Genomic DNA, 576716 nt, shown 5'->3' with positions numbered 1-576716 from the left:
TCCATAGGGTCCCAAAAAGTCAGACACAACTGAATGACTACATCATAACAACAATGCTACTGATATACAGTGCAAATGAGGGAAACAAATGATTAAATATTAGGTTGGGCCATATGATATTGTTCGTAAATTAAAAAAATCTACTGGGGGTTTCAGGTTGGTAGATGTAAACTATTACATAGAATGGATAAACAACAAGGTCAGAATGTATAGCACAGGGAACTCTCCTTCATATCCTGTAATAAACCATAGTGGAAAAGAATATTAAAAATTATATATATATAATTATATATATATATATTATATTGTTATATATATATATATATATAACTGAATCTTTTGGCTATACAGAAGTGATTGGCACAACAATGTAAATCAACTACCAGTTCAGTTCAGTTCAGTCACTCAGTTGTGTCTGACTCTTTGTGACCCCATGGACTGCAACACACCAGGCTTCCCTGTCCATCACCAACTCTTGGAGTTTGTTCAAACTCATGTCCATTGAGTCAGTGATGGCATCCGATCATCTCATCCTCTGTGGTCCCCTTGTCCTCCTGCCTTCAATGTTTCCTAGCATCAGGGACTTTTCCAATGAATCAGTTCTTTAGAGTAGGTGGCCAAAGTATTGGAGTTTCAGCTTCAACATCAGTCCTTCCAATGAATACTCAGGACTGATTTCCTTTAGGACTGACTGATTTGATCTTCTTACTGTCCAAGGGACTCTCAAGAACCTTCTCCAACACCACAGTTCAAAAGCATCAATTCATTGGCATTCAGGTTTCTTTATAGTCCATCTCTCACATCTATACGTGACTACTGGAAAAACCATAGCTTTGACTAGATGAACCTTTGTTGGCAAAGTAATGTCTCTGCTTTCTAATATGCTATCTAAGTTTGTCATAACTTTTCTTCCAAGGAGCAAGTGTCTTTTAACTTCATGGCTGCAGTCACCATCTGCAGTGATTTTGGAGCCCAAGCAGATAAAGTCTGTCACTGAAGTGATGGGACTGGATGCCATGATCTTCATTTTCTGAATGCTGAGTTTTTAAGCCAGTTTTTTCACTCTCCTCTTTCACTTTCATCAAGAGGCTCTTTAGTTCTTCTTTGCTTTATGCCATCAGGGTGGTGTCATCTGCATATCTGAGGTTATTGATATTTCTCCATGCAATCTTGATTCCAGCTTGTGCTTCATCCAGTCTGGCATTTCACATGATGTACTTGGCATATAAGTTAAATAAGCAAGGTGACAATATACACCCTTGATGTACTCCTTTCCCAATTTGGAATCAGTCTGTTCTGTTTCTTCTGCTTCTGTCTGTTCTGCTTCTATCTGTTTCTTCTTGACCTGCATACAGATTTCTCAGGAGGAAGGTAAGGTGGTCTGGTGTTCCAAACTCTTTAATAATTTTCCACAGTTTGTTGTGATCCACACAGTCAAAGGCTTTAGTATAGTCAATAAAGCAGAAGAAGACATTTTTCTGAAACTCTCTTGTTTTTCTGATGATCAAATAGATGTTGGCAATTTGATCTCTGGTTCCTCTGCCTTTTCTAAACCCAGCTTGAACATCTGGAAGTTTTCAGTTCATATACCATTGATCCTAGCTTGGGGAATTTTGAGCATTACTTTGCTAGTGTGTGAGATGAGTGCAATTGTGCGGTAGTTTGAGCATTCTCTGGCATTGTCTTTCTTTGTGATTGGAATGAAAAGTGACCCTTTCCAGTCGTGTGGCCACTGCTGAGTTTTCCAAATTAGCTGGCATATTTAGTGCAGCATTTTCACAGCATCATTTTTAGGATTTGAAATGCTTCAGCTGGAATTCCATCAACTATACTTCAGTTCAGCTCAGTTCAGTTCAGCCATGTCCGACTCTTTGCGGCCCTATGGACTGCAGCACACCAGGCCTCCCTGTCCATCACCAACTCCCGGAGTTTACTCAAACTCATGTCCATTGGTTCGGTGAGTCTATACTCCAATAAATAATGAATCAACTATACTTCATTAAACATAAAAATCTAAATAATACAATTTTCTGTGACTCAATCTAATGTAGGCATCAAAAGCAGCCAGGCTGCAAGTGACACAGTCAGGATGCAGACATGGACAACCTGTCTCTGACTAGGGCCGGTCCTTCTAAAATTAAGGCTGTGCACTTCCTGACCTTTTGTTGTTTCCTGGGGGTCTACTAAATCCCCTTCTTATCTTGGGTACTCTCTGGAGCAGCCTTCTGAAATATCTTCAAATTCTTCTCTGCCTTCTTTCAAAAACTCCTTTCTGACTTTGAAAATAGTTTCACAAATATTTACTGAATATCTACAGATTATAGGAAATTATATGAAAGCTCATTAGACATTCAGATCATACAGACTTTGATATTAATTTTGTCTCGACCACAGGCCTTTGGAAAAATTATACTTTTTATTCTAAACTTTATCAACTATAAATTGAGAATGAAAATGCTTATGTTGAAGAACTCTGATAATAATTAAAATTTATAGAGCAAATAGAAGAAAGAGTGAAAGCTCATTTTATGAGACTATTATAATCATAATACTAATACTAGATAGTGTTAGTTGCTCAGTAGTGTCTGACTCTGCGAGCCCATGGACTGCAGCCTGACAGTTTCCTCTGTCCATGTGGTTTCCTAGGCAATAATACTGGGATGGGCATTCTCACTCCAGGAAATCCCTTTCTCCAGGAAATTTTTCCAACCCAGGGATCGAACCCAGGTCTCTTGTATTACAGGCGGACTCTTTATTGTCTGAGCCACCAGAGAATACCAGATAAATACAGTGCAAAGAAAAGAACATTATAGACCCATCTTACTTTTGAACTATAATTCAAAAATCATAAATAAAATTTAAATTAATATTTAATTATTAATTAAACCAATTGATTAAAATATTAACTATTACTTGACTAAATCCACCAATCTTTAAAAAACATTACATTAGAATCAAATAGCTTTACTTTTAATATGAAAGGATATCTTAACATCAGGATAAATCTATTGATAATTTACCACATTAATGAGTTAAAAGTAAAAATCACATAATTACAACAGAAGTAGAAAAGCTATTTTATATGTGCTAACATATTTATGATGAAAAGTCTTAAAATTAATAATAGAAAAGAATATTAACTCAAAAGTATATACTGAACAAAAATGTAAAATATATAAGATGCCCAGACTCACTACTGTTTTAGCATAGTACCATTATCTCTGAGCACCTATAACATACATGAAAATATATAAATGTCTAAATATTATAAAATAAAATGACTCATTAAATTAAGAAATGACTTTACAGAGATCTACATTCATCAGTTTTTTAAATTACTGACAAAATATTTCTATTGGGTTTTTAAAATAAAATCTACTAATAAAATTTTATAGTATCTCTTTATACCATAAATAACAAGTAGAAAATTGTATTCATAAATCAATTATAAGGATCCTAAAAGACCTTGAAACTCCAAAAAGACATGAATGATCACACATACACACACACACAAACACATTCAAAGAGGCCACTTATTACCCATTATGCTTTACACTGAATATAACCCCACGTAACATTGCATTTTGATATTTTAAAGAATTTTTCAAAAACTTATAAAATTTGTTTAAAAAATAAATATCCATGAATAGCTAACTTAACCTCAAGAATATTTTTAAAAAGTAACAAGAATTACCAAAGCCATAATAATAAACATTGTATAGTATGGTACACAAATAGAAAGTTATCTAATGGGACAAATACAGACCTGAAACAATGAACTTTAATTCATGATTAAAATGAACTTACAATTCAATGATGAATGTATAGTCTGCTCAAGGCCTTGTATTGGGAAACTGACTCATTACATGGAGATAAACCCAAACCCCTATCTAAATACCACATTCCAGAGTGCACTGTAGATTGACAAAAGACCTAATGTGAAAGATAAACTTACAATGCTAAAAGAAAAATGGAAGAAATATCTGGAATCTGTATCATAATATTTAACAAATTTTCAAATATACAAATCATTAAAATTAGACACATTTAAAATTATAATGTTTATAGAAAATGCAAGAAAATATCTGGTATCTGAATCATAATTTTTTTTAACAAACTCAAATACACATATCATTAAAAATAGTCCAATTTTATCAAATCACATGTAATTACTTCTGTTCCATTAAAATACCACAGTCAAAATTATAGAGAGACAATGATAGGCAAAATTACTATACATATGGCCAAAGGGAAATATAGCATTCACTGTGCAAAATAAGGATACAGTTATAGAAAAGCAAGTGCAGAAGAGGATTCCTGTTTTTGAAAAGCTAGTAATATATGAAAGTAAGTTCAAAATTATTATCAATTAGACAATGGGATATCATTTTTTACCTATCAGATTCATGAAAGTAAAACACTGGAAAATGTCTAATGTTGGCATGATGAAAAAATACAGGAATTATTATGATCTGCAGTTCACGGACCCTGGGCAGCCATTCTGAAGAGCAATCTGGACCTACCTGATCAAATTAAATACAAGCATGTGTTATAGTCCATCAACTCTACCAAGGTATACTTTTCCTCAAGAAATTCCCACACAGAAGACTAAGAGGACGTGTATAAGTTGCTTATTGCATAGTTGCTGCTCACCTTGCATTGAGATGGATCTCCATGATTTCTTCCAACCACAGGAATGTAGATAAAAGTGCCATATATCACCTGTTGACCTGGCTTCTAAACTGCTTGTGGAATTCTCTGGTTATCATTTCTTTCCTCATTTATAGGATGGATGTAGAAGATCCACTGAAGTATTTGAAGAACTACTAGATATAATGAGTCTGCTAGATGGACATTAAAGAATTGCTAGGTTAAATTACCACTTTGTTGCTGTTCAGTCACCCAGTCACATCCGACTCTTTGAGACCCCATGGACTGCAGCATGTCAGGCCCCCCTGTCCTTCTCCTGGAGCTTGCCCAGGTTCATGTCCCCTGGGGGGGTGAAAAACCTCTCACTAATAGTCCCCTGGATGGTGGTTATTTGAATCACTAACATTTAGCAAACTATTGCTACTTCTCTCTAGCCTAGCCTACCTAACAAATATGGGGGAGGGAGAGAAAATCACGTTTAAAAAAATGAGATAAAAGCAAGGAAGGCATAAATGTTAAATGAAAATACTATTATGCAGATAAACTCATAGAACAAAGAAATTTTACCGTACAGGAACCCAGTAACATTATAGAAACTTGGTAACAAATTTGTGTTATAGCTTAAAGAATGATTACGTTTTAGAGTTTTTGTCACTACAGAGTTTTAGTTCCAGGTAACAGCCTTTCTAAAGGATATACAGTAGGTGAATTCACAGTAGAAGGAAGAAATAACAATTACACTGATATATGTGTGCACAATTGGGATAGGTTCAATATAGTAAAGAAATGTGTTTGGAAAACATGACTGATCCAGATCACAGCAAAAATAGTAAAATATTTCAATCCTTTGCTATTTCGTTGGTTAGTTTTGCTGTATGATAAACCAAGACAAAATTAAACTCGACCATCTTATTGGGACTTGGCTGGTTTGTTCTAATCTGATCTACCTGGGACCAGATGCAGCAGCTTAGATTGCAGTGTACCTTCCTCACTCATGTATCTGGAGTCTTAATGGTCTTTCTCTCTCCCTTATGGTATCCTTCATCCAAGGTCTCCTTATCTGTCTCAGGCTTCAAAAGTGTAGTGATTTATACTTTCTACAAAGCAACTTTCTCTCGAGAGTCAAAAAGTATAATATTACAGGCCAGTTAAGGGTGTCTCCAGGAAGTGGTGCCATATCAAGTCTACTTTATTCAATGGGTCAAAGCTGTAACACATACTAGATTCAAGTGACTTAAGAAAGAGACAGGTTCAGATGAGAAACAGCCAAGATGGCATAGCAAGAGAGCAAGTGATTAGTGAGAGATACCATTCTGTAAATATCGCTGATACATATCCACGGCCATTAGTGGAGAAGACATTAAAGGCTTTTGAGGATAGAAATATCTTAATACATGTGTTTTAAGACTAAAATCTGTGATAGCTCTGACAAAGAGGCTAGTGGCAAAATACAGATATAGGGAGGAGACGGGGAAAACAGGAGGGAAGAAAGAAGGCAAAATTAAGAGGATATTACAATATATTTCCAGAGAGGGGAATGGCAACCCACTCCAGTATTCTTGCCTGGAAAATCCTATGGACAGAGGAGCCTGGCAGGCTATAGACAATGGGGTTGCAAGAGTCAGATACAGCTTAGCAACTAAATCACCACAATATATTTCAAGTAGAAGAAGGTTGGCGCAAAGACTGCAGTAATAAAAACGTGTGAGTATAGGATCTCTTGTGTAGGAAAACAGAATAATTTTTATAGAGTGAATGTGAAGAAGTTGGAGAAATTAAAGATAATTTACATTGTTTTATATAATCTGGATGATTAAAAGAAGAGAACCGTTAATTGATGTAAAGACACTTGGGAAAGAACAAGTTCATTGGATCTGAAGTACTATTTGAACAAAATATGTTGCTGTCAAATTGTGCAATTGGAAACGTAGGTCCAAAGCCTCTACCTAGAAATGAAAGTCAGTGTAAAGGAGTGACCATTAAAACTCATGAGACTAGATAAAATCACATATGGGTAGGGTAATGAGAAAAAAAGATAAGGCCTAAGGACAAAACATTAACTAACAACTTTTTCAGCCCCTGCTTTGGATGAAGGCTTTGAAGTTTTTTAAGTCATACTAATGTTGATTAATTTGGACATCAATCAGTCCTTGGCTACACAAAGAGTTTTAATTCTTATTTACATGCCTAAGGTATTTTCATGTGAAGTTATTTCTAAATTTTCTCAAATAACTTTGCCAACACGTACCATTCAAAGGCTATCATTTCTGAATCCAAGGTCTTGTTTTACTTTGCTGCTGCTGCTGCTAAGTCGCTTCAGTCGTGTCCGACTCTGTGCGACCCCATAGACGGCAGCCCACCAGGCTCCCCCATCCCTGGGATTCTCCAGGCAAGAACATTGGAGTGGGTTGCCATTTCCTTCTCCAATGCATGAAAGTGAAAAGTGAAAGTGAAGTTGCTCAGTCGTGTCCAACTCTTAGTGACCCCATGGACCATAGCCCACCAGGCTCCTCCTTCCATGGGATTTTCCAGGCAAGAGTACTGGAGTGGGTTGCCATTGCTTTCTCCATGTTTTACTTTAGAAGATTGATATTGGAACATCCTTACCTGGAAATTTTCAACCAATTGTTGTACTGTTCTGTTTGAATTACAACTAGAAATAAAGCATTAAAAAAACAAAAACTGCAAGAAAAGAGCTGAGATTCCAGATTTTTCTATTGTGATTCATGAAAACCCAGAAAAAATAATCAAAACTTATCATGAAAGTTATAAGTGATGTGCTCTTTAGGCTTTCTATGTGGAAGATTGTCAGGGTTTCAACTCTATTTCATGAATCAAGAAAACCTTACTTTAACTTTACTTGCATTATAGTTTTTGTGCATATTACTCTTAAAATTGACTTTTTAAAGATTTTATCATCCTTTAAATATGTATTCCCAAGCATTACTATAATTTGCTTATAAGTCAGTATGAGAAAGAATCGTGGTAAAAATTAGCCAGTGTCATAAGAAGTATAATTTCCAAGCAAATGTATTAAAGTATTAAATTCAAATGTTTTCTTTTATATTTGTTTTAATAATTTTGATTACAGCTTAGATTAATGCCTATTTCAAATATAGTAGATCAAACATTTCTGCCAATAGAAAATAAATTGTGTATATAATCTAGAAGCGATTTGTGTAAATTTCAGAGCTCTGAGTGAAGGTCAGATAAACAACATGAAGTAAATGCATTTGTATGGTAAAAAATAGTTTCTCAGAATTTCCTAGAGTTGCAGGATTTGATGTTAAAAGTGCTTAATGTGCATTGTACATCAGGGATTTGATGACAGGAAAGATGGAAAGGTTTTAGTGAAGTCATTATGGCAGGAACATTGATAAAATGTGATGACATATAGCCATTTAAATAATGCATAGGAGAATATAAATTAAAGTAAAAACATTTCAACCATGTTACTAATGAAAGTATAGTGACCAAGTAGTAATTCTAGTTCAAGATATCTAATTGAACATGCTTCATGCTCCTTCCAAAATGTAAAAATGAAAACAAATTAATCACAGCATGGGAAAGAAACCAATGCCACTAGCAAGGAATGAAAATAATATATTTTACAAGACATTTTCTCGATGAATACTTTAAAATTAAAGTATATTTTTCTTAGGAGTCAAATTGTTGAGTCATGATAACGTCACATTAAATTACCTAAGTAACTACCAAAATATTTTTACAAAATATATATGAGTCCCAGTTACTCTATAGCCTTAACAACACTTGCTACCACCAGTCTTTTTTAAATTTAGGGACTCTAATGAGTGTGTCAAAGCATTTTACTTTAGCTTTAATTTTCATTTCTCCAAAGAATAATGAAGCTATTCACTTTTCACGTGTTAATACCCATTTTTATGTCATTTTTATGAACTATATGTACAAATTTTATCCATTTGAATCATGTGCCTTTCTCATTGAATTATGAGTTATTATATCTTGATAGAAATGCTTTTATATATGTGTATAATCAATAATAAATATAAAATTAATATTAAATGTAGAGTACAGTAAATATATAAATGAATATTAAATGTATACTATGAAAGTGAAAGTGAAACTTAGTCACTCAGTCGTGTCCAACTCTTTGTCGCCCCGTGGACTGTAGCCCACCAGGCTCCTCTGTCCATGGAATTCTCCAGGCAAGAATACTGGAGTGGGTTGCCATTTCCTTCTCCAGGGGATCTTCCTGACCCAGGGATTGAACTCAGGTCTCCCATATTGCAGGCAAACTCTTTACTGACTGAGCCACCAGGGAAATCAAATATATATTATAATGAATGTCAATCATATACAATAGCTTATGAAAATATTAAATGTGAAATATATATGCATTTTTCATATTTTCAAACAGAAAATATTTTAACTTGATAAAGTTCAATGTAAGTTTTTTCATAATTAGTGTTTTTGGTGCCCTGTTTATGAAAATTTTGTTGTAAGGTCACATATGTTATCTATTATGAGATATAGATATCTCTTTTTAAAGGTATACTCCTCTTTAAGTTAATTTTCATGTATGGTGTGAAATAGGAGTTCAGGCTTATTCTTCACATATCAGTATCCAGATATTCTGGCATAATTTATCAAAAGATTACCCTTTCTTTATTTAATTATTTTGGTAACTTTGTCAAAAATCAAATGAGAATATATGTGGAGACCTACTTCTGAACCCCCATCCTGTTCCATCATTCTATATGTCTGTACTTACAGTTATACCAAAACGTGTTGATTATTTTAGCATTACAGGAAATCTTGAAAGCACACAGTTTGAATCTCTAAACTTACTTTTCCAAAAATTTTAGCTATTTGACATTACTTGCATTGCCACCATGTTTTACAATCACCTGGCAAATTTCCGTTAAAAAACTGATCTGTGGATCAGTTTAAGGAGAACAAGCATCTTAGGAGGGCTTCCCTAGTAGCTCAGCAGTAAAGAATCTACCTGCAACACAGGAGACCCAAGTTCTACCCCATGGTTGGGAAGATCCCCCGGAGAAGGCCACGGCAACCCACTCCAGGATTCTTGCCTGGAGTTTCCCATGGGCAGAGGAGCTTCACAGGCTACAGCCACAAAGAGTTGGACATGATTGAAGTGACTTAGTTCGCATGCACTAGAGGGAATGTACCCCTCTCAGTTTGTAAATACACAATAATAATATGTTCTATTATCACTAATGTTGAATTTGACTACTTGCTAAAATGGCTCTAGTTTTGGTTTTTGTAATTTTCTTCATATTGGCTCCTGTGCCCTTTAGACACGCTTTCATTACTTTTGGAACACAGTTATTTCCTGGCACTCTAAAATGCTAACATCTCATCTTGTGTTTTGTGTTTCTCTGACTCTTCCCTAGAGTTAAGTATATTCTCCACAGACTTCTGCTTCTTTTATTAGAGATTAGCACTGGGCATTATGTGTGTTCATTGCTACTGAGTTTTCAGGCCTTCAAGGCTCCCTCAATCAACAGAACTAGGAAATACATGTGTATGTATTTACATTATCATGTACATATGTACATAATATATATCTACATTGATATACCTTGTATTTCTATGAATTTTTCCAATTACATTTCAATACACAGGATTCATTGCAGCCTCCTCCTTCTCTTATGTGTTACTATTTCTGTGACAGTAAAGAACATGGTTCTCATTGTCTATAATACTTTTACATATCTCTTCAATCCTAATATATAAAGAAAATAATATTAGAACTCCTAGCCTGTATCTCTATGAAAAATAAGTTTAATAACTAGACTATAATATTTTATAGTTATTTTGTCTTTAGTGTTACAGTTTACAGTCAAACTATTTAACTTATTTCTTAGCCTTGTTCTATTCTTTACCAATCCTTTCAGTGTGCACAGTAGTTGTCTGCAATACATTATTATATTTGTAATAATTGAGGCTGCTGCTCAATATTTAAATTCCATTTTTATTGTAAGAAAAGTTTGTTGTTCAGTTTTGTCTGACTCTCTGAGACCCGGTGGACTGCATCACGTCAGATTCCCTGTCCTTCACCATCTCCCAGAAATTGCTCAAATTCATGTCCTTTGAGTCAAAGATGGCGTTGAGGCATCTCATCTTCTGAATCGAACTTCTCCTACTGCTCTCAATCTTTCCCAAAATCAGGGTCTTTTCAAATGAGTCGGCTCTTCATATCAGGTGGCCTAAGTATTGGACCTTCAGCTTCACCATCAGTATTTCCTTTAAGACAGACCTCCTTGCTGTTCAAGTGTTTCTCAAGAGTCTTCTCCAGCATCACAATTCAAAGGCATCATTTCTTCGGTGCTCAGGCTTCTTCGCGGCCCATCTCTCACATCTATACATGACTACTGGAAAAACCATAGCTTTAACTAAATGAAGCTTTGTGGCAAAGCGATGTCTCTGCTTTTCAATATGCTGTCTAGTTGTGTCATAACTTTTATTCCAAGGAGCAAGCATCTTTTAATTTCATGGCTTCAGTTACCATCTGGAGCGATTTTGGAGCCCAAGAAAATAAAGGCTGTCATTGTTTCAATTGTTTCCCCATTTATTTGACATGAAGTGACAGGACCAGGTGCCATGATCTTTGCTTTTTGAATGTTGCATTTTAAGCCAGATTTTTCACTGTCCTCTTTTGCCTTCATCAAGAGGCTCTTCTGTTCCTCTTCACTTTCTGCCATTAGGGTGGTGTCATGTGCGTACCTGAGGTTATTGGTACTTCTCCTGGCAATCTTGATTCCAGTTTGTGTTTCATCCAGTCCAGCATTTCACATGGTGTACTCTGCATATAAGTTAAATAAGCAGGGTGACAATATACAGCCTTGACGCACTCCTTTCCCACTTTTAACTAGTCTGTTTTTCCATGTACAGTTCTAACTGTTGCTTCTTGACCTGCATACAGTTTTCTCAGGAGGCAGGAAGACCCTTACTTTTTTTTGATGTAGCTTTATATCCTGGAAATCACTCCATTTCAGTTCATAAAGATTTTACTTATTCTTTTTTACAGCTACACAGAAATCCATTATGTAGATATGTCATAATTTATTAAAACACTATCCAATATGTGAGCATTTAGGTTGTTTTAATTATTTGAGATTCTTCAGAATGCTGAAATAAATAACATTTCACTGAGCATGAGTTTTGGACTTTTTTTTCAGACTGTATAAAATACATCATCATGGTAGATTCTTAAAAGGACTATCGCTCTGTCAGAAGTAAGTTTATCTGTAGATTTCTTCACAATTGACAAATCACCGTTTAGAAAGATTGTGCTTTCATGTATTCTAACAAGCAATTTTATGAAATAGTCTATTCCCTCCTAAAATATTTGTCATAGTTTTAATTTTTCCAAATATGTTGTTGGCAAGAAATGGTATTTCAATATTGTTTGATATGCATTTCTCTGTGAAAACAAGTTTGGAAATTTTGTCATGTCATCAGTCACAGTTATATAGTTCATTGAATTGTTTTCATATGTTTTGCTCATTTTCCTCTGTTTTTTGATCCTTTGTTAGTCAGTTTTAAGAGTTCTTGATATGTCAGTGATATTCATCCTCTTTCTGTTCCATATGTTGTAAATATTTTCTCTAAGTTTATCAGGTAACTTTTGTTTTTGTTTATGATGGGTTTGTTGTTATAGTTGTTTTGCCTTGCAATTTTTATATTACATGCATAGCTTAGTCTCAAAATCTTTTGATTTGAGTCATAAGGAAAACTAATTCATCCTTGTTTTCTAGTAGTTGTGTGGATTAATGTTTTAAGGCTTAGATTTCTCATAAATCTGGAATTTATTCTTGTGCATGGTATGAAATACGGAACCTTTTTCCAAATGGCTACCTAGTTGCCCCAATACCATTGATTAGAAAGCCCATCTTTGTCTCTATGATTTGAGTTGCTACATTTACTATATGCTAAATCTCCATATTATTATCAGAAAAATTTCTTTTGTATTGTCTTTTCTATTCCATGGATATACTTGTAACATCAGTCAGCAGTGTTACTGTTATTTTTAAATGACATAAACACAGTATGTAGTATATACTACATATTGTGCAATATACATTCATATATATCATTTAATATATATTTCATAAAAATAAAAGTAATTATTGAAAGCTAAACCAAACAACCAAAGAAAAAGCAAAAGTCAGAGAGAAACTGCTTTTCTTTTTTTTTTTTTTTCTCTTTTAATTATTTTATTAGGGTAAATTTTTAAAGAAATATTGATGGATCAAAGATTATAAATATTTCAATGGCTATTTTTTTTTCCAGTGGGTTTTGTCATACATTGATATGAATCAGCCATAGATTTACACTTATTCCCCATCCCGATCCCCCCTCCCATCTCCCTCTCCACCCGATTCCTCTGGGTCTTCCCAGTGCACCAGGCCGGAGAACTTGTCTCATGCATCCCACCTGGGCTGGTGATCTGTTTCACCATAGATAGTATACATGCTGTTCTTTTGAAACATCCCACCCTCACCTTCTCCCACAGAGTTCAAAAGTCTGTTCTGTATTTCTGTGTCTCTTTTTCTGTTTTGCATATAGGGTTATCGTTACCATCTTTCTAAATTCCATATATATGTGTTAGTATGCTGTAATGTTCTTTATCTTTCTGGCTTACTTCACTCTGTATAAGGGGCTCCAGTTTCATCCATCTCATTAGGACTGGTTCAAATGAATTCTTTTTGACGGCTGAGTAAAATTCCATGGTGTATATGTACCACAGCTTCCTTATCCATTCATCTGCTGATGGGCATCTAGGTTGCTTCCATGTCCTGGCTATTATAAACAGTGCTGCGATGAACATTGGGGTGCATGTGTCTCTTTCAGATCTGGTTTCCTCAGTGTGTATGCCCAGAAGTGGGATTGCTGGGTCATATGGCAGTTCTATTTCCAGTTTTTTAAGGAATCTCCACACTGTTTTCCATAGTGGCTGTACTAGTTTGCATTCCCACCAACAGTGTAAGAGGGTTCCCTTTTCTCCACAGCCTCTCCAGCATTTATTGCTTGTAGACTTTTGGATAGCAGCCATCCTGACTGGTGTGTAATGGTACCTCATTGTGGTTTTGATTTGCAATTCTCTAATAATGAGTGATGTTGAGCACCTTTTCATGTGTTTGTTAGCCATCTGTATGTCTTCTTTGGAGAAATGTCTGTTTAGTTCTCTGGCCCATTTTTCGATTGGGTAATTTATTTTTCTGGAATTGAGCTGCAGGAGTTGCTTGTATATTTTTGAGATTAATCCTTTGTCTGTTTCTTCATTTGCTATTATTTTCTCCCAATCTGACGGCTGTCTTTTCACCTTACTTATAGTTTCTTTTGTAGTGCAAAAGCTTTTAAGTTTCATTAGATCCCACTTGTTTACTTTTGCTTTTATTTCCAATATTCTGGGAGGTGGGTCATAGAGGATCTTGCTGTGATTTATGTCGGAGAGTGTTTTGCCTATGTTCTCCTCTAGGAGTTTTATAGTTTCTGGTCTTACATTTAGATCTTTAATCCATTTTGAGTTTATTTTTGTGTATGGTGTTAGAAAGTGTTCTAGTTTCATTCTTTTGCTAGTGGTTGACCAGTTTTCCCAGCACCACTTGTTAAAGAGGTTGTCTTTTTTCCATTGTATATCCTTGCCTCCTTTGTCAAAGATAAGGTGTCCATAGGTTCGTGGATTTATCTCTGGGCTTTCTATTCTGTTCCATTGATCTATATTTCTGTCTTTGTGCCAGTACCACACTGTCTTGATGACTGTGGCTTTGTAGTAGAGTCTGAAGTCAGGCAGGTTGATTCCTCCAGTTCCATTCTTCTTTTTCAAGATTACTTTGGCTATTCGAGGTTTTTTGTATTTCCATACAAATTGTGAAATTCTTTGGTCTAGTTCTGTGAAAAATACCGTTGGTAGCTTGATAGGGATTGCATTGAATCTATAGATTGCTTTGGGTAGAATAGCCATTTTGACAATATTGATTCTTCCAATCCATGAACACGGTATGTTTCTCCATCTGTTTGTGTCCTCTTTGATTTCTTTCATCAGTGTTTTATAGTTTTCTATGTATAGGTCTTTTGTTTCTTTAGGTAGATATACTCCTAAGTATTTTATTCTTTTTGTTGCAATGGTGAATGGTATTGTTTCCTTAATTTCTCTTTCTGTTTTTTCATTGTTAGTATATAGGAATGCAAGGGATTTCTGTGTGTTAATTTTATATCCTGCAACTTTACTATATTCGTTGATTAGTTCTAGTAATTTTCTGGTAGAGTCTTTAGGGTTTTCTATATAGAGGATCATGTCATCTGCAAACAGTGAGAGTTTCACTTCTTCTTTTCCTATCTGGATTCCTTTTACTTCTTTTTCTGCTCTGATTGCTGTGGCCAAAACTTCCAACACTATGTTGAACAGTAGTGGTGAGAGTGGGCACCCTTGTCTTGTTCCTGATTTCAGGGGAAATGCTTTCAATTTTTCACCATTGAGGGTGATGCTTGCTGTGGGTTTGTCATATATAGCTTTTATTATGTTGAGGTATGTTCCTTCTATTCCTGCTTTTTGGAGAGTTTTAATCATAAATGAGTGTTGAATTTTGTCAAAGGCTTTCTCTGCATCTATTGAGATAATCATGTGGTTTTTATCTTTCGATTTGTTAATGTGGTGTATTACATTGATTGATTTGCGGATATTGAAGAATCCTTGCATTCCTGGGATAAAGCCCACTTGGTCGTGGTGTATGATTTTTTTAATATGTTGTTGGATTCTGTTTGCTAGAATTTTGTTAAGGATTTTTGCATCTATGTTCATCAGTGATATTGGCCTGTAGTTTTCTTTTTTTGTGGCATCTTTGTCAGGTTTTGGAATTAGGGTGATGGTGGCCTCATAGAATGAGTTTGGAAGTTTACCTTCTTCTGCAATTTTCTGGAAGAGTTTGAGTAAGGTAGGTGTTAGCTCTTCTCTAAATTTTTGGTAGAATTCAGCTGTGAAGCCATCTGGTCCTGGGCTTTTGTTTGCTGGAAGATTTTTGATGACAGTTTCGATTTCCTTGCCTGTGATGGGTCTGTTAAGATCTTCTATTTCTTCCTGGTTCAGTTTTGGAAAGTTATACTTTTCTAAGAATTTGTCCATTTTATCCAAGTTGTCCATTTTATTGGCATAGAGCTGCTGGTAGTAGTCTCTTATGATCCTTTGTATTTCAGTGTTGTCTGTTGTGATCTCTCCAGTTTCATTTCTAATTTTGTAAATTTGGTTCTTCTCTCTTTGTTTCTTAATGAGTCTTGCTAATGGTTTGTCAATTTTGTTTATTTTTTCAAAAAACCAGCTTTTAGCTTTGTTGATTTTTGCTATGGTCTCTTTAGTTTCTATTGCATTTATTTCTGCCTTAATTTTTAAGATTTCTTTCCTTCTGCTAACCCTGGGGTTCTTCATTTCTTCCTTCTCTAATTGCTTTAGGTGTAGAGTTAGGTTATTTATTTGGCTTTTTTCTTGTTTCTTGATGTAAGCCTGTAATGCTATGAACCTTCCCCTTAGCACTGCTTTTACAGTGTCCCATAGGTTTTGGGTTGTTGTGTTTTCATTTTCATTCATTTCTATACATATTTTGATTTCTTTTTTGATTTCTTCTATGATTTGTTGGTTATTCAGAAGCGTGTTATTTAGCCTCCAGGTGTTTGAATTTTTAACAATTTTTTTCCTGTAATTGAGATCTAATCTTACTGCACTGTGGTCAGAAAAGATGACTGGAATGATTTCAATTTTTTTGAATTTTCCAAGACTAGATTTATGGCCCAGGATGTGATCTATTCTGGAGAAGGTTCCGTGTGCACTTGAGAAAAAGGTGAAGTTGCTTGTTTTGGGGTGAAATGTCCTATAGATATCAATTAGGTCTAGCTGGTCCATTGTGTCATTTAAAGTTTGTGTTTCCTTGTTAATTTTCTGTTTAGTTGATCTATCCATAGTTGTGAGTGGGGTATTAAAGTCTCCCACTATTATTGTGTTACTATTAATTTCCTCTTTCATACTCGTTAGTGTTTGCCGTACATATTGCGGTGCTCCTATGTTGGGTGCATATATATTTATAATTGTTATATCTTCTTCTTGGATTGATCCTTTGATCATTATGTAGTGTCCTTCTTTGTCTCTTTTCACAGCTTTTATTTGAAAGTCTATTTTATCTGATATGAGTATTGCGACTCCTGCTTTCTTTTGGTCTCCATTTGCATGAAATATTTTTTTCCAGCCCTTCACTTTTAGTCTGTATGTGTCTCTTGTTTTGAGGTGGGTCTCTTGTAGACAGCATATATGGGGGTCTTGTTTTTGTATCCATTCAGCCAATCTTTGTCTTTTGGTTGGGGCATTCAACCCATTTACATTTAAGGTAATTATTGATAGGTGTGGTCCTGTTGCCATTTACTTTGTTGTTTTGGGTTCCCGTTTATACAACCTTTCTGCATTTCCTGTCTAGAGAAGATCCTTTAGCATTTGTTGAAGAGCTGGTTTGGTGGTGCTGAATTCTCTCAGCTTTTGCTTATCTGTAAAGCTTTTGAGTTCTCCTTCATATCTGAATGAGATCCTTGCTGGATACAGTAATCTAGGTTGTAGGTTATTCTCTTTCATTACTTTCAGGACGTCCTGCCATTCCCTTCTGGCCTGGAGGGTTTCTATTGATAGGTCAGCTGTTATCCTTATGGGAATCCCTTTGTGTGTTATTTGTTGTTTTTCCCTTGCTGCTTTTAATATTTGTTCTTTGTGTTTGATCTTTGTTACTTTGATTAATATGTGTCTTGGGGTGTTTCGCCTTGGGTTTATCCTGTTTGGGACTCTCTGGGTTTCTTGGACTTGAGTGGCTATTTCCTTCCCCATTTTAGGGAAGTTTTCAGCTATTATCTCCTCGAGTATTTTCTCATGGCCTTTCTTTTTGTCTTCTTCTTCTGGGACTCCTATGATTCGAATGTTGGGGCGTTTCACAGTGTCCCAGAGGTCCCTGAGGTTGTCCTCATTTCTTTTGATCCTTTTTTCTTTTTTCCTCTCTGCTTCATTTATTTCCACCATTTTATCTTCTACCTCACTTATCCTATCTTCTGCCTCCGTTATTCTACTCTTGGTTCCCTCCAAAGTGTTTTTGATCTCATTCATTGCATTGTTCATTTTTAATTGACTCTTTTTTATTTCTTCTAGGTCTTTATTAAACAATTCTTGTATCTTTTCAATCTTTGTCTCCAGGCTATTTATCTGTAACTCCATTTTGTTTTCAAGATTTTGGATCATTTTTATTATCATTATTCTAAATTCTTTTTCAGGTAGATTCCCTATCTCCTCCTCTTTTGTTTGACTTGGTGGGCATTTTTCATGTTCCTTTACCTGTTGGGTATTTCTTTGCCTTTTCATCTTGTTTAGCTTGCTGTGTCTGGAGTGGACTTTCTGTATTCTGGAGGTCTGTGGTTCCTTTTTATTGTGGAGGATTTACCCAGTGGGTGGGGTTAGACGATTGGCTTGTCAAGGTTTCCTGGTTAGGGAAGCTTGTGTCAGTGTACTGGCGCGTGGAACTTGATTTCTTCTTTTTGGAGAGCAATGGAGTGCCCAGTAATGAGTTTTGAGATGGGTCTATGTGTTAGGTGTCACCTTGGGCAGCCTGTATGTTGACATTCGGAGCTATGTTCCTGTGTTGCTGGAGAATTTGTGTGGTATGTCTTGCTCTAAAACTTACTGGCTCTTGGGTGGTGGTTGGTTTCAGTGTAGGTATGGAGGCTTTTGGACGGTCACTTATTGCTTAAAGTTCCATGTAGTCAGGAGTTTTCTGGTGTTCTCAGGTTTTGGGCTTAAGTTTCCTGCCTCTGGATTTCAGTTTTATTCTTCCTGTAGTCTCAGGACTTCTCCAACTATACAGCACTGATAATAAAACTTCTAGTTTAATGGCGAAAAGATTCTCCCCTGTTAGGGACACCCAGAGAGGTTCACAGAGTTACATGAACAGGAGAAAAGGGAGGAGGGAGATAGAGATGAGCAGGAGGAGAAAAAGGGGGACTCAAGAGGAGAGAGACAGATCTACGCAGCTGTCTGTTCCCAGAGTGTTCTCCGTATCTCAGACACCTACAAGGATTCACAGAATTGGATTGGGAAGAGAAGGGGAAAGGAGGAAATAGAGGTGTTCTGAGGTAGAAAACAGAGAGTCAAGATTGGGAGAGAATAATCTTCGGTTTAAAGATAGGGCTTCTTTTTTTTTTTTTTTTTTGGTAAGGTTATAGTGTAGTGAAAATGAAAATGAAGAGTAGTAGAGGAGTACTAGAGGACTTTAAAAGAAATAAGAGAAAAAGAAAAATAGAAAATAAAAGAGAAAACGGAAAGGAAAAAAAAGAAGAAAAAAGAAAAAGAAGAAAAAGAAAAAAAAGGAAAAAAACAAAAAAAAAAAAAAAGAAAGAAAGAAAAAAAAAATTTTTTTTTTCCCCTAATTAAAAAAATCGTAAAAATCTATGTAAATGAAAGTTAAGGAGTAATGGGGGAGTAATAGGGAATTTTAAAGGAAAATAAAAGAGAAAAAATAAAAAAGAAAAAATATAAAAAGAAAAAAAAAATTTTTTTTTTTTTTTTTTTTTTTCCTTACTTAGAAAAAAAAAAAAAGTAAAAATATATCTAGGAGTTTCTCTGGAGCTGCTGCGGTCAGTGTGGGTTCGGCTCAGTTTCAGATAGCTCCTCGTTCCAGCTTACACTTCTCGATATCTACAGGGCCCTTCCGGTGAAGTCGGTGTTTTCTACAGGGATTTTAATCTGTTGCACCAGTCCCTTCTGAAGCGGTTCCCTTTGTTTATTTGGCTTCTGTTTGCCGGTCTCTTCAGAGCCTCATTTCCGCTCTGACACAGGCGGGCGGAGGTGGACTCTTATTCAGTTAGCTAGTTCCGTTGCGCTGCGGGGCGGGGCTGACGCTGCGGGGAGGGGCTGGCGCTGCGGGGCGGGGCTGACGCTGCGGGGAGGGGCTGGCCCTGCGGGGGCGGGCTGGCGCTGCCGGGAGGGGCTGGCGCTGCCGGGAGGGGCTGACGCTGCTTTCTCCGTCTGCGCTGCTCAGGCTCCCGGCTGTTCTATATGGAGCGCGCCCCGCGCTGCACTAGGTTCCAGCCCTCGGGTGTTACACAAAAGCGCGGAAGGAAAAGCTGCGCCTGCTCTCTGTGCCTTCCCCCTCAGAGCGGTCCAGGCAGCGAGGGGCTTGATGGGCGCACTATCCCCAGGTGTGGCACACTCACTCCCTTCCGCGGACCCAGTCTCAGTTTCCGCTGACGCCAGTCGGGTGCGCGCGCCTTCCGCCCTCCGCGTCCCCAGCCCCAGTCCCCGCCCGCGCCGGTCTGGTGCCTGCGCCCTGTGTCTCGCCGCGACCTTCCCCTCCCCCCTGCCTCCTGCCTCCGGAGGGGCTGGGCGGGTCCGCAGCCTGCGACCTCTTCTTGGGACTTTCTCCGTCCCTTTGTTCTGCGAACGGCCGGCAGTGTGTTCCGGCCGGTTAATTTTCTCTCTTTTGGTCTCCCACAGTTCAAGTTGGCACCTCACAGAAGCTCCCTCCGATTGTCCTCAGGGCCCTCAGGCCCGGACCCTAGCCCAAGCAAGGCCGCCTAAGACTCCCTTCCCGGGACGGGTCTCCGTCCTTAGCTCTTTTGTCTCACTTTTTATCTTTTATATTTTGTCCTACCTCCTTTCGAAGACAATGGGCTGCTTTTCTGGGCGCCTGATGACCTCAGCTAGCGATCCGAAGTTGTTTTGCGAAGTTTGCTCTGCGTTCAGTTATTCTTTTGATGAATTTGTAGGAGAGAAAGTGGTCTCCCCGTCCTACTCCTCCGCCATCTTGGCTCCTCCCCCTGCTTTTCTAAAATTAGATAAGTATACACTGAAACAGTATCAAGAATATGCTAACAGTGGACTTCTTCCTGTAGTCATTTCTTTCAAACATCTTTGCTTCTAATCTGAAAGAGTGATGTACATTCATTTTCAAAAGAAATTTTCTTTTGTTGCATGATATCATTACTCAAAGCAACAGCAGCTGGTCTTACTGTGCTCACCTGTGCTAAAATTCTGAGCATATGGCAATTTGAACTGCAAGATTTATTTTTTGGACTGGAGCACAATGCACATAAATGGCCTTTTTGAGAATAATAGAGCATTACACTCTCACTTCATTAGCTTCGGTGGAACTAAATTATGTTTTTACCATTCAACATTAGGGATTAAGGCCATGTCTACACATGCAAACTAAAGTGAAGAAATTAGGCAAACATCTGGACATTCTGAATAAAAAAGAAATGCTATCTGCAACAAATGAATATTCTAAGAGGGATTCTTGGCAAAATCTACAGGTAACTGCCTTAGTTTTCTATCTGATTTAGCACTTGCAGCCACAAACTAATAAAATATACTCATGCAGTTGGTTAATTTTGTGTATCAAATCTTAAATACTGCTTCATGTATTTTTTTATTATTGTTGAAAATTTTGCTAACATGTATGCCAATTAAAATATACTGAATTTACTAAAATATACTGAAGGGAAGAAAATACTAAAAATTGCTTTGACATAATTTAAATTAAAGATACTTTGTCATTTTCAAGCACATAAATCAACTCAGAGAAAGTCAAATTTCAAAAATGTCTTCAGCCTTTGGGGACATATTACACAGATGCATAAGTTAAAAGCTACATACAATAAAATGATATTAACTACTATAAAGTAATTCATTAAATATTTTATACATAAGAAATGTGGAAAATTCTTAGAGAGATGGGAGTACCAGACCACTCTACCTGTCTCCTGCCTATATGTGGGTCAAGAAACAATGATTAGAACTGAACACAGAACAGCAGACTTGTTCAAAATTGGGAAAGGAGTACAACAAGTACAATTGTCATCCTGTTTACCTAACTTTTAGGCAGAGCACGTCATGTGAAATGCCAGGCTGGATGAGTTACAAGCTAAAATCAAGATTGCCAGGAGAAATATCAACAACCCCAGATATGCAGACGATACCACACTAAAGGCAGAAAGTGAAGAGGGATTAAAGAGCCTCTTGATGAAAGTGAAAGAGGAGAGTGAAAAAGCTGGCTTGAAATGCAACATTCAAGAAACGAAGATCATGGCATCCAATCCCATCACTTCACAGCAAAGAGAAGGGGAAAAAGTAGAAGCAGTGACAGATTTTATATAATTGGGCTCCAAAAACACTGTGGATGGGAACTGCAGCCATGAAATTAAAAGATGCTTGCTCCTTGGAAGAAAAGCTATGACAGACCTAGACAGTATATTAAAAAGCAGAGATCACTTTGCTGACAAAGATCCGCCTAGTCAAAGCTGTGGTTTTTCCAGTAGTCATGTACGGATGTGAGAGTTAGACCACAGAGAAGACTGAGCACCAAAGAATTGACAGTTTCGAATTGTGCAGACTCTTGAGAGTCCCTTGGATTGTAAGGAAATCAAACTAGTCAATCATAAAGGAAATCAACCCCGAATATCCATTGAAAGGACTGATGCTGAAGCTAAAGCTTCAATACTTTGGTCAGTTGATGCAAAGATCTGAATCATTAGAAAAGACCCTGTTGCCAGAAAAGATTGAAGGTAAAAGAAGTTGGCAGCAGAGGAAGAGATGGTTGGATAGTATCACCAATTCAATGGAGATGAATTTGAGCAAATTCTGGGTGATGGTAGAGGACACAGAAGCCTAATGTGCTTCAATCCATGGGGTCACAGTCAGATACAACTTAGCGACCCAATGACAACAAAATACATAAGAACCAGTGACCAATATTTGACTTTGAAAGAATATATTTCTAAATTGAATTTATATTTTTATTTTATAGACACATTGAATAAATTAGAAGATTAGATTGGAAGTAGTCAAGCTTTGGAAGGTCAAAATTAAGATACACATAAGAATATTAAAACGGTGTGGTTCATCTCAATTATATTATTAATGTTATAATACAGAAAACATTCTCTATAGAAGATAACATGGGCCTTTTGAAACTAAAATATGTTCACATATTTTCTCTAAACACAATATATCCTGCTGTATTAAAAGTACATTTATCTTTGACCAGTGTAAAAAAAATTAATAAACAGAAACCTCAATATATAGAGTTGGGTATCATACCCTGTGACTATCACGTAGCCAACAGGGAAAAGAAAGACTCTTTCTGGCAAACACTTGGCCGAAAGAAAAGCCATGGGCTCTTTGTGTCCTATAGCCCTCCCCACTTCCTTCTCCTCTCTAGAAAAGCACTCTTTCCCCTTTCCTTGGGGGAACTCTGACATGGCTACCATGGTTTCAGAACTCAAATTATAAATCTCTGAGCATCCTAAGTAAACTCATCTTCTCTGTAGAAATACCTGGTAGCCTGTTTGTTTCAAGTCAATGTTAAATTTTTTTTTATGTTTTTATTATAGTCAGACATTTTAAAAACTTTCATTTTAGAATAATCAAGGATATGCATTATTTTGCCACACATTTTTTAAATGCCACTATATTTTGAGCAAAATGGATAAAAAGAAAATGTATCTAATTGAGTTTAAGAAGCTTAGCTATGTAAGACATAAGTGTGTACGTTTCAGAATGAATTAATGTTAGCTCAACCATTAGCTTTTTGAAAGTGATATTTGGGAAAAAGTATTACAACTGATAGTAACACTTTTGCTAGCCAACTAAATAGGTTGAAATAGTTGTCAAGAAGGTCTGCTTGCCACTGCTGAGCCAAAGGAAAAGACAATATTTTCAGTATCGTACTTCCGCCTGTTTAGAAGCAACTGTTTGAATGCATAGAGAAACAAGCTGATATTCTAAAGTAACCAGAGTGTTCCACTTGAGCTAGGAATCAAAGCCCACTTTGGTTTGGGAATATTAAAAAAAAAAAACAAAAGCAGGAAAAATTATCTACTGCTGCATAAAAATTACCCCCAAATTAGGCACTTAAAACAACAATAAACCTTTCTCATTATACAATTTCCCTGGGACAGGAATTCTGGGACAGCTTAGCTGCGAGGATCTGGCACTGTTTCTATTTTAAGGTTGTTAAAAGATTAACAATTTTTTAAGAGTTCATTTGAGTAAAATTGATTTAAATTGGGTAGCTTTCAATCTCGCAGTTAGAAAGGCGCTTTTTGAGATGAATGGGGAGGTTTTTATGTGTGTGTGTGCGCGTGCGTAGTCATTCAGTTGTGTCCAACTCCTTGTGACCCCATGGACTATAGCCCACCAAGCTCCTATATCCATGAAATTTTCCTGGCAAGAATACTGGAGTGGGTTGCCATTTTCTCCTCCAAGGGATGAAAACTGTGTCTCTTGCATCTCCTACATTGGCAGGCAGATCTTTACCACCGCTCATCCTGGAGAGGTTTGGGGATCATTTAAAAATTAAATAAATAAAATAAATGGGCTATAAATTGTTTCTAGGACCACATTTCTATTCTTGTAACTATTAAAATTTTAAGACAGGTACAGCTGTTTCTAATTCCTTTAAAAATTAGGTGGTGACTTGAATGATTTCAGGAGCCTGACACACCCATTCAGAAACATTATTCTCAGTTTGCATCTTACTATCAGGGAGAAGATCTTCAACTAATATAGAAACCAAAAGACTCCTATGTTTTAGACTGTGAGTCTTGGAACATTTCAGTAAATCCCACAAAGGCTTCAGAATATTTTTTCTCTCGGGTACATAGCTTCATTTTAGCTTAGGGAAGAAGGACTAAAAATGGTCCTTCTCAGATTATGACCATCAGCTTCCAGGTAGCCAACTTTTGACCATAGAGTTACTTTTAAAAAAAATCCATACAAATGTCTTCTCAAGTTTCAACTGGAAGAAAGAATAAATATTCCAGAAGGTATAAACAATATCTTAGATGCAAGCAGCATCCCCAAAGAGAGTGTAAAGATATTACCCTCCCAAGATCCAGAGACAATCCCAGAAGGTAATCAAAATAAAGAATGACTTGGACAGTTCTCCTGAGAGATAGGTCTCCAGTGGGATCTCAGCTGCAGATGGAGTGCAACCCACATTTCTCTCTGACTAAATTTTGGGCATCCCCAACCTGCCATTTGTCAAGCCAAGATCTTAGAACACAAAACAAGGAGGCAATAGCTGTTCCTGGGAGAGAAAGGATTGACAACCATTGGGCACCCAAAATCAAATTCACAGTTCATAATTCAAAGATCTAATTATTACAAAAATTGCTTTTGCCAACCTCTCTGCATTCAGAAAGGAAGGGACAACATAAAAATTTACCTTCCTCTCTTGACCACAGATAGAGACATGAAAACTGACTTTGGTAAGAATTCTCACCCTTTGCCTGCTTTTGCCAGTTTTCCCAGGATCCCATTTGCAGGCTCCAGAGAGAATGGGGCATCCAAGCAGGTCTCATGCTGATAATGGGAAACTGCAGGAAAGAAAAACTAATACTCTCCCATCCTATATAGTGATTGCTTGGCTGAGATCCCATTTTCTCTAGGGCAGTTTGTACATGCAGAAGCTTATCTAGGTTAAAAGTTGTCCATTGTGGCCACTGTAACTCCAGACTATCTTTGGTATGGTTAACCTGGTTTTTTAGTCTTTGTAAAATTTGTTTCACCTGAGGCTTCATACTAGATACAGTCCAGTTTAAATCAGATCCAGACCAACCCTGGAATACCCAGTTTCTAAACTGGACTCAGTTAAACCCCAGATCTAGTTTGGTTTCTTAGTAGAATCCAGTATGACCTTGGCTTTAGTCCCAGTCTGGTTTCCAAGTTGGACTCAGTCCAACCCTAAACTCAGTCCAGGTTTCAAGTTGGACCCAGTCTGACTCTAGCTGATTTCTAGGCCAAATCCAGATAGAGAAATGCTCAAATAAAGTCTGAAAGTTTTTTCATAAGGCAAAAGCTAGGATCCTCAAGGCATTTAACTCATAACCTCCAGAGGCAGCAAAAACAGTGCATCCAAGGGATTCAAGAGGTACTTGTATCGAGTTACTCACTGCTGCTGCAGGTCTTCAAGGGTCTGTGATTCTCTCCTCTGTCAAAGGGTAAACTGAGGCATATTGAAAATTTTCAGGTTATATTTGAGCAAAAAAATTCTATTTGAATTGGGCAGCATCCAATCTAGCAGACAGAAAGGAGCTCCAAGTAGTTATATAAAATGAAAGACTTTTACAGGCAGAAAAGGGCAGGCACAGGATGGTATACCAGGCAAAACATCAGTTTGGTTATAGCAAGGTTGCTTTTCTTTAGGGGATTGCAGAAGTCTTTCAGGCAAATTACCTGACTACTGTTGATCACGTGATTCCTGACTGACTGGTTTACGATACCATTTCTGAGAAAGCCAGAACTATAATCACACCTCAGTTTAAGTGACATCGGACTTAGCATAAGTGACTCCATTTGGGGCTTGTTGTCTTGTTTTTATCAGGTTTTAGTCAAGATGTTGGCCTGGACCACAGTCATGTGAAAGCTTAATTGGGGCTGGAGGATCCATTTCCAAGACGGCATACTAAAATGGCTGGTAAGTTAATTTTAGGGGCTTCCTTTGTGACTTAGACCATAAAGAATCTGCCTCCAGTGCAGGAAACTGGGCTCAATCCCAGGTCAGAAAGATCCTCTAGAGAAGGGAATGGCAACCCACTCCAGTATTCTTGCCTGGACAATTCCATGGACAGAGAAGTGTGGAGGGCTTAATTCTGGCTGTCCAGGAGAGGCACTAGTTCCTATCATGTGGAACTTCCTGGGAGGAGGGGGGGGAGCTTCCTGAAAGTCTTCACCAAGTAGCAACTGGCTTTCTCTAGCTCCAATGGTCCAAGAGAGAGCAGAGCAAAAGCTACAGTGGCTATTTTCATCTTGCCTCAGAAGTCACAGGCTTCCCTGATAGCTCAGTTGGTAAAGAATCCACCTGCAATGCAGGAGGCTCTGGTTCAAGTTCTGGGTCAGGAAGATCCACTGGAGAAGGGTTAGGCTACACACTCCAGTATTCTTGGGCTTCCCTTGTGGCTCAGCTTGTAAAGAATCCCCCTGCAATACGGGAGACATGGATTCAATCCCTGAGTTGGGAAGATCCCCTGGAGAAGGGAAAGGCTACCCACCCCAGTATTCTGACCTGGAGAATTCCACGGATTGTATAGTCCATGGGGTTGCAAAGAGTAGGACACGACTGAGTGACTTTCACTTTCACGCTGCTCTGTACAGCAGAAACTAATATGACATTGTCAGTCAACTATATTCCAACAAAATTAAAAAAAAAATTTCACTTCCATATTCCATTACACACTCAGACCAGTACTATTCAAAGTTAGTGGGGAATACATAATGTTGTGAATACTAGCAGAAAAGAATTAATGGGATATTTTGGAATTTCCTACCACAGATTGGGTATTCAAGAAATGAATGTCATAAAATTTCCCTATCCACCACAGAGAAGTGTTAAAAAAAAAAAAAAAAAACTTAAAACACAAAACAATAACTCTTTTCATCATTGTTTTAACTAAAAACAGGTAATCATCAAGCAAATACTTATGGTATGCTTTCAGAAATATTAAGATGGTAAGAAACTAAAAATTAATTTGCAATATTTATATTTTATGAACTGCATGTTTAGGAATCTACCGATTATAAAAATTTACAGGCCTAAATATAAAAGTATTGCCCACTTAAATACATGCACATTGCCTGTATATCATAGCTGCCCTATTTAACTAGAACTATGAAAGCAAATTTTTGTCTTTTATTACTGCATTGCCAGCAGCACCTACATATTGTCACACACAGAAGGCACAGAGTAAATGTTTGTTATATTGCTTTAAAATTTTGAGAGAAATCTTCCGTAAACAAATACATGAACATGCATGCTGGTCTTACTAAGATGTATTGGCATTCAATAGCAGGCCTATAAAGATGTACAATACAGAAATGTCTCAATGCCTGGTTTTTGTTGATTTCACACTGACTTGAATATAGGCAAGTGTTATCCTAGGGCTTACCTAGTGGCTCAGACAGTAAAGAATCTGCCTGCAATGCAGGAGACCAGGGTTCAATCCCTGGGTAGGGAAGATTCCCTGGAGAAGGAAATGGCAACCCATTCCAGCATTCTTGCCTAGAGAATTCCATGGGCAGAGGAGACTGGCAGGCTACAGTCCATGGGGTTGCAAGTGTTATTCTAAGTAAATTAGGGATCAGTCAAATGTACTGTTCATTACACTCATCCTCTCCAAATCTGGGCTCATTTTTCCTCTTGTGGTAATCTCTCTCTTTAGTTGGGCTTAGAATTCATCTAAGGTGAAGAACTGTTTTGGCCCAGAATCTTCCTAAAACCATGCCCTGTGTCTTTCATCAAAGTCTAAAAGAATCTGACAGATCTATTTGTGAGCTGTTTGCATTCTCAGGGGGCTCTTTTTTTCTTCCCCAGGGGTGATTTTTCCTCTTTATATACCCAGTGTTCCCTTTACTTTAGCTACCTCCTTTGAACAAAAAGAAATACTGTCACTCTATCTGTCATGTTCACTTGTTAATTGATGGATTTTTCTTTTAAATAAAATAGTTGCTGCCAATGTATTACCTAAGCCAGACAGTGCACTTCAAACGTTTCCGCCCTGAGTGGAAACTCTGATAGAACCCTTTTAAGCCTTCCTGTCAGCCATGGGAAGGTATTATTACAAAGGGTTATTCCAAGGTATTTTCCAGCCAAAAGACACACACCAGAAAATTGCTTAGCCTGGGCTTCAGAAAACCATGCTAGATGCCACAACTGCTGAAAGACCTAGGTGACAACCTTTTTCAAAGCCAGGATAGTCTTTCCTCTGTCTACCTCACACAGGTGTGTCCTGCATATTCTGTTATGACTTTCATACCCTTCTGTTTTGGCTGGTCAAGTTGTAGGAAGCTTGCCCTCTTCTCTTCTAGACAAAGATCTTGTTTTAAATGATGTGATTTTTTTAAGATACTCTCTCTTTCTAAAGTGATGATACCTATTTTCTTCCTTTCAAGATTACTTCTTCTTCTGGAATTGAGGCTTAAAAAAAAAACAACACACACATCATTGTAAAGGTGATACATGTTTTTTTCATTAATAGATGCAATAAGCATCATGGATATCATGAAAATAAATTATAAATATAAATGTCTGCTATTTATTCAATCAAGAACAGTTATTTAGGCCTAAAGATTTTCTCTTTTAAAAATAGCAAACATGAAAAAAAAACAACAACAACAAAAATAAATATAGCAAACATGATAAAGTGGGGAAATTATTATGGGATGTGATAAATATAATAATGCAAAATGGATTAAAAGATAACAACAAAAAAAAATAACAAAACAAAACAAAAGATGATAACATTTTCTAGCTGTATTTCGATCCCAGTAGGGAGAAGGAATTAGATGCAAATAATGCAATTGACTTGACCAAGTGGTTGTAGCTAAAAGAGCTTTTGTCTTGAAACATCCCAATTACTATCAAGTCCTCAATAATTTTAAAAGTATCCAAGATTCATGTGGGGAACAGGTGAGCAAAAGAGCCTGAAGGGATTGCTTATAAAGTAGGAATTGTGTGTGTGTGTGTGAGTCGCTCAGTCATGTCCAACGCTTATCAACCCCATGGACCATAGTCTGCCAGGCTCCTCTGTCCATGGAATTCTCCAGGGAAGAATAAGTAGGAAGGAAGACCAGGAAAACCAAAAGGAATGACGAGACCACAGTCAGAAACAGCGGGGCCAGCTTTTGGCTCCTGCCTTATGAGATCGGGACCTATCTCAGTCAAGCACCATGATGAAAGGACATATGAGCCAAGTCCTTTGCTAGTTCCTACCTTCTCAGATTTTACAGTCTAAGAGATACAGAGAACCCAGAGGCAAAATCAACCACACGCCTTCTGACAGTACAAAATAATGAAAGAAATAAAGACTACAAGAAAATATTTCCAGCATAAATTATTTTGGGGAGCATTCAAAGAGTAATATGTGTTTGTACAAACTAAATTGTCAAAGCAACAAAAGCAAGGCATCGAAAGAAGGGTAGCAGTATCAAATCTATTAGCAAGAGCTCATGTTTTAGGTCTTACCTAAGAAAAACTTGTTTCTTAACTTCAGTATGAGGGGAAAAAATAGCAATCATAGACAATCATTTTCCTGACTTTCCACGTGCTAAAGTCTACAGTCAGTATTAACCCTTTTTGGCATAACTGGCAAGAAAGTTAAGTAGACTGACTAGCACTAAACAAGGGTTTATCCTAGTTTAGATCAATCAAAGGGTGGTGAGCAGTCCTCAACACGGGCTAGCACTTAGCACCATTTTTAAATTTTTTTTATTTTTTTACTGAAGGATAATTGCTTTACAGAATTTTTTGTTGTTTTCTGTCAAACCTCAACACGAATCAGCCATAGGTATACATATATCCGCTCCCTTTTGAAACTTCCTCCCATCTCCCGCCCCATCCCACCCCTCTAGGTTGACACACAGCCCCTGTTTGAGTTTCCTGAGCCAGACAGCAACTTCCCGTTGGCTCTCTATTTTACGTATGGTAATTTAAGTTTCCATGTTCCTCTTTCCATACGTCTCACCCTTTCCTCCCCTCTCCCCCTGTCCCTAAGTCTATTCTCTATGTCTGTTTCTTCATTGCAGAACTGTGAATAAATCCTTCAGAACCATTTTTCTAGATTCCATATATATGTGTTAGAATACGATATTTATCTTTCTCTTTCTGACTCACCATTTTTGAACATTGCATTTTCTACACTGCAGCAAGCATTGCCTGCCATAATCTGTTTAGATATTGCTCCTCAGGGCAGGGAACAATGAGAATTGCGCATCTTCGCTCTTGTTTGTTCACATGTGAGGACAATCAATAGCTAAAACTCTCTCTTAAATGCAGAAGAAGAGACAGCTTAGAGAGAGAGCTTAGAAAAAGAATAGGGAAAATAGAGTTGAGTAGCACAGTCCAGATTAACTTTCAGGAATGGTGGAAATGTTTAAACATGGCAGCTAGGTGCTGCCCGGCAGAGTAGCTACTAACCACATGTGGCTACTGGACACTTGAAAGGTGACTAACGAGAAAAAGAAGCTGAATATTTAATAACTCAATCAGTTTGCATTTAAAGAGCCAAACATGGCTATTAGATACCTTATTGGACAGTGCACATCTTAGAGGCATTAAATGATTAAAACTAGGACAATGATTCTCTGAATACAGTCTGTAGGCCTCTGAGACTCTCAGAGACCCCTTTATGGGGCCATAAAACAAAATTTTATTTTTTATAAAAATACCAAGAATCACAGAAAAAAAAATGAACTTCTGTTAAAAAAAAAAAAAAAAAACTAAATTATTTGCTCTTTTACCTCTGTGCTTTCACAGTGGCATTTTTCAGAGTCTACACAATGCAGCATGCAGTAGAATGAATGCAACAAGATATTTGAGAACCCAACTATCATTTCTTAAGCCAATGCTAAAACCAATAGGAAAAGTGCAAAATAATGCCAGTTTCTACTTTTAAAAATATAGTTATAGTTTATAAAGAATCTGTTGGCATATGTGTTAGCTATTTAAATAAACATTAAATGCTTTTAAGTATCAATTTAAATTTTAATATAAATAGAAATGTCACACAAACAAATCTCTCTGGAGTCTTCAATAATTTTCGACTAAAATGGGGCCCTGTGGCCCAAATTTTGAGAATTTCTTGACTAAGCAAATTAATTTCAGTGTTTTTTGTTTGTTTGTTTGTTTTTAATAAAATAACTCCTTGCCCAATTAACAAAGTTTTGTGATTCTTTTGTGTTCGAGGGATCCCTTGAGCATGATTGGGGAGAGTCCAAAATGTCAGTTCAGTTCAGTCGCTCAGTCGTATCCAGCTCTTTGCGACCTGATGGACTGCTGCACGCCAGGCTTCCCTGTCCATCACCAACTCCCGGAGCTTACTCAAACTCATGTCCATCGAGTCGGTGATGCGAGTCCTGGGTCAGACTATTTCTTTAAAATGAACACTTTTTCCGTAACAACCAAGCTACTCTGGAGGATGTCAGGCATACAGAGAATGAAAACTTGATTTTCTTTTTTATAACACTAGTGAATTATCCAACATCAGAATATCTGGTTTAATGAAGAAAAATTAAAACATATTAATTCCAGAGTCTTACAGGCACCCTATATGTGGAAAGAAAACCATCACAAGCAACGTTTTACACCAAATAGTTCCTGTACAACTAATATTCTTCTGGCCATGTATTGCCACTATGGGCCAGAAAAACCACACCCTATTTAATGATATCTTTAGTTCCCAACTCAAAGATCCAGAATCATTATGCATGGACTGTTCTCTAAACCTGCATCAATTGCTTTAACTGCACATTTATGAGGTTCCAAATTACTTCATAAAATACTCTATTAGTGAGTTAAATGTTCTAGTTCTAATAAAAAAGAATCATTTGTCTTTAGTTAAAGTTTGCACCATTGGAGAAGGGCCTGTCAACCCACTCCAGTATTCTTGCCAGGAGAATTCCATGGACAAGGTCAAGGGATGTATCCACCCTAAAAATGTATTCCTCACTTCTAGACATTAAAACCTAAATACATCTAATATGCATTAAAATGCATACCAAAGGTTTCAGAATTACTTGCATAAATGACCTAAACCTTGTTTCTAGGACCTGTTCTGGGCTCTCTCCTGAATTTTTCATGCCAAGTATGAAAGACGAGTATGTGTCTCTCTAAACCCACAGGATAGCCAAGGGATCCTTTTAAAACCCAAGAGGTTTATAGGTTTTGAATATAAAGTTTGGGTGTTCAAGTGAAAGTATCTGTAGAAATACCAAGAGGATCTTACCTGTACCATATAGAACTTGATATGGGAAGTGAAGGGGGCCAGGATGTGGGTCATGACTATGTTCTAGCATGGAACTCAAAGCCATCTAAGATTTTAAATTCTAAATTCAATTACACACTTCCAGCTCATTAATAAAGTATATTTGTCAAAATAGGAGAGTCTAGAGCACATTTCACTTAACAGTTTGCCTGAGTTAAACTTCCAGTATCAATACATTACTTTTGGGGGTCCTCCATTTATATGCTTGCCAGGAGTCCTAGAAATGTTAGGAGTGAACCTGAGCCTTATTCTCCTCTGGAAACAATTGTGACTCTATTGTCCACAGTGGTTCACACCCATAAGCAGATAAGGAATCAGTGATCGTAGCATCTTGGGGGATAGAGAATCAACAACATCCATGCAAATAATGACTAAAATTTTAGTTCACAAAGATATACTATATCGCACTCTCTTAGGATTCTACTTTAACACTGGAAATTACACACTGGGAAGATTTATTATCAATTCACTTAGAAAAGATACCTCATATATATACTCCTTATATGTATTTATGAAAGCCTTTGAGTACAAACACTAAAGTGTTTTAGTGGGGGACTTATGATCCTGTCAATTAACAACTGGCATACTATTGCTTTTCCTACATTCTTAAATATAGATCCTCCTCTATGTCTTCCAGGTTATAAAAGTTTCTGGCTGGCCAGCAGAGGTATACAAAGGCATTTTACCTCTTCTAACATGTATTCACTCTCTTAGCTGTCCCATGGGCAGTGGACAAAGGCAGAATGTTTATCTGCTTTACCTCTATCCCCTATTGGGAAATAATGCTTTCCATATATTTTTATGGAGGATAGTCAACTATTGTACGACAAGTATAAGTGTCATTCCTGCCTCCTCTCAATGACCAGATTCCTAATGAAGTTCTTGTCCTCCTTCAAAATCCCTATGTCCTTACAAACAAAATTACATTACCTAAAAATACCAGCACTTCCAAAAAAGACACATCTCCAATTTCTCTATTCTAGTTTTTATTCATTAAGTATTTTGAATGACTGATCTAACCCAGGTAGTATTATAGGACTTGGGGCCACAACTGTAAACAAAACAATGCCTCTTCTTGTGGAGGTTAGATTCCAGTGTGTGTGAGATCATTTGAAGAGGGAGAGTAGTGGTCTATCAATAAATATGCAACACACCAGTGGGTGGTAAGTGTGCTGGAGGAAAGGGAAGCAGATTAATATGGCAATGGAAGAATGGGTGTTATAAAGACTGCTCAGGAAATTTTACAGATAAAGTGATACCTGAGCACATATGAAGGAGTGAGAGGGAAAGCCAGGTATCTAACTGTTATAAGAGTATTCTATGGAGAAGGAACAACAAAGGCAAAGTGTAAATGTACTTACCATGTTCTGAGAAGGGCAAGGTCACAAATCTGTGGCTACAGTAAATTGAATGAAATGGAGAGTCAAAGGAATGTAGGTCACAAAGTTGGAAGAAAGAAAGTCTACATTAGGGCTTTCTTTTACTTTGAGCCATTGGAGAGGCTCATAAAAAGAAGTGAATGATGTGATGTTTTAAAATGATTTTTCTGAGTTCTGCCTGGAGGGTAGAGTTCAGGTTTAAAATAAGTAGGATAGGCTGAGTAATGCTGCAGTAATAAACATCTGTAAACCTCAATGATTTACAACCACAGAACTATTATTTGTTCTACATCTACATTTGTCATCGAAAAGGTGTTAGAGAAATTAAATGAATAGTCTTGTTTAGGCTTCACAGACAAAGCAGAGCAGGCCTCTGACCTTGTTTCTAACCTGCCTGGACACTGCCCGGACTGGGAGTGACTGGAAGTGCCTGCCTGCTGGGAGGTTTAAGACTTGCAGCACCATAGATAAGATGGGGGGAGAAATCTTGAGACTGGGGGGGCCCGGGATGGGGAAGGGAGAATCTGGCCGATCAAGCCCCAGGCTTATCCATATTCCAAGTTTTACACAGCAAAACAAATAGCATTAACGTGAAACCAGAGCTGCAATTTGGTCACAGACTGATGATGATATCAGTTTGTTAAGATCCTGGAACTAAAAGCAGGAACTTGGAACTGCAATCTTTGAAGTCTCATCCTGCCTGGAACCTTTTCCCCAGTGGGACTCCATATGTGCTGTGACAATCAACTTCACCATGTGAGTCTGGATGCTGGTCAAAACCCAATATGATGATGCATTCTCTGCTCTTTCTATTTCTCTTTCCTTTTCATGTTAGTATGTTGAAAGGAAGCTAGATAACTCTCTAATAAATATTTGTATTATTTATTTGTATATAATGAGTGGCTTATTTTGTTAACAAATCCTCTGAACCTGAGACGGAAGTGAACATTTTCAGCAAAACAAAAGGGATGATGACCATTGTGGTTACTCAGAAAACCTAACCAATGGACTCACTTCCATAAAAAAGCACAAAGACAAGACATGAAAAACATACATGTCTTTATGTTGAGTCTTTAACCTTCTGCCCCTAACACTATCACTTCTGCTCATATTTCACTGGACCATGTGAATTATATAATCCTGACTGATTCAACCAAGTAAAGAATTTCAGCACTAAAATTTGTTCATAGCAAGAGAGAAGACTATTTTGAACACCTTGACACCCTTATGGTCACAAATATTTTGTTCGTTCCCTTCTCCACATGCAAAGATATCTTCATTATCTCCCTAAGAGGGAAAACTCAGAAGTCCTCTCCAATATGATTATCAAATTTAAAAGCACAAAATCTAATGTGTAAACCTAGATGTGCCACTTATTTTACAGATGTGAAACATACAAAAGTAAGCACAAACACACACAGAAATATGACATGCCCTCCCTACCCTCTACTTGTTGGAGTCACAGAAGAGGAATGGGATAACTGGAATAAACATTCCTACTGAGGAATGGGAAGGATGAGGGTCAGGGGAGAGAAGGGTACCTAGAAGTCACTGAACCATGGAAATTCTGTACTTGCCTCATTGTGAGGGCTTCCTCCCTGACAGGAGTGCTCCAGCCTGCAGTGCTCAGGGTCCCTCGGCTCTGATCTTTATACCTTATGACATTGGATACTTCTGAAGAAGATATGAGAAAATGACTTCATTAAGTCATCTCAATGACTTCATTGAGATATGAGCAGCTTTCTAAGCTTTCTTCACTCCTGGAAGGTTTGAGGCCCAAGAACTTTTCTAAGACTTTAACAGTAGTAAACCACCACCATGGGCTGGTGGTTCTTTGACAGTGCAATTCTCTCAAAGGTAGTCATTATAGTTATTCCATTCCTATTTGATTTTTTCAGTCAGCACTGTGTCCCAATATCTTACTCATAATTCTTTTGGAGACATGTCCTTCTCTCTGGACTTAATTGTGGATATAAACTTAACAGATATCCTAGGAAACACATTCCTAGTATTTTTCTGTAGGCCTTCTGGTTCAACTAAGAAGATTTGGTGGGTGAAGAATTAGTTCATTGAGAAATTTTAAAATGTATCTGATGGCCATATTTTCATTTTGCTCTTTACTGCTGCTATGCTGAATTTTAATTAGCATTTGTTTTTTAAAGGCCTTCACAGTTTTATTTTACTGTGTGGAAATGGAAACCAGTTGGATGTTTATTCTGCAAGTCTCCACATTTCTGAACTATTTTTAATCCCTTTCATTCCTTCTTGCAAGTCAACTAATTCTTGCATCCTTTCTTGTTGTAACATGTTGAAATAGAGTAAAAATAAGAAACTCAAGTTACTAATGTTGTTTGCTTAATCTTTTGTGGGGAGCTAAAAACCTGATGGGTACAATATTTGCTTTCCATGTTATCACAGGTTAGAATTTTACCACTACATAGCATGAATCAGCATTTATTTAATATTTCTGAGACACTGACCACTCATGACCATAACCAATGCCACATATTTTGAGGTTTTGTTCTTTTTGTTCTGACATGGTCTAGAAAAGTTTCCTTGTCAGATAGGCTCTTCCTGTTGTTCAGTCGCTAAGTCATGTCTGACTCTTTGTGACCCCATTGACTGCAGCACTCCAGGCTCCTCTGTCTTCCACTATCTTCTAAAATTTGCTCAAATTCATGTCCATTGAGTTGGTGTTGCTATCAAACCATCTCATCCTCTGTCACCCCCTTCTCCTTTTGCCCTGAATCTTTCCCAGCATTAGGGTCTTTTCCAATTAGCTGGCTCTGCACATCAGGTGGCCAAAGTACTGGAACCTCATACAGGAAAAGCAACATTAATCTAGCTGCCAATCTTGAAACTTTTTGGTTGAAACTTTGTGACTTACAACAATTTATTTTTTTCTTATCCTATATACCTAACCAGAATTTGCAATGGAATGGAGCTTAGTGAAGGATAGAAACCCTAGTGAGTGAATTATGATAACTCTATCAGTCACACTTGTTCTTAAGGCTACTGCCCAGAAAGGATAGATATCAATATTTAAATATTTCACTAGCAAGTAAATCACATGACCAAAATGTGAGTTTAAGTGGGGAGAAGAATAAATCCCTACGAATGTGAGAGAGGTTAAAAGGTCCTAATGAATAACACTGTGAACAAAGGTGGAACAGGGGGAAACATATAGAAAGGTACTGAAGTAACTCAGGCATAAGATGGTTCTGGTATGGATGAGAGGTCATTATAGAGATGGCAAGAAGTTCAAGTCTAGGTAGACTTTTGAAGTGAGATCCAATAAGTTTTGCTAATGAAATGGGATGTGATTAAAAATAAAACTAATTCAAGAATCAATCTAAAGTTTTTCCTGAGTAAATAGGACAGTCACCATTTACAGTCATGAAGAAGGTGTGGGAGAAGCCATATTGGGAGGTAATATCAAGAATTCAGCTTTGTGCATTTAATTTTGAGAATCCTACTCTGCATTCAATTCTATCCATGAGTATGGGGTTCTGAAGGGAGCTGTCTTCTTCATTGATGGCTATGTGGTTACACCTACTCTTTAAATCTGAAACTGCATCTGGCTTTTTCAATGTTCTTTTATCCAGATACATTCCAATATTACAAGATTTATTATGTATTCCTACATTCAGTGACCCATAATGACTGCCAGGCTACGAGCTAATGGCATTAATTAAAAGTTCCTTATTATGTTCGCTTCAGAAAAATTGATCTCAAGGAAGGTAATCTTTCTACAGTACTCTCAAAAATTCCGGGTTATTTTTACTCTATTAAGCACAATTTCCTTTTAAAGCAGATCTTGTCTCACTTATAAAGACAGAAAAATGCTCCTATATTAGAACTACCATTTTTAAAACACTTAGGAGCTTGGGAATTATCAAAATTGAATATGCCTTAAATGTCTAAGGAAACTTGAGTGCTTCTTGGGGAGGGGTTGGTGTGTTTCACAGGAATATTTTCAAAAACATGGAAAAACATTGTTACCCATCCTATTGGCAACAATTACATGTAGCATGAGAAACAAATTTTAGTTGATCTCAAGTAGAACATTAACTCAATCATGCCTTTCAATTCTGGACACATATTGGCAGGAGTGACATTATTGGATTGCCTCCACAGTCCCTTCTGCAAAATCAAGTTTTAGCATGCTATTCCCCAGATTATTGGAATCTGCTTGTAGTCAGTACAGAGAACTGTAACTTTGTAAATTACTGCACAGAGTCATAGATCAAATGTCACTCCAGTGGCTAAAAATGATAGAAACTGGTTATTTATTATCCAGTCCCACTTTGAATTAACTTCCCATAATTCCTGCTCATACATTTTTACTGAGCCTTTGCCAGCCTCTTAAAAGTGCCTGAAACTTCTGTGACACAGCTCACATCAGTTTCAGCTGCATTCCCTGGAGTTCCACTGGCTTTGGTCTGGAGCCTTTGGGAATTTCCCAGCATCATCACTCTGTGGATATTCACATTTTTTTTTTTAAACAGTAAGAGATTTCTTGGTTGGGTGGACTCAGAGCAGACACTCATTTTGTCTATGTCAGAAAAGAGTAGTCAAAACTAGTGGTAACTTCCTGAGTCCCACAGGGTTCACCCAACTCTGCCTCAATTTGAAACTCATAGTTTTCTACTCATCACTGTCTTTACTGGCACCAAAGCTGTGTCAAACCAGCACTTAATGTCTAACTCCCCACCCGACCTCCAATGCATGAACATAAGAATATTAGATCAGAGACCTCATCCCAGCCACCCAATCTTTTTTATTTTGTTGTGTTTTATATTGATTTCTCTTAACTTGCTTCTCCTGCAGTGGAATTTGAATAAAACAGGGCCATTTTGTGAGTTGAAGTTGCCTACCATTTCCCTAACCCTAAGTTGCTCATGTGTTTGATCTTTGGTTTTATGTCACTTATTTCCAGTACAGACCACAGTACTGGGGGAAAAAAATCTAATCTCCTAAAATTCCAAGTTCTTTTATCCTTTCTCTGCTGGCTACTGAAAAACTTGTATTTCCACAGAAATTTCTGCCCTGCAGAAAACTTGTTCTAAATTCAGCAACCAGTCAAGCACAGCTGCAAAAGCCTTCCCAGCTCTCACCCCATGTTCCAACTTAAAGGATCTATCTCTGCATTATCCAGCTGTGTATCTCAATCTCTAAGGCGTTCTAGTCTTTCATCTTTCCCCAAGGGAGTTTAGGGTGCAGCTCAAATTTCTCCTTCCCCAGCATACTTCTCAACCATCTGAAAAAATGTCTGAACTTTTTGTCACATGATATTTATAATCACTCAGAGACCTTTCCTTCCCCAGGAAAACAGAAAAAAGCCAAAACCACCATTAATTTCATATTAGATAAGAGGGATACATGAATCATCTTCCATGAGCAGTATTTCTTCACTATTTTGACATGAAGCTCATTTCTAACACTATGAACCTAACTTCCTGTGCTGTGCATGAAACATCCATTTTTGACATTATTTTTCCCCTAGTGGGTCTGCTGGAAATGACTCACGTCTTCCACAAGAAGGGATGTCCATTTCAATTGCTACTTGTTCTGGCAAACTCCCTCTCCTGACCACTATTCACAAACAGTTTAGGAGCTCTCCTTGATCATCATTAAAAGTATACTTTAATTCTAGCAAGGCAGATAATAGGCACTGTTCAGGACGCAGACAGTTAACTCTTGCCTATGGCCTTACAGTTTTAAACCCTTAATAAGAATTATATGCAACTTATTATTAAACAATATATTAAACCCAGAGGATGTCATAATAATAATAATAAACACATATGGTGTATCATGTGCCAGAAGTACTTAAGTATTTTAACTCATTTAATCTTCACCCAGTCCATCCTAAAGGAGCTCAGTCCTGAGTGTTCATTGGTAGGACTGATGTTGAAGCTGAAACTCCAATACTTTGGCCACCTGATGCGAAGAGCTGACTCATTTGAAAAGACTCTGATGCTGGGAAAGATTGAGGGCAGGAGAAAATGGGGACGACAGAGGATGAGATAGTTGGATGGCCTCACCGACTCAATGGACATGAGTTTGGGTAAACTCCGGGAGCTGGTGAAGGACAGGGAAGCCTGGCACGCTGTAGTCCATGGGGTCGCAAAGAGTCAGACACGACTGAACAACTGAACTGAACTGAACTGAATCTTCACAGCATCTTATGGTTTTAATCCTATTATTTATCTAGGAAACTAAGGCAAAGGGAGTCATCTGCCCACTGTCACACAGTTGAGCAGCAATAAAGACTGGATTCCAAAGAGACACATTCATTTTCTATGAAGTTGCTTTATGATTCAAATGAAGCCCCCCTTCCACCAAAGGGCATCAGGGAATATGCCTACACAGTTCCCCTCCAGTCTATGTCATTTCCACTTCTTAACCTGCTACAGATTCCAGAGTTCCTGTTCACAGGCAATTTATTTCATCTATTTTGTTTGTTTGTTTGTCTGATGTTTGTTTCTTTGATGGAGCTATAGGGTTTGACTTCACTCAGGTTTGATCATCTGTTTCTCTTGCTATTATTTACTACCTTTTTCACAATCTTATTAAAATCCCCTGGAAATCCAACTAATAAAAATAAATGGAAAAAAAAATCCCCTGGAAATAAAAAGAAGGAAGCATGGGTTGAAGAAACCCTGGACTGCCCCACAAAAGTATCAAATATGTGAATCTGTTTATGTAGATCAAGTGATTTGTCCAGAGTCACACAGCAAATAAGTGGTGGAGGGAAGCTTTGACCTCAGGTGGCATAAGTTAGCTATAATAGAATCTACCTGATATGGTGGTTACTATGTGTATAGTTCTTAGAAAAATATCTGGCATGTAGTAGGTGCTCAGTAATTTTCACAATTATAATTAATATTAAAGATGTGATTATTTTCAGTTCAGTTCAGTTCAGTCGCTCAGTCATGTCCAAATCTTTGTGACCCCACAAACCACAGCATGCCAGGCCTCCCTGTCCATCACAAACTCCCGGAGTCCACTCAGACCCATGTCCATCTAGTCGGTGATGCCATCCAACCATCTCATTCTCTCTCATCCCCTTCTCCTCCTGCCCCCAATCCCTCCCAGCATCAGGGTCTTTTCCAATGAGTCAACGTTTCGCATGGGGTGGCCAAAGTATTGGAGTTTCAACTTCAGCATCAGTCCTTCCAAGGAACACCCAGGACTGATCTCCTTTAGGATGGACTGGTTGGATCTCCTTGCAGTCCAAGGGACTCTCAAGAGTCTTCTCCAACACCACAGTTCAAAAGCATCAATTTTTCCATGCTCAGCTTTCTTCACAGTCCAACTCTCACATCCATACATGACCACTGGAAAAACCATAGCCTTGACCAGATGGACCTTTGTTGGCAAAGTAATGTCTCTGCTTTTTAATATGCTGTCATAAGTTTCCTTCCAAGGAGTAAGTGTCTTTTAATTTCATGACTGCAATCACCATCTGCAGTGATTTTGGAACCCAGAAAAATAAAGTCTGCCAGTGTTTTCACTGTCTCCCCATCTACTTGCCTTGAAGTGATGGGACCAGAAGTCATGGTCTTAGTTTTCTGAATGCTGAACTTTAAGCCAACTTTTTCCCTCTCCTCTTTCACTTTCATCAAGAGGCTCTTAAGTTCTTCTTCGCTTTCTGCCATAAGGGTGGTCTCATCTGTATAGCTGAGATTATTGATATTTCTCCCGGCAATCTTGATTCCAGCTTGTGTTTCATCCAGCCCAGTGTTTCTCACAATGTACTCTTCTTACAAGTATATATAATATACATACATAAAGATAATTATTATATTAAATATAAATCTTTAACTATCTCTCAAAAAACAGGAAAGTTCTGCCTCAGATTTCACACACAAAATTAATCTTGTCTCCTCTTAGTGAAAGAAGTGAATCGGCAAAATTTTAGAGGTCCTTCAGCTAATTAATGTGACTTCCTAATTTTTGCCATTCATTAAAGATACACTGATTTTGTGTCTAATGAGAAAATGAAGTGCAACCAAAACTTCTGTCCAATTGAAGCATGAAAGAGAACAAGAGTGAGGAAAAATGTTTAACATGGACATCATCATGTTAATAACATGGTATTATTAAATGTGGATATTCCCCTTTTTGCTGTCTTGCTTCTTTAAATCTCATTAAGCTCAGTTTTATTCTTCTTTTACACACATAAATTGCTTATGTCCTGATATCTTAATGTATACTCCTGTAAAGAGACTTCATTCTTTTAAAATGTCTACCTTGGAAACTTTATTTCGTTCCCATTAGATTCTTGTACTATATCTCAATCAAAGATTTCTTGAAAACATACCACCTAGAACTTTTCGTTTAAAACTCATGAATTAAAGGGGTAACTGAGTGCATGCCATTCCATATCCTATTGAAATGGAAGAAGGGTGGTGATCGTAGAGTAAAATGTCATTCATGGGTCTCTTGAGTCAAGAATTTCCTTGGCATGAAGGAAGCAGGTTACTATGTGGCAATACTGTGCTATGTACTCAGTAGGGTCAGTTGGGTCTGACTCTGCAACCTTATGGACCATAGCCCACGAGGCTCCTCTATCTACAGGATTCTCCAGGTAAGAATACTGAAGTCAGTTGCCATGCCCTCCTCCAGGGGGTCTTCCTGACCCAGGGATCAAACCTGTGTCTCTTGTGTCTCCTGCACTGCAGGCAGATTCTTTACCCACTGAGCCACCTGGGGAAACCCATGTGGCAATACTACCCTTACCTTGTTTCAAGCTTCTTCATGGAACCAGGAGAAATATATTATCCTCGGTCTAGCATGGCTTTCTTTCAATACCATTCTACTAATACATTTTTTTCCAAATATTCCAAATTATCCTAAACCAATAATAGGCATTTGTTTCAATGAACAAGCTACAGTATTCCATTAGTGATGTCTTTTGATGTTAGCAAAAGGATATAGCAAGGGATCAAGATAACCAACAGTAGTATCAGAAGGACTTGGGCCTTGAGTCCTAGATTGCCACTTAATAGCCAAGAAAGTTTGGGTAAGTTACAAAGCCTATGACAAAAATTTTCAAAATTTTATTCCTGTTGGAATTGTCTAGTTTAAAATATATACTCATAATTAGTACTCAGTCCAGGTAAAATAAATCTTAGCCTATAGAGTTGAAGTCTGACTGTACAGAGCTCCCTGACATTCAGCAAGGTTGGAGAACTGGTGCCCTTAAGCCTCATTTCCCCTGTCTTTAAAATGGGTGTAATAATAGCACCAGTATTGTAGGGTTATTTTAAGAATTAAGTGAAGAAAATGCATGTAAGGAACATAGCACTATGCCTGGAACATTATAAATAATTCATACCTCCCACTTCCTGGCTGAACTATAAATACAACTGAAGACATTGTATTCCTCTTGTTCAACTGTTTCGCACATAGAAAGGACTTTTTGTGATTTCAATGAATCACTTGCATTATCTTTGAGAAGGGGAGTGAGACATTGGCATAGTATTATTGCCTTCTGCTCAGCCACAGAAACAATACAAAAACACTTCTGACTAGGGTCTTCTGTAGAATCATTTTTTCCCCTAAATGGTTAGCCTAAGTTATTAACTCTTTCAGGTTGATGCACTGCCTAATTCTAACATATACATATGACTGTCACTCATTGCACTTTTAGAACTATCTTTAAAAAACTTTCCCCCTCCTTTCCTTTCTCCTTCCCTCCCTCTTACCCTTCCCATGTTCCCTTCCCTCTTTTCTTTTTCCTCCCCACCCTTTTTTCCTCTCCTCTTCCTATGCCTTTCCACTCTCATCCCCTCACCCCACATCTCTGTATCACTATCACGGAAAATTTGTCTTAAAAGGTTGAGCTCCAGGATAAATTGCTCAACCTTTCCTGGCAGCATCCCATCTCCTCTGCTCACCTACCGCAGACAGTGTGAAATTGTCTTCTGAGCAGCAGTACCCCACTTCTGTGTACTTCAGTGCTACCTAACAGTAATGGACTGCCAGCCTGGTAGATGACCCAAATGCAGGTGGTTCGCCAGCATTCACATTTTTTTCCCCAGAGAACCATTTTTAACACATTTATTAAATCATTTTTATGCATTCACACCACAGATATATTTTGCTCGTTATCATGTGTCAGGGGGAGAAGGCAATGGCACCCCACTCCAGTACTCTTGCCTGGAGAATCCCATGGACGGAGGAGCCTGGTGGGCTGCGGTCCATGGGGTCACTAAGAGTCAGACACGACTGAACGACTTCACTTTCTCTTTTCGCTTTCATGCCATGGAGAGGGAAATGGCAACCCACTCCAGTGTTCTTGCCTGGAGAGAATCCCAGGGACGGGGGAGCCTGGTGGGCTTCCGTCTATGGGGTCGCACAGAGTCGGACACGACTGAAGTGACTTAGCAGCAGCAGGTGTCAGGACTTTTGTTGATACTAAACAGAACAGACTATATATACCTGGCCTCAGAGAAGGGCACAAGTTTGAGGTAAGTTCAACAAATAAGCAGATTGTTGTTGTATAGTGTGATGTATGTTGCAGGGGAAATATTAAGTGTCCTCCCCAAACATTATGGAGTGCACGTGGCAAGGGTCTTCACTCAGTACTGGCTCATACCATCCGAGTTGTGTTTTAAAGAAGGATGCTGAAGGGTGGGGCAAGTGTAAGGGGGCTGAGATGTGGGGCGGTATTTGAGAGTATGAAGAGACTGGTGAGAAAGGAGACTGGAGAAGTTAGGGGAAGTCAGGGAGCTTGGACTTTATCCTTGGGGCACTGGGTAACTCTTAAAAATTCTCCAGTAATTTGCATAATGCATGACAGAATATCCTTGAAAAATCAGAGTCCCCTGTCAGTGTGACAGAATGTCAGAAGGGCAGCTGAAAACATGCTAGGAAAATGCAGAGACATAGGTATAATATTGTAGTTTTTAAACCAACCTAAAATAATCACCAAAGCCAAAGCCTTTGACTGTGTGGATCACAATAAACTGTGGAAAATTCTGAAAGAGATGGGAATACCAGACCACCTGACCTGCCTCTTGAGAAACCTGTGTGCAGGTCAGGAAGCAACAGTTAGAATTGGACATGGACCAACAGACTGGTTCCAAATAGGAAAAGGAATATGTCAAAGCTATATATTGTCACCCTGCTTATTTAACTTACATGCAGAGTACATCATGAGAAACACTGGGCTGGAAGAAGCACAAGCTGGAATCAAGATTGCCGGAAGAAATATCGATAACCTCAGATATGCAGATGACGCCACCCTTATGGCAGAAAGTGAAGAGGAACTAAAGAGCCTCTTGATGAAAGTGAAGGAGGAGAGTGAAAAAGCTGGCTTAAAGCTCAACATTCAGAAAACTAAGATCATAAAAACTAACCTTTTTTATTATTTATTTTATATTTTAAAATAATATTCTAAAGACTATTCCTTCCTTATGGCAGATAGGGCACACAATCGATCTCCTATTCTATACCATACCACAACAAATGACACAATGGAGCAAAATGAGGTATAAAATCACAGAAATTTGAAGAGAAGGCAACCAAAAAACAAGAGATTCCGACAAATCTTTGGAAGAGTGAAATGAGATAAAAGAATGGGATGGATTTTGAATTAGGAGAATGGAAAAATTACTACTATGTCTTTAAAAGGAAGAAATGAAAAAGTAAAAATGTTCTTGGGACTTGGAACAAAAGGTTCCAGAATGAAGATGTTAGATGTAGGCTGAAAGGTAGGGGGTGATGGGTTAAAAGCCTGTATAGAGAGGGTGAACACCATGTGTCAGCCTCTTGACATTCTGTTAGAACATGCAACACTCCACCCCAGGTAAAACAGTCCTTACTCTCGGTAGGAATTAGAGAGGGGCTTCAAAATGGAGGACAAAGGCCAAGCAGAGGATATAAGTAAGGCACAGGGTGTGAAAAATGGGGGATTATCTGAATATGTAAATTGCCAAGATATGTTCACTGCAAAAAACTGCAGTTCCCAGAACACTGGGGGTCAGGCAACTATCTATTTAACACAGGGCCAGCTTCATGGGTATGCAACTTCTGCAGCCTCATAGGATCACATGCTTAGAAGGACCAAACTCTTAGTTTCAGGATCTACAGATTCTTAATTTTTCAACAAGAAGCTCTGCATTTCCAGTTTTCATTGGGCCTCACAAATTATGCATGACTGACAAGACGTGTAATTTCTAAGGAAGAAGTGTGACCAAAGAAAAAAGATCCAGATATCAGCAAACTTGACTAAAACACTGAGTTTAATCAGCTTTTTTCTGCCTTACTATTAAATATGAACAGACATCTAAAATTAGGAACCATTTGAGGAAGCTTATTATGTGAAAGATGAAAAACAGAGCAAACATAAAAATGAACCCAGAAAAAAAAGTAAAACATCTTCATGCAAAAGAATATAATTAATAACTCTGAAAGTTCTGATAGTGACTAAAATAAGAACATGTCACTGTAAAAAAATATTCAGCAATAAAGAGCTCTTACAAATTAAAATATAACCCAGAATCACAAGTTCAGTAAAAGCATTGAATATACACATGAGGAAATCAGTAAGAAATTAAAATAGGATGATGTGAAGTAATTAGGCTCCAACTAATAAAAAAAAAATAAAAATAAAAAAATAAATAAAATAGGATGATGAAACAGTCTATGGGAAATAGGAGAAAAAGGCCAAAAAAAAAGAGGCAATAGTCTAGATAGTCTAGAAAATCCAAAGGCCAACCTATAGGATAATTAACGGAAGGATGAAATCAAAGAGAGGAATATTTCAAAGGTATGTTTTCTGCAACTAAACTGCAGGAAAAAATTGCAAAACAAATTTTCTGCAACGAAAGCTCATGTCTATAAACACAAAGGCCTACTGAGTACTAGAGAAGAAAAAAAATAAAATATGTATAAAAATAAAATCAAGGATACAGAGAAAATTCTAAAAAATGTCAGTGAGAAAGAAAACATTCAAAATATTACAATTAAAGATGAAATTAAGATCCTGATACTGGGAAAGATTGATGGCAGGAGGAGAAGGGGACGACAGAGGATGAGATGGCTAGATGGCATCACCGACTCAATGGACATGAGTTTGAATAAACTCCCGGAGTTGGTGATGGACAGGGAGGACTGGCTTGCTGTGGTTCATGGGGTTGCAAAGAGTCGGACACGACTAAGTGACTGAAATGAACTGAACTGAACTGATATCACACTTGGCAATAACAGCAACAAAGATTGAACAGTGCAGAAATGCTTTAACAATTCAGGGACAACCTGAAGGCTTATATAAATAAACTAGAATAAGATATAAAGACGCTTATTTAAAAAGTTTAATTTCTATATGCAGTTAAAGAAGCATTATGAGACTGATTTTTTTTTTAAATGAAGTTGTTTTTCAAAAAGGAAAAGACATAAGGTTCTGCATAAGTTGCCTGTGCATGAATCTGGCCCTGCCTCTAGATATTTGCCTGAACTCCAACCCAGGAGAGGAACAAAATGAATAGCGTTCTGGCCTAGGGAGCAAGGATTCTTTTGGGAGTAAGAGTGCCAAGGGGTCTGAGAACATATGTGCAGGAAAAAATATAACTGATAAATTATTGGGTGAATTTAAGCCTTTAAAATTATTCTGGCAATATTCTAGAAATCTGTTGGAACATTTGGGCAAGTAAAGCACAGTGTTCACAGAATATTAAGCAAACACAGAACAGTTCAACTATTAAATCTCAATACTAAAGTGTAAAAGAAAAAACTGCATTTATGTATTATACATTCAATATATATTATATAATATATATGCTATTTGATTCAGTAGTGGATATCTACAAAATTATATCAATTTAAATACTGACTATTGGTTTAATCATACATTGTGAGAACAGGAAAGGGAAAAAATCAGAAGTCAAGGAAATTATTATATGCATAATTTGAAACAGAGAGGTAAATAATAGAAGTGAAAATCATTAGAATTGCTAATGAAAGGACCAGTATGATATTGAATAATATTGCATATAGATATTTTTTGCTTAAATCTTTATTACTATGTGCATAGGTTTCTATAATAAATACCATTTTATTTAACATAATTTAAAACAAAAGTCTCACCAGAAAATATGGGACTCAATTGCTTCCTGAGATTTAAAATCTGCCAAATTTTAGATCAGTTTATAATCTTCGCATTAAATAAGGGGGTCTTCAGAGACTGCATTGTTAAAAGTCTATCAGTTGATAGACAAACCCACAGCCAAAAGGGAAAATTTGAAGACAAAGCAGTAATAAAACTGAGTAGTCAAAGAACATTCATGACTGAAACATAACATGTCAGCACAGGAGATACAGAATTTAAGTAAGTGTAGAATAACAGTACTAAAGATTGCAACTAAAACCATACACACTCTAAGCTTACAAAGAGCAGCTATATCTGTTATTTTATTATTTAAAATGCAAACAAAAACAAAAAAATGTGTAATGGGGAGGGATAAATTAGGAGTTTGCAATTAGCAGATACAAATATATAAGACCCAAATGTGTAACACAGGGAACTATAATAAGTCAATAATGAAAATATATATATATGTGTATGTGTGTGCATGTGTTTGTATGTGTAAAACTGAGTAATTTAGTTTTATAACAGAAACTAACACAACATTATAAATCAACTATACTTCAATTTTAAAAAATGTAAAGAGAAAAATGAGCTAATATTGCGACAACAGTTCAAGTGAAGAGAGCAAAAAACAGTCAACATCCTTCTTTTGTTTCAACCATCTGGGTGTTTCAAGCCAAAGGCTTTCTATAGGCTGAAGTATTTGGGTTATTTTTCATGTGTACAAACTTATTTATGAAGAGAACACACATAGTCACAGACTCTCTTTTCCCACTTGCATGAGAAAGAAAAATAAAATTAATTTAGAAGTGATGAAAGCCCTCTAATGTGCAGCTAAATTACTCACTATCCTTCTAATTGAATCCTAAATCACTAGGCTCCTCCACATGTATGAAGGTCTTCAATACCAACTACTTCAAAGGTATGTTATGACACCCTCTTCAAAAACAGTCTAAAATGGCTTCACTCTCAGTTACAGCATTTGGGGAAGCCTTTGCCATTTGATTTCTGTTATCCTCTATAGGCTTCATTTGCATACATTAAATTAAACGAGATATTTCATATTCTTCAAAGTGAACTTGAACCAAATAACTGGAGTGGAATGAAATCCTTTTTTTCTTTTCCATTTCCTATTTCAGCTTGTGCCGTGAGAAATCAGGTGGCCCGCTGTACACTTTGCTGGATTCCAATTGAGGGCATCAAGCTGTTCAGTTCAACAATATGCAAATAAAATTCCGCTCCAGATTGTATTTTCCTGCACTTGGTTCTAGGAAGATGACAATGAAAGTTTCATGTAAAGCCTTGTCACAGAAATGTCAGGAAATTCATATTTTTCTTTTTCATAAACTTCTGGATATGTTTCGAAACCAGAATAAATTTAATTTGTAAGAAAATTGTTAAAAATTCCAGCTGCAAAATTCAAGAGGGAGAAAAATCCTGACTCCATTTAAAAGTCTAGAAAAGTGAATTCTTATTTATTTTAAATAAGAATTCTTATTCTTATTTATTTTAAAATTGATCAAAATTATATTCTTAGTTATGGAAAGCCCTACACACCAGTCACCCACCACCAGAATCAAGAAAAGAATTAAATAGGAGTTTAAAGTTTGAATGAGAGACATCATTTTCTATTTTCATAACACCTGAAAACAATTATTGTAATTTTTTTTATTTCCAAAGCTTTGTTAAAGGTGCAAGACAGGAGAAATATGGAAGATAGAATACATCTACCAGAAATCCTTCTACCCTATCAGACCCTGCCAGTTAAATTCTCTAAGGATGGGCAAGAACAGAAAACACCATTGAATTTGTCCATGCATTCCTGGATGCTGTAAGGGTCATTTAAGTCCCACAGAGGTTTCTGAACAAAGATGTCATGATAAGTGACAAACATTGCTTAGCCCTACTGCCTGGGACAGTTTCAGAACATTTTCATGCAGACCCAGAAACGACAGAGGCAAGATGCAGGTGAGTGGTCAGGGACAGGATACAGGAATATAAGAAAAACCCACTGGGACTTCCCTGGTGGGCCAGTGGCTAGAACTCCACGCTTCCATCACAGGGGGCACAGGTTTGAACCCTGGTCAGGGAACTAGATCCCACATGACCCAACGAAGACCTGGAACAGCCAAATAAATAAATAAATACTTAAGAAAAAGAAGGGTCCACTATATGGAAAGTAGCATAGGTCACAGAACTAAAGATTAATATGAACCATATAGTGTCTTGGGCTTCTCTGGTAACTCAGTTGGTAAAGAATCCACCTGCAGTGTGGGAGACCCGGTTTGATTCCTGGGTTGGGAAGATCCCCTGGAGAAGGGAATGGCTACCCACTCCAGTATTCTGGCCTGCAGAATTCCATGGGAGGGGAACCCAACCACGGGGTCACAAAGAGTTGGACATGACTGAGCGACTTTTCACTGCTACTGACATAGTGTCTTAATTGGGTTTCGCAGGTGGCTCGGTTGTTGAGGAATCCACCTGTCAATGCAGCAAATACAGATTCGATCCTTAGGTTGGGAAGGTCCTCAGGAGAAGGAAATGGAAACCCACTCCAGTATTCTTATCTGGAAAATCCCATGGACAGAGGAGCCTGGCAGGATATAGTCTGTGGGGTTGCAAAAGAGGCAGACACGACTTAGCGGCTAAATAACAAAACATAGCAGTGTCAAGTTGTTCGTATTTATCTACATCTAGCAGACTTGCTTAACTTCGATATAAATAGGCATAGTTACGTCAACAGTCATAAGGCAAAATCAAGTACAATAAAATATTATTTTTACCGTTTTATTTGTCATTGAAACATTTTAAATAGGGATGTAAAATGGATGATCCCAGGAGTGATATTGAAAGATCAGTGGTGCCTAAAAACTGTGATACAATTACTCTTTTAATCCTAAACATAAACATATTTGGGAAAATAATCAAAGCTATAACCTGCCAGAAAACCTCCGTATCACACACACTAAAAGTAAATACATAACACAATAGTGTATACACTGAACTATGTTTAAACCACAATAGCTACTACAAAGGAAAATATGAAATAAAAATGTATTGAAATAGAATGAAACAGACACACAGACTTTAACTATCCTGAGAACTATAAATACTGAGATCACAAAATAGTTCATTTTAAACATGTTCTTTTCTAAAAGATATTAAAATAGTTTAAATTCAATTAATCAGTTACTGTTAAGTACTATTTCACACAGAAAGAAAGACAATTAAGTGGAAAAGGACAAATATCTGGGTATCTTTTGCTGCCACAAGAGTTCTAATACAATATATTGGGGGAGATCTACTGATTCGCTTTACTTTAACACTCCACTGCATCATAATATGGGCTTTCCAGGTGGCACTAGTGGTAAAGAACCTGCTTACCAGTGCAGGAGACATAAGAGATGTGGGTTTGATCCCTGGCTTGGGAAGATCTCCTGGAGGAGGGCACAGCCTCCCCCTCCAATATTCTTGCCTGGAGGATCCCATGGACAGAGGAGCCTGGTGGGCTACAGTCCGCAGGGTCACAAAGAGTTGGACATAAGTGAAGCAACTTAGCACATGTGCATGCACATCATAACGTGCAAAAACTCCATTCTAACATAGTGTCACTACGGCTGTAATATACTACTGTTTATTAACGTGATCTCAAGCAAATCATTTAACCTCTTTTCATCTCTGATAAATGGGAATACTGTAGTTCACAATTACACGTCATCTTGCTGAGGATAAAATTACATGTAAATTGTGAAAGTACATTACATAAAGCCTATTGTCAAGTAGGTGATGGGAAAAATTACTCATTGAATTTAAACCTATTGTACTTTATTGTAACATTCAAAGGCAACATTTCCAGACCCAACAAAAGTAATAAGGAGGTACTCAACAAATGGTAGTATATAATGCTTATCATATTTTTAAGGATATGATCACTCTCTTCAATTAATGAGGAACAGACAATGCTCATTCTTGGAAAATGAATAGCCAATAAATAGTATTTAAAAACTACACATGCTATAGAAATTCAGAGAAAAAAACTTTCAGTTTGAGTTAAAATAATTAAAGCCATATTCACAAAGATGTGCTACTCAGATATAATAACTATCAACTTCAGATCATATTCTGCATTCTGAAGGTAGGTTCTATCACAAACTATAGTCACCAAGACTAAAAGCCTGAATTTTTAAATGACTCTTCCTTACATATCATTTAGATTTGAGTCTATAACATTGGCAGGTACTGAATGGTTTTTACAGGTCCACATATGACATCTCTCAAAATTTTTTAAATAGTTCTTTCATTTTAGGTAATTTCACAAGAGAAAATAAATAGAAACCAGGATAGATATGGGCAAGTGGTATGAGTACAGAGAAGTGAAGCAGTACAGAAAGCATTTCTTACATTAATCAAGTGTGAAAGACGATTCATTTACTTCCAACCATGTGTTCATCCATTGAGGATACTGATGCTGGAGAGTGCGACCTTTTGGCCAAGATTCATCTTCAATTTGCTTTGCTTGTCTTCAGATATTAGTTATTATTCTTTTCCATGTGAGATATGATTAAGTTGCAAGTAATATCATATTTAATAAATAATGCTGCTATTAATACATCTTCTTCTTAATGTTTATTGCTATTAATATCCACTGAACTTCAATGGGTGACAAATTTGTGGTCACTGAAGGAAAAAAATAAGCTTCTACCTTGTATACAATCTCAATACATTGAACTCTCAAGATCAATATAAAAATATATTAAGTAAAAATGCTATGGTTACATTTTGTGTAAACATTTTCAGGAGATGGTGTATTATTAAATGATAATTCAGAAACATAATCAAATGACATTTTTTTTTCTATCAATTTCTAGGTAAAATGAGTCCATGAAATATAAAATAAAAATTTTGGAAAAGCATTCTGAATATGTATTTAGAATGTGATCTAACTACACATTTCCTGGGAACAGAAAAAATTTCTTTAGAGTCAGGAGAGAAAAGGAACATGTGTGCAAAGCACCTACCTAGTTTACCATTTCCCTTGTTGTGCAGCAAAGACCCCTTGACTGCGAACCTGTGCAGTCTCCATCTATAGAGAAGTGTCTCCACTAAAGATTATAGGCAAAGTCAAGCTGTACAAAAAGTCTGCTTTTATGCAAAGACTGCTCTTTACTTGCTCTCAATAGTCTATAGCTATCCACTGGAGAGAAAACATATTCTGGAACTCATCAAAAACAAAACAAAAAGCCAACTAAACTCAACAGGCATATGTCCAGAGAAATCTAATTTTGAAAGCTACCACAGGAAAGCTGATGAAATCATACCAAACTGGGTGTGTAAGCAATTCCAGTTGACCTGCTATTGTGTTACATGAGTAACATTAAAACTACGTGCCATCCCTCTGTGCTTTTAATCCATAAGTACAAGGATAAAATGCATCCAGTAAGGTGTGATGAGAATTGAGAAAATACAAGTGAAGTGATTAATGTTGGATACTGCACACAGTAAATACTCAATAATAGCTGTTATTTTAATGTTGATATTAATTCTATTTTATAATTGTACCATCTCCATAACTGTACATTATAAAAATTCCTTTCAAAATATTTACAATTATATATGCATGGTCCTTGACGTAAGAAATATCACTATTCATCTGTCTCAGACTGAGAAAGGTAAAATTTGGCTACATTCTCTTCCTCATTAACTCATTACAGAAAATTTATTTAATGGAGTCCTTTTATGAACATTTTTTTCCCTATATGTAACAGAGATTGATTTTGCATGATATTTTACCTTGACAGTGTTAAAGGATATATTCAATTCTGTCATAAAAATATTATAGATGTAAAGCAGAAATCTGTATGACTGGAAAGAAAGAAAAGGAAAGAAGGAGACTAATTTTTAAAAAATGTTAAAAGTGAGGCAAGAAGAATAATTTCATGTTCCTAAAGATGGCTTTTTTTCTAAAAGCTAAACTATGACTGCAATATGGCAATTCCTAAAATGGTACATTGACTACCTTATAAAAAATGTCCATCTATTAATACATACATTCACCACTAAAAATTTTGACTAAAGAGCAATTATTCGTATAATGGTAAGTAACATTAAAAAGCAATATATATCATAAAATATATAAAACTATATACTTATGTAAATAAAAGATGAAGATAGCTAATTATATAATTTTACCATGTTTTACTAAGTGTTATAGAAGATAAATATATGTATACACAAACATATATATTAAAATAGTCACAAGCTCTCGAATTCTTTCAGTACTCCCACACACAAAAAAAATTAGACTGAAATTAGTAGAGCATATATCCTTCATTATGCAGTTTTTTAATGTATATTTATGTGTCATATACCTATATTTTTTTAGGGACTTTTTCTTTTTTTTTTTTTCAAAGTTTTGAGTTTTTAATGCAACTGAGAAACATTTCATAAAATTTTTAACTTAATATGCCTTAACACATCTGTGAGGTAGTTAAGTCAACAGTACTACCCATTTTAATACACAGCAAAACAAAAGGCAAGGGAAAATAAATGACACACTTTAGGCAATAAGAATTGGAATTAACTGCAGAGGCTCGGGGCCTTCAGTCTAGTTATGACCGAAGGAAATGAAATTTAACCTTTTACTCTTTCTATGAAAACCATTAAATCATTTAAGAATTTATCTTTTTAAAAAATACTTTCTTACTAGTAGATATAGTAGTACCTCTTCCAAATTTGGCACCCTTTTCTTCAGTAATATGGTAAACTGGGTACATAATTAAAGCTAGGCCTCTGCTTCTACCTGAATTAGTACAAAATTAAGACATTATCTTTTGAGAACTAAAATTACATGACATTTTTATTTTAGGCTGCAAAAACAAAAATGAGCAAACAAACAAACAACTAAAAACTTGAATACGTTTGTCAAATTATGTAAGTTCATCCTTTCCAGGAAAGCAGAAGGTAGACCAGTGCAGGTTATCCTCAAGGCCACATACATCCTGCTTCACTGCTGCTTGCACTCTGCTGGATTTTGATCCTTCTTTGGGTCATAGTCTGGATCATTTTCCTCATCTCCTTCTTCTTCCCCTTCCTCATCCGCTTCTTCACCTTCTTCATCATAATCATCTTCATCATCTCCAATAGCTTCTCCAGTAAAGTATAACACTGATCTTGGGATTATACGCTCACGTAAAAAGTGACCAATTACAAAGTCTGCAGTGAGGATAGTTTCAGAATCATCATCCAGATCTCCACTCTCAGGAACTTCAGGAGGGGCAAAAAAATTAAAGAAAGAGTCATTAGAAACTGTTTTGGTCACAGTACGAACTGTCCCACGTCCTTTGTGTTTCTGCTTCTTCTTGTTTTCAAAGTGACATTCTTCCCTTTTTTCCAATCTATCTGGCACCCTGTACAACCCATAATTTCTGGTCCATCAAAAGAAAAGAGATCAGAATCATCTGGTTCTGACCTCATCCTATATGTCTTTGTCAACACTTCATTTGTGAAATATTCACTGGGTTCGAAGTGAAATTCTAAGACAAAACTCATAGATTGACCAGCATCTGAGAACTTCACTTTAATATCTTTCAAGTGCTTCAGAATAGGTTCATCATGTTCCTGAACCATATCACTGAGCAAGTCAACATTCTTAAAAACGGTCAACCAAAACTCAGGAATTCCCTTGGGATCTTCTTTTTCTTCATCCTTTTTCTCATCTTCAATCTTGGCCTTTTCTTTTAGCTCCTCCGAAATTTCATCTTCCTCATCTGGTTTCCATTCATATTCTTCTTCTGTAGGTTCACAAATGGCATTAATGATCTCAAATCGCTTATCAGAGGCTGATAAAGAACAGCATACTTTCTTTCAAGATCATGAACATCCTCGTAGAATTTGGCTTCTATCTGTGCACATTTAACTTGAAGGTTTTTAAGAGCATTCACTAGTCTTTTAACTACACTAGGCAAGCTTTCAGTGTATCCTGTTGGTGTTTCTACCAGACCATCAAGTCTTTCTTGAAGGGCTGCAAGAATCTGAGGATTTTGCATCATCTGAACAGTCAGCTGACGCGCTTTGATTTTTGTTTCTTCACCAGTCTCTTCTACTTCTTCAACATCATCCAAATCTTGATCAAGTTCAGACCGTTCTTTGTTGTCGATGCCTGCCATGTTGTACAAATGCCAAATATCGGTGGCGAGCGCGGGGAGCCGGGCGGCCCGAGCTGCGCAGGCGGTGACTCAGGGCGGCGCCGCGAGCAGATGGCGCTGAAAAAGCGGACTTTTCTTTATTATGTGAGAAAATACTAGTGATTAAAAGTAGAGAATCTGGGGACTTCTTACTTGCTCATAGCATGACTTTAGATAAATTACTTAAATTTCTGCTCATCACTTACAAAATAAGGGGAAAATAATACCTTTCAATTTAAGTGAGATAATAAAGTGCTTGGTATACTACTTAACAGATGAGAGCTGTTCAATAAGGATAGAAGTCATAGTGGATTAAAGCCTACCTTAATGATTTCATTTTTAACTTAATGACCTCTTTGAAGACTGTATCTCCAAACAGTCACATTTTGAGGTCCCGGGGGTTAGAATATCAACAAATAAATTTGAAGGGAACACATTTAGTCCATAACATTTAATTCATGAAAAAAAAAATGGTTTAATTCCTAATAGCTGAATTCCATTATGCATTTCATACTTCTTTTTCTTTCTTTGAATTTATTCTTTACTTTAATCTTTCATAGCATCCACATGATGAAATGTGTTCTTTGATCATAACCAACTACTTCGAGATTAGTCATTCTTTTATGAAAATCTCTTTCATAGAAATAGATTTGACTTTTTACTTTCTCTCTGCTGTATTAGAAAAATAGCTAATTTAATCATAAGCCAATTTTCCTTTTTACAACGGAATCTATTGCAACCTTCAAAAAATTATTTTTCAGAACATAAGCATTTTCAAATAGCTTTAAGTTTTAAGTGACTGACAAAAGTTTTTATTTTACGTGTCCCTCTAATTTTTTTTTCTTTAGGAATGTAATATAAGGACAGAATAAGTTTTTTTGCCAATCGTAAGCTTAAAGGCCTAGTTTTTAATATTGTATATACACTTGTAAGAGCAAGTTCAAGAAAAATGTACGCTTAAGTATTAAAAAGAAGCCAGCAGAGACTGGAAATGCGTTATAACATACAGGCTTTATATTAAACTGGATAACAACTAGTTAATAACTAGTGAAAAACATTTCAGTTTTATTGTCTTATTAAGAAACAGAGTATATTAAGTTATGGGCAGGGATGGCCAAAGGAGAGTGAACATAGAAATTCCTTGTACAAGGTGACAAATTCTGACTACACTTTAACTTCTCAATATTATATATGTGAGTTTATACATACAATCTTTGTATTTGTGATCAATAAGCATTATTTGTAATATGTAAACATTCACAATTTTATGGCAACCTAATATTTTTAAACTTTACATTTATTTTGCTTCATGTTAATCAATATAGAAATGTTTATGAACACTTTTGTTCATTCATTCAGTTTGTTCATCCAACAGATATTTACAGGGCACCAAATATTTGCCAGATCAATGGCAAGAGATGTACTTTCATGAGTAAAACAGGGCTATCTTATTTTAAAAGCCTATTGCCTAGTAAGCATATACAGGAATCAATCAAATACCAAAATAAATATAAAATTACAAAGATGATAATTGCTCTGAGTGAGAGGTACAGGCACCATGGGGAGTATAACATGGGAGAATATTATCTGGTCAGGAGAGTTAGGGAAGGCTTCCCTAAGAAAGTGGGTTTTAAATTGAGATTTGTAGATTGCGTTTTCCCAGTAAAAAGAGAGGTTAAAATTTTTCTCTAAAGAAGAAATAGAATATGAAAAGGCATATGACTTCAGGGACTTAATGATTAGAAGGAACACAAGGAAGGCTATCATACTTTAGGTAGAGCAAAGAAGGGAGAATAACCAGATGAGCCAGAAGAATGGAATATTCAGAACCAAGGAGGCCGCATTCAAGAATTAGACTACAAAAAGTAATGGGAAACAATGGAGGTGCTTTATGAACAGATATAATCACATTTTTTATTTGATAAAAATCACTCTGAAGGAGCAAGACTGATGATGTTAGACCAGTTAGGAGATAAGTAACTGTGGGAATGAACTCCAAGAGAAGAAAATAGAATTAAGATGATTTAGGAGGTAAAATTCACATTGGGAAGGAGTTTGAATATGCAATGAGGGTGACTGAAATGTCAGAGTTAACACCTAAGTTTTCTGGCCACTGAATGTTCTATGTGGCTTAATGGGTCAGGAAAATCCCCTGGAAGAGGGCATGTCAACTCACTCCAGTATTCTTGCCTAGAGAATCCTATGGACAGAGGAGTCTGGTGAGCTACAGTTCATGGGGGTCACAAAGAGTCAGACCCACCTGAGGCAACTTAGCATGCATGCATGCACGGTATGCAAGGGAAACTTTTTACAGTGATGAAAAGGCAGAGAAACCTAAATGTACGCACAACTAATAACAGGACTTCAAAATGTGTAAAGCCAAACTTAACTAAAAGAAGAAATAGAGGAATCCACAATGATGTGAAAGGCAGAGAATCTAACACTTGTTTTTCAATAATTGAACAAGCAAGTAAAAAGTCAGTGAGGACACGCACCTTAGTAGCTGAGAGCAGATAATCCCTAAAGATAAGGAGAGCATTTTTGGTGTCATGATGTTGGCAGTAATAGGCATATGGATTCTTTAGACAATTTAATAATACCACTTGTTTTCATTTTCTGTGTTCTGGTCTGCTCTTTTGCTACATTTAAGATAGATGTTAACTCAGAAAATTCCTAAAATTACAAGATAACACTATTTATCCAGCAGGTTGGGGCACAAAAAAAACGTTAACTAAGAAAATCAGCCTCAACAGTAGACTCAAAAAATCATCCAAAAAAGTTGCAAATAAAGTATTACCTTACCAAATCAGTGTACTCTATGGACATCTCTTTAATGAGCTAATATTTGGGGAAAAAAATCTGACACCGAATGAATGATTTTTAGTATGATAAAGTTATTTCACCTAAGCAATCAAAAACTATCATTGGCAACACAGAAAAGGTTGGATAAAGAGTAACTTCCTCACTCACAAAATAGCAAATAAGCAGAGCTATTAATAATAGCATATATTAAGGAGAAAAGAGACACTGTGAGGAAGACAATTACCCATATTAAGAAATTTTTAAAAATCTGGCAATCCATGAGGTACAGCAGGTGGATTATGTCAAGAACTAGCAGACAAAGAGACACTGATTTAAGAAACTATAAGTACCTAGGTAGGGATTCACTCTTGAAGGGCAGAAAGAATAGGAAAAAGAGCCCTCAATACTGTCAGTTCAGTTCATCATTTTTTGATCCAAATCCATGTCCACACCAGGCTTACTTATTCAGCTTTCCCTGATATAATAATGTTGGGGAATCAGATGCCATGTACAGTGTATACAAAAAAGGGATTATCTCTTTGACTTGGGCATTTAACAGATTAGTATTCTGTTTTAGCTACTGGTCGCACATAAATTATGCTAACAGTGATCTTTCTTTGTGTGACTACTCACCTATGAGTATCCCAATTAACTTTCTGGAAGATTAACTTCTGTTGGACAGCACTGACAATTTACAGTCTTTTAAAGACTATTGACTGGTCATTCTTTAAATGGAAGTCTTTACAATCAAACTAAAATGAGCCTTCTTGTTGGATGGGAGGACAAAAACATAAAAAGATGAGTGGATCCAATTCTTCTATTCCCGTATCCTTGATATTAGGGTAGAAGATGCCTTCTTCTGGGCTTGCTTATCCAGTGGTCTGACTATGGGTGACCACTCCCTTGCTATGGTGAAGTGAAAGTAAAAGTGTTAGTCACTCAGTTGTCTCCAACTCTTTGGGACCCCATGGACTGTAGCCTGCCAGGCTCCACTGTCCATTAAATTCTCCAGCCAAGAATACTGGAAATGGGTTGTCATTCCCTTCTCCAAAGGACCTTCCCAACCCAGGGATTGAACATCTCTTGTGTCTTCTGCATTGGAAAGCAGGTTCTTCACCAGCTGAGCCAACACTACTGCTTATTACATCTCTCCCCCCTTGTAGAAAGTGGAGGATCAGAGACACAGCTCAGGTCTACATCCATAGAGTGGCTTTAGGCAAACAGCAGTTGAAAGGTTGTTAGGACTCAGAAATTTATAAGTGACTCTCCAAACTTCTCCCCATCACATGAGAACTGATTTCTTACTGGTCCCATTTCACTAAGGCAGTTACTTCAGGGGTGTGTGTGTGTGTGTGTATAACAGAGAGAAACCAGGGTGAGGCACAGAGGTATAAATGTAATTCAGAAAAGAGTTTTTCTGAATTGACCAGTTTCCTTCCAAGCACAGGATTACAAGATAGAAGTCTCAATACTATTAGCTCAGATAACTTCATTTTCCATCAGTTAAGCTCAAATATTAGTATAGCCTTAGTCTCCATTTATAAAAATGGTATTCAGTGTGAGGTATTTTAGCATTTTCCTAAATCTTGATATTAAATATGGACAAGAATATGTTTTAAGGTTCTATATCTCTAGTTTCAATTGATGTTTGCACAGCTAGGTAAATTGACTGCTTAACTAACCATGCTGTGCTGTATTCAGTCTCTCAGTTGTGACCAGCTCTGCGACCCCATAGACTGTAGCCTGCCAGGTTCAGAGGAAAATCCATGGGATTTTGCAGGGAAGAATACTGGAGTGGGTTGCCATTTCCTATTCCAGGGGATCTTCCCAACCCAGGGATCGCACCTATGTTTCCTGCTTGCATCTCCTGCATGGGCAGGCAGATTCTTTACCATTGAACCACCTGGGAAGCCCACTCAACTGACTATACTTAAATGCTAATATAGAATCACTGACTCATTTTGATGGTGGTGGAAAGTCAAAGAGCCTCATATTCTCCTATTTCTTTAATGACTTGCATTAAAATATCCAAGGCAAGCTCGGAAAATGTGGGTGTTATATGAATTTGGGAGGCATGATGACAGAATCACACTCCAAGATCCTGACAGCCTCAAATGATGGGCCAAATTTAACAAGATGGGTATAATCAAAATAATTACAAGGTTGCACAAGGGATATCTTAGGGCCAAAAACCTAACTGCAAATAAATGACTGGAAAGAAATCTGGCTTAGCAGCAAAATTGTGGCAGAAAATTATAAAACAGCTTAAGAGCTTCAATATTAGTTGTCAATGTTGTGAGGTGAACATAAAACCAAAGTTCATCTTTTTATTTTTTGACTAAAAACAAACATCTACAAGTTGATACTTGTTAATGGTTAAACCATACCTAGGTTGTTTTCTTTTATTATACAACCTGCCTTTTTAAAACTATTTAAGACAAAAGAAAATCCATTCATGATTTTAAAAGTATGATAAATTAATAGGATTATACAGCTTGAAAAATGTTATTAAAATAGTTGAAAATCTGAAATCTTTATCTTAAATTAAGGATTTATATGGATAAAATGATGATACCGTACAACTTCAAATGATACCAATAGGTAAAAATCTTCAAAAAATTAATTTTAACTTCATATAATTTAAAAGTAAACTGATGATGTAGATTGCTTACTGTTTGCCAGCTGCTATGTAACTCAATCTCAGAATGATAGTTACCTTGCTGATTTGACCATATCCATGACCATATCCATTTGACCATATCCAAAGTCTTTGACAATTTCAATTAACCTTTTTCCTATTATAGAAGGTATTTCTAGCTCTCATATGGACCCATGAATGAAATGAGTTAGCTGAAAAGGTGATGTATCTCCAGACGTTGGAAATGTTCAATCATGGAGTGAAAAACCATTTGCTGTTTAATGAATTCTACTAAAAATACCTTTCTCCTAATTTATCATCTTTACAAATGCAGTGTTCCTTTCAGTAAGTGTGCTCAAACATCTCCACAAAGCCTCAGTTCTTTGAAGATTTTATGACTCTGTCATGACTAAACAAAGAACTACATTCAACCAGAGCAAGTGCCCAGAGTCAAGCCCTATGCTAACATTGATTTACTGCTAACTGAAAACAGAAATTAAAGAAAAATAGGTAATTTAACTTTTAGACTTCAGAACTTTGGTCAGAGAAAATCTGTAGTTCTATATATATATATGTATACATATATATATATATATACATATTCCATGCATACATATGTGTGTGTATTCACTAGGATTCTGTCATAATTGCTTACTATGGATGATAATAATTACACTGCTTATAGACTGTGTAATATATGCCAAGTACTATAGTTCTGTTTATATTAACTAACACATTTAATCCTCACCACAATCCCATGAGGCAAGTTTTACAGATAAAGTTAGACATATATATTACTATAGGTAAGCAAACAACAAAGACCTGCTGTATAGCTCAGGAACTATATCCAATATCTGTAATAACCTATATTGGAAAAGAGTCTGGAAATAATTAAAAAATTGAATCACTTTTCTGAATCACCTGAAACTAACACAAAACTGTAAATTTACTACGATAAAAAACATTAAAAAAAAACAAACTATCTGGTTTCCAAAAGAAAAAAATAAACTAAGACATAGAGTCATTGAGTTATTTGCTGAAGGTCACACATAGAGAAAGTGCCCAGACAGGATTTAAACTAAGATGTCCTACAGCTGATTACATGCTCTTGACCACTAAGGATACTGCCTCTCTTAAACGTATGCTTCAGTATTCAAAATAGCTTTAACTATAAACACCTAAATTCTGAATTTTAGCTTTCATCGGGTGAACAAGTAAAAATTTAAATTATATAAATTTTTTAAATAATCTAATTTATTTTGGATAAGTGCCAAGTAATTGTTGTTGTTGTTGTTGTTTAGCCTTAAATTTACCTCCTACTGCCTTTATATGACTGGAATCCTCTTGTGTATAATGGGTATAATTTCTACTAACCTATCTTATGAAAATTTAATAAGATAAAATATGCTAAACCTAAATACTTAAGCCCTTCTGTTAGGCAGCATGATATATGCTGGAGAATTTTCAACAGGAGTATTATAAACAATTTTCTGCATACAAGAACCATACTAATGACATTTCTCTGTGTACAAGACCATACTAACTATTTGGATAGATAGAGCTTGTAAAAAATATTGCAAATCAATGTTAATAAGCCATAATTATAGAAAAGTATAGGAATAGAACAGGGTATTTTGGGAAGGACATGCCACGCACTCAGAAGGAGATGGCCCAGTGAAACTTGAGGAGTGTGTCAGCTGAGTAAAGTTTTGTAACATGGATATGGGTTTAGCAACCAATAGAGAATTCAAGCATAATAGGAGGAAGGAACTGTGTTTATAAAACATGAGGGAATGAGACAGCTAGTGAGCAATGGAAACTGTCCAGGGTTCAGCATGAGAACAGAGAATGAGAAAGTAAGGATTAATGGTATGGGGCATGAGCCTGCAGAAACTTGAAGAGACTAGGCAGCACGTGAGGAGCCTGTAGCTAATGAAGATCCTTACAATGTTCCAAGGATTTTTCTGGACTGTGGGGTGTATGAACTGAAAGTGCGGACAGGAGGAAAATCTAGCAGCAGTAAGGACAATTAGGAAGCTATGCTACTATTGTCGGTATGAGAAATTTTGAGGGCCTGAACTTTATTTTAGGCAAGATAAAGAGAATGGGAGTTGAGGAAATTTAAGGAGATCTGAAAGACCTGACATAGGTTATTAGGCAGATGATAGTATCACTAAATAAGACATCTGACTTGAATAATTGGAGTGACAGTGATGAAAATAAATAGAATTCCAAACATACAGCAAATCATTGTTTTGGTGGGGAAAAAAAAATGAAAAGGCAAGCTCAGAGCTAGAGTTTGAGGTGCCTTGTGTGATTCATGAGAAATCTGAATATATGAATATGGATGGCACTCAGGTGACAGATAAAATCGGTACCTCTGAACTTCTGGTTGATAATTTAAAATAATGCAACTTATTGCAATCAAACAAGGAAAGTAAATGAAAAAAAAAAAGAGAGAGAAGCTCTCCAACAAATATAAATATATACAACAATGTAAAGTTGATGATATTGTCGACTAAAAAAAGATGTACAACTTGAGAGTTGTGAGTTAAGTTTTATTTGGGGCAAAATGAGGACTGCAGCCAGGGAGGCAGCATCTTGCATAGCTCTGAGAGATTGCTTCAAAGCAGCAGTGGGGGGAAATCAATATATAAGGTTTTGGTGAAGGGGGAGTTCAATGCCATGAAGCACTCATTTTACAAAAGGTTTTTTGTTATTCATGAGGATCTGATGTCACCATGAGGGATTTAGTGCTTCTCTAGATATGGGGAGATGCAAGGATTGAGATCATAAAATCTGTTCCTAAAAACATCCAACTATCTGTAAAGACCTGTCCCACCAGATTCCCTGGAGCACAGAGTGCTCACTCCACCCTGACCTCCCTCAGGGGTTGTTGAAGGTCAACAGCTATAGCAGCATGGAGTTCAATCTCCATAGAGGCAGATGGCAAATGCCTTTGATGTTCAGTCCTTGGCAATGCTCTTGGTAAGTGCCAATTTGTAGTTGACAGTATTATTAAATACTTGCATGGTGGGATTAATAATAGAAGAGATAACTCATCCTTTGCTCCTTTTGCTGAGACAGTGCTGCTGCAGTAATAAGAAGAAGAAAGTGCAAGTCTTTATTTAAGTTGCAGATTGAAACAGATGACAAGACAGGTCATTTTTTTGCTCAGACTCAGGCTTAACCTTGGATTATCAGAGAAGAAGTTGGCATTAAATTACTATGAGATTTAGGTCAAATAAATATGAGTTTTTTGGGGAAAGAAATTCATTAAATTTTTGTGGACAGCTTACATGATAGGTTTTTTGGTTTTTTTTTTTTTCACTTCATAGATCAGACATGAGAAGAACAGGTATTTTTGTATACATTTCTTTTCAGGCTACAATGATTAATTAGAAAATTTCCAACTGGTACAGAATTGGTCTAAGACAAGACTATGCAAGCAGGCAACACAGTAGGATTCTAGCCATTAATATCACATAGAATAAAGCTGTTCATTTAAAAAATATCAATAACTTCTGAGCTGCTTAGAAAACCCACTTAGGAACTTATAAAACCACATATCCATAGGGTTCCCCTACTTATAGGGAGCAAACATTGTGATCTTTACAGAGGATGCTTTTAGTTCCTTCCTACAATTCTGTTGAAATGAACTCTACTATTTGACTTAAACAATATCATTTGAGAAGCAGAAAGTTCTTTACCAATCAATAAACAAAGTAGCTGTGCTCTGTAGTCTGTGCTTTATACATTTTTACCTCTTTCTACAGCTATAGAAAAAACACACAACTTTTTATGGCACTTTAAGCAAGTGCCTAAAGTTCACTTAAAAAAATAAGTCTATATATGAATTCAGATTAGAGATAGGTAAAATCAGTTCCACAAAATTTTGATAGAGAAAGTTCATAAGACAACTGGAATAGCGGAGAAAGCTTTGTGTTAGAGACAGGCATTGAGAAAGGCTTATATAGTAAAAGTCAAGGGAAAGAATTTAAAAATCTCAGTTAACAAATTGATCAAAGGTTTTCAGATTATTATATTATGGTGGGTTTTGAAAGTCAGACTAAGGGATATATAGTTAATGCAAGAAAATTCATTTCTCAATTTTCTAAAGGTTTAATTGCAACTATGAAGAAATTTGTTTCCCCCTAAAAATACAGTGCTGACCCTACTCCATGTCATACAAACTCCTCTGAAAGTGAAATTTCATCTACCTTTAAATCATAATTCATATATACTCAGGAATCATCAATAAATAATTTACTCATAACTTCATTAAACACAATATGCCTAAACATCTTTCAAAGTTTTCCCAAGGTTTTATGTTATATGAAAAATTTTCTTGAAATGTCCAATCTATAAAACTTCTACTATCTTTAAAAGTTTAGCTCTAATGTCACCTATATTGTAAAAATTTTATTTCCCATAAATTACAATTATTTATTGTCTTTGATGGAGGATATGTACATATGTATATTCATTTATATATCTGTTTGCATTTGTATACACCTATATGTACATTTATTATATCATTTCTTAATTCAGCTCAGCAACTCAACTGGGGGGTGGTATGTGAATTTCCTCTCCAATATCATAAATATAAAGGTTCATAATACTTTAAGGTTAGTTTCTATAACTTTATATATATATAGCCTATAATGCTTAACACAATTTTTTCAAGAAAACAACTGAAGAATATTGTTAAAAAAGCATATATATATATATATATACACACACATATAGATACATATATATTGGTTTGGTCAAAAAGTTCATTCGGGTTTTACTGTAACATCTTCTGGAAAAATCTGAATGAACATTTTGGCCAACTCAATATATACATAGGTATTAACATCAGACTTTAATTCATGATCTGATTTTTCCATAATAGATTTTAAAACAATCCCATATGGACTTTGCTAGCTGAACTGAGTATGATGATAAGTGATTCAGATAAATCTGTGATGTTTCAGAGAGCTCGGAAGACATCACAGTTCACATTCCCCTTTCATAGTACAAAGTCAATGGTAGGAAGTAGCTTCCCAGAAAAGTACTATAATTCCCAGGTCTTTGGTATTTACATCTGAATTTGTGACTGGTTTTTGCCAATGGAATAACAATGGAATTGACATGTGTTAGTCCCTGGTTTTAGAGGCAGATATTCATCTCTATTCTTACTCCGGGAGTTGGTGATGGACAGGGAGGCCTGGCATGCTGCAGTCCATAGGGTCGTAAGAGTTGGACAGGACTGAGCGACTGAACTGAACTGATTCTTCTCTATTATCACCTTTTCCCTTCTACAGGCTGGAAACTATGAACAAAGACTCAAGGATAGCAAAGCTGGGTCCAGAGAATTTTAATGTGGGAAAAGTTTAAACCTCACCTAAACCTTCAGGGAAATTTCGCAGTGGAATTTACACTTCACTGAACAACACTGGCCTTTTATTTTCCCATTATCAGTCTACCAGTCAGGCACTAGCTAAGGATTAGCATGAGTGATATAACTCCCCCAGGCACTTCTGACTCTCTATACATATAGGCATAGTGGCTCAAATAGCTCTTGGCTATATCTGAGGTACGGACCATAGAAGCAAAATAACAAACTAGTGAGGAGTACAAAGGAACAGTAAGAGAGCCCTGAGGGCATCTGGGCAGAGCACCAATAGCATCTGCTACACATATTATGTGGACACAAATCATTTGGCTATAATGAGCATGACTAAGAGCCCTGGCAATACCTAATAAACCTTCTTACTTATGAGAAGATGCCAACCAGATATCAAGGGTCTTATTTTATATCATTTCAGAACTATTAGGAAGACCAGAAACAATAACTGAAAATGGCTAAAGGCACAGTTTTTCACATTCACAGTTTTTCATATAGATATACCTATGAAAAAGTAGCACAAATGAAAATCATTGTTTGGGGCTTACCTTTGGTAATGAAATCAATTCTATATCAGAGCCCTGAAGAGGGGAGGGTCACCATTCAAGCCAACAATGATTTCAGATATGCCTGTTAGACTTTGGGATGAATTTCTATTTAAAATAAAACTTAACCTCAAAAATGCTTAGACATATGAACATTTAGAGGGTCAGATGTTTCAAAATTAGTCTAGAGAATAAAGGTTGGAAGGCATGCCCTTTATTTGCCCAAAAGTAGACAAAATTTGATCTTTCATTTGATCTTTCATTAGCTACAACAGGATGAGTGATAGCAACATTGAGTGAAGCCCCACATAAGTCATGGCAGATACATCAACACCCACCAGAGAAATAACCAGTTGACTCTTCTTTCAACACTAAGGACTTGGATACAGTTGTGCCTCCAATAAGGCATCTGGTGATGGCCCCAAATCAACAGCAGCGGCAGCCTCAGGGGCTGAGGGAGTAGCAGTAAGTGTCTAGAGGCAGATTTCAGGAACCATGTTGGTTAGAATCCCAGTCACGTGTACGTGGATAGAGACCTTTGGAATAATGATAACATAATGAAGTCTCTAAAATTATCATTGATAACAATTCTCCATCAACTTTAAAAGCAATGAATGGAAAGATAGAAAATTGATTCCCATGTGGTTATTTACTGACTATGAACATAATGTAGCAAGGCAATAAAAAGTATAACTAAGACAAGAAAGGGTAAATCATCTGACAGACCTGAAAAAAATGGCATTGGACCAAAAAAACAAAAAAGTTGTGACAGAAGGGTAAGTAATCTTGGAAAAGAATATTGTTCTAGTGGCTAGAATCACCTCACTTTGAATTAAAGAGACTCATTAGATCACAAGGGAATCATCAGATTTTCTTTCAAATCTTTAAATGTGGGGCTCTACATAAAGAATTAATAAGAACCAAGAACAAATGTAAGCCCCAAGAAAATATATGAACCTCTGGGGCAAAATACAGCTATAATGGCCAGTTAGTAGGACAAGTCAGATGATCATGTCTATTTATCTCTATTTTCTAACTTTCAAAACAGTATTCTTTCAAGTGTAACACTATCCATTGTTTCCCTTGATTTTAGTTCTGAGAAGATGGTTTGTTTAAAGAAAGTAAAACAAAATATAGGGTGGTAGCCAGTGGAAGAAACTGCAAAATTTTTAACCCTTTAAGTTTGCCTCCTTTTTCACATCAACTTTCCAGAAGGGAAAGCTAGATTAAAGTATTTTTGATTTAAAAATTACACATAATGCCAAAGAAAATCTAATTCTCTTTGGCAATATGCAAATTTTGATTTAAAACTATGCATATTTAATTTCTTTAATTTTAATTTAAAAATCATGCATATTGCCAAAGAGACTCAATTAGATTCTCTTTTGCCAAAGAGACTCTAATTGCATTTTCTTAAACTGAATTTTCAGCTTGCAATCATACGTGAATAATAAGTATTATTTTACTTTCCTATTAGAATCAATCTGGAAGATAGAATCATGTATAAAAACAGTTATTTTGACATTAAAATTCTTAATTCTCCATATTTATTTTCTTACATCTCCTTCTTAATTGAAGTATAGCTGACATGGGCTTCCTGGCTGGCTCAGTGGTAAAGAATCTGCCTGTCAATATAGGAGGCACAGGTTTGATCCCTGGGTCAGGAAGATCCCCTGGAGAAGGAAATGGCAATCCACTCCAGTATTCTTGCCTGGAGAATCCCATGGACAGAGGAGCCTGGTGGGCTGCAGTCCGTGAAGTTGCAAGAGTCAGACATGACTTAGAAACTAAACAAGGACAGCATAGTATCTATAAAATTATAATAGTTTCAGGTGTACAACATAGCAATTAAAATTACCTTTGACTGTGTGGATCACAATAAACTGGAAAATTCGTCAAGAGATTGGAATATTGGGCCACCTTACCTGCTTCATATGAAACCTGTATGCACGTCAAGATAAGCAGCAATGAGAACCAGACATGGAACAGACTGACTGGTTCCAAACTGGGAAAGGAGTACTTCAAGGCTATATACTGTCACCCTGCTTATTTAACTTCTATGCAGAGTACATCATGTGAAATGACGGGCTAGATGAAGCACAACCTGGAATCAAGGTTGCTGGGAGAGATATCAATAACCTCAGACATGCAGATGACACCACCCCTATGGCAGAAAGCAAAGAGAACTAAAGAGCCTCTTGATGAAAGTGAAAGAGGAGAGAGAAAAAGTGGGCTTAAAACTCAGCATTCAAAAACTAAGATCATGGCATCTGGTCCCATCACTTCATGGCAAATAGATGGGAAGACAATGGACATAGTGACATACTATAGTTTCTCGGGCTCCAAAATCACTGTTGATGATGACTGCAGCCATGAAATTAAAAGATGCTTGCTCCTTGGAAGAGAAGCTAAGACCAACCTAGACAGCATATTAAAAAGCAGAGATAGAAGTTTACCGACAAAGGTCAGTCTAGTCAAATCTGTAGTTTTTCCAGTAGTCATGTATGAATGTGAAAGCTGGACATAAAGAAGGCTGAATGCCAAAGAATTGATGGTTTTGAACTGTGGTGTTGGAGAAGACTCTTGAGAGTTCCTTGGAATGCAAGATCAAACCAGTCAATCCTAAAGGAAATCAATCCTGAATATTTATAGGAAAGACTGATGCTGAAACTGCATTTCCAATACTTTGGCCACCTGATGTGAAGAGCCGACTCAGTAGAAAAGAACCTGATGCTGGGAAACATTGTAGGCAGGAAGAGAAAGGAACGATAGAGGAAGAGATGGTTGGATGGCATTACTGACTCAATGGACATGAGTTTGAGCAAGCTCCAGGAGATGGTGAAGGACAGGGAATCCTGGCATGCTGCAGTCCATGGGGTCACAAAAAGTCAGACATAACTGAGCAACTGAACAACAAATATATTACACAGCATATGAAGTTATTACAATATTAAATTTTTCTTTGTATTAGTTATGATCCTATATATTTACCCAATAATTTTATATTTTATTTGTCCTTATTATAGTCAACCCTAATAGTATCATGCATTCATGGACTCTCTGAGACCTTATTTTCCTATTCTATAAATCATAACTTTATACTCAATGGTTGAAAGAAATTAACTATTCATTATGAGCAAAGCCTTCATAAACTTAGAAAACTATCTTCTTAAATTAACAGCTACTTAGATTTTTAAATACAACAACTAAATAGATTATCTTAATAGATGATAATTTTTAACATTACAGTTTTGTTAAAATATACATATATATATTTCATTGACTCGATGGACATGGGTTTGGGTGGACTCCGAGAGTTGGTGATGGACAGGGAGGCCTGGTGTGCTGAGGTTCATGGGGTCGCAAGGAGTCAGACATGACTGAGCGATGAACTGAACTAAACTGAATAATATTTTATATATCACTATTATTCTTCTATGTCATAAACTGCATGCATGTTAAGTCACTTCAGATGTGTCCAACTCTCTGTGACTCTATGAAACTGTAGCCTTCCACTCTCCTCTGTCCACGGGGTTCTCCAGGCAGAATATTGGAATGAGTTGCCATGTCCTCTTCCAGGTGAGTATTAATTTATAAAAAGAAAAATTTAAATTGTGGAAATTTAGTTACTCTCAATGATAGCAGCAATCTAAAGTCATATACTGGATTTTGCATATGAAGCATCTATATTCATGTGAGACATATCTGTAACTTGATAAATATTCCTATTTTTAGGATTCCTGATTCCTTTCTATTGTTATTATATGGAATCATAAAACATTTATGGTTATAGTCAATCCTGCAGTTATCATCTCAAGGCAGATCAAATTTCATCCACATCTCTACTCACTTATGCTCCTTCTTAGGCAAGCCTGTAAGTTCCAGAGAATACAAAATTAGGCAATGAAGAGTTATCTCAAAGAGCTTGCAACTAGCTATTAAAGTTTTACTTTAAATCAGCTCAGGAGGAAGTGAAATAGATGAATTAAAGATCAAAGGAAAATGCTATTACACACCTTTGAGTGGACTGGCAAGTTCATTTCATTAAAGTTGTTTCATAAGACATCTACTGTGAAAGTTTCAATGACCCTGAGTTAGATATCAGCTCACCTACTCCAAGCATGAGAGATTGAACTAAGCATGAGCCTGGCTGTTAGAAGACTTCATTTCTTTTTCTGAACCTCTAAGATACTTTAAACAAATCAATTCACTTTTTTTCTAGCATGAGTTTCCCCTACTGTTGTCCTTAACTTTATACACTTAAGAATTTGTTTAAAAAGAAAACTTTCAAATCATGAAGGAAAACATGCTGCCAGCATGCTTAAATCTTGCCTACTGCCCTGAGAGTTACCTGTCTACTGTTCTTTCCCATATCTGTGGCATTTTTGTGATGTTTGACAAATATCAAAAAATTCCAGAGGATTCAGGTTTGATTATACATATTGGACTCTAACAAGTCTTGAAGAACCCAGATTTTTATTTCAAATAGAATAAGATTGCATACTTTATCCTCATCTCTAGAGTCATGCTTCAAGAGTGACTCCGGCACTGAGACTAATGTCTAGACAGAAGCGGTGTTTCTCAGATGGGGTACTCTAAACATGTGTAAAGGAAAGGAAACAAAGAAGATGTTCTCATACAAATTAATCAGCATTTGCTATCATTTGTCTTGAGAATGTAACACTTCTGTCATTTTTATATTCTCTTTGCCATGCATGGTAGGTACAGTTGAAATGAGAAGGAAGAAACAGGAGAGATTTTAGTAAAGTTTGCATACATTAGAGGGCAAAAATCTTTGTGAATTTCTCTCTGTCTCTCTGAATTATGTTATCATCAGCTCTTATGCCATAGGTTAGGACTATGTGGCTGAATAAATCTATGAAGCTTCTGCCAGTCAAATATTCTTTGTTATAATTTACCTTAATGCACAGAGCATGTATACTTTTCTCTAACGAAGTGTGAGTATATATTCTGCACAATAAAGTGCTTTAGTCACGTGGTTATATGAGTCCTGGGGACTTGACTGGCTTTTTCCTTTCCTGTGGAACTTCTGTCCTATAGCAGAAAACTAAACTGTGAATGAAAAGCTATCATGAAGATTCCAGGTAATAGAGACTACTTATTTTTCCTGCTAACTAGAAAATGTCTTCGTCTAATATATTTCCTTTACAAAGAGAGTGGTATGCCAGTATAGTAGTAAAACATTATGAAATTGAATACATTCAATTTATCATTTACCAAATCATGGAAGAGCTCCTTCTTATTTCTAAGAATATTTTTGGCTTGCATGTGTACTCAGTTGGGCCTGACTCTCTGCCATCCCATGGACTGTAGACTGCCAGGCCCTGGTGTCCATGTAATTTTGCAGGCAAGAATATTGGAGTAGGTTGCCATTTCCTTCTCCAAGGGATTTTTCAGACCAAGGAATTCAACCTGCATCTCTTGCATCTCCTGCATTGGCAGGTGGGTTCTTTACCATTGGCACCGCCTGGGAAGCCCTGTTTTGTTTTGTTTTGCTTTTTGTGGGGTGGGGCTTACTTAGAACTTATAATTTAAGTGGACTTGCCAATAGTGTGTATTTGTGGCTAAACACACATACATCTTTTCTATTGTTGCCGTCTTCACAATATTTGCAAATATCAGAGATCATAATAACATGAAGTTTAGCAAACATTCACAGAAGTGTGAAAAAAACCCGAGTCATCATTTTTTTATTCTACTTACCAAGAAAATTGGAATTAAACCCTTCATCTGCTTGGCTTCTTTGAAGATCTTATTTTATAGCTTTTCAGAGGAAAGCTCTCTGTGGATACCTGTCATTTGTTTGAGAAGTGATACTTCCAAAATATTTCCCTTATGTTTCAAATGTTGTGTTTTTTTTTTTCCTGAAGTTAATTTAATTTTTCCTCTTTGTACTCACATATATGTTCCTTTTCAAAGTACACTATATTTAAATATGGAATACAATGGTGGATATTGCATTTTAATATCTGTTATTATGCAAAGATATAAGTGTATTTAATGACAGTCTTTAATATTATTATCTTTATGAACCTATGTATTGATGTTCCACTCAATTCTCTTTCTCCATTCTCCATTAAAGCACTATAAAGTAAACTCCAAATGTGCAGTTATAATCCAAGATAATGCCTATTCATTACACCATTGGCAATAAAACTGATGTCTCTTCACAATACAAAACTTACATTCACTGATAATCTCTATTGTTCAATTGATCAGATACAACAGGTTGAAAAATGTAGATCAGTTAGAATGATATTTTCATAGCTAAATTGAAACTATTACAAGCTAAAAAGGGGGCATGGGCAAAATAAGGCTAAGAAAAAGCTTACACTGGTTCAGGATATAAGGGAATAGACTAATGAGTAGAAGTTGTGGGATGCAGAGGAATATGCCGACAGTTTAGGTCAACGACTGCTAAGTAGTTAAAAACTTTAAAAGTCATTATAACTGATTTGAATTTAACTATACTAATAAAGAGGATTTCCCTTTTTTCCCTCTGAGAAATAAAATCACACTCCAGCTGTAGAATGCATGGGCTAGAGACATAACAGAGATGTTAACAGTGAGATGCCTTAAAAGCCATTACTTTTGCAGTGGAGGCAAAATTTTACCTCTACTCTATTAGGGTCTTCAGCTAGGTCTGGGAATTAAATTGATATAAGGGAGATTAATGGGGGGGGGGGGGAAGAAGCAGACAAATTTATTTAAGTTTTCAGCGACGCATGACCTTTCACAAGGAAATGAAATTCCAAAGAAGTGGCAAACCTATATGCTTTTACGTTGAGTAAAGGGAGGCAATTGTTGAAAAGTAACTAAAATATATGGGGAGGCTAAAGAAAGATAAGAATTATTTGAACAAGATCTGCTTGTACAGAATTCTCTTGGCTTCTACTCCCTATCTCTGGTGATAAGAATGTTTCTTTCATCCTCAAACACAGAGAACATTTTTCACATGGGAGTTTTATCTCCTGCTTTCAGGAGGGAAAGGGGAGGTCAGAATGGTTTTCTGATACCTGCTGTTTTCATATGCCTTTAGCTCAAAATAATCCTATGCCAAAGGGGCACATTTTGAGGTGGTGTATTCTGCCACCCTGTACTTTAGTAGGACACTTTACAAAAGTTAAACTAAGAAAAACTAGGGACATGGCTTACAGCAGCAGCAAGTGAAAAGTAGGAGATATTTGAGACAGGTTGTTTAAAACATGAAGGTTATTGAGATTAGAGGTAATAGGCATTGCAGGCAGATTCTTTAACATCTGCACCACCAGGGAAACCCCAATAAATGATTACAAAGATTCTAACATAAAAGGTGGCTGGTTGCTGCAATATGGAATACAGAAAGAGTAAGCAACTACCTATAAAATATCTTGCTGGGTTTTTGGTTGGGATTTCACTGAGTTTATAAATGAACTTGGGTAAAAAGATTGGGAAAATATTTGACAATCACTTATCTGATAGAGGATTTGCATTTAAAATGTACAGTGAATTCTTAAAACTCAACAATAAGAAAACAAAACCACAGGGTTTGGGAAAAAGGGAAACCTCCTACACTGTTGGTGGGAATGTAAATTGGTGCAGTCTCTGTGGAAAACAGTTTGGAGGGTCCTTATAAAACTAAAAATAGAGTTACAATATGATCCAACAATTCCATTCCTGAACATATAGCTAGAAATATGAAAACTTTAATTCAAAAAGATATGTGCATGCCAATGTTCATAGCACCACTGTTTACAATAGCCAAAATGTGGAAACAAACTACTGGCCATCAACATATGGATGACAGAGAGGATGTGGTATTATAATGGAATATTACTCAGCCATAAATAAGAATGAAATGTTGCCATTTGCAGCAACATGGATGGGCCTAGAGAATACCATACTAAGCTAAGTAAATCAGAGAAAAATAAATATTATATAACATCACTTATTCACAGTATCTAAACATGGTACAAATATATCCATTTACAAAACAGAAATGGACCCACAGACATAGAAAAAGCTTATGGTAACCAAAGAGGAAAGGGAAAGGAGGAAGGTAAATTAGGATATGCAATATATACATTAATATATATATAATAGGTAAGCAACAAGGATGCACTATGTTACACACACAGGGGAAAATAGTCAATATCTTACAATAACCTATAAAGGAAAATAACCTGGAAAAATATATATCACTTTGCTGTACTCCTGAAACTAAGACAATATTGTAAATCAACTATATTTCAATTAATAAAAAGCAAAAATTCATTTAAAAATGGGCAGAAAATCTGAAAAAAATAACCTCAACATGTTATAAGCAGTTCATCTCAACATGTTGTACGCTAGTGGCCAATAAACATGATAAGATATTCAGTGTAATTTGTCATTGACATTGCAAATTAAAACAGCGATGAGATTTGACTAAACATTATAATGGCTGAATTTCAAAAATTTGATCATACCAAATGCTGTCAAGAATACCAGAGCTACAGAAACTCTTATTCATTGTTTTGGGAATGCAAAATGATACAACCACTTTAGATAGAGATAAGCAATTGATTACAAAGCTAAATGTAGTCTCATGATATCATCCAGTGATTGGGCTCCAAGGAATTTATTTAACTGGCTTTAAAATCTACATCTACAGAAAAAACATGTACATAGATATTTAGTACTCATTTATTTATAATTGCCAAAAATCAGACACAAACATCTTTTAAGAGGTGAATCCTTACACAAATGTGGTTTAAGTCATACATACAATGGGAAACTATTCAGTGAAAAAAGGAATGGGTTAAAAATCCATGCAAATACACAGATGGTTCTTAAATGTGTATTGCTAAGTGAAATTAGTCAGTCTGAAAAAGTTACATACTGCAGCATTCAATTTAGCTGACATACTGGAAAAAGCAAAACCCTAGAAATGGTAAAGAGGTCAATGGTTCCTAAGGGCTTTGGGAAGAGGGAGGTGTGAATAGGTGAAGTACAGAGGATACTTCAGAGCAGTGAAACCATTATCTATGATACTTTACAGTGAATGTAGAAATTTACAGTGCAAAGAATAAAGTCATATATATGAAAATACTTTAAAAATCATTTAGGAAAGCATAGGAGAGCAGGAAAATCCAAGATAGAATATAGAATGTTACAAAAGTAGCTAACCATATTTTAAATGAATGAAATAATTTCACTGAGGGGGACTGGGGAATGTATTGACCCATGTATTTTTGGAAAGAAGTAATAATGATAAGACCAAGACATACAAATTGTGAAAAATCTCGAATAGCCAAAGCAATCTTGAGAAAGAAGAATGGAACTCGAGGAATCAACCTGCCTGACTTCAGGCTCTACTACAAAGCCACAGTCATCAAGACAGTATGGTACTGGCACAAAGACAGAAATATAGATCAATGGAACAAAATAGAAAGCCCAAAGATAAATCCACATACCTACGGACACTTTATCTTCGACAAAGGAGGCAAGAATATACAATGGAAAAAAGACAACCTCTTTAACAAGTGTCGCTGGGAAAACTGGTCAACCACTTGTAAAAGAATGAAACTAGAACACTTTCTAACACCATACACAAAAATAAACTCAAAATGGATTAAAGATCTAAAGGTAAGACCAGAAGCTATAAAACTCCTAGAGGAGAACATAGGCAAAACACTCTCCGATATAAATCACAGCAGGATCCTCTATGACCCACCTCCCAAAATAAACAAATGGGACCTAATGAAACTTAAAAGCTTTTGCACAACAAAGGAAACTATAATCAAGGTGAAAAGACAGCCCTTGGATTGGGAGAAAATAATAGCAAATGAAGCAACAGACAAAGGATTAATCTAAAAAATATACAAGCAACTCCTGAAGCTCAATTCCAGAAAAATAAATGACCCAGTCAAAAAATGGGCCAAAGATGTAAACAGACATTTCTCCAAGGAAGACATACAGATGGCTAACAAACACATGAAAAGATGCTCAACATCACACATTATCAGAGAAATGCAAATCAAAACCTCAATGAGGTACCATTACACACCAGTCAGGATGGCTGCTATCCAAAAGTCTATAAGCAATAAATGCTGGAGAGGGTGTGGAGAAAAGGGAACCCTCTTACACTGTTGGTGAGAATGCAAACTAGTACAGCCACTATGGAGAACAGTGTGGAGATTCCTTAAAAAATTGGAAATAGAACTGCCATATGACCCAGCAATCCCACTTCTGGGCATACACACTGAGGAAACCAGATCTGAAAGAGACACGTGCACCCCAGTGTTCATCGCAGCACTGTTTATAATAGCCAGGACATGGAAGCAACCTAGATGCCCATCAGCAGACGAATGGATAAGGAAGCTGTGGTACATATACACCATGGAATATTACTCAGCCATTAAAAAGAATTCATTTGAATCAGTTCTAATAAAATGGATGAAACTGGAGCCCATTATACAGAGTGAAGTAAGCCAGAAAGATAAAGAACAATACAGCATACTAACACATATATATGGAATTTAGAAAGATGGTAACGATATCCCTATATGCAAAACAAGAAAAGAGACACAGATGTACAGAACAGACATTTAGAATCTGTGGGAGAAGGCGAGGGTGGGATGTTCTGAGAGAACAGCATTGAAACAAGTATACTATCAAGGGTGAAACAGATCACCAGCCCAGGTGGGATGCATGAGACAAGTGCTCAGGGCTGGTGCACTGGGAAGACCCAGAGGGATCGGGTAGAGAGGAAGGCGGGAGGGGGGATAGGGATGGGGAACACATGTAAATCCATGGCTGGTTCATGTCAATGTATGGCAAAAACCACTACACTATTGTAAAGTAATTAGCCTCCAACTAATAAAAATAAATGGGAAAAAAAAAAGACCAAGACAAAAGGAATTGTACATTAGGGCTCGACTCTAATTGATAAAGTTGTGCCCCGTGGGAGAACAATCTAACAATTCTGAAACCACTGCACATTTTACCCTGAAACTTAAAATTTAAGTAAATAAGTGGAAGATGATTAGAGCTCAGTTCCTCACTATTGGAGTGCAAGGATACAGACAAACCAGAAGAGAAGGCTGAAACCATCTATGTGCTAATGGGTTAAAGCCAATGGGTTATTAATATTAATAACCAGAATTAATTATAAGCATATTGATGAATACAATAAAATTGTTAATAATATCAATTATTATTGTGTAGTAAAAATACATGAGTCACACTAAAAAGTCAAATACTAGAGCTCCTGTGGAGAACAAACAGAAATCAGTGGAGAGAAATCCCAAATATTGATATTTTAAGTAGATATTCTGAACTCAAGTAAGTGAAGCATAATTTCCCCCTCCCTGTGTGTGGACAGTGCAGTAGTGAGTTTCAAGGAAAGAGTACAGTATGAGAAAGGGGCAGAAGATAAGTCACAGTGACAAGTACGTATCATGATATGATGTAATGAGGGTACCTTATCTCTGTGGCCCTCCCCCCAATCTATAACACAGCACATATATAACCATGAGAAAAGTATTAGGAAAATGCCAAATAAGGAGTGTTCTATAAAATACCTGATTCAGTTCAGTTCAGTCGTTCATATGTTCAGTCGTGTCCGACTCTTTGCGACCCCATGAATTGCAGCACGCCAGGCCTCCCTGTCCATCACCAACTCCCGGAGTTTACTCAAACTCATGCCCATCGAGTTGGTGATGTCATCCAGCCATCTCATCCTCTGTCGTCCCCTTCTCCTCCTGCCCCCAATCCCTCCCAGCATCAGGGTCTTTTCCAATGAGTCAACTCTTCACATCAGGTGGCCAAAGTATTGGAGTTTCAGCATCACCGTCAGTCCTTCCAGAGAACACCCAGGACTGATCTCCTTCAGGATGGACTGGTTGGATCTCCTTGCAGTCCAAGGGACTCACAAGAGTCTTCTCCAACACCACAGTTCAAAAGCATCAATTCTTCAGCACTCAGCTTTCTTCACAGTCCAACTCTCACATCCATCATGACCACTGGAAAAACCATAGCCTTGACTAGATGGACCTTTGTTGGCAAAGTAATGTCTCTGCTTTTTAATATGCTATCTAAGTTGGTCATAACTTTCCTTCCAAGGAGCAAGCGTCTTTTAATTTCATGACTGCAATCACCATCTGCAGTGATTTTGGAGCCTAAAAGAATAAAGTCTGACACTGTTTGCACTGTTTCCCCATCTGTTTCCCATGAAGTGATAGGACCAGATGCCATGATCTTAGTTTTCTGATTAGTACTCCTCAAAATTGTCAAGGTCACTAAAAATAAGAAAAAGCTTAAAAAACTGTAACAGCTACTAAGATCTTAAAGAGACATGAAGATTAAACATGATATGATAAGATCCTAGAATAGCAGACATTTGGTAAAAGGTAAGGGAATTTGAAGAAAAGGTGGACTTCTACTTAACCTGCATGGGTTCTTATGTTGTAACAGATTCTCCTTACTAGTATAAGATGATAACAGGATAGGAAGTTAGTTGTGGAATATATGAAAACTTTCTATATTATCTTTGCAACTTTTCTGTATGTCTAAAACTATTCTAAAACAAAATGTTCATTAAAAATGAAGAAAATTGATATCTAGTATATCCCCTTCTAATGAAGCATACAAAAGTTCAATGCTAAAGTGAAGACATATCAAAAACTCAAAGATCTTCTCATTAAAATAGGATTTACTCCCCAAAATGTTGAATGAAATCTGGTGCCAGGTGTTTAAAAAGTATGTGAGACAACAAGGTCAACTTGCTCTACTAGCGTATGCATGTGGCCCTAATCAAGTCCACTTTTCCCCAGTATAATTGTAATCAGTCAACCTAGCAGCCTGTCCACAGAGTGTCAACAACCCTCCTCCAAAGTAGGCCTTTAGATACAGAGTCTGAACAAAGTAAACAAGTTATGAGAACTAGTTGATAGTAGTTATTGCCAATATAAGATCTGAACAAAGCTAACCATGCTAAATATAATTAAAATATAGACACAAGTGAACTCCCATAATAGGATACATGGGGCTAGACATCCTAAACTTTTTAGCTAAAACACAGATATACTTGCTACAAAAAAACAAAATGAAGTCAATGTAAATGATTGGACAAGACCCCAAAAATGTAACAGGATTTCTCTAAGGCTGGGAAGATAAAGAACAGAGGATAAAAGCCAACAATGCCTTTGACGCATATCCTGAAGATAGCCAGAAAGCTGGAAGGATTTTGAAATATTCTGTGTCTCATACAATGTGCTAAGTCACAAAGGAAAATACTCCATGTGAAGGTAGGATGTGGAAAAATTTACCCAGCAGTGCCAGACTGAAGAGAGAATTTTCTTTCTCAGTCTTAGTTTTGTTGGAGGAAAAGAAAAATAAATGCCTCTCCTGAGATTAGACCCATGAGTGTTCTTTCTTATGGGGAAGAAAAATCAGATTATCTGTGTGGCCTGAATCCTTTATAATAATTCCAATTTCAAAAGAAAGAATTTAAAGTATTAGCATCTGGTTAGATGAGTGGCAGAAACGCAACCCAAACCCGCCATAGAAGAAGGCTATCCACCACACACCCCGTGCAGTCATGGAGTTCTAATGAAGGGAGATTTAGCACAATTGGACACACACTTAAAAATCCGAAGGGAAAAATCCTAGCAAATGCCAGTCAAAAAAAGTAATAAACAGTAGATATTTCAAATAAATGAACTAATCTTAATTCAGCTTAGAAAATAATCAGGTAGAAAATGTTAAAATAAATGTGTTTCATTGTTTAAAGAAACAGAAGAGAGAATGCAATATGCAAGCAGAAAAGCAATTATCAGGATTTTTAAAAAATGAAAATAGAAATTAAAATTCTAAGGAAATATTAATAGGCTAGGTACAACATAGGGTAAAAATATTTCAGAATTCTTGGATGAAATCATGGAGTAGCGAGTGAACCAGAGAGAAAATATCCTGGGAGAGAAAATGACTGAGAATTATTCAGAATAGATTCAGCTGCAAAGATTTTTAGTTTTTGGAAATCCAAACAGAAAATAAAAATAAACCCAGACCATTTGCAGTCAAGTTGAAAAACAACACATAGAGAAGAGTCGTAAAGTAGATATGGCGGGGTGGGGCGGGAGATAGATTACTTCAAAGGAACTACAATGACACTTACAGCATCTCCAGAGCAACAGCTGAAGCCAGGGGCAAATTCTTCAATATCGTATGAGAAAATGTCAAACTAGAATGTTATGCCAAGTAAACTATTTTAGAAGGATGATTGTCAAATAAAAACAACATATAAAACAGAAAGATTATTATCAAGAAGCTGTCACTAATAAAACTTCCTAAGAATGAACTTCATAAATAAAGCTGTGGAAAGCAAAAAGGATGAATAAACTTTAAAAACTTGTAAACATGAAGTTAAACTGAAGCAAAATTTACTATACATATTAATAATGTTATTTGATTTATAAAAAAAGAGATAAAACTAAAAAGTTAATAACAATGCTGCTGCTAAATCACTTCAGTCGTGTCCGACCCTGTGTGACCCCACAGACGGCAGCCCACCAGGCTCCCCCGTCCCTGGGATTCTCCAGGCAAGAACACTGGAGTGGGTTGCCATTTCCTTCTCCAATGTGTGAAAGTGAAAAGTGAAAGTGAAGTCGCTCAGTCATGTCCGACTCCTAGCGACCCGATGGACTGCAGCCTACCAGGCTCCTCCATCCATGGGATTTTCCAGATAAGAGTACTGGAGTGGGGTGCCATTGCTTTCTCCTAATAACAATAGGTGATCATAATTAAAGCATAAATAATTTCAAATTAATGTAGCAAAATTACTTGACTTTAGATGCTTAAGTTTGCATGTTAAAAGTTAATGGAAAAATGTAGAAATGGAACATATATCTTTCAAACCACTAAAAGAGAAAAGTGGAATTGTGAATATAGCAACAAGGAAAAACTAATTCTAAAAATATAGAAACAAACAAAGCTAAAATATAACCCCCAAATCATAAAATAGAAATAAATCCAAATATTTCTATTTGGATTTTAGTAACCCAAATGAATAAAAGTATAATCTTTTCAGTTGAAAGCACAGTCTATTTTTTAAATGCTAACCAAAAAAAGGAAGTACAATTCTAATAAAATCACATTCCTTTCACTTCTCTTCAAAATTACACCATTCAAGCCAGTAGAGTTTGACAAGTAAAACAAATAAAAGGTGAAAATTCAAGTTAAAAAACAAAATCGCTGATATTTGTAGATGGTAAAATTGTCTATTTGGAAAACCTTAAATAATCTATAAAATTATAAAAAAGTAAGAGATATGACATGTGTTATTATCTGTAAGATCCATAAACAAAATATAGTCTATGTTATACTAGTGATAGAAAATAGTTTCTAGAAATTAAAATAGTATTATATGCTACCATTTAAAATAGCAACAAAGAACATAAAGCATTTTCATGAGAATAAATTTGCAAAAGTAAAAAAGAAGAAAATTATAAAATTTTCAATTCAAAGATATGAAGAAGGTACAAAACATTTTAGATATATTGTACTAATTTATAAAGATGTCAATATTTCTCAGTTCATATGAAAAGTCACTGTAATTCCAACCAACATTCCAGCAAAATTTTCATTGACTTGACAAGTTAAACTAAAATTTGATGGAAGCTCAAAAGTCAAAGAATATTCAATACATTTTAGAGAAATTGGAAGAGAATCTATTTAACCTAGAAAAAATAAAGATCTTACAAAAAAGACACTAAGACTGTATGTGGCTTTTCCCAGGTGACTCAGTGGTAAAGAATCCACCTACCAACGCGGGAGACACAGGTTTGATCCGTGGATCAACAAAGATCTTCTGAAGAAAGAAATGGCAACCCACTCCAATATTCTTGCATGGGAAATCCTATGGACAGAGGAGCCTGGTGGGCTACAATCCTTGGTGTCACAAAAGTGTCAGACACAATTTAGTGATTAAACAACAACAAAACATTATGTGGAGATTTGGATCAAGATGGTGGAGTAAGAGGACTCGGAACTCACCTCATCTCATGAACACATTAAAAATACATCTCGATGGGAACAATTCTTACTGAAAACGAACTGGAAACTGGCAGACAGACAAGGCTTGTACAACCAAGGCTATAGGAAAGATACACAGGTAATTGGGTAGGAACAGAAGGAAATCAGGTGGGGACATGTGCCCCTGGGAGGGGACTCAAAGGAAAAGTGAGATTACACAGGAGGACTGCATCCTGGGGACACAGAGAAGGGCTGTGAGAAGTCTGAACGCCACTCAGAGGCATGTGTTTGTGCTGGTTTGTACCCAAGGAAGAGTTGAGAGAGGCCTGTTGACTTCCCTGCCAGGAAAGAAGGTCTCTTGACTTTCTCATCAAGCGCCCCAGTGCAATCCTAGCAGACAGTCTAACTCACTCTGCTCACCCCATCACAGTGCAGCACTGGATGTGGAGCGCCCATGGCCGGGGAAAGACTGGACTGTGGGATACAGAGGTGGTGAGGTCCCCTGGGGAGTTGTCTCTGTGGCAGCCATTGCTGGCATCTACTCAAGCAGCTCCTCAAGGCATCCTGGATCTCCGATGGTGGCAGCTCCACCGCAACTCACCCCCAATATTTGTGAGAAGCCATGCATGCCCCACCTGCCCAGCAGACATTTCCCACAGCAGGGTGGGGGCGGCAGAGGCCACTGGCAATAATCGACTATGAGGAGCCAAGGGGCTGTGTCCAAGCAGAGTCACAGATGCCTACAGAGGCAGTGTGTTGAAATTTTGCAACCGACATGAGCAAAGAGCCTACACAGGCCTCACTTGCTTCCTCACTCCTCTGGGACAAGTGTCCCATGGACAAGTGACACTGGGACATGTGTCCCATGCAGGGAAAGAGAAAAAACACAGTTAAAGGTAACAGAGGCAACTCAGCCCTGACTGTCAAGGTTTCTGGGCCATCAACTTGGGATTAGACCCAGATGTCTAGACCTAGACCCTGCAGAGCAGGCAGGAAGGCCTCAAATATCATCATATCAAGTGCCAGCTCTAGCACCTCTGTCTCTAGCACCACCCCCTAACAAGGTGATGGCTGTCTGCACACTCCAAAAGATGTTACTTGATTCCATGTTAAATCTAGCTCTCTCACCACAGGCAAGCGGCACACATAGTTTGTATAGGGGTGTTCCCTCATAAGCCCCTTTCAATATCACAGTTGGTAATGATTGTACTGAAATTCATAGAGGCAGAGAAAATTAAGCAAAATGAAAAGGCAGAGAAACTACTCTCAACTGAACAGCAAGAGAAAACTCCTGAAAAAAATAAATAAAATATACATAAACAGTTTAACAGAATTCAAAGCACAGGTAATAAAAATGTTAATTAGGGAAAAGAATTGATATACATAGTAAACACTTTAATAATAAACTAGAAAATGCTATAAAGACCCAATCATAAAATAATTAAATAGCTGAAATTAAAAAAAAACAAACTCTATACAGACCAAGACGAATAGCAAACTAAGTGATACAGAAGAATGTGTAAGCAATCTGAAAAATAGAATGGAAATCATCCAATCAGAACAGTAAAAAGAAAAGCAAATTAAAAAAAAATAAAAACAATTTAAGAGATCTCTGCAATAGCTTTAAGCATTATAGGTGGCACAGGTTGAGAAGAGAGAGCGAAAGGGATCAAAAAAGTATTTGAGGAAATATTCCTGAAAATTTTCCAGACCTGAAGAAAGAAACAGATATCCAGGTACAGGAAGCACAGAAGGTCCCAAACAAGATGAACCCAAAGAGATCTACACCAAGAAATTTCATAATGAAAATGACAAAAGGTAAAATAAAGAGAAAATTCTAAAGGCAGCAAGAGAAATAGAAATAGTTATATACAAGGGAATCCACATGAGGCTGCCAGCTGATTTCACTATAGAAGCTGCATTCTAGATGTGAGTAGCACAGCATATTCAGAGTGCAGAAAGAGAAAAACCAGCAATTTAGGATGCTCTAGTCAGTGGGATTATCAATTCAATAAGTGAGACAAATCCTCAAAATCAAAAGCTGTAAAAGAATTCATCAAAATTAAACCTTAAAAGAAATGTTAAAGGGTCTTCTCTAAGTGGAAAAGAAGAATCTATAAGAAAGAGACAATTGCAATAGGAAAGGCCAATATATACTTAAGTATCAACCACTTAAATAAGCCAGTACAAAGACTACGACAAATATAATCACAGTAATTATAACTATAATAAACAGTTAAGGGGTAAGCATGAATATGTAAAATATGACATTAAAAACACAAAATGAAAGGAGGAGAGTAAAGAAGTGTAGTTTTGAATGTGTTTGAAATTAAATGATTACCAGTTTAAAACAAGTAGACATAACTATGGGTCAACTTATGTGAACGCCACAGTAATTACAAATCAAAAGTCTATAATAGATACACAAAAACCAAACAGAAATGAATCCAAGCATACTACAAAAGAAAATCATCAGACCACAGGGAAGAAATAAAGAATATAAACAAAGTACAAAACTACAAACTACAAACAGATTACAACAAACAAACCATAAAAACAACTAAAAACAAGAAATTAAATGGGCATAAGGGTATACTTATCAATAATGTTTTAAATATCAAGGGACTAAGTACTAAAGAAGATGTAATATATTATAGATACATAGTATATATATATACACACACACACACACAAAATGGAACATTACTTAGTCATTAAAAGATCAAAATTCTGCCACTTGCAGCAATTGGATGGACTCACAATGTTTGCTTAATGAAAGAAGTCAGAGAAAGACAAATAATACTGTATGTATGATATCACACATATGTGGAATCTAAAAACAATACAAACAAAAAAAGATAGCAAAACAGAAACAGACTCACAGATTCAGAAAACAAATCAGCTGTTACCAGTGGGGAGAGGATAGGGAGGAGGGGCATATTAGTTTTATGGGATTAAGATGTACAAGCTACTACGTATAAAATAGATAAACAACAAGGATATATTGTATAGCACAGGAAATAATACCCATTTACCTTGTAATAACATTTAATGGCGCTTAAATTGTAAAAGTACTGAATCACATCTATATACTTAATATAACAAATATACTTCAATTTTAAAACTGGTCAAAGACTATTGCATTAGGCTTACAATTTAGATGTCATAGAAATTACTAGAGCAAAACTATATAATTATTTGTGCAGTTAATAAAGGATTATCTCCATATAAAAAGATGTAGTAATGGAGAAACAAATATCACAGAATAGGAAGCTAAGAAAAAACGTATAAAAACTTGATATAAGACAGAAGAGTCATTCATCACAGGTGGGGAAGGAATGAAGTGTTTAATGTGTTGATGGGACAAATAACTGTTGATAGAAAAAATAAAACCAAAGGCCTAGGAAATGTCATTTATGAAACTTTATGTTAATATGTAAATTCACAAATAAAAAAGAAAATACTTTAATGAAAATATAGAGGTTTTTCTGCTTTATTTTGGTAATGGGAAGATAACAAGATACATAAAATGTAACCATAGAAACAAAGATTGAGCATTTTGACACTATCAAATTAAGAACTCCTCTAAATAGATACCAGAAAGAAAAATGCAATTATAAGGCATTATGTGGAGAAAGATATCTGTAACACTTATAATACAAAGCAGATATATGTATAATTTCTACCTCTTTTGCATGGTATCAGTGTAACAATTGCTGCAATAGATTCTACCAAATCTAGCTGTGGCAGAGCAAGGTATGTACATTCAGGAAGTATAAAACCATCTAATATACTAAGTCAAATCATAATAGCTGATTGATTGCCACCCTCATCCAATGTAAGAGTCCATTCTGTTAATATACTGCATATGGACTACATGCTCTAGTATATGGATAGGATTAGAAAACATTCTTCCCCAGTAACACAGAGAGTTGGCAGTGTATAAAATTTGATATCTTTAGATTGCATAGCAACAAATTTCCCAACTGCTCTCGATGTGAAATGTAACTTGAAAGTTACATTTGCATGCACCAGCTCACGAACTTGACACTATTCTGAATATCACTGTGGGTAAGTTATTCTCTGCATGGTATGAAGTTTTGGAAGTTACTTAGAGATACTACATGATATCAGCTCCTGGTGAAATGTTGCAGTGCAGATATGCTAATCCTTAGGAAAATGCTGTTTTGGCAGAGAAAATGAATAGATATGTGGCTGATTTGCATTTCAGTGTTTGAGGTAAGAGTAAATGCTTTAGAGACTATTACAAAACTGTCTATAGTTCATTATTCACCCCTATGTCCTAGGTCTGTTGTGACATTCCTTCAGTAACTATTCAATTGATGAAGAAATTATGGGAGCAGGAATTCTGAAACTAATAGTAATGAAGAATAAAGGTAATGCCAATAGCTCTGAGTGATGGGAGATTAACCATCTAATTAAATATAGAAAGGCATTTTTCCAAAACAAGGAATGTATGACTGTGTTGTCCCTGATTCTGTTTATCTGTATCCACCACTAAACTATAAGCTCCATGAAAACAAGGACTTACATATTTCAGCCTAAATCAGTGTATTTTACATGGTAGGCGCTCAAAAAATATTTCTTAAATGAATAACTGAATGATTAAATGAAATGATTCTTTTCTTCTTGATCAACAGATTATACAAGAACAAATATAAAGTTGACCAGACTGAAAACAAAGATTATTTTCTTCAGTGTTCTCGACTAGATATTCTATAATCTAGCAATTTTGCGTTCTTAGAGCAGCATCAAAACACACTGGCAATAATGCTGTGAGTAGGAGGACAAGGCATTTAAGATTAGAATTAATTTTTAAGTTATTTAAAATAATATTAAGAGAAATAATGCAGCTTCAAAATGTTGTAAGCATAAATGTAATGGAAAAAAGTGAATTATTATTAATTATTATATTTCAAGGCTTCTCTTTATTTTGTATTACAGTTTAAATGAGACCAGGGATGTGCAAGGTACTTATATAAAGTTCACAAAGTGCTCCTCAGATAATGGTGTTTTCATTTATAAATCATATTAAAACTGTGTTCATATAAGCAGAACTTCAGAAATTTGCTAAAATTTCCAAAATAAAAGTGGCATAATTATATTATTGACCAGAAAATATATATACAAACACTCAGTAAAAGGTAATTTAGTGCAACTTAAGTAGAATAGCAAAACAGACCCTAGAGATTACAAAAAGCACATAAATGTGTTTCACAAATGTACTTCCTGAAATATATTCAGTATATTACATAATTGTGTTCATTTTTATTGTAAAAATTTGACAAAAAAGAACACTCAGTATTTAGATAGATTATAATTTTAACATTTTTAAGCATCCCCTTTTCATCATAGGGGCCTGGAGTGCAAAAGTAGGAAGTCAAGAGATACCTGGAGTAACAGGCAAATTTGGCCTTGGAGTACAAAGCAGGGCAAAGAGAACACACTGGTCATAGCAATCACCCACTTCCAACAACACAAGAGAAGACTTTCCATGGACATCACCAAATGGTCAATACCAAAATCAGACTGATTATATTCTCTGCAGCCAAAGATGGAGAAGCTCTATACAGTCAGCAAAAACAAGACCGGGAGCTGACTATAGTTCAGATCATGAATTCCTTATTGCTAAATTCAGACTTAAATTGAAGAAAGTAGGGAAAACCACTAGACCATTCAGGTATGACCTAAATCAAGTTCCTTATGATTATACAGTGAAAGTGACAAATAGATTCAAGGGACTAGATCTGACAGAGTGACTGAAGAACTATGGATAGAGGTTCGCGATACTGTATAGGAGGCAGAGATCAAGACCATCCCCCAAAGGGAAAAAAAATGTAAAAAGGCAAAATGGTTGTCTGAGGAGGCCTTACAAATAGCTGAAAAAAGAAGAGACATGAAAGGCAAAGGAGAAAAGGAAAGATATACACATTTGAATACAAAGTTCCAAAGAATAGCTAGGAGAGATAAAGTCTTCCTCAGTGATCATACAAAGAAATAGATGAAAACAATAGATTGGGGAAGACTAGAGATCTCTTCAAGAAAATTAGAGATACCAAGGGAACATTTAAAGCAAAGATGGCACAGTAAAGGACAGAAATGGTATGGACCTAACAGAAGCAGAAGATATTAAGAAGAGGTGGCAAGAATACACAGAAGAACTATGCAAGAAAGACCCAAATAACGATGAGGGTGTGATCACTCACCTAGAGCCAGGCATCTTGGAATGCAAAGTAGAGTGGGCCTTAAGAAGCATCACTGCCAGCAAAGCTAGTGGAGGAGATGGAATTCTAGTTGAGCTATTTCAAATCCTAAAAGATGATGCTGTGAAACTGCTGCACTCAATATTCCAGCAAAACTGGAAAACTTAGCAGTGGCCACAAGACTGGAAACGGTTACTTTTCATTCCAATCCCAAAGAAAGGCAATGCCAAAGAATGCGCAAACTACTTCACAATTGCACTCATCTCACACCCTAGCAAAGTAATGCTTAAAATTCTCCAAGCCAGGCTTCAACAGTACATGAACCATGAACTTCCAGATGTTCAAGCTGGATTTAGAAAAGGCAGAGGAACCATTGATCAAATTGGCAACATCCGCTGGATCATTGAAAAAGCAAGAGAGTCCCAGAAAAACATCTACTTCTGTTTTACTGACTATGCCAGAGCCTTTAACTGTGTGGATCACAACAAACTGTGGAAAATTTTTAAAGAGATGGGAATACCAGACCATCTTACCTGCTTCTTGAGAAATCTGTATGCAGGAAGCAACAGTTAGAATGGTACATGGAAAAACAGACTGGTTCCAAACTGGGAAAAGAGTACGTCAAGGCTGTATACTGTCACCCTGCTTATTTAACTTATATGCAGAGTACACCATGTGAACTGCCAGGCTAGATGAAGCACAAGCTGGAATCAAGATTGCCGGGAGAAATATCAATAACCTCAGATATGCAGATGGCACCACCCTTATGGCAGAAAGCAAAGAGGAGCTAAAAACCCTCTTGATGAAAGTGAAAGAGGTGAGTGAAAAAGTTGGCTTAAAACTCAACATTCAAAAAACTAATATCATGACATGGGGTCCCATCACTTCATGGCAAATAGATGTGGAAACAGTGGGAGACTATTTTGGGGGGCTCCAAAATCACCGCAGATGGTGACTACAGACATGAAATTAAAATATAACTGCTCCTTGGAAGAAAAGCTATGACCAACCTAGACAGCACATTAAAACACAGAGCCAACAAATGTCCGTGTAGTCAAAGCTATGGTTTCTCCAGTTGTCTCATATGGATGTGAGAATTGGACTATAAAGAAAACTGAGGGCTGAAGAATTGATGCTTTTGAACTGTGGTGTTGGAGAAGACTCTTGAGAGTCCCTTGGACTGCAAGGAGATCAACCCAGTCAACCCTAAAGGAAATCAGTCCTGAATATTCTTTGGAAGGACTGATGCTGAAACTGAAACTCCAATACTTTGGCCACCTGATGGGAAGAGCTGACTCATTGGAAAAGACCCTGTTTCTGGGAAAGATTGAAAGCAGGAGGAGAAAAGGATGACAGAGGATAAGATGGGTGAATGGCATCACTGAGTTGATGGACATGAGTTTGAGCAAGCTCTGGGAGTTTGTGTTGGACAGAGAAGCCTGGAGTCCATGGGGTCACTAACTGTCAGACATGACTAAGTGACTGAACTGTAGAGAATATTCTAGGGTACTATAAAATGATGCTAAATTAAGTTTACTTAGAATTATTTTTCCCCCAAAATAAACTAGTATCAGAAATGTCCAAAGTATTTTCAATTATTAATACTTCCAAAAATGTCATGGTTTTGTCAAAACTGTAGAATAATGCTCAGTGTATAATTTTTAGTTATTGGTAGCACTGATAATGATGACAAACTTTAAAATATCTAGAGAATAAGCAAATTTTTCTTGTCTTTATTCTTTCTTACTAAACTTTTTTATTCCAAAGAGTCAATATATTCTGGATATGAGAACTTGAGTATTCATTGGAAATACATAAAAGGAAAGCCATTATCAATTTATTTGGAAATTTAAAAAGGATTCTAACTCTAACAAGTTTTCAGAAGTATGCAGAAATATTCCAACATTATGCTCACTTGTTGTTGTTGTTTCTTTTTCCTTTCAGCTGTATTGAAATATAATCAACATACAGCATTGTAAAAGTTTAAATTGTACATAATTTGTCTTATATACATAATGAATTGATTACCACAATAAGCTTAACTAACATTCATCATATAATACAGATGTAAAAGACAAAATAATTTTTTCTTGTGATGAGAACTCTTAGAATTTACTCTCTTGACAATTTTCATATATAACATGTAGTTGTATTAAGTTTATCGTGCTGTATATTGCATCTTTAGTTAAAACTGGAAGTTTGTAACTCTTGCCCACCTTCATCCAATACTCCCTCTCTTTAGTCTCCACCTCTGGCAATCACAAAACTAATCTCTTTTCCTATAAGTCTGTCTGTTCTGAAGTATCATTGACCTTTGACAGTATGTTAGCTCCGTGTATATAAAATACTGTTTCAATATTTCGATACATTTCAAAATGATCACCATAAGTCTAGTTACCATATGCTACCATACAACGATATTACATAATGTTGACTATATTCCCCACACTGTTCATGTTATACCATAATTCATTTATTTTGGAACTGGAAGTTTGTACCTATGAATCTCTCCCACCTATGTCTCTCCTCCTCCAACCCAACTCCTCCTGGCAACCACCTGTTTGTTATCTGTTTCTATGACTATTTCTGTCTTATTATTGTTTGCTCATTTGTTTGTTTGTAGGCTCCACATATAAGTGAAATTATACAGTATTTGTCTTTGTCTGACTTATTTCACTTAGAATAATACCTGCTAGGTTCATTCATATTGTCATACATTGCAAGATTTCATTCTTTTTTATGACTGAATAGCACTCCATAATAAATGTATACCACAGTTTCTTTATCCGTTTATCTACTGATGGGCACTTAGGTTGCTTCCTTATCTTAGATATTGTAAATAATGGGGCAATGAACATAGAGGTCTATTTACCTTTTCGAATTAGTGTTTTTTTTTTTTTTCCTTAAATACCTAGGAATGAAATTTCTTTGTCATGTTTTAGTTCTACTTTTTAATATTTTGAGGAAACTCCATACTATTTTCCACAGTGAGAGCATCAATTTATATTCCCACCAACAGTGTACAAGGATTTTCTTTCCTCTGCATACTCTCTAACACTTGTTATTTCTTGTCTTTTTGACAATGGCCATTCAGATCATCATGAGGTAATATCTCACCGTGGTTTGTACTAATATTTGCATTTCCATGATAATTAGTCAGGTTGAGCATCCTTTCAAGTGCCTGTTGGCCATCTGTATGTTTGTTTACAAAAACTGTCTGATCAGGTCCTCTGTCCAATTTTAATAAGATTGCTTGTTCTTTTGTTATGAATTGTGTGAGATCTTTGTTGCATTTATGTCTACTGACAACAAACTATCAGAAAGAGAAATTAATGATCAGACCAAAAATTATAAAATACTTAGGAATAAGGAGGTAAAAGACCTGTAATACTGAAATCATGACACATGAAAGAAATTGAAGATGACAAATGGAAAGATAAACTGAACTCATGTTTTTGGGAGAATTACTATTGTTCATATGACCATACTACCCAAGACAATCTACAGATTCAATGCCTACAGATTCAAAACAGCTTCCCAGGTGGTGCCTGGTAAAGAAAATTCCTGCCAGTACAATAGACATAAGAGACAAAGGTTCAATCCCTGGTCTGGGAAGATCCCCTGGAGAAGGGCATGGCAACCCACTCCAGTATTCTTGCCTGGAGAATCCCATGGACAGAGGAGCCTGGCGGACTATAATCCATAGGGTCACACAGAGTTGAACATGACTAAAGAGATCAATGCAAAGAAATAGAGGAAAACAACAGAATGGGAAAGACTAGAGATTTCTTCAAGAAAATTAGAGATACCAAGGGAACATTTAAAGCAAAGATGGGTTCAATAAAGGACAGAAATTGTACAGACCTAACAGAAGCAGAAGATATTAAGAAGAGGTAGGTGGCAAGAATACACAGAAGAACTGTACAAAAAAGATCTTCATGACCCAGATAACCACGATGGTGTGATGACTCACCTAGAGCCAGACATCCTGGAATGTGAAGTCAAGTGGGACTTAGAAAGCATCACTATGAACAAAGCTAGTGGAGGTGATGGAATTCCAGTTGAGCTATTTCAAATCCTAAAAGATGATGCTGTGAAAGTGCTGCATGCAATATTCCAGCAAATTTGGAAAACTCAGCAGTGGCCACAGGACTGGAAAAGATCAGTTTTCATTCCAATCCCAAAGAAAGGCAATCCCAAAGAAGGCTCAAACTACCACACAATTGCACTCATCTCACACGCTAGTAAAGTAATGCTCAAAATTCTCCAAGCCAGGCTTCAGCAATACGTGAAATGTGAACTTCCAGATGTTCAAGCTGGTGTTAGAAAAGGCAGAGGAACCAGAGATCAAAATGCCAACATCTGCTGGATCATCGAAAAAGCAAGAGAGTTCCAGAAAAGCATCTATTTCTGCCTTATTGACTATGCCAAAGCCTTTGACTCTGTGGATCACAACAAACTGTGGAAAATTCTGAAAGAGATGGGAATACCAGACCACCTGATCTGCCTCTTGAGAAACCTGTATACAGGTCAGGAAGCAACGGTTAGAACTGAACATGGAATGACAGACTGGTTCCAAATAGGAAAAGGAGTATGTTAAGGCTGTATATTGTCACCCTGCTTATTTAACTTATATGCAGAGTACATCATGAGAAACGCTGGGCTGGAGGAAGCACAAGCTGGAATCAAGATTGCTGGGAGAAATATCAAAAACCTTAGATATGCAGATGACACCACCCTTATGGCAGGAAGTGGAGAACTGAAAGCCTCTTGATGAAAGTGAAAGAAGAGAGTGAAAAAGTTGGCTTAAAGCTTAACATTCAGAAAAGGGGCATGGCATCTGGTCCCATCACTTCATGGCAAATAGATGGGGAAACAGTGGAAACAGTGGCTGACTTTATTTTGGGGGCTCCAAAATTACTGCAGATGGTGATTGCAGTCATGAAATTAAAAGATGCTTACTCCTTGGAAGGAAAGTTATGACCAACCTAGATAGCATATTAAAAAGCAGAGACATTACTTTCCCAACAAAGGTCCATCTAGTCAAGGCTATGGTTTTCCAGTGGTCATGGATGGATGTGAGAGTTGGACTGTGAAGAAAAGCTGAGCACGGAAAAATGGATGCTTTTGAACTGTGGTGTTGGAGATGACTCTTGAGTGCCCCTTGGACTGCAAGGAGATCCAACTAGTCCATCCCAAAGGAGATCAGTCCTGGGTGTTCATTGGAAGGACTGATGGTGAAGCTGAAACTCCAGTACTTTGGCCACCTAATGTGAAGAGTTGACTCATTGGAAAAGACCCTGATGCTGAGAGGGATCAGGGGCAGGAGGAGAAGGGAACGACAGAGGATGAGATGGCTGGATGGCTTCACCAACTTGATGGACATGGGTCTGAGTAAACTCCGGGAGTTGGTGATGGACAGGGAGGCCTGGCGTGCTGCGATTCATGGGGTTGCAAAGAGTTGGACACGACTGAGCGACTGAACTGAACTGAACTGAAAGAGACTTAGCATGCAGGCACGCATCAAGATATCAATGGCATTTTTCACAGAACTAGGACAAACAAAAGAACCTAAATAGCTGAAACAATCTTGAGAAAAAACATCAAAAATGTAGGTATTATGCTCCCTGAGTTCAAGCTGGGCTTCCCTCATATCTCAGAAGGTAAAGAATCCACCTGCAATGCAGGAGACCCCAGTTCAATTCCTGGGTCAGGAAGATTCACAGGAGAAGGGATAGGCTACTCACTCCAGTATTCTTGGGCTTCCCTTTTGGCTCAGCTGGTAAAGAATCCGCCTGCAATGCAGGAGATCTGGGTTCAATCCCTGGGTTGGGAAGAACCCCTGGAGAAGGCAAAGGCTCCCCACTCCAATATTCTGGCCTGGGAAAGTCCATGGGGTCACAAAGAGTCAAACACAACTGAGTGATTTCAAACTATACTATATTTTCAAAGTTACAGTCATTAAAACAGTATATTACAAAGCAGTTGTTCTCCAAGTTAAATTTTAAAAAGAAAGGAAAAAAGCAGTATAGTACTAGCACAAAAAGGTTGCACAGATCAATGAAGCAGAATAGGCAGACCAGAAATGAACCCCTATTTACATGAGCAATTAATCTAGAACAAAAGAGGCAAGAATATGTAGTGGGGGAAAGACAGCCTCTTCAATAAACAGTGTTGAAAAACTCCCTTTGACAGGAGCCTTAGCAGTATTTTTTGGGGGATATGTCTCCTCAGGCAAGGAAAACAAAAGCCAAAAAACTGAATGGGACTTCATCACACTTAAAGCTTTTGCACAGTGGAGGAAACTATCCAAAAAATGAAAGGGTTGCCTACTGAATTGGAGAAACCATTTGCAAAAGATACATGCTTTAAGAGGTCAGTAGTCATTCAATGAATAAAGTCACCTGGACTGTGGACATTAATTGGGTAATGATCAATCAGTAGAGAAAGGAAATACATTTCCTACATTTTTAGGTAAAATTTAGTGACTTCAGGAAAGGCACATTAATTGATTACAAATAGCTATCAATTGTAATGTCTTTATAGTGAGTCAGGCACTATTTTATGTGATTTAAATTAATACTACATCAGCTGAATAAAGTATGCACTCCATTTCAAAGATGGGAAACATAGGTTCAGAAAAATTATGCAGTTTTTCCAAATTACATGTGTATGAAATGGAAGAGGTGAGGTTCAGATGCAGGCAATGCAGTCTGGGGCGCAATCTTTAAACAGCTATGCAGATGACCTTTTCACTGAATTAGACTAAGAATTGAAACAATTCAGGGGTCTGCCACTAGTGTTTCAGCTGAAGGAGGCAAAGATGAATAACACAGAGCTTCTGCCTTGAGGCCACTTTCAATCTCATTCAGTTCGGTTCAGTTCAGTTGCTCAGTCATGTCTGACTCTTTGTGACCCATGGATCGCAGCACGCCAGGCCTCCCTGTCCATCACCAACTCCCGGAGTTTACTCAAACTCATGTCCATTAGGTCGGTGATGCCAACCAGACATCTCATCCTCTGTTGTCCCCATCTTCTCCTGTCCTCAATCGTTCCCAGCATCAGTGTCTTTTCAAATGAGACAGCTCTTCGCATCAGGTGGCCAAAGTATTGGAGTTTCAGCTTCAACATCAGCCCTTCCAATGAACACCCAGGACTGATCTCCTTTAGGATGGACTGGTTGGATCTCTTTGCAGTCCAAGGGACTCTTAAGAGTCTTCTCCAACACCACAGTTCAAAAGCATCAATTCTTTGGTGCTCAGCTTTCTTTATAGTCCAACTCTCACATCCATACATGACCACTGGAAAAACCATAGCCTTGACTAGATGGACCTTTGTTGGCAAAGTAATGTTTCTGCTTTTTAATATGCTGTCTAGGCCAGTCATAACTTTCCTTCCAAGGAGCAAGCCTCTTTTAATTTCATGACTGCAATCACCATCTGCAGTGATTTTGGAGCCCCCAAAAATAAAGTCTGTCACTGTTTCCACTGTTTTCACATCTATTTCCCATGAAGTGATGGGACCAGATGCCATGATCTTAGCTTTCTGAATGTTGAGCTTTAAGCCAACTTTTTCACTCTTTTCTTTCACTTTCATCAAGAGGCTCTTCAGTTCTTCACTTTCTGCCATAAGGGTGGTGTCATCTGCATATCTGAGGTTATTGATATTTCTCCCAGCAATCTTGATTCCAGTTTGTGCTTCCTCCAGCCTAGCGTTTCTCGTGATGTACTCTGCATATAAGTTAAATAAGCACAGTGACAATATACAGCCTTGACGTACTCCTTTTCCTATTTGGAACCAGTCTGTTGTTCCATGTCCAGTTCTAACAGTTGCTTCCTGACCTGTATACAGATTTCTCAGGAGGCAGATCAGGTGGTCTGGTGTTCCCATCTCCTTCAGAATTTTCCACAGTTTATTGTGATCCACAGAGTCAAAGGCTTTGGCATAGCCAATAAAGCAGAAGTAGATGTTTTCCTGGAATTATCTTGCTTTTTTGATGATCCAGCAGATGTTGGCATTTTGACCTCTGGTTTCTCTGCCTTTTCTCAAACCAGTTTGAACATCTGGAAGTTCATGTGTTGCTGAATCCTGACTTGGAGAATTTTGAGCTTTACTTTGCTAGCGTGTGAGATGAGTACAATTGTGCAGTAGTCTGAGCATTCTTTGGCATTGCCTTCCTTTGGGATTGGAATGAAAACTGACCTTTTCCATTCCTGTGGCCACTGCTGAGTTTTCCAAATTTGCTGGCATATTGAGTACAGAACTTTCACAGCATCATCTTTTAGGATTTGAAATAGCTCAACTGGAATTCCATCACCTCCACTAGCTTGTTCGTAGTGATGCTTCCTAAGCATCCTAATGCCCACTTGACTTCACTTTCCAGGATGTCTGGCTCTAGGTGAGTGATCACACCATCATGATTATCTGGGTCATGAAGATCTTTTTTGCATAGTTCTTCTGTGTATGCTTGCCACCTCTTCTTAATATCTTCTGCTTCTGCTAGATGTTCATAAATATTGAACACTTAGGAATGCATTCACAGATCATTGGCATGCAAAGCTATCTTTTTATATAATGTGCTATATTACACCTCTACATGTTTTTATCTCCCTTCTCTGAATTCCTTAGCACTAAGTAGCTTGGATTGCTTATTTGAGCTCCTAATTATCTCCCTTGTCCCTATTAATTTTGTACAGATTCATTCAGTTGGACAACTTACTGAATATCTGTATGGTTTAAAGGATTGCAGTAACATTATTTTTGTCTTTTCTCAACCAGAGGTCTTCAGCCCAGGGTCCTGGAGTATATAAAGACTTTATAAAGAGTCAGAATGCACAGTTTCAATGGGTTGATTTCTAGATTCTAATATTCTTACATGCCTCTCTTAAAATTTATGAGAACAAACTGAAATTCACATATCTGCTCCTACTTTATACAAATTGTAGGCAAAACCTTTTCTTATTCTTAGTTTCAATAAGGTAGATTAACCTGAGATTTAAAAACTCTAGGATGCTAATCAAAATGATGTATTTAAATATTGACTATATGAAATTCTCCTTTCATCATTAATCAAAGATGTTTTAAAACTTAAACTTTCTTCTTGTTATACACACACACATGATAAGCATGTAATATTGATATAAATACACACATACAATTTTATATTAGAAATGGATATTCTGACCTATGTCTAAAGAAGTGCATTCAGGATAAAACATATGTTACTGATGTTCCTTTCTTAAAATGCCAATATTTTGTATGTTTTGCAGGACTGCTAAATTCTGCATTTTATTAGACAAACTACATTGATTTTTTTAGACTTGTTTTATTCAATAAGGTGTATAAAGCTCACTTTGTAAGCATGTAAAATATTTATTACTATTTTAATATATTTTCAATTTTTTTCACAATTTAAAGTGAAATGTGTATTTTCTATCTCTTAAAATTAAGAAATATACTAATTTCACCTTGGGATAAAACACTTTAGATATGAGTGAAAAATGGAAGTACATAATTTTCCCAAATTTGTTAATTAATATTCAGTATAAAATTTTAAGAGAGAAAATTTAAGACAGCCTAGAGAAGGCTACTACTATAGATTTTAAGCTCTTAGATAACAGGGTTCCTATGAATCTACAGCCAAAACCCTATAAGTGAATCTCCAATTTTTTTTGTTTGTTTGTTTCTGAAATTATTAATAGAAATCCACCATTTAAGGATGCACTTGAAGAAAGATCCACAATAAACATATTTATAGACTTTTGAAAGAACTCTTTCAGGATTTCTGTAGCATTCCCGTGGTTAAGAATTCACTTCTGGAAGCATGGCTTCCATTTCTTGTTGGGGAACTAAGACTCCTCACATGCTGCTGCTGCTGCTAAATCACTTCAGTTGTGGCCGACTCTGTGAGACCCCATAGACGGCAACCCACCCGGCTCCCCCGTCCCTGGGATTCTCCAGGCAAGAACACTGGAGTGGATTGCGAATCTCCAATTTTTACACTGAGCAAGTGCATTTGAAAACATCTGAAATACTATATATTTAAAAAAACATAATCTACGCCACTGTAACATTCCAGAGTAACTTAGTTTTGCTGTGAGTTGTTAAATGTTCCCTAGGATTCAGATGGTAAAGAATCTGCCTAGACTGCAGGAGACCTGGGTTTGAACCTTGAGTCAGGAAGCTTTCCTGGAGAAGGGAATGTCCACCCACTCCAGTATTTTCTTGCCTGGAGAATTCCATGGGCTGAGGAGCCTGGCAAGTTTTGCAAGTCCATGGGGTTGCAAAATAACACTTTCACTTTTTCAAGATGGCAATGGATGATACAAATCTTTCTCAGTAGCACTGAAAGAATATATATATATATATATATATATATATATATATATACACACACACACATTACATTTATATATATATATTATGTTTATATATATATAATATATATACATGCCACAACAAGGTTGTGTAACATTCACAGTAGTTCTATGTTATACATCCATGAGTATTTAGTTCCTGAGTCTGTAAGTTAGCATTAAGAATAGGCATGCACGGGAGATCCATTTGGTCTTGGCTGAGAAGACTCATATACTTGAGTGTTTGCTAGGAACCCGGGGCACTCATCTCCTTCCATGTGTCTCTGCTCTGCCAGTAGCCAGTCAGGACACACTCATGGCAGTGGAGGAAATACAAGAGAGAGTGTAGAGACACTCAAGGTCCCTGGAGGCCTTCGCACAGAATTGGTAGAAAGGTACTTACTTCCACCTTATTTCATTGGCCAAAGTTAGTCAAATACCAAGTTCCATACACAGATGGTTCTATAAGATTATATGGCAAAAATCATGGTGACAAGAGTGAATAATTGTAATGAGGGCCATTTATTGCCATTCACCTCAGATGTATACAAGATTACACTGTTTCCTTTTATTATTTTCACAACACAGTAAAATTTCACATAGTTTGCCTAGATATTAGCTTGGACATATTTTTAAGAGCTTTGAGTTAAAATGACCATTTCCTAAATGACTTTACCTCTGGTGGTGGGAGGTGGTGGGGGGGACACAGTTCATTTTATATGGAATTAGGAATTTACAATCTATACAGTTCAATAGAGAGAATAGTTATATACTCCCATGCTTCAGAGGAGAAAGAACTCAAATGGTATGTAGGGCCAAAGGCCAATTTAACTACTCTATTTTTTATATTTTCTATATTTAATACCTTTCTACTATATATGGGCTTCCCAGGTGGTGCAGTGATAAGGAATCTACCTGCCATTGCTGGAGATGCAAGAGATGCGTGTTCAATTCCTGGGTCAGGAAGATCCCCTGGTTGGAGTAGGAAATGGCAACCCACTCCAGGATTCTTGCTCCATGGACAGAGAAGCCTGGAGGTCTTGAGAGCTTGGGGTTGAAAAAGAGTTGGACACTACTGAGCATGCATGCACACAATTATATACATGGAGTTTTTTCTACTTTCCTGTTAATATAATGAGTATATATTATAGCTATAACAGAAAAGTATGGGGAAATAATCAGATGAAAAGGAGTTAATTTTAACACCAGACCTAGGTCTTCATTTTCCTGAGTAAATTTCTTAAAATGAATGAACTTTCATTTTATCTTCTGTTCTCAGATACATTAATTCACATAGCATATTAGCAACATAGTAAGTGAAGTAAGTAAGTGAAATTGCTCAGTTGTGTCTGACTCTTTGCGACCCCATGGACTGTAGCCCACCAGGCATCTCTGTCCATGGGATTCTCCAGGCAAGAATACTGGAGTGGGTTGTCATTTCCTTCTCCAGGGGATCTTCCCAACCCAGAAATTGAACCCGGGTCTCCTGCATTGCAGGCAGACACTTTAACCTCTGAGCCACCAGGGAAGCCCTATTAGCAACATAACAGGTAGCAAATTTTGAGACTTGTGATGCTAACCAAAAATTGTATTTCTGAGAAAAACTCTAAAAGAGCAGAGAGTTTTACGTTTACTTGTGGATGTCACATTCATTTCATTGTTTAGTAAAAAAAAAAAAAAAAAGCATGGCAAGTTATTACTTTTTAATCTAAAGATAGGAAATGCTTAATGTGATTTCAGTTTAAAAATGTCAATGAAATAAGGGAAATTATATATTGAATAGGACATCAATTACCAAATTTACTTAATGGGCTAATTAGGTTAAGACAGAGATATGGTCTTTATCTCTACAAATATTTATGGCAATTTTTAAAAACCATGATCATTGAATAGTGAATCATCTTCATTTCCCCCCAAAAATAATTCTTTTCTAGCCTCAATATCCACTAAATTTTGTTAAGATTACAACATTAATAGGGATATACATTTGATGCCTTCTACATGAAAAGCACTGGACTAGGCATTTGGAATTTAAAAAATAAAAAGAGGGAGCAGTAATAAGCAATGACCTCCCTCCAAAGTTGCTAACAAAGTAGTAAGAGAAATAGATTTGTAGGCAAATAGTTAGAAGACGTATCAGAGTGAAAGTGAAAGTTTCTCAGTCGTGTCCAATTCTTTGCGACCCTATGTACTAAACAGTCCGTGGAATTCTCCAGGCCAGAATGAATACTGGAGAGGGGAATCTCTTGCTTCTCCAGGGGATCTTCCCAACTCAGGGATCAAACCCAGGTTTCCTGCATTGCAGGCGGATTCTTTACCAGCTGAGCCACAAGGGAAGCCCAAGAATACTGAAATGGGTAGCCTATCCCTTCTCCAGCAGATCTTCCAGACCCAAGAATCGAACTGGGGTCTCCTGCACTGCAGGCAGATTCTTTACCAACTGAGTTACTCGGGAATCCCAGAAGATGTATATCTATACTTTGTAAAAGAGAAATAGATAAAGCTGTCTGGGTATTCAGAGGAGGGACAATCATACTGTACTACATCAATTCCATTATTGGTTACCTTGGAAAATAAGAAATGTAATTCAGTCAAATAAGTAATATTTGCTTTTAAGTAACCTCTATGACCTGGTGCCTTGGTTTCCTCCATGATTTGTCTCTGGAACCCAGAGAAAGGACTCAATACAGAACAGAATATAAGTATATCAGGGCTATTGAAAAAGGGTTCAGTGGATCCTGGCAGGAAATGCTTCATGGGAGACATAAAACCCAAAGTGAGGTTCGAAAGACAAGGGGAGACAATGGCTATGAGCAAATTCAAGGGCATGAGCAGAGAAGGAGTGTTCCTAATGAGCGTCTGGGTTCCAGGAATAGTGAGCAGATAATTTATTTTTATAAACTTGTTTGGAGGACATGATAGGATAAACTTTTCTTATAACAAGGGAGAGGGCAGGAAAAAAAGACAATTGAGTTTAAACTGTAAAATTTGGTTCAAAATGCTGTTGAGAGGCTTTGCAATTTCATAAACAAGTCAAGAATTTTTTGGCAGCTGAATGCAACATGGATTGGAAGAGGCAGAGAGGCGAGAAACAGATGTCAGGAAAAATTCAAATGCTTTTCACCAATAGCATAAATCTATATTTCATTCTTGCTCCCCTTCGAGGAATGAAGGATTGATTTCCTCAGCTGTGAGGAGCGCTGCCGGCAGACAAGCCTCAGTGGTCAGATCCCCTTGGGGATTCCTTCAACGAAAGAGAACCACCCTGCCAAACATGACACTCCTTTCTCAGGCTGGCCTGCATCATTTCTTGCCTCAACTTGGAGGATCTCTGAAGGGTCAGGTCATCTTCAGACCACCCTGGTCAACTGAGGCATTCTGTAGACTAAATTGCCCCTTCATTTTTCCTCAGTCCAATCCTGCGTCTTTCCCTTCTTTTCCACAGATCATCTCAAGAGCAGCCCTCAGCCCTGCACAATAATCTCCATTTTGGATTCAGCATCACAGGTCACCCAAGTTGTGAACATTCTCTCTTGCTTCTCTTTACAGAACTGTAAAACCGTTCTTTGAGTTACGTAAGTTTGCCAGAATGGACCTGATAATAGCTCTTTGGCAGCTACAATCCCTGTTGTCTGTTCTTGCCTGGAGAAGTCACTGTTACGCTGACATCAATACTAAGTACTTCCACAGGGCACAAGAAACACAGAAAAACAATTGTACCACCTAGATAAATGTTAAGAAAAATTGCTTCTTTCTCACTTTTAAACAGTGATGAATAGCTATTGTTGTTTAGTCACTAAGTCATGCCCAGCTCTTTGTGACCCCATGGACTGTAGCCCAACAGGCTCCTCTGTCCATGGGATTTCCCAGGCAAAAATACTGGAATGGATTGCCATTTCCTTCTTCAGGGGAAATTTATGAACCAGGAATGAACCCCTAACTCCTGCATTGGTAGGAAGGTTCTTTATCACTGAGACACCAGGGAAGTCCTATCTTAAATTTTAGGCATCACTGCATTTCCCCCTAAAGTCCTCTTTCCTTGCCAAGAGGACATCATGTCAAGGAAATTTAAAGAACGTATAGGCAGTTCCCTCCTCTCTTCAACACAATACCCACTGTCCACCTCACCTCACCTCCACTTCCCACCACAGGTAGTCCTGTGTGCTGAATTACTCCCATTCTGACCGACTCTTCCTTCTTCAGCGATGATCGATTAGGTCCATAAGAATTGTGGGAAAAGAATACATGTGTTTGTCAGTTGATTTTCTCTGTAAGAGGTTCAGAGAAGGTATCACTGTATTGTGACTTTTCATGTCAGCAAACTTTAACAAGGAAAACTAAACAAGTTTAAATGTTCACTTTTTCAAAAATAATTATTTTATGTGTGTAGAAATCTGCTTTAAAATGTTCAAAATGAAGTATTTCTCAAAATGTGTTTAAACATTTTTTATTTAAATCCCCTTCTAGGAAACATGAGTTTTCATTAAAATATTGGAGCGACCAAGGTGATACTTAAGATAAAAGATTAAGCAAGCTTACCTGGGGAAACTTGTTTTCTACCTATTTAATTATCAGAGCTTATAAGGAAAGAGACAAATCTTCATTTGTCTCAAAAATTGCTTTTTCATTGGCTCATAACTGAGGAAAAAGCCACATTTGGGGGTAAGTGCAAATTCACAAGCAAAGCCGAAAGGTCACAACTTCTATCATTTAATTCATTTTGAAGGAAAATGCTCCAATTAAAGTAAGAATGGTTCAGACTTTTTCTTTTTTTCCCCAGTCGGAAGACATTAGCCTGAGACCCATCCACCAGATGAAGTGTGGAGAGCATAATTAACCAATTAAGTACTCATTTCCATGGAAGCACCCAGCTGTGATAGAAGAGCAAGGAAGAGCTATTCACAGACCATCCTTTTCTATTAGACATTATAAGTTGATTTAAGAGTTCCCGGTTTACGCAGGAAGACTTACGGAAGAATGCTTCTGCTATACAGATTTTGTGCTGGGCTTAGTCGCTCAGTCGTGTCTGACTCTTTGCAAACCCTTGGACTGTAGCCCATTAGGTTCCTCTGTCCATGGAGATTCTCCAGGCAAGAATACTGAAGTGGGTTGTCATGCCCTCCTCTAGGGGATCTTCCCAACCCAGGGATCAAACCCAGGTCTCCTGCATTGCAGGCAGATGCTCTACCATCTGAGCGACCAGGGAAGCCTACATTATATTGTTAATTCTGCCTCTAAATAAATTGAACCTAAACGAGTGTTTTTTTATTTATGAAGAAATTTACCTAAATAGGATGTCTTTAGTAAAATAAGTAAAAGATAGTGTAATTTTTATTATCATCTCAAGTGTTAGAATGCTAAATGGCTCACATGATATTAAGTAAAATTGTCAGCTTTAAAAATGCAGGCCAATTAGTGAAAAATACTCCATTGTTTTCTGGTAACCAGTAATGGAAACTGCTCTTCAGCTGGGAGAAGAAGTAGTAAGCCTTTATGATCTAATGCCTAGGTTGATATTAATTAAAGAAGTCTAAACTTCATTAACATGCAAATAAAATACAACTTTTATGAGACTATCATGGAGAGATATAAAAAATTCACTTCTTCGAAGTTTTTAAAAATGATGGAAATAATTGTTTCAAAATGTTTACTCTGATCACCAAATGCTGTTTTCTGTTAGATGTTACCTTTTCCCCAGCTACCCAATCAGCTTCACTCTCTGAAACTCTGTGACCAAAATGATCCCTTGGTTACTGATCCACACACCTCAGTTGCAGGGGTTCAGAACAGGCATCACCAAGGGGTTCCACGTTGCTATGTGGATTATTTTAGCTAAAAAGCAATAGACTCTGAGAGCCTAAGAGAATCTACTGTCCCTTCGTTAACCATCCAGAAGAATTTAAGTTGTGGATTTTTCCAAGAAAAAAAGTTATTAGCACAGATAAATTTTATCTAAGTGGCCCCTTATATATACAGCTGGGCAAACATCTAATTACCAAACGACTGTTTTCTTATCTTCCTGTGAATGACTCTCTTGTCCTTGGACCCCTATCCTTAGCTGAGAATGGCACATATACCTCAACTTACCTTTCTGTCTCTGAACCTTTCATGTATATAGGATTTTCATATATACAAAAGTAAATTTGATTTTCTCCTATTAATCTGTTTTATGTCATTTTAATTCATAGACCATCGAGAAGAACCTAGAAGTGTAAGAGGAAAGTTTTCTTCCAGCAGTCACCACTCTACCATTTCTTTACCAGTCACCAATTTTTAATGAAAGTCTCATTTTTTCCCTCAAATGTTCCTACTGCTCTAACAAACACATTTTATTGGTATGCCTTGTAATTACTGTGAGCTATGCAAATTTGACCAGTGCTTCCCACCTCTGAAATTGCATATTTACATTCTTTTTTAAAAAATAAGTAAAATGTTGCAAAAACAGAGTTCTATACAAAAAATAATTTAAACATGGCCAAAGGATTAAGATCATAGGCAATTAAATAACAAAACCTCTAAAATATTTTCTTGCTTACTAATATCTTCTTTCCCCTACACACAACTGCTCAAACTTATATGTATATCATCCTCATAATAGCTTCTTCTAACTTCTAACTATAGCCTACAAAAATTGTTAAATAATATATTTAGAGAATAAAAAACATGCTTATTGAAAAATTATACCTGCCACTGTCAGTGTGTAATAATTTTATAAAAAAAACAAACTTAAATGATTGATTGCAAAAGGATTTGTCAAATAATCTTCAAGTAGTTCAAGGAATATCAGAAAAGTTTGAGAGAACCATAAATTAAAAAGGCTTCTAATTTTAAATATATGCATTTTTAAAAAAAATATCCATTTATGTATATGATTCTTTTATAATTTCTACAACCTAAAATTAGATGTTGCTTTGTTACATATCTGTTCCACTAGATATGGACTATATCTTAGTAGAATTTCAATATATATTCATAGACAGTGATGGCCATACTTCTTTTAGGGACTTCTCAGGAGGTTCAGTGGTAAATAATCCACCTGCAAATGCGGGTAACACAGGAGATACAGGTTCAATCCCTGAGTGGAAAAGACCCTCTGGAGGAGGAAACAGCGACCCACTCCAGTATCCTTGCCTGGAAAATCCCGTGGACAGAGGAGCCTTGTGGGCTACAGTCTATGACTGCACAAGCACTAGATACGGACTATTTCATAGTAGAATTTCAATATATAGTCATTGACAGTGATGAGATCTACTCAATTACTTGAGGTCCATAAGTTTTGATACCTATTTCTCTGGATACACAATGGAGAGATTAATTCAGTTTTGCAAAGATCAGAGGACTCTAGAAAGACTCACACTCAATCTCCTGGATCTCTGGAGCAGCAAAGCCCTAACAGCAGAGAGAGCAAGACTCAAGAAAGCCACCTGGGGAGCAATGCCATTTGTTAGGTCTGTGTGGTTATACCCTGAGTAATTGCAGGGTGCTCGCTATGGGAGCAATTTCGTTTTCTAGGTCTCCGGAGCCCTGCAACAAGCAATAGATCAGACTAGCCACCAAGGAAAAGCTCCTGTTATACAGCCCTACATATGACAAGGAAGGCAAAAATAACCAAGGATAGGAATCAATCTCTTTTATGATTTTCACTGGAAAACCAAAGCAACATATAGTACAAGACTAAGTGACCCACCTTGGGAGAAATACAATTGTTTCAATTCTTTGAAGCATAAAAACATCTCAGTGGATCTTTGGTTGAATGATACTTGGTTCCTAAGTATACAGTTGGGAGAAGGATATCTCATCCATGGGTGAAATGTTTTGTACCATTATTTTCTAGGTTGAGTTGTGGAAACAGGGTTGTTCCGGTTTGCTCTTTTTGTGAGATGGGTTTAAAAAAGAATATATGCTCTTTTACTATTATTTGGTATTCAGTTGCTAATGTGACAGTATTCTTTGTAAAAGACACTCTCTTCATTTAAGGGATTCCATTTTTATAAAGCAGTTGAGTTTATTGAATATTTAGCACTGAGTTAGCTTCACTGCATCTAAAATTCATTTTCTTACAGAGAATTACTGTATTGCAATTTCTCAGTATTAAGCAGTCATGTATCCAATTAAAAAATTAAACAAGTAAAAATGAGTAAGATGAAAACAAATTTTATCCAAAATGTTCCCAATGATTCCATCTTGGATATCAACCACATGCACTTTATGAAAAACAATAAACCTTCTTACTGTAATTGTATTAAATCACTGCAATATTTCAATATGGGAGGGAAGTTAGAGGCCCGATAAAATCAGAGAGAGGTTTCTATCTCTCCTCCACTGAAAGCCATAACCGAGGCCAAAAAGAATGTGTTCAACTGTTCTGTTCACTGAGGTGACTAGGGAATGTTATGTAGAATTACAGGGAATCAGAGGAGCAGAACAGAGTGCCTTGGATAAGCAAAGTGAGCCCCAATGACTTCAAAAAGTCTAGGATAGTAAATGGAGAGTAGAAAAGATTGGAATGATGATGGATAGACTTTTCGTACTAGTAGAAATATCCTCTGTCCAGACATCTCTGTTGTTAAGGGCCAATAAGTAACACAGTGCTATTTCATCAATTTTAAACTTAGGGACATGGGTATAATGACAGAGAACAACTGTCAGGGGAAAAAGAATCACAAAAGTAAAGTAGCTTGGTTCTATGCAGTTGGTACTTATACTTTGTTGGCAAAGAGAGAAGTCAAAGGAAGGAGTGATGGTGTGTATGTTCGTCAGTTATTTTACAAAAGCTGGGATCAGGGGCTTCCCTGGTGGCCCAGTGGTTGAGTCCACCTGCAAATGCAGGGGGCATTGGTTCAATCCCTACCCCAGAAGGTTCCACACACACTAAGGCCATGTGCCGTGATCGAGTCCGCACTCTCTAAGTGCTCCTCAACAAGAGGAACCACCGAAACGAGAAGCCCAGGCACTGCAGTGAAGAGTAGCCCCTGCTCGTGGCAGTTAGAGAAAAGCCCACATACAACAAGAAAGACCCCGTGAAGCCATAAACCAGCAAATTAAACAATAATTTTTTAAGCCTAAAAAGAATGCTTGGAGCAGTTGGATGGTTGAGAATTATATAGTCATTGCTACCAGATTTTCTGTATTGGGGGACAGCTCTGGGTAAGGCAGCCAACCTAGTAACCTGTCTCTACAGCTCAGGTGAGATATTTCAGAGGAGTTGCCTAGCTGAATATCATTCTTTGCTCTGAGTTCCACAATCATAGTTTATATCATGTCCACTTAAATTACTAGATAGTAAGCAAGAAAATACCAGCAGGTAGTAGGTATTAACTACCTCTGTTCCATACTTAGGTTTCCTTGGTGGCTCAAGGGTAAAGAATCTGCCTGCCAAGTAGGAGACTCGGGTTCATTCCCTAGGTCAGGAAGTTCCCTGGAGAAGGAAATGGCAACCCACTCCAGTATTCTTGTCTGGGAAATCCCATGGACAAAGGAGCCTGACAGGCTACAAAACATTAGCCATCATAGTAATGTAAGTGGTTTCAGAATAGTGGGATAGCCTGCTTCTGCCAATAGTCAACCCATAGATGATCTTATTGTGAATAAAAGTAAGAAGGTTAGTGCATCATTTCCAACCATAATCACAAGAAATATTTGGGGGGAGGGTCTAGAAGTCTTGAACAAAAGAGTAAGGATCATTTTAGGGCACCAGCATTGGAAAATCACCCATTAGTTTAGCTATACTGGGAGCAGTCTCACATCTAGCATATTTTGGTATTGTAGGAGAGTGAAATGTATCCCCCAAAATGTCTCTTTGGCAAATGGATTCTTTTCAGCTGAAAATAATCAAAGCCCCCAAAACTTGGGAAGAAACTTAAAGCTTCTCCCTACATGCCTAAAAGAATTTAGATAGAGGTCCTATTCCAGGAGCAGAGGTATTACCAGAGATATCTGCAAAGAATATGGGAGAGGTGTGGTGAGGGAAACTGGGCAGAACTCAGAGGAGCCTACTCTGTGTCCCATTATCTCTGTGCCCCCTCGCCCTCCCGCCCCCCCCACCCCGCCCTGGCCTGAAACATTTGTTTGCCATATATTTGCTTTTCCATCTCCATGTCAGTGACATTCCTCCCATTTGAAGTCCCAAACCACTACCTTCAACATCCATTTTTGTGTTTATCTGAAGATAGTATATAAGGTGTAGGGTTTTGGCCAGTTTGGCGAGTTAGTTATTCCAGGTCTCTCTTGTGTATACATGTTATCAAACTTTTGTTTGATTTTCTTCTATTCATCTTTCTCATGTCTGTTTAATTCTTAGATCAGCCAGAAGAACCTAGAAGGGTAGAGGAAAATTATCTTTTTCTCCAAGAGTATCCACCTGAAGTTTTGGAGAAGGATATGGCAACCCACTCCAGTATTCTTGCCTGGAGAATCTGCATGGACAGAGGAGCCTGGCAGGCCACAGTCAATGGGGTTGCAAGATGGGACACAACTTAAAGACTAAATCACCACCACCATCCACTAGAAGTTATTAGCAGTGACAAAATAGATAAGAGATATCACACACAATTTAGCTGAATTACTTCAAGACTAAACTTTGTCTCACAAAGGAACTAAACCCATTACTATACATCTTTGTGTAGTAATAGTAGCAGAATGAACAGTAGGAAGGAGAAGAGACATAATGGTATAATATTAATAATAATAAACACTTAACTAGCTAGCACTTACAATGATCCAGGCACTATTTTAACTACAACATGTGTTAATTCATTTAATTCTCTACCTGGACTGCAGAAACCACTACTGCACTTTTTCAGATAAGGAAACTTGGGCAAAGAGAATAAACATTTTGCTTAATACTACAGTTATATTGTGTCAGAGTTGGGATATGAACCCTGGCATTCTGAAACCAGTGCCTCGAGGAAAGGGCATGATCTGGTTCAGAAATGTCCAGATGAGGAGAGAACGAAGTTTTCAAGCCTAATCGGCTGATAACCTAAATTTATTAGCAACAGTAAAGATGGACACAAAGCTAATAGTTGATGCCATTGCAGTGATATTTGGCAATTACTTCATATTGCCACAAGTATGATACCTGTTAATATTTCCATATCTTCTAAACATTATATAGTTCATTTGCTACCTCATGGACTATTGCCCACCAGGCTCCTCTGTCCATGGGATTCTCCAGGCAAGAATATTCGAGTGGGTAGCCATTCCCTTCTCCAAGGGATCTTCCTGACCCAGGGATCGAACCTGGGTCTCCTGCAGTGCAAGTGGATTCTTTACCATCTGAGCCACCAGGGAAGCCTAATATAGCTCACCCTATGCTTAATTAAACCATCTTGTTTTCTTCTTTTTTTTTTTTTTTTGCTTTTATTTCCAATATTCTGGGAGGTGGGTCATAGAGGATCCTGCTGTGATTTATATCACAGAGTGTTTTCTTCATAACTTTTAAAAATGAAAGACCCACAAACAGTTAAGATGACAGGCCTGAATTTGTTGATTTAAGTCATATCTATGATTTGTTTTTATATCCAATATTAGAAATCAAATAAGACATGTGAGTGCATGCTAAGTCACTTCAGTCATGTCTGACTCTTTTCAACCCTCTGGACTGTAGCCCGCCTAGCTCCTCTGCCCACGGGATTCTCCAGACAAGAATACCCAAGTGGGTTGCCATGCCTTCCTCCAGGGGATCTTCCTGACCCAGGGATGGAACCTATGTCTCTTATGTCTCCTGCTTTGTCAGGCAAGATCTTTACCACCAGCGCCATGTGGGAAGCCCCCAAATAAGACACACTTCGACACAATGATTTAGACCAGGATTTGTTCTTAGCACATATTTGTATCTGCCTACCATTACTGTGTTGTTTACTGCTGCTGCTGCTGCTAAGTCGCTTTAGTCGTGTCCAACTCTGTGTGACCCCATAGACGGCAGCCCACCAGGCTCCCCTGTCCTTGGGATTCTCCAGGCAAGAACACTGGAGTGGGTTGCCATTTCCTTCTCCAATGCATGAAAGTGAAAAGTAAAAGTGAAGTCGCTCAGTCGTGTCTGACTCTTAGCGACCCCATGGACTGCAGCCTACCAGGCTCCTCCATCCATGGGATTTTCCAGGCAAGAGTACTAGTCATTGTCATGATCCACTGAGTTTTTTGAGCTAAAAAAATTAGAAAGTAAAATCATAATATATTATGCCACACAATGGTTTAAACTCTAACAAAAAGCTGACTTTTTGTTGCTGTTTACTGCACCTCCTTAAAATATACTCTTTGCAAAATATACTTTTAAATCATATTCTGGAATTTCAGCAGTATAACTTCCATTGACATTAATGAAAACTGCCCTGCTGAAACACCACACGAAGCTTGCATAATGTACCCTGCAGTCTCCAGTGACCAGTACGGCCTGTAATATATTGATTCACTTATTTCTGTATGAAGCTGCATCAGAAGAGTCACCTAATACACTGCTTTGCCTAGTCATATTATTTTATGCTTCAAGGTTAAGGACATTGTATATAAGCAATGATTCCATGGCCATGGAGTAAATAAAGAATTTAATCAAAATAAAATTCTGAAGTATAAAGCTAGTAACATGTAATGTTTCCTTTCAGGTTCACAGATATAAGAAGTTTTCCTTAAATATTTCTATCTTGCTTAAAAACTGCCCAAATTTCTGTACTATCTTTTTCTGTTCTTAGTACTTGTAAAATTGTATTCATTAAAACACAAATGACTTGTGATACATTAGTAGTATTTCAAGGAATCTTTTTTTTTTTTTTTTACTCTATTACATTTTTAAAAGGAGATGTAATTAATTCCCTTTGAGGGATGCTAAAATCATTAGAGAACTAAGATTGCAGTCAAAAATGCCAAGTATGAAAGTTCAGTGTCTAAGATGAGAATTGGATGGGTTGGGAAGCATAGGGTTAGGCATTTCATTAAGTGTATTTCTAGAGGAAAGTCATTTTAATGTTAAATACATCTATATAAACTAAGTCTATGAATGTCAAATCACCCAGTACAGCATAAGGAGAGATGAGTGGAAAATGGAAGAAGTGATGAAGTTCAAGAATTATCTGTTGCTAAGTATAAGGCCAAGGCCACAAAGCTGTTTCATATTGATTTTGGGGAAAATTCAGAGAAAAAGATCAAAAATTTTATTCTTGTAAGCCACGTTTATGTCTTATTTCAAGGTTCACTGCATTCCAGTTAGTGAATTCACACATTTTTAAACATTAAATAAGGAACTTAGTAAGTCTAGTTTTTAAACAACCATAGCACCATGAGTTCTTATGCTAATACTTGAATTGTGATGGATTCAAAATACCAAATAAACAAACAAAAAACTGTAAAAACATTAATGGAAACAATTTTCAATAGAAAATCCATGTTCTTCATAGTTGCCTACTTTATTTCAAAGTCCATTTGTATTTGTATTAACCAAAAGATTTTAAGTGTACCCAAAAAAAAGGGAGACATAGTTTTCCAGTGTTTTAGGATAGGGATGATGCTGTTGAAAATGTATATATAGTCTTATTCAATGAGAGATTTCAACCCCAAAATACCCCTATTGTAGATCTGCTATGTGTGCATAAATTAAATATATGTTAATATACTATTTAAACTATTGAAATTGTAGCACAGTTTCTCTATCTGTGATAATAGGGTGTGGGCATTAAAAAAAGATATGTATCTGATCCATTCAGGGCATATAAAAAGCTGTTTAACTCAATTTCTTCAATAGTTTTACCTAACAAGGATATAAATATAATAGAAGATACTTTAAAAGTTATTTAAAGAGTACTTAACAAATACCCTTGGTCATTCAACTTTAGTACTTAATGGCTATCCAATGTAAAATACTCAATACACTCTACCATTCATAATATGCAAAAAAATTCTCTGTACATGATTAAGCCAATTTATTCTTATCTCCCACTGAGAAAATTTCTACTCACAATGTATCTGAACATCCTTCCACTTCTCAAATGCCCCAAGTGAAATAAACGTGTTTTCTCCATTTGGTCATAGTTTCATATGTTCTCTAATTCTGACAACTTACTTACTAATTAGTTTTCTTTAGATTTATTTTTTGGGTATAATTGATAGACTTTAATAGCTATTTATAGTTTAAATAGTAATTATTTATTTAAACAGTGAAAAAGCTGGGTTAAAACTCACTCAAAAAACTAAGATTACAGCATCCAGTCTCATCATTCCATGGGAAAAAGTGGAAACAGCAGCAGATTTTATTTTCTTGGGGTCCAAAATCACTATGGACAGTGACTGCAGCCACAAAATTAAAAGACACCTACTCCTTGGAAGAAAAGCTATGACAAACCTAGACAGCATATTAAAAAGCAGAGACATCACTTTGCCAACAAAGGAGCACATGTTCAAAGCTATGGTTTCACCAGTAGTCATGTATGGCTGTGGAAAAAAAGTGAAAGTATTAGTTGCTCAGTTGTGTCTGACTCTTTGTAACGCCATGGACTCTAGCCCACCAAGCTCCTCTGTCCATGGAATTCTACAGGCATAAATAAAGTTACACTTCTGAGCTTTTGCAGTTCTCTTTAGAAAAAAATGAAAAAAATTTTTTTAAAAGATTCAGATGGAAGACATATTTTGTGATCCTGTTAAATGGATCTAAGGGCGGTGACAATGGTAAAGAACCCACCTGCCAATGCAAGAGACATGACGTCGGTTAGATCCCTGGGTCGGGAAGTTTCCCTGCAGGAAGGCATGGCCATCTGCTCCAGTACTCTTGCCTGGAGAATCCCCATGGACAGAGAAGCCTGGTGGGCTACAGTCCGCAGAGTCGCACAGAGTTAGACACAACTGACGTGACTTAGAATGCAAGCTGGCACAAGACTGAATGAGGGCTTCCTGGGGTGGGTCAGCAGTAAAGAATCTGCCTGCAATGCAGGAGACAAGGGTTTGATTCCCCAGGTCAGGAAGATCTCTTGGAGGAGATATGGCAACCCACTCCATATTTTTGCCTAGGAAAACCCATGGACAGAGGAGCCTGGTGGACTATAGTCCGTGGGGTCACAAAGAGTCAGACAGGACTCAGTAACTAAACCACCACTACCCAAGACTGAATGAAGCTGATTTTCCTGTGTGCATCATGGAATTCTTTTTTTACTTAACAGACACAGTTGATAGTCTCAACGTTGACACTCTTTCTCTCCCACCTAAAACATTACATATTTTCTAACATATGTTTCCAGGATGCCCTTTTAATAAAAATAACATGAAGAATAGTACTGTCTCTCCCTTTATAGTTGTTATAGCACAACTCCTTTAAGCCTCAGGGCTGGGGTTATTACCAGGCTTTAGAGAAGGGTCATTTTCCCAATCCCCAAATCACATACTTGCATCCTTTCCTCAGCAGTCTTAAGTCCAAATCACCGTATAAGCATGGGCTCCCCAAGCTAGAGCTTCCAGGAGATATCATCAGGAACAAGCAAGCTGCTCTGCACTGATATAACTATAACTTACATTCTAACAGGAGTTTAATGAAAACCTCACAGTTTCTTGCAGAGGACTTCAGATATATGGGATTCTGGGATGATAACCATAAGCGCTAGACAGCAAGGGAAGAGAAAAGAGCATATTTCTGTGTTGCCATGTCCAGTATTTTCATCTTCAGCATCTTTGCCATAGTCACCTTTACTGCAAAAATTTTTGCCATATATCTAATTGTGAGGCAATTTTGTTGTAAAAGACACAATAAATGGTTGACAATTTGATTTCAACTGCTTTTTGTGAGCAGTGTTATTGATGGACTTATTGAGCTGACACATGGTGATAATTTGCCCTAAGAGTTGTTTTTTCTTTTTTTGAAACTCACTACATTGCAGGAGAAGGAGGTAGAGGGCCTTGAAGGTGCAGAATTGAACTTGCATTATGTATAGAACTTTAGACCCTCCATCAATGGTCATGTGACAAAATGCTAAGAACAAACAGTATGGACTAGTGTTGGTACATGTTGATTCAGAGAATACAGCAGGCAGTGGATGCCAATGGATGCTACCAAAGAAAGGATGAGCAAACAGTAACATTTTAAGGATTATAGCTTCCTGGTTTTTAATTAAAATACACATGTTGATAAAATTGAATTTGTTCTTCATAGAGAAGAAATAATCAAACTGGCATGTGATTACAAAAATATATATTCAGTAGACCTAGAACAACTTGAAGACTTTCTATTAACACATATATATACACATTAATTTCTTAGAAATAAAGAACTAATAACAAATGGTATTAAAATATCTAGGGATAAACATTTGTGAACTAAAATTACGAAAAGGAAAAAATAGAAGTGAATGTTAGTACTGGGATAATTATATCTTAAGGTCCATTTTCTTAATATGAAGCCTTCAATTACCTTAGAACAAAATAGTAAACAAGCTGGAGGGCCAAATAAACAATTAACATTTAAAATAACTAACCATAAGCTATCAGTTTTCACATTTTCTGCCCTATAAAGTAAACAATTATTACCAATTATCAGTTATTCTTAGCTCAATCATAAAGTATATCTTCTACTTTCTTTGTTGTGAAAGTATTACATGATTTATAATGTTGTTAGATATACCATATCTAAAAAAGTAAAAACTACATATAACAGAGCATTAGAACACTATTGATAGTAATTAGAGTCAGTATGTTTAAGCAAATAATAATTTTTCACACTTCTTTTTAAATTTTATTTTTAAATATAATGGGAAAAATTGTGCAATACTATATCTTTTGAGAGATCAGTATGTGTTTTATTTGTGCCTCTTACTAGTTCTATTTGTAGTAATTGTAATGGTAATGATAGTATGCTTCCTTTTCTGTTGGTAAGAGAATACTTGTGACAGATGTTATTTAAACGTGACATTTTCAGTTTCACATTTTGAATTGCTAACATCATAGATTTTTTTTTATTACAATGATGAAGAATGATTGGTCAGTAAAATGAAAAAAAAAAATTGCTACATTATACCCATGGGTGTATGTAGAAATAGAGATTTCTAAAATACATGTGTACTCACATGTATGAATAGAAACTTTTACAGAAACAAAATAATTGCTTGAAAAACTAAAAGGCAATAATCCTTTCAGGTGGAATTTCCTTCATTACCACAGTCTGGAGCTATAGACAAGTTATGATTATCAAAGGAAGCCACATTTTTGCATTTCTTGAGTGTAATGATTTTCTAATTTCCAGCAGTCACACTGTTGAAAAACCTCATCCCCTGTTGCCTACCATAGTAAATCATAACTGATCGCTCAGTACCAAGCTCTATAATTTGAATCTCTGGGCCAAAACATTTACTAATGATCACTCTTCCATACAGGAATAATCAATAGAGACTACAATTGCTTCACTGGTCTGGTTTTTAGAAACAAGCTGCTTTTCTGCAGCTAATTATGTCCCATTTTAAGCAAATACAATCTTTCCCTTGGTCTTTTCCTTTAAAAATGAATGCGTGTCCCTATAATGCAGTCACAATTAATTCATATTTTTTTTTAAAGACACACTTTTGAGAGATACAAACTGAACTGAAATCCCATAGACAAGATGTTAAGACTGAAATATCAAAAATTTTCCGCATCACACACACACACACAATAGGAGACTTTAGACTTTTGCCTGTTGTTTCCATTCAGTTAATTAAATTTTTCTCCCGGTTTAATTTTTTACAAAAATGTTCCTATTTTTTCTGTAGTTTTTTATCTTATCGTCTTCAATAAAACATCAGATTTCTTGTTGTATATAGCATATAATAAAAGACCTGTCAGCCATCTGAAAGACTACGATGTATCTAAATTAAAGACTCTGTTCTACAGTCCATGGGGTCACAAACAGTTGGAGATGACTAAGCAACTAAGCACAGAGCCCACGGTCTACTAGACGGTAACTGTTGTCACTATTATGGGTTAAAGGCTGTCAAATGACTGCTGATCCTGAAAAGATCAGCGTAGTTACATCCTTCCTCTTTGTTCCCTGACCTGACCAGTCTTGACACTAAACTGTGCTGGCATTATAGGGACAATGTACTCATTAGTGGATTGTTAATGAATATCATTAGCTCACTCACTCCTATGTTAAACATAGGAAAATTCTACTCCTGTAATTTCCTCCAGAAATTTACTTAATTCATCCTCATTTTTAGGTGCTTTACAGACTGAAATTTGGCTTACAAATGGTTAACTTTCCCCTTAATGCCAATTTTCTTTCAACAAGAAGTTTCAAAAATATGAAGAGACAATGAATTAAGGCTATAGGCAACATTATTTTGAGAAGCATGTCATCACTTAAGCCATTTGAAACCAAAATGTGGTATTATCTTTAAAAAAATTTAGAGTGGAGGTATAATGCTATGAAGACTGTTTTTCTCAATATTCCAGGTATATTTTAGTAATTTTTCAATTATAATTTGGCCACTTAATGCACTGGTAAAACAATAGTAAAAATTGAATGGAATTTTATAACACCAGGTTCTCTCTAACAATTCATTTCCATCAAAGACCCCTATTTTGATCTCAAACCATTTCTACTTTAATATCAGATTATACACAATTAGGCATGAACATTCGATTTCCTCCATGAGTTGCTTATATTTGAATTGTTTGAAAGAACTTGTAGAAGACTTATTTTTAATGAGATATATCTCTGGCATCACCAACCCGACAGACATGAATTTGAGCAAGCTCCTGGAGTTGGTGATGGACAGGGAAGCCTGGCGTGCTGCAGTCCATGGGGTTGCAGAGTCAGACAAGACTGAATGACTGAACTGATCTTTGCCAGTTATTAAATAGTATCTTGGTTTATCTAATTTTTTGTGAATATAACAATGTCAGAGCATGCTGAAACCTAAAAAAAATATGTTTAGGAATATTTTTGTGTTAACTAAAATAAAAGTCATTGACAGGATATTTAACTTCCTGCTGAATGTTTCTCTAATCATTGTTTTGATGATCAACCCTAACCCTAACCCTAACTCTAATGTAAAGAGTTTTGAGTTCCTACAGCCATGCTTCCCATCTCAAAAACACACAATAACTTCGTGCATTATCTTAGTTAACCCATGCAATAGTCTTGGAAAGTACACATTATTATCCACAGCTCACTTTAATAAAGCTAAGGTTCAGGGTTTAAAGTACTGAAGAACTGGAAAGATTCATGATCCAGGAAATGACTAGGGGCTTTTCTGTATTTCAGGCAGCACTGTTAGCTTTTGAGGCTCAGGTCGCAAACATACAACAGTACAGGAAGTTTGCAGCAGCCGTTCAGAATGCAATTCAGTGCTACCATGTCATCTGTGATGAGAGCAAAGAGCTACTACCCAGACATCACTGGATTGTTCAAGAGGGTAGTTCGAACAGAATCCAGTGAGGAACGAGAAGCTTTGCCATCAATATCACACCTGAGTGCAGTTGCAATTGCCCCCATCTCCTACTGCTAACAACCTTTCAGCTCTACCATCTCCCACCTCCACTTCCTCCTCCAGTCTTGCTGGTTGTAGAAGCAACTCTTCTTGCCTGTTGACTCAAAGCCAGCCCATGTGTGCCATGCTTACTGTACTTTGCAAGGTACTGTACTGTAAGATTAAAGATGTTTCACTTTTGTGTTTGATTTTATGTATTATTTATGTGAAAAGTATAAAACTATTGCAGTATAGTGCGATATAGCCATCTGTGTTAGTTGGATACACAGCTGACTTTGCAGGACTTAAAAACATGCTCTCAAAATGAAACTCACTATATAGGCTACACTGTTTCTATTTTTCCACAACTATTTTTGACTTGGGAAATTTTTTAATTGAAGCAGTGTCTCAACCGCCATCCTTCTGAATAACATAAAGTTAGAAATTTTTTAATCAACTCAGTCCAGTCTTATTTGTGATCTCTACTTATTCCCAAATTTGTAATTATTATTACTATTATCCACAGCTTTCAGTTGCTCAGATTTACTTACATTATTAACTTGTACAATATCATTTCAAACACTTCTTTCTTTAATCTGGATTCAAATTCACTTTTCTATGAGTATATATCTGTCAAAATATTATTTTATTGAAAAAAGTTTTTGTTTTTGGCTGTACCACCCACTTGGGCAGGATCTTCGTTGCCCAACCAGGGATCAAACTCATGGCCCCTGCAGTAGAAGCACCAGAAGCATGGACTTCCAGGGAATTCCTTGAAAAGAACTTTTTATCTTATATTGAGCTTATATGTCAACTAAATGAGATATAGAAAAACAAGTTGGCCCTTATTTTTACTGATTATTTTGATGATATCATCTATTTCTTTGACTTACATTTGAGGTACAGGTTCCTAAAATTAAGTCCAATAGTTGTTCCTTTGTTAAAAATGATTTTTTTAAATTTTTTGTTAAATTCTATATTTTTAAAAGTTATTATTCTGTAGTTTTACTAAATGTGTAAAAATATGACTTGAATTGTTTATTTTTGAACCCTTCTTTGGACTCATTTTGTCTTCACCTGAAGTTTTTGTGCTTGCTTCAGTCAGTCAAGAGTTCACCTGACAATACCATCCAATGTTATTTCCCTGTCTTGAAGGTTTTTCAACCAGAAAGATTCTGAAACTCACCATTTTGGTTTCTTAACGGAGACACCCACACCTCTAACCCCATCAACTCTCCCACAAGCCAGGGAGAAACAATTTTTTTTGTCTTCTGCCTATGGCAGAAGATGCTGTTTACTGGTCCTTCCTTTCTTGATATTACAGTTTTACAGGTCTTAGATTATGAAGTTTCATGTACTGCTTCCTGTTTGGTTCTGACCAAAAGTCTTTTAACTTGTGATTGTGTGTGTGAACACCCAAGCCCTTATATTACAGGGTTTGATGATCACTCTACCACCTCCACTATGGCAGTTTGATACTTCAACAACAGTTCCTGTGCTTACTACTTTTTCATATTATCTTCCAGTTCAGCTCAGTTGCTCAGTCGTGTCTGACTCTTTGCGACCCCAAAGACTGCAGCATGCCAGGCCTTCCTGCCCATCACCAACTCCTGGAATTTACTCAAACTCATGTCCGTTGAGTCGGTGATGCCATCCAACCATCTCATCCTCTGTTGTCCCCTTCTCCTCCCACCTTCAATCTTGCCCAGCATCAGGGTCTTTTCAAATGAGTCCCTTCTTCCCATCAGGTGGCCAGAGTATTGGAGTTTCAGCTTCAGCATCAGGTCTTTCAACGAATATTCAGGACTTATTTCCTTTAGGATGGACTGATTGGATCTCCTTGCAGTCCAAGGGACTCTCAAGAGCCTTCTCCAGCACCACAGTTCAAAAGTATCAGTTTTTCAGTGCTCAACTTTCTTTATAGTTCAACTCTCACATCCATACATGACTACTGGAAAAACCATAGCTTTGATTAGATGGACCTTTGTTGGCAAAGTAATGTCTCTGCTTTTTAATGTGCTGTCTAGGTTGGTCATAACTTTTCTTCCAAGGAGCAAGCATCTTTTAATTTCATGGCTACAGTCACCATTTGCAGTGATTTAGTTTTCATTCCAGTACCAAAGAAAGGCAATGCCAAAGAATGCTCAAACTACCACACAATTGCACTCATTTCACACACTAGTAAAGTAATGCTTAAAATTCTCCAAGCCAGGCTCCAACAGTATGTGAACTGTGAACTTCCTGATATTCAAGCTGGATTTAGAAAAGGCAGGGAACCAGAGATCAAATTGCCAACATCCATTGGATCATAGAAAAAGCAAGAGAGTTCCAGAAAAACATCTATTTCTGCTTTATTGACAATGCAAAAGCCATTGACTGTGTGGATCACAACAAAATGTGGAAAATTCTTAGAGATGGGAATACCAGACCACATGGCCTGCCTCTTGAGAAATCTGTATGCAGGTCAGGAAGAAACAGGACAGGACATGGAAAAACAGACTGGTTCCAAATAGGGAAAGTAGTTCGTCAAGGCTGTATATTGTCACCCTGCTTATTTAACTTGTATGCAGAGTACATCATGAGAAACGCTGGGCTGGATGAAGCACAAGCTGGAATCAAGATTGCTGGGAGAAATATCAAGAACCTCAGATATGCAGAAGACACCACCCTTATGGCAGAAAGAGAAGAAGAAGTAAAGAGCCTCTTGATGAAAGTGAAAGAGGGGAGTGAAAAAGTTGTCTTAAAACTCAGTATTCAGGAAAGGAAGATCATGGCATCTGGTCCCATCACTTCATGGCAAATAGATGGGGAAACAATCTAAACAGTGACAGAGTTTTCACATTATTTTTAAATTCTGTCAAATTAGCATTTTCTAACTGTTCTTGATATTTCTTTGGTTTACTATGATGCTATATTTGATTCAGTAAGCCAAGTATTTTTAGCTGAAAAATCTGTAAATCTTAACTATTTTTCCAGAATCAAAAATGAATATTCTTATTATATTATTTATGAATAAAATGATAAATGCCCATTTACTTCATCTCAAAATTTATATTTCAATAAAATAAGATCTATGAAGACACAGTAGCACATGGTTTTCTAAATTGATGTGATATTTAGAATTCATGTAATTTACATTTAAAAATAGTACGGAAATAATGTGAAAGTCTTTATAATCTTAATGAATGTACTTTTTTAACTTTACCAAAATATTGTCACTAGTTCTAGAACCAAATGATGTTTTTGCTTGTTTTGACAGGAGTAATAGAATTCTGGATGGCTCACTGTATCTGATGTTTCAATGACTCGTTAATTAATTCTACTCATCCCAAACACATTGACTGTATTATTGCTTCATTTCTTCATCATACTAACTTATTCATTATAATGATAGTCTCATTTATTTTAGCAGTAAGATAAAATGCTACTGATAAAGCTAACATGTTACATTAGAGCACTTAAAAAATTAGGGATTTTACAATTGAGCACTTTCAATTATTTGGCACTGTTTTAACAATTTTAGTGTTTTGAATATGTCACAAGAAACACATTCTGTTAATAGCTCTATGTATCAGGTGAGGAAAGAGATGTAAAAAGAACTTATCTATCTTGCTCAAGTTCACACAGGTAACAAGTGACAAGATATGTTTGCAAATTAAGACATATGGATTCCAGAGATATTTTATATATCTTAATATTGCTACACCTTTCAATCCCATGCAACAGCAAGAAACACTTCCAGAAATTATTTTGGAATTCAAGTTGACCAATCAAGTTACAAGTAATTAAAAAAAAATAACAAAAATAATCCTTTTCACTTTTCAAGCTTACCTTTAAGTTTAATAAGAAATGTACAGAATCATAAAAAATATATATAAATCTTAAAGACAAAGGAGAAGACTGGAATAAATCACACTATATATATGGATTAGAAGACTCAAACATATTGAGATGTTTTTCTCCTTCAATTCTTTTATCGAGTCTTTAAGAAAAATATAGGATAATTTTAGCAAATAAATTATAAATAAGATGTTTGTATGAACCTGCATTTAAATATGAAGTTTAAAGTTAACTAATGTATTTTAACAGCAGAGAAATTGATATGGCATTAGTCAAATTGATACAATGGAAAAATGTGTATGTATGTATGTCAGTATGTATATATAATATTTGGTTCCTGAAGCCTAAAAAAAAAACAAAAGTAAAGAATAGAGGCATTACTCAGTGATGATAAAGAAGAGGAAATGTTTTAATTTGAAAAACTAAGAGTATTTCTTTTAGCATATCCCATAAGACAAATGCATATTTAAGACAGCAGAATGTTAAAAATACATTTCTAAATAATTTACCGATTTAAAGAAAACATTGGTGAAAATGCTCGAGATAGAAGACCTAAGCATAGAAACAAAAAACTATCCAGAAAATAATTAATATATTTAAGTACATATAAATTAAAATTTCACTATTTATAAGATACTATATGAAAGTATAAGATTAAGGAATAAGTCAATATCTGTAAAGAATTATTGATATTATGTCTAATAGTCCCTATAACCAATGTAAAAAATAATGAATATGCCACTACAAATATGAGAATAGGTATAAGGATCAATAAAAATGTAGTAATGACCAAAATCATTATTACTTGAGGATTAATTGATATGATTACAGCATATTTTTCAAGACTAGAAATTCATAAAAGACCTTTCCTTAATTATAACTTTCCATTTTAGCAAAGGTTTGGCAAGATAGACATTACTGATATGAAAATAGTTTAACACTTCTGAATGTCATTTTGTTCATATGGGTCAAGAACTTCAAAATGTCAATATCCTTTGACTGCTGATAGTAGTGGCAAGAACTTTTCATAGCTGTGTTTATACCACACAGGGAAAAAAATCACCTTAATAAAATATATAGGGGTATAGTTCATTATAATGCACTTATTAAGACTTGATCTCATGCAATATTTTATATCATATTTTCAAAAATATTTGATAACAGGGAGAAATGATTCACTGATGCATGAGTTGAGTCAAAAAAGTTACTACAATAAAAGGAAATGTACTTTGTGGAGATATATTTACATGTATTCTCTCTCTCCATACATTATATATATATACACACACACATACACACACCTATACACTCTGTATATATGATTACATTTTTAGAGGTGAGAGTTCATTCTGTGCTTCTCATGTTAGAAATGGAAGGGATAAAACAGGAGAGAGGGTCTATTTTGGAGGCATAAGGGCTTCTGTAGGTTTCCCTACACAGGCAGACGGCATTAAGGTGGGGCTTAGGTTATTGCCTAGAAGTCCTGCAGGGAAAGGATGGTCTTCAAGTGGAACAGATTAGCAAAGGCTCCAGGTGAACAAAGATGGGGTGGGATGCTTTCCTTAGCTAGAAATAGTAGAGTAGCACTGCTTTATTTTGATAATGCAGTGTTTATTCTTGATGATGTTACCTCTTTTCCTTGTTATAAATTGCATCTTTCAGAGTAACTCTGTTTTACTGATTTAGAGTAGTGTTAATATCAAAATCCAACTTCAGGAGAAGAGGATACCGGTGTTTAAGAAACAGATTTGTTACATTCTCATGTTTGCACCTGGATTCTCATATAATCAAGGGAAATTATTACCAAGTATATGGGTCTATATTTATAAATACAATGAAGATTTTCACTGCATAGATTAGTTAATTCAGCCAAGAACCTGGTCAATTTCCTTAAATAAAATCATATTATTTGATATGCCAGTTGAGTAATTAAAGCATTCTAATAGTTGATCTTTTCCTCCAAATTGATCTTTAGGTAAATGCCTAATTAAGTTAGATATTTAGAGAAGTTATTTTCTGATGACTTAAAATTACAAACAACTCTGTCTCATAATTTTGATGTCTTATTTTTGCATATTGGAAAGATATTTTCTCTTTACATTAATTTATTCATTCATTCAAAAAATATTTAGAGCTCCTGTTTCATGTCATGCATGCATTTATATAAGGTGAATAATCACTATGCTTAATTTAGTAACTTATCTGCCCTCTTTTGAAAATGGCCAACTTTTGTGGTCACAAGCTCTTCAAATGGGGGAAAATAAATGCTTCATTTAGAAGTAAAATAATTATTAAGCATCAAGCGTTTCCTTTCCCCTTAACTTTTAAGTTAGCAATTCTGAACTCTTAGACAATTTCAGACACTTTTATACTGGTGGTATTTTTGATTTGGATTTTGAATTGAAGTTTATTTAATCTGAAAAACATTCTCCAAGAGTGTCCAGAAAGAGTGCTATGCATGCATGTCTACTTACCCCATCCATTTAGTCTGTGGCTAATTATAAGTAGCTTAATACCACTAAATTAACATAACAGCTGTTTGCCTGATCTGATTGCTTAATATCTGGTGACTAATGATAGGTTAAGTTCAATTCAGCCTACCACTGGGATCTAATCTATCTACAAGTGGAGTTAGATCTAATCAAAAGTAGTCTCTCTAGGGCCATGAAAATTTGACTAAAACTTTTACAAAATTTGCCAGGCAGTTTTATGTCCCAACTGGAGAAGGAAATGGTAATGCACTTCAGTATTCTTGCCTGGGAAATCCCATGCACAAGAGAAGTCTGGCAGGCTACAGTCCATGGGGTTGCAAAGAGTCAGACATGACTGAGGACATAAACTCATTCATTTCCCAAAATCAAAGTTCAGTATGTGCAGGACACCTAGCTCCTTTCTCCTGAGTGGGCGTAGTCTACTGAACAGATGGCAATGGCAACAAAAGTTCTTATATAGACATTTATAATAGTTTAAATTTCATATAAAGTATTACGAGAAACACAGTCTTGTGTTTGTGCTTTAAACAGATTGTAGTTTTGTATGCCCTCTTGTAGAGAATTTTTTGAGCTGCCATGGAGCATTGCCAAGAACCTTACAGAAGTGGCACCTAGTCAAGATTTAAGAGATCATTCACAAGTGACAAGAAGGCGTTTGAGATAAACTTGCTTACTTAACATTTCTACCAAGGTCTATGAATATCAACGAGAATAAGGCTCAACTCACCATACCATTAACAATATAAATGTATTATTACCAAATGAAGCAAGAAAATATTATCAAAGTATAACATTTGGATTATAGAAATTTAATCCCAATCTAAAATATGTCAGCTATCTCATGCTGAATAAAGCTTTCCAACCAAACTGGGAAAGACAGTGCTGTGTCAGCAACTCATCGTGAACCTAGCATTTCTATGTCTATCCAATTTATGTCCTATTTTTTTAAATCAAAGTATAGTTGATCTACCAAGACATTCTATTTTTGAAGACAAAGGTTCCAACTGTAATTTAATGCTGAACACATTTATAAGTCGTGACAAGTGCTATTAGACCACACTAACAACTAAAATCAATTCATGTTTATTGGATGAAATAGTTACTTCTCTAATATACTCGAGTCCTGGCTCCAAACACAAAATGCTAGACCATGGTTTTTAAAACTTTATAAATTATTTCTATGGTGCCATAAAAAGATCAGAGTCTAGTCTGCTGTTTTATGTTTGAGAGTCAGAAGTCTTGAGTATATTCTTTGCTAAGTAAATGGTTTAGTTTTTGTCTTTTTTTTTTTTACCTTCTACAAAATCAATTAAATAACCAGCAGCCAAATATCATTAGCATTGAATATAGCCTGATGATACCACACTGAGGCTTTTAAATTAGGGAATCTGCTTTGACACACCTTTAATATTTTTCATTCTAGGACACCACATTTTGGCAAGTTCAGGAAAGGAAATGAAAGATTAAACAAAATTTACAAGTAGAAAATATCTATTGTCATGTTGATTTTTGGCAGAAACCAACACAATTCTGTAAAGCAATTATCCTTCAATGAAAAAAAAAAAAGTTAAAAAAAGAACTCCCCCCAAAAAAACAAACACAAAAAGAAAAGATCTATTGTTATCTGAATTTGAGCACAGAATAAGCTCTAGAAGACACAGTCATACATGGGAGATTCATCACTATTTCAGTTCCAGCATGCCCTCCATTTACATCTACATCAAGGTATCCTGTACTATTATTGCTTTTTGGAAATTAAACCTCTTTATTTATGTTCTTACATACTTGGCTTAGTCTCTAGAATACTCAAAATGGACAACCTCCTATAAAAATTTAGGTATTATGGGACTAATTTACCGAAATTTTGGGTGATCTAGATATATATTTTCCATATCATGCTCTTTATCTTAGTCACCATTTTTCCCGTTTCAGAACTTTTGACACTTTTCCACTCTATACTTGCCCTTAGGTTCCACATAGAATAAGCAAATCCATCCTATAGATCCATTCTTCTTATTTTCTTTAATCTGACTTCTTTTCTACTCACACCCACTGCCCTTGTTCCAAATTTATCTTAAGTTCATAGATCCAATTCCCTATCTGCTCTCTTTGCCTATGACTTCTCTTTTAGCTAATTTATTTTTAACAAGACAGTCAAAATTCTACTTTCATTTACTATTTATAGATGATCTTTGCATATCTTTATGCATCCTATCATCTACTATTTTTGCACATTTAATCTTTATCTTATGTCTAAATTTTTGGCTACTATTAAATTAGAAGAATTATAATTGATGACAAAATAATTATAAGATTGTAACTCTTAATAGTTACCAAAGAGTCAAGACCAAGCAAGAATAATATAGCCAAATAAGAGGAGAAACATAGAACTTACTAGCATGTGATTAGGTCAATTTAAAATATATTAAAATAAAAATTAGAAAATTCAGTTGAATATAATTCACAGAGTAAACAGAACAACTTAAAATAATTTCATAGACTTAAGGTGAAAAAATAAAATTGTTGACTATCACATTAAAATCTACATTATGTAATAGAAGTTTTAAAAAGTACAAAAAGTTAGTGATGGCACAAGTATGATAAGGCTTAGAATTCAAATATCTTGCACATTGGGTAAAGATCAGCTTGCTTTATTTATTTACCTAAAATAAAAAACATTAGTTATTCACTATTTGGTCTTGCCTCCAACCTCAAAGGCTCTCTTGTAAAGAAATGCTCCCTATAGATTACCACTGATGCTAATTAAATGTAAAAATTCAGTATACTTGATGCATTAAAGGCATGATGGTCTAACACCCACATGTTGCTTTTGGAATACAACCTTTTGGAGCACGTTTTATGCTTATAGGGCTTTCCTCATGGCTCAGCGGGTAAAGAATCTGCCTGTAATGTGGGAGACCTGGGTTCATTCCCTGGGTTGGGAAGATCCCCTGGAGAAGGGAAAAGCTACCCACTCCAGTGTTCTGGCCTGGAGAATTCCATGGACTGTATAGTCCGTGGGGTCACAAAGAGTTAGACATGACTAAGCGACTTTACCTTTCAGTACTTTATGCTCATAAGAATACAAAATGTTAATAAGGTACAGAATAGAATTACTATTGGTATAGAGACATCATAAAACTCTATTAATTTAAAAAAATGTTAGAATATTGACCATTTTAATAAACTAGATTGCATGACTATGCCTTTACAGATATTTTAATAACATATTTGGCATTGGTAGTTTATCAGAATAGTAAATCTATATAACTAAATGTTGCAACCAATTCCCTGACAATTTAGCATAAAAAGTGAGCTGTTCTTTGATAAACAGTTGAAACTGCATGCCTAGAAAACCAGGAAAGTCACTTTAGAAGACATGTTTGTAGTGTAGAAAAAGCCTCCAAATTGTGAATTAATATAGGACGTTGCTATGGCATCACTAAGGGTAGTGAGATTTCATAAAAATTTTCCCTTTTATTTGACAATAAATATTTCATTCTAAGTAACCAATAAACTTTTGAAGGAAAATATTCAACTCTGTGGGTAATAAAGATGACAAACTTTGAGCTGATTTTATCAGAAATTAATAATCATTTTTATGAAATATTCATGTCATATAAGATTGACTCTATATAATATCAATCAATACAAATAGTGAAGGCAACTTTTAAAATCATTCATCATGAAGACCAAAAGTTGTTAACTGTGACTCCTACAACAAGCTGGTCTTTCTCAGAGCCTTGATCTCTGATCACCTGCTTTAAAATCACTTTAAAGTGATGGGTGGAGGATGCCACCTATTAAGATACACTGGCTCCACACAGATATCCGGAAGCAAGGGTGAAAACCAACAATTTATGAGATGATGCTGACATCCACTGAAGTCAGAAATAAAGCTTGTAAGAGACAATTCAGTGTCATTGAAAAGGTTGGAAATTCTCTTTCAACAAAAGGGTTTGTCTACCTTGTTAATATCCATTCTTGAATAAAAGAAGAGAAAGTAATGAGAAAGTAAAAGGACAACTGGGCATAGAACTAGAATGCAGAGTAATTCAATTGCATCGTGTCAAATAATCTGCTCATAGCAGGATTAGAGTGTTGGTGTTTAGTTATAGATTTCATTTACCATATAAGCAAATACAATGGTTTTTTGGATCACAAGATCAGAAATACAAATGATAGTGTATTTGCATCCAAATAATAACCACTGCAACATTTAATTTCCCACACTGTTGGATAATATATCTTAAAAATAAAATAGGACTTCCCTGGTGGTCCAGTGGTTGAGAATCCGTCAACCAATGTAGGGGACACGGGTTCCATCCCTGGTCCGGGAAGATTCCACACACCTCAGAGTAGCTAAGCCCGTGCACAAGTACGGAGTCTGTTCTCTAGAACCAGAGTCACAACTACGAGCCTGCACGCCACAGCTAATGAAGCCCCCGCACCTAGCGCCCGTGCTCTGCAATGAGAGCCCACCGCAGTAAGCTCACGCACCACAGGGAAGGGTAACCCCTGCTCTCGGCAACTAGAGAAAGCCCATGTGCAGCAATGAAGACCAGCACAGCCAAAATTAAATAACAATTATAAAGATAAAATGATCATTCCAGTTTGACTGCTATCAATGTTTATTCAGTCATTCACAGGGGGTCAATAGAAAAAAAAAAAAGCAGAGCCATAAAAGGGCAGTAGCATGAAATTATTGGGAAAATTCCTATTCCTCAGGCATTTAAAGATGAGCTTAGATGAATTCCTGTTTTGCACTGGCAATTCATTTTCTCCCTGATTTAATAAAGTACAATGCCAACCAGTACTAACAGAAACAGTAAGTAAAAAATGAAAAGCCTGCAACATTGAAATATACAGAAAATATATACAAATGTATGTGCCAGTTTTAGCTATTTCAAATAACAAAGAAGTATGGATTAATTCACTTCAAATTCTTTAGTTCAGTCAGGGCAGCCACCACAGAAGTGTTAAGCAATTTTTAACTAAGGAAAAATTTGAGTAAATTAACCATAGACAGGATTTTAGAAAGAAATATTATATGACGATTTTAGTGGGTTCAGGAGAGAAAATAAGTCATTACCTGTACTTCTGACCAACCTGTTGCAGATTACAGTTTCCATCCTCGGGTTCCGTTAATTTGCTAGCGCAGCGTACAGAACTCAGAAAACCTTTTCATCAGGAGGTTAGTGATTTATTATAAAAAAGATATAACTCAGGAACAGCCAGATGGAAGAGACGCAGAGCACAAGGTGTGGGGAAAAGGCCTGGCATTCCCATGCTTTCTCCCAGCTGTCTCCCTCTCCCCAAATCTCCAAGTGTTCCCCCATCTGGAAGCTGACTCAAACCACTTCTTTTTTACTTTAAGGAAGCCTCCCTCATTAGAGAGGCAAGATTGATTAAATCCCCAGCCACTGGCAAACAATTCAAGCCCCAACACCTTTCTCCCACAGGAAGATGAGCAGTGGGGTGGCAGGATCCAACTGAAGGTTTCAACCCTCTAATCACACAAAGTTTCTACTGGCAACCAGCCCTCAGCCCTCAGGTGCTACTCATTAACTTAACAAAAGACACCTTTTTATTCTCTTAGGAAATTCCAAGGGTTAACCTGGGAAGAAGATCAAATACGTATTTCTTATCATGAGTCACAATATCATACACGTTAAAATAGAACGAACACTTTATACCACTCATCTTTCCATCACTCTCAATGTTAATCACCACACTTTCAGATATTAGACTCAGAAATGCAATCGTTTGTAATTATTTGTTTTACACAGTGTGTCTATTATACTTATAGTGCATGTATTATATCTTGTTTTAGAAATTGCTGTTTATATTTCTATTTACTCTAATAAAAATTAGCTCTCAGCCCAGGCACGAAATTTCCTATGATACTTAGTAGATTGATTTGATACGAAGACACAGGTGTTTGAGGTCACCTAATCTCTATTTCTAAAACGATTTAGAAGCACTTGATGTTAACACACACCGTGTTTACTTAACAGACAAATGTCGGTTACATCTGTACTTTTTGTGTCTTATTATTGTTTCTGTTTGTTAACTATTACCTTAATTTCATCACAGAAGATTTTCCTGTATTCTCATAGCTGAATCCAAATTTGCCATTCCTTAGTTCTTTCTGTATAAAGCTGTTGCAATATATACAGCAAACATATACGATTTGTCCTGTATATTCAAAGCACTATACTAAAAATGGTAGGAGATCCAAAATTGGATAGGATTTAGCAGCTGATTTCAGGAATTTCAAGTCTAGAAAGGAAGATACACATTTCTATAAATGGCACAATGGGACAAGAGGTTGGTGAAAGTGGTTTGAGTTGATATTGGCCTGGTCTCACATAGCTGTCCTAAATTCCTAACAGTATTATTTTCTGTGTAAACCTATGTGTGCAATGGTCTTAATGTTTGTGTCTCATATCCACTCCAAATTAATTTGAAATTTTAATGCCCAAGTGAGCATTGGGATGTTGTGGACATTTGGGTGATGCTTAAATGGGTAGAGTGAGGCCCTCATGAATGGGATTAGTGCCTGAGAAAAAAAGGCTCCAGAGAGATCCCAGTTCCTTCCATCACATAAGGACACAGCTGACAAGGAATCAGCTGTAAACAAGAAGATATCTTCACCAGAATGAAACCACGCAGGCCACCCAGTCTGCGGTATGTTGTTAGATAAGCTTGAACAGACTAATATACATTGTCTACACATTAACTTACCACCTAAGTGTGAACATTGGGAAGGCCATTGAGCCATTTATTTCTGTATCCCCTCTGAATAGTAATAGACCCTGGACAAAATAAATGTTGAAAAAATGGCTGCAGAATTGAACAAGTTTAATAAAGGGGATCAGAGATTTTGAAGCATTATGTTTGAGATAAAACGGGGGCGGGGGGGAGGATTTCCTGGGAACATTTCCTAAGCTATTTCACTTAGAAATTCATTCAAATAAAACAGTTTCCAATCACATCCAGTTACATTTTTATATCTAAATTTTTAAACATGAGAATTTACAAATCTTAATGCACAAGTTTTATTTTCTTAACTCAAGCTAGAAAAATGATTTGGATGCATATTTTTCTTATTCTAATTTTCACACGTCACACTCCCTAGAAGTCATAAAATGCAATATTAGGCCCTATCTTTATAGGTACCTGTAATGCTTTTTTTTAATAGTATCAACAACAAAAAGACAGCTTAAAACAACTCTTCCAAGCAGACATCATGAACTGCAATCAACTTGCATTTGTGCTATTATAAAGTATATGCATACATTCTGTCATCTTTAACTATTTGGGACCCCATAGACTGTAGACCACAAGGCTCCTCTGTCCATGGGGTTTCCCAGGGAAGAATACTGGAGTGGGTTGCCATTTCCTTCTCCAGGGGATTTTCCAGACCCAGGAATTGAACCTGCATCTCCTCCTGCATTGGCAGGCTGATTCTTTACTATTGTGCCACCTGGGAAGTCCAATGATATAGAGCATTTATTGTTTACTTTTACATGTATTCATGTTATGTTATTATAATTTTTGAGTGATTTATGGATATATGTTACAAATTCTTTTAGAAAGAATCTGTTTTCTTTTGTTGTCTCTTTTAATCTTTATGCTGGTACTCAGATCATAAGTGCAGTTAGAGAGTTGTTTACGACCTGCTTTACTAGCCCACAGAGAGAAAAACTTCTTCATTGGGTCATTTGATTAGGTGGCATTTGAAAATGTTGCTTTGTGGGAGCACACTCTGATCATTTGGAAATATGTTAATGACAGAGACTGATATATGGATTATTGATGAGACTCAGGTGGGTAATGGGTATTAGGCCTTAAAACTGGATTTCAGTTAGGAAGACAAAAATGAAAGATTAGGATTAATAAATAATGTAAGAAGAGAAGCCAATGGTAGTTTGGATTGGAAACAAGTGAAATAGATGTGACAAGTTTACATTTACCAAATAAGCCTAGTGAACTTAAAATAGGCTCATTCAGATAACAATTATGATAATCAGATATGTAATACTGAAAATATTCTAAGACCACTAAGGCCAATCACATCATCCAGAGAGTATAACAACTGTAACTTAATATACCAGCAAACAATGTCCCAAAATATATGAAGTCAGCAGAATTGAAGAGAGATACAGTACTATGACAATATTTGGAGACTGTACTTGAAAAAAAGATAGAACTGACCTTACAGAAACAAACAAAAAAACTATAGGAGAATACTAGGAACATTAACAAACCAATTGTCTAGATTAAACCGACGAATTGTTAGAAACACACAAATTACCTAAATTGACTCAAAAGGAAAAGAAAATCTCAACAGACCTATAAAAATAAAAAGTTGCATCAATAATTCAAGATCTCCCAACAAACTCCAGCTCCAGACAGATGTCTTCACTAGTGAATTCCACCAGAGTTAAAGAGGAATTCACACCAATTCTCTTTCAAAACAGAGGAGGAGGAAACTCATTCTAGGAAGTAAGCATTACCTGATAACCAAAGCCAGATAAAAATCTCACAAGGAAATAAAACTATATACCAATATCCATTGTGTATAGATATGCAAAAAACCTTAACAAAACACTAGAAAAAAAATGCAACAGCGTACTAAAATGATTATACATCATGACCATATGGAATTTACCCCAGGAATACTAAGATGATCAAAGAAAATTGATCAATGTAATACATCACACTAATAGAATTAAGATACAACAACAAAACAAATAACCACCCCCTGCCCCAAACCACATAATTATCTCAATTCTGAGAAAGAGAAACATCATTTGGAATAAGTACAAGATTCTTTCATGATTAAAATACCAGAAAACTAGAAATTGGAGGAAACTTCCTCAACAAGATAAAGGCTACTTTCTAAAAATCCACAATCTATGTCATACTACTTTTATGACAGATTGCAGATTTTTTAAAAGATGTTTGCTGCCTAGAAAAAAAGCTATGACATCGACTGAAAACAATGTCATACTCCTCTTGAAAGATTCCTCCAAGATCAAAAATAAAATAAGGATGCCACTTTCACCACTGCCATTCAATATTTTACTGGAATTTCCAGCCAGATATTTCGACCAGAAAAGAAAAATTAAAGAGTTCTAGTAGGAAAAGAAGAAATAAACTATAGTTGTCCCTTGGGATCCTTGGGTCATTGTTTCAAGAACACTGTCTAGATACCAAAATCCAAGGATACTCAAGTTCATGACATAAAATGGTGCACTATTTGAATATACCCTAAGCATATCCTCCCATATACTTTAAATATGGCTAGATCATTTATAATACAATATAAACACTATGCGTTATAAGTAGTTTTAAATATAATGTAACTGATATGTAAACAGTTCTAGGAAATGGCAACTTTAAGTTCTGCTTTTGGAACTTCCTAGAATTTTTTTATTTAAAAATATTTTTTTATTCATGGTTGAATCCATAGATGCAGAAACTGTAGATATGAAGGACCAACTGTATCTCTCATCACATGGGGGCATTATTCTATATACAGAAATCCCAGGAATTCACAAGAAAGCTACTATAACTAATTAACTAAATCTACCTAGTTGCAAGGTATATGATTAACACCCAAAAATCAACTGGTTTTTAAACACTAGCAGTGAAGTATCCACAGATATAATTAAGAAAACAATTCCATTTATAAGAGCATATAAAAGAATTACATACTTAGGAATGAATTTATCAAAGGATGTGAAAGACTTATACACTGAAAAGAACAAAATATTGTTGAAAGAAATTAAAGACAGCCCTTGTCCATGGATTGAAAAACTTGATATTGTCACAATGTCAAAACCACCCAATGTAGTCTGCATGTTCAATGCAATATATATCAAAATTCCCAGTTGCTGTTTTGTGAAAATGGAAAAGCCAATCCTCAAACTCATTTGCAAGGGGCCCACAATAGCCAAACCTTCTTGAAGACAGGAGAAGATAGTTGGAGGACTCACATGTTTGGTTTCAAAAGTTAAAAAGCTATAGTAATCAAAACATTGTGTTTTTGGCATAAAGACAAGACATATAGACCAATGGAATAGAATATAGAGTCTAGAAATAAACGCATGCATCTATGGTCAGTTGATTTTTGACAAGCCTTCCAAGTCCATTCAATGAGAAAAGAATAGGTTTTCAAGAAAGGTGCTGGGACAACTGGATTTCCATATCTAAAATTGGAGATTTCCTCAAATCATGTTCAAAAATTTATGCAAAATGGATCAATTATCTATATATGAGATTAATCATCTATATAAAATCATAATTCTTAGAGAAATGCATAGAGGCAAGTCTTGATGACCACTGACTGGTTAGTCAACTCTTAGACATGACACCAAAGCACAAACACAAAAGAAAAAATACATGAACAGATTTCATACAAATTAAACATTTTTGTTCATTAAATGATATCAAGAAAGTGAAAAGACAAGCTACAGAGTGGGAGAGAATATTTGCAAATTATATACCTGAAAAGAGTTTAGTATCAAGAATATTTAAAGAATGGCTTTGACTCAATAACAAAAGCAAATCCAATCTAAATGTGGGTAAAGGACTTGAGTTGATATTTCTCCAAAGAAGATATACAATGACCAAAGCATATGAAAATAAGCTCAATATTATAAATGATTAGGGAAATTCAAATCAATATCATAATGTGATAATTTACACCTACTAGGATAATAATAAACTAAAAATTATAAACATGGAGAAAATGGAATCCTTGCACACTTGCACATTACTGTAGTGAATGTAAAATGGAGTAGCCACAGTGGAAAACAGTTTGGGAAGCCCTGAAAAAACTCAACATAAAATTATTATATACCCATTCCTAAGTATATAGCAAAAAGAAGTGAAAACTGAAACTCAAATATACACCTGTATACCAGCGTTCTTTATAGTATTACGCCCAGTGCCCATAAGGTAAAGACAATACAAGTGTCCATCAAAAGATGAGTGAATAAAAAATGTGTTATATATATAGGATGAAATATTGTTCTGCCAAAAATAGAAATAAATTTCTGATACATGCTTCAACACAGATGAATCTTAGAAGCATTATGATAAGAGGAATAAGCCAGATAGAAAAAGACAAACATTGTAAGACCTCACTGAAGTGATATATCTAGCACAGGCAAATTCATAAAAGCTGATTAGAATTTACCAGGGGCTGATGGGAGAGAGAACAGGTATAACTGATTAATAAGTACAGACTTTGTGTTTGGGATGATAGAAACATTTTAAAAATAGATAATAGTGATGACTGCACAGTATTGTGAATGTAATTAATAATAGTGATTGTATAGTCTAAATGGTTAAAATATTAAATTTCATGTCATATATATTTTCCACATAAAAATCTAGTGTAGATAGTTTCCCTGGATATTATAGTTGTATTTCAAATAAAGCAATCATATTCTACAGACTTTTACTTTGGTTGGACATAATATATTCTCCCTCACTTGCATTTTTAATAACTGCATACACCTTGATACACACACATTTGATAAGCAGACCTATGAGGTGTCATGTAATATATTTTGGAAATAAAAATGGAGTAACTTCTCAACACATGGAAAGTAGAATAAAGGAAGAAATAATGTTTTTGAACAAAACAAGAATGTGTCACGAAACATTCCACATATGTGAAACAGGATACTTTGTATTTTTAATAGACAAAAACTTGTACAAACCAATTTGAGAGTTATTAAATTACAAGTAAAATAGGAAATTAAAATTAAAAATTCAGATTTTTCCATTACATGGTATGGAAAAACCCAAACAAACTTTTTGGTCAACCCAATATTTGAGTTTCTTTCCATGTTGAAGTTATACCTTTCAACCAGTATGGCATTTTATTACTAATCTTCAATTTTACAGATTATGTATTTAAAAAATCATGATTGTAGATTTTCAAAAATTTAATTAGTTTTCAGTCCACTTTCATGCCTCATGCTGTGTCTATATTGCATTCAAAACACTTTTGATCTTCTTGTGTGCTTGATGTGCTTTACATTATGTGTAAGAAATCACAAATTGAATTGACAAATATTCATACTAATTATGCTATATGTTTTTAGCAATTACTTCCAAAATTGCTCAGGAATGCACGTTTTGGTTTTCAGTGCATGCTCAAGAACCTTGGGCGCTTAGTTGCTAGTCAGGACTCTGCGACCCCATGGACCATAGCCCACCAGGCTCCTCTGTCCATGGGATTCTCCAGGCAGGAACATTGGAGCGAGTTGCCATTCCCTTCTCCAGGGGATCGTCCCAACCCAGGGATTGGACCCAGGTCTCTCGCATTGCAGGTGGTTTCTTTACTGTCTATGCCACCAGGGAAGCCCGTCCAAGAACCTCACAGTAAGACTTTTTACCATATATGTCTTCACCCCTTTATAATATGCTTAGCTAAAAGAAACTGTTTCCACTCATCCTACAAATAATTTTGTCACATTTTTTTCAAAACTTTTATTCGTAAATGATCATTAATCTTATTTAGTTATTGGTATGCAATTGTGTTCTCTTAACCTCATAGTATAAGAAGTAAATATCTGTCTGTAAATATAACTGATTATTGGATACTTACAGGATCAGAGACTGTGCCAAAATATTCTTCAACATTTGAAAAAAAGAGAACAAATGTACACTATGGGTGTTGTTTGAATTTGTACATAAGTGAAGTTTTAGATTTAGATGCAGAGTGAAGACTTGACAAGATTAAGTACAATTTTAGTTCTAAAATCCCTGTTCCTTAGAACAGAATAGCATGAATATCTTAAAAAGATAAAGCAGTCAGGCTACACTCTTACTATCATCAAGAAAAACAAGAATTAGGCCTGAGGGGGTAGAGATTGGAGCAAGTGGAATGTAAGTACAAACAGGAGAATGTCCTTGAAGGACAGGCTGCAGGTTTTCCCTAGAGAGAATTTAAAAAGTTAAACTCTACCGAGATCCAGGAACGCTATTTGTGTTCCTGAAAGTTTGTATTAGAGGAGAAAATTTGTGTATGGCAGGAACGGATTCACAGAGGCAATGCTCATTGTCCAAACTGTCTCCTTTTTGTCACCATAAACATTTATCCATGCATATATACATGCACACACACATAAACAGGATTGCTCTGGGTATCTGAGTTGTCAGGAAACAGAGAATGAAGTCAGCTGCCCAAAGTCACAAACTAACTACATTGCATCTCCAAGGTGTTACTTTGTGCAGTTGTGCAGTGTGTGTGTCTGGCAATGCATCAGTGTGTGTGTGTGTATGCACAGGTTTTATGTCAAGTGTAGTCAGGTTCCTGAGCACAGATGCTAAGTGCCATCTTACGACTGACATTTTGTAACTTCTCTTTGGATAGCTGGATATTTTTAACAGCCTAAGAGATGTGGAACGGTTAACAGATTAACCTGCCTTTTTCAAAGACAGTTTTCTAGATTTTTTAGTTTTAAGTAAATTTTAAAAAATGTAAACTATATATATAGAGTTTATATATATATATATATCTCCAATGGAAACCTGGTGAAATGGGCACTTATAATGAAACATAAGACCTAAAATTATTAAAATCTCTTTGCCTTTGCTCTCCAGAAAAGCAATCAGTCAATTTGGATTAGTTACAATACACCTACCTTGATACTTTCTGAAATTCCAGTAGGAGATCTGTCTTCCCTTTACGTTACACTGAAGAATGAAAATGTTCACAAAGCCATTTAAATAGCTGTACTGCCCTCCCCTAGAAGTGGGTCACTTTAGTCATGAAGAACTAGTTCCAGTATATACGGCAATTTGTGATCCCTTAAGGTTTTGTACTACATAGATGTAAAATAGTATTGTTAGTTCCTACCATCATCACTTCACCATTCACACTTGAAGCAATTGAGGTTTCCACAAACCAGGCAATGTGCAGATTCTGTCATAGTAAAACATTTATTTGTTAAAGTGATATAGATTATTCAAGATTCTACAGTCTTAAATCATGGATGGCAATGTAACATGGATTGATACAGAACTTGATGCCAATGCAGGCTTTTTTTCTTTCCTTCTTTAAAAAAAAAATACTTGAAGGCCAGAAGAAAAAAAATTTGGTTTTAAAAGGGGATGAACCATGGTCTGATAGAGCCAGTTTTGCGGCATCAGAGACTTCTGCTTCGGCTCCTGTGGACAATTTCTTCTAGGATACCAGTTCAACAATTAGCCTTTGTGAATTGAACAATTTTTAAATTTTATCCAGTAAAAATATCAGTAGCAATTTTTTTCAGGAGAGAGAGAAGTGGTGCTCTTCAGATTAACTCCGGCCTCTGAAATGAAAGAAAAAGAAAAAAAAAAAAGAAGAAAGAAAGAAAGAAACACATATCTAATAAGATTATTGTGCTAGCAATCTAGAAGTTACTGAACTGTAAGCACCCAGGCAGGAACTTATTGCACAATACTAGGTATACATCTGGATGTTACTTAGACATGCACATCAGCTCTTAAAATGCTTCTTGGTAACTTCAAATTGTCGAATATATTTTTAAAAATTTTATTTTAGAAAGGAACCTAAATGTATTAAGACTAGTTATGCAACTCAGAACCAAAACTGAGGAATGGCATTCTTCTTTGCTTTGATTTTCACATTTCCATTCTCAAGATTAAAAAAAAAAAAGATTTTATTCATTAATGAATGCCATTCAGGTTTTAACAAATATTCAAACTGATTTTTAAAATATGAATATTTTAGATCAAATTTGTTCATTACATCTAAAACTTAAGTGATCTCTACTTTTTAATATATTCTTTTGGAAGCTTTGTGTCATATTAAGGTTTTATAAAATTTAATTATACATTAAATGATAGTGAAGACTATTAGCTCTTTATTAATTAGTTCTTCACCTACAGACAAATAAAATAAATGTGAAAACTGACATTTATTCACAAGCAAAGGAATTTCATAGTTAATATGATTTTGAAAGAAAAGCATACAAAATCATTAAACATTTAAATAACAAACTGAAAATATTTTTCTCTAATGAACGGGTTCTCAGGACTCATGGCTTTAAAATATGCCTATAAATTCTATACTTAAAGATGAAAAAAAATTTTGAGAAATATAGGATTTCATAATATGAAATAGAAGTAATTTTTCTCCTTTCCACTTAAGAACAACTACATGTGATATCATTATTAACAAACTGTGGAAAGATGGTTTATAAATAAGCTGCTAATTTTGCAGATTAGGAAATATCAATCTGTTTTGGGAATTAGAGTGTGAACTGGTCTACCCTGAATCTGCCATTATTGAAATGATTACATAATATGAAGTTGAATAAAAATTTTATAGATGAGATTCAAAATAACACTTTTTACTTATTAATAAACAAACTCATAATGATTCCATAAATATTGAAATATGGAAAAACAAAATAGACTATAATAATTATGATAAAATGTTATAAAAAATGAATATACTGAATTTGGGGTAGATTCAGGATGTTTTGTCAATGGTGCTCATTTGACAGTGAAAGGGTAGGATGCAAACACTCCAGTCTTATTAATAGTATTACAAATAAAAGGAGAAATTAAGGCTACCTCAACATTAAAAGAAAAAATAAACTGGCATTGAATGGATTTGGGCAACTGTTATTACTCTTCTTCGTAATGTAATTGAGACCTATGAAAGGTTTTTCATCTTCTCTAGTCAGGACATCTAAAAAGAAGGAAATGATTTATAAAGGTTATTGCTGACACTAGGGTTCTATATATATTTTTTCTGTTTTTCTATAATGTTCAAATAAATATGTGAACAAGTATGGTTTGATTATTGTAAAAAAAGCTAAATGTTTCTTACTAAGTGCCTATTCTATTACTCTTTTTTAAATTTACTTGAAGGGAATATCATAGGCAAAAAAAAAATTCCTACAGAACCAAGAATTTTATATCGGTCATTCTTGCTTAGAAAAAGAACATTGGAAAGACATCTGAATCATATACACACATTTGCTTTGCTGCTTGGTTCTTAGTTCACGTGTTTTCCAAACTGTTTTTCCACAGTTATTTTAATACTGCTGTTTATTTCTAATCAACACTAGTGACTTTCATGCACTTATATATTAACAGTCTGTGTCTAAAAGAACTGGACTCTTCACGGTTACTGCATCTGTGATTTTATGACAAAGTTTAAGTTTTTAAAAAAATACTTTGATTGATATATACTCAAAAGAAAGATCAAAAATAAAATATATTGAAACCAGGAAACAACTGTCTTAAAGACTGGTACAAGCAGTCACAGAATAGTGGAATCTACTGTACATACTGAAACACACACACACAAAATACACATTTGTTGGTCTGAATACAAGAAATACTTAATTTTTTTTTTTTTTTTACTTAAAGGCATTTTCAGTATAAATGCAAACTAATTAGCTATTCTTGCTTAACTGCCAAACACATCATATCAATTGTTCTACCTGATTCATTTTAAGCATAAAAATATTTTCAAACACAAGGCTAATTTATATGTAAGTGCCTATTTACTTACAGAGTAATTATCACTGATTCTGCCAGATTCCTTTCTCCTTTGGTCTCAATTCATCTTAGTGTAATGGGAATCTTACGGTTTATTATAGAAGGATTGTATGTGTTACGTTAAATATTTTAAGCTCACTCTGTTTCTATTCACATATAGGAAAAGTCTTAAGGAACAAAATTGACACCAGATATATTCTAAAGGAAATGGAATAAATCTCAGAAAAACAGTCATCTTAGCAGTTACCTAGAAGGGCACCCAAACCACTGACGGGGCAAAACATTTCTGCGCTCTCTGCTTCCTCCTACGAGAGCTTGATGCTATGTTAGGGATTGTGGTATGATCCGGTTAATAGTCACCTAGGAAACATCTTTTAAAATTAAAAAATGTGTCAATTTTTTTCTTTTTTGGGGGCTTATATTATTGTCTGTATACTAAGGAACATTTTAATTTAAATTTAATGCAATAGGCCAATGATTGGGAAATACATTTTGCCACTGGGCAGAAAAAGACATGTATGTTAACATCCTTGCAGGAAATATAAACTTAAGCTAAAAATTGCATAATCTTCCTCATCCCACTAGCACCCTCCACTGCCAGCCAGAAAAAAAAGAAGAAGAAGAAGAAACCACGAGCACACGGAATCTCTGCCAGCTCTCCACCTCGTTTCATTCACAAGTGAAGTAACGCTGACAGTGTGAAAGGCCCAGAGAAGACTCGGAGCACCGGGGTCACAGCCTCTTCACAGGGGCATTACTGCATGGTTGTGCTCACAGCTGCAGAAATGATAGGCCTGCTGCTGCAGGAAGCATTTATCAAATACCAAGAATAGCTACACTGAGGTCATATGGTGACTTAAATCTGATAACAGAAATGTAGCAAGAAATCGGGTGGTGAGTAAATGATGTATTGCCACCAAATTTTGTTAAAATTCTTCCTTGCCTGAGGGTTTATTTTTCTTGCTAATGCTTGTAAAAAAAAAAACAAAACCCAAAGCATGGAAAGAAAGTTGCTATGACATTATGTTTCAACAAAGGAAGACTTAGCATAAAATTTTAAAAGTAGGTGACATATTCTACATATGTACATTCACTATGAAATCTAATACAAACATACATATGTACACAAGAATTTACTACATACAGAAATGACAAATCACTGAAAGATCATGCACCAAGTTAGTAGTATTTATGTCTGGGTGGTGGGTTATGACAGATTTACATTTCTTTTTTATTTTAAACTATATTTTCCAAAGTTCTCAAATTAATATTATTTTAGCACAGAGAAGTCATTATTAGAAATCTTACATACTATCATATTGGCAGACCTTTTGCTATCTTGAGTAGCACACAAATTCCCAAGGAGATTACTTTTCTCTAAATTTGACTTCTAACACTGTGGTAAAATAAATAAACACAATGATATAGAACATGCCCCACGAAAAATGAATACTTGAGAAATTGCTTCAATTGGTAATTGAAAGATGACCAGATTGACTCTCCTATCAAATCTTGATAAAACAGTTAGCCCCATCCTGGATCATGCTTCTCATAGAGAAACCCTGACTTTTTAAACCCTTTCTACGGATATTCTCTATCAGAACTGCTGAGTGTCCAAAGCTGCATGATAATTCAACACTTTCAAATCAAAGATGGGGGAGAGAGGGAAGGAACAACGGAAGAGGCAAGAAAGGAAGGAAAGAGAGGGAAGGTGGTGGAAAACTGAGGCACCTTCATGCAGGTCAGTTCAGTTCTATTAACACCAAGTACATGAAAGACACTCTGCTATTGATTGTTTCCAGCGAGCCATCTGTTCGTTTTTTTTGTTTTTTTTTTTGCAGCTTAGGACTGGAATTCTAATTTCAATAAAGAAATGATGCATGAAAAACGTTTTGTTTGATTTGGGATGGAATTCTTCAGGGGAAACCCTTAATGATAGTCCAAGTGATTGTTATCTTTTAAATAAGGAACAGTTAAAAAAAAGATCCTTATTTTTACTATCAACAAATAAATCAATGACTTTTTCTATGAACCTTTAAAAGCAAGAGTATTTTTTTTTTCCTGTGCCAAATCTTAAGCAAATGGCTGATGCATCCAGCTGTTTGAACAGATTGCTAAAATGCCATTCTGCTCTGGAAACACACTTTCTGATCAATTAAAATGCAGGAATCAAATACTCATTTGAAACTTCCAAAAAAGAAAAAAAAGAAAGAAAAGAAAACCAAGAAGAGTAATTGGTTGCTGACAGAAGGAATACCATGAATATTTCATGAATAGTCTTTTGCTCCATTTTATAGTGGCTACATTCATTTTAGATAACAGTGAAACACTTCTGTTCATCCACTTTCAGTGAAGCACAATATATCATCTCAGCTTCTATTATGTGGAGGTCAAGGATATGAGTGAATATATTCCTATCAAGCTACTGTCTTCATGTTTAGAAATATTTATAAAAATACACATGATACCATGCGTGACTACAAAAGTGACTCCAAAATTACATTGGTATTCTCTTCATTCTTACAATATGAATCAGAAATATTCAGTTAACTGAAAATCTGTCTAAATTTAGGAACTGGAAATTCATTTAACCAAACTGAACTTCATGGTTTACCATTGAGCATTGAGTAAGTTTTAATGGAAAATGTCAACAACTTGCATAAACTAGCAAAACAAAAATTAAAAATTCATTTATAAAATAATATACCCACTTAAGTACTGAAGCATGTGACAAATAACAAGAATCTCACCTGTGTTTCCTGGACAATCTGGTCAACATTAGTCGGCAAAGCATCTGGGAATAAAATTTTCAGCGTCATAAACAGTTCATTTTTTATGAAATAGGCCTTATAATACTTTTCATTGAAATCTTGGTAAGATTCATCTTAACAAAGGTTTATCTACACTTCTTTTTTGTAATAACTCACTAGTTCTTGGGTTAATTATAATTGACTTTTATAATACTTTATAGTTCTCTATGGCTATTCCCTGATACATAATAACATAAAGGCAGAATTTTTAAAAATATTGTTCTAGTTACTAAAATGAGTAATTATCAATATGGAATGCACTTTTTCCTGCAAGAGTTTAATGAGAAAATTGGGCTTCTATTCATTTTTCTTACTCAAAGTTAATTTCAACCACAGAGCTGCATATGATTAATATGGAAAGATACATCAAGGAAAACAATCCAAAGCAGGAAATGTAGTTTTATCTTATTTACTACACTATGTGTAAAATAATCATTTACAATATAAACAATTATTCAATAATCCCAAAGATAATAGCATGCTTTGCCAAGTACCATTTATATTTATATAAAACCATGCATCTTTATATAGAACAGTAATGTTCTAAATGCAAACATTCTGCCTTTAAATATCCACACGTATATTCCAATTGGCTATAAATGCTTAATACCATTAAATAGCCCTGTAGAGTACATATTCTATTTATTTCCCAAATGTTGCATTTTAAAGTCAATACTCAAGTTTTAAGAAGGGACAAAGTATAAGAAAAAATTAGGTGTCCGAGGAATATGTCATTCTAAGTGCTCACAGGCGGCTGTGATGAGAATAGTACAAAACAGTCTTTTGATAATACCTCCAGCATAAATATTGGTAAAAATTTGCAATAAACTCTGGAGATTAGGTTTTACATGAAAGCAACTGTTTATATTATACAGAAAAAAATAATTAGGAAATTATATTATGGTAGAGCCCCCAGAATATATTTCATAAGCCCCTTCATGTTATCAGAATAATTATTTATTGGACACATTTTGGGCTTCCCAGGTGGCATCAGTGGTAAAGAACCCTTCTGCCAAAGCAGGAGACAAAGAGAAGTGGGTTTGATCCCTGGGGCGGGAAGATCCCTGGGAGGAGAACATGGCAACCCACTCCGGTATTCTTGCCCAAAGAATCACATGGACAGAGGAGCCTGGCAGGCTAAAGTCCACGGGGTTGCAGAGTCAGACATGACAGAAGTGACTTAGAATGCATGGATATGTTTTGGGGGCAGAATCACAATAAATGTCTAGTTCAAGTCTCAGGCAAGAATAAATGTACATCCAGTTTCAAACATGATGTGAGAGAGACTTCATGGCATTCCCCTAAATGCATTTGAAGATAATTTCTTGTTGTTTTCAAATTCATGAACTATAACAGTCACCTATTCAAGATGAATGAACTAGATCAACTGTATAGATGCCCATCATTCAGATGTTCAGAAAAATATATTTGTGCTAGAGAGTTTATATTTCATTGTAATCTGATAGACAGCAAGTATAGTTTGGACAGCTGTTCTGGGAGAAGTTCTGTGATAGCTGGACCACTTAACTCTAATCTTATTACATCAATTACAGTCCATGTTGTAGGACTCAAATTTACAATCTAAAAGGGCTAATTAAGTATATGTATGCAGATATATATCTGCACACACACACATATATATATATGAACATATGTAGACACATAAGCATATGATGTATTTCACTTGATGGTAACTTTAGATTACTTAAACTTTAAAATACTATAATTATCCTAAATTTTAACTTTGAAATAGCTGAAAAAAATCAGAAGACAATGGTACACTGATTATTTTGTTGTATTGAGTATTTGTAATATTTGATGAAATTGCAGATGTATTATCTTTTTTTTCAGATGTATTATCTTAAAGAAGTAATTTCATATTTTATTCCCAGAACTGTCAGTGTTTATGCCGCTCTTCAGATAATTCCATGTGTTTAGGATGACTTGATCCCTGTAACGTGTTTACCATTCTTTATTCTGTACTGCTACAAGAGGGATGCTTTCAGTTGCAAAAAAAAAAAAACCCACCAAATCTGATAAAACCAATTGTATTTGTAATCCCAGCATGTAAATTTATTTAGCATGGGAGGGAAAGAACTGAGTGATCTGAAGGACAGAGCTCTGAAACTATTACAAAATTCCAGTCACTAATTTTGGTTGTTTTCTCTTTAGTCTGTGAAATTTTAAAAGTGAGATAATTTTTATCCATAAATTTACCTCAGCTAACATTTAACTCACAAACATTATAAGGTGAATTGTCATTTTTATTAATATCATCATCATTATTATTATGTTTTATTACCAATTGAGGAGGAGGACAAGAAAAATAATCCTTATTCCATCTGATGCCCCTTAGATCCTTTCCCCAGTCACTTCACACACACACACACAAGAATCTGCAACACTGTTGAACTGGAAAGACTGGACTCTTCCTGAGACTCCAGAGAAGGTTAAGCAAGGGGAAGAGAGTAGAGTCTTCACTTCGTCTAATATTAATGAGCACTGCTTCCATAGCATAAAAGATGGAATTGGAATCCTGCCACACCAAGAAGAAAATGGACTCATATCTGCAGTTTTCTTTTAAAAAAATGCCCATTTACCTTTGTGATTCTTGTACAATAAGACACTTTATGTATTTGAAATTTTGTAAACTATTGGGATTTTAATGATTGTTTTTAAGTTTGTTATTGTGAATAAACATAGGAGGAAATACTAAATTTTAGGAAGCAAAAGGCTATTGATATGAATTTTGTGATAATTTTTTATTAATGTGTTAGTTTTATAAATGAAATATTAATCTATTTTTAGTAATACAAGCAATTAAAATAATTAAAATTTAGTTTGGAAGTACTTTTTTGAGGTTTAAAGGTAAAGCAGAAAATGTTGGGTTGGACAAAAGATTCATTCAGAGATTCCATAACATCTTAAGGGAAAACTGAACAAACATTTTGGCCATCCCAATACTTCATGGAAAAAAGATAAGAGATTCCTTTGGAAAGGTGGAAGACACTTAATTTTTAAAAATTCTTTAAATTCTTGTGGAGAAAGTATGTGTTGTTCAGATTTTAAAACTGTTGATTCTATAGGTAGCTCACAGCAGCTCAAAAAACTTATATTCTAAAGCTTTTTTAGTGAACTATTTTAGCAAAGCAGCTAAAATCAAGTGCCTAAAGCATAAAAAAGCATACTGTGACCTCAACTATTCAAAAATGTATAAAATACTCTGTCTTCAGCAAAGGTGTTACTATATCTAATTTAAAATGATCATATTTAATGCACCTCTGTGTAAATCTATTTGCAAGCTGAAAGTAAATGATATTCATCAAACCAAACTTTGTTTCTTTTAGGATTTTGAAGTTGCTTTGAATGTTTCATTACTCCTTTATGGAACACATATATTATGTATATTTTTTTCAATAAAGGCATATTTTAATAGTGGTTTGACATTTTCAAACTGGAGGACAATTATCCAAAACAAAAAGCAACACAGGAATACATAAAATTTAAAAAATGTTTAGAGTAAATATCTGTAAATATATTATTTGTCAGTTTGTTCGTGAACAAGCTGAAACCATAGCATAAAATGGCTAAAAATTAAAGAAAAATAATTAAGAACAGAGAAGCAAAAACAACATATACAACCTATACACAGTCAGCAACAACAAACACCAAAACCATATGCTATGGGTCACATACACGAAGTTGGTTAAATAAGGAATGTGAGAAATGACACAAAGGAAAACAAGAGGGACAGAATTTCTTGCTTATAGCAATGTATTATCTGGATCACAAATTATTGTGCTAATTAATCAAAATTCTGAATATTGAGCCTTCTTCCCGGGCTCCATTCACTTACTAATTCATCTATCCATTTGCTCATTCATTCATCTGAATAACTACTGTGTTTAAGATATTATACCAGGTATCTTTAAATCACCCCCCAACCTTCCCAAGGATTTATCTTTCAGCCACTTCACACTGAGATGGCCCTGAGCAAAACATTTTCATATACTAATCAACAAAACCAAGTAACATATGACTCTCTTGATACGCTAATTTTTGTTCACATCGTTTGCTCAAATAAAACCTTTTAAAAGACAGGAACATAGGCCTTCTTATCATTTCTAGAGTAAGTGTTCAAGCATTTGGTTAATTCACCCTAAAAACAGTCTTGTAACAGCAATAACAATTTAAATAGTTTCAATGGCTTTAGTCAAACAGAATAAATTTCACATGGTTAGGTATTATGCCATTCTAAATGTTTATGAGAAATAAAAGATATTCAATTAAAGTCCCATTAGAAACATAAGCAGGAAAATTGATTTTTAAAAATGCAAACAACTGGAAAATAGAAAATGCGCTGTTAATTGGTAGCTTGTAGCAGATACACTAAGCTGCTGCCTGTTTTGCGTGACGGCAGCACCACCTTGACCACAACCTTCATAGTGCCAGAGACCCCTTGTTTGGGGATTCATTTCTTTAAGTCTTGAAAAAATTTTATGTATTCAGGATATTTTAAAACCATGAAGGCATAAATTAGGAAAGGGAAAAATAATATGCTTTTTGTCAGTCAGCGCTTTGTGAAGAAATAAGTAATTGATGATGACTAAAACTGTTTAGCTGAAATTAGTGATTACAGAATAGTGTTGAAAATACATTTCACTTTGAGCAATGCTTTGATTTTACAAAATAATTTCACACAGTGATCTAATTTATTACTCAAAAGAGCTGTATTCCAGACCCAGGAAGGCCAATTACATTTTAGAGGTGGGAAAAACAAACTTTAGAAAGAGAAGCAGGGCATAGAAGACATTCAGGAAACATCTAAGGTATTGAAAATCTGTTAGACAATTTTTTTCAAGACTAACTCAGAAAGCTCTAACTGCTTTAACCTAATCCACTTTTGAATGTCATCACGATATATTATGTATAAAATGTGCCTTGGTCAAGTCAAAACACCTTCATATATCCAGGCAGATGCATGAGACTTAAATTTTATAAATGTTTCCAGCAAGAGAAAATTAAACTAATGATGGACATTGCTCACCTGCGTTTTAAACAGTATTTCAAGTAATCTGAAAGAGTTAATAAATTTACACTCTGTCTTTAACTTACTTGCAGGGAATACTTTATATAAAGTACATATCTTATTATGTTATGGCTAAAATTTTTTGTGCAAGTTGCCCACATGATTCGTATTCTCAGAAAAAAAAACTAAACAAACAACAAAAAAAGCAGCAATAATAATTAAAAAAAACTAAAGCCCTATTTACTGATCTTTCATAAAACATCATCAGGTTACAATATAATACTGTAGAAATTTTGAAGAGTAGATAGAGCAATTTTTCTATAGACCTTGATTTCAGTGACTGTCCAAGAATGCCATGTTATTAAGGAACAATATTATTGTCTGACTAAATTAAAAATGCTTTTTTAAATGATTCCCACTAAGCTATATAATTTCTAATTAAATTTCATCATGTTTTGATTCAAATAATAAATACATTTACTCTAAGAGATAAACATTCAAATTCAGAATTATAGAGCAAAAGGGAAAAATAAAACTACTATCTAGTTAATGAACAATGACTTTATATTGCTTATAAATAGAATAAGAACTCCATTAGAAGATTTTTATTTTACTTGACGATAAAAATAAATACCCCTTTGATAAAGGCAGTTTTGTATTTTTGTCTCTCTACTTAACTTGCATTAAGAAAAATATAAAGTTCATTCATTCAGCAAATGTGTACTGAATGAATGAAAACACCTTCATATTCCCAGGCAGATGCATATGACTTAAAACTGGCCTGTGACTTAAAACTGAATTGACTTTTTTGATAAATGAAAAATCAATGGCATGTTCTTCTGCTTTCCACTGAAAAAGCAGTGTCGTGGATGAGAAATACCACAGAACCATTAAGGCACCTGAACTAAGAATGTTGTTTAAAAGGGAACTTATTTTAACACTGTCCGGGTATACTTAATTGAATATTTTATTATAAATAACATAACAACACAGAGTTGTTGTTGAAAATCCTTGCCTAAAAACAAATGCCACTGTCATTGAAAGAAAATATACAAGCTACTCATTGAAAAATATCAATCATCCATAGGTGGTAATTTGTAAGACTGGAGGAAATATAATTATTTATGCAAGACTTCTTTTTTTCCTATGACAACTTTCATTTTGTGGTCTGCTACTGCAGAACCTGGAAGCCGATCCTAAAATGGGGAAGGCACTGCTGTCCGCTTTTTCCCTAAACAGTTTTAAATATATGACCTTCATATACATATATATGTGTGTATGTATGTATACACACATACACATATGTATGAAGTAACTATACCTTATAGGGTTTATATGCCATGGCTCTATTAGCCATGAATCAGAGAGACAAGACTGGCATGTCAAATTCCAATTTCCTACGTGAGTTCTTGAAAAAAAATTTTCATTAAAAAGAAATAATAGGTTACACAGTGCTTTCCAATATCCACTCAGAATTTGAAAGAGTTGCTTTTCCACTATGCCCATCAGAACTGCTGGACTGAATTAACATCGCATTCATAGACATGCTTCTTTTAGAAAACAGTCCACAGGTGTTCGGTGAGTTAATATAACCATTGTATTCCTTTAATTCTCCATTCAGGGAGTACCTGTGTCTTGCTCTGGCTCTCTCAGCAGGCAAGGTGAGAAACTTACTTGGCTTTGAATGTGCTCGTTTAGACGCGGGCCCCTCAGAATCGGGAGGTCGACTAGCTAACTGCAAGGCAGTGGAGTTGTTTCTGTTCACGTTTTGGGACTCAGCGTTTGTGACGGCTTCGCTCTGCGCTTCGGCACCTGGCTTTGTGCCAGTCTTTCTTTTCTGCTTTTGGGGCGCAGAAGTGCTTGAAGTCCAGGTAGGAGGCAAAGCAGAGGTAGTGGCGGAGGAGTCCTGACTCGAACACGTTTCTGACGGTGGTATCACACTGTCACCGGCAACCTTACAACACTGGGCGTTCTCTTCGTGCCCCACTGCTTGTTTGGACACAGACTGGGGCAGCGTCCCGCTGCAGCCTTGGCTCTGGGCCCCGTTTGTTTGAGAGTAAACGTTGCTGACCTTGGTGACCTTGTGTTGCCCATTATTGTTACAAACCTTATACCGGATCATTAGAATGATGATGAAAACCAGCACAGAGGCTACGATGATTCCACCAATAATAATAATCATGGTGCCTCCCAGAAACTGGGACTGCATGAAGTGGCACCGCACGTAATCCTGCTCCGTAGTAAACTGGATGCAGCCCACGACTCTGGTGGCAGTGAGGGAAGTGAGGCCATCGTCATATATTGCCAAGACACACAAGTCATACATGGTTCCAGCAGCCAGGTTATTGACAAGGAAAGTTTTGCTCGTAGGAGGTATCATTCTGAGGGACAATGGAATTTGTGTTAATATTAAAAACACAACAGATAGACACACAGAGTCATTATGGCTTCAGTTCTGTTTCATTTCAGCACTCATTAAGATAAGCACATTTATAACAGATATGAAATATGAGAAAATGATCTAATCTTATATTTACCCACTTAAAATGGCGAAAAGTCACTGTTGGATTCTGCGTTATATTAATGGTGCCTGCACCATGGCTTGACAAGCTTACTAATTACATTGCTTGGCAAAGCAGATCTCCTAATAAAAGCCACTGCTAAAAAAGCATTTATGACAAATTGCTTTTGAAAGGTGTGACTGTGACATTATCTGACTACTAAACAAATCCATTTAGCACTTACAACACCTCTGTGACTAAAAGCCAATTTGAAAGAAGGGAAAACACTGGCAATCACATTAGAAACCTGATTGAAAATGCAATTCAGAGTATTTATTTTCCAAATCAGTTATAAGCTACTATGGAATGGTACCCAGTAAATCTATCTTTAATAACTAAGATAATTACTAAGCTTAAAGTACTTTATTCAAACCCCCTCTTACATCTTCAACACTTGGGTCCCAGTATGTTTCTATTTCTTAAATGAGGTTGAAGAAAATGTATGAGAAATGTTATCCTAGAATCATGAACAGGGCAGAACTGTTGAACCAGAGCATAAATCCCTTATCTTCCCCATTGGGGGCTTATGAAATTGTTTTCAGAACATGGTTTGTAAGTTTGGATACGAGTTTAGGACATCTCTGAATCCACTGCATCACAGAAGTCTTCTGTGCATCCTATTCTCCACTACTTTTTTCTCCTCGGTAGCAACCATATATGACTAAGATTTAATTTGGAAAAAAGGCTTGAAACTCTGCTTTTTCTCTGAAAGAGTTTGAGAAATTTCAAGACTTGGCAATGCTAATCTGTTATAGCTAAACAATGTGTTCTAAATGTACTGAGAAAATTTTAGGTCAGAGTACTTATTTGTTGAGGAGAAGGAAATGGCAACCCACTCCAGTATTCTTGCCTGGAGAATCCCGTGGACAGGGAGCCTGGAGGGCTGCTGTCCATGGGGTCGCACAGAGTCGGACACGACAGAAGCAACTTAGCATGTATTTGTTGAAATCACTACCATTTAGTGAGTGCATGAGAAATACTAGAGAATTACTAGTGAGAGTAATTTCTAGTAAATTACTAGTAATTACCAGGAAAAATAAGAATTACTAAACACTTTATATGTATTATTTCATTTTCAAAAGGACAGTGTGAGGCAGGCATTATCACTTCTATACATGTGTCAAACACTAGGGTCAGGAATTCAAGCACTTTCCTCAGGGTCATAGAGAATTTACTTGTCATGGCAAGATTAAAATCTTAGATCTTGGAAAACAGAAACTGACCTATTTCACAGAGCTAATGTTCAAAGTATACAGACTATTTAGCAGCTACAGGAAAGAAAGGGGTAGGGGTGTATGCTCATCTTTGACTATTGGTTAAATGACCCACAGCCTAAGTGAAAAGCTGAGTATGACAACAGAAAACTAGTTTATGCTAGTATACATACATCATAGTCTATATCCCCATACATTTAGTGATGAGAGAGATATTAGAAAACATTTACTCTAATCTCTTCCTTTTAAAGTTGAGAAAATTAAAACTCAGCCAGGTAGAACCTTGCCCAGGATTGGTCACATGACTAGTTAGACCAGTTTTGTTTTTTCCTACCAGCCCATGCTAATTAAAAAAAAAAATTTTTTTTCTCTCATTTCCATACATAAGTGAAAATCAAATTATCTTCAAGAATTCATCGGTGTGTAGGTGTGTAAGAACTGATTTGATTTTATTTCAGGAAAGCTTAGAGACTATACATATACACACACACACACATATATACATATATATATGTGTTTTAAAGGCATAATTTTTCATCATTTCCTAGGAGTAATAGTAGTCTAATCATGAGTGAAATTATATGAAAAGGTAAAAATGTATATTTCCAACTAAAAATTGGACCAGATGTGACTATAAATCAATGAGGCTGAACTTCAGAAAAACATACCAGAAATTCTTTAAGTCAGATATAAATTCTCCACCAATGTCCTTACCCAGAGATTATCTATTTAACTCCACTGATTCACTGCTCAAAATACTTATAAATTTTCTCTTTGGAACTGTCTTAAGAACCAGTGTATATGAAGCAACACACACACACACATAACTCAACCACTCAAAAAATCAGTCTCATTATTTTATAGTTACATCCTATTTCTGACCAAAAATGGCAATACCCATCTTGATCACCCACCTTATTCACAAGACTTGGCTCCAAATGGCTTTTGCTTGTTTCCAAATTTCAAATTCACCCTCAAAAGACGAAGATTTGCCACCACTGAGGATATTCAAAATAGTATGACGAAGGTTCTAAAGATAATTCCAAAAGTGCTTTGAGCAATGGCAGCGTTATTGGGATAATGGTATAGCCTCCCAACAGGACTTCCTTGAAGGAAAGAACACTCATGTGGATGTGTAAGTTCTGGTATGTTTTTGAATTTTTAAAATAAATCAATCTTGTTCTCTGATAGTCACATCTCTTAGATGAGGGGAAGAAAGTAGGTAAGCATAATATTAAATATAAATTTGAACTCTCTGAAAATAACACCATTCAAAATATTTCCCCACATGTATTCACCTTTCATGAGCCTTACATTATATACTTAAAAATATGGAGCATTTCAACTATAACACAGAGTGGCACTGCCAATTTAAAAAATCAGCAGTATTTATCAAGCCCTACACTAAGATGTAAGGCAAGTATAAAAATTGGCTTAGTTTTTCTTACCTGTAAACAAGGGTGTCATCATAAGTACCATTGTACTGGATTTGAAACATACGTATTCCCGGAATATTTCTTTGAAAATTAAATTTAAGTAGTGCAGTAGATGATGTTGCTTCCGCCACCACAATTTTATCTTGACTCATTTTAGTATCACCATTACTACTGCTTGCATTAGAACCTGACTTAGTAGACGTAGAGATGTCTGAAGAACCAGGATCAGGCTCGTGGATATGGTTCGTACTGTTTAGTAAGTGAGGGAGCTTAATGATATGAAGATCCACCGTTTGTGTTGCCTCCCCAGCAGGATTGGAAGCAATGCAGGTAAAAGCACCTGTATCCTTCACAGTCGTTATAAGAATATCAAGTGTTCCATTATCATACACCAGAGATCTTGTTGCATTTGAAATAAGCTTCCCTTCAGGAGAAATCCAGTGAATTGCAGGTTCAGGGTCTCCCCTGGCTTTGCACCTCAGGGTTGCCCTTTGACCCTCCAGGACTCTCATCTCGTGGGTGTGCCGAGTAATGAGAGGAGGTTCACACAAAAACTCTTCCTCAGGAATGGACCAAAAATAGCGGCCAGTTAAAAGTGCTGGAGAAGCACAGGTCTCCAGGTCATCTTCTCTGGACAGACGTCTCAACCACAGCAGTTCACAATTGCAATGCAAAGGGTTTCCGCCAAAACTTAATGCGAAAGTAGATGGGCTTATGATTCCTGAGGTTGCTAGGACCTGAGCTCTCTGAAAGAGAGGGTCAGGTGGTAGCTTCTGCAATTTATTTGATGTCACATCTAGCCGAGTCATCTTGTGCAAGTGGGAGAAAGTCCCCTTAGGAATGTTATCAATCATATTGTGGTCCAAACTGAGGGTGTGCAAGCTAACCATCTTCTCAACAGCATCCCATGGAATTGTTTCTAAATTATTATACGACAGATCCAGCTCTTCGAGGGCAAAGACATCATCAAATGCTGTAGAAGAAATTAAAGTCAGCTGATTGTTGTTCAATATCAAGTGATGGAGATTGGAAAGCCCACTGAACATGTCATTTGTAATTTTAGTCAATCTGTTGCTATTCAAATGCAATGCCCTCAGATTCCGTAAGTCAGCAAAAGCATGAGGCGTAATAAAACTTATTGTATTCCTGGACAGAGTCAGGTCCACTAAGCTGGTCATATTGGCAAAATCTTTCCTTTTAATATTTGTAACAAAATTGTCTGCCAAACGCAGTTCTACAGTTCTTCTGTCAATGTTTGGTGGCACAAATAAAAGCCCTTTCTTGGCACAAAGGGTTGCAAGATTAGGAGACAAAATCTGACAGACACAACGCTTTGGACAGATCTGAGCTTTCACTGCTATGCCAATGAAAAACAGATAAAAAAGGAATTTTTCCATTGTAGATCAGATTTAAGAGCCTGTAAGAGAAGACACAGAATATGGTTTTAGCATCCAATCATTTGAATAGAGTTCATATTCCTAATTAATCTTCTTAATGCAAATTAAAATCTATACATTTGCTTATTTAATCAAGTAAAAATATTAACTCCGCATTGTCAGTACATAGACACTAGGATAAAAATATACCACTCATGACCTCATGAGATTTAAAATCAAATGGTGAAAACGAAAAAGTCAACAGATTATTACAATTCTATAAATTCAGTGCTGTTTTTGAAATACGCCCAGGGTACTTCATAGGTTCACAGAACAGAGATATTCATCCCAGACTGGAGGGCAGGAGATCAGGAAAACGTCTACTAACCCCCTAAAAGACATCTTGTAAATTCAAAAACTTAGACATATTTAGCAATGTGCAAGTATTTCAATTTTTATGTCTGAGCAGAAACAGTAAGAGAATATTTGTTAAACTTCTGGCAAGATATTGAGAGTAATTAATTTTTAATTAAATTTTATTCATCTTTACAAACTATCTTGAAAATAGTACAATCTTCACATCCTAGCTGCAAATACAGGATCTAGTTCTCAAAAATTAAAAGGCTGCAGATTTACCATAAATGCTCTGAGCTCCTTAAATATTAGAAGGTTCATGTGATACAATGTGGATTTTTGAAGATAGTTTATAGAAAGCAGTGATCAAAATACTTGACAGTGAGTCCAAGAAGATGTCATATTCCATTTTTCTTTTCTGAAAAATCTCAGTGCACTTATATTTATCCAAATTTAATTTTTAAAAACTTGACAATTTCATTTCCAACTTGATCTTAAGTATTTGCTCTTGAAAATAAACATAAAAATAAAAATACTGACACATATGTGATTAAAATTTTCAAAAAGTACAAGCAGTTTTAAATACAAAAAGGGAAAACAGCTTCAGAAAATCACCCAATTGTTTAATTGATGAAAATATGAAATATGGAATTATTCTAGAAATGATGCACTTAGTTTTATAAATAAAATCTATTCTTATAGCTTTATTTTATGCCCATTTTATGTCATATTAGATACAGCTTCAATGAATAAGACTGTCATTCTCCACAAGTGAAATAGTCTTACTCTTCTGTTTATGACAGAATAAGTAGTACTTTGCCTTTCCACAATAAACAAAATTAAAAAAAAAAACTGTACCAAAATATATAAAACTACAGTTTTCAGACACTGGAAGAAAGGAAGCAGAGAACTGTGATCCTTGAAAAAAGAGGTAAAAAATGAACCTTATCACTGAGCCCTAGAGACACTTTCCAAACCACAGCACAAGGAGGGAAATCAAGGCAAAGCATGAACAGTCTTAATCAATTAAATAGGGCTGAGATTGCAGTGCAGAGACTCTCAGGTGGCCTGACTTTATGGGGCAAAGTATCAGAAATGAGAGGGTTATCAAACAAAGAACTCCAATAATCTCTGTAATTAGAGACAGGGCAATACATATTAACCATACTGAAACACTATGAGGAACAAAACACTATGAGTGAACAAAAATTCAGTGACCTGTGGAAAAATATTTCAAAAGTCTAGCATACATATAATCGGAATATCAGACAAAAGCTGTAAGGTAGAAATATATTTGGAGAAATAAAGGCAATTGTTTCCAAACATAAAAAACAACCCCCAAATCCAAGCTTAAAAAAAGGAAAAACATACCAAGACATATTACAATCAAATTGCAGATAACCAAAGAGAAAGGAAAAATAATTTTAAAAACTGTACAGACCCCCCCAAAAAAATTAATAAATAAAATAAAAACTGTCACAGAAATAGGACACATTATAAGAACAAGATAGAAATAATGTCTTACTCCTCATTGACTTCTCTTTGGAAACAAAGCAAGATGGAAGACAATGAGAAATCTCTTTAAAGAGCTGCCAGAAAAAGAAAGGCCTGCCAAACTGGGTGGTGATTTATATATTCATAAATAATGAACCAAAACAAAAACCTTTCGAGAGAAACAAACTGAAAACGTCATTACTAGAAGAACTGTAGTCTAAGAAAATATAAAGGACATTCTCTTCAGGCTGAAGGAAGAAATATCAGATGAAATCTTGAATTTTTATAAGACGTATGAAAAGCAACAGAAATGGTATATCTGTGTGTAGGCATAAAATATTTCATTATGTTTTAATATGCTTATAAATAGTAATCTGGTGTGGATATAAAGTTACAAAAAACATTCACACTAACAATTATGCTGGATAAGCTACAAATTATATACTAAAAAAAAAAACAATATCATAATGTTGAGGATACAAAAATAAACTTAACAGCACTATATTCCAGATAATGATAGTCCTTGATGAAAGGAAGAGATCCAGAGATGTCCCCTTTCTTCCCCCATCCACAGAAAAATAATGGGAGAACCCATGTGGCATAAATTAAGTTGAGGTTAAACCAGTTTAACTTTTAACAAACTTAAAAAAAAAAACAAACCCACTAGATTGTGTTAGGGGAGTATTAGGTTTACAACAAAATTAAGAGAAAGGTTCAGAGATTTCCCATATATTAACTGCTCCCACACATAGAGAGCCTCCTTGATAATAAACAACCCTTACTGAAGTGGTACATTCGTTACAACAGATCAATCTACTTTGGTACACCACAGTCACCTAAAGGTCATAGTTTACATTAGGGTTCATTCTTGGGGCTCTATGTTCCACTGGTTTGCATAAATATATAATGACATATACTAATCATTTTGGAATCACACAGAATATTTTCATTGCCCTAAAAATCTTCTGAGCTCTGTCTATTGATCTCTCCCTACCCCATCCCGGGCAATCACTGATCTTTATACTGTCTCCATAGTACTGCCTCTTCAAGAATGTCATAGAGCTGGAATTATACAACATGGAGCTTTTTCAGATTGACTTCTTTCATTTAAGATTTTAAGATAACTCCATGTCTCTTCAATGCTTCATAGGCTCATTTCCTTTTGGCGCTGAATAATATTCCACTGTCTGGGATGCACCATGGTTTATCTGCTCACTTACTGAAGAACATCGTGGTTGCTCTCAAGTTTTGGCAATTATGAATAAAGTTGCAATATACATCTATGGACAGGCTTTTATGTTGTTATTCCTTTGGGCAAATACCAAGGAATGCAACTGCTGGAGTGCATAGTCAGAATATGTTTTGTTTTTTAAAAAAAAAAAACACATCAAAGTGGCCGAACCATAATTCCCAGCAGTGATGCATGAGAATTCCTGTGGTATCTCTTCTTTCTCAGCACTTGGTGTCAGTGTTACAGATTTTGTCATTCTAACAGGTGTATGGTGGTATCTCATTGTTTTACTTTGCATTTCCCTAGAGATATACCATGTGGGATATCTCTTCATATTTTATTTGTCATGGACCACAGCCTTGTCTAACTCAATGAAACTATGAGCCATGCCTTATAGGGCCATCCAAGATGGACAGGTCATAATGGAGAGTTCTGACAAAATGTGGTCCACTGGAGAAGGGAATGGCAAACCACTTCAGTGTTCTTTCCTTGAGAACCCCATGAACAGTATGAAAGGCAAAAAAATAAGACACTGAAAGATGAACTCCCCAGGTCAGTAGGTGCCTAATATTCTACTGGAGATCAGTGGAGAAATTAACTCCAGAGAGAATGAAGAGACAGTGCCAAAGCGAAAACAACACTCAATTGTGGATATGACTGGTGATGGAAGTAAGGTCCAATGATGTAAAGAGCAATATTGCATGGGAACATAGAATGTTCAGTCCATGAATCAAGGCAAATTGGAAGTGGTCAAACAGGAGATGGCAAGAGTGAACCTCGACATTTTAGGAATCAGTGAACTAAAATGGACTGGAATGGGTGAATTTAACTCAGAAGACCATCATATCTACTACTGTGGGCAAGACTCCCTTAGAAGAAATGGAGTAGCCATCATAGTCAATAAAAGAGTCTGAAATGCAGTACTTGGATGCAATCTCAAAAAAGACAGAATGATCTCTGTTCCTTTCCAAGGCAAACTATTCAATATCATGGTAATCCAAGTCTATGCCCCGACCAGTAATGCTGAAGAAGCTGAAGTTGAACGGTTCTATGAAGACCTACAAGATCTTCTAGAACTAACACCCAAAGAAGATGTCTGTTTCATTACAGGGGATTGGAATGCAAAAGTAGGAAGTCAAGAAACACCTGGAGTAACAGGCAAATTTGGCTTGGAGTACAGAATGAAGCAGGGCAAAGGCTAATAGAGTTTTGCCAAGAGAACACACTGGTCATAGCAAACACCTTCTTCCAACAACACAAGAGAAGACTACACATAGACATCACCAGATGGTCAACACTGAAATCAGATTGATTATATTCTCTGCAGCCAAAGATGGAGAAGCTCTATACAGTCAGCATAAACAAGACCAGGAGCTGACTGTAGTTCAGATCATGAACTCCGTATTGCCAAATTCAGACTGAAATTGAAGAAAGGAGGGAAAACCACTAGATCATTCAGGTATGACCTAAATCAAATCCCTTGCTATTATATAGTTGAAGTGAGAAATAGATTTAAAGGACTAGATCTGATAGACAGACTGTCTGAAGAACTATGGATGGGGGTTCATGACATTGTACAGGAGAAAGGGATCAAGACCATCCCCAAGAAACAGAAATGCAAAAAAGCAAAATGGCTGTCTGAGGAGGCCTTACAAATAGCTGTGAAAAGAAGAGAGGGGAAAAGCATAGGAGAAAAGGAAAGATATATCCATTTGAATGCAGAGTTCCAAAGAATAGCAAGGAGAGATAAGAAAGCCTTTCTCAGCAATCAATGCAAAGAAATAGAGGAAAACAATAGAATGGGAAAGACTAGAGATCTCTTCAAGAAAACTAGAGATACCAAGGGACCATTTCATGCAAAGATGGACACAATAAAGGACAGAAATGGTATGGTATGGACCTAACAGAAGCAGAAGATATTAAGAAGAGGTGGCAAGAATACACAGAAGATCTCTACAAACAAAAATTTTCATGACCCAGATAATCATGATAGTGTGATCATTCATGTCGAGCCAGACATCCTGGAATGTGAAGTCAGGACCTTAGGAAGCATAACTACAGACAAAGCTAGTGGAGGTTATGAAATTTGAGTTGAGCTATTTCAAATCCTGAAAGATGATGGTGTGAAAGTGCTGCACTCAATATGCCAGCAAATTTGGAAAACTCAGCAGTGGCCACAGGACTGGAAAAGATCAGTTTTCATTCCAGTCCCAAAGAAAGGCAATACCAAAGAATGCTCAAACTACTGCACAATTGCACTCGTCTCACACGCTAGTAAAGTAATGCTCAAAATTTTTCAAGCCAGGTTTCAGCAATATATGAACCGTGAACTTCCAGATGTTCAAGCTGGTTTTAGAAAAGACAGAGGAACCAGAGATCAAATTGCCAACATCTGCTGGATCATCAAAAAAGCAAGAGAGTTCCAGAAAAACATCTATTTCTGCTTTATTGACTATGCCAAAGCCTTTGACTGTGTGGATCACAACAAACTGTGGAAAATTCTGAAAGAGACGGGAATACCAGACCACCTGACCTGCCTCTTGAGAAACCTGTATGCAGGTCAGGAAGCAACAGTTAGAACTGGACATTGACCAACAGACTGGTTCCAAATAGGAAAAGAAGTATGTCAAGGCTGTATATTGTCACCCTGCTTATTTAACTTATATGCAGAGTACATCATGAGAAATGCTGGGCTGGATGAAGCACAAGCTGGAATTAAGATTGCCTGGAGAAATATCAATAACCTCAGATATGCAAATGACACCACCCTTGTGGCAGAAAGTGAAGAGGAACTAAAGAGCCTCTTGATGAAAGTGAAAGAGGAGAGTGAAAAAGTTGACTTAAGCTCAACACTCAGAAAACTAAGATCATGGCACCTGGTCCCATCACTTCATGGCAAATAGATGGGGAAACAGTGGAAAGAAGTAGAACTGATGCTTTTGAACTGTGGTGTTGGAGGAGACTCTTGAGAGTCCCTTGGACTGCAAGGAATCCAACCAGTCCATCCTAAAGGAGATCAGTCCTGGGTGTTCATTGAAAGGACTGATGTTGAAGCTGAGACTCAAAACTTTGCCCACCTGATGTGAAGAACTGACTCATTTGAAAAGACCCTGAAAAAAAAAAAAAAAAAAGACCAGACCCTGATGCTGGGAAAGATTGAGGGCAGTAGGAGAAGGGGACGACAGAAGATGAGATGGTTGGATGGCATCACTGACTCAATGGACATCAGTTTGGGTAAACTCCAGGAGCTGGTGATGGACAGGGAGGCCTGGAGTGCTGCAATCCATGGGGTCGCAAAGTGTCAGACACAACTTAGCGACTAAACTTAACTGATATCTTTTCTTTGGTCAGGTATCTCTTAAAGTCTGGTCTGTTTTTAATCATTTTTTATTATTGAGTTTTAAGAGTTTCTTTGTATATTTTTGATAACAGTGCTTAACAGATTTGTCTTTTGCAAATACATTATATGTGAAACAGCACCACCATATACAAGGTCACGTAGGTTTCCTCCCATGTTATTCTAGGAGTTTTACACTAGTGTATCATCCACTCTGCAATCAAGCTCAGTCTGCAGTTTGTTACAGTGTTCCTGCCATTCAGTTCACCACAGCTTCTAATGTTTTGAGAGCATGGTTGGGAATTTCCTATCAGTAAGACATGAATCTTAGCACTAGAGTGGTTTTGGAGACCTGCCTCTTTTGTACAGATGAGCTTTCTGATTTCCAAACTTTTGGAGAGCTCATCCCGCTTTATGGCTGCTTCCAGCTTTTGGGGTGGCCAAGGAGATCTCCGGGATCTTTAATCTCACCCCTAGACTTCTCTGCTTTGGGTGTAAGTAGCTGTTCTTCAAGCTTTTCTCATCTCTTCAGTCTCATGCCAGGCATTCTGTGGTTGAAAGTCAGAAATATCTGCACCGGAGCAGAGGAACTGATTTTTCCTTTCTTTTTCATTCCTTTTCTCTCCTTTCTCCCCCTTCTCTCTCTTGGTTTTTAGAGCTAAAATCAGAGTGATTTTTAATTTCTGTTCTTTGGCTTCTTATTAATCCTTCCAGACCTGAAAGTTTTTGTCGCCTGGAGGATTCATTTCAATCTTCCTTTCCTTCCCTAATTCTTCCTCAATATTTTCCTTATCTGAAAATACAAAGTACCGAGGGAAACTGTCTCATAAAGACAGAGGGAAGAATGCTGGTTACCAGGGGCTGAAGCGTGGAGGAATTGGGGAGATGTTGTTTAAGGGGTACAGACCTGTCGCTAGTAGATAAATAATTCCTCAAGATCTAGTGCACAATATAGTGAGGGCAGACAACCACACTGTATTATAAACAACAAAGCCACTAAGAGACTAGCACTTAATTATTCCCACTGAAAAAAAGAAGTGAGAAGCACATGGCATGATAGGGCTGTTAGCTAACACTACATCGGCAATCATATTGTTGTATATAAATGTATCAAGTCAACACATTTTACACCTTAAACTTACACAGTGGTATATGACAATTATAACTCATTTAAAAAATATTTTGAAGTCCTAGCCTCAAGTACTTGTGAATGAATGTAAGTGAACCCACACAGTTCAAACCCTTGTTGTTCAAGAGTCAACTGTATATGTGCATTGAGAACAGGCAAAACTAATATATAGTAATATAACTCAATTCTATTGATTGTGGTTGTCTAGTTGGAGGACAGCAGATTGACTGGGAAACAGTACAAGAAAATCAAGGGCAGGGGTCATGGAAATATTCTGTATCTTATTTGTGACAGTCATAAGAATTCATTGGCTATACATTTAAAATGGGTGCATTTTATTTATGTCAAGTTTTCCTCACCACAGTTGGTTAAGCCTAAAAGAGGAAATATGGGTTTTCCATTATGTTTCCAAACACTGGTTTAAAGGAAGAAGAATTTATAAAATGACAAATCATTGGTAGTTAATCAAAATTTAGTCGTATTTTAGAAACACATATTTCCTTAGGTCTGTCATATATCTTCAAAGATGTGATTATATTTCAACTAAAATTGTGCACCTTATTTCACAATCTGATTTACTTCATCAGGCAACATATTTACTGCCTGATACAATATCACCTCACTGCTGATACAATGATTAGCAAAGTAACAATATGTTTATAATAAAATGTGCACCACTTTCTTAACCCTATGTTTATTTTTTGTTGAAGTGAGACCTGTACGTAATGACAGAAACATATGAATTTGATCAATTAGCTTTACCATGTATCTTAGCACACGGTGAAAATTTCAAACTTTATAAAAAGATAGGAGATAGGGAATCACGTAAAGAAACAGAGCTTTCACTTCCTACACATTCAAATTAAAAGAAATTAAAAGATGCTTGCTCCTTGGAAGAAAAGCCATGACAAACCTAGACAGTGTATTAAAAAGCAGAGACATTACTTTGCCGACAAAGATTCGTATAGTCAAAGCTATGTTTTTTCCAGTAGTCATGCACGGATGTGAGGTTTGGACCATAAAGTCAGCTGAGCGCTGAAGAATTGATGCTTTTGAACAATGGTGTTGGAGTAGACTCTTGAATAGTCCCTTGGACTGCAAGGAGATCAAACCAGTTGATAAATGAAATCAACCCTGAATATTCATTGGAAGGATTGACGCTGAAGTTCCAATACTTAGGCTACCTGATGCGAACAGCTGACTCGCTGTCAGATTCTGATGCTGAAAAAGACTGAAGGCAGGAGGAGAAGGGGACAACAGAGGATGAGATGACTGGATGGCAGCATTGACTGAATGGACATGAGTTTGAGCAAGCTCTGGGAGATGGTGAAGGACAGGAAAGCCTGGCAGGCTGCAGTCCATGGGGTTGTAAAGAGTCAGACATGACTGAGCGACTGAACAACAAGTTCAAAAACTAATCCTTGACACGTTTTTAGATTAATATATTAGCACTTGAAGAAAATAAATGTGACTAGAAGAGCAGAGTAGTTGTTATGCTTTGTTTTCATAACTTAAAAGTTTATAAAGGCCATTAAACACAGTATCCTCATTCTTTTTGTTTACATATACTTCTTCTTTTTTAGATTATTTTCCACTACTGGTTATTACAAGATACAGAATATAGATATTATGCTCATTCTTATCTAGTTAAGTGGAACTTCTAAAACAATTTGTTGCCTTATCTAAATAGTTAAATGCAACCAACAAAGATCCCTTTAATAATATTTATTATTGTTAATAATAATATTAATAATGATACCCCTTTAATAATAATAGTCGAGTAGGGCTGTAACTCAGTAAATAGTCATACAATATAGCTCTTTAGATAAAATTTACATGTCTCCATATTATATGTTCTTTGAGGCTAGTTCCTCTGGGACACGAAAGTGACACATTTACAAAGAAGTGTCTATCACCCACAAACTGGAAAATCATTTTCCAGTACTGCACCCTTCTTCCAGCCCATGGCTATTACATAACATATGCTCAAGAGAATCAGTATTTATTTGGCAACTAGAACAGGATATAAAAGAAAATTTAGCTCTTACAACCAACTGAGAATATAATCTATTCTCTGCAGAAACCAATATGGCACCAATTTACGTGTTGAGTTAAAGGAAAGCTATCTGGCTCCTCAGGAGTTGCCTTGCGATCATTCAGCAGAGCTCTACCAATTTACTGAGTGTCCCTTTGCTCAGGCTAATGCGAGGGAACAGGTGCCGATGCCTGCTGACACTGATGAGTTGTTTTAGGATGTGTCAGAATGGTTACTTTATGGCAAAGGATATTTCACAATACAGTTTAGATAATGAATTTGATAGCTGTTTCAAATATTTTAGGTTTCACCCTAATTTTTATTCTATTAATAGAAGGACTACCGATGATAACATTTATAGTCAAACATGTACTCAGGATATTGCAATTGAACCTGTTAAATTCAGGCCTCAAAATAAGAAATATACAGCCTAGAACAATTATCCTTTGATCTTTGATTAAAATAGTGGCTAGTAAAATTCCTAAGCACGTTGAACATAATAAATTTTGAAAATTTGCTCATACATCCATTCATTTTTTTAAAAAATTCAGTCTCTGTGGAGACTATCAAAAATTGCCAATGCCGACTATATTTCAGGTGGTCATGGTGGGGTATTGGGAAAAGTTTTCAATTAGTAATAATCGTGCCTCGGATAAACATCATTGACTATGATACTGCCACTGCGCAAAGCTCATTCATTTTTTACAATTAATTTCAGCAAGACTTATTTAGCTTCTGCACCGTGTACAAGGTGTTTTGCTAGAATCTATCAAGCTTAGAAGGCTGGGATCTGATTAGACAAACACATTCACAATTAGTATAATAAAAGGCATAGTGAAAAATTCTAACCCATCATACATTTGGATAGTTACATTTACACAATTCTAAAGGGTCTGTCAGTTAATACAGCATCTTATAGTTTTTCTTCTCAACATGTGCATGCATACATGCATGCATTTTTAACTCAACATGGATATTGTATATAAACACATATTATTTACACTAACAAGAGACCAGTTACTTAGGCAAACTAAATTAAAAAAAAATAGTTACCATTGATACAGCACAGGTAAACATTAAGGAAGTAATGGTCTTTTATTTTATAGATGAGGAAACAAGATTGAGATGCTAAGTGATAAGCTGGTTTACTAAGTGGAATATTTGCCATGCTTTACCTAACTAGTAAACGTGCAAATATTTCATCACCTCTCTGCTTTTAAAAATTAAGGTGTATGCTACACAGTGAATGTTTTATTTCTCTTTATGAAATGTTTTTAATATTAATTTTATCATATATTATAAAGCTAAAATGTACTTGCTATGCAATGTACTTATACCAAATCTCACTTAATCCTTGCACAACTCCATATAAAGTTCTTATCTTTCTTCCCGTTTTATAAGATGAAATCAAATTTAAGAAATTTAAGTAATCTCCTCAAGGTCTTACAGAATGTAAACAAAAAGGTAGCTTTAAGATGGAGATACATTTACTTCCAAAACCCATACTGTTTCTAGGATAAGATGAGGTTATATATATATTACTTTTATTGTGTTTCCCGGATTATGTAGCATTTGGATATAAAGAGATTGATTCCAACACTGATTCCTTAAGTTCATCAAGTGACTTACTCTTTTTATCCTGGTCTCTCTTCTTAATCAAGTTACACCTGACAGATTACTATGGTGCTGACAGATGACCATAGTGGAGACTTAAGAGCAAGCTGGAAGTGAAGTGAAGTCGCTCAGTCGTGTCAGACTCTTTGTGACCCCATGGACTGTAGCCTACCAGGCTCCTCCGTCCATGGGATTTTCCAGGCAAGAATACTGGAGTGGGTTGCCATTTCCTTCTCCTGGAGATCTTCCTGACCCAGGGATTGAACCCGGGTCTCCCTCATTGTAGGCAGACACTTCAGCATCTGAGCCACCAGGGAAGCTCTCAAGAGCATGCTGGATGAAACCCAAATGACACATTTAACCAGTCATTCATTTTTCTTTGGTGTGTTAAGATATAACTGAAGTTACCCAAATACTTAAATGCATATGATTCTTTGAGGAATATACATTCTATCTCAGAAAGGTGAGTGACTTCTGTGTCTAAAGAGGTCTTAGTATTCTCCCATGAGGTGGGTTGAGTTGTCCCTTTATTTGCCCACTTAGGAGTTTGCCTGCAGAGACTCTGTAATATCCCTGACTGTCCATGCATCCTGAAAGGCAATACCGCTGGTAACTCTGAAGGGGAACGCGTTCTCTCTTGCAGACAAGCTTGGAGAGAGACAGTAGCCTAGAAGAGGCCAGTGCTAAGAGATTATGAAGGCTTCCAAAAGTGCTAGAACAACAGTAGTTTAGACTTGGGCCAGCTGGCACATATAACAAGTGGCTTCCTAAAATGACCTGATTGTAGGCACTCCTTGCAGAGGTTTAGATGTAACTGAAAACTATTTGGGAAGGGGAAGGGGGAATGTGTGTATAAAAATGCAAAATAATTTACACTGAAAACTTGCACTAATGAGGACACTAGTGCTGCCAAGAGACAGGTGTGGCTGTAATTAATCTGAGGGGGTGGATGGTCATTTGTGTCACAGAATAATCTGATAACCTACTATGTGTGTGAATGGTGAGTGCCCCAAGTCATGGATTTTTTTAAAAATAATAATCATTGTTGTATTATATCCCTTAATAATAGGTACATGACATATCTAATTTATTGATACATTTTTTATTTATGGGTCAACATTATAATAAAAATACAATCCATGATTTAAAGGGGCAATGAAATAAGGAATATATACCCAGGAGTGGAATTTCTGGTTCATGTGGTAGCTCTATTTTTTTGTTTTTTTTTTGAGAACCTCCACACTATTACTCACAGTGGGTGCACCAATTTATATTCCCACTAACAGTGCAGGAGGGTTCTCTTTTATCCACATCCTCACCAACTTTTATTATTTGTGTTCTTTTTGGTGATAGCCATACTGACCAGTGTGAGGTGACATCTCACTGTTGCTCTGATTTGCATTTTTCTGATAATTAACGATGTTGAGTATATTTTCATGTGCCTGTTGGACATGCATGTCCTCTTTGGAAATGTCTATTTAGGTCTTCTACCACTTTCAATTGGGTTATTTGTTTTGTGATGGTGATTTCTATGAGATGTTTATATATTTTGGGTATTAAAATGTTATCAATCATATTATTTGCAAATTATTTTCTCTCAGCACGCTGTCTTTTTGTTTTGTTGGTAGTTTCCTTTGCTGTTCAAAAAATTTTAAGTTTAATCAGGAAAACATTAAGTAGAGAAGATACATTCACCTCAGTGTTCACAGCAGCATTTACAATTAGCAAGATATGGAAGTGAACTAAGTGTCCATCAACAGAAGAGCAGATAAAGATGTGGTATGTATATCTACACACACACAGACACACACACATGCAATGAAATACTACTCAGACATAAAAAAGAAGGAATTTTTACAATTTGCAACAACACAGATGGGCTTGGAGGGTATTGCGCTAAGTGCAATAAGTCAGACAGATGATCACGCTTACGTGGCAGTCTGGATGAGAGGGGAGTTTGGGGAGAATGGGTACATGTATATCTATAGTTGAGTCACACTGCTATGCACCTGAAACTATCAAGACTTTGTTAATTGGCTATACTTCAAAATAAAGTAAAAAGTCACTTAAAAAGCCAGACATTACAGTCCTCCCTTTCCCTCTGGCATCCTTACACATCCCCTTAAGCCATACTTATCTACGAATAAAGTCATATTTCTAGGAAAAGATGTCAGACAGAGAAAAACAAATATTGCATGATATCACTTAAATGTGGAATCTAAAAACAAACCAGTGAAAGTAACAATAAAGAAGCAGACTCACAGATACAGAGTACATGCTAGTGGTTACCAGTGGGGAGAGTGAAGCAGAGGGCAACAGAGGGCTAAGGGATTAAGAGATTAAGGGCTGAGGGACTACAAATGATTGTGTGTAAAATAAATAAGCCACAAACATGTCTTATACAGCACAGAGCATATAGACAGTCTTTTGTAGTAACTATAAATGGAATATAACCTACAAAATTGTGCATCACTATGTTGCACACCTGTAACTTACATAATACTGTACATCAACTGTAATTCAGTTTAAAAAATTCAAAAAAAAATAACAAGGGATAGTCAAACAACAAGGGATGTTTGACAAAATAAAAGTTCGTTGTGTGGAACAAAAGAGAGGGAGAGGTTATGTAAGATGGTGAAAGGCACGGGGCTTTCAAATGAGAAGCTCTCAGATAAACAGTATCTTGTTAGCTGGGGTATTACACTGTTGCTCCCCATCAACTTCAATTTGAAGAAGTGCACTCTCCCTGTATCAAGGCTCTGTGGAAAACATCAGGATAAACATGTTCCACATCAGACTTGGTACTGAATGATGAGAAAACTGAGTCTCATTGAAGGTCTGAAAATATTAGTCATTGAGGACTGCAATTGGATTTAATATGCCAGTTTCTTCCTTTTGCATCTCATTGCAGGTAATGAGTTTTCAATGGACACAGGAGAGAAAGGTCTAGGGCATGGACCATTATCACAGATGTGAAATGCAATGAAATCAACTCTCCTGTCATTGCGGAGTCATAGATGACCCCAGCTTTCTTCCAATTTCCAAGAACAGGGACGCTCCTCTCTCAGAACGCACCTTGTTTTTAAGGCAACTTGAAAGAACATCATGAGGGTTACAACACAAATTCGAATGCCATTCATCAGTGTTTTAAATCTAGTAAATGATTTAGTGCTCTATCCATTTCTCTTTGGAATTCTGCAAGATGACTCTGAGCCTTTGAGATGTCATGCTAGCCGTTATGTTTCGGTTTCCCGAAGGAGTTTAACATTTCATGTATCTGGCCTCTGTGGTTCTACTGGTGCTGTTGTGCTGTTGCCATAGCAATTAAAGAGGCACAGTAGGGTAGCAATGCAGACAGAAGGATCAGCACAGAGATGTTGTTCGACATAATTCAGCCCTCTAGAAATCTGGATAACTCTTTAGGAAAAAAAAATATGGTTTAGACTTCATCTTGATATTATTGTGGGCATGCATGCAGCCAAGTTGTCACCAATGGGAAATCCAGTTGAGAAGCTGAAAAAAATGGGAGAGGAAAGAAAGGCACACACACATACAGAGGAAGTAGTGACCTGACTGAGGGTTTATATACTAAATATGTGTGCCGGTGGAAGGTTCCGGCAGTACTCCTACAGAAATATTTTGACAAACCGACACCATATGGAAGATTTTATATCACTGAAATTATGCTTTCTCTCTCTTTCTCTTCTTGCTCTCTCATTCTCATTCCTCTTCTCTATTCCTCCCTCCCTCCCACTTACCTCTTTCTCCTCCATCTCACTTAAAGACACCCACCATTCTCAATCTTCTTATTATTTGTTTTTATCTGAGTAGAGTTGCTTTACACTACTGTGTTAGTTTCTGCTATATAGCAAAGTGAATCAACCACACGTAAACAGATATACCTTCCTTTTTGAATTTTCTTCCCATTTAGGTTACTGTAACAGTTCCCTGGACTATACAGTAGGTTCTCATTCCTCGCCTATTTTATATATAGTAGTGTATATATGTCAATCCCAATCTCCCAATTCATCTCCCTTCACTCACTCTTTTTAGATGTTCCTTTTTTTTTGTATTAACATTGTTTGGCCCTTTACAACATAACGATCATTTCAAACTTGACACGATGCATATTTTTAACAGTAACATAAGAATACTACATAAAAAGTCCACGTCCAGATATATAAACATGTAAATATAAGAAATAACAGTAAAGGATACAAACAGATGGTTCACAGGAGCCTGGACCACTCCTGCTCTCTTTCGGTACTGAACTGTCAACATGTCCACTCTACTTTGGTCTCTAAAAAAATCTCAAAATTAACATGTCTACAACCGAGCTCCTAATTTTCTCTCTCAAATCTGCTTTCCTAATACTGTAGTACTTCTCTCTAATTATAGGTCAATTGCTTTCTTTTCAAAGCCTAGATCCAAGCATTGGAATTATTCATTACTTCCCTGTTATATACTAAATCCAGTTCATTAATCCTACAGACTGTATGGTAAAAATATACACATGATGGGATCATATCATACCTACCTCTATGACATTTCCTCATCTTTCACCTGGAATATAACAGTCATATCCTAATTAGTTAACCTGCTTTGGTCACTGTCTTCCTTCGGTCTATTTTCTACAAAGCCGTCAGAATGATCTTGCTAAAACTTAAAGTAGATCAAAAACTTTCTACTTGCTTCCCATCTCACTTGGAGAAAATGCTCAGGTTCTTATACTGGCCACCAGTTCCTACGTGGTCTGGTTACCACTATGTCTCAGATTTCAGAAATTCTTTGGCCTTGGCTCACTTCACTGCTGTCAGATTGGCCAAACAGATTTGCCGTTTCTCAAACATACTGGGCGAAAGCTCAGTCGTGAACAACTCTTTGCAACCCCATGGACTGCAGCCAGGCTCCTCTGTCCATGAATTCTCTAGGCAATAATACTGGAGTGGGTTGCCATTTCCTTCTCCATAATGGGCGAACTATTGCTCAACCCTTTGCACTCCCTCCTTTTTTCTGGGTCTCACCATCTCTCTTTAAGAGTATGTGTACTTTCAATCATCAATTCCTTCCAGCTTTTACTAAAGTGCCACCTTCAAAGCGGGCCCACCCTATTTAAATTATAAATCCTCACTCTCCAACCCCTTACTTTATTTTCCTCCGTAACAATCACACCATCTCACTGTTCATACATTTTGCTTCTCTTTGTCTATTTTCTGACTCAGCAAATAAAATGCAAGTTTGATGAGGGCAGAGATCTTTCTCTTTCATTCACCATTGTATCCTCAACCTATAGAGGAAGGGTTGGAACAAAATAGACTCTCAATAAATACTGAGTGAAGGAATAAAGATTTGGAAACCCAGCTATTTAGCAAGTGTCTGAGAAAGTCTTCAGGTTTAGTAATTAAAATGTGAATTACAATGCTGTTTTATAAAACAATTATGGTTTTTAAAATGATAATATCTGCGCTGGTGAGAATACAATGATGAAATATCCTCACACATTGCCAGAGGTAGTATATACATTTATTAGAATTTTATGCCATCTAAAATGAAAAAGATCCTGGAGGTTGGAGAAATAGATAAAGTATAGAATGGAGGAATAAGAAAAAGTCCAGTATTGACAGGCTTTTGACAAGGGAGAGAACTGATTAATTCAGCAGCCTTGAGTTGTGAGGGAAATTCAGTAAGCATTAGAGGACGCTTTTATTGTTTATGGGCTATGCAATCTCCTCTTGTACTCCCAAAAAAACCTTACATAAAGTTTTCATGATTAGCAAATGCTCCTGGGTTTGGAGCTTGTTTTACTTATGCTAGCCTGTGCCTGAAGACGAGCGCTTGAACCAAATTTATCCACCTCACATATAGGTCTATTTAACAAAACAACTGGCTTATGATAGCTGCTCCATGAGTGGAAGCATCAGTCATCATGGCAGTAGCGTGCCGAGTGATGACAATAGTAATATTGAAAAGACTATTTGACTCAGATGGTAAATAATCTGGCTGCGATGGGGGAGACCCAGGTTCGATTCCTGGATCGGGAAGATCCCCTGGAGAAGGGAATGGCTACCTACTCCAGTATTTTTGCCTGGAGAATTCCATGGACAGAGGAGCCCAGTGGTCTATAGTCCATGGGGCCACAAAGAGTCAGACATGACTGAGCGACTAACATTATTATCAAGTTTATGGCAAATTATACCAATATACATTGGTTCAGTTACTTTTTAAGCAAAACATTAAATATCTGTTTAAGAACCACAAAGAAGTAGAATTTAGACAGTGTTGTACTTGGTGAAAAGTCAGAACATGAAATTTTATATTGGAGATATATACATTTGTATATTATATAAATATAAATATTTATATATAATTATATAAAATATAAATTTATATTTATATTAGAGATATAGATATCTCCACGTCTACATCTACATGAGTATCTGTATGTGTGTGTGTGTGTGTGTGTGTGTGTGTGTGTGTGTGTGTGTGTGTAAAGCACTGGTTTCCTTTTCAATATCTTCTCTCCTTCTTTACTAACAGAATCCCAATTTCCCCTGGTATATTGCTTCCTAGAATGAACAGTTTATTTTCTAGTTTCTTTTGCAGGAAAATATAGTCAAGTGAGTCACTTCTTACCCATGAGGTCTAAGTGAAAACGTTGATAAGAACTTCAGAGAAGGCACCTAGGGAAGTGACTGAGATGAGACGAATCATGACTTGTCCTTTCGGCCCATCTGCCTTCTTCTGAACTGTAATTGGAACATGATCCCTGGAACTCTAGCAGCCAGCTTAAGACACCAAGGTGACAGTGCAGACGGGCGCCGTGAGTTAGGATGACGGAGGAGGCCTCCCTGATTACCATGGCTCTGCTCTACCAGCTCTGGGTGACTTTCTAGAAAGTTTAAACTACTGTTTTGGAAAGTCTCTCCCTAGTAGCTTAGCTGGTAAAGAATCTGCCTGCAATGCAGGAGACCCCAGTTCTATTCCTGGGTTGGGAAGTTCCCCTAGAGAAGGGATAGGCTACCCACTCTAGTATTCTTGGGTTTCTCTGGTTGCTCAGTTGGTAAAGAATCCACCTGCAATGCAGGAGACCTGGATTCGATCCCTGGGTTGGGAAGAGTCCTTGAAGGAGGGCATGGCAACCTACTCCAGTATTCTTGCCTGGAGAATCCCCATGGACAGAGGAGCCTGGTGAGCTACAGTCCATGGGGTCACAGAGAGTCACACACGACTGACCGACTAAGCACAGCATAGCACTAACAGCTAAACTAATCACAACTGGTTCAGTATTATTTTAAAAATGCTAAGGCACCAGATATAAATGTTCTAAAAATGACTAGAAAGAAATATGCATTCAAGTCTATATATACATAGATAGATAGATAGATAGATAGATAGATAGATATTTCAAATATTTTAAAGATATTACATGCAGTAAGCACATATTTTCTGTAAAATAAAAAGTTAAAACTTGGATTCTTTTAATACTAATTCATATTTGTTAGCAATGAGTCATATAATTATAAAAATTGTCTATTAACTGAGAGATTTTTGACAAGTATTGCTCTGGGCTATCACAAACCTCACAGAATTGCTAAAAACAAATATTTTATGATGATCAAAGTGAATAAACACATTTAGCACACATCTGCCATATATCCTAGAGTAAACACTGTTTATTTCATCCCTGAGGCATTGCTTGATAGTAAGTTAGTTATGAAAGTTTATTATTTCAAGCTAACCCAGAAAAAATGTATAAAAGTTAGGTATTGGGTCAACTACAAATATGCTCTGATTATGAGAATGTAATATAAAAATAGATTTGTTTTGCTCATTGACTAAATGTTTGTAGTAAGTGCTACTACCGGCTTACTTTCCCAATCTAGGCTTGGGTAACAGTAGATTTTATTTTTGTTCAAAGTCCTGTCTGATTCTTTGTGACCCTGGCATTCTCAGCATGCCAGACTTCCCTGTCCTTCACTATTTTCCAGAGTTTGCCCAAATTCACGTCCATTGAGTGGGTGATGTCATTCAACCATCTCATCATCTGTCAACCCCTTTCTCCTCCTGCTCTCCATCATTCCCAGCCTCAGGTTTTTTTTTTTTTTTTTCTTCTCCAATGAATTAGCTCTTCCCATCTGGTGACCAAAGCATCAGAGCTTCAGCTTCAGCATCAGTCCTTCCAATGAATACTCAGGGTTGATCTCCTTGAGGACTGACTAGTTTGATTTCCTTGCGGTCCAAGGGACTTTCAAGAGTCTTCTCCAGCACCACACAATTTGAAAGCATTAATTTTTCCACCCTCAGCCTTCTTTATGGTCCAACTCTCACATTCATACATGACTACAGGAAAACCCAGAGTTTTGACTGCATGGACCTTTGTCAGCAAAGTGATGTCTCTATTGGTAATATATTTTCTAGGCTTGTCATAGCTATCCCTCCAAAGTGCAAGTGTCTTTTAATTTCATGGCTGAAGTCACCATTCACAGTGATTCTGAAGCCAAAGAAAATAAAATCTGTCACTGTTTCCACTTTTTCCATCTATTTGCCATTGAGTGATGGGACTGGATGCCATGATCTTAGTTTTTTTGATGTCGAGCTTCAAGCTAGCTTTTTCATTCTCCTCTTTCACCCTCATCAAGAGGTTCTTTAGTTCCTCTTCACTTTCTGCCATTAGAGTGTTATAATCTGCATATTTGATATTTCTCCTGGTTCTTGATATTTCTCCTGGCAATCTTGATTCCGACTTGTGATTCATCCAGTCCAGCATTTCACATGATGTACTCTGCATAGAAGTTAAATAAGCAGGGTGACAATAAACAGCCTTGCCATACTCTTTTCCCAATTTTGAGCCAGACAGTTGTTCTATGTTCTGTTCTCGCTGCTGCTTCTTGACCTGCATACAGGTTTCTCAGGAGACAGGTAAACTGCTCTGGTATTCCCATCTCTTTAAAGAATGTCTACAGTTTGTTATGATCCATACAACAGAGGCTTTAGTGTAATCAAAGCAGAAGTAGATGTTTTTCTGGAACTACCTTGATTTCTCTATGAGCCAATGAACATTGGCAATTTCACCACTGGTTCCTCTGCCTCTTGGAAACCCAGCTTGTATTATCTGCAAGTTCTCAGTTCACCTACTGCTGAAGCCAACCCTGAAGGATTCTGAGCATAGCATGTGCAATGAGCACAACTGTATTGTAGTTTGAATATTCTTTGCCTTTGCCCTTCTTTGGGACTGGAATGAAAACTGACATTTTCTAGACTTGTGGCCACTGCTGAGTCTTCCAAATTTGCTCACATTTTGAATGCAACACTTTAACAGCATCGTCTTTTAGTATTTTAAAAAGCTCAGCTGGAATTTAATCACCTCCACTAGCTTTGATCCTAGTAATGTTTCCTAAGGCCCACTTGACTTCACACTCCAGGATGTCCAGTTCTAGGTGCGTGACCCACCATCGTGGCTATCCACATCACCGAGACCATTGTATGGCTCTTCTGTTTATTCTTGCCACATCTTCTTAATTGCTTCCGCTTCCGTTAGGTCCTTACCATATCTGTTCTTTATTGCTTCTCTTCTTTCCTCAGCTATCTGTAAGCCTCTTCAGACAACCACTTCTTTTTCTTTGGGATGGTTTTGGTCACTGCCTCCTGTACACGTTACAAACCTCCATCCCATAGTTCTTCAGGCACTCTGTCTACCAGATCTAAACCCTGGTAGGGTGGCATTAATTAAAATATAGGACAGAGGAAAGAAAAATTGTTGGGATGTGATAGGAGATAATGCATTTGATTTGGATATTCTATTTTTGAAGGGATTTGTGCTGTTTAAATCTATGCTGGATAGATTGTGAAATGTATAAGACACTGGTATTTAAATCTGTGAGCATGCAATCTCTGAAGGTTATGGTTTGCAGACAATGGAAATGCATTATTTTAAATTTCTTGACAGCACACTATTGTCTACATTTGGGAGCATTTTTCCACTTTTGTTTTATTATTTTACTACATAGTGCTTAATTTGATTCATGATTATTTTTCATGTGTCACCTGTGAAAGATTTTGACACAAGCATTTTTTAAATGAGATGAATCTATTGTCTACTATTTCCCTCTAGGGTTTTGAAAATGGAGCTAGATACCAATATTTAATAATGCACCCATCCTTCGTTTTTGCCAGTTTTTAAGGGACACTAATTTATAGCTGAGAAAACCAAACCCCAAATATTGTTCAGACATGACTAGAGTTTTAGAAGCCTTAAAAACTAGGCATGCAAAACATAAATGTAACCCAATAATCTAGTGTTCAAGGGAATTACAATATACTTCATGTTTGAATGTAATACAGTCATGAAACACCTTCACAGTAGACAGTTAAAGATAATAGGAAAATATGTGTTACAATATGTGGTGGGTAGAATTCTAATCTGTTCCCATATTAGCACATCTTGGTGTATGCACTCTTGTTTAATCTCCCCCTTGAGTGAAGCAAAAGGTAAAGGGACTTTGCATATATTAATTGTTTGACTTCAAGTAAATAAAAATAAGGATTATTCTGGGGCCACAATGTATCATGTGAGAACTTTAAAAGATGGTCCAAGCTTTCCTGAAGTTAGATACCTCATGCAGAAGAGACCTTGTCCATTCACTGCTGATTGTGAAGAAGTAAACTGTCAGGATTCCACAGCAGTGGAAATGCATTTTACCAACAACTCGAGGACACTAGGAAGTGGTTCTTTCTCAGTAAAGCCTCCAGATGAAAACTCAGCCTAGCCAACAATTCTACTGTACCCTACGAGACCTCAACAGAGGATCCAGCTGAGATGTACCCAGGCTAATCCATGGAACCTCTGAGATAGTAACTCTGCTCTGTTTTAAGTCACCAAGTTTAAGGTAACATCACAGCAACAGACAACTAATACAACGTGTTTTAGATTAAAAAGTGGGATATAAGTTGGATGTGTAGTATGATCATAGTTATTTTAAAAACCTAAACTAAAACTATAGATAATGCTTGATAGAATTCTGATTCTGATAATGGTGGGTGACATAATATGGCCCCGTTTACTGAGCATAATTTTAAAAGCTGAATTGAAATACTAATGAAAAAATATTTTAAAAATCTCTATAAAGCTAGCAAGGAAGTGAAATGTACCAGATTAAATTTTAGGAAATGTAAGATACCACAGAGATAAGCTTTACTTTTTAAAAATACTTCTGTCCTGAGAGCTATTTTCTGGTCATGAATATAGAAACTTCCTAATGGACTGGGGGTGGTTCATATGTGCTCAGGAGACATGCAGAAAAATGCGTTCATTAGTGTTACTTGTAATAATCCCAAACTGGGAACAACCCAGTGATCTATCCATAGTGAAATACACACTGGAGTATATTTAAACAAGGTGATACTGTAAAACAATGAAAATGAAGGGCTACTGCTGCAGGGAGATACACATTGTTCATGAGCATGATGTTGACAAAAGAAGACAGACACGTATGAATAAACATAATAGACTCTACAAAAATGTGAAAAAACAGGGACATATTCAAAAGGTGATATAACCATAAAGAAAAGCAAGTTATCAACTAAAATAAACTCTGGATTATGTTTATTTGTGAGGAGATAGAGGGAATATGGTCTAAAGATAGAAGCAGATTGACAGAGGAACAGACCAAATGTGTATTCATCTTACAATTACTCATTGTACTGCACATGTATGTTTTAGGCACTTGTCAGTATAATCCATTCCACCAAAAATGTTTAAGAATGCTTAAATATTAAAAAGTAGCCAAAGTGTCCTGTGATTGATAAATCTTTATTTAAGTACGTTTTCTTTTTTAGCTCACGTAGGTACTGCCTGGCATTAGGAATGGCACAGAAGGAGTGGAGGATATGCTCCAGAGAAACATTCTAGCAAGGCGTACTCCATTCACGCCATGCTTCCCCAGACGGTGAGCACCTGGAGACTAGGAACCTCATTTATACGCCCTTTGGAGAAACCAGGAACAAGCTAGAATGTCTAAGAACTCATTCAGGGTTAGTTACATAACTGAATGACTACTACCACTGTATTCACTGCTATAGTTAGAACAATTACTGCTCTGGTTACCATTTGCTGATTGCTTTCTTTATGCCAAGAATTATGCTAAGCTTGAGGAAGCAAGATGCTTTAAAGTACTAGCCAATGAACACTGGTTTTTGTCCCACAACATGTTAATCCCTTTATATGTTCCATTGCCCATTCCTTCCCTTGGCCCCTTCTTTAGAACTTTGTCACCTACTATTTAAGGGGTAGACAGAACATAAAGAAAATGTAAAGAGAAATAAGGAAAAGTAATTTTCACCTTCAGTTTCACTTTCAGTTCAGTTCAGTCGCTCAGTCACGTCCGACTTTTTGTAACCCCATGGATGGCAGCACCCCAGACTTCCCTGTCCATCACTAACTCCTGGATCTTACTCAAACTCATGGCCATTGAGTCAGTGATGTTCCAACCATCTCATCCTCTGTTGTCCCGTTCTCTCACCTTCAGTCTTTCCCAGCATCAGGGTCTTTTCCAATGAGTCAGTTCTTCACATCAGGTGGTCGAAGTATTGAAGTTTCAGCTTCAGCATCAGTACTTGAATATTCAGGACAGATTTCCTTTAGGATAAACTGGTTGGATCTCCTTGCAGTCCAAGGGACTCTCAAGAGTCTTCTTCAACACCACAGTTCAAAAGAATCGATTCTTTGGTGCTCAGCTTTCTTTACAGTCCAACTCTCAAATCCATACATGACTACTGGAAAAACCGTAGCTTTGACTAGACATCCTTTGTGGGCAAAGTAATGTCTCTGCTTTTTAATATGCTTTTGAGCTTGGTCACAGCTTTTCTTCCAAGGAGCAAGAGTCTTTTAATTTCATGGCTGCAGTCACCATCTGCAGTGATTTTTAATAAGGAACAACAGACTGGTTCCAAATTGGGAACAGAGTACGTCAAGGCTGCATATTATCACCCCATTTATTTAACTTATAGGCAGAGTACATCATGAGAAATGCTGGGCTGGATGAAGAACAAGCTGGAATCAATACTGCCAGGAGAAATATCAGTAACCTCAGATACGCAGATGATATCACCTTTATGGCAGAAAGCGAAGAAGAACTAGAAAGCCTCTTGATGAAAGTGAAAGATGAGAGTGAAAAAGGTGGCTTAAAGCTCAACATTTAAAAAACTAAGATCATGGCATCCGGCCCCGTCATTCCATGGCAAATAGATGGGGAAACAATGAAAACAGTGTGAGACTAATTATTTGGGCTCCAAAATCACTGCAGATGGTGACCGCAGCCATGAAATTAAAAGACCCTTGCTCCCTGGAAGAAAAGCTATGACCAACCTAGACAGCATATTAAAAAGAAGAGACATTACTTTACCAACAAAGGTCTGTCTAGTCAAAGCTATGATTTTTCCGGTGGTCACGTGTGGATGTGAGAGTTCCTCCTGTGAGTTTTAAAAGGTCTATGTCTTAAAAAAAAATTCATTCACAGTATCACTAGTTTGTTGTTGCTTTTTATTTTTTGCTTTCTTTCTTTCTTTGCTGTGTCATACTGGAGGATGATGAAAATATTCTGACTTTTAGAAAAAGTACAGAGACAAATGTGTACATAGGAACAGCACCTCCAAGGTGAATATAAAGAGACAGTTATAGTAAAAACACTTCCAGTTTTCACAAGTTAAGGAGAGCTGTCCTACCCTTTCTGTCTAGATCTCTGGAAGACATTGCTCCCATAAAAGTTCTCTTAGCAATTATGGCATGAGAGGTACAAAAATATTATATATAAGAGACAAAGAAGACATCAAGTAATACATGAGTACCATAAGGGAGCACTTCCAAGAAGCCTGTGGGAAAAGGGGTGGCTGGAGAAAGAAAGGGGGGAAGCTGGGGAGAGAAGGTGAGAGGTAACACATATAAAGGGTCTATATAAGAGAATTCATTCAATTTGTCATCAAACAAAACGGCAGAAACAGAAAAGGATAAAACGTCTAACAGATGCGAATATCAGGTTTGTTGTTACTTGAGAATTATCTGGGATGATGTATATAGTAAACACTGATACCGGTGTGGGTTAATACCATGATTAAAAATTTGACCCCTTACCCTGTTAAAAACTTAGTTGACACTCTGGAGAAAGAAGTGGAAAACAGTAAAAATTAAGATGTGAATAGGTCCAAATATGGAGATTTTGATTTATATAAAATATAAATCTAACTTTCTTTAGGTCAGGTTATCTGAAATTAAACCTTGTTTCCAATCTGCACATACACACAGGTTTGTTCAGGTGTAGTACACCAAATGACATTCATAATGCTGCTATGATATAGGTATTAATACAATCACTGTAAAACAGACAATATTTTAGGTAAATGATCAAGTCACAGTACTACTGAAAAGTAGAGCTACAATTTAAATACCATCCTAATGGAAGGTCATATAGATGGAATTCTCTGTTTTCATTCTATAAGTTTGATGGTTTTAGGTCTTACATTTAGGTTCATGAGTTGATTTTTGTGTACAGTGTAAGGAAGTGGATTCATTTTCCATTTTTCCTTTTGATTTCTGGGAAGAGTCCTGGGAAGACTGCATTCATAGGCTTTCTTATGCTCCAGCAGACCAGAAATATAACACCTATGAAGGAGATCATCATCTTCTGCAGGTTCAGGGACAATATGGCTAAGGACCAACTGAAGGTTATGGTAATGCTCTGCTCTGGGCTTTCTGGTGGGAAAGACTTTCATCTTAGCCCAAGAATTTTCAGAAGATATACATAAATTGCATAAGCAAGTTTATCAGACTCCCATGGTAACTGTTATTACTGTTTGGCTGCCTCTTTTCTTAAACCCACCCTGTTAACCCCATCCAAGGTTTATTGTTATTATATAAGAAAAGGGGGGAAAGTTTTACATTTTCTTGCTATTTCTATCATGATATTAGCCTGGAAAATTCCATGGACAGAGGAGCTTGGTGGGCTACAGTCCACAGGGTCCCAAAGAGTTGGACATGACTGAGTGACTGAGTGCACACATACACACACATACCACACACACAGTATAAATTACATAGAAAGGTCCGTATGAAACAAAATCTCCCTAATAGAGCATATTACATAATTTAAAATTATCGAATAATTAAAAGGTTGCATTCAAGTGATAAACTGTGACTGTAGCTTATTTTTTTGAATGGGTATCAGTGTTACTGTCAATCATCAAAAACTGTGTAATTTTTATCTTAATCTCAGAGAACACTAACACAGAAAACTATCCTAGTTGTCTCTTAAAATATCTATGGACAATCCCAATTAATGAATCTATAATGTAACTTCAATCTTATTACTGCTTATTTATGTCATGTTAACATATTATTTATTATTAGATAAATAATATTAGATCATGCTATTATATGAACCAAGTGTCTTATGCATGTTCTAGGGAACTAGAGAAAAAGGATATACTTCAACAGGATGATGCAAAGATTATAAAACTATGATTTCTTAATAATGTAGTGTCAAAAGGTAGGAAGCAATACAAATAAAGCAATAATCATCAGATATAATTTAATACATTATCTTGTATACAAAAGAATAAACAGAGAAAATAAAAGTAACCAGTATGAATATAAAATAGTTGAAAACACGATTCACTAGTTGCTCTAATAAACATTTCATGAAAAAAACACACACACATACTACACTCTCTATATCAACTGCAAAATAAACATTTTATAAACAAAGAAAATATTTAAAAAAATCAAATATTTTTTGAATTAAAACAAGACTATAAAATCTTCAAAGGACTGAATTATCCAGAATAATTTTTCAGACCACAGTGCTTTAAGCTAGAAATTAATAAGAAAAATATATGCATAATATTTGCATATGTATGGAAAATGACTAGTATACTTAAAATAACCCATGGGCCAAGAAAGAAGTAATAATGCAAATCAGAAAACATCTTGAATTAAATGATAATGAAAACTCTATATATCAAATCTTGAAGTATACAACTAAAACCTCAAAGAAGTAAATGTATAGTTCTAAAGGCATATTTTGGGAGAAGGCAATGGCAACCCACTCCAGTACTCTTGCCTGGTAAGCTGCAGTCCATGGGGTCGCTAAGAGTCTGACACGACTGAGCGACTTCACTTTCACTTTTCACTTTCGTGCATTGGAGAAGGAAATAGCAACCCACTCCAGTGTTCTTGCCTGGAGAATCCCAGGGGTGGGGGAGCCTGGTGGGCTGCCGTCTATGGGGTCGCACAGAGTCAGACACGACTGAAGTGACTTAGCAGCTTAGCAGCAAAGGCATATTTTAGAAAAGAAAAAAAAAATACTGAAAAGCAGGGACTAACCATCATTCTTAAGATGTTTTAAAAGGAACAGCAAATTAAAACCAAGGAAAGTAAAAGAAAGAAAATAAAGACAAAGGCAGAAACTTTTGAAATAGAAAATAAATATACAATAGGAAATTTCAACAAACCAAAATTGTTGTTTAAAATAACTGATAAAAGTAACTGTTGACTCTCAAGACTGATTAGGGCAATAAAAGGGATATTATTGATAATAAAGGTTTTTAAAAATATGTAGCTATTAAAATAACTGGGACCAGACATTTAAAAATTTACATGACAAAAACAAATTTATAGAAAAAAATAGTTACCACACCAGTCTGACACAAGAAATATTACAAAAAATCTGAACATATCTATCATTATTAATGAAGTAGAAACCATAATTAAAATCCTCCTACGAGGAAATCTTTAGGCACAGATGGTTTTACTGATTAATAGTTCCAAACAAGTAAAGAAGAAATAATAGCAACATTTACACTCTTTCAGAGAATAAACAAAAAAGAAAAAAATACTCTCAATGTATATTATGACATCATAACATTAATACTAAATACTGATGAAAACATTATTAGAAGAGAATTATGAATGATATTGCTAAGGCATAAACATTCTTAACACATTATTATTAAACTGACTACAGCAATTTATGTAACTGAAAAACATAATGATGAGCTTGAATTTCAGAAATTATTTTTAACATTTTCAAAGTCAGTGTAATTTTTTTAACAGAATAAAGGAGAAAAACCATATATCATTTCGATAGATACAGTAAAATATTTAGGTAAAATTCAATGCCTGTTCAGATTTAAAAACTTAAAAATCTTTCTAAAGCTAGTAATATATAGAAAGTACTTAACCTAAAAAATATGGTATACTAAAAATGCTATTCTTCATGATGAAATACTGAATGTTTTCTGTCTGAGTAAGTAACAAGATGAGGATGTCCATTACCTCCACTTTTATTTGGGAATGGACTGGATGTTCTAGAAGTAAAATAAACAAGAACATAAATAAAGAAATATAAATAATGGAAAGGAAGAAACAAAACTGTTATGGTTTTCAAATTGATTTTAAAAAAAGCTAAAGCTACAGATAAAAATATACCATCTGCAAAAGGAGGAAAATAAAATCAAAGACCTAGAATTACATTTAGTGAAAATGATGAAACAACAACAAAGAAAACAGAAATAAACTACTGAATCAAAAATAAGCCAAATAAAACACCAGAAGATTTGATATACTATAATGCCATTTATTAAAACTCCAATTAAATCACAAGACATTTGAATTTGTTCTACCATATAGCATGGTTTATGAAGTCACAGTAACTACGCCAGTATGATATTGGGTAGCATAAAGAGAATGCAGAAGCAAACAACTATCTAGAAGATATTTGCTATACACATAATAAAGAACTCATATCCAAATAATATAAATCATCCCTGTAAATTAGTAAAAAATATAAAAACCAATTAAAGAGATGAACAAAGACTTGAGTGAACACTTTACTAAAGGTCTCTCTCTCTCTATATAAAGATGTACTCTACCTTATTTGTCATCAAAGAAATGGAGAATAAAGTTACACTGGGTTACAACTACATATCCCACAAACTACATTATAAAAATGCATACTGTCAATTTTAAGCATGGTAGGAATACAGAGCCAAGGGCAATCTATTCCCTGCCCTGTGGGTATGTTATAGTATATATATTACCTAACACACACACATACACACACATACTATGAACCAGTTTTTCCACATATGGCATACAGCCAACACCAGTCGATGCTCATAGGCACTAACAGATATGCACCGGAATCTTCAATCACTATTAGTGTCCAACTCTTATGACCCCATGGATTGTAGACCACCAGGATCCTCTATCCATGGGTTTCAAAGGTAAGAATACTGGAGTTGCCTGCCATTTCCTTCTCGAGGGGATCTTCCAGACCCAGGGGCTGAACCTGGGTCCCCTCGTGCAGATGGTCCCATGCACTGCAGGTGGATTCTTTAGCAACTGAGCCCCCAGGGAAGCCCCCAGTGAAAAGCCAGCAGGCATTCAAATGTCCCTAAATGATAGGCTTCATATGGGTCAGCACTATACCAAACAGACAAAAAAAGTAAAGCCATTTTTAATACTCAAAATTTTGAATGAATCTCACAAGCATAATATTGGTCAAAAAAAGTCACACACAAAAAGTACTGGATGGTTTACTACATGAAATTCGAAACCAAGTAAAAATAATTCACAGTGTAGATGTCAAGATAGTAATTATATATGAAGTGAAAGGATGGGCAGGGAGTAAGGTGAGTCTCTAGAATGTCGAAAATGGTTGTTTTTTGGACAATGTAGTGTTTACACAAATCTTCACTTTGTAATAATTAGTCAAACTGTACACTTAATGTTCGCACTCTTCTGGTTATTGTATTTACTTTAATAAACATTTAAAATAAAATTCACATGAGAGCTATTGCAAACCCTTATCTGTTGAACAAGTGTTGACCACTACTACAATCCAACCATTCTGTCAGACAGTGGAAATACAGAGATGTATAAAACCATGTCCCTCTCCTCAGAGAGCTCCAGGAAACATGAAAAGAAAAAACATTCATTAAAAATGCAGTGCAAAATTTGCCAAAATGAAGCTGGTTAGAATTTCACTGCACAAAGTGTGTTACATGCAATTTGAACATCAAAATACAAGATAGTGATGGTTTATAACTAGTTGAGTTACGTAGGAATCCCTGTCATGCTGACAATACTAGGAGAAATGCGTAAATGTATAAATAAGCAAGGAAGAAGGAGATGGTATTCCTTATAGTAGCAGAAGGCAAACAGAAAAATGTAGAAATGATAATAAAGCTAGAAAAATACCATCAGGCAAACAATATGGTGATCAGTAATATACTGATCCAGGTATAATCATTAATAGATGTCAAAATAGTCTGTGAAAGTTTGTTAAAAAATAGAGTATTTCTAAGTCTCAAAACATCTCCTTACATAAAGAACTAATTTAAAAAGATATGTTGTAATTTAATAGTGAAGAAAACTGGTACTGGTTTGACAATGTCTCAAAAATGTAGAAAAAACATCATTCTGCTGAACCGTTCTAAGGTTAAAAGAGACTTCAGAGACCTGAAAACTAAACGCAACTCTGGACCAGAATTCTCTTTTTCTATAAAGGACAATATTGGGTTAGTCAGCCTTAAAACCCTCTTTAAAAGTCTATTAGCATTTTCGTTTAAATGTATTTCAATATAAATTTGCAGGATTTCAGTCTGTAGTGGATGTCTGTTGCTTCTGTTAACCAAGCACTCCTTCTTCATCTGCTGAAGGACTCTTCCATCTACCGGAGAAGCACCGCTGTTGGCTGTCATTCTATGCAGTTCTGGGCAAATGACTAGTCACTACTTTGCCCTGCACAAGGGTAAGCATGTGAGCCAAAGGAGACAAATATGGGTCATTGCCTTAGTTCTCCAATCTGGGATGAAAATGGAAAGGAAACGCCCCCTTTCCACATTTCATTTTGAAATAGCGGTTTCAGCAACTTTCTTAAATAGAACATAGAAAAATATGCTAAGAACAAGGAGGAAAAAAATGCATTATAAATCTTGGTGTATGCCATAGAAAAATGACCACAGTAAAACATTAAATGAAAAAAAAAATAACTTCAGGATAATCTACTTTGCTCAATCCATTTATATTTAAAATGTTTCTATGTGGGGATATATAGTTGTGTTTATATAGAAGTGGTTTAAAGAATACAAGTATTAAATATAAAACAAAACTCCTAAGATTGGGAAAGAAAGAAAAAAGAAAATCACCCTTTTGCTTTCTAAAACCCTGCAGTGTCTGAAATATTTACAAATGTTTTGTAAATAAGGCAAATATAATAAAAACTAATCTTTCTATTGTTCATTTCTATCTATGAAATATAAGTTAGTTTAATGCCACGTGTCTTATGCTTTTAAATTTCCTAGATTTTTGGTTTTGTTTTGTTTGTTTTCTGGCCTGTGGTAGAGCTTTTGGGCTTTATTTTTCTTTCTAGACAGCTGGCACTGTACTAAGGTGATTCTGGCAGTAAGAACTATCTGGCCCCATGGTCCTTAGAGTCAATTACGGAAAACCTGGAGAAGATTCAAGTCGAAGAATGCATGGTGACTGCACCATCCCCATGCATAATCCATGTGCCTTTGTTTAAATGTGAACCACAGTAGCTGGCTCCCAAAATCCAGTGCAGAGAGTAGGGTAGGGTGACCAATGTGACAACTGGTTAGTTATAAAAGAGACCTGACATGATTAAGAGGACAGAGACGTTTTTAATATGATGAGAACAGTAAGGGAGTGGTGAAATATAAGATCAATTAAAAATAAAATGCTGCAATTTTTATTAAAATATTATTGGAGATAAATTCAGGCAAAATGTTAAAACTACTACTTTTCTCCTAAGTAATTCTTGCCAGAATGGCCTTGATTTTCCATATATTTGGATAATACTTGAAAAATCTTTTTTCTTGAGTAGAAACTTTTCTTTGTACACTTTAATCCAGAATTTGAGCCCATTTATAGCACTCCCTAAATATGGCTGTGAAGTCACTCAGTCGTGTCTGACTCTTTGTGACCCCATGGACTGTAGCCCACCAGGCTCTTCTGTCCATGGGATTTTCCAGGCATGAATACTGGAGTGGGTTGCCATTTCCTTCTCCAGGGGATCTTCCCAACCCAGGGATCGAACCCTGGTCTCCTGCATTGCAGGCAGACGCTTTACCCTCTGAGCCACCAGGGAAGCCCCAAATATGGCTGTAGGGAGGCACAATGACTGCTGAAAATGTTTTCCTCTCTAGGAAACACCACAGGTATTCATGATGTCTGACATAAGGCAGGGGGGAGTGGCCACTGTCTTTTTGTAATGTTTAAAATTGGAAACAGGCTTCCCTGGTTACTCAGCAGTAAAGAACACACCTGGCAACGCAGGAGACATAGGAGATGCGGGTTCGATCCCGGAGCTGGAAGGATGCCCTGGAGAAGGAAATGGCAACCCGCTCCAGTATTCTTGCCTGGAGAAGCCCATGGACAGAGGAGCCTGGTGGGCTTCAGGCCATGGGGTTGCAAAGAGACTTACCAAAACAACAAAGTTGGAACTAGGACCTCGCCAATCACTCTGGTTAATTGTGGCCTTTCCTTATGAAGTTACTTCTAATAAACACTCCTCCCCCCTTTCAAATGGATGCAAACGGATGTAGTTTTACTAAGAATTTTATTTGGGAGAAAGTTAAATTTGATGTGAGGATACTTGGAAAGTTAATATAACTTTGGGGCTAAAAAATCATTTGGAACTACTCACTGTATCAAGTTAGTCCAAATATCATCTCATTTCTGATGATATACAGCCGATAAAGTTTCCTAATCCAATGGTGTGCTGATGATGACTCTCATTGACTACTGAAAGACTACCTCAAATTTGTAGCTAGAAATTGGCCCTGATAGGAATAATTACACCACAGAAATTCGCCAATACTACAAGTCAGGGCTCCTCTCCCAACCACCACCCAGCTGTTATATTTTTGCCAAAACACTACTGTTTAATAGTCTGCTAGTTAAATGGTCTTTGTCTTAACTTACATCATATCACTAAGACCACATGGACCATTACTCTAAGACAGAAAACACAGAAGCAGGAAAACAAACAAATTAGGGAGAACAATGCTAGAGAGTTGAGGGCAACAGAAAGTATTCAGAGGAATAAACCATGAGAAAAGCCTGAAAAACTCAGACAAGACTGTGGCTGGGTTATATGCCCTGAAGCTCATAAGTAACAGATGATTAACTTTTGTGCCGTGGTGAAGAGGAAGTCTGCACTGGGCTGGGGAGAACATGGGAGAGTAGGAAGTGTAAAACCGAGTTTTTCTGGAGTTTTCTGTAGTTTGGCTTTGAAGAGGAGACTGCAAGGACAAAGATTAGAGAGAAGCACGTGCAATCAAAGGAAGGATTTTTGCTTTGTTGTTATGTTTCATTTTGTTTTTAACATCGTCCAAACCCCTACCAGGAAAAGAGCCAAAAGAGAACAAATGAATCTCTGACAGAAAAGTACTTGTTAGAGCAAAGCCTCTGTGAGGCCAAGACGGGAGGCAGTGGACAGTACCATCTGATCAGGAGACAGGAAACAAAGACTGAGCAACATGCAGAATCAGACTGTTTGGATACAGGTTAAGAGAGTGTGTGTGTCATGGTTTTCTCTTGAAGAAGAGGGGACACATTGTGCTGACCTCATCTGAAGGTGGTGAGGCCTGGGCAGTGCTTGGAGAGAAGAGAAGGCAGCTGGAACAGGCCCTGAGGGTGGTGAGTTACGGGCGCTGCCTGAGGAACCGCTGAAGTAATCAGAAGATCGTCTTCCCGCTCCTGTATTTGCCCTTGGCTTCTTCTCTCCCATTTATCCTTCAGCTGGTTCAACAAGGGGATGTTTGAAGTTTCACAATGTCACCTCTCAATATAAAAATTCTTACAAATATATATTTACAAGATAAAGTCAAAATTTCTTCAAATGGAGCTCTAACCTATTTTACTACTTTCATTTCTTGCTGAGACTCTAACCTCTAATCACCCTAGCTGGCATGTTCTTTGACCGATCATCCTGGCTTTCTGATTTCATTAACATTCCTTTTCCTTTTTCCTCCTGCCTAACCTTCTCAACTTTCAAATTTTAGCCTAAATGTCCTCATCATGACAAGGTTTTCATTGACGTTCCTCAGTACAAATTTCTATCTCCTTTATCTTTTAATAACACTCTTCATAAGATACCTCTTGTAGAGAACCTGCAAGACTGCACAGTAATTCATTTCTGTATTTGTGTTTCCTTCTCAATTTCAAGGGATGTGTCTTATGCAGCACCTTTTTATCACAATACCTACCTCAGGTCCTACCTTAGTGTTTACAATGTGAGGTGTACAAAAGAAAGATGTAATCAATTTAAGAATGATTAAATAAGTGAAAAGATGAGCTGCACCATTCCAGCATTCTTGCCTGGAAAATCCCGTGGACAGAGGAGCCTGGTGGACTGCAGTCCATGTCGTCGAAAAGAGCCAGACACGACTAAGTGACTGAGCACACGGTAGAAGAAATAGAATTATAAACAGCAGTGTCACCAACTATAAATAACATTTGTTAACTGAAGGTGGAAAGATGATTAGCATATGTACTGCACAAGCAGAATCTATAGAAATTGTTCCTTCAAGTTGTATATTTCCATTTATCTATTCCCTAAGTATTGTTACCACACAGATACAGAATTAATGGCATCTGTCTCATTTTCAGGAAGTGCTATAATGAAATTAAAATTATGGGCTAAATTTATTTGGCCCTATCAGAACGTGGCTCTGTCACTGAATTCCTGTAGGACCTTAACCATGTCACTATGGCTTTTTATATCTTAGATTTTATTTCTAAAATGCAACTAGCAATAATAATATACACTTCAATTAACTGTGAAAATGAAATACACATAGAAGCACTTAGATAAGGTACTTTGCACATGTGTTCATTAAATATGTTATTATTTTTAGCCCATTAATAATTAGGAAAGCATTCAAGAATAGCTAGAAGACTCAATAACAGAGTTGCCCAAATTTGGTACTAAGGTGTTCAAAATGTGTTCAATAAGTGGTTCAGAAAACACAAGCCTGAAATGTTGACATCTCAGAAAAGCACACTTTCCAAGGTTCTTTCTCCTATTATTTCCTCCACTAAGGCATTAACTCCTTGAGGGAAAGTGCTATGTATTATTTAAATTTCCATCTCCAGCATTATGCACCTAGTACCATTCCTAATGGATGATAGATAATCAAGGGATAACAATTAAATGCATGAATCGATAGGTTAAAATCACACATTCAGTATCCAGATTTTGACTGTGTATTTATAGAGAATGATTCTCTTTGTTTAATGACTTGACCTCTAATCTTGAGGTCAAGATTATTTTCTCTATTAGCTCAAATATTTTCTCTATTAGCTACAAGTAGAACTAAGTGAGAGAGAGACAGTGCCTTAATGCACACATGCCATATTCACCTCCTTAAAAAATACTGAGATTTGACTTTACACTTATGATATATAAAATTTTTAATTTCTGTGCTAACACAGTCTCGGTCAGATACATTCATGGAGGGCAACTGTCCTTAAAGCATAAAATTAACTGTCTGGAAATGCCTAGGTATCAGGATAATAAAGGGGGAGACAGAAAGTTAGAGGTTGATTTCTGAAATATTGCTGAAAGAAAATAATTACTGAGGATTTTCTATGTTTTATCCACAAGGTTTCCAGACACTAATAAAGTCTACAGTGATACATGATTTCATAAAATGCATTTTTATTTGGTTATATCCTAAGAGTCAGAATAGTTTTTTTGGTAAAAACATCTGTTTTTCAGAACTCTTCCTGTTGTTGCAGGTAAATCAAAAATTTATTTTAGGCAATATGTCTAGTTAAACATTTATAGAAATGTTTATTCAGCTTGCTAACAGTAGTCATCAAGAGCTTTCTTAGTGAAGAAAATCCCTTTGGAGTTAAATTTTTCAAAATGGAAATGTGCATGGGATACTAAATGGTTAAAATATTTAGCTGTATTTTAACAGACAAAAAAATCCTTGTATCTAGGACATCCTTGCACAACTGTACAAGCAAACACTGTCCTCATGTTGCTTTAGGCTTGGAATAGAAAGGATCATATAAGGAAACGTTATGCCAACCTAAAGGGTAGCTAGATAAATCCAGTGGTATTAAAATATCATATACTCCAAATTTCCAAACAGTAAGCCTCATTATCTACTTCTGAATATATTGTCTCATCACTCTACTGTTCAAAAACCTCCAGTGTCTCCCGGTTTATTACAGAATAAATCTATACTCAGCGTGATATTCAAGGCCTTCACAATCTGTCCCTAATAGCATGTGTGAATTACATCCTACTATATGACTTTACTCACTCGACATTTAAGCCAAATCAGCTTTATTACTTTTGGTCATGCCTTTGCCTACCCTGCCATCTCCATCTGGAATATAGTTTTCTAAAAAACTTGCCCATTCATTTCAAGAGTGTCAGCTGAAATGTGTTTTCCTCTATGAACCTTTCAAGATGGCTGGGTTTAAATGAATGCTTTTTTGTGCTGTGATAGAATGTTATCTGTCTTTCACCTAGAGCATTTAATTAATTCATGTCTAGAGTCAAGGATCCTTGCAGACAGACAATTCATAAAACAGATACTTGATGAGTGTATGCTGTTTGTGAAACATTGTGTTATTGAATGGAAATGTGAAGATTCCAAGGACACTGAATGTAAAGTCTACATGATGATTAGGTTCTCCTACACAAATCAATCCCCTTTGATTATCTCCATTAAAACAACAACCAACCAGAAGCAATCAAAATAAAACAGTCTCATCTTCCCATACAAAAACTACACAACAAAATACTCACATTGCACATTTATTCATTATATCTTCCCTTCAAACACTGATTTCCACAAAGACTAACCTCTTCTCTTGAGTTCTGGATTGTAGATTTTCCTCAAGGACGTAATTATAAGAGTTAATCCCTTTTCTTACATTCACAATTTTTCTCTATCTCCACTAGGTCATAACACACAAATGTGTTCTAGTGTGTCCTTATTACAAAACAAACAACCAAAACTCACTTCATCCAGGAGTAGTCACTTTACTCCTCGGTGCCTTAGCTTCCCCTCAGACAAAATGAAGATGTTAATAGTAAAAACACTATGTGGTCGTCATGAGGATTATATAGCTATTCTAAAAGAGTGTAAAAAGGCTTAGAATATTGATTGATTCAGAGTAGGGATGAAATGAATCATAGTTGTTGCTGTTATTTTTGTTATCATTACTACAATAGCTATTCTGTCTTCTACCTGACAGCTAAACACTGCTGTTCCTTCAGGATCCAAAATCTTCTTTGAGCTTCTGTATTATTCATTGTCTCTATTCTTACTCAAGTAATCTCACCATTACCCAACATTTTAAATAATATCTGTAAGGTTACTATTCTCTCTGTATATATATATAGTTCTAACTTCTATTCTGAGTTCTAGCCCCTTATATCTACCTGCTTATTAATATATATATATATATATATATTTAGATAAAGACTTCCCTAGAGGAGAAGACTCTTGAGAGTCCCTTGGACTGCAAGGAGATCCAACCAGTCCATCCTGAAGGAGATCAGTCCTGGGTGTTCATTGGAAGGACTGATGGTGAAGCTGAAACTCCAATACTTTGGCCACCTCATGTGAAGAGTTGACTCATTGGAAAAGGCCCTAATGCTGGGAGGGATTGGGGGCAGGAGGAGAAGGGGACGACAGAGGATGAGATGGCTGGATGGTATCACCGACTCGATGGACATGAGTTTGAGTAAACTCCGGGAGTTGGTGATGGACAGGGAGTCCTGGCGGGCTGCGATTCATGGGGTCGCAAAGAGTCGGACACAACTAAGCGACTGAATTGAACTGAACTGAGAGGCTCTGATAGTAAAGCATTTGCCTACAATGCAGGAGACCCGGGTTCGATCCCTGGGTCAGGAAGATCCTCTGGAGAAAGAAATGGCAACCCACTCCAGTACTCTCGCCTGGAAAATCCCATGGACGGAGGAGTGTGGTAGGCTACAGTCCATGGGGTCACAAAGAGTCGGACACTACTGAGTGACTTCACTTTCACTTTTTAGATAATTAATAAGCACCTCAAATACATCATATGCAAAATGAGAGCCTGATTTAGCCCAACAAATCTATTCCACCCAACCCCATCGTCCCCACCCCAGGTGTTAAAAGTTACTTGAGTCATTATTGTATTATTACTTTTCCCATGCTCTAAGATTGGCAATTCCCAAAAAATCCACCCACAAATAAACACGTCCTGAATTTACACATTTGTCTTTATCTCTATCGTCACCTTCCTATGCCAAGATGTCATTATATTATGCCTGAAATGCTGCCACTTTTCTATTCCTTTGCTCTCTTTATTGGTATTCCCCTCACTATGAGTGAGAACAGAGCCAAGCACAATTGCCTTCAAAGTACTACTTGTTACATAAACTAATGAAGACAATTGATTTGAAAACTTAAGATCGAGTCTGCTGAATTTTTAAAAATATTTACTTGAAATCATCTCCATTCTCAAATTGGGAGACAGCTAATTCAAGAATGCTATGGCATTGGCTTTATAAATAAACCAGCTTCTTTATCAATATTAATTCAAGATCTTTTCCCTAAGACTAACACTAAGCTTGCATTAAGGCAGTTCCTGTAAATAAAGAGACATATTAACATTCCTTAATTACCCTACAAGAAATAGCCTGGCAAAAAATGCAACAGTGATTTCAGTAGCAAAAATAAAAGCATGTAATTTCCTTTTGAAATTTTTTGCCGGAAGGGACTAGAATATAAGATCAGGCAGAGGGGTCATGGGGCTTATGCCAATATGACAACTTATTGGTGACAGTAAAAACCTGCTGAGAGTTTCATGATGTGCTCAAGTACTGCCAAAAAAGCAATAATCTCTAAAACAAGGTTAGCGTAGAATTTTTGGGAAACCTGTGAGATAATAACAGTAGAGTTCTGACAAAGGGCTTAGAACTTAATCACGAAAGTTAATGTGAAGGTAAAAACTGATTTTCAAAAAGGACAAAGTAACTATCTCAGGTCAAAGTATGTCAAAAGGAAGAAGGGGAGGCGATATGGGAGAAACAAAATTTTGCATCAATATATGAATTCTACAAGTCTGGATGCTTTCCAAATCAGCTGTACATATAGTTAAGATGTTTGAATTGAAGTTAGGAAGCAAATTTAGTTGTGAATTACCTGGGAACTAGTGAAAAGATGCCAAGGAAAGGAAAGGAACATTTACATGATTTACACAGAAAGGAAAATTTACATGACATGCTGAAATTCACTTGTCATAGATCATTAACAATTTTGCATAATGTTGATGACAGTGATGGATTAGACAGTTGTCTTCCTTTAAATATGCATCTTTCATATTGAATGTAAAAATACAAAAATATACATAGTTTTGATTATGATATTTATCAACCTCTGGGAATGAATTAACAATTTCATTTTGCTCATAGATTGGGGTACTTTTGAGTAGGGCTGCATTAACAAAATCAGTAAGGGGAATGTTGAAAGGTGCATATTGATCATTATAATTTACAGTAAATGGCAATTTAGGGCAGTATGGATGGAGCCACAGTTTGCAATTTAAAAGAAATGTAATGTGGGCAAAGCTGGAAAGAGGATGTTGATTACTACAGTGATTCTCTTCCTTTCCCTGCATTAAATTACAGCAATGCTGACAAGAATTACCACTGCCAGAGAATGGGGATCAAGTCAGGCATTAGTTTTTAGTGAGAACTGAATCATTAATAAAACATCCCAATTTTTAACTTTTCTCAAGTGCAACAGACCCATCAATTTTGGTTTATTAAGTATGTGGAAAGGCCTGAGACTGTCAAATACTGGGACTTGAATTTGCAATTCTAATAAACTACCCATATAATGTAAATTGATGTTTTTTAATCAACTTCGTTATGGCATTTGGTACTTTAAGCCAGCCAATCTGTTTATGAAAATTAAAACTAAAATTACATTTACAGTATTTTTATTAACTAACTCTTGCTATGAACAGCTTCAGAAAATGAAACAACTGCCATAAGTTTCCATGTTAAACAGATGTACCTACTTAATTTAAATTCATTTATGTAAAAAAGTACCTTTACTCATGTTCTTAATTTTTTTACAAAATTATGTTTCCATATTGAGGAATCTTTACATAAGTGTTTCATACAAAAATCTAAACACCATATGTAACATAATCAAGAGCCCAATTTTTTACTCTGGCTCTTATATTTAAAGAGAAATTTGGCTTTAGATTCAGTATATTTATCACATATCTGTAATCTCATTTGAAATGCTTTCCAAATAAACTGAAGTATGTTTTCCAGAATGCAATTCATATGTTAGAATTCTAAACCTGTTCTGAAAAGTCTCTGATAAGAACTGTTCTCTCGTTTCACTGATTTTCACAATTTATCCACCATCTGCATTCAGGTGCTGCCTTCACAGTTTAATTACAAGTCGTAGGTACACCATGGGGCTTCCCGGGTACTGCAGTGGTCAAGAATCCTCCTGCCAAAGCAAGAGACCCAACACATGTGGGTTCGATCCCTGGTTCAGGAAGTTACCCTAGAGTAGGAAATGGCAACCTACCCCAGGATTCTTGCCTGGGAAATCCCAATGGACAGAGGAGCCTGGTGGGCTACAGTACATGGGGTTGCAAAGTCGGACACAGCTGGGCAACTAAACACACATACAGGTACACCACCACAGCTACATTACTGTAACTTTTCCTTGGAGTAAGAAATATGGTATATCACAGCATTTTTACTAAGAAATAGTTCATCTTTTTGAATTTACACTAATTGCATTTGAGCAAGAGAGGCAAGATCTCATGATCCACAACTTTCAACAATATATGTACTATTTCTGTTAATTTGTAAAAATGAGGGAAACTTATCCTCACTTCTAAGTATATCTCCATCCCCCACCTAATTTTTTACTGCAGAAAACGAAGTTCTCACCTAGTAACACTTATTTTTTCCTGAAATACTAAAACATTTAAGGTCATGTTTTTCCTAGACCTAACTTCAGAAAGTGGGTTTATACAGAGACAGGGGGCAGTGTACAGATTAGAGGAGGTGCCATGAGTGAACTGCAAAAATAATGGCCAACTGATGATCCCAAAACAGATAGAGGTGATACGAAAAAGATAATGAAATTGAAATTACTCACTGAAGTTAAACCAGTGAATACAGAAATGAAATAGCTGTATCACAGAAAAATTGTTATTCCTTTTAATATGCTGCTTAACTCTACTTCTCTTTTTTTGTTTCTACTTTAATTAGAATTAAAGCTTTTGTGTGGCATTTAATCCCATTAACATGTACAGCACTAAGAGATGATATTATTACCTGGAAGTAATAATCCATGAGAGGCTTCAATATGCAGCCTTAAGTGCAGGTGCTTTGAAAGTGATAGCATTTTTCTTCAAAGCAAACATCTTAAAACAAGAACACACTTCATTCAGTTCTGAAGTAGATTTAAGCAACAGGATCTATTTACTAAGCACCTCAACCCTATCCTCATTCTACCCACCATTTTTATTAATCATTCATTAGTCACACTTTTAATAAGCATACATTGTGTGTGTGTGTTACATGTAAAAGCAGTATTTGAAAGATCAAGAGCTGAGACTCAAAACATAGGTAAATCATTGTTTCCACTGTCATTCTTGAGAAGGTCACCATCTAATTTGGGGAAGAGCTGGAGGTATCAGTCATACAACAACTGCAAATTTAGAATGAAAAAGTATCTTTTCTTTCATAAAGTCTTCTTTTAACAAAGTTGAGTAATCACTCTACTGACAAATACTCTCAAATTTCTTAAAAGATTTTAATAACCACTTGTCAACAAAAAATTAAAAATTTAGAAGTGAGGAATGGAGGAAAGCTATTTTACAATTTATTAGGATATATATATATACACACATATATATATATACCACTTCTCTTTGAGCCAAGACGCAAAGTAAATTCACATCAATAGACACCCACTAAACAACTGCTTAGGACAAGAGCACATATTCCATCCAGAGGAGAGAGAGACATCTTCACAGAAATGGTGATATTTGAGGTGCTCCTGGGAAAATGAATAGAATTTATGACTCAGAGTAGAGAGAGTGAAAGAACATTCAGAAAAACAGGGAGCAGACCTATGTTGACAAGGAGGTCCACCCATGGTTGTGTGCAGCATGTGGAAATATCCAGAAGGGTGTTCCTTTACACAAGAAGCACATCTGATGTTCTCTTACTGGTAACAAGAATTTACTGGAAATGCTTCAAGCAAAAAAGGCAATCAGTATTTTAGAATGAAATTGTGTCTGACTCTTTGTGACCTCGTGGACTGTAGCCCACTAGGCTCTTCTGTCCACGGGATTTCCCAGGCAAGAATACTGGAGTGGGAAGCCATTCTCTTTTCCACGTAACCTTCCCGACCCAGGGATCAAGCCCACATCTCCTTCGTCTCCTGCTCTGCAGGAGGATTCTTTACGACTGAGCCACAGTACAGTTTGGGAAGAGGTAAAAATGGAGACCTAGAGATGGTTTAGATACTCTGTCAATTACTAGCAGTGGGAATTTGGAAACATTATTCTACCTTGGTTTTCTCATCTGTGAAAGAGGGGTGATTTTGAAGAAATAACATATATCAAACAATTAAAATAGCATAAAAGCTCCATCAATATTTTAATAAAGCAATAGAAAGGAAAGCAGTAATAGTGGTAATACAGCAAAAAATTAATATTGAAGAATCATGTTCAATGTTTAGATCAAAAAATTCATTTCTTATGAATGATGTTAAGAGATCTTACAGGGCATTTAAAAATGTTTCATGTTCAAGTATACTTGGTTAGCACAGCTAAGTAAGTATATTTATTGCAGGTACCCTTGAATCTTTTTACATGAATGCATAATATGATCTCCCACAAGAGAAGACTGAAGTCAGAATTTCCAAGCTTAATTAAGCAGTTTTTAAGGAGCACCAGGCTCACTTTTAAGAGAAAATTTAGGATGATCCCAGGAAGTTTATCAGTCTCAGAGAATCAGAGGGCAAAGAGTGTAGGTCCCATGGAAGGCTCTTTATTGTGTCCTTCCTTGCATGAAATGTTCCTTTGATATCTCTAATTTTCATTAAGAGATCTCTAGTCTTTCCCATTCTATTGTTTTCTTCTTTTTCCTTGCATGGTTTATTTTAAAAGGCCTTCTTGCCCCTTTTTGCTCTTCTCCGGAACTCTGCATCCAGTTGGGTAAAAAGGATAGAAATGGTAAGGACCTAACAGACAGAAGTTAAGAAGAGGAAGCAACAATATACAGAACTGTACAAGAAAGATCTGAATGACCCAGATAACCACGATGGTGTGATTACTAACTTAGAGGCAGACATCTAGAGTGCAAAGTCAAGTGGGCCTTATGATTAAGGCTAGTGGAGGTGATGGAATTCTAGCTGAGCTATTTCAAATCCTGAAAGATGATGCTGTGAAAGTGCTGCACTCAATATGCCAGCAAATTTGGAAAACTCAGCAGTGGCCACAGGACTATAAAGGTCAGTTTTCACTCCAATCTCAAATAAGGGCAATGCCAAAGAATATTTAAACTACTGTACATGTGTGCTCATTTTGCAAGCTAGTAAGATTATGTTCAAAATCTTTCAGGCTAGGCTACAGCAGCAGGTGAACCAATAACTTCCAGATGTACAAGCTGGGTTTAGAAAAGGCACAAAAACCAAAAATAAAATTGTTAACATCCGATGGGTCAAGAAAAAGCAAGATAATTGCAGAAAAACATCTACTTCTGCTTAATTGCCTACACTAAAGTCTTTGACTGTGGGGAGAACAACAAACTGTGGAAAATTATTAAAGAGATGGGACTACCAGGCCACTTTACCTGCCTCCTGAAAAAACTGTATGCAGTTCAAGCAGCAACAGTTAGAACACAACATGGAACAACTGGATGGTTCCAAACTGAAAAAGGAGTACAACAAGGCTTTATATATATTGTCACCCTGCTTATTTAACTTATGTGCAGAGTATATCATGTGAAATACCAGGCTGGATGCTTCATAGGCTGGAATCAAGATTGCAGGGAGAAATAACAACCTCAGATAGGCAGATGATAACACTATAAGGGCAGAAAATGAAGAGGAACTAAAGAACCTCTTGATGAGGGTGAAAGAGGATAATGAAGAACCTGGTTTAAAACGCAACATTAAAAAAAAAAAAAACAAAAAACTAAGATCGTGGCATCTGATTCCATCATTTCATGGAAAACAGAACAGGAAAAAAGGGAAGCAGTGACAGAACTTAATTTCTTAGGCTCCAAAATCCCTGCAGATGGTGACTGAAGCCCTGAAATTAAAAGACACTTGCTCCTTGGAAGGCAAGCTATGACAAACCTAGACAGCGCATTCAAAAACAGAGACATCACTATGCCTACAAAGGTCAATCTAGTCAAAGCTATGGTTTTTCCAGTCATCAAGTAGGGATGTGAGAGCTGGATCATAGAGAAGGCTGATCACTGAAGAACTGATGCTTTCAAACTGTCGTTCTGGAGAAGACTCTTGAGAGTCCCTTGGACAGCAAGGAGATCCAACCAGTTAATCCTAAAGGAAATCAACCCTGAATATTCACTGGAAGGACTGATGCTGCAGCTGGATCTCCATCACTTTGTCCACCTGATGCGAAGGGCTGACTCATTGGAAAAGACCCTGATGCTGGGAAAGATTGAGGGCAGGAGGAGAAGCGGCCAACAGAGGATGAGAATGGTTAGCTAGCATTGTCAACTCAATGGACATGAGTTTTAGCAAATTTCAAGAGATGGTGAAGGACAGGGAAGCGTGGAGTGCTGCAGTCCATGGGTCAGAAAGAGTCGGACACGACTGATTGAACAACAACATGGAAGGCTCTAACTCTAAGGAAGAATAATTATTCTTGAGTTGCTCTTGTCGAGATATACTTCCAAGAACATTTTTGTGGAAGGCGGAATTTAAAGTCTCACATTGTGGTAGGCAGAAGAATGACAGCCACAGAGACATCCAAGGCCTAGGCCCTGGAACCCATGAGTGTGTCCTGCACATGGCAGAAGGAATCCTGCAGATGGAAGAAAAGAAAGATATAGACCTTAAAACAGAGTTGATTTTCCTTGATTATCTAAGCGAGCCCAATATAATCACTTGAGCCCTTAAAACAGAAGTGCAGAGGGAGATCAGAGAGAGAGGCAATGGCGTGAGAAAGGACTGCTGAGATCTGAAGATGAAAGAGACTTGAGCTGCTGTTGCTTTTGAAAAATGGAGCAAACAGGCCACAAACCATGAAATGTGGTGGACTCTAGTAGCTAGAGATGGCCTTGACTTGAGAGACAACAAGGAAATGGGGATCATGGTCCCACAGCCTCAAGAAACTGAATTTTGTCAACAATATAAATAAGTGGGAAAAGCACTCTTCCCCAGATTCTCCAGAAACGAGCACAGTTTTGCAGAAAACTCAATTTTACATCAGTCAGTCTTCAACCTAAAAACAGACACATAGAAAAGTACAGAAGACAGAAGTGTGCCACTTGATACACTTCTGTATAATGAACACATTTATGTAACTAGAATCCACATAAAGAAACAGAACACCACTTTCCCCAGTTATTCCAGTATCCTCATATCTAACATAATAGTCTTGCCTGTTTCTGAAGTTTATGGATATGGAAAGATATAGTACATATTCTTTTGTGACCTCTTTCCTTTAATATTGGATTTGTGAGATTCATCCATGTCCTTTCATTCCACTCTCATTTTTATTCAGTATTATATTATCTGAATGTCATATACTTTATTTTTATATTCTATTGCTATTGGGCACTTTGATTTTGGTAACTTCAAATACTCCTGTTACAGATATTTGTATCAGGTAATGCTGCCCTCCTAGGATGAGTTAGGAAGTGTTTCCTCCTCTTGTATATTTTGGAAGAGCTTGAAACAAACTGATATGAATGCTACTTGAAGTGTTTGTGCTTCCCTAGTGGCTCAGATGATAAAGAATCAGCCTGTAATGCAGGAGATCCCAGGGTTCGATCCCTGGGTCAGGAACATTCCCTGGAGAAGGGAAGGACAACCCACTCCAGTATTCTTGCCTGGAGAATCCCATGTACAGAAGAGTCTGGTGAGCTACAGTCCATGGTCACAAAGAGTCAAACACAACTGAGTGACTAACACTTTCACACTTTCAGACGAGATCAGGTGCATTCAGGGTGGTATGGCAGTAGACACTTTCACACTTTCAAAGCCAACTGATCCTGGAGATTTTTGGTGGGAGAATTTGGATTATTAATTCAGCTTTTTATTGTTACAAGTCTGTTGAGTGTTTCTCTCCCTTTGCGTAAGTTTCAGTAAGTTATCTTTGTAAGAATTTGTTAATTTTACCCAGGCTATCTAATTGGTTGATATTCAATAATCCTTAGTATTCGTCTATAATTTCTTGTATTACAATAAAGTATTGTTGTTGTTATTCAGTTGCTAAGTTGTGTCCGACTCTTTGCAACCCCATGGACAGCAGAAAACCAGGCTCCTCCATCCTTCACAACCTCTTGGACTTTGTTCATATTCATGTCCATTGAGTCAGTGATGCTATCTAACCATCTCATCTTTTATTTCCTCCTTCTCCTTTTGCCTTCAATATTTCCCAGCATCAGAGTCTTTTCCAATAAATCAGCTCTTGCCATTAGTGGCCAAAGATTTGGAGCTTCAGCATCAGTCTGTCTAATGAATATTCAGGATTGATTTCCTTTAGGATTGACTGGTTTGATCTCCTTGCAGTCTAGCACTACAGTTTGAAAGCATCAATTCTTTGGTGCTCAGCTTTCTTTATGGTCCAACTCACACATCTGTATGTAACTATTGGAAAAACCATAGCTTTTACTAGATGGATGTTTGTTGGCAAAGTGATGTCTCTGCTTTTTAATATGATGTCTAGGTTAGTCAAAGGTCATAGACACCTTTCAAGGAACAGATATCTTTTAATTTCATGGCTTCAGTCACCATCCTCAGTGATTCTGGAGTCTAAGAGAATAAAAATCCAGCACTCCTTTCATCTTTTCCATATTCATTTGCCATGAAGTGATGGGATCAGATGCCATGATCTTAGTTTTCTGAGTGTTCAGTTTTCAGCCTTGTGTTTCACTCTCCACTTTTACCCTCATCAAGAGGCTCTTTAGTTTCTCTTCACTTTCTGCCATTAGAGTGGTATCATCTGCATATCTGAGTTTGTTGATATTACTCCTGGCAATCTTGATTCCAGAAGTGCATGCACTTCTCATGATGCACTCTGCATATAAGTTAAATAAGAAGAGTGATATACAAGTTTGATGTACTCCTTTCCCAATTTTGAACCAGTCCATTGTTCCATGTCCGGTTCTGTTACTTCTTGACCTTCATACAGGTTTATCAAGAGGCAGATTAGGTGATCTGATAGTTCTATCTCTTTAAGAATTTTCCACAGTTTGTTGTGATCCACAGAGTCAAAGGCTTTAGAGTAATCAGTGAAGTAGATGTTTTTCTGGAATTTTCTTGCTTTCTCTACTATCCACTGAATGTTGACCATTTTATCTCTAGATCCTCTGTTTGCATCTTGTACATCTGGAAGTTCTTGGTTCATGAGCTGCTGAAGCCTAGCATGAAGGATTTTGAGCGAAACCCTACTAGCATGTGAAATAAATGCAATTCTATAATGTGCGTGAGTGTGTGCTAAATTGATTCAGTTGTGTCTGACTCTTTGTGACCCTACAGACTCTAGCCCACTAGCCTCTTCTGTCCATAGGTATTCTCCAAGCAAAAATACTGGAGTGGGTTGCCATGCCCTCCTCCAGGGATCTTCCCAACTCAGGGATCAAACTCACGTCTCATGTCTCCTGCATTGGCAGGCAGGTTCTTTACAACTGGCATCACTGCAGAAGCCCACTCTATAAGGTATGTTCTAAGAATTATTTAAAGTAAATTATTGGAGTCTCCAAATATTATTATGGAACTATTTCTCTCTCAATTCTGTCAATGTTAGTTTCACTTAATTTGGGGAGATAGTTTGCTTGTATATATGTTCCAAATATTATACCTTTTTGATGACTGATTGGTCTTAGAATGTTTTCAATATTACAATCCGATTGTCCTAATTGTTAGCTGCATGAACTTATTTAGAGTTCACTGGCTCATTTGATAGCTGTCAACTTGTCCCATTAATATAACTTGCTTTCAACTTAAACTATCATTGACTTCTTGTTTACATTATTTACTAATTCTAATTTTTCATTTCTGACTTTCGAATTGAAATCCAGTTTTAAAGGTAAAATCCACCTGAGTTTTTTCCACTAACCCATATGCCACTTTCTGTTATTAACATACTATCAAACTCTCAGAGTCTGCTCCTACAAACCAAAAATCATAATGCCAACTAATTAAATCATCAGCAAAGAATTTTGTCTCTCTACAGATTAGTAAGCAAGTCAAAAACACATCTCTAGGTGCCCTTATGATCTGAGTACCAGCAAAAAAAAAAAGGAAAAAAAATGAAGCAAGAATATTTTCCAAGATAATGTAAAATATATTCATAAATCACTCACAATCATTAACAGCAAAGGATACAAGAAATCATTAAAAATTCAACAATAAATATGTTATATTATTGTAGCACAAATGCAGGTTAATTGTGGTTCATGATGTCTGTTTTAAATAGCAGTTTTTTCTTGTTTGTATTTTTTCTCCTTGTAAAGAAAAGAAGCATCAGGGTACCTATAGAGATAAGGTGTAAAGTACAATTTCATGCCCTCTGGGGAACACAACTGCGCTCATCTCACAAGCTAGTAAAGTGAAGCTTAAAATTCTCCAAGCCAGGCTTCAGCAATACGTGAACCATGAACTTCCAGATGTTCAAGCTGGTGTTAGAAAAGGCAGAGGAACCAGAGATCAAATTGCCAACATCTGCTGGATCATCGAAAAAGCAAGAGAGTTCCAGAAAAACATCTATTTCTGCTTTATTGACTATGCCAAAGCCTTTGACTGTGTGGATCACAATAAACTGTGAAAATTTCTGAAAGAGATGGGAATACCAGACCATCTGACTTGCCTCTTGAGAAACCTGTATGCAGGTCAGGAAGCAACAGTTAGAACTGGATGTGGAACAACAGACTGGTTCCAAATAGGAAAAGGAGTACGTCAAGGCTGTATATTGTCACCCTGCTTATTTAACTCATATGCAGAGCACATCATGAGAAATGCCAGGCTGGAGGAAGCCACAAGCTGGAATCAAGATTGCCAGGAGAAATATCAATAACCTTAGATATGCAGATGACACCACCCTTATGATGGCAGAAAGTGAAGAAGAAATAAAGAGCCTCTTGATGAAGGTGAAAGAGGAGAACGAAAAAGTTGGCTTAAAGCTCAACATTCAGAAAACTAAGATCATGGCATCTGGTCCCATCACTTCATGGCAAATAGATGGGGAAACAGTGGAAACATTGGCTGACTTTCTTTTTCTGGGCTCCAAGATCACTGCAGATGGTGACTGCAGCCATGAAATTAAAAGACGCTTACTCTTTGGAAGGAAAGTTATGACCAACCTAGACAGCACATTAAAAAGCAGAGACATCACTTTGTCAACAAAGGTCCGTCTAGTCAAGGCTATAGTTTTTCCATTGGTCATGTCTGGATGTGAGAGTTGGACTATAAAGAAAGCTGAGCGCAGAAGAATTGATGCTTTTGAATTGTGGTGTTGGAGAAGACTCTTGAGAGTCCCTTGGACTGCAAGGAGATCCAACCAGTCCCTCCTAAAGGAGATCAGTCCTGGGTGTTCATTGGAAGGACTGATGCTGAAGCTGAAACTCCAGTACTCTGGCCACCTGAGGCAAAGAGCTGACTCGTTGGAAAAGACCTTGATGCTGGGATAGATTGAGGGCAGGAAGAGAAGGGGACGACAGAGGATGAGATGGTTGGATGACATCACTGAATCAATAGACATAGGTTTGGGTAGACTCCAGGATTTGGTGATGGACAGGGAAGCCTGGTGTGCTGTGGTTCATGGGGGTCACAAAGAGTTGGACATGACTGAGTGACTGAACTGAAATGAGGGAATATAATGAGCTTCCTCAACGGTGTAGTGATAAAGAATCCACTTGCCAATGCAGGAGACATGGATTCGATTCCTGGGTCAGCAAGACCCCCTGGAGAAGGAAACTGCAACCCATTCCAGTATTCTTGCCTGGAAAATTTCATGGACAGAGGAGCCAGGGGGCTACAATCCATGGGGTCACAAAGAATCAGACACAACTGAACAACTGAGTACCACCACCACTACCAGGGGGTATAACATGTGCAAACATCTAGAATAAGAAAACAATAAACTGTGTTCAAGCTATTTTTCCAGTTTCAGTTGGTGCACTGAATCAGAAATTATCATATTTAACTATTGGAATATAAACATTTTATTGAATATGATTAGATACTATTCTTATTTAAATGAATTTCTGAGTGGAGTGAGTGGCTTAGAAAATGGTCGCAGGGAATCTCCAGTCCCCAGAACCGGACTTTTTAATTTTTTTTCAATTAGAAGATTGAAATTTTATTTAAAATGAAAGATTTTATTTATTTGAAATGGAAGAATTCAAAATCTCTGACCCCCTTAAATCTCTGACCTGTAATTCCGGAGATCAGCTAGTCTGTCCTATTCAACTTTTGATCTCTTATAACGCTCAGTACATTGCTTTGAATATTCAAGACAAGTCATATATGTTTGCTATATAAATATACTGCAGCAACGGTTTTACACAGAAAGAACAAAGGGATGACAAATTTGGAGTCAAATATGAGGATGTGGGAAAGTCTTCTCTGATGAGAGTAGGGTAACTACTAACAAACAGAAGTAGAAATGAGACACAAAAGGTTCCAACAGAACTTACATTTCTCTAACATAATAATTGTTAGAATAATGTGCTTCTTGGGCTTAGTTCTCAGGTGCTTCTTGTGCTCATGTCCGACTCCCTGAGACCCCACGGACTGTATCCCGCCAGGCTCCTCTGTTCTTGGGACTTTTCAGGCAAGAATACTGGAGTGGGTTGCCATTTCCTCCTCCAGGGGATCACCCCAATCCAGGGAGTGAACTCACAGCTCCTGTGTCTTCTGCAGGAAGGCGGATTCTTTACCCACTGAGCCATCGGGGAAGCCCATGTGCTTCTTATTCTTGTAATATCTTAGGTGATCAAGATCGAGGAAAGAATTGGTGACCTCTGAACATCTATGTGTTCATATCAAATCAAGAACTCCTTTTTAAATAAATATATAAGCCAGATTTTCTAAAATAAGACACAATATATACACTATAAGCAAAATAGACATACTATGAGAAATGAAGAAATAAATGATTATAAAGGATTGCATGTTTCTGGGGCTGATATCTGAAAGTGTGACAATTAACACTGAGAGTGGTAGAAAAATATTCATTTTAACATGCATGATATTGTGACTTAAAATAAGAAATATATATTCGGTCTTCTCAGTTTTCAGCACAGAACTCCTAAAACCTGTGGAATTTCCAAAGTAAAGAGAGCATTAACAGTTATGTTTGTGAACAAATTTTGGGTGACATCTAATTGCTGAGGGCTGGTTGCTAGAAGACCTAATCTTGTGATCAGAGGGTTGAAACTTTCACTTCTGCCCTTCCCACCTCCACTCCTCACTTTCTGGCAGGGAAAAGGGGTTGAAGGTTGCATCCTTTGCCCATGTCCAGTGATTTAATCAATCATGCCTCTGTAATAATTTTCCAGGCAAGAATACTGGAGCAGTTGCCATTTCCTACTCCGGGAGGTCTTCTTGACCCAGGGATCAAACCCACATCTCTTGCAACTCCTGCATTGGCAGGTGGATTCTTTATGACTGAGCCACCTGGGAAGCCCAATAGAAGCTACAGAAAACCCAAATAACTGGGTTCAGAGAGCTTAGGGTTGGTGAACATATGGAGATCTTGGGAGAGAGGCACGCTGCAAAAGAGCATAGAAATCCCACCTCCTTTCCGCAAACCTTATCCTATGCATCTCTTCCATATGGCTGCTCCTGAGTTATATCCTTTTAAAATAAAATTCATAATAGTGAGTAAACGGGTTTTCCTAGTTCAGGAAGCTGCTCTAGCAAATTAACTGACCCCAAAGAGACAGTCCAGGGAACATCTGATATGTAGCAGGTTGGTCAGATATACAGGTAATAACTTGGTTTGGGACTGGCATCCCGAGGTGGAGGGGGGCATTGGAAATACCAGTTTGTAGGAGGTCAGCCAGAAGCTCAGGTGACAACACTGGACTTGACACTGACATCTGAAGCAGAATGGGAGGCAACATCTTGCAGGACTGAACTCTGAACTTGTGGAATCTGACGCTGTCTCCACGTCACTGTTGTTATTTAGTAGTGAAGTCATGTCTGACTCTTTTGCAATTCCATGGATTGTAGCCCACCAGGCTCCTCTGTCCATGGGATCTCCCAGGCAAGAATACTGGAGTGGGTTGCCATTAGCTTTTCCAACAGATCTTCTCTGCATCTCCTGTACCAGAAGGTGGATTCCTTACCACGGAGCCACAGGGGAGGCCGGGCTCCACGTGGATACACTTCAAAATTCAGTGGCATTACAGAGCACCGAAAAATACTGAGGGATGGCTGCATACAATATAGTATTGTTAACTATAGATGCTACGCTATGTATGTCACCTCTAGCACTTACAACTGAATGTTTGTATCTCTTGCCCATTTTCACCCATTTCAAGTCCACACCCTAAACCCTGCCTCTGGCAATCACCAATCTGTTCTCGGTATCTGCGTTTGTTGTGGTTGTTATTGTTAGAGCCCACATGTGAGTGAGATCATACAGTATTTGTCTCTCTCTGTCTGACTTATTTCTCTTAGCACAATACCCTGTAAGCTCATATAATGCAATACTACAAAGCAATGCAAAAATCAGTTACTAATATAGGCAAAAAAGGAATGAATCTATAAAATATGCTATTGAGTAGAAGAGAAGAGATCAGACACAAAATAATACAAATCAACCATATGTGAATATGCACACATATAACTCTCCCCTTTTCCCACCTCAACACACACACAGACAAACAAACATACTTAAACCAGTGAGATTCATGAACTTCTTGGACAGAAAAACTAGGATGTGTCTCCTGAGCCCTAACTTTAGAGCTAGCTGTCCCCATCCAGTAAAGCTACTTTTCTTCTTTGTTATAAAGTATGCTTTCAAAAATTTCCTTTTCATATGTAGGTTTTCCAAGTAGGACAATAAAAGATAACACCCTGATATATCTTCTAACCTGGACTATTAAAACACCAATATATCACAAAGGAGTTCTTTATTTATTTTTAGTTCTTCTACTTGTTTAGCTAGTTATATATTTATAATTTACTTATATAGTTATTTGTCATTGTAGAAGAAAATTTTTAATATTGCTACATATATATATTATTATTTAATTGGAGTTTCTGGCATAGATAAATATCCCTCGAACAACTAACATTCCAGAATCAGACATAAAATAAGTTACCCACATATTCATTCTATATATTTCTATTACACAAAATGAAAACAAAACACTTATCAACACTGAGTAGATTTCTATTTTAAATGAATCAAAAATAATTTCATCTCAGGCTATGTAGAGTAAGTGGATCACACATTATTAAAACATTTAATATCAGCAAGAACTAACTGTGTAAAATTAAATAACAATGTTTTTCACTTAGGATTATTTTAGTGACCTTCCAGCCCTCTGAAGGGTATTACTGTTTGGCTCTCTCAGCTGGTCTGAAAGACAATACAATGGCAAGCTTACAACTTTCCTTACTTAAGGGATGAAGGGAAATAAGGATATTCATAATTGATGCATATAGAAAATATTTATGCCTGAGATGGCTATACCAGAGTTCTTAAAGTCTATTTTAAATTGCACTTCAGCACCAATAAAATATGTTACATTCTACATCTGTAATTTTCATGTTCTGTGTATATTATTATATTGAAATATTTAATAGGTGTGATTAAATAACAACAGAATTTATTCCATGAGACCATTGCCTGGATGTCTTTCAGGAATAGCTATCTGAAAACAGCTACATGAGAAATTCCACTAATAGCACTAATATTAATTTCTTTTACAGGAGAACAAAGACATTTAGAGATATTCAGTCATTAACCTACATATATGTCGTCTGGGAGCTTCCCCAGTGGCTCAGCAGTAAAGAATCTACCTGCAATGCAGGAAATGCAGGGAACATGGGTTTGATCCCTGGGTCAGGAAGATCCCCTGGAGGAGGAAATAGCAACCCACTCAAGTATTCTTGCCATGAAAATGCCACATACAGAGAAGCCTAGCAGGCTACAGTCCATAGGGTTGCAATATGTTACTTGAATTCTGTGTGTGTGTGTGTGTGTGTGTGTGTGTGCGCTCAGTCACTTATTCATGTCTCTTGCGCCTCCCGCATTTGCAGGCAGATTATTTACCACTGCGCCACCTGGGAAGCCCAGGTGGCATAAACACTTTTACTTTGATAAGAGAAAAGGCACATTAATATTTTGTGGGTTTCCCTTGTGGCTCAGCTGGTAAAGAATCTGCCTGGTAGGTGGGAGACCTGGGTTCGATCCCTGGGCTGGGAAGATCCACTGGAGAAGGGAAAGGCTGTCCACAGCAGTATTATGGCCTGGAGAATTCCATGGGCTATAGGGCCCATGTGGTCGCAAAGAGTGAGACATGACTAAGTGACTTTCACTAATATTTTGTGAATTCTTTAAGGCTATGCAGTCAGTCTACTAGATTGACCTATATTTGTCTATATCTTTCATGACATGGTGGCTCATTTAATAGGTTACTGGACATTTCTCTCTAGCAAGCACAGTTAATGCACATTCAGAGTTGCTACCCAAAGTTACTGCACTTGCCCAAATTAACCTTCCAAATAATCATGAAATTAAAATAACAGATTGGGCTTATATGGATGAATTGAAGAGGGAGGGATTAAGAAGCAACAGAATGCTAGGAAAATGTGACTACCAGAAGAACAGAGCATGTTTGGATTTGGTGACTCTGCCTGCTCACCTCTGTAATATCAAGGCTGGGAGTACGTGCACACAGCATGCTTTGCAATACCTGCTGAGAAGGAATCGAATTAGCTGAAGCCAGGGGAGTTCAATAGAAAGACCTCAGCAAGGGTATAGCAGTAGATTCACAAGGCATTTAGATCAGGAGGAAAAAGCTGATCACTGTTAAGAACCCTCCACAGAAATAGCTATGGTAAGTTCAACTATTTTTGTCCCCACACTTCCAGCTATTGTTACATAAAGAAAACATTTGGTTCACATTTAGCCAATGTGTAGTCCTTCTTCTCAGAATGTATACACCTTGAGAGAAAAATGTGACCTTGCTTGAATGGAAAGCATGGTATAGTATCACCAGAGAAAAAGGCAGACATTTGTCACATTTGTCAGTTGCAAAAACTAAGAATAAGTACAATAGGTAAATGTAAAAAGAGTGATACTGTACAGATAACACAGCCATTGCTATTTAAGTTGTTGTTATCACATTATCCTAAGAATTCTACCTTGCTTATACCAAAAAAAGTCTGAAAACATTTCACTGTTCATGAAGCCCAGTTTTTTTAAAAAAAATCTGCTCTTCAAATCAAAAATACTGGGTAGCACATCACATCTCAAATACTCAGTAGATTCATTCACTTTGATTTCCACTCTAAAAATAATTTTGCTTATATATGAAAGAGGGGGGAAGAGTTGTTAATAGAATAGCCTGAGAAAATGGAAATTATGGAAACATGACATTCTGACAAATTTATGAAACTGAAACTTTGTTTTGTAGTATATAGAATAGACTACTTGGACACCAAGGACATTCAGAGGAGACTGACAGAATTCAATATTGAAAGCTGAAGCTACAGGGAAAGACACAAAATAAGCAACAAATAATATTCTGCAATAGCCTGGCACTTCTAAGAAAAAAAAAGGGAGGAAAACATTTTAAACCTGCTTTACTTTACTCTCCTGAAAACAAAGAAGGCTTTCCAATTATATGTTTAGTGGTAACAGACGAAGATCAAGCTCACACATTCATGGTCACCAATAATTTTAATGTTACCTTTCATATGTCAGCCTTTCTCATATCACTCTAAAAGTTAACTTCCGAAAAAACTACTAACAATATTGTAAAGTAATTAGCCTCCAACTAATAAAAATGAATGGAGGAAAAAAAAAGTTAACTTTCCTTTGTTGTTGCTCAGACGCTAATCTGTGTTCAACTCTTTGTGACCCCAGGGACCACAGCACACCAGGCTTCTATGTCTGCACTATCTCCTGGAGTTTGCTCAAATACATTTCCATTAAGTCGATGATGCCATCCAAACACCTTATCCTCTGCCATCCCCTTCTCTTTTTGCCTTCAATCTTCCCCATCATCAGGGTCTTTTCAATGAGTTGGCTCTTTGCATCAGGGGACCAAAGTATTGGAGCTTCAGCATCAGCATCAGCCCTTCCAATGAGTTTTCAGGGTTGATTTCCTTTAGGATTGACTGGTTTGATCTCCCTGCTGTCCAAGAGACTCTCAAGAGTTTTCTCCAGCACCACAGTTTGAAAGCATCAATTCTTTGGTACTCGGCCTTCTTTATGACCAGAGTCCAACTCTCACATCTGTGCGTAACTATCGGAAAAAGCACAGCTTGACTATACAGACCATTGTACTTCCCTTATCACTGTTTCTCAGTCGTGTCTGACTCTTTAGCAACCCCACGAACTGCAGCTCCCCAGGCTTCTCTATCCCTGGGACTCTCCAGGCAAGAACACTGGAGCGGTTGCCATTTCCTTCTCCAGGGGATCTCCCCAGCCCAGGAATCAAATCTGCGACTCCTGTCGTGTCTCCTGCATTGCGGGAGGATTCTTTACTGCTGAGCTATGAGGAAGCCTGTACTCTCCTGACAAGTCTATTATTCACTCGTTTGTAAAGCAGCCATTATTACTTAATGACTTTTTCAAAACACTGCCAAGTTATGCCTATCAATAATTTAGTTTAATCTTACTTCCTTATCTTTGTTTCTTCACTTCCTCAATTTCACCATCTTTATTTCTTTTAAAAACTTAAAGGAAGGGAATAGGGAGAGACAGGATCTATCTGCCTGGAAATTGATAAACATTATTACTCCCATTCTTTTTATTTTAGCTTAAATTATTTTATTTTAAATTATTTTTATTTTACTTAAACTCTCCATTTTAATTTTGCTTGTGGCTCTAAACAGAGATTAGGAACAAATTCACAACCACCTTATATGGTGTTGGTAGCTACTGTAATAGAATGCTACGGGAAAGAGCAAAATACGAACTTTTCTCCTATGAGAGCTAGATCCGAGGCTCTCATACAGTAGGATGCCATTCCTTCTTGGTCCTATTCTTTTGAATCATCTCTCTTGTGGAGGTGTACCAGTATAATATACGTGATAACGTCTATTTTCCAAAACCAAATGCATAATATCAATCAATGTAATACACCACATTAACAAATTGAAAGATAAAAACCATATGATTATCTCAATAGATGCAGAGAAAGCCTTTGACAAAATTCAACACTCATTTATGATTAAAACTCTCCAAAAAGCAGGAATAGAAGGAACATACCTCAACATAATAAAAGCTATATATGACAAACCCACAGCAAGCATCACCCTCAATGGTGAAAAATTGAAAGCATTCCCCCTGAAATCAGGAACAAGACAAGGGTGCCCACTCTCACCACTACTATTCAACATAGTGTTGGAAGTCTTGGCCACAGCAATCAGAGCAGAAAAAGAAGTAAAAGGAATCCACATAGGAAAAGAAGAAGTGAAACTCTCACTGTTTGCAGATGACATGATCCTCTACATAGAAAACCCTAAAGACTCTACCAGAAAATCACTAGAGCTAATCAGTGAATATAGTAAAGTTGCAGGATATAAAATTAACACACAGAAATCCCTTGCATTCCTATATACTAACAATGAAAAAACAGAAAGAGAAATTAAGGAAACAATACCATTCACCATTGCAACAAAAAGAATAAAATACTTAGGAGTATATCTACCTAAAGAAACAAAAGACCTATACATATAAAACTATAAAACACTGATGAAAGAAATCAAAGAGGACACAAACAGATGGAGAAACATACCGTGTTCATAGATTGGAAGAATCAATATTGTCAAAATGGCTATTCTACCCAAAGCAATCTATAGATTCAATGCAATCCCTATCAAGCTACCAACGGTATTTTTCACAGAACTAGACCAAAGAATTTCACAATTTGTATGGAAATACAAAAAACCTCGAATAGGCAAAGTAATCTTGAGAAAGAAGAATGGAACTGGAGGAATCAACCTGCCTGACTTCAGACTCTACTACAAAGCCACAGTCATCAAGACAGTATGGTACTGGCACAAAGACAGAAATATAGATCAATGGAACAGAATAGAAAGCCCAGAGATAAATCCACGAACCTATGGACACCTTATCTTTGACAAAGGAGGCAAGGATATACAATAGAAAAAAGACAACCTCTTTAACAAGTGGTGCTGGGAAAACTGGTCAACCACTTGTAAAAGAATGAAACTAGAACACTTTCTAACACCATACACAAAAATAAACTCAAAATGGATTAAAGATCTAAATGTAAGACCAGAAACTATAAAACTCCTAGAGGAGAACATAGGCAAAACACTCTCCGACATAAATCACAGCAAGATCCTCTATGACCCACCTCCCAGAATATTGGAAATAAAAGCAACACTAAACAAATGGGACCTAATGAAACTTAAAAGCTTTTGCACTACAAAGGAAACTAAAATGTCATAATAATTGATAATTTGAAAAAATCATCAAAAGAGAGGTATTCCAAGTCTTACTTTGATTTGGCCTTAGCAATAAAGAATAAAAGATAGACGAACACAGTTCATAGTGGTGTCATAGGATATAAAAAAAAAAAATTATATTGGATTAGCCAAAACATTCGTCCATGTTTTTCCATAACATGTTATGGCCAACCCAGTAAGTGCACTAATGATAAACTTCACCTACCCATTCCATTTTTTAACATTTTGACGTGCTTTACAGGATAAAAAATTCAAGTAGTGAGTCTTATAATCTTCCCAGATGCATTATTTTTTTCTCCAAATCCAAATATAATTGTTTGTAAGTATGCTAGCACTGTTTGCATGAACATTCCTTGTTGTTGTTGTTCAGCCGCTTAGTCGTGTCAGACTCTGCAACTGCATGGACTGCAGCACGCCCAGCTTCCCTGTCCTCCACTATATCCCAGAGTTTGTTTGAGTTCATGTCCGTTGAGTCAGTGATGCCATATCATCCTCTGCTGCCCCGTTCTCCTTTCGTGTTCAATCCTTCCCAGAATCAAGGTTTTTTTCAATGAGTGGGCTCTTCGCAGCTCCATGCCTAGGCACATACAATTCCTAAATATTCTACGCTGAATAAATTTGTGAAAAACTGGCCCAGAGGACAGAATTATATTAAATTATACCAGCATTTACTTTTCATTGGTCTGCATTACAAGCTTCGGTGCTGAATATCATTTTATAAACTCCCAGAAAAATTATTTCAGCTATTTTAGGGCAGCAACTCTTTAAACACAGTAATTCATCTATATGACAGAGAGTTTGCACATGCAGGAAATACATTTTAAAACATGCCTCCAGGAAAATAACTTTAAAAAAGGCCCCTATTCCTTTTTTTCTGACCTACCCTGCTCCATCTTTATACAACAAACATCATTCACTGTTTACTATACGATTATGAGTACACTTACATATATCTATAAAGTATTTGGTCATATTTTATAAATTTCAGATTGCTTTCAGTTAATAAATTCAGCCATTCCAATTTCATTTCTGAGTCAGAGCTCTGCTATCCACCATCTTAGGACAGGTCAAGGGGTCCAAGATACAAGTGGATGTCAGTTCTGTCCTCGGGTGTCTTTCTACATTGCCCTCTTCTAAGCGCTAGCATTTCACCACTGGGCAGGGGGATGGGCTGGAAGAAGTCCAGATTTAGTTTAACCAGAAGCTGCAGGTGCTTCTTTCACTAACACTAACTTGTCTGTTGAGGCCAGTGATGTTACCAAGATATTTTTCAAATGCTGACCCTTCTGTGGAATGTGTATGAAAATTCTTCAAAGTATTTCTCCATTCCCAGTTTCATGATTTGGAAAACCAACTGGAATCAACCACTACCACCTTGCAACTCCCCAGAACTTCGTGCTTGGATTTCTCTTCATCCAAGCAATCCTCTTTGGTGGGAAACTAGCAAAATCATTCAACATTGGTCATGTGCTCAGTCGATCAGTCATGTCCAACTCTGTGCAACCCCATGGAGTGTAGTCCACCAGGCTCCTCTCCATGTCCATAGGGACTCTCCAGGCAAGAATACTGGAGTGGGTTGCCATACGCCCTCCTTCAAGGGATGGATCTTCCCAACCAAGGGACAGAACCCAAGTCTCCTGCATGACAGGTGGATTCTTTACCATCTGAGCCACCAGGGAAGCCCCCATGCTGGTCAACTTCCCAAGTAACTACACGACTCAAAAAAAAAAAAAAAAAGAAAAAATTCACCCATCTGAGTCCAGTCAAATGGAGGGTTATACACTGTTCCTCTGTCATCCCCACTCTCTGTCTGGCTGCCTCTATCTTCCACCTTTCTTAGGAAGGCACAGGAAGAAAAGAAAAATCACTATACAGATTGCCAGCAAAGAAGGAAAGCGTTGTTAAAAAGAAGGGAAAAGAGGCAATCATATTGAAATATACAAATGCCTCAATTCAACATGCTGGATGTTTTTAACTTCTACAATGTTCCATGTAGATTACATCTCAATTTATACACACACACACACACACACACACACACACCCATACACACACACTATGCTCCTGTGCTGCTAAGTCGCTTCAGTCGTGTCCGACTCTGTGCGACCCCACAGATGGCAGCCCACCAGGATCCTCTGTCCATGGGAGTCTCCAGGCAAGAATACTGGAGTGGGCTGCCATTTCCTTCTCCAACACACTATAAAAGAAGAGAAAAAAGGGCTTCCCTGGTGGTCTAGTGGTTGAGAATTCACCTGCCAATTCAGGGAACACGGATTCAATCCCTAGTCCAGGAAGATCCCACAAGCTGTAGAGCAACTAAGCCTGCCTGCCACAGTTATTGAGCCTGTGCTCAATATATGTGTGTATATATATATATAAATGCACAATGCAAAATTTTACATGTACATTTACATATATATATATACATACACACACACATACATACACATGCATGTATATGTATATCAAGTATGTACTGCCTTTTACTTCATGAATTCCAAATGTGTTTGTGTTCTTGGTGGTTGTGTATAACCAATTACATTTGCTGAGATTGCCAAAGCAAAAAATGCCTTTTTGCCAACAGCATGTATTAGAAAACTTTGTCAGCCAATAAATACTACCCCACTTTTCTAGAGATATTTATGTCATAGGAATAATGAAAGCATGACAATCCACACCAAAGTACAGTACAAAGCTCGAATTCACATGTATGTATATCATTACTCTTTCACTTACTCAAAGTAAACAGATTTTATTAATAAGGTTCTTTTATATCTTTTGTGACTTTTTCATGGTTGAAGGTTATATAATTTCAGAGTTCATTTTGAGAATTATATCTTTACAAAGTGTTCACATTACTTATATTTGCAATACAGTAAATTCTGAGGATGCCTGAAAGCCACATTTTCAAAGGTTCAGTTCAGTTCAGTTGCTCAGTCATATCTGACTCTTTGCAACCCCATGAACCACAGCATGCCAGGCCTCCCTGTCCATCATCAACTCCTGGAGTTTACCCAAACTCATGTCCATTAAGTCAGTGATGCCATCTAACCATCTCATCCTCTGTCATCCCCCTCTCCTCCTGCCTTCAATCTTTCCCAACGTCAGGGTCTTTTCAAATGAGTCAGCTCTTCACATCAGGTGGCCAAAGTATTGGAGTTTCAGCCTCAACATCAAGCCCTTCCAATAACCACCCAGGACTGATCTCCCTTAGAATGGACTGGTTGGATCTCCTTGCAGTCCAAGGGACTCTCAAGATTCTTCTTCAACACCACAGTTCAAAAGCATCAAATCTTTGGCGCTCAGCTTTCTTTATAGTCCAACTCTCACATCCATACATGACTACTGGAAAAACTATAGCCTTGACTAGACGGACCTTTGTTGACAAAGTGATGTTTCTGCTTTTTAATGTGCTGTCTAGGTTGGTCATAACTTTCCTTCCAAGGAGTAAGTGTCTTTTAATTTCATGGCTGCAATCACCATCTGCAGTGATCTTGGAGCCCAGAAAAAGAAAGTCAGTCAATGTTTCCACTGTTTCGCCATCTATTTCCCATGAAGTGATGGGACCAGATGCCATGATCTTAGTTTCCTGAATGTTGAGCTTTAAGCCAACTTTTTCGTTCTCCTCTTTCACCTTCATCAAGAGGCTCTTTATTTCTTCTTCACTTTCTGCCATCATAAGGGTGGTATCATCTGCATATCTAAGGTTATTGATATTTCTCCTGGAAATCTTGATTCCAGCTTGTGGCTTCCTCCAGCCTGGCATTTCTCATGATGTACTCTGCATATGAGTTAAATAAGCAGGGTGACAATATACAGCCTTGAAGTACTTCTTTTCCTATTTGGAACCAGTCTGTTGGTCCATGTCCAGTTCTAATTGTTGCTTCCTGACCTGCATACAGATTTCTCAAGAGGCAAGTCAGATGGTCTGGTATTCCCATCTCTTTCAGAATTTTTCAGTTTATTGTGATCCACACAGTCAAAGGCTTTGGCATATTCAATAAAGCAGAAATAGATGTTTTTCTGGAACTCTCTTGCTTTTTCGATGATCCAGTAGATGTTGGCAATTTGATCTCTGGTTCCTCTGCCTTTTCTAAAACCAGCTTGAACATCTGGAAGTTCACAGTTCATGTACTGTTGAAGCCTGGCTTGGAGAATTTTGAGCATTACTTTGCCAGTGTGTGAGATGAGTGCAATTGTCTGGTAGTCTGAGCATTCTTTGGCATTGCCTTTCTTTGGGATTGGAATGAAAACTGACCTTTTCCAGTCCTGTGACCACTGCTGAGTTTTCTAAATTTGCTGACATATTGAGTGCAGCACATTCACACCATTATCTTTTAGGATTTGAAATAGCTCAACTCGAATTCCATAACCTCCACTAGCTTTGTTCATGTGATACTTCCTAAGGCCCTCTTGATTTCACATTCCAGGGTGTCTGGCTCTAGATGAATGATCACACCATCATGTTTATCTGGGTCATAAAGATTTTTTTTGTATAGTTCTGTGTATTCTTGCCACGTCTTCTTAATATCTTCTCCTTCTGTTAGGTTCCTACGATTTCTGTCCTTTATTGAGCCCATCTTTGCATGTAATGTTCCCTTGGTATCTCTTTTTCAAAGGTTAAAAAAGCTTTTTCAACCTGATTAAAATCAGTTTTTGATTACATGCTTTTTATGGATGACCCAACTTTTATGTTGAATCATTACTTTGATATGAACTCCAAAGATTTCCATCTACATTTCCAAAATATTTTCATCTCCACCTCATTTATTCACCCATTAGCTTTTTAATGCTCCCTTGATTACTCTTACCCCGATTTAAAGTCATGAGGTCTATCTGACTTCAAAGTACTTGACAGGTGTTCTATTTCCAAGCATAAGCACCTGCTTAAATTGTTCAGGCCAGAGATTTATTTGAGCTCCCTGCTCATGGCACAATTTTGTGTCCTTATACAAAAGAGGGAATACTCCATATTTTAGCGAATAGTCACAGCGGAGTGAAGAAGTGAAATGCAGCAATGGGTACCTCATATCTCCCTCCACTTGCCAAAACAGAGCTTAAAATGTCTAACAATTCTGGCCTCAGTTCTCGTTTCTGTTTCAATAGGGAGGGCATTCGAAGACTAAAACTTCCACATGCGTCCCTCATTAAGTCTATACTTCATTTTATTTTATATATTTTTAAAAGGTTTTTGTTAAGAAATAACAATAAGTAATGATGAAAAAATTGGCTTTCATGCTCCATGTTTCTAAAATTTCCTTCCATTCAATACATTTTTCAAATTTCTTCTTCTAAATTATATTAAAGACCCACACTCAGTCCCTTTGTACTATTTACCATAATAATCCTGTAATCAGATGAAGATATAGAGGGTGTACTTATTAAATGTTAAGGTGAAATAAAAATGTAAAATAGTGTATCATGTAATTAGCATACAGCAGATCATGGCAGACTATGAGGATAGGTCAAGGTTAATAGAATTAAATGTCCTAACTCTGCTGCTGCTGCTGCTGCTGCTAAGTCGCTTCAGTCATGTCTGACTCTTAGCAACCCCATGGACTGCAGCCCACCAGGCTCCTCCGTCCATGGGATTTTCCAGGCAAGAGCATTGGAGTGGGGTGCCATTGCCTTCTCTGGTCATAACTCTAGCTGGGTTCAAAAGGCAAATATAGATCCTACCTCAAATGTGGTGATTTGAGCCACTGAGTTTACCTCTTTTAGCTCTGAAAGACCCAATGAAATGACAGAACAAAATGCAAACAAATACATGAATAATATAATATTTAAGCCAATAAATACAAATAAAACAGGAAATGAACTTAGAAAATAACAGAAAAATTTGCAAAAGGTACTGAAGTTTTGTGGCCACCAAATCGAAGCCTAACTACACTGAAGATCCCTGAAAGCAAAATAACTTTTTAGGGTAAAGAAGAGCATCCATCTACTGATTCTACTCACACCCTTAGCTCACAGAGTGGATCAGGAGGCATGCACAGGTCATGCTGAGGTGTGAATATAAGTGTTCTCAGTCTCCTCTCTGCTTTCCCTGGAAAGCAGGACACTACTGTACTAAATTAACACACACATATATAAACACACAGAAAACATGATCCCCTTGCAAAATATCTGGAGTATAGTTTATTAAACACGAGTCTACCTCAGCTGGCAGATTCTCAAGAATAAGTAAATATTGACACAACCTCTGGAGAAGGAAATGGCAACCCACTCCAGTATTCTTGCCTAGAGAATCCTGTGGACAGAGGAGCCTGGTGGGCTGCCGTCTATGGGGTCACACAGAGTTGGACACGACTGAAGCGACTTGGCATGCATGCATGCGTTGGAGAGGGAAATGGCAACCCACTCCAGTGTTCTTGCCTGGAGAATCCCAGGGACGGAGGAGCCTGGTGGGCTTCTGTCTATGGGATCGCACAGAGTCGGACATGACTGAAGAGACTTAGGAGCAGCAGCAGACACAACCTCACCTTGTTAAGTCTGCTCAGAAAGTTCAACAAAGCTAGCAACTCTCTCTTGATGAAGAGATTTATGCCAAGGAAAAGGAGAAACAAGGAGAGTTATATCAAAAAAAGAACTTGACAAAGTTAAGAAAGTAAAAATGAATGATAAATTGGATAATGCTCCAAAGTCAATAATTGAGTATACACGGCTTGTTCAAGAAAGTGCATCAGATTTTCTTTGCTCTTGATTGAAATCACAAATATGGAAAGCAGTAGCTGTAGTATTAAAATGCCACCCAAGGGTGACCTTGAAGGACAGTGGTGAAGGAAAATCTTTCCAGTAGGCAAAACTCTGGATAGTGTACCCAGCTGTAAACTGCCTGGAAAGAGAGATGAATAGATGTATTGATTTTCTCTAGCTCATGGGTAGTATCTAGCATTCTGGCTGGACAGTTAAGGTTTTGGAAAAAATATGGGAAAACTGGTAACAAGAGATTGTGTAGAAGTGATCTGTAGATAGACCTCTTTGAACAGGTCCAAAGACTAAATAAATATGTGTCCTTTGTGAATACCCAGTAGATAGCACCTCAGCAGAGGTTCTACACAGTCAAGTGGCTAGGATGACTTTTTCCTGTAAACGTCAGTCAGCCTCTTTCTCCAGCTCCTCCCATCTACATGAAAAATAAGTTGTCACAATGGCTATAATGCTGTAATGTATGAGTTTATCAAAGTGGACTTCCACTTACCAAAGACTGTCTGGCTAGGGACACTACTGAATGATCAAACTATCAGCACGCTATCCAAGATCAATGATAAGTCCCTGATATGGCATGATTCCCTGAGAGGGGACAGCCAGGTACTGGTGACACTTCTAAAACAAAAGAGACAGCATGTTGTTCTCATAGGAGCAGATATTAACTCTGGATAGAGATTTTCCTTCCCTGTCGGCCAGGTTTCTTTTAAAAACATCATATCGCTTTACAGGAAAAAAAGGCTTGGCAATGGGATCACACTCTTGGAATTTACTGATATTACCATGTCTGCCATCAGCCTGAAACAATGACACAGTAGAAAAATGAAATGATGGTATCACGACTCAGTCATGGTTCCCCCTGTGTGGTAACACACTGGTGCTGGGCAGTGTCTTCCAGGATACAGGGCTATGCAACAAAATAGTGGCCTATATATAGTGCTATTTCTCCCATATCCATGATGAACAAGCCCAGGTGCCATGGTGTGCAAATGTGAATAGCTCTTTTCACCATGGCTGCTAATGAGCTCCTTGTGAGAACTGTGCTCACCACTGTAACTTTTGAGTTCTGATCATTTAAGAATCTTTGTTCTGAAGAGGACTATTTCTCCCCAGGGTCATAACAATGGCCCCATTAAACTGGAACATGAAAAGGCCACCTGGTCACTCTGGGCTTCTCATGTCAGTGAATCATCATGCACAGAAGGGACTGATGACCTCAATCATTAAGGGAGGTGGAATGGGTACTACAGAGTGGAAGTGAAAAGCAGTATGTCTGGAATGGAGGGAAGGACATTAGGAATCTCTTAGATATTTTCATGTACTGTGATGAGTCAAAGGAAAATTGGAACCCCATACGGGCAAGACTAGCAATATCACAGACCATGCAGAATAACTTTTGTTCAAGTATAAACGTCTGGATCACCTAACCAGACTGAAATCCCTTATGGCAGAGGTGCTTGATGAGGGCTGCTACAGACTTAACTGTTCCCCCCAGAACTCTTATGTCAAAGACCTAACCTCCAGTATGATGGTATTTGGAGATGGGGCCATGGGAAGTAATGAGATCTGAACAAAGTTATGAGAGTGGGGCCCTCACGATGGGATTGGTGGCTCTTAAGAGGAAGAAGAAACAGAAATTACACTGTCTTTACACTGTGAGAACACGACAAGGAGGTGGCAGTCTGCAAGCCAAAAAGAGGGCTCTCACCAAAGCCAAATAGCCCAGCCCCTAGATCTTAAACTATGCAGCCTCGATAACTGTGTGAAACAAATGCCTGTTGTTTAAGCCACCCTGGCTGTGGTGATTTTTATGACATTCTGGGCTAGGACAAGGGCAAAGGGAAAATGTAGCATGTATGGTAGATGCAAATGCCACCTTGGACCATATAAAATAGTTATAGAAGAAAAGGACTTTATCTTACATAAAATGATAATATGAATTATCATAATTGATATGAATTGTATATATAATATTTTTATATTGTATGAATTCAATTTAAGGAAGAAATACTCATAAGTATACAGTCATTTTTTCCCTGTAACTAGTTGCATGGTCCAAGCTGATACATATATGTGTACATACATAAACATATACACATACAAATATTTGTGCATATATACACAAGCATATTGCATACATCATGCATATATATATATTGTGTGTACATGCATGTATGTAAGCGCATAAATGTATACCCAATTGTTTTCCTTTACTCTTTTCCCTATTTATAAAATGTTAACACTGTTTAACTGATTTTTCAATATTTAAGTTATAAGCTATCAAGAGTGATTGTGATTCAGCTACAAAGGCAATTTAAATTATTCAAAGACAGATAAAGCAATGTGTATGTTCTTTGGGGAAAAAGGTTAGTATACTCTCAGTTTATGAGGGATAGTTGCATGGTTTTTCTACCAATTTACTCAGAAAGAAAATATGATTGTGGTTGTTGTTCAGTCACTCAGTCATGTCTGATTCTGACCTCATGGACTACAGCACATCAGGCTTCCCTGTCCTTCACTATCTCCTGGAGTTTGCTCAAACTCATGTCTATTGAGTTGATAACACCATCCAACAATCTCATCCTCTCTCACCCTCTTCTCCTCCTGCCCTCAATCTTTCCCAGCATCAGGGTCTTTCCCAGTGAGTCTGCTCTTCCCATTGGGTGGCCAAAGTACTGGAGCTTCAGCTTCAGCATCAGTCCTTCCAATGAATATTCAGGGTTGATTTCCTTTAGGATTGACTGGCTGGATCTCCTCGCTGTCTAAGGTACTCTCAAAAATCTTCTCTAGCACAACAATTTGAAAGCATCAATTTTTCAGTGCTCAACTTTCTTTATGGTCCAACTCTCACATCTGTACATTACTGCTGGAAAAACCATAGCTTTGGCTCTATGGACTCCCGTTGGCAAAGGGATGTCTCTGCTTTTTAATACACTGCCTACCTTTGTCATAGCTTTTCTTCCAAGGAGCAAGTGTCATAATTTCATGGCTGCAGTCACCATCTGCAGAGATTCTGGAGTCCAAGAAAATAAAGTTTCTCACTGTTTCCATTTTTCCCCAACTATTTGCCACAGAGTGATGGGACTGAATACCATGATCTTAGTTTTTTCAATGTTGAGTTTTAAGCCAGCTTTTTCACTCTCCTCTTTCATCTTCATCCAGAGGCTCTTTAGTTCCTCTTCTCTTTCTGCCATAAAGGTGGTGTCATCTGCATATTTGAGGTTACCGATATTTCTCCTGGCAATCTTGACTCCAGCTTGAGTTTCATCCAGCATGGCAATTCACGTAACGTACTCTGCATATAAGTTAAATAAGCAGCGTGACAGTATACAGCCTCGACGTTCTCCTTTCCCGATTATGAACCAGTCTGTTCCATGCTGTGTGCTGGGCTTAGTTGCTCAGTGGTGTCTGACTCTTTGTGACCCCGTGGACTGCAGCCCGCCAGGCTCCTCTGTCCACAGAGATTCTCCAGGCAAGAATACTGGAGTGGGTTGCCCTGCCCTCCTCCAGGGGATCTTCCCAACCCAGGGATCGAACCCAGGTCTCCCACATTGCTGTCAGATTCTTTACTGACTGAGCTACAAGGGAAGCCCTATCTGGTTCTAACTGTTGTTTCTTGAGCTACATGCAAGTTTCTCAGAAGGCAGGTAAGGTGGTCTGATACTTCCATCTCTTTAAGAATTTTCCAGTTTGTTGTGATCCAACCAGTCAAAGGCTTAGCATAGTCAATGAGGCAGAAGTAGATATTCTTCTGAAATTCCCTTGCCTTTTCTATGATCCAATGGATGTTTGCAATTTAACCTCTGGTTCATACACTGTTGAAGCATAGCTTGAAGGATTTTGAGCATTACCTTGCTAGCATTTGAAATGAGTGTAGTTTTGTGGTAGTTTGAACATTCTCTGGCATTGCCTTTCTTTTGGATTGGAATGAAAACTGACTTTTCCAGTCCTATGGCCACTGCTGAGTTTTCCAAAGGTGCCAGCATATTGAATGCAGCACGTTAACAGCATCACCTTTCAGAATTTGAAATAACTCAGTTGGAATTCCATTACATCCACTAGCTTTGTTCGTAGTGATACTTACTAAAGCCCACTTGACTTCACACTCCAGGATGTCTGGTTCTAGGTGAGTGACCACACCATCGTGGTTATCTGGGTCATTAAAACATCTTTTGTACAGTGCTTCTGTGTATTCTTGCCACCACTTTACTCAGGGATAAAAGAAAAAAAGATATATTATATATATATATATGATTTAGGAAGTGAAACAGAAATGCCAAGTTTTAAATGGTGATGTCAAAATGTTTAAATTTGTAAACTGAAGCTACTCTTCCCAGAATTCCTGGCAGGGATTAACGGTAGAGATTGTCTAAAGAGACACGTGTGTGAGATGTGGAAAGAAGAAATGCAGCAGCCGCTGCTAGTTAGTGCCTGAAGATCACCGTGGTGACGAGCAGAGAGGAAGCGTTAGGGCGGGTCCAGCCTGTCTCTGCCGCTGTCGCTCCGAGCTGGGCCCGCCCACACCTCTTCCTCTCTCATCTCACCGCAGTGACCTGCAGGCACTCCGCCGGCACTCTCGCCAACTGCCCACACTGCTGACCAGCAGCCCACACCCGGAGGAGCATCAATCAGCAGCCTGCCACAGATGTCCCCACCACCTCCCGACGTCCCCAGACTCCCTGCAGCGCAGATGTATCCAGCTATACATCAAAGCTGTCAGCTTTGATTTTTGAGGATTGCACTTATTTAAAATGATAAATTAGAAATTAAAGTTTATGGATATTATTATATATCTATATTGATCACCCTATAGACCTGAAAGAAAATTTCTCCAATATCAGCACAAAAGTAGAACAAAAATGTATGGGCCACACAACTCCAGTTAAACAGACAGATACAAATACCAAAATCATAAACTAAATATTTGGAAGCTAATAATAATAACAATAATACATAACTCTTGGTCTAAAAAGAAAAAAAATTTTGCTTACAAAATATTTATGAGTTAAATATAATTGGAACATTTCTCAAAAGTTAATTTATATACTCAGGGATATCATTAGTGATAAATCCAAAGTGCTAAATAGTTTCATGAATAATAATAAATGTAGATGAACTAAGCATTCAACTAAATACATTTTTAAGTGAAACAAAGAAAATAATTTTTGAAAAGGGGATATTATAAATGTTAGAGGATAATTTTAAGAAATTGCTACAAAAATGTACAGACTCAGAAAATTCAGTAAATAATTATGTAGGAAAAAACAAGAAAAGAAAATAATATCTTTTGAGTCCTAGTCTAACTTATATAAACCTAAGCATACACACAAATGTACAATATTTTAAATGGGCAAGGGGATAAAATCACTTACAGGGAATTTTAAAAATAAATTTTTGAATTTGAAATCACTAGTGAATTTTTCCTTAGGAAAACAGTCCAATTATGAGATTAATTCATACAAATGTGAAAAGAAAATTAACAAGCAAATGGTCATAATGGAACTGGAAAATATTGGGAACAATCTATCTCTTATTAAAATGACTGGCATTTATTTTTGTATACTTTCCATACTTTTATAACCTCTAAAAAGCTAAAAATTTCAAAGCCATTTAAATTCACTGTAGAACAGGAAAAAAAAAAATATTCTACCAAAAACAGTTGTTATTCACCACTGGAAAAAGTAAGTAAAAACACACACACAAATAAATGTAAAATTATAAATGTGATATGCACCAGCACATCTGTGAGTGAACATAACAGGGCAAGTGGACTTAGTCTGAAGGTCAAGAAAAAAAATGCACTAAGGCAGTGATTTCTGAATACAGTTAATGAAGTTAAAAACATTATGCAAAAAGTTCCCTTGTGAGGAGAGAGGAATTAAAAGAAGACTAGTGAGACAGGTAGTATTAAAGGATCTGGAATTTCACCTAAATGAGTTGGCAATTAAGTGAGTAGAGAATATTATGATCACCACTGCCTTTCAAAACACTCTACAATACAGAAAATAGATTGGAGGAGTTTGCAGAGAATGAAAGAAGATCACTTAGAAAGGTATTACAATTGTCTATTTGAGAGATCATGAGATGATGGGAACAGTTTTCAGGTAAAAATTATAGAATTTTGTGGTATACTGGATGTGAGGGTAAGGAAGAAAGGTGTCAAGGTTGATCTCCCAATTTCTGACCAATAAAAATGGATGGGAAGTATTATGATGGATGACTCTGCGACGATACTGAGAGATAGTTCACTGAAATAGAACACAACAGAGGAGGACCTAATACGATGTGGTTTGAAGGTATATGGGCTTCCATTGTGCCTCAGCTGGTGAAGAATCTGCTTGAACCTGGGTTCAGTCCGAGTTGGGAAGATCCCCTAGAGAAGGGAAAGGTTACCCACTCCAGTATTCTGGCTTAGAGAAGTCCATAGGGGCACCAAGAGTCGGACACAACTGAATGACTTTCACTTTTTACTTTCACTTTGATGGTATAAAAAGACAACATCTGGCAAAGAGGAGAGGATGGTGAATGAATCTAATATTGGATATGACTTGGAAATACCGCTGAAATGGTAAAGTGGAAACATAAAGTAAACATCTAGCAAAAGGGTCTAAAACTGAGTGGAGAATTCTGGGCCAGAAAAAAAAAATTAGTCTTGAAATCATGATAACACAGATAACAATCAAAATCTTAGAGGTAGAGCTGACTGCCTGAAAGAAAGGTATAGAATGAAGTTAGAAAGCTAAGACCTTAACTCAGCGGAGTTTAATATTTAAAGCCTTATAATCTGGAAAGGTGGGGCTTCCCCAGTGCTCAGCAGTAAAGAATCAGCCTGCAATGCAGACCATGGGTTCGGTCCCTGGGTTGGGAAGAGCCCCTGCAGAAGGAAATGGCAACCAACTCCAGTATTCTTGCCTGGAAAATCCCATGGACAGAGGAGCCTGGCAGGCTACAGTCCACGGGGGTCACAAAAGAGTCAGACACAACGGCGACTTAACAAAATAACTTGAAAAGAAGATGAAAAACAGCAACCAGAGACACATCAAAGGAACAGATTGCCTGGAATCATGGAAGACAAGGGAGGAAACAGCTTGAAGAAGGAAGGGGTGCTTCAGCAATGTCAAATGTTGATGGGAGATCCAGGGATAGAAGAATGGAAGTAAGTTCATTACATCATTTCTCACAGAAGTACAGTTTTAGTAATGTGATAGGAACAGGAGCCAAATTTTAGTTTAGTGAGGATTGAAAAAATTAATACAACTCTTCCAAGAACCTGGGCTGTGAAAGGGCACAATAACTTGTGGGAGATGAAGAATGAAGGACATTTCCCCCTTTTTAATTGTTATTAAGTATGATATCTACCCAGGAAGGTATACATCTCACAAATATATATCTTGATGAATATTCATCCTGTAAAACTAGAGGCATAGGCAGGACCTTGATAAAAAGAAAAAAATGTTACCAACACCATAGACACCTACTTGATGACTCTTAAATTCTAAAAGAATTATTTTTGATTAATTTAAAATATTAATTTTGTTTTCTAATACTTCATAGAGATGAAAGTGAACACTGGGGTTGTTTTGGTGACTGTTATGAAGAAAACTTCTTTTAAATAAATGGGAGACATTTAACAACTTAAATGCCATTGTGTTAAAAAATAATTTTGAAAAGAGAAATTTTGAGGGACAAGAGTCAGAAGGAAAGAAAGCAAATTATAGGCAGAAGCATTGGCCCCAGGAAGGGGCAAGTGTGTCTCCTCTATCTCAAAGTGGGGATGAGAAAAATCTAGGCAGATGTTTGCAGGTTTTTATTCCTGTAAAAAATTGTGGCAATTTTCTTCTGATGCTTTCTCTCACTTTTCTGTAAAGGAGACAGTATCTGCAGAACTGGGGGACAAATTTGGTGACAGTTTTGCTCTTCTGAAGTTTACTGAGAAAGAAACAGGTTTGAAATGATTTTGCTAGATACCCAGAGAGGTGCGAATCAGATAAACATAAATCAGCAGGCAGAATTAATGATTCGTTTGAAATTGGTAATCATGGATTTTACATGAAGAAAACTATAACATTTTGCTGAAATACACTTTAAAAATGAATCATTGGGAAGTTATGACCTCTTCATGGATGTGAATATTCATGATCTCAGTGGTCTTTTTCTTAACACTGAAATGAATACATTTCTCTTTAAAATTTTGTTTGTGGATGTTGTGTTATCTTAAAGGGAATGTAACAAAATAAGTCTATGTTTACAGAGCTAACCTCTGTTTTCATGAGGCGTGGAGTATAGTTGAACTGACAGATACTAAAATTGTAATTATGCAAATGATTAATTTAAAATAAACTTGCAGAATGATTTAGGATTATAAAGCTGAGAGGGATTATATTATCAAAGTAAAAATAAGCTTTCTGAGGAAGTGAAATTTACGCTAAATGGTAGATGAGTAATAGGGAAATGAGTAAGGAGAGAAGGGAGAGCATTACAAGAAAAGAGATCGTGTGTAATACCCTGGATCAGGACATGTCTGAAATTTAGAACAGCTGAAAAAGGGTTATTAATCTAGTGCTTACTGTAAGAAAACTGCATGAAATGAGGCTAGAGAGTAATAAAGAGGTATGGAGAGGCCATAAAATGAAACCCATGGTAAGCATTTTCCATTTTAAGAAAAATGATACAGCAGTTATTTTGGGGTGGGAGAAAGGCATGACATTACAATACTCAAGGTGAGAAATGGCAGTGTCCCTGACTCTCATGATGTCGACAGAGAAGCTCAAGATCCAGTATATAGACTTGGGTACTAATTAGAATGGAGATTCAATAAACTTGACATTATATCGGACTGGCTAAAAAGTTCCTTTGGGTTTTCTGTAACATCCTACTTGAATTGGTAAGGAAATGGAACATTGCCGTGGATGACTTCTGGATTTCTGACTTGAGAAACTGAATGTAAGTATTGAGAAAAGTGAGAAAAAGAATCAACTGGGAGACTGGGATCGGCATACACACGCAGTACTATACATGAAGTAGCTAACTAGTAAGCACCTACTGCATAGCGGAGGGAACTTCACTCAGGACTCCGTAATGGCCCATAGGGAAAAGAATCTTTTCAAAGTGTGGACATATGTGTACATATATTACTGATTTACTTTGCTGTACACCTGAAACTAATGCTAGGTTGCAAATCAACTACATACCAATAATTTTTTTAAAAAAAATAATAGGTTTCAGAAGAAAAATTATGAGTTCAATATTGGATATATTGATTTGGGGTGTCCCTGTTAAAGAAATTATTAGTATGTAGAAGTAAGAGTATAGATACAGGTATTTGGAGAAAAGAGGTTCCAATAGATGAACTTTTTGTACTCTATTACTGTTCAGATAAATTTTAATGAACACTATATACACCAAGCTCAAAAAGAAGGTGTCATGATGATGAAAAAACTCAACCTCGTATGTCTTTGCAACCCCATGGACAGTAGCATGCACCATGCCCCTCCATCCATGGGATTTTCTAGGCAAGAATACTGGAGTGGGTTGCCGTTTCCTTCTCCAACCATTATTTTAGGTACCATTATCTAAAGAAGAAAAGGCAAAGAGACTGTATGGAGATTGAAGTCGAGTGACAGTTTGGTTTATTTAGCAAAAGATGACCTATGTGTCCAAGGCCTTAAATGTAACAGTTTTTTCATCCACAATCTGATCAGTTTCATTTACGTTAAAAATTGTGGAGAATGAAAATAAACTGGACTGTGTCAGCACTACCACTCTCTCAAGCTAATCTAATGTCTACAAACAGATGATCCATTCAAATTTCAAGATTTGAACTATGACATTTATTTAAGCAAACACATTTTATTGGATTAACATTTTACAATAACAGGAAAAAGCAGAACAAAAGAAATTCTGTATTTAAGTAAAAATAAATGGAAGAGACTATGGTGAATCTGAAAGATTTTCTCTATACCTAAAATCTAAAACATATAGTCTGTTCTGCTGACATAAATTTTATGACTAGAGAAAGCTGACCTAAATATTTCCCTTTAAGCTACTATGAGACTCACTTCTTTTTATTGTGAACAATTATAGTCCTCTTGTGGATGAACTAAATAGTGAACAAAGACTAAGCACAACCTTGGAGCAAGTGCAAATTTGAAGCAAATGCAAATATTGAAACTTTTGAGAAAAAACATATCATCAAGGATACTGGCAAGGAAGGTCACGCCTGTCATTTTTTCTTTTACTTCAAAATAAAGGAAGAGAAAGATATAAACTAGAAATAGCTCCTAAACTTAGAAATACATAAGCAATAAAATTTGCTGATGATTCAGAAAATCATTATACACAAATAAAGCACTGTAAAAACAAAAGTTTCTAAACTTTAAATCTGGAAAGATATGATCTTACTCAAATAGAATTTGTGAAGTTTTAATCTGCAAAACAAAAATTAGCCTGTGGTTTTGTGACAGTTTTAGGATTTTATCTGGAGGAAATATTAAAGTCAGATGGTATCTTAGGTTATCAAAGGATGGTTAATGAATGTCATTCATTTTTTCATTTCCTTTTTTATTTTCCTTCCATACATTTTCCTTCTATCATTTGGTAACGTATCTGGCAAGATTTTTTCTCTAATTATGCAAATACATGCCCTCCAAGTAACACGTTTCCAAGTAATAAAAGCCGTAACTTTTGAATAGATGTTTCTGTTTTTATCCTATGCACTTTATATCTATATTCCAATATTTCCTACAATTTACTACTTCATGAACATTAGAAATAAATACACAGATCTCTTTTTATACAGCTGAAAATGTTAATGCCATTATGAGATTATGCCTTAAAAGCTCTGCTGTTATCTTTTATGCAAAATGCCAGTATGTTGACATTAAACGAGAAACTCTAGAATGACCCAAAATCTCATAAACTAAGGAGAAACAGAGTATGTATAATTCAACACTAATAAACTAGATATTAATCTTAATTAATTTCTATCCTTTAAGAAGGGATAATTTTGTTCTAATTTTATCTGTTTTAATTTCAGATTTGTGAATTAGGTAAAGCTAATTCATATTTCTGAAACTACTTAGGAGATAACAGAAAATTTCCTTTACAAAGTTGGGTTTGATGGGTTTAACTCATTGTGAACCAAAACTACTACATTTTTAAGCCAACACTCTCTTTCTCTTCTAAATATATGCATATATACATGTATACTTGCATAAATACATAAATAAAAACGGAAATCACATATCAGAGCATGGCAAAGGCACTGATAGACTTATGAATGTGGTAAGAGTATTAAGTATAAATAAAGATGATTTCAAAGAAAATCAGGCAAAGAAACAGGATAAATGTATTATTGCATTTAGGAAAACTAAAAGGTTATAGAGACAAGGAAGACTGGTCTCAGGGACCAATACTTGTTTATAAGAATATAGTGCTTATTACAGATGTAATAATAATTTTAATATTTTTTAAAAATCCTGGAGAGCTAGAGGGAGAGGAAGTGAGGAAAGCAGTAGACAAGCCAGGCCACAGTAAACCATGATGAGAAATCAATGGATGATATGTAAATGTGAAAAACAGTGAGCTGCAATATAACAGTATCATGCATAAATGCAGAGAAAATTAGCAAGTAAAAAAAACCTTTGCTACAGCATGATGCGGTTTAGGCAGTGATGGGCCAGGGGACTGGCATGTTCTTCTTTTAGAGAAATTTCATTTTCCCTTTTACATCACTTTTTTATACATTCTCTTTTTTATTTTTAATCTATCACCAAGTATTATGAATTATGCTTTCAAAATATATCTGTGAAAAATTAATTTCCCCCTATTCTTCCATTACCTAATACAAACATGTGCTGCCTGTCACATAGATAACCTATATTTTGAACTACCTATATATTAATAAATGTTAAACATTAAAATGATTATTCTGAACTCCACAGGAATAATTCAGTGAAGAAAGATAAAATAGACATGATAACATTTATAGGGTGCTTACTGTATGCAAGAGCAAGATTTGTGAGTACTAACACATCTGATTCTCACAAAACATTATTAATACCAGAAAGACTAATTTGAAGGTCACTGAGGTTATCTATGTGACAAGCAGCAGATGTTTGTATTAGGTAGTGGAATAATAAGAGGGAAATTAATTTTTCACAGGTATATTTTGGAAGCATAATTCATAATACATGGTGATAGATTAAAAATAGAAAAGAGAATTTGTAAAAATGTGATAAAAAAGGGAAAATGAAAAATATGTCTGTTTCCTGGTTTGAACAATAACTCAAATATTAAGGGTCACATTGTTAGTTTGTCAGATTCCCCATAATCTGCTTCCACAATAACTTGCAAATGTCACTTGCAAAACACTTTTAATATTTTCAAATTGGGCTCCTACTAAATCTAAGCATAAACATCCTAGCTCTTGCCAAGCTCTGCATCACTGCACTGTTACCGGGGGCAACGCTTGTGGACTCAGACTCAGGCATCCTTAGCTACTGAGTTGTTAAGAGAGATCCAGGAGGAAGACAAATTTTATAATAAAAAGGCCAGGGATAGTACCCAAGGAATAGGAACAATAGTACATTAAAAGGGTGAATTGGTGTTTCTTCTTTAAGTGCAACTAGACTACATGACTTTAAGAGTGAAATTAACTTTCATGGCAAGAAATTAAATAGAAAACTGGGTATATGGTTGCATTGCTTTATGGCCCTTCACTTCACTGTGCTGTACATATATCATGCTTTCTACTAGTTGAAGATTTGTGCCAATTCTGCATCAAGCAGGTCTAGCGGTGAGATTTTTCCAACAACTTCTGCTTTGGGTCTTTGTATCATATTTTGGTAATTCTTGCAATTTTTCAAACTTTTTCAGTATTTTCGTTATGGTGATTTGTGGTCAGTGATCTTTGATGCTACTGTCACAAAATGATTAGGACTCCTTGAAGGTTCAGATGAAGGTTAGCATCTCTTAGTAATACAGCATTTTTAAAGTATGCAATTTTTTTTTAGACATAATACTATTTATTGCACACTTAATAGACTACCGTATAGTCAAAACTTAACTTTATATGCACTGGGAAAAAAATGACACTTGATTTCAATACTTGCTTTTTTGCAGTCGTCTGGAACCAGACCCATAATAACTCCAAGATATGCCTGTACCACCAGTCTTTGTAGATAGGGGAGACTGGAATCAATGCACTCAACATATTCCTGCCCATCCAGAGGATTAGAGCTCATCTTTCCAAATGCTGGAACTGAGGGAAAGCAATATTAGGTGGCTAAGAGTGAATCAGGATACAGCAGTAAGAATTATGGCACAATAATTAAGCATACTGTATCATTTTCTCATTTGTAAAATGATGATTAAAAAAAACCTCCCCAGAAAGCCCAAAAATAAACTCACGCATCTAGTTTATCTTTGATAAAGGAGGCAAGAATATACAATGAAGAAAAGACAGCCTCTTCAATAACTGGAGAGTTATGGGTAAAAGAATGAAATTAGAACACTTTCTAACACTCTACACAGCAATAGACTCAGAATGGATAAAAGACCTAAATATAAGACCAGAAACTATAAAACTCTTACAGGCAAACATAGGCAGAATGCTCTGTGACATAAATTGAAACAAGATCTTCTCTGACCCACTCCTAGAGTAACTGAAAAACAAACAAACAAATGGAATCTAATTAAACTTAAAAGCTTCTGCAGCAAAGGAAACCATAAACAAGATGAAAAGGCAGTCCTCAGAAAGGGAGAAAATAATTACAAATAAAGCAACAGACAAAGGATTAATTTCCCAAATATACAAGCAGCTCATACACCTCAATATCAGAAAGACAAACAGCCCAATCAAAAATGGGCAAAAGACCTAAGCAGACATTTCTCCAAAGAAGACAGGGCCAACAGATGGCCAACAAACACAGGAAAAAAAGGTCAATATCATTCATTACTAGAGAAATGTAAATCAAAATGACAATGAGGTAATACCTCACACCAGTCAGGACGGGCATCATAAAAACAAAATCTATAACAAATAAATGCTGGAGAGGGTGTGGAGAAAAGGGAACCCTCCTGCACTGTTAGTGGGAATGCAAATTGATACAACCACTATGGAGATTTCTTTAAAAAAAACAAATAAACTATGAATAAAAGTATCATATGACCCAGCAATCCCTCTACTTTGCATATACCCTGAGAAAACCGTAACTGGAAAAGACACATACACCCCAACATTCACTGCAGTACTGCTTACAACAGCTTGCACATGGAAGCAACCGAGATGTCCGCTGACAGATGAACTGATAAAGAAGCTGTGGTACATTACACAATGGAATATTACTCAGCCATAAAAAGGGACAGATTGAGTCAGTTCCAGTTAGGTGGGTGAACCTAGAGTCTGTAATACAAAGTGAAGTAAGTCAGAAATAGAAAAACAAATATCATATAATAACGCATATATAAGTAATGCTCAAAATTCTCCAAGCCAGGCTTCAACAGTACATGAACCATGAATTTCCAGATGTTCAAGATGGATTTAGAAAAGGCAGAGGAACCAGAGATTAAACTGCCAACATCCATTGGATCTTCGAAAAAGTGAGAGAGTTCCAGAAAAACATCTACTTCTGCTTTACTGCCTATGCCAAAGCCTTTGACTGTGTGGATCACAACAAACTCAGGAAAATTCTTCAAGAGATGGGAATACCAGACCACCTGACCTGCCGCCTGAGAAATCTGTATGCAGGTCAGGAAGCAACAGTTAGAACTGGACATGGACCAACAGACTGGTTCCAAATAGGAAAAGGAGTACGTCAAGGCTGTATATTGCCACCGTGTTATTTAACTTATATGCAGAGTACATTGTGAGAAACGCTGGGCTGTGAAGCACAAGCTGGAATCAAGATTGCCAGGAGAAATATCAATAACCTCAGATATGCAGATGACACCACCCTTATGGCAGAAAGTGAAGAAGAACTAAAGAACCTCTTCATTAAAGGGAAAGAGAAGTGTAAAAATGTTGGCTTAAAACTCAACATTCATAAAACTAACATCATGGCATCTGGTCCCATCACTTCATGGCAAATAGGTGGGGAAACAGTGGAAACAGTGACAGACTTTATTTTTGGGAGGCTCCAAAATCACTGCAGATGGTGACTACAGCCATGAAATTAAAAGACTCTTGCTCCTTGGAAAAAAGCTATGCCCAACCTAGACAGCATATTGAAAAGCAGAGACATTACTTTGCCCACAAAGGTCCGTCTAGTCAAAGCTATAGTTTTTCCACTTGTCATGTATGGATGTGAGAGTTGGACTACAAAGAAAGCTGAGCACCGAAGAATTGATGCTTTTGAACTGTGGTGTTGGGGAAGATTCTTGAATGTCCCTTGGACAGCAAGGAGATCCAACCAGTCCATCCTAAAGGAAATCAGTCCTGAATATTCATTAGAAGGACTGAAGCTGAGGCTGAAACTCCAATACTTTGGCCACCTGATAAGAACAACTGACTCACTGGAAAAGATGCTGATGCTAGGATAGATTGAAGGCAGGAGGAGCAGGGGACGACAGAAGATGAGATGGTTGGATGGCATCACTGACTCAATGGACATGAGTTTGCGTGAACTCTGGGAGTTGGTGACGGACAGGGAGACCTGGCGTGCTGCAGTCCATGGGGTCGCAAAGAGTTGCATCGGACTGAGCGACGGAACTGAACTGAACTGATGGGATCTAGAAAAATGGTACTGATGAACCTATTTGCAGGGCAGGGATAGAGACACAGACAGAGGCAACAGGCTTCTGGACACAGTGGGGGAAGGAGAGGGTGGGACAGATTGAGAAAGCAGCGCTGAAACATATACATTACCATTGTAAAATAGATGCTAGTGGGAAGTTGCTATATAGCACATGGAACTCAACCTGGTGCTCTGAAACAGCTCAGAAGAGTGGGATGGAGTTGGGGGTGGGAGGGAGGGCCAAGAGGGAGGAGATACAAGTATACTTATGGCTGATTCCGGTTGTTGTAAGGCAGAAACCAACACAACAATGTAAAGCATTATCCTTCAATTAAAAAGGAAAAAAAAAAAAACACCACCTCTTCTCATAGGGTTGTTTTGAAGACCAAAAGAAGAAAGATCTTTCTTAATAGTGTTTTAATACTTCTCTTAAGTTCCCCTAAAGCAACAGGCTTTGCACAACACAAGAAGGACGCTGGTATCAAGTGAACTGTGGTTGCCCATTCAGAAGGCGTGAAATGAATACCCTAGGAGGCAAACCCTCAAGTGAAAGTTATGGGAAAAGCACAGTGAAGACTGAGGGGCTAAATTCAGTCCTTCCATCTCTGCACTACCCTGTTGCAACTTTGTCAGAAGAATTGCTTCATCCACCATTATAGTGTCATGTATAGTTTAGGACTGTAGATGTCCTTCTTCTAGCAGCTTAGGAATGGAAGGGGAAACTTTGTCCTTCCTCCTAGGTTATTTAGCAGAATAAATTAGAGGCTAGGTACTAATTTCCCAAGCTTAGGAGACCATAGCACTGACTTCGCTCTTTACTAGGACAGAAAGCAAAGTCTGTGATTCAGATAGCACCTTCAGGTTTTCCCAATGCCCTCTGTTACCTTCTTTCTCTGCTAAAATACCATTCCTACTGTATATTCCAGATCAAAACCTATCAATTTCTCAAGGTTTTTAAGGTATAAAGAAACCAGAAATACAGGCAAAGTAGGGTAACTGGGAATACAGAGTCAGAAGATTTAGCTTTGGTGTTTTCTGTCACATGTTACTGAAAAGAAACTGATAGAGCTAACAATTTTGATTATCAATTTCATTATCTGAGAAACAGGAATGATCAGGCTCCTGAGATTTTAAGGGATTCCATTTTGTGATACAGTCAAACATTAAGCCTAGTACCTGGCTCATGGTAGGATTGTCCTTCTTGGTCTATTTGGATCCTCAGTGATTTATTTTCTTACTGCTGACTTTCTATAGAGTCTTTAGTTTATACAAAGGAATTTATCTTTTCAGTAGGCTCTATAAATATTTTCATCTAGGGTTCCCTACGTTCATGTCTTATCTCCCCAACTGCATTATAAGCTATTCTGGGCCAGAGACTGGAAGCACCATTACTTTGGCCACCTGATGTGAAGAACTAACTCACTGGAAAAGACCCTGATGCTGGGAAAGATTGAAGGCAGGAGGAGAAGGGGACCACAGAGAATCAGATAGTTGGATGGCATCACCGACTCAACGGACATGAGTTTGAGCAAGCTCCAGGAGATAGCAAACAATAGGAATGCCTGGAATGCTGCAGTCCATGAGGTTACAAAGAGTTGGACATAATTCAGCAACTGAACAACAACAAAAGGGCAAAGGTGATGTTTTTTACTCTGTTGATCATTCATGCCACTTAATTCAAATCTATTGTTATTGCTCAATTAGTGCTTATTGTTAGTAAAAAAAAAAAAAAAAAAAAAAAAGCCTTATATAAGGATAGTGCCTTCTTGACCAGATTAAGGAGGTTATAATAAGAAAGGATTAGAAAACATGCTCTAAATATTGATCCTCTGAATCATGTCCATGGTCAAATGATGGACCTGTTATGATAACTGCTTTCTGTTCCAAACTGAAAACAGACTGGAATGGAATAGATGAGCAGTAGAGTTTAATGTAAAAAATCAGCTTCAAATCATATCTGCATATGTGACCAGCTCTAGGAATAAACCTATTTCAAAGAACTAGAAATAACATTCCTATTTTATTTCTTATCACTTTCAACACACATTCTCTAGTCAGCACCTGTTTCTGCAGTTTACAAGTAACTGTGTTTATCCTATTTCTAGTCGGGAAGGTGGTTCTTCTGTTTCTTCAAATTATCACTCCTTTCTAGAAGGTCAATAAAATGACCATAATGAAACTTTCCATCACTGTTTCAACCTACACGTTCTCTTTTGAAAGTATATTGATCTATACTTTCACTATATGGTGCTAAAAAGTAAACTGCTTTCAAGAATTGTTTTATTATACCAATTTTACTGACTATTCATGGTATCAAAATCACTCTGCTAATGCAAAAAAAGAGACAAATTATAATCTCTGTCAAAATAATATATAACAGTACAGAATTCAAAGAGGAGTCTTTCTTAGAGTATTATAACTGCAATAATTATGTGCAAATAACAATTATAAAATGTGGTAAATGAACTTATGAGTAAAGTCATGACTTTGACTAAGATTAGATGATACAGATTACTATGTCTTCAAAGACAAGTGATTAGAAATTCAAAGACAAGAACTTATAAATAACTTTTTTTCCTGAAAAGCATAACATGAAATGTTTTTTACTTTCTTCGTGATCCAATTTAACCATCAGTAATGCATATTATGGTTTTGCTAACTGAAATACAACTTATTAAAATAGTATTTGTTTTCACTGGCACTTTAAGATTGAGGAAAATAGTTTTAATGCATCTTTATTTTTAAGGACAATGTGGATAATGCATGGTTGTTCAGTCACCAAGTAGTGTCCGACTCTTTGAGACCCCATGGGCTGCAGCATGGCAGGCTTTCCCCACCATCTCCTGGAGTTTGCCCAAATTAAATCAGTGATGCCATCTAACAATCTCATCCTCTGTTGTATAGGTTCAATTAAAAAAAAACTGTCAATTTATAAAGATATAACTGAAACAATCAACTGTTCAACTAAGGCCATTCCTGGTGTGTCATATTTGAGGATAATTTAAATTTTACTGAGGATGATAAGCACATAATTAATAACAAGCTTTTATTAAAAGGGGCTTCCCTGGTGACTCAAATGGTAAAGAATCTGCCTGCAAAGCAGGAGACGTGGGCTCGATCCCTGGGTTGGGAAGATCTCCTTGAGAAGGGAACGCCAATCCACTCCAGTATTCTTGCCTGGGAAATCTCATGGGCAGAGGAAACCGACGGGCTACAGTCCATGGGGTCACAGAGAGTCGGACATGAATGAGTGATTCACACTTTATTTCAAATATAGAAATAATGCCTACAAAGCTCTTCCCAAGAAACTACACATGTTCTATGGTTTACAAGTACCCAAGATTACAGCTAGTTATGGAAGTCTTCCCAGTAGGCCAGGAAACCTAACAAATATTGGGGACCTCAAGAAGAAAATAATGCCCACACTGTGGTTCTACAGGCAAAATCTGACGAAGATCGATGTCTTAGGTTTGTTTTTCTGAAATCTATAGAGTAATAGGGTCCATTTGCAGTAAATTAAATAAAATGTCTTTTCAATTTATGTTTGGTCTGCTCTGATGTCACAAAGCTCAATCATCTGAGCGAATTCAAATGTTATAACAGCAAAATAATTTAGTTGTAAAAATATCTTTATTATTAAAGAGAACTATACCGTGGCATTTACAAATTGAACTTTATATTAGTTGGTATTTCAGTTACTAATTCTGCTATCTAGACCTGCTTGTCCTACTTTTGTTTACCAGTACCCCTGCATCCCTTAGATCCTGATAAGGAGATTATCAGTAAGTCTCTCATATTCCTGCTTTCCATTCCTCTCATATTATCATATTTATTAATCCATTATCTCTTACTTGGGAAAGATTCAAATAAAGAGTGTAGACTATTATATACATATAATACATATGGGGCTTCCCAAGTGGCTCAGTGATAAGAATCTGCCTGCAATGTAGGAGACTCCGGTTTGATCCCTGGGTGGGAAAGATCCCCTGCAGGAGGAACAGGCAACCCACTCCAGTATTCTTGCCTGGAGAATCCCATGGACAGAAAAGCCTGGAGGGCTATAGTCCATATGGTCGCAGGGTTGGACACGACTGAGCAACTAACACACACACACACACACACACACACACACACACATCCAATAAATGAAACTGTATATAGATTATCTATATATCTATCTATCAATCCATCTATCATCTACCTCTATAAATCTAGTTGTCATCATTTTGTTGAGGAATATTTGAATATTTTATTTGGTTTTCTTTAAAGTATAAATGCTTATTACAAAAATATAGGAATATGAAAAATATTAAGAGAAATTAAATATAAAACATGACCTGCCTTCCAGTGGTGTGTGCTTAGTCGCTCAGTCGTGTCCGACTCTGTGTGACCCCATGGACTGTAGCCCCCCAGGCTCCTCTGCCCAGGGAGATTCTCCAGGCAAGAGTACTGGAGTGGGTTGCCACTTCCCCCTCCAGGGAAACTTCCCAACCCAGGGATCAAACCCAGGTCTCCCACGCTGCAGGCAAATTCTTTACTGTCTGAGCCAGCAGGGAAGCCCAAACTGTTAGTTGCTCAGTTGTGTCTGACTCTTTGTGACCCCATGGATTGTAGCCTGGCAGGCTCCTCTGTCCATGAAATGTAGCTCCAGGCAAGAACACTGGAGTGGGTAGCCTTCCCTTCTCCAAGGGATCTTTCCCATCCAGGGATCGAATCTAGATTTCCTGAACTGCAGGCAGATTCTTTACCACCTGAACCATCAGGGAAGTTCATAACCACTATTAATATTTTAATGAATTTATTTATGGTGTTTATATATTGTAGTATAAATACTGGAGACATATTCCATCCCATAAGATAGTTAAGTTAAAAGCATAAACTCTAAAATCAAACTTTTTTAGTTCACATCCCAGCTCTGTTACTTGAAAAATATGATGATGGGATGGTACTCCTGTATCATTTATTCTCCCCACCTCACTTTGGAAAATTAATACTACCTACCTTACAGTGTGGCTTTAACGCAAAGTTCTTTATTGCAGGAGGCCAATTATCATCTGTAAACTTGCTCTGAAACGTCTATTCCCCTTAAGCTTCATCGACATTGAATTTTGAGAATTTGCCTCCTTATATCCCCATACCAATACCCATGGGCCAAGTCAAAGTAAGGTTTTTTCATGCTAATTTCTACCTTCATTCAAAGCTCTGTACCAAGGGGTTCAATTTGTTATTAACCTGTTCCTTAATAACATTAAGCTCTTTCATTCTTTGTCTCACTTGCTGCCTCTCTGCTCTTGCATTAACCTAAAAATACACCAAAAGACATCACATTATCTCAGTAGACATGCTGCTCTGTTTCTCCTAGCTTTTGCATTATCCTCACGATTTCCTGAAGCAGAATTTAGTTCTTATTTACTGTAGTTCCAGTACCAAGTACATGCTGTAGAAAAGTAAATACTGTTGAATGGATTTTCATTAGATATATTTTTCACATTCTTAAGTATCTGGCTTCATTTTATAGTATAAAGGATGTGGCAATGGCCCTATTTTATCACTGAAAGGTAGCTAGACCACTGGTCATTTTTATACACAATCACTACAAAGGTCTTGGTTGTTCAAGGTCTATCTTAGGTGCTATCACTTCTAGGAATCTCTTTCTGTTTACTCCAGTGCTAATAATATAGTAAAATAGCAATAATTACCTTGTACATTTTTCATGTATTTGGCATTTTTCCTAAAAAAAAAAAAGCAGTAAAATCTTCATCTAGACAGATGACTCATATGTCTCTCCTTCACCAAATGCTGAACACAGTGAAGATAGTCAAATTTAGAGGTATTCAAGTTACCTATGCTGACTTAGGTACATACTCTTCTAACTGTGCAAGCTTGGTGTTTAAGCTTATCATATGATTTACTTGAGGTATCCCTATATTTATCTCTGAGACTCCTGGAAGTCCAGTCCTGACTTTTGAACCAAGCATGGTCAAGAGGACCTGGTCAGTGCTTTCTTTACATGCAGTTTAAAGTTTGACACTGTCAGGCTGGCACCAAGATTAGTTTGTCTATATTGTTTAGGGATATACAAATCAATGGTTTATGCCCAGTTTAACAGGCTACACAGTCTGGCTCTGGATGCAAGGCCAGTGGGCTATCAAAGGCCACACTGACAACTTTCATATGGGCTCCCTGAAACCAAGATTCCTTCTCCACACTGGTGATAATTCATTTTTGAACAAAAAGTCATGCTGTGCTATACAACAAGCACCCTGAAGAGCTGCACCAGGGAACTACTCAGCCTCGGTTACGTACATGCCATTTCATCCTAGGTCCACTGCATTCTACATCTGAATAAAGTGGTATGTGAGTAGGTCCAGAGGAGTCTTGTGAGAACTTTCAATGATTCAAACCTGTATAACTGACGACTTTTCCTTTGGTACTTTATTCTCTGTTTATAATATATAAGAATAAAAATTTAACACTCCTGATATGTTTTTCACTTCCATAATTATCAATCTGGCCAACATTTCCTCCTGTATAAAAGGCTCCGATATTTGCTAACATCCAAAATAATGCTTCAGGGACAAAGCAGGCACAGAGTTGTGCTGTAATCCAATTTTTATTTAAATTGAAAATACAGATGCTATTTATTGCTTTTCTTCTGTAGCTAATCTTAGTAATGTTATCCTCCATCTGCTTCTTGAATCATATTGATCTCCCATCCTCCCTCTGTTGGCTATAAAACCATTACCACCACTAACAGCCTAAAGATATTTTTAATACAAGTTATAGCTAATATAATGATTATTTCTAGACTATGAACTGATATATAAAATAAGAAATACACATCTCTATCCTGATTTTTTTGTTAGCTTTAGAGCTAATGTCAGTTTCTGTCCAGAATATTACAAGGTAATTAAAAATTAGAAAATAAATCAAGAGAATAAGTCACTCATGCATTGAACAAATGTTTTGAGAACTTATTATATCCCAGGCACTGTTCTATGCTTATCACTATAAAAATGATATCATAAAATAATGACATAATTAAAAGTGCACATACGCACCTAAATTTTCTATTAAATGAGTTGAAATATCTTTTTGATTGTATTATACATGTCATTTAAAAAAATATAAAGAAAATTTAAAAACTGTGTAGCAAAGTTTCAACAGTTCAAACATTTATCAAAAGTAAATGAAAAATATTGAATAATATGATTGGTTCTTGTGATAATTCATCTATTCTATAATTTATTATTTTAATAACCTAAATTTTAGCTACAAAGAATAGTGTGCTATCTGGAAATCACTCATTTCTTTCTAGGGCTTCCCTTGTGGCTCAGATGGCAAAGAATCTTGCCCACAGTGTGTGAGACCTGGGTTTGATCCCTGTGTTGGGAAGATCCCTTGGAGAAGAGAATGGCAACCCACTCCAGTATTCTAGTCTGGAGAATTCCATGGACAGAGGATCCTGGCAGGCTAAAATCCATGGAATCGCACAGAGCTGGGCACAACTGAGCAACTAACACGTCTATTACTGTCTTTTTTCTTGTTTATTTCTTTGTTTGGTTGTTATCTGGGAAGGCATAAATTAAAAACTTCACTTTGTCTTCATAGCAACACCGAGGCATGCTTGTATTATTAAATAGGACATGAGGTAGTCCCATTAGATGTATGTTCTATACCCAGAAGAACATAAATAGGAAAGCATTATGCCCTCCAAAAGTCAAATGGTGTTAACATTTGTCTGTAATGACATCCAATTCTTTTTCCTTTTATTTTCTGTTCCCATCTCAGTGCCAAATATTTTACTACCCTTCTCAGACAACATCTTCCCACTTCACATATTGGATTAACAACTCAAATAATGAATAAATTATGTATTTTGGAGCCTAAGGTTATAGGCAAGAGAGAAAAAAACAAAACAAAACATCACTCCTTCTGAATATCATCTATATTATGACATTAGCCTGAAACTGTCCTAACTTGAAGCAAATAATACCATTTTGCAGTTAGCATTTAAGGACCTGAAAACTCAAGGCTAAGAAAATGTTGTCTTAGCCTATTAAATTATACTGTGGGGTAAGGCTGACTACTAACAATTTAATAACATAGCTGCGAGGTAACAACAAAGGGGTGGAATGATGCCTAAAATCAGTCCCCAAAGAGTCCCAGCTTAAAGACTATTTCATTTCATTTCTCCACCACAAAACTCTCAAGATTCCCATATTCTAGGAATTTAGAACCCATTCTCACTCTGCTTCTCCACTCTCAGTGAGGTGGCTCCCAGCTCCTTCTTTTCACCATTGTCTGTGGCAGTCATGACCTCTGCGGGATGTCCAGGACCTGGCAGCTCAGACTCTCCTCCTCCCTCCCACCCTGTGGAAAATGCTGACCTCCTCCTGCAGAGTTTAGAGTATTCTCTGATTCTCAGCAGAGCAATTTATGCAGTCTTTACCCATCATTCAAAGTTGGCATCACGAGATAAAACCTACTTACCATCTCCAACACACTCTGTGTTGCTTCAAGTGCTCCAGTATCTAGGATGATGAGCACGTGCTGTGAGTGTTAAGCTCCTCAAGGACCCATCACGTAGAGAAGAAAACAGGTGTGGGAGAAAACGAGAAAAATGGAACAGCACTGATAGAGCACAGAAAATCTTAACTCTGGAGTGACTGTCAATATGAAGGGAAAAGAACACTTTGAGTGTGAGAACAAGGGCTCTTGTGCTTTTAAGATGTGGAGCTTGCTTCCTTGTAGGTGGGTGTGATGACTGGAAATTCAGTATTATTAATGAATATTAATTTCAGAATGAAATATTACAAAAGAAGACAAAAATGTTATTTGTGGGATTTTAACTGTCAATATTTGTATCTTTATCATTAAATCAGGTGCCTATATTAAGAGCTTTATAAACATACACATACTTAATCCTCAGGGCAATTTTTTAAGGGAAAAATGCTGTTCTAATTTTCACATGCAGATATTGAGGGGTTGAACACTTTTGTGCAAATTCACATAGCATTTATAGCTAAATAGTAGAGAAAAAAGCTTAATTGTATTAGGTGCCAAAGTCAGTGTTTTTCATACTTCATCACCAATCTTACTACCAGTATGTTATTTAACATTCATATCTAATAGATACTGCTAGATATAGTAAGATAATGTCATTATATATCAATACAAAAATGCCACATTAACTTTACTGTAGTTTATTGCAAAGTTTATATACATGAATATATAGTCTTTCTATTTGATTCATAATTCATAAATTTCAGTGCTTGAATTTTATCTCTTTTTTCATGGTCTCCCTATTTAGAACTATCATTTTTAAAAGAAGAAATCTGCCTCTTTTTTTTATAGCATTTTGGCAGTACCTTTTATTTTTCTGTGTGTGTGCACTCTAAGTTGCTTTTAGTCATCTGATTCTTTGCAACCTCATGGCCTGAAGCCCACCAGGCTCCTCTGTCCATGGGATTCTCCAAGCAAGAATGTTGGAGTGGGTTGCCATGCCCTCCTCCAGCGGATCTTCCTGACCCAGGGATCAAACCTGAATCTCTTATGGCTGCCGCATTGGAAGACAGGTTCTTTATCTCTAGTACCACCTGGGAAGCCCGATTTTTCCATAATTTTCTCCAAATTAACACTGTTGCCCTTTCTTTAGGGAACTCTTTGATGAATTGGGAGGAACATAGCATTTAAATTTCTATTCCATTTTTATTGTATACATTTTTCTCTACTTTGTATTCCTGTATTTAGAAATTCAAAGATGTTATTCCATTTGTTAATTTATTTTTGACTTTTGTTTGCATCTGATATTTATATAGAGTGCAACTAAACACACAAATGGGGGTAGTGGTGTTATTTGTTTTTTCTATATTTCTAGTGTTTAAAGATGGACTGGGCATATAAAATTTCCTAATACATTTTTGTTTAATTATTGAATTTATTCGTTCAATTATTAAGAAATATTTATATTGAGAAGTCATGAGCAGAATATACCATTTCTTTACAAGCAAATATAAAACCAGATAACCTACATATGGTTGCATAGTCCTCACTTCTACCAATCTTAGTTTATTTTTACTTGAGGGAGTCTTGTATTATGCAGCTAAGATACTAAATTATTAATTACTTTTAATTTAAGGCACTTGCTGAGGATGTTTTGTTCCAAGCTGTGAAGAGTATTTTGGGAAACAACATTAACCACATGTATATCCTGCCCTCTAGGACTCTCCAATTTCACGGCAGCTGAGTGGGGGAGAGATGGAAGGATACAGACAAATAATTACAGGATGTGACATGATTTCAAATGAGCCACGTGTCACACTATGAAAGTGTCAGATTTTGGAAATATTCTTTAGAAACTGTAGTTGGATACAATAATAACTGATATCACAGTAGTATTACACGAAATTTGCTATTAGTATTTGTTCAAAATCTAATAAACAATTAAAAATGAATACCTACTTTATTTTTCCTTTCCTTTCCATTGACTGTAACTTACAGCCTGATAGTCTCATCTCTATACAATCATATACTTTATAAAAGAGAATGCTGAGACCACAAACACCACCCATCACTTAAAAACTGTAAAGCAACTATGGTAGAAACAGTAACAAGAGCCAACCTTTCCCAGCTTCCATTTCCTGTAGACAAACACGACCCATAGGCATTTATTTCCTTACCTGCCTTATCATAAAATTGACAGTGAATTCATCTAGAAAGAAATCTATCCACAGTGATGAGGAAAATAGGTTTGGAGCCATCAGCAGAATACATATATTAGCAAACAGAAAATAAAATTGGATGAAGGAGATTTAATGTCTATGACCCAGAGAGGCAGAAGGTATAGAAGAGAAGGGTTATAAAACCTAGGATGAAAGCAAGAAATCCTTCAGAACTCTGGAAAACTAAGTTGTGAAGTATGATGGAAAAGAGAAGTTATATATGCAGTAGAAACAAGAGAACTCATTGTAATGTTTTGTTTCACGAATGTGATCCTCCTACCCTACCACACACACGCGCATACACCTGCAATACATAATACCTGGCAGCAATTCAGCCTACAACTCCCCAGGCATAATACTGAAAAGGGGTTTATTACAAAATAATAAACTCTCTTTGAAGAATTACAATAGTTTTTTGGTTATTTGTATGCCATAGAAAAGATCTTCATATTCTGACAGCTAGTGGCCCTTTGACTCAGGTCAGCGGTCAGCAGCCTCCTCTAACCCTCCAGCCAAGTGCACGAGTCAAAAAGCTTGGATCAGGCCCAGTGCTCTCATGTGGATTATAACTTCATTTTAAAATTTGAAAATACAACTAAGTTTCCTAGCTCATCTAAGGAGAAATCAGAGACCAAGTAAAAATAAACACCAAGAATGGAACAAATGATAACCACAATGAAAAAAGGCCACATATCACAAAACTTCAAATAGGAGCCTCAAAGAGATTAAAATAGATATTATATGGAAAAAATTAACATGATACTATGATAAATGAATATTAAGAGACAACAATGAGCATATATAACATGTTCAGATAAAATCAACCTGATTATGTGATAAAGTCAACTGATCTAAATTTTAGAACAAAACAAATAAAACAGATAATAATAATAAATGTAAGAGTCACAAAAGATTAATGCAAAATTTTAACTCTAGCAAGACAAAGTTTATGAAATTAAAAAAAAGCAAATTAAATCATTAAAACACAATATAAGTGAATTCCTGTTCCTCAAGATTACAACATTTCTAAATGAAAGAACTGGCTGAATGTCCAATGCATGTAAAAAGATACATTCTTTGACTTGATCATGAGGAAATTGTGAGTCTCTCTCTCCCACTGCATGATCAACTAACTCTAAGAGCAGGAAGTAAGCCTACTTAGCTCACCGCCCTGTCTTGAGTGCACAAGATGGAATTTAGTCAGCAGTACTCATTGGATGAATGAATAAATTAAACAGTTCTTAAAACTTCTAGAAGGGAAAATGACTTGTCACATGGGTATTGGAGTGTAATCAGCATCACTGGTGCTAGCAAGAAATGGGGCACTGGCATTCAAGCCAAACTACAAATTAATTAAGTATGCTCAGGCATGGAATAACTCACTAAGACTTCCTTTCTAAAATCTTTCTCAAGAAATATTTGAAAACTGCTGCAATAAAGAGAGTGAATAAGCAAAGAAAGAGTAAAACTTATTATGGTCCAAGAAACAAACTGATCCATTCTTGTTCCAGCTGGGTGAGTTGTTAAGAGAGGTTCCAGTGTAGTAACTTGAAGCAGGCCTACAGAACAGTAAGTCTTGGATGACAGGACAAGACAAAGACCTGTCTAAGAGAAAATCTTTTGTGAAAAAACCTTGATGATCATAAACAACTTAAAGATGTGTAGATCCAAAGAATGGGAAAAAATGAAATGCACTGAAAGGAACAGGAAAATCAAAAGGCTTCAAAAAGACAGGAAATGCAAACAGTAAAAATGAAAACTAACACGCAATAGGTATATAGTATATCAAATAAAGTACAGAATTTCTTGTAAAATATTTTTAAAAATAAAGAGTCTGAGTGGGACAAATGAATGTCCCTGGAATATTAATTTTCTTAAAGATAGATTAAAAAAGTTTGCATTATTTTTATATTGCCACTAAAGTTTGCAAAGTCCAAAAATTTCCTTTGGAGGGAAATTTAGCAAATTATAAAAAAGAGAAGAATAAATAAAATAGTCTCATCTACATAACAAACATTTTCAAAAGAAGAGTAAAGGTAGAGCACTTTTCCAGTAAAATATTAAGAAATATTATCAAGCTATACATATTTAAAGTAGAATGATGGTATCAGAAGATTCAACAAGTTAGTGAAAGTATATTCCAATGATCAAAATGGGTCAAATACTTAATTGTAAGGTTGGACACTATAAAACTCTTAGAGGAAAACACAGGCAGAACACTCTTTGAGATAAATGTCAGCAATATTTCTTTTGATCCATTTCCTAGAGTAATGAAAATAAAAATAGACAAACAGGACATAATTAAACTTAAAAGCTTTTGTACAGCAATGGAAAGCATAAACAAAATGAAAAGACAGCCCACAGAACGGAAGAAAATATTGAAGCAACCCACAAGGGATTAATCTCCAAACTATACAAACAGCTCATGCATTTCTATTTCAAAAAGAAAAAAAAAATCAAAAAGTGGGCAGAAGATCTAAATAGACACTTCTCCAAAGAAGACATATAGATGGCCAAAAAACACATGAAAGGATGCTTGACATCATTATTTATAGAAGGGCAAATCAAAACTATAATGAGATATCAACTCACCTCAGAATGGCCATCATCAAAAAGTCTACAAACAAGAAATGCTGAAGAGAGTGTGAAACAAAAGGAACCCTCCTACACAATTGGTGGGAATGTAAATTGGTATAACCACCATGGAGAGCATATGGAGGTTCATTAAAAAACGAAAAACAGCAATCCCACTCCTGGGCATATATTTGAAGAAAGTGAAAGTGTTAGTCATTCAGTCGTGTCTGACTCTTTGTGACTCCATGGACTGGAGCCCGCCAGGTTCCTCTGCCCATGGAATTCTCCAGGCAAGAATACTGGAGTGGGTTGCTATTCTCATCCCTAGGGAATCTTCCCTACCCAGAGATTGAATCCAGTCTCCGGAATTGCAGACAGATTCTTAACAATCTCTGCCCATAATTCAAAAATATACATGCACTTCAATGCTCATTACAGCACTGTTTACAATAGCCAAGATACAGAAGCAACCTAAGTATAAGCATCCACTGAAAAAGGACTGGATAAAGAAGATGTGATACATACATCTATGTGTGTGTGTGTGTGTGTGTGCACATGTGCACACCACACACATACACTGAATATTACTCAGCCATAAAAAAGAATGAAGTAATGCCATTTATAGTAACATAGACAGGCCTATAGATCACCATAATAAATGAAGCAAGTTAGAAAAGGACAAATATGTGATATCACTCGTGAAACCTACTTTTAAAAAATGATACAAATAGGCTTCTTTAGAAAACAGAAATAGATTCACAGATTTGAAAATCAGACTTATAGTTACTAAATGGGAAATACGGGTACAATATAAATTAGGAATTTGGGATTAACATACAAACACTACTACATATATAAAAGATAAAGAACAAGGACCTACTATATAGCACAAGGAACTCTACTCAATATTCTGTAATAACCTAGAAATTGAAAAAGACAGAATATATGTAAGTACATAACTGAATCACTTTGGCTATACACCAGATGCTAACACAACATTGTACATCAACCATACTCCAATTTAAAAAAAAACCCTAATTTTAAAAAAGGGAATATTTCATGAAAAGATGGGCTCAATAAAGGACAGAAATAGTACGGACCTAACAGAAGCAGAAGATATTAAGAAAAGGTGGCAAGAATACACAGAAAAACCATATAAAAAAAGATCTTCACAACCCAGATAATCATGATGGTATGACCATTCACCTATAGCCAGACATCCTGGAATGCAGTCAAGTGGGCTTTAGGAAGCATCAGTATGAGCAAAGTTAGTGGAAGGGATGAAATTCCAGTTGAGCTATTTAAAATCCTAAAATGTGATGCTGTGAAAATGCTGCACCCAATATGCCACCAAATTTGGAAAACTGAGCAATGGCCACAGGACTGGAAAAGGTCAGTTTTCATTCCAATCCCAAAGAAAGGCAATGCCAAGGAATGCTGAAACTAATGCACAATTGCACTTTTCTCACATGCTATAAAGTAATGCTCAAAATTCTCCAAGTCAGGCTTCAACTGTACATGAACCATGAATATCCAGATGTTCAAGCTGGTTTTAGAAAAGGTAGAGGAATCTGAGATCAAATTGCCAACATCCGTTGGATCATCAAAAAAGTGAGAGAATTCCAGAAAAATATCTACTTCTGCTTTATTGATTATGTAAAGCCTTTGACTGTGTGGATGACCACAAACTGTGGAAAATTCTTCAAGAGATGGGACCACCTGACCTGCCTCTAGAGAGGCAGGTCAGGAAGCAACAGTTAGAACTGGACATGGAACAACAGACTGATTCCAAGTAGGAAAAGGAGTACATGAAGGCTGTATGTTGTCACCCTGCTTATTTAACTCATATGCAGAGTACATCATGAGAAACACTGGGCTGCATGAAGCACAAGCTGGAATCAAGATTGCTGGGAGAAATATCAATAACCTCAGATATACAGATGACACCACCCTTATGGCAGAAAGTGAAGAGGAACTAAAGAGCCTCTTGATGAAAGTGAAAGAGAAGAGTGAAAAAATTGGCTTAAAGCTCAACATTGAGAAAACTAAGATCATGGCATCTGGTCTCATCACTTCATGGGAAATAGATGGCGAAACAGTGGAAACAGTGTCAGACTTTACTTTTTGGGCTCCAGAATCACTGCAGATGGTGATTGCAGCCATGAAATTAAAAGATGCTTATTCCTTGGAAGGAAAGTTATGACCAACCTAGATAGCATATTAAAAAGCAGAGACATTACTTTGGCAACAAAGATCCATCCAGTCAAGGCTATGGTTTTTCCAGTGGTCATGTATGGATGTGAGAGTTGAACTGTGAAGAAAGTTGAACACTGAAGCATTGATGCTTTTGAACCACGGTGTTGGAGAAGACTTGTGAGAGTCCCTTGGACTGCAAGGAGATCCAACCAGTCCATGCTAAAGGAGATCAGTCGTGGGTGTTCATTGGAAGGACTGATGCTGAAGCTGAAACTCCAATACTTTAGCCACCTCATGCGATGATTTGACTCACTGGAAAAGACCCTGATGCTGGGAGGGACTTGGGGGCAGGAGGAGAAGGGGACGACAGAGGATGAGATGGCTGGATGGCATCACTGACTCGATGGGCATGAGTTTGAGTAAACTCTGGGTGTTGGTGATGGACAGGGAGGCCTGGTGTGCTGCGTTTCATGGGGTCGCAGAGTCGGACATGACTGAGCGACTGAACTGAACTGAATCATCCTCATAATGGACAAGAAATTTCTATGCATAAGACATTAAAAATTACCAAAATATTTGATAGATTTGATTGACTACATATTTAAATATGGTTGATGGAAAGCCACCAGAAAGCAGACTGGTAACCAAGTAGGAAAATATTTGCAGTGAATATACAAGATGAGGTAGTCTCTTAACAATCCATTTAAAGAAAATTCAAATTTTAAAATAGGGATACACACAGAAAAAAAAGAAAAAAGTAGTAAGAAAGAACTATATCTGACAACTTTAATAATTAAAGGCATAGAAAAATGCTAAGAAATTTATTATATGCCAAGTTGAAAAATATTTGAAAGTGTCTGTTTAGTGAACATACATAACCATTACAGAACAGTCATATGGGCACTCATTCTTCAATGTTCATGAGATTGTTACCTATAGCAATGTGACCAAAAAGTGTCAGGTGAAATTTTATCATATACATTATTGAAGAATGAATATACTTTAATATAGTAAAATCTAAAATGATCCCTAATTAGTATCTAATGAAACAGAGATACAGACAAAACTATCAGCAATATATTAAAATATATTTAACATAAAACTAAAAAATATATAACAAAGTTTAAAGTTTGTAAAGTACATATAAGTACCAAACTATGACCCTATCTTTCTAAAAGCCTAATTTTAAAGAATATTAAGTCGGGTAGAGTCAATGCTCACAACAGATTGAGCTAGAATGAAACTCTGAAACTTTATAAAATGTAATTTCAAATTTATTTACTTATATAGTATGTATGCTGCTATACACATTCATATCCACTAAACTTATTAAAATATATACTGTTGGACTAAGCTAGAATGGAACTCTGAAACTATATAAAATGTATTTTCAATTTATTTACTTATATAGTATGTATACTACTACATACATTCACTATACTTATTAAAATATATAATTTTGGACAGCCAATGTAGCAACATTTTAATAGTTTTAATACCTGAATAATATTTATGAATAATTTTTATTTTCCTCATATTCTTGAGCAATTTGTACAATAATCACACATGGCTATTACAATCAGCCAAAATTACATTTTTAGAAATTTGAAACATTAGTCTTCTATTGAAATGTCATAAGACAAACAAGGAGCATAAACACTTTGGTATTATTAAACCAAATATGTACACAGGAAGAGGAAATGATCAGAGATGTGGCATGTATGAAAGTATTGAGTGATGAGTAAAGTGCAGATCCTTGGATGCAGGGTCTCAAATTCCTTGAAAACTCTAGAGAAGTATTATTATGTTCTTTCTGGCCAGGTCATGACTTGAATAAAGTCATATTAGAAATAAAACTCTGGCAATTAAGACAAATTGTAAATCAACTATATCCCAATTTAAAAAAAAAAAGAAAATGCTGGCAACAATATCACAGGAGTAGATGGTAGACACAAAGACCATTCGACATGCGGTCATATAAATATAAAAAATGATATGGCAGAGCCAAGGCAGCAGAAGTGAGAATTGTGAGAATGAGTAAAACCAGCAAAGTTGGTGACAAATTAATTACAGAAGTTAATTATAAGAGGAGTCTCTAGTAACTCTATTTCTGGCTGTGGCAAAGGAATGTAAAGGTAGAATATATCCAAATATGAATTCAGTTACAGATATATTGAACCATGAGGGGAATTTGGGCTATTCAAGTGGATTACGCCCCAAAAAACAATATCCAGGATATATATTTAGCAAAAATTTCTGGCTAGAAAACAATTAGTTATCAATCTTCTTGTGCTTAATCCACATTCCTCCTTGGTAGGGTCATCCTTGGGCATATGATCATCTAGTTCTAATCTCTTTCTTAAAAGTAGGATAACAACATTACCGCTGAGTCCAGGTGAGTCCAAGTTGATGCCCATTGCCTCGACATACTGTCTAGATTAACATTTGTCCAGCTAAAAGTGTCCCCAGTTTGGCCAACTGTATCGTCACCCTACTAGAAGTCAGCAATCTTGCTTCAGAGCACTTAATGCTAATAAATCTATAGGTCTTTTGAATAAATATTCAAGCATTCGAGACAACAAAAAATATACCGCGATGTGAGCAAATAAGTCTGTTTTAGCAAAATCATATTTCAAAGTTTACAATATTATCAATTTTTCTGGGAGGGAAGCTATTAATATTTGAAGAATACATTCATTATCATGTATGACATTTTTGCATATCCCAGTGCATAGAGAATATTCCGATTCATTTCAAACCTGTGCACTTGAATTTACAATTTCAGAGAGTGTTTACATTTATCATATGTGCTGCAAATGGATAATCTATTATTCTAGCATAATGAATAACAAAAGTGAAGAGAATGGAACTTCTCTTAATGATGTCTTAGATTCTAAGACTCATCAGGAATCATTTCTTAGTCGATAAGTCATAGTCAGAAGGCTTATCTAGCATAAATTGTTGGGATAGCTTCACCTTTGAATAAAGGATAGAGCACAGATAATATCTCATATCTTTCAGCAATATGACTGGCAATCGAGATGAAATAAACCTCTTAATGGAAACACAGTACTACCACAGTCACTTCTATAAGCAATAAACCCAAGACAGACATTCAATAACATAGTTAACAGCAAAATTTTTTAAAATGAGAAAATGGGAAAAGCTACCAATCTAAGTATTATTTAATATTGAAATTTTTAGTTCTCATATCAGATCTGAGTAAATACTGGAGGCAATAGTAAATGAAATAAATATCAATCTAACATGGTGATATGCAATATGGAAAAGGTTTAATGACTATTACAATTGTGACCTATTGATCTCAGTTTACTATTGAATATGAGTGGTCACTCCTTAGAACAAAGTGCAACCAAAGGCTGGCAGATAACTACATCTGAATTCTTCTCTAGATGTGGACTGATCATCTGCATTTCTAGAGATGATGCATGACAGATCTGTTATTACCTTACTTCCAAATTACCGAGGTATTTTATATACAGTGGTCTAAGCATTTCAACTATAATTTTGATAAAGTTAGAATGATTTCCAAAAGACATTTTTAAAAAAGGAGGTACCTCCAGTTCCATTCTTCTTTCTCAAGATTGCTTTGGCTATTCGAGGTTTTTTGTATTTCCATACCTGACTTCAGGCTCTACTACAAAGCCACAGTCATCAAGACAGTATGGTACTGGCACAAAGACAGAAATACAGAGCAATGGAACAGAACAGAAAGCCCAGAGATAAATCCATGTACCTATGGACACCTTATCTTCAACAAAGGAGGCAAGGATATACAATGGAAAAAAGACAACCTCTTTAACAAGTGGTGCTGGGAAAACTGGTCAACCACTTGTAAAAGAATGAAACTAGAACATTTTCTAACACTATACACAAAAATAAACTCAAAATGGATTAAAGATCTAAGTATAAGACCAGAAACTATAAAACTCCTAGAGGAAAACATAGGCTAAACACTCTCCGATATAAATCACAGCAGGATCCTCTATGACCCACCTCCCAGAATATTGGAAATAAAAGCAAAACTAAACAAATGGGACCTAATGAAACTTAAAAGCTTTTGCACAACAAACTATAAGCAAGGTGAAAAGACAGCCTTCAGAATGGGAGAAAATAACAGCAAATGAAGCAACAGACAAAGGATTAATCTCAAAAATATACAAGCAACTCCTGAAGCTCAATTCCAGAAAAATAAATGACCCAATCAAAAAATGGGCCAGAGAACTAAACAGACATTTCTCCAAAGAAGACATACAGATGGCTAACAAACACATGAAAAGATGCTCAACATCACTCATTATCAGAGAAATGCAAATCAAAACCACAATGAGGTACCATTACACACTAGTCAGAATGGCTGCTATCCAGAAGTCTACAAGCAATAAATGCTGGAGAGGGTGTGGAGAAAAGGGAACCCTCTTACACTGTTGGTGGGAATGCAAACTAGTACAGCCGCTATGGAGAACAGTGTGGAGATTCCTTAAAAAACTGGAAATAGAACTGCCATATGACTCAGCAATCCCACTCCTGGGCATACACACTGAGGAAACCAGATCTGAAAGAGACACGTGCACCCCAATGTTCATCGTAGCACTGTTTATAATAGCCAGGACATGGAAGCAACCTAGATGCCCATCAGCAAACGGATGGATAAGGAAGCTGTGGTACATATACACCATGGAATATTACTCAGCCGTTAAAAAGAATTCATTTGAATCAGTTCTAATGAGATGGATGAAACTGGAGCCCATCGTACAGAGTGAAGTAAGCCAGAAAGATAAAGACCAATACAGTATACTAACGCATATATATGGAATTTAGAAAGATGGTAATGATAACCCTATATGCAAAAGAGAAAAAGAGACACAGATGTGCAGAACAGACTTTTGGACTTTGTGGGAGAAGGGGAGGGTGGGATGTTCTGAGAGAACAGCATCAAAACATGTATACTATCAAGGGTGAAACAGATCACCAGCCCAGGCTGGATGCAAGAGACAAGTGCTCAGGGCTGGTGCACTGGGAAAACCCAGAGGGATGGGATGGAGAGGGAGGTGGGAGGGGGGATCGAGAAGGGGAACACATGTAAATCCACGGCTGATTCATGTCAAAGTATGGCAAAAACCACTACAATATTGTAAAGTAATTAGCCTCCAACTAATAAAAATAAATGAAAAAAAAATAAACCAAAAAAAATAAATAAAAATTAAAAAAAATTTAAAAAGGAGGTAACCAAATGTTGCCTTTAAGGCAAAAACACAGATAATGAATTGGCTCATAATGCAATGTGAAAACTGGCAGTGCATAGAACATTCAGGCTTTGCTTTCTGAAACATTCTGAAATTTGTTTTCTCCAGTATTTTCCATTCCTGGTTGTTTGAATCCATGGATGTAGAACATGTGGATATGGAGGGGTGATGGTATATATATATATATATATATATTTATGTGTGTGTATATATATGTATATATATATATATAAAGCCTATGTTTGTTTGCTATAAATATATTTAAAATGTGTTAGCCTTGTAGACAAATTGAAACTTTTAATATAATGAACCAATTCATTATCTTTCTGTTGCCTCTTCATATAAAGTCACTAATCCTATCATGAGAGCCTACCCACAGGACCTAATCTAACTCTAATTACTTCCCAAACGTTTCGAAGATAAATACATCAATTTAGGGGTCAGGGCTTCAACATATGAATTTGGTGGTGGTGGCATAAACATTCAGTCCATAACATTTACTTAGTTGCATCATAAAAATCTGATATGAAAAAAACAGAAGAACATCTAAACAGCAGAAAGTAACAATATATTATATTCCTTCAAATAAAATAAAAGGAACAATGAAACCTAGAAAACAACTAAATGAAACATCCTCAAGCCTATAACTTAAACCCAGTAAATTTTACTTCAAAAATTAAGGTAAAAATAGAGTTTGTTGCTTCCAGTCATGATGAAGTAAATAGGACTGATATACTCTGCCATCTTTTTAACAAATAGAGAAAATGCAGAAAGATACAACATTTTTTTGTAGATTGGACAACAGGTAACATAGAAATATAACTCTTCAAAGAAAAATAACAATAAAGTTATCCCTAAAATTACCTCAACTTTCTGCTTGGAGGCAGTTTCTAGGTTGTAATATAGGGAGAAGTGGCCCAAACAGTCTTCCTGAGGGTGTGGGTGGAGTTCAGTGAGGTCAAGGATCTAAAATATATAGGCAGATACCATAGAAGATGGAGATACATACAAAAAGCTCCAGAGATCCCCACAGAGATGCTCTAGAATGCACCAACCAAAAAATATACAATTGTGTCTGTCATCTTAAAAGTTACTAGGATTGTTAAAGTGGCAAGAAAAGATGACCCCAAACAAAGAAAGTTCAATCAACAGAAAAAGATGCAGAAAAGAAAGCAATGATAAAAACAACAGACATTGATGTTAAAACAACTATAATAAAAATGCTTCATATGCTCAAGAAGTTAGACGACAACATGACCAAGAAGAGGAGAAAATGGAATATACACAAAGGAAACCACAGGAAACATTTAGATATGAAAAATGTAATGTCAAAAATTAAAAATATACAAGATATCCAAAGCAGATTAAACACTGCAGAATAATTTTTTCGTGTATGTAAAAGCAAAGCTTTTTAAAACTATAAAAAATGAAGCACAGAGAGAAAAATGCTAAGGACAGCAACAATGAGACAAACAAAAACAAGAAGAAAAAATATGCAGAGTATCAGTGACCTGTGAAGCTATCAAACATTCCAACATATGTATACTCGGAAAAGTTGTCAAGTGAGAAATAAATGTGAAGAAGCTATGGTGAACTTATTTCCATAGATGATACAAAAAATCATAAACTGACAGATGGATGGTACTCAACAAACCCCAAGCAAAAGAAATCTAAAAAACCACACCAAGACAAAATTGAATCAATTTTCAGCAAAACAGTGATAAAGAGGAAAAACTCCAAAATGGCTACAGAAACATGCACATTACATATAACAGAATATAGGCAAGAACAAGCATATAAGACTCCAGAAACCGTTAAAAAGACAAAAGTGGAGTAACATCTTTCAAGCACTAAAATTTTTAAAAAGCAAATTGAGTATGCAAAAATAACTTCAAAAATTAATAATTAAATATTTTTGGAATAAACAAAAGCTGAGAAATTCATCACCTGCAGCCTTACATTAGTAGAAATGTTAAAGAAAGTTCTTTATCTAAAAGGAAAATGGTACTACATAGAATGAATGTATATATATGTAAACATGTGGGTAATGTAAAAGTACTTTTTGTCACTGCTTATCTCTTTAACATATAACTGACCATCTAAGGTAAAAATAATAACCACATGTTGTAAAGTTTATAACATACATAGAAGTAAAATATGACAATGTCCCAAAAGATAGGAGTGAGAATACTATCCATATACACCACTGCAAGGTTCTTGTACTGTAAGTGATAAGGTATAACATCATTTAAAGGAAAATGTTGGTAAGTTAAAGATGTATGTTTTATTAAAAACTTTTGCACAGTAAAGGAAACTATAAACAAGGTGAAAGGACAACCCTCAGAATGGGAGAAAATAATAGTAAATGAAGCAACTGGCAAGAGATTAATTTCCAAAATATAGAAGCAGCTCATACAAGTCAATACCAGAAAAACAAACAACCCAATCAAAAAGTGGGAAAAAGACCTAAACAGTCATCTCTCCAAAGACGACACACAAATGGCTAATAACTACATGAAAAGATGCTCAACATCACTCATTATTAGAGAAATACAAATCAAAACTACAATTAGATATCACTTCACACCGGTCAGAATGACCATTGTCAAAAAGTCTACAAATGATAAATGCTAGAGAGGGTATGGAGAAAAGGGAACCCTCTTGCACTGTTGGTGGGAATGTAAATTGATACAGCCACTATGCAAAATAGTATGGAGATTCCAAAAAGCCCCAAAAAACTAAGAATAAAACCACCATATGACCCAGCAATCCCACCACTCAGCATATACCCTGAGGAAACCAAAACTGAAAAAGACACATGCATCCCAGTGCTCACTGCAGCACTATTTACAACAGCTAGAACATGAAAGCAACCTAGACGCCCACTGACAGATGAATGGGTATGGAAGCTGGGGTACTACACACAACGGAATATTACTCAGCCGTAAAAGGAACACCTTTGAGTCAGTTCTAATGAGGTGGATGAGCCTAGAGCCTATCACACAGAATGAAGTGAGTCAGAAAGGGAAAAACAAATACCACATACTAATGCATGTACAGGGAATTTAGAGAGATGGTACTGATGAAATTATCTGAAAGGCAGCAATGGAGACACAGACATAGAGAAGACTCATGGACATGAGGCGAGGGGTGTTGGGGAGGAAGGAGAGGGTGGGATGGATGGAAAGAGTAACATGGAAACCTTCATTGCTGTATGTAAAATAGACAGCCATCGGGAATTTGCTGTGTGCCTCAGGGAACACAGACAGGGGCTCTGCAACAACCTGGCGGGGTGGGGCGGGGAGGGGGGGAGACCTACGGCTAGTTTATGCTGAGTCTGACAGACACCAACACAATTCTGTAAAACAACTACCCTTCAATTCAAAAGTAAATTAGTTAAAAAAGGATGCATGTTTTAAATCCTAGAACCAACTCTGAAAAAAAAAAAATAAAAAAGTAGAACTATATAATTCAGTAGTCACTCCAACATGACTCCAATAGTAAAGAATCTGCCTATAATATAGGAGACCCATGTTCGATCCCTGGGATGGAGGATCCCCTGGAGAAACATATGGCAACCCACTCCAGTATTCCTGCCCAGAGAATCCCAAGGACAGAGGAGCCTGGTGGGCTACAGTCCATGAGATTGCAAAGAGTCGAACAATATGAAAAATAAAATGAGATCATAAGAATATTTAATTATTCTAAAAGAAGGACGGGAGAGGTATAAAAATGAAGCAAGGACATATGAGACAAATAGCAAAGGAGAAACAAAATGCAAAAGTAAAACCCAACCACATCCATAATCACATGAGCAATAAATGATCTGAAAACAAATTAAAAGATAGAAATTATCAAACTGACTATAAACAGGAGACTAAACAATACTTCACCTAAAAGAAAGTCACTTCAAATTTGAAAAGGTAAATGGCAGTATTACATGTCCTTCACAACAAAAGCTTACTCTGTAAAAGAAAAGATTTTACCAAAGACAAGTCCAGTCTCTGGGCCTCTGGGAAGGGATTCTTAAACACTTCAGCCATCAAGCCTTTCTGACTCATTTATTAGCGTTGGCAGGGCATGGGATGGGGGCTATGACACTGTAGGAACACTTGTGAAAATCAGCCAAGAGTCACAGCTCACAGGAAGACAGATTTAAGCATAAGATTATAGAATATTTCTCTTTCTTCACTTGCTAGCACAACAGAGGTCCAGTTTTTAAAAGGCTGATTATGGCTGAGGTAACTGTAAGACACAGATTTTTTTCTGATCAAGAGTAAAATAAGCCCAAAGTTATGAGAGGAGAAAGAAAAAGAAAAAGACTCCAAAAGAATCAAGCCTTTAGCACCCATAGCTTCAGCAAAAACTAAGCAAACTCATCTCTAGCCATATGAAAATAAATCCTCACATTAAAGGCTCACTTATTTCAGGCCCTGTTATCTACTGCAAGATATCAATGTTTAATAAAAACTTATGTGCTCAGTCACTTAATAGTGTCCAACTCTCTGCTCTCCCATAGACTGTAGCTCACCAGGCTCCACTGTCCATGGATTTTCCATGTAAGAATACTGGAGAGGGTTGCTATTTCCTACTCCAGGAGATCTTCCTGACCCAAAGATCAAACCCCTGTCTCTTGCATCTTCTACACTGGCAGGTGGATTTTTTACCAGTGTCACCTGGGAAGCCCAATAAAATCTAAGGTACTACAAAAGATTAAAAAAAAAACAAAAACAAACACAGACTGAAGAAATAAAGCAGGCATCAGAACAAGACTCAGATATAACTATGTATTGTAGTTATCAGAGAGAGAATTTAAAATAACTATGTTGACCTAATCAAACTCATAAGTTTTTACACAGCAAAAGAAACCACAGAAAAGTAAAAAGAAAATCTATGGCCTGGGAGAAAATATTCACAAATAAAGTAACTGACAAGGGCCTAATTTCCAACATAGACAAACAGCCCCAACAATTCAATAACAAAAAACCAAGCAACTCAATTGAAAAATGAACAGAAGACCTAGATAGACATTTGTCCAAAGAAGACATCCAGATAGCCAACATGAAAAGACAGCATGAAAAGATGCTCATCATCATTAATTATCAGAGAAATGCAAATTAAAACTACAATGAAGCATCATCTCACATCAGACAGAATGACCACCATTAAAAAGTCTACAAATAATAAATGCTGGAAAGAATATGGGGGGGAAAAGGGAACTCTCCTATACTCATAATGGGAATGTGTGTGCATCATGGGAATGGAAATTGGTACAATCACTATGGAAAACAGTATGAAGGTTCTGAAAAAAAACTAAACATAAAACTAACATATAATCTAATATATAAAACTAACATATAACATATAACCCAGCAATCCTACTCCTGGAATACACCCAGACTAATTCTAAAGGATACAGGCACCTCTATGTTCCCAGCAGCATTATTTAGAACAGTCAAAACATAGAAACAGACTAATGGGAAAAAACTGAAGAAGTCCATCAACAGAGGAATGGATACATATATATATACACACACACATATATACATGTACATATATATGTACACGTACATACGTATACATATACACACAATGGAATACAACTCAGTCATAAGAATGAAATAATGTAATGCCATTTACAGAAACATGGATGGACCTCAATAATATCATACTAAGTGAAGTAAGTAAGAAAGAGAAAGGTCATATGATATCATTTATATGTGGAGTCCAAAATACAACACAAATGAACCTATCTAAATATTAAACAGAAACAGACTTACAGACATGGAAAGCAGATTTGTGGCTGTCAGGAGAGGGGTCTTGGGGAGGAGAGGATCAGGAGTGTGGGATCAGCAAATATATACTACTATAAATAGGATATAGTTATAGCACAGGGAACTGATAATCCATAATGGAACAGAGCATGAAAAAGAATATATACATGTACAACTGAGTCACTTTGCTGTATGGCAGAAGTTAAACACAACTTTCTAAATCGACTACACTTCAATAAAATTAAAAAATAAAGTAGCTATATTTAAGGTGTTAACAGTTGCAAAGGAAAAGACAGACAACATGCAGGAACAGGTGCATATGAAAGTAGAGAGATGGTCACTGTAAGAAAGAATAAAAAAAATGATAAAATATAAAAAAAACACTGTAAGAGAAACAAATGCCCTTAGCATACTCCTTAGTAGACTGAATGAAGTCAAGTCTTAATCAGAAAAACTGAAGAATCAGTAGTTTGAAGAAATGTCCATAGAAATTACCTAGACTGAAACATAAGTAAAAAAAGAGAAGCAGAATATCCAAGAACTATGTGACAGTTTCAAAAGATCAAAAACACACAATTGTAAAATCAAAGGAGAAGAAACAGATAATGGAGCAGGAGAAATATTTAAAATAATCCTGTCTGAGAATCTCTGAAATTAAAAACAAACACCAAACTACAGGTCCAGCAGGAAAATCTACATAGAACAAACACACAAAAAATAAATATTTAGGCATATTGTATTCAAACTGCAGTACATCAAGTGTAAAGGGAAATTCTTGAAAGAAACCCAAGGGCAAAAGTCACCTTAATTAGACATGAGTAAGTCTAAGGACTGAGTTGGGCTTCCCATCAGAAAAGATGTAACAAAAAGAAAGTGAATTAAAACATATATAGTATTGAAAAAAAAAAAAACTAAGATTTTCTACTCAGAAACATTTTCTTTCAAAAGTAAAGAAGAAAGAAATATTGTCTCAGACATAATAAAAAGTGAGGGAATTCATCAGAAGCAGATGAAGAAATTTTAAAAGAAGTTCTTCAGGGAAATAGAAAGTGATATGTCAGACACTTAAATCAACAGAAAGGTAAGAGTATCAGAGTAGGAAAAACATGAAGGTGAAATATTTTTCTTATTTTTAATCAATTTAAAAGATAACTACTAATATTTTAACATAAGAACAGTAATAATATTTTGCATGAATACAACATGTTTAAATGAAATGAATGGTAGTTCAGTTCAGTCGCCCTATCGTGTCTGATTCTTTGGGATCAGGACTGCAGTATGTCAGGCTTCCTTGTCTATCACCAAGCCCTGGAGCCTACTCAAACTCATGTCCATCGAGTCAGTGATGCCATCCAACCATCTCATCCTCTGTCGTCCCCTTCTCTTCCCACCTTCAATCCTTCCCAGCATCAGAGTCTTTTCCAATGAGTCAGTTCTTCACATTAGGTGGCCAAAGTATTGGGGTTTCATCTTGAGCATCAGTCATTTCAATGAATATTCAGGACTGATTTCCTTTAGGATGGACTGACTGGATCTCCTTGCAATCCAAGGACTCAGGAGAGTCTTATCCAACACCAATCTTCTTCAAAAGCATCAATACTTTGGTGCTCAGCTTTCTTTATAGTCCAACTCTCACATCCAAACATGACTACTGGACATAGCTTTGACAAGATAGATCTCTGTTGGCAAAGTAATGTCTCTGCTTTTTAATATGTGGTCTAGGTTGGTCATAGATTTTCTTCCAAGGAGCAAGCATCTTTTAATTTCATGGATTCAGTCATCATCTGCAGTGATTTTGGAGCCCCCCAAAATAAACTCTGCCAGTTTCCATTTTCTCCCCACTTATTTGCCATGAAATGATGGAACCATATGCCATGATCTTAGTCTTCTGAATGTTTAGTTTTAAGCCAACTTTTTCACTCTCCTCTTTCACTTTCATCAAGAGGCTCTTTAGTTCTTCTTCACTTTCTGCCCTAAGGGTGGTGTCACCTGCATATCTGAGGTTCTTGAGATTTCTCCCAGCAATCTTGATTCCAGCTTGTGCTTCCTCCAGCCTGGCAGTTCACATGGTGTACTCTGCATATAAGTTAAATAAGCAGGGTGACAATATACAGCCTTGATGTACTCTTTTCCCAGTTTGGAACCAGTCTGTTTTTCCAGGTACCGTTCCAACTGTTACTTCCTGACCTGCATACAGATTTCTCAGGAGGCAGGTAAGATGGTCTGGTATTCCCGTCTCTTTAAGATTTTTTCACAGTTTATTGTGATCCACACAGTCAAAGGCTCTGGCATAGTCAGTAAAACAGAAGTAGATGTCTTTCTGGGACTCTTGCTTTTTCGATGATCCAGCAGACTTTGCAAATTTGATCTCTAGTTCCTCTGCCTTTTCTAAATCCATCTTGAACATCTGGAAATTCACGGTTCACGTACTGTTAAAGCCTAGCTTGTAGAATTTTGAGCATTACTTTACTAGAGCCTGAGAAGACTGCAATTGTACAGTAATTTGAAGATTCTTTGGCATTGTCTTTCTTTGGGATTGGAATGAAAACTGACCTTTTCCAGTCCTGTGGCCACTGCTGAGTTTTCCAAATTTGCAGGCTTATTGAGTGTAGCACTTTCACAGCATCATCTTTTAAGATTTGAAACAGCTCAACTGCAATTCCATCACCTCCACTAGCTTTGTACGTAGTGATGTTTCATAAGGCCCACTTGACTTCACATTCCAGGATGTCTGGCTCTAGGTGAGTGAACGCACCATTGTGGTTATCTGAATGGTAACAATATTATAAAGGATGGGAGAAAGAAATTGGAATGGCCTAAATTGTGTATATGCTTGTGAACTACTACAGTGCTATTTAAAATGTACTTAAAGGTAAATGTATATTGCAGATGCAAGAGCAACCACCTAAACATCTTAAAACGGAGTATAATAAATACAAAAGAGAAAGTGTAATTATATAAAATGCTCAATTAAAATCTTTGAAAGGGTAGAAAAATAGGAGCTGTTAAGAAAGTAAAAAGAACAAATGTGATGAATAAAAAACTTAATGTGGTTGAAATTAATACAAAAATTCAATAATGATTTTAAACATGAACAGTCCAAGTAAAAGACAGAAACTGTCAGATTCAATTAAAAAAGAAACTTAACTATATGTTCTCTACAAAAAAACTCATCTTAAATTAAAAGTAAAGGGATGGAGAGAGATCACATTAACACTAATCCAAAAAAGCTGAATAGCTTTATTAAATTCAAACAATGTTGGCTTCAGAGCAGATTGCTAGAGACAAGGAAGGCCACTAAATAATGATAAAACGGTGAATTTTTCAAGACAACATAACAATCCATAAAATATACCCACCTAACATCAGAGAATCAAAAGAAGCGAGGCAAAACAGAACTGCAAGGAGAAACAGACAACCCACTATTACAGTTGGAGAAGTTAATGCCTCTGTTTTAGTGATTGATAGATTCTAAAGCAAATAATTAGTAAGGATATAGTTGAACAGCACTTCTATCAATCAACGTGAAATAATTCACATTGATAGAACGTGTCATCCAACAGTGGAATACACATTCTCCTACAGTTCATATGGAACCATAACCAAGATAGAGCTCATTCTGGGGAGAAAACATACCTTCACAAATGCAAGAGGGTAAAAAATGTAGGGAGTACGCTATCAAATGACAACGAAAATAAATGTTATTAAAGCAATAACAGAAAGCTGAAAATATAAAGATATTTAGATGAAGCATCATACTCCTAAATAATTCATATCTCAAAGAAGTTTCAAGAGAAATTAGAAATAGTGTGAACTAAATGGAAATAAACATACAAATTACTGAAAACTGAACATAGCAAAAGCACTTCTTATCGGGAAATGTATGTTCCATGTGTATGGAACATATGTATGTTCCATGTAGCATGGAACACACATATTAGGAAAAAAGATATAAAATCAATAATCTAAGTTTTCACCTTAGAAGGCTAAAGAAAGATGAGCAATATTACACTAAAGTAAATAGAAGAAAATAAATAATAAAAATTAAATGGAAAGCAGGAAACAAAAGAGAAAATTGATATAAGTTAGATCTGGTTTTATTAGGAGATCGATAAATGTTGATAAACTTTAACCAGGATAACAAAGAAGAAAACAGAAGATATAAATTACTGATATCAAAAGAAAGGCCATCATTATTGATGTCTGATTCAACAAACATTAAATAGTTTAATAAGAGAATATTATGAACAACTCTACAACCACAGATTTGATAATTTTCATGCAATGAATAAATTCCTTGAAAGATACTAAGTACCAAAACTCACATCAGGAGAAATAGATATTCAGACTAAGTCTCTATTTCTTAATGACACTGAATCAACAATTAACAATTTTCTGAAAAAGAAAACACTTGCCCTGGGCTGTCTCGATGGTGAATTCTACCAAATACTTCAGGGGAAATGATACTGATTCTATACAAACTCTCCCAGAAAACAGACGCAGAGGTAATACTCCTTAACTCACCCCATGTGGCCACCATTACCCTAGTACCAAAACCAAATAAAAACACTGCAAAGAATGGAAAATTACAGACCAATAACTTTCTTTAAGATAAATGTAAGAATCTTTAAAAAAAATTTAGCAAATTGAATCCAATGATAAAAAATAACACATAATAAACAAATGAGTATTATACTTGGCATGCAAGACTAATTCAAAAATTAAAAATCAATGTTCCATCACATGAACATGCTAATAAAAAAAAGCATATATCAAATTGACACAAAAAGCATTTGGCAAAAATCGCACACTTTTCCATGATAAAAATTTTCAGCTAACTAAGAATAAAGGAGAATGTCCTTAACTTGGTAATGAACTTCTACAAAATGCCTACAGCTAATATCTTACTTAATGGTGTGAAATTGGGTTTTCTCCCTCCAAGACTGGGAACAATGTAAGGTTGTTTCCTTTCATCACTCCTGTAGAGCAGCGTATTAGAAGTCCTAACTTGTGCAAAAGGACATAAACAGAAAAGAAAAGTTATGCAGATTGGGAAGTAAAAATAAAACTATTTTTCAGAGATTACTTGATTACATAAAGAAATCCCAAAGAACTAATTAAAAAAAAAACACAAAAAAACCTCCTGGAATTAATAAGTGAGTACAAATCTAACAAAATATATAGGATATTTAGGTAGAAATCAATGCATGTGTGTAACAATGTACTTTATTTGCAGTAGTATTAAACCTAAAATAACATAAACACACCAAAAAGAGAAGAGATACAGTTTAGTGTATTAATATAACAGATAACTCTACAACAATGAGGATCTATATACAACACCTGAAATGTATCTCAAAAAGCCTAATATAAAGCAAAAGATACAAGACACAAATGGCAAAGTACAGGACAGTATTAATCCATTTCCATACAGCTCAAAATTTTACAAAACTAATTATCTATATAGGTTATGAAAGCATTCATAGGAAGTAAAACTTTTAAAAAAACAAAGAAATTACTATATAGCTTAGATCATGATACATGATAATTGTCGGCTTGTAAAGAAGAATAATATTACAGATAGAAGCAGAGAAGAACAATGACAATGTTCAATTCCTTGAATTGAGTGGTAAACTCATAGTTATTTGGTGGTTTAGTCGCTAAGTTGTGTCTGACTCTTGCGACCTCACGGGCTGTAGCCCACCAGGCTCCTCTGTCTATGGGATTTTCCAGACAAGAATTCTGTACACTGCAGTAATTCATTAAAATGTACATGTTTTGTGAACCTTTCTGTGATGATTAATTATTGCTATAAAATAAGAACACTTTCAGCAAAATACTAAACCATAATGATGATAATCATAACAACAACCAGTCAATGGGAGTAAACAGCAGTATAGAGGGCAATGATAATCAAAGAACTAGACTAGAAGAATGTAAAAAGAAAAATTTGTCTGTAAAAGAGTAAGACAGCCCTAGCAAAGGAACTTTATTTAAAGTTATACCTTAGAAGAAGTTAAGCCAGTTTCTTTCATTAACTGTGAAGCTCAGATATAGTAAAAGTCTTCTCTTGGTCCCTAATCCCTCAGTTTTATTTACCTATTCATTTTTGGCTGCACCTCGAGGCATGTGGGATCATAGCTCCCTGATCAGGATAGAACCCAGTCCCTCTGCAGTGGGCGTACGGAGTCTTAACCACTGGACTGCCAGGCAAGTCCGGGCTAATCCTTCAACTTGAAATGAAGAAAGTTATGCTCTTCTAAAATTCTATTTAATTGTGTGAATATCTGCTTACTTTCTACTTTAAAAATGTTTTTCCTACTGGTTTCTAGATTCAGATTAAAAATCATATATGTCATACTATTTCTGGCTATTACAGAGATTTTATATTTAAATATGCCAAAATCAAGCTTTCTTGAGAATGCAGAGAAAAGGTCATGATTCTGGGGCTAGAGGAAATTCTAATAAAGTAAACATAACAAATCTTGAGGGATTCAAATATGATTCTATTCTTCCCTAAAAAAGGAACCCACGAATTTCCTTAATGGCATTCTAATGCTAAGTATGATGTAAATTAAGAAAAAAAGACCATCTTAAAATAAAGACAGAATCAGAAACTGAGTTAAGGTTTGATGGGTCCCATTATCATGATCCATTAAAATCTAAAACTATCACAATAGAAACTCCGTAACATTCATTATCAAGAAAATGCTGAAAAGGAAAATTGTGCTTCCCTAGTTCGTAAAAATTCATATATCTTAAAATGGTACCTACCATAAAATGACAGTGCAAACATCATACACTATGACAAAACATGAAAAACAGTTCTTTAAAGGAGAGAAAATATTAGAATGGCCATGACCATCATTGGCATTTACAATGCAAATAGATCTCCTAACCAGTAATTAGGTAATAGAATTTATAAGGAAAAATTTAATATTGCTATTTTACAGATAAAAACAACTACAAAATACTAAAACTAGTAATAACTTAGTATAGTTGCTTAGAAAGCAAAATGATTAAAAAGCAACGTTACTATACAGGCACAATCAGCTGAAGATGTAACATTTTAAATGTCTACTAGCAAAAGCACAAAACATCATGAAGAAATAAAAGAGAAATGCAAGACATACAAGGAGAAATTTTAAAAAAACTTTATTATAGGACCTACAAAAGATCATTGATAGATACACTAAAAAATTGAAAAAATAATATATTTCTTCCCAAACTAAAATTATTTGAGCAAATGTGACTTCGGTAAAATTTACATTGTTTTTCACCAAACTTCTGTATCCCAGATTGAAACAGAAGGATACAGAGTAAAGAACCAACATTAGCCAAAGCAAATGTGCGGGAGGAACAAAAGGAATGGATTCATTCATCTTACCATCTAGCAAGACTTAAGTAGAATAATTAGATTACAGCACAGCTTTTGTGTAGAGATGAATAGAATAATAAACTAAAATAGAAAATCAAGAAATACCTCTATGCATATGGGAAAGCTCTGTGTATGGTGGAATTAGAATTTCAGTTCCATAGGAAAGGATAAAGCTTTCAATAAAAAACAGTATCATAACAGTTGATTACCAAAATGGGAAAAAAAAAACCTAAAATACAACTCCAAATATAATATAGTTTCTAGACTGTCCAAAAATATGTGAAGATACTTTCAAAATACTAAAAGAATACATAGAAAAATATTTTCCTTTCTTCAATATTAGAGAACAAAAGCTTAAACAATGCAAAAAACAAAGCATACACACATATATCAAAACCAAAAGAAACAACTGGGAATTCTGCCACATTAAAATGAAAACACTTTATCTGGGTAATGAGTTCCTGAGATAGTGCCTTTTCCAGAGGGGTCCTTTGTGCATATTTTTCCGTAAAAATGATTTGCTTGCTTTTGTCACTGTACTTAAAATTAAAGACTGAAACTATTAAATATTTTGTAAAATATATTGATGAAACGATGACAATAAAGTATGCTGAATTATGGCATGCATACTGTGTGTGAAACGTTGACTATGTCAGTAACATTTATATTTAAAAGCTACCTCTGTGTTATTAGTGTAGGTAAGCAAAGAAGGCTCACAGAACAAAACTACATAAGGCCCAGGAATATTCTCACCTCAAGCCAGAAAGTGAAAGTGAAAGTGTTAGTCACTCAGTCATATCCAACTCTTTATGACCCATGGACTGTATAGCCTACCAGGCTCCTCTGTCCATGGGATTCTCCAGGCAAGAATACTGGAGTGGGTTGCAATGTCTTTCTCCAGGGGATCTTCCTGACCCAGGGATTGAACCCAAGTCTCCTGCATTGCAGGCAGATTCTTTACTGTCTGAGCCACCCAGGAAGCCCCAATATCGTAAAAAAAAAAAAGGTGCTTAATAACCATCTCTCCAGTACAGTCTGAGGCAATGTAATCTCATCCAGGTCACCCCTACTTTACTGTAGATTCTCTAATGGAAGTGCTATTTCTTCCCAGGATGGGAAAGGGCCATTTCCTTGGGGATCTGAAAGCAGTAAGAACAATTTCACAGCGCCCAGTCTCCATTGACTTTAACATGTGCAAACCACTCCTCAGAGGTAATATAATATCAGCTATGCATCTCCCTTTTACTCTTCTGAATGTCAAGGGTCAGGTGCAGGCACTGAAGCTTTATAACCTGGTTATGACCCGCACCTTGTGAATCTGTGTCTTATTTAAGAAGAAAAAATCTTATTCCCACCTCAACCCCTGAACCTAGAATATTAGTCCTTAATGAATACAGTATAGCATTATTAAAGTGAAAACATTAGCCACAGATTCTAGGCAATATGTGTGGGACTCAAAAGAATCCATGAACAACTAGGATGCAAAATATATTTTTAAAAAACTGCTACACCCTAATATAAAGATTAGCAAAGAGTTTCACCAAAAAGAAAATCTGAAAGTCTAATAAACTCTTGCACAGATTTGCAATCTTACTAATATATCAACTAAATTTTAGTAAATATAAAAATGAGAAAGCAACCCATAGCAAATATGTCAATTCCAAATAATAGACAAAATAATATTTCATAATGTCTAAGGAATTTATTTAAAACCTGAAACATGGAAGAAAGTTCAACAATAAAACTTCTGAAATGTTTACGCTATTTTTTAATTAAGACTTTATTTTTTAAGAGCAGTTAACAAAAAAGAGCAGTTTAAAGTTCACAGCAAAGCTGAGAACATATTTTTCATATAACTACTATTTCCTGCTCCCACACATGTATCAACTTTCTCAATAATAATATTCTCAACTAGAGTGGGACAACTATTAGTAATTATCTTTTAATATGCTATAATTGATTAATATAAAATAGACACACTGTAATTACTCCAAGTCCATGGTCTACATTACCATTCACTCTTGGTGCTTTGCATTCTCTGATTTGGACAAATGAATAATGACATGTGTCCATCATTATAGCATCATATAGAGTATTTTCACTGGCCTAAAAATCCTCCGTGTTCTGTCTATGCACTCCCTACTTCCAAACACATAGCAACCACTAATCTTCTTATTGTCTTTGTAAATTTTGCTATTTCCAGAATATCATATATTTGGAATCGTGCAGTATGTAGCTTTTTCAGATTGGCTTCACTCCTTAGTAACAGGCATCTGTCAATCATGAATAAAGCTGCTATACAAATCTGTGGGCAGTTTTGTGTGTGTGTGTGTGTGTGTATGTGTGATCGCTTAGTCGTGTCCGACTCTTTGTGACCCTGTGGAATGTAGCCTACCGGGCTTCTCCATCCATGGGATTTTCCAGGCAAGAGTACTGGAGTAGGTTCCCATTTCTCTCTTTGTGTGTCTGTGGACCTAAGTTTTCAACTCCTTTGAGTAAACAGAAAAAAAGCATGATTGCTGAATCCTATGGTAAGGGTAGTTTTGTAAGGAACAAACTCTCTTCCGAAGTGGCTGGACCATCTTGCATTCCTACTAGCAATGAACATGAATTTTGGCTCATTTTCTAAACAAGTTCTGCTTTCAGTGTTGAGTTTTAAGAGTTCATTGTGGATTCTGAATAACAGTCTTTTATCAGATGTGTCTTTTGAAAATATCTTCTCCCAGTCTGCAGTCAGTCTTCTCATTCTCTTGACAAGTATCTTTCAAAGAGGAGAAGTTTTTATTTTAAAGAAGTCCAGCTTATCAGTTATTTTATTTGTAGATTGTTTCTTAGGCATTGTACACGAAAAGGTATACCCAATGTTATCCAGGTTTTCTCCTATGTTATCTTACAGGATTTTATACCATTGTATGTTATATTTAGGTCTCTGATACATTTTGAGCTAAGTTTTGTGAAGCTTGTAAGTCTATGTCTTGATTCCTTTTTCACTTGTGTATCAACAGCTGTTCCAGCACCATTTGTTGAACAGACTGTGTTTAATCCATTGTATTGCTTTTGTTCCTTTGTCAAAGACCAGTTGACTGTACTTATGGGGGTCCACTTCTGGCCGCTTTATACTTGCCAGTACACTGATCTATTTGCCCATTCTTTCACTAACACTACACTTTCTTAATCACTGTTTCTTTACAGTAAAGGCTTCCCAGGTGGCGCAGTAGTAACAGAACCCACTTGCCAATGCAGGCAACACAAGCGATGCAAGTTCAATCCCTGGGTTGGGAAGATGCCCTAGAGCAGGAAATGGCTACCCACTCTAGCATTCTTGCTTGGAAAATTCCATGGTCAGAGGAGCCTGGAGGGCTACCGTCCATGGGGTTCAAAAAGTCAGATGCAACTGAGCACAGCATAGTCTTACAGTAAAACTCGAAATTGGACATCATCAGTCCTTCAACCCTGTTTTTCTTCAATATTGTGTTGGTTATTCTAGGTCTTTTTCATCTCAACATAAATGTTAGAATAAGTTTATGAATAGCCACAAAATGAGTTTTTGGGATTTTGATGAGAATTGCATTGAATCTATAGATCAAGTTGGCAAGTAATGACATTCTGACAATATTGAGTCCTCCCCTGAATGAACATGGAATAGCTACTTTTTAAACTGTATGTTTATACTATTTTTATATCTTAACTTGCATGAGACCCTTTTACATGCTCCAGAATTTATAATACTTGGATCACTTAAAGTATTAAATTACATATTTGGATTTGGGATAGAAGATAATTTGTATAATTTTAACCAAACATTTTGACATTTATTCTTGTTTTTGAGTTTTAGTAAAATTCTATTTATTCAGAATGATCATGGGTTGCTGGTTAATTTACATTCTAGTGAAGTAAAGTTCCTCTACGTCCTAAGCAGAGATTACTAATTTGCAAGGAATTACAGTGAATTCACTGTAACTAACACTGAAAAAGAGAAATACAATATATATTCACTATATGTTTAATATATATTCAACAATATATTCAATATATATTTATATTCACTAACACTGAAAAAGAGAAACACTATATATACATATATATATATATATATATATAAGTAACCATTTCTCATACAGAATTCTAAGCCTTGGAACTGTCATTCTTATTATTTTAATGTATTTGATCTGTGCATTTTTAAAGTAAATCCCTGATATTTGCTGTTTCTTATATGAGTACCATGCATAAAAGTGCATTGTAAAATGCATAAATAAGTGGTCTTTTGGTTTATTTGAAGTAGATTAAATAAGAGTTTCTCATGTAGTAGTACATCTTATATAGAGTTACTGCTTTCTGGACTTATTTCTGAAGGTGACTCAAGAAATATCCTAAGAAACAAAAGCATAAAAAACTCTATTTGAGCAAAACACTTGCCTGAGTCTACAGCACAGATATGATCATTTCTGAGATTTAAAATACATGAGAACAAAATATTACTTGTTCACATGGATATCATGTGGCAAAAATAAATGATAAAGATACAAACAAGACTGGGTAAGGATAAGTTAGACTGATGATTGCTAGATTATTATTGGATATTTTCTTCAATATGTTCCTTATTTATCATAACTTTTCATAACAGAGTAGTATAGATCTCTTTTTATAAATATTCTTGGTACAACTGCATGTGGAATCACATAGATTCTGTCCTCAAGTATTAGAAATCAGGAATGCTACTGTGAAACTACCAATAAAAAAATAGCAAAGTATTGCTAAAGAGGTTTAAAGAATTTCTCTATACCTTTAATAAAAGCTACTTGTATGTTATGATGAATACAGGACAAACCCAAGTGATTCAGATACTGGATGCTACCAGGCTCACTATTATGTGACTCATTCCTGGATACCAGTTTCCAGAATGAGGATATTTACATATAACGGCATCAATAAAATCCATGAATAATACAGGTCCACTCTCATTATCACTCTAATTGCTTCATACAGAGTCATTCTTTAATTAAATCTGATCTAAAATTTTGAGATTCTACCATTTCATTTCAAGATGCATATAGTAAATATGAAAAGTGCTTCAAAATACAATCTAATAAAATGAAAACATTTTGTTAAATTGCATATAAAATGTTTCATCTGTATTTCTGTTTCAGTCCTGTCTTAAGCAGAGAATTCTTATTATGGAAAAGTGCATCTTTTGGTCTCTTTATATATAATGGTGCATATTTTCAATTGCAAATTATTTCTGTGTTAGAATCATTGTTAGTAAGTATTGAAATAATCTAAGAGGCACTCATTTGTCTGTAATGGAATACTATCTTCAAGACATAAATAAGTAAGCAGGTATTAAAAGGTTATTTGTTTTCTAGATATTAAACAGTGTGTTAAGGCTTCAGGATTTAGCACAGTAATCCATATTTGCATGCAAGTGATCACAAAGAAAGCCAGATTCTTATTATGGATTTAGAGCTATCTGATACTAACAGGAATAGTCACCTTAAAACAAAAGATGCTTTTACCTCAGCACCAAAGCTTTCATCTCAGTTGCTAAAACTCATTTGCCTGATCTTTCACCATATACACACACAGAAAATGCGTTTATGTCAAGTAAGTTATACCTTGAATATTCCTAACAGCCCATTAATTAATAAGACAAATGACCATGCTGCAAAGTCACAGTCGTCATTCCTACAGCTTTACATATGTAAACAGGGGTGATGGAAGCTTATCATTTAGAGGAACCCACACATTAACTCCTGTTTGTCTGCATTCCCAGTGGTATGCCTTATTGATTCCCTCTCAGTGATAAAATATCTTCAGCACCACTGGTGTTCTTAAACATTCTATTAACAGATATTAAATACCTTTGTGTCAAAACCATATCATCTAAGTTAAATGTACAAAGTTTGCAGTTTTCAAAATCAAGTCTCTAGGTTTTCTTATATTACTAATATTTTCAGCTAGTAATGATATGTCTCTACGGTCTCTGATTTTTACACATCTTTCCATGTAGTTCTGAGTATATATTTGAATATTTCCTCCCTTCATGTTATGTCATTAGCAATATTAAGTTGCTGTTTATGATCAATATAGCATACACATTTCCTCCCAGTCTGTGAGTTTCTTCACGGTAAAATGAATTTTTTTCTAAAAGAAGCCTTTGTACTGCCAATTTTTCCCCTTTCTGTAAAGCCTCCCACACACTACTTAATATTGATGGAGAGATGCCTTGGTATACCCAGAGAATTCCAAATCTGACATATGTTAAAATACTCCTAGTGCAGAGCATAGCGATTCAAAAGAGGTGAACAGCATAGCCAGTGGAACAGGGTGCTCATTACAATAAACTGGCTAAGGTTGGGTCCATAAAAACTGGATTTTTTCCAATGAGTTTCTTAGCCAATGCGTTGCAATTAAGATTGCTGCCATGCATCTAATGCTGGTTGCCAGAAGTACTCTCCACATGACATCAATTTCTTCTGGCCCTAAATGTAAAGTAATCATTATCTCCTAAAGCAAAGCATTTCTTCAGACCTCTTCCCAGGACTCTTCACAGTAAGAGCTATAGTATTAGCAACCCACAGGGCCAACGCTAACATTAGACAGAGCAGAGGCCTTTCTCATCAAATACTGCCAGCTAAGACATTTTTAATTTTGGTGTCAGTACTTAAGGGCTTTAGGGAGAACCATGCATTCTCTCTCTAGCTTCTGGAATTTTTACCTAAATGGGACAATGCATCAGCACATTAACAATAGTCCAAGGCTGAAACCTACCTCTGAGGCCCAGACCAACTCTACTTCTAATAAGAATTCCGCTGCATGATCTGAGGAGGCCTTACAAATAGCTGTGAAAAGAAGAGAAGTGAAAAGCAAAGGAGAAAAGGAAAGATATACCCATTTGAATGCAGAGTTCAAAGAATAGCAAGGAGAGACAAGAAAGCATTCCTCAGCAATCAATGCAAAGAAGGAGAGGAAAACAACTGAATGGGTAAGACTAGAGATCTCTTCAAGAAAATGAGAGATACCAAGGGAACATTTCATGCAAAGATGGTCTCAATAAAGGACAGAAATAGTAAGGACCCAACAGAAGCAGAAGATAGTAAGAAGTGGCAAGAATACACAGAAGAACTGTGCAAAAAAGATCTTCACGACCCAGATAATCACGATGGTGTGATCACTCATACTCAGCTAGAGACAGACATCCTGGAATGTGAAGTCAAGTAGGCCTTAGGAAGCATCACTATGAACAAAGCTAGTTGAGGTTTTGGAATTCGAGTTGAGCTATTTCAAATCCCGAAAGATGATGTTGTGAATGTGCTGCACTCAATACGTCAGGAAATTTGGAACACTCAGCAGTGGCCACAGGATTGGAAAGGTCAAATTTCATTTCAATCCTAAAGAAAGGCAATGCCAAAGATTGCTCAAACTACTTCACAATTGCACTCATCTTACACGCTAGTAGAGTAATGCTCAAAATTCTCCAAGCCAGGCTTCAGCAATACGTGAACTGTGAACTTCCAGATGTTCAAGCTGGTGTTAGAAAAGGCAGAGGAACCAGAGATAAAATTGCCAACATCCGCTGGATCATCGAAAGAGCAAGAGAGTTCCAGAAAAACATCTATTTCTGCTTTATTGACTATGCCAAAGCCTTTGACTGTGTGGATCACAATAAACTGGGGGAAATTCTTCAAGAGATGGGAATACCAGACCACCTGACTTGCCTCTTGAGAAACCTATATGCAGGTCAGGAAGCAACAGTTAGAACTGGACATGGAACAACAGACTGGTTCCAAATAGGAAAAGGAGTACGTCAAGGCTGTATATTGTCACTGTGCTTATTTAACTTACATGCAGAGTGCATCATGAGAAATGCTGGGCTGGAGGAAGCACAAGCTGGAATCAAGATTGCTGGGAGAAATATCAATAACCTCAGATATGCAGATGACACCACCCTTACGGCAGGAAGTGAAGAAGAACTAAAGAGTCTTTTGATGAAATTGAAAGAGGAGAGTGAAAATGTTGACTTGAAGCTCAACATTCAGAAAACTAAGATTGTGGCATTCGGTCCCATCACTTCATGGCAAATAGATGGTGAAACAGTGGAAACAGTGGCAGACTTTATTTTTCTGGGCTCCAAAATCACTACAGATGGTGACTGCAGCCATGAAATTAAAAGACGTATACTCCTTGGAAGGAAAGTTATGACCTACCTAGATAGCATATTAAAAAGCAGAGACATTACTTTGTCAACAAAGGTCCGTCTAGTCAAGGCTATTTGTTTTTCCAGTGGTCATGTATGGATGTGAGAGTTGAACTGTGAAGAAGGCTGAGTGCCGAAGAATAGATGCTTTTGAACTGTGGTGTTGAAGAAGACTCTTGAGAGTCCCTTGGACTGCAAGGAGATCCAACCAGTCCATCCTAAAGGAAATCAGTCCTGAATATTCACTGAAAGGGCTGATGCTAAAGCTGAAACTCCAATACTTTGGCCACCTGATATGAAGAACTGACTCATTTGAAAAGACCCTGATGCTGGGAAAGACTGAATGTGGGAGGAAAAGGGGATGACAGAGGATGAGATGGTTGGATGGCATCACTGACTCAATGGACATGAGTTTGGGTGGACTCTGGGAGTTGGTGATGGCAGGGAGGCCTGGCATGCTGCAGTTCATGGGGTCGTAAAGAGTTGGACATGAGTGAACGACTGAACTGAACTGAATCTCAGATACAGGTAAGCTCTTTTCCCCCTGAACATGACTATGTGTAGCTTTCCTTCACTGTGTATCTTTTGCTAGTTCTTTCTGAGTCATAACGCCCTTACTTCTCTTGAAGGAAAGTGAATGTCGCTCAGTCATGTCCAACTCTTTGCAACCCCAGGGACTATACAGTCCATGGAATTCTCCAGGCCAGAATACTAGAGTGGGCGTGTGTGAGTTTGAGTGTGAAAGTCGCTCAGTTGTGTCCGACTCTTTGCAACCCCATGGACTAAACAGTCCATGGAATTCTCTAGGCCAAAATACTGGAGTGGATAGACTTTCCTTTCTCCAGGGGATCTTCCCAACCCAGGGATCAAACCCAGGTCTCCCACATTGCAGGCAAATTCTTTACCAGCTTCTCCTACTGATCCACAATTATTTTTAGACCAAAATTTTAGTTAGATTCATTTGTATCTGCTTCATAATAGCAAGGGTAGGTCTTGATCTGCCATGGATCACAAAACTAGACCCTGAAGAATGATGCTGAGCTAAGAAGGGAGGTAGGGCACTGGAAAAGTGGCCACCCACTGTGAATGGTGAGCCTGAAATAAAATGAGGTCACGTTCTGAAAAGAGGAAAATGCAAACACAAATCAAGAGATCTAATATTTGATATTAATACTTAAAAATTTTGTTCTAGCTGATGTCATCAGAACCTTTATTTTCTAAAATAAAAGCAAAAAATGTTCATGTTTTACATGATGAAAGCTTCCTGAGCCTTGTATTTAACACTCATATTTAAACATCTAAACATTTATATTTAATATATACCATTGTCAGTATAGACGTAAACACATTTAGGCTACTACTTGCAAAGCTATTAGTTCTAGAAATAAAAGCCCTAGCTCTTGTCAGTAGAATCAGAGTTTCAGGAACTTTATAACAAAGTCAAGAAAGTCATAAGGAAAACTATAAGTCACTAAAGAAAGACAAACAACAAAATAAAAACAACAAAAAGACCCAAGTTGACAGAAAGGCAAAATATAAGCACTAAATTTTCAGTAACATTTCCTGTCTGTGACAATGTTCTCTGATGCCGTAGTGATTATTTTACAGATCTCAGAGGCTTTTCCTCTCTTAAAACACACACACACACACACACACACACACACACACACACATGGGTGTGGGGAGGGAGGGACTCCATGCCTGTTTTCACAGTGCCTAAAGAAAAAAAGAGACACAATATTGAGCAAAATGGACACAGACTGTGACTTTACAGGGCTTTCATCCTGGAGGAGAAGTCAGTTTTAGTCAGACAGCTGCACAGAGAAACAAGATGTCAGTGAATTAGTTATAAGGTGCTATGAGACCCTAAAATTCAAGGGGATGATTTTGTCAGGTGGAGCAAGAAAGGGTTCCTTCAGGTAGCAAATACTGTGTTGAGACTCTAGGCAAAAAGGAGATGGGAGTGGTTATCCCACTTAGGGAGAATCAACCACGTGCAAAGATCTCAGTGGCGGCCACATGACAGGGAAGAAGCCCTGAAAGGCATGTGGAATGCAGGCAAGGAATGGAGCATCATGTGGGTTGAGCACTTAGAAAAAGTGTTCACCCATGGGAGTGTTGTAAGCCATGATAAAACTTGGTCTGTGTTCTAAGGGGAATGGTCTTTAGAGAGGTATGTCATCTCAATTTTCTATTTTGTAAAGGTCTATTTGCTACCTATGGAGACAGAGTAAGTGCATCAGTGCAAGTGAGCAGATAATTCAAGAGGTCTCTGGAGTAGCCCAGGGGAGAAATTATGGTCGGACCAGGGTACTGATGGTCCCTAATGGAGAAGAGTGGATGAATTTAAGAAATATTTTGGTAGGTAAATATGACCAGATTAGGTGGTGGAACTGTGGAACGAAAGAGTAAAGAGACAGATGATTCTTATTTTTTTCCTGGTACAGGATGATGTCATTTACTGAGCTCAAGTCTGTTAAAAAAGCGTTTGTAGGATGGCCAAGAGCTTAGTTTGCGACATGTTAAATTAAGGCACTTAGGTGATTAGACATATCAATTCGGAAATGACTGGCACTAAGTAAATAAATAAATGAAAGTCAATATAAAGTTTTTTATTCTCCCTTCTTCTCATACTGAGCACTGCATGATGTAACATATTTACCCTCTGCTCTACATTTCAGGATTATTGAACCTAATTCATGTATTTACTCCAGTGTGTCACTTTGTCCTATCAATAAGCCTAATTCTCTATGTTTTTGTGGCTCAAGCATCTGGACTGATTTCAAGTACCAATGATTTCAATGATTTAGCCATACATATATGGCTAGAGATATATGTATATACGTGAAATTAAAAAAAATAAATAAAACACTGGCTGAGACCATATTCAAATTTTTAAAGCTACCTCATATTCCTATTACATATTTAATGTCATTAAGGCTACCTGTGGAGAAGGAAATGGCAACCCACTCCAGTATTCTTGCCTGGAGAATCCCACAGACAGAGGAATCTGGCGGGCTGCAGTCCATGGCGTCGCACAGAGTCGGACACAACTGAACTGATGTAGCACAGCACAAGGCTACCTTGCTCTTTAGAAGGCACACTAGCCTTGTAACTATCATTGCTGCTGTGAGTATATTAAATTATGCTTAGGAAATCAGTCCTGAATATTCACTGGAAGGACTGATGCTGAAGCTGAAACTCCAGTACTTGGGCCACCTGATGAGAAGAACTGACTCACTGGAAAAGACCCTGATGCTGCAAAAGATTGAAGGTGGGAGGAGAAGGGGAAGACAGAGGATGAGATGGTTGGATGGCATCACTGACATGATGGACATGAGTTTGAATAGGCTCCGGGAGTTGGTAATGGACAAGAAAGCCTGGCATGCTTGGCGTCCATGGGGTCACAAAGAGTCAGACACCACTGAGGGACTGAACTGAACTGATATATTTACACAGGCATGTACATCTCCTCTTCAGACACTATTCTTAATTCTTTAAATTTATCTGTGCTTTAGCTAAACAGGAACAGCAGAAACAGATAAAAGTATTCTCTTCTGATCAAAACTAATTGAAAAGGCCACAGTAGGAAAAATAACCATCATAATACCACCACCTCAGCTGACCTGCACTAATAACAAACAGACCTTCCATTATCTCATTCTTTTACTACTTCTCCATTCATTACTTCCACTAAGAAAGTTCCCAGTATCTCGTTTAGTTTTTTAAAGGGATTTTAATGGATGTGCTATGAATTTTCAATGAGCCATTTGAAATTTGAGGAACCTAATTAGGAATGTATTTACTTTCTCTTTTTTAAGTGTGATTAATTCTATCCAAGACTTTTAGCCTAATGTTACTCCAAAGGAAAAAATAAAATGGAAAAGGAGGTTCTACTTTTACAGACTAATGGACTGGCAATTAAAAAAATTGAATTAAACATTAACTCAGAAGAGTCGTTTTCAATATATAAATTATTTCTGTTTAGCCTTCTATTGCCAGGTTAATTAAGTAAATCCCTTTGGCCTTGATTATAGCCATTAGTAAATGAAAATGTAGTTGAATTCACTAAGTCTTGTGATTTACACTAGGGAATCTACATCAGTAGATACATTTCCTTGGCTAACAGCTTTCATTAAGTCTGATGTTTATTTAGAAAAAGTCAGTCTTATCTGTGAAAAACAAAAATTAATTAATTATATAATTCATTGTTTGGGCAGATAAATTCTCTACAGCTTCTTGTGGGGTTGCCTTTAAGAAACAAACCCCAGATGGTCCACATCTAAAAAATGTGTCAAACCACCTCAGGCTCAGAGAATATCCTCAATTTCTTTAAGAAAAGAAAAATGTGGAAAATTTAGAATGTCTTCCTCAAGTTGTTTTATTTAAAAAAAGTTCAAGGACAAAAGCCATGAAAACAATTCTTAAGATAAATGAATAAATCATGTGCATAAAGAGCAGAATATAATAAAATATACATAGAAAAAAACTACACTAAAATAATGATTTGTAATGTATCTTCTGTATATGCAGATTTATCATTTTATGCTACAGTTAGAGTTATAATGAATTAACCTCAACATAATCCAATACATTCTGTTTATGTCTTAAAAGTAGTCCTTCTATATTACTTTCAGAACACTAGCAACGACATACTGGCAGCCTGTTTTAAGTCTTATACAAGGGTAACCCTATGATTCAGTAATAAATTCTTAACAGTCTCTATATTCTCTAAGGACACAGACCTGTCTGTTGGTGGTGTATTAAGCTGCAATATGTTGCAAAATAAAAGTAAGGTTATTAAGTATCTCCTACTCATTCCCTTCAAGGAAATTTCAATTGCCAAGAACCGAATTACTAGGACAATGTCAGTCAGTCAGTAGGACAGGGTAGGCTATATCAAATTTATGCTGTCTGTAAAAATATACCCATAATCATTTTCTATATGGTCACAATGTGATACAAATATATCCTTAACAGCAGCAAGAGGCACTTAAATCAAGAGTTTTGACGAAGTAAAAAAGAAATATTCTAAATTTAAACCAAATAAACTAGAAAAATGGCAAAAAGATAGAATCTAACACATGGGCCAGGAAAGTCTAAAGTTCGAAATAAACTGTCTTTACTATCAAACCCTGTGAATACAAATAATCATGTAATTAATGTATTTACTTGATTTATCCAGCAACTAGAAAGAAGAGAGATAAACATGTAGCTGGGAATTTGGTTTTGGGTCGTATACACAATACTTCATGTGCCTCTTTTTCCTTTAATTTTCCTACATACGATTCCCCTTGTCCTTAGTTTTTCTGAATGCATATATATAGGCTGCCATAACTCCTTCAGTGACACAGAGAACATGTCATTCAGTAAATCAACCAATCAAGGAAAGCACTATTTCTAGCAACAGTCCCTTACCTTCTATGCAGCAACAGGGATCACAGACCTGGAAGGAGTACTAGAGTATCAAGAGTCAAAAACCAGGGATTTTATTCCATCTTCATAATTCATCAGCTAAGGAACTTTGATAAAAACTTGGTCATTCTTAATCTATTTATTCATGTGCAACCATTATTATGTTAATCTCTCCCACATCTATGTCTCAAGACTGCAAATACAATTTATAATAACACAAGCGAAATATCAAAAAATTTTTTGAATATTCCATAAAAGTATAGGTTAGCAACATCAATGTGGTAGAATTTGTATCTCCAAAAAGACAGGACTCAAAAAATAAAAGAAATATTCAGTGATGAATAGTATCGGCTTTTAATTTGTATATTAATTAGCAAGATTTCTAGTTAGCCTCACCTAAAGTGTTTTTAAACCCACTGGCAATGACCAAACTGAATGCGATCAACTTACTTCTGGAGCCTGAAGAGTTCCTCACTGCAGAGAAGGAGTCAGCATTCTGCCTGGCTGCTGCAGAAGACGGGCAGGGTGAAAGCATCTCCAAAGTTGGTTTTGAGGATGGTGACAGAAGTAAGGGTGCTCAGCTACTACATATCTTCCCAAACACCTGGCAGAATGGTTACAGGGACTCTTCAAAGGAGACAAGAATAAAAAAGAAAGGATATCAAAATATGCTAATGATGTATCTTTGAAAAGTATAGTTGCTGTTAACTGTGTGATCAATTTCAATCTCTATCAGGAATATCACTAAATAGAACTTAAATATTCATAGATTTGCATAATAAGGCTTTCCAGTGGAATCTGTAATAGGCTCTGATTCTAATAAATATGTCAGCAGTCTGCTTTTCACTTTTGGAAGTTGAAAATAGTTTAAACAATCATACAATACACCAAAGTTCAATTTTCTTTATATTTCAATGAATTCAACTTGTAGGCTACTGTTAAATACTAATCATCCCTACTAAGTACCAGAAACCCTGCAATGGGGATACAGCAATGAATGAATGAATCTCATCAGTCTTGCCCTCATGGAGTTAAAGAGGGCTTCCCTTGCAGTTCAGCTGGTAAAGAATCCGCCTGCAATACAGGAGACCCCAGTTCAATTCCTGGGTCGGGAAGATCTGCTGGAGAAGGGATAGGCTACCCACTCCAGTATTCTCAGGCTTCCCTGGTAGTTCAGCTAGTAAAGAATCAGCCTGCAATGTAGGAGATCTGGGTTGGGAAGATCCCCTGGAGAAGGGAACAGCTACCCACTCCAATATTCTGGCCTGGAGAATTCCAGGGACTATATAGCCAATGGGGTCGCAAAGAGTTGGACATGACTGAGTGACTTTCACTTTCATGGAGTTAATAGTTTGCCAAGTTGCCTGTTTTTTTCTTAAATAGATAAAATTCATTTATTTCAACCCATACGTCTAGGGAGAAAATACAGAGATGTACCATTTGTATTTTAACTCCATGTCAGCAGATTGCTGATTTCTGTTTCTAAAAGTTCCATGTCAATCTAAATAATAATCAACCTTGCTCTATGAGACACAATATTTACTTGCTTTCCCTCAAGATCTATATAATAGTATCACTGACACTCAATCACTGTCAATTTTTAATGTAGAAATAGGCTAAGTTTTAAAAATGTTCTTGAAATGAGTAAAAGCATTTTGGTTTTACTTTGGCTATGACTTATTTTATCCACAGAGGCAAACGTGAGGAATAGTACAATTCCAAAGAGTGAGAATAAATACAGACTGAAGATGATACAAGGATGACTCAAGTTTAGTTTATTGTTTCTGCTATCTCCATTTGTAAAGATGTGTGAAAGGCCTTATAGAGTCAAAATTTAAGACGGTGATTACATTGTCCTGAGAGATGTAATAATTACGACTTTATCCAAAAAGAAAAGGAAACTATTGCTAAGTTAATATGGAATTTATTCCAAAATTCTAAAAATCAATGCACAGATAAATGATAAAGTTGACTAAAAGTACAAGAATCTGCCTGCAATGCAGGAGAACTGGATTTGATCCCTGAGTTGGAAAGATCCCCGGAGAATGGAATGGCTACCCACTCCAGTACCCTGGCTTGGAGAGTTCCATAGACTATTCCACTGGGTCGCAAAGAGTTGGATACGACTGAGCAACTTTCACTTCCACTTTTCAATTACATTTTCTTTATTTCAAAGTATTTTTATGAATATGACAACCAATGCTATCTTTAAAATTTATATTTATTATAAAAGAAAGATGCTATTATAAAATTATAGAATAAATAAGACATAACCCCTATAGAGAGAGATAAATAAATCATATGCCAACCATCTGAGATAGCTATTGCTTACCTTTTCATTTATTTCCTTCAATAATATTTTAAAACACATTTTACATATATATATATATATATGGCAAAAATGTAAGAAAGACAGAGCCCTCTCAGAAAGAACAAATTTCACATTTCAGAACATCCTCTCAGAAATATTTCATGCATATATAAATGTGTGTGCATATGTATAGATTTTTATTCACATACAAGAATACTGTATGCTGTTTTGTTCTATTCCTTTAATGTATCCTGGAGATTATTCAATTTCTATCTTCTATCATCAACACCATCCATCCTATCAGTCAATATCTTTCATATGAATACAACATAATCTGCTCAGAATACATCCCAACTGAAAGGCACCATTTCTAGGATTTTGTTATTATAAAAAGAAGATATTATCATAAAAATTATATAACTCATCCACATATCTACACACATGTGTGACTTAACAGTACATTAAATTCCTGGTATAAGTATCATAAGCTCTTAGAACTAAAATATTTAAGCGAAAAAACTTCATTGTTTTAGAAACTATCTTTTCCCTTATCTGCAGTAATGAGGTAGCATTTACTACAGCAAGCAGTATTGTTACTTCTGCTGCTGCTGCTATCAGTATTGTTACTACAACAAGGATAAATTTGAATTTAGAATTTTACTTTATAATAGTGCATTATGATAGCAAAGTATAAGTGCTTTCAATTATTATGCTAACTAAAAGAAAAAGAAAAAACTAAGGATTGATGATTAAGCATATTTCTGTGTCTTCATTTTAATATGAAAAGTACAGAAACTGACACAATCCTATATAATTCAAATTCCCCGGGCAAAGTTCTTCATATGTATTGTTATATAATTTATGAATGACAACATTTTTCTTTTGTTATACTGTCTTTTATTAAGCAATTACTATACTATGCACCAGCTACAAAAAAGCAGGTGTTATCCAAATCATTTCTCCCAAGAATCAAATGAAACACATATTCATCTACATCACTATTTAAAAAGAGGAGGAATAGAGATAAGTCAAGAAATCTTTAACAAGGTTATAGAGCTAGTACCTGCCAAAGCTGGAGGTCTCACCAGGGCTGCTGCTGCTGCTGCGAAGTCGCTTCAGTCGTGTCCGACTCTGTGCGACCCCATAGACGGCAGCCCACCAGGCTCCCCCGTCCCTGGGATTCTCCAGGCAAGAACACTGGAGTGGGTTGCCATTTCCTTCTCCAATGCATGAAAGTGAAAAGTGAAAGGGAAGTCGCTCAGTCGCGTCGGACTCTTAGCGACCCCATGGACTGCAGCCCACCAGGCTCCTCCGTCCACGGGATTTTCCAGGCAAGAGTACTGGGGTGGGGTGCCAGTGCCTTCTCCGCTCACCAGGGCGATCTCACTACAAATCAATGCTCTTATGTCTCATAATGGGAGTGAAGATTTCAGACAACTATTATAGATTCTATAGTAAACTAACCTAAAATGGTGCTATTTCTTTTGGGGGGACAGCGGGTCTATGTATTTTAGCAACGCCCAAAACAAAGAGATTTTAGACTGCAATTTTAATAAAGCAATTTTCTTGTGAGATCTTTTAAGGACTTCCTTTTCTTCTTGATAGTATGTTTAAATAAAACATCTTATAAGAAATTCTGATCAGTTCCATAGTTCCAAGATGTTGCTATGTTGGCCTTCTTCCACAATCTTAGAAAATTTGGCAACTGTTACTGTTTATGTACATGTATTCCCAAGAAATATGGTTCTCCCTCTAACAATTATCTTAGATGCCAATATGAAACTCCAAAAAGAACTCAGAAAACATGGGCAAAACTCTAGGAGTTATTAAGGAATATCTTTTTTTTCTCCTCAATAATGACTGTCCATCAGTCATCTGAACATGTATTTTAATTTGAATCTCACTATCAGTAAAGGCAGAACTTTAAAGTCTTATGAACCTGGGTTGGAACCATCACTATGACAGTATTCCTCAGTTTTCTCTTTTAAAATAATAATTAAAAAAAACAATATTATAAAAAGCTGTAATTATTTCAAAGCATAGTATATCTGAAAGTACCAATCAAAATGTGCTATTTGCTTTAGGGCATTCAATAATTTTATTTCCCTCCTGAAAAGCTACAAACCAAGACAGCATATTAAAGAGCAGAAACATTACTTTGCTGACAAAGGTCCATCTAGTCAAAGCTATGGTTTTTCCAGTAGTCATGCATGGATGTGAGAGTTGAACCATAAAGAAAGCTGAGCATCAAAGAATTGATGTTTTTGAACAGTGGTGTTGGAGAAGACTCTTGAGAGTCTCTTGGACTGCAAGGAGATCAAACCAGTCAATCTTAAAGTAAATCAGTCCTGAATATTCATTAGAAGGACTGATGCTGAAGTTGAAGCTCCAGTACTTTGGCCACCTGATGTGAACAGCCTACTTATTAGAAAAGACCCTGATGCTGGGAAAGATTGAAGGTGGGACGAGAAGGGAACAACGGAAGACGAAACGGTTGGATGGCATCACCAACTTAATGGACATAAGTTTAAGCAAGCTCCGGGAGATGGTGAAGGACAGGGAAGCCTGAAGTGTTGCAGTCCATGGGATTGCAAAGAGTCAGACACGATTGAGCGAATGAACAGCAACAAAGAGAACTTCTTCCTAAGGCTGCCTTAAGTTTTAGCCCATTAAACCTTAAGGAAATCCTTGAAATATTTGAAGCTAACAGTAAAATAATCTTAAGTATTTCTTTCAATTTAAATATCCAGGATTTGAACATCTACAAATCCACCAAATGGCATCATTACTGATTTTTATCCATCTTATTGTTATCTCTAATAGTACAAAATAATATGTTCTTTTTGTTTAGTTGCTGTCATGTCTGACTCTTTTGAGACCCCATGGACTGTAGCCTGCCAGGCTCCTCTGTCCATGGGATTTTCCAGGCAAGAATACTGGAATAGGTTGCCATTTCCTTCTCCAGGGCATCTTCCTGACTCAGGGATCAAAACCGGGTCTCCTGTACTGACAGGTGAATTCTTCACCACTGAGCCAACAAGGAGGCCCCACAGAATAACATGAGGGAGGTGTTTTACATCAGTCCTTAATTACATTTACCTTGTATTGAAAATGATTAAAAATCAAACAATCATCCAGATATGTCTTTGATTTCATGAAGCAAAAAGTCAAAATTTTGGATATATGTGAACAAATGAATCTTGATTTCACTGAAATTAATTTAATCAGCTATTTAATAATCATATATGGCTTGGCATAATATGACCATGATCCTTAGTGCACTACTTCAAAAATGAGGGTATAACATAAAAAGTGCTATTTTATTAAGACAAATAGCTTGAAAAAATGAACTAGAAATGCAAAATAAAATTGGAAATTACTTCACATAAATGAGTCTTTTAAATGCATAAATATTCAGAAGGATTCATATAAACACTATTACTGCTTGCCTCATCACCAGCATTGCTAAACCTAATTTAAAAATTAAATTAGAGACACTGATTGAATATGGAAATGCATTTGTGTTACTGGATAAAAGTGTAGTATCATGTACTTGGCTATAGGAAAATGTTTACAAATTACTATACACATCCAGAATCATATGATAAATAAATTAATGCACCACTAGAACATTTATTGTTTAATGTAAATGTCACATTGTAAATGAGAACAACTAATCACTCCTCTCCTCTAATAGCAAGAGTTCAGCAGTTAAATAAAACATAAATCTTGGTGACCTAAAAATTTTATTACTGCATTTGCAATTTCCTGTTAACAAGTCAAGAAAATAACTTCAAGTAATGCTGTATTTCAAGAGATACAACCCAAGGTGAAGGGCTGTTTTAGAAGGGGCAGAAGGTGGGTAGAGGTGGTTGTTGGCTGTGGATTTTTTTCAAGGAGCTGACTCCTTCACTAAATCTCATAATGATAATTTATCATAATAGATTTTTCTTGATAAACAATGGATACTAAATTAATATCTGATTTAGTGAAGAAACCAAACGCATCATCCCAATTTGACTTTAATTATAAAAATCTACTAGAGTTTGCCCACAAGACTCCTACACAAAAATAAGTAAAAGAAATGTAAAATAGGCTGAACGAAGATTACAGAGTTAATGAAGTACCTTCCCTTGCATAACTAATGTCTTCTTATAAGACAGAATCAAAAAAATGCAAAATAGTAATAAAAAATACTTCAATACATAAATCATTCATAAGCTAAATTTTCTCTACTAAATGTTTCCTTTAAATCTTTTTTTTGAATTTCAAAACTCAGAAAATATTTTTTTTCTTCTTAAAGACAATTTTGATTGGCACATCCTCATCCCCTGGTGAAGAGAGAGAGTTGCCCTTTGACTTCTTCCTGTCCTAGATTGTGGTTTATTCTAACACTATAAACATCAGTCCTGCTCTGTTTCCTTGAAACAGGGAAAAAGAAAGTGCAACATTCTGGTTACTCTTAGTGATTTGGAAAAAAATCAGCGGACAGATATTAGGGTCACCCCTGGATGAGGGCACGGCAACCCACTCCAGTATCTTGCGTGGAGAAGCCCATGGATAGAGGAGCCTGGTGGGCTAGAGTCCATGGGGTTGCAGAGAGCTGGACACGACTGAAGTGACTTAGCACACACGCAATCTTCACATCATGTGTCACCTCGGTAACATTATTTTTCAATTAAAGGAGAATATCAGTAAGTTCTTATCAAGGCAATGTTTAATATCTACACACACCGTTTCATTCTTCCCCCTTCACTCCCTTCTTCTTTCCTGAATCCCCATTTCTTCCTTTCTTTCCTTTTTCCCGCCTCCCTCCATTGCTCCCTCCATTCCTTTCTGGCCTCCCTGTCTTCTGTGACTCCTGATTTACTTAGAACTTTTGTCTCTTAGTTTTAAAAATGGTTATAATAATACTGACATTACAGTGTCATTTTGAATGGTCTTTGTATATTACACATATGCATACAGTGGTGGATGTGAGTAATGCATGTGTCTAAATACTATAACTTGCCAAAAATGTTTATATTTTATATAAATCAAACCTCTCTACATTTCAACTTATTTCCACTGATTTTGCCCTCTTTCTCCTTCTTTCTTCAGAGTGCCAATAAAGTTTCCTATCAGGTTGAGATACCAAGTCTTTAATAGTAGTCCATACTGGCATAGGGGCTTTGTCTCCATCTGATCTCTGACCATTTTGGGCAGTGATGCATCAATTTACTTAGATCTTCTATATATGCAGGTTCTCAACCTCACCTTACTGTTCCTCCTATCCCACTCCACTTCTCTCCCCCTCCACACATCCCTTTCTCTCCTTTCATTATTTCCTTTCTTCCACAACCTCACCTCTTGCAGGTGAAAACAGAAATTATTTCATAAAGAGAGCATAACACTGCATACAACTTTGAACCGTAAGAATTTTTAAAGCACATTTTACTGAACTTCAAAGCATGTCTATTATACATGTACTCTCTTCAAACTCTGACTCATGCAGAAATCTGTAGAAAGCAGATCATTTTTAATATGCAAATGAGAAAGTACATGTCCCATATGTTTATTAATATTCATAATACAAGTAATACATGAGTACACTTCTTTTAAAGTTAAGTATGATCGATAGGAGTTAGGGATGGGGGACAGAGGCAGCTGTGGGTACAGAAGAGTAGCAAGCGGTATTATGGGGATAGAACCATTTGGTATTTTGACTATGTTTATACATACCTACATGTGATCAACTTTATAAAGCTGAGTATCAACACACATAAGAATATGTTTAGCTGCTAAAATCTGAATAAGGTCAGTGGATAAGAGTGGTCTCAGTTTCTTGGCTGAGATACTAGATTTTATACTACAGTTATGCAAGATGTATCACTGGGAGAAACTAGGAGTAGGACATATGGGGATCTCTTTGTATTTCTCACAACTGCATGTGAATCAACATAATGGTACATCATGTGCCTTGGAATAACCCTTATGAGGCAACAGTATCAGGCTGCAATCTCAGCATTCATTAATAGAAAAGGAACATTAAGAACACCAAGTTTAGCAACTGCAGTGAATTATTCACTCCTTTTTTAAACCACATCTTGAATACAATGTCTCCAGGAGAACTAGGGAAAAAACCAAACCCTTAAGTCCACTAATCAAGGAAAAGCACCTCACTGCTGCTCACACTGGGTACCAGGGCTCAGCAGCTGCATCACTGTAAGGGATACAAATTAGCCTTCGTACCACTAAAGCATGTATGTTAAACTATCCACTGCCATTTACCTTGCTGGACTGAGGCTGAAGAGTCTCTCCACCTGCTCTTACCTTTATTAGCCAAAAAATAAAAGAAAATATGGATTTCTGGTGCTTGGGAAATGTGAGGTGGTTTAAAATACTGGGAGAAAATGCTGCATGTGTGGATAGGAATCATTCTGATTTTGTTGTGGTAGTGGCTGTTTCTTTGTTTTTAATTTATTACTTTAAGCTCTATTCAAAATGCTAAATAAACTATATTGAAAATAGATCTACTTGAAATTTATATATCCATGAATTTATGGTCTAAGTAAATTCACACTGGCGTACTATATACACAGTATATTTTAAATACCTACATAGTATATACATACATTATATTAGAAATACCTATGCATATATAGATATACTTTATGCATATATAGATAAGCAGACATTTCTAATATGCACACCCTCATGAGTATATACGAGAAGAGTATGTAAATAAAAATGTATGTAGACAGATTGAGCCTGCCTTATAACAGTTACAATAAGAACATCACAGCATACATTCTAGACTTAAGTCAATGAGTTGAATAGGAGGCTGTAAATCCTGGGCAACTGTTGAGCAATTGTAAATTAGACTCACAGTGGATTAAAAGAAGATTATGGAGCAATCTCAAATGAACCAAGGACCACCTGGAGACAGGACGCTAGAATCATTGCAAACATGCTAATAGGCAATATGGATGTAGAAAATATCTAGAAGCATGAGGAGTACGTCCTTCTGGTAGAAGGGTGGGGATGACTTAAACACACATTTACAACTACAGGAAAGAACTGAGAGAATGGGGTGAGAGGTGTCACAATTATGTGCCCCTAATGGTACATCACATGCTTTAGCTCTCCCATTGGCTTATAAACTCTTTGAGGTCCAAGAACACCATATGAGTAATTGAATGTATATGTAGCATCAAGCATATTCACTACATACAACAGATGCTCAAGAAATACAAATGAAAGATTTTCAACTGCAAACAAAGGAAAATCATATACTAGAAATCTCAAGAGAAGTTACCACTTGTGAAAGTTTCTAAGAGAAATGATGACTCAAAAAACAAAGAAAATTCTAAAAGTAAAATACACATGATGCAATTAGAAATGATTCTGATGGCAGAGGTGACTGGAGAAAGAAGTTAAAGAAATGATAAAGACTGTATAAGAGGAATTCTACATAAGGTCATATTATATATATATATATAACAGCACATATAAAAAAGATAGAAGAAAGGACGCAGAACCAAGATGAATATAAAATAGTTTTGCAAAGCACTTTCAGATACATAATTTCATTAGAGAGTAACCCTGCTGTCCTTGGTCTTTTCTTGTTCAGCATTTTGACACTAAATTGCAAAAGGACATAAGAAACAGTGCTTATTAAATCTGTGAATCTGTGACTGACACAAAACTGGGATTTAAAAATGTCTCCATAGGTTTAACAGATGAGCCAAGACTGTCAAGATGAAATATAATAAACCAAAGGTAAAGATGCTTAGATTCAGAAACGGAACTATTAAAGTGCAGGGTGAGGGACAGATCTTTAAAGGAAGTCAATATGAAATTCACGTAAAGGTGTTAATTGTCTCCATGATCCCAAGGGTCAACGATTTCAGGGCTGCAGTCTCAGCATTCAGTAATAGAAAAGAAACATCCAGAACACCAAGTTTAACAGCTTCAGTGAATTATCTTGTCCTTATCAAATCACACCCGTAATATATTATGTCTCACTCTGAAATCTATTGAAACATGTCTGTAGACATATACCCAAGGAAAGTACGGTCAAGCCCAACCACCACATATTTAAAAAAAAAAAAAAATGGTTGGAAAGAAAAAACTGGAAACTTTATTTTGGGAAAGAGATAAGATACAGGTGAGAAATTTTCAAATATTTGTAAGGTGTGGGAGATGGAGGTGTTAACACCAGAGAACATGATGTGAAGTGAAGGCCAAGAGCAACATTAGGAACATGCTATCTGAATAGTCCTTCAGGAGGAGGGGCTGTAGGAGGCAGTGAGTTCATAACTTGTTAAGAAGTTCATTCTATATGGCTCTCAAAGATGAGAACACCCCCCACCCCCATCCTGTTCACAGCTGGCTTGCAAGATCTTGGTTCCCCACCAGGGATCCAACCCAGGGTCCCAGGAGTGAAAGTGCCAAGTCGTTACCACTGGACTGTCAGGGAATTCCCCAAGATGATATTCTTGTGTGGGATTTAAGACTGGAAGGGATGGCCACGAAGATATCTCCAAATATTATGGTCCTTTTGGGACTGCCTCTAATAAGGAGAAGGAAATGACAACCCACTCCAGTATTCTTGCCTGGAGAATCCCATGGACAGAGGAGCCTGGAGGGCTACATGGACAGTGGAGCCTGGAAGGCTACAATCCATGGGATGGAAGAGTCGGACACGACTTTGCGACTAACACACCACCACCACTAATAAGGAAGCCAGGTTTATGCTGGCCCTGCTTCAAAGGGAAAGCAACTTGCCTGCACCCTCAGAGTGAAGCTCTGCTTGGAAAGGTCTCTTCCAAAGTGATGAGATAAATACAAATAGGTATCATCGCTAAATTTATAATGTGATAAATGTTTAAGATTGAATATAAATGAGAAAATCTACCTCATCCTTTAGGACTATAAGGAGCAATATGTTTCTCTTCCAACACACAAGTATGGGGGAAGGGTAGTTTTAATTATCTTTTCAATATTTTCTAGTCTGTTATTTTCACATTTGACCAAGGGAACTGTAACTTCCTCTATAACTCTAAAAATATGTAAAATAAATTTTACTATTAATTTACTATATGCTATGAGGTCTTTGCTAAGTCTTTGGGCAAAAGCACAACTTGATTTTCTTCTTTACTGATTAAATGCATTAGCCAAGTTGGTGTTGCCTAGGTGTAACTGAGCTCAGAATAAAATAAAAGCCAATTTTAATATTTTATTTCTGTACTTTATTATTTTCCAAGCTTATCTACACATTATTTAGGTTGGCCTTCAAAATAGTCGTAAAGAGGCAGGTAGCACTGTTATTTGATGATGTTTCCGAGGCCCAGATATAAGTCATTTGCACAAGGCCATGACACTATTTTTCACCTTTTCATCCTGTTATGGGGTTCTCTGCTTTATTGACTATGCCAAAGCCTTTCACTGTGTGGACCACAACAAACTCTGGAAAATTCTTCAAAAGATGGGAATACCGGACCACCTGGCCTGCCTCCTGAGAAATCTACATTCAGGTTAGGAAACAACAGTTAGAACTGGATATGGAACAACAGACTGGTTTCAAATAGGGAAAGGAGTACATCAAGGCTGTATATTGTCACCCTGCTTATTTAACTTATATGCAGAGTACATCATGAGAAACGCTGGACTGGATGAAGCACAAGCTAGAATCAAGATTGCCAGGAGAAATATCAATAACCTCAGATGTGCAGATGACTTCACCCTTATGGCAGAAAGTGAAGAAGAACTAAAGAGCCTCTTGATGAAAGTGAAAGAGGAGAATGAAAAAGTTCGCTTAAAGCTCAACATTCAGAAAACAAAGATTATGGCATATGGTCCCATCACCTCATGGCAAATAGATGGGGAAACAGTGGAACAGTGACAGATTTTATTTTGGGGGGCTCCAAAATCACTTCAGATGATGACTGCAGCCACGAAATTAAAAGTTATGACCAACCTAGATAGCATATTAAAAAGCAGAGACATTGCTTTGCCAACTAAGGTCCATCTAGTCAAAGCTACAGTTTTTCCAGTAGTCATGTATGTATGTGAGAGTTGGACTATAAAGAAAGCTGAGTGCTGAAGAATTGATGCTTTTGACCTGTGGTGTTGGAGAAGACTCTTGAGAGTCCCTTGGACAGCAAGGAGATCCAATCAGTCCATCCTAAACGAAATCAGTCCTGAATATTCATTGGAAGGACTGATGCTGAAGCTGAAACTCCAATACTCCGGCCACCTGACGAGAAGAACTGACTCATTGGAAAAGACCCTGATGCTGGGAAAGACTGAGGGCAGGAGAAGAAGGGGACGACAGAGGATGAGATGGTTGGATGGCATCAACAACTAGACAGACATGAGTCTGAGTAAACTCCAGGAGTTGGCGATGGACATGGAGGCCTGGCGTGATGCAGTATATGGAGTCACAAAGAGTCGGACATGACTGAGCGACTGAACTGAACTAAACTGATGACACTATTTGTAGTAGAGAATCTCTGACTCCTTGTGTCTCTTTCCATTCAACTCTGTTTTTCTAATTTATATAAAAAGTTACACAGGCATAAGAAACTTCAACCAAGTTGTGTCAAAGAAGGGAACAGATATCCCTAAAATGATGAGAATAACAAGAAATAAACTGTAAATTCTATTCATAGGATTCAAATTGGTAAATCATTTATGCACACGTTTTCTACTTTATATTATAGCTAAGGGCTATATATGCTTAAATTTACCTCAGCATATCAAAACTGGATAAGCTGAACAGAATATGTATTTTAATATGGAAATGCAAGTTAGAGACATAGTTTCAAAATGTACATGTATTCCTATTGATGCTGGCTTGACTTTACTATTATTTAGATCATTTTATTAAAATACATGATGGCTTTCTAACCTGCTATTTCTTAATGAATGCAATAATTTAGTGACAGTGAGTACTCAAAATTAGGATGAAAATTTTCTCATCTCATCAGTAAGGTTCTCTCGACTTATAATCTTAATATCCTAGCTCTGCTTGCACTCATTCCACTACCTCATTCCACTACCTTTATTATGATTTAATATTTCACTATCCCTCACCTGCATTAATGCAACAGCCTCATAAGTGGGATCTGTGCTCCTGTCTTATCACAAGACAACATAGTTTCCATATTTTCATTTACCACCACTGTCATGATTATCTCTATAAAATGCAAATCAAAGTATGTGTCACATATAAAATTCTAGTATGGCATACGAGTCCCATAAGCATCTGTCTCCCACCATTCTTCATGCCTTAAGCTCCATGCATACTAACCATATACTTTTGAAGACAACTTTGAAATTAAGAATTATGTTTGCAAACCCTCAAAACAACTTCCCTTTTCGATATGTGAGGCCTCTGAATCGGATGCTTCTTCAACATAGAGTATCCTTATCCTTCTTCTTTGCCTAGTTAATGCCTCATTTCTAAATTTAGCTTAAATAACTGAGACTCCTTCATAGCTCAGATGGTAAAGAATCTGCCTGCAGTGCAGGAGACCAGGGTTCAATCCCTGGGTCAGGACAATTACCTGAAGAAGGGAATGGCTACCCACTCTAGTATTCTAGCCTGGAGAATCTCATGGCCAAGAGGACCCTGACGGGCTATAATCCATGGGGTTGCAAAGAGTCAGACAGGACTGAGTGACTACCACTTTCACTTTTCACTTTCAAGAGGAAAAAATTAAGAATAGATTACATAATCAAATCTACACTAAAAAAAAAAATATTCTGGCTAATGATGGCTAACGTGGAAGAAAAGAAACCAGTTAAGAGATGCTTTCCATAATCCAGGATGTAGATGCAATTTTTGGAACAGGATTGTGGCAGGGGCAAAAATGGAACTTCATACAGATCTGTTTGATGTGCCACAAAAAAAAAAAAAAAAACAAAAAAAATAACCAGCATTTGGAATTGTGGCTCTATTACTTAAGAGTTTCATGACTTAGGGAAAAGTCATTTTACCTAAACACCAATGACCTCATCTCATATATTTTACATGAGAATTAAATGAGATCATGTAAGTAGAGTTCAAACAAAAGCTTGGAATGAAGCTGGTAGTCAAAGGGGCAGCTTACCTTTGAAAACTATCAAGTCTAGTTTGTTCAAGGCTAATTTAAAAAGCTGCTAAGTACTTCAGATATTGGAAATGAACTTATAGGAAAAAAATGGCTCCCTAAGTTCATATTAACGGAAAACATGACGTTTAAAAAAAAAGGTTTAGATCATTTTAATTATGAGCTAAAGGTTTAGATCATTTTAATTATGAGCTAAAGAAAAACAGAACAACAACAAGACCTGCAGTCTGTGTACGCTTAGATCTTAGTTCCTCACACTTCCCCTCCCCCACCTTGGCCAAGTGAATTAAATTCTTGCATTATCAAATATTTTTTATTAAAAGGAAGCACTGGGCTATATAATGATATCATTTCTTCTCATTTTAGAGTTGAACATCTAGATAACAAGTGCCCAATATGTGCAGGGCATTCTATTGAGTACTACTCTTGTACCAACCAGACGTGAACCTTCTGCTTGATTAACATACAAATATGTAAATTTTTGACATATTTACAGCAATCAGAGAAGGAAAGGCAACGTCAAATTCTATGAAGAATTTGCCAAACAATGTCATTTTGGGGGTCTATGTTAATGAAAACTATACATTAAAATATATTCATCACACATATATTTATAAAAGTAAATGGAAGAACAGGAAAGAACTAACGTTCAAAAACAGGTGAAAAAGAGTCGACTAGAACAATATGTTCTAATCATCAAAAGTAAAAGTTATATAGTATGTATTTACATAAAAAATTAGAATGCTAGTTTTTTTAAAAAATCACAAAATACTGTCTTTTTAATAACTAATCCTATACACCAAGTCCACACTTAAACTATATTTCCTGCGGTAAGCCTGTCCTGACACCTAAATTTGGTAAGTTTGGTTAGTCCATCATATTTTAGCCTCCCTATAATATAAACTTAATATTTATGGTAACTTATGTTTTATGTTTACCCATCTTCTTGCAAGATTTGCATTATCTATCTACCACACTGCTCTCAGGATTCATCAAAGTACTCCAGGCTTATATCACTAAAGTGTTTGTAAATTTAACAAACTTTGCTAAAAGTAAGTTTGAATACAACCAACAACTTGAAGGTAATTATTACAGTTAATATCTGCTAAAGTGGTGATAAGCAATTAGAATTTTATTTTCCCATTACAGAGTTTAATTAGCATTTTTATAACACTTGTGCAATAAAAGGTCAACATCAGAAGACAGCCATTTAAAAAAGTCTATTGCTTTCTATGGCTTTATCTGTATACCTAATAATGAATAGAATTGATGATTAAAATGACAATTGTAATGGTCAAATATCAGAACTTGGGGCAAAAAGGGCTATAGATTGAATTAAGAGGATCAATTCTCATGTTTTAAGACAATTTATAACTACGGTGATTTCAGCAATTAAAACTGCTAAGATTCTTTCAGAAAACTATCTTATTAAAGTAACTATTTTCACTTATTTACAACAAAATATTACTTTTTTAATATTTTTCCATGATAATCATAGATGTTTAAAAAACTTATTACTCTAAAATTATTGCTAAATATATGGAAAAATAAATGTTACACATAAAGAAATTTTAACCTTAGAGCTTTAAAACAGGTGTGGACAAAATCTTTTAATTCAAAAACTCATTTCTTCTACAGAACTTGATATTCCATAAACCATCAAGAGATATTCAAGAATTATTTAACAAATATACTAAATTATTGAAGTTACAAAAGTATTTTCACTTTAATATTCTTTCTTGTACTTAGTAGGAAATTATTATTGTAAAAAATGAGAATAAGGGATACAGTTTTTGATAGGCTGATTGATTAATTGCAAAAAGTTAGCATAACTGAGCTTACAGGTGGAAACCCTCATTCTGTATTTTTAACTGTAATTCATGTTCATTTTTAAAAGATGCCACTATGTGAATAAATAGTTAATTCATGTATTGAGCTGAAGGGGACATTTTAAGCCAAAATGGATGGGTATTTAGAATTGTTGGTTAGTGAGTTCATTTTTTGAAAGGCCTCACAAAAACAACATACTTGATCAATTTTTCATGGAGTCATTAAAATTCAAGTTGCCATTTTTGTCAAAGTGATAAAAATGTCTCTCATCTAAAATGCTCAGACATTCAACTGAGTTAAGAACATTAGAACCTAGAAACTCATAAAATATTTTGGCTTCAAGATAGAAGACAGCTATAAAATTTGGAGACTTTCCCAATCTTATGCAGGAGATTGGATGGAGTCTCTTAATGATGAAGAATTAAGACTGTAAGAAGTCTAGAAAAGACTGTATTTCTTAGATGCAATGGAAATCTGAGAATTAATTAAAGGACTTAAAAACATTTATGGGATCACACAATGTCTTTTACTCTTATTAAAAGGTAGATAGACAAATGAGTTTCAACTTATCTTTACAGTTGAACTCTTTTTGTTCACTTTTTGAAAAGGATAAATAGTTTTGTTTTTCCTTCTTTGAGAGTCTTAGAGTTCATTAAGATGATATATGAGGTTCAGATATTGTTAAACATTTTTTGCTGAGTGATTCTATTTAGTCTTTTATTTTACTCTGGATCATAGGATCTTTTTAGTTGTTAGTCTAAACTCTCAGAGCCATTTTATTTGTATTTTCTTCAAAAAGAAGGAATACAAACTAATTCTGTCTGCATGCAACTTTTCGTAATTGCTGACCCTGCAAGTTTATCCAATAAACGTGACTAATGGCAGACTGCCCAAAGTGAGGTTCAGCCTTTTAGAGTCTGTAAAAGCCACATACAAAGGAGTGACACTGCCAACATCACCACCAGAACCTTCCTATTAAATGAAGACTGAACTGAAAATGAGGATAGGCCTATGTTACTGCAGTGCCATGAAAACAAAGCAGATGCTTCACCTGATATGAAAGAATAAAAGCTCTTCCATATTTTAATGTAATTTTTGTGTGATTAAACCTAGAAGAAATTTCTAAAGAAGAACTTCAGGAGAAACAAAAATTATTTTCTTGGAAAATAGATCATAGGCAAAATTACAGAAAAGGCCAAAGTGAATTTAGATGGTTTTTTTCCAATAGACGTGTCATCCTCTCAATAAACCCTAACCGTCACAATGAAGTTGCTCAGTCTGTCTGACTCTTTGCGACCCCATGGGCTATAGCCCACTAGGCTCCTCCGTCCATGGTATTCTCCAGGCAAGAATACTGGAGTGGGTTGCCATTTCCTTCTCCAGGGAATCTTCGTGACCCAGGGATCGAACGCAGGTCTCCCGCATTGCAGGCAGACGCTTTAACCTCTAAGCCACCAGGGAAGCCCTGGTAAACTCATATGCTATACAACTTTAATATATTCATATTTAAACAGTTTAATTATAATGTGTAGGGTGCTTTATAAGTTTGAGCCTCATGTAAGAGGAAAAGGTGAAAAAACAGAATTATCTGACAGAGGAGAACATGGTGTGTCAAAACCTAAAAGGTCTTTGAAAGATAAGTGATTGATTCCTGTGATGGCCATTAAAAGTCAAAAGGATAGGAAAAAATGAATGACATTTTTTTTTGGTTGTGGAGAGGGCATGACTGTGTAGATCACAACAAACGGTGGAAAATTCTTAAAGAGATGGGAATACCAGACCACATGATCTGCCTCCTGAGAAATCGGTATGAAGGTCACAAAGAAACAGTTAGAACTCGACATGGAACAACAGACTGCTTCCAAACTGGGAAAGGAGTACGTCAAGGCTGTATATTGTCACCCTGCTTATTTAACTTATATGCAGAGTGCATCATGAGAAATGCTGGGCTGGATGAAGCACAAGCTTGAATCAAGATTGCCAAGAGAAATATCAATAATCTCAGATATGCAGATGACACCACCCTTATGGCAGAAAGCAAAGAACTAAAGAGCCTTTTGATGAAAGTGAAAGAGGAGAGTGAAAAGGTTGGCTTAAAACTCAACATTCAGAAAACTAAGATCATGGCATCTAGTCCCATCACTTCATGGCAAACAGATGGGGAAACAATGGAAACAGTGACAGGCTATTTTTGGGGGCTCCAAAATCACTGCAGATGATGACTGCAGCCATGAAATTAAAAGACGCTTACTCCTTGGAAGGAAAGTTATGACCAACCTAGACAGCATATTAAAACAGGGATATTACTTTGCCAACAAAGGTCTGTCTAGTCAAACTTATGATTTTTCCATTAGTCATGTATGGATGTGAGAGTTGAACTATAAAGAAAGCTGAATGCCGAAGAATTGATGCTTTTGAACTGTGGTGTTGGAGAAGACTCTTGAGAGTCACTTGGACTGCAAGAAGATCAAACCAGTCAATCCTAAAGGAAATCAAGTTATGAATATTCATTAGAAGGACTGATGCTGAAGCTGAAATTCCAATACTCTGGCCACCTGATGTGAAGAACTGACTCATTTGAAAAGACCCTGATGCTGGGAAAGATTGAAGGTGGGAGAACGGGACGATAGAGGATGAGATGGTTGGATGCCATCACCAACTCGATGGACATGAGTTTGAGTAAGCTCCAGAAACTGGTGATGGTCGGGGAAGTCTGGCGTGCTGCAGTCCATAGGGTTGCAAAGAGTCAGACACGACTGAGTGACTGAACTGAACTAAATTGAGGGTATGACCAAGTAGTGTAGACTACTGCTCATATACAATTACAGGGGTACATTCGGCTTTAGCTTCAATATCATAATGCCTTTACTGAAATTCTTGCACTATAGACATTCTTCTAGTTATTATTTCTAGTATGTTCCTGAAAGGATTCATGTGTGCTACTCATCCTAATGCATATTAGCAAGAGTTACATTTCACATTGTGTATTTGTTATTTAACAAAGATTGTATTCTACCAAACTATGGCTTAGGAGTGGGATGTTTTTATTGACAAGAATTGGGACAGGAAGATGAAGGCATTATATAGAAAAGATAAGCAGAGGTGAAATTTCATGGATTCCTTTGAATAATCATACTTACAAAATGGCATAATTAGGGAAACACATATTGAAAACAATATCTGAGAGAAGCAAAGATTTACTTATCAGCATCAAATAGTGATAGTCCTTACCCAATTGCAAGTCAAGCTATTTAAGTAATATCATGCCCTTTTATCTAATTAATGTTATTAATATTATGATCATCAATCATACTTGATACCACAGGGGATTCTAAGAGGAAGCATTTTTTTATTAAGTAGATAAAAGCACAACCAAATAAATAACTTATGAAAAATGTCAACCAACTGCATCCTACTTTCTGTTTTGAAAATAAATGGTTAATATTTTGAACAATAACTTTTTCCAAAATGTTTTTTTCAGCCTAATACAAGAGAAAGCAAGAATATATAAAAACTGGGTGGTTATGGGTAAACAGTCATTATTCCAGAGGAAAAAAAAGAGTGTGTGCAGCATAAAGGAATGTCCTTTGATGTCCTAGATGTCCTATGAAGTAGACATTTTTCCTGACATATCTTAAAAGATTTTTTTAAAATTAAGCAACATGTTTCAATGGAGACTGAGAAACAGTATTTGGCCAAACTCACTGAAATAATTACACAGGTGTGGCAATTTACCAACTCTTGACAAATAGATTGGGTTGAGACTATGAAATGTATACATTTAAAAAATCATCTGCTCCCAAGCAAAGTAAGTCAGAAAAACAAATATTGTCTCCTAACACATACATGTGAAATCTAGAAAAATGGTATAGATGACCTTATTTCCAAAGCAAAAATAAAGACACAGACATAGAGGATAAATACATGAATACCAAAGAGTAAAAGGTGGGTGGGAGGAATTGGGAAATTGGGATTTGGCACAGGTACTCCACTGATATTAATGTAGAAAACAGATCAGTAATGAGAACCTACTGTAAAGCATAAGGAACTCTATTTAATGCACTGTGGTCACCTGAAAGGGAAAGAAGCCCCAGAGGAAGGGGATATACGTACATGTATGGGTAATTCACTCTGATGTGCAGCAGAAACTAACACAGCATTGTAAAGCAACTATATTCCAAGGAAAAATTAATTTAAAAATAAATTTTAAAAAAAGCCTTAGCCCCAAAAGCATGGCACAACAACTGGGGGATTAAGGAAGACTTCTAGGTCTTACTTTTGAGACAACTGACTAGTTTCCATGTGTCCGACAGTGAAAAATATCTTCTAAGTGTTAGAAGAGATAGGAAGGTATCTTGCTAGGCCAGACTTAACTATCGCATTATACGTAAATATGAACCTTGTGGATCAAGATGCAGTCAAATGTCAACTGTCTCCAAACAACAGATAAAGTAATGCAAGCAAATGGGAGTCAGAAAACAGGAGTTAAAGTGCTGGGTTCCAAAACAGATAGCCCTGGTTTCTCACGCTGACTGTACTTTTTAATAGCAATACCACTTAAAGAGAATAACCTTTAAGTCTCCAGTTTATCATCCCTAAAATGTAAATACTAATTCAAGGCACCTTGTTATGTGGTCACATAACTTAAGTGAAAGGGACTCTGTACCTACATATATGTGCTCATTAAGACATAACTACAGCTGACTTCATTATTAACACTAAACTACTATCTGCTATGAAATGAGAAAGGAAAAGGACACAGCCCCAAGGCAATAGATCGCAGTGCTGTTCCATAGCATTAAGATCAATAAAAGCAACAATTCAAGACTGTTTAAAAAAAAGAAAAATTTGACAAAATGCAGAAAAAAATAGGCAAATTTGGTGCTGGAAAATCTATAAGGCCTTTGAAGGGCAGTAACTGATTACTGAGATACTGAGGTGTGAAATAAAAACTTAAAAAGTAGGAAGAATGAATGAGCCTTTTGTAATGGCTATGGAGAGACAATGAATTAAGAACTGATATGAATTAAGGACTAATTATCAAAAAAAAAAGAACTAATTATCACAGAAATAAACTCTCGAGTTTCATTATTACATGTTATATATTAATGATAATATATTCCTGAAAGTATGCTTACAATTTTAAATATCTTATCCATCTTTACTTGGGTTATATCCACTCTCAGCAATAGAAGGAACATATTTATAAAGTCCTATAGAAAGAAGTGGGCTGCCCAAGTGGTGCTAGTGATAAAGAAGCCGCCTGCCAATGCAGGAGACATAAGAGACGTGAGTTTGATCCCTGGGTTGGGAAGATCCCCTGGAGGCGGAAATGGCAACCCACTCCAGTATTCTTGCCTGGAGAATCCCATGCACAGAGGAGCCTGGTGGGCTACAGTGTACAGGGTCGCAGAGAGCTGGACACAACTGAAGCGACTTAGCACGCACATATGTACACATAAAAGGGAGTATGTGTACTTATTAAACTACAGAAAGATAAAAGAAAAAATTGGTCAAATTACCACTTAAAAATACTGTAATTTAGTATGTCCCTGTCTCTTTAATTATTACAAGTCAATTCACATGAGCTTATGAATGTTATTTTTAAAGCCCAAATGGAAATTATTTCAGCCTTCTATGTTGCATGTTAGAACAAATCTTAGCTAAAGGTGTTAGCTAATTGATAATGAAATACAAATGTCTTAATCTGTTTCAAAGGTTTTTAGTTTGTAATTTGGTAGCCTCAAAAGAAAAATGTTCCAAACTTAAAGGCTATTTCAGTCTTACTAAATGTGACAAATTCGGTATGCCTTTCAACATTTTCAAATCATCTGAATAAGATACTTTTAAAAAGATCACTCCTTTTTTTTTTTCTTACCATGACCACAGAATAAAAATATTTATTTTCTTGAGCACAAATAAGCATCCACCTAATGGAGAATTCCACGGACTGTATAGTCCATGGGATCGCAGAGTTGGACACGACTGAGAGACTTTCACTTTCACTACTAGATTAGTAACCAAGAACTTTTTTTTTTTTTTTTTGGCTGAACCTCACGGCATGTGGGATCTTAGTTCAGGGATCGAACCTGTGCCCATTCATTTCTTTTAACAGAAGTTGCCATTAGAATTTTTTTTTTTTTTTTTTTACTGCATTGTGGTAAGAACACTTAACATGAGATCTGCTCTCTGAACAAAAAATTAGGTTTCTAACACAGCAGCAGCATCTGTCACACAACGTTGTAAGAGCAAATCTCTACACTTAAGCATGTTGCCTAACTGAAAATGCATATTTCATTTCCCATTGCCCCAGGCCCCTTGCCACTAGCATTCTATTCTTTGCTTCTATGAGTTTGACTACTAATATTTTACATAGCTCATACAAGAGAGAGCACACAGTATTTGTTCTTCTGTGACTGGCTTATTTCACTTAGCATAATTTCCTCAAGCAGAATTTTACTAAAAAACTTTCAGCAAAGGTTTTTGTTTATTTTTGAGTGCTTTTTGGAGGGATTTTCTTTGCTGGTTTGTCTTTTGCCTTCTTTTCCAATATTAAACAATATCAATATATATCTCAAAAATAAACATATTGAGATATATTTAAATGTATAATATCACATACATATTTTCTTCAAACAATTTATATATATATATAATTATATAATAAAATTGTAAAGGATGAAAAGAGTAAAATGATTTAAATAAGATTCAGCTTTATCAGAAACAAAAAGGTATGATGAGAATATGTTAAAGTTGCATTACAGGCAAACTGAAGGTTCTAAGATTACTAAGTCTGTTAAGTTGTACCATGATAAAAACACTAGTGAAGAATAAAGGTTGTATGTGGGTGACTTGAAATAATAGCTCTCTATAATAACAGAATAGTTTCCGACAGAAATTTCTCTAAATATGCATATGTATAACAGGTATAAAATACTACATAAACTTATTCTAAAAGAATGCTACAATCTTGTGGTATATTTAAAAATCATACACAGGTATACTTTGTTTTATTGCACTTTACTGTACTTCACAGATACTGTGTGTTTTTGTTGTTGTTGTTTACAAATCAAAAGTTTGTGACAACTCTGCATCAAGCAGGCCTACTGGCACAATTTTTTCAACAGCATTTGCTCACTCCATGTCTTTGTATCACATTTTGATAATTGAAATGATATTTCAAGTTTTTTTTATAATTATTATGCTTGTTACTGTGATTTGTGATCAGTGATCTTTGACGTTACTATTGCGGATTTTTAGGATGCCACAAACTGTACCCAAATAAGATGGTGAACTGAACTGATAAATGTGTGTGTGTGTTCTCCACTGAATGGCTGCTCCACTGTCTCTCTCTTCTCTTTGGGCCTCCCTATTCCCTGAGACACAACAATATTTAAATTAGGCTAATCAATAAGCCTACAACAGCTTCAAAAACACATATTGTTCAAGTGAGAGCAAAAAGATCACATATCTCACTTTAAGTCAAAGACAGAAATGACTGCGCCAAGTGAGGAAGGCTCATGGAAAAGCCAAACGTGTCATCGCTTAGTCGTGAGCAACTCTTTGCAGCCCCATGGAATGTAGCCTACCAGGCCTCTCCATCCATGGGATTTTCCAGGCAAGAGTGCTGGAGTGGGTTGTCATTTCCTTCTCCAGGGGATCTTCCCGACCCAGAGATCAAACCTGGGTCTCCCGCATTGCAGGCAGACGCTTTACCCTCTAAGCCACCAGGGAAGCCAAGACAGGTTGAAATCTCAGACTCTTATGCCCAATGATTATCTAAGTTGTGAATGCAAAGGAAAAGTTCTTGAAGGCAATTAAACATACTAATCCAATGAACACATGATGGATAAGAAAGTGAAAGGGGCTTACTGCTGATTTGGAGAAAGATTAGTGGTCTGGATAGAAGATCACACAAACCACAACATTCCCTTAAGCCAAAGCCTAATTCAGATCAAGTCCCTAACTCTCATCAATTTTAGGAAGGCTGAGAGAGGTGAGGAAGCTTCAGAAGAAAAGTTTGAAGCTAGCAGAGTTAGTTCACGAGGTTTAAGGGAAAAAAGCATCTCCATAACATAAAAGTGCAAAGTGAAGCAGCAAGGACTGATTTACAATCTGTAGCTAGCTATCCACATCTAGTTAAGATCATTATTGAAAATGACTACAGTAAACAACAACTTTTTTACTTAAACAAGAGAGCCTTGCATTGCAAGAAGATGTCATTTAGAACTCTCACAGATAAAGAGAAGAAATCAACGGCAGGCTTCGAAGCTTCAAAAGACAGGATGACTCTCTTGTTAGGGGCTAATGCCAGCTGAGGACATGAATTTGAAGCCAGTCTTCATTTACCCATTCCAAAATCCCTATGGCCTTTAAGAACTATGCTAAATCTATTCTGTCTCTGCTCTATAAGTGGAACAATAAAGCCAAGAGACAGAACATTTGCTTACAACATGGTTTACTGGATATTTTAAGCCCACTATTGAGACCTATTTCTCAGGAAAAAAAAAACAACAAAAAAAGTGGTTTTCTAAAAACATTACTGCTTTTCTTCACAGAATTAAAACAAAAAATTTATAATTTGTACGGAAACATAAAAGACCCCAATAGCCAAAGTAATCTTGAGAAAGAAAAACAGAGCTGGAGGACTCAGTCTCCCTGACTTCAGAATATACTACAAGCTACAGTCATCAAAACAGTATATTACTGGCACAAAAAACAGAAATACAGATCAGTGAAACAGCAGAAAGCCTAGACGTAAGCCCATGTACCTACGGTCATCTGATCTGTGGCTAAGGAGGTTAAGAATAAACAATGGAAAAAAGAGAGTTTCTACATAAGTGGTGCTAGGAAAACTGGACACCTACATACAAAAGAAGTTTTTTACAGAATTAAGACAAACAAAAAAAGAATGAAATTAGAACACCTCCTAACACCATACACAAAAATAAGCTCAAAATGGATTAAAGACCTAATCGTAAACCCGGGCACTATAAAACTCTTAGAAGAAAACACAGGCAAAACACCCATTGACATAAATCACATAAAGATCTTCTTTGATCTCCTCCTAGAGTAATGAAAATAAAAACAAAAATAAACATTTAATTAAACTTAAAAGCTTCTGTACAGCAAAAGAAACTATAAACAAAACAAAAGGAAACCTCTCAGAATGAAAGAAAATATTTGCAAGTGAAGCAACAGATAAGAGGTTAACTCAAATATATGAAGTCATGAAGCTCAATACATATATATATATGAAGAACTCAATCAAAAAGTGGGTGGAAGATCTAAACAGACATTTCTCCAAAGACATATTATAGATGGCCAACAGGCACAAGGAAAAATGCTCAATATCACTAATTATTAGAGAAATGCAAATCAAAACTATAATGAGGTATCACCTCACACTGGTCAGAATGGCCATCATCAAAAAAATCTACAAACAATAAGTAATGGAGACAGTGTGGAGAAAAGGGAATCCCCCTACACTGTTGGTTATAATGTAAACTGGTACAATCATTATAGACAACATTACGGATGCTCCTTAATAAACTAAAATAGAACTACCCATTCCTCCCATTCCTAGGCGTATACCCAGAGAAAATCATAATTCAAAATGATACATGCCTCTCAGTAGTCATTGCAGCACTGCTTAAAATAGCCAGGACATGGAATCAAGTTAAATGCCTGTCAACAGAGGAATGGATAAAGAAGAGGTGGTACATATATACAATGGAATATTACTCAGCCATAAAAAGAACAGAATAAAGCCATTTGCAGCAACAAGGATTGGACCTAGAGTCTGTCATACTGAATGAAGTAAGTCAGACATAGAAAGGCAAATATCATATGATATTGCTTATATGTGAAATCTAAAAAGGGTACAAATGAACTTATTTACAAAACAGAAGTTGAGTCACAGAGGGAAAAAACAAACTTCTGGTTTCCAGGGGATATGGAGGCAAGGAAGGGATAAACTGGGAGACCGGAGCTGCCATATACACACTATGACATATAAAACAGGCTGTATAGCCCAGGGAGCTCTACTCAATACTCTGTAACAGCCTATATGGGAAAATAACCTTAAAAAAAGAGTGAAAACATACACGTATGTGTGTGTGTATAACTGATTCACTTTGCTTTACACCTGAAACCAGCACAACAGTTTAAATCAACTGTACTCCAATAAAATTTTTTAAAGTATATAAAATATATTAATGCTCATTGATCATGTACCTGGTCTCACAAGAGCTCTGATGGGGATGTACAATGAGATTAATGTTGTTTTCATGCCTGCTAAAACAATATCCATTCTGCAGCCCATTGATCAAGAATAATATTAACTTTCAAGTCTTAAGATATAAGAAATATATTGCATAATGCTATAGCTGTTATCGAAACTGGTTCCTCTCATGAATTTGGGCAAAGTAAGTTGAAAATCTCCTAGACGCCATGAAGAACATTCACGATTCAAGGGAAAACGTTGAACTATTAACATTCATGGGAGTCTAGAAGAGAGTGAATTCAACTCTCATGGATGACTTTGAGGTGTTCAAAACTTCAGTGGAGGATGTAACTGCTTATGTGGTAGAAGAGTAACAGGGCGGGAGAAGTGGAGCCTGAAAATGGGACTGAATTGCTGCAGTCTCATGATAAAACTTTAAGGGATGAGGAGTTTCCTCTCATGGATCAGCAAAGAATGTGGTTTTCTGAGATGGAAACTGCTCCTGGTGAAGATGCTATTAAGATTCTTGAAATGATAATAAAACATTTAGAATTTTACATAAACTTAGTTGATACTATAGCACCAGTGTTTGAGAGACTAACTCCAATTTTAAAGAAGTTCTTCTATGTGGGTAAAATGCTATCAAATAGCACTGCATGCTACAGAGAAATTGTTTGTGAAAGTCAATCAATGTGGCAAAACCTGCATTGTTGTCTTATTTTAAGAAATTATCACAGCTGCCCCAACCTTCAGCAGCCACCATACTGGTCAGTCAAGAATATCAGCATCAGGAAAGATCCTCTACCAGATAGCACTTTTTGCAATAAAGTATATTTAAATTATGTACATTTTATAGACATAATGCCATTACACACTCAACAGAATGCTATAGTGTAAGCACAGCATTTATAGGCACTAGAAAAGCAAAAAATATATGTGTGACTCATGTTACTGTGATATTTTCTTCACTGTGGTGGTCTGGAACTGAATCCCCAAATCTCTAAGATATGCCTGCATTTAAAAATTAGCTTAAAAATAATAAAGCACTCATTCAAAATCGTCTACCTTTGCCAAAATGGAAAGGGTGTAATAAAACAAATACGATGATATACTTCAATAATACATAACCCTTTGAAATGAGTTAAGTGCCCAAAGACAGGGTGAGTAGAACAATGAAAGGAACACATTTTTATAGATGATGTTTCACTTTTCATATGATGACTAAAAACAAAATATGCCGCTGGTTCATAATCCTTGAAATCCAGAGGAAAGGCAGTTCTGAAGTCTCTGAAGACCCTGGCTCTTTCCAGCGATGCTCTGTACTCTAGTGCAGGGTTAGGCTTCATCCTGAGGTTGCTTCCTCTTGTGGTTGTATAGTGGCTTCTGGAAGCACCTGCTTTCTCAATTCTGCCTGCTACACAGGAAGTGGCACAAGTTCCTCCCGAATCATGAAAATGACCTTCCTCCACTTTTAATGGACTAAGGCAGTTCACATGTCCACTTACAAAGTAGTAGCGAAATGTCAATTATTGATGTGCTGAAAGCTGGATTTTGAACCAGTTGCTAATAACACAGATGGAGTTACTATCACTGACTTAGATTAACCAAGACTAGGCTGTAGAGCTTTGGCCAATCACCTGAACTGCTGTATAGTCAGCTAAAGGTGGGGTGGATTTGACGAAACAAGCCATAATGTCTACCTGACAACACACTCCATCAGGTAAATGAGTCACAATAAACAACTAATGCAAATATCTGAACTCTAAAAATTGATCATTTTATGTTATGGTTTTTACAATGTACACTATGGTTAAGTACTTGTAAAATACAGGCTTAACACAGTTAAAATAATGAACATTTTTGCCTATTTTTAGCAAAAGACATATGTCTCTGCCCTGTGTAATCCGTGTCAGACACATCAACAGATAGGTACATAACCTGGCATTTAATAATATGGTTGTTTAATTCAATAACCTCAATGGTCACTTACGCTAGTGACACTGCAAACTGCAAGACAAAGAAGTACATATTCTAGAATTACATCCCATAACCATCTTATTATGAATCTACCATTTGTTAGGCATTTAAATCCAATAAAGTAGATAACCTTCTGACAGATGAGGAAGCTGAGGTTTAAAAGGCCAAGGGATTCCGCCAAGGTCACTGAGTTAATGAAACAGATCCAAGACCACAGGTGGTTCTCTTATTATGAGTCTAATTATCTTTCACTATATACAATGCAATGCACCTGCATTTTATCCATGCCTAATAAGACTCTAAAAGTGGGCACTTTCTGTTTCAGTTTTGAGGGAGGTCACAAAAGCTGAAAGCAACACAAAAGGGACATGTATCCACATATTTCACAGTGAGGGACTAGACCAGGAATGCAAGACTTGTGAGATTAGTGATCTAAAATGTATCCTATTATCCTTTTCCAGGCTAAGTATGAGGTCTGAAGATGAAGAAACCAGCAAAGAGACTTCTTTGGAAGAATTTGTAGGAATGTTGTAGCATTTCCCCTCTTTACATCTCATACAAGAAAGACGGGAAGTGACTATCTCTCTTTCACATTGAGGGAGAATTATCGCCCAGTGCTGCTCCTATAAACTGGCCAATGTCTCTTAAAGCTATAGGGCGAGGTTGGGCTGATACTGGAGCAAACCTGGGAAAAGTCTAAAGATAAAAAGCTATATGGCTTGTATGCCAGCTAGGGACACAGAAAACAGAGAGGGTTGTCTGTTGTCGCTGAGCGGCTAAGTCGTGTCTGACTCTTTCGTGATCCCTGGACTGTAGCCTATCAGGCTTCTCTGTCCACAGAATTTTCTAGGCAAGAATACTGGAGGGAGTTGCCTTTTTCCTTCTGTCAATTATGAGTCAAAACTACCTACTTATAGCTGATCAGATATGAAACACTTGGTAGTGAACATGACTGGATTTATTTTCATTTACCCAAATACAGATAACAGAAAAATATCCAGAGGCTAAAACCAGAACCATGCATAGCAGAGGAAATGCACTGGCTCTGTAATATTCAGAGAAACCAGTGTCGTTGATTAACTTTTCACAAGAAAAGGCAGTTTAAAATAGCCCCGATCCCAGAAAGTGCCAACACCAGAGAACACTGCTACCAAGAAAGTGAAGTTCTTCCTTGCCTTCAAGTCTCTTCCCTTTCTAACTCTTGCCCCAGATGAGAAACCAGGAAATAGTGCGTAGGGGAGGAGAAGACAGGATACGGGAAAAGAGAAAAAAGCTGAGTGCAATAGCCACTCTGCCTCCTAACTTTTGGCCTGAAATAAGACTGAGCTGTAAGAGAAAATTAAATTTAAACTAAAATGAAGAATTGAAAAAACATTAGGCTGGCCATTTAATTTCTGAAATTAAATTGCTATTTTAAGTAAAAGAGCCTGAAAAACATTTATATTATCTAACAGTAACTGAAGAAGTTGTGAAACTTGCATGAGATTCATCCAAATGGAAAGACAAAACAGCCCACTTGGGGCATGAGGAAAAAGTAGTTCCGGTGTGATGAGTGCACACTGCTGAGCGCTGTGCTTTCAAATAACTGGGTTGTGTGTGCGTGCATGCTCAGTCGTGTCCAATTCTTTGCGACCCCGTGGACTGCAGCCCACCAGGCTCCTCCGTCCATGTGATTCTCCAGGCAAGAACACCGGAGAGGGTTGTTATTTGCTACTCTAGGAGATCTTCCCGACCCAGGGATCAAACCTGCATCTCCTGTGTCTCCTACAAGTGGATTCTTTACCACTGAGTCATCAACATATTGGTACACCAAAATAGTAATAGTAATAACAGTAATAACAACTTTATATTTGAATAAATTACCTTCCAACTAGTATATGTTTATGAACTGTACTTATTTTTTTGCACTGAATAACAAAGCTAAAGAACTAAAGTTTGAGGGTTACAAAATCTTGGTGCTTTCATGTTCTATTTTTGCAGTCTTTGATCTATTTAAATTTTTTCATCTGCCATTCCTTCTTGTATAAATAATATAAATATGCTTCCTTTAACATAGTTATCTCAAATAAATATGACTTTGTCTTACAGAGGATATTTGGCAATATCAAGAGACATGTTTAGTTGTGACAACTGGTAGGTGCTACTGGCATGTAGCAGGTAATGGTCAGGGATATTGATAAACACCCTACAATACACAGGACAGAACACCACAATAAAGAATTATCTGGCTCCAAAATCAATGTTCCTGAGGTTGAGAGAATCTGCTATTAAGCAATGTCTGTTAGAGCTATAAAATATGTAACATGTCAATTTTAAGATTTGACACAGAATAGATAATGAAGGCTGGGGTACTCTTAGGATGGATCTGACTGCAAGTAATGGAAAATAGAACTTAAACAGGCTTAAGAAAAATTATTAGCTGAAATAAGAGAAGCTGTGGTGAGAACAGGCACCAGCAGGGTTCAAAAGCTCGGGGACGTCACCCTGGAGCCATGTTTTCTAATGTTCCTTAGTGCACTGTTAGTTTTACTCTAAAGCTGGTCCCCGCCCACCCCACCCCACCATAATGATGCCAGCAAATTTAAAGCTACACATTTGGAAGACTTCCCTGATGGGCCAATGGCTAAGAATCCAGGTTCCCAATGCAGGGGCCCTGGGTTAGAATTCTCATCAGGGAACTAGATCCCACATGCCACAACTAAAAAAGATCCCACATGCTGCAACTAAGACTCTGTGCAGCCAAATAAATAAATAAATGAACATATATTTCTTAAAAGCTACATGTTTAGGGGTTTGACATCTAGTAGGAGACAGAAAAAATGTCATTTTCATAGTTCTCAAACACAAGAATATTGTGTTCCAGATGTGCCCAGCAAATCTGTCCCCAATGTCCATTGACCCATCTAAAGCCTGTTCTGAACCATTCCCGAATTTATCACTGCAAGAAGAAAGATCACATATATTTGGCTTATGACGACTAAGTGGGGTATAATGGAAAGAGCGGAATAGAGAGGAGAACCATAATGTCCAGAACTGCTAATTTGTTACTATTACCATTATCACTCTTCTTGATAGACATGGACACTTTCAAACACTAAGCTATAAGCTTAAGAAACAGTATCATGGAAGAGTCAGAAAATGATCACTGATATCATGAGACTGTGATTTTTCCAGAGCAATATGTATAAAGTAAAAGAGAATAGGATTTAAGAGATAAATTGGTTTGACAAAAAGCAAACGTGGAAAGAATGAGGGAGGAAACAGAATTCAGGAAAGTAATTTCATGAGAACAAAGATTTCATTGAGGGCTATGACTTGAAGGAGAGAAGTCAGGAGGAGAACTGAATAAGAACCAGGGGAGAATTATAAACTCACCTGCTTCTGAAAGAATAGTCTCTACCTGCAAATTAAGACCAAATGTGAGATATGATATGAGGTGTTTTTGTTAAAGGAGGAGAGTAATAAAGACCACAGAGGCAGAGCTGGAATTCTGACCTTTGCTGCAGAATCATAAAAAACCATTCTGATCCCAACATTATAAACCTAATTTAAGACCCAAGATAAAGTCAGTTAAACACTACACATGACTGACTGGAGGACAGAATGTACTGATGACTCAATACAGAGAAAGGATACAGGAGAAGAAATTTTAAATGTCAAAGATCTGGTCTTAGAAGAATTCCTCTTTGATGTTTAAGCAAACCATTTTAGAAGGGTAATGAGGAACCATTTACATGGATAAGCACTAGATTTGGAGGATTTTTCTCTTTTATTTTTCATTCTCTTCATTTCACTGTATTGCTTAATGAACAGTTTCCTTCCATTTATGGGTATGTAATACATGAGTTTGAGAATCCTGAAAATCCACCTGCTTCTATGTAACTTTCCCCAATAATATTTCATATAACTCCACTAATAGTCTATGTTTTGAGAAGTTTGACAAGTACATGAGGATAATAATTGTGAAAAGTTCTGAAAAATAACAATGACATTGAGCATCAGTTCAGTTCAGTCGCTCAGTCGTGTCCAACTCTTTGCGACGTCATGGAACACAACACAACAGGCTTCTCTGTCCATCAACAACTCCCAGAGTTTACCCAATTCATGTCCATTGAGTCAGTGATGCCATCCAACCATCTCATCCTCTGTCGTCCCCTTCTCCTCCTGCCCTCAATCTTTCCCAGCATTAGGGTCTTTTCAAATAAGTCAACTCTTTGCATCAGGTGGCCAAGTATTGGAGTTTCAGCTTTAAATCAGTCCTTCAAATGAACACTCAGGACTGATCTCCTTTAGGTTGGACTGGCTGAAGCTCCTTGCAGTCCAAGGGACTCTCAAGAGTCTTCTCTAACACCACAGTTCAAAACCATCAGTTCTTTGGCACTCAGCTTTCTTTATAGTCCAGCTCTCACATCCATACATGACTACTGGAAAAACCATAACCTTGACTTGATGGACCTTTGTTGGCAAAGTAATGGCTCTGCTTTTTAATATGCTGTCTAGGCTGGCCATAACTTTCCTTCCAAGGAGTAAGCATCTTTTAATTTCATGGCTGTAGTCACCATCTGCAGTGATTTTGGAGCCCCAGAAAATAAAGTTAGCCACTGTTTCCACTGTTCCCCCATCTATTTGCCATGAAGTAATGGAACCGGATGCCATGATCTTAGTTTCTTGAATGTTGAGCTGTAAGTCAACTTTTTCACTCTCCTCTTTCACTTTCATCAAGAGGCTCTTTAGTTTTTCTTCACTTTCTGCTATTAGGGTGGTGTCATCTGCATATCTGAGGTTATTGATATTTCTCCCGGCAGTCTTGATTCCAGCTTGTGCTTCATCCAGACCAGTGTTTCTTATGATGTACTCTGCAAATAAGATAAATAAGAACAGTGACAATGTATAGTCTTGATGTATTCCTTTTTCTATTTGGAACCAGCCTGTTGTTCCATGTCCAGTTCTAACTGTTGCCTCCTGACCTGCATACAGGTTTCTCAAAAGGCAGATGAGGTCCTATGGTATTGCCATACCTTGAAGAATTTTTCACAGTTTATTGTGATCCACACAGTCAAAGGCTTTGGCATAGTCAATAAAGCAGAAATAGATGTTTTTTCTGGAACTCTCTTGCTTTTTTGATGACCCAGCAGATGTTGGCAATTTGATCTCTGGTTCCTCTGCCTTTTCTAAATCCAGCTTGAACATCTGGAAGTTCACGGTTCACATATTGCTAAAGCCTGGCTTGCAGAAGTTTGAGCATTACTTTACTAGCGTGTGAGATGAGTGCAATTGTGTGGTGGTTTGAGCATTCCTTGGCATTGCCTTTCTTTGGCATTGGAATGAAAACTGACCTCTTCCAGATATGTGGCCACTGCTGAGTTTTCCAAATTTGCTGGCATACTGAGTGCAGCACTTTCACAGCATCATCTTTTAGGACTTGAAATAGCTCAACTGGAATTCCATCACCTCCACTAGCTTTGTTTGTACTGATGCTTCCTAAGGCCCACTTGACTTCACATTCCAGGATGTCTGGCTCTAGGTGAGTGACATTGTGATTATCCGGATCATGAAGATCTTTTTTGTACAGTTCTTCTGTGTATTCTTGCCACCTCTACAATATCTTCTGCTTCTATTAGGTCCATACCATTTCTGTCTTTTATTGTGCCAATCTTTGCGTGAGATGTTCCCTTGGTGTCTCTAAATAGATCTCTGGTCTTTCCCATTCTATTGTTTACCTCTATTTCTTTGCACTGATCACTGAGGAAGGCTTTCTTATCTCTCCTTGCTATTCTTTGGAGCTCTGCATTCAAATGGGTATTTTTCCTTTTCTCCTTTGCTTTTCGCTTCTCTTCCTTTCACAGCTATTTCTAAGGCTTCTTCAGACAGCCATTTTGCTTTTTTTGCATTTCTATTTCTTGGGGATGGTCTTGATCCCTGTCTCCTGTACAATGTCACGAACCTCCATCCACAGTTCATCAGGCACTCTACCTATCATATCTAGTCCCTTAAATCTATTTCTCACTTCCACTGTATAATCGTAAGGGATTTGATTTAGGTCAGACCTGAATGATCTAATGGTTTTCCCTACTTTCTTCAATTTAAGTCTGAATTTGGCAACAAGGAGTTCATGATCTGAGCCAAAGTCAGCTCCCAGTCTTGTTTTTGCCAACTGTATAGAGCTTCTCCATCTTTGCCTGCAAAGAATATTATCAATCTGATTTCGGTGTTGACCATCTAGTGATGCCCATGTCTCCTCTTGTGTTGTCAGAAGCAGGTGTTTGCTATGAAGTGCGTTCTCTTGGCAAAACTCTGTTAGCCTTTGCTTTGCTTCATTCTGTACCTCAGGGCCAAATTTGCCTGTTACTCCAGGTGTTTCTTGACTTCCTATTTTTGTATTCCAATCCCCTATAGTACAAAGGACATCTTTTTTGGGTGTTAGTTCCAAAATGTCTTGTAGGTCTTCATAGAACAAGTCAACTTCAGCTTCTTCAGCGTTACTGGTCAGGGCATAGAATTGGATTACCATGATATTGAATGGTTTGCCTTGGAAACGAACAGAGATCATTCTGTCATTTTTGAGGCTGCATGCAAGTACTGCATTTTGGACTCTTTTGTTGACTATGATGGCTACTCCATATCTTCTAAGCGATTCTTGCCCATAGTAGTAGATATAATGGTCATCTGAGTTAAATTCGCCCATTCCAGACCATTTTAGTTCACTGATTCCTAAAATGTCAATGTTCACTCTTGCCATCTCCTATTTGACCACTTCCAATTTGCCTTGATTCATGGACCTAACATTCCAGGTTCCTATGCAATATAGCTCTTTACAGCATTGGGCCTTGCTTCTATCACCTGTCATATCCACAACTGGGTTTTGGTTTTGGTTTTGCTTCATGCTAAACATTCAGCATATTTGACCAAAAAAATCTAAAATACTTCTGTCCTCTGTATCTTAGAAAATAACAAAAGTCTTTCCAATCTACATTAAATTTCTATTAGAATAAAAAAAGCAATGGTTCATTATGGCAAAGAGAGAAATTTAATCTAAAACTGCTATCCAAAACTGTTATAATTTCAAAATAATATATATATGGTTATAAAAATAAAGATAAGTAACTATTTTTGTATGAAAATTATGTGTCAATTATTATGTTGCAGGTAAACAAATTAGTAATATATTGATGCTGTACCGGTAAAGCAGTTGATTTAATGTAAATCCTCAAGGAGGGGATGTGACCAAATATATGTAGGCCACCAAAAAGACAGAGAAACAAGCACCTAGTTACATACTACCTAAATGACAATAATAAGACCCTCATTCCCTGCTCTTCCCATTCCCTATCTCATACACATAAAGCACTCATATTCCAGAATCTTATGTTTTCCAGTTCTATTACAGTATTAATTTTGCACTTCTATGCATTTAGTAGTTTATTTACAGAAGTATGATAAATTCAGCTAACAAATCTATTTTATATATGATAGACATTTTGAGGTTTTAAACTCTCAGGAGACTGTGTATTTATCTACAAATCTCTTGTGTCCCCAGTGATAAATTCAAAGCAGAAAAATGATTGATGTTCTGGAGGTTTTCGTTCCTCTCTGTATATCATCTTTTGTTACTTCTCTTAGTCTCTAAGCACGTCACTTTCTAGGACCTTGGTTTTAGACTGGCATCTCCTATGAGTCACCTCATCATATATGTGCTCCTGGCTTTGTTTCCTGTCTGCTGCACCATATGGACTCATCCAAAAATGGAACTTCAAACTTTTCCCAAGAGCAACCAGCAAGTTGACAACTTTCTTACCTCTATAAATTCCTATTTTAACTGCACTTTTAACCTTTAGTTAATATCCATTAGTTTTCTGAAAGTTTTGAGTGTGTGTATACATGCATGTACGTCACACTTAATTAGCATATTTTGTAGTTTACATTAAGGAATTCTTTCAGGTTACTTGGTCTTCCCTTTTGACAGAGAGATACTCTAACAAAATTTAAATATGTATTTCCAATAGTTATTTTTTGAGTAATTTTCAGAAGAATCATTAAATCATTAAATGACAGTCAAATGAAACATGCATTTTATGCTATACTCACTTCTTCACAGTCATAGAAAAGCAAACTACATCTGCCTTCCTAAATGAAATTCAATGCAATAGTCAGTACCATAAAAAAAAGATAATTAAGATCTTTAATAGGTATAAAACACTTCTTTCACACATTTGAAAATAACTTAAAGCTAAACATGAGAAATGGAATTCATGAACGAGAACATCAGTATATGAAGTATTTTCTCATCAATACATTTATGAAACAATGTGAAAAATGAGAAGTTATTTCAAATTCTAGTCTTCAGAAACACAACGGGGATTTCAACCTGGGTCCACAATATGCAAGAGGAGTCTGGATCTCCTCGTTTAACAGATAAGCAGGTAAGACCACTGAGGTGTAATAATTAAAAAGACTTATGAAGTAACAAAAGGAGCTTTTACTAGCCAAATTTGGGGTAATTTAAGTATTATGGTACTTAAAAAATAGTTAATCCAACAACAACAACAAAAAACCCCACACTGATTATGTTTAGAGGATGCCAGGAAAACAAAATATTGGTACAACTGGTAAACAAAGGAAAAGAATCAAGTATCTGTTTTCCTTTTCCTTGGCAAGAACTTGCCTAAGTGTAACAGAAATAATTGATGAGAATAGGTTTTACTTTTTTGATTTTCAGCTAATAGATGAAAACATGATAAACCTAAAATGTCATTGCTTTGTAAGCCCTAATGAAACAGAATCAATCTCAATAATGATCAACAAAATTTAGTGAACTAATTGCTGTTTAACAGATGTGTCAAGTTCAGAATACTTGAGACCTCATACTAACAAGAAACCTAGACTTCGTTTATCCCCTGATAAAATCAAGTGGAATACATAGCACAATCAATGAAGAATATTGCTAAAAAAGGGTGAACTTTAAATCTTTTCCAGATCTATACCTAACTACCTGTCTACAGAAAACATAGATAACATAAACATATGTGAGAAAGGTGACAGCCAGCAAAATCCATAATGTGGGGCATCTATAAAATACAAAGCAGTCTAGTATCTTCGATTAATTCATTGCAAAGAGGAAAAAGGGGAACAAGAACTCATATAGATTGGAAGGTAATAGCAACTAACATGATTTGTGGAACACCTTTGAATCTTACTTAGAAGAAACTAAATATGAAAAGAAAAACATCGGATATATTATATGAAGAAATTAATGGTATTTTTTAGGTGTGATAATAGTAATATGGACTTGTTAAAACAAAAAGTCCTTAACCTTTAGCAATGCATGCTCAAACATTTACAGGTGAACTAATATGATGCTTGGGTTTGTTTTTTAAAAAAAATTGAGCTTGTAAAAAGAGATTAGGTGGATACATGAAATGATATTAACCATATGGTAATAACTATTAAAAGTGAGAAATACATACTTCGAAGTTCATTATACAGTTCTTTCAATTTTTTTAAATGTGTATTTGAAATTTTCTATAATAAAAATAACACAAATATTTAAATATAATGCAATATGGTCTCTACTAGGAATCTTTATCTGTAAAATAACAACTTCATTAACAGTGAAAATAAATACGAATATGAAATGTTTTACTATCCAATTCCCTACTTAATTGACCATCTTTCTGATGTCAAGAACACCGTTGAGAAAATTTGTTAATTGTATATTTTGTACTGGTATTTATATATGTCATCTTATTGCTCAAAACAGTTAACAAATGTGCAGATCTATAAATTTGGTGAAGGGCCACTCAATTAGTTATTTAGGAAACAGCAAATTTTTCTGTAGAGAAGCAGTTATTATTTTAGGTTTTGAGGCAATATAATCTCTGTCACAATGACTCAACTCTCCTAGTTCAGCACAAGAGAATCACTGATGACACAAAAATAAATGGGCATAATCATGTTCAAATAAAACCTGATTTACAAAAACAGGCAGAGGGCTGAATTTGACCCATGCACTGTAATTTGCCAAGCCCTAAAAATTATGACCACAGACCACTATAATGTTAACAAAATAGGAAACAGACAAGAAGAGAAAGTTCAGAAGTGTATTTCAATACACATGAAAAAAGAATTAAATGGCAAGGGTGGTACTTCAGTGAGAAAAAAGATGATGAATTTTATCATTTTAATCCATAATGGTAACATACCTAGCATCTATAAAGAAAAATATAATTTAGACCCTTAAACACCCTCAGATTAAATATGAAAAACATTTACAAACATATGTAGAGATGGATTATATACTCAAATATGCAGAATAAAGCAATTATTTCTAAAGTCTTAGGAAAAGTTTATATAATCATGTACATTCAATGATTCAGAAGCAGCTCTAACCAAAACAAAAAACTTAAGAGGAAAAGGACCTATTTGACCACATGAAAATTAAAGATATTATTCAGTAAACTATTTCATAAATGAATTCTATGTAACATTTGCATAGGTAGGTGGCAAGGAAATACCTTAATAGAAAAATCTTTTATGTATTGGTAGACTTGGTTTGCTAATAGTTTTATCAGATACACACACCCTATGTCCAGAGCAGCAGTATGCATAATAGCCTAGACATGGAAACAACATAAATGTTCATTGACTGATGAATAGATAAAGAAGATATGGTATGTATATACAATGGAATACAACTCAGCCATAAAAAAGAATGAAGTAATGCCATTTGCAGCAATATGGATGGACCTAGAGATTATCATACTAAGTAAGTCAGAAAGAGAAAGACAAATACCTAATGATGTCACTTATATGTGGAATCTAAAATATGACACAAATGTACTTAATCAATGAAACAGAAACAGACTCACAAGCACAGAGAACAGACTTGTGGTTGCCAAAGAAGGCAGGGTGGGGGAGGGATGCAAACTAATATATATATAGAATGGATAAACAACAAGATCCTACTGTATAGCCCATGGAACTATATTCGTTACCCTGTAAGCAACCATAACGGAAAAGAATATGAAAAAGAATGTGCATATGTATAACTGAATCACTTTGCTATACAGCAGAAATCAATACAACATTGCAAATCAATTATACTTCAATACATTTTTAAAAACTAATAAGAAAGATAATCCAGTAGCAACATAGGAAAGGATATGGGTGGCACTGATGCTTGTGACTTTCTAACGTACATTCCTGCCTTCTTCCTTAGTAAAAGAAACCTGCCTTTAAGCCAGGCACCCAGTCAAAAGTATAAAGAACTACATTTTGCAAACTATTACGCTAACTATGTGCAGGAGTGCCTACCTTTGAGTCAGTGTAATATATTTAAGAAAAATTAATATGTGCATTTAAGAAAGATTTATTTAAAGTGAAGGAGCAAGCACTTACTCCTCTTCTTCCCGCTTCCAAGTGTCTGGAATTCAATAGCTGAAGTTCCAGTCCATGACAGTAAACCAAGCAGAATGCCAGGGGCAGAGCATAGAGTGGAGCTAGAACCCAGGTCACAGGAGAAAACCACCAGTACTTGCACTGTCTACTCTAGATCTCTTTTATAACAAAGAGAATCAACCATCTATTTGGTTCTTTGCACTATTATTTTGAGTGTTTCACTTCACGCAGCTAAATCTAGCTCTAATCAATAATAATTCATATAAAAATAAAAATGAACAGCCAATAAGCCTGTGAAAAGATGCTCAAACTCAAATTAACAATGAAGTATTAGATAATTTCTATCAGACTGACAGAAATTTAAACAATAGATAACAACAACAGATGGCCTGACTATGAAGGCACACTTGCATATTGCTAGAGGATTGTAAGTTTTGATAGCCTTTTTAGAAACTAAATGGATACTATTAACAAACTCTTTGATCCAAAAAGCCCTCTCCTGGGAATCTATTCTAATTCAAGAAAAACAAAAAGAACCTAAGGATTTACAGATAAAATACATGATCTTTGTTATAGTATGCTAGCAGTGACAAAATATCAACAGAAAAATGTAATATCAGTAAGTGATATCAACAAGTATATGGATGAATAAATAATATCAAGTCTATTATGGGAGGAATTAAAAGAAATAAATTGGAAGTAAAGTAACTGACATGGAGGGGTCCTACAAGGAAGGTTTGCTTAAATAATGAACATGTATACAATGAACCAGGTTTATAAAGGCTAACAGTGATAATACATATGTATAAGTACAGAGCTTGGGTATGCTTGAGAGATAGCTTGATAGATATTCTACAAGATACACTTGTAGAATACAGAAAAAAATACATGCATGGACTACACAAAGATCATCTACTCTAAATACGTAAATGGCATATGTATATATGATAAATGAACATGGTGAAATATATGAAATTATAAGTATATCGTCACAGATTACCTGGGGTAGGGATAGAGTCTGATGTAGATCAAGTAGAGCTCAGCAAAAAAGAAACAGGGAAAAAGGAAATATTACCCCACTTGAAAAAGCATCAATACAATGGCTTATATAATACTATCACTGTTGTGTGTGTATGTATGAATATAAGGTAGGAGTAATAAACAAAATACTAATGGATATTTCAGAATGATTACCAAAAGCATTTTATGATACAAAATAAGGTATTATTTTTATATCAGGATATTAACTTCAAAATATATTAGTTTTATTCCTAAATAATGAAAAATTACTTCAGTCATCTCAAAAATTTTCACAATCTAGAACAAAACATTTTGAGAACTTGCAACTATGATGAAATTAGTCTCTTTGCAGTTTCCAAGAAAGCAAATGAGGCCACAGCTGCTGCTTTGAGTAGTGTGTTATGCTGTTTTGGCTTGGGTTTTTATTTACTTATTTACATTTTAAACAGGCTTCCCTGATAGCTCAGCTGGTAAAGAATCTGCCTGCAATGCAGGAGACCCCTGTTCGATTCCTGGGTCAGGAAGATCACCTGGAGAAGGGATAGGCTACCTACTCCAGTATTCTGGCCAGGAGAATTCCACAGACTGTATAGTCCATGGGTCTCAAAGATTCAGACACGACTGAGCGACTTTCACTTTCACCTTACATTTTAGCCAAACAGTTTTGAGACTCATTTGCAATTATATTAATTTATAAGAAAAACTGTCACTTTCTCCTTTTGAAAAATGATAGTTCAGCACTTTAAATGCTTCTAGAAACAAGTGAACTAGTCAAGCCCCATAATAACTTATCCTTATAATTAATGGATAATATATGCAGCTGAATGCCCAGCATACATCACTTCAACAATATAAATCTCATATTTAGCCTTCATTCTTTAAGAGCATTTGAATCATGAGCAGACAGAAGCCAGAAACCTAATTACTTGCAATCAGCTTACTTCTCTAGAGATGTATCATATATTCCAGCTAACATAATAGGTATCTTCTGTATTTCCTCTCTTAAAATATTTTTAGAAGAACATTTATTCCCTGAAGTGTACATAACCAAGGAACTAATAAAAAAGGGGCAAGTTCCTTCGTACTTCATGGTGGATACTAGATGTGTCAATCAGCCAAGAAGTGAGTCTGTTAAAAAGGAACCTTGTCTTAAATATGGACAATAGAAGAGCTACTTGCAAGCCTTGGAAACAAGCTTACAAATTAATAATAAATTCCTTTTTAAAAAAGTACAAAGAAACACCCCTAGAAACTGGTAAAATGTGTGATATTATATTTTGGACACAAGCATAAAGAGAATAGTATCAAGTATAACAATAAGCCTAGAAAACGGAAGTGGAATTCTCAGTGGAGGTCAGGTCCAGTGATATGGCACCAGATGTAAAGTACTGAGAAGAGACAGTGGGGATGAAAGGAGGGAAATTTACATGGGTACTCTGGATATTATAAATAACCCCCCAAAATACAGCTATGGCTGGTGACATCTAAAGATAGCCTCCATACATAAAGAATATGAGAGCATTCTTCACTTAAATCCGAAGAAATACAATACAATAGTTATTTGGAAAGGTCTGTTTTGGCCACTGTTGGCCCACAGACTTATTTTTTAAATGTACTATCCTTTCTGCACTTCCTGTAGAGGTGTGATCTCCTTGAATACAGAATATAGGAGGTTATATTCTCAGGGTAGAGGTTTTCAGGGTAAATAATGGCATTAACTAGGTTGGAATAATAAGCAAACCAGACATAGACATTTGAGAGCCTCCCCATACTCAGTCTCTGCTTCATTCACATTGTTACCGTGAGCATTAAATCCTATTAAAAAAAATCCCCAAAAATGTCCAACAAAAAATTAAAAAGTTAAGTGACTTCCCCCAGTAATACTTGCATAACAGGAATTTTAGGAAACAATTCAACCTTGAAAATAAGACTGGTCCCATGATACATAGCAGCAGCTAGGAGGTGGCAATACTGGGGCAAATTTCTCCAGGAGACTGCAAATAATATATATGCTTCAAATCACGTGTCCAATATATGGCACTGCTTCTCCCATAGCAAGAATTCACAGGTCCAGGAATCACAGGGAAGAAACAGAAGTGGCACCACTGACTATTACCTCTAGTGGCCCACTAGAAAACATTTTGATTCCTGTTCCCAAGACTTCATGCTCTATTAACCTAGAGATCCTAGTTCCAGAGAGAAAAATGCTTCCACCAGGAGACAGAGCAATGATTCTACTCAACTGGAAGTTAAAACTGGTTATTTTTGGCTCCTCATGCCTCTGAGTCAATCAAAGACAGGAGGTACAGTGTTGCCTGGGTGAATGATCATGAATATCGAGGTGAAACTGAACTACTACTCCACAATGGAGATAAGAAAGAGCATGTCTGAAGTGCAAGAGATCCTTCAGGATGTTTCTTACTATTATCATGACCTGTGATTAAGGTCAATGGAAAACTACAATCCAATTCTACTAATGTCCCAGAGCCTTAATGAATGAATCACCCCACTAGGTAATTAACCACAACCATCTGAAGTGCTTGCTGAAGGCAAAAGGAATATAGAATGGGTAACAGAAGAAAGTGGTTACTAAAACCAGCTTATAACCATGTGACAGTTATAAAAGGGGGATTATCATGAGTACTCCCTCTTTATTTTGTTATAAATGTTTGTGTGTATATATAGTAATACATAATTAAGCAAACAACTTTTGTTTTCTTTCTCCTATTATTCCCTTCCCATGTAACATAAATTGTATTGACTTTATATCAGTATTTAAGTATCATTAATTTTACATCCTAGAATTCAAATCACAGGATAAACATCATTGAAGAATTTTCCATCCTCATCTGAGGGCAGGGATGAGTGTTTTCAGTTGTATGTAATTATAGCATACTAGGTGAAATTATGCTCTTGTTTTTGTTTGGAGATTAAGCATGGTTTGAGGAGATGCATACAGGTGCTGAGTTGACAAGGGGTGGACCTGTGATGGCTAATTTTATGTGTTAACTTGACTGTGCAAAGGGATGCCAAGAGAGCTGGTAAAACATTATTCCTGGGTATATCTGTAAGGCTGTTTCCAGAAGAAATTAGCTTTGGAACTGTTGAACTGAGTAGATAGTCTTCCCCAATGTAAGCAGACATCATTTAGTCTGTTTCAAACTCCAAAATAACAAAAATGTGGAAGGAGGGCTAATGAAATCTCTCTGCTTGAACTGAGACTCCCACCTTCTGCCCTCAGACATTGGTGTCCCTAGTTCTTGGCCTTTTAGACTCAGTCCTGAAATTACACCACCAGCCGATTCTCAGACTTTCAGACTCAGACTGAATTACACCAGCAGCTTCCCTGGTTCTCCACCTTGCAGACAGTGGATTGTGGGACGTCTTTGCTTCCATAACCATGTGAACCAATTCTTCTAATAATCTCCTATTATAAACATCTATATACTACCTATTGATCTACTATGATCTCTAAAGTAAGACTGACTTCATGACAGATCAAAGATCAGTGTTTTCATGGTTTAATGTACCATGATATCCAGCAGATAGGAAACTGTTTCTCATCATGAACTAGTAAGTAGTTTTAAAGACTAGTTTAAGGAGCACAAAAACTATCTCAGATTTACTCAGATTATCAACATGACTGTTTAAAACATTTAGAGCCTGGCTTCTAGGAATAATCTCTTAGTATGAAAAGGAGTGTTAAACCTTATATGTGACTGAATCAGAAAGGTTGAAAATAAATGAAATTACTCTCCATGAAGAGGAAGCTCTTAAATGATAGCATTATGGTGAGAAGAGAGCCTCTTCCAGATCAAGTGACAATAATCTAGATCTGAAGATCAAATATACTGATTACAATTTCAACCAGAAATGCATCTCCTTGTGGTCCAACTTGATGCTAAAATGCCTCCTAAATTACCACTTCTGAATGTGAATATACTTCAGAGCTCTGTACTCTAGGGACCACATATGTATCGGACAGTCTTGTGTCTAAACATGTCCAATGTTCCAATTTACCACACCCACGTGATTCATCTATTGCCAGACCTTCATGACCACTGTAGATGTATATAAATGGTTGTTAAATAAATTCTATTAATAGAGTAAACAGAGATCAGATTAATGGGAAGGGTCACCTCATTTGCTGGAGAAACAATAAAGATCTTTAAAAATGATTTAAATTACTCTTAACTCCAAGCATAATTAGAGGCTTCATCTAGTTCTAGGGAAAAAAGGAATTAAATATTAAGGGTAGTATCTAGGAGAGTCAAATTTGGAAATACTTAACTTCCCAAACAGACAAATGATACCCAATCCCTTATTACCCTGAAGATAAGGTAATGCTGGCATCAACACTTAGGCTAACTATAAGCATAGGGCAAACATAGGAAGGGGAAGAAAAGTACAAGTTTTTCCCCAGGAGATTCAAATCTTAAAATGCAGCAGTTCTCCTATATTAAAATATTGAAAAGATGTGCACTCTGTGTTCCCCAGAGAATGGAACAGTATCAATCATCTGTATATAAGTAGGTAAAAGGAAGATACAATCGCCAATCAGGTGTATCCCTTTTCTCCTGCTTTGGAAAGAAGACTGGGAATTGAAAAGAGGAGAAAGCTCTATGGCAGAAAGTGAAGAAGAACTTAAGAGTTTCTCGATAAAAGTGAAAGAGGAGACGGAAAAAGTTGGCTTAAAACTCAACATTCAGAAAACTAAGATCATGGCATCTGGTCCCATCGCTTAAAGGCAAATAGATGGGGAAACAGTGGAAACAGTGACAGACTTTATTTTCTTGGGCACCAAAATCACTGCAAATGGTGACTGCAGCCATGAAATTAAAAGACGCTTGATCCTTGGAAGAAAAGTTATGACCAACCTTGACAGCATATTAAAAAGCAGAGACATTACTTTGCCAACAAAGGTCCATCTAGTCAAAGCTATGGTTTTTCCAGTAGTCATGTATGGATGTAAGAGTTGGACTATAAAGAAAGCTGAGTGCCAAAGAATTGATGCTTTTGAACTATGGTGTTCAAGAAGACTCTTGAGAATCCCTTAGACTGCATGGTGATCAAACCAGCCCATCCTAAAGGAAATCAACTTTGAATATTCATTGGAATGACTGTTGCTGAAGCTGGAGCTCAATACGTTGGCCACCTGAAGCGAAGAGCCAACTCATTAGAAAAGACCCTGATGCTGAGAAAAATTGAAGGCAAAAGGAGAAGGGATGCCAGAGCATGAGATGGCTAGATAGCATCATCAATTCAATGAACATGAATTCGAGCAAACTCTGGGAGATAATGTAGGACAGAGGAGCCTGGTGTGCTACAGTTCATGGAGTCGCAAAGAGTTGGACATGACTTAGTGACTAAATAACAAGAATTACACTTTTTGAAAAGTCAAAAGAGAGACGTAGATAGTTTGCAGTATCTGTTGCAAGCTACAGGATATGCACCTCCAATTTTAATTAAGAGACCAAAATACATGAAGGTCAAAATCTGCTAAAGAAAAAAACCTTTATACAATCAGGATGTGAAAAAATTTTAAGTAGTCATAATAATGCTGATAAAGCACTATGACATCTACTATATCACATGGCAGCAGCATCTTTGGAGGAGAAAGTGTACTGATTTCCAAAGACCTTTACCATGAAATGATCATGAAATCCGGGGCATTTACTCTGAGAAATATGCACAATATTCTAGACAAGTATTTATAAATAGTCATTCTCCCAAAGGAAAGATGACAAGAAACAAAAACTGTTGTGTGCTGCTGCCCTTTTTAAACAAGAAAACATTTTAGCTGGAAAAGAACACTGTCTTATTGTCACTGCTCTGAAGGCCATTCAGTTTAATGGAAGAAATAGAGTGAAAAAGGAAACTGGTAAAATAGACTGCAATAATTAATGCAAATTTTAAAAGCAGACAAAAATATTTTCTATCATGGGCCTGAAGGATTATATGATTGCTCAGGAGCAAAAGTAAAAACGTCCAGTACTAGTTTGGAGCAAAGTTTTCTTCTAAAAAGGAGCCATTCTGAGGCAACCATTAATAATATAAAATTTCTCATCACCATTTAATCAGATGGTATATAAATCAGAACACATCATCAAATATTACTACCCATCACATACATTAAATAGATTGGAAGAAATAACTCAAGCAATTAAAACAATTAAATTGTTTAATGAAAACTAATTGAACAACTGTGTTTCATTTATAGATAAATGCTGACATCATCATCAGCCTTGGTTGCTACAATGGAGTCTTAAAATATATCTAATTTTTAAGTCTGGATTTTCATTTCTTTCTTAAGTCTTAACCAGGCGATGTAAAAAGGATCTTCTAATAATTAAATCAGACACTGGAATTTGACAAAGGTACAAGATTATCATGGTTTGAAAAGATAGCTGGCTTAGTGTCTACAATAATAAATTATTTCAACTTGGAAGAAGGGAGCTATTTCATCAAGTTCTTTCTCCCTCTCAATTGAGACATAGGAAATGTATACATTTAAGTATGGGGCTGGCCAAAATATGAAGGGTTTTTTGTAAAATGTTACCCGAATAAACGAAAAACATGAATGAACTTTTAGGCCAACCCAATGATATTGCATATTCACTTGCCTCCAGGGAGTACTGCGCAAATTAATGTGATTATGCTTATAAAACACACTGAGCCCTTGAATAGCAGCTGGCCTATTTATAGGCAGAATTCTAGTAAGTATATATACGTTGTGCCAGTTTTTTATGCTGACTTAACTTAGAAGTGTGGACGGCATAAGAGATGTCTGCGCTGCCGTTTAGTCGTTCTCCTGCCAGCACTGCTCTCTTCCCTCTGCAGCCATCCTTGTAAGCCACTCCACCACCCTGCCCTCCTTGCAGCCCGGCAGAACTCCTCTGCCAGAACTCCTACTGTGCTCAGAACTCCTACTATGCAGCTACCATCTGAATCAGTCTATTTTGTGATCTTTCAAATCAAATGAGTCCTTTTTCCCACCAAACTTTTACTATTTTCCTTCTCCATTTCTTTTTTCACTTTCTTTTTTTTTCAGTAGAACTTCGGCATTTCCTAACCTGAACAGTTATCTTGCCCAAATACTCATTATGAAAAGGCCATACTGTCTCTCCTGGCTCCTTATGAGCAAGAAGGTGGTATGGATGTGCTTCCTGAGAGCCAGGTCACTTCTATTAAAACAATGATGGAATTCCCTAGCGATCCAGTGGTTAGCAGTCTACCTGACAATGCAGGGGGCATGGATTCAATCTCTGGTCCACGAAGATCTAACATGCCGTGGGGCAACTAAGCCTGAGCTCCACAACAAGAAAAGCCACCGCAGCAAGAAGGCTGAGCACTGCAACCAGAGAGGAATCCCTGCTCTCCACAACTAGAGAAAGCCCTCTAGCAGCAATGAAGACCCAACATGGCCAAAAATAAATTAAATAAATTAAAAAATAAAATACTGAAAATAGAAAGAAATAACATAGACACCCTGTGTCACCTTTAGCAAATTACTTGTTACTTAACTACTCTGAGCTGTGGTGTCTTCATTTGTAAAACAGACAAAACCTTGATGTTTTCTTAGGCTTCACTGACTTCTCTTTACAAAGATGGAGCCATGTTAATGATAATTACCAAGATGGTGTGGTCACTCACCCAGAGCCAGACATTCTGGACTGTGAAATCAAGTGGCCCTTAGGAAGCACTGCTGTCAATAAAGCTAGTGGGGGCAACGGAAGTCTAGCAGAGCTATTTAAAATCCTAAAGGAAGATGCTATCAAAGTGCTGCACTCAGTATGTCAGCAAATTTGGAAAACTCAGCAGTGGCCACAAGACTGGAAAAGGTCAAGCCACATCCTGATTCCCAAGAAGGTCAGTACTTAAGAATGTTCAAACCACCGTATAATTGTGTAAGGTTATGCTCACAATTCTGCATGCTAGCCTTCAGCATTATATGAACTGAGAACTTCCAGATGTCCAAGTTGGCTTTAGAAAAGGCAGAGGAACCAGAGATCATATTGCCAACATTCCGTGGATCATAGAGAAAGCAAGGGAATTCCAGAAAAATATTTACCTCTGTTTCATGATTATGCTAAAGCCTTTGACTGTGTGGATCATAACAACCCGTGAAAAACTCTTTTAAAGAGTTGGGAACCAGACCATCTTACCTGTCTCCTGAGAAACCTGTATGCAGGTCAAGAAGCAAAAGTTAGAACCCTGTATGAAAGAACTGACTGGTTCAGGATTTAGAAAGGAGTACAACAAGGCTGTTTCCTGTCATCCTTATTTAACTTAAGAGCACATTACATCATGAGAAATACCAGGCTGGATGAGTGACAAGCTGGATGAGTGACAAGTTGGATTGCCAGGAGAAATATCAACAACCTCAGATATATGGATGAAGTGAAGTGAAGTGAAGTGAAAGTTGCTCAGTTGTGTCCGACTCCTTGCAACCCCACGGACTGTATAGTTCATGTACTTTCCAGGCCAGAATACTGGAGTAGGTAGCCTTTTCCTTCTCCAGGGGATCTTCCCAACCCAGGTCTCCCACATTGCAGGTGGATTCTTTACCAGCTGAGCCACAAGGGAAGCCCCAGATATGTGGATGATACCATTTTAATGGCAGAAAGCGAAGAGGGAACTAAAGAACCTCTTGATGAAGGTGAAGGAAGAGATTGGAAAAGCTGGCTTAAAACTAAATATTAAAAAAAAAGAAAAACTAAGATCATGGCATCTGGTCCCATCACTTCATGACAAAGAGAAGGAAAAAAAGATGGAAGCAGTGACAGATTTCCAGTTCTTGGGCTCTAAAATCACTGGGGATGGTGACTGCAGCCATGAAACTAGAAGATGATTGCTTCTTGGTGGGAAAGCTATGACAAACCTAGACAGTGTGTTGAAAAGCAAAGACATCACCTTGCCAACAAAGGTCTGTATAGTCAAGGCTTTGGTCTTTCCAGTAGTCACATATGGTTGTGAGAACTGGCCCATAAAGAAGGCAGCATGCCAAAGAATTGATATTTTTGAACTGTGGTGCTGAAGAAGACTCTTGTGAGGCCCTTGTACACCAAGGAGATCTAACCAGTCAATCTTAAAGAAAATCTACCTAAATACTCATTGGAAGGACTGCTGCTGAAACTGAAGCTCCAATACTCTGGGCACCTGATGCGAAGAGCCAACTCATTGGAAAAGACCCTGATGCTGGGAGAGATTGAATGCAGAAGGAAAAGAGGGTGACAGAGGATAAGGTGGTTGGATGGCACTACCAATGCAATGGACATGAACTTGGGCAAACTCTGGGAGATGGTGAAGGGACAGGGAGGCCTGCAGTGCTGCAGTCCATGTGGTCGCAAAGAGTTGGACAGGACTTGGTGACTGAACAACAACAACAAACCAAGATTTTATTTAGTCTCCCTCATGTGCACACATAGCATCTTTATCCATATACCAAATAAACAGAGAATCGTAACAATAAATCTAACATCTACTTATGGGCAAGTCTGTTCTCCCTGACATCATCATCATTCTATTAGATTTCACTTCAATTAACTGCTTGTCCAGACATTCCTACCTTTAAGGTGGAGAGCTTGTTAAAATGAATTTTCTGAATCAGTCGACCTGGAGTAGGGCGTGAGGTTCTATTTATCTTATGTTCTGAGATGATACTGAAACTGCTGGTCCATGGGTCAATCTGATACATCAGACTTTCAGATAATGCGCTAAGCTCAACTTTTCCTAATCCCCCTGAGCCCTCTCAATAACGACTCATTTTGGTGGTCTACATCCAAAGAGCTGAGGGACTTTAATCTCCTCATCACATGACTCATTTTTCTGAGTACTATACCATTTACTGCAGCAGCCTTTCTCTCTCCCAAAATGATACACATGGATCTATGCAGGTGATCTGGGGCCAGGTTAAGGTTCCACCTACCAGATCAGAAACTTCCATTCAATAACTAATGGCTTTGGATGAACCTATGTTGGCCTACAATCTTATTCTGGGAGAAATTCTCTCCCAAGAGAATCCTTAATCCTTCTTATACATTATCTTCGGTAAGGTCTGCCCAATAAGTTCACCAAATATCCATGGTTTAGGCTTTAGTAGTAGGAAATACTTCACACAGAAGATTAGATCCCCTGTGTTATGTTATTTCCGAGACTTATAATGTGGATAAAAAATATGTACACTATTTGGTTCATAGTGTATGTTCAGTTAGTGTTACCTACTATTGTCTATCAGTATGTCAGTTCATTTCAGTTCAGTCGCTCAGTCATGTCCAGCTCTTTGAGACCCCATGGACTACAGCATGCCAGGCCTCCCTGTCCATCACCCACTCCCAGAGCTTACTCCAACTCATGTCCATTGAGTCTGTGATGCCATCCAACCATCTCATCCTCTGTCGTCCCCATCTCCTACCGCCTTCAATCTTTCCCAGCATTATGGTATTTTTCAATGAGTTAGTTCTTCGCATCAGGTGACCAAATCATTGGAGTTTCAGCTTCAGCATCAGTCCTTCCAAAGAATATTCAAGATTGATTTCCTTTAGGATGGACTCAGTATGTTGCACTTGAAACTATAAGTATCCATAAAACAACATTTTCTCTTAGCAGAGTCATAGCTCTACAGTAGCAGCTAGCTGATTAGCAAATAAATCTTTAATTTAAGAATGTGTTTGTTCATGTATCCAGCAGATACATGTTGAGTACCAAATATGTATCAGGAATATACTAGGGGGGAAATGAGATACCACTGCCCTGATAGAGCTAATATTTTGGATAGGAAATCATAATCAAACATTCATTTTATCTTTTTGTTTTACAATAGCCATAAACAAAGTACCTTTCAATAATAAGCACTATTATTATGTCTACATGCAACCCCTATCATCAAAATCACTGCCATCATCTTTACCGCTACAAAGAACAAGAGAGTCATATCCGACTCTTTACAGCCCCACGGACCACAGTCTGCCAGGTTCCTCTGTCCATGGGATTTTCCAGGCAACAGTACTGCAGCAAGTTGCCATCTCCTACTCCATGGGATTTTCCCAGCCCAAACATCAAACTCACATCTCTTATGTCTCCTGCACTGGCAGGTGGATTCTTTATCACTAGCGCCACCTGGGAAGCCCCTTGGTAACTTGACATCTCATACCATATTCCTATCCCAAGGCTTCACACATATTTTCACTCTCATACTTCACAAAGTAACACATTCCCCCTTTGCATCCATCAGAAACTTCAAACTAAAGTGTTTTCTAATTCACTCAACTCACTGGCTCATTTCTAGCCACCTGTGTTTCCCCTAAAATGAATGGTCAGCCACTTCTATGCAATCATTATTCCTTTCCACAATTAGATTCTAAGAGACTTTCCACAATGGTCACTATTTCCTTCCTATACATATTTACCTTGTTCTCCATTCCATGGGCTGCAAAGCACAAATAAAGTATCAATGTCATGCATCTATTCCTCCAGAAATGTATTTGTCTAGTAGCAAACAGAATCTCAATAAAGTTCTTTAATAATATCTTACTGATTATTTTTCCCTGATAATTCTCTCCTTCTTTTTCCATATCTTGACAGATATTCCTTTTATTTTCCTAATGTGGAGTGCAATGATACACTTTCCCCTTTCACTTGCTTTTTCATCCTTAAAACAGATAAAAATGGTTCTTTTTTCTCTTTTCCATGGTTTGCTCCCAAATTTAATGTTCTTATTTTATTTCTTTTAGTGCTGTCTGTAATATTCCTCCTTGTCATTTCACTATGGACTATATCTCCATATGAAGTGAATGTCATTTCCTGATTAGTATCTGGTGTTGGCTCAATAAACCTGTTCTCTGTAAGGCTCTCTTCTGTACAGTATTAATGTCACAAAAATAGGTGGGGAAATGCATTCATTTAGTATGTGGATATTTACACCGACTATGACCAAAGGCAGGTGGAAATAAAACAGCCTTTAGGTATGGGAAGCATATGTGCACTCAGTGCTCATTCGAGTCTGACTCCTTGTGACCCCATGGACTGTACCCACAAATATACTCTGTCCGTGGAATTTCCCAGGCAAAAATACTGGGGTGGGTTGCCATATCCTACTCTAGCGGGGGATCCTGACCCGGGGATTGAACCCATATCTCCTGTGTCTCTTGTATTGGTGGGCAGATTTTTTACCACAGTGTCACCTGGGAAGCATTTTAAGTACCCTGAAAGTGGAAAAGTGAAAGTGTTAGTCATTCAGTCATGTCCCACTCTTTGCAACCCCATGGACTGTAGCCCACCAGGCTCTTCTGTCCATGGGATTCTCCAGGCAAGAATACTGGAGTGGGTTGCCATTTCCTCCTCCAGGGGATCTTCCCGACCTAGGGATCAAACTCAGGTCTCCTGCATTGCAGGCAGATTCTTTACCATCTGAGTCACCAGGTAAGCCCTTCAAGTACCTTGGAAGCTCCCTAATCTCATATGTTCTAAAATTCTTTTAAAGGTGAACCAAGTTCTTTCTGAAATAACTTTACCTTCATAAAAAGTCTCCCCCTCATATGATTTTGACACCTTGCTGCTCTGTACTAGAGCATTTTAACGTGGATTTTTTAAAAGTGGTGTCTTTAAGGCAGGAGGGGAAGGGGACGACAGAGGATGAGATGGTTGGATGGCATCATGGACTTGATGCACATGAGTTTGAGCAAGCTCCAGGAGTTGGGGTGATGGACAGGGAAGCCTGGCATGCTGCAGTCCATGGGGTCACAAAGAGTCGGACAGGACTGAGAGACTGAACTGACTGACTGACTATCTTGATGAAGAGCATTTACTAAGGCAACTCAGAAAGAAACATTAGAAGTTAGCTTTAAAAAGACCCTTGCTCTATTTGTATGATGCAACTGAGTTCCAGGTCCTCACTGCTGTTAAAAGTGTGGTCCCCATACCAGCACCATTTCATCACCTGGAAGTTTATTTGAAAAGCATAATATTTTAGGTCCCACCCCAGAGGCTTACTAGGGTAGACTTACTACCCCAGAATCTTCATTTTATCAAAGTCTCTCAAGTGATTCCTGTGTTCATTAATGTTTGAGATGATCCATTTCTCCTCACCTCTCTGGTGGTAAAAATGAAAAAAAGAAAAAGTCTACAAGTCTGTTATCTACTTGTTTCTATTTTTATCTTTTCTCAAACTCTCCTAGATTTATACTCTAATCAATTTATCAGTTTATTCAGTGTTAGTTCTACAAACCAACTTTGATTGCTTTTACATTTTTGATACAAGAGTTGTTTCTGGCCACTACTGCAATACTCAATTCCTTGAAGAGTTTTAACAAGCAATCTTTTTACCACCCATTCACACACCGATCCTTTACAGATGATCACCATCGACATATTATATTACTCATTATTTCCTAATTTATAAGCTTGTAGATAGTGAAATAATATAATTTAGGAATTGAAAGGGATATCGAGATCATTAATCTAACTCCACTTAATGCTGTCTGGCACAAAGTATGCCCTTAATAAATACTTGCTGAATATAATTTTAAAAGATAAGAGACAACTGATTTCACAAGGGATAAATGAATTATCTCTCAATAACAGAACAAAGACTAGAATCCAGCCTATGAAATCATCCCCAGTTCTTTTTGCTCTTAACTGTCTAGTTCAGTTTTCATCCCCTTCTATGTCTCGATAGCACTAGATCTCAACATTGGCTGAAAAGATAACCATCCAGGGAGCTTCAAACATACTGATTGTTGAGTTTCAAACCTAGAGATTCTGATTTGGTCTGGAAGTTATATACAGCCTGCACCATGGGATTTCTAAAGGTTCCCCAAGTAATGCTAATACACAGAAAGGTGCATAAATGTCACTCTGCAATTTCTTTAAAAATGCAGAATCTGATAAAATCCCTAGGTGAATCTAAAGCTGCTTGTTCTAGGAACACACTTCAATGAGAAGACTTTATAGCATTTGACAATGTTAACCACCTAGTCCAAAGAAAAGATATCAGTAAACTATCCAGGTTCTCTTATAACCTCTCAAATTTCTTCCCTTAATTTTTCACAGATTTCTCTTGTGTTACATATTTTTTATTGAAGTATAGTTAATACACAATGTTATGTTACTCTTAAGTGTACAGCAAAGTGATTCAGTTATATTTTTATATATTTTATATATTTTTCAGACCATTTTCCATTATAGGTTATTACAAGATATTGAGTAGAGTTTCCTGGTCCTTACTGTTTTTCTATTTTATACCTACTAGTGTGTATATGGGGCGTCCCAGGTAGCTCAGCTGGTAAACAATCTACCTGCAATGCAGGAGACCTTGGTTCGATTCCTGAGTTGGGAAGCTCCACTGAAGAAGGGATAGGCTACCCACTCCAGTATTCTTGGGCTTCCCTGCTGGCTCAGATGGTAAAGAATCAGCCTGTAATGCAGGAGACCTGGGTTCTATGCCTGGGTTGGGAAGATCCCCTGGAGGAGGGCATGCAACCCACTCCAGTATTCTTGCCTAGAGAATCCCCATGGGGAGAGGACCCTGGTAAGCTACAGTCCATGGGGTCACGAAGAGTTGGACATGACTGTGACTACACACAGCACAGCGTGTATGGGCTTACCAGGTGGTGCTGGTGATGGAGAACCCGCCTGTCAACTCAGGAGATAGAAGAGACGAGGGTTCGATCCTCGTGTAGAGAAGATCCCCTGGAGAAGGGCACGGCAACCCACTGCAATATTCTTTCCTGGAGAATCCCATGGACAGAGGAACCTGGCAGGCTACACTCCACAGGGTCACAAAGAGTCAGACATGAGTGAAGCCACTCAGCATGCACACATGTATACATTCTCCATAGTGACAATTTGCATTCCCAAGAGTTCTTTTTATCCACACCCCTCTAGCATTTATTATTTGTAAACTTTTTATTGATGGCCATTCTGACTGGTCTGAGATGATACCTCATTGTAGTTTTGACTTGCTTCTCTAATAATTAGTGGTACTGAACACCTTTTAATGTGCTTGATTATTTGAATGTCTTCTTTGGAAAAATGTCTTTTTAGGGCTACTGCCCATTTTCTGACTAGGTTTTTTGTTTTGTTTTTTTTTTTAATTGAGCTGTACAAGTTGTTTGTATATCTTGAAATTAAATCCCTTATTAGTAACACCATTTGCAAATATTTTCTACCAGTCGAGATATTGTCTTTTCATTTTGTTTATGGTTTCCTTCACTGTGAAAAAGCTCACGTTTAATTAGGTCCCATTTGCTTATTATTACTTTTATTTCTATTACTCTAGGAGACAGATACAAAAAGTATTGCTGGGATTTATGTCAAATAGTATTCTACCTATGTTTTCTCCAGGAGTTTACAGTATCCAGTCTTTTCAATATTTAAGTCTTTAATCCATTTTGAGCTTTTTTGTTTATAAAATAAAACAAAAACAGTTTATAGTGTTAGAGAATATTCTATTTCATTCTTTTACATGTAGCTGTCTAGTTTTCCCAGCACCACTTACTGAAGAGACTGTCTTTCTTCCATTGTGTATACTTGCTTCCATTTTGTAGACTAATTTACCATAAGCTTTCCATCCTGCTCCACTGAGCCATATGACTATTTTTGTGTCAGTATCATACCATTTTGATGACTATAGTTTTGTAGTACAGTCTAAAGTCAGGGAATATGATTCCTCCAGCTCCATTCTTCTTGTCAAGATTGTTCTGGCTACTCAAGGGCTTTTCTATTTTCATAGAAATCTTAAAAACGTTGCTTCACTTTTGTGGAAAAAAGTCATTGGTAACTTGATAGGGATTGTATTGAACCTATAGATTGTCTTGAGTAGAATCAACATTATTGATTCTTCCAGACTATGAACACAGTATATCCTTCCATCTGTATGTGATTATGATGTGAACTGTGGGTTCTCCACATATGGCTTCTATTATGCTGAGGTTTGTTCCCTCTATGTCCACTTTCTGAAGATTTTTTATCATAGATTGTTGAATTTTATCAAAAATTTTTCCTGCATTTATTGAGCTGTTCATATGATTTTTATTGTTCAATTTCTTAATGTGGTATATCATGCTGATTGATTTGGAGAACTGAACAATTCTTGCATACTTTGGATAAATCTCACTGTGCATGATCCTTTCAATGTATTCTTGGAGTTGGCTTGGGGGCTAGTATTTTGTTGAGGATTTTTTCATCTATTTGCATCAGTGATACTGGTGTGTAATTTTTTTGTGTGATATCTTTGCCTTAAAAAATGCACTCTACACAGTTTTCCAATTTGTCCATCATCTTATTATAAATATATAACCCTTTTCTATTTTCAAATATAACATTAAATATACTATGGAATATTGCTCATCTATACAAAAGGAAATGCTGACATTTTTGACAACATGGATGGACCTTGAGAGAGGTATGTTAAAGTGAAATAAATAAGACAAATAAAAAAATACTTTACCTTCTCACTTATATTTGGAATCAAAAAATTAGAAAAAAAATTTTAAACCCTTCTAGAAAAAGATATCACATTTGTTGTTATCAACAGAAGGGGGTGCCAGACTAGAGAATTAGATGAGGGTGGTCAAACATTATAAACGTTCTGTTATAAGATATATAAGTGCTGAGGTTGTAATGTACAACCTGATAACTATAGTTAATACTGCTGTTAAGACACAGGAAAGTTGCTAAGAGAGCGGATCCTTTAATTTCTCATCAGGTGAAAAAAAAATTCTTTTGTCTTTTTCTAATCTATGTGAGATGATAGAGGTTCACTAGATTTGTTGTGTTGATCATTACACAGCATATGCAAGTCATTATGCTATACACCTTAAACTTACAGTGCAATATGTCACTTAAATATCAATTAAACTAGAAAAAAACATTTACAACTATCCCCTCCAAGCACAAAATTCTGTTTATCATTCCCTCTTTGTTGTTCATTGTTCAGTCGCTAAATCATGTCCAACTCTTTGGGATCCCATGAACTGCAGAAGTGAAGGCTTCCCTGCCCTTCACTACCTCCCTAAGTTTGCTCAAACTCATGTCCGCCGAAGTCTGTGGTGCCACTTCTCCTGGAGAAAATAAACATATTTACCTACTACAAATTCTATAATTTCAGAGACTTTGTAACCCTCATGTAGCCCATCCACAAATCCCAGTGAAAAATGCTTGTATTCAAGGAACATCCAATTTAGGATCGTGTATAAAGATAAAGACATTCATTTGGGTTGTTAAGATGATGAAAAAGCAAAATGGCTGCCTGAGGAGGCCTTACAAATAGCTGTGAAAAAAAGAGATTCCAAATGCAAAGGAGAAGAGGAAAGACATATCCGTTTGAATGCAGAGTTCCAAAAAATAGCAAGGAGAGATAAGAAAGACTTCCTCAGTGATCAGAGCAAAGAAATAGAGGAAAACAAAAGAATGGGAAAGACTAGAGATCTCTTCAAAAACATTAGAAATACAAAGAGAACACTTCATGCAAAGATGGGCTCAATAAAGGACAGAAGTGGTATGGACCTAACAGAAACAGAAGATATTAAGAAGATGTGGCAAGAATACACAGAAGAACTGCACAAAAAAAGATCTTCACGACCCAGATAATCATGGTGGTGTGATCACTCACCTAGAACCAGACATCCTGGAATGCGAAGTCAAGTGGGCCTTAAGAAGCATCAGTAGGAACAAAGGTAGAGGAGGTGATGGAATTGCAGTCGAGCTATTTCAAATCCTCAAAAATGATGCTGTGAAAGTTCTGCACGCAATATGCCAGCAAATCTGGAAAATCCAGCAGTGGCTGCAGGATTGGAAAAGGTCAGTTCTCATTCCAATCCCAAAGAAAGGCAATGCCAAAGAATGTTCAAACTACCACACAATTATACTCATCTCACACGCTAGTAAAGTAATGCTCAAAATTCTCCAAGCCAGGCTTCCGCAATATGTGAACCATAAATATCCAGATGATCAAGCTGGTTTTAGAAAAGGCAGAGGAACCAGAGATCAAATTGCCAACATCCGCTGGATCATCGAAAAAGCAAGAGAGTTCCAGAAAAACATCTATTTCTGCTTTATTGACTATGTCAAAGCCTTGACTGTGTGGATCACAACAAACTGTGGAAAATTCTGAAAGAGACAGGAATACCAGACCACCTGACCTGCCTCTTGAGATATGTGTATGCAGGTCAGAAAGCAACTGGACATGGAACAACAGACTGGTTCCAAATAGGAAAAGGAGTACACCAAGGCTGTATGTTGTCACCCTGCTTATTTAACTTATATGCAGAGTACATCATGAGAAATGCTGGGCTGGATGAAGCACAAGCTGGAATCAAGATTGCCGGAAGAAATATCAATAACCTCAGAAACACAGAAGCCACCACCCTTATGGCAGAAAGTGAAGAAGAACTAAAGAACCTCTTGATGAAAGTGAAAGAGAGAGTGAAAAAGTTGGCTTAAAGCTCAACATTCAGAAAACTAAGATCATGGCATCTGGTCCCAACTCTTCATGGCAAATAGATGGAGAAATAGTGGAAACAGTGGCAGAATTTATCTTCTTGGGCTCCAAAATCACTGCAGATGGTGACTGCAGCCAAGAAATTAAAAGACACTTGATCCTTGGAAGAAATGCTATGACCAACTTAGACAACATATTAAAAAAGCAAAGACATTACTTTGCCAATAAAGGTCCATCTAGTCAGGGCTCTGGTTTTTCCAGTAGTCATTTATGGATGTTAGAGTTGGACTATAAAGAAAGCTGAGAGCCAAAGAATTGATGCTTTTGAACTGTGGTGTTGGAGAAGGTTCTTGAGAGTCCCTTGGACTGCAAGGAGACCCAACCAGTCCATCCTAAAGGATATCAGTCCTGAGTGTTATTGGAAGGACTGATGCTGAAGCTGAAACTCCAGTACTTTGGCCACCTGATGCGAAGAGCTGACTCATTGGAAAAGACCTTGATGCTGGGAAAGATTGAAGGTGGGAGAAGGGGATGACAGAGAATGAGATGGTTGGATGGCATCACCAACTCAATGAAGATGACTTTGGGTAAACTCTGGGAGTTGGTGTTGGACAGGGAGGCATGGAGTGCTGCAGTCTGTGGGGTCACAAAGTGTCAGACACGACTGGGCGACTGAACTGAACTGAACTGAAGGATGACGAAGAAATAAAAGGTTAAAACTTTTTACAAGTTGGGTCCATAAGACAGAGACATAACATGTAAAAAATCATCATTGTCACTTTATTCATTCCATCTATTCATGACAGAAGCTTCAGTACCCAGGCATTAGATGGCATCATATAATTAAAACATGATCTCTTCCCCTGAGAAGTATTCAAACAAGGGCTAAGTGAAATTTGCAGCCCGATGCTGTCAGGTACCTCGTTGAAGTGCAAAGAGGTATCTGTGCAGAAAGAAGGCACTTAAAGTGTGCCTTAAAGTGTGAAAGAAGGATAGAATCTGAGTAAATGGAGAGAAGAAGGAATAGAATCCTACACATGAGACACAGAAGCAGCTAAGGGAGGAGTCAAACACAACATTAGTCTTCAAGGAAGGGAATAAAAACAGCTAATATATGTAGAGTACTTACTACAGGTCAAATACATTTCTAAAGCATTTTACATGTGTTAACCTTATTTAATCCTAACAACATTTAGTAAAGTAACGACATTTATCACCCTAATTTTACAAATAAGGACATTGTGGCATTAGAGAATAAGTACCTGCTCTTGGTCAACTAGCAGAACCAGAACTTGAAAATGAATTAACCTTCTGGTTTCCAGAAAGAGTAACTTTAAGAATAGAGGAAATAAGTCTGGATAGAATTTTCACACGGCTAGATGCTAAATAAATAGGCTTTGAACCAAGATTTGCCTCTGAAGTATGTGATTTCTCCCGTACATACTGTGAGTTATTAGGACTTCTTGGGTTTGGAAGTGATACCACAAAGTGATGTTTTAGAAAGATTTATTTAGTGATCTTGTTCAAAGAGAGGTGGACTACTGAAAGAGGTACTAGGGTGGAAAAAACGAGGATTAATTGTTTGTAAAGAGACAAGGACGAACAAAGAGAGATGAACATGCTAAAGCAGCTGGTATCTAAGAGGAAGGAAAGTAAACAGAATTGTTAGGAGTAGGAAAAAGGAGAAATACTTTCAGCAGAAAAATGCTAGTGAGTTACTCTTTGTTTTTAGGCTAACGTAACTATTAGTTTCCCGTTAAGATAATTTTTAGACTTCAGGAAAAAAGTCCATACTCCCATCTTAATTATTAAGAACTTGTTCACTTTTTAAATTATAAAATTTTGTGATAATAGTAATCACTTTTCATGACTATATCAAATATTATAGACATTATATTTTCAAAGTAGTCTCAGAAAATGAATTCCCGTTGTAGCAAAAAATGACCTTTAAAAGAAAATTAGATATTAATATTTTCAGTTCAAAATTCTCAAAATGTCCCATTTTGGTAACATTTTCGTCCTTGAAAAAGAGGCAGTTCAAAGTTTTTATAAAATAATAAAATAAAAGCTTTTAAAACTAAAATAGAACAGTTAAGAAATAATAATGCAATGTAATAGAATTCATCATCACTGAAGTACAAGCTAAAAGTTATAAAATAGAAAATTCAGCCCATTTCTCCCACTACCTTGCTTTCTGATATTATGCAAATGTAATCTTCCTGGGTCTTATTTTACTATCTTCTAAAATAAAAATGTTGAACCAATTCCAGGCCTGTTCCAGTGAGGAATTCTGATTTTGTAACTCAATGAAATAAAACTAGAGATGAAAGTTAAAACAATAAACTTCATAGGCCCAAAGGTCCACCATGTCAAAATAATAAATGAAATTAACAGTGTTCCCTATGGCCTAAAATGTAAGTTATAGAAACGTAAGTTTTTATTCTGAATTTTTCAAAGGGGTACTGTGTCCTAATTTACACTTTTTTTTTAAATAATTCAGTTTACTTATTTTGGGGATAAAAAAGGATTTACGCCATTCATAAACTAAAAACATACACAAATATATACAGCAAAAATTTTCTTTCTAATCCCCATGCTTATATACCCAGTCCCCAAATGACATCTTGAATAATATGTAGTCTTTCAGAGCTTCCTTATATACGTGTGTGTGAGCATATCAAAATATATTTTATTGGACAGAATTTTTGCATTATGCTATTTACTTTATGGACTGGACAATAAGTTGAATTTTAATTTAACAACACAGTTTGGTTGTTTTTCAAATCTCTATATAGATAGCTTCTTTATTCTTTTTTAAATTATTAGAGTTGAAGAGTTTTCCACTACATGGATATATCTTAATTGTTTTAACCTCAAACACTATGGAAATTTGTTTCTGCTATTAATATTACAATAATGTCACAGTGAAAATCTCTGTACAAACAGAACTAATTTCCAGAGAGAAGAAATATCTGGATTAAAGTGTGCATATAGTATTAATATTTACAGATACTACAAAAGCATCCAACATGTGAGAAATACTACTTACAATTTCAGAAGCAAACCATGAGAGTGCTATTTTACTACTAAGAACCATACCAGTGGCATAGATTTAATGGGCTTAGATGTTCATCAATCCAACAGATGAAAAAAATTCTGTGTTGCTTTAATTTGAATTTCTATTAGGATTCTGAGGGATATTAGGAGGAGGATTAGGACAAAATTTCCCATGTAAAAGAACCATTTTACCATCTCCTTTTATTAAATGACTGCCCTTTTAGTAAGAGTTTAACTTTTATCTTCTTCTTGATTTCTAGAATATCTTAGCAGCATTAGCACATTGTTGTAATATGAGTGCCCAATAGTTTTCCCTGTCTTTGCATTTGATTTTTGTAATTTTGCTATATAGATTTTAGTCCAATATAACTGATATTTCTAATGTAGTTTTCTTCCTTACACGGGTTCCAGATTAGGAGTCATAAAATAAATTTAAAGCACTGCTCTATTTTAAGATTATACATTTTCTCAGGTTTTCTTCTTGTATTAGTAAGACCTCATACTTTACATACAAACATTTTATCTATTCATCTTGGTATTTGGTTTGAGTTACAGTTTTTTGTTTTTTTTTTTTTTTGGCTAACTGGCTACTGATTTCTTACAATACTCTTAACAAACTAGTCATTTGGTTCTTTGAACAAAATTTCTATTACATAGCTCAAGATTATTCACCCTAATTTTTTATGTTTTACTTCTCTTATGTACTCAGCGCATAACTGCCTGGGGAAAAAGTAAGCAATTATCAAGACATATAATGCATATATAACATATATATTTATTTTTATATTTATACATAAATGGAATTTTGACAAGAATAAAAGCCAGAGCTAAGCTCAACACGTTAGGTTAGCAGGGCTGAATGAAGATAAGTGTAGCATGTCCTTGGTTTAGTTATCTTTCAGGAAATAAAATTCTTTAGGTAAACTCTAGTTGGTATCTGGTTGTTGATCAGTCGCTTAGTTGTCTCCGATTCTTTGTGACCCCATGGACTGCAGCACGCCAGGCTTCTCTGCCCTTCAGTGTCTCCCTGAGTTTGCTCAAACTCATGTCCATTAAGTCAGTGTTGCCATCCAACCATCTCATCCTCTCTTGCCCTCTTCTCATCCTGCCCTCAATCTTTTCCAGCATCAGAGTCTTTGAGTCAGCTCTCTGCATCAAGTGGCCGAAGAACTGGAGCCTGAGCTTCAGCATCTGTCCTTCCAATGGATATTCAGGGTTGATTTGCTTTAGGATTGACTGGTTTGATCTCCTTGCTGGCCAAGGGATCTCAGGGGTCTTCTCCAGCAACACAGTTCAAAAGCATCAATTCTTTGGCACTCAGCCTTCTTTATGGTCCAACTATCACATCCATACATGACTGGAAAAACCATAGCTTTAACTAGACAGACTTTTGTCAGCAAAGTGATGCCTCTGGTTTTTAATATGCTGTATAGGTTTGTAATAGCTTTCCTTTCAAGGAGCAGGAGCAAGCATCTTTAAATTTCATGGCTGCAGTCACCCTACGTGGTGATTTTGGAGCCCAAGAAAATAAAGTCTGTCACTGTTTCCATTTTTTCCCCATCTATTCGCCATGAAGTGATGCGATCAGATGCCATGATCTTAGTTTCCTGAATGTTAAGTTGTAAGCCAGTTGTTTCACTCTCCTCTTTCACCTTCATCAAGAGCTTCTTTATTTCCTCTGCGCTTTCTGCTATAATGGTGGTGTCACGTGCATATCTGAGGTTACTGATATTTCTCCCAGAAATCTTGATTCCAGCTTGAGCTTCATTCAGCCCAGCATTTCTCATGGTGTACTCTGCATATAAGTTAAATAAGCAGGGTGACAATATACAGCCTTGATGTACTCCTTTCCCAATTGTGAACCAGTCTGTTTTTACATGTCCAGTTCTATCTGTTGCTTCCTGACCTGCATACAGGTTTCCAAAGAGGCAGCTAAAGTAGTCTGGTACTTCCATCTCTTGAAGAATTTTCCAGTTTGTTGTGACCCACACAAAGGACACCAATTATGAAATATTTATTTCCAACCTGAGCTATACCAGTTCTAATATGTAAGTGTAATTATATTAAAAAATCATTCTTATATAAGTGATTTTAAAAACTGTCTTGGGCTTGGAGTGAGTATTCTTTGTAAAAAAGTGTGGGGCAGTGGTAAAATCCAAAAGGGCATATGTAATTAATAACAGACTTCTATTTTCAAATTGCCTTCTAAGAAGTTCCTGTTGATCCAGAATTTTTTACCAAATAGGTAGTGATGTGGGACAAGGGAAGTGGTACAATAGGAGGGATGAGGGGAGAGAAAAAGAAAACACACACATTTAATTGCCCAAGGTAACAGAGTAAAGACCTTTGGGTAAAACTGAGTACCGAATGCAAATTTCAAGTTCTTGAAGATGGAATTGTAAGACAGTCTCTTTCTTAAGTTTACCCTAGATTTTTTTTTAATCTAAATTATTTAAAATCATTTAAAACAATGCATTTTTGTGATTTTTCATGATAAAAATGAAGAGCTAAATGCAAAAACTGTGTGTATGACAAATGCTGCCTGCCCTATCATTAACCAAAGGATGTTGTGGCACCAAGCCAGCAGCCCATGCCCAGGGGACTCAGGGTGGAACTAGGAGGATAAGGGTCCTAGATAGTTAAGGTGCATATCAAAGGAATGATTTCAATGAGCCCAGATTCTTGCATCTTCCTATAGAGAGAAAAGCATAGCATTCATTAACTTGAGTTTCTTTAATTAACAGGTATCTTTTGATCCCCTGGAGAAGGGATCAGCTACCCATTCCAGTATTCTTGGGCTTCCCAGCTGGCTCAGCTGGTAAGGAATCCACCTACAATGCAGCGACCTGGGTTTGATCCCTAGATTGGGAAGATCCCCTAGAGAAGGGAAAGGCTACCCACTCCAGTATTCTGGCCTGGAGACTTCCATGGACTGTATAGTTCATGGGGTCGCAAAGAGTCAGACACGACTGAGTGACTTTCACTCAGGGCTTTTCACTATCTTTTGACGTTCCAACTACCTGGTTTTTGTCGTAACTGGATCCTCCCTCATCTCTTCAGAGCAGTCCCTCAGGGCTATCTGAAGTGGTTCTCTGGACTTAAGTTCTCAGAAAATCCACAGAAAAAAAACTAATTCTCAAAGTTAAGGTTGTGCATATTTTCTCAGTCAACAACTATAAGGCTTTTAATTGGATCATCTGATACAAATGATCAGAAATACTGAAATACTGTTAATAACCACTATTTATACACCAAACCAGTCAATCCTCAAGGAAATCAGTCCTGAATGTTCATTGGAAGGACGGATGCTGAGGCTGAAGCTCCAATACTTTAGCCACCTGATGTGAAGAACTGACTCATTTGAAAAAACCCTGATACTGGGAAAGGTTGAAGGCAGGAAGAGAAGGGGACGACAGAGGATGAGGTGATTGGATGGCATCACCGACTCAATGGACATGAGTTTGAGCACGCTCCATGAGTTGGTGATGGACAGCGAAGCCTGGCAAGCTGCAGTCCATGAGTTGGACATGACTGAGGGACTGAACTGACTGACTGATATAGCAATCATTATATGCCAAGAACTACTTAAAGCACTTATCTTATATTAACTCATTTATTCCTCAAGTAACCAACTGAAATAGATATTATCATTGTCCCCATTTTACAAATGAGGGAACTGGAGAAAAGGGATAAAATACCTTGCCCAAGATTCTACAGTCAATGATGATCCAGCCATGCAGTAACATAATGTGAAGGGGCAGCTTCATCTCAGGTCTGGCACTCAGGGATCTGGACTACACTGCAGAAACGAGCTGCAGAGCCCTACTGAGCACTGCCAGGGTGACCGCGGCACAGTACTGAAGGGTCCTTGCATGTTCACCAGCTACAAACGGTGCTGTCAGAAGTCATGCTCAGGAGTTGTCCGTGTTCAAAACTGGAAGGAACAGGATCCCAGTCCCAAGTAAAGGAAGACTCAGATAGAGCAGACATGCTACCAGGAATCCAAAACTAGAGGGCTAGCAGATGTTAGCTAAACAGAGTCTTACAGATAGGAATCTAACTATGTAAGCTGGGCCTACAATAGGCAAAAAGGAATGCTCTCATTTGTAAAAGAAATAGGGTTGATGAGCCCTAAGGAAGAACCAGCACTGCATAGATTCAGAAAAGGGACAGGGACTTTTAGTAACCACTTCTGAGCTCTCTTAAAGCTATATTCATCCCTATTCAACATGATAGCCACTTGCCATATGAAACTATCAAAATTTAAACTTAACTAAAATTAAACCAAATGCAAAACTCAGTCCCTCCATCACACTCATCACATTCCAAGCCCTGAAAAAGGGGGCTACAGGAACTGTATCAGCACTGCTAGAGTGTAAGAACTTTACCCCAAATCCCCCTTGCTGAATACAGGGTGATTTTATTTGTCACTATTGTAATAATTTTACTATTATTTCACCTCCAATTTCAGCAAGAATTGACTCAATCCAGATTCATACAGTATGTCTGAGAAATTTAGGAATGAGGAGTCAGAAAAAATAAAGCAAAGTGAGTGACAGCCTACTTCGCAAACTGAAGCCACATCACTACCCTCTAAACTAAGTCCATTCTGTTTTGCTTCCCTTCTTCCTAACTGCCTACACAGTCCATGAGAAGTGGCTAACAAGCCCTTCCAAAGAACCTCCTACCCCTTGGAAAGGTTTCAACAGGAGCAAGAATGTTTTCCTGGCCTTGTTGTTTCCCTCGGTTGGACAATTCTTAAGCCACAAAATGGAAACTTTAAGGGAACAGAATCCATCCACAGAAGAAACTCTTCTATCACTTGAAAATTAATTCCTCCAGCTTGCATTTTTCCCTCACAAACATGCATCCTTTCTAGTTAAAAAGAGCCTTGTGAAACAATAGGGCAGGGGAAATGCAAAACGTATAAAATAATTCATTCTGCCACTTAACATAAGTCATGATAATAATTTGAAATATTTATTGAGGAAGCTAAATACTAACACTTATGAAGATTCTTGAGAGTCCCTTGGACTGCAAGGAGATCAAACCAGTCCATTCTAGAGCAAATCAATCTTGAATATTCACTGGAAGGACTGATGCTGAAGCTGAAACTCCAATGCTTTGGCCACCTGATGTGAAGAACTGACCCACTGGAAAAGACCCTGGTGCTGGGAAAGATTGAAGGTGAGAGGAGAAGGGGACGACAGAGGATGAGATGGTTGGATGGCATCACCAACTCGATGGACATGAGTTTGAGTAAGCTCCGGGAGTTGGTGATGGACAGGGAAGCCTGGCATGCTGCAGTCCATGGGGTAGCAAGGAGTTAGACACAACTGAGCGACTGAACTGAACTGAAACACTAGTAAGGGTCACCTTTACTGAGTAGTGTGGCCCAGCATAGGATAAGCACTCTAAATATTAGTTTCAATTTCTGAAAAATAGGGTTAATACCTTCCACCATGGTTACAATTTTTTTTTGCGATTTTATAAAATATGAAACTCTTCTAAATGATCTCTAACCTGTAACTACAATTGCTATCCAGGCAGGACTTCAACAAAATGAGAAGGAGAGAAAACACAAATTAAGCCCATCACTGATCAAATTTCTTTCAAAGGCACCTAAAGAAATCCAAATAAAATAATTTAAAACACTTGAAACATGTGACTTTGGTAACTTCTCAACTCCCTTCAATTAACGTTGTTAATATGAATTCTTCTTATGTGAACAAAACAAAATGCTAGTTAAATAAAGTGAGAAATGGTCTCTGAAGAAACATTTCTGTTAAAAATAAAATATCCATGAACTAATACATGATCAAATATATCTAATACTGACAATAAGATACCTAGATAAGAAAGTTAATAATTTCAATTTTATGAAATATTCAGTCATAGTGGAAAAAAACAGGTGTAAAAATAAATTTAACATGGTATTACAACGGGATTTACATTTCTAACCAGAAATGGACAGATACATCATAAAAGTAAGAAATGCACTTCATAAGTTAAGTGAATAATAGGTATCAGTTCTAGACAATAAAATTGAAATGGGTATTTTTAAAAGCACCACTGCTCTCCTCTACAAAGGAGTGTCAGCTTCATCTCATTCCTGGTTTCTAAAAATTGAAATTGTGTCCAAAATTTCAGAGCTAAAAGAGGCAAGAAATAAAGAAGGATCTTGTAACAGTAAAGTTCATCTGCCCTAAGGCTGGAAATCCTAAACACACCTTCCTTGTGTGATGCCTTTCTTGTAACCATGATGTCTGTCCTTTCTTGCCCAGGTAACATGTGTTTCACTGCCTAATAAATAACACTGACAATCCAAGGAATGAGTAAGTGCTGGGAAAAAATGCCTACGTGGGTTTTCTTCAATAGATGAGAGAAATTAGAGATTTCTAAATCCCACCCAAATACATGGTCCTCTGAAGGATACCTCTTACCCTTCCCCATTGTAGTTAGCCCCTTAGAGAAATCCCTAATATGATTTGCTTCCCTGTTTCTTTCTTTAGCGTTGGTACACACAATTTTCCCTATTAGACAACCTTTCAGTAGCTGCAGTCATCATCTTATGCCTGGCCACAAGCACCTTCCTGCATAAAACAAAATTGGAAGCCAGACAGCATAAGGATTCTGAAAACATTCATCCTCTAACAAACATCAGGAAAGGATTAAAATGTGCACTTTCAAGCTTTCTAGTCAGGATATATAATTATATATTATATATGATGTATAACATAATGATATTGATATTGTGAGCAAATATATATATTTCAAAGAAAATAAGCATTATTTTGTAAGCCAAAGAAAGCAAAACGGTTTACTAACAAATTATCATGTTCTTATCAGCAAGCTGAAACAAAATCGTTGGCACCCAGACATTTGACAGTTACCCTGCAGACAGAATTACTGTCATCACACACAACTTGTCTTCTCATTTATTGATTTGTGTGGACCGTATCTCAACTCAATCAATTCCAACTTGTTAGGAGAAAGAATCCAATCAGAAAGAATTTTTAAAAGACTGTCTCACAGTAGAAAAACAATTATGTTGTGATTGAATGCATATTGCATAAATATTCCTATGGGCTTAAGTGTTATTGGATTAGATAAGAAATTCCAGAATATTTCACACCTTAGATACATTACAAACTTGTTTAGCTAGCTCTCAAACCAGTGAGATTCAAACTTATTCATTTCAGTAGTAAATACTGCTAAGAAAAATCACCACCAAAAGAAAAGACACAAAATGATAGCACTAACAACTGAAGACTGCTTTAAGTAAAATGTTCTACTACGTGCTTACCTTTTACGTTAGAGAAACTGCATACATTATGCATCTTAAATACTGGTTCTTCATTAGCTACTTTTGATATTATTTTAAAATTAAACTAAATGTATAACACCCCTCATAAAAAAATTTAGCAACTGACTGTGAAAATGAATCTTACTGTAATTTTAATATGTCTCACCTATAGATGATTTACAAACTCCAATTAGGAGAACTGAATTTTGTAGCCATGTTTCTGGGAATGATAGAAAGTGAGATGAAGGAGGATATTTTTACAACACTTATAACACCCAGGACCATTAAGTGGGGAGGAAGAAGGGGGGGGAAGAAACAGACAACATTGTATCATGATTCCTACTGTGAACAAGTTAACAATTCCAACCCAGATTCAGCCTAATTCTGGTGCTTAATGGGTATGCATCAAATGATATCCCTCCCAAATGAGATCATTTTCATTAAAAAGAAAAATCAATTTGATTTAAAGTTTTGTTTTTAATTCATCTTAATATTTAAATATAAGCCCTGTATAAACTAGCCTGAGCAGTATCTTCTTTTTTATTTTTCCTGAAACCAGCAACTCTTCTCACCTACATTCTCTAAGTTCATGGCTTCATGTGCCACTTTATGTGCATGGAGGCCAGCTTACAGAGCACATTAGAACAAATTCCCTGCCACAGTCCCACTAGACCATCAATGCACAACTAAGATGAGCTTTCAAATAATAATTCTTACAAAAAGCACTAGCTGTATATATGAGTAATTGTCTCAAAAAGGAAATTATATTTCACTCAAGGTTATCCTTTCCTATTCTTTTTTCTTTTCCTGCTGATAACTTGATCTTGCTAGAACTCTTCCCTTCCTGTCCTTAAATATTGGGCTCACAATAGATACTAAAGAAATTAGAAGGCTTGTTTCTCCTACATAAATAACAATATAAACCATATACGTCCTTTCAGGTCTTGCAGTCCTCTGAGTCTCTGCACTACATCTCCCACTCTTCTTTCCTTGGCAATGCAAGGGGGTCCTTCCCTACCAGGGAGAAGTATAACTACGTACTAGGACTCTGAACATTGTGCTCCCTATTATATTCCTTTCACAACGATAAAATCCTGACTTTATTTTCAATAGCAAAGTGGTTTGATTATATCCCTTAGCCTAACAAAGTAGTAATTGTTTTAATGTGTGTGCTTAGTCACTCAGTCATGTCAACTCTTTGAGACCCCATGGACTATAGCCCGCCAGGCTCCTCTGTCCATGGGATTCTCCAGGCAAGAACACTGGAGTGGGTTGCCATGCCCTCCTCCAGGGGATCTTCCCAGGGATTGAACCCAGGTCTCCCACATTGCCGGCAGATTCTCTACCATCTGAGTCATCAGGGAAGCCCAAGTGTTTTAATACAGAGATCTTACATAACTTCGGCACGTTACTCAATATCTGCTAACCTCAGATCTCTCATTTATTGGAAAAGAATGATAATATTACATCTCATGTTTCTAAGAAGATGAAGTTAAACTGAGTGTAAACAATGTCAACAGTTCTTACAGGTCATAAGTGGTCAATAAATTATAATTGGAGTAGAATTAGTAGTAGTAGTAAACTGCCATTCTGATTTCATTATGGCATTATGTTCTTATGAAGGTACAGCTTCTTACCATGTGGAACCACTCTAACTCCTAAAAGCAAAATAAAGCAGACAGTTGGCAATGTAAGTTATGGGTTGATCATGTTGGGGCAACTTGATTATGCTTGGAATTATGTTTTCCAGAATTGCCTTCCTGGTGTTTCCCAGGTTCAGTTCAGATCAGTCACTCAGTCATGCCCAACTCTGCAGCACGCCAGACTTCCCTGTCCATCATCAACTTCCAGAGTGTGCTCAAACTCATGTCCATTGAGTCAGTGATGCCACCCAACCATCTCACCCTCTATCATCCCCTTCTCCTTCTGCCTTCAACCTTTCCCAGTATAAGGGGCTTTTCCAGGGAGTCAGTTCTTCACATCAGGTGGCCAAAGTATTGGAGCTTCAGCCTCAGCATCAGTCCTTCCAATGAACATTCAGGACTGATTTCCTTGAGGACTGACTGGTTTGATCTCCTTGCAGTCAAGGGACTCTCAAGAATCTTCTGCAAAACCACAGTTCAAAAGCTTCAATTCTTCAGTGCTCAGCTTTCTTTATGGTCCAACTCTCACATCCATACATGACCACTGGAAAAACCATAGCTCTGACTAGACGGATCTTTGTCAGCAAAGCAATGTCTCTGCTTTTTAATATGCTGTCTAGGTTGGTCAGAGCTTTTCTTCCAAGGAGCAAGTGTCTTTTAATTTCATGGCTGCAGTCACCATCTGCAGTGATTTTGGAGCTGTCTCTTGATTGTTTCCCCATATATTTGCCATGAAGTGATGGGACCGGATGCCATGATCTTAGTTTTTTGAATGTTGAGTTTTAAGCCAGCTTTTCCACTCTTCTCTTTCACTTTCATCCAGAGGCTCTTTAAGTTTCCCAGGTCAGTGATAGCCAAATTCTGAATTTCCACAGGTTCAGAAAGCAAGAGTGAAGCGGTTTCTGCAGCTCCCTGGCAGTCCTTTTGCAGAAAGCTATGGTGACAAACCAATGCAGAGGTGTCTTTGGGGTTCTAGGCAGTTTACATTCCTCTGCTCTACATACAGCTCTTGCTCCTAATTGATGGTCTTTCCCTGGTGGCTCAGATGGTAAAGAATCTGCCTGCAATGCAGGAGACCCAAGTTTCATCCCTGTGTCAGGAAAATCCCCTGGAAAAGGGAATGGCCACCTACTCCAGTATTCATGCCTGAAGAATTCTGTGGACAGAGGAACCTGTGGGCAGTCCACAGGGTCACAAAGAGTCAGACACGACTAAGCGATTAACATTTTTCCTTTAACATGACCGACTGCAGCTCCAGATCCACAACAGGTGCTCTACTATGAACCCACAGATACCAGAGCCACACTTACACCTCTCCATGAGCCTGCCATTTGTGGTCACACTTAGGCAGCTGGATGGGGTTGGTTTGGGGCTTTTCTGGATAGTGACTCCTCCCGGTTTCCTTTTAGAATTTAGTTCCCCAGTTCATCTAATTCTTGTATCTCCATTTTGCCATAATACTCCTGGTGTTAAGTGTGATGTGAGGGGCTAAAATGTCACTTAAAATTGCTTTTCCCAACCTGCCTGTTGTTGCTATAATAGTCATGATTTGGTATTTAGTAAAGAAAACAGTTAAAATGTTGAATATTATCTGGCATAAAAATTATACTATTAATAGTGTTAGAAATACAAGACATGTGAAAAAGCTTGAGAACTATGTCTTAAACTACCTTTGGGTGAGAACCTAAAAGCTTTTTATTAAAACTAGTGACATGATGCTTTCTAACACCATACACAAAAATAAACTCAAAGTGGATTAAAGATCTAAATGTAAGACCAGAAACTATAAAACTCCTAGAGGAAAACATAGGCAAAACACTCTCTGACATAAATCATAGCAGGATTCTCTATGACCCACCTCACAAAGTAATGGAAATAAAAGCAAAAATAAACAAATGGGACCTAATGAAACTTAAAAGCTTTTGCACAATGAAGGAAACTATGAGCAAGGTGAAAAGACAGCCTTCAGAATGGGAGGAAATAATAGCAAACGAAGCAACAGACAAAGAATTAATCTCAAAAATATTCAAGCAACTCCTGAAGCTCAATTCCAGAAAAATAAGCAACCTAATCAAAAAATGAGCCAAAGAACGAAAGAGACATTTCTCTAAAGAAGACATACAGATGGCTAACAAACACATGAAAAGATGCTCAACTTCGCTCATTATCAGAGAAATGCAAATCAAAATCACAATGAGGTACCATCTCACGCCAGTCAGAATGGCTGCTATCCAAAAGTCTAGAAACAATTAATGCTGGAGAGGGTGTGGAGAAAAGGGAACCCTCTTACACTGTTGGTGGGAATGCAAACTAGTATAGCCACTATGGAGAACAGTGTGGAGATTCCTTAAAAAACTGGAAATAGAACTGCCATATGACCCAGCAATCCCACTTCTGGGCATACACACCAAGGAAACCAGAATTGAAAGAGACACATGTACCCCAATGTTCATCGCAGCACTGTTTACAATAGCCAGGACATGGAAGCAACGTAGATGCCCATCAGCAGATGAATGGATAAGGAAGCTGTGGTACATATACACAGCAGAATATTACTCAGCCGTTAAAAAGAATACATTTGAATCGGTTCTAATGAGGTGGATGACACAGGAGTCTATTATACAGAGTGAAGTAAGTCAGAAAGAAAAACACTAATACAGTATATTAACGCATATATATGGAACTTAGAAAGATGGTAACGGTGACCCTATATGCGAGACAGCAAAAGAGACATGGATGTAAAGAAGAGACTGTTGGACTCTGTGGGAGAAGGTGAGGGTGGGATTTTTTGAGAATAGCACTGAAACATGTATATTATCATATATGAAATGGATCACCAGTCCAGGTTTGATGCATGAGGCAGGGTGCTCAGGGCTGGTGCACTGGGATGACCCTGAGGGATGGCATGGGAAGGGAGGTGGGAGGGAGGGTCAGGATGGGGAACACATGTACACCCATAGCTGATTCATGTGAATGTATGGCAAAAATCACCACCATATTGTAAAGTAATTTGCCTCCAATTAAAATTAAAAATAATAATAACTTTAGAAAAATTAAAAAAAAAACAAAACTAGTGACATGATATAGTTTAAAATGTAGTTCTGCTTCATCATATCTTAACTCTATGAAATTTATCAAGCCACTTAACTACTTTGGGGTCATCATTCTTCATCTCTTATTTGGAGATATATGCATCTTTAAGAATAATATTGTTTATAAAAATTCATGTTAGAAAGAAATCAGTTAATACCATGTCAATAATACACTAGACTTTAGTGAGATAATTTTACTCCTAAATAAGAAGCTCAAAAATGCTTTTTCTTAGCCTTTTTGGGGGGATGTGCTTCAAATACTAGTGATTCCTAAATATTTAACTGCATCATAAGTTGGATCATTGTATTAACAAATTAGTACAAACCTATAGCCTTAGAACTCAAAGTTATTTAGTTCATATATTCAGTTGAATATTATTCAGCAATTTAAAAAGGATGAATAATGCCATTTCCAGCCACAAGGAAGGCAAAGTATTTTTGACTTTCCAATCTATAGTCTTTACACACTATAATATACTTAAGACTGCCCATATATTTCCTATTAATTCAAACAAACAAAAAACAAAACAAAAATAATTCCTTGACCTAATCATCTTCCTATTTTCTGTCTTCCTTTTACAACAAATCTTCAGGACACTTGCTTCACCTTCACTTCCTTTCCTCTTTGTACTAGTTAAAGCTTTGCAGTTGGTTGTGTCCCTACCACATACTGAAATATATCTATCTTGTTCACTGGTTTTCAAACTTTACTGTGCAAAATAATCTCCTGGATATTTTTTTTAATTGAGATCCTTAAGTCACCCACCTGAGATTCTAATTTAAAAATCCCAAATTGGAAGGTAGGGACCGGAATATTTATCAGCACTTCTAAATTATTCTGATATAGGTTGTTAGGAATAATGTCATGAATAGCTAACACCCAAATCAGTGGAGACGCCTCAACACTTATTCACATTTGACCTTTCTGCAATATCTGACACTCTTAATGACATCTCCTGAAATTATACTTTCCGAGATGCTCAAAACCCAGGCCCTTCAAAAAGCTGGCTCCCCTCCACAAATTACTTATTAGTGAATTCTTAAAAATGAGCTGCGGATATCAACTACCTTAAGTATTTGCTGGCTGTTTGATCTAAAGCTTCAGTAGCTTCAGGCCTTCCCTTATCAATGTCCTTCATGGGATTAACCCATTATTAAAAGAAACAATATAAATAAAGATGAATATTTCCTGAATGTTTATGATGAGTGCTAAGCATACATATTATCTTCTATAACAATCTCCTGTGTCATGATTTCCTTCATCAGTTTTTTTTTGTGTTTGCTTGCTCTGTTTTTTAGAAACAGATCCCCCTACCCAATTGTTCCCCCTACTTAAAACAGTTCTCCCTACTCAAAACAGTCCCCCTTACTCAAAGCAGTTCCCCCTAGGCAAGCATTATCATTGCCTAAGAACCTTAGTGCCATTCACCAATTCTACTTACAAACCCCGAGGGTACTTTCTTTCGGACACTGTTCCTGATGGCCTTACTGATACTCTCCACTACTGGGAGCTTCTTGCCCTGTGCTTCACATCACCTCCTACACTGTAAGAGGCTGATCTGGTATGTGTCCACCTCTTGTCGGTGGGCTTCTTGAACGGTACAGGCTGTATCAATCAGCCTACAGCATGTTAGTGAGTCTGGCTGGATGACTTCTTTCGTAATTAATTAAAGCTAGTTGTCACTATTTATTTATTTAACCCTTCAATCCTTTTGTCAGGATACTGTGCAGTATTTCACAAAATGTGGTCCTTGAACCAGCTGTATTCAAATCACTCTGGATGATCATTAAAACAATAGTTTCCTGTGCTCCTGGTTTGCTAGAGCATTATTTCTGAGGCTGAACCCAAGAATATTCATTTTGATAGGCACTTTAGATGAGTCCTATGAATGACAAAATTTGAAAAATATTATTTGAGTTAGAAGAACTCTTACTAAGATTGAAAAGACCTGTCTTCTGCTAGTGACAATGCCAATAACTAACATATTATCATGAACAAACCCTTTAAAGAAAACTAGATTTTAGTTTCATTTAAAAACAGGGAATTACAATAAATTATCTACAATGTCTCTCCTATCTCTAAATTTCTTTTTTTGGTTTTAATAAATTGGAAGAACTCGGGATACACTTGCAAGTAAGTTTCTTCTAAGCCATATGAAATCGGCATCTATATTTTATACCACATAAGAATGAATGAGTGCACAATCATTTCAAATCAGATCAGAATGCAGGAGACATAAGGGCAATGAATTCAAGACTGGAGCTAGAGCTTTTCTTGCAATTTCGTGGAGAAGAATGGTAACAGGTGATCAGACTTGCACACAGTATCCTAATTTCGTTAAATTTTCATCTAAGTAGTTCATAGAGAAATATTATCAATAGGTTTTTAAAGAGTATAACCCATGGACCACATGGAACAGAATCACTTAGAAGTTCTGCTTAACACTGTAGTTTCCCAGGGAACACCCACCATCTACTGAACCAGAATGTCTGACCAAAAATAATTTCCTTACAAATATTTCAGCTGACTTATTTGTCTGTCATTTGAATACCACCACTAATATACATAATCTAAGTAGTTAAATTGAGATATACATGAATAATGAACAAATTGCTCTAATGTCTAGTATAAAACCAAAAATAAACCCTGCAAGATCTTATGTAAGCCAGTCTTCTGAACATGCACAGAAAATACTTTTACAGTTACTTGGACTAAAAGAGCCGGTTTTCTAACTTTAAGAGGGGGAGCGTCAAGGCTGTGGGCCAGGATACAGTTATAATGCAGCATAAAAACAGCATATAAACAGCGGCTCGTGTGCTGTGCTCAGCCACTCAGTCATGTCTGACTGGTTGTGATTCCATAGCTCCTGTGTCCTTGGGGATTCTCCAGGCGGGAATACTGGAGTGTGCTGCCATGCCCTCCTCCAGGCGAATCTTCCCAACCCAGGGATCGAACACAGGTCTCCCGGATTGCAGGCGGATTCTTTCCCGACTGAGCCACCAGGGAAGCAACTAGTGCCTTAGAAATGTTCAAACATTCTGATCCAGCTTAGTTCTGGGGAGTGACAGAAGCACCAACAGGATATAAGAGATGACCATAAAAGAGCTGAAAGAGGCTTAAAGGGCTAAGAAAATAACACCATGATACAAAGAGAAACAGGAAAAAAGGATGATTAAGGAATGGGATAATGTTAAGTAAGGGAAACTGATTTTTCTGAATTAACTAGGGGAAATCAGTTAAGTAAGGAAAATAAGTTTTGCTGAATTAGACAACCTGGTTTTGATGCTAAAATATGTGATTAGAAATCATCTGATTAGTTAGTAAACAAAAATTACACTAATAAAATGGAATGGCTATTGATAAACCATATGCAAGGGCATAGTTGATATTAAACCAAGAGTAAGTAAAATAAATAAAATACAGTAAATAGTAAAATAAAGATATTCCTCTTCTGTCAAAAGGAGAAATAAGCAATGGGAAAACTTTTACAAGGCTTTAAGGTATTTGGGGAAATTATACTAAAAATTTCAAAGCTGCAAATATAATTTAACCTTTTAATAAGATAAATACATGTCATCAATTACATATGCAAAACTTCTATACAATCCATTATAAACGATTCATATTTACACATGATAAAATTTTGATACATTAGAAATTAATTCCATGCTACAGATCGAAAGGAAAATAATTTGAAACATGTAAGTTCATAGACATTACTTTCAAGACAGTAAATGAATGACTAAAGCATCAATGAATTATTCTTCACCATTTTCCTTGGAGAAAGTTGCAAGTGTTAATTAAGTCATGATTAAGGAAAGATGGTGTGTCTATCACACACTTATCAGAAATTTATCAAGTAAAATTATAGCTTAATTGTCCCCCTTTATAATTCTATGAATAAAAATGCCAGTCTCTATTCATAGGAAAAGTTGTCTGGTATTTTTTCAAGGTCAAACTTCTCTGACAAATTTGTTTCCAATATTTTGCTAAAATGAAAAATACAAACAACTATTGTCTTCATTGGGTCCAAAATGATTTATAGACCCCTGTGACATGACTTACTCTTGGCTCAAAAAACAAAAAAAAAAACACATTTTTTTAGCTATAGGATTTAAGACAAACTTTTTTGTTCCTTTAATTAACTGTAAAGTAGTTTTAAATTTTTGATTAGAGATTTGTAAACAATTAGAATACACATAAATTTAGTAATAAAATCATGAGAAATGTAGATCAAGGTTAGAGCTTTTTTTTTTTTCTTTTCCAAATTTGGTATTCAATATCCTGCTTCACCTTGCCAAAGCAAGTCTTATTCCTATTCTCTGTGTAAGAGAAAGCAAGAATATTCCTGATGACAATATATTTAAGATTCAGCAACAATTCCAGAGTGCTTTGACAAAGACAGAAATTGGGAGGGAGGCTTATTAAGTTATTTCATACCTATTTCAAGCCTTTATAAGAAGGCATTTAAAATGACTATGTGTATATATGTAAATTTGGCCTCATCATGTAATCACAATATTGCCCAACAAGTTCTAAGTGCTTAAATATTTTAAATAACTTTAAATACTTTCTTGCATATTTTGAAGGTGCCTATAAATATATCAAAGGACTTTAAAAGCTAGTCGTATCTTAGTTACAAAGGGATATTTCAAATTACCTTATGAGCTTCTTATGAAATGCAGCAACTATTTTTTTATAGAGCCTATTTCTAAAATGCTGAGTTTCTGATGTCCTTCCGAGATGGGTCAGACCAGAGCAGTAATTCTAGTGACAACCAGAGGAATCTTCCACTTGTTTTCACATCATTTAAGGTAAAATGAAATGCACAGTACACAGGCTTGCTGAACAGATTAGAGACATATCCTCCAAACCTCTAGTGAAAACAAGATTGTGAAATTATTTTTTAAGTATCTTGTGCCTAAATTAAATTAAAATATAACTTCACTTCTCTATAAAACATTTATAGAAAAATACAAAATTTCAAAAGCCATGATTTTTCTGCTCATTACAACAATTCTGGCGCTGAATAACCAAATTTCACAATAAAAAAAAAAGTAGGTATGAAATGTAGATTCAGATATAGACGAGAGACCAGAAAACAAGGTTGTATTCCTACTGCTTGCACTTATTAAGTAAATAACCCTGTGATTTAGTCTCTCTTGGTTTTAATTCCCTTTTCTATTAATTAGGAATAATAAAATCTGCCTAAGAAGCATAACTCAATGGGCACAAATGAGGATTTTTAATTTAAAATGAGCCCCCATAAAGAAATACCTGTGACTAGTGAAATAATATAAAATAAGGAACAACAGTGATGCTATGTATTCCTACCAGGCTTAGAAAAAACATATGTATTTTTTCCCAACTTCAGTCTCAATAAGAATCTAACAGCTGAAATATGATTAAAAGCCATATTCTCAGTTCCTGAATGTTCTTTCCTCAACTTTTGTTTAAGTCACCAAGGCTTTACAACACCCCTCTCCCACTCCCGGAAAAGGAAATGCTTTTTAAGTTCCAGTAATTATACACTAGATTTGCTGAGCACTGAAATCCTAACAGTTGTGTTCAGTAGCTATCGTGGAGATATCTAATATGCACCAGGGTATAGAGCCCTCTTAAGTTGAATGACTTAGACACAAATTCTAAACTGCTCCCCACCACACTTCCTTCCTGGGCCAAATATTCATCCTGAGTGGAAGATTTGGGTTCATTAAATGTTGTTAAAAGCAGTTCAATAGAGCTGCTCAGGTTTTAATAAATCCCAAACTGTGAAATATTAAAAAAAATAAACTCACCAATAGAAACATTCAAATATTACCAAACAAGAATAAAATTCACTGTGAATGACTAATGTGTTCAAAGTCATTTCTTTCATGCCTTTAAGTGGCTCGGATTAGCATAAAGCACCTTCTCAGAGTGTAGGCAACAATAAAAACTGCAATAACTCATACTTTGTAGTGACTTTCATTTTTGAATCTGGATATTCTTTAATTTTCATAATAGCCTTGGGAGGTAAATATCATTATCCTCATTTCATAGTAGATGAAATTGAGAGATTAGTAATTTGCCTACAGCTACACAGTAAGTGAACTGTATGCTGATTTCAGTTCTAGGTACTGGCACTAAGATTACTGCCTTACTGAAATTTCTATCACTAAATGGTTAGCACTTGAGAGAAACAGCGCTAAGGTGACAGCAAAGTGAAAATCTAGAAGTCAAAAGCATGAACACAAACATAAAGGCATAAAAGGAGCAGTGGAAAATAACTGAGAGGCATTTAAAAATAACAAAAAGCTAATATTTATTGATTGCTCATCATGTGCTAGGCACTGTTTGAAAATGCATTATGTGAACTAACTGGACAAATCTTATCATAGCCCCCAAAATCAATGGCCAAACTGTGAGGTCATCTTTGATTTCTTTCTTTCTCCTATCCTGCTGTGCAACAAATCCCGTGCTCTTTAGCTTCAAAATACAGTCTACCTAGACCTGACCACCTCCCACCATTCTTGTACTCTCCTGGCAACATCATGCAGTAGCCTCCTAACTGCTCTATTTTTAAGCAGGGCCTCACTAGTCTGTTCCTTATCCCAGCAGCCAGAATAATCTCCTTAAACCAGAAGTCAGACGGTGTCACTGTTATTCTCAACACTTCCTAAATGTTTGCTCATATCCTACTCAGAGCACAAGTTTTTTACAAAAACGTTCGACTGTAAAAGGCCCTCCATGACCAGGTCTCACCCCCGCCACTCCGCTGTGACTGCTATCACTCCAGCCCCATTAACCTGACTGCTAGTCCTGGATCATTCTAGATATTCCTTGCCTTTCTAAGCAGTTGTGTACTTGTGGTTTCGGTCTGGAAAATTTTCCTTCTAGGTCTTAGCATGATTTATTCCTTTGCCTACTTCAGGTCTCTTTTCAAAGTCCGTGAGGACTTACCCACCAGCCAGTTTCATTTTTCCCTAGACCCCATCAGCCTCTGCACATATATTTGATTTGTTTGTCTGCCCATTCTGAAGGAGGGGCAATCTATCTCCCCCATGACAATGAAAGCTCCAGAGACAGATTCTGTCTAGTACATAGATATGAGAGTCTGTCGGACACGAATGGCAACTAACACTATCACATAGCAAGTGCTCAATAAAAATATGTTGAACCAAAGAAGGAATTCACAATTTAATGAGGTAAATTGTAAATGACAATCCTTTTAGAAACAAAATGGCAGAGACAGAGGTAGAGGCATCGGGAGACAAAGTTACTTACCGTAGATCACAGAGGGAGGGCAAAACTCATACAATGCAGTTGCAGAGTGCATGCTCCCAGCCACTGAACTACACTGCTCTCTGAACAAAACCCGGTGACCGCAAACTATGCTTCTACAATAGCAGTACTGTATAATGTGCTGTCCTCACTTACGTTCTACTTTTTATAAGGCTGCTTTTTAAGAGACATCATTAAAACCTAATGTCCAGACCTTAGTTTCTAAATACAGTTCCTATTAAGAACTAGAGTTTTGGAAGACACAGCTGATAACAAGAATGTGATAGGGAAAGAACAAAGTGGGCCTCATTGTGCCAGAAAGTAAGGAAAGGCTGGAAAAGTGAAGGAATTCTATCAAAAGAACAGATAAGACTTAGTAGCTATTGTCTGCAAAGCATCATTCTGTTGCTCTCTTCAAATCCACCCTGCAAAGTAGGTGTATTAGCCTAGGACACAGCAACGTGTGTGAAACACAGCAGATGCTACCACACAGTTTCTGCTGAGTAGAATGATGGAATAGGAAACTGAGATCACAGTAGGTATAACACACTGATTCACGAGTTCACAGTGATAATTGGAGAGGACAAGGAAACAGAGGACCAAAGAGAGAGAAGAAAGGAAAAAAGAATTGGTGGGAGGGAAGAAATAAGGGATGGGGGGGTGAGTAGAGAGAGAGAGATAATGTATAGGAAACAATCAATATATAAAACAACAATCAATATATAAAATAACCACTTTGCAGCAAATTTTTAATAGTAAATTTTTATTTCAGGCAAGGTTCATCAATAAGATAAATAATTATTAGAGAAAAGATTTTCATACACTCCTAAAACTACCTCACCACTTACTTATAAGTGATAGAGGTTAAAGGTAGCTTTCCAATGGAGACATTGCCATAACTACCTAAAGTCAGACATCACCATAACTACATAAAGATGTGACATCACCAACAATGGGAGAAACTAATGTCACAGGTGTCCAAATGCAGTACTCTATGACAAATGCTCAACTTGAATATGAGGAAATGATCAGAGAAATCAAAGCTCAGAAATATTCTGCAAACACTAGCTTGGACTCTTCAAAGCTGTCAATGCTATCAAAATACATACATGTACATATTTTAAGGCAGAGAAAATGATCCCAACAGCTAAATGCAATGCATGGTCTCTGTGTGGCTCCTAGATTGCATTAATCACTAGCTAGTGGAACACTATTAGCTAATTAAAGAACTTCAATATGCACTATATTTTAGATAAGAGATTCATACTTGTGTTACATTTCCTGCCTTGCAAACTGTTATTAGTTTTATATAGGAGAATGTCCCTGTTCTTAGGAGTGACATGCCCAAGTATTAAGGGGTCTTGGGTCATGATGTAAGATCTCAAGTGGATCAGCAAAAAGCTTCCACCCATAGCTAGCTAGCTATCCATCCGTCTGTTACAAGAAATAGTGAGAAGCTAATGTGACAATGCTTGGATGTCATCACCGACTCAATTAACATGAGTCTGAGCAAACTCTGGGGAGCCTGGAGTGCGGCAGTCCATGGTGTCTCAAACAGTTGGACACAACTGAGCAACTGAACAACACCAAAGTGAAAATATATTATTACACTAACAATCAGTAATCTAGACAAAAATTATTGGGAATTTATTGTATTTTTTCAACTTTTCTCTTACCTTTTTCCCCCCCAAATACAGTTGGGGTTAAGTCTATCTTTTGAGTTTCTTGATGAAATTCCAATGTGTGTGTGTGGAAGACTCCCCAAACCAGCAATCAATTTTCAGATCGGGTGCCCTACAATTTAATTCTGACACTATCTACCAGGGAGATAACAACATATTCCACAAGTTAAGGGTTCAGTCGTATAAGACTGTCCCCCTTTGCGCCTTCCCATCCCAACCACATACACATTTCAGACATAAGTTGCAAGCTCAAGTCACCTGTGTTTCAGACCAACTGGCTACAAATCAGAGATTCCCACAACCTCCTCTTTGGGTTTGATTAGTTTGCCAGAGCAGTTCACAAAATTCAGAGAAACCTTTTACTTGTTAGATTACCATTTTATTATTAGGCTGTAACTCGGGAATCACCAGGTGGAAGAGACACATAAAGCAAGGCCAGGGCAAGGGCTCAGAACTTGTATGCCCTCTCCAGCGGGGGCCACGCTCCTAGAACGTCCAGCACCTCTTCCAGGTTTACCAATCCAGAAGCTCTCTGAACCACGTTCTTTCGGGTTTTTATGAGTGATTAAATTATTAGCTATTGGCAACTGATTCAACCTACCCCCATCTCTCCCAAAGATCAGTGGTAGGACTTAAAATTCCATCCCACTAAATCAAATGGCTCATTCCTCTGGTAATCATTCATCTTCCTTAGATGGAGTCCAAAAGTCACCTCATTACAATAACAAGAGACAACTTTACGGCTTCTCAATGCTTAGGAAATTCCAAGGGCTCTGGGAAATCTGAGCCAGAAATGGGGACAAATACTAAATAAGTAGTCCTTCAATTAAGTTCAGTTCAGTTCGGTCACTCAGTCATGTCCGACTCTTTGCTACCCCATGAAATGCAGCATGCCAGGCCTCCCTGTCCATCACCAACTCCTGGAGTTCACTCAAACTCATGCCCATCGAGTCAGTGATGCCATCCAGCCATCTCATCCTCTGTCCTCCCCTTCTCCTCCTGCCCCCAAACCCTCCCAGCATCACGGTCTTTTCCAATGAGTCAACTCTTTGCATGAGGTTATATTATAAATCACAAGATCACAGGTTACTTAAATATAAGAATATATAAGAAACACTGAAACATTTTAAAAACTAAAAAGTAAAGGTAATTTGCTGTCCCAGGTCCATTTGTATACATACACAAGTTTTTTGGCCCTCTCAATTCTTCCAAAATATTCAAATTCTGTAGATTTTCTCCACTGTTTATATTTATTTTCACATACAGTCTTAATGCAGTAAAGTATCTATAACCAATGGCTAAATTTGAATATTACACAATAACTGAAAGTAGAAATTGTGTCAAATCCACATTTTTTCCCTACCATTGGGATTCTCCTAAGTATGTCAAGTTTGTGAATGGGATCTCAGGTTAAATTCAAGGATAGATTATTTCCATAGGACACTAATCTTAGCTCCTACAGCACGGAACACCTAGTGCTCACTTTATTCTCTTATCCAAATTGTAAGGGTTAGATTTTCCACGAGCTACACAAAAACATCTTTTTAAGCCCAGCATTCCCTCAACTATCCTACAATTAATAATAGTTGCTAATAACAGTTCATTCTGCAGTCATATTTTTCTCTACATCAGCTTTTTCTAAGCCTACTTATTTCTCAAAAATGTAAGTTTATCTGTTTGTCTGTGGCAGAGACAATTAGCAACTTAAGTAGTAAATTTCTTCTTCTTTTGGCAAGTAGAGTATTATTACTAGGAAACAGCTACTTGTCAAGAACTATTTCCCAAACTCCTCCTCTTCCACCTGGCTCTTACCATGTATCTGGTGGCTCCACAGGACAGCTCTCTATGAAATGTGAGCAGTCCCTTCTGGGCTACAATTAAACATTATATAACACAACTCTTCTCAAATTGACTCTGCCCTTTGAGCAGCTAAACAGCATCAGGGGAATCTGAGCAGGCCCAAGGGAACTAAGAAATGAGGAGAAGCAAAGGAAGGACCTATGGGTTAACGCTAAGACAAGAGTCACTCAGTAAACTTCCATCTGACATCATGTGAATGAGAAATAATTTTTTGTTTTGTTAAGACTTTGAGATGCAACAAGATGGTGGAGTAGAAAGGCATGCACTCATCTTCTCCTGCGAGAACTCCAAACTTACAACTCAGTGCAGAACAACCATCAACAGGAGAATGTTGGATCCCACCAAAAAAAAAAAGATACCCCACATCCAACAGCAAAGGAGAAGCCCCAGCAAGATGGTAGGAGGGGCAAAATCACACCTAGAATCAAACCCCATACCCACCAGCGACACTCGGAGGGCTCAAACAAAACCTTGTACACACCAGCAGACTCTACAGAGACTGAGCCATACCTGCCTGAGTGTTTGAGTGTCTCCTGCGGAGGTACAGGTCAGCAGTGGCCTGCCGCAGGGTCAGCGGCTCTGCATGCAGAAGACCTGGCTGTGGCATACGCCCTCTTGGAGGAGATTGCCATTAACCCCACAAAGAGCTGCCAAATTTATACAGGACTGGGAAAACAGACTCTTGAAAGGCACAAACAAAACTTTGTGGGCACGAGGACCCAGGAGAAAGGAGCAGTGACCCTACAAGAGACTGACCCAGACTTGCCTGTGAGTGTCCAGGAGTCTCCGGCAGAGGTATGGATCAGCAGCGGCCTACTTGAAGGCCGGGGGCATTGAGTGCGGCACTGTGTGCACAGGACATTTTGAAGGAGGTCGCCATTATCTTCACTATCTCCACCATTACCTCCACCATACTCCACCATCAACAGAAAACTGTATTAAAGATTTACTGAGCATGGCCCACCCATCAGAACAAGCCCCAATTGCCCCAAAGTCAGTCTCTCCCATCAGAAAACTTCCATAAGCCTCTTATCCTTATTCTTCAGAGGGCAGACAGAATGAAAATCACAATCACAGAAAACTAATCAAACTCATCACATGGACCACAGCCTTGTCTAACTCAGTGAAACTATGAGTCATGCCATGTAGGGCCACCTAAGACGGACAGGTCATGGTGGAGAGTTCTGACAAAATGTGGTCCACTGCAAAAGGGACGTCAGAAAACCACTTCAGTATCCTTGCCTTGAGAACCCAATGAGCAGTATGAAAAGGCAAAAAGATATGGCACTGAAAGATGAATTCCCCAGGGCTGTAGGTGCCCAATATGCTACTGGAGAAGAGTGGAGTAATAACTCCGAAAAGAATGAAGAAATGGACCCAAAGCAAAAACAACGCCCAGTTGTGGATGCGACTGGTGATGGAAGTAAAGTCCAATGCTGTAAAGAACAATATTGCATAAGAACCTGGAATGGTAGGTCCGTGAATCAAGGTAAATTGTAAGTGGTCAAACAGGACATGGCAAGAGTGAACATAGACATTTTAGGAATCAGTGAACTAAAACAGATAGGAATGGGTGATTTTAACTCAGATGACCACTATATCTATTACTGCGGGCAAGAATCCCTTAGAAGAAATGGAGTAGCCCTCATAGTCAACAGAAGAGTCTGAAATGCAGTTCTGAGTGCAATCTCAAAAACAACAGAATGATCTCTGTTCATTTCCAAGGCAAACCATTCAGTATCACAGTAACCGAAGTCTATGCCCTAACCAGTAATACTGAAGAAGATGAAGCTGAATGGTTCTATGAAGACCTACAAGACCTCTTCATTACAGGGAACTGGAATGCAAAAGTAGGAAGTCAAGATATACCTGGAGTAACAGGCAAATTTGGTTCTGGAGTACAAAATGAAGCAGGGCAAAGGCTAACAGAGTTTTGCCAAAAGAACACACTGGTCATAGCGAACACCCTTTTCCGCACAACACAAGCAAAGACTCAACACATGGACATCACCAGATGGTTAATACCGAAATCAGACTGATTATATTCTTTGCAGCCAAAGATGGAGAAGCTCTATAAAGTCAGCAAAAACAAGACCAGGAACTGACTGTGGCTCAGATCATGAAATCGTTATTGCCAAATTTAGACTGAAATTGAAGAAAAAAGGGAAGACAACTAGACCATTCACGTATGACCTAAATCAAACCCCTTGTGATTTTACAGTGGAAGTGACAAATAGATTCAAGGGATTAGATCTGACAGACAGTGCCTGAAGAACTATGGACGGAGGTTCGTGACTTGTACAGGAGGCAGTAATCAAGACCATCCCCAAGAAAAAGAAATGCAAAAACGGAAATGATTGTCTGAGGAAGCCTTACAAATAGCTAAGAAAAGAAGAGAAGCAAAAACCAAAGGAGAAAAGGAAAGATATACCCATTTGAATGCAGAGTTCCAAATAATAGCAAGGAGAGATAAGAAAGACTTTCTCAGTGATTGATGCAAAGAAATAGAGGAAAACAATAGAATGGGAAAGACGAGAGATCTCTTCAAGAAAATTAGAGATACCAAGGGCACATTTCATGCAAAGATGGGCACAATAAAGGACAGAAATGGTTTGGACCTAACAGAAGCAGAAGATATTAAGAAGAGGTGGCAAGAATACACAGAACTATACAAAAAAGATCTCCGTAACCCAGATAACCACGATGGTGTGATCACTCACCTAGAGCCAGACATCCTGGAATGTGAAGTCAAGTGGGCCTTAGGAAGTATCACTATGAACAAAGCTAGTGGAGGTGATGGAATTCCAGTTGAGTTATTTCAAATCCTAAAAGATGATGCTGTTATGGTACTGCACTCCATATGCCAGCACATTTGAAAAACTCAATAGTGGCCACAGGAATGGAAAAGGTCAGTTTCATTCCAATCCCCAAGAAAGGCAATGCTAAAGAATATTCAAACTCCCACACAATTGCACTCATCTCACATGCTAGTAAAGTAATGCTCAAAATTCTATAAGCCAGGATTCAACAGTATGTTAACGGTAAACTTCCAGATGTTCAAGCTGGTTTCAGAAAAAGCAAAGGAACCTGAGATCAAATTGCCAACATCCTTTGGATCATCAGAAAAGCAAGAGAGTTCCAGAGAAACATCTATTTCTGCTTTATTGACTATGTCAAAGCCTTTGACTGTGTGGATCACCATAAACTGGACAATTCTTCAAGAGATGGGAATACCAGACAACCTGACCTGCCTCCTGAGAAATCTGTATTCAGGTCAAGAAGCAACAGTTAGAACTGGACATGGAAAAAGGGAAAGGTGTACATCAAGGCTATATATTGTCACCCTGCTTATTTAACTTATATGCAGAGTACATCATGTGAAATGCCAGGCTAGATGAAGCACATGCTGGAATCAAGATTGCCAGGAGAAATATCAATAACCTCAGATATGCAGATGACCCCACACTTATCACAGAAAGTGAAGAAGTACTAAAGAGCATCTTGATGAAAATGAAAGAGGAGAGTGCAAAAGTTGGCTTAAATCTCAACATTCACAAAACTAAGACCATGGCATCTGGTCCCATCACTTCATGGCAAATACACAGGGAAACAGTGGAAACAGTGACAGACTTTATTTTAGGGGGCTGCAAAATCACTGCAGATGGTGACTGCATCCATGAAATTAAAAGATGCTTGCTTCTTGGAAAAAAACCTATGACCAACCTAGAGAGCATACTAAAAAGCAGAGACATTACTTTGCCAACAAAGGTCCATCTAGTCAAAGCTGTGCTTTTTTCAGTAACCATGTATGGATGTGAGAGTTGGACTATAAAGACAGCTGAGTGCCAAAAAATTGATGCTTTGATCTGTGGTGTTGGAAGAGACTCTTGAGTCCCTTGGACTGCAAGGAGACCCAACCAGTCCATCCTAAGGGAAATCAGTCCTGAATAATCACTGAAAGGACTGATGCTGGAGCTGAAACTACAATACTTTGGCCACCTAATGCAAAGAATTGACTCATTGGAAAAGACCCTGATGCTGGGAGAGTGAAGGCAGGAGGAGAAGGGGTAGACAGAGGATGAGATGGTTGGATGGCATCACCGACTTGATGCACATGAGTTTGAGTTGGGAGTTGGTGATGGACAGGGCAGCCTGGCATGTTGCAGTCCATGGGGTCACAAAGAATCAGACACGACTGAGCAACTGAACTGAACTGCAGCCTTTGTGACTTGATTCTGTTATGGCATGTATTGTTATGTACACTACTATGTGTAAAATTCAGTGACAGAAAACGTTCCCAAAGAAGAACCACTAACTTAGGTTTACCTACTAGATTTGATTTCTAACACCAAGTCTTCCCTGTAAATGATACTAATCATACTTGATCTTTTTTTGTTTGTTTGTTTAGTATCTAAACTCTGCAGCTGAATATAAGTGGCATGCAGTCAAGGGTCTCTTCCGCTTGCTTGATTTTTTTTCTTAACTCTATTCCCAATACCTAACCTAGTGCCTGATACACATAGGTATATAATGTGCTTTTCAGAAACGGAGTGACTGTTTGATCCCAATAACATTTCTGCCTACTAGTGAGTGGAAAGGTAGGAAAAGGCAATTGATAGCCTGCTGGTAATGGTGACTTCTGATTCCAGGAAAACAGTGTCATATCCAGAGTCTGAGTCACTTCAGAGTCATTTTATGGCATTTCTATACTACTCAGAAGTATTGTGGATAAACAGGGAGATATGTGCATGAATGCTCACATGTGCACACAAACACACACACACACACACACACACACACACACACACACAACAAACCAGATCCCAATTATCACCCTTCCTCTTTTTTTCCCAATTATCCAACCAAAGAGGCTCATCTCATGAAAGTAACACCTCTTACCTGTCATAATTGACTGGTTCTTATTTCTAAAAATAATAATAATAATAATATTGCTGAGAGAAAATTTGCTGGTCTTAGTTAATAAGTTAATCCCCCAAAGACAATATATCTAATAGACTGGGTACCCAACCTCAGGCAGACCATCCATATTGGGAAGGGATAGTTTTAAGGATAAAAGGGCTTGGTACAAGTTGTAGATGAAAGAAACCACTCTGGTAGTTTAAAAAAAGGACATTTATTACAGGACATAAAATGGTTTACAGAACCGTTGAGAAGGCCCAGAGGCAGATTCTAGGCTAGGCCTTCAAAACTAATGCCTCATTCCTGGCATGAGTATCCACCCTCTGCAGTTGACTATAAGCTGCTGCTCCTTCCATATTAAGAAAGCAGCTGCTGGGGTGGGAACTGCCAGCCTCAGAACTGCTTTGTCTGTTATCCTCCGTACCAGAAGAACAACAATGGTCTTAATCTCCACGCCATCCTGTCCTTAATTCAGTTCCAAATTCAAGTCTTACTCAAACCTGTCTGACTGACAAAATCTAAAAGATACACAGAAACCCTGCTGAAATCTGCCTGGGTAATGCAGCTTTCAGTCTTCCAACCTGTGTAGTTCAGGAAGGGCCACTAGAGAGAGGTTGGCAAAGACAATGAACTAAGCAACCCGATGACATGCTGGACACCTTGGCTGGCCTATGTCCCACAATGACTTTAAAAACACCTCTAGTCACAAGAAGACCCAGAATCCCCTCCTCCCGAGGTCCTGCTCTTCTGAAGTTGCCTCCTTTACTAGGCCATCATTCTCCCCAGACTATAACCACCTCCCTGAAGGTTCATAATATGTTATTCCTTCCTTGAAAAAATTTCACCAGTCACAGGTGAGACAGCTGCCTGGTATCTTAAACAACATCCAGCCCTAAGGGCCAGAGAGATCACCAGTATGTCTTACAACTATTCTCTGTTCCACTCAGTCATCACCAGAAGTCCCAGTCTCCCCAATCATCTAGCATTAAAACACTAACACTTGTGTTCCAGAGCCCTTCAGCCCTTCCCTCACAAGCCTTATTACTATTCCCTTGAAAACTTGCTTTCTGATATCCTGAGTTTTCTCTGAAACTCACTTCTACTCACAAGACCTTAATACTTAGATACTTGCTCTCTGGAAGACGTGCTTCCCCTGCCAACAAGAGGTTTTCTGTTTTGTTTCCCCCACACACAGAAGTAGAAATAAGAAGAGTAAGAAAGGCACAGAAGTCAAGTGTCCTGTTTGCTCTTCCTCGATATTTCTGAAGTTATCTCCTCCCTCCTTCAAAATGCTAGCTCCTTTGAAATGCTTGCCATCAGACTCTATTACTCCATATCCTCCCTAGTTGTCCTTATCTCTGGCATTCTTTTTATTACATCCATCATTCAGTGATGATTTTTATTCATGGCTTACTCTACTACTATTTACAACTGAGGCTCTCATCATCCTTAGTTACATTAAAGGTCAGGAATATGATCCATCTTACATGATGGCTTTTCACTTCCTTGATATTGTTTTTTTCAATGATATTTTATTCCATCTTATCTCAGTCACCCATGTACATGGTGATACAATAGACCCTGTCGTCACTGACAACTACGCCTCCCACCCGACGATCATATCTAATCCTTCCAGCCCACTTATTCTAAAATTACCATTCCAAAAATTTCCTGATCTCACTAAGGTCTCTTCAAAGAAAAAACATAGCAGATCTTTACTATTCATTACCTTCTTTGTATAATCATATAACTCTTGCTCAGCCAAGCTTCAACAGTTTAGCAATATTATTTGCCTGCACATACCCTGTCTTTCTTGGTTACTCTTTGTACCCCCTTACAAAAACACAAGCCAAGAATCACATGCAAAAGAATGAAACTGGACCACTACCTTACACTGTATACAAAATCAACTCAAAATGGATAAGGACTTATTAAAGTCCTTGAAAAACTTGAAAACTCCTAAGAGAAAACTTAGGCAGCAAGCTCCTTGACATCAGTCTTGGCAATGATTCTTTTGGACTTGATACCAAATGCAAAGGCAATAAAAGCAAAAATACACAAATGGGACCACATCCAAATAAAAATCTTCACACAGCAAAGGAAACCATCAACAAAATGAAAAGGCAATCTACAGAGTGGGAAAAATATTTGATAAGGAGCTAATATTCAAGATATATAAAGAACACATATAATTCAATAGCCAAATCCCCAAACAGTCCAATCAATAAATGGGCAAAGGATCTGAACAGATATTTTGCAAAAGACATATAGATGGTCACCAGGTACATGAAAAGATGTCTAACATCACTAACAATTTCAGTTCAGTTCAGTTCAGTCGCTCAGTCGTGTCCAACTCTTTGCGACCCCATGAATCGCAGCACGCCAGGCCTCCCTGTCCATCACCAACTCCCAGAGCTTACTCAAACTCATGCCCATCGAGTCAGTGATGCCATCCAGCCATCTCATCCTCTGTCATCCCCTTCTCCTCCTGCCCCCAATCCCTCCCTGCATCAGGGTCTTCTCCAATGAGTCAACTCTTCGCAAGAGGTGGCCAAAGTACTGCAGTTTCAGCTTCAGCATCAGTCCTTCCAATGAACACCCAGGACTGATCTCCTTTAGGATGGACTGGTTGGATCTCCTTGCAGTCCAAGGGACTCTCAAGAGTTTTCTCCCATACCACAGTCACTAACAATTAGGGATACACAAACCAAAACCATAATGAGATATCACATCACACCTGTCAAAATGACTATTATCAAAAAGACAAGAAATAACAAGTGTGAGTGAGGATGTGGAGAAAAGGGAATTCCTACACATTACTAGTGGGGGTGTAACTGGTGCAGTCACTATGAAAAACAGTTTGTAAGGTCCTCAAAAAATTAAAAATATAACTACCATATGATACAGCAATTCCCCTTCTCAGTACTTATGAAATCAGTGTATCCAAGACAGCTGCACCACCATGTCCACTATAGCATTGTTTACAACAGTCAAAGCATGGAAGCAACTTAAGAGTCCATCAGTAGATGAAAGCATAAAGAAAATGTGACATCTACATCTGTAACTATCTATACATCCATATAGATAGATAAATCAGCCATTAAAAAAAGAATAAAAGCTTGTCATTTGCAATAACATGGATGGGCCTGGATGGCATTATACTAAGTGAAATAAGTCAGACAGAAAAAGATAAATACCATATGATCTTACATATATGTACAATCTAAAAACAAAAAATAAAACAAAACAAACTTCAAGATCATGGATATAGAGAACAGATTGGTGACTGCTTGAGGCAGGGGGTAAATGGTGGATGAAATGGGTGAAGGGAGTCAAAAGGTACAAATTTCCAGTTATAAAATGAATAAGTCTTGGGGAACTAATGTATAGCATGATGACTATAGTTAATAACACTGTACTGCATATTCACAAGTTTCTAGGAGAGTAGATCTTTAAAGTTTTTCATTACAAGAAAAAAAATGTATGCCTACGTATGGTGACAGATGTTAACTGGATTTAATGTGTTGATCATTTTTCAATAGTTATTAAATCATTACATTATATACCTGAAACTATTATAAAATTATGTAACTGTACCTCAAAAAAAAAAAAAAAAGCCCAGTAGCTGAACATTAATGGTTCATTCAGCAGTGCCAATCACAAATTTATGACCATACAGTTTAATGAATCCTCTAGCAAATCCAGAATGACCTATTACTATTACACTTCTCTAGTAAATCCACTTTCACACTTTTAAGTAAATTACAATGCCTTGCGCTCAAGTTTCCTAGAACTTTTCATCCCATCATCCTCAGTTGATGACCACTGCTCAATACATAAAGATAATAAACACCATATAATGAAGATTCTTTCACTTGCCTACCACTAACTTATTCCAAATCACCTACATCTCTATCTCCATAATATTTCTTCTATCGTGTTACGAGGAAAGCAGTGTTTCTACTCCTCTCTATCTGTGTCCTGGATTCCATCTCTTTTCAAGTACTCAAATAATTCTTTCCTAAAATATTCCTCTCTCTCTCCTGTATTACCAACTTCTCATTCTTTACTAGTTAGTTCATTTTAATACGGACTTCCCTGGTGGCTCAGGTGGTAAAAGCATCTGCCTACAATGCGGGAGAGCCAGGTTCGATCCCTGGGTTGGGAAGATCCCCTGGAGAAGGAAATGGCAACCCACTCCAATACTCTTGCCTGGAAATACCATGGACGGAGGAGCCTGGTGGACTGCAGTCCATGGGGTCGCAAAGAGTCGGACATGACTGAGTGACTTCACTTTCACTTTCATTTCAATACATCAACCAATGTCACTTAATTTAAGCAACACAGAAACACACCTACAAGCATAAACTGTCTGGAATCCACATTTTCTTCCAACCAAAGCCCAGTTCCCTATAGTAGTAAGATTCTTCAAAAGTGTCTACCCTGTTTGTACCTATTCCTTCACGTCACCATTCTTCATAGTGCTTAGTCTCTCAGTCGTATCTGACTCTTTGTGACCCCACAGTGCCAGGCTCCTCTGTCCACGGGGATTCTCCAGGTAAGAACACTGGAGTGGGTCGCCATGTCCTCCTCAAGGGGATCTTCCCAACCCAGGGATAGAACCCAGGTATCCCACACTGCAAGGGAATTCTTTACTGTCTGAGCAACCAGAGAAGCCCACATTCTTCATTAAATGTACTCATATAGTGCTTTATCTTCATCACTCCAATGAAATGGTTTTAATGAGAACACCAAAGACCTCCATTTTGCCAAAGCAAATGAAACATTATCTGTTCGTATCTTACCCAACCATTCAGTAGAACTTGATACAATTGACTATTCTCTCTTCTTGAAAACTTATGTAGGTTTCCCAGACTTATGTAGGTTTATTTTACTTAATGCACAACTACTTTTACTAGGACCTCAATCTCCTCCAAATTGGGAAAATCTTCAAGGCTTTTAACACAGTCCTAGAATGCTTTCTTTTCTCTTTCTATACTCAACCTATGTGACCTCATTCAGCTCCCCATGACTTCAAGTACCAAGTATACACTGATATACACTGATAACTCTCCAACTTATACTTCTTCTCTGGATGGAACTCAACCCAGAGAATAAGACTCAAATCTAATTGTCTATCATCTTGTCCATTTCCAATTTCCCTTGACAAAAGAGAGGTTATTTTCCCTCAAAGTATACCTGCCCCCAAAACTGAGTAAATGACATGACCTTTCAATAGCTACAAAACAAAAAAATCTTAGATTCATCTTGGCTTCTTTATTTCTCTTATACCACATGCCCAATCCAGCTATTACTCCTGTCAGATATATCACCAAAATATAACCCAAATTTGGTACCCTCTTCCCATTTCCACTTTTCCAGCCCTTCTCAAGTTCATCTTCACCTCCTGCCTATATCACTGTGGCAGCAATTTTATTGGCTCCCTGCTCCTTCTCCGGCTTCTCTTCTGAGCAAGAGTGATCTTAACTTTTTCTTTTTTGAAGTCAAGTTACTCTCCTGTATCAAATTGTCAATGAAATACAATTATACTTAAGATTAAACTTTTTAGCATAACCCCAAAATCTGTCTATAATTTGAGGTCTCTCTGAAAACAGTTTCTCTCTCCATTTTCTCTGTTCACTTCATTTTGATCACAATCACAGTCTGCCTTTTAACACTTGGAGATCATTTCATTCTAAAGGAATATGCTCTTGCTCTTCTTTCAATTTAGAGTCTTTCTCATCAGTAAGGTCATAGAACTCAAATTTCACCTCAGCAGAGAACTTCCCTGATACCAGCCTCAGTCACTCTCTACATTTTCCCATTTTATTCTCTGTTGGTAGCATATCAAATTCCTAACTTATTTCACTTCTTGGTTTAGCATATTTATTCACTGCCTTCCTCTTTTGAGTGTGAACTCTCTGAAGGCAGAGGCTCAATTTTCTTAGTTTTTTATTCCAAGTATATAGATCAGTGCCTGGCCTACTGTTACCCGACTCAGTGATTTAACAACAATTACATGTCACAAACCTCATACGTCTTACTCTAGAATTTTTACTTATATTTGACCTGTCTTTACCTCTAGGAATATCAAAGAAATGACATGACTTAATATGCTACACTAAAATTTTACATGGAAAGATTTCAATCACCCATGTTCAGATAATTTATACCATTTTTTCACTGCTCTACATATCTCCTAATTGATATATAACAAAACATTACCAACAATACTAAAGAGTCACCTGTTCATTTATACAGACATTCATTCCTTCAGTTTAGTGTGTTACCTGAATTCATATGCTGAAGTCCTAATTCCCAGTACCTCAGAATGTGACTATCTCTGGAGACAGGGTCATTAAAGAGGTAACTAAGTTAAAATGAGGTCATTAGAGGATCATTGATAGCGTGTGACTGGTGTCCTTAGAAGGAGAAGAGATTGGGACATATACACACATGTGATGACATGGGGAGGAGAAAATGGCCATCTATAAGTCAAGGAGAGAGTCGTCAGAAGAAGCCAACCTCTGACTTGTAGTCTCCAAACTTGTGAGAAAATAAACGACTTCTGTCGTTCAAGTCAGCCAGTCTATGGTACTCAATTCAGCTCTCGTAAGCTAATTGACAGCTGAAAATAGCAATAGGTAACACAGTATGCTTTGCTCAGTAGCATCAGAGGCTCAATTATACCTTTTGAAATTAACAACAACAAAAATGTTAAGATTCATACAATTTAGTATTTGCATATGTATTTTTATTCTTTCTAAAGGATGATGTATTCTAGTACCATTTCCCAGGTTCAGATAAATACATTTATGGAGAAATGAAATGAATTACCTGTACTACTCCTACCTGCTAGAAGACGTGGCAAACTAATGCATCTTTTCCCTCCACTTCAAATTCTTTGTGTGAGTGTAAATGTCAAAATTTAATCTTGTTCTTTCATTTATCTTTCGGTATTACAGCTAACTAATTCTTAAAAGTATTTTTTTTTAAAGCTCACATCATAGATTTTCTCAGAGAACATCTCAAAAGCACAGCTCAAAAGTGTTCTACTCTTGAGATTTGGTCTTTACCACAGAATTCTGCAGGATTAGAGAACTACCATCTCAAGTCAGCCAAGCGACTCTGAATTATTGTGACATAACTTGAACACTCATTAGAAAGTCCCACTAAGGAAGTTCAAGCTGGTTCTGGTTGTTAAGGATTCACAAGAGTGCTATGATAGCAAGAAATCTACACAATTTGCTCTTTTAATAAGCCAAATGCAGAACATATTTGTTGTCTTCATGTCTAAATAAATGAAACAATATTTATATATAACCTTATCTTTTTCCAACTGCAACTTAATATATGCCTGTTTTATATATAAAAAGTACAACTTAAAAAATTAAAATAATTTATAGGGCAATCTGGGGGTATATTCCTCTAGCCACTGCATACTAAAATCACCTCTACCCCCACTTTATCTGTCTCTCTTATTCTTAATGGGATTTATACTGTGGACACACTGATTTGAGTCTCTGAAGGACACAGCACATTCTAATATGTATGTATGGCAATGTACTTTAACTTAGCCATGACTGATATAATTTAAGAGGTTTTCCTTTTATGTTTTATAAATATTCTTCTATAAATCCATGTATTTTTATAAAATTTCAATTATTTCCATACGGGATGTTACTCAGTTTGGATTTTCTGAACCAAAAAGCTTGTTAATTTCAAATTTTATACATACTGTCACGTTGTCCTTAGGACAGTCTAATCAATTTATTCTCCAACAAAGAGTTCATATAAATTCTCATTTGCTCATAGATTTGCTGCCACCAGATCACATGTTTAATTGCTAATGAACTTGGTTATATCATCACATTCATTGACTTTGACAGTTTCACCTATTATAGATCACCTAATCACTGCTGGTTTTTTCTATATTGTCTTGTTTGTATTTATACTGTAGGTATACTAAACCTTTGACTCATCTGCATTGCAAATTTCTTTTATCACTATATAATTTTCTAACCTTGCTTTTGTTTCTATCAAAAAGAAAAAAATGATTTTTCCATAATGAAACCTTTTAGTATTTTTCTTAATGACTCTTGCCTTTGAGCACTACAAAAATAAAATTTATTCACATTTTATAGTATTTTAATAGTTTTATTTTTTAATAATTATTAATTAAATAATTAATTTAATTATTTTATTATTTTTATTATTATATTATATATATTATATTGTTATATTTTATTATTTAATTATTAAATAATTGATTTAAAATAAATAATATTATTTTTAGTAATAATTTTAATAGTTATATATTAAACACTTGGAGTTTATTTTGATCTGTTGTGATAAGGAAATATGTTACCTTAAGTATTATCTCTATATTATTTACTAAATAATCATTTTTTCCTCCATATTGTAAAAATTATAGCCTAAAAGGCAAACTGCCATTACTTACTTGGGTTCATTTTTCTAATAACTTTTTATTCTGATTGAATTCCTTGTCAATTTTGTCACCAATATTTTAACTACATGTCAGAAATTGACAAGGTAAGTTTTGTATTATTATTATTCTTTACCATAAGTTTCCTGATGTAGTCCTTCAATGGAAAGGTTTATTCTCAAATAAAATTGGGAATTACTTGGTCATGTTCCAAACTAAGGATTCCATTGTGTTGAGAGTGCAAAGTTAATGGATTCTAATAAATGCATAAAATATTTTGAGAGAAATGACATCTTTACAATACTGATATATCTCATTCAAGGGACTTATAAGGCAATTTATTTGTGTCTTCAGTCTCCCTCATGAAGTCTTACAGTTTTATAAGTTCCTATACATGCCTTGTTAAGCTTATTCTTGGGTTACCAAGCTTCTGTTACTTAGGTATACTACTTTTCTATTACTTGTGATAACACAAGCATTTAATTTTCAACTGGCAGTGCTGATTTTTAAAAGTAGGCCACTGAATCAATACATGTTTATCTTATGACCAGGTATACTGATAAATCTCTAGCATTTCTAGTATATTTATGATTTTCAGATTTCTGGAATTTCTAGACTAACTTAAGATTTTATCCTCAAAAAGAATAAACTTAGAGAAATATGTTACCTGTACTTAAATGCCTAAATGGTTCTCATTTGAAAGAGATAGTCCTTTTGAATACCTCCAACAAGGCAGAGACTCCTCTAATATGTAGAAGTAGCAAGACTGTTGTTTGGGTCTTAAAATACGGAAAAAAAACTTTTCAACGAGCTCTCCAACAATGTAATTATATAAAAACAACTGCTAAGTGTCATTGAGAGTTTTCTTCCAGGCACGGTGCCACACGTTCCGTGCATCGTCTCTTTTAATCCCCTCAACCACACTGTGAGGTAAGTATTATTACTAGCTTCATTTTACAGTCAAAGAATCTGAAGCATAAACAAAGCCAAGCTCTCTGAGCTAGCAAAGGTAGAACAGATATACCCAGCTGGACTGAGGCATAGCAAAAGCTCTTAACCACTACACCGTAGTTACCTTGCTGTCTGTCGTTGTTCTAAACGATCTAGACAGATGTTCCAGAATACCATAAAAAAGAAATAATGCTTTGATTTGGAATGGCAAATATGATCCCTGAAATTTCTTCCCATTTCATTTTTAAGATTCTCTTATCTTGTATTCTTTGTGGAAGATAAACCCATGCCTTCAGCCAAGATTCTCCCAGGATTCCAGCATCCATCTGTTCTGGTCCTCAAAGTCTGGGAATTAAACTATCAAATAATAGAGTGCCTGAAAGTTACAGGAAGCAAGGGAAGGATATAAAACACATACCAATGGCAACATCCTTACACATTCGGCTGAGGACAGTTCTTGTTCCCCCTTGCATCACAGGTTTCAAAATGTATCCTTGACTTTAACCTCAGCCAACGCACACACATTCACTCACACTGTCTACCCCATCCTGCCATAGTATGTGGCATATCATTTATGACATGTAATGAACTGGTGGCATCCTGTATATGAGTTATTTTATAGATTATCATCATACATATTATCTATTATATAAAACAATCTATACTTTAAAGATTATTATGTTAACAGAAGCATTAAAAAGCAGATTCAAAGAAACTATTTTTCTGGTTACATGATAGATTTAAAGAGTGAGTGAAAGCAAAATAAATGGTCTTCATCCTTTCTACATGCATTAGGATAAAGACATGTTATTTAAAAGAGATTCAACAACCAATTGATAAGACCTGGAATCTGCCTGGATGCGTGTTTCTAGATACATATGACTTTAAGTACACTATAAATCTGAAACGTGTACGTGAAATGTCTGAAGCATCAAATTGTTTACGATCATTTTATCGGACTTTTAGGATCTCAGAGCATCTGTTCCTTCTAAAACCCTCAGAGATTTGCAAAAATAAAACAGCCAGCTGAATAGCATCCAAAATAAAACACCACTTTTGTTCTCAACAGTGACTTCAAGAGGGAAAAGTATTCTAATTACTTCTCACTTCAATTTTCTACATTAGTAATTTATTTTTATGTCACCACCTATAAAATTGACTAAATAACAGCAACCTATTAAATAGGACAATCTGCCAAACTGTGTACTGGCTACAGTGATTCTGAGAAGGAAGAGATTAGTTTTGGTGTATTCAGTGGAGAATTCACTGGAGACTGTAAAGATTAGGAGGGCAAGTGTTTCAGGCTCAGGAAAAAACCCAAGTACAAATAGAGAGAGAGAAATATGGCCTCCTATGTAGGGAAAGATGAGACTAACAGAGAAGCTAAAACAGAGGATTAAAGAATATATTGGAGTAATAGTAAATAAACTTCAGCAGGAAGAGTGTGCATGTGTGAGAGTGTGTGTGTGTGTTAGAGAGAGAGAGAGTGTGAGTGTATGTCCCAGTGCAAAGGCAGAGACTGTGCCCAGGGAAGATAGTTCATAGAGGGCCATAAAATAACTTATTGAATTTATTCTTTCTTTGGTGCATACAAGTAATCTATTAAAGATAGAAGCAGGATCTTGGAATCTATGTTATGATGCAAAGATAGCTGATTTTCAAACATATTAGAACATTCAGAAACTAACATACATAATTTCTAAGTAGGTTCCGGAAGGTGTTCTAGTTTCAAAAATATACTCCTGAAAAGAAACAGATTCTAAAATATTTTCCCCTCAGTATTCTCACAGGATATTTCATAGATCAAAATATATAGGTTTAACTGCTCTAATATGTATTCATATTCCACTGGTTTCAATCGTTTAGTCTCTGTTTCAGAAATTTATTTACTGAAAATGTTCTGGAAAATATAATAAAATCAAGAATGTTTTTAAATTCACAGTGATACCTTTTTCTCTTGCTTTATTTTATGAAGAAATCACATATCCATACCTGTGTAATCATAAATTAGCCTACCAACAAAACATCTATGGAGTTAAAAATACATATGATTTTCCTAAGCACTAGACTCTGTTCCTGAATTATAAATTGGTCAAGGTATGTTTTTAATATTGTGTTTAGTGTGACTGTCTCACATTGATTATTTACGTAAGACTCTCAATCCATTTTTATTACTTTTGCTAAAATATATGGTATAAATTATGACAATGAAGTATAAAGTAACAGCATACAGGTATAACAAGTTATTTGCATTTAAATTAATTTAATCCAGCTAATTATGTTTCTCTAATATTTACTTAGCATTCAAAACACCTGAGACATTGTATGGACAATTCTGTATACATTGTACATCTGCAACAAAACAAGTACAAGATACGAATAACCTTCCACATATTGTACACGTACAACAGGACATGTTCCTCCTTGTTTACTCCAGAATTCAAGATTCCAAAAAAGAGAAATACAAAAGATGGTTTCTAAGTTGCAAGTCCACTGTCTATCAGTACACGCTGTCAGTCACTGTGTGATCCACATCATCAGGAATGCAGATGTGGGAGAGGGGGCTAACGTCCTGGAATCTATGCCAGTTCTTCACTATATTCCATCTATTGCCAGACAACCTCTTTTGACCTTAGAATGGGAGAAAATAAATATCAACAAGGAAGCACTTGCCTTAGCCAATAGCTTTGATCAACACATTACCTCAATCTGCATAAAAACTTTCAAAGCACTGTCAACTATTCACATATGCTATCTCATCTATTTCTGTAACATCTATTGAGCTAGAGGAAGACAAATGTTATCATCATTTTCCAAATGGAAAATGTGAAGTGCAAAGGGATGATACAGTAAGTCCAAGGAAAACCAGAATTCAGGTTATAACACAAAAAGCCCTTCATTCCAAAATCTATTTCTTTCACATGGTTACTAGCCAGGTGTACTCTGAGGAAGCAGGGATGATTCAATAGGCATATTTATTTCAACACATTGTTGCAGAACAGAAGAGTTACAAGAAGGATGATGTGTAATCTGCTTTTATACTGAATATAACACTTGTGATGTTTTTCTAAGGTTATAAACAAATTCAAATCGTAAGGTTTTTACATGTGTTGTCCACAATTAAAATTATTTTGCATCTCTGCTGCTACTAAGTCGCTTCAGTTGTGTCCGACTCTGTGTGACCCCATAGACGGCAGCCCACCAGGCTCCCCCGAGCCTGGGATTCTCCAGGCAAGAACACTGGAGTGGGTTGCCATTGCCTTCTCCAATGCGTGAAAGTGAAAAGTGAAAATGAAGTCACTCAGTCGCGTCCGACTCTTTGTGACCCCATGGACTGTAGCCTACCAGGCTCCTCTGTCCATGGGATTTTCCAGGCAAGGGTACTGGAGTAGGTTGCCATCTATTAAGCTATAAATCAATAAAAATCAACACATGAAAAGCATCTATTGTTGGTAATAAAACATGCTTTAGGGTCAATTTCAGTAACTCCAAGGTACTGCAGAAATACACTTCCAGTGATCAATACACATTTTTCCTGCTCAAGAGGCTTTTATGCTGATGCACTCCTTTCAGCAAGGGAAAATATGTTGCACAATGAAAACAAAGGGAAACTGGTTGATTTATGTGACTACAGTAATGTTTCCAATCTTCAACATCTGATGTTTCAGGGCAGCACAATTATCCTCTGCCTTTCAAAATCTTTTAAATCTAAATCCTGAAGCCATTATCAAACCACAAAGAACCAGGTGACTATCTGATCTGGGGCACTACAGATCTAATAATCATTTCTTAGGCAGTGCATCTGTGGAATTTGAGCAGCAATTTTGGGTTAAATTTTATGTTATCCTTCCAAGCAAAGTAAAAATATCCGCGTAAAAAATGCTTTAAAAGCCAGGTCAGGTTGAAAATATTAATGGTTATATGAAATGAGAAAATAGTAAATTGTATTAACAGCATAATTTGGGAACCATTGAAAAATAATTAACATAAAATGGTTAAAATTTTTAATGGAAATGAACCAAAACATTACCATTCCCAATCAATCAAGTAATCAAAAATAGTACCAGTCATACCTTCTTAATGATGATGAAAATCAAATATCAATTTACTTCTTTCACACAGTATTTTGAAATCCACAATCAAATGCATTCCCCTTCTCTAGAGTACTCTAAAATAACATTTGAATGTATAGTTAATATTTCATATGACCCATCCAATGTCCTTTACAGACCTTCAGAATAATGTTTTAGGTGTCCACCAAAGAGATCATCCTGTCTCCAGGAATGATCATATCTGTCTCAAGTTTCTATGCTGTGGTTTTACATTAGGAGGGGAATATCGGCTGACAGTTCGTATAATTTGCACTTAAGAGACAGTGAATATTTTTTTATTCTTTGCCTATTCAGTCACCCTCTATCTTTGAAAAATATAAAGTTCTTTGTGTTATTTCTTCAAATACTCATCCTTGAAATTCTAACATCAGGGGATTCAGAGATGGTTCCTAAGGTAATGCCCTGTATATTCTATTTAGACCTGAGATTTTTCTTCTTTTACTGATACAAGCAACTGAAGATAAAAATAGGTCATTTAGATAGAGAATCCTAGAAGTATGTAAGACAGATGCGTGAAATCTTCAAATATGAGACAAAGGAGAATGAAATTTGAGGAAGAAACTTCTCAAATAATCTTTAACTTGATATTATTTGTCTGTTACCAATGGTAGGTGCTTTGACAATACAGAAAGTTCAGACTTATTTCATTATTATACCCAAATACAGGTTAATCAGTGGCTTTGATATATAAATTTATTTTAAAAAATTAAATGACCTATTTTTGTGTATGCTGAGGGCATTTAATTTTTCATGAATGCTCCACATGACTCCATCTCCACACTGTCTTAGTCTTTCCTGTGTGTTACCCCTTCAAAGACATAAACACAAGTAAAGTGTGATATAATAAAGGTCATGATGGAAACAATTAAAGGGTGAAAAATGTACACTCACTTTGCTTATCTAAAAGCAGAGGTTTTCTTTTACTGTAGAACTGCATAAAAGTATAATCCTTTGAGGTCTTAAAATTTTGAAAGTATTATGAGTTTCTAACAATAACTTATCCTCACTTGGTTTGGCATTTAAAAAAAGCATGTCTTTATATTAACAGCCTAAGGCAAATGAAAACTGGCACTCCAATATACCCCAGCCTGTAAGACTATATTTACAAAGCTTACTTGGGAGTCTTGGGGTCTTCAGAGTGATAATAAAACACAGTTTCACCTCTGACATTTTCATTACCTAGGGTTACTTTTCACCTGTGATCCAGAAGATATGGCACCCAATTAAAGAATGTACTACATACTGTTAAGTGTGGCAGTTTTTACCATAAAACCAGTTATGCGGTAGTAATTTCTTGATATATTAATAGTAGCCAGTATTAGACATTACGACATTGGGAAAGAAGTACGTCAAGGATGTATATTGTTAATCTGCTTATTTAATTTATATGCAGAGTACATCACGCGAAATGCTGAGCTAGATGATGCACAAGATTGCTGAGAGAAATATCAATAACCTGAGATATGCAGATGACACCACCCTAATAGCAGAAAGTGAAGAGGAACTAAAGAGCCTGTTGCTGAAAGTAAAAGAGGAGAGTGAAAAAGCTGGCTTAAAACTCAACATTCAAAAAGTGAAGATCATGGCATCTGGTCCCATCTCTTCATGGGAAGCAGTGGAAACAGTGACAGATTTTATTTTCTTGGGCTTCAAAATCACTATGGACGGTAACTGCAGCCACGAAATTCAAAGATGTTTGCTCCTTGAAAGGAAAGCTATGACAAACCTAGATAGTACATTAAAAAGCAAAAACAGAGACAGCACTTTACCGACAAAGGTCCATCTAGTAAATGCCATGATTTTTCCAATGGTCATGGACGGACGTGAGAGGTGGCCCATAAAGAAGGCTGAAAGAAAGTGAAAGCTGTTCAGTCGTGTCTGACTTTTTGCAACCCCATGGACTATACAGTCTATGGAATTCTCCTGGTCAGAACGCTGCAGTGGGTAGCTGTTCCCTTCTCCAGGGAATCTTCCCAATCCAGGTCTCCCACATTGCAGGTGGATTCTTTAGCAGCTGAGCCACCAGGGAAGCCCAAAAGAAGGCTGAGCACCGAAAAATTGATGCTTTTGAACTACAGTGTTGGAGAAGACTCTTGAGAATCCCTTAGACAGCAAGGAGATCAAACTAGTCAACCAAAAGGAAATCAACCCTGAATATTCATTGGAAGAATTGAAGCTGAAACTGAAGCTCCAATATTTTGGCCACCTGATGCAAAGAACTGACTCATGGAAAAGACCCTGATGATGGGAAAGATTGAATGCAGGAGGAGAAGGGGATGACAGAGGATGAAATGGTTGGATGGTATCACCAACTCAATGGACATGAGTCTGGGCATGCTCTGAGAGATCGCGAAGGACAAGGAGGCCTGGCATGCTACAGTCTGTGGGATCACGAAGATTCGGACACAACAGAGCAACTGAACAACAACAAAAGCTATATTAATTTTAAAACTGACTTTCAAAAATTGAGATTTGTTAGAATTATATCTTTTAAGAACCAAGATGTCTCATAGAATATTAAATTTTAGTAGGAGAATTGATATATGACACGAGAAGAACTGCAAACCAGAAGTTGGTAAGTCAGATTTTTTTTTGTCTTTTTTACATTTAGTAAGAACGAGCAATCTGAATATTACATGATATGGAGAGAGTCAATTCCTAGGTAGGTTGATAAGAAGTCCAGGTTTCCTGAGGAGGAGAAAGGGGTCCTGGGGTGTCAAGGAGAAAAGGACAAATGTTCTTTTACACATTGTTTTCTCGTAATCAATATAACAATAAGTCTTGCTAGAGGACATGTTTCTCCTTAACAAGAACTTTCTGACTAATCTTGTCATCTTAAAACATATCATGGGAGTGGGTCTGGTTCAGTTCAGTTGCTCAGTTGTGTCTGACTCTTTGCAACCCCATGAACCACAGCACACCAGGCCTCCCTGTCCATCACCAACTGCCAGAGTCTACCCAAACTCATGTCTATTGAGTCAGGGATGCCATCCAACCATCTCATCCTCTGTCAGTTCCTTCTCCTCTTGCCCTCAATCTTTCCCAGCATCAGGGTCTTTTCAAATGAGTGAGCTCTTCGCATGAAGTGGCCAAAGTATTGGAGTTTCAGCTTCAACATCAGTCCTTCCAATGAACACCCAGGACTGATCTCCTTTAGGATGGACTGGTTGGATCTCCTTGCAGTCCAAGGACTCTCAAGAGTCTTCTCAAACACCACAGTTCAAAAGCATCAATTCTTCGGCACTCAGCTTTCTTCACAGTCCAACTCTCACATCCATACATGACTACTGGAAAAACCATAGCCTTGACTAGACAGACCTTTGTTGACAAAGTAATGTCTATGCTTTTTAATATGCTGTCTAGGTTGGTCATAGCTTTCCTTCCGAGGAGTAAGCGTCTTTTAATTTCATGGCTGCAATCACCATCTGCAGTGTATAATGTATATTATGGGGGTGGGTCTGGTAACATCTTTCTATTGTTCCTTCTAATCTTGTTAATTTAAGATGTATGTTGTGGGAGTGGGTCTGAAAAAAGTATATAAGTCCTCGATAAGACTAGCTGGGGGGCACTCTCCATCCCCCTTCTGATATCTATGTCAGAAGCTTTCTCTGTCCCTTCTCATACTTTAATAAAACTCTGCTACACAAAAGCTCTTGAGTGATCAAGCCTGGTCCCTGGTCCTGAAGCTAAATCTTCTTCAGAGATCACTAATCCAACATCATTCCGTAAGCTATCAATATGTTGTTCAAAGTCTATTTTTTCTTCACTAAATGGCTTTCATCATTCAATCCATCAAGGATACATTTAAGCAAAAATGTGGACGGCTGTCTTACATTAATTTCTGGCAATGGGAGCCCCCTGAGAGTGTAGAGTTCATGACTAAAGAAATACAGATACCCTCACTGCATTCTAATGAACATTTGACAGCTCATGGTCAGGGCAACCTTGATTACTAACTCCCTACCATTTTAATTAGGAGGAACAACTTGTATCTAGTGTAACCTGAACACAGAATAGCATTTATGAAGTACTCACTATTTAAGGCCAGAAATTCGAAATGTCCAAAGTCCTCAGGGTTACCTTATTACTGTGAGCTGAGTAAAGATATCAGGGTCTTATTATCCATGTGTGGATAGACTATCCTCACTTTATGGCAGAATCTATTTAGGATGTCAGAGCCACCCTGTGGGTAAAGCCAGTCTAGTCACAAAGAGCCACAGCAAAGAGGGTGTGGTATAGATACCATAGGCAAAAACTGGTCTGAAAATAAGAGAAGGTTTTAATCTTCAATCTAAGGGAATAAAGAGAGAACAGAATTTGGATTTGAACCAAAATCTGGAAAGATTCCCTAAGGCAAATGTATGTTTGCGAAAGAAACCTTTTTGGGTACTCACAGTGGAGACTCACAGTTGCAGACTCAAGGTGCTAAACTGGCTTGGCAATTTGACCCCATTCAGAAGTCCTAAATCATTAAACGTACTTGAAGAATTAGACATTTTAACTTAAATTTCTGTTGCATGTATTAATTTTTAAAACTGAACTCAAAACTTGACATATGAGTATTTCAGTTCTTCGTCTTGTAAAGTTTCACATAAATTACATATATATATATAATTATATTATACACATATATAATATATATATTAACTGATAAAGAGCCCTGCACATATGCAAGTTTTATATTTTTCCTTTAATTTAGAGAATCAAAATTAAAAATGATGAAAGTGACAATGTACCCCAATTCCACAGCTTAAAATAAATCAGATCACCTTGATCCAATTTAAACTGTGAGTCTTTAATATAATTTATGAAAATTAAGACACTAAAGAAATATTGTACATTCTAATAGTGCTTGGTTTTGAAAGATGTATCTGAGTCAATGATCAGAATCTAATATGGTTTTTGACTTTCAAATGTAATTTATTGGAAAGCAATAGGTTCTAATTTCACTGAAAAAGAAATTAGTTTGAGTCCTAAAGTCATAAAAATATTAACACTGTGCCCTTCCGTACTCGCAATTTTGGAGAAACTTGTAACTTTTGTGAACGGTTTCTCAAAGGGAGTACAGTAATACATTTGTCAGATTATATACCACATTTAGGGCTTCCCTGCTGGCTCAAGTGATAAAGAATCTGCCTGCAATGCAGGTGACCTGGGTTCAATCCCTGGCTTTGGGAAGATCCCCTGGAGGAGGGCCTGGCAACGCATTCAAGTATCCTTGCTGGAGAATCCCCATGGACAGAGAAGTCTAGTGGGCCACAGTCCATGGGGTCACATAGAGTCAGACATGACTGAATGACTAAGCACAGCACAGCACATACCACAGTTAACAGTAACTCAATGGAGTCTTCATCCAGTATAAGTTAGGAAGGTGAAATAAAAACACCTCACTTCCAAACATTGCTCAATATACCAAAAAGAATCAAAGCTAAAAATGATAAAAATGACAATGTACCCCAACCCCACAGCTTAAAAGGAATCAGATTACCTTGATCCAATTTAAACAGTGGGTCTTTAATTATATACTGGAACATATAGTTCTTAGAGTCTGTCTATAAAATACATTCTAGTTACTCACACCCTAGAAGAAAGTTTCATATTCCAATGCCTCAGGAATTATATCTATACAACTGGTTCTTCATCAGTTCAGTTCAGTCACTTGGTCGTGTCCTCTGCAACCCCACAGACTGTAGCATGCCAGGCTGTTTCACAGAGAATCACAAAATTATCCTTTAGCTCACACTTACATGATTCCAGTATTTCTACTCTCGATATACAAATGATCTCATACCTGACCAAACAGCACTTTCTTTGTATTAAGCTAATGGTGTTTATGGTTTCTTCAATGCCAAGAGACTCCACAGCGAGAAACTGTATTAAACAGAGGGGTATTTCTGTATGGGTCCATCACTGGAAGAACGATTCAACTTAGTGACACTTTTTTGGTACTATTAAAAAGAAGAGTATGATTTCTAATCTAGGAGGAGATGCTAAAAGATCTACTTTCAGAAAAGTGAGAAGCACTAGTGATTCATACAGATCTATAACTGAGTGAGTATAATGGAGCTCATTATAGTCAGTGCCCTTCACACAATGGACCTAGTTTTGTTTAGCTTTATTGAGAATCATTACAATGTAATCCTAAGTTTATTTTACAATAACTGGAATAAAAATATCCAGTGACATTAAAGAAGAGTGAAAGCTAATGGGGATAACTGAATTTAGAGGCAAGCCAAACCAATAGAAGCAAATTATACAATAATAGTTAAGTAGACTGATAATTCTGAAGTATACTGGAGAAGATTATATTATTTCCTATTTTTTTCACATTCTTCTCCCAAGGAAAAGATGTAATTTAGTCACACTAATTGGCATCTACACAATAACAGCTGTTCATTTGGATTGCCAGGTGTAAGACAGGAAAAAAAATTCACTACACACACACACACACACACACACACACACATGGGCTTCACTGACGGCTCAGCAGTAAAGAATCCACCTGTAATGCAGGATACACAGGAGATGCTGGTTTGATCCCTGAGTTGGGAAATGAAATGGCAACCTGGAAAAAGAAATGGCAACCCACTCCAGTATTCTTGCTGGTAAAATACCACTGAGTAGAAGCTTGGTGGGCTACAGTTCTTAGGTTCACAAAGAGTTGGACACAACTGAATGGACTAAGCTCAACAACAACCCACATACACACACACATCTATCAGGAAATGAGGCTTAAGTCATTATGTTAAGAGTCATTATTTTATGTCATTTCAATAGTTCTCATTTTATGAATTAAAAAAAAATTTTTAACTATAAAAGGCAACATTTACATAACTGCAAAACATTTTTGTCTGCTGTTTTTAAAAATATAAGTGAATAAAGGAATATCTTAACATACACCCAAGACAGTACCACACAAATACCATAGTTACAATGATTTTTATGGAACTGGACCTAATCCTAAAGCAAGAATGCAGAATGAACCCACACTGACATCAAGTCTGTTTGCAACTGATGTCAGTGGAATTTTTCACTAAATCACCCTGGCCCACGCTAAACCAGAGTCTAAAAATGATACTTCACTGATTATTTAAGTGTAATCAAACCTATTTAAAAGTATCTACAGCATTTTAAAGTAAAAAGAAATCAATACACACTAAATATGAAAAAATTAAGAAAATAAACAACATCTCCAAAGTAGCACAATCATCTATAATCAAGTCATGATATTAAGTACAAATGAAATTGAAAAAATTAAGCAAAGTTATTAGCTAGGATTAATTTCCACAGTAATTTATTAGATATAGATAGACTTCAGTTACACTATTTTACATATATTACAATAATACATCCTTTGTCTTATTTACCTAATTTAACCCAAAAACATACACAATATGAACATAATAATAAAGGCCATTTATTGTGTTTTATTATGTGGCAGACATTGTGCATAAAAGTGTCTTGAAAACAAGCCTGAAATCTTGGGATTATTAGCTTCAGTTTATATTATAAATATAGCAAAAGAGTTCCAGAAAAATATCTATTTCTGCTTTATTGACTACACCAAAGCCTTTGACTGTGTGGATCACAACAAACCGTGGAAATTTCTTCAAGACATAGGAATACCAGACCACCTTACCTGCCTCCTGAGAAATCTGTATGCAGGTCAAGAAGCAACAGTTAGAACTGGACATGGAACAACAGACTGGTTCCAAATCAGGAAAGGAGTATGTCAAGGCTGTATATTGTCTTCCTGCTTATTTAACTTATATGCAGAGTACATCATGAGAAACGCTGGGTTGGATGAAGCACAAGCTGGAATCAAGATTGCCAGGAGAAATATCAATAACCTCAGATATGCAGATAACACCACCCTTATGGCGGAAAGCAAAAAACTAAAGAGTCTCTTGATAAAAGTGAAAGAGGAGAGGGGAAAAGATGGCTTAAAACTCAGCATTCAGAAAACTAAGATCATGGCACCTGTTCCCATCACTTCATGGCAAATAGATGGGGAAACAATGGAAACAGTGAGAAACTTTATTTTGGGGGGCTCTAAAATCACTGCAGATGGTGACTGCAGCCATGAAATTTAAAGATGCTTGCTCCTTGGAAGAAAAGTTATGACCAACCTAGGCAGCATATTAAAAAGCAGAGACATTACTTTGCCAACAATGGTTCGTCTAGTCAAAGCTATGGTTTTTCCAGTAGTCGTGTATGAATGTGAGAGTTGGATTATAAAGAAAGCTGAGCACTGAAGAACTGATGCTTTTGAACTGTGGTATTGGGGAAGGCTCTTGAGAGTCCCTTGGACTTCAAGGAGATCCAACCAGTCCATCCTAAAGAAAATCAGTTCTGAACATTCATTGGAAGGACTGATGCTGAAGCTGAAACTCCAATACTTTGGCCACCTGATGCGAAGAGCTGACTCACTAGAAAAGACCCTGATGCTGGGAAAGATTGAAGGTGGGAGAAGAAGGGTTCAACAGAGGATGAGATGGTTGCATGGCATCACTGACTCAATGGACATGAGTTTGAATAAGCCCAGGGAGTTGATGATGGACAGGAAAGCCTGGTGTGCTGCAGTCCATGGGGTTGCAGAGTCAAGACATGACTTAGCGACTAAACTGAACTAAATAGATAAGACATTATAGTTCAGAGAGGCTACTTTAATTGCCCAATGAACAGAATTTGAAACCAAATCTGAGTACAAATACCACAGTCTGTCAAATATCAAATGAGAAAAGTTTGGTAAACTGAGTTTAAATGCATGATTTTCCCATTTAAAGTCTATCAGGTTATGAAAGCAATATCCTAGTCATCTAAGTATAGGAATTTTAAAATAATTAAACAAAATCAACATATTTTCTTAAAAGAGATGCAGATAAATATTATACAAACTGGAGAAGACTCTTGGACACCTGTCCAAGAGTGAGAGTCCCTTGAACAGCAAAGAGATTAAATAAGTCAACCCTGAATATTCGCTGGAAGGACTGACGCTGAATCTGAAGCCCCAATACTTTGGCCACTTGATGCAAAGAGTTGTCTCATTAGAAAAGACTCTGATGCTGGGAAAGACTTGAAGGCATGAGGAGAAGGGGACAACAGAGGATGAGATAGTTGGATGGCATCATCAACTCAATGGATATGAATTTCAGCAAATTTCCCTGGTGGCTCAGATGGTAAAGAATCTGCCTGCAATTCAGGAGACCTGGGTCAAGAAGATCCCTTGGTCAAGAAGATCTCCTGGAGGAGGAAATGGCCACCCACTCCAGTATTCTTCCCTTGGAAGTCCCATGAATGGAGGAGCCTGGCGTGCTGCAGCCCATGAGGTTGCAAAGCGTCGGACACAGCTGAGACACGAACACTTTCACAAACTCTGGGAGACAGTGAAGGACAGTGCAGCCCACAGTCCATGGGGTCTCCAAGGGTTGAACATGACTGAGTGGCTGAACAATAACACTATTACCATTCCGATATGTTTATTCCCTGTTGTACTGTTTCTTCTCTAAATACACAGGGAGATAGACATAATATTTTCTTATAATTCAACTGCTTCTAAGTACTTCACACGTAAAAATGTAACAACAATAATACCTACATTTCCTAGGGCTATTAAGAGGTTTAAATATGGATAATGGAAGTAAAGGGCTTAATAAAGTATGTGACACAAGATTAAAAAAAAAGTAATGGGAGCTTTAAAGATCAAGAAAGATTTTTCAACCTTCTTCAAATTTTTTCTCTGTGATTTCTTATCCTTTTACAAATACTTATTTATTTTACAAAACAGATATGGAGAAGGGCCCTGCAGGGTTCCTGGACACAAAAGCCTTTCTGTGTCTTATTTCTTCCATTACAGGAAATAGGCTTCATTCAGCCTCCAGGACCTTCCTCCAGTTCCAATGGGCAGATTCAAGCAGTTGGTAATTAGCGAAGGGAGGAGATGCAAGACCAGGGAGAAACAAATAGGCAAGAGAAACAATAGTGTGATCCTGGGGCAAGGTCTTGGTTCCCCCTCAAGAAATACAAACAGCTGTTGAGGGAAATTACCTGACTGCCTTGAGGAGAAGGTCCTCACAAGGAACTGGCGAAGGGCCAAGGCCGCTAGGCATGTCTCGATGTTTTGCCCTGGGAAACATTTTCTGCACCTTCTAGCTGGTCTTTACACAAGTTTAGAGCACAAACAGACCCCATGGACACTCCATAGCCTTTAGCTATTTTCAGACAGCTGCCCACGCCCCTCCCCATCTCCTCCTACAAGATAAACACATCTGTGAGCCCATCCTGAGGGAACTGGGAGGGGAGAAAGGAGGGAGGAGGGAGCCTCCCCAGCACAGACAATCAGAGACTTGGCCTTGACTTGGGTTGTTAAGATAGGACAGCCTCCCTTCTCCTGCTGGTGGGAACAATGACCCGGGGGAGCTCAAGCATGACTGCATGAGAATAACAAGGAAGGAAAACAGATTGTCTTTTGATCCTGAGAAAATAGAGTCTATGTGTCTCATGAACTTTGTAAACTTGCAGTTACCAACTGTGTAGGTGCTCAAGCTCTATCTGTGTAACCTTGATTTTTGTAAGCTATTTCCTTGCTCTCGTATATTAAACGACTCGCTGTATAGAAGTAAAGTTTTGTCAGTCTTCCATAGAGGCTGTCTGTGTCCTTTTTTCAGAGTCTACTCCGCCGAGCCTTTCACAACAGCAATATCTTTGAGCTGTTTTGCAGATACGGAAACCCCCACCAGATGGAAGAAGCTAACTGTTCATGATGGTATGCTGTCCACAAGCAAGTAGACCCCAGACCCTCCGGAACCAGAAGGTTGATGCTGTGGACTTCAACCTACATCACCATCAACCAATCAGAAGGATTTCCATGAGCTAATCGCACCCTCTTTGAATTATTACTATAAAACTTCTTACTACCATCTGGGGCGGTGGGGGAGGGGGTACGCGGAACATACAGTTTTGTGGGCATTAGCCCGCTGTGGTCCCCTTTGCCTACCAAAGCAGTAAAGCTATTCTTTTCTACTTTACCCAAAACTTGTCTCCAAGATTTAATTTGATTTGGGGGTACAGAGGCTGGATTCGGCTTCAAAATTAACCCACATTAATCTAGTCACTTCCTACACCAATACCATGGTTCAGTCCTCCAACAAATCTTGATGGATAAAGACTTTTGGACTCCCGAGCTTTCCCTCCATGTCCTTTCAGTCTATTCAAAGGCAGCAACCAGAGTGATCCTTTATAATATTAGTCATTTCCAGTAATGTGTGCTCAAAACCCTCCCTGGCTTTTTATGTGAAAGTCCAAGTCCTTAGGCTGTCTCTGGACTTACTTCTCTCTCACCATTTTAGAGACTCTCCAGCTCACTCACTCCTCTTTAGCTACAAGATCCTCTTGACTATTTTGTAAACACATGGAGCCTGCTGCTGCCTCCAGAGTTCTTGAATTCACTCCCCTTTACTATCTTTTACTGGATAGCTTCATGACTTATTCCCCCCTCCCCACCCTGCCTGCCTCATTCTTGTCTCTCTGAAAATGTGCCCTCATCTGGAAGGACATATTCCTGATCACCCTCTGTAAAATAGCAGCCTTCTTTTCCTATTCCACACTTATAAGGCATTTTCAGTCTTTACCTTCATAGCACTTATCATCATCTAGTATTTTATATTTTTGTTTATTTACTTATTGGCAAACACTTCTGCCTAATAAATAAGCTTGTGATCATAGGGATTTTACATTTTTTATTCATTGTGCCCTTGACGGATGCCTGGCAGATTAATTTATTTTACAAAACAGATAATAAATCAGAAGAGGTTTCTTATAGTTACAGAGTTCTCAAATGGGTTCTGAAGTATAAGTTGAATTTGAACAGTCAGAAGTGATAGAAGAGCAAGTATTCCAGGAAAGATAAGCTGAAGGAAATACAGACTGGGGAAAAAAAGTAATAGAGTCTGCACAAGCCAAATAATTCAGTTTTATTGTTGAATGAAGCATGAATGGAGGAACAGTTATAGTTGAGACTAGAGGGTGGATCTCATTGGGATTTGGAGGGCTAGGAACATCAGAGAACAAATTTGAATTTAATAAGCTATGGGGGACTTCTAGATGTTTTTGATTAGGGAAATTGCATGATGGAAGCTCATTAAGAAGATTTAGCTTGTCAGGATATAGTATGGATTAAAAGAGGAAAGTCAGTAACTACAGAGTTCAGAGCTTTCTATGAGCCATTCCAACCTAACTCACTCCAACATTTGATAAGTCAAAAAAGACTTCCAGATTCTAATTTGTCTTCCAGTTAATGCCAATGAATTAAGAGTATTAAGTCATAAATATATATATATGCAGATATATTAGTAGTATCAAACATCAAAGGAAAAATACCAAGAAAATTCAGTTTATATGATTAATATAAATACATTTTTAAACAACAAAAGAAAATCTGAGACATGCATGTACAATGATTGAACTAAGGGTATATCTTATATGAATAAGATATCCTGCTATCAAAGAAAATTATCTTTTTCCACTTATGTCCTCTCAAAAGTGTATGATGTAAATACTCTCAAAGAAATAAGACTCTTATCACTGTTTTATTACTGTATATATGAATTAGTAGCAAATAAACAATAACTATACTATGTAGCATACACCATGAAATTAGAATTTCTAGTTTCTAAGAATATAATATGGACTCATTAAACAAATAGGAAGAATATAATCCAAGAAAGCAATCCATTCATGTGTTTCTCAAAAGTAGCCTTCAGAAACTCCTAGAAAGGATCAATAATTCAAATTATAATTTTGAAATGATAAATATTTACAAGTTATTGAATTTATATGATCTAAGAGCCAATAAGGAATTACAATTATATATTCAAAAGAAGCCATTGCTTTAAACTGATCTAACTCAGAAAAATTTTTAATTTTATTCAAGATGTGTATATAGGTCATTTCTAGTTCTCTCCAGTATTTCTTTACTGAGAAAAGGTCTTCAAATATTACTCTACAGTAAATCTCTAGCTTAATAGCGACAAGCTCAGGAAAAAAATCTCTGAGAAAACCACTGCATTCTTTTGTGCCACCACTGCCTTTACACGTAAGTGAGTAAATTATTCTAAATAATTTTAATAATTTAATAAATAAATTCAGTAATTTCAAACACTTTCTAGATATTTGGATTACAAAAAGTAAAAATATGTTAAATATATCAAAGGCATTAAAGTCTGTCTAGTATATGTGAAGAGAAGGATAAGTGAATGATTTAACTACAATGTGCTATGGTTAAAAAAAAAAAAATGCTCTGATGCAGAAGAGCCACTATACAAAAGAGTAACGTTCTCAGAAAAACCTCTGCTCAAAAGTCCCAGGACTGGATCTGCAGAATATGAAGTTACATCGCACAGAAATATGGAAACCCTCCTGATACCTCTCCAAGACATGTGATATGAGGACAGCATTGGAACAAAAGTGAGTAACGAGATCCTCAACTTTGAGGCATCAGAGAATCCTTCCCCCCAAAGAGATTTTGGATTTGTTGAATAAACAATTTCAGAATGTGAGAAAACAGCATTTTAGGGAGAAGGAAGGGCAAAATCAAAGACACAGAAACATAAAAGAACTTGGTATGTATAGTGAAAGTTGTTCAGCCCTATCCAACATTTGCAATCCCATGGACTATACAGTCCATGGAATTCTCCAGGCCAGGATACAGGAATGTGTAGCCTTTCCCTTCTCCAGGGGATCTTCCCAACCCAGGGATCGAACCCAGGTCTCCAGCATTGCAGGCATATTCTTTACCAGCTGAGCCACAAGGGAAGCCCCTAGTATGTGCAGAGAATGCTATAAAGAGTTTAGTAATGCATGGACAAGATTTTATACCAGCTGTACAGACTAGAATTAAGAAAGTCCATTCAGAGAAATAAAATGGTATTTGTTTAACCTAAATAATGTGCAAAAAACACTGAATATGTAGATGTGAAGTGAGCTGAAGTAAAACAATGGAATTACTTCACCAATAATAGGGAAGTCTTGCAAGGCTATAAAGCAGCATGGAAGCATAGCCTACAAATAAGTGAGCACAAAGCTGACTGAACAATAAAACTCCAGGCTCCTGTTGTTGTTGAATAAATTATCTGAGGGTATAATGCAAGAAACAACCATAGAGCAATAAGTTTTTGATTAATGGGAAATATTCCTCAAATAAATTTTCAAGCCAGCACTTGAGCCAGAGCAGTCTATATTATCTAAAAAAGAAAGAAAAAGAGGAAAATCCTCAGACCTCATGAAAAACTGCACAAAGTATTTTTTTTTTGCAAATACAGAGACAGATGACATCTTCTACATATAATATATATATTTATACATAAATATGTATATTTGTATAAGCTTTGCACGCTTAGTCACTCAGTCGTGTCAAACTCCTTGTGACCATTTGGACTATCGCCCACCAGGCTCCTCTGTCCATGGGATTATTCAGGCAAGAACTACAGTGGGTTGCCATTTTCCTCCAGGGGCTCTCCCCCATCCTCCACCCCTTCTGGAGATCAAGCCCATGTCTGCTGAACTGCCGGAGGATTCTTCACCCACTGAGCTATCAGGGAAGCCCATGTGTGTGTATGTCACTGTGTCTATATGGACATTTTTTTTTAAAAACCAGCTGGTTACTAATCCAGCCTAACTTTTGAATCTTACTACTTTACAGACTAAATGAGAATTTAAACGTGTCAGAACTGCAGGCCAGGCAAGTCCAATACGTTCCATCCTTCATACAGAGGGAGGATGGGCCAAGACCCGGAAGAAGGTGAGCCTGATGGGATCCCACCTTACATGATTCCACAGCCCACTGAGCTTCCTGTGTCATAACAGCCCTCGCACACACAAAGCTATTCTATTTCTTTCATGCTAATATCAGTATCAGACAAAATGAATCCATGAAGTCCTGAGTATCTTTCTCCCAACTACCCTGTACAGTCAACAGGACAACAATCCTATTTCTCTAGTTTACTGCTGACTTTTTAGATCCCACCACTATTTCCAGTACATGTAGAATGTTATCAATATGTATTTATGAATGAATCAATCAATGAGTTAAAGAGGTAGAACCTGACAACAGAAAGAATTGCTTCCATTTATCTACTCTAATAAATGGCTTCATGGATGCCTTAATGAGAAAAAGTGAGATATTGTTAAGAAGAAGTGACAGTTAAAAAGGAACTTCAAATTAATAGTCAAGATTCAGAAATCCACAGTTGGGAGACAAGATTAAGCTTCACCCCCCTTAAAAGAACAGTCCCTGCAGAATGCACAGACCATTTCTGCAACAAACTAACTCAGCAACTTTGAAATAAGTAATCAGTTAAATGTCACTAAAACCTAGAATGTTAAATATGGACAAAATACTAATTTTCTTATCTATAATGAGTAAAATTAATTCCTATTATGCAATACTCACAGTCATCAATTTCACAAATGGAAACTTTAAGTATATTTAATTGTCTCTCTCTCAAGAGGAAGAAAAATGGATATAATTTCAAGTGACATACATAGGGGCTTTTATCTAGTATTCTTCACTTAAGTAGACTGAAATTACAAGGCTGTTGAAAGCAGCAAAAAGTATCATTACAAGGCAATGAGTGAGCAAGTGAAAGTCGCTCAGTCGTGTCTGACTCTTTGCAACCCCATGGACTGTAGCCCACCAGGCTCCTCTGTCCATGGAATTCTTCAGGACAGAATTCTGGAGTGGGTATCCATTCCCTTCTCCAAGGGATCTACCCAACCCAGAGACTGAACCCAGGTCTCTCGCATTGCAAGCAGATTCTTTGCTGTCTGAGCCACAAGGGAAGCCCCTATAAGGCAATATCCACTAATAAATATTCACTTACTTGATTAACTCCATTCAAATCTCTCTCTCCACTTAACACTAGTATAAGTGCTCAGATGGATCAACATATTGATATATATGTCTTTGACCATGCCATCAACTTCTTTATCATCACTTTTTCATTACAAATGTATAAAATAAATTTATTTTATTTCATTTATAAAAACCAGAATTTCAATTTCATTGAAGTCAATGAAAATGATGTTGAATAACCACTAGTGAGAAGCTCCTGAAAATGAGGGTCTGGCAGAATGAAACCACCAAAATTGTCCCAAAGAAATAGACATGCAAGAAGTCAAAGTGGTTATCTGAGGAGGCTTGATAGATAGCTGAGGAAAGAAGAGAAGCAAAACACAAGAGGGAAAGGGAAAGATATATCCAACTGAATTCAGGGTTTCAGAGAATATCAAGGAGAGACAAAAAGGCCTTCTTAAATGAACAATGCAAATAAATGGAGGAAAACAGCAGACTGGGAAAGAGAAAGACATAAATCTCTTCAAGAAAACTGGAGATATCAGGGGAATATTTCATGCAAGGATGGTCATGATAAAAGACAGAAACTGCAGGGACCTGCCAGAAGCAGAAGAGATTAAGAAGAGGTGACAAGAATACTATACCAAAGAACTACACAGAAAAGGTCTTTCGGACGCAGACACCACGATGGTGTGATCACTCACCTAGAGCAGCAGCACAGCCTGGAGTGCAAAGTCAAGGGGGCCTTAGGAAGCATTACTCCGAACAAAGCTAATGGAACTGATGGAATTCCAGCTCAGCTATTTAAAATTCTAAAAGATGATGTTAAAGTGTTACACTCAATACGTCAGCAAATTTGGAAAAATCAGCAGTGGCCACAGGACTGAAAAAGTTCAGTTTTCATTACAATCCCAAAGAAGGGCAATGTCAAAGAATGTTCAAACTAGTGTAGAATTGTGCTCACTTCACAGATTAGCAAGGTTTACTAGGTCTCAGCAGTACATGCACTGAGAACTTCCAGGTGTACAAGCTGGGTTTAGAAACTGCAGAGGAACCAGAGATCACATTGCCAACATTCGTTAGATCATTTAGAAAGCAAAACAGTGCAGAAAAACATCTATTTTTGTTTCACTGACTACACTAAAGCCTTTGACTGTGTGGATCACAACAAACTATGCAAAATTCTAAGAGACTGGAGTATCAGACCACCTTACCTGTCTCCTGAGAAACCTGTATTTCGGTCAAGGAGCAACAGTTTGAACCAGATATGAGAAAGCAGTACAACAAAGCTATATATTGTCACTCTGCTTATTTAACATCTATGCAGAGTACATCATGTGAAATGCCAGGCTGGATGAATAATAAGTTAGAAATAAGAATGTCAGGAGAAATATCAACAACCTCAGATATGCAAATGATACCACTCTATTGGCAGTAAAGAGGAACCTCTTGAGGAGGGTGAAAGAGGAGAGTAAAAAACCTGGCTTGAATTTCAACAGTCAAAACACTAAGAAATAAAATCATGGCATCTGGTCCCATCACTTCATGGCATATAGAAAAGGAAAATGTGGAAGCAGTGACAGACTTTATTTTCTTGAGATCCAAAATCACTGCAGATGTTGACTGCAGCCATTAAATTAAAAGACACTTGCTCCTTGGAAGGTAAGCTATGACAAACCTAGTGTATTAAAAAGCAGAGATACCAACTCGCTGACAAAGGCCCATATAGTAAAAGCTATGATTTTTCCAGTAGTCATGTATGGATGTGAGAATTGGGCCACAAAGAAGCCTGAGCACTGAAGAAATGATGCTTTTGAATTGCAATGCTGGAGAAGACTCTTGAGAGTCCCTTGGACTTCAAGGAGATCGAACCAGTCTAAGGAGATCAACCCGGAATACTCACTGGAAGGACTGATGCTGAAACTGAAGCTCCAATACTTTGGCCACCTGATGTGAAGAACAAAATTACTGGAAAAGACCCTGATGCCTGGAAAATCAAAGGCAAAAGGAGAAGGGGGCAGCAGAGGCTGTGATGGTTAGACAGCATCACTGACTCCTTGGACATGAATTTGAGCAAACTCCAGGACATAGTGGAGGACAGAGGAACCTGGAGTGCTGCAGTCCATGGGGTAGCAAAAAGTCAAACAGAACTTAGCGACTGAACAACAACAATTATTATAAATCATTAAATGTACGTGATAAAAAGTTTCAAGCACCATAAAAAAAGATAAAACTGACAAGCACTTGACCCTCCCACCCAGGCAAAACCACTATCTACTTATTGTGTGTATTATAATGAACAAATGTTAAGTTATAAATATGCATTTATGTACATCTGCACATGTGAATGTATATTTTAGACAGTTAGACATTACTTTGCCAACAAAGGTCCGTCTGGTCAAGGCTATGGCTTTTCCAGTGGTCATGTATGGATGTGAGAGTTGGACTGTGAAGAAAGCTAAGTGCTGAAGAACTGATGCTTTTGAACTGTGGTGTTGGAGAAGACTCTTGAGAGTCTCTTGGACTGCAAGGAGATCCAACCAGTCCATCCTAAAGGAGATCAGTCCTGGGTGTTCATTGGAAGGACTGATGCTGAAGCTGAAACTCCAATACTTTAGCCACCTCATGCGATGATTTGACCCATTGGAAAAGACCCTGATGCTAGGAGGGATTGGGGGCAGGAGAAGAAGGGGACGACAGAGGATGAGATGGCTGGGTGGCACCACTGACTCGATGGACATGAGTTTGAATAAACTCCGGGAGTTGGTGATGGACAGGGAGGCCTGGCGTGCTGTGATTCATGGGGTCGCAGAGTCGGACACGACTGAGCGACTGAACTGAACTGAACTGAACGCATATACATTCATCTGCATCACCCAGGGAAAACCACTATCTACTTTTTGTGTGTATTGTAATAAAATAATAAATGTTAAGTCATAAATATGCATTTGTGTATATGTGTACATGTGAATATATATTTTAGATATTTACATATATACATTCATCTGCATATGTGTATATTTTAAACACATATACATCTGCATATATATATGCATATTTTACATATATACCCATGCATATTTGTAAGTCTGTTTATACATATATACAAAACGTATAACATTATAGTAGCCAAAACTTTCATTCTTATATAGCCATATATTTTGGACAGCTCTCTTTATCGACAAATATAGATTTTTATTCATTTTATTCAAATATATATTTTATTCATTTAAACAGCAGCAAAATATTCTGTTAAGAAATAAGGTCACCATGGATAAATACTTAGTTTATATGAAAGAAATGAAATTGAAAGTCGCCAGCTGTGTCTGACTCTTTGTGACCCCAAACAGTCCATGGAATTCTCCAGGCTAGAATACTGGAGTGGGTAGCCTTTCCCTTCTCCAGGGGATATTCCCAACCCTGGGATCGAACCCAGGTCTTCCACATAGTAGGCAGATTCTTTACCAGCTGAACGACCAGGGAAGCCCAAGAATACTGGAATGGGTAGTCTATCCCTTCTCCAGTGGATCTTTCTGACTCAGGAATAGAACCGGCATCTCCTGCATTGCAGGCAGACTCTTTACCACCTGAGCTACCAGGGAAGCCCTTAGTTTATATACTATTTTGTAAAATATATTTTTGCTATTAAATTCATATTGCAATTAACTTTCCTTTAATATAAATTTTCTTGTGTAACTATATGAGATAAATTTCAAAGCTAAACACTGATCCTATTATCATTTAACAATGTGGGAGTATACTACAGAGTACTACATAAAGAAGAGCACTCTGTAATTGTACTGTTCTCTCTGATTCATTAAAGTATCTTTAAATATCCATCACTTAATCATGATGAAGATCATAAAGCAATGTTCATCTCAGAAAAATATGAATGAAAATGGTAGCAAAAAGCATATCCTTAGACTTGCTTCATTAACAATTTAACTGGAAAGTGATTAACCTGTAATTAAGATCTCTCATCTGCAATTAGTCAATTTTTTAAGGACTAAGACAAAGAAAAATGAAAATAAACCAGGAGTCATTCTATTGATTCAAACAAAAAACAAACAAAAAAAAAAAGAATGAAAAAACTATAGCTCCTTTTTTTCTGTGCCTGACCTGTGAGAGAAATGCTATAAAAAGGTACCATGATTCAGTTATTTATTCCTACCTGCTTTGTTGCTGTGGCTGCTGTCCCTTTAGTTAGGCTGTGTACACCAATTAAGGTTCCCAGCAGTGATAGAAAGTAACAGTATTTCACAATTCAACCGGTGTGTAATCAAAATGTCACTTTAGTCTGTCACTGGTTATACTTCAAAAAGCTCAGGGTTACCTCAATTAAAAGTGAATCTTTAAAGTAGTTTACAGATCTGTTATAAAATCATACAAGGAGCTCTCTACTTGGATTGAAAAAGACAGGGAAGACAGTGCTATTTTTAACATTTGCTATATTCTACTTTTGTTGATAACCTTCCAGCTCAGTGTTTTTCCCCTTTGTAGAATCATCTGAAGAGACTACAAATGATATGATGTTACATTACATTATATCCTCCTTGTTATGATTATAAATAATCTATTATCAATTTTAATAATAGCAATGATAACTGCAGGAAATCTAAATCAGTCATTCAAATTTCAATCCACATTGACTGATTAAAGTGCAAGGTTTTGGATGACACCTAAAAGACTAAATATTCTAAAGTGTGTTTAGGTAGTAAAATATATGGATATTATGTGCTATCCATATATTATGTGCTATCCATCCTGAAGGAAGGGACAGAAGTTACCTCAACGTCTAGCTGAAGTTTGAGGTATTTGACATCAAAGTGCATAGTGGCCAGGAAACATTTCCTTCTTGGTAATTCAGGAACTTATTGTTGTATATGTAATTGATCAAGCTGGTTACAACAGAGGAAACAGGAACAATGGCTAACCACACTGCATTACTTTCTTCAGAGGTTACCACCAACTTCCTTCCAATGCAAAATGCAGAATTGTGATTTCACTATAATTAGTTAATTTTAGAGTACTCTGACCAAAAGTTGACTATGAAAGGAATGCTTCCATCTGTACTATGTTGAAGTAAGCTAAAACGAAGGTAACTATCCAAATTTTAAAGATGGATGACACCTTAAGAAGCGTGCCCAGAGCAATTAAAATATAATAGAAATATGAGTAGAGGTTATCTATAGTTATCAATTAAAGACTCGGGTCTACATTTTTTAAATTTCTTCAAGAGTTTTACAGTAAAGACACTGAAAATTGATTATTAAGACCATTTAATAAAGGGTGAAGTGAAGTGAAAGTCGCTTAATTGTGTCTGACTCTTTGCGGCCCTATGGACTATACAGTCCATGAAATTCTCCAGACTAGTGGGTAGCCTTTCCCTTCTCCAGGGGATCTTCCCAACCCAGGGATCGAACCCAGGTCTCCTGCATTGCAGGTGGATTCTTTACCAGCTGAGCCACAAGGGAAGTCCTAATAGAAGGTACACAAACCATTAACTTGTTACAACAGAGTTCCCAGTAAAACACAGATGTGTTTGATGACTTTTTCAATGTGCCACTTAATAGGAATTCAATCACACAGAAATTTTTGAAAATCCCCACTGGTATTAATGTTAGCTGTTTTATTCCTCAAATGAAAGTTTATTTAATGACAGTAAGGATGCTGTGGTCCTGTGGGAATCTGATACACCTTTGCAGGATCACCTTTGAGCTTTAACAGCTGAGCTGCTCTGATGCATAACGGAGAAGGCAATGGCACCCCACTCCAGTACTCTTGCCTGGAAAATCCCATGGAAGGAGCCTGGTAGGCTGCAGTCCATGGGGTCACTAGGAGTCGGATGACTGAGTGACTTCCCTTTCACTTTCATGCATTGGAGAAGGAAATGGCAACCCACTCCAGTGTTCTTGCCTGGAGAATCCCAGGGACGAGGGAGCCTGGTGGGCTGCCGTCCATGGGGTCCAACAGAGTCGGACACGACTGAAGCGACTTAGTAGCAGCAGCAGCTCTGATGCTAAAGCAGAGGCTCTCCCAACTGACCCAGGTCACCCCATGCCAAGACTTTATTACTTCCTTCCTTCAACTGAAATCATACTGAAAAGTCAATACAAAATGATGGCCTAGTTAAAACTGAGTTCATTATTATAGCCTATACCTTAAAATTAAATTATAGTAGAAGTTAAAAGGGAAGTGGGAAGGACTTAGTACTATCAAGAAGAGAGTATGGCTTCAAGAAATGGAGAATGCTATCCTTTAAGAGGTTGAAATACAATGAAAACAATGCAAAAGCTACAATTATTCCACATTTGCACAACCACTGTTTTGCAAAGAGAAAAAGAAGCTGAGACTTTATTTTAATCATATTTAAATTCATTCTCATTTTCTTTTATAATTTTACTACATTTTATTTCAAAATTGAATAAAAGATGATTATTTTTCCACAATCATTTACTTTAGAAAATTATTGACAATCTTCTTTAAAGTAAGATAATTGCAGACAGTGCAATACATAGCATGTACATACAGCTGGTAAAGAATCCACCTGCAATGTGGGAGACCTGGGTTTGATCCCTGAGTTGGGAAGATACCCTGGAGAAGGGAAAGGCTACCCACTTCAGTATTCTGGCCTGGAAAATTCCATGGACTGTATAGTCCATGGGGTCGCAAACAGTCGCACAAGACTAAGCAACTTTCACTTTCACCTAAAGATTCAGAATTTGATAAAAATAAGCATATGTAGATATGCATGTGAGTGTATACTTAAGTAGCCTTTTATGGCTCTATTATAGTAAGATGAAACTTGTCTTATGCAAATTAAGGGCTTCCCCGGTGGCTCAGACAGTAAAAAATCTGAGTGCAGAAGACCAGGGTTCAACAGTTGGGTCAGGAAGCTCCCCTGGAGAAGGGATGGCAACTCCAGTATTCTTGCCTAGAGAATCCCGTGGACAGAGGAGCCTGGTGGGCTACATACAGTCTATGGGTCAAAAAAAAGAGTCCAACATGACTAAGCGACTAACACTATTTAACTTCTTAATGATAGACAGATGCAATTTCCCTTGTAGGTAAATTCTATTAGATTCACTCATTTCAAATATTTTTACAGTAAGTCTGTGGTTTGACAACTTTCAATTCACCCCAAAATAATAAAACTTGCTAAGAAATCTTAAAGCAGTGAGTGAAGCAGAATACACTGACCCCAAATATGCCTCTTTGGCATAAAAGTTTATTTTTGGCTTATTATTTTAAGAAACAGCAGGCACAGGTATAAAGCTCTGAATACCTACATGTTTAGAGTAACCCAGGAGGTGCAATAGTTAAGAATCCGCCTGCAAATGCAGGAGACAAAAGAGACTCAGGTTCAATCCCTGGGTCAGGAAGATCCCCTGGAGAAGGAAATAGCAACCAACTCCAACTTTCTTGCCTGGAAAATCCCATGGACAGAGTGGCCTGGAAGGTGGCCATCCATGTGGTCACAGAGTCAGACACGACTGAGCCACTGAACATGGTACACACACCCAGAAGTTACCCTTTTTGTAAGACATTTTACATTTAGGAAGAAAATATTCATTTGTGAGAGTGTTTCCAAAACTTTTGTAAGAGACATTTTACATTTAGGAAGAAAATATTCATTTGTGAGAGTGTTTCCAAAACTTAAGAAACTCGGGTTTGATCCCTGGATTGGGAAGATTCCCTGGAGAAGGAAATGGCAACCCACTCTAGTATGGACAGAGGAGCTTAGTGAGCTACAGTCTACAGGGGCGCAAAGAGTCATACATGATAGATGTGACTTCACCAGCACACACACACTCCCCCTCTGTTCCAGAAAGAGGAGAATAACTAACTCTCTAGAAAAGTATCAATGGAGAAAGGGCCAACTTAGAACTACACAACAATCATACCCTTGTTTACTTTGCTGTCCCTGATAATCTCCCATAACTGCCCACCCCCACCCCCAAATCTTTTGTCTTTAGCTAAAAATGGTCTTCAAGGTGATGGCCTGGGCCATTTAGGGAAGTTACTCATTTTTACTGAGTATCTTCCATGTATATAGGAAGTATACATTATTAAATTTGCTTGTTTTTCTCCCCTTAATCCTATTACAGGGAGGCCTCAGTCATGACTCTAGAAGAGTAGAGAGACAAGTATTTCTTCCCCTTACAGCATGAAACACTGATTATCAAATATTAAAATTCCACTAAAGCCATATGGGCTTTTCAGTTTCACAAGGAGGACAGGAGAGGGGCTTTTCATGGGAATAATTCTGAAAGAAAAGGAGGGAAGGATAGAAGGAGGGAGAGAAGATAGGAGGAAGAAGTAAAGTAACCAAGCAGTGATTTGACTCCTTCTAACCAAGTTCCAAGTTCAGAGATGTTAACAGGGCACAAGTCAAACAACCCAGGCTGAAGAAGACCTTGTTCAGATTGTCAAACCAGTCAATTCTAAAGGAAATCAATGCTGAATATTCACTGGAAGGACTGATGCTGAAGCTGAAGCTCCAATACTTTGGCCACCTGATGAGAAGAGCTGACTCACTGGAAAAGAACCCTGATGTTGGGAAAGACTGAGGACAAGAGGGAAAGAGGGCAACAGTGGATGAGATGGTTGGATGGCATCACCGACTCAACAGACTGAGTTTGAGCAAGCTCGGGAGATAGTGAAGGACAGGGAAGCCTGGAGTGCTGCAGTCCATGGGGTTGCAGAGAGTCGGACACGAGTTAGGGACTAGACGATTCCCCTTCCCTCCTGCTTCCCACCCTTTCTCCTCTGTATCTAGCCCCTGTTCCCTTCCTCCTTCTTTGTTGTCTTGTTCCCTCTGCCTTTGAACTTAAGCTTCATAGTGTGATGATATGAAGCTAAGGAAATCCACCCTTCCACATCTGAGAAGGGACTTACTAATAGTAGAGAAAAAATAGAGCCAAAAGTGGGATCCACATTTTTCAGCTGTTTCAACCCTGAATCAAGTTATACTTGAAGATAACCCTGCTTAAGGCTACTGATTGTATGAACCAAGAAGTTCCTTTGATGCTTGAGCCAACGTGGGTTGGGTTTTCCACTTGCAGCTCAATAAACCCCAAGTGACAACCCTGTTTTCCATCCTTAACTTAAGGTGCTGAAGCCAAAAATCTTTTGCTGAAGAATACTGCTGAAACAAGCTGAACTCTAAAAAGCTCTGGCCCCTCCATCACCGTTTGTCTCACTCTTTCACACGCAGGTCTCTCTTTCCCGGATTGCCACATAATCAACACAAGCTTCAACTTACAGTGGCAAGTCATATCTTCAAATTGTTACTGATAGCACCGATTCAGCAAGAATGAGTACTGACTCCATTTACACACAGTCCACATGGATTCTCTCGATCTAAGCATAGAATCCCACAAAACCTATTATCCCATTGAGGAAAATTGTGTACTATGTGCTTTGAATCAGTTCTGCTTTGAATCAGTACTATGTGCAAAGAATCAGAATCTCTTTGAATGAGAGTTGATACTTCTTATTCCCTACACAGAATGTGTTTTATAGAGAGAATATGTGGACAGATAAGACGGGGAAATCTTCAGAATGACATTACATTGTTTCCCAAGGACTGCTTTTTTTTAATATTTCAAAAAAAAAGTGATTTTTTTTCTTTTTCATGGATCCCCAATATTCAAATATTAATACTAAAATGCAAATGCCAATTCATAGGAAATAATTATAAAAATGAAACTAGTTTCTTCTCATTATTTTAGAAAAACAGGTTTTAGTGCTATAGATATATTAAAACTGATATGTATTAATTAATGCACAAATCCATTTTCAAACAATACCTCTTGAGTGTACATTTTGTACCAAGCATTACTTCCTAGAAATTTTCTATGGCTTTAAATACTGCTTTGAATCTGCTTCCTTTTGAATATAGACACTCTAAAGATAATTATTTTTTTTTATTATCAATTGTAATAATACAGACATCACCTCAAATGAAAGAAATTATTTCTCCAACATCACCAGAAAAATGTAGTTATCAACTACATATTTTGATTTTTCTATTTATTTTGACCCCAACAAAATAAGAAGTACTACAGTCATATGCTCATATTACTACTTAGATAAATGTTTTAATTTTAAATTAATAAAAATTTATTTGAAGAAGTACTAGAACTATGAAAGTGGTTACCATGAGTTAAAAAAAATGTTCTCAGCACAAATCACTCTAAAGAACCACAAAATCAATTTTCTCCATCAGAAAAAAAGAAAAAAAAAAAAACAAAACTAATTTTCTCTTGAATTTACTGAACATTCACTGAACATGAAAAGAAGGCCACAAAGCCATTGCTACACACATAGATCCCTCTCAATACCTTACCAAACTTTTGGGTTTGTAATTTTATATTCTTTCTTCAAAAACTCCCCAAAATAGTATACTTTTAAAACTCTGAAGACCCTGGATTGGTCAAGCCTATTAGATAAGCAATGAAATTATTATTATTTTCAGTTTTCCTAAACATGCTCTAAAAACCATACTTGAGATGTTTTCTCTTAAAATATTATTCCAGCTAGTTTAACAATAATTATGCTAGTTAACTAATTTAGCAACTAGTTATTCTATATCTCTATGAAAGTTTTGTTTTGTTAATAATTTTTTTTAAAAAAAACTTCTCCATTCATATGGGAAGAAAAGTATTACCTTAGACGATTCCTTAAATCTGAGGCCTCAACAAAGTAAAGTAGGAAGATATTTGCAAGCTGACAATCTACTCAAGACAAATACTACACTCTGATATACAAAATACAAGGACATATATTTTGCCAGTGTGATTCAAGCAGTTCATTATTTGCCAATGTATGAACTGATGGGAATGCATTATTTCACTTACTCCTCACAGTAGGCTTTAGGATGTCAACATCAGCCCCATTTACACATGACAAAATTGATACTACCATGCTAAAAAAAAATCAACTTTAATGTATATTGCAACATTCACCAAATAGGATAGGTACTTGGTTATCTTGGAATTCGCATGTCAAAATTTCAAATGATTAGGAGAGCATACGCAAACTCTAAAATCACAGTAAGAAATAGCAGAAAGAAAATGCAAATAAAACATATCATATATTCCATATATTCCAAGGAGACTTTTTCAAATCCACAACAAAACATTTTATAGAAAATTTTGAGATGACTGTGACATGCATTCCCAGGCACTCCCTTGAAAATGTATCTTTTCTATTAAAAGTAAAAATACTGAATTTGACTTTATTCATTTTGTAATTATGTCTTTCTTGCAAATAAATAATAATCAGAAAGCTATCAACCCATTATAATTGCACTGTCCCATGGACTACACTCTGCACCTTACTATACCTGTAACGGTATGTCAAATTCCTGTAATTTGATACATAAATGAGAACATTATTAAATAGAATGAGGTGTGTATGAAGTTCCAGAATAAAGTAATTGTGCAATCTAGATTTAATTTACAGAAGAAATGAATAGTAAATATGAATCACTAAACTATAATTAGAAAGTAAAATGAAATCTTGGAGAAATGACAAAATGTCACTCTGAACCAAACCAAGTCCAAATGCAATGAAGAAAGAAACAAAGACAAATTCTCCCTTGGGCTTTAGGTGAATGGCATGATCCCTCACAAAAGAGGACAGCCTTTTTAGGGATGCTTCTCTGAGGCAGTGATAAGTGGCTACAACAGAAAACAGGCAAATCAAAATTAATTCTTACATACTCAGTCATGTTAGGAAACATCTTAGGGGATTCCCTGGTAGCTTAGTGGTAAAGAATCTGCCTGCAATGCAGGAACTGCGGAGGGGCAGTTTCAGTTCCTGGGTAGGGAAGATCCCCTATAGCAGGAAATGGCAACCCACTCCCTTGCCTAGAAAATCCCAGGCACGGAGGAGTGCAGCAAGCTGGAATCCACAGGGTTGCAAGAGAGTCAAACATGATGGAGCGACTGAACAACTACAACAACGATCAATCATGTTTGCAAACATCTCAGGAAAAAGCAATCTGAGGAAATCTGAGGCATTTGAGGAATCAGCTAATACTTCCAACAGGAGTATTAAGAAAAGAAACAATTCTTTAAAAATCCATCAGTCTAGGGGTAAAGGGGCAGCATGCCCGAATATAGTAAATATTTGACAAACATTTGTTGAAAGAAATTTTTTAAAAAGGAGGCAGAATCATTTTCCAGTCTAGGCACAGTGACTGGTTATGTCCCATCACCCAAGGAGAGGTGTTGGTGTCTCTCTTACCTATTACCACCCCAGAACTTAGTGGTTTAAAGTAACAGCCGTTTTATTTGTCCATGATGTGCGGGTCATCAATTAGAGCTAGCTCATCTGGTGGTCTCACCTGTGATCACTCATGTTACTACCTACAATTATCTGGAAGCTTAACTGGGCTTCCCTTGTAGCTCAGTGGGTAAATAATTTGCCTGCAGTGCAGGAGACCTGGATTCAGTTCCTACGTTGGGAAGATCCTAAGAGACTAACACTTGCTTACTTAACTGTTTCTGGATGGTGTGTAAGGTGGCCTGATTTGCATGACTTAATATTGGTGCTAGAGATCACTCGGGCCACTTGTCTACAGCAGAGGTTTCCAGGCTTCTTAGCATCATGTTAATGTTTTTCTAGGAAAGTAAGAGTGAAGGATACAGGGTCTCTGGAAGACTCCCTTGGAAGTTACACCACATTACCTCCACCACAACTATTGTTCAAAGCAAGTCAAGGCCAATCCAGATCCAAAGGGAAGGCAAACAGGCATTTTCCTTGATGGGAAGACTTGCAGTGAACTTGTGACTGCTTTGAATTCACCACGGGAGGTAAGAAAGTAAATCACCAGTGGGAACAGACCACAGGGCCTTATCTAGAAATGGTCTGTTCTGTCAACAGCTATACCAAGAATTAAGTATCAGATTTTCGCTAATGCCAGGCCCCTCTGTCACTGAAATTTAACAGCACAGAAAACTGGATACAGGGTGAGGAAATGAGTCTGTTATTTGACTTTTTTCTGGCCCTGCCCCAAAGGGAGGAGTTAACTGGGGATAAAGCCTGAAGCACTCATTAAGGGCTGTGACAGGAGCCTGCAGAGAGAGACAAGTAGAATGAATGAAAAGCACAGCTAGACACAGCAGAAGTTTTCATGATAAATAGAGTAATTTCCAAATTCCATCAAGTTCTAATGTTCTAAAATTTCACAGAACTTTTCTGAGTCTTTTGCACTAGCAAGAGCACTAAGGTAACAATTATTTAATAATTACTTAGATATACCAGCCAATTTATAAAGGCATGCAGATCTCTTTTGCAGATGGGAATTAGGAATCAAATTAAATCACCCAAAACACACAGTCTCCTTTAGCAAAGAAAAAAAATTAGCATATACTTAAATTTCAGACTTAGGACCAAGTATTTCCTTCTCACTGCAAACAGCTACAGAATCCCCTAATGGATAACCATGCATGCTAATATGCATGCTAAGTCGCTTCAGTCGTATCTGACTCTATGCCATCCTTTGGACTGCAGCCCACCAGGCTCCTCTGTCCATGGGATTCTCCAGCCAAGAATACTGTAGTGGGTTGCCATTTCCTCTCCAGGGAATCTTCCCGACCCAGGATGGAACTCTTATCTCTTACATCTACCTGCACTGGCAAGCGGGTTCTTTACCACTAGCCACACCTGGGAAGCCCAATGGATAACCATAAAGTCTTTTTTAAACTTCCAGATGTGACATATGGCAATTCATAGAGTACCATAAAGGGAAAAGAAGTTGAGGATAAGAGGCATATTCAGAACATAGTCATCATCCTTGAAGGAGGATGAAAACAAATTTATATAATAAAAAGAAAAACAGCTTAAGAGGTAGAAGAAAAGGGACACGTCTTAGATGCAGCAAATATAGCATCTTCTTTAGAATTAGAAATATTTATATTTGAATTCCAGCCCTGTCATCTCTTAGTCATATAATCATGAACAAGTAAATTAACTGCCCTCAGTCTCAATCTGCTCCTCTAAAAATGTATACAATCATGCCTAAAATAAAGGTTACTGCATGGATTAGAGGAAAGTAAAAACGTCTGTGCAGGGAGGACATTCTCAGAAAATGATTATGATACTGATCACCAGCATCATCATCTAATTATACATCATGCAAGGGCTTCCCAGGTGGCTCAGTGGCAAAGAATCCACCTGTCCATGCAGGAGATGTGGGTTCGACCCCTGGGTTGGTAAGATCCCCTAAAGAAGGAAATGGCAACCTAACTCTAGTATTCTTGCCTGGGAAATTCAATAAACAGAGAAGCCTGCAGGGCTCCAGTCCCTGAAGTCACAAAAGAGTCGGCCACAACTCAGCAACTAAACAACAACAAAGATATACTAACATCTTTCAGTGCTTTCCACACACAATATATGGAGAAAAATTCATATGCTTTCCTCAGTAGAGAAGATCTTAGAATTTTAGTCATCCTCAGTCTCTCTTTTACCAAAACACCTAAAAATGTTGATATGCTGTCAATAAATTTCCATCAGTCAATTCAAAAGGAAAACAAGCCCACTGAAAAAAATACTAGCTATATGAGAACGCAGCAAAGATGTTTCTAATCATACACAGAAGGGAAGGAAAAGAAGTTTGCAGAAAATTTAGTATCAATATAAACATGACAGCTTTAAACATGTCATGGGTTGGGCCACAGGGCTTTTTGCAATCACTAACATATACAGTGAAGACCTGAATTCATAAACAAAAGGCTAACTATATTTAAAATTGGTATATCTATTTTAATAACTATCAGCATTTCCATTAACAGTAAAACATCTAAAAAAAATCCTAAACATGATGCCTCAAAAGAATAACATGCAAGAGTATGGAGAATGTCAAGAACCAGAAGACTCATTTTGCAAGGATACTAGACAATAAGAATCTGTCCTTTCCTTTTGTATTTAAGTGCTTTTCCCATTGTTGGAAATTATGAGGTGACCTCATATGAAGGCTGGGGAAATTACCAGAAGCCTATACATGGATTTTATTCAATACTGGAGGAAGTTACACAAATTAGTAATTTTTTAGAAACCAGTATCATCTAGGTTTAAGGGTAAATTAACAGGCAAAGATATAAGAATGTCATCAAGACTGACTTGAGCCTAGGGCTGCCTTGCTGAAAGAATATCTGTTCCTTACTCCAGGTATCCGCTTCCCAGAGTGGCATCTATGCCATTTGGGCTATTGGGTCTCCAAAGAGAAATGGTTAGCAGAGTATCAAAGCATGCATTAAATAATGAAGAAATATTTGTTAAAGGAATCAAAGAATGGGCCTTGAATCATTCTTGTCTAGATCAGAGAGGCCATAAGGCAGCCTACACATCGAGTTAGAGTGAGCTGAAAATCTACCGTGTCTTATTCCATTCCATTGTTTCTCATATATGTTAAAAAGAACACCACTATTACAATTTATAAGTTACTTTTCTGTCAATATTTAATGGAGAAGATCTAATTTGAGCACCATGAACAAATCATGTGATATGAATGTTGAAAAAATGGTCTCGGGTATTTTTACTAGGTCTAGACTCTGACTGGCAAGTACTTTAAATCGTGTGACCAAATTTGAGTTGATGAGTTGCAGCATCTTAGAAATACATGTTTAAGATTTGTCCAAACTCAAGAGGGAAAAGTGCATTGATCAAATGGCAATAACTCACATGAGTGCTAGATAGAGGATTACTGCACGTACCTGTTTTCCTCAGTGTCAAAAACACAGAGACAATGGCCCTGTTCGACTCTACACTAGCTGATTGATGGGGCTTGTTGGTGCTGGTAACATACTTCAGTGAGAAGCAACACAAACAAATCAAAACCTATGTCAAAGGTTGTGATGATGAAGATTTATGACAACATTTATGAGTGTAAAAGGCTTGAAATCATGATACATCGAAAACTATCCCGAACCTGTCTAGATTAAGTTATGTTTAATCACAAGCAAAGCAATCATGGGTTGGGAACCCAAGTAACTGAATTTAAATGTTTGAGGTGCTGTTAACGGGTATTAGAATTATTGTGTGTCCCTCCGCCCATATTAAAATTAATTAGGGGCCACAGGATGCCGACAAAGGTCTATATAGTCAAAACTATGGTTTTTCCGTAGTCATGTACAGACGTGAGAGCTGGACTATAAAGAAAGCTGAGCACCGAAGAATTGATGCTTTTGAACTGTGGTGTTGGAGAAGACTCTTGAGTCTTCTCTTGGACTTGACTCTTGACTCTTGGACTGCAAGGAGATCCAACCAGTCAATCCTAAAGGAAATCAGTCCTGAATATTCATTGGAAGGACTGATGCTGAAGCTGAAACTCCAATACTTTGGCTACCTGATGCGAAGAGCCAACTCATTAGAAAAGACCCTGATGCTGGGAAAGATTGAAGGCAGGAGAAGGGGACAACAGAGGATGAGATGGTTGGATGGCATCACTGACTCAGTGGATATGAATTTGAGCAAGGTCCAGGCGCAGGATATAGACAGGGAAGCCTGGCGTACTGTAGTCCATGGTGTCTCAGAGACACGACTGAGCGACTGAACTGTCTAACTGACAGGATGCCAGATTTTGAGCTCAGTGCCCCAAAGGAAATTTAATGATATGATTATACAAAAATGGAATAATCCTACTTTACATGGAGTAATTTTTGGAATCACTGAAGGTACCCAAAGTGAGTAAAGATGACCACATGGAAGGAATGCTTTCTGAGAAAATTTAAGGCTGAATGGATCTCAGAAGAACTCAAAAGTTTCATAATGCCAGACTCATCACAGGTTAAACTGTTGGACAAGTTGGGTACTCTCCAGTGTAACAGAGATGTTACAGCCTACTGTTTCTTACACCCAGCCAGGTTCCCTGCTTTTTATCTTCTGCTCGATCTCTGAAGACACTGAACTGCACATCCCTGGGTGTGGACGAACTTCATCATTCCCTGCAATCCTGAGGGTCTATAACCCCAAGGACAGACTTTGAAGTCATTCAGTTACCACTTCCTTTAGTTTCCTCCTTTACCCTCATGATGGCTAATGATGAGATGATAATGATGATGGTGACGACAACAGTTAAGTGTCTTTTATTATTGGCTTCATTTTTTTATTGGCTTCATTCTATAAGTAAGGACACTAAGTGTCAGGTAGATTTTGAGAGTCACTCAAGGTTGCACAGGCCTGAGACAAAGGTGTGTGAAATCCCCAAATTCATGTATCTAACCACTCTGCAATACTGTTGTCCATAAAACACAGCTATAATTTCCTGATTTTCTCTTGTTTTCCCTACCACAAAGCATAAAATATCAAAACAGAATTTTAAAATATCAGTTACTTTCAAGCTTATGCATTTGTTTACATCTTCCATGTTACTAAGAAAATAAATTTCTTGAGGTCAGCATTCAATGTCTTGTTATATATTGCTAAAGTGTCTGATATTTGAACAATCAATATAAGGCTGATATTATACACAATTCCTATAAATAACCCTAAAATTTCTATTTAAAGTTAGGCATATTTCTATTAGTGAGGAATTTCATATTAAAATATATGTGAATATTAGTGAATATTAATAATATAATGATATCGCTATCCATGTATTAAAAGAATAAAGCATATGTCCTAAGTACTCAGTGCAGTGTTCAGTGCTGCCCTAGAAAGTATATGCATTTTAATGCTGCTATACAAATTCCTAAAGAAGAACTAAAAAGCCTCCTGATGAAAGTGAAACAGAATGAAAATGTTGGCTTAAAACTCAACAATAGAAAACTAAGATCAAGGCATCTGGCCCTATCACTTCATGGCAAATAGATGGGGAAACAATGAAACAGTGAGGTACTTTATCTTTTGGGGATCCAAAATCGCTGCAGATGGTGACTGCAGCCATGAAATTAAAAGACACTTGCTCCTTGGAAGAAAAGCTTTGACCAACCTAGACAGCAAATTAAAAAGCAGAGACATAACTCTGCCAACAAAGGTCCATCTAGTCAAAGCTATGGTTTTTCCAATAGTCATGTATGGATGTGAGAGTTGTACTATAAAGAAAGCTGAGCACCAAAGAATTGATGCTTTTGAACTATGGTGTTGGAGAAGACTCTTGAGAGTCCCTTGGACTGCAAAGAGATCCAACCAGACAATCCTAAAGGAAATTAGTCCTGAATATTCATTGGAAGGACTGATGCTGAAGCTGAAACTCCAGTACTTTGGCCATCTGATGTGAAGAACTAACTCATTGGAAAAGATCCTGATGCTGGGAAAGACTGAAAGCAGGAGAAGGGGATGACAGAGGAGGATGAGATGGTTGGATGCCATCACTGACTTGATGGACATGAGTTTGAGTTAGCTCCAAGAGTTGGTGATGAACAGGGAAGCCTGGTGTGCTGCAGTCCATGGGGTTGCAAAGAGTCAGACAGGACTGAGTGACTGAACTGAACTAAACTGATACAAATGCCTTAGCATTAATAAAACAAGTATACATAAGTCACTTGTTAACCTAACTTGGGAAATGGGAAAAAATGTGAAAAAAATTGTTTTTTCCCACACAATGCGGGGGGGGGGGGGGGGGAAGAGCTAATTACTAAGAAAATACCAGAGCCTTTACTTCCAAAGAATATACAAGAAAGTTAGTTTTCATGTACAGCATTGGTATGTTTACACTAGTAAACCACTTTAATGCAAATATAACTTTGGAAGTGATACCACTAAGATTCATGACAACTCCAAGAAAGAAAACAAGAGTCAGCATGAGTAACAGAATCCAGAGAGCAACTAACACCCATTCTTTAGATCGTTTTAGCATTTCCTTAAAAGAGCTACAAAGGACAAAGTGAAAATACAATAATGTAAACAGCATTGTTTTGGCTTCGAGCTCTTAACTACCAGTTCTAGTTGAGTGTCTATTGAACTAATTGGCATTTTCTTTTATTCTTTTTCTAAGAATTCAGAAGCACTCTCAGAGCTGGGGAAAGGATCCTATAGTTTTATTCCTGTATCTTATTACTTCTTTTCTGGAGCTTTTTTTTGGTTATAAAATCTAAAATAGATGCAACATTCAGTGGCAATTCTGCAATTTTTCTTCATAAAGATTATAATAACACCAATTTCAAAATATTTCATCAGAAAGGTTTTTCAAAAAATATTACATATATACTCCTACAAAGAAAAGAAGAAAAGCATGAGGGTTAAAATCAGACAGGTTAAAAGAAATTTTCTAGGAAGACTCAAATTAGTCAATTAACATTTTCCTCCAATGCGACCAAGTTTGTAACTTATTATTAACATAGGCTATCAAAGCCAATTTCTGAGAAATCTTACTGATATAGTTTGTAGTTTAAATAAGAAAGCCTTTTCATGTGGATTATGTGGTACCAGTAAAATGATGGAGCATTTATATAACCATGTAATGCCTCTGCAATTTTCTATCACTTGTTAACCATCTTCATAATTAGTATTAAATTATGTCATAGATCAGTAAAAAGCATTCTGTCAGAACAGAATCTATCAGAACAGTAAGGTGAAAAAGCTTTAAAAAAGCACTATATTTGAATTAAATTCTTATTTTTCTATCTCTTGTTATGCTTACATGAAACTGGAGTTTTCATAATAACATACCATTGATGTTGATAGAGTATAATAAAAATGGTACACTTCTAACCAGAATAGCTTCAAGACATAAACATAATACCTCTTAATTTCACCATGCACACACCATGTAATGGACAAATTATACCGCCTGAGACTTTAAATAGTCCTCAATGATTGAAGGATGCCACAGGAATAAAAATGGGGGCTGTAGAAATATAATAAGCGGTCTCACTCTCAAGGTTTATTGAACAAGGCAGAGCTATGCACATGTGTGTCAGTGGAATGATATAGCAAAATTACCTGTTAGTCATGTATCCTAGGGTGCCACAATCACATCTATTTAAAGGCCTGAATTTAGATCTTCATTCTTTAATGAAATACAAAACGTAGAACCCTTTATACTATACACAAACTCTGAAAGTAATGCCAATATGTTTTATTTCTGAGTATACAGAAAATAAAAATCACTGGAATGAGTGAATCGATCAGCCAGTTAAGCCATCAGAAAATTTCAAGTAGCTTTCTTCTTCCAACTTTCAAAATTGGCAAAAAATACTCAGCAATCTTATTTATAGTAAATTTCCCTTAAAATAACTGAATAATTATGATACAGAACTAGGATGCAGAGACAGGAACACTGTTAGAAATATGCAAGCACTTCATCCCAACCACATAACAACACAGCAATAGTATCAGCAGAAAGCAAGATCCTAATTTCACCAACTAGAAAACTCAGCAAAACTACCAAGTCTAAAGTGCTTCAAGCAGCAAGAGGAAAGAGAACACTGGTTTAAATGGAAAAAAGGAAACTGATGGTCACTCATGAAAATACGAAAGGCAGTTATAACATGATGGTCACTTAAACACCAGTGCCATAACCGCATACTGCTTTAATACCAGGAATACACTGAATGTCAGAGGAGATAAAAATACTGGAAGACGGGATAAGGGTGAGTCAATTTTGTCTCAAGTGACCACACCTCTTGCTATCCCCTCTTAAGGAAAAGGAAAGAAAATCACCTCTGGCTGGTATCAGTCAGAGATACATCTTGATGAACCCCTCCCAAAACACACAAGCACAAGAATCTCATATTTCAAAAATGAGGGGTGTGTACATGTATGTGCATGTGTTCATATACACATCACATGTCTGAAGGAGGAAAAGAGGTATGTGAAGCATAGGAGATTGGAGTTGCTCAAGGTCATTCTCCTCTCGAAAAGAGAAAGTGAAAAGATGACAAAAAGGAATGGTCTTAGGGACAAGAGTTAAATGACAATTCTTTTCCACCTGCCTCTATGCTCACATCTGTTTCCAGGGATGTCCTGGCTTCCCTATTATTCTATCCCTCTTATTAGTGACCACAAGAAGGCTGACAAGGAAGGAAGGTTTTGCCAGGAAATTTTCTGTCAACACGTGACAGTCTCAACCTATTCGTAAGTCAAGTCAGCTCTAACTAAGTACAACACTGACCAAGGGCATTGGACTCAGATCCTCAAAGTGGTTGGGACGTCTCTGTCTCCAGACAAAAGGGAAGGGAAGGGAGGCAGAAAGCTCCATTTCTTAAGGAAGTTCTAAACATGAAACTCTATGCTTAAAATGTCTATTTGGTTATGATATTTCACCTACCTCCAATATGCACCAATGAATGGCATTTTTAAAACATGAATGACACCAGAATCTATTTTTAGGCATCTGAGCACTCAAGACCCAGTTAATACATTTGTTTCAAACTTCCCTAAGGATGAGGGCACAAGGACAAGACTTAACCTGCAAAGGACTGAATTCTTAATGAGAAAAGGCCAGGATGAAATGAAATGAGGAGGGAGATGAAAAAAATACCCAATTTTCCCAATACTAATATTCTCCACCAGCATCCTATGTTTCTTGGGTATCTTCTAAACAGGGATATCTTATTTGCCAGCAAATATTAATGAGTATGCTATTGTTTCTGTTCTAATAATATTGTGGGGAAATCTAGGGGACAAAAAGGTGTCCTTGTCAGGCTGGTAGTATACACAAATCCATTTTCTGACTAGGATTTTCAGAGTGATAGGAGAAATACAAATAAACTCACTAAAAGATAAAAAGAAAAAGATGAAAGAAAAGAAAAATCTTTACCTAATTCCTCCCAAATTCCCAATTATTTTTAGTTTTTACACAGGCAGCACCCTTTCCTTTCCGAGTCTTCAGAAAGTATAAGGGGAACCTGCTCTTCTGCTAAAGTCGCGTTATCCCTCTGTATCCTTTCTTGGGTCTGCCAGGAGCTCAAAGTTACAGAGCAAATCTGTCTGAAGAGTGGCCCTCAACTCCTTCCTGTTTATGGGGGATGGCAGCAGTCTTTCCACTGGTATTTCAATTGGAGGTAAAACAGGAGTAGAAATGACCTGATTAAATCCAGGAGAACAAGACGGGAGAGGAGAGAGGAACGAATAGAAAACTAGGAAAAACACACTTAAGTTTCAGGTTTTGAATCCTGAGAAATCATGCTGTATCTGAATATCAAGGCATTTTTGCTGCCAGCTTTCCTTCTATGCACTTGAATATTCATTTACGAAGAAGGGGGAGGGGGTTGCCCGCGCAGGGGGTCGGGCGGGACCTCACTGCCCCCACCCCCCAACGCGTGTCTCCCCACCTCCTCCGTCTCAAATCCAGGCGGCCACCTCTGCCACGATGCGCCCGCTGCCTGCCAGGGGGCCCGCTGCGCTCTCCCGCCCCGCCCCAAGAAAGTGTCACCGCGGGCCTGGCAGCTGCAGTGGCGGAGCCCAGCCCCCAAGGCCGCTGCAAACACGGCCTTGTAGCACCACCAGCCTGCGAGGGCTGCAGCAGCAGCCGAGCCCAATCTCCAGAGGAGTCGGCGACATCAAGGCGCGGGGACAGAGCAGCTAGCTAGCGAATGGCATTTGTGATCTGCAAATGCCATCATATGGAAATCTATTAAACACACACACACACACACACACACACACACACACACACACACACATGCAGCCAGCGGAGGAAAAGCAGGCAGCGCCCCTTCACTTTCCAAGCGGCTTGAGCAAAGAGAAACCGCCGGAGCACCTCCAGCCACTGCCTGCCCGAGCCGGGCGCCGTGCGCTCGGCCGGGCCGAACCCTCCGCCGGGTGCAGCCAGCAGGCAGCTCCCGAAGGCGGGAGACAAACGAGCACTCCTCAGCTGAATTATTCAGACCGCCTTCACTGTCGAATAAAACATTGATGAGACTACTTTGGAAGTGCTTTATCTTGTTGATCCTAATGCCCTAGAGAAGGGAGAGAAATTTTCCGTAGGGGACGCAGAGGTGATGGGATAAGAAAATGAGAGAAATGAGGTGCGAGGGTAAGGGGCTTTGGAAGTTCACTCAATTTGTTCTGCCTCAGCCTGAGGTGGGAATCTCCATTTTTAACATATCAGACCCAATATGTTAATTAGGCAGTCGCAAATCCACCCTACTCCTTGGAAATCAAGGCACTGGCAAGAATTTTCAAAATACACATTACCAAAAAAAATAAACGGGGGGTGGGGGGGCGCAGAACAAAATAAAAACAAACCACACGCGTGCAAGCCCCTCTCCACAACCGAGACAATACAGTTGGGGAAGGTGTAGGGGTGGTGGCTGTGGTTTTAGCAGCGCTCCTCTAGATAGAAAAATGACTTCTTTCATGGATCTACTTTGCTAGATAAAAGCAAACCCTAGCAGTTAAACACCATATCTCAACACATAGACTCCTGACAGTGTATTCCCTTCCCATGCAAAGCAAGTTCCAAGAAAACTCTATTTCGAATTAAAGTCTCCAGACGCCTAATTTACAACTACTAAAGGATCTGGCAAGCCGGACCACAATAAGGAAAGGAAAACAACCTGGCACCAGAGGTAGAGAAGGGTCAAAATGATCCCTGCCTGAAAGGATGGGTGGAAACCAAACAACCTCTCGCACTCCACAATCTGGGGAGGGCTGGATACCAAATGGTCCGTGGCAACCATAGCCTGAAGGAAACACGGGATTTTAATCTCTGGCATCTTCAGACAGGTTCAACACGCTTAGCTTTCCAAAAGCATCACTTAGGGGGGAGTGTATCCATATTTTTCAGGCTTTCACTGCTAGATTAAGTGCTCACGTATGGATTTATATTCTACCTTCTAGAATTTATATTACAACATCACAGAGCGCCCTTGGATACCCAGCCCTTCTGAATGATTTTCAAAACATTAATAAGTAAAGTAGCCTGCAATGCAGATAAGACACTAGAAATAAGATCAGAAGGAAACTGGGTGAGGCGGCTAGTCATTTGCTTGTTACCTGGTGCCTCTAGAGGAAAGACGGTCGTAGGAAGACTTTCTGCCAGCAGGTACAATCCCAGCAAGGTGGCTCCAGGTGGCTTTCACAGTCGGACGCGGGTCTCGCTCGTCACTTCGCTGCCCTTTGCCATAGCTCAGCACCCGCATCCTAGGGAGTCCGAGAGGCGGCTCCAGCCACTGCCTCCGCTGCCCGCAGGTCGCGCTGGGTGGGGGATCCGCGGCGATCGCCCCATGAAACCCGCGTTTCTGCACCCGGGGAGCGGGCAGAGGCAGGGCGGCCGCGCACGCACACACAGACACACACTCAAGCACACACACTCACACACTCGCAGCCAGGCGCGCGCGCACTCGCATTCACACTTGCGCACACACACACACACACACACACACACACACACACCCAGTACAGCACCGGGAAGGAAAAGCAAGGAGGGCACTGGTTCTCAAGATCGGCTTCGATGCCCACCGGACCAAGGACAGCAGAGCGAGTGGTCTGGCATAGCCTTTCTATCACGTTTTCTTCAAGTTCTCTTCCGACCCAAATCCACGTAATTCAAGAGCTGGTGACATTTTGGTGTGGAGGAGAGCGCCAGGAACCGGCGAGGAAGAGTCGAAGAGTCGGGGATTTTGGTAAGCAGTTTGAAATGCAATTCTTGTTACCTTGATTGTGCAGAAAGCCGCTCGACAGGCTGAACTTTTGGCTTCAAATTATGTGGACCGAAATGTAAATATCCTCCTGGACGAGACAGGAAGGTGTGGATGCACAGAAACAAGACGGTTGCAAGACCCTCTGGTGACCTTGTGATGTACCTGGAAGCAGGTTAACACTGGAGCTTTCCCAGCCTCTAGGTAAAGCGATCCACACACAGGGATCCGCAGCTGAGCAGCCCCTCCGAACCCAGCCTGGGAAATGGGTTTGGGCGTCCTCCGCGCTCTGTGAGAAGCCGGGCATCGAGGGCACACCGCCGAGTTAACACATTTGCTTCTGGGCAGTTGGATAAAAGACAGTCAAATGCATCAGACAAGTGCGCGCACAATTACACACACATACACACACGCACGCACGCACGCTACTAGCTGAAGACAGCTTACAGGGGGAAAAAAAAAAAAAAAGCCAAGATGACTTCCAAAGGTAGAAACGATCCAAAATCTTTCCTGAAAAACGGAAGGGCCAGCCAGAAGGTTACAGACATCTTCCCAGGTCTTTCATTCGTCCTCTCCTGTGAGTGCTGTGTGTGCCTGTTTGCATTTCCAGAAGGTTTCCTTGGTCTGCCCCACCCCCGTCCAGTTGCGCTTTTTCTCCTGATATAAACCGACCATGCAAAATGGATTATATGGGTGGGTTGTGCTCACAATCCGGAGCTCCACAAAGTCTAGAATCCTAGGGGAGCAGCCAGCTGCAAAGCCATTGCCATCCTCGAGGGAAGAAGGAAAAACACGCGCAAACACACGCACACCCGCGCGCACGCACACACGGGAGTCCTCAGTTCGGGCCGCTCTGCACACGCCGCCTGCCTCCCCGCGCGCCGCTGCACACAGTGCCCCGCCCGCTACCCGCGGCTCCCAGGCGAGTCCGCAGCTCAGACGAGGGGCTGGCAGCCCGGCTCCCGCGCTGCGGTGGCGACCAAGGCGGGCCCGGCTCCCAGGCTGCCCGCGCCCGCGTGTTCGGACAGCGGCAGCCGCCGGGCCGGGAGGAACTGCGCCCCGCGCTGCAGCATGGAGGCGGCGGCGGCGGCGGCGGCGGCGGGCGCGCGGCCGTGAGCCCGGCCCTCGCCGCAGTGACGGGAGCCGCCGCGCCGCCCAGACTCCGACTCAGGCGCGACCCCCGCCGGGGCCGCCACGCCGCCCTCCGCGCCTCGGAGCCGGGCGTGTTCCGGACTGATTTACCCGGGCCTCCTAGAGAAAAGGGCCCGTCGGGCGCCGGCAAATCCCCGGGCGGGCGAGGCGCGGGGGCGTTGCAGGTAGGGGGAGGGGAAAAAGCAGAAAACCTGAAGGATGAAGGCGAACTTCCAGGAGCATCCCCGGGCTCTTGCGAAGCGGGGGGGACTTGCTGACTGCCCACTGCCCCACGGTTATGGGATCAAGGGTTGTCACCGAGTCAGGCTGTGACTGCTTATGGCAGAGGGAAAAGTCATTAGCTATAACCCCCGAGAATGTCTGCGGTGCAGAGTTGCTGACTTGGGGATCTCGCTCACCGGCGACTGGCTTCCAGCGTTCCCTTGGTGGCAGGTGACAGTTTGCCTATCGGATGGGCGCAAAAGCGAGAAGGAACATTCTATTTGCGAGTCAACTCAGCTGAGTATCACGCAGTAGGTGGACTCAGGTGAACTCTGTCAAAGGCAGAAAACAAACCCAACAGTCATCACAAGTGAGACCAGGCCACTAAGAGTACTGGGACAAGGAACAGGTCTGGAGCAGGAAAGAGAAGAGGGGTGGGGAGACAGCAAAACAGGGCCCCGCTGGCCGAGGGTCGGCTGTCCACAAATCCAAGTTCTCTCCTCGAACTCCACCCCCGCCCCCTTCCTCCGGCCCGGAAAAGGCTTCCTCCTGGGAGACTCCCAGTGAAACGAGCTGTTCGCATCTCCTGAGGCTGGAAATCCTTTTACTTCTCTTTAACCGGTTCACCAGCACGTGGTCTTCGATTCCAGCGAGCAACTCCCTCTCAGCTTGGGACCCGGGTGGCCCAGAAACCACTCCGAGCCCAGAGACTGGAAGAGCTGGGAGCTGCAGAAGGAAACTGACTGGTAAGGGCCTCTTCCCGGCCTACTTGGCAAAGCCACGTGCTAGCGGCCTCCTCGGATAGGGGCGTTCTGGAATGTTGCTACCAATAGAGCTCTCCCAGGCTTCAGCGCTGCCCTGCGGGCGCCCAGACGCGCTCCCTCCGGAGCACACCCACGGGCTCTCCCGAGCGCGTACACGTGCGCCCACGCGGAGGCAAGATCCACACAGCTGCCTCTGTCGGGCAAGCACGCGGGGGGTGTTGTGCTTGAGGTGGAAACTGCTCTCGCTAGTCCTCCATATCCTCCTTCCTCTGGTTCCACCTTATATCCTCAGGGCTCCCGGTCCAGACCCGGGTTTAGGAATCCGCGCCAAACTTCCCCGGAGGCTTTGTTCCGAAGACGCCTCCTCCCTCCAGGTCCGCGGGCGCCGCGGGTACAGGGCTCCCGGGCGAGTCCGCGGGGCCCGGGCGGCGCGGAAGGATCCGAGTCTCAGAGCTGGAGGCAAACTCGTCCGGGAGAGGGACGGCGCGGCGACACCTCCGACACCTCAGAGAAACAGACCAAAGGGGCACCGCGGGGCTGGCTATAAGCGGACACCACTGCGGTCCGGCAGCCTCTCCACTAAAGCCATCAGCGCTTCCCCAGTGGCTTTCTCTTCCCCGAAGTGAAAGAATCCGGTTCCCGACAAGTCCAAGGCAAAAAACCTGCGGCGAACTAAGTCCGGGGACTCTCCGAGAAACAGGGAGAGAGAGTGCTTCCATCTTCTCTTCACTTAAAACTTGGCCGCTTCTGGGACTTCACTGAGGGGCGGCGGAGTCGCACCAGCGCGGACCACAGGCAGAGGCGAGCGAGCACTTCCAAATACTTTTGGACGCGGGGGTGACGCCTTTTTCCTTCAGGATTGTCCCACTGTCCCCTTTCCTGCTGAAGTGATAGGAACTGCTAAAGACCTGGAGATAAAGGTTTGCAGTTCCCTTTCGGGACCAAAGTATAGATATGCTGAATGAGAAACCCAAAGACCTTGCATTGCTGGACTAAATAACTTCTTTTTCGTTTTCTATTTTTACCTAGTGCCGGGCCTGAGATGAGGAGAGGGAACACTTAACCCAGTGTAAGAAAAGGAGAACTGGGAACAGGGCAAAGTTCAAATATCTTCCTGGGTGCTTCTGAGTAAAGGAGCGGGGGGGGGGGGGGGGGGGAGGTGTGGGTGTGTGTGTGTGTGTGTGTGTGTGTGCATAAGAAAGGTGATAACTTCTCTTTAATATGTAGCATAAGAAAGATGATATTAACGTCTCTAGCATGTAGTATATAAGTAATGTGTAACTTTGCAGTATTCTCTGTTGCAAGCCCTACCAAGATCACAAAAACACCCTCTCTTCCTTTAGTTCAGCCTTCCTCTGTGCATTAAACATTATATTTGAAAATGCTTTCCCCATTTCATCTTACCTCAAGAGAACACTCCCTGGTAAAGGCATGTACCTTTCCATCTCCAGGTAAAGTGCTTGGTTCTTTCCCTGCCATAAAAGCTGATTAAGTTTTTACCAGTAAAGAGGAGGAAGCCAGATTTGTTTTAGCTTGGCGGTAGAGGTGGTAAGACCTTGAAGGAAAGGCTAGGATATTCTGAACCAAAGAATGGCAAAGTTAACAGGGTGATTTTTCTTCCAACCAAAGGGAAAAAAAAAAAGGCCTCGGAAAAAAAGGAGATGGCAATTTCTCATTCATCATTGCCTATATATAAATCATTGTTGGCATTAACCAGTTTCAAAATTGGCATACTTTTAAATGTCCCAAAAACCTTAGTTTATCCCCAAATCCAATGTTTATGCCAAGTCATTTTTAAAATTATGTTAAGCTTCTTTCTTCCCCGGATCATTTTTCTAAGGACCTTTGGTCATAAATATTGGACTGTGTTTACCCAGAATAATCGAGAATTTGGAAAAAATATGTTTTGTTTTACTAATTTCAGACAGTAAGTGGAAAAATGAATGCTTTACAGTTAAAATAATAAATATTAAAAGGAAATCAGTTTCCAGTTATATTGTTATCATTTTTTCTAAAAAAGTGAGCAAGGCACTCTGTTTTTTGTTTTTTTTTTGCACTCTGTTTTAAAATTGTTTTCAACAACTGGTTTGCTTACCTCATGAATTTTCATATTTCTGTGGTTTGAAAATGTATGATATATTGTCACTTTAGTTCATTTTTTGTTTATGTATGTTTTTAAAAATTTATTTAAATTGGAATTCTCTACAGATTTTCTGGGTAATGAATTGGTATTGTGAGGGGCTTTTGATTCTTCTTCCTAATATAAAGTTCTCTTTTAACTCAAGACCAGAAAATGACATGTAGAAACAACAGGGAAATACAAGTTTCTGAAATGAAGAAATAACATTTTTTAAAAACTTAGTTAAAATAAGAATAAAGTTCTCTGCCATAGTTGTGCCCTGTATGTTTTTGAAATGTGAAAAGAGATCTGCTTGTCTTAGAAACATATTTTTGATGTTGCACCTGACTATAAAGTCCTAAGGTACAAATTGTGTTGGCAATTAGATCTTACCAAAAACATGATTCAATTGGCCACTAAAGAGAGTTGCAGACCCAGCATATTTCTGTCATAAACAGATTTCTTATTTATCTATTTTGGATCGCCCCCCAAGTCAGATTTATTTACCATTTAATATATTTCTGAGCTACAAAAAGACATTTTTCCCTTTATTTTTAAATAAAAATGTTTTATATGTGATTCTTTAACTTAATCTTGTGTGAAACATACTTTACTTTCCCTTCTTCCTGAATCTTTGTCATATTTTTTAACCTTTATGGATCATGATAATGGCATGCTAGATAATTAAGGTCTACCTCATGAAAGCTGGAACTAGAACTAAGAACCCAATAAATTACTGGATGGAACTGGTCATTTCTTTTACTAAAGAAAAGTGGTTTTTTTAAAGCTTGATTTTTTAAAACACAGGCAGTGATTTTTAAAGGCAGTGTCATAGGCAAAAAATTTTTGAGAGAAGTCAAAAGAGGTTATTTCAAAGATAAATATTACCAGATAAGCAAGTCAATTCTTAGGCAGTATGGCAGGTAAGAAGTAAATTTCATGTAAGTATTCATCCATCTTTTTTGTCTTGCTTATTTGCTTACCTTTTGGCATTAATTCCCTGTATTTGTCTGGTGCTTCCATTGAGTTACCCAAAAGTCCCAAAGTGCAGCATCCTAGCTAGAAATATCTAACCCAGAGACTAATGGTACAATACTGGGATCTATTTTCCTGTCCTCATCAAAACCTCTATTTAGTCATATTAGATATATCTATTAAATTCTTAAGGGGAAAACAATCATATAATGCTAATTCAAACTAAAGTGTCAATGACTAGCAGTTTATCTACTTCAGAAATACGAAGCCAACTTAATTTCTAAAACATAATTACTGGCAAAGTTTTATTAATATTTATAGAGCGAGCAAAGACACTGTAGTAGTTTTAAATTTGCTTAAAAGATTCAGTGTTAAGTATGGTGCTGTTTTTTCCTGTTTTATTTTTTAAATTGCTTTCAAACAATTACTCAAACCTATTTTATAACCATGGAAGAAACATTTAGAAAGTTTTATATTTCTATATCCAGTTAGTATTTCAGGATCACTTCCACTTGATCTTGAAACTTTATTTTAACATGAAGCCAGTCACCACATAATCATCTTAAAATTTGTATTACTGTTCTTATTGATTTATAAGTACTGGTATGCCTACCAAGTTATATTGATGGAAGTAATATGCTGTCAAACGTCTATGGACTTAATTTCTTCAAAATGCATATATTACTCTCAGTTCTACAAAACCTGATGGTAAACTACAGGAAGAAAGCATTTGCTTTTAAGCTTTATTTACAGACTCCATTTTCTAGTATTTCTTCTTCTCTAGAGTCTGCCCCTGAATTTCAATCAGGTGGCCACCAGTCGGCAGTAAGATGATACACTCACGTGGTTGGGACCAGACCACATAGATTTTGAAGTAAGAATTAATTTGTACGTATTTTATGAAAGATGCATTTTTATTCAAATAAATAATATATGTTTTATCTACATAAAAGCAGATTTTTTTTTTAAGAACAATGACTTCTTAACATAAATTCCTAAGGCATGATTAGTTGATTTCCTTCTAATGTTTTCACCAGTTCTCTTTCAAGTAAGGTCTCTTTGGGATGAGTTAACTTCAAAGCCTCCTGCTCCTGTTTTACATCGTAGTCCTTCTGGTCCTTTGGCTGACTGAGTTCTTGGCTAGCTCGGTGTGAAAGCTCCTATGGATTCATTTCTCAGACATAATGACACTAATTTCTGTAATGAAAGCAGATCTTTTTCTTTGTGATTGTTTACCACCAAACTTCTTTCTCCAGACAGTAGCCCTTCTCTGCTTGCAGTCTAGTTCGTTCCCTGGAAATTCACTGAATGCATTGTTATAGCCAGTGTCCTGGACTAGGCAGTGGGGAGAGAAAAGTAACCATAATTCTCTTGCTCTCTGTCCCCCCAGTAGAGTTTACCATCTAGTGGAAGTAATTGACTAACAAGTCGATTATTATAATACAACCTTGCTTTAATTTCCCAAAACAACAATTTGCCTTCAAGTACAAAGATTCCTTTTGTTAGGCCTCTCTGGAACCCACCCTTATATACTCCAATAATAGTTTCTTCATTGCTCTTAGTTTCTTTGTTTTTCTCATATTCATTCAAACTGTCTTGATAGGTAGCCTGTGAAATATCCAGACACAGTCCTTTATTGAAGGACAACACAGCATATTCCATAAAATGTTAGAATATAACACACTTGGGTTTCAGTCTTGGTTCTGAAATTCACTGCATTGCCTGTGAAATCATTCAACTCTAGCCCAAATAGTTAATGCTTTTGTGTATAAAATAGAAATTATAATATTTAATTTGAGGTTGGTTGAGAGATTTTATTAACTTCACCTGTGTAACCACCCAAGCCAGTAGTTAGTACCAAAACTACTATAAGCAAGTACTCCATACATATCATTTCTGTTCTTTGCCATTAGTCTATTTCAAATTATGTAATGAATAGCTAATTTCAATGAAAGGATATTATAAATAATCTAGAGTCTTAGAATAACCTGTCTTTTTTTAATCAAGAAAATTTGCTTATAAAAGAGATAAAAATCTTCAGGAAGTTGCCTAAAATATTCTAATTTTATTTTAAATATTATGTATTTCATAATTCTTTCATATTAAATATTCTGTAATTTTGGTCACATATTAGCAAAGTCTTGAATACTCAAGTATCTTTCTTCAGATACTGTTAAGCTTCAAAATGTATTTTATAAGATTTGTAGTAGTTCCTTAAATACCCTCCCATTTCAGAGAAGTACATAAACCCATTTTCTTTTTATTGCATTATATTGCTATTCAGTGGTATTGTCCCAGCTTCTCTAAAGTGAACTTGTATCTTGACAGCATATATTTAACTATTATTCATCTGTTCTGTCTTTTGTTTCTGAATGGATATGACAAATATGTAAGCAAAATATTGCTTATTTTGTGTTAGATTGCCATGTTTTAACCATTTGGTAATATAAAATCACAGCCTTTATGAAAACAAAACAAACAAACAAAAATACCATTGAACAATTAACATCATAACTTTCTGATTGTTGGGACATATCAGATATTTTATATTGGTTTTATTAGCAACAGAATTTAGGAACTAACAAAAACTTAGATGGTAAATGATTGTGGAAAAGTATATGAGATTGCATGCTTTCTATATAGTTTTCAAAATATGCTCAGCATTGATTATACTTAGCTTTTGTAATTTTACAAATATGGTAATTTGCTACACTTCTGGTAGAAATTTTTCAAGACTCTCTTATTTCCAGTAGTACTGATTAGTGTAGCTGAAAGTGTCAAATCCTTGGCACTGCATTCATTCATATACTTATTCACTTATTCACTCATTTATTTACATTTTATACTTCAAGATTAGGCTCTTCCTGCCCTTGCTACCATATGCTAAGATATGTTATTGCTCTCCAGTTTTCATTTATACTAAAAGGGACAATATATCTTGAAAGGAAAAAAAAAAGAGGGGGGAAGCAAAAATTGAGGGTAAGCTGTAAAGCTAATAAAATTTAGAACTACAAAAATAATTCCCTCTATGTTGTCCAGGAATGCTTTTTTTCACTTCAGACATTAATTCTCTGTTTCCAAAAGCATTTTCATATAATCCCATTGAGATGTTTAAATATGGACTTTAAATAAGATGGGGATAAACGGAAGATTTCTAAGAAAGACAAGGAGAATTATGTCAAATACGCACATATCCCTAGGCACATACAATAGATCTTTATAACATGTTAAACTTTTTATTTTTCACTTTGTGAATGGAGGAGAGTTTGAAATTTAGTTTTAAATCTTTAACTTCGTCTTAAATGTGAAAATGCTCATAATGAAAAAAAAAGTATTAAATTTGAATGATGGACATTTATTTGAGGCAGTGAACTTGAGAAAACAGTTTCTTTTTCTCATGACCTCGTCTTGGAAACCTTGATTGGATTCAGTAGTACTCCACTTATTCATTCATTTAGAAAATTGCCAGTGAGCTAGGAGATGGATTCTTGACCTCCTGAACTCATTTCTGCCTATTGTATTCTGTCTTTATACTATGCCAGTAGCTTCTCTTTCCTGCTTTTGTTATTTAATCACTTCTGATCTATTCTTGGCAAGAGAATACCATTTTATAGGTAAAATGTATGCCTGTTTTCTAACACCAAGCAACATGGGAATATTTTGCTTGGAACTGGAGAATTTCTGAGTACTTCTTTGAATAGTTAGGAAAGAGGCTTCTGGCAAATTTTGCAGAAAATATCCCAACTGGAAATTACAATAAATCTTAAAATGTTAAACAGCAATAATGTGTGTAGACTAGCTATACCTAGATTACCCTCTGTAAATGTGAAAATACTCTTCTTTATAAAAATATGCAAGTTAATTTTACACTCATGTAGCAGGTGTCTTGTGGCTCAGCTGGTAAAGAATCCACCTGCAATGCAGGAGACCTGGGTTCAATCCCTGGGTTGGGAAGACCTCCTGTAGAAGGTAACAGCTACCCACTCCAGTATTCTGGCCTGAAGAATTCCATGGACTGTATAGTCCATAGGGTCACAAAGAGTCGGACATGACTAAGTGACTTTCACTTCACAGCAGATGTGTAGTTCAAGGGGCAAATATATCTTGAAAGTTAATTTTACTTTCCTTCTGTTTTATGAAATGTATAAAGGCATAGTTACTTTCTTTATGGGGTTTTACTTTGACTTTTAGGTATAAAGTGTCTCCCACTGGGATTCATTTGCTATTTTGCGCTTTGGTGCAATGGATCTGTGCCATGGCTAGACTAAGAAGCAAATGCTGGAACTGAAAGACAACAGTAATGAGGAGCCCAAGAGCATAAACCCTGGATTGAAACAAAGTTGTTAAATTCTGGAAAAGAAAGAGACTGAGCACCATCTACAATGTTCCCAGTCATGTCTGTAGTTTTAGCCATGATCCAGACAGGAAAATCAATGTTTCATATTCTAAGTGGACCACATTTACACGAAGTGATAAATATTTTTTAAATGCAGTCATGCAGAGACTTGCTTAATTTTTCTTTTCAAATTTAGTAATTTATTCCTGTATCACATAAGTGTTGTAGGAAGATAATGCACATATGCATAAGATAATGTGGCAGGCTTTCTTAAAACCATTTATTTGGTGAGCTCAAACAGATTCTTTGTTATCGTCATGTTAAAAAGTTCCATATACATAAAATTTACATGGAACAGACTGTCCAATAAAGGTATAACATATTTATTGTTAAATGTATTCTTGTTTTACTTTTTTCTAATCTAGTTACTATAATGGGTGAAACAGAACATCTGCTTTAAGAAACTGTAGACCATGAAAATAAGAAATCATATATTTAGCAGTCACGATGCAAAAGCAATTGATGCTTTGTTCCACTTTCTGGTAGTGTTTTTGTTTCAGGCTTTTAACAGCATGAACTGATGATGAAACATTCTTGGAATACAGTCTACTGGAGGTTACCTTCAAATGAATACATACTTTTTCTGTCTAATCTGACATTTTGTTGTACTATATCTCTAATTTGCTAAAGATAAAAATCAGCTATTTAAAACTTGCATTAATATATAGCCCATATATTTTTATAGATATGTTACTATAATAACATGTTTTGTGATAGTTCTACTAAAGAATGGAGAAATGCTTTAATATATTTTAATTTATGCTTACATAAGCAGTAATAGGTGCCTTTAAGTATTAACATAAGTATGCGTGCTCTCCACTAATGATTACTTTCCAAATTATTCTTTTTATTAATATTTAGGTATGTTTTGATTTTCCAAGGAGGGGATTTATAGATTAGCTATTTCAACTGCTAATTTTGTTTTACAAAACTGAAACATCGAGATCTTAAGCTAACTTTTGAAGCTTCATAGAGTATGATATAGTGATCTTACTGCTTCATTCTCCCACTCCCAATCTTAGTAAGTCTCCCCACATTTGGACAAAAGGAGTTGGTTTAAAAATACTTGTGGAATTTGACTACGAAAAAGTAAATTGTGATTCTATGGAATCAGCAAAATATGTCACAGTTCGAAGTACTGTGAAGAAAAGCATTAATTTAAATAAGACTAGAGATTTATGGGTGTAAAGTAATTAAACAAGGAAACCATTAGCCTAAGTGACTAATGCTTTGATAACCTAAACAAGCAAACCAAAATCTAAAGCAAAGCTAAATGTCCTCCAGTCTAAGAAAGTGGTATTTAAGAACAATCAATCATAATCAACTATGCTTTCCCAAACAGGGCAACTGCTTAGACTGTAGCCAGTCAGATAACTTCCTTGATTTGCTTCCACATCTCTGTAAATAAATTTCCCTTACTTCCTGTGGGTGGAGTACTCCTAACCACCTCTGGTTTGGTGCTGCCCAATTTGAATTGATGCAGGCTGAAATAAACTCTTGGAAAGTTAACGTACCTCAGTTTGTCTTATAACATGAGCTCCTTGATATTTAAAAAATGAATTTTGCACTATGAGATATGATAATTCTAAAGTTGTTCTCTTTCTTGAAGAGAAATTGAAGTAGATTTGGGTTAACACATAGACCAGTAGTTAATCATTAGGATCTAGGAAACAGATCTACTTTGGATTGCCTCAGTAACCTCTTGAGTTTACTCAGATCATAATAAATAAATACCAGATGTATAATGAAACACTGCTCTCCATCAATAACGAATTCATATTCTAGAATGAAGGAAAGGCATTTACATAAGTAAATGAATCAAGATAGATAGATAGATTGCAAACAAAGGAATAATCAGCCCTACTTGGTAGGCCAGGGAAGATTTGCAAATATAGACACTGGAATTGGGTCTGAAAAGATGAGGAAGAATGATCCAGGCAACAAGGTAGAGAAAGCTACTCCAGGCAAGAAGAATAACAAGCCAAATAAAAAGCCAGAGGCAGCAAACCCTCATGCGTGCATGCTCGGTCATATCAGACTCTTTGTGACCTTATGGACTGTATCCTGCCAGGATCCTCTGTCTGTGGGATTTTTCAGGCAAGAAGACTGAATTGGGTCGCTATCTCCTTCTCCAACACAGAAATCAAACTCACATCTTCTGTGTCTCCTGCATTGCAGGCAGATTCTTTACCGCTCAACCACCAGGGCAACCTCAGCAAATCCTCAGGATGAATTAAAGTTGGCCAGGTTCTGGACAGAGAGTAAACATGCTCTGCTTAAAGCATTCTACTTCCTCTGGTAGTAAGCAGGGAGCCATAAAATGGCAGATGGCATTATGCAGAAGAATAATCATTTTAGAGTCTTTATAAAGATTGGTCCCACTGCAATGTGAAAGATAGAGGGATAGAAGACTTCAGTCATCTATAATAGAGAAAGAAAATAATAGAGAAAAAGAAAAAAAGCTCGGATGGAAAAATTATAGTAGTTGAGACTTGGGTATGGCTCTGAATGGGGGAAAATGGATTGGATTCAAAAGTTAAGAAATTAATGCTCATACAGCCTAATGGCCAATTTGATCACTTTCAGGATAGACTAGGTTGACTCTTAGGTATCTCAGTCAGAATGTACTGTCACCCTACAGGAGGCTCTCTTAGTATCCCAAGAAAAGGATATACAGAAGAATTTGGGAGTTATTAAATAATAGGGTAGCTACCCTATCCATCTTTTTCACTTACTAGTGTAACACTCTCATTTCTACTATGCTCTTCACCTGGTCTTTAATGAACCTTTCTCTCCAGTGTTTTTTTTCCCTGCTTGATAATTAGAGAACATTGCCCATATATGATCATCTCATTCGCTGCTAATACCACATTCTGTCTGTCTCAACATCAACCTCCAGAAGAGAGATCAGACTGTCCCAGCTACACTCAGGGGATGCGGTAATATGCCCTGCTACTTACTCAGCAAGCAGCCATGGGAGCCAGACTCTAAGAAGAGCTGTTCTGAGACGTGGTCTAGATACAGGAAAGAACATATTGAAATCTCTAGTCTACCAATATGTGGTTGTAGAATGAAAGCAGTTGGGGTGAGAATAATTAATTCAGTTTTTACATATGAGAATAAGATGATTGAAAGAAAGATTCTCAGGAACTATTTGGATATGTAAGTTGAGTTCAGAGGAGCAATCTAGGATGGAGATACAGTTTGAAAACATTAACTTATAGGTGATAGTTAAAATCATGGGATTAAATAAGAATGCATGAGTGAGCACATCTGACTAAAGATGTACTCCAGTAGTATAGGAATTGCCAAGGAATTGATGAATGTTGAAAAGGAACATATCGTAATAGTGAGTTGGAGAGAACAATATCAGGAAAAGTAAGGACACAGAATTTCAGGAACTAGATTGCAGAACAGTAGCAAATGTTGCAGAGAGATTAATAACAGTAAAGTGAGAGGAGAAGGTTTATGGTGCATCACTGGTGATGTTAGCAAGAGTATTTTCAGTGGAGTGATGAGAGCAGAGGCCTGTGCCTTCTTTCACTGGGTCAAGGAGAAAATGGCAAATGAGAAACCGGAAATAGCAGTGTGGATCATTCATTCACATGAGAAGACTTAAGGGAAGATGGATAGGGTTGAACGATATATAAAGTCAGATCCCACTAAGGAATAAAAATTAAAAATGCAAGGGAAAGAATTAATAATGCTTGAGCAATATACCCAAGGAGTTACAAGAAGATACTATCCATGAGGGATTAGCCTCCATGGTTTCTAGAATCATGGCAGAGGCTGGCACATACTGTTTTGTCTAAGCTCTTCTGTAACGCTTGAGTTATTGCATGACTTTTCTTACTGATATTTTTAATTAAATTGAGGATGATAGCAGACTGTAGAACTATCCAAATACCTGTCTTTGAGATGCAAAGGTTCTGTGATAGATGTATTATTACAAAAAACTATACATGAAATACCTGTAAACAAACTAATAGTCAACCTATATTTTTAAAAAACTCAATAAATGATCAAGGTCAACATAAAATGTTACATAAACTATAAAAGAAGACAAAATGAGTTCAATGACACAGTTGTTCTGTCACCAGTTATCACAACTTGTACTAGAATTCAGATAGGTAAAAGTTTTTCTTCTAAAAGCACACAAAAACATGTTGATTTTCCAAAAATAATACTTTGTGAAGAAACTTAAAATTACAGGATAATAAACTCAAAATATTTTCATTGTGCTTCTAAAAGCAAACTTGCTTAGGCTTACTAAATAGATAACAGTTCAATTTGCATATTTCAAAGATTTGAGTAATTTATGCATATCAGAATGCTAAGAGCTGGGCACTATTAAGAAATCAACTGATGCAAAACATATTAATTTTATACTAATTTTAAATATTAAGGCATTTTATTAATTCTGTTTAAATGACAAAACGTTTTATTTAAATACTGAAGCCCATTGATTATGTCACTACATATTTGAATTAAAAAACACAAGAAAAGCACTTTAATAAACTACCTGTTTATTTAATTTTACTTCTTTGAATTTTCTCATTTCTCCATTTTAATTGTACTTGTGTAGTTGGCTTAAATTAGCTGTTGAGTTTAAGAAAAATGCTTAAAGGATGCAAAATATTCTAATACTCTGTATATTCACAAATATATATTTGCATCAAAAATAAAGTTGTAGTCTTAAGGTAAATAGATTATTACCTTAATTTAAAATTTTCTTTCTTCTGAGTACTAATTTTACACAACTAATGTGAGAGTTGGACCATAAAGAAGGCTGAGCACCAAAGAATTGATGCTTTCAAACTGTGGTGCTGGAGAAGACTCTTGAGAGTCCCTTGGACAGCAAGGAGATCAAACCAGTCAATCCTAAAGGAAATCAACCCTGAATTTTCATTGGAAGGACTGATGCTGAAACTGAAATGCCAGTACTTTGGCCACCTGTTGCCAAGAGCTGACTCATTGGAAAAAACCCGATGAAAGATTGAGGGCAGGCGGAGAAGGGGCTGACAGAGGGTAAGATGGTTGTATGTCTTCACTGACTCAATGAACATGAGTCTGAGCAAACTCCAGGAGACAGTGAAGGACAGGGAAGCCTGGCGTGCTGTAGTCTGTGGGGTCGCTCAGAGTTGGGCACGACTGAGCAGCTGAACAACAATGCAGCAGAATCTATGGAATCAATTATGTCTGGCAATGTTTAATTTTATGGAAGATGACAAATCATGGCATTTTCAGATCAAAATTCATGTATTAGATAATGGTTTTCATTTACCAAATGTAGTTCTGCAATGATTTATACTATATGAATATAAAAGCAAAAATAGATATTCTAGAAAAGGAGATATGACTGTAGAGGAAGGTCAGAGAGATGGAACACTGATAGCTTTGAAGAGGGAAAGAGACCATGAGCCCAGGAATGCAGTCTCTAGACTGTGAGACGGAACTAACTGGTAGCCTTATAGGAGGAAGAAACCACAGAGGTCCCTCTCAGTTCTGTGAGGACTTAGTAAGAAGGCATTTATCTACAATCCAGGAAGAGCCCTCACCAGAACCTGACCATGCTGACACCCTGATCTCAGATTTCTAACCTCTTAAAACAAAAAAAAGTTCTAGATTTCTGTACTTGCATCCTAGAGCCAGAGAATTAATAGTGGTAGAAATTTCAGAATTTGGGAAATGTTTCACAGAGTGCCTAGCAATAAGGGAAATCTTAATGCCTAAAAATATTTAATAGGTTTAGGATTACTACTGGCTGGAGTGTGCTGGTACATATTTACCCACCAAGGGGGATTTGGGGAAGGGAGGAGAAAAAGTCTGATATGTAATCTTTGTCTTTGGTTTAAATGATTCAGACTTGGGTGATTTCAAGTACTGTATGAGACCAGTGACCACAGATTTTGGAAGGGATACACACAATTTGCTTTAACTGTTGTAGGAAGAGGGAGAACCTCCCCCCTCCAGGGCCCCAAGAGCAGGCTCTTATCTAACACTTGGAAAAGAATTGTCTGAGGGGAGGCACCTGCTGACAAAGCAAGAGACTTTATTGGAAGAAGACACCCAGGCGGAGAGCGGCAGAGTAAGGGAACCCAGGAGAACTGTTCTGCAGCGTGGCTCACAGTCTTGGGTTTTATGGTGATGAGATTAGTTTCCGGGTGGTCTTTGGCCAATGGTTCTGACGCAGAGTCCTTCCTGGTGATGCACACATTGCTCAGCCAAGATGGATGCTAGCAAGAGGGATTCTGGGAAGTGGACGGACACGCGGTGTCTCCTTTTGACCTTTCCGAACCCTTCTGGTTGGTGGTGGCTTATTAGTTCCATATTCCTTACAAGGATCTCCTGTCGTAAAACAACTTATGGGAATGGTTACTAGAGAGCCTGGGCAGGGTGGGTGGTTTCAGAGTGCTTCCCCTAACATAACTAGCCAATAAACTGGCCCCAGCATAGGAGCCAAATGGCTATAAGGTTCTGAAAGTTTCCTCACGTGGTTCCATTATTAAACATCCAATTGCTCTAACCAGTGTGCTGCTGCTGCTTTAGTCACTCAATCATGTCCCACTCTTTGCGACCCCATGGACTGTAGTCCACCAGGCTCCTCTGTCCATGAGATTCTTCATGCAAGAATATTGGAATGGGTAGCCATTCCCTTCTCCAGGGGATCTTCCTTGCCAAGGGACTGAACCTGGGTCTCCCACATTGCAGGCAGATTCTTTACCACATGAGCCATCAGGGAAGTCCAAATTCTCTGCCAAATGCTCTCAGGAAATCTGATCGTGGTGCTTGTGGGGGTGGAGGTATGATTTTCTCCAAATGGAATCTTGTCTTTGATGTAGTATTAAAAGATAATTTTTTAAAATCTGCTTTACATTTAGTAGGCTGTTAAATAATTACTTTATAAAAAGTACCTGCAATTCTCTTATTTTATTCATTATTAAGAAGTTTTTTAATGTGGTGAGCTATTTTTCTTCTGGCTCTCATACAATTTGTGTTTGTTTCATACTGCTACATATTGGAGAATTCTACAGTATCCAGAGCCTGATAAAACTTTGAATGTTGAACATTTTAATTCATATATGAAATAATTTACATATATTAATTTTATATATGTAAATGAAGCTCTTTATTAATTTCAGAAAAGAATCCTTTTACCCAAGTTGTTTTGAGTAAGTAATTTTTAGGATTTTTAATTGATTTATTGATCTAATTATTATTAAGGATACCTGAAGTAAGTTACTTTGTAATTTCTTAAACTACTCTGCAAGTCTGAAAATGTTGAATAAATATTTGTTTAAGTATTGAGTCAGACTAATTTGGAAAGAAAACCTGAAAATGTTATTGTTATCAAAATAGAAAACTTAAAAAAAATACTTTTCAAGTACAAGCATCATTTTTAAGCTTATAAGCAGATAAATGAAAATTATATTTTCCTAGAAATGCTAAAAAGATATAAGATATCCATGATATTTATTCATATTTACCAGATCAATTTTAAATATCATAGTCACAGATATTTTCAGTGTCCTGTAAGGATTTTATGCTCTTAGAAGGTCATGTAGAAATAATGAATACTTTAGGAACAGTTATATATCAATGATTAGGTTTCTCTACTTTGAAAGAGTTAAGAAAGAAAATATAATTGGTAAAATAAACTATAGATGTTGTTAATATTATTTATCAAAAGAAGAATTCTAGTCTATATTTGTTAATCTGTTAAATGGGGGAGCTATTGTATTACACAAAATACTGGCCAGTTCTGTTCCTCTAAGCATTTTCCTTTGATTAAAACCATTTATAGTAAATGATGACCCAAGCCTTTGTAAATAATATCGTAACTGGGTCTAATGAAATTGTATCTTTAAAGGAGTTTCAATTACTAGACTTATAAAATATGAGTCTACTTAATACATTTTAAGTTCTCAAAACTGATGGCAAAAAGTGAGGCATCAGTTCTCAAAACATATCTATAAAACCAATATGTATTGGTTAATATCCAGGTTTTGGACTAACACTTATTAGGCTTTACATGACAGAGGTTGTTTACCTGAAGAGCATGAAAAATGCCTTTTCTCAAAAGTAAATACCCTGCTGTTGTTCGTTATGCTTCCCTTAAAATCCAGATAGACCTGGCAAGTCTCTTAATCCCATTAAGGTTGAGAAAGAAGAAGAGGAATGCATTACAAATTTCAGTTCAGTTCAATTCAGTCTCTGAGTCATGTCCAACTCTTTGTGACCCCATGAACCGCAGCACACCAGGCCTTCCTGTCCATCACCAGCTCCCAGAGTTCACCCAAACTCATGTCCATTGAGTTGGTGATACCATACAACCATCTCATCCTCTGTCGTCCCCTTCTCCTCCTGCCCCCAATCCCTCCCAGCATCAGGGTCTTTTCAAATGAGTCAGCTCTTCTCATCAGGTGGCCAAAGTATTGGAGTTTCAGCTTCAACATCAGTCCTTCCAATGAACACCCAGGACTGATCTCCTTTAGGATGGATTGGTTGAATCTCCTTGCAGTCCAAGGGACTCTCAAGAGTCTTCTCCAACACCACAGTTCAAAAGCATCAATTCTTCAGCGCTCAGCTCTCTTTATAGTCCAACTCTCACATCCTTACACAACCACTGGAAAAACCATAGCCTTGACTAGACAGAACTTTGTTGACAAAGTAATGTCTCTGCTTTTTAATATGCTATCTAGTTTGGTCATAACTTTCCTTCCAGGGAATAAGCATTGTTTAATTTCATGTCTGCAGTCACCATCTGCAGTGATCTTGGAGCCCAGAAAAATAAAGTCAGCCACTGTTTCCACTGTTTCCCCATCTATTTGCCATGAAGTGATGGGACCGGATGCCATGATCTTAGTTTTCTGAATGTTGAGCTTTAAGTCAACTTTTTCACTCTCCTCTTTCACCTTCATCAAGAGGCTCTTTAGTTCTTCTTCACTTTCTCCCAGAAGGGTGGTGTCATCTGCATATCTGAGGTTATTGATATATCTCCCGGCAATCTTGATTCCAGCTTGTGCTTCTTCCAGCCCAGTGCTTCTCATTACAAACTTAACCATGAGTAAAACCAAGTCAGGAAAACAAAAGGATGTCTTAAAATTTTAATTGTACAATATGAATATTGATAGGAAGAAAAATATTAATACTAATAACGTAAAGTCTTGCTAAATTACATTGAAAACCTTGGTGTGAGTGAACAATAATATTTTAAGCTTACATGATGAAATTTTTGTTACAGAAAGAAGTTCCATGATACTTTAGTGCCTTAACATTAGCTCATGTTGTACACATGGGAAAACAGGCAAAGGAGAACTCTTTTGCAGTATGCAGTTAATTTTCTCCTGCCTATTCTTAGTTTTAGTAGAAATCCCTTTAAGTAAGACAAGTGTATATTAGCAGCCCTATTCTGTAGGTTAAATACTAAGGTGCAGAAGAGTTATTCTTTTCTTAAAGCTACCCAGGTAATTATCAGCAATCACAGTACTCTGTGAGTATTGATTATTTTATCTTTATTCAAAAATATGGGGAATATTCCTGCCTAGGTAACTTAAGGGCTCCACTGGTGGCTCAGTGGTAAAGAATCTGCCTGCCAATGCAGGAAACATGGGTTTGGAAGATCCCCTGGAGAAGGAAATGGCAATCCACTCCAGTATTCTTGCCTGGGAAGACTCATGGACAGAGAAGCCTGGAGGGCTAAAGTCCGTAGGGTTTCCAAAGAGTCGAACACAACTTAATGACTAAACAACAACAATGTAACTTAAGATTCTTAAAGATATTCTATATGAAATTAACTTATATTTATGAAATGTGAGTAAAAATATGAGTTCTTGGTTTCTCATAGCCATGATAAATGTCTTAACATTATGTATATTTTTACCTATAATTTATTTAAGTTTTAAAATCTTCCACTGCAAACCTGAATATAAGTGTACCTCATTTTATTGCCGTTTGCTTTATTGTGCTACACACATTTTATTGTTTACATGTTGAAGATTTGTGGTATCTCTGCATCAACCAGGTCTATTGATGCCATCCTTCCAACAGCATTTTCTCAGTCCATGTCTCTGCATTTATATATTGGTAATTCTTGCAATATTTCAAATTTTTTCATTTTTTTGTATTTGGTATGGTTATCCGTGATCAGTGATCTTTGGTATTACTATGGCAATTGTTTTGATGCCACAAACTGTGCCCATATAAGATGCAGTACTTTATAAATGTTTTTTGTGTTCCAACTGTTCCACTCACTGGCTGTTCCCTAGTCTCTCTCCTTCTCCTTGAACCTCCCTGAGACAAAACAAAACAACACTGAAATTAAACCAGTTGATAACCCTACAATGACCTCTAAGTGTTTAAGTGAAAAGAAGAATCACACATCTTCACCTTTAAATAAAAAAGTAGAATTGGGAATTCCCTGCAGTCCAGTGTTAGAACTCTATGCTCTCACTGCTGTGGAAACAGGTTCAATCCCTGGTCAGGGAACTAAAATCTCAGAAGCTGCGTGCTGTGGCCAAAAATAAAACAAAATAAAATTTCATAGAATAAATTCAACCTTTTTTTAAAAAAGTTAGAAATGATTAAGCTAAGTGAGGAAGCTTTGTGGAAAGCCTAACCTTCTGAAAGCTGGGACTCTTGCACCCAACAGTTAGCCAAGCTGTGAATGCAATGGAAAAGTTCTTAAAGAAAATTAAAAATACTAATTCAGTGAACCCATGGATGACAAGAAAGTGAAACAGTCTTATTGCTAATATGGAGAAAGGCTTAGTGGTCCAGGTAGAAGATCAAGCCATCCACAACATTCCAGTAAAGCAAAGCCTAATCTAGAGCAAGGCACTGAAGAAGTGAAGTGTTAGTCACTCAGTCGTGCCCAATTCTTTGCAACCCTATGGGCTGTAGCCCTCCAGACTGCTCTGTCCATGGGATTCTCCAGGTAAGAATACTGGAGTGGGTTGCCATTTCCTTCTCCAGGGGATCTTCCCAACCCAGGGATCGAACCCCGGTCTCCTGCTCAATTGCAGGTGGATTCTTTACCGCCTAAGCCACCAGGGAAGCCCCTAATTCTCTTCAATTTTATGAAGACTGGGAAAGATGAGGAATCTTCAGAGGAAAAGCTTGAAGCTAGCAGAGCTTGGTTCAAGAGGTTAAGGAAAGATGCTATTTACATAACATAAAAGGGTCAGGTGAAGGAACAAATGCTGATGTAGAAGCTACATCAAGTTGTCCAGGAGATCTAGCTAAGGAAATGAATGAAAGCTGCACAAAACAACCAGTTTTCAACTTAGACAAGAGAGCCTTGTATTGTAAGAAGATGCTGTCTAGGAATTTGATAGCTAGAGAAATCAATGCCTGACTTCAAAGCTTCAAAGGACTGGTTGACTCTTACTAGGGGCTAATGTAGCTGGTGACTTTAAGGAAACTAATATTCCTTTACCATTCTGAAAATCCTAGTATCCTTAAGAAATCTGCTAAATCTACTCTGCCTGTGCCCTCTCAGTGGAATGACACAGTCCTGGATGACAGTATGTCTGTTTAGAAGGTGGTTTACTGATTATTGTAAGCTCATTGTTGAGACCTACTGCTCAGAAAATATTTCTTTCAAACTCAGCAATTTAATGCTCATCAACAACGCACCTGGTCACTCAAGAGATCAGATGGAGAATCACAACTAGATTATTGTTGTTTTCATGCCTGAAAACACAGCATCCATTCTGCAGGTCGTGGATCAGGGAGTAATTTCACCTTTCAAGTCTTATTCTTTAAGAAATATATTTTGTAAGGCTATAGCTGCCATAGACAGTAATTCTTTTGACGGATATGACCAAAGGCAATTGAAAATGTTCTAGAAAGGATTCAGCAGTCTAGACATCACTAGGAACCTTCTTGATTCAGGGGAAGAGGTCAGAATATCAACATTCATAGAGTCTGGAAGAAGTTTATTTCAACGATTATGCATGACTTGGAGGGATTCACGACTTCAGTGGAGGAAGTAACTTCAGATGTGCTGGATACAGCAAGAGGACTAGAATTAGAAGTGCAGCTTGAAGATGTGACTGAATTGCTGCAATCCCATGATAAAAATTTACAAGGATGTATTATACAACATGGGTAATATAGCCAATATTTTGCAATGGAGTATTTTTTAATGTAGTACAACCTTTTATATTGTATAAAAATAAAAGCAGTAATTTAAGAAAGTTTGATGGATGAGGAGTCACTCCTTATGAGTGAGTGAAGAAGGTGGTTTCCTGAGATGGAAACTACCCCTGGTGAAGATGCTGTAAAGATTGTTGAAATGGTAACAAAAGATTTAGAATATTATATAAACTAGTTGATAAAATAGTGGCAGATTTTGAGAGGATTGATTCTAATTCTGAAAGAATTTCTACTGTGGATAAAATGCAATGTAATGCCCAGAGAAATTGTTTGTGAAAGATAGTGTCAATCAATGTAACAAAACCTGCATTGTTGTCTTATTTTAAGAAACAGCCACCCTAACTTTAGCAACCACCACTCTGATCATTTGGCATCATCTGCATTGAGGTGCCACCCTCTGATTGCAAAAAGATTATGAGTAGTTGGAAGCTCAGAAGATGGTGAGCATTTTTTAGCAATAAAGTATTTTAAAATTAAATTTTCTCCATTTTTAAAAAGACATAATTGCACACTTAACAGACTGTAACATAATGTAAACACAACTTTTATATGCATTGTAAAACCAAAAACTTCATTGGACATGCTTTATTGTGATAGATGCTTTGTTGTGGTGGTCTGGGACTGAAGCTGCAATGTCTCTGAGATATGCCTGCACATAGCAAAATGAGTCCAGCAGTAAATGCCTTCACAGTAAGGTAACTTTTTTTCTAACTGAAATGGTTAATGAGTATCTTCTCAGAACAATGAATGGTGAAAAATCAGAATACTTACTTATTTCAGAATCTCAAGCTTTTAATTTAAAATTATACTTATCCAACTCTATTTGAAAAGAAATATATACTTCATTGTTAACCATGACTTTAAAACTTTATTACCAATTAATGCAAAGAAAGCTACTAGAAATAATTTTAGTAATAAAAATTCTGAATACTCATCACAAAATATATGGGCTGATTTTAGGAGCATAACTAAAGACCTACATGTAGGAGTATAACTAAAAGCTTACATGTAGGGCCACTATCTTTCACAATGTGTGAATGTGTGTGTAGTGTATGTATATACACAGACTATATAGTAATTTAATTTCCATGAAGCATGCATTAATTAATCCTTACAATAATTCCTCTGGATGATCTGATCCATCCAAAAAAGGTTAGACATACTTAGAGACTTGGATCATTTTACTTTGTGTGTGTGTGTGTCTGTTTCTGTGTCGGGAGGGCTGGGGTGGGGGGAGGCAAAGATAACTGGTGTCAATTTAAAAAGCCCAAGATACATAATATAGGATAGTGGTATAATCACAAATTTAGAAATCAGACCTGAAGTTTTGTTTCCTATGTCTGCCACATCTCAGCTGTATAACTTTGGCCAAGATGTTTAACTTTTCTGAGTTTCTTAATCTGTAAAATTTAGATTATAATAGTCACTGCACACCACAGGCACAAAGATGAAATGAAGTAACATTTGTGGAACACATAAAGAACACTTGGTGCAAAATATGTGCACAACATAAAAATACATTTTTTTTAAAGACATTAGACATTAACATTTTAAATGTTAGGCCCAAATGTATATGGTTTTGTTTTTTGTTCTTGTTTTCATTCAAATATACTTTAGAAAAATTATAAATTTATTCTAAACCCATAAATTAATGCATTAGTCAGAAAGGCTTCTGACCCAACTACAAATATTAATTTAGCATATATCTAATAGAACTGTCATTTTCATTCTTTAATAAAAACATGAAAGTCAAAACTACTACTAGTTTTTTTTTTTTTTTTTGAGGTCTTTAAAAACATTGCTTTTTGTTTGAGACTAGATTATCTTACATTTTGTCAAATCAGCAAGAAAATAATATTAAAAATTCAGACATAAATATGTGGCATCCATTTTAGATCAACCAGCCTCAAAAATATGTTTGACAGATATCTACCTCCAAATCTTGCCCCAGCTTTCTACCTTATGGTGAATAGAGCTTTACTTATTGGAGGCCCTCGGACATCCTCATTTTTGTTTATAACCCCATATAAGTGTCCACATTTTTTGTGCAGTAGGAAAGACATTAGCTATTTCTGATCCTAAATGGAATTCTCCCGTGGATAACTTTTTCATAGTTAACAATAGATAGAGATTAAAACTGCAGGTTGTATGATAAAGTTACTGGAAGTCAAATCCTGGGGCAGCTTATTCAACCCCTCTCTACTTCAGATCCTCTTCAGTTGTGCCTGACTCTTTGCGACCCCATGTACTGTAGCCCGCCAGTCTCCTCTGTTCGTGGGATTCTCCAGGCAGGGATATTAGAGTGGGTTGCCATGCCCTCCTCCAGGGGATCTTCCTGACCCAGGGATGGAACCCACGCCTCTTACGTCTCCTGTATTAGCATGTGGGTTCTGGGAAGCCCTGCAATAGTGATAGTATCTACTTAACAGCCAATTAAGCAGATGCAGTAGTAATAATATCTACTTAACTGACTGTTAAAATTATTGAATGAAGTAACACATACCAAGGGCCTGGAATAGTGCCTTGTACATAGCAAGTGTTCAATTAACAGTAGCTATTATTTCTGTGTAAAAAATAGCATAAAAAAATCACTTGGATACAGAGATTTCAAAAGCAAGTATTGAAGTTAAAGTTAGTAATTACTGAGGGTATGAGCATATCTATGTTAGATTTTCACATCATTTAAATTATGTAAATTTCTTAACCATTTTTTATTTTAAGTCAAACTGCTTTCATCTAAAATGAGTTTCTCTCCCTTTCTATTGTCATAGGTAAGACAGTTGATAAGTGGCTAAGATTATATCATGGCTCTCTGGAGATAATATAGTTTTTCTCAGAGGCAGAACTGAAATGAGGATATATCATTTCCAGGATCAGATCATTAGGCACGATCTCTTAAAAGTTGAAAAAATCAGAAAAATATCAGTCACATACATTATTAATTCCTTAACATGCTAAGACTAAAGCAAAACTTTAGAGTAAGACAGGAAAAGATAGAGAATAAAACCTTTTCTAAAAGGAAGAAATAAACACGTTTTTCCCATAAGCCATTAAATCTACCTTGAAACATAGATAAAGGGAGTAGGGGGAACCAGGCACCAAAAAACAGAGATTTGAAGGCAAGTGCAATTAGCCCAAAGCCACAAGAAAAAAAGCACTTTTTGTTTGTTTATTTTCAAAGCAATCAAGTCAGGTTCTGAAATAGGTTTTCCATTTTCTCCTTCTTAGTGAAAACAAACATCACACAAATCCCCCAGTGAAGGGACTGCTGAGTAAATTTGCATGTACTTACAGAACAAAAGCATTTGAATGGGGCACTTATTTTAAATTACTGTATATCAACTTTTGCTTATTAAAACACTTTACAACACTTTGTGTTTAAACAATTCTTTAAACTGTTTTCAGTTTAATAAAACTCATTTAGAGAAAGGAAGAGTATCAGCTTGTATATTACCGGTAGATCTTATAGCATGTGAATATGCAAAGATTTATAATTGGATTTGATTTTAACTTTCAAACTGATTATGAAATCATAATCAATTATTTTAAAATATTTCATATGTTTAACATAAACATGTCATGAATCCATATACCTTTCAATTATATACTACTTAAAAATATCAGGTTACATATGTACAAGTACAGACTCTATAATATAAAAAAATTAGTTCAAAATTCCCCACCATAAATTTCAAATCCAAACTTGAGACTAAAGAAGATTTATGATATCATGTTAAATGAAGATACATACGTGTGTACAAATACGTGTAAATTTTTTTTTAACATTAGAAAAGTAAACACCAACATAGTAATTATTTAAAAGTATTATCAATTCTGGCTGATTTTTAAACGAGTTTTTACCAATCTGATGGTTTAAATTGTCTCATTTTTATATTTTAATGTGGTAGTTGTATCTTTTACTAGTTGTTTTTGAGTTCTATTCTTAGTGGTCACCCTGGTGATTACAATTAAAACTTAATAAAAATAGATTAATATCGAGTCAATTTCAATGGTATATAAAAAACTACTCCAATGTAATTCCATCTCTCCTCCCTCTTTGTACAATTATTTTCACACAAATTGCATCTTTATGCATTATAAGTCAATCAACACAGTTTTTAAAATGTTACTTCATGCAATTGTATTTTAAATCAGATAGTAGAATTAAAAGGAATAAAAGGACAAAAACTACATTCATAGTGCCACTTATGTTTTCCTATATTGTACATTTATCACTGCATTTAATTTTTCTGTGTGCATTCAAATTAACATCTAGTATGCTTTCACTACAGCCTGAAGGAACTCCCTTCCAGGGAGTATATGCCAGCAATAAACTGTTTTTATCTTGGAATGTCTTAATTCATCTCTAATTTTTTAACAATAATTTTGCAGAATGTAGAATCTTTAAACTGGCACTGTCTTTTCTTTCAGCACTCTTAGTACATCATCCCACTTGCTTCTAGCCTCTTTAATTTCTGAGAAGTCAGATGTCAATATTACTGAAAATCCTTTGTATGTGATGAGTCACTTTTCTTTCCTGCTACTTTTCAAGTTCTCTCTTTGTACTTGTCTTTCAAAGCTTTGATTATGATATCCTTACATGTGGATTTCTTTGAATTTATCTTACTTAGAGTTCACTAATCTCATTAGATGCATGGAATAATGTGTTCCATTAAATTGAGGTCATTTTCAGCTAGTATATCTTCAAATATTCCTTCTCTCTTTTCCTTTGAGATCTTTCATTAAATGTATGTTGGTATACTTGATGTTGTCCCACAGATCTCTGAAGCTCTGTTCATTTTTCATTATTCTTTTTTCCCCCAGTTCCTTAAAACGGGTAATCTCAATTGACCTATTTTCAAATTCACTGATGCTGCTTGCTCAAACCTGCTTTTGTTATTCACTAGTGAATTTTTTATTTCAGTTATTGTATTTTCAACTCCGGAGTTTCTATTTGATTCATTTTTATAACTTATATCTTTTATATTGATATCTTCTATTTGGTAAACTTTTCTCATACTTTCCTTTTATTCTTCATACATGTTGTCCTTGGGTTCCTGGACCATGTTTAAAATAGCTGATTTAAATTCTGTTTAGTAAGTTCAACATCTGGGATTACTCAAGGGCATTATCTATTAATTGCTTTTATTCCACTGTCTGGTTCATAATTTCCTCTTTGCATGGATCATAATTTTTTGCTAAAAAATGGACACTTTAAATAATGAAATATTACAGCTCTGGAAACCAGATTGCTCTCCTTTCTCTGAGTTTATTGTTGCTGTTTGTTTGCTTAGCTACTTTCCTGGACATATACTGCAGAGCAGGGGGTTCCCAGCCCCTGAGCCACAGACCAGTTCCAGTCCACAGCCTGTTAGGACCTAGCCTGTGCAGCAGGAGGTGAGCAGCCATCGAAGGAGTGAAGCTCCACCTCCCGCTCTTCATCGCTCACATTACTGCCTACACCATCCCCTGTCCCTGGAGAGATTGTCTTTCATGAAACCGGTCCCTGGTTTGGTTGGGGGGTTGGGGACCGCTGCTGAAGAGTATGTATTCTTTGTCACATGTGCTACTGAAGTCCCTGCTTATTTCAGTTCCTGGTCAACTCATGACTGAACAGAGAGCTCTTTCAATGCTTCGAGCAGTTAAATCTCCTTTATATTGCTGCAGGTGCTCTGTTTATATTGGAGCATAGCGTAAATGCTGTCAAACATCTGGTAATCTTTAGTATTCACTCTGCTGGTGCAGACCCTCCAGGTCAACTAGGGATCAGAAAGAACTTTCTCAGGTCTTTCCTCAGCATGTGCAGAGTCCTGCACATAGATACAGCTTTCTAGATTCTCTGGAATATGTTGGAGTTTTGAAAGGACAGATCATTCCCCAGTTTTCCCTTTTTTTGACCAGCCTCTTGTTGATCTCAAACTTGTAATGCTACTGAGGCAGGAAAATTGAGAAAAAATTACAACCACAGCTGACCCTTGAACAAGACGAGTTTGAATTGCCAGGTTCACTTCTATGTGAATTGTTTTCAATAAGGGTATACAGAGCTACATGATCTGAGGTTGGCCGACTGCACAGATGTGGAGATGCACAAAATGAGGGTCAGCTATGAGACTTGAGCATCTGCAAATTTTGGTATCCATGGCGATTCTGGAATCAATCCCCTGCAAACACCAAGAGACGACTGTAGGTTTTTTGGACGAATATCCTGAGGATAGAGTGTTTCACAGAATAGAGCTTGAATCAGATCAGATAAAGAGTCGAGAATGGAGCTTTTCATAGCTGCCAGATAGGTCAAATAGTGACAATTCTCTCGAGGTTTTGGGGAACTCCAATCCCATGTCATCTCATTCAGTAGCTTCCAAGTGGCTGATTTTCACAGCAGTTATAGCTGTCATGCAGTTAATTTTCAAGGCTACTGCAGAGCTGGAGAGGCAGGGAATGAGATTAAAGTATTAAACATACCTTGCTGCTCTTGTTGAGATGCTGCCATTTTTCTTAAACACACTTTAGATTGTTGCAGGTCTTAAGCTGGTTTCCAAAGTTCTGAAAAGGTTGACTTCAAAATTTATTGATTTTGAAAGTTTCTCCAAATGTTCCCATTCCTCCACTCACATGCAGGGATGGACTTTTAGAGGTCATTCTTCTATCATTTCTGAACTGGCCATCTTAAGAACTAGAATTGTAACCTAGATTTCCTGACTAAACCCACACATTGTCTGAAAATACCATTTCTCTCCTACCTGGTGTTTATTTGGATAACTTGCTTTCTCCAAACAATGTCATGACAACTGCCTGCTAACCTAGCTAAGTATGTCTCTGAAAAATCATCTTTTCTTAGATTCCATATTGAATTGTCCACACGATAGCAGCCGTTCTGGACGTGAGAATGATGCATCACCCTTAAGCATTGTGACAATGTGTGACTTTCAGCATTTTTTTCTTCTTAATCATCATATTCCAAGGATGCCTGATTCTGCATATTCTATTATCTCCCTTGCTCTAAAACTGGAGTCATGTATAGAGCTTCCTAGGTGGGGCTAGTGGTAAAGAACCTGCCTGCCAATGCAGGAGGTGTGAGACACAGGTTCGATTCCTCCATTAGGAAAATTCTCTGGAGGAGGGCACGGCGACCCGCTCTAGGATTCTTGCCTGGAGAATCCCATGGACAGGGGAGCTTGGTAGGCTGCAATCCATAGGGTCACAGAGTCGGACACAACTGAGGCAACTTAGCATGCAAACACATGGAGTCCCCAGGACTTGTTAATAAAGGGGTAAACTTGTCACGTGGGACACAGAATGTGCAGCATGACATGCTTGCACAGGCCAGAAGGGCACTTGTGTCTCACTGAAGACTGGCCCAGGAGAAGCATTCAGGAGAGAAATCCTCCCGGTGGGCTGGACATCCAGCAATACCCTTTGTTGTCTGTATTGTTTACAAGCAGAGATGGCTTGAAGTTAGTACATACATAGTCTTGTGAGAATGATTAGGTGGTGTAGGACTTAAAACAAACATTAGCAAGAAAGAGGTTTGTGGAAGACAGAAGTAGATGGGCCACTCACAATAAGCCTAGGCCCAGAATCTGATAATAGTTGACCATATAAATGCTCACACACAAGGTCCCCAAAATAAATAAAGAAAATTGCCTGCTCAGGCTTTCTCAGTAGGGTCATACAAATGACCACTCTAAAGATAGAGGCTGTTTATGGAAACAGTGCTAAAAGCATTCCCCTCAACAAATCTAGCGAAGTGCTTACCCTTCCAGCAGGAGCAATTCATTCTGAGCCCTGGTGGAGAATGTTACCCTGAAGGGATCTGTATTGCATACCACTGCATCCCGGAGTGTGAAGTCAAGTGGGCCTTAGGAAGCATCACTACAAACATTACATAGACCCGTTCCCTTGAACTGGCCATTTGTTTTCATACATAAATAGACACAGTCTGGATTTGAATTTATTTCTCTTCATATTGTCTCTGCCAGAATCATCCTCTGAGGAATTTCTGAATGCCTTCTACAACACCATGTTATTTCACAAACTATCACTTTCTAAAATAATTTCATTTCACAGTTTAAAAAAAAGCATCATGGTAATAGATAAGCGGCAGTGTGTTGTCAGTGTGGAGGTGCACTCTGGTAGCCTATGCCATATGCCCCAAGCCAGTGAACAATATAAACTATTTTCTCCACACAACTAGAGTACATAAGTTTGAGAACAAAGCGGGTAGAATGGAGGTGGTAACTCTCATTCAATATATAATGATCTCTTGGCAAATAACAATCGCTTCTCATTTCTATTAATTTATGGTCGGCTGGAGTAGAAATTTTAACGCCCATGGGAAAATGCTCGTATGAGGCTCTGCATGTCTCTGAATGAACTAAGGAGTTTTCGGTGTGGACTGAGGTTAAAATCTTTCCCATCAAGGGAAAATGATGCTGTAAAAGTGGGCCAGGAACAGTGTGAACAGCATCTAGGACATGCCTGAAGTCCCATGCTTGCATCACCATTAGTGGTAAATATAAGAATAATTTATCTAGTCAGGACTACATATGATTGATTCCTTAGGAATAAAGATTTGAATCACCAAATCTCCATCCTAAAGCTGTGAGAACTGAAGCATTGAATAAAGATAGGGAATTTTAAGTAGCTGCTAAAAGAAAAAAAAAAGAGACTTACTGAATACCAATCATGGTCTTGTATTCAGTTACAGAAGATAAGGCACTGGCCTTAACACCTCTGGATACTTTATTTCTTGTACGTATTTTTATATTTTAGCTAATTTCCCCCTTTTTCTTATCCTATTTTTCCACCATTCTACTTGTAGAGTTTTTTGTAAATGTGGGCTTCACTTGTGACTCAGCTGGGAAAGAATCCTCCTGCAATGCAAGAGACCTGGGTTCTATCCCTGGGTTGGAAAGATCCACTGGAGAAGGGAAAGGCTACCCACTCCAGTATTCTGGTCTGGAAAATTCCATGGACTCTATAGAGGGGGTTGCAAAGAGTTGGACATGACTGAGTGACTTTCACATTCACTTTCAGTATGTAAATATAATCTGCAGAGCAATATGCATAATTCTATGTAAAATACAGCACATCATTCACTAGTAAATCGAAAAACTTAGTAAAGTTTCCAAGATTTCTCTGTTTTTGAGGAAACAGAGGCTTTATATTTTAGTTTTGCTTAAAACTTTGCAGTATAAAGGTCAGTAAAGTGATAATTATCTAACAACTATAGTTTTATTATTTTAAAAATATATTATGCCTAAGATAAAATAGCTAGGCTGGTTTATCAGAAACTGCTTCTAACTGTACTGATTCTGCATATGTGTGTGTGTGTGTGTGAGAGAGAGAGAGAGAGAAAGAGAATAGGGGACAGTACCGCGTATCTGCCGGATAGCCACGATGGTGTGATCACTTACCTAGAGCTAGATATCCTGGAATGAGAGGTCAAGTGGGCCTTAGGAAGCATCACTACAAACAAAGTTCATGGAGGCGACGGAATTCCAGCTGAGCTATTTCAAATCCTCACAGACGATGCTGTGAAAGTGCTGTACTCAACATGCCAGCAAATTTGGAAAACTCAGCAGTGGCCACAGGACTGGAAGAAGTATGTTTTCATTCCAATCCCAAAGAAGGGCAATGCCAAAGAATGTTCAAACTACTGCATAATTGCACTTATTGCACATGCTAGCAAAGTAGTGCTCAAAATCCTCCAAGCCAGGCTTCAACAGTACATGAACTGTGAACTTCCAGATGTTCAAGCTGGATTTAATAAAGACAGAGGAACCAGAAATCAAATTGCCAACATCTGCTGCATCATAGAAAAAGCAAGAGAATGCTAGAAAAACATCTACTTCTGCTTCATTGATTAGGCTAAAGCCTTTGCTGTGTAGATCACAACAAACTGTGGAAAATTCTTAGAGAGATGTGAATACCAGACCACTTTACCTGCCTCCTGAGAAACCTGTATGCAGATCAAGAAGCAACACTTAGAATCAGACATTGAACAGCAGACTGGTTCAAAATTGGGAAAGAAATACATCATTGCTGGATATTGTCACGCTGCTTATTTAACTTCTATGCAGAGTACATCATGTGAAATGCTGGGCTGGATGAAGCACAAGCTGGAATCAAGATTGCTGGGAGACATATCAATAACCTCAGGTATGCAGATGACAGCACCTTAATGGCAGAAAGTAAAGAGGAATTAAAGAGCCTCCTGATGAAGGTGAAAGAGGATAGTGAAAAAGCTAACGTGAAATTCAGTATTCAAAAAATGAAGATCATGGTATTTGGTCCCCTCACTTCATGGCAAATAGACAGGGAAACCATGGAAACAGTGACAAACTTTATTTCTTGGGCTCCAAAATCACTGTGGGCAGTGACTGCAGCTATGGAATTAAAAGAAGCTTGCTCCCTGGAAGAAAAGCTATGACAAACAACATATTAAAAAGCAGAGACAATACTTTTTTGACAAATGTCCGTATAGTCAAAGTTATGTTTTTTCCCAGTAGTCACATATGGAAGTGAGAGCTGGACAATAAAAAAGGCTGAGCACCAAAGAACTGGTGCTTTTGAACTGTGGTGTTAGAGAAGGCTCTGGAGAGTCCCTTGGACAGCACAGAGATCAAATGAGTCAATCCTAAAGGATATCAACCCTGAATATTCACTGGAAGTACTGATGCTGAAGCTCCAATACTTTGGCCACCTTATGCGGAGAGCTGACTCACTGGAAAAGACCCTGATGCTGGGAACAATTGAAAGAGGAGAAGAAGGGGACGACAGAGGATGAGATGGTTAGATGGCATCACTGACTCAATGGACATGAGTTTGAGCAAGCTCTGGGAGATGGTGAAGGACAGGGAAGCCTGGCGTGCTGCAGTCCATGGGGTCACAAAGAGCCTGACTGTGACTCATAACTGAGTGACTGAACAACAACGACAACTGCATATCTGCAGTGTTAGTCATTTTAAAAAGTCACTTGCTGATGTTTAAAGGCAAGAATTCATCACTCTTATAATTAGTGATACAAAGTTCTTGTGGAGATTTTCAGATATCAAAGTCCAAATATACTGACTATCATTGTTAGTTACCTGGTCTATGGAAAAGCAATTTGTTCTGAAAGTAGAATATTATAGTCAGCAGAATTGTTTTCAGCTATTCCAAATGTACACAAGTTAATGTTAGCAGCAGAATATAAGTTTGCATAAAGGGAAACTTTTCCAGTTAACCCACTGCCAAATACATATAATCTCATCTTATTTAACTCCATTCCCATTTACTCTTGATATTCACTTTTTATCTGATTACTAATTATTAACACTTCTACCAAGGTATTTGTAGAGAAAGTTTTTCGGAGACATTGGTTTTCTTTTAAATAAAAGGCTAAGAAATAAATCAGCATAAAATTTGAATTTTGTGACTGCTATTTATTTTCTTCATGGGTCCTGAGATATAGAATTGGATATATTAATATGTACTTAAGAGATTACACTTAAAATAAATTTCTAATCTAATTGATTTTGAAATGTAAACAACTTAATAATTTAAATAATAACTAGTGTCTTTTGATCACTAAAAACTAAATGGGTGGTTTGGTCCTTTTCAGCACTGAGCTGGAATCCACAGAGGTGGGGCTTGGGCATGTATCTATTTCTACAAAATCTACAGTCTTGTTACTATTAATCTTAATCAAAGATTCCTATTTAAAATATGCATAAAATTGGCACACGTTTACTCAGGTTAGGAAAAGACTTCTTTTCTTATGGTTCAAAATAGAATTTAACTATAAAAAAGTTAAACACATATACCTTCTTATATGTGTTTATATAAGGGATACATACAGAAAGTCTACGCTATACAAAGATATTAATTTTAAGTGTGGGTTTTCATACAGAGTCAGTCTTCAGGATGTGTAGAAAATGCACATGTACATGTACCAGGTAGATCTTGGGAGATTACGCACAATCTGACCCTGTGCTGTGATCTGATATTTTCACATGACTCACTCTCTTAGCCTTAGCTGAGAGGAGACAGATTTTAAAAGAGGGAAACTTAGTTCTGTTTCAGAAACCAAAATTCAGTTTCAGATTATACAGCTATGCATTAATAGTGAACCCAACTCAGAATGTTAATAAGGGAAAGAAGAGGAATAAAATCTAGAGCAAATGTACTAGTGAGAAGAGCAAACTGGAATAGCGTACTGAATTAGGAAACCTTCGCCTAAATAATAGAAGCTGATTCCTGGAGATGGAGAGATCAACTGATGAGAGCAATTACCCTGTACCAAGTAGTATTATTCTCAGATGGAGACAGGAGAGTTGACATAATGACTAGAATTCTATAGAGACTTACACAGTAATTGAATTCAAAAACCTTGGTGTTTACATCTACTTATTATGTCCACACATTCAAATGACACAGATGCATTAAAAAAATGGCTTCCATTTAAAACAAAAAGAGAGAGAAATCATCACTTGACTTTTGTAAGCAGAGGGTCAACCTCAGGCATAGAGTTAAGCAAATTCTACAGTCTTTTGGAAATTTCATCTTATCAAGCAGTACCATTTCTTTCTCTTCTTTGAGAAATTCTCTCCTAGGGTTTGTATTACTTTGAGATATTTATATGGTAAACAACAGTGAAGTTCTGTATCTGAAGAAAATGTGAAGGTGCTCATTTGTTCTAAGATAGTAATGTTCTTAATCAGCACCAGTTTCTGTCAATGTGAGAGATGTCTAGAAAACTTACTTCTTCCCTCGTGGATTCTTCTCTTTGGTTTCATTTTTCTTTCAGCCATTAAAAAAATAAAAAATGTTTAGATCCTGATGATTAAAATAAGAAGCATTTTATTGCATTTGTCTAAAATGATACAATTATACATGTATGCTGTTAAGAAAAATCTAAATTTTTCTGGTCAGTAATCATGAATTTTCAGGTATTTCTTAACTATCACTGGTGCAGAATCAAATATTAGTGGTGGGTTTTTTGCTAAACATCTGTTATCTTACTAGAAAATTTTCCATAAATAGAGTTACTTTTTGAAACCAAGGAAAAAAGTATAGCATTATAAAGATAATTTTAACTCCAGATTAACCTTTGTCAATAAATAAACCAAAATTTGTGACCCAAATGTTAACATTTATTTTATTGTGAGAAAACAGCATAACAATAATTATAATTAAAAAAGAAGAAAAATATTCACTATTTCATTACTTTAACACAACTCAGGATTATACTCTAGTCTCTGTCCATAGCTACCCTTTATTTTCAAATACTAAAGGTGTATATATTTAATGACAAAATTTCCATATATATTATTTAGAAGGAAATGTGAAAATGTTCATTATTTAGCCAGTTTGGTAAATTTTATGTTAATAGTTGTTTAATCATTTCCTTTCCATTCTTAGTGAAAAGATGCAATGCCCTTAGAAAATTATGAATACTGCCCAAGTTGCCTTGCAAGTGCCACATTTTGTTCTAAAATCCAGTCTGGATTCTGTATTGACACTGGCAGGCAGCTTTAATAAACATCATCTCCCAGGCAGCTGCAACTTCCACTTCAGTTTTAGTCACAGCAGCTCTCCTGATTAGCCCCCGCAGGAGCTGCCACAAGGCTCAACCCAAATCTGCTCTTCAGAGTCACAGACATGCAGAACACAAGGCCACTGGTTATCAAAATTCATAAACGCAACGTGATAACCTTTCTGTTTGGCTTAACCTTTTTGTATGCTCAGAATAGCCATAGATGTTCACATAATGTGCATTGTCTGAGAACTTTAAGCATAAGTCTAGTAATTTGTTATTATGTGATTTCTTTTGCTCACTAATGATATATGATGTACAAGAGCATGCAGAGTTAAAATAACAGCAGAAACCATAGCCACCTAAGGTTTTTATTCTAATCTTTTGTATTTAATGACATGCACTTGCAGTCTTGATTTCCTGTAGGTTTTCTGTATAACTCAACAGGTGCAGGATCTGCAAAGTTCGTTCCAATTCTGATGTAGAAAGGGCACAGCATGGAGGTGAGGTTTTATTTAGAATAAATTTTACCATCAAAGAGTCTAATTGAACAGTCCTTATGCTGGCAGAAATTTTTATGAACGTGCAAGGTTTTTTATGATACAGTTGTACATTTGTTCTTTGTCCTTTCTGATTTAACTTGTTATAACATCTTAGATTTGGACTAGTTATTCTGGATTTAAGGAAAAATTTTCATTCTTGAGTGTGTGAGCATGAACCTGTGTGTTTGTTTATGTGTTGCCTATATGCACTCAATCCATAAAGGAGGCTGAGTTTTCAAGGGACCTAATAAAATTGGGGGCAAGAGCATACAAAAAAGTAACAATCATGCAAGAGATTGCATGGTTTCAACATTTTGAGGAGTTCAAAGGAAAACAGTTCTATGGCTTGGAATGGGTAAGGAAGATCAATGAAAAAGGTAGGCTCCTGGGTATGGAACTGAAAATGAAAGTTGGAAAGCCAACTCTCTCTCTCTCAGGCTCGAGCTCAGTCATGTCTGATTCTTTGTGACCCCATGGACTTTAGCCCGCCAGGCTCCTCTGTCCAAGGGATTTTTCAGTCAAGAATACTGGAGTCAGTTGCCATTTCCTTCTCCAGGGGATATTCTGACCCAGGGATCAAACCCAAGTCTCTTGATTGACAGGCAAATTCTTTTACCACTGAGCCACCTGGGAAGTCCTGGAAAGCAAAGATGAGCACAAATAGATCACAGGGAGAGCAGAAATAGACCAAGGAAGCCATGGGAAGAATTTATATGTCATCCCTATGTGCCAGTAAACAGTTTTCCAAGAGTGTCAAATAACTGAAGGTCTTAAAGCTCTAAGTCATCTGACCCCATGCTTCTACCTCCAACACATACACACAATTTGGTGACAGAGGGAAAAATAACTTGAGGTAGACTACACAACACAGGCAATTATATCAGAGAAACTCCTAGACCATGGGACTTCCCAGGGTGTGGAATGAATATAAGTAAAATAATAATAAAGGCTGATGTTTATTGAATGATATTACAGGTTCAGTTACTGTTTTAAGAGAAAGTGGCAAAGAAAATGAGCTTTCTAGGTGGCACAGTGGTAAATAATCTGCCTGCAAATGCAGGAGATGCAAGAGACGTGAGTTGGATCCCTAGGTTGGGAAGATCCCCTGGAGGAGGAAATGGCAACCCACTCCAGTATTCTTGGCTGGAAAATTCCATGGACAGAGAAGCCTGGTGGGCTACAGTTCATGAAGTCACAAAGAGTTGGACAGGACTGAGCACACACACACACAAGCAAAGAAAATAAGTTTTAAAGAGATTCGTGGTCGTAAAAAGTGATGGGAAGCTGAGTACCATCCAAGGAGGAGAATGGGGAAAGTCATGTTAAGACTAGACTAGTGAGTGATAGGGGAGTGAGGGAAGACAGCACAGGGCAAAGCATATGGGAAGATGGGAGAAAGGAAGGGAGAGAGACAGGGAAAGGGAAAGATTGGGGTGGTTCTTGAGTCTTTCCAGCAGAACTGAGGCTGAAATCCCCATTGCCAGCACACCGCTCGGCGGGCCAGCACACAGAGTTTGAGCAGGAGGAGTGGGGTTTTTATGTAGGCCCCTAATCTAGACAGCAATTACAGCAGAGTTACAGTCACTGCATAAAATAAAACATTGTACACAATAACAACACAGGGCTCAAATCAGATATAGTATGGTTGGTGAAGAATGGAATTTGCCTTGATAAGAGAAGTATTTCTGGATCCAAACCATCTGCAGGTGAGTAAATCAAAGGAAAGGGACACCTGGCTTCTAACCCGATCTAAGCAGTTTTCCTTCATAGCTGACAAGTGTCACAGATGCTGCAAAGAGAAGGGTGTAGACTCTGGAGGCACCGACAAAGGAGCTCTACCACAGCAGGTCACGATTCAAGCATGAGAAGAGTTTTACAACTCTGTGAAAAGGTTTAAGAAGGTGAGATAGATCCGTAATGTAAAACTGTTTAGAATTATGGGAGATGAGGAAAACAGTACTTATTTAGAGACTAAGAGTTTGTGATACCTAATACATAGGTTCAGTTGGATTAAAGGGAGAAAAGGCAAGAAGGAGAAAATGAATGAAGAGGAAACAGATTCAGGAAGCTAAATCCCCCAATATGATCCTTGCTAGTAAAAGAAAGGAAAAGCAATACTAGTGTGTTTTAAAGGGAAAGCAGAAGAAAAATACAATGCCAGTGGCAAAACAGAGTTAGACAACAGTATAGTTGACTCTTAAAGTCAAATGGGTTGGACTCCAAAGGGCAAGAAAATCCTACTGGAAGAAACAGCCCAGCTTGATAGACTTTTGTAATGAAAAGAAGTCTGAACAAGCAAGAGGAGTGTTAAATAAAAGTTCACAAGCAAAAAAAAAAAAAAAAAAAAAAAAGTTCACAAGCAATTTATTGAGCATCTAGTAGTACCAAGTCCTGTTCTAGAAATTGAAATTCAAAGATAAGTCAAAATTCTTGTAGTTCCATGGGTTAAGGAAGGGTTTACAGAGTAGTTGTTGTTTAGGTACTGAGTGAGGTGGGGTAACATGGAGGATGCATCTAATCCACCATACAGTTGGGGAGGGAAGTCAGGGCAGATTCCTGGAGTAAGTACTTGGATCTTCTTGGAGGATGTCCCTCAAGAAGTTCAGGGAAAAGGGTAGTTAGTGTATATTATCTATGTAAGGGGAAAATCTAGGTTTCCTTAACTTCCAGTGTTCCAAGGTTACTAAGGGTGCAGTGGCCCTTCTAACCTTATTTTTATCCTGACAAAAATATAAATGTTTCTCTTGGAGCTCTCTCACTAATTATAGGTTTTCTCTTCTATATTGATCTTAAGGCTTATGGTACACTCCCTTGACACCTAAATACTCTTCCATTGCATGTCCAGAGTACACTCTAGACCAAGCTAAAATCTCTGCTTGGAAATTTACTGAGATCATTAAAGGAAAATAAACTCAGAGTGACAGTCAACTGAGACAGTTGGTTTTAAAATATAGCTTTCTCAAAAATAAATAAATAAATAAAATTAAACATAGCTTTCTCATCTTATACTTGGGATTTTTGTCTTCATAGGAGAACAACCATCTTTTAAATGTATACTTAGGATAATTTTTTCTAAGTCTAAAGAATAAGGCCCAAGGAGAGAAAAGTGACTTTCTTTTCTATATAAGTTACACCATATACAAGGATTAATACCAGGACAAATATAAAAGGATATCAGAAGTGATTTCATCCCTTTCTTAAATTCTATGTCAGATATATACACAAAAAGTTGCAAGGGCATCACCTTTCTAAAATAGTCTTTAAGCAGCGAGTGGGGATCAATACTGAGATTCAGCAACATGATTTCTAGGAAGATGGATAAAACCAGGTAGCACCATGTCAGCAATGGAGATATTGAATTATTATAAAACATATCAGGGCCAAGACTCAGTTAATGTCACTGAAGGATGACAATGAACATGATCACAAAGAATGGGATAAGAATGCAATGCTGGAAGTGAGTTTAAAACCACAACAGGAAGGGAATTCCAGAATGATGGAGTAAGGATGTTGAAAACATGCACTTCATTAAAAACAATAAGAATCATAGCAAAACTTGTCAAAGTCAGCTTTTTCAGAACTCTGAAAATTAATCAAAGGTTTGCAACAGTTCAAGGAGCATTTTTAACAATCAGGCTCAAATAACACCAGATGATACACTTGAGCCTGATTGGTAGAAAAATTTTATTTAATGCTCTGGATAACAGTTTGGCCAGCCCATTCTTGAAGTAGGTTAGTTAACATACATAAAGCATCAGCACTGGTATATATCACTGTATTTTCCCCTAGAAGTAGACTTTCTCCAAATACCTAGCACAAAGCTGGGCACACAATTACCTTTTGTAGAAAATAAATGAATGCTTATATGTATAAGTGACTGACAATACCTGGCCCAGAACAGATTTAAATGGATATTTCTTAAATGAATTAGTAAATGAATATATGAGCAAATAAGCATATGAAATTCCTTTCTGGGAAGGGATAGCCTGAGTATTAGGCCACTTTCCAGCTGATCAACTAATGTGCTGGCTTCTTTATCTTCTTTATATTTCTTTACTAGATATTGGACTCATCCAGTGAATGAAGGAATGTCCTTCAGTTTCTTTAGGGCTTGGGAGATTTCAGAAGCTGAAAGTCAGGTTGGAAAACAATAAGAAAAGGAATAAATAAGAAATGAGATTGAATAAGGAAACAGGGGTGAAACATTGTCAGCTTTGAAAGGGGAAAGAATTTGAAACAGTATAGTGGGAACTGAAATAGAAAAAAAATGTAAACGTAAGCATTATAAATTCAGAGGCTTATCACACTAATAAAATCAGAAAGCAGAATTATCATCAGATTCAAGTAATACCAGTAGAACTTATACAAAATAATATGATGCTACAATTGTTCTGCCCTCTGTAAACCTATAGGTGATGGGATTAACAGTATAACCTAGATTTGTGACACTCGAATTGCCACTCCTGTTTGTCATTTTCAGAGTCATAAATGCATACCTTAAAAATACTAACACATATAGTTTATATGCTTTATATATATCATAGAAACTCAAGGAAAAACTGTGTCCATATTGTTTTTAGAGGTGAATGCCTTTGTTAAAGTTTAATAATAAAATAACAATAACGACCAAAATTTAAGCAGAGGTTTATTGAGTGCCAGTCACTGCTTACAGGTTTTCAGTATTTTTACTCATATTCTCCTCACAACAGCCCACTAAAATAATATTAATTTGCCACTTGATAAGCAGGGACTATGAAGCGTGGAGAGATTAAACAACTTGCCCATGTTTCTTCAAACTAGGGCTATAATTTGAACCTAAATAAACACCAACATTTTTTTCACAAAATTCAGTCCTGCGTTTGAAAATCTTCATTATTCTTTAAGTCATTATGTAACAGAACTTCTCTTTTTATAGTGCCTTATGAAAATGGAGGCTATGTAGAATTATGATTGACACTGGGAAAAAAATAGTCTTAAGCATGAAACCCAGAAGTGAGACTTTTATGACAAAATGTCTTCTACAGCTAACTACGCCTCTGCCCTCATATTCATGCTAACCCAGGAATCACAAGCAAATGCTGACACAAGTGTGTATGTCTCTACCTTCATATTTGATGATATTTGGGATCTCTTCTATTTCAGCTTCAGGCATTTTTCTCAGGAAACATCTTATGAATAGAAATAGGTGATGGGATAGGAGAAAAGGGCTCTAAGGGGTTATAACTTTCTGAATTGATCAACTTTGGCTATGTAATTCAGAACTGGTCATTTAAACTTGATTTACCTTTGTTTCTTTGTCTCAAAAATTAATGCACCACCATACTATATTACATAATTCAAAGTTGCTAAGAGACTAGATCTTAAATGTTCTAATCACCAAAAATAAATGATAATTATGTAATGTGATAGAGGTGGTAGCTACTTCTATGGCATTGATCATATTGAATATATAAATGTATCAGATCAACATGTTGTATGCCTTAACTTACACAATATGATCTGTCAATTATATCTCAGTAGAAAATGCACTGAAGTAATTTCCTGGCAGGCCAGTGGTTAAGACTCTGCACTACCACTGTAGGAGTCACAGGTTCAATCTCTGGCCATGGAACTAAGATTTTGCATGCTGTTTGGAGTGGCAAAAAAAAAAAAAAATTGAAAGGAAAAAAATGCACACAACAGACCATGCCAGTCTGATTTCTCTCAGCAGTAACAAGTCATGGCTGAGAGGAATGCCATTCATGCTCCATCCAGAGCTGTCTGTCCGTTTAGTTGCCTTCATTAATTTACCTCTTTGTGACTCCAATTTTTAAGTGAATATGCGTTTTAGTGAACTGTGCTATGACTTAGCAGTCAGCTCATTCTTTCTATAGGGCCATGAGATAAATAAAAACAATTCACAGTTTCTGTTAGAAGGTTTCCCTACTCTGGCTTGCAATGGAGCCTGTTATAAGATTTCTATAAGTCTTGTAACAAGAATTTCTAGAACTTTCTCTTCAGAAGTTGGTTTTTTTTTTTTTTTAATTTTTTTATTAGTTGGAGGCTAATTACTTCACAACATTTCAGTGGGTTTTGTCATACATTGATATGAATCAGCCATAGATTTACACTTATTCCCCATCCCGATCCCCCCTCCCACCTCCCTCTCCACCCGATTCCTCTGGGTCTTCCCAGTGCACCAGGCCCGAGCACTTGTCTCATGCATCCCACCTGGGCTGGTGATCTGTTTCACCATAGATAGTATACATGCTGTTCTTTTGAAACATCCCACCCTCACCTTCTCCTACAGAGTTCAAAAGTCTGTTCTGTATTTCTGTGTCTCTTTTTCTGTTTTGCATATAGGGTTATCGTTACCATCTTTCTAAATTCCATATATATGTGTTAGTATGCTGTAATGTTCTTTATCTTTCTGGCTTACTTCACTCTGTATAAGGGGCTCCAGTTTCATCCATCTCATTAGGACTGGTTCAAATGAATTCTTTTTGACGGCTGAGTAAAATTCCATGGTGTATATGTACCACAGCTTCCTTATCCATTCATCTGCTGATGGGCATCTAGGTTGCTTCCATGTCCTGGCTATTATAAACAGTGCTGCGATGAACATTGGGGTGCATGTGTCTCTTTCAGATCTGGTTTCCTCAGTGTGTATGCCCAGAAGTGGGATTGCTGGGTCATATGGCAGTTCTATTTCCAGTTTTTTAAGGAATCTCCACACTGTTTTCCATAGTGGCTGTACTAGTTTGCATTCCCACCAACAGTGTAAGAGGGTTCCCTTTTCTCCACAGCCTCTCCAGCATTTATTGCTTGTAGACTTTTGGATAGCAGCCATCCTGACTGGTGTGTAATGGTACCTCATTGTGGTTTTGATTTGCATTTCTCTAATAATGAGTGATGTTGAGCACCTTTTCATGTGTTTGTTAGCCATCTGTATGTCTTCTTTGGAGAAATGTCTGTTTAGTTCTCTGGCCCATTTTTTGATTGGGTCATTTATTTTTCTGGAATTGAGCTTCAGGAGTTGCTTGTATATTTTTGAGATTAATCCTTTGTCTGTTTCTTCATTTGCTATTATTTTCTCCCAATCTGACGGCTGTCTTTTCACCTTACTTATAGTTTCTTTTGTAGTGCAAAAGCTTTTAAGTTTCATTAGATCCCATTTGTTTAGTTTTGCTTTTATTTCCAATATTCTGGGAGGTGGGTCATAGAGGATCTTGCTGTGATTTATGTCGGAGAGTGTTTTGCCTATGTTCTCCTCTAGGAGTTTTATAGTTTCTGGTCTTACATTTAGATCTTTAATCCATTTTGAGTTTACTTTTGTGTATGGTGTTAGAAAGTGTTCTAGTTTCATTCTTTTGCAAGTGGTTGACCAGTTTTCCCAGCACCACTTGTTAAAGAGGTTGTCTTTTTTCCATTGTATATCCTTGCCTCCTTTGTCAAAGATAAGGTGTCCATAGGTTCGTGGATTTATCTCTGGGCTTTCTATTCTGTTCCATTGGTCTATATTTCAGAAGTTGGTTTCTTTTTAAACTTGTTGCAAATACTTGAACGTTAAGAAATTCCATTTCTTTTACACTATATGAAACATACTGAAAATATATTTGCTGTATTTCTTATAAAATCTTTCCCCTGGCATAAACAGATGCTATGATGGTGTTTTCTGTTTTACTTTAGAAAAAAACAAGATAAGAACATAGATTTTAAATCTTACTTACAAGTGCTCGGGCCTGGTGCACTGGGAAGACCCAGAGGGATCGAGTAGAGAGTGAGGTGGTGGGGGGGGATCGGGATGGGGAATACATGTAAATCCACGGCTGATTCATGTCAATGTATGACAAAAGCCACTACAATATTGTAAAGTAATTAGCCTCCAACTAATAAAAATAAATGGGAAAAAAAATCTTACTTTTAACAAAATATATGGTTGAAAAAAGATGGACTCAGTAAAATGCAGCAGATAATGTTCATACAAGTATATCATTAAATCAAATAGTACAAAATTATATCAGTTCAACATAATGGTAGGTAGAGAAATTTTGATCTGAAAAAAAATTTTCAAGTGGAAAAAATTGAGACTTGAAAATGATAAAGTCTATTTTTTAAGTGCACATAAGTACACTCCTAATTTTAAAATGTTCCTAGACTTAAAAGACATGACTAACTCACATTTTGATTTGTTAAATGTAAACTTTGATATTGAGAATGCAAATTTATGTATTTTAATTCTTATCTTATTTTAGCATAGAACAAATTTAGTGGAGAATTCTTTCATCTTGGCAAAAAATAAAGGGCATTTATCTCCCTTAGTATCTAATTCTTTTGAGGCAGAAAGTTCAGTGTGAAAGAATAGCTATGTGATAAAATTATGAATAAAATCCTGAGCTTAGTCCAACAAAGAAACAGTGAAATATAACAGATTTGCTGTTATTTTGCAATGTTGCATTTTTTTTTCTGTTTGGAAACATGATGTGAGAACTACGTCACTGTAACTATTAGTTATCCAACCATTTCTTTTATACATGTTTAGTACACTCCTCTTACTGTATAAAAAACAATGATTATTTTTTAGGTTTATCAAGGACAATTGGGAAATCCAATCCAGAGATAAAATTGTAAACTTAGAAAATTATTCTTATATAATTTTGTCTCTCCAGTCATTCTTTCATTTGACATGTAATTTCTAAGCCTCTGCTTTTCTAGTCATTATAAATACCAAGTCAGCACTGCTGAGAAGGAGTTTTACATACCAGTACGGGAACAGGGATGGATAAAAAAGTAAGGGTGTGATGATAAAAGATCCCAAAAGAGGATGTGGCCTATTCTTTGGGAAAGTGAGGAGCACACACAGAGTTGGTAGCCTTGAGCATGTTCTGATGATGAGTATTTGCCAGACTGGTGATGGTGATGGGCTGGAGAATAAGAAGTCTGTCTATTCTATGGGAAGAACATAGTGACCAAAGGACATGATGACCTGAAATACCATGGATCACTAGGAAAATGCTTGAGGGTGGGGCATCTCTGTCTATGTTGGGGATTAGGATTGTTGTTGCTCAATTGCCAACTCATGTCTGACTCTCTGTAACCCCATGGACAGTAGCTCGCCAAGCTCCTCTGTCCATGGGATTTCCCAAACAAGAATACTGGAGTGGGTTGCTATTTCCTTCTCCACAGGATCTTCCCAGACCAAGGATCGAACTGGCATCTCCTGCACTGGTAGATGGATTCTTTACCACTAAGCCAGCAGGGAAGCCTGGGGACTAGGGTAGGGTGAGAGTAATGATGAAGTAAGAAGTGACTGGACAGAGCTCAAATAATGATCACTTATCATCAGGTACTACCCTGTTATGAAGATAATAAAAGGTTTTAGGTAGAAAAGTAACTATTCATGTTTGTATTTTAGTAGATCACTACAACAACACTGTGAACAGTAGATTGAAAATGTTAGTTTAGAGACAAAGGGCACCAAATTGTGCGTTTTGCAATGAATGAGACATAGGTGATTAAAAAGTGGTGACTAGTTGCTAGCACTCAAATTTCTGGGTGTCAGGATAGATAATGAGTTGATGAATAAGGATAAGAGCCATTCTGGATAAAAAATCATCTGATTTAGTTTCATCATATTGAACTAGAGGTACCTATGATGTCTATGAGTAGAGATACCTACAATGAATAATAATTAATAACAATGATAATAACAACCTGGAAGTTGCTGCCTTATAGCTGATAGAATGAGTCACATTGTGAATATGTCAGGAAGAATATATTGAATGAAAACAGGAAGGTGACTAACATTTAAGCTCATATTTAAGAACTTAGCATAAATTATTTTATGTTGCTGGAGCTTTTTAATTTTCTTATCTAAATAAGCACAACTGCTAATATAAGATTGACATTTTCAGAGTGGCAAAGTATACTTGCTACATTTTTTCCTTTAACAAGTATGCCAGGCAAATATAAGGAGATCATATGGTATTATATTTTTCAATTTTTCACAATTGTGCTTAAAAATAGAAATCAAGACTTTAAAGTTAAGCTAAATTGAATGTTCATATTTATATAAATAATGTGTATACGTAATTTCTTAATATGAATTTCATTTAAAAAATGAATAAAACAAATTTTAGATTGTTTTCCAGATGATCTAATTCAATGTGACACTTTCTTCTCAAAAACAAATAATATTTTATATTTTCAAAATACTATCTCACTCAGTGTAACCAACAGACTATCACCACATGCTCATGAGAGAGATAGGGTATATATTGTCCTTTTTACAGAACAGAAGCTGAAATATTAAGAGATTAATTGCTTCGTGTAAGATCATACCGTCAGTGGATAACTTAAGTGTAGACATTCTAACTCATCATCGTTTGAGTTTTCTAAAATAATACTCTGGCCTCCTTTGCTTTCTTGTGAGGAGATAGATGACAAATATTTATGTGTTTATGGTGGTGGTGGCTTAGTTGCTGAGTCGTGTCCAACTTTGGTGACCCCATGGACTGCAGTCTGCCAGTTTCCTCTGTTCATGGGATTTCCTAAGCAAGAATACTGAAGAGAGTTGTTATTTTATTCTCTGGAGTATCGTCCTGACCCAGGGATCAAACCCATTTCTCCTCACTGCTGGTGTATTCTTTTACTGTTGAACCAACAGGGAAGCTCCTATATACTTATAATTAGCCAATATTAATCACAGTTATTAGTATCATAATACAGGGCTAATACAAGGCTTCCTGCAATGCAGGAGACCCAGGTTCAGTCCCTGGGTCAGGAAGATCCCCTGGAGAAGGAAATGGTAACCCACTATAGTATTCTTGCCTGGGAAATCCCATGGACAGAGGAGCCTGGCGGGCCACAGTCCATGACATCACAAGAGTCAGTCATGACTTAGCGACTAAACCATCACCATCAATATCAAAGCTTTTATATATTGTAGGGGCTTTCCTGGTGGCTCAGATCATAAAGAATCTGCCTGCAGTGCAGGAAACCAGGTTTCAGTCGCTGGGTCAGGAAGATCCCCTGGAGAAGGAAATGGCTACCCACTCCAGCACTGTTGCCTGGAGAATTCCATGTAGAGAGGAGGCTGGTGGGTTACAATCCATTGGGTCGCAAAGAGTAGGACACGACTGAGTGACTTTCACTGCCACTACAGCAGCATATATATGCAAATTGATTATATAAACTGCATATGAATACGTGAGTATTCATATGAGTGTTAATATGAGTGCTGGTTTCTATATTGGATATTTCCATTTGGCCCTTCAGTTATGCTCTCTGCCCTTCTCCACCCTACTTTTTGCCCTGGGAGACCAACCTGTATAACTAACATCCATAGTTTCCTGCCCTCTGACTTAGAATTGAGTCAGGCCAATCTGAGGCACAGAAAGAAGATTAAAAGCCAGGAGGATAGAAACATAGGTCAGTAGTTCCCTTTTTTATTCATCCTTTGCAGTTACCTTAGACTAGTCTAGCTAGTGACAGAAAGTCACTGCTTACTTAAATTGGCCTTTTCTACACAACTCTCAATATTTCCCAGATTCCAGCAACCTCTCCTTTCCCTCATCCACACAGGACAAGGGGTGGTAGCAGCTTCAGACATATACTCCAGTCCTTGTGGTTTCTCCACACTTGCCCCATGCCTTTAAAACTCATTGACTTATCAAGAAACTCCCCAGATAATCCTAATTTGAGTGTGCCATCTGTTTGCTAGAAGTGCCATGCATAATGTAATGTCTAAATCAAGGATGACTTTTATCATCAGTAATTCCATTTGTAAAAGAAGATACTTTCTAGAGATCATCAATTAACAAATATAAAATACTATTCCAAAGACTCCTTAAATAATTTGTTGGTAAAATGAGGAATATATCAATAAAATATGCATTTTAAATGATTTAAATGAATATTTAAATAAGCCCACTTAAAAATTTCAAATAGTGTAGACTCAGTTCCAAAATTAACTTTCCAAATATTGTATAGCAATGTCATCTTGGTCTGTTAGATGATACCACCCTTATGGCAGAAAGTGAAGAGGAACTAAAGAGCCTCTTGATGAAAGTGAAAGAGGAGAGTGAAAAAGCTGGCTGAAAACTTGACCTGCAGAGAAAAGGGAACCCTCTTACACTGTTGGTGGGAATGCAAACTAGTACAGACACTATGGAGAACAGTGTGGAGATTCCTTAAAAAACTGGAAAGAGAACTGCCATATGACCCAGCAATCCTGCTGCTGGGCATACACAGAGAGGAAATCAGAATTGAAAGAGACACATGTACTCTGATGTTCAATGCAGCACTGTTTACAATAGCCAGGACATGGAAGCAACCTAGATGTCCATCGGAAAATGAATGGATAAGAAAGTTGTGGTACATATACACAATGAAATATTACTCAGCTATTAGAAAGAATGCATCTGAGTCAGTTCTAATGAGGCAGATGAAACTGGAGCCTATTATATAGAGTGAAGTAAGTCAGAAAGAAAAATACCAATACAGTATACTAATGAATATATATGGAATTTAGAAAGATGGTAACAACAACCCTATATGCAAGACAGCAAAAGAGACACAGATGTAAAGAACAGACATTTGGACTCTGTGGGAGAGGCGAGGGTGGGATGATTTGATAGAATAGCATTGAAACATGTATGCTACAATATGTGAAATAGATGACCAGTCCAGGTTAGATGCATGAAACCAGGCACACAAAGCCCATGCACTGGGGCAACACAGAGGGATGGGATGGGGAGGCAGGTGGGAGGGGGTTCAGGACAGCGGGACACATGTACACCCATGGCTGATTCATGTCAATGTATGGCAAAAAGCACCACAATACTGTAAAGTACTTGGCCTTCAATTAAAATAAATTAATTAATTAAAAAATAAACCATAAAAAAGGAAAAAAAAAAAAAGCTAAGGTCATGGCATCCAGTCCCATCACTTCATGGCAAATAGATGGGGAAACAATGGAAACAATGACAGGCTGTATTATCCTGGGCTTCAAAATCACTGCAGATGGTGACTGCAGCCATGAAATTAAAAGATGCTTGCTTCTTGGAAAAAAAGCAACGGCCAACCTAGACAGCATATTGAAAAGCAGAGACATTAATTTGCTGACAAAAGTCCATCTACTCAAAGTTATGGTATTTCCAGCAGTCATGTATGCATGTGAGACCATATGCATGCATAAGGTCTTTGGACCATAAAGATGTCTGAGCAATGAAGAATTGATGCTTTTGAACTGTGGTGTTGGAGAAGACTCTTGAGAGTCCCTTGATCTCTCCAAGATCAAACCAGTCAATCCTAAAGGAGATCAGTTCTGAATATTCATTGGAAGGACTGATGCTCAAGCTGGAACTCCAATACTTTAGCCAGCTGATGCAAAGAACTCACTCATTGGAAAAGACCCTGATGCTGGGAATGATTGAAGGATGGAGGAGAAGGGGACAACAGAGGATTAGATGGTTGGATGGTATCATTGACTTGATGGACATGAGTTTGAGTAAGCTTCGGAAGTCGGTGATGGACAGGGAAGCCTGACATGCTGCAGTCCATGGGGTCGCAAAGAGTTCAACACAACTGAGTGAATAAACTGAACTGTTGCCCTTCTAAGTCTTTTATATTTTCCAAGCGTCATTTGGATCGGGATTAAGAAAACAAATGACTGTTAAAAAATGGTCAAGTTCACGCTTGAGTTTCATTTACCAACAAACAGGATCTTATAGCAAAGGCTAGGATGAAATAAGCTTTTAATCTGTCCAAAAACATCAATATGATGGGCAGTTTGATCAAAAGAATGGTTCAGTGAGGTTTATCATAGAGAATTTTTATCACAGAGAATGAACTTTTGAGTTAAAAGTTTAACTTGGCCTAGAACCCTGGTTCCAAGAGTTAAAAACTGGATGAACTTGGGCAAGTCATTTAATGTGTTCTATTGGCATCACTGACTCGATGGGCATGAGTCTGAGTAAACTCCGGGAGTTTGTGATGGACAGGGAGGCCTGGCATGCTGCGATTCTTGGGGTCGCAAAGAGTCGGACACGACTGAGTGACTGAACTGACTGACGATTGTTTATAAGAAGACAGATAATAGGACTTGCAGAGTTGTAGGCGAGATTAAATAAGAATGCAGTGAATGGCGGTGCAGTGTATTGGTAAGAGCATAGATTTTAGAGTCAAAACAATTTATGTCAAATACTGGCTTTTCCATTTTCTAGTCATGTTTCCTTAGGGAATTTAGTTATTTAACTTCTCTAAGCCTTTACATATCTATCTGTTTAAAAATATAAGAAAGTACCTTGTTTATAAATCTATTTTAAGAATTAAATAAATGGAGACATATATGGCAGAATGGGATTTGAACTTAGCAAGACTCCAGAGTACAGGGCATCCAGAGACTGTCTTTTATTCCAAGAAGGCACGATCTTATATTGATTATGTATGTGGGCTCTGATGTCAACCCACCTAGTATGAGTTCCGGTTCCATCATTCACTGCCCTTGTGACCTATTCTTAAGCAAGTTATATAATAAGCATTCTACTTGTAAGATATGAAGCACTCTGCAGGTAGTAATCTTAATACTTATCACATTGCAATAATACTTCTTCTTGGTATTCTCTAGACTAGTTTAATGGGGCCTGGACTATGAGATACTTGAGTGGAAAAAAATTTATATAATAAGACCCAACAATAATAGCTGAACTTGACAAGGCACCTGCTCATCCGCTATGTTCTGGACACTATTCTAGGTGCTTTGCGTATGTTAACTCAAAATCCTCTTGATGCTTTGTAGAAATTTTTATTACTATTAGCAGCTGCAAATGTTTTACTGATGAGGGAACAGATGAAGGAACTGGATTCCAAGGACTCTGCTAAAGGCTCACAGCTGATTGTCAGAACCCAGCTGGTACAGCCCTGACATCTGTGTTCTGAACCAGTGCAACATGCAGGCTAGCTTCTCAGTGGTTCCCGTCATTTTGGTTGAACCAAAATAAGTAACTTAGTATTCCCTGATTATAGTTTACAGAAATCTTCTGGAGCCAGAGGAATAGTTTTGGAGCTATAACATGGAGAAACTTCTCTTTCCTCCCTTTTCCCCTCTGTTTATTTTATAGGAGGAGAAAGTATTAATTTCTTTTTTCTCTTGAAATTATAGATTTTTCTCCATAGGCTTATGAAAATATGATTCTTGACTGGCAGTTTAGAAAATTGGTTCAGTGCGTATAGTAAAGATCATTATATCTTATCATAACTTGCCTTCAAATGCCTCCTTATTCAACTGTGCTTGCTTTTTATGTGCCTGAAAAAAACTTTTAGGGTGCATTAGAGAACACACTTAACAAATTTTATAATAAATTTGCTTATAAAACAAGAAAGTCTGGCATCATACTATGAACAACTTTGTAAAACTAGTCACATATCACATTTTGCTAAAATTAGGTATAATTATATCCTGATTGGTTTTATTCTCAAGTCACATGGGTATGTATTTGGTGGAATAAAGGCTCCATGCTTCCCAGGTTTTTCCATTTTCTAGTCATGCTTCCTGAGGAGCTTAGTTATTTAACTTCTCGAAGCCTTAACTTATCTATCTGTTTACAAATAAAAGAAAAATACCTAGCATATATACCCATTTTAAGAATTAAATAATGGTAAAAATGGCACTAGTGGTAAAGAACCTGCCTGCCAATGTAGGAGATGTAAGAGATGTGGGTTTGATCCCTGGCTTGGGAAGATCCCCTGGAGGAGGGCCCTGAAACTCACTCCAGTATTCTTGGCTGGAGAACCCCATGGGCAGAAGAGCCTGGCAGACTACAGTCCATGGGGTAGCAAAGAGTTGGACATGACTGAAGTGTCTGAGCACACACGGTGGAATACAATACATTCTTCTATTGTGAGAGAGAAACTATGATGGGTAATATTATCTCTTGTCTCCTCCATTAATGGAATTCAGCCATACTTGAAATTTTAACTGTTGTAGCCACTCTTAAATAATATGCATATCTAACATACAGTGAATCTCTTGAAGCACAGTAATTTAGAAATTGGTTTAACTGAATTGATTTTTTTTTTAAATCCTATACTTTTTTAGGACTTTGCGTACATTAAGAGACATTTATTTATTATTAGGTGATATTTAGTTTGGTTTCATTTTCTCAATAAGGGCATCATTTAAATTCTTAACTCCTTCTGTGTCTAGAAATAGCTATGTGTTAAATTATGTTTATGTTTTTATTTGCTTTATTTTAGTGTGGGAATTTTAGAAATTGTAGTTTCCATTGAATGAATTAAATATATTCAAAACCTGCTTCTAAGGTTGTTTTCAGTCACTAAGTCATGTCAAACTGTTTTGCGACCCCATGGACTATAGCCTGTCAGGTTTCTCTGTCCATGGAATTCTCCAGGCAAGAATACTGGTGGAGGTTGCTATTTCCTTCTTCAGGGAATCTCTTTGGTTCAGGGATTGAACCCGGGTCTCCTGTATAAGCAGGCAGATTGTTTATCACTTATAGGTTGTTATTAACTATGTACACCCTTTTAAAATAATAACACAAAATTTCAGTGACCATTTAGTACCTACATTATGACAGATACTGCTTGTATACTTTTACTTACAGTATCTTCTTGTTCCATTTACTTAACATTTTTCTAATAATGATTTTTCTCCAGGTCAGAATAGCACTTTCAAAACTCTACCAATATTCACATTTATATTTTCAAAGGGCACTTGACCTTCACTTGAAGGTCCAGTTCTCTAGAATTCTCAACAAGGACCACTTGCTACCAGACTGGCTAAGAAGAATCTCCCCAGCTGGTCATACCTGGACACGTGCCTTTATCCCAGTGCTTATATCCTTATCTTCTTACCTTTTTGAGGCAGGACCTCAGGACTTTGAGGAATAGTGTCTACTTTTTTTCTGACAGTTCTCCTCTTGAGAGCAGTGTAGTGTAATAAGCACAGAGGGCAGATTCTGGGACAGCCAGCCTTGGTTCAAAACCTGCTCCACCACAAAGCCTGCAGATGGTCCAAGGTGAGTGCCTTAGCCTCAAAACTTCTCTATAGGAATATGCATTTTGGTCTGAAGGCCAGTTGTATCTCCAATATGAACAACCACATAAAGCATTTGTTCTCTTCTGAACTTAATTAAGGTCAATTCTCTAAAAGTGGGAATGATGTTTGTTAACTTGAAATCTGTTCACAGGAAAAATGTGATTGTACCTATGGTACATAGTATGCGTGAAACAATGCTAGTTTCCCATCTCTTTCTTGTCTCTCATTTATTCTCTGACATTAAATTTGTATGGTCTCATTGTTGCCCAGTTCTGTGCATGACTGTGTTCATAGTTACTGACTCATTCTTTTGTCCTTTTCACTTAAAATCCCTCATTATCCTACAGAAAAACTCACAAATGGAAAGGAAATGGCAACCCACTCCAGCATTCTTGCCTGGAGAATCCCGTGGACAGAGGAGCCTGGTGAGCTATGGTCCATGGGGTCACAAAGAGTCAGACATGACTGAGCACACAGCACATACTCACAAAAGTGCCCTCAAGATGTTATATCAACAGTGCTTATTATGGTTTTGTAAATAATAGCCAATACGTGGAAACAATTAAATGTATTCTTATCAGTATGAAGCTGATTTAATAAAATATTTAAGTAGAAAACTACCTAATTGTTTAAAAATATGCTAATAATATGTAGGAAAATCTAGGACATAGTAAATAAAATAGGTGGATCTCAGGGGATTTTTAGGTTGTGGAATACTCTGCATGATACTATCTTGGAGGATACATGTCATTATAAATACTCTGTGGAATACTCTACGATACTATCTTGAAAGATACATGTCATATACTATCTTATACAGATCCATAAAATGTATACCATCAAGAGTGAACTCTGATATAAACTATGGATTCTGAGTGATTATGATGTATCAAGTTACCATTCTGGTGGGGAATGTTGATGTCAGGGAGGCTATGCATATGTGGAGCGGGGGATATATGAAACATTTTTGTACCTTCCTTTCAATTTTAATATGAACCTAAAACTGCTGTAAAATATTTGTAAAGTCTGTTAAAAAAAAAAGAAAGAAAACAAGTGGCAGAACACTGTTACAAGAGGAATGTCAAGACCACTCTCAGAGATTAACACTGAGACTAGGTTCAGAACATTTAGTTTTCACTTCTTGCCCTCCCCTTCTTTTTTATTTCTCTTTTTTTTATAAACAAGGTTAAAATATTTATAAAATAAACATTGTGTCTTAAGAACATTTTACTTAGCCAAATTCACATTCAAATATAGAAACAATAGGCAGGCATTCACAAGCATGAACTTACATATAAATCATTCTTAAGGATATGATAAACTTCATTAGCACTTAAATTAAGACAGAGTAAAGAAAAACTAAAAATAGAAAATTTTAAGAAAAAATATGAAGTAAGATGAATGCTAATGAGAATGGATTAGCATAATTAAAATATGAAGAGGTTAAACATCTTTGTCACTCATGATTATGTAAAAATATGAAATGTTATGAGCAATATTATTATAAAATGGTGACTAATAAAACCATTGAGATGAGGATGGAGTAGAGATAAAAGGAAGAGTGAGAAGGTCAGTGCCCTTAGGACACAGAGACTATCAGCAAATATTTTAGAAATAAAAGTGAAAGTGTTGGTCACTCAATAGTCTCCAGTTTTTAGTGACCCTCATCATGAACTCCTTATTGCCAAATTCAGACTTAATTGAAGAAAGCAGGGAAAACCACTAGATCATTCAGGTATGACATAAATCAAATTTCTTAGGATTATACAGTGGAAGTGAGAAATAAATTTAAGGGATTAGATCTGATAGACAGAGTGCCTGAAGAACTATGGATAGAGGTTCGTGACATTGTACAGAAGGCAGTGATCAAGATCATCCCCAAGAAAAAGAAATGCAAAAAGGCAAAATGGTTTTCTGAGGAGGCCTTACAAATAGCTGTGAAAAGAAGAGAAGTGAAAGGCGAAGGAGAAAAGGAATGATATTCCCATTTGAATGCAGAGTTCCAAAGAATAGCAAGGAGAGAGAAGAAAGCCTTCCTTGGTGACAAATGCAAAGAAATAGAGGAAAACAATAGAATAGGAAAGACTAGAGATCACTTCAAGAAAATTGGAAATACCAAGGGAACATTTCATGCAAACATGGGCACAATAAAGGACAGAAATGGTATGGAGCTAACAAAAGCAGAAGATATTAAGAAGAGGTGGCAAGAATACACAGAAGAACTATACAAAAAAGATCTTCATGACCCAGATAATCATGATGGTGTGATCACTCACCTAGAGCTAGATATCCTGGAATGAGAAGTTAAGTGGGCCTTAGGAAGCATCACTATGGACAAAGTTAGTGGAGGTGATGGAATTCCAGTTGAGCTATTTCAATTCCTGAAAGATGATGCTGTGAAAGTGCTGCACTCAATATGCCAGCAAATTTGGAAAACACAGTAGTGGCCACAGGACTGGAAAAGGTCAGTTTTCATTCCAATCCCAAAGAAAGGCAATGCCAAAAATTGCAGTCATCTCACACGCTAGCAAAGTAATGCTCAAAATTCTTCAAGCCAGGCTTCATCAGTATGTGAACCGTGAACTTCCAGATGTTCAAGCTGGATTCAGAAAAGGCAGAGGAACCAGAGATCAAATTGCCAACATCTGTCGGATCATTGAAAAAGTGAGAGAGTTCCAGAAAAATATCTATTTCTGCTTTATTGACTATGCCAAAGCCTTTGACTGTGTGGATCACAACCAACTGTGGAAAAATCTTCAAGAGATGGAATACCAGGCCACCTTACCTGCCTCCTGAGAAATCTGTATGCAGGTCAAGAAGCAACAGTTAGAACTGGACATGGAACAACAGACTGGTTCCAAATTGTGAAAGGAGTACATCAGGGCTGTATACTGTCACCTTTCTTATTAAACTTATGTGCAGAATACATCATGAGAAATGCTGGGCTGGATGAAGCACAAGCTAGAATCAAGAGTGCTGGGAGAAATAGCAATAAACTCAGCTATGCAGATGACACCACACTTAAGGCAGAAACCGAAGAAGAACTAAAGAGCCTCTTGATGAAAGTGAAAGAGGAGAGTGAAAAAGTTGGCTTAAAGCTCAACATTCAGAAAACTAAGATCATGGCATCTGGTCACATCACTTCATGGCAGATAGATGGGGAAACAGTGGAAACAGTGGCTGACTTTATCTTTTGGGCTCCAAAAATCATAGCAGATGGTGACTGCAGCCATGAAATTAACAGACACTTGCTCCTTGGAAGAAAAGTTATGACCCACCTAGACAGCATATTAAAAAGCAGAGACATTACTTTGCCAACAAAGGTCCATCTAGTTAAAGGTTTGGTTTTTCCAGTAGTCGTGTATGGATGTGAGAGTTGGATTATAAAGAAAGATGAGCACTGACGAATTGATGCTTTCGAACTGTGGTGTTGGAGAAGATTCTGGAGAGTCATTTGGGCTGCAAGGAGATCCAACCAGTCCATCCTAAAGGAAATCAGTCCTAAATATTCATTGGAAGGACTGATGCTGAGGCTGAAACTCCAATACTTTGGCCACATGATTTAAAGAACTGACTCATTTGAAAAGACCCTGATACTGGGAAAGATTAAAGGCTGGAGGAGAAGGGAACAACAGGATGAGATGGTTGGATGACATCACCAGCTCAATGGACATGAGTTTGAGTAAGCTCCAGGAGTTGGTGATGGACAGGGAAGCCTGGCGTGCTGCAGTAATGTGGTCAGAAAGAGTCAGACACGACTGAGTGATTTAACTGAACTGAACATGGACTGTAGCCCATCAGGCTCCGCTGTCCATGAAATTTTCCAGGTAAGATTATTGGAGTGGGTAACCATGCCCTTTTCCAGGGGATCTTCCTAACCCAAGGATCGAATTTATTGTCTGAGCCACCAAGAAAGCCCTATGCTTAAAAAGCAAAACATTCTGAAACCATAACATTTCACTTTATGTCATAGCCTTCCTTAAGCATTATAAGGAGAATTTTGAAATATTTCCTGTAGTATTGAATTACTTATCTAAAGGTAAGAAATTCTCTTAATTTTGTTTCTGTTAGGGAAAAAAAAAAAAAAAAGGATCCTGGAAGGGAGAAATCCCTAAACTTTAGCCATGAACCCAGTTAAAATTTTCCTGTATGATGGATAGAGTTGAACTTTTCAGTCTGATAAAGGAATGTGTATATACATGTTTGTGTGTTTTCATTTATGTACCACCAAGCAGCAATTATGCTTCATGATGAAAATCTAGTCATATTCTAGATTAAAGTGAGGAGCATATGATTATTGATTATTAGCAATACAGTGCTTAACACATTTTTAAAAATTGTGATGACTGCAATCAGATAAGAAAAATAAAATTAGCTATATAGATTTTTTAAATAGGAAGCAAAATTTAAGTGTCTGTGGATGATTTGTCTATCTAGATTTAAGAAACTTAGCTGTGTAAAGTAATAAAAAAGGTAATTTAAAACATACAGAGTGTGGTTAATGACAAAATTTGTGCACTAGGTCAATTATTTACTTACATGTTTTAACTCTGTTAGTTTGTTCTTTGTGGATTTATTGTACGTCTTGTGTCTAGTAGCATCTAGTATCTTGTCTATATTTTCAATGATGTTCATGTAACAAACAGCTTTGGAAGACTGAGATAGTGTCTCCTGGAGAACAGGTCATATTTGTTTACTGTCCAGTATAATAAAGAAAATGTCTTCTTTGAACCATTTATAAAAGATTCATAATTCCCTTGCTTGAAGTTTGTCAGCTGTGACAAAAGCCCACTTTATGCACAGCATCACCAGGGAAGCCCAAGGAATTTTCTTATAAGGAAATTTCACATACAACACACACAGGAAATGTTTACAATTGAGATTTAATGCACTGGCCAATACCATCCACGTGCTGATGCTGCCTCTTCTCTTCTCCTAACACTTCTGCCCCCCTGAGTGTCAGGGTCTCTGACATCAGTTGTGTTACATTAGGGTTAATTCAGAGTCAACTCAAGAGTCAGATGGTATTTGGTTTTATTAATGAGAATTCTGAAAACCTTCAGGCATAGTTGAAGTTCTTAGAAAGTGAAAGTCACTCAGTTGCATCCGACTCTTTGTGACCCCATGAACTATACAGTCCATGGCATTCTCCAGGCCAGAATACTGGAGTGGGTAGCCTTTCCCTTCTTCAAGGGATCGTCCAAACCCAGGGATTGAACCCCAGTCTCCTGCATTGTGGGCAGATTCTTTACCAGCTGAGCCACAAAGGAAGCCCCAAAATACTGGAGTGAGTAGCCTATCCCTTCTCCAGCAGATCCTCCTGACCCAGGACCCAGGGTCTCCTGCATCGCAGGTGGATTCTTTACCAACTGACCTATGAGGGAAGCCCAGAAGTTCTTAGACAACCAGCAAAAAGAACAAAGAATGTCCTCTTCACCCAAGAAATGTACTGTTCAGCCGTCCCCATTGTTGGCTCAGCTCCCCTGGTCTCCTCGGCCTAGCCAAGTAAGTTGTCCAGCAGTCCTTTTTGGCTATTCCTGCTTTGACTAGCCTTCGTGGCTGGAGGTCCAGATGCCACTTGTTTTCGAACTTATCTACATTTAGATCACATCCACAGATATTTCCCCCATAATCTCTTTCTAGTTCTATTCTTGTGATATACCCTACCCCCTGCTTTATACAGGCTCTCATTTTTACATCACTTTAATTAAAATTAATTGATTAATCAATTAATATATCTTTGTTGTTGTCAGTTGCTCAGTTGTGTCTGACTTTTTGGAACCCCATCAACCACAGCCTGCCAGGCTTTCTTGTCCATCACTATCTCCCTGAGTTTTCTCAAACTCATGTCCATTGAGTCAGTGATGTCATCCAACCATCTCATCCTCTGTCGACCCTTCTCCTCCTGTCCTCAATCTTTCCCAGCATCAGGTTTTTTCCCAATGAGATGGCTCTTTGCATCAGGTGCTCAATGTATTATTAGAGCTTCAGTCTCAGCATCAGTCCTTCCAGTGAATTTTCAGGGCCGATTTCATTTAGGATTGACTGGCTTGATTTCCTTGCCATCCAAGGGACTCTCAATAGTCTTCTCCAGCACCCCAGATCGAAAACATCAATTCTTCAGTGCTCAGCCTTCTTTATGGTCCAGTTCTCACATCCATACATGACTGCTGGGAAAGCCATCACTTTGACTATATGGACCTTTGTTGACAATGTGATGGCTGTGCTTTTTAATATGCTGTCTAGGTTGGTCATAGCTTTTCTTCCCAGGAAAAATGTCTTTTAATTTCATGGCTATGGTCACTGTCTGCAGTGATTTTGGAGCCCAAGAAAATAAAGCTGGTCACTGTTTCCAATCCCACCCCCTTTTTTTTTTTTGCCATGAAGTGATGGGACTGGATGCCATGATTATTAGCTTTTTTAATGTTGAGTTAATTAATTGATTAATCAATTAATATATGTTAATTCTTACTTGTTCACTTCATCTTGGTTGCCAGTTCTTATTCTCCTGGCACCAGGGAATTTTACTTGTTGGCAAACATGTTTCTAATATGTATTTTTTATTTATAAAAAATACCCCAAACCATATTTAAGTTATGCCTTGGCATCACTGTTGAAAAGACTTATTCTGCCTTGATGACTTAGCAAATGACATTATGCTATTTGGTACTGTAAGATGATTATGATTTTTTTTCTTAAAACTTGCTTTGTTGCTCTGATTAAACTAGACTTTTACATTTAATGAACCTGCCTACAATGCAGGAGACCCTGTTTCAATTTCTGGGTTGGGATGATCTCCTGAAGATGGGATAGGCTACCCACTCCAGAATTCTTGGGCTTCCCTTGTGGCTCAGCTGGTAAAGAATCCACCTGCAACGTGGGAGACCTGGGTTTGATCCCTGGGTTGGGAAGATCACCTGGAGTAGGGAAAGGTTACCCACTCCAGCATCTAGGCCTGGAGAATTCCATGGCCTGTATTGTTCATGGGGTCGTAGAGTCAGACAAAACTGAGTGACTTTCACTTTATTTCATTTAACTTTACATTTAAACTTTGATTGCTATTTCAGTCAGTCTAAATTTGTAAACATTTGGCTTTAAGAGAGCTTTCATAGAGCTGAAAATCCAGCACATGTTTTCTCCTGTAACTGGAATTGCTTTATTGCACCTAAGATCTAACTCTGCAGTGAGCAGTCCTTGAAGATGAGTTCAGCTAGCTTTGCAGAAAGATTTCCTGGATACGAGTGTAAGTAAGTATCTGAGGAGTTAATGCTTCAAAAACTTTTCCAACCCACTGTCTTCAGGAAAGAAGAGGCCTCTTTGGCAATAGAATCAGACTCTTTTAGGTCATGTTATATACCTAAAATGCTGATTTCCCTTGTCAGTCTGCAAATATTTTTTTTTCTGATTTTTTTTTCTGTTAGATATTTTCTCACCTTCAATTGGAACATTTCAGTTCTCTGACAGATTTGGTTTTCAGAAAATAACATAGAATAATTGCTGTGACATGAGATAATTTAAAGCTAATAATATAGGTTTAGCAAAAGAGTCAAATACAACAAGCTGAGAAAATCTTTGAGGGGCTGAATGCATATATATTTTTATTAAAGAAATAGCGAGCAATTATTGTAGTTCAAAATGGTATCTAATTTCCTGAGAGACATTATTTAATACTTATTGAAACAGTGCCATAATTATTAATTCTGAGTATCAGTTATTTAGCTGATGTCTCTTGAAAGAGGTGCATGACTCATAACTAATTAAGAACTGAATAAAAATATTTTTTCAGTGGACAGAATTACACTTAATTTATAAATTCCATTTTCATATAAGAGCAACCCTTGAGGAGTTACCTGAACTTTGTAATATTAATATTATGCATCATAGCCCTTGGAACCACTAACACTGTGGAAGTAGTTGATCTACCATGAAAATTACATAATGGAGGTTTCAAATTAGTTTCACTGATTGAAATTGATACTTCAGAAGAATATTACACGGTTATCCTGGATTTTCTGCACGCTGACATATAGTTGCCCATCCCTTGTTCCCTTTACCTGTTTGCAAAGCTTAGCCACCCATAACTGGATTTTTCCTTTTTTCAGTTCCTTTTTACTAACATAGTATTAATAATTTAAAGAGTCTGAATATGCACTGTGTCTTATTTTCACTGTGAATTCTATTTTGATGGACAGAGGTAGAGACAAATAACCAGGACCCTTCTCTTAGTTTTCCTTCTTCTGAAAATGTCTTTATTCCCTATGCATTCCTGAAGGATAGCTACATTTAATATAGAATTCACTATTGATAATTCTTCTTTCAGTGCTTGAAAATTTTTAGGCCTCTTCCTTCTGGCCTCCATAATATCACACATGAGAAATCCACCACTATTTGAATTGGTATTTCCCTGTAAGTAACTTCTCAGTTTCTCTGTGACTGCTTTTCAAGACTTCTTTGTCTTCAGTATTCAGAAATTCAGTATAAGTCTCATCATGGATCACTTTGATTTATCTACTCACATTCTTAAATCTGTAAGTTTATATGCTTAACAAAATGTGGGAAGTAGTCATTCCATCTTTGAAAACTTTTCAGTCCTACTTACTCTGTCTTCTCCTCTTGGAACTCCAGTTATAGGGATATAGCATTTTTGTTATTGTCTTACAGGTCCTCAAGACTCTCTTTTTTCATATGTAAATTCTATTGATCTGTCTTCAAGCTCATTAATTCCATCTTCTGTCACTTCAACTTCCAGTGTCACTGTCCAGGGCATCCATTGAGCTTTTTATTTCTGCTATTGTATTTTTTAGCTCCACAATTTTCATTTAGTTCTTTTTATGACCTCTATTTCTTTGAAATTTACTGTTTTTCCAGTGGTCATGTATGGATGTGAGAGTTGGACTGTGAAGAAAGCTGAGCGCCAAAGAATTGATGCTTTTAAACTGTGGTGTTGGAGAAGACTCTTGAGAGTCCCTTGGACTGCAAGGAGATCCAACCAGTCCATCCTAAGGCAGATCAGTCCTGGGTGTTCATTGGAAGGACTGATGCTGAAGCTGAAATTCCAATACTTTGGCCACCTCATGTGAAGAGCTGACTCATTGGAAAAGACCCTGATGCTGGGAGGGATTGGGGGCAGGAGGAGAAGGGGACAACAGAGGATGAGATGGCTGGATGGCATCACTGACTCAATGGACATGGGTTTGAGTAGACTCCAGAAGTTTGTGATGGACAGGGAGGCCTGGCGTGCTGTGATTCATGGGGTCACAAAGAGTCGGACACAACTGAGCAACTGAATTGAACTGAACTATTTTTATTTTGTTTCAAAATATTTCATAGTTAATTGTTTAATAAATTTTATAATGGTTGTTTTAAAATTCTTATCCAGATAATTCCAAACTCTGCATCATCTGGGTGTTGTCATCTCTCGATTGTCTTTTCTCATTAACCTTGTAATTTCCTGATTCGTCATGTGATCAGTGACTTTTGATTGTAGCTTGGACATTTAGGATATTATTTTTATGAGGCACTGTATTCTTATTAAAAATGTTTTGATTTCAGTAGTCAATCCTCCTTTTGAGCTGTAGCATGAGTTCATGGTGAGTATGTATATATTGGCCTTTCCACCAGATCCCAGTAAAAGTGAAATGAGTACTCATAATGCCTTCTTGCAGACAGACTTGGTGCAAGTTCAGCTACCTCTTCATCATGCTGACAGCTTCCCAGTGAAAGTAGGCCACAAATTTGTAATTTCCTCTGAGAGCTTCTCTGTAGACCCAGAGTCACTAAGGAGAAGGAACGTGGAGGACGACTCACATACTTTATTGGAGCATGGCTGGGGCAGAAAGTTAGTTCCCTGCTGGGTCCTAATGATGTGGGGGAAGCATGGTATCAATTGTTCCATTTTCTACCACTCCATTCTTCCTCCTAGATGGGTTAGAGTTGAGCTCAGTTCTCCATGTTGCTCTGCTGACATCAGGAGTTGGGGGAAAAACAGGGTTTACTACCCAGACTCACTTCACTTGATTCTACTTTGTTGATGACACATGAAGGTAGAGGCTCAACTCCCTGCATAGACCACTGACACCTAGGTAGAGGTGTGAAGGTTAGCGTGGATTAGCCCCACTTCACACCACTTCATTAAGTGTTGTGGTTGTTGGGTGGAGGGGTGGAAATTTTGTTTGGTTTTACCACTAGAAGTGCTTTGTCAGAGCATTTCTTTCTCAAAATGTTACATTATCATGTAAAATAAAGTAGTTCATGTTAAGACTATACAAAATATTGATGCATAATCCCTGAGCTAAGAAAAACCAAGGGAAGGCTTTAAACATATATTGATAGTGGCATAACTTAACACAAGAATTTTCCTTAGACTCACAGAATTGAATTCTACCATAACTTAAACCTGATTGCTCTCTACCAACTTCTTCCTATTATATGCTTATATTATAGTTTGCTTTCCTGGTGGCTCAGATGATTAAAAAAAATCCACCTGCAATGCAGGAGACCAAGGTTTGATCCCTGGGTCAGGAGGATCCCCTGGAGAAGAGAATGGCTACCCTCTCTGGTATTCTTGCCTGGAGGATCCGACGGACAGTGGAACCTGGTGGGCTATAGTCCATGAGATTGTGAAGAGTCAGACTTGACTGAGTGACTAACACTTTCACTTTCATTATAGTTTGCTGCTTTGTTTTCCATGGTGGCACATTTAAGTCACTCTTTTATCCTGAAACCTCTCCTCTTCACAAAAAAATTTCCTTCATCAAATTCTACATATACTTGTGACAAAGACAGCTTACTGTCCCCACACATCCATTCTTCCTTCCGTTTGTACAGTCATATAACCTCAATGCTGAGCAAATACATGGTTGCCAAGAATAAGCCTATATTACTCAGCCTCCTCTGAAATGAAGCTTACAATGTAACTAATTACTAGTCAATATGAGCAGAAGCAGGAAGGATGCATGTGATATTTAGTTCATATATTTATAATGAAGGGTATGATTGCTCAAGTTCTTCTTCCCTTACCATGGATTACATTGTGGATATGTGATGAGCAATCTTGGACCATGAGGGTAAAGAGCACCGTAAGGATGGAGGAGAAAACAAAATAGTAGTAGCCTTGTTCTATTTGAAGAGCAAAGTTACCCTGTCAGCCTAGGTTTTTATATGAGATAAAAATGCATTTAATTAAGTATCTGTGGTTTTGGAATTCTCAGAGTAGCCACAATTATACCCTAATTAATGCAATCCCTAACCTCTTTATGGAATGCTACTTTCAGTTCTTTGTTCTAAGTAAAGCCTGACTTCAGGAAGATAGAATGTGACCCAGTCCAGTTGAAATACTGATTGACATGGTCAAGGTGAAAATATAATTTAGAATGAAAAATAAAAGTAATGTGAGAAATAAAAGAAAGTGAAGAAATGTAGAGAACACATACTTACATCTTAAACTTTTGCTAATTTCTAGAATTAGGACACAGATTTAAGAAAATTAATTAGCGCAAATTCAGTTTGTGGTTTGTCTTTAAATTAAGAAAGATGCACTCCTAATCTCTTATGTTATATATCCTATACCATAACTGTCATTATATTAAAAAAGAGATAATAAAAAAATAAAAAAGAAAAAAATAAAAGAGATAATAGACATTAGCTACTTTCTTGGACTGCCAGAGCTGAATGAGATCCAGTGGATCATCATATGTAGGATCATATGCCAATTTAAAGAATAAAAATCCAAATTGGTACAAGTCCAGCTCTTTCTACCTCTGTATACATCTACTTATAAGGTGCTTACATTTTTGCATAATAAAAACATAGCTTTTATGTGTTGACAAACCATAATACTATAATAAATTAAACCTTATTTCCACTGAATATGTATGTCTGTGTGTGTATGTTAGTCACTCAGTCATGTCCTACTCTTTGCGACCCCATGGACTGGGGTAGCATGCCAGGCTCTTCTGTCCATAGAATTCTTCAGGTAAGAATACTGGAGTGGTTGCCATTCTCTCCAGAGAATCTTCCCTACCCAGGGATCGAACCTGGGTCTCCTAAATTGCAGGCAGAATCTTTACCATCTGAGCCACAGTATATTGATATCTATAATTTAATTAACTTTAAAATTTCAACTTATTGAGAGCCAAATACTCTCTTAGGTAATAGAAATACAAAGCAGGATATGATTAGTCTTTTTTCTCATTGAGCTCATGAAGCAATTAAAAAATTCTGTAAATATTAATGCAGTTAGTATGTTGTATTAGTTATCTTTACTGATAAACAGAAAAATCTACTTTATTAGCCTGAGTTTTTAAATTGATGAAATTACTTCAAAGATTATTTTAATAGCAAAAATGTATTATAAACTTTCCAGTTGAAGCTTGGAATATGTAATTTTTTATAATAATTTAATGAACAATGACTAGTTGTCTAGGGTTTTACAATTTATGTGACTTGGAAGTATTATATCATTGACTTTCAAACCATTCCCTGGGAAGTTTTTTGGGTTTATGAAGGGGCTTCCCTGACCAAAGAGGAAGAAGTCAATAAGCAGGAATATTAGGGCTCCTTCAAACTCAGTCTTAATTGCCTGTTTTGTATGACTGGCATATTTAAAATCCTTTATTACAATTTAATAATTATAAAAAACTAATACTTCATGATAAATGAAATTCTATGTTATTCAAATTTCTGTGTCCATAAATAAATTTTATTGGAACACAGCCACAGTCATTCTTCTATTGATTGTCTGTCAGTATGTTCATTCTACAATTGTAGACCAGAGTAGCTGCAGCAGATGTCGTGTGGTCTGAAAAGCCTAAAATACTACTCTGTGGCCCTTTATACTCTGCCTACCACTGAAATAGAACTTCTCTGTGAAATGTTTACTTATATTCTGGGAATTTAAATAGTAATTTCTTGAAAGCAATTTTCTGCAGCTAATTGCTCTTAAGAAATCTTGAAAAACACTGTAGTGTATTTGATCTTCAGAAGAATCTTGTGATATTGGTATAATTTCTGCTTTATCTATAAGGAAACATATGTTGACTGACATACCAAATGTTTGTAGCTAGTAAATGCTAGAGCAGACATAGATAGTACATAGTTACCCTGACAGCACTAGGCAGAATCCTAACCTGAATCTTTCAATGTTTGTGAAAATAAAACACCAACCGTAGTATTTTCTGATCTGATTAGTATCTTACTTTACCTACCATAATATAAAATAATATGTGTTTAACACCCAAATGTTATTATACAAATTTACTTCTGGTTAAATAGGAGAATTTGAGAACAGGAAAAAAATCTCCCAAACCTTCACCAGAGTTTGAAATAACACAAAATGTAGACTTTTATTTCTGTAAGCAGTCATTCAGTTTTAAATTATAGATGTCCCTGGATAGTTATCATTCTCACATACTAAGATCTCAGAGTAAATGCATCTAATCAGATTGTTTTTCTTCTAACAATTGAAACAAACAAACCAAAAACAACAACAACAAGCCTGAAAAACTTGCAAAAATGAGAGGACAAACCAATCTGAAAATCTTAAAGATGTGTAATATTTAATATCCAATGAAGGCCAGTTATCATTGCTCCACATTGATTGGAAAAAAAGGGTTAGATGAAAGTCTCTTTACATAGTAAATTATACCTTTCAATTATTTGTTTTGAGATAAATGAAACTATTACTTTTATTAACACTTCAAGGAGTTTCTGTACCAGATGCCATTATAAAATAATACAATTAGAAAAATAAATAATTCACTATGTCAAAATTCAGTTCCCATTGTGATACAATATAGTATTTAATAAATTATGTTAATTAGAAGCAAGAAAAATATATATCTATTATCAGAGTGTCTACAGGCTTAAAAATGTAAATTATATTTCCATTCTAAAGATACAGTACATGATAATTATTTTCAAAACAGTGTTCTTAGAAGTCAAGCATCTGGGTTAAATATTGAACAAATTTATGTTAATATCAAAAGCTATAAAAAGCAATTTACTATTTTCATAAAAATTTTCCAGATTGAAAAATTTTTCTTCTAGGCTCAAGTTAGTATGTGATTAATATGCCATTTTTTCCCTTCCCTTGATTTTTTATTTTGATATTTTCATTTTGATATTTTCTAGTATTTTAAGGGCAAAGATAAAGAAAACTGTTATATTTAATCATTTTGTAAGCTTAGAATATTCATTAAGCTGTTCAGCTTTGATAGATTTGAATGCTGTAGAAATATTACTTGTTGTTTCCCTCAAAAATGTTTATTTTTAGGTTTTTAGAAAATCAGTATATTCAACAATTTAGTTTCAGCTTACATGCAAAAAGACAGACTCATAATGAAAAAGCTGAAATATTTAATTTTAGTGCAATTAAACATACTACAGTAGAGGTTAAACTAACAAGTTATTTTGATTGACCCTGTTATTCTCCTAAGTTTTAGAAAAATATATTTTGAAAAAGGCTAAAGGAATGACATATTTCTAGAGACAGACAAGTCTATAGACAAATAATTCTATAGATAAATATCATTAAAAGGTTAAACATGAAAATAAGGAAATAGAGTACTATAACATTACCACATATTTTACAAAAAATTCATTTTGGAAAAAAAAATTCAACCTTCATAGAATGTTATGCATTGTCTGTAGAATATAATTTCAAATTGTACAATTCTTATTTTATAGAAATTATTTTATAATTCTGTAAATTACAGATGGCTTCCCTGGTGTCTCAGTCAGTGGTAAAGTATCCACTTGCCAATGCAGGAGACATGAGTTTGATTCCTGAGTCTGGAATACCTCCTGGAGAAGGAAATGGCAACCACTCTATCCTCATGCCTGGGAAGTCCCATGGACAGAGGACCCAGGTGGACTACAGTCCATGGAGTCACAAAGGAGTCAGACATGATTTAGCAACTAAAATAACAAGAAAATTATATCTGGTCATAAAGCAAAACTACTATTTCTTGTAGACGAATTTTTTTCTTTATAAATTCTGTTCTTTCTGATGAAGCTTCAATTGACTTATTTCCCTGACTATGAAACAATCTAGTTCTGTGTCCATTTTTACATTTATTTATGTATTCCTGTCGTATAAGCGTGTCTCTGAATTCTTCTTTGAAGTTCTTAAAATATTTTCTTGATTCCCTCACTATAAAGAAAACCTTTATTATGTATACTTCTGTATAATTGTATAAAAATCATGATTTTACATTTTCATTAAACTTATCTTTAACAATTTTGTATGTTTTCAAATGGCTGCTTATTGGATTCACATAACAACAAAGTAAATTCATTATCAGAGACATGTACCTAATAAAGCAGTTTAAGTCTATTTGAGGCTTTTTCCTGGGTTCTAAAGGAGAATTCTAAGGGACCAAAGAAATTTTATGACTGTTTCCCTCATTTCATTTTTCCTTTCAACTAATTTTATATCTTGCTTTTTTTTTAATTTATTTAAAAAATTTTTAGAATATAGTTGACTTACAATGTTGTGTTAGTTTCAGTTCAGTTCAGTCACTAAGTCATGTCCAACTCTTTGCGACCCTGTGGATTACAGCATGCCAGGTTTCCCTGTCCATCACCAACTCCTTACTCAAACTCATGTAAATTGAGTCGGATACCATCCAACCATCTCATCCTCTGTCATCCCCTTCTCCTTCTGCCTTCAATCTTTCCCAGCATCAGGGTCTTTTCCAATGAGTGAGTTCTTCCCATTAGGTGGCCAAATTACTGGAGTTTTAGTCTCTACATCAGTCCTTCCAATGACTATTCAGGACTGATTTCCTTTAGGATTGACTGGTTGGATCTCCTTGCCATTCAAGGGACTCTTAAGAGTCTTATCCAACACCACACAGTTCAAAAGCATCAATTCTTCTGCGCTCAGTTTTCTTTATAGTTCATCTCTCACATGCATACATGACTAATGGAAAAACCATAGCTTTGATTAGACAGATCTTTGTTGGCAAAATAATGTCTCTGCTTTTTAATATGCTGTCTAGACTGGTCATAGCTTTTTTTCCAAGGAACAGCCATCTTTTAATTTCAAGGTTGCAGTCACAATCTGCAGTGATTTTGGAGTCCCCCCAAAATAAAGTCTGTCATTGTTTCCATTGTTTCCCTATCTATTTGTCATGAAGTGATGGGACAGGATGCCATGAAATTAGTTTTCTGAATGTTGAGTTTTAAGTCACCCTTTTCACTCCGCTCTTTCACTTTCATCATGTTAGTTTCTGGTGTACAGCAAAACGAATCAGTCATACATATACATATATTCCAGTCTTTTTAAAGGTTTTCCCCATATAGGTCATTATGAAGTAAGCAGAGTTCCCTATGCTATAGAGTAGGTCTTTATTAGTTGGCATGAAAACAGAAATATAGATCAATGGAGTAGAACAAAAAGTCCAGAGATAAATCCATGTACCTAAGTTCCCCTAATCTATGACTAACAAGAAAAGAATATACAATGTAGAAAAGACAACCTCTTCAATAAGTAGTGCTGGGAAAACGGGACAGTACATGTAAAAGAATGAAATTAGAATACTCCCTAACATCATACACAAAAATAAACTAAAAATGGATTAAAGACCTAAGTGTAAGGCCAGATACTATAGCCTCTTAGAGGAAAACATAAGCAGAACACTATTTGACATAAATTGCAACAAGATCTTTTCACTCTACCTCCCAGAGTAATGAAGATGAAAACAAAAATAAATAAATGGGCTCTAACTAAACCTAAAAGTCTTTGCACAGCAAAGGAGACCATAAACAAAATGAAAAGACAACCCACAGAATGGGAGAAAACATTTGCAAATGAAGCAATTGACAAGGGATTGTGTGTGCTTAGTTGCTCAGTTGTGTCTGACTCTTTGTGACCCTACAGACTGTAGCTCACCAGGCTCTTCTGTCCATGGAATTTTCCCAGCAAGAACAGTGGAGTGAGTTGCCATGCCTTCCTTCAGCGGATATTCTTCATGTGGGGATCAAACCCGCGTCTCTTGTGTCTCCTACATTTACAGGTGAATTCTTTACCACTAGGGCCATCTGGGAAACCCTACAAGGGATTAATCTCCAAAATATAATACAAATAGCTAATGCAACTCTCTCTCTCTCTCTCTCTCTCTATATATATATATATATATAGTATATATATATATGTATAAAACAAAAAATGGGCAGAAGATCTAAATAGACATCTCTCCAAAGAAGACATACAGATGGGCAACAGGCACATGAAAAGACGTTCAACAAAACTATTGGAAAAATGCAAATAAAAACTGTAAAGTGGTATCACCTCACACCAGTCAGAATGGCTATCATCAAAAAATATACAAACAATAAATGCTAGAGAGGGTGTGGAGAAAAAAGAACTTTCTTACACTGTTGGTGGGAATGTAAATTGGTATAGCCACTATGGAGAACAGTATGAAAATTCCTTAAGAACTAAAAACAGAGCTACTATTTGATCCAGCAATTCCATTCCTGGGCATATACCCAGAGAAAGCCATAATTGCAAAAGATACTTGAACACCAGTGTTCACTGCAGCACTATTTACAATAGCCAGGACATGGAAGCAACCTAAGTGTCCATCAGCAGAGGAAGGGATAGAGAAGATGTAGTACACATATATAATGGAATATTACTCAACCATAAAAAAGAACAAACTAATGCCATTTGCAGCAACAGGGATGGACCTAGGTATTATCATACTGAGTGAATTAAGTCAGAGAAAGAAAAATATCATATGACATCACTTATGCGTGGCATCTGAAAAAAAGGGTACAAATGAACTTATCTGTAAAGCAGAAATAAGTTATAGATGAGGAAAACAAACTCATTTGTTTTAATCACAATAGATTTTTAGTGGTGGCAACTGAGGGTGACTTCGATGATGCCTGCAGTCGGATCTTACACACTGGATAAATTGGAGATGCTACTGAATTCTCTGAGCAGGCATATCAATGGTGCTAACTTAGACTTTCTTGACATCTTTAATAGTAGTCCTGTGAATAGTGCTTGTTGAGGATATAAAAAAAGTCATTGATGTTTTCTACCTCCTTTGTTTTCCGTTTTCTCAAGCAAAGGAAGTTATTTTTCAAGCAGGGAAGAATAGTCTAAATTGCTTCTCGTTATTATCTTTCCCTTTACAGCAAGACCTCTAATATAATATTTTGAAAAACAACTTACATTTAATGCCCTTATTCATTGTGTTTTTGCAAAAATTTGTACCTACCCTTTGAACACCAGAAAAAAATATTTCAATTTTATAAAATCCACACTTGCTAGGTCATATTGACAGAGGGATGATAGTAAAGACAATGGATCAGAGTCTCTATAAGAAAGAATATAGCTCTCAGTTGCACCTTCTTTCTCCTTCTAGGACTCCAGAAGCACTCAGGGTTGTTTTTTCCTTTGTAACTGGCCTAAGTTATTAAATTCTCTCAGAATACAGTGGTGCCAATCTTCAGGCCTTATTGCTTCAGTTGTTTCCACTGCTGCCAATGGACACTGGCTGCTTAATAATTAAGAAAAAGTTCCCCTTTTTTATTGGCCATTCTCTTATCTCAACTAGTTCAAACTGAGCTTGTCTTTATGTGGATTTGGGGGAAAGGGCATCTCTCCAAAAAACTTTCAAACTATTTCATTCAATTCCCAAACAAAGAGGACAGGGCTTCTCTCAGTATATTTTAAAACTTCTAGTTTGCTTAATTAGTTTACCTAACTTACTCTTTAGATTTTTAACGTTGCTTTTATTAGGAACTTGGCCAGAGTGCCTGCAGAGACTGAACCTCAGGGTTGTGAATGACATACAAATTAAAAATCATTCTATTTATCCATAGTGCCAAAGCTTGATATTCTTCAAAGAGTGATATTCAAAGAGTGATATTCTTCCATCTCACTTTAAACAGATAACTACTTAATCCAGAAGTAAAAGGTAGGTCAAAGCATCCTATCTTTTTATTATCACTGCCATCTCCAAATCAGAAATCTTAGTCCTGAGAGATAAAAGCCAAGCTGGTTTGACCACTTTTGCATGTGGTACAGTAAGCCAATTTTTGAGTATCTATAAATTCCAAAAGTCAACATATGGACACAATTCATGCCTGAAATCTTGTGGTGGATATCCACAACATGTCATCGCCATGGACTCTCACTCTAGCTAAAAAGTTAAATGCAATCAGAATGTATATGTAAATAGAAATTTCCTCCTATTTGTTCTTCAAGTTTATATTAACAATTGACTGGTTCAAAATTGGGATTATGAAAAGTCATATATTGTCACCCTACTTATTTGACTTATATGTAGAGAACATCATATGACAGGACAGGCTGGATGAATCACAAAGTGAAATTAAGATTGCTGGGAGAAATAACAACCTCAGATGTACAGATGATATTTGATGGCAAGAAGTGAAGAGAAACTAAAGAGCTTCTTGATGAGGGTGAAAGAGAAGAGTGAAAAAAACTGGCTTAAAACTCAACATTCAGAAAATGAAGATCATGGCATCTACCCATCATTTCATGGCAAATAGAGGGAGAAAAAGTGGAAGCAGTGGCAGGTTTTATTTTCTTGGACTCCAAAATCACTGCAGACAGTGGCTGCAGCCATGAAATTAAAAGACACGTGCCCCTTAAGGAAAGCTATGACAACCCTAGACAATATATTAAAAAGTAGAGACATCACTTGTTCCACAAAGGTCCATATATTCAAAGCTATGCTTTTGCCAGTAGTCATGTACAAATGTGAGAGTAAGACCATAAAGAAGACTGAGCACTGAAGAATTGATGGTTTTGAATTGTGGTGCTGGAGAAGACTCTTGTGAGTCCTTTGGACTACAAGGTGATCAAATCAGTTAACCCTAAAGGAAATCAACCCTGAATATTCACTGGAAGGACTGGTGCTGAAGCTGAAGCTCCAATACTTTGGCCACCTGATGCGAAGAGCTGACTTATGGGAAAAGACTCTTATGCTGGGAAAGATGGAAGGCAAAAGGAAAAGGAGAAGGGGGAGGCAGAGAATGAGATGGTTAGATAGCATCACTGGCTCCATGGACATGAATTTGAGCAAACTCCAGGAGATAGTGTAGGATAGAGGAGCCTGGTGCGCTGCAGTCCATGGGGTCACAAAGAGTTGGACATAACTTAGTGATTGAATAACAACCACGGCATGATTCTCAAACATCTGTTTCCAGATAATGTCCCATAAAACTGACACAAATCTGATGTCCAACCCATACTATTCAGCATTCATTGTTACCTTTCTAATATCAACTGTTGTCATGTAGAAACTAGATTTATTTATTGCTGAAAACCTAAAGAAGTTTCTCCAAATTTAGTAAGACATCTTCATAGAAAAGAAGCTCATTGTATTATCCCCTGAAAATAAATGGCTCTGCCAAGCCTGGGAATCCTGATCACTGTTTGTTGTGCCAACTTTCTAGAGGCACCACCAGTTCCTCCCTTTCTGAGGATGAGATGATCATTCTCAAAAGATTCCCAAAGAGTTGGGACTGAATTCTTACTACATGTGGGACTGTCAATATCCATATCCATTCTGTTGTGGAGGAAATATCCATTTTCCTTTTTCCATCATCCCTCTTCCCATTCCCCTCCCCTCAAAATTCACTCTAGATCTCAGGCTTTTGCAAAATAAAATCAAAGAAAGATACTGTCTCTTATTATTTTTAGCTTTTTGTCTTCAAAATACAAACACCCCTGCCCCATATGAGACAAACCAAGGGCACTGGATGCCTTTCTGAAACAGGGAAAAGAAAATATCATGAGAACAAATTAGAATTATTTTCTAAAAACATTGCTGTAATGCATATCTTCAAATATCATGAGAACAAATTAGAATTATTTTCTAAAAACATTGCTGTAGTGCAGATCTTCTTAGGAAATCTTCTGTTCACTCAAAGTAAATTTAGTCTAGACCTCAGTGTCCATCACAGGGCCAAAGCATATTCATGTATATCTCAGGTATCAAATTCTGTTTAGAATTTCCACCCTTGTGACATTTATTTCCTGAAATAAAGCAGCACTTGGATACACATGTGAAGTTCTTTTGAGTATTCACAAAGGCAGAGAAATTTCCTTATAAAGGCAAAATTTTCTTGAAAAGAAAAATTTCCCCTCCCCAGAAATAAACTGATCCATACAAGGAGGCCAGATTGTGTAGAATTTTCTCCATAGTTATATAAAAACTCTATTCTACCTATTATTAATACCAGTCTTGGGTTTAAAGACAATTTTATGAGGATTTACTTTTTACTATATTATGGTATTTTCCTTCAAGAGAAAATTCTAGTCTTGTCCCTTGTCAACCAGGACAGGTAGGATCACATTTGTACTATTAAAAGTAGGACATATGAGAGATGGGTTTGACAATTATAGTATTTGTAAATTATGTACACAGTGGATCTAGCACAGTGCATCTATCATCTCATGACATCATAACAATACATTAACACAGGATTGTTACTTCCACTTACAGATGAGGAAACTAAACTCATTGAACTGCTGGGACATGAGTGAAGCAGTAAACCCTATAAATGGCAGAACTGGCATTTGAATCTGGATTAATTACCTAATCCATAGTTTCCACCACAGGTAGTGTCTATGTCTTTATTGTTATCTTCTAGCATAGGCTTGTGGGCTAGCTAAAGAAGGAATCATGTGTTTGTATTCTCATTTCATGCTTTCCTCCTATTAGTTTTATAAGATATTCAGACTTGTACTTGTAAGACTACAGGGAAATGAATTCAAATGATTTATATATAAAGATGTATCTAAAGGTGAAAAAACAGTTGGAGAAATATTATTTCCTATTTCTTCTCTCTTTCAAATGAATTCTAAGGTAGGCTGCTACCATTAAGTTTATTATGTATAAAAGATGATTTAAATAAAGGGAAAATTATCAAACTGAAGCAATATGATCAGAAGCATCTTTGGTGATTCATTGTGATTTTTATATCATCTTTTTCTTTCTCAAAATTGACTATAAAATTTTATATTATTTTATATATTTTAACTGATGATTAAATGGTGGCTCAGAGGTTAAAGCATCTGCCTGCAATGCGGGAAACCTGGGTTCAATCCCTGGGTTGGGAAGATCCCCTGGAGAAAGAAATGGCAACACTCCAGTATTCTTGCCTGGAGAATCCCATGGACGGAGGAGCCTGGTGGGCTACAGTCCATGGGGTCGCAAAGAGTTGGACACGACTGAGCAACTTCACTTACTTACTTACTTAAATGTTTTAACTGATTATTAAATCAATATTTAGTGAAAGTACTTTTGTAAACAAACTATCTAAATGTTTTGTATACAAAATTTAATTAGGTTTGAGAGGAATACAATGAAGGGGCTCATTCTTTTTGTTAAGATATTTAGTAGTGGACTAATATAAACACTTTAAAATATTGTGTTTTAGGAAACAACAGAGTAACACTTTATCACTGTCTCAGATAGAGGAGAGAAAAATGAAATGAATAACCTTTTCATGATCAATACCTTTGCAAAATACTAATTTTCTTCAAATGCCATAAATCATGTAAACGGAATGCATTATATTGTTGCTTTGTATCATTCATCTACTTAATTCTGTAGTCGTTTTTTCACGAGTGAATTATTTTAGTTTATCCATGATTTATCTCTCACATATATTCAATAGGACAAAAAAGTTTCCATCAACTAGAACATATTAATTACTTCCATTTAGCAACAAATTTAGACCATACCAACAGTCAAAGCAAAAAATGGGAAAGCACTGAGTTACATAATCTGGGAGGTACTCAGAAAGAATTGTTTGTAGAGACATTCATGTATACTACCATTAAAACATGAGACAAATTAATAATTCAAAGTTTAGATAAGATCTGTATCATTTAAACCACACAACGTTCTTTAAGGAATTATTTCACTTAATTAATAGTGAAATTTATTTGGAAATATACTTATGATATAATAAGACACAGAGATAACTTACAACATACGAAATAAAAGATGGCAAGTCTCTCAATGAAATAATTTTCTAGACTTCAACATGTCTTGAAATTTGCCTAACTCTACACTGAAGATTCTGACAAGAGACTAAATTACAAGTTCTGTAATTTTATTTACAAAGCAAAAAATGTTCTTTGAAAGTAGACCTAGAGAGAGAAAACCGATATAAAGTATATGCCAAACAATTCTACACCTTTAAAAGTAGTAAATAAATACACACAAAAGTGAGTTGCAGAATATATATATATGTGTGTGTTTGTGTGTGTGTGTATATATATATATATATGTATGTTTTCCCTCATGAAAAAACTTAAAATGGTCCCACAATGTGACAAAGAATCTGGAACAATTTGGTGATGATTTTGCTTGGAGATACTTTAAGAGCATGTGAAAATTTGTGTCTGAAAATGAATGTTGATTAAAACATGTACATCAATAAGTAGGTGCTATCATGTATCAACACCAACGAAAATGATGAAAGAAACCACCATACATCTAATTGTCTCAGTGCCCCAGGTAAGTGTACAGAGCTAGATAATATAACTTGCAGTCTCAATCCTACAGCCATTCAGAAATCTTTTTCTTCTTTTTCCTCTAAAAGCTACGCTGAAAAGAAACACCTAAAAACTGAACTTAGTTTTACGGGATATTGCATTCTATCTGATTCTTCACCATTGTGGAGGTAGTCTGACCACAATTTTAGTGTAGCTTGGGGCACAATCACTACCCAAAGAGATGTAAAACAAACAATGCTAACTGTTCAATGAGCTATGAAAATCAATGAGGCAAAAATATTTATTTTAGCTCTAAATTGATTTATCCTGCCAATCAATTCCTATTTGGTTCCTCATTGTTAGTCATTTTGTTTATGTACTATTTCATTAATTTGTCACTTTTTTACATGAGTACTCCAAAGGTCAGGACTTGACTTTCTGAAAAGCTATTATTTTATTTTGAAAGCTTTTGCAAAAAACTTTGAAAATTACATTATTCACAAGAACAAAAAAGATAATCATAGATAATTACAATTAAAACCTAAATTGCAAGATTTATGGAAGCCATTTGTTAAGTACTGGTTTAAAAAGAATTAGAGTGAATAATTTCGATTTAGCTCTGCTTTGATTAAAATGAGATTAAATAGCAAAATCTTAGAAATGGATGGCTTAGAATTGAACAGGGCATTCACTGATGATCTACTTATTCATATTTAAAAAGTTGACTATGCTAACTTCTGAAGAAAAAAATCACTTAATAATAAAGATGTCTAATTTTAGATGACTTTAACCACCATTGAAGAAATTAAAAACTATTTTGAATATTAGCAAACAAATTTACAGTTTTTCTATGTTGTTCAAAATTTCTTAATTATGAGGCAGATAAAATGTGATATTAAGTTGGGAGAATATATTTTCCCTACATTTTAGCACAACTAAGTAATCAGGGAAACTATATCTACTTATAAAAATAAGATAAGGATGGCATAATGATAGTTTTACTTTGAAATTAAGCAGATGTTTCTTAAATGAAGTATATTGAAGATTCCTCTTAAGTTAATCAGTAAGTAATTTGGTAATAATGTCATATTATTCCATGCCAATGTTGTCATGCATCTCCTTTCGATTTTCATTGCATGATTTGTGCACACATACATAAGTGTAATAGTCCAATTTGTAGTCATTAACAGTTATTTGTAATGATGTACTCTGCCTGAGAAAGGTTTATAGGAGCCCTTATATGTCCAACTTTTCCATTTCCAGTTGCCCATGAAATTTGGCAACACTGAATCAGGATGGAAGCTCTATGACCTCTGGTAGTGACTGAGGTTGTTACTTCTTCTGGCAGATAGAAAAGAATCAATAGGAATAAACTATACGACAAATGTGTTTATATTTCAAAATGTAAAATTTCAAAACACAAAACATTTATGAAGTTAATATTTTAGGAAAATTAGCTTTCCAGTAAGAAAACATGAAAAGCTATTTAACATCACCAGCCATTAGAGGAATGCCAATTAAAACCATGGTGGTTATATTACTATAAACCTAACCGAATGGTTTGATGCTTTTGAACTGTGGTGTTGAAGAAGACTCTTGAGAGTCCCTTGGACTGTAAGGAGATCCAACCAGTCCATCCTAAAGGAGATCAGTCCTGGGTGTTCATTGGAAGGACTGATGCTGAAGCTGAAATTCCAATACTTTGGCCACCTCATGTGAAGAGTTGACTCATTGGAAAAGACCCTGATGCTGGGAGGGATTGGGGGTAGGAGGAGAAGGGGACGACAGAGGATGAGATGGTTGAATGGCATCACCAACTCGATGGACATGAGTTTGAGTAAGCTCCGGGAGTTGGTGATGGACAGGGAGGCCTGCCGTGCTGTGATTCATGGGGTCGCAAAGAGTCGGACACGACTGAGAGACTGAACTGAACAAAATGGTTAAAATAAAAAAAAAAAAAAAAATCAACACCAAATGTTAGTAAAAATTAGAGAAACCAAGTCACTCATATTAAATGGTCAGTTACTCTGAAAGATTTGTCAATTCCTTACAACAATAAATATTCAATTGTAAAACCCAACAATTGTACTCAAGAGTATTTATCTCAGAGAAATTAAAAATTTTGACCACACAAACACCTGTGCACAAGTATTTGCAACAGCTTAGTTTATAATAGCCCCACATTGTACTCAGTCCTGATTTCCTTCAACAGTAAAATATTAAACTGTGGTACAAACATACCACAAAAATAACTTATCAGTAAAGAGGAAGGAATTATTAATATACACAACTAGTTGAATGAATCTCAAGAGATACTGTTGAATGGGGAAAAAAGCCAATTACAAAAGGTTTACTCATAATATATATCAGTTTTGAAATGAAAAAATATAGAAATGAAAGACAGATTAGTGATTGCCAAAATTTGGTCCTGGGAATTGATGGGAAAGACATGGATGTGTGTATAAAAGGGATTCTTTCTCAGAATACTGATCATGATAGTAGATACAAAAACCCAGACAGGGGAGAAATTGTATGGGATTTAATACAGATACACACACAAGCATATGGGTAATAATAGGAAAATCTGAATAAGATGGAGGAGTGTATAGATATCAATATCCTGGTAGTGATATTATAAGAGAATTTTGCCAAATGTTACCATAAGAGTAAAATGTGTAAAGTGTAAACAGTATGTGGCAAAAAACATCAAATGGAACATACACTTCTCTCAACTCAATAATAAGAAAAGGAATAACACAAATGGGCAAAAGATTTTCATAATGATCACAGAAGACATGTGAAAGACCAAAAAGGCTTAGGAAAAGCTTCTAAACATCATCAGCCATTGACGAAATGAAATTAAAAACAGACGAGTTACCCCTGCACACCTATTGGCATGGACAAAAGTAAAAGTAATGATCAGATCAAATGTTGGTGAGGATGTGGAGGAACTAGAATTTTCATACAATGTTGGTGGGGATGTAAAATAATATAGCTCTTCATAAAAGTGCAGGTTATGGAAAAGATAAACATATGCATAAAATCTCCCAGCCATTTCATGCCAAGGAAAGCATATCTCCACAATTGCATACAAATGTCTAGTTTCTTTGTTCATAATAGTTCCAAAGTGGAAACAATACAACCTTCCATGAACAGCTGTTGTTGTTTATTTGCTAAGTCATGTCCGACTCTTTTGCTACCCCATAGACTGTAGCCCGCCAGGCTTCTCTGTCCATGGGATTTCCCAGGAAAGAATACTGGAGTGGGACTAGCAAGAACACTTCGCCAGAGGACCTTCCTGACCCAGGGATCCAACCCCAGTCTCCTGCTTGGCAGGAAATTTCTTTACCACTGAGCCACTTGGGAAGCCCATCTATGAACAGGTGAATGGATAAAAAAGTTATAGTACTTTCATAAAATGGAATATTACTCAGAAATAAAAGTAATGAGCTACTGATAAACACAAAGTGTGTATGAATATCAAAAACAATTATATTGAATGAGTAGAGACAGGCAAATATTAATTTTGTAGGATTATATATTTGGTAAACTTATGAAAAAACATAGCTATTCTATAAAGATAGAAAGTAAATAATTTGGTTGCCTGTGGATGGGGTTGGGGTATCAGGGAAAGGCCTGGCAGAAAGATTATAAACAGGCAGGAAGAAACTTTTGGAAATGATGGAAATATTCATTTTCTCAATGACAGTGATGGTTTTGAGTGTACACATAGGACAAAATTTTTCATATCGTGTAATTAAATCATACGCAGCTTTCTGTATGCTGTTTTTACCTCAAGAAGATTATTAGTCTGAGATGGTCCCTAAAATAAGTCATGTGGGAAAAATAGGTCAGCTTCTGTGTGAGAGTAAACAAAATCTTATCCCCTCTTGGGATCTGTCAGAGGTGTGGTAAAACATGTTTTTAAGACAGTGAAGTTAGATAGGGTTTAGTAAACTTATAATGAAAGTTACCATAGGTTTGTTGCATAAGACTTAATTTTTGATAATATCATAATATAGTTAACACTCAAACAGGAGTTACCAACCTCACCAACTTCTGCATGGAAAACTGTCTTTGTGAAGGGGATTGTGTAATTCAATTAAGCTACGAGCCAGGCTGTGCAGGACCACCCAAGACAGATAGTCCACTGGAGAAGGGAATGGCAACCCACTCCAGAATTCTTGCCTCTAGAATCCCATGAACAGTATGAAAAGGCAAAAAGATAAGACAATGAAAGACGAGCCCTCCAGGTTGGAAGGTGTCCAATATGCTATTGAGAAAAAGCAGAGGGCAATTACTAATAGCTCCAGAAAGAATGAAACAGCAAGGCCAAAAGGAGAACTGATGCTTAGTTGTGGGTGTGTCTGATGATGAAAGTAAAGTCCGATGCTATAAAGAACAAAATTGTATAGGCATCTGGAATGTTAGGTCCATGAAACAAGGTATTTTGGATGTGGTCAAGCAGGTTTCCCTGGTGTCTCATGTGGTAAAGAATCTGCCTGCAATGCGGGAGACCTGGGTTCAATCCCTAGGTTAGGAAGATCTCCTGGAGAAGGGAACAGCTACCCACTCCAGTATTCTGGCCTGGAGAATTCCATGGACAGAGGAACCTGGCAGGCTACAGTCTATGGGGTCACAAAGAATTGGATTTGACTGAGCGACTTCCACTTTGACATTAAGCGGGAAATGGCCAGATTAAACATCTACATTTTGTTTGCTTTTCAGGGACTAAGTAATGTCCGACTGTTTGAGACCTCACAAACTGCAACACACCAGGCTCCTACATCCTTCACTATCTCCAGGAGTTTGCTTAAATTCCTGTCCGTTGAGTCAGTGATGCTATCTAAGCATCTCATCCTCTGCTGCCCCCTTTTATTTTTGTCTTCACTCTTTCCCAGCATCAGGGTTTTTTCCAATGAGTCCGTTCTTTACAGCAGGTGGTCAAATAGTCTCATCAACATTTTAGGAATCAATGAACTAAAATGAACAGCAATTGGTGAATTTAATTCAGATGACAATTGTATCTACTTCTATGGGCAAGAATCCCTTAGATGAAATGAAGTAGCCCTCAATCAACAAAAGAGTCTGAAATGCAGTACTTGGGTGCAATCTCAAAAACAACACAATAATCTTCGTTTGTTTCCAAGGCAAATCCTTCGTCACAGTAATCCAAGTCTATGCCCCAAAACTGATGCCAAAGAAGTTAAGGTGACTGTATTTATGAAGACCTACAATATCTTCTAGATCTAACACCAAAAATAAGATGCCCTTTTCACAAGAGGGGATTGGAATGCAAAAGTAGGAAGTAAAGAGATACTCAGACTAACAGGCAAGTTTGGTTTTGGAGTATAAAAGGAGGTAGGGCAAAGGAAACAGTTTTGTCAAGAGAACACACTGGTCACTGGTCAAAGCAAATACCCTCTTCCGAAAACATGAGATGACCCTCCACATGGACATCGCCAAATGGTCAATTCTGAAATCAGACTGATTAAGTTCTTTGCAGCCAAAGAGGGAAAAACCTCTATATAGTCAGCAAAAACAAGACCTGGAGCTGACTGTAGCTCAGATCATGAGTTCTATATTGCAAAAGAAAAAGGAAAGTGAAAGTCGCTCAGTTGTGTCTGACTCTTTGGGAACCCATGGACTATAGAGTCCATGGAATTCTCCAGGCCAGAATACTGGAATAGGTAGCCTCTCTCTTCTCCAGGGGATCTTTCTAACCCAGGGATCGAACCCAGGTCTCCCACATTGCAGGGAGAGATTCTTTCCCAGCTGAGTCACAAGGGAAGCCCAAGAATACTGGAGTGGGTAGCCTATCCCTTCAGAGGATCTTCCTGACCCAGGAATCAAACCATGGTCTCCTACATTGCAGGTGGATTCTTTACCAACTGAGCTATGAGGGAAGTTCCTTATTCCAAAACTTAGGCTTAAAATAAGAAAGTAGGGAAGACCACTAGGCTATTCAGGTATGGCCTAAATCAAATCCCTTATGATTGTACAGTGGAGGTGACAAATAGATTCAAGGGATTAGATCTAGTAGATGGAGGGCCTGAAGAACAATAGATGAAAGTTCATAACACTGTAAAGGAAGCAGTGAGCAGAAACATCCCAAATAAAAATAAATGCAAGAGGCAAAGTGGTTGTCTGAGGAAGCTTTGCAAATAGTGAAGGAAACAAGAGAAATGAAAGACAAGGGAGAAAGGGAAAGATATACCCAACTGAATGCAGAATTCCAGAGAACAGCAAGGGGAGATAAGAAGGCCTTCTAAAGTGAACAATGCAAAGAAATAGAGGAAAACGATAGAATAGGAAAGACTAGAGATCTCTTCAAGAAAACTGGAGATATCAAGGTAACACTTCATGCAAGAAGTGCATGCAAGGGCATGATAAAGGTCAGAAATGATAAGAACCTAAAGAAGCAGAAGATATTAAGAAGAGGTGGCAAGAATACACAGTAAAGCTATAAAAAAAAATGTTTTAATGACCCAGATGTCCACTATGATGTGGTCAGTCACCTAGAGCCTGACATCTTGGAGTGTGAAGTCAAGTGGACCTTAGGAAGCATTGTCATGAACAAAGCTAGTGGAGGTGACAGAATTTGAGCTGAGCTCTTTAAAATCCAAAAGAGCCAGAGTTAGTTGCTCAGTCAAGTCTGACTCTTTGCAACCCCATGCACTGTATCCTGCTAGACTCCTCTGTCCATGGAATTCTCCAGGCAAGAATACTGGAGTGGGGGGTGCCATTTCCTTCTCCAGGGGATCTTCCCAACCTAGGGATTAAACCTGGGCTTCCAGCATTGCAGGCAGATTCTTTACCATCTGAGCCATAAGGGAAGCCCCCAAAAGTGCTGCACTCAATAAGTCATCTAGAAGTAAAGTATCATTAGGTAAACGCAAATTTAAAAGTTGAGATCAGAGATTCCCAATCAAACCAGTGTCAGAAAGTATAATATGAAAAGAAAAAAAATCTTATCTCCCTCTAGTGAAACCACATGTGACTGGTTGCAACTCTGCATTGTTGGGAAGACAGTGCTCTACAGGACACTCACATTTCTGTCTATCTTGTCAGCAGAGGCCTTGATGTCCCTTAGCTACAGATTACTTTTCCAAAGAAGTTCATAAAGCAAACAGCCTTGGGAGAAAGAGTTTTTATTGCTACAGAGGGTGGGTTTGTTTACTGTTTGATAGAATAAAGATATTTTCTTGCAGAGCAAAGGTTCAGCAGGCTTGCTTGCATTCCATTTTAAAGGCTGGAATTACTAATTTGGGGTTTCAGCTGCTGTGTCACAAGTCAATTTTGTGTACCCAATTCATCCAGACCCACCAGGGACTTGCGGGCCGAGGAACAATGACTGGCATGAACGTGAGGGTCCTACCTCTGCTGTAAGTAGATTTTGTCTCTGATCCAGCAGTCTTCTGTTTCTTGTCAGCTTGAATGAAATTGTTCATTAGTTTTAATAGACTGTTGATTTGTTAGCTTGCAAATAGGGTAAAATTCAGACCATTTGCAATTCTTGACATGCCTAATATGGGATAATAACATTAGAATCTTGTCCACATTGATGTGGATATGGACGGGGATCCAATCTGCTGATAAAAAAGAGCAAACTTAGCAAAAGGCAATGACTACAATCTAGGGTTTATAGTCATTGTTCCTTATTCCAAGATAAAAAAAAAAAAAACCAGAAAAGATATATACATGCATATATGATATATAGTGTGTTATTCGCTCAGTCATGTTCAACTCTTTGCAATTTCATGGACTGCAGCCTGCTAGGCTCCTCTGTTCATGAAATTCTTCAGGAAAGAATACTGGAGTGGGTTTCCGTTCCTTTCTCCAGGGGAATTGTCCCGTCTCAGGGATCCAATCTGGGTCTCCAGCATTGCAGGCAGATTCTTGACCATTTGAGCCACCAGGGAAGCCCTATATAATGTATAGCACTTAAAGATTAAATAACATTTCTGAAAAATATATAACTTCCAGAAAATTCTAAAAAATTATGTTCAAAATTTTTGTCTCAAGATAGTATATAGATACCTTGCACGTACAAATAGTTTAAATATTTTACTCAAATGCATGCATTCACATTTATTAAGTAATTAATAAAAGCTAACTGAAGGTGTTTTTCAAAAACAGAGACTTCATTATATAATAGGACAGAGTAGGAGATATTGCTACAGTTCTAGCTTAAAACGTCAGTCAATTTGTTAGACATATCCATCACTTTTCAGAGCTTTATATACTATTGTGCCTTGGACCACAAGGAGATCAAACCAGTCAATTCTAAAGGAAATCAACCCTGAATATTCATTGGAAGGACTGATGCTGAAGCTGAAGCACCAATATTTTGGCTACCTGATGTGAAAAGCCAGCTCACTGGAAAAGACCCTGATTCTGGGAAAGATTGAGGGCAGGAGGAGACGAGGGTGACAGAGATAAGATGGTTGGATGGTATCACTGATTCAATGGACATGAGTTTGAACAAACTCTGGGAGATACTGAAGGACAGGGAAGCCTGGCGTGCTGCAGTCCATGGGGTCTCAAAGAGTTGGACATAACTTAGCAGATGAGCAACATCAACTGAGAAACAGCCTTATAATTCACTAGTATTTAGCAGATATTGCACAAAATATAGTATTGCCCTATATGATGAAAGCATCTGTTTTCCCCTAAATTCCAATGAGAAAATGATATTTCAAACATTAGCATTTCAGCCATCACTGCAGGTAAGGCAGAATAACCTTACAATAGGATGATGAGATTAGATAGTTCAGAGATTACCAAGTGAAACTGAAGGCCAGTAATCCATAGAATAACATGCAGGAAAGCACAGACAAAAAACTTCTGGTTATTTCTTATGAAGGAATTATATAACTTCTTCCTATTCTGGCTATTTCATTTGATTGAGGATTTCAGATTTACTTTTAGGTGTTTTCTAAGTCTGATACACAATTACTATATGGTTGTAATTTAACCAATATTACCCTTTCCTCAGCTTAACATTACTTTCGCCAAATAAAATTTGTGATCGCAAACAACTTGGTCAGTTCTATTCTATACACACTTCTATACTGGAGCTACTCACATTAAAAAGGTGTCACACCACAGTATAGTTTTATGTTAATTTTAAAGTATACAATGAAGTCCTTGAAGTCAAAGAGCAAGTCTTGTAAATACATTGTTTATATACCTTGCTTTACCAGAGATTTATTTTTTAACTGTCTCTTCAACATCCTGTATATAAAAAATGGTCCTAGTATGGATAATAAGTTATATGGCCCCTCCATTTACAAATGCTATACACCTAACAACCACCAGACAGCTTGGTAAATGTGATCACTCAATGATTCATGGAATTAATAAATTAATAAAAAAGTAAGTCAATGAATGAACTGACTCAAGTTATCCTTAATTTTGTTTTTTTAAAAGATATTTTGGAGTATACTTTTTGAAAAACTTGACTAATCACTTTGCATCCACAACAGAAAAGAAAGGAGTAACAGACTAAACTATATTGTGTTAGAACTTGCTAACATTTTCACATGTTACTTATGAGAAAACTATTTCTGCAATTTACATGGAAAGTTATCTATTTTTCTGTTTACTTGTTTCTCTGCCTTTCTTTCTCTTTTTTCCCTCTCTGTCTCTGTTTGATTCTTTTTAGTGGCTTGTTATTTTTCATAATTCTTCATGGTATCAGTGCAGACAAGACTTAAAAGATCTCTATGCAGTGCTTCTGTTAAGTATAAAAATATTTCATTTATAGCTTTCAGTACTTCTTATCTATTTCTTTTTGAAGAATTTAATCATGAATTATACATACCAGTACAGCATGAAATATTCAAGTCATGTTCTTACATTTCAGTTCAGCCTACAAAACAAAGAAAGACTAGTTTAAACATAGAAAAGAGAGGGTCTTGTATAGCAATATGACAGTACAATTTAATAGCATTATTCCCATAGCAGAGTCCAGATGAAAAGTCTAGCATAAATAGATTTCATAACTCAGTACAACTCATACATGTCAGTCAGTTAACTGAAACAGAGACACGGCTTTAAGCATTTAAAATTAGAAGTAATTTTCAAAAGTCAGAGAGAAACGGTCTTACTGCAAAAGTGAATTATCATTATAGAAAGCCCACAATTAGGCTTATTTTATGAAACTTGGGAAATTCATATAGTTTTAGGCCAATATCTGTTTTTTGAATACTAACAGAAGATGTTCCTATCAATTTGAATAAGTGATTGATTGTTTGGTTTGATTCTTTACAATTAGAAGTCTCCTATAATATATCTTCCTAAATCTAAAAAGAGTAAAGTCTTCTCCATTTACTGAAGAATTCTGTTATATCCATCCAAGAAGAGTGCCTGGGCTGAGACCTGACAGTGGGTCCAGGTTACCGTTGGCAAGCTCTTCCTTAGGGAAAACTCAATGTAATTGTATTTTATTTAGAAAACTTGCTTCTCAGACCACCAATCTTCAGTTCTTTTGTAAACCAATGAATGCAGGATTTGTCTTTTCTTTTTTTAATTCAACAACTCAGAGCCAGTGCTTTTTATTCACCAATGAAAATGACTTTTCCTACTTACTTGATGTACAGAAATAATTTGCTGTTGTTGTTCAGTTGCTCAGTTGTGTCCGCCTCTTTGCAACACCATGGACTGCAGCCTGCCAGGCTTCCCTGTCCTTCACCACCTTCCGGAGCTTGCTCAAACTCATATCCATTAGGTCAGTGATGCCATCCAAACATATTGTCCTCTGTCATCCCCTTTTCCTCCTGCCTTCAATCTTTCTCAGCATCATGATCTTTTCTAATGAGTTTGATCTTCACATCAGGTGACCAAAGTATTGGAGCTTCAGTTTTAGCATCAGTCCTTCCAATGAATATTCAGGATTGATTTCTTTTAGGATTGACTGGTTTGATCTTGTAGTCCAAAGGACTCTCAAGAGTCTTCCCCAACACCACAGTTCAAAAGCATTAATTCTTCAGCACTCAGCTTTATTTAATGGTCCGTCTCTCACATCCGTACATGACTACTGGGAAAACCATGCATTCTAACTAATAATATATCATTGATTCTATGCTTGAGCTTGTGTTTATTACTTTTATATAGATTTTTTATTAGTCAATGTTTTCTAGAGATACATAACCAATAGTATAGATATTTATTTATTATAAAAATTATCTCACAGGATTATTGAGTCATGGAAGTCCATGATGTGCCACTTGTAAACTGGAGAATGAGGAAAACCTATGGTATAATTCTGTCTGAATCCACAGATTTGAAAACAAGGTGAACTCATGGTGAAAGTTCAAGTCCAGAAGTCCTAGAATTGGGGGTTGGATTGTATTGGACCTGATCTGCCTTCGAAGGCCTTGGACTGGGAGCACTGATATGTAAGGGCTAGAGGAGATGTGTCAGGAATCCTCTGGCCCTTATTAATTCCTGAATATTCAGGAATTAAGAGGAGAAGCATGCCTTTCCCGGGGCTGAGGAATCCAGGCATTCCTTTGTTAGTTTCTCATTGTGGTGATAAGTACCCTCTTCTCTCTTTAATAGGGATCGCCTTGTGTTTTGTAAGCCTGGAATTTTAATCTTTATCTTTGCTGAGAATAACTACCTTGTAAGACAGTATATATGCCCACACCATGTTGATTAAAACACCTTTGCTCCATCAGAGCTTTGGTCCCCATGTCTTTCTTTCTTTCTTTCTCTTCCTCTCTCTATTTCTGGCTGATTCCCTGGAATGCAAAAGCCGGCTGCGTAACTCAGGGAATATTAGCCTCTTTCCTTCTTTCACTCTCTCATCATCGACTCCGGACCACCAGGTTCCAGTCCAATAAAGGACCAACAGAGATGTATGTCTCAGCTTATGAAAAGGCACAGACTTGTCCTTCCTCTGCCTTTTTGTCTATCCAGGCCCTCAAAAGTTCAGGGTGAAGTTCCTGTGCATTGTGCATTAGTGTGTTGAGGGTGACCTCCTTAGTCTGACAATTCAATTGTTAATCTCTTCTGAAAAAGCCTCAGGGACATAATCAGAAATAATGATTTACCAGCTATATGGGCATCCTCTAGCCCAGTCAGGTCTGCACATAAATCAACCATCACAGATGACTTATTTAAAACTCCTAACAAATTTATCCCTTAAGGCTTATTATTCTCTGTGCCAAAAATGGTGAAACCAAGGCATAGTGTGTTCAATATTTTAAGGTCACATGGACCCAAGTTGTAGACTTTGGATTTTAAACAGGACATTTGAAGCCATAGTTGGTTCTTTGACACCTCCTTCAGTAGCTGACTACCAAGCCTATTCCCAGAGACATTGTAAAACATGAACATTCTGCTCTATTTAAAATAAGTGGGGGGAGAAAAACATCAAAATAACAACTTTAAAACACATAGTGATAAAATATATTTTCTGAACAAGATAACACAATAATCAGCATAGTAAATGTAAAATGCAATGAATACTTCAAATACTTTACAATTTACTATTTTTTAAAATTGCTTTTCTACTTTTTTAGAGTAATTAAATATTATTACTCAGCTCACCCTCTATTCCCCATGTCATGCACTCTTTTATATTAATCATAAGAGTTACTTTACAAATTCAATAGGTATTCTTGACAAACTACATTCTAATTTAGATCAGATCTCTTAGTACTTCTCAAATAACGGTCTTAAAACCCTTTAGAGTATTTTCCTATGTTTCCAAATTTTGAAATTTTGCTATCATATTTTAATTCTATATACATTTAAACCAAATTGTGGTAATGCTAATAAGTACAATCGACTATGAATCTGCTTAACTGAGTTTTTTTCTTATAGTCCCATTTCCTAGCATGGCTAGTAAATTTTGAGTAAATATGAGACATTCTGTTTCATCAATGTTCCATTAGCCTGAACCCCTGAATGAAGAGAACAGAAGCCAATCTGCAACATTATGTAATGTGATAGAGAAATAAATACCTATTTTTGTAAGCTGCTGGAATTTTAGCATTCTTTTCACTGCTACATAACTTGTATAAACTATCCAGTATTGAAGTTAATACCAAGAGTGAGTTGTTGCTGTAACAAAAATTAAAATATGTGGCACTATTTTGGGGGTTAGGCAGAAAGCCTAAGGAAACTGTTAATGAAAGTCAAAAATATCTAGCCATATTACGGAGTGTAAAAAATGTGTTAAAATTGTAACATGTGATCATTTGGAATGTCTAAGGTGTATTCACTAAAATTTCACTTTAAAGAAGTTAAAAATGAAAAGGTGGGTTATATGCTATTTATTGCATTTGATAGGCTATTAAAGTAATTTTATACACCCCAAAAAAGAACTGGCTCATTGGCTCATATTTTTTAAGCAGAGATGAAAAGGAATAACACATTTTTAGAAACTTTTACGATTTAAGTATTTCTTATCTCCAATTGATAAAAAAATAAAATTAAGAATGCTCTGAGTGACATGGGTGAATTAAAGCTTAGTTTAGTGCCAAGCATTAGATCAAGAAAAGAGCCACCATTCCATTATAAAAATCCTCAGTGGATTTACACAGCAATGAGTGAATCATTTCAGCTGGGTAAATGGTTAAGTAAAAAGATGATATAATATTAAAAAGACTAAATAATGCTAAAAGTATTGCTCTCCCTTGAAATCCTAACAGGCTCAAAGCATGTGCAGTTTATTCTGCAAATAGAAAAGTATAGAACTGAATCAGCTCTTAGCAAAGGTGTGGTTCCTTGGAAAAGAAAAAGACAAGTGAAAGTCTATCTAAGTTCTTAGGAAAGGAGATCTACCGAAAAGCCCAACACTGATGTGAAGTCATCCTCAACCCCTAAATCCTACATTAGAAGGGGAGGGCTATTTATTCTCCAGGGATTGCACATTTTATATCTTTTCTCCGATGTGGTTAAAGAAGATAATTGTAAAGAGATAACCTCCATGAAAGCAAACTGCAGAAGTCATGAAAGACAATGGATACATGGATTCGGCAGATAGCTCCAAGGAGCAGGAACTTGTCCTTTCCTACGATCATTCCCAAGATAAACAGCACTTGCTTCGTGGGATTTCAGTTACTCTGGACCAAAAATGTATGTATGTTCAATTTTCCATTTTTTTTTTTTTTTTTAAGATTCTGGATAAATAATTCTGGAAACCATTCTGGTTAATTTTGACTCATTGTGTCTTTGAATAATACCTCTGCAACAAGATCTTCTTTAAGACTTCTCAAATTAAGAGTGTTATTTTTGTCCCTCTCATTTGACTGTCCATGTCTCTCTTTCACTCCAAATGATTTCCTCTAGTTCAGTTTTTTGCTGAATACGTCTTCTGAAGTCTTTTTGTTTCAACTATTTAATAGTTGTTTAATTTTAAAAATTGCAACTTTTCCTTTATGGTTGCTCTATTTAATTCTTTTTCATATGTGCCCTACTTTTGCCATGGTAGTTTTGTAGAGCGTTTAGTTTGTTCTTTACACATTATTTATAATTAGACACCTGTGAAACAAATGTAGCAATATATATTACTTCAGAAATCAGTTAGGATTATAAATACCATCCATTATATAGTGGAATAATAAGATACATTATTCTAGATTGAGAGAAAGAAAATAGTTACATGTAGAAAGAGGGAATATAAAAGGCGTATGCTAAAAATGGGGTATATACAAAAGTCAGTATCTTGAGTTCAATTAAACCACATTTTCTCATTCCCTAAATGGATGTCTGTAGATGACTGTGAATGCAAGTTTTTAAATAATTTAATGGCATCACAGTATTTTTTAATTGCAAACTTCTTTTTATGAGCCCTTAAGATCCTCCTATAGCTATGCATGCTAAATCACTTGAGTTGCGTCTAACTCTTTGTGACCCTATGGACTGTAGTCTGCCAGGCTCCTCTGTCAATGGGACTCTGCAGGCCAGAATACCAGAGTGGGTTGCCATGCCCTACTCCAGGGGATCTTTCCAACCCAGGAATCAAACCTGCATCTCTTATGTCTCCTGCATTGGCAGTGAGTTGTTTACTACTGATGCCACCTGGGAAGCCCCCATAGTTATAGTATTGCAATTTCCAGTAAAATTAATGTGTCCCAGGAGTCTTGCAGCTAGAAGAAAAAAAATAGGAAATAACTTAAAAAATGTCTCGTTTTATTGAATTTAGATATTTTTCATCAGAATTATAGTTGGGTATCTTTTTTATATTTTTCAGGCTTATTTGGAAGACATTCTATAGAGCCTGGAAAGTTATTATAATACTTGACTTTTAGTTATGAGTTCACTATAGATATTATCTTACTAGTAAGGTATTAGTCTCAACAAAGAACATTTAAAAAATATTTCCCTCGCTGTTATGGACGGAATGTGTTTCCCAAAATTCATATGTTGAAGCCCAAATCTGCAGTGTAACGATATGTGGAGGTGGGGATTTTATGAGGTGATTCGTTTAGATGCAATCCCATGGTGGGATTAGTGTCCATATAAAAAGGGGAAGAAACCAGAGCTCTTTCTTCCACCTGTGAGGCACAGAGAGACAGCAGCCATCTGAAAGCCAGGAGAAAGCCAGGAACCTGTATTGCCTACGCCTATCTTGGACCTCTCAGTCTTCTAGAGCTGTGAAAAACAGTTTGCTATCTAAGGTGGTCTATTATATTTTATTTTTGCATCCTGAAGTAAGACAGTGGCTGAAGTGGCATAAGTTTCTAGTTATAAAAGTAATTTTAAATTATTTTCTTTGTATACAATGCATCATCGATTAAAAATGTAAGTTTAGCACAGATTTGTAGATAACCAGAAATTTCTGTATCTGACAGAAAATAAAAAGTTTTAGAAGTAGGATCTTTCCGATCTTCAAAGAAATGTTAAAAGCAGGGAGCCGGTAAAAAAACAAACAAACAAAAAAAACTACTCACTTTGCAATTATTATTAACATCTTTATGAAAGAAAGTAAAATGTGAGGAAGTATTGTGTACAAAGAGAAAACAAAAAGAGAAAAAAATGCCTTTTATAATTTGGAGAACACTGTAGTGACATTTTATCTTTTAATCCAGCCCTCCTAATTCTCTTCCACTTCTTTTTTAGTAATGAATTCTATTTATAATACAAAAATAATTAAGAATAGTAAAATGATGGCATAGCTATGTTAGTAAAGCAATCATTTCCTACAATGTATTTGTTGAGAATATCATATGCAGAATAGAGATCAAGTCTTGCTAATATCCTCTTGTCTCAGAATTATTTGAAATATACTAATTTTACCTATTATATAAATGTGACATTTATAAACTGTCAGTGCATTTAAAATAGTGTGTGCATGTGAGATAAGTTGCTTAATTTGGGTCCAACTCTTTGCCAGCCTATGGACTATAGTCCCCCAGGCTCCTCTGTCCAATATATTCTCCAGGCAAGAATACTGGGGTTGGGGTGCCCTCTCGAGGGGATCTTCCCAACCCAGGGATCAAACCCACGTCTCTTTACATCTCCTGCATTGGCAGATGGGTTCTTTACCACTAGTGCCACCTGGGAAGCTTGCATTTATGATGGTGGATTTGGGCAAGTATCTATCAGTATCCTATCTAATAGTTGTGAATAACTATTGGTGAGACACTTTTTCCTTGGAAAACTGAATTGCAAACAAGTGTTATATGGTGTAATGATTAGAACGGAAATATCTTACACCAAGAAACTTGAGTCCCTCATCAATTCTTTATCTTGTACTAAATTATAGAGACTCCAGTGTTCCCAGGAGGCATCCTCCTCTCTCCCCAGCAGTCCTAGAGCTCAATGGGATGGTTCCCTGTGGTGATATTTCACACAACACAGAATAATTCATCTTCATGTGTACTGTGAACTGCTCATTTTCAATCAATATATTGATTTTCCTTAAATTATTTTGAAGCTGATTGACTCATCCCTTGATCAGTACTTTTTAATTCTTAACATAATTTTTACAGGTCAACATGGAAGTAACTTCATTTCTTAATCATTTGGGAAGAAAGTTGTAGCAAGATCAAAATCAATTCCAGAAGTCATATAAAGTCTTAAATTTTTTCCCTGAAAGATGTACTTCTATGGAACTCATGAAATAATTGTCTGAATATAATTGCATATATAGTATTAGAGCTGTCTGAGTATAATTAGATAGTAATTTAAAAGCGGTTATCTATTAGAACTGTCTTGGATTAAACATCAATAGTAAACTTGATCTATCGATGTTGACCTTTATTCAAAACTTGTAAAACTGAAATTGTTAGAATACTTTTCTCTGACATGTATCATTACTTTATTCTACTGATAATTAGTTTTCTAATTATCAAATTAGTTAACTATCTTTAATTTTCTCCATGTACTCGAACAAAGTACCACAAACTGAATGACTTAAACTCAGAAACTTATTGTTTCACTGTTCTGAAGGCTAGAAATCTGAGATCAAGTTGTCAGCAGAGGCATACTTCCTGAGAAGTCATTAGGGAAGAATCTTTTTCATGTCTGTCAGCAATCTCTCTCGGCTAGTAGCAGCATAATTTCAGCCTTCACCTGGTATCCTCCCTGCCTGTGTATCCAAATTTCCTTTTTTCGTAAGGACATCAGTTATGTAGGATTAGGACACCCTTTACTCTGCTACGACCTCATCTTGACTGAATACATCTGCAATGACCTTATTTCCAAATAAGATCAGATTCTGAGGTAGTGAAGGTTAGGACTTCAACATATGAATTAGGGGGGATATATTCATCCATGACTATAATACAAATACTTCTTTAAGCATCTGACAATATATTCATTTTTACAACAAATTTCCATTTGAAAATAAAAATGAAAAAACCCCACCATTGAATCTGAAAGCATATCTTTGGTAACTTGTTTGTGAATTTTATATGTCTTAAATTTTATCGTACCAAACATATACGATCAGATTGTATAATGGCTATTACTGTATACAAATTAAACAATAGAGTGAGGAGAATGCAACCAGGAGTTTTGAACTTAACATTGTATAAGATCCATAAATTCTCCTTTAAAGTAAAGACAAAGCTAAGTGCTTCATGTAGCAGGTATGCTTTTAAGGGTCTATCATCTATTTCAAAAGCAGAACACTATTTTTGATAACATAGATAATGAATAAATGTTCAAATGTGCATTCCTCACTTTGAAGTCTTCCATTCCCAAGATGTATGTTTTATTGTATTTTTTCTACTAAAACTCACCTCACCAGGGGATTCTGTCTGCCAAATAAAGAGCAAACTTTCACATAGAAGGAAAATGTTTTTTACCCACAACAAAAAGTTAGATCCTGCTGAGTGTTTCCCCAGGCTTCTATAAAAATTCACAGGTGAAGCTCTGCCATCTTAATAAGAAATCCAAAACAGCTTTGATCAGCTAAACAGAAATAGTTTTCATTCTAAGCACATTAAAATATACAAAGAAAGCACAGTACAGGCAGTGCTTTTGACCGTTATTTCCTTGTTTATGATATTTTGTAACAAAACTTTGAAATACACTTAGAACTACTTTCTAACTCTAAAAGCATCATTTGAAATAATTTCATGCTGGGGTGATAATTATTTCATTTTCCTGCTATGTTACAATCCTGACTTATATCTTCATTTATTTGAGAAATTATTGAGAAATAATTGCATGCTTAATCAAAAAAGCATAGGTCAATAACTTTAAAATACTCATTTATGTCTTTTCTAATGTAAATAAGCCATTAAATTGTGCTAATTGGTTTGATAATCATTAAAATATTTCTGACTGTAAAATATCTATGGCTGTTAATTTCCTCCTTTTATTAATTAAAAATGATTTTTAAAAAATATCTAAGATCTGAGTTTTTTCCTGATTAAAATGTAACACTTGTTCAGTTTATATCACCTGGAAAGTGGTCAAAGTTGGGAAGAATTTAAAATTATATATGTTAGAACTGCCATATGACCCAGCAATCCCACTCCTAGGCATACACACCGAGGAAACCAGATCTGAAAGAGACACGTGCACCCCAGTGTTCATCGCAGCACTGTTTATAATAGCCAGGACATGGAAGCAACCTAGATGCCCATCAGCAGATGAATGGATAAGAAAGCTGTGGTACATATACATGATGGAATATTACTCAGCCATTAAAAAGAATGCATTTGAATCAGTTCTAATGAGATGGATGAAACTGGAGCCCATTATACAGAGTGAAGTAAGCCAGAAAGAAAAACACCAATACAGTATACTAATGCATATGCATGGAATTTAGAAAGATGGTAACAATAATGCTATATGCAAGACAGAAAAAGAGACACAGATGTGCAGAACAGACTTTTGGGCTCTATGGGAGAAGGTGAGGGTGGGATGATCTGAAAGAACAGCATTGAAACATGTATATTATCAAGTGTGAAACAGATCACCAGTCCAGGTTGGATGCATGAGACAAAGGCTTGGGGTTGGTGCACTGGGATGACCCAGAGGGATGGGATGGGGAGGGAGGTGGGAGGGGGGTTCAGGATGGGGAACACATGTAAATCCATGGCTGATTCATGTCAATGTATAGCAAAAACCACTACAATATTGTAAAATAATTAGCCTCCAACTAATAAAAATAAATGAAAAAAAATTTTTTAAATAAAATAAAATTACATATGTAAGTTCAAAAATACAGAGGTCTACAACTAACATAGTTGATATAAAACTGTATATATAATATGCTTATATATACTATATATATGTATATATATATACACTACATATAAGACAAAATTAAGGCCTTATTTAGTAAATAATAAATTGTATTGTTGTTCAGTTGCTAACTCTTGTCTGATTCTTTGCACTGCAAAGACTCTTTGCATTGCAGCACGCCAGGCTTTCTTGTCCTTCACTATCTCCCAGAGCTTGCTCAAACTCATGTTCATCAAGTTGGTGATGCCATCTAACTATCTCATCCTCTGTCGCCCCCTTCTCCTCCTGTTCTCAATCTTTCCCAGCATTAGGGTCTTCCCGATGAGTTGGCTCTTTGCATACATACAAATGACAAATAAGCACAAACCTACTTGAAAAGAGTACATCTGTATTATTTCAATTATATGACATTCTAAAAATGGCAAAGCTGTGAAAACCATAAAAATGAATAGGCAAAGCACAGATGATTTTTAGGACAGTGAAAACATTTGTTTATGTCTTTTCTAATGTAAATAAGCTATTAAATTGTGCTAATTGGTTTGATAATCATTAAAATATTCTAATTCATTATACAATGGTTGATACATGTCATTATATGCTGTGCTAAGCTGCTTCAGTCATGTCCGACTCTTTGCGACCCTATGGATTGTAGCCTGCTAGGCTCCACTGTCCATGGGATTACCATACCTTCTAACATGTCATTATGTATTTGTTCAAACCAGTAGAATGTGAGATATCAAATAGTTCAGTTCAATTGCTCAGTGGTGTCTGACTCTCTGCAACCCCATGGACTGTAGCACGCCGGGCCTCCCTGTCCTTCACCAACTCCTGGAGCCTATTCAAACTCATGTCCATCGAGTTGGTGATGGCATCCAACCATCTCATTCTCTGTCGTCCCCTTCTCCTTCCACCTTCAATCATTTCCAGGATCAGGGTCTTTTCCAATGAGTCAGTTCTTCGCATCAGGTGGCCAAAGTACTGGAGTTTCAGCTTCAGCATCAGTCCTTCCAATGAATATTCAGGGATGATTTCTTTAGAATGGACTGGTTGGATCTCCCTGAGCTGTCCAAGGGACTCTCTCAAGAGTCTTCTTCAACAGCACAGTTCAAAAGCATCAATTCTTCAGGGCTCAGCTTTCTTTATAATCCTACTCTCACATCCATACATGACTACTGGAAAAACCATAGCTTTAACTAAATGGACCTTTGTTGGCAAAGTAATATCTCTGCTTTTTAATATGCTGTCTAGGTTGGTCATAACTTTTCTTCCAAGGAGCAAGCGTCTTTTAATTTCATGGCTGCAGTCACCATCTGCAGTGATTTTGGAGACCCCCAAAATAAAGTCTGTCACTCTTTCCACTGTTTCCCCATCTATTTGCCATGAAGTGATGGGGCCAGATGCCATGATGTTAGTTTTCTGAATGTTGAATTTTAAGCCAACTTTTTCACGCTCCTCTTTCATTTTCATCAAGAGGTTCATTAGTTCTTTGCTTTCTGCTATAAGTGTGGTGTCATCTGCATATATGAGGTTATTGATATTTTTCCTGGAAATCTTGATTACAGCCTGTGCTTCATCCAGTCCAGCATTTCTCATGATGTACTCTGCATATAAGTTAAATAAGCAGGGTGACAATATACAGCTTTAATATACTCCTTTCCTGATTTGGAACCACTCTGTTGTTCTGTGTCCAGTTCTAACTGTTGCTTCTTGACCTGCATACAGATTTTTCAGGAGGCAGGTCAGGTAGTCTGGTATTCCCACCTCTTTAAGAATTTTCCATAGCTTGTTGTGATCCACACAGTCAAAGGCTTTGGCAGAGTCAATAAAACAGAAGTAGATGTTTTTCTGGAACTCTCTTGCTTTTCAGTGATCCAACAGATGTTGGCAATTTGATCTCTGGTTCCTCTGCCTTTACCTGTAATATAAACTATAGACTTAGGGTGATCATGGTGTCAATGCAGGTCACTAATTTTATTTTTTTTGTTGAAATTCCAAGGGATTTTATTTTATTTTATTTTTTTTAGTGGTTTTTGCCATATATTGACATGAATCAGCCATGTATTTACATGTGTTCACCATCCCGATCCCCCCTCCCGCCTCCCTATCCATCCCATCCCTCTGGGTCTTCCCAGGCAGGTCACTAATTTTAATGTTTGTACTCCTTGGCTGAGGATCTTTGATTAAGAGGAGAGGCTTTGCATGTGTCAAGGGCAGGAAGTATAGGGAAAATTTCTATATCTTCCTTTTAATTTTTCTGTGAACCTAAAACTCTCTAAAAAATTTACTTAAAAATAAATTGACCATCTCCTCATCGAAACTGAGGTCCAGCACGTTGAAAAAAAAAAATAAAAAAAAATAAATTGATACAGAAAGAAGAAAAGATTGATGAACTTTACCAAATATTTTTCACTATTGAGAAGGCTATATATATATACATTTTTCTTAGGTTTATGGAACATCTGAATAAAAGTCTTATTTTATGAGTATGTATATATTCCATTTATATAATGTTGCAGAATAAATTTGCTACAGACTATAGTGTTATAAATCAACCCACACGGACTATGTGATTCTGGAATGTGGACAGGACTTCAGGGAATTTTGTCTTTGCTCTATGATAACTAAGTCTCCTACTGGAAAACTCAAAGACTGACAGTAACTTGGTGGGTTGAGGACCTGAACTTGACACACGGCTTGAGCTTTCTTATAACCTGGTGACTGGATTCCAAAGGTTAGTATCCCAAGATAGATGCAGTCTGGTAGGAGCCCATTAGTTTATAATCAGTCACTCTGGCCACATTCTGTTCATTAGAACCAAATCACAAAGTCTAGTTCATACCTAGGAGAGGGGAGGAAGACTCCATCTTTGATTTGAAGGAATTTAAAATAATATACATGCATCTTTTTTAAAGTTCCATAACCATCAATGCACATCATGTAGTTGGAGACTATTAGCACTTCCCCAGACATAAAAATACAGTCTGCACAATGTAATAAAAATAAAAGCTGACCTTTTTATTTTCCTTTTGACTTAGTCTAGTTTCCCTTGCTCATAGGGCCTGTCACCTGGTACTTCAGACCAGAGTTCCTACAGCCAAACAGGTGTCAGACACCTCAGTTCAGAGGGAGAAAAACCTAGGTAGTAAAGTAAAATCTAACCTTTTTCGTTTCCTTTGGGCTTAGTCTAGTTTCCCATGCTTATAGGGCCTCTCACCAGACATTTCAGAGTTCCTAGTGCCAAACGGCTGTCGGACACCTCAGCTCCATGGGCGGCCAGCGGAAATGCACTCAACTCAAGATGGCGGTGGGCTGTGTGCGGAGAGGCTGCACTTGGCTCTGCGTGTGACCTGTGAGCTGCATACCGGCACCCTCCCCGTGACAACTCTTTCAGCCTCCTCTGACTCTTTTGTGACCCCATGGACTGTAGCCCACCAGGCTTCCCCATCCATGGAATTCTCCAGGCAAGAATACTGGAGTGAGTAGTTATTCCCTTCTCCAGGGGATCCTCCCGACCCAGGGATTGAACTCAGGTCCCCCACATTGCAGGCAGATTCTTTAACCACTGTGTTATCAGGGAAGCCCTTTAAAGACCTTTTTTGGAGACCAAAAAAAGGTCAGTAACAAAAGGATCATGTTTATTTTTACTTTTTTTTCTTTTGTCTGGATTAGCACACATCTAAATTTTTTTAATAAGCTCTTTTCAGAGTGCTTATACTCTATGTCCAAAGTGTAAACTTTTGTTTTCTCCCCCTTACTAGAAATGCTGAAAGAAATGAGGAAATTGGTTTGATGCAGAAAAGATGTTATTTTCTATGATAGTACTTTTTAAAACAACTTTAGAACCCACATCCCTTTTGAGTCAAAAATTCAGTCAAAATATGGTCCCTTAAAAAACAAATGAGAAGAAAAGGACACCCATCTCTTCACAAACGCAGAAGGTGACCACTCCAAGTGTCTTTTGTGTTGAGGGGCTGTCAAAGCAAAAACTACACCAACATTAAATAGGTAAGGAAGACCCAAGGAGAAAGGCTAGGTCAGACTGCACTCAATAATCACGAAATAATTTTTTAGAAAGAAAAGGGAAAAATGGCAATAGCTTTTTTAAGAATGGGGTGAGGGAGAAACCTTAGGTTATCTGTGTTTGTGATCTCCCAAATGAAAAACAAATATTCTTCCATTTTTTTTTTGTTTTCTTTTTAATAGCTTTATTGAGATATAGCTCATATATATTCACCCGTTTAAAGTGAACAATGCAGTGGTTTCTAATCTATTCACAAAGTTGTGCAACCATTCCCACAATCAAGTTTAAAACATTTCTTTTCCCAAAAAGAGACCCCATCTCACTGATAGACCTTAGACCTCATTTCACCCCCAACTACCCCCCACCCCCACCCCCGCCAACCAGCTCTGGGCAACCACTCATCTATTTTCTGTCTGTTTCGATTTGTCGATTCTTCATTTTTTGTAATGAAATACACAATATATGGCCTTTGTGACTGGCTTTCTTCACTTGGCATATTATTTCAGACATATAAAGGAATGAAGTATAAACCTCCCATCTTCTCGACATTGAAAGTGTTAGTCCCTTTGTCGTGTCTGACTCTTTGTGACCCCATGGATTATAGCCGGCCAGGCACCTCTGTCCATGGAACTTTCCAGGCAAGAATACTGGAGTGGGTTGCCATTTCCTTCTCCAGGGGAACTTCCCAACCCAGGGATTGAACCCAGGTTCCCTGCCTTGCAGGCAGATTCTTTATCACCTGAGCCACCGGGGAAGTCCATCTTCTTAACAGGAGGTATTCTACAACTCGAAGCAAGGCTGCCGTCTGAAGGTTGGTTCCACTATTCCTTTAGAAACTGAGAGATTGAGTCTCTGTCTTCCTTATGATTACCTTTCAGAGGGATAGTTCTGAGGTCCTGGCCAAAGACAGAGAGGGGTTTTAAAACTATGAAGAGGCTTTCCAAAAGATTTAAATCTCAAAGTGGCAGAAAACCAATTTACAATTAAAAATTTTCTCAAGTAAATACACTAAGAAAAAGAATGTCAGTGGACTAGAATAAGGAATAAAACTGTGAAATTTGATCAAGCAGAGGGGAACTTTAAGGCCACTCTGGTCAGGACTCGGGATTTTTTTTTTTTAAATACTTTCCATCAGTAGAGTGCTTTCCTAATATCTCAGTCTCCCGTGGAATGCTCCTGAGGTATGAAGGTAATGACGCCTGGTGCCTCCTGCATGCCTTGCCTGTGGGCAGAGCAGGCTTTGTCAGCCAGAAAAGCCCAAGTGCAAAGGCATGCAAGTGGTGGCAGTTGGAAGTCAAGTGAACATGGTTGGAAATTATAAAGTCCAAGAGGATATGAGTGGCACGCCAACAGAATCTGCCAGAGGTGCCATCATCTCCTGAAGCAGTATTCAGAGTTTTGAAGGTACTAACCATTTTTAAAAGTCTAAGTAGCTATCAAAGAATTTATGCTCAAAGTATGCTTAAGTAACTGGCTCTTATTTTGCAAGTCATCAGAAAAATCGTACTATAACAATAACAAACCATAATTTTACGGTTCATTAAAATGCATTTTATATATAATAACACTTTGACAATAAACAACTGTTGATTTTTATTGTTTTTACTCGATTGCTTATTGAATGAGAAAAGTTTGTGTTAGTAAAGTAAGGGTACACATGTGCCTTTCTTCAGTGATTCACATAATAAGTATATTTACCTAATGAGTCGGGTAGAAATTTTTGTATCTGGAAGTGCAATAGAAGTTCAGTTCTTTCTAAGTTTTTCTCGCTATAGATTTCTCACATGGAAAGCAAACCACAAAGTCCATAGCCCTTGATGTCTGGTCACAAAGACACTAAAAGAAAATAAATCGCCCTCATATTTGTTTAGATAAAATAATCATCAATCTTCACCTGAGGGGTGTTTTAGGAAACTTTTCAAATCTTCAGTTTCTCACTGAATATTAGCTAATAGCCTTTGATTTCATAGTTGTTTGGATGACAATCTATTGGATTAAATAATGCCCTAAAGCTACCTCTTGGCAAAATTAAAATTCACTATTTCTGTTGGTAAATTATGCTAGCTTTATTTAATTAGAGACTTCAAGGTGTCTATTTTTTTATCAGTCTGACAGCTATTGAGCTCTGCTCTCACATGTTATTAATTATAGGGTTGGAATTGAAAATGTTTTCTTGTGAGGACATTGAATTCTAGTGATCAGAAGAGGAGAAAATTAGATTTCATATGATAATGTTCAATGAAAGAAAGTATTAGAAGTTTCATGAGTATATCATTCTAAGAATAGCACACAAACATTTTGCTGTTTTTGTACAACTTATTGCCTTTATCTACCTTAAGGGATAAACCTTTATTTTCTTCAAAAGAAGTCAAGTTGGACTAATAATGCAAAACCTTCAGATGCTAAAGGCACACAATCACATTTTCATCAGACAACGAACAAATTTCATGAATAAATATTGGAAAGTTTAGAATGTTTATGGTGATCTTGAGAAACAGAAATTCAGTTTTTTTGTTACACAATTGAACAGAGAAGATTTTAAATATAATACTCTATGTTTCTTGGTCTTAAAACATAAATAAATTTGGAAATAATCATTGAACTCTTTAAAAAGAGAAACAAAAAGAAAAGAGCAAAACTGTGTCTAGGCATGTAGTTGCCCACATTAGAGAAAAAAAGAGACAAGAGAGCAAGAAAAAGTAACAGTGAGTTTGTGGCCAATGAGAGATGTAGCCAAAACAATTTTTAATTAAAGTAACATTTAACTATATAACATTTATTTTTTTAATTACAATTTTAATGGTATACTCTTTTATTATAAGGAGGGAAATTATATTTATTGCCATAAAAATGAATCAGTATTTTGCACCATCTGTTATAATAAAAATGTAGTAAGTAGAGTTTTAATACTGTGATATATTAATTTATTTTTAGAGGGATATCTCATTAAGGGTAACAATTCACTACAATCCTAAAATATTATGTAAGTGAATAAAATAATTTTCCTACAGAGAAATAAATATAAAGGAACTGAACAAAGTTAACAAAGTCTCACTCCCCATGGCTTCTTCCAGACTCCAGACATACTTTAATTTGTGTCTTACACATCTATATAAATGGCAAAGCCATTTTTTTCCAGCACTTGGGCAATCACTTAAGCTCTTTGTGCATTAATTTTCTCACCTATGAAACAGATATAAGACTACCTCATACATTAGAAACACTTAAATAGCACCTGGCACAGAGCAAATGCTATATAGGTGTTTATCAAATGAAATACACAATGCATTAGTGTCTATGAAGATAATCAATTCCCAGGAATTCTATACTATAAAAGGTCTGGGTATCAGAGGAAAATAAAAGTAATTAAAACATTTAATGCCATGTATAAAAATGTGTTTGGCTTTTCAGAAACTGTGCGTCTGTCTTTAATTTTGCCTATGAAAGCAAAAGTCACTCAGTCGTGTCTGACTCTTTGCAACCCCATGGACTATAGTCCATGCAATTCTCCATTCCAGAATACTGGAGTGGGAAGCTTTCCCACCCAATACTGGACAGGGTTCTTCCCAGCCCAGGGACTGAACCCAGGTCTCCTGCATTGCAGGTAGATTCTTTACCAGCTGAGCCACAAGGGAAATCCAAGAATACTGGAGTGAGTAGCCTATCCCTTCTCCAGCAGATCTTCCAGACCCAGGAATTGAACTGGGGTCTCTTGCATTGCAGGCAGATTCTTTACCAACTGAGCCATCAGGAAAGCCCTATATTCTCAAGTAATAACTTAAAGGTGCATGTGTGCTCAGTCGTGTCTGACTCTGTGAACCCTTGGATTGTAGCCCGCCAGGCTTCTCTGTCCATGGAATGTTCCAGGCAAGAATACTGGAGTGGGTTGCCATTTCCTTTTCCAGAGGATCTTTCCAACCCAGGCATCTAGCCTGCATTTTTTGCATCTCCTGCATTGGCAGGTATTTACCAGTGAGCCACCTGGGAAGCCCCTGACTTAAAGGTAGATAGATATTTTCAGATAGTTATACTTCATTCTCCATTAATGCAGTAATCGTCAGCTAGGTAAAAAACCTGTGGCAGAGTATAAAAAATGTGAAATGTTGAAGGAAAGCATACGCAGGGTCCGCAGCAAAGCTTGTTGGTCACTCATATAACGTCTACTTTACCCGGGTGGCCAATATGGGAAAAGTTAAAAAAAGGATTCTGGTGCCAAAGATAAAAGGGATAGACTTTAATATAATAAATAAAATATCACCATTATCTTCATATATTTCCTTGACTAAATAACACTGCATGTCCTTTTGTTTTATGGAGTACCTTAATGTGTATTTCTTATCAGAGCATGTTAACCATGCCTTTGCACAATACAACAGAGAAAATATAAAGTAGGTGGTCAGATTTCTTTGGTGTGTCATGTCTGTTGTCTTAGATAATGAGTTTTTTTTTATAAGTTATATTGCCACTCTTAGCATTAACATTGAAGCCACTATAAATATTTGACAGGAAAATAAAATGTAGAAATAGGCCCATCTAAAGACATAAATAGACAATCTGACTTGGTTCCATGAATGTAGGAACTTTACTCTGCATTTCCAAATTTGTCTTAATAACACTGTACCCTTTCTATTGTAAGTTAAATTGATTTTCAAAATAGCACTGTTATGTCAGTGAATATTTAAGGGACAAATAAAGTTGTAAAGATTTAAATGCTATTTATGTCTGAAATAAAAACTGGCTGATAATTCATGCAGGTATTTCATTCAACACAGGTTATGCCAGGCCTTTTGCAGTGGTCCTCCTTTTCTGGATATGTCCCTCAATGCACATGAGTGGACCTCCACTGGGTGCATCTGCACATAGGACTTTTCTCTCCCATGTTCATGATGGATTGGTTAAGGGGAAAATAAATGTGTGATTCAAGTTTCATCAATCATATGCTCTGTCCCAGAATTTTAAAACATGAAAAAGAGAAACATAACCAAGGAGAGTTTGAATTTAAGTTGTATTATTGGGAGTCCTCTGGAGAGAAGATCCATGGACATTCTTGTTGCTCAGGTCCCAGAACCTTCCTTGGTACTTGCCCTACTGAAGGTTTAGCTCAACAGCTCCTTTAATTATGCAAATTATCCCATTTTTCCTCCCAAAGTTGCATTTTTATAATTAAAATGTTCAGGCTTAATTTTGCTGTTTACAACTAAAATAAAAGAAATTGCTAGATGATGTCTGATTAAAAGCTAATTAATGAGAAACTGCTATTTGACTATAATTTGAGTTACAAATACAATGAGCTTCTATGAATAATATGGTACTTACTCAGTGTAAAAAATGCAAAATAAAAATATGTATAAATTATCACAGAAGCAGTAAAATAGCAGGATCTCTTGTGATAAACAGAAGATGGCACCAAAATTACTCCAAAAGTTACGTTTATTTTATAAGATGTCTTCTTAGTTGAACCCTGGTTATTCCTATGTCTGAGACTATTGGCAAATTAAATTATTTGTGCCTATTCATTAAAATATAGATAATAATTAACTGCCAATGTCATTTTTAGAATTCAGTGTTCTAAATCACACACAATAGCTATTTCAACACCTGATCACATAAAAGGCACTAGAGAATAGAGTATTCTGTCTCAGCTCCATGATGAGTTTTTGTACATTTAGAAGTCTGTTGGGGATCCACCATTTTCCCTCCCTGGGTTCATAAATAATTGGAAAATAAAAAGAGTGATTGATGGAAGTCAAATATCAATGCAATTAGAGATAATAAAGAAAGAATTTGATCCATGGGACAAAAGTGGCTTCCCAATTGGTGAAATTCAGAGTGTAACTGATATTCCTCCTGACTCACAGAGCTGATTAGAAATCCTTGGGCCTGGCCTGCAAAGACAGGGCCAAGCGTATGGTAGGCCAACAGCAGAGGGGATATCTCTGCAGGCAAACTGATTCCAGAATGAGCTACAAAAATACCAGCCAGACAACACATACTTGGATTTTTACCTCCAAACTCACCAATTGAGAGTGGTCAATGAAGTGTATACAAAGACTAAAACATAGTAAGAAATACCAAGAATGGAGAAAATAGTTTTATACAAAAAAAGTATGTCTTTGAGTGATTTGGATAACATTCGTAATGCTGTAATTTTTAAAATACAGAATTAATGTTTTTGAATAGTCTATAGAGTTATGCATAGCTTCAACAGTACCAGAAAAGCTAAAAGAAAAATGAGAACAAATTTTAAATGAGAACTGTAAGTCAGGAACTAGGAAAAAATACATATAATGATTAGGAAGAAACTTTTAGAAGAAGGGAGAGCATGAAGAATGATTTAAAGTCTGAAAAAATAACAAAGAGTAATGTAATTTGAAGAAAATAAAATAGGGGAACAGATATGAAGAGATGTGAAATGGAATTTTTAAAAACAAGAATATTTTCAACCATAATACTTTAAAATTTTCCATTAAAGCATGAAATAATTCATAACATTGGTTCATTGGAATAACACATATAGAAATATCTGACAGCAGTCAGAATTATAAGAATTAACAATTACTCATTTACATGTATATATATATATATATATAAGCCTCATTCTGTGTTTTAGTGTGTATTATATTACCCTTCTTTCATTCTACTTTTGAATATTTTCAGATTATTTTCTTGAATGTTTGTTTTAGTCAAAATCATGGCCTCCCAAAGATATCCATGGAATCTGTGGATATATTGCATTTTATAGAATAATGAAATTTTAATATATGATTATGATTATGAACACTGAGGCAGAAAGATTATCCTGTCCTATTTGGATTGGTCCAATGTAACTTCATACACTCTTAAACATGTGGAGAACTTTCTCATGTTTGATAAAGAGAAGAGTTGAAGTGTAAGTCCTCACAAAGCAAAGGAAAGAGAGCTCTTTTGTTAAGAGGAAAAAGGAAGTTGGGAGGACTGTGGAGAACAGTGAGCCCAAGGCCTTTCTTTGGCTAAGTCCCTGCTAGGAAAGAAGAGGAGAAGAAGTTAACACAAAACTTCATAGGAGGTGACGTGGTTGACTGAAAAATGTTGAGTGTGATGAGAATTCAGGGAAGTGCCTACTGCATCAGGCACAAAAATGGTTAAATGGGAACATAATCATTTTCTCAGTGACTTTAACCAAAAGGGCAGTGACAGTGATGACTCTAAGGCAAGGGTGGTATCCTCATCCCACAAAGTCCAGTTGATGACTATAGTGCCTTATGGGTCAATGATGGTCCCTGAGTTTTGGGGTGAGTACCCCAAGGGCATTCCCTTCCTTTTCATATAAAAAAGAAAAAAGGGAGTCTGATCATTAGAAGGGAGTCTGCCCTTAAGGGCAGATGGCTTCATCAAACTCCTTAAGGGTATGTCTTCCAGTTCTTTCCAAAATAATTGGGTTGGGGTTGTTATTATTTAGTAAAATAGAGAGATTTGAGCTGTCCAGGAGGCTCAGTGGTAAAGAATCTGCCTGCCAATGCAGGAGACACAAGAGACACAGGTTCGATCCCTGGGGTGGGAAGATCCCCTGCAGAAGGGCATGGCAACTCACTCCAGTATTCTTGCCTGGAGAATTCCGTGGACAGAGGAGCCTGGCAGGCTACAGTCCATGGGGTCACAAAGAGCCAGAGACGACTGAGGAACTGAGTACATAGCACGCACAGAAGTTTGGCCATAAAATCGAAATTTGGAATCCAATCTCAGCAATAACCAACTGGCTCAAAAAATTTGCAGCTGACACTGAGTTAGGGGTTTTGGAAATTTAGGACATTAGGATGGCTACAAAGCTCTAGATCTAGCCCTCCTGATTTCACGATGGCTTAAATACTGAATCTGGGTTTGGGAAAATAGCAATTTTTCTTTGACAAAGTTGTGTTATTTTAATGCTAAAAGCTTTATCAAATTGATGCTGTCTTCCTGTGAGAAGCCTTGATTATTTTCCATTGGTTTATTTTTCTTAATGATTCTTTGGATCTGTTACAAGATTAAAATTTATCCCTTTGTTATATGTTGTAAGTCTTCTCTTTTCCTTTATATTTTTATACATCAATCATGGTATTTTTTCTAACTATATAACAATTTGTTCTTTATATGCAGGTAAATTTATCCCTTTTTAATCTCATGACTTTCAAATTTTCATTCTTCTGAGAAAGAGCAGTTCTATAAAAAAAAGTCTATAAAACAGTCTATTGTTTCCTCCATGGATAAGCAATAACACATTTATTAATATGGATTTCAGTATATTTTTAGACTCTTATTTTCTGCTGAACTATTTAACCACATTGCATTATTTTAATGAAATTATATGCATTTAAAACATATGTTGATAGCAAGTATCTTCTAAATTTACTACTTTTTTTGCTATTATTGTGAATGTATTTTTTTATATAGGAAAATTACAACCTGCTTCTGAAGTTCAGAAATGCTATAAATTTTTTACACTTATTCAGTTAAATGTGTAGATTATATACTATGTTCACTGAGAAACTTGTATGATAGGTCTTTCTGCGTTTTGTTCTATTCTGATAACTCTTTATTTTTAGTGCTATGGAAAAAGGAACTATCTGAACATTTTTTTCAGAATCTTTGAGATTTTCTGTGTCCTTAAAATTGTGAAATTATTGTGCCCATTCAATGGGCCCTTAAGAAATAATTTGGGAGAACTTGAAACTCTATAATACCGATCATTCTTGCTTGGGGCATGGTATACCTTTCCATTACCAGATATACTTTAATGAATATTTTAAAATATAATGTTTGCTATTCTTATTTTTGTTTACACCCTCTGTTGATTCATTTCTGATTATTAATTAGGTTTAAATACAATGCATTATTCCTGAGTCTTGCTGTGTATAGGTCGATGAATAGGAGAAATGATGGCAGTGTTCTTGTTCTTAGGTATCCTCCCTGTAGACCTAAAGAAACTTGATTGAATGCTTGAAAATGGACTTCAGATTCCCTGCTCACTGGTTTACACACATCAGGAATTCAGTATCTCTCACTTTTGTGACCTGTGCAATAGACTGTTTGTTTATTAACTCCTTGTCTTCTACTAGTGTTGAGAGGAAACAGCAACCATAAAAGTCCCTGTGTATCCTGACCTGCTGCTCTTAACAAAGACAGCTATTTACTGCTTATCTACCTCCATTGATAGATCTTTACATTCTCCAGGCTTCATCTGGGATCTGCAACCAGCTCCCTGTTGGATGTTTTCAGTTCAGTTCAGTTCAGTCACTCAGTCGTGTCCGACTCTTTGCGACCCCATGAACTGCAGCACGCCAGGCCTCCCTGTCCATCACCAACTCCTGGAGTTCACCCAAACTCATGTCTGTTGAGTCCGTGATGCCATCCAACCATCTCATCCTCTGTCATCCCCTTCTCCTGCCTTCAATCTTTCCCAGCATCAGGGTCTTTTCCAATGAGTCAGCTCTTCGCATCAGGTGGCCAAAGTATTAGAGTTTCAGTTTCAACATCAGTCCTTCCAGTGAACACTCAGGACTGATCTCCTTTAAAATTGACTGGTTGGATCTCCTTGCAGTCCAAGGGACTCTCAAGAGCCTTCTCCAACACCACTGTTCAAAAGTATCAATTTTTTGGTGCTCAGCTTTCTTTACAGTCCAACTCTCACATCCATACATGACCACTGGAGAAACCATAGCCTTGACTAGATGGATCTTTGCTGGCAAAGTAATGTCTCTGCTTTTTAATATGTTGTCTAGGTTGGTCATAACTTTCCTTCCAACGAGCAAGCGTCTTTTCATTTCATGGCTGCAATCACTATCTGCAGTGATTTTGGAACCCAGAAAAATAAAGTCAGCCACTGTTTCCACTGTTTCCCCATCTATTTGAAGTGTTGGATGTTTTAAATGTGTCTATTTCTCACAATTGGGCTTTCCAGGTGGCTCAGAAGTAAAGAATCTTCATGCCAGTGCAAGAAATGAGAGTTTGATCCCTAGGTGGGGAAGAGCCCCTGGAGAAGGAAATGGCAACCACCCACTCCATTATTCTTGCCTGGGAAATCCCACGGACAGAGGAGCCTGGTTGGCCACAGTCCATAGGGTCACAAAAGAGTCAGATATGACTTATCAACTAAACAACAACATTTCTCACAATAAAGAATTCATATATTATTACTACCATTTGGAAATGAGTAAATTTAATAGTAAAAGACATTAAACCACTTAGCTAAATCTACACAAACAGTCAATGAAGGGACCATCACTTAAACATAAGTATGTGATCACAAGAGAAATACTTTTTATTCCCCCCTCACTTATTTCTTTTACTTTCTCCTCTGTATTTCCCAGAATGAGCATTACATTTAATTTCATATGGTGGTTACCTAATGAAATCTATAATTAAAAAGAAAGCTATTGCTTTTTATTACATGATTAAATCTTAATAATGTAATGTTTTCTAAACATCTTTCTATTTTGAAAAGAAATTTGTGCTAATGCATTTCATAGATTTTTACCCAATCTTCTGTGAATATCAGCTCCCCAAAGTTCAGGACTCAAATCACTGGGAAGGAAGTCTTTTCCATGAGAAATATCATTTTCAGAAAACACAGATGGTGAGGAAATTTAGTTAGAGCCTGTCAGGATTCTGACTTCAGAATTGCTGAGTCTGGCTGGAGAATGTATACTAGAAAAACAGCAGTCTCCTGGTAGATGCCTGAGTGAAATAGCAGGACATATTTCTGCAGTATCAACCCATTGAGTTCAGTCCCTTGATACAGCCTCAGAATTTTGGATATTTTACAGCTGCTCGATTTCAGAGTAAAAGACAATTTCTCACCTGTATGGTTTAATCCTTTGGAAAAGAGAGCACAAATATTTGGACGGCAAATAGGTCAGCTAGCACAACTGACCAGCTGTACTGACGGTGGTTATATAAATAAATCAGGAAGACATTCATGTGATTCATCACTGTCTGCTTTTCCTGTGTACAATAAAAGCAAGAAACAAATATTGATCTTACTAAGAATAAAATCAATTGGAACAGAACCAATCGCTTGCTGTCAGCTACAAATTCTCAACCACCCTATTATCATCAACACTTCCATTTAAAAGCACAACACAGATTGAAACTCTAACATATATTAAATGAACACTCTTGAATTTTATGTTTATATTTTAAAATGTAAATTAATTTTTTAAAATAAGGGAAAATAAAATTACCTGTTATGTTTCATCATTTCTTATCAGCCATGTAATTTAGACCTTGATATAAATAGGTGTATTGTTTTCATAATGACAAAGAAGGTGAGAGTGTTTTTATTTTTTTAATTGCTTTTTAATTATATTTGGCATTATATTGTATATCACCACTGATTGTGTGGACTTACTCCTAACACTATTAATTTAGAATGAAACTGTTGTGGGAATATTCAGAGTTGACCTTTATATTGAACTTGAACTCAACTTAACTCATTAAGAGTTACTCTTAAATGCATTACCTGATGGCTCAGTGGTTAAAGAATCTGCCTGCAATGCAGAAGACACAGAAGACAAGAGTTCCATCTAGGGTCTGGATGATCTGCTGGAGGAGGAAATGGCAACCCACTCCAGTATTCTTGCCTGAAAAATTCCATGAGCAGAGGAGCCTGGCAGGCTATATTTGAAAGGGTCGCAAAGAGTCGCACATGACATAGTGACTAAGCACTAATGCATTATTATTTGTAAATTAATGTCTGTCAAATATCTTTTCAAATTAGCCTTAAAAGAATCTGAAGTAAAGAAAGTAAAGAAAATAATATTTTATCAAAGTTTATCAATCAGCGAACATAACCTTACCCAGGTGAAAGTATGAAAAATATTTCTCAACTATGGAGTGGAGGTCTCGCCAATACCTGATAGCCATCATTCTTTGGTTAATGGAGTATCTGGACTTTTAGATCAAAGGTTTAATGGAAATGACATTTCTTTTTCCTCCAGGAAATTTACATGAAATACTTTTATAAGAATGATTTCTTCTTGTTTTCCATCTTATTCATAAACTTAACTGTACTTAACAAGAGTACATAGAAGCAAAAAGAGAAGTTTGGGCTAATAAAAATGTGATCCAATGGCTAACAATGTGTGTTCTTAAGGAGTAATTATCTACTGAGGTAAATATAGTAGCAGTTTGAAATGACTGAAAGTACAAATTGTTTTGTAAATGAGTTTTGTACATTAAAATTATCTCCTTAAGATGTGCTTCAAATTTTATTTCTGCTTATGTCTTTAATTTATGTGCTTTCCTACCAGCTGATTACTTGAGTCTAGAATCACTTCCACTATTTAAATATAATTTTTTCCCCTGTCTTGTTAAATCTCAGTTGGGTGTTTTCCCTTTCCCTCTGATGACTTAATCAGTGCTCAAAGCGAAAAAAAACAAAGTTCTGAATGGAATTGTTTCCAAACTTTCAAGGGATTTTAAAATATGCATGAAGAGTAAGTTATCTTATTGAAAGTATTTCCATTGTTTCATGAATATTTCACTTTGTTTCTCTAGTCCATAACCAGGGGCATATTTTTATTCCCATTAACTTAGTTTCTATATTTGCAATCTATTGCATGCTATTATTGCATATAACAAAAATGTGAAAACATCAGCAGAAAAAACATCAGAAAATGTTATCATCTTTAAAATGAAATCTTATATATTACAAATAAAGATACATTTTTTCTTTAATTTTTATAGAAGTTGCTAACATGTTGCTATGGCCTTTAAACTGTTCAGTTTAATGGAAATCATAGTATAAATGCACTTTGCAAAATTTATTAAATAAACTACTTATTTTACATGCCATTTTTATTAACTATTATTTTAGTTAAACATGTTAATTAAAATTAGCTACATTGAATATGAAAGTGACAAAATGCTTCTATCTTTCTGCTCATCCTTCCTTATCTATATTTTCAGAAAGGCTTATATGTGACTGGTATTCCAATTGACAAGAAACAGTTCAAAGTGATGAAAAGACAAGCTTCTTCCATAGAAGAGTACAAATCAGAATCACAATATCTTTTGGTCAGTATTTCATTTGCCATCATTTAGTCATATGGTCATACTCAGTTGGAGGGAAGTTTGTGAATTTATTCTTGTTGGATGGTCACGTGAGCAATGCAGAATGAACACAGTGAAAAAATTAGCCATCTTTAGCAAACCAACTTGTTTAGTGTATGTTGGCCTTCATTGCTTATTTGAGTAATGCATAATAACATATGGCCAGTATGTTCTCTTGGCAAAACTCTATTAGCATTTGCCCTGCATCATTCTGTACTCCAAGGCCAAATTTACCTATTACTCCAGGTATTTCTTGACTTCCTGCTTTTGCATTCCAGTCCCCTATAATGAAAAGGACATATTTTTTTGGCTGTTAGTTCTAAAAGGTCTTGTAGGTCTTCATAGAACCATTCAACTGCAGCTTCTTCAGCGTTACTGGTCAGGGCATAGACTTGGATTACCGTGATATTGAATGGTTTGCCTTGGAAACGAACAGAGATCATTCTGTCATTTTTGAGATTACATCCAAGTACTGCATTTCGTATTCTTTTGTTGACTATGATGGCTATTCCATTTCTTCTAAGGGATTCCTGCCCACAGTAGTAGATATAATGGTCATCTGACTTAAATTCACCCATTCCAGCCCATTTTAGTTCTCTGATTCCTAGAATGTCGACGCTCACCTTTGCCATCTCCTGTTTGACCACTTCCAATTTGCCTGATTCATGGATCTAACATTCCAGGTTCCTATGCAATATTGCTCTTTACAGCATCAGACCTTGCTTCTATCACCAGTTACATCTACAACTGGGTGTTGTTTTTGCTTTGGCTCCATCCCTTCATTCTTTCTGGAGTTATTTCTCCACTGATCTCCAGTAGCATATTGGGCACCTATGCTACTGGGTTCATCTTTCAGTGTCCTATCTTTTTGCCTTTTCATTCTGTTCATGGGGTTCTCAAGTCTCAGGTCCATCTAGTCAAGGCTATGGTTTTTCCTGTAGTCATGTATGGATGTGAGAGTTGGACTATAAAGAAAGCTGAGTGCTGAAGAATTGATGCGTTTGAACTGTGGTGTTGGAGAAGACTCTTGAGAGTCCCTTGGACTGCAAGGAGATCCATCCAGTCAATTCTAAAGGAGATCAGTCCTGAGTGTTCATTGGAAGGACTGATGTTGAAGCTGAAATTCCAATATTTTGGCCACCTGATGTGAAGAACTGACTCATTTGAAAAGACCCTGATACTGGGAAAGATTGAGGGCAGGAGGAGAAGGGGATGACAGAGGATGAGATGGTTGGATGGCATCACGGACTCAATGGACATGAGTTTGGGTGAACTCAGAGTTGGTGATGGACAGGGAGGCCTGGAATGCTGCAGTTCATGGGGTCGCAAAGAGTAGGACACAACTGAGTGACCGAACTGATAATAATATATAATGAATAATTCATAATGTATAATATATTTTGAATAATGTATGTAAATGATTTGTTTTTCTTACTGTTTTCACTCCAAATTTTTAGGAAAAGTCATTGTATTTTATGTTTAAAAGTGCTCTATAATTCATGTAAAATGGCATATGAATATGACACATTAATCTGTAAATTAGAAAGAAAGCTTTAATTATTAAGTTAATTATTATTTAAGTACACAAGTAATTCTATTTTCTGCTTTTATGCTTTCACTGAGATTCTTAATTAGATGGCAAAAAATTCTTCACAGTTCAAAATGCATGTTTCTTTTCAGAAAATCCTTCTTTCTGGAATGTTATAACGTGCAAAAATTGTGAATTACATTATTATGTCATTTGCTTCCTCTTACTTAAAAGAAGAAAATGAAAGTGATTCAAAGGAAATTTTTCAACTTCTCATTTTTAGTGATAGAAGATACCTAAGAACTGTTAGCTTTAATCTCTTGGTCAAGAAGTAAATACCTTTTCATAACCTAGATACTTTAGCCTGTTCTAGGCATTAAATGCCAAATCAGAAAAAGAACATTTTAATTAAAGTTAAACATCAAAATAAAATGTTTTGAATTCTCCCAGTCTTTATATCTATCTCTATACAAATATATACATGTATACATAACTATAAATGACAGAATATTCATACATGTGTGTATTTTGTGTAGACACACACACACACACACACACACACAAATACAGCAAGAGGCATTGTTACACAGCCAATTTAATATACACTGACAACCAATCCCTGGAGTCTCCGCAAGCAAACAATTGAGCCAGGTTAGTTTAGAAAGAGGGTTTATTACATTCAATTTAATGAATAACTGATACCTATTCTCAAAGAAAGAAAGGAAGTTTTTCTATTGAAATGTGGATTGAAGCTTATTTTTCCTGTAAAGAAACTCATATTTCTCTAATACTGTACCCCAAGTAGAAAACTTTGGAAAGTCCACAGTCTTCAGGAGGGTGTATGTTCTATTACCCATTTTATGTGAAGAGTGACAAAGAAAAGGCTCTCAGAAAGCAGAACCAAGGCCCATGGTGAACAGCAGGCAGCTCTGCCCACAGTGTTTATAGATCCCAGAACCTCAGGAAAGTTGCTAATGGGGAGGGCTGCACCTTCCATAGAGATATAGACCTGGATGCAGAAGCTGGATGAAACACTAGGTCTGCCTTGTTTGAGAGCTGGTTGTGTATATTCTTTTAATAAGAAGAAGGATGAACACAGGTGTCTGGATAACTAAATGGGCAGACCATGGCAGAGAATATAGTTGTATTTTCAAACATATATTAATAAGTTTTTAGTAAAACAGCCTCAGGTTTATTTAAGGAGAAAATACAGGAAAACAACATCATCCCACACTTTAAATTTTTTTGGATGATGGTGAATATTCTAGGAAAATACATGTGAAAACTGAGGACTATTTATGTTTGATTTTAATGTAATGTGCTATATTGTTGAATCATATTGCTTTTTAAAAACTCACTTAAGAGTGAAATATTTCTATCCTTTTTCATTATTATTGTTGAGAGATAGCATATTCTTAATCCCAGAGTTATTACTGAGTTATTATTGTGTTATTCTTTGTTTCTGTGTGATTTGTTACCTTAGAAAGACTCATCATTCCCATTAAGAAACAAAACACAATTATTGTCTCACATTAAAATATTAACTAGCTAGCAACAGTTTACTCCCTTTCCTTCTTTCTTTGCTGTGTCTCCCTTGACATACTCATAAAAGTGACATTAGAGAAATCAGGTATCAATCAACTATTTCCAGAAACATAGAGAAATTACCTCTAGAGAAGACTGAATGGGTTGACGAAGTTCAACAACAGAGCTAAAGTAGAAAATAAAACTGGAGCCCCTTATACAGTGTGAAGTAAGCCAGAAAGATAAAGAACATTACAGCATACTAACACATATATATGGAATTTAGAAAGATGGTAACGATAACCCTATATGCAAAATGGAAAAAGAGACACAGAAATACAGAACAGACTTTTGAACTCTGTGGGAGAATGTGAGGGTGGGATATTTCAAAAGAACAGCAGGTATACTATCTATGGTGAAACAGATCACCAGCCCAGGTGGGATGCATGAGACAAGTGCTCGGGCCTGGTGCACTGGGAAGACCCAGAGGAATCGGGTGGAGAGGGAGGTGGGAGGGGGGATCGGGATGGGGAATACGTGTAAATCTATGGCTGATTCATATCAATGTATGACCAAAAAAATAAAAATTAAAAAAAAAAAATAAAGTAGAAAATAGTTGATATTCACACTGCCCCACACTGCCACACTGCATTTGTCTACTCTATAGCAATTGTTAGGCATAAAGTCTATCTATCAAACAAACAAAATGAGTAGCTCTTATTACATATCTTTGAGAAAGTGAAATACTGTAAAAGAAGTAGGAAAAAATATAGGAATGAGTCTTAGGAATTATCACAGTGAGGATGAAAGAATATCCAAGGAGGCAATGCTTATATTTTTTTGTTGCTGTTGTTCGGTCTTGTTTTCATTTTTATGTGCCCATTTTATTGTGGTAAATATAAAAGAGCACTTCTAGAAAGACAATTTCAGTCACAACACCAGTTCCAGGAAAAGCAAGAGAAATAAAAATGAAACATCCCTTCCATTCCAGAGACTCACAAGATAAATCTCTAATAGATTTTCCTAGGGGTGATGCCTGATTAAGATGCAAATTCTAGCTGTAACCAAATGTATACTGAAGATGAAGAGAAGGGATTTTTTTTTCCTCTCTACTGGCAAATCCGAGGATAAAAGTCTTCTCATTCATACATGCCTTTTAAAAATATTTTACAGCATGAGAATAAAAGGAAAGATGTCAGAGAAAATTCACTTTCAAAAGTAATTTACCAGGTGAGACCAAAGCAAACTTAGAAAGTTAACTATTTTGATGTTCTCAAAATTACTTCATATTTTAAAATTTGTGATATTCTTTTATAATTATAATGTGTCTAAAGTATTTCTAGCCATGTTTTCTGCTCTCTGTTTTGCTGTATAGGATTTATCAGAGAAAACCATTTGGACTAATTTTCAAAAATAAAACAAAAAGAATAAGTAGCTTGCTGAACAAGTAAAACAGACATTTCTTTCACAATTACTTTATTTAATGTTTCTTCTTACTACTGCCTTTTATTTTGCAAAATGTAATGAAAACTAGACAAAAAGAGAACACTGAACATAGAATATGAACTAAACAGTCTATAATACCTACACGAATAATCTGAAGAAATGATAAAGTGATATGAGAAAAATAATGAATTAAAAACCATGAAGTAAAACAAGATGAATGGCGTTGGCACAGGCAAATTTTGAGAAATTCTTCAAAAATAAAAAGTATTGTAACAAAATTTGAAAGGAAATAAACTCCCTAATATATATGTGTATTTATATATAATATATGCGTGTATATAGGGGCTTCCTTGGTGGCTCAGTGGTAAAGAATCCTTCTGAAAAGCAGGAGACACAAGTTTCATCTCTGGATCATCAGGTTCCCTGGAGAAGGAAATGGGAACCCACTCCAGTATTCTTGCCTGGGAAATCCCATGAACAGACTGAATCCCTGGCAGGCTTCAGTCCATGGGGTCATAAAAGAGTTGGACATACCTTAGTCACTAAACAACAAGATGCGTGTATGTACGTATATTTTACATGCATGCTGGAAAGAAAATGATAATACAATGAAGTTTGCAAAAATGAATTGCTTCTGGTCTTACCTTTAAGTCTTTAATCCATTTTGAGTTGACCAGTCACAGAAGGGCATGGACTACACAATTCCATTTATATGAGGTAACTAAAGTAATCGAAGGCTTTCCAGCTGGCTCAGTGGTAAAGAATCCGCCTAATGTAGGAGATGCAGGTTCTGTCCCTGGCTCAGGAAGATCCCCTGGAGGAGGAAATGGCAACCAAATTCAGTATTCTTGCCTGGAAAATTCCATGGACAAAGAAGTCTGGTGGGCTACAGTCTATGGGGTTGCAAAGGGTTGGACACTACTTAGCCACCGAGCACACAGTTTGAGAGTAATCAAACTCATTAAAGCAGAGGATAGAATGATTGTTTTCAGAGGCCAGGAAATAATGGAAATAGGAAAATTTAAACGAATGAGAATAACTTTTAAGTTAGCGAGATGAAATAAGTTCTAGAGATCTACTATAAAACACAATGCCTAGAGTTAAGAATATGATTTTTTGCACTTAAAAAATTGTTGAGTAGGTTTCATGTTGAATGTTCTTATCTCTCACACAAAAAGCACAAGGAAACTTTTGGTGTATGTATGTGCATGTTCTCAGTCATGTCTACTCTTTGCGACTCCATGAACTGTAGCCCACCAGACGATGAATATGCCTTTTACCTTGATTTTGGTTTCTTGAGTATATTCTTAAGTCCAATTCATCAAATTGTATGCATTATATATGTGCAGTTTTTATATATCAAATTATGTTCAATAAAGCTGTTAATGACAAGCGTGAACATTGATGTTCTAGGAATCAGTGAACTAAGATGGACTGGAATGGGTGAATTTAAGTCAGATGACCATTATATCTACTACTGTGGGCAGGAATCCCTTAGAAGAAATGGAATCGCCATCATAGTCAACAAAAGAGTCCGAAATGCAGTACTTGGATGCAATCTCAAAAACGACAGAATGATCTCTGTTCGTTTCCAAGGCAAACCATTCAATATCATGGTAATTCAAGTCTATGCCCTGACCAGTAATGCCGAAGAAGCTGAAGTTGAACAGTTCTATGAAGACCTACAAGACCTTCTAGAACTAACAGCCAAAAAAGATATCATTTTCATTATAGGGGACTAGAATGCAAAAGTAGGAAATCAAGAAACACCTGGAGTTAACAGGCAAATTTGGCCTTGGAGTAAAGAATGAAGCAGGGCAAAGGCTAATAGAGTTTTGCCAAGAGAATGCATTGGTCATGGCAAACACCCTCTTCCAACAACACAAGAGAAGACTCTACACATGGACATCACCAGATGGTCGACACCGAAATCAGATTGATTATATTCTTTGCAGCCAAAGATGGAGACACTCTATACAGTCAGCAAAAACAAGACCAGGAGCTGACTGTGGCTTGGATCATGAACTCCTTACTGCCAAATTAAGACTTAAATTAAAGAAAGTGGAGAAAACCACTAGATCATTCAAGTATGACCTAAATCAAATCCCTTATGACTATACAGTGGAAGTGAGAAATAGATTTAAGGGACTAGATCTGATAGACAGACTGTCTGATGAATTATGGATGGAGGTTCGTGACATTGTACAAGAGATAAGGATCAAGACCATCCCCAAGAAAAAGAAATGCAAAAAAGCAAATTGGCTGTCTGAGGAGGCCTTACAAATAGCTGTGAAAAGACGGGAAGCAAAAAGCAAAGGAGAAAAGGAAAGATATACTCATTTGAATTCAGACTTCCAAAGAATAGCAAGGAGAGAAAAGAAAGCCTTCCTCAGCAATCAATGCAAAGAAATAGAGGAAAACAATAGAATGGGAAAGACTAGAGATCTCTTCAAGAAAATTAAAGATACCAAGGGAACATTTCATGCAAAGATGGGCTCAATAAAGGACAGAAATGGTAGGGACCTAACAGAAGCAAAAGAAATTAAGAAGAGGTGGCAAGAATACACAGAGGAACTGTAAAAAAAGATCTTCATGAACCAGAAAATCACGATGGTGTGATCACTCACCTAGAGCCAGACATCCTGGAATGTGAAGTCAAGGGGGCCTTAGGAAGCATCAGTACGAACAAAGCTAGTAGAGGTGATGGAATTCCAGTTGAGCTATTTCAATTCCTGAAAGATGATGCTGTGAAAGTGCTGCATTCAATATACCAGCAAATATGGAAAACTCAGCAGTGGCCACAGGACTGGAAAAGGTCAGTTTTCATTCCAATCCCAAAGAAAGGCAATGCCAAAGAATGTTCAAACTACCACACAATTGCACTCATCTCACACGCTAGTAAAGTAACGCTTAAAATTCTCCAAGCCAGGCTTCAGCAATATATGAATCGTGAACTTCGAGATGTTCAAGCTGGTTTTAGAAAAGGCAGAGGAACCAGAGATCAAATTGCCAACATCCGTTGGATCATCGAAAAAGCAAGAGAGTTCCAGAAAAACATATATTTCTGCTTTATTGACTATGCCAAAGCCTTTGACTGTGTGGATCACAATAAACTGTGGAAAAATTCTGAAAGCAGTTGGCATACCAGACCACCTGACTTGCCTCTTGAGAAACCTGTATGCAGGTCAGGAAGCAACAGTTATCACTGGACATGGAACAATAGACTGGTTCCAAGTAGGAAAAGGAGTGTGTCAAGGCTGTATATTATTACCCTGTTTATTAACTTATATGCAGAGTACATCATGAGAAATGCTGGGCTGAATGAAGCACAAGCTTGAATCAAGATTGCTGGGAGAATTATCAATAACCTCAGATATGCAGATGATACCACCCTTATGGCAGAAATTGAAGAAGAATTGAAGAGCCTCTTGATGAAAGTGAAAGAGGAGAGTGAAAATCTCGGCTTAAAGCTCAACATTCAGAAAACTATGATCATGGCATCTGGTCCCATCACTTCATGGCAGATAGATGGGGAAACAGTGGAAACAGTGACATACTTTATTTTGGGGGGCTTCAAAATCACTGCAGATAGTGATTGCAACAATGAAATTGAAAGGCACTTACTCCTTGGAAGAAAAGTTATGACCCACCTAGACAGCATATTAAAAAGCAGAGACATTACTTTGCCAACAAAGGTCCATCTAGTCAAGGCTATGGTTTTTCCAGTGGTCAAGTATGGATGTGAGAGTTGGACTATAAAGAAAGCTGAGCACCGAAGAATTGATGCTTTTGAACTGTGGTGTTGGAGAAGACTCTTGAGAGTCCCTTGGACTGCAAGGAGATTCAACCAGTCCATCCTAAAGGAAATCAGTCCTGAATATTCATTGGAAGGACTGATGCTGAAGCTGAAACTCCAATACTTTGGTCACCTGATGCGAAGAACCAACTCATTGGAAAAGACCCTGATGCTGGGAAAGACTGAGGGCAGGAGGAGGAGAGGACGTCAGAGGATGACATAGTTTGAATGCATCATTAACTTGATGGACATGGGTTTGGGTGGACTCCAGGAGTTGGTGATGGACAGGGAGGCCTGGCATGCTTGGTTCATGGGGTCACAAAAAGTTGGACATGACTGAGTGACTGAACTGAACTGAAAGCTTTTAAAAATTAAATAAACGAATATCTTCTGTATTTATGAATAAGTAGTATAGCAAAAATGTAATCTTGTATATATAAAGAAAATATTTAAAAAATTAAATGCTGCAGAACTCTGTCCCAGGAAAGCCAGATGAATCCAAAAGAGTGGTAGTTAGGAAGAATGTTTGAAAATAGCAAAAAAGAATACCTCAGCTTATTATGTCATTTCTCTGTCAACAGAGAGTATTAAAACCTTGTCAATACATGACACTCCTTTTTAATTAATGATGTAATTGGTTTGGGACCCCAAGGATCTATGAATCTTGGAGGTTCCTTGCTGATTTTATTATGACACAGGATTAAGAACTATGACTTGGAGCTGTGGTCAGCAAATTATAGCCCTGTTGCCAAACCTGGCTAGCCACCTTTTTTTTTTTTTTTTAGCAAGGTTTGATATAATTAAAAGGTTGAGTAAAAAGTAATATTTATGATGTGAAATTTAAATAATGTTCAAATATAGGGACAGTAGTTAAATTTCTATAAATAAATTCTTACTGGAAAACAGCCATGAAATTCATTAACTTATTGTCAAATCTACTTTTCACTACAAGGACAGAGGTGTATAGCTGTGGTAAAGATATGGATGCCAAACCAAAACATTTAATTTAATTTAAAGAACTAGATATTAATCTAGTTCTTTAAAAATATATTAATCTAGTTCTTTAAAAATAAAAATTTCCAAAGCCTGAGTTAGAGGGTAAAAATGGCTCCATGTTCTTGTTTTCTAGAGCTGGATGGGGATCTGGAGTCTGGGACTCTAATATGTGGTCCCATCCTCTGAAATCTGAGTAAAAGCAGACATGCCTTCAAAGTTCTACTGGCTGCAGTCCACATCACAGCTTCTGTGGGATTCCCATCTGTGCGCCAGTAGGTGGAATCATCCTAGCCTACCAGAACTGGAGATGCACCCCTCCTCCCCTCTTTGAAAACATTCTGTCCTTATAAGCCCTTGTACTCTAGGTCAATACTGGGAGCGGCAGTCTTGAGGTTCTCTCAACTGCCTTCCAAGTCACTCTTCTATTGTTTTGGAAAATAGTTCCGATTTCTGTTGAGATGGCTGATCCACGTTAATCTTTCTATCAAGCAGTAGCTTGAACATACCCATAGTGGTCTCATTTTTTCCATATGGATAGGCTGAGAATTTTCCAAATCTTTAAGTTCTGCTTCCCTTTTGCTCAGCAACTTCATCTTTAAGTCATTTCTCTTTTCTCACTTCTTACTATAAGCAGTCAGGAGGAGCCAAGTCACAGCTTCAACTCTTTGCTTAGAGATCTCAGCAAAATATACAACTTCGTCACTTGCACACAAGTCCTACCTTCCACAAATACTAGAATATGAACACAATTCAATCAAGTTCTTTGCCACTTTACAACAAGGGTGACTCTTTTTTTCCAGTTTCAAATAGCATGCTCCCTATTTCCATCTGCCTACACTGTGGGAGACTCGGGTTCGAGTCCTGTGTTGGAAAGATCCTTGGAAGAGTAAATGGCTACCCACTCCAGTATTCTTGCCTGGAGAATTCCATGGACAGAGGAGCCTGGTGGGTTACAAAGAGTCAGACACAACTGAGCAACTAATACTTTATGTTCATCTGAGATCTCATCAATATGGACCTTTATGGCACACATTGCTACCAACATTCTGTTTGTGATTACTTCGTAACTGTTACTTTTGAGAAGACTGAGTTTTCTCTACAGCTCAATTTTTTCTTTCTGAGCTTTTAACAGAATCACTTTTACCTGTCTGTTCAAAGTTCATAGCAAAGTAGACTTTTCTAGCCTGTACCTCAAAACTCTTCCAGCTTCTACCCATCACCCAGTTCCAAAGCCACTTCCACATTTTCAGTTACTTGTTACAGCAAAACCTACTTCTAGCAGCAACTACTGTCTTGCCTTTTCAGGCGGCTGTAACACAAATACCTCAGGATGGATGACTTGCAAGACACAGAGATTTATCTCTCACAGTTCTGGGAAGTCTAAGATGAAGAAGCTGGCACATCTTGATTCAATGTCTGGTTAAGGCACACTTCTTAGTTCATAGATGGCCAACTTCTTGCTATGCCTTCACACAGCAGGATGAGTGAAGAAGCTCTCTGAAGTCTTTTATATAAGGAACTAATTTCCTTCATGGGAGACTTCACATGAACTCCTCCCGCCTCACCCCGCTCCAAATACTATCAAATCAGGAGTTAGGGTTTTAGCATAAAAATTCGAACAGGAGACGAAAATTTAGTCTATGGAAACTACCATTGGCTAAATGAACTTGTGACCATTTTTAAAAAACTATTATTCTATCTGCCTGCCTGGGATGAGAACCCGATGCAGAATATTTGTGCTCAAGTCCTGCAACTTAAGTTTTGAAAGTGGTTAGTGCTAACCAGAACTAGAAGCTATCTGTCCATAGACATTGTAAGAATTCTGATATTTCTTTAAAATTAAAAAAATATATATATAAATGAATAATATTGAAATAAAATATTTTTAAAAAGTTATCTGTCATTTAAGGTAAAAATCTTTTCCCCTAGAGTACTTAAATCTTCTAGACATTTATCACTTAACTTGGATTATTTATGATTTCAAACCTTATTATCTAGTATGTGCTGCAACTAACATTTTCATAAGGACAAATTTTTAATACATAAATACATATTCTATTTGCACAAAAGTCTAAAACTATTCTGAGAGAGGCAATTTACAGCTTTTTAAATGTAAAGGAACACAATTATTATTTCACTACTTTAACAGATAAAGATGCTGGCTTGTTCAAAGTTACTGAAAGTTTTATAAAAGAACATTATACCTAGTAATTGCTATTATCATTTCATAAACCTCAGAAAAGAGTATTTCCATAAAAAAGGAAGCCATTATATTCACTAAATTTTTTGCAGCCAGAGATGTATATCATTGCTTATTTTGCATTATGGAGATAAAAACACATAACAGCATATGAAGGAAATAGTTATGTCAATGAAAGTTGATTATTAGATATGTATTGTTTCAAGTACTTTTTAGCTAACATTGAACATTAAAGTTATTTAGATAAATTAAGGTATTTATGTATGCATCAATATTTTAATATCTTACATATTCAAAATTAGTAGAAACTAACATCTTCATGTTTTCTAAATCGTGCAGATTTTTTTAGTCTTAGCTTACTTTATTGGGACCTATTTATTTCCATGCAAAATATTAAAAATGATATTTTAGGTATTGTGTAAATTACTTTCTGAACATTTGTATGAAACCAAAGTAATAAAAGGGGAAACAGTTCTCTGGTTATTTACCAAACATATAGCTGATGCGTTGTTTTACTCCATAGATTAGGTCTTGCCTGAGTCAAACTCTGCTAAAATCACCCTGAAAAAGCAGAGGGGGCACTTGCAGTGGGCACTTCCATTAAATTTTGAATCGGATGTCAAGAGTGGTGATAGATTACAGGGCAGGGCTCTCAGGAAGGTCTCAAATGTCTTGAGAGAGCCAAGGAAGGAGGCTGGCTCAGGGGTTTTTACTGTGGTTGAGATGGGACAGGGCTGAGGTGGAGGCCTGTGTCGTTTGAATTTCCTGCAGGCGTCAAAGGAAAGAGCACTGAGGCTTTCTTACTAGCTTGCCCAGATGTGGACACCAGGAATAGGGGAGGGTGATACTTAAAAGTCGTTAGCAGGTAGACATCAAAAAATGGAGCCAGACTCTTGCTTGGTCACTCAGCTGCAAATAGCTGTGCCTGATAGTGTGGATAATCCCCCAACGGAAGCAAAGACATTCATATTTTGTGAGGCTTTATTAAAAATAAAACCATTTCAATAGTGTACAGTTTCATTAATAAATGAGGAAGACAGTATTAGAAGGTTCAGAATAGTAATAATGCTTAACATTTTTATAATATTTTGTTTTCTCTGAAGTACTTTTATATTAAAAATCATATTATACTTCAGATTTCTTAGGGTATATCATTACTCATATTTCAGAGTATTATAAAATATCGTCTGCTCCAACAAAGTAGCTTCTTAATGTACTAACTGAAATATAAATACATTTCTTTTTTCTTGAAATGTTCTTGATTTGTAGCCCAATTTAGTCTCAATTTACATTTTATTTTTCATCTCTAAAGATAATATGGTAGTGAGAAGAAATGGGTTTTATAATGGAGACCTGGAAATATGAAATATGGTACCACAATGCTGAAATAGTGGAGGACTAATTAAGTTACTTATATATTAAATTTAATTAGCTCCACTCAGAAAATAATCAAACATAACCCAAAAGAATTTTGACTTAGATAAACTTTTATGCTGGCTCAGCAGTAAGAAGAATTGATGCTTTTGAATTGTGGTGCTGGAGAAAACTCTTGAGAATCCCTTGGACTGCCAGGATAAAAAAAAAAAAAAAATCAACCCTACACAAATAAACCCTGAATATTCATAGAAAGGAATGTTGCTGAAGCTGAAACTCCGATACTTTAGCCACCTCATGTGAAGAGCCAACTAAATGGAAAAGACTCTGGTGTCGGGAAAGACTGAAGGCAGGAGGAGAAGGGGCAGACGAGGATGAGATGGTACAGCAACATAAAGAAAAATATTTGGCACTTTACTAGCTAATCCTATTGCTAAAGAAAACTTTTTGATATACAAGGTGAGTAACAGAAGTTGATTATATTTTAATACTATTGCTAGTAATAAGGAAGAGAGCATAGGCCAGGTCTGGAAACTGAAATAAAGGGTGGGAGAGGTTTAAGAGCTGTGGTAGAGCAATCATCTGTGCTAATTGGCTTTATCCAGATAAAAAATAAGTTTTCTGCTATCTTCATGATAGGTACCCGAAAAGGCATTTCATAGTCTAGAGCAAGGCTCCCCTGAATTTACAATCCTTTTCTTCCACAGAGACTGAAAGTTAAGGCTCTATTTCCCTTGAGGATTACATTTCAAAGGATGGCTCCAGGGTTCTTGAAAAAACACAATTATGAGTTATAAAACTGGTAAGAAGCTTTTAAAAAGAGTTAAATCTCCTAAGGGCAGAGAAGGAATTTGCAAGTTTTCTAAAGTAAGGATTTAGGAAAAATGGGATCAGGGTCCTAGAGTCAGGTAGAAGCCTGTATAAAATTTGGCCAAGCTGAAGGGATTGTTAAAAAGCTTTATGGTCATTATTCATTAAAGGACAATACATGTCCTGTAGGCACAATTCTTTTTCTGCAAAAGAAATTCTACTTTAAGGACAGAAAAATTTCTATTATTTTACAAAATCATAGCAACTTCTTGGTTTCCAACCAGTCTTAATGATTTTATACAATCCAATTGACCCCATAATGTTTCATTCATTTCACTGGTATCTATGGGTCACATTGCTCAATCTGTCTCTCCCACTGCATAGTGAACTATATAAGGTTAGTGACTGTATCTATCTATACTAGAAACATAAATGATGTTTCCTAAAGCTGAATCAGTAAGAATCTAGTAGACTCTAGAAGTATGTCAAATGATAATCTTTCTTAAATAACTAAGAATCCCATATATGGATGATTATGTAACTTCAAATTAATTATTTTGATATATAAATATTTCTTCTATAAAGTTTGATATTCCTAAATTAACTTTTGTTATATATCATTCAAATGATGAGGTACTAAAAATCACAGTTATTTCTTTTGGAAACATTTCTACTTGAAAAACAAAAAAGAAGGGTGAACTTCATCCATAGTTGTTGTAATTGATTACCATTAATTATCTTAGTTCATGAGGAGCTGGTCTTTTCTTTCAAAAATGCTTAGTAATACCAGAGATACAAAGTTCTGTTGTAGCACATTGTTGATACCAATGATGAGATTATTAAGAAATCTTTCATTATCCTAGTGCCTGAACTTGCTGACCAACTTTATTACATGCATTTGACTTTATAAACAGAGATTACAATATTTTTATTGTTTCTGTTTAGAGCTTTATCAAATATATGCTATTTATTCTCCAAAATTTAGGTGACAAATTCTTTGAATTTTTGTTATTTTATACTTAAGTACCATTTAGTTTTTAGAAAAAATCTGACAATTAATTGTAAAGTTTTCTTGGTATTGCAAACAAAAAATATATAAACCATATGTAAAATATTTTAATATTATACAGTTAGCCTCTGTATTGGCAGGTTCTGCATCTGCACTTTCAACCAACCATGGATGAAAAAAAATTTTTTCTTTTTAATTTCAGAAAGTTCCAAAAAGCAAAATGAGATGATTTAAAGTATATGGGATACACAAAAATAAACTCAAAATGGATTAAAGATCTAAATGTAAGACCAGAAACTATAAAACTCCTAGAGGAGAACATAGGCAAAACACTCTCCGACATAAATCACAGCAAGATCTTCTATGACCCACATCCCAGAATATTGGAAATAAAAGCAAAACTAAACAAATGGGACCTAATGAAACTTAAAAGCTTTTGCACTACAAAGGAAACTATAAGTAAGGTGAAAAGACAGCCCTCAGATTGGGAGAAAATAATAGCAAATGAAGAAACAGACAAAGGATTAATCTCAAAAATATACAAGCAACTCCTGCAGCTCAATTCCAGAAAAATTAATGACCCAATCAAAAAATGGGCCAAAGAACTAAACAGACATTTCTCCAAAGAAGACATACAGATGGCTAACAAACACATGAAAAGATGCTCAACATCACTCATTATTAGAGAAATGCAAATCAAAACCACAATGAGGTACCATTACACGCCAGTCAGGATGGCTGCTATCCAAAAGTCTACAAGCAATAAATGCTGGAGAGGGTGTGGAGAAAAGGGAACCCTCTTACACTGTTGGTGGGAATGCAAACTAGTACAGCCGCTATGGAAAACAGTGTGGAGATTTCTTAAAAAACTGGAAATAGAACTGCCATATGACCCAGCAATCCCACTTCTGGGCATACACACTGAGGAAACCAGATCTGAAAGAGACACGTGCACCCCAATGTTCATCGCAGCACTGTTTATAATAGCCAGGACATGGAAGCAACCTAGATGCCCATCAGCAGATGAATGGATAAGGAAGCTGTGGTACATATACACCATGGAATATTACTCAGCCGTTAAAAAGAATTCATTTGAATCAGTCCTAATGAGATGGATGAAACTGGAGCCCCTTATACAGAGTGAAGTAAGCCAGAAAGATAAAGAACATTACAGCATACTAACACATATATATGGAACTTAGAAAGATGGTAACGATAACCCTATATGCAAAACAGAAAAAGAGACACAGAAATACAGAACAGACTTTTGAACTCTGTGGGAGAAGGTGAGGGTGGGATATTTCAAAAGAACAGCATGTATACTATCTATGGTGAAACAGATCACCAGCCCAGGTGGGATCCATGAGACAAGTGCTCGGGCCTGGTGCACTGGGAAGACCCAGAGGAATCGGGTGGAGAGGGAGGGGGGAGGGGGGATCGGGATGGGGAACACGTGTAAATCTATGGCTGATTCATATCAATGTATGACAAAAAAAATTAATTAATTAATTAAAAAAAAATTAAAAAAAAAAAGTATATGGGAGAGTAGGTGTAGGTTATATGCATGTATTATGACATTTTATATGAGAGACTAAAGCTTCAGTGGTTTTGGTATCCATGGGAGATCCTGGACCCAATGCCTGCATACACTGTGGAATGACTGTATTGTTTAATTTTTTACAGTTTACTATTTTTCCATGGGAAGGAGCAGAATCTAAGTGCAGAGAGAGAGAGAGGGAAAAAAAAAAGAATATGTTGTTCAGTAAGATAAATTTTTAAAATATAAAATAAGTTTCTTTTAAAACTCAAATTCACATAGCATTTATTTAAAATGTGGATTATGCATTCTGGTATCAACTTTAGAACCAATTAAATTACATGAACCCCATTATATGTTTTCCTCAGAGACTTTAAGATCAATGTTCCATCCATAGCCCATTAAGGATAAATGTTTTACACATCTTTTTCAGTAACTGTGTTGGTAGTTGAAGCATGTAAAAATTTTACCACAGGGAGTTTTAAAAGAAATGGAAAAAAATACATCTACAAAGAAATATTTCAAGGGAAATTTCCTACAAACTGGACTCTTCTACTATCACAAGTTTTTTTCTCTCCCCCCAAAAGTTATGAGTTCCTATATTTAAAAATTGATACAATTTAGGGAATATTAATAATATAATTGAGAAGATAACCAAAATTGTTAAATTTAAAATTACCAATAGTTGTGTTAAGCAATGTAAGTTAAATTTACTTTTTAATATCTTGAAATTGCCAAGATTTTTGATGAAATTTATATTTTAGAGTATTTCTTACTATATCCTCTCTTTCCTTTTGTTCATTTATATCAGAATTTCTCCCATTCACATATTTTGATTGTCTTCAATTTTAAGATGTGCTGGTCATAAGAATTTTTTCTCATTTGTTGAAGCCTACTCTAGTAAATATCAGTAGCCCAATTTTATGGATAATAATATTTCTTTTATAAATACATTATCAATCATAGTGTTTTCTTGAGAGTCTACAAATGAAGAATTTTATTTCGTGAATTTGTGACTATACAGCCTATATATTGGGATATATAGACTATACAATATCTATTTCACAAATAATTTAACTTTTTTCTAAAATGTTTTAAGTACTTAATGGATATTTGTTCAGTACACAAATCAAGAAACACAATCAAAATGCAAAATATGTCTGAGTGTTTTGAAAACTTATATATAAATATTTCTATGACATAATTGTGATACAATTAAAATACAAAATATTCACATAAGGTTATGTAGCGTACATTATTTTAAATGGAATAGTTGAGAGAAGAGTTTTCTGGAACTAGGTATATACAACTGAGAGGACAGTCTTTAGAACAAGTTATATAAAATACTAATAATTGGCCAGTGCCTAGAAAAATAAAAGATCTAGGAAAGATAATCAGAAGAATGGAAGTGGTAGAGTCAGAAAGAACACGTTTCTGGAAAGTGCTGAGGAGATAGGCAGTCTAAGTTCATTCAGAAGTGCAGGAAAGCTTAGCTAGAATTTGCCAAAAAAATCAGTGCAGTTTGGCATATGCGTTAAGGAGATAATTAAAAACATGGGCAATTTTCTACCTCCATATTTCCCAAATTATACTCAAAGAACTGGTTCTTGAAGCATTTATCGAGGTTCTGTGACTAGAAGTGTTTTATATTCTGTTTAAACACAATGTTTAAAAAATGATCAGGATTTTAATACAGAGAAATTCTCTGATCTTTCACATGTAAGTATAATACATTGCAGTTTAGTAAATAGGGGCTGCTGTAGGCAGTATATAAAAGTGATCTGACCTTAAATCATCAATGGGGCAGGGTATACACAATACATAACTTTGGGGACATGCTCCAAATATAAATATTTTTGTGTGTTTTTTATTGGAACAGATAAAATAATTTACTGAGAAAATAGTGAGTGATGGATGATATTTGTCAAATAGTTTTATTTTAAGACCAAAAATCTTTTTATCCTGTAATTGTATAGAAGGCCCATTTATAGCATATGAGGTTCACAATGTAATAATAAAACAATGAAACCAGAATAAATTCTTAAGTTATAACTAATATTGAAATGTTCTATTAATCTCTATAATGCTTTTCATCTGTTTCCGTTCATACCCATCTTCTATCCATTGTGGGATATAATAACTTTTTTTGTATACAGAACATTTAACATTATTTCTAGTTATATATCTCATTAAAAATAAAATATATCTCATTAATTGTTGACAAACACCTTGCAGGGTAGTAGAACTAAATGTCATTTATCTAACTTGAGATATAAAGAAATAGGCATAAATGTGGAGGAACTACCAATGTCACTAAAATTTCAATGTAACTGTATAGCATATTTTTATTCTATTGTGGTCTGATTTGGGGGCACCTATTTTATTAGATATTCTGTGGACACATTTTAAAATCCTTCAAAAATATTATATTTTGTATTAGGTCTATGTAATATTCATGTGTGCTTTTTTGTTTCTGACAAGCAGTTTACTTCTAACCTAGAGACATTTATCTGAGTTTTAAATATTAAAGGTTATTCCACATTAGTGCACTGAAGCAGATGTATAAGAAAAATTTAGTCCTGCATCTGGATGCTCAGCTTCAATCCAATGAATATTATGCAAACAACCTAATGATGCTCTGTCAAAGAGGCTGGTTCATTCAAGTTTCATACTGGATATTAGCCCAGAGACTTTTTGGCTATTCAAGCTATTCCTTCTGCTTTATTTTTCTACATTATATTTTTAAGTCTCATGAACCATTTATTTTTCCTTCATTAATAAAATATACTGTATATATTTCATTTAGGCAGCTAGTTTATGTTGAAAATTTTGAATTAGTAAATGCATACGTAAATATAACAGATGAAAGTAGTATGAAATCTATAGTTATTTCAAATTTTCTTTATAATGCCATTTTCTCTTAATAAACAAATAGTTTTTTGATCTGTATTTTTCATACTTTATAGTAGCAAGCCCCACAAATTTTAAAAAATACCATTGGACCTAACCTCATAATTAGACTAAGTAGCTGTATATGCAAAAATCATCTGAAAAAGTATTTTCAAGTCTCCAGAAAACATTCATGTTAATTATGAAATAGCTATTAAAATGAAACACAAGTAGAATTAAAGATTGATTAGAAAGCTGTCATGTTTAACCTTATATTCTATAAGACATATATAGTCACAGAAATTTATGTAATGTCTTGGATATAAAACTATATTTAAATTTGTGATAAGGCATTATCATTTTATTGATATCATGGAATTACCATAAATGTTGGCATAAAAATAAAAATTTTAAGCCATCAAGTTAATAATCAGAATATATTTCTAATAAAAATTGTAGCTTAATATAAACATGTTTAGTGGGGAATTAAATTTAGGGGGAAACTAGTAATATATTTAACCACACATTTCTATGCGGCATTTATACTCTGAAAGATACTTTTTAGTCACTGTGCATTTTATGTCTAGGTAAAAAATTTCTAATTGACTCAGCTACAACTTTATACTTCTGGTGGAGCATAGGTAAAAAACCTGTTGTGTCTTGTCCCTTCTGTTTCAATATTGACTTTCTCCAATTATTATGATATATATTACTGAAATTTTCCACATGTGGGTAGACACAGTTTGTCCTTGACATAAGAATAATACAGAAACAAAAATAAGGTGAGAATATTCATTGTAAAATATGCTCTATAAAATCATGTATTTTAAGTTCCTTAAAGGCTACCAAAGGGGATAAAGCTTATTTAACTGACAAGTAAATGTTCTATGTTCACATAGATAACTAGAATATAATGACAATATGGTTTTCCAAATTTTTCTACCAAATGGATACAAACACTACGGATACTAAATAGCCACTTGATTGCTACAGACTAAAAATTACTTAAAAACTAATTTATTGTTTATTACATTCAAACACTGATCAGAATGTATTTTGGTCTGATACTTGCTTCCTTATTTTGCCTTATTTGATTCTACAATACTTCTTTGTTTAAAAAAATAGAAAAGTAAACCAAAAATATGCTTAGATAATTTTTTCCCTTTAGAAAAAAGTAAAGGGTAGTGGAAGCTAACTTCTTATAAATGCCTTTCTTTCTTATCACTGAAAGTATGTGCTCTTTTTCTAACTTGTCTCTATTTCCCTCATCTCCCAGTCCTTGACAATAACTTTTCTACTGTTTCTATGAGTTTGTCTTTTTAAAAAATTCTGCATATAAGTGATATTATAACTTGTCTTTCCCTGTGTGGCTTATTTCACTTAGAAAATGCCCTCAAAGTCCACTCATGTTATGCAAATATATGTAATGTGATATGTAATGTTATCTCTTGTCTTTCTGATGATGGCATTCTAACAGGTTTAAGAAAATATCGCATTGTGGGTTTGATTTGCATTTCCCTGACTATGAGTTACACTGAGCACCTTTTCAAGCACATGTTGTTCATTTATATATCTTCTTTGGAAAAAGAAAAAAATTTCTTTATTTTTGCTATTGAGTTGTAAATATTCTTTTTATATTCTTTTTATATCTATTATATCTTTATAACAGGTATGTGATTTGCAAAGATTTTCTCCCATTTTGTAAGTCTATTTATTTTGTTGATGGCTTCCTTTGCTGTTCATTTATTTTTCATTCCAATGTGTTTGGAACATAAGGATAAATAAATGTTTTGGTCAGTGAAAATTTCTAATTATAAAATATTACATAAATAAATAAATAAGAATATCACTATTTTGTAATCCTTATTTAAGTAAGACATATAATAATGATCGTTAGGGGCAATTAGCCTCCAACTAATAAAAATAAATGGAAAAAATGTACAATGATGTTGAAAATTAAATTAAAAAAAAATGATCGTTAGGGGCAATGTCAAAAAAGGAAAGCAACCAGACATATGTATCCCTGGTATCAATCATGGTTCTCTAGAAAATCAGAATCAACATGATTCTTTATTCTTATAAAGATTTATTATAAGGAATTAGCTCACATGAAATGGAAGTTGAGAAGTCCCAAGATCTCAGGAGAGAGCTGATGGCTTAGTTCTAATCTGAGTCCAAAGGTCCAAGAATGAGAAGAGCCATTGTTTTAAGTTCCAATCTGAAATCTTGCAGGCTTGGAATCCAATAAGGTATGTTTCAGTTTCAATCTGGAGATGGAAAAATATCAATATTCAAGTTCAGTCAGTCAGGCAAGAGGAATTCTCTCTTCCTCACAGAAGATTCATCCTTTTTATTTCACTCAGACTTTAACTGATTAAATAAGTCTCACCCACCTTGGGCAAGCCAATCTGCTTTACTTAGCTTACTATAATCTCACCCACAAATACTCTCACAGACACACTCAAATTAATGTTTGATCAAATATCTTGGCACTTTGTGGCCCAGTCAAGTTGACATAAAATTAACAATCACACCCCTGAAGGGAAGTACCTAGAATTTTATATGAAGTAGTACCAAGTCTACTACCAAGTCTAACTACCAAGTCATAAGAAATTACTTTGTGTCTATAATTATCTGTGTCCAGACTATGATTACCTGTAAGATTTATGAACTGTTTTCTTCAATAAAAATTCAAGAAAAATAAAATACATATAAGAGAACTTAAAACATTAAACAACATTTGAGCCATTTTTCCAAGTCACAATATATGAACTTTGTTTGAATAACCATTCAAACAAAATATTTTAAAAACAGTTGATAAAAAAGTTTCAGAAAATAATGATGGTAATGGTTGTAAAACAATTCAAGTTTACTTAATGCCATAGAACCATATGGTTTAAAATGTTTAAAATGGTAAATTTCATTTTATGTAATTTTAATCACAATTTTAAAACTACTTAAAACTCCAAAGAAACACAAAAAGTTAATACTTGAAGACATTAAGAATTAGTGTTAATTTTTAGATTTGTAGTGATGTTGTGATTGTGTTTTAAGAGTGCATATTATTTAGGGATACCTGCTGAATATTTTCAGTTAAAGTGATGATTCATTGGATATTATTCAAAGTAATCTGAGAGGGGACGGGGGAAATGGTATTAAACAAATTGAAAAATGTACAATTACAGTCCCTGATGGTTCTCCTATCTCTTTCTTAGTTGACAAAACATTTTCGATCTCCAAGGATCCATTTTTCCAGGATTCTTCTTTTAGTTACAGCTTTTACTTGCCATAAACACAAATCTTAATGCTCTGGTATTTTGTCTGAAACAACAGTAGCACTTGTTTTGCCAAATCACATTTTGTAACAAAGTTGTAATGATAAGTCAGGAAAAAAAAAGAGGTAACAAATCAAATTATAAGATTATATTAGATTTCTTTGAGGTTTTGTGCATTTAATTAGAAAAGAGTTGAATTCCCTGTGCTGTTTCAAACACTGTGTAAAGTTTGATATAATCCTTAGCCATCTGTGTGGCCAAAACGGCCCAGGGTCAGTGAACAGACAGCTCAGGGGACAGAGGGTTCAGTGAGGGCTTCCCTGGTGACTTAGATGGTAAAGAATTCACCTACAGTGCAGGAGACCTGAGTTCGATCCCTGGGTTGGGAAGATCACCAGGAGAAGGAAATGGCAACCCACTCCAGTATTCTTGCCTGGATAATTCCATGGACAGAGGAGACTGGTGGGCTACAGGTTACGGGGTCGCAGAGTCAGACATGACTGAGCAACAAGCAATGAACACTCAGTGAACATACTTTCACCTCTCCTGACATACTCTGTGATCAATTCCTATAATCAAGAAGCAGTGCTGTTCTTCCTTGGGACTCACAAACCTCATTCCTAAGACAAGGAATATACATTTTAGGGTAGGTGAGAGAAAGATCTATCACTGATCATTAAAATCACCTTTACATTCATAAATCACATGAAGAAAAAAGAAAAACAATAACAATCAACAAAGTCTAAGAAGTCAGAGAGTTATTTTGTAGAAAGATAAATACACACAATTTAGACGCATTTCAGACACTTCCAGCTTTGTGATTGCATGAGCTTTGTCTCTACCCTCTGTGCTGATTGGTTCTGAAGTCAAAAGATATTTTGGATAAAAAAGAGTAGATTAGGGAAGATAAAAGTGCCTGTGTTGCTAATGTGTCTGCAGGCAAGAATTAGCAGCATGAGATGGCTTTATTAATTCCACAAATATTAGTGAGCAAAAAAGTGTTGCTCTGAACTCAGAAAAGATGCAATCTTTAACAATCTCAGCTAACAAGAAAGACTTCAGGTCAGGCTAAGGGGTTAGTTACCAGAAGGGATGCCAATATTAGTGCTGTGCTGGAAAGGAGACATTATGCCATGAAACGTAAAATGAAGAGTGAAGAGAGAGCCAAAAAAAAAAAAAAAAAAAAAACCGACCATTTGACAACACTGAATGTCATTGAGAAAAAAGGAAATACACAAGTATGGACAGAATTATCTAGTACTTTGTATTAATTATTTTCTGATTAAAAAAATCACTACTGGTATTACAGATGCAAAACCTATATATGTATAAAAACACAAAAGAGAGAATAATGTTAGTACATTTATTCCTGAATTTTAAAGAGGTAAAATTGAAAAGACATTCTGCTCTAAAGACTTAAATTTAATAATAAAAGATAAAATTTTCAAAACAATTGAAACAAACTCAATAAGTCAGCAGGCAAAAAATGTTTCACATATTGTCTTGAATGGTTTAATTCTCTAAACTTTGTATGGTGAGTTTAGTTTTCTCCTTTATGTTGCTTCAACAGATTATTGTAATACATATACTATTTCACAGATTTCCTACATTTAATGCTTTGCTATTGTTTAGTCAGTAAGTAGTGTCCATCTCTTTGTGACCCCATGAACTGCAGCACGCCAGGCTTCCCTGTGCTTCATTATCTTCTGGAGTGTGCTCAATCTCATGTCCATTGAGTCGGTAATGCGATCCTACCACCTCAACCTCTTTTACCCCCTTCTCCTCGTGCCTTCCATCTTCTCCAGTACCAGGATGTTTTCCAATGAGTCAGCTCTTTGCATCATGTGGCCAAATTATTAGAGCTTCAGCTTCAGCATCAGTCCTTCCAATGACTATTCAGGGTTGATTTCCTTTAGGACTGACCAGTTTGATCTCCTTGCCATCCAAGGGACTGTCAAGGCTTTTCCAGCACCATAATTCAAATCTATCTATTTAATGCCTACTGTGCTCTGACACCATCCCATTCTTTAAACTTCAGAGAATTTTAAAAATTTAATAACAACAACAACAAAAACTTGACTTCAGCTAGGAAGATTTCATAGATCATGGGATTTTTAGTGTGTGGATAAACTTCCCTAATGATTTGCATAATATATATACATTTTTTACTTCACCTATATACTTCCTTAATGATTTTTCAAATGACCTATTCAGAAATAAAGGCATTTACTCTCTCTTGTTAAGGTCAATTTAGTTCAGTTCAGTTCACTTGCTCAGTCGTGTCCAACCATTTGTGTTCCCATGGACTGCAGCATGCCAGGCTTCCCTGTACATCACCAATCCCCAGAGCTTGCTCAAACTCATGTCCTTCAAGTTGGTGATGCCATCCATCCATCTCATCTTCTGTCATCCACTTCTCCCCCTGCCTACAATTTCTCCCAACATCAGGGTCTTTTTACATGAGTCAGCTCTTCCCATCAGGTGGCTAAAGTATTGCAGTTTCAGCTTCAACATCAGTCCTTCCAATGAATACCCAAGACTGATTTCCTTTAGGATGGACTGGTTGGATCTCCTTTCAGTCCAAGGGACACTCAACAGTTTTCTCCAACACCACAGTTCACAAGTATCAATTCTTCAGCACTTGGCTTTCTTTATGTTCCAACTCTCACATCTATGCATGACTACTGGAAAAGCCGTAGCTTTGACTAGACAGACCTTTGTTGGCAAAGTAATACCTCTGCTTTTTAATATGCTATCTAGGTTGGTCATAACTTTTCTTCCAAGGAGCAAGTGTCTTTTAATTTCATGCCTGCAGTCACCATCTGCAGTGATTTTGGAGCCCCAAAAATAAACTCTGTCACTGTTTTAATTGTTTCCCCATCTATTTGCCATAAAGTGATGGGATTGGATGCCATGATATTATTTTCTTGAATGTTGAGTTTTAATCCAGCTTTTTCACTGTCCTCTTTCACCTTCATCAAGAGGCTCTTTAGTTCTTCTTCGCTTTCTGCCATAAGGGTGGTGTCATCTGCATAACTGAGGTTATTGGTATTTCTCCTGGCAATCTTGATTCCAGCTTGTGCTTTGTCCAGTCTGGCATTTCTCATGATGTACTCTGCATATAAGTTAAATAGGGAGGGTGACAATATACAGCCTTGACATACTCCTTTCCCGATTTGAAACCAGTCTGTTGCTCCATGTCTAGTTCTAACTGTTGCTTCTTGACCTGCATGAAGATTTATCAGGAGGCAGGTCAGGTGGTCTGGTGTTCCTATCTCCTGCTTTTTTGATGATCCAACGGATGTTGACAATTTGATCTCTGGTTCTTCTGCCTTTTCTAAATCCAGCTTGAACATATGGAAGTTCATGGTTCATATTCTGTTGAAGCCTGGCTTGGAGAATTTTGAGCATTACTTCGCTAGCGTGTGAGATGAGTGCAATTGTGCAGTAATTTTGAACATTCTTTGGCATTGCTTTTCTTTGGGATTGGAATGAAAACCGAACTTTTCCAGTTCTGTGGCCACTGCTGAGTTTTCCAAATTTGCCAGCTAATTGTGTGCAGCACTTTCACAGCATCTTCTTTTAAGATTTGGAATAGCTCAACTGGAATCCCATCACAGCCACTAGCTTTGTTTGTAGTGATGCTTCCTAAGGCCAGCTTGACTTCACATTCTAGGATGTCTGGCTCTGGGCAAGTGATCAATTAGTCAATTAGGTCAATGAATATGTTTTTCATTTCCCCACATCTTCTATATTTCTTCCTTATATTGAAAAAGATAACATTTCAGAAGTGATCATTTTATAGTACTTATATTTTATTTCAGAAATATTATTCAATATTTGTTATCATATTTTAAATGCTGCAATGGTATAATTCTACAATTAGTTAATTTTAGTACTCAGGAACAGTCCTTCAACAGACAACAATCCCTATGTACTAATTTTTAAAATGTATCTTTCTTTTTTCCTTCTAAAAGTATTATAAATCTTCTCTTAACTTTAAAACTGAAAATAAGTAAGGAATGCATCAGATCCATGGTATTCCCACAAGAAGAATATAATTTATGAATTGCTTTAGCCTTCAGCAGTTTCTGCTCTATTTTTGTAAAAGCCAATATACCATATGGTCAATTGATTATGGCTTTCCTCCTTCCTGGTACAGGATATATATTTTTTAAAATACAAGTTAAAAAAGAAAATAACTCCCTTGAAAAATTTCTCCCAGAATTGTTACAACTGTTACAATTCTCCCAAACTTTGTTGCTTACTGTAGGGTGAAGCCAAGTAAGCCTAGGGTATCTAGTTTGAGGAACAATCATCATATTAAGACATTTGTTTTGCAGTGCAGAAATAATTGAGCTACCTTATATTTTCTGCTCCTTTTGTTTACATGTACAGTTGTAACTGCAGTTATAATAATTCAGTTCAGTTCAGTTCAGTTACTTAGTCACGTCCAGCTCTTTGAGACCCCATGGACCGCAGCACGCCAGGCGTCCCCGTCCATCACCAACTCCCGGAGTTCATTCAAACTCATGTCCAGTGAGTTGGTGCCATCCAACCATCTCATCCTCTATCATCCCCTTCTCCTCCTGACTTCAATCCTTCCCAGCATCAGGGTCTTTTCTAATGAGTCAGTTCTTCGCATCAGGTGGCCAAAGTACTGGAGTTTCAGCTTCAGCATCAGTCTTTCCAATGAATATTCTGGGCTGATTTCCTTTTGGATGGACTGGTTGAATCTCCTTGCTGTCCAAGAGAATTTCAAGAGTCTTCTCCAACACCACAGTTCAAAAGCATCAATTTTTTGGCACTCAGCTTTCTTTATAGTCCAACTCTCACATCCATACATGACTATTGGAAAAACCATAGCTTTGACTAGACGGACATTTGTTGGCAAAGTAATGTCACTGCTTTTTAATATACTGTATAGGTTGTTCATAACTTTCCTACCAAAGAGCAAGTGTCTTTTAATTTCATGGTAGTCACCATCTACCATGATTTTGGAGCCCCCCAAAATAAAGTATAACAAATCACATTATTAAAGAATAACTAACAACAAAACATAAAATAATGACTATATAAGTTGCTCAGTATTGCTACATATATAACTAATTGCCACAAATTTTGTGGCTTAAAATAATATTCAGATTTATCATCTCACAGTTTCTGAGATGGCATAGTATTGCATAATCAGTGTCTCACATGGTTTCAGTCAAGGCACTGGCCAAGCTGAGTTTTCACCTGGAGGGTAGCATGGAGAAGAATATACTTCTAAGCATCCAGATTATTGGGAGAATAACTACTCTGTGTTTGAATGATTGACAGCTCCAGTGTTTTTCTGTCTCTCTGCCAGAGGCCACATTTAGGTTCTAAAAGTCACTCATAGTCCCATGTGGCTCTATTCAGCTTTTGTTTTTGTTTTTGTTTTTTTCCCACAAGAACTTCTTCAACACAGTTGCTTATTTCCTCAGACCTGAAAGGATAATCTTTCACTGTAGTTGGCTAAAGTGAAGTATTATATATCATGTAATCAAGGGAGTGACATCCCTATATTCCCATAGAAGTGCTACATTCTGGTGGCTAGAAACAGTTTACACATATTGTTGGCACTCAGTGTGAGGGAATTACACAATGATTTAGATCCTAGAACGGGGAGATCATTGCAGAGAGCTTACCTTAGAGTCTATTCATCCTAATGAAGTTCATACAAATATAAATGGTTCAAGCATCAAAGATGTGTTTTTTTTTTTAAGTATGTCTTCATTTATTTGTCTGTGTTGAGTCATATTCATGGTGTGTGGGCTTCTCTCTTGTTGGAACTTGTGGGTTCTAGAGCATGAGAACTCAGTAGTTGCAGCACATGGGCTTAGAGGCCCTATGGCATGTGGGACGTGTGTTCCCCAACGAGGGATGGAACTATGTCCCCTGCTTTGGAGGGCAGATTCTTAACCACTGGAGCACCAGGGAGATCCCTCAAAGATGTATTTAATTCATTAATATTTCAACTGTTTCAGATGATACTTGTACAGTCAGGTGAATAATGCTTTAATGAACTGACAAATAGATGCAAAAATTCATGAAACATAAATATTCACAGGCATTTGATCAGTTTTTATTTCTATGGAAGGAAAACACTGAAACTACTTCCAATATTCTATAACTGGCAGTAATGAGCTAATAAGACAACTGATAGTAGAGTAGTTCAGAAGCAATGTGCAGAACTTCCAAGGGATCAGGTGACCTAGAAAAAAAGAAACCAAGCCAGGGATGTTTTTCTCTGTTTCAGAATCTTAATTTTTTTTGTTTTTCCTTCATGGCACCAACTCCTCCTTGTAACTATAATAATCTCAAATGCATAATTTTTTATCCAAAAATCAGGCTATTTCATTTGATTTGGGCTGATTATTTACATTGGTTACTGCAAGAGGGTTGATTAATTGCACAGACTTCCTTGAGATTATTTTTCAAATCTAGAGTTATATAGTATTGAAAAATTAATGTCTGCAAAATTAACTTCTGTCTAGAAGTTTCCATAAGGAATCTCAGATTGAATTTATAAAGTCTCTCTTATTTGAGATCAGAAAACAAGTACAAGAAACTCCACCAAATTTCACCTAATTTACTTTGAAGTTGGGGTGAATCTCTCTATTCCAGATGTCCTCAAAATATCATAAATTTCCTGGCCTAAAAGGTGAACTTCCTTACCAACTCTCAAGTTGGAACTCCTGTAAGCAACACACCAGGACATAGGAGGGCTAAGTAGGCATTGACTCTGTAAGCAAAGCCAAAGTTAGCTCCTTAAAGTACTGGTCATAACTGATTAAATGAACATCATTTTAAATATGATACTCCACTGAGATGTTAGTCATATGATTAATTTATCCAATTATATCATGAAAAAACAAAAAGCAGATACTTAGTGAACTTATGCAAATAAATATATTACCATGAAAAGTAATTAGATTTAATAAGTGTTTACGATGTCTGGTATGGCAGGGTGTACCATCTGAGTTTACAAGAGCAAAGTCACTACATTAAAATTGGATAGCTTTAAGAGTTTCCTCAGTTCAGTTTAGTTCAGTTGCTCAGTCGTGTCCAACTCTTTGTGGCCCCATGGACTGCAGCACGCCAGGCCTCCCTGTCCATCACCAACTCCCGGAGTTTACTCAAACTCATGTCCATCGAGTCGGTGATGCCATCCAACCATCTCATCCTCTCTCATCCACTTCTCCTCTTGCCTTCAATCTTTCCCAGCATCAGGGTCTTTTCCAATGAGCCAGTTCTTCCCATCAGGTGGCCAAAGCACTGGAGTTTCAGCTTCAGCATCAGTCCTTCAAATGACTATTCATGACTGATTTGCTTTAGGATGGACTGGTTGGATCTCCTTGCAGTCCAAGGGGCTCTCAAGAGTCTTCTCCAACACCAAAGTTCAAAAGCATCAATTCTTTGGCGCTCAGCTTTCTTTATAGTCCAACTCTCACATCCATATATGACTATTGGAAAAACCATAGCTTTGACTAGATGGACCTTTGTTGGCAAAGTAACATCTCTGCTTTTTACTATGCTGTCTAGGCTGGTCATAGCTTTTCTTCCAAGGAGCAAGTGTCTTTTAATTTCATGGCTGCAGTCATCATCTGCAGTGATTTTGGAGCCCCCCAAAATAAAGTCTGTCACTGTTTCCACTGCTTCCCCATCTATTTGCCTTGAAGTGATGAGACCAGATGCCATGATCTTAGTTTTCTGAATGTTGAGTTTTAAGCCAACTTTTCCCCTCTCCTCTTTCATTTTCATCAAGAGGCTCTTTAGTTCTTCACTTTCTTCCATAAGGGTGGTGTCATCTGCATATCTGAGGTTATTGATATTTATTCTGGCCATCTGATTCCAGCTTGTGTTTCATCCAGTTCAGTGTTTCTCATGATGTAGTCTGCATATAAGTTAAATAAGCAGGGTGACAATATACAGCCTTGATGTACTCCTTTCCCAATTTGGAACCCAGTCTTGTTCCATGTCCATTTCTAACTGTTGCTTACTTACCTGCATACAGATTTCTCAAGAGGCAGGTCAAGTGGTCTGGTATTCCCTTCTCTTTAAGAATTTTCCAGGTTGTTGTAATCCACACAGTCAGAGGCTTTTTATTCACACAATCAATAAAGCAAAAAAAGTTTCCTAATTTGTATTACTAGTAGAACATTAAGACAACATAAACAGCATTACAGACAAAAAACCACAATAAAATTTTCTTCACTAGTTTAATTAATCCTATGTATTTAACCCTTATTCCACTCCATGTTGGTTTGGCATGAACCCAATATCAATGTTCTTGATTTAAAGGAATCATGAAAATTCTGATTCTACTGATATAGTTTAAATTGTGTCTAAAAAATATCAGTTCAGAAGCTATAAGGAAGAGTCCATATTTGAGTTTAAGTCCCTTCTATTCTCTTTTTCCCTGGGCTTTGAAGTTATCCTTTTTTGTTTAAGATAAACTCTGGTCAGCAGAAAATAGGATGTCTAGCCTATATCAGAGTAAAACAAGAATTGTTTGTGTTAGGGGCAAGAAGCCTATGGTTTTTCTATTATTTTTTTCCAATAATAAATTTCAAATGTGAAAATCCTAATTAGAATTCACAATAAAATCAGTGCAATTGACAAGGAAATAGGGTTGTTTCCATGGCATGGAAAATGAAATTAATAAAACTACCACACACTTCATGGATCACAGCCTTGTCGTGGGAAAGGGACTTATGTATATGAGTGAGCCATGAGCTATGAGCTCAGTGAGCTATGACCGTGTTTTGCAGGAGTAAAGATAGATGAGTGATAGTCCTGAAAAAATGTGGTCCCCTGGAGAAGGAATTGACAATTTACTCCAGTATCCTTTCTGCAAGAACCACATGGACAGTACAAAAAGGCAAAAAGATAGGATTATGGGCCACCCATGCCAGTCCCAATAAGCTACTGGGTAAGAGTGGAGGGCAATTACTAATAGCTCCTGTAAGGATAAAGCTGCTGGGCCAAAGCAAAAACAATGGTCAGCTGTGGATGTGGTGAAAGTAAAGTCTGATGCTGTAAAGAACAGTACTGCATAGGAACCTGGAATGTTAGGTCCGTGAATCACCGTGAATTAGATGTGGCCAAGCAGGAGACAGCAAGATTGAACATCAAAACCTGAGGAATCAGTAAATTAAATTGGATGGGAACGGGCAAATTTAAGTCAGATGACTATATATCTACTCCTGTGGGTAAAAATTCCTTAGAAGAGATGGAGTGGCCCTCATAGTCAACAAAATCTGAAATGCACTTCAGTTCAGTTCAGTTCAGTGGCTCAGTCATGTCCGAGTCTTTGCAACCCCATGGACTGAAGCATAGAATATTATTCTAATAAAACATAGAATGTCTTATATCTATTTTAGGACAATACATTAGTCAATAAACCAAAGAAACAAGCTAATGGAAATAAAGAAAAAGTTGCTAATATTTTAACATATTTCATAGTTTCTTTTTAGATTCAGGTAACATAAACCAAAGGAAAAAATATAAGTTTTCATGTTTTTTTTTTTCTGTCATTATTATGCTTTATCATATTCTGGAGCAATCTGACACTTTATCTAATGATAGATCTCCAGGGATCTGTGAGAAAAAAATTAAATTTATGTATGTTGATGTTCATCATGTTGATATGCATTATATTAATTATTTCTATCTTTAAGTGACTCTACCAATAAATACATTTAAATATTGCTCAACTTTTACTTTTAACATAGTAAATATTTGTAGATATTACCCACATCATTATAAGCAACAATAATACTAACAACAAAAAGTCTTTGGGGTCCTCAGTGTTCAATAATTAAGAGTTGTAAAAGGGTACAGGAGCAAAAAAGAGGAAGAGCTTTAAGATGCAACCTCATGACAAAACTACTCTTTTCTTTTTTTCTTAAAAATCAACAATACATTCACATTTGTACCTTTGTTTCACTATTATTCCTGGCAGAATATCAACCTAAATCAATTATAGCTTTTAATCTGGTGAGTAATTTTTATTTCACAGATAAAATTAGGAAGTGGATAAGTTAGCTCTTTCACCATCCCTAGCATTTTGGTTTTCCAGCAGAATTCATAAATATACATAAAGCAACTTTCTATAGACTAAGAATGCCATATACAGCTTCTTAAAGTGACAAAATGATAATATTCATTGACATGAACCATAGTTACAGATTCTCTGTAAGATATAAACATGTGAAGAGAGTATATAACTTTAAAATTATGCTTTTAACTAATGTAATTGCTCTATATTAACTAGAATATATATATTTGATGACTATCAATAATAATCATTAAGGATCAGTCCAAAGATTTAAGTTGCCCAAAGATCTTGAAAATAATCTTTAGTCTGATATACTCTAAAACATAATTACCTTGAAATAAAAGTTTGTCAAAATAATTATTTTATTGAATTGAGCACACATTTATGTTAGCTATTATATTTCATCAATAAACTTCTGTATGTTTGGGAACAGTAAATCAAAGTAGAATAAGATGTAACTTCATAACTTGAATTATAGTTACAGAAATCAGAGGAGATTTTTTATTAAGCCAAAATTATTAAACTAGTCTATTTACTACAGATTTATCTAAAATATATATCTTGGATTTTTAAGATAGTTCTGAGCTTCTGTAAGAATAATTTTTCAAATATATTTAATATTTTATAAATTCAGCTTCCTTGTCTTACATAATTTTAGGAATATTTCTCTATAAGCTGACCAGAAAATAATTCCTTTAAATCTAATTTATTGATATTCTCTGAAAATAGATCAGTTTTATATAATCATATAATGAGAAGGAAAGGGTTTTTTTTTGAACCACAGACACATAGACATGGAGATATTTTGCATTATACAGTTTTGGCCATAGGCCAAATTCATTGATCCTGATATCAAAGAGTAATTCTGCTCTCCAGTGGGTTGATATGTGTTTAAAATATTAAAAAAAAAAATAGTGACAAGCCTAACAAACCAAATCACTATTATCTCTAACCCAACAGAGAATGTGGTGGTCATTTAGTTGTGAAGTCATGTCTGACTCTTGGGACACCATGGATTGTAGGCCACCAGGCCCCTTTGTCCACGGGATTTCCCAGGCAAGAATACTGGAGTAGGTAGCCATTTCCTTATCCAAGGGATTTTCTCAACACAGGGATCAAATCCACATCTCCTGCATTGCAGGTGGTCTCCTGAATTGCAGGG

General features: G+C 36.7%; 1 protein-coding gene, 1 non-coding gene and 1 pseudogene across 5 annotated transcripts; all 3 read right to left on the bottom strand.

Moving 5' to 3' along the window:
* Positions 1 to 54658: 54658 nt before the first annotated feature.
* LOC122706701 lies at positions 54659 to 56204 on the bottom strand (annotated as a pseudogene).
* Positions 56205 to 139825: 83621 nt separating this feature from the next.
* LRFN5 (leucine rich repeat and fibronectin type III domain containing 5) lies at positions 139826 to 430851 on the bottom strand. Of its 4 annotated transcripts, none has more exons than XM_043922377.1 (6): positions 429330 to 430851; positions 286411 to 286587; positions 155481 to 156885; positions 151932 to 152638; positions 145169 to 145212; positions 139826 to 140212 (listed from the first exon to the last, which is right to left on the bottom strand). In XM_043922377.1, the coding sequence occupies exons 3-6, from the start codon at positions 156863 to 156865 to the stop codon at positions 140195 to 140197; spliced, it is 2154 nt and encodes a 717-aa protein (XP_043778312.1). In that variant the 5' UTR covers positions 156866 to 156885; positions 286411 to 286587; positions 429330 to 430851; the 3' UTR covers positions 139826 to 140194. The 4 variants fall into 4 exon arrangements, 3 of the variants coding, with proteins under 3 accessions (XP_043778312.1, XP_043778313.1, XP_043778314.1); XM_043922378.1 differs by lacking the exon at positions 429330 to 430851 and adding an exon at positions 399635 to 399870; XM_043922379.1 differs by lacking the exon at positions 151932 to 152638.
* Positions 166976 to 167116, bottom strand: LOC122707246. Its single transcript, XR_006344763.1, has one exon. It is a non-coding gene; the product is annotated as a U4 spliceosomal RNA (small nuclear RNA).
* Positions 430852 to 576716: the final 145865 nt, after the last annotated feature.

The sequence above is a fragment of the Cervus elaphus genome, chromosome 13 (genome assembly GCF_910594005.1).
Source record: "Cervus elaphus chromosome 13, mCerEla1.1, whole genome shotgun sequence".
NCBI classification, from domain to species: domain Eukaryota; kingdom Metazoa; phylum Chordata; class Mammalia; order Artiodactyla; family Cervidae; genus Cervus; species Cervus elaphus.
This window is presented reverse-complemented; position numbering and strand designations above follow the sequence as displayed.

Bases quoted from the DNA above. Each gene is read 5' to 3' on its own strand.
- LRFN5 (XM_043922377.1), bottom strand. From the start codon at position 156,865: ATGGAAAAATTCCTTTTTTATCTGTTTTTCATTGGCATAGCAGTGAAA. The intron at 152,639-155,480 runs GTAAGAAAAACT...ATTGTCCCTCAG, and splicing joins GATGACACCCTTGTTTACAG to AATGATACCTCCTACGAGCA. The intron at 145,213-151,931 runs GTAAGTTTCTCA...TTTTATTCCCAG, and splicing joins ACGAGCACATTCAAAGCCAA to ATGCTTTGCCGACTAATGTT.